Source organism: Rhinolophus ferrumequinum, chromosome 27 (assembly GCF_004115265.2).
Source record: "Rhinolophus ferrumequinum isolate MPI-CBG mRhiFer1 chromosome 27, mRhiFer1_v1.p, whole genome shotgun sequence".
Taxonomy (NCBI): Eukaryota; Metazoa; Chordata; class Mammalia; order Chiroptera; family Rhinolophidae; genus Rhinolophus; species Rhinolophus ferrumequinum.
The window spans coordinates 22,511,950-23,088,665 of NC_046310.1; the positions used below are offsets into that span (position 1 = coordinate 22,511,950).

The following is a 576,716-nucleotide window of genomic DNA, read 5'->3' on the forward strand; positions in this document are numbered from 1 at the left end:
TGTGAGTGATCAACATACAATGTGAGTGATTACAGAGTGTGGTAAGTGCTGTGAAGGTGGATAACAGGAAGAATTCAATTGAGATTAAGAGAGTCCATTTTAAACTCCACAAATAAAAAAAAGCAGCTACATTGTCCAATATGAAAAATATACACTTGAATGTACATTGAGTTGGGAAGCAGGTGCCACTAATTTTATCGTGTTGTAGGACCTGAGCAGAGAAATATTATCCTGCCACTTTGGGGACACTGGGTAGGTAGCAATTAAATAATACAATATGTCCCGAGGCCAAAATGACAAGAAGATCACTCGAGACGGGGCTACAATATTCTTGCTCCAGTGCTGAGCATATTCTCCCATGAACAAAGTTAATGAGACATAAGTTTAGAAAACACTGTTTTGTGGCAAAGTTTGGCTCGTTTCCTATGTGAATTCAAGTGGTGTTAACAAACAGAATAAACACAAAGAAAACCACACCAAGTCACCTCATAATCATATTGGGAAAACCAATGGTAAAGAGAAAATCTTACAAGCAGACATAGAAAAAGAGATACATTACATGCCAAGAAACAAGGGTAATAATACAGGTACTTCAGACTTCTAAGAAACTGCAAGCACACTAAAGTGACAGTTTTGTACTCCTTCAAATTGTCAACCTATAAAAAGATCCCTCAAAAATGAAGGCAAACTAAAGACTTATTCAGACAAGCAAAAGCTGAGACAATTTACCAGCAGCTCTACATTACAAGAAATGTTGAAAACTATTTTACAGGCAGGAGCAAATGATACCAAATAGAAATTTGGATCTTCACAAATGAATGTTCCACATCAAAAATGTTAAGTATAAAAGACTTTCACTCAATGAAACAGAATTGAGTGCCCAGAAATAAACCCACACATATAGGGGCAACTGATTTATGACAAATGAGCCAAGAATATACAACGGAGAAAGGAAAGCCTCTTCAATAAATGGTGTTGGGAAAACTGAACAGCCATACGCAAAAGAATGGAACTTTACTACTATCTTATACCATACCCAAAAATTAACTCAAAATTGATTAAAGACTTGAATATAAGACCTGAAACAATAAAATATAATACAAGAAAACATAGGCACTAAGCTTCTGGACATCGGTCTCAGTGGTGTTTTTGTTAATTTGACTCCAAAAACAAAAACAAAAATAAATGAGTGGTACTACATCACACTAAAAAGCTTCTGTACAACAAAGGAAACTATCAATAAAACAAAAAAGGCAACAAACCAAGTGGGAAATGTTGCAAATGATATTTCCAATAAGGGGCTAATATCCAAAATATATAAAGAACTCATATGACTCAACAACAACAACAACAAAAATTGCTGGATGGGCAGAGGATCTGAGTAGAAATTTTTCCAAGAAAGACATGCAAGCTGGCCAACAGGCATATGAAAAGATGTGCAGTGTCGCTGATTACTAGGGAAATGCAAATCAAAACCATGGTGAAGTATCACCTCACACCTGTTAAAGTGGCTGTTATTAAGGAGATGGGAAATATCAAGTGTTGGTAAGGCTGTGGAGAGGGGGAACCCTCATGCACTGTTGGTGGGATTGTAGACTGGACAGCCACTATGGAAAACAGTAGAGGGAGGTTCCTCAAAAAATTAAGAATAGAACTACCACTATATGACCCAGCAATTCCTCTTCTGGATATTTATCAGAAGAATATGAAAACACTAATTCAAAAAGATACCTGTATGCCTGTGTTCATTGAAACATTATTCACAATAGCCAAGACATGGAAACAACCTAAGTGTTCACCTACAGATGACTGGATAAAGATGTGCCATATATATGTGACACACACACACACACACACACACACAATGAAATATGACTCAGCTGTAACAAAAATGAACCATTGCCATTTGTGACAACACGAATGGATCTTGAAGGTATTCTGCCAGGTGAAATGTCAGGTAGAAAAGGACAAACACCTTATGATTTCACTCGTACCTGGAATATAAAACAAGTACCAAACAAACTAACAAAACTCATGGATACAGACAACAGAATGGTGGTAGCCAGAGGGGAAGGAAGGTGGGGAAGGGCAAAATGGGTAAAGGGGGTCAGACATATGGTAACAGAAGGAAACTAGACTTTGGGTGGTAAGCATGCAAAGTAGACTACACAGATACGAATTACAATATTGTCCACCTGAAATTTATACAGTGTTTTTAAACACTGTTACCCCAGTTAAAACATAAATTTTAAAAAATTTAATAAAAATAAATGAGACTTCGAAATCATTTCAAAAGTCATCAAAAGAAAAATGACAGCTTAAAGCAAAATAATGTGTTGTGGGGTTTATTATACACGTAAAAGGAAAATAAGAAAACAAAGGATGGAAGGGGGGTGGAACCATACTGTTGTAAAAATCGTGTTAAGAAGTGGTGTCATATTATTTGAAGGTCGACTGTGGTAAGTTAAAGATGCATATTATAAACCTCCGAACAAGGAGAAAGTCAGGCTAGAAGCCAAAACTTGAGAGAGAACTGAATACTAAACTACTTATTTGAAAAGGAGGCAGGAAAAAAAGAAATGAAGAATAGGGCAAATAGAAACCAAATAGCAAGAGTGTAGATTTCAACCCAACAACATGATAATTACATAAGAAGTAAATGACTTAGTCCCATTAAAAGGCACGTAATGTATCTCACTCAGGCGGAATAAAAAAGCAAGACACAGCTCTATGACGAACCGATTTCTGCCCCCCTCGAATACCGAATACCCGGAGTGTGTTGCCGCCTCCTGGCCGCCGACCAGCTCTCACTCCCGGCGCTGGCGACTGGGCAGCCCCGCACCTCCTGTCACGTAGCAACGGCGTCATTAGCCTTCCCGGGAAGTGTGAATATTTACAGGTAGTAAGCGTTTCTGCACGCACTGTCCGGGGGGGGGGGGGGCTATATGATGCATTTCTCTGTGGCAGGTGCGAACGGCCGCGCCCAGCCTGGCGTGTCCCTGGCACGCACCCCCAGGCAAGGATAGGGACGCGGGAGGCTCAGATCCCGCGAGGACCGCGGCCCAGGGACCCTCCCCTCGCATCCCCTCCCCTCCGCCAGCCCTGGGCAGCGCGCGCTCCAGGCGGAGTGCTGGGCAGGCTGGGGTGCGGGCCGGGCTGGGGGACGCGCGGCGCTGAACGCGCGGGCCGAGCGGGGGAGGGGGGTGCTTGTCGGTTGGCGGAGGGGCGTGAGACGCGGGGGGCGCGGTCTGGACGCTGGTAGCGAGCCCAGCTGGGAGCGCGGAGCGGGCGGGGGGCGTGGGCAACGGGTGGGAGGCGGGGCGCACGGAGCCCCCGCGCGGGAGCCCCGGTGACGCACCAGTGACGTAGGCGGCGGGCGGGATTTCCCGGCCCCTCCCGGGCGCCCGGGGAGACCCCGCTGCGTAGCGGGCGCGACCACCACCCGCCTGGAGGCTCCCCAGAGCCGCGCGCAGGGGCTGAGCGGACCTGTACTCGGCGTCCGGCTGCCTTCGCTCCCAGACGGGGCTGCGGACGCGGCCGGGGGACCCCCGGACGCACGCGGAGCCCGCCCGCGCCCGCCCGCGCCCACGGGGACGATGCCGCGCGGCCTGGCCCCCCGCGCGCGCCCCGCCGGAGACAAAGCCCGCGCGTGAGCGGCGCTTGGTGAGTGGCGGCCGGGACTGTGGGGACGGGCCAGCCCGGGCTCCGCGGGTCGGGGCGCGGGACAGAAAGGAAGGGGTTTGGGCGGGAACGTCCTGGAGCCGGAGTACGGCCCCGGGGCCGGGTGGTGGTGCCGCGCTCCGGGGAGCCTCGCGGACCGACCCGCCGGGGCCAGCACAGGTGAGCGCGCGGGAATGCGGCTGCTGGAACCGGGGCCCTCCGCCGAGCGCACGTGCGGACGGACCACTCGGAACCTTGGGGGTTCTCCTGGGGGTCGCCCGTTCTCCGGCTGGAGGCGGCGAGGCTCCGGGGGACCCTTGTCCATATCTAGGTCACGGAGCGGTCTCTCCTCTCTCGGCAGGGACGTCCCCGTTGCATAGGACCGTCCTGGAAGGGGTGGACTGGCCAGTTGGTCGTTTGATTTGGGGAAAATTCTTTTGGCGAACGCCTGCAGAAGCCTTCTTGGTTCCCAGCCCCCGTGACACCTGCCTCGAGAGCGGTTCCTGGAGTCACAAATGCGAGGGTTTGTCCCTTCCCTATGGCGTCTGTCCCCGAGGCTGGTGCTGAAATGCGCCGCCTTTGCGGCGCGCGCCGGGCGGCTTTGTTGTAATTTTTCAATTGCCTTAGAAATAATAACGGGAAGGCGAGGGGGCAGAGATGTGGCTGGAGAACACGTCTTAATTTAGGAGGATTTACTTATTTTTGTGTATGTTGGGCTATGGTGTTAGGAAATCCAAAAATGTCAAAGTTTAATCAAGTGGTAAAGTCGATGGTGGACACCATCAGGTCTCGCCCCTCCCCAACCCCGCTTCCCCGGGTTCTCGCTTGCTGTTCCCTCCCAGGGCTGTAAAAGGCTAGTCACAGCCAGAGGCCTGCTGGGCTGCGCCGGTGTCCCCATGAAAACGTGTTAGGCCTGCCGTCCGCTCCTGAGTCCTGTGATGGAAAATCTTTTGGCAAACGCCTCAAAGCGGCAGCAACGGGACCTAGTCTCTGTACTGGCCTCTTGGTTCCTTGGGGGAAATGCTTTTCCTGAGATTTGCCCGCAGTGGGGAGGCAAACCGGGGATCTGGCCCCGTTCCCTGCAGAGGCTACTGTGGGAGCAAACGAGGTGATGCATGGAAAGGCCTTTTCTGTCCTGAGAAATGAGACACGGGACCTGTAAACTGCGAATTATTTCCAAACTGCTGGGTGAGCTCAGTTATCAGACATGATAAGAGGTGGACATAGCCCTTAATCAATAATCGGTGTTGGTGTAAATACACTGGTGTGTATTGCGATGTTTTGCTAGTTTGATGAGTAGCCTCATCTGGGGTTATCAGGCTGAAATGACCAAGACAATAGACTTCCTGTTTGCTTCTCCGCCCACATGTGGCTCCAATCTTCAGCCTCCTTAAAATTGACTAAAGGAAGGCAGCTGAGAAACAGCACAGCAGAAGGGTCATTCTCTCCAATCCCATGGGTTGGCTAGGCCATTGCCTTTGTCCATGGTGGAGGAACCAGGAGAAAGCTTTTCCCATATTCATTTTACAGTTTTTAATGCCAAAATCACAGTCCCTGAGGCTCACAAGTCTCTACATTCTTAGAAATGGTGGAATATCAGGTGGGAACTGGGGGCGCAGGTCCCCCCTTGCTCTCTCGGGAGGATGGGGTGGGGCTTTAAGAGTGAATGTGTGTAATGCCGCCTCTCACTCACTACTGCTTCCTGAGGAAAGCAGCCAAATGACTGAGAAAAAACTGACGTCTACAAATCAGCCTCATTTATTTATAGCCACATCTTACTATCACATTTTTCTTACCTTGTCTCATTTTTGTTGTACTTGAAGAGGAGAGCAAGCCTAAAATGCAGTGCATGCCAGTAGACTCCCCTTTTTCTTCATGGAATTTTAAAACAGCGTCTTTTAAGATATTACTTGGTTTGTTCTCAGAACACCTATATGAGCATACACTGTCTAATCTTGCAGATTTTCCTTTTTTATTTGCTATTTTTATTCATTCTAGACATACATAGGCATAAAGAGACTTATTATTCAAGTACAGAGATTATTTGTTCAGTTTTTGTAAACCAGAAACTGAAATTTAATTTCTTTAGTACACCAACAATACTATACAACATCCTTTCAGCAGTTAGCCAGCAAAGGTATTTTAATTGAAAATCAGAAGGTAAGTGAGTGTCAGGAAAAGAAAAACAGGGAGGTCTATTACAGTGTATAGACATTAGCATAATACTACTAGAAGGTTTTAACTAGCTGATTAAAACCAAAGGAAGAATACAGCAAATATCTTAAATAAATGATCAGAAGTGAAAAGAAATGCAAATGAAATTTCCATTTGGGGAAGGAAGTAGAGGCAAGAAGTACTGCTGAAGAAAAAATAACTGCCGCGAGAACAGCGGGGACTTAGAAAGAGATGAGTTCAACACACAGGCTGGAACATTCCACACCAGTTTGTCAGGCTTTCGTTAGGTCACATGGCAACCAGTGTTCCTGGGGACCTGAGCAGACACTGGCACGTCTGCGGGTGTATTGAAGATGTGGTACTTGTAATGGCCCCAGGTGCCAAGCAGAGGGGAGGGCCCCACCTGGGAGGACCCGATGGGGTGGGGGGCAGGTGAGCCGGCAGTGATTGGGGGTGGGGGGTGCTTCAGCCCGGCACACCATGTGGGTAGTCTCATAAACCTCACACCACACCTGCAAGATTTCTCTTTAGCAAAAAGTGCTGGGGACCACTAGTGTCCTTTCCATCCAGGAGTGTTCTGGCAGGGTGTTTGGTGGGCGGTGCTGACTAACCAAGGACTAGCATATGCACATGGGGAGTGAGAGCAACTGAGATGTGGGAAGAGAAGAAGTGCAGTGACCCACCCCAGGGGCTGCGCATGAGCTCCTTCCCCAAAGGACAGGATGTGCTCCTCTTTCCTCTCACCATTTCTCAGGACACTGCTTCCTGGTGGCTGGGGTGGCTCTCTCTAGTGGGACGTGCGCTGTGATGCTGAGGAGGATGGAAGGGGTAGAAGAAATGCTTTAGCATCCCTTGGGGCCCAACTTGTCACTTCTCCCCCCCACGAAAGTGTGCACACTCGGGTGGCAGCCCTCCATCCACTCTGCACCTTCCAGCTTTTCGCGTTCCTCCCTGTGTGTCCTCCTAAGCTCACATCCAGGTGACAGTTGTGGAACCTTCTCCTCTACCCGTCTCCACCTCACCACCCGTGGGGGAGGGGCAGAGCGACAGCAATGGGGAGAAGGAAAGATTGTATTAAAAACTCTTACTGAAACACCTTTACAACTAAAGCAAAAGGTGTGACCATGACAGGTGGATGTGCACTCAGCGATGTTGACTTCTTGCAGTGTTTCATCACACAAACATGTAACATCGAGAGATTACCAAAAGTGTGTGCAGGTATGAAGGTCCAGGTAGGAGAAGTGGAATCAGAGAGCAGGAAGGAATGAGCCAGGGAAATCCTGAGGGGGGGCAGCAGAGCAATCAGGGAGGTCGCCTGGGGCCTGCAGGTGGCTCTGTGGCTCAGGTTGTGACACTGTTGCAAAGTCAAAGACAAGGGTGGCACACAGCTGGGGTGGCCTCAGGCTGGGCCTGGCCCCGGGGTCAGGCTCCTGGAGGCGGGGCAGCCTGTGTTTGCTGCCCACCCACTGCGTGTTGCCTATACAGCGAGGTTTCCTTCCAGGTCCAGCAACAGCCCACCTTTATGTGCCCAGAATCAAATCACTAATACACCTTGGAAAGAGCTGTGTTTTGTCCCCTACTACTCCTGTTGTCAGGAGGTTCTGGCAGCCTGGGACCCTCACAGACTGAGTCTCCACTGCTGGAGGACCTCCTCTTATCTGTGGAACCCACTATCACGGTGGGCCTCCACCTTCCCACGTTTCCTTACCTGTGAGGGTCCAGGCATGCCCTCTGCAGTGTAGTCCTCTGCAGGGCTTGTCTAGCCTAATGTGGGGACACCTGTCCTGCTGTGTAGACCCTTGATGAACACAGTAGGGGAGGAAAGAAACTTTTCCTCTGCACTCTTAGATTTAGTGTCTGGGGCCTGTGAATTAAACTGACAACAGGAGAGCTGAACAGGAAAAAAAAGCCAGAGTAACAGGAGAAAGGTTTGTTATACAGGCACACAGGAGCTCCACAGGAAAGAGGAGAAAACCGAAGAAAGGGTTAGGCTCGAGAGCTTATACACCATAAAGGGTTAGGCTCGAGAGCTTATACACAATTTTAACAAAGGAAGATAACTTGTGGGAGGGTGACGAGACAAAGAAAAGGGAGTTTTAGCTTCTAGGGGCAGTAAATTGTGGGAAGGTAACTATATGGGGAAACTAATGGAAGATAAGGCTTATTTTAGTAAGGTTTGTTTGTGCAATAGGTACGCCGACCTTCTCTCTGGTGATAATGGAGGTTTTCTTGCTCCTGGGATTGGAGAAGGTGGGGTACACCTTTACAAAGGGAAATGTATGCCCTGCTTTTACACAGAAAGGGGGAAGCCAAGTGTTCCTCCTGTTTATTAATTGCCTGCAGCTCAAAATAATCCTTATGCCAGAGTGGCATGTTTTTGGGGGTGGTACATTATGATCCCCTTCAGCATTTCCAGCAGAGAAATTTCCTCGGAGAAGTCTGGAGCCAGAAGCCTGTGGTATGCTGACCCAGCATGCACAATCCCTATTTGGTTTAGTTTCTGTCACCAACCTTGGAACAGTTCTGTTTTCTCTCTGCCCCAGGTAACTTCACTTACAAGCTGGGGGCCCCACCTGGCAGATGCTTATTTGCCCCCTGACCTGTGGGGCCACACAGACCAGGGAGGGCTGCCTCCTGGTTACGGGACAGATGACTGAAGTGGACAAGTGGATGTGCGGTGGTCTAGATGGGGAAGCCAAGGTTACGGGGAGGGGAAGGCACAGTCAGGCTTCTGGACATTTGTAGGGGCAGTGGTGGGTCTGGAGTGTAGCCGAGAAGGGAGGGTGCTCCTCAGTGGAGAATCCCAAAGCCTCGACCTCCAAGGGCAACAACACAGGGAAACTGACCGTGATGTCGGCCACCAAGTTCTTTCTGGAACAGAGTGCTTCATCAGCATCTCTTCTCCAGGTGAATTTCGTCTGACAGGGACAAGGTCACTGCAGTCTCTGCCCACCGAGACCTTCCAGGTCCCTGGGTACACCCCGCCCTGGACCCCCACCCTGTCCCTGTCTTGGAGTGGACCCCACTGCCCTTTCGTTTGGGGTTGGTGTCCCAGCACCATTCTCCACGTGGTTGGTCTGGTAGAACTGGCTCCCCTGTGCTTGCTCTGTCTCCCCCGCAGCGAGTGTGCCCCCAGCTGCTGCTCTGGCGTGGCCCCACTCTCAGGACTGTTAGGAAGAGGTGGGATAACAGGCCCAGGAAGCAGCCCCACACCCCCAGGTTCACTGTGATCTCTCCTGGGTCCCATTCCTCCAAACTCCCGTTTCTCTCCAAACCTCTCCTTGTGCTAGATTCTGTTGTAGTAAGTAACGTTGGAAATAAGTTGGTCATTGGCCTGGAGCCCAGGCACAATTTTGTTAGACAGAAATTTTCTGTGTCGTGGGGTTTGCATCCCAGAGATCTGCTGGTCCTCACCATGACAGCCTCTCTCCGGCTTTCCTGGGCCTTACTGCTGCTAACCACGCTGCACTCTATAGAAGGAGTTTTTCTATGCCTGTGTCTTGCTGAAAGCAATAGACTGTATGTAAACCGTATGTTTCTAAGACATTCATTTACGGGATATGTGACATTCACCTACAGGCTACGCACCAAATGTTTCAGGCACTGACGACTTCAAGATGAGTCAGACATAGTCATGCCCTTCGCAGAACTCAAAATCTAGAGGGAATGTGTGTATCCCACAGTTTCCCTACCCCGGGATTAACGCTGTGACACATGGTTCAAGTGCTGTGGGGGCACCGAGCATGGCAACAGTCAGTGGGACCCAGAGAAGGCCTGAGAGCAGAGGTCCTGTCTTCAGGGGCCCTGGGAAGCTGAGGACAGTTTTTCAATCCAGACAAATGACAAAGGGCGTTCCAAGCAGAGGGACCAGCATGTGCAAAGGCTCAGAGTTGTGGAAGTCCAGGGAGTAGAGCAGAAAGGCAGCTGGAGCCAGGTGAGGGAAGAGCCTACTCTGTGAGGGAGGGACCCAGGGCTGCCGTGAGCAGATGCGGGAGTTCACGGTCCCCGTGTGTCCTCCATGCTCTGGGGGCAAGTCAGAGGAAGGAGGCCAGAGAGCTGGTGGGTGGACGGTGGGCTTCCCTGCAAGACTCAGGCCCTCGCTCAGTGGGCACTGACTGCTGTCTGACCTAACGGGGAGGGGAAGAGAGCCAGGCGTGTGACACGACCTGGTTTAGTGAATGGAAGACGCAGGCGGAGCGAGCAGCAGCTGCGGTCCAGGGGGAACAGGAGTCGCACTGGACACAGGTAGAGTCACTGGTGCCCAGTGAAGCCACACAGGGGTTGACTCGCCTCCCAGGGGTGAAAGAAAACAGATCTGAAGTTTAGGGCAAAACGAAAATGACTGTAAAATGCACACTCTTTCTAAGAAAGGCAGGTTTTCATGTGTTGAGGTCCCTCAGAAGGGACCCCGCCAGGTGGTCCCTGTGGCTGCTCAGCCGCCAGGCTCTGCGAAGCAGGCAGAGCCGACAGCAGCGCCCTGCAGTGACTCATGCTTTCATCGTGCCCACAGTTACAGCTCTGCCTGTTGGTGATGCTTCTTTGTCCCCCTGACACTTGCGAATCTGGGCTGACGCTGCTCCCACCATCTCTCACTTCCTGTTGATGGGGGCTGAGGAGAGCTGCAGTGTATTAGCCTTCGGGGAGCACGTGTCTCTACCCAAGGGTGTGTTTTTGTTTTATGTCTTCCCCAACCCCCCTCTGGGGATCCGAGGCAGGAGGGCTGGGCCCTGACCCTGCTTTACAGTCATCGTGGCAACTCAGATTGGGGGACCGCCGTAGGGGCTCCCTGCCCTGCCTCCCTCTGGAACGCTGCTGTGAGCTGTGAGGTGCGCCCGCCCGCCCGCAGGAGGTGGGGTCTCTCTCCTCTCACGGTTCCGCACTGTCTGCTGGTTTTCCTCTCTATGTGTTCTGAATGCTGGGGACACAGCCGTGAACAGAAAGCAGGCATTAGGGGTTGGGGAGAAGACAAAAAACCCCGCCCTTATAGAATTGACATTTTAGTGGAGGGATCCGAGCAATGAGAAGTCGGAAAGTCAAAAGTAACTTAAGTAAGTAAATAAGCTTCTTAAAATGGACTAGATGCTTGGGAGAAAACTAAAAGCAGGAAGGGAGATGGAGTGCCAGGGAAAGGGTTACAGATTTTAAATGGGCTGCAAACAGAAGGCCCTGCTGAACCGATCCAAGATGAAGGTGCCTGTGCAATCAGCTTGTCTGATACGCTAGGAGTCAGCAAGGACGGAAGCGCGTTTCAACGCGATAGGCCACAGACTGTGCTCAGCTGCCTTCCTTGGCAGGGCCAGGCTTCTGCTCCCCTCAGTCTCCTCCCAACACACCCCCACAGACAAGGCACCCCAAGAGGAACAGTTGGTAGCAAACTCAAGGCAGAGGAAGAGACTGAGCAAAACGACACAGGATGGAGATTTCTTGTACCAAACAGCCTGACTGTTCTGTGGACAGTCACCCAGAGACCGGGCTCCCGATGGGCCAGGTGCCAGGCGGTGGCCAAAGAGAGAGAGCCCTGACCCGGACCCTCCAGAAGGTGCCCTAGGCGGCTCCCCAAGTCTTAAAGACTTGGGGGTGACTAGAGGAGAGAGGCCACCCCCCAGTCCCCTTTCCTGTGGACCAGGATGGGTTAGGAGACACAGCTTGGGAAGAACTGTTTCATGCACAGTAGTCCCCCCTTATCCGCGGTTTCAATTACCCAATCAACCGAGGTCCAAAAATATTAAATAGGGAAAATTCCAGATATTAACAATTCATACGTTTTAAATTGTGCACTGTTCTGAGCAGCGTGATGAAATCTCGTGCCTTCCCACTCCATCCCTCCCGGGACATGAGCCATCCCTTCGTGCTGCATCTTTACACTGTCGAGACCCCTGCCCGTTAGTCACTTGGTAACATCTCAACTATCAGATCGACTGTCGTAGTATCACACTGCTTGTGTTCAAGTGACCCTTATGTACTTCTTCATGGCCCGGAAGCACCGTGATGCTGGCAATTTGGACGTGCCAGAGAGACACCGTGAACTGCTTCCTGTAAGTGAAAATGTATGTATGTACAGGCAGAAACATAGTATGTGTAGGGTTTGGTACTATCTGCGGTTTCAGGCATCCACTGGGGGTCCCCGCCCCCCGAGATGAGAAGGGATGACTGTATTCTTAACATGTGGCCTGGCGGGTCAACAGGAAGAATCTTGAGATGGGGAAGTAGTCCTGGGTAATTTGGTGGCTCCTCGCAAGTGGTTTTTTAAGAGCGGGACAGGAGTGTCAGATGGGAAGGTGCGCCAGGCTGCTGGCTTTGCACGTGGAGGAGGGGCATGAATAGCCTCTAGAAGCAGGAGAAGTCAAAGAACCAGCCTGCCCCCAGAGCCCCCCCGCCGTCCCCACCAGCTGCATCACTGCTGACGCTGTGGGCCTCTGAACGCCAGACTGTAAAACAGTAAGTTTGTGTTGTTGTCAGCCATGTTTGTGGCAATTTGTTGCAGCAGCAACAAACTAGTGCAGTGTTTCTCTTCCCATTTGGCACTTGAGGAAAGCGAGAGGTTAAGTAATTTGCCGGAAGTTACCTAGCGAGTAAGGAGCAGATCCAGGATTTGAAATTCAGGCGTCTGGCTCTGGGTCCTGCAGTTGCCCCCTGTCACCTGTCTCCTGCCTGGCAGGGACTGAGAGGCAGCAGTTCAGGGCTGCTGGAGATGGGGAGCATCAGAAGATGAACCCGGCAGGTGGGCAGGCAGGAGCCTGGCTCCTGTGGGCTCTTCGTGGTCAGCAGAGGGGTGGTCCCCACAGCTGCTTGCCTGTGCTTCTTTTTGGAAGTGTGCTCAACTCCATACCTGACTGTGAGTGTCCCCCAGGGTCAAAGGTCGGCTCCCCAAGCCCTGCTCACCCACCTCTGCCTGATGCCAGGTGCAGACTGAGCTGTTTGCTGATCCAAAGCTCTGCCTTGTCTCTATTTTCAGTGGTTTCAAAGCACCTTTCTGGCCAGTAGACAGAGAAAGACTGGCTAAGCACAGCACCTTATGCATTTAAAATTCTCTTGTCATCAAGCATCTGTTTCTATCTCACAATTCTTTCGTTCATTCTAATTCTGTTGCTCTTTCATTTAAAGCACCCCCATCCCTCAGTCTTTGACTGAAATAAGTATTCAGAGGAATTTTGAGGCAGTATGTTAAGTTTTTTTGAATATTAAACACACTACCTGAAAACACTCTGGATCTGTCTGCTTCATTTGTGTTCCAAGTATTTTACAGGCCGTGCTTAGATTTTCCAAAGGAGAACTAGCCAGCATTTGATCAGCATTTTGTAGTTTACGAAAAGCTCACGTTCCCTATCCACGTTCCCTGTCCACTTGCTCTTTTCAGAATTGCCAGAGGTAGGAATCATTATCCCTATTCTTGAAAGAAGCTAAGGTCAGAGAAGTGCCAGTTGGCCGAGGCCACACTGTCTATTGCATGATCTGCCTTTCAAGCGGAAAAAAATGACCCAAAATACCTTACAAGGAACTAGGGTGCCAGATTTCAGGTCAGCGGTGCCCCCTCCCAAGTACAGAAGTGAAATGCCAGAGCATGTATGCAGCACTACCTCTCAGGGTCCCCACCCTGCTGGAGGGGGTGCCTGTGACCCCTGTTCTTCTGACATGAATGTCGCATAAGGTGGTTTGGACAAAACTCACCACTATCTCTGGGCCCCACAGTGGTTTTCCGGTCTGTTGATGGGAGGCCCTTGGAGAACGTGGCCCTGCGTGGCCACAAGTTGCTACAGGCATGGCTCCCAATGTGATGACAGAGGTGGCAGGCCTGCTTCTCAGTGCTGTCTGCTGTCCTTATGCCTGGGTCCCCAGACTCCTGGGGTTTCCTGTGCTACTCACCACCCCTCTCCCAGTGCAGGTGTCCTAGGGACAGGTCCATCCTGGCCTGTCTCTGTTCTCTGTCTAGGTACCTTTGGGGTCGTCTCTTTCTAAGAGCCTTCCTCCCACAAATAAAAGCTTTGGCATCCAAACTTGTCCCTGAGGCAGGCTTTCAGAACCTACTTTGAAAGTCAAGAGCAAAATACCTTTGTCTTTCTACCTGTAATCATCCTCGTTCCCCCTTGAGGCAGCATGGTGCCTCCAGCTGGCTGGCCATAGGTCAGGTACAAGGAAGCTCGGAGAGAAAGCAGAGACCAATGTGTCAAGATGTTCTCTCTACACAGAGAGCCAGTCGCCCCCACTCTAGTCTGGGCTCACCTGTCCAGTGAAAGGAAGGACCCTCAGGCTCCCCCAGATGGAGGTGAAAGCAAGGTCCCTAGCAGTTACCTGATGTCCCCTAGCAGTGTGGTGACACCGTTTCCCAACCACTCACTGGCTGGTTAAAGGAGGTTAAATAACCTCCCCTCTTCCAGCCCTCAGCTCCCTCACAGTGGTGCCCAGGATTCCTGCAAACATCCCTGAATCCATTCCACACCAGGAACCTGCGCAGATTGACAGAATGTCATGCAATTGGTTGTATGTGGCCGGTTTGCAAGTGTGTATCAATAAGATAAAAATGATTTTAAGTGCATTACTGAATTCTTTATATCTTTGTTTTCTGAGTCAATAGATCTTAAAAGAACTACTATAAGGGAGGCTGCATTTTTTATTTTATTATTTTTTTGCATTTTTAATTTTAGAAGGGACTTTTATGTTTTAAAACCATCGGAACCATGGCCTGTGGAATCCCTTCCATTTCTAGTCCTCTGTGGTTCATTAACAATGTCACATGATGGCAAATTTTCTAAATATACCCTGCATTTATTTTCTGTCTACCTTTTTCCGCATTGCCTTTCTGTTTCAGCCGCTGGCTTCAGAGCAGGAAGCATCTCTAAGCAGCTTTGCTCCTCCCACAGGGCATTGAGTGGAGAATTTCCAGAGGCTGAGTCTCTCTGTGTAGGTAGAGAAGGTAGTTCTGAGACTGGCTTTTGGTCCCCCACCCTCCCTGCCAAAGTGGGGACTAGTTAGTGACCAGTGGGACCAAGTGTGCCGTCACGTTGGACCCCAACCTCGGCCTTCTCTGGTTGTGAATCCCCCTCCTCCCTCTCCCAAACCTTTGCTGGGACCAGAGCTTCATTTGTCTGCTCTCAGATATGGAGGCTAGTCTTTGCATCCTTCCCTGTTCACTTACAGAGACTTTGTACATGAGCTAGACCATGTATCCATTTTCCCATTTTTCTTGTGCCTCTTCACTCACAATGTTCCCATCTCAGGGGCCTCTTCACAACAACTAGTTGACATCTGGTTAAAAGGAGGAATAGCCAGAGCCAGCCTCCCAGGCAGACTGTCTTAACTCAGAAATTGCTCAGAGCTGTCCCCACATGGTCCAGCCACCTGGCGCTCAAGGAGCTGTGTCGTTTCAGGTGCTTCCGGAGGGGTGCAGGCATAGGTCAGATCAGCTACACGATCCTGTGGTCTGTGGCTTCCGCGTCTGGAAAGATGTGGAATTGATCTCTGTTTGCCGCCAGCCCAGCCGTTCATCACTGCCACCTCTACCACTTCCGGATGGTTCACCTTGAGCAGGTCTTTTGCAGGGATCATTAGCAGGCCGTCCACATATGAAGGAAAAACCTGTCAGACTCCGCATCTTTTTTCCTGGACAATATCCAGATTATGTTCAGGCTTATTTTATGGGTCCTTTTTTTTTTTTTTTTTTTTTTGCACTGCTGCTAAAATATCCTCCCCCAGGCAAAGCTCACTTGAGGCCAGTCTGTTAGCCACCTTGGAGAAATCCTACTAATATATATAACAAATGATCAACCGTGTCAGAGGCTGACAGCCCTCAATGTCAGTTCTTCCTCTTTTAAGACTGCTGTCTTTGAGTCATTTGGTCATAAATGCTTCTAATCTAGAATGAGAACTGCGTTACAATTTGTTTTTCAAGATCAAGTCATTAAATTGTTACCTAATCTCAAAGTCAAGTGACAGTGTCTGATATTCTATGAATTTGCCAAGCTGTCTTACGGGTTTTGTTCCCACCTGAGGCATTTTACTTGATAACTGATCTTTTCCGGGCAAGAAGATGGCAGACAGTTACAAATCAGGACAGAAAGTTGTTCACAGTGAAGCAAGTAATCGCAAACAGAGATTGGATTAAAGGCAAGCCTCCTGGCTCCCCACCCACCCTTCCTACCTGAAAAATGCCTTTCCCTAGCTGCTTTATCTCCAGGACGAGCATCAGGGACCTTCAGTCGAAGGGCGAACTCTGAGCTCCACAGCCCACGCAGCCACCAGGAGGGCGCCCGCTCGAAACATGCTCCGCATCTGCGAGGCGACGAGCCTTCGCCCGCCGCGCAGCTCCTGCTTGTGCTCCGCTGAGCCATCTTGGTTGTTTTTAAACTCATACGTGATGTGTTCGCAAAATGAGTTTTCTTGTCAGAAAGGGCCATCCTTTGGTTAGCTGAGCATTAATCCATATATCACCGCTCGCAGAAGAATTAGAAAAAATTAAGTTAGCAGGACGCTTAAGCAGACTTGTCAGTCACTGTAGGTGCCGACAGCGCCTCCTCCTGGGGGTACCAGCTGCGTCCTCAAATCCACTTCCTCCCCGAGGGGTGGGATGTGTCCCTCAGGTCCTCGGACCACACTTCCTAAGTGGCACTGAGCTAGCTGCACCCACACCCCGCAGGTAGCCTTGGGGCCATCACATGGCCTTGTTTATGACAAGCTGACCAGCTGGGGCCTTGGCCCGCCATCTGGGGCTGCACAGACAGCCCTTCACAGAGTGCACACAGCCCTGTGCTCTCACCCGAGCTACCAGGGTGAGCAGAACACCTGCCGTGACCGCTCTGCCTTCATGGGGGCTTCCGCTGTGTGGTGACACTGCAGCAGCAGCCTGCTGTCCTCCACGGTGAAGTTCAAGTACTTAGGTACTTTGATGGTGTGTATCTGACAGCTTTAAGGTACTGTGATGTGAGGGTCTTTCTGAAACAGAGAGAATTCTTATATTTCTTGAATAAAGGGTAGCAGCCTCTTTCATGAGCTTGTGTTTGGTTTAAGGGAAGTTATGATGGATGGAGTCTTCAAATAGCTCACTGCTGTCCTATTTAAAAAGAAAGGGAAGGGGACAAGTGGAGATGTGTGTAATCTATACCAACCAATTCTACTCCTAGCAGGAATCCTAGAGGAATTCTTGCTCAAGGATATGTTCATAACATTATTGCACAAAATGATAAAATATGGGAAATAACTAGGTCTGCACCAAGGAGAACGGATAAATACAGGGAGAAGGTATACAGTGGGCATTACAGCAGTAAGCTGCAGAAACCTCAGAAAACAGTCCTAGCCCATTTACAAATGCTTTAAATAGGAAAATCTATTGTTTAGAGATACATACATGTTTTAGAAACAATAAAGATATGTAGGAATAATAAACCAAATTCAGAAGCATGATTATGGGATAGAGGGTGGACACGCAATTTTGGAGAGGTATCTAGGGCACTTCACCATATATTCTTTATGTCATAATGTGGGTGGTACATAGACCAGGTGTTGGTGGTATTATTCTCTAAATAGTGTTATGTCTGGCGTATTCTATAATAAAAAGCAGGCTGGAAATCTACTCATCTTGTTTGCTCAGGAGCATATGGGGAAAAATAGTGACTAGGTTATTAGGTCATAGCAGCTACTTATGAAAAACATAGCATGCATTTTGTCCTTTGCTGTTTCCATGCAGTGTGGGCCTTAGCTGTCCAGACACCGTCTCTTGGCCACACAGCCATGCAGAGAGCAGGTCACAGCCACACCCTGGTGGCCTGGGGGAAGAACCAGTGAATAGTAGCCAGAGCAGTGTTATACAGATGTGCACAGGGGACTTAACGCAGCTGTCAACCACCGAGTCCTAGTTTCAGAAAACTTCTTGTCTATTCCAAGAAACGGAAACCAGCTCTGGAGTCTTCAGCAGAAGGAAGATTTCTTGTAAAGTCATTGGAAGTTCACAGAATGAACAGGTGCTGGAGGAGGTTGGCTCCAAGGCAGGATCAAGATGGCTCTGGAGGCTGGGACTGGGGAACCATGTGACATGGGGTTCTCCATGACCTCTGCACAGCCTCCACTGCTGCCGGACACCACTACTGGGTGGGTGTCGTCTGACTGTCCCTTTGTCCACACGTCTTGTTAGGCGCGTATTGGGGTGAAGGCCTGAATGGCCATTTGGCCAGGCTGTTGCAAGGATACTGAAACCTGCTCCAACAGGAAGTTTTGAGGTCCACCCCAGCCTGACAACTCCATGGATTTTTGCAGATGTGGTTGTCACTACCCAAAAGGAGCCAAACAAAGAGTCCCGTTATCCCATTCTACTCTAGCCTTCGAATGGTCTCAAATTCCTGCACTAAAATTGATTTTTAAAGTGGTCATAATAGTGGAGCTGCTAGGTATTATTTTTTTCATGGAATGAAGTCAGAAAGACTCTAAACAGGAATCTTGATTATCTTACTGAAATAATGAACTTACAGGGACTTTTTACTTTATATTTTCCTGTGGAGTTTGGATCTTTATAGTGAGCACATAGAACTAGGTTGATATCGCTTGGAAATCAACATGCCCTTCAAAAGAATTATTGAGACCTGGAACCTTCACAGCTGATGATGTCTGAACCTCTGTAGAGGCCGTCGTCATTCTGCCCCTGTGGCATTGACTCAAAGAAAGGAGTTGGTGCTGGGTTTTTTCTTTGCTTGTTTGTTTGTTGTTTTGCTTTCGATTCAGTTAATTAAATATCAACTGAGTGTAAACCCCTTTGCTGGAGGCCCTGAGTGTATAAAAATGAATGTAACAGACATCTGCCCTCAAAAAAGCTGGCAGTCTGGAAAGGAAGAAAAGACACATTCGCAGTTCTTTGAATACAAGATTACAAGGTCTGGTGCTATGAGGACCTGAGAAACCTAGCAACGTCATAGAAACGGGAGTGGCCATCTCAAGCAAGCTTTTTTAAGAGGGTAATACCATCTAAATGCTGCCTGAAGATGAGTGGAAGTGGCTTTTAGCAGGAAGGGGTGGGGGTGTGGTGAAGAAATGAAATAGTGGAAGCAAAAGCATGACAATGGAAAGTTCTAGGCACCTAACAAGAAACTCAGGCAGTCTGCTTCACCCTCAGCTCTGGTTCCTCTTGAGAACTGCCTTGAAGTCGTCTGTATCTTACAGATTTTCCCAAGAGCTGCAAATTACCAACAGTCCTCTTCTTCTGGTGTTCAGGAGCCTGTTTGTAAATTGCACTCTTGACCAAGACAAATAACAGGTTGCTAAAGGTGAGAGGTAATCGCGATGGAGCCAAAGACAACAAACCATATTTGATCTGTCTTACTCCTGAAAATCTCATAGGAAGCAAATGAAATGTGAAATAAGTTTACACACTTTCACCCACACATGCACTTCACACATCTCTCCATATCCTTTACATATCATATCCCTCCATATCACCTCTCTCTCTCCCCCTCTCCCTCCCTCTCTCTCTCTCTCTCTCTCTCTTTCTTCCTTTCTCTTTGTCTCTCTAGCGTGCAAGTGCAATGAAAAGTAAAATCCTGATACTTTGGAACAAAATCATCCATTTAAAAAAAATTGGGACTGTGAATAGGGGGCGGTGTGCAGGTGTGGGGAGACCTGTCAGGTGAGGCCCGGCGTGGCCTGTGGCGAGATGTCCCCGTTCTGCTCTGTGTCATGTCAGGGTCTTTCCTTTCTGCCTTTAACTCACTTCTCTTGCTTTGATGCAAGAGCCCCCAGGCTTCCAGAGACAGCTGCTGAGCATGGAGACGGCACTGTGGGAGCGGGGCCATCTGGGGGCCACCTGGCTTCTGCTGCATCTGCCCACTCATCTCTGCTTGTGATTTCAGGTGAGCCTCAAAGCAGGAGCCCTGAACCAGCCTCTCGTCGGACGGCTGCCAGCTGCTGCTGTCGCTAGCCTGTCCCCTGCCCAGGCCTGTCACCGTGCCTCCTCTCAGCAGGTAAGGAAGTGACAAATCCTGCCCTAGAGCAGTTCTCTCTGGAGAGCAGAGGTCTTTGCCAGCAGTGAGGTGTGGGCCTGGGGTGACGCTGGCTTGTCAGGACCCTCCCTGTGTGGCCAGGTCCTCACACCATCACTTTCTTCAGCAGTTGTCATCGTCCTGCCCCCTCCCACCCTCCATGGCAGATGTGGGACTTTTATGAAGCTTATTGCACAAATCACCTACCACCTCCCGTTATACCCATATGAGTAGCTGTGGCCCCTCTTGGGGGAGCAGGGAGGGGGTCCAAGCCATCTCCATGGTGCAGGGTTTTGGCTGGGAAACCAAGCTGTATGGGCCCCCCGCCCCCCCCCAAGAAAAGAGATGTCCCTCAGGCAAGCTCTGTGTCGCTGTGACAAACGCGAGGCCGACCGATACCCCCACGCCCCTCGCCCTGCAGTCTGAGCTGGGTGGTCCCTCAGGCCGGGGGTCTGTGCTCATCGGCAGTTGCTTGTCTCTCAGGGGGACAGACTGGCATGCTGCCAGCTGGTACTTACCGACAGCTCGTGGAGAGAGGTCATGTTGGGGAGGACGGCCGGAAAGGCACAGTGACATCCACTGGTCCAGAAATGCTAACACTGTCCCCAGTCACGTCAGATCAGCAGCACTGGGGTTGGCCCACCTTGCAAGCCCACACCCAACTGTTTACTGAGTTATACACCGCAAGGTGCAGCCCCCCACCCCCACCCCCCGTCAGAACCTGCCCTGAACCCTGTCTGTCTGTGAGCGCTCCTGCATGCCAGGAGCGGCTATCCGACCACAGGGTGACAGAGCCCGGCCCCGGGCAGTTGTCTCATTTCCCTTCTGCCTCGTCTTCTCCAAAGCCGAGAATCAGGTTTGTGGCCCACTGGTAGCCAAGGTGCACGTTTCATTTCATTCCATCTCCACTCTCTCCACACTTTCCTTTTTTTCCTTGGGTCAAGGTGGGATGTACATACACATATATGCGTATGGAGAGAGACAGTCATTGGTCACGTAGAAGTGTGGTGTCTGGATGGTCTCCAAAGGGCAGAGATGTTATTCAAGTGGGACCAGAAGTGCCTGGCCAGGTGGGGGAGGGCGGGCTCAGGAACCTTCCCGTAGGGTCACATCTGTAAAAGACGTGGTTGTCTTTGGCCAAATCCATTTCTTCCTCCAGTACCAGCTATCTCCCTGGGTTACCTTGCCTGGGGAGGGGGACAGGGGCCCTCCCTGCCACCTCAGTCCAAGTCACATAAGGTTAAGATCGCTTGAGGCATGAGTCTGTCCTGGGAAGGCAGGGTAGACAAGTGTGTGGGGTAAAATCCTATATCTCTGCCCCCCCAAGACCCCAGTGGGTGGGGGGGGTGGGGAGTGATGGCGGGCAAGGGGAGCAGCAGCAGGGAAAGTGCTGCCTTCACTCCCACTAGAGAATCTGGTGGGATTCAGTCACTGACCCTCCCTCAACATATTTCCTTATTTGAAACATAAAGGGACTGGACCCAGACCCAGAGGTTCCCTCCCAGTAGTTATGTTCAGTCATTCAGAGCCTGGCTACCCAGAGATCGGCCCACAGAGCAGCAGGGACCTGTTAGAAATGCCAGCTCTTGGGCCATTCCCCGACCCACTCAATCAGCACCTGCATTTCATCAAGATCCCCGGGGTTTTACACACCCAAGAAAATTCAAAGAGGACTGGTTTCCGGAGTCCCTCGGGTACATGGTGCCATGCAAGGTGAGTTGGCACCTCGAGGGGACAGTGAAGTAGAAACAGTGATTTCTCCACCTCTGATATGGGCCACGGTCACTTCAGAGGTTGTGAAATGCAGATAAATTCCCACGTCTGTGGGGTCACAGGCTGCGTCCTGGTCCATGTGCTGTGAGGAACCTCAGCGAGAAGGAGAGTGTGAACATGCACACGTGACACACGTGACACAGCATGTGGGTCACTGGTGGCAACCTGGAAATGGGGTGCCGGCACCCCGAGGAGCAGCGAGCAGGGGCTCAGTGAGTCAGGGCAGGTTCTTATCCCCTCGATCGACCGGAAAGTGCCCTCCATCCATACTTTCAGTGTCTCTGTGTGTAGTTTCTCAGGTATCTGTACTTATCTCTCCACCTCCTTCCTGAGCGAGGGTGGGAAATGCCAGCGGGAGGGCTTTCTGGTAGTGGAGGTGGTGCTTTCAGGTGATGAAGAAAACAGAAATATCTGCCACGTGCTGAGGAGGAGACACCAGATGCACGACGTCATGGGAACGTGGGGTGAGAGGTGGGGCAGAGCTGCCGAGGGGTCGGGTCCGCCCACGTGAGGCATGAGCCTGCGATGAGGGGGTGCTTCCAGCTGCACGTGACCAGTGGCCCCCACATGCGGCCTGAGCCTGAGGCACATATGCTTTCCGGGTCGAGGGTCAGAAGTGGGCCATCTGGGACACACCCCACTCAGGAATCCTGGAGGTCTCTCTGGGAGTGTCCTGACTTTGCCCTGGGTCAGTCCCCAGTGGTCAGTATGACAAGACTCAGGCAGGCAGCCAAAGATGGGGATCTCTCCTCTCGTGCCTCCACTAGGAAGAAAGACCTTTCCTACAAGGCCCCTGCAGACTTCCCACGTGTCCCATTGATGAGGACAAGCTCACACGCTCTGGTCCCCCTGCAAGGCAGGCGGGAAGGTGACAGTGTGGCATTTCAGCCCCTGGAGCAGCAGGTGGCCCTTCTGGCTGGGACAGCGGGTCGGAGCAGCTAAGGGTAGCCGCAGTGCGAGGAGCGACCACTGCGCTGAGTGGCAGCGAGTTCGCAGTGCATACGGGGGACCTAGGGGTAGGGAGGGAGTGGAGGAGGTTCCGCCTGAGTGGCCTTTGGTCTGTTCAGTGGAAGTGAGGTCATCCACTCAGGATGACATGACAGGTGCTGAGGAAATGGTGGAGGCTGAAGACTGAACCAACCGGCCAGGAGGGAAAGGGTGACTGTGGATGGGGACAGATTGCCTGGGCACTCTGAGGACCCGCGGAGGCTGGATGGTGACTGTGTAATGGCACCAGCCCCAGCATGGGGGTTCCCCAGCTGTGCTGAGCAGCTGCCCTTCCGTGTGACTGGAGGGGGATGCATTTGGAGGATCCGGGGTCGGATTTTAGCGACAGAGGAAAGAGGACAGGCCTTGGAAGAGCACGATGGCAGAGCTGGGTGTGTCATCCAGGCTGCCTGTGCAGGTGACTGGTGCTGGGAGCAGCTGTGACTGAGGAGACAGCCGTGGGTGGGTGGGTGCTTCGAGGCTGAAGAAGAGGAAGTGAGAGAGGAAGGGTCCAAGGCTACCTGGCATCAGAGCGCAGTGCCGGAGCCCAGGAGCACAGCCCTTCTCGCGGTGGACCGAGTGGTCTGGAGGGGACACAGGTGGTGGGCGTGAGGGGACGGAGGGGCTCACAGGAAGGGAGGGGCAGTGAGTCTTACTCCCAGGTGCTGGGGCTCCACCCCCCCAAACACACACAGAAAGGAAAACACAGCTCAGCGGGATCTCCCTCCCATCTGAAGCATCCATCCAGTGCTCCCTGTGCTGGAGTGGGGCGTGTCGTGTGGGAAACGACCCTCCTTCTCAGCTGGGCAAAGGGAGGAAATAGCTGAGTCCAGATCAGGGTGTTTTAGAAGCAGCCATCCCACAGGGCCGGGGGTCTGACGACAGTCTGGTTGTGCTGGTAATGTTTTCTACACACACACACACACACACACACTCACACTCACCCATAATACTCACACTCACCCATACCCACACTGTCACACGCTCACACACACACTCATACCCGCACTCACATTGTCACACAAATACAACCACTCACTGATTACCATTCTCTCACGCTGTTACACAGACCCACAATTCACTCCCACACGCACTCATACACACACACTCACACACACACTCACACACACTCACACACTCACACTCACACACCCATACATACTCACACCCGTACCCACACTGTCACACGCTCATACACACACTCATACCTGCATTGACTCACACCCACACTCACATTGTCACACACATACACCCACACTCACTGATTGCCATTCTCTCACGCTGTCACACACACACACCCACAACTCACTCCCACACACACGCACACACACACGCACACACACACATCTTCCCACAGGGCAAAGCCCCTGACCCCTCCTGCGCCCTTCCCCTGTGTCTCTTCCTCTCTCCTGCTGATCCTGGACTCGCCTCCCTTCTCAGCCAACCTCCAGCCTCCCCAACTCCTGAAGCCCAAAGTCAATGACAGGGGAGAGAAGAAGGGTGGGATTTGCAATGGGAGGGGAGGGGCGGGGTCTTAGGGCAATGATTTTAGAGTTCTTTTTCACTCGCATCAGGCTGGGGAGGGTTGGGAACGAGATCGTGCCTCCTCCCTCGTTTTGCATGGACACAGGGACACCCTCCCAGAGGGACAACCACACATGCAGACTGGCACAGAGTGTGCCCCGCAGGCACATGGGCACACACAGAGACGCACACACCTGGACACACATGCACATCTCTATATTGTTGGGGGGTGGGTGGCTGCTCCCCCAGGTTTCAAAACCCCCCGTTCCTCATGGTTCTCCTTCTCTCCTGTTGAGTAAAAGTCCCCAGCCAAGATGGGAACACGCACCTGTTAAACTCTGACTTAGGTGACTGATCTGTGTCTTATAACAAGAAACTTTTATTTTTTTAAAAATTGCCTGTGGACAAATGAAGCTGCCATTATCATGCCTCGTCTGGGCCAGAGAGTTGGCGTGTGTGGGAAAAACCCAGTGTGACCTACACACCGAGCCTCCCAGCGCACTGTCTGAAGCCACTGTCACCTGTGTGACCCGTCCCCAGCTTTCAGGCGTGGGTGACCAGGCCTCCTCCGAGCAGTTTCCTGTTAGATGGGGTAACTAGTCTGTGGCATCCGCCTTCCTGTGGAGAGTTATCAGCACACTGGTGTTTTCTTCCTCAGGTGTCATTACATGTCTTGTCAGGGAGAAGTTCTTCCCTCTTCTAGAAAAGCAAATCTGTGCTTAGGGTGTGTGTGTGTGTGTGTATGCTGTTGTTTAAAGAGAAACTCCCAACACAAAGTATGGAAACTTTGGGGATGACAGCAAATTTTAAATTAGTAGTAAAGCACTTTTATTCGTGGGAATCATGTGCTGAGTGCTGCAGCTGACCGGGCGAGGACACATGAGACCCTGAACTTGGCTTTCAGGCTCTGAGTTTGTGTTCTGGGTGCACGAATTTTGTCTGTGGGACCTATCATGGCTGCTTAATTTTTCTGAGTTTTGTACTTTTCTTACAAAAAAGAACTTAATATGTTTTGCCAACTTCATGAGCTGCTAGAGGAATGAATGGGCAAATGTGTTGGAAAATGACTTGTCACTAACAAAGCACTGTCCAAATGACAAGGTATGACTTCCGGTCGTGGGGGAAGTGACAGAACTCTGGGACCATCTCTGACCTTCTACGCCCTCTCCCCGGGCTGAGAAAGTCTTTCCAGGCGAAAGCATGGGCTGTAGTGAGCACTCCTTTCTCTTCTCCCAGGAGAGTGTGCTCACCACTCGCTCTGGCAGGACAGAGAAGGGGGTGGGAAGGGGAGAGCCCAGCAGGGCTGTGCCTCACCTTCGGAGCAGTAGCCCCTGCAACCCTTTGGCCTCGGTCGTTGCAGGGGCCGCAGGATGAAGGAAGGCGTGCCCAGCAGCAGCACCAGCAGCATCTCCCAGGCCAGGAAGGCAGTGGAGCAGCTGAAGATGGAAGCCTGCATGGACCGGGTGAAGGTAAGCACCACCAGGCGGCCTGACCCCCGCCCCAAACCCCGCCCAGAGCAGTCCTCCCGTTTCCAAGGCAGCTGTGGGGGAGTTAGTGTAACACACAGCAGAGCATCCAGCCAACTTTGGCGGCTGTAACATTTGCAAACGAGTGTTGGCTTCAGCATTCTGAGTGTGCCCGCGGACCCAAATAATGCAGAATCCACAGTGTGCGTGAATTCCGTGAGGAGTCTCCAGAAATAGACTCCTGGTCATCACAGCTCTATTTAGCTGCGTTGTCATGCCAATAAGCGAGAAGGGGAGTGTAACCGTGAGGTCAGTCATAGTTTTCCTGCCTGATCCAGTGACTCACAGGTTAGACCACACTGGATATTGCGACGGGCACGGTTGGGAGTGAAGCCCTGAGCCATGCTCCGTGTTTGTATCCCTTCGTGCTGGGAGAGCTGAAGTGAGATGAAGCCGCTTTCTCTCCAGATGCCACTTAAGCGAGCAGGAAGCTCTGAAATGCTGTTTAGGTTCATTTTCTGTAAAAGGGTTGGAGCCCTGTCGGGAAGCTAACGCCAGGAAACCTGAGTCCCCTGTGTCTGTGATCTGTACACAGGTACAGACCAGAAAACGACTGGCTGTGCAGCTTAGGCCATGAGGTTAACTCACCTGTCAGCAGTAGGTAGAGTCAGGCCAGGAGGCATTTGAAGCTGCAGAAGTAATTGGGAGAGGCAAGGAGGTGTGGTGTGGAGCAGAGAGCAAAGGTGGGGCTGGACAGGAAAATGCACCAGGGAATTTAGCAGAACCTAGAGGCTAAATGTGGGGGACCCTGGGGAGAGGGAAGTTAGAACCCCCCCGACTGTCCAGAGGACCAGAAGGACAGCGGGTACCGGCTGCAGCAACAGGATAGTTGCCATGCCGGGGGTTCTACTTTGGCAAGGGACACAAAACCGAGGGGCTTGCCCAGGAATCTGGGATTCGAAAAAGACAGAATCTGAGTAGGCCTTCATTGGCAGAGCGAGCAGTCCCTCCCCTAGGCTCCTGTCACCGAGACCTCCCCTCATGCTTGAGTGACGGCTGGAGAGCCCCGTTCCTGTGGCCATAGGATAGTCACTCCCGTCCCCTGCGTGTGCACTATGCCAGGAAGCAGGAACGTGCACGGAAAGTGACATGACCGAGAAGTCAGGGAAGGGGTAGCGCGGGTGCGTTTTGTACCAGTGGACCTGTGTTACCAGAGCCTCTGCATCCTGCGGGCACTGAACCAACTATCAATCAGACAGCAGTCCTTGTTCTCTAGGGGAGAGGAGGGAGCAAGAAACTAAGTGATTCCAAAAAGGGCGAGAGGGACTTAGAAGTGAGAGTGAGGACTGCAGTGGCTCACAGACTGGACAGACACCTGCCGAGAGGACCACGCTTGTGGTGAGATGCACTCTTTTCATAAACATCCCTGCACCTGGATGGTCCTGGGTGGAAACACGAATCAATGCAGCTGCCACAGTGCTAGAACAGACTCCCTGGGGTTGAGCTGTGAGCTGGTGCCCAGGTGACACGGGAGGAAACGGAAGGCTGCTGTGAACCGATCACGGCTCATGTCGAGAACTTGGACTGCATAGAAGAGAGGCGGGTTTGCTGGGAAGGCGGCTGTGGACACCTGGGGGTTGCCGTGTACACAGGTACAGACCAGAAAACGACTGGCTGTGCAGCTTAGGCCATGAGGTTAACTCACCTGTCAGCAGTAGGTAGAGTCAGGCCAGGAGGCATTTGAAGCTGCAGAAGTAATTGGGAGAGGCAAGGAGGTGTGGTGTGGAGCAGAGAGCAAAGGTGGGGCTGGACAGGAAAATGCACCAGGGAATTTAGCAGAACCTAGAGGCTAAATGTGGGGGACCCTGGGGAGAGGGAAGTTAGAACCCCCCCGACTGTCCAGAGGACCAGAAGGACAGCGGGTACCGGCTGCAGCAACAGGATAGTTGCCATGCCGGGGGTTCTACTTTGGCAAGGAAGATAAATTCTGTAATAACATCCTCACCTGTGACAGTCATTGTGGGGACCAGATTCCCTACAGAAAGGGCGCTCCAAGAGTCACTAACGGCACATGCGCAAAGAAAGATGAGAAATCCTAAGCCACTCAGTCTGTTACTCACATGGTGTTCAGAGGAACAGACAGTTCCAGCGGTGACTGTTCTGAAAATTTGGCTACAAGCTCCCTGAGAGGGCCTCCCGGAGGCACCTGGAGACTGGTGATTCCAGGGGGCGGGCCAGTGACGCCGTGTCCAGTTTGGGTCAGAATTGGCAGCGTTTTTGTTGTGGAAGAGACGATGCAGGGCTGCCTGAGGCGAGGGGTGGCCCTGGAGAGCCGTGTCCTGCCACAGCCGCAGTTACACACGTTTCGTCATTTTTTTTCCTTGCTCACACAACCATGGACACTTACTTATTTTTTGTAATTGTGATAAAATACACATAACATACTTTACTAGTTGAACCATTTTTAAGTATACAATTCAGTAGCATTAAGTACATTCCCAAATTCCCAATATAATGTAGCCATCACCACCATCTGTCCCTGGAACGTTTCCAGTATTCCAAACAACATCTACTCATTAAACACGGACTCCCAATACCCCTCCTCAGCCCTCTGTTCTACTTCCTGTCTCTATGAATTTGCCTATTCTAGGTGCCTCGTTGATATAAGTGGAATATACAGTGTTTGTCTTTTTGCATCTGGCTTATTTCACTAGCCAAGTTTCATCCACATTGCAGCATGTGTCAGAATTTCATTCCATCTTATGGCTGAATAGTATTCCGTTGTCTGTACGTACTACATTTTCTGTATCCATTCATCCGTTGGTGGACATTTGGGTTGTTTCCACCTTTTGTGAATAATGTACCGTGAACATGGGTGTGCAAGTGCTTGAGTCCCAACTTCCACTTCTTTTGGGTGGACTCCCCGAGGTGGAGTCGCTGGATCATGCAGTCATTCTGTGTTCAGCTTTTTGAGGAATCTCCAGACTGGTTTCCATAGTGGCCGCAGCATTTTGCTTTCTGTCCAGCAGTGCACAGGGGGCCATTTCTCCACGTCCTCACCACCCCTGGTTAGTTTCCATCTGTTTGTTGTGACAGGTGTGAAGCTCACACATGGTGTGAGGCACTAGACACCCCTGGCTTCAGGGATCAGTGTGGCTTTGGTGGAAAATCTACTTGGTGCAACTCTTGGCAAAAAAGATGTGTATTGATATCAGTTATCCAGACAATAAAATCAGTATGTGGAAAGAAGGGGAAGCCATCAGGGACACTCCACATTGACCTTGTTAAGGACCTTGAGGTCCATCAGGGAGAGAAGTGGGCTTTCTAGGTGGGTGAGAGGTCACTGCAGGGGAGGAAGAAGGAAAAAGGGAGATAGAGGGAAGCACATGAAGGAGAAGAGGAGCAGTTGGTGGGCTTCCCTGAAATCACACAAACTGTGCCAGGAATGCCAGGTCCCGCTGAAGGGAGGCCAGGCTGATGGCGTGGGGAGAATGCAGGCAGGCAACATGAGCTTGCTCTGGGCCCTAGAGATAGGGAAGAACAGGCTACAGGGGAAACAGCTGGAGGCTCCACGAAAGAAATCATCGCAATTACGAGTCCCACAGAGCTATCTTTCAGGCGGAAGCACAACTGTTGGAGACGTGGAGGACAGCCCAGCGAGGGCATGTACCGTCATGAAACCAGAAAGGAGCCATGGCTGGCATGGTGTGTGGCCAACTGCAGAGCCTGGCTCTGACTCCAGCTCCATGCTTTGCAGTTTATGGTGCTTGGCAGAGTGCCTAACGGGAAGGGAAGGAGGGAGGGAAAGAGGAAAGGATGGCTTTTGCAGCTCATGAGAATCAAGGAGAAGTCTGTTAACAGGAGGAGAAGGGAAATAACTGCGTTAAGTTGTTTTGGGGGGAGGTTGCAAAAGTAATGAAAAGCAATAGTGTGAACTCCGAGAGTTTGGGCAGTTCGTGGAGGAAAAATGTAGCCGAAATACCCACTGTCATCCTGAGGTCCTGTTTGTCCCCCCAAAACACCATTTGCACAAAAGCACTAGTGCCAATGTGTACTCATTCCAGATTTTGCTGGGGACGTAGAAGGAAGGGAGGCCCTGCACCACATGGCCCACAGCCAGCCCTCAGCCCACACACAGGCGGGTTCAGAGATCCTCCACGCACAACCTCCGCGCCCTTCCCTTCTTGCCCCCCCCACTTTCATTCATTTACTGTTTGTGAGCACCTTCCCCCACTCAGACCTCTCCCCAAGGACCCACCTGCTCCCCCAGCACCCACCGGACTGTTCTCCATCCTGCCTAGAAGCCCACCAGAGCGTTTCCTGACAAAGGTGGGTGCTCCTCTTGAAGAACCTATATCAGCTGCTAGAAGTAGCAAACATTATCATAAGCACAAGAAAGATTCAACATAGAACCTGTACGACCTCCCCAAAAGCAAAAAGCTTGTAAAATAATGCACAGGATCCTAAAAAGGAAACAGAGCACATAAAAGATGACTGTTTCGGAAGCTGTTTTGGTCCTCAGGGAAAGAAGACCCATGGTCTTATTCTTTTTCTCATTCATTAGAGACTCAAGCAATATAAAAGTCTGTCAGAAAAGTGCATTTGTGATGTGCACCTCCGAATGGGGAGAATTTGTCGAGCAATCATGGCAGATACAAGCTGAGCAAAGCACAGGAGGCATTCGCGGGGAAGAGATGGTCTCGGAGCCAGCCTGCGCAGCCAGGCGGGAGTTCAGCTGCAGAGATGTGTTGTCTGTCCCACGGGGAGGCACAGAGGTCAGCGGGCCAGGACACAGGCCCCCAGCAGGCTTGGGCGCTGCCTCTCCATGTGACACCCCAGGGTGCCTGATTCTTCTGTCCCAGAGGAAAGGGGAATTGCTGGCATTGGGCCAATCCCGTGTGAGCTCTGGAGGTAGACGGACAACCTTGAGCCAACCAGTAGCTCCCAGCCAGGGACCAGGAAACAGCTGACAGACTTGCCAGGGAAAATTGGCCAAGCAACATTATGGCCAGTCTCTCTTGTTTGCCCAATGGCCTATAGTGGACCACTCCAACATTTGTGGGGTGCTAACAGTCCCCAAGAGGGCTGCCGGTAGGCTGAGATTGTGTCAACCTGAGCTTTATTTGCTGAGTGTTGACTGATAGGTCTGTATCAGCCTGTGTTCTATAGACTACTAAAAAGTGAGGGCAGGAAAAGAAGAATGACAGGTGATGACTGTGCTAAAAGTAAAATGCTAAGAGACGGCATGGAAGTGGGCATTGAGAAGGGAGACTAGTGCTGAAAGAACTGGCATAAAAGAAAGGGGATTAAATCATGGTACATAATGACAGTTTTCACAGTCCATCTCCGTAAAAGTTAAAAAAGAAATTGGAGAAAATAGTTTGTAAAAGGGAAATAGCTTTAGAAAGAAAAAAAGGAACATTCCCATTTACTCTTTGACACTGAGGTTTTTATAATTTGGTGCTTTGAAAAAAAAGAGACTACGTACATGATCAAAAAACATTTTAGAGAGGCAACCAACTGAATAGAAGATTTTTGCAAACAGTGCCTCTGATAAAGGGCTAATATCCAAAGTATACAAGGAACTCATGCAACTCAACACGAAAAAAACAAACAACCCAATTGAAAAATGGGCAGACGACCTGAAGAGACATTTCTCCAAAGAGGATATACAAATGGCAAATAGACATATGAAAAAATGCTCAACATCACTAATCATCAGAGAAATGCAAATAAAAACCACAATGAGATATCACCTCACCCCAGTCAGAATGGCTATCATCAACAAGACAAATAGTAACAAGTGTTGGAGAGGCTGTGGAGAAAAAGGAACCCTCATACACTGTTGGTGGGAATGCAGACTGGTGCAGCCGTTATGGAAGGCAGTATGGAGGTTCCTCAAAAAATTACGAATAGAATTTCCATATGACTCAGCAATCCCTCTCCTGGGTATCTACCCAAAAAATATGAAAACATTTATACATAAAGACACATGTGCTCCAATGTTCATTGCAGCTTTGTTTATGGTTGCCAAGACATGGAAAGAACCAAAATGTCCTTCGATAGATGAATGGATAAAGAAGTTGTGGTATATATACACAATGGAATACTATTCGGCGGTAAGAAAAGATGAAATAGGACCATTTGTGACAACATGGATGGATCTTGAGAGTATAATGCTAAGCGAAATAAGTCAGAAAAAGCAGAGAACCATATGATTTCACTGATATGTGGTATGTAAACCAAAAACAACAAAAGAACAAGACAAACAAATGAGAAACAAAAGCTCATAGACACAGGCAACAGTTTAGTGGTTACCAGAGGGTAAGGGGGGAGGGGGGTGGGAGATGAGGGTAAGGGGGATCAAACATATGGTGATGGAAGGAGAACTGACTCTGGGTGGTGAACACACAATGGGATTTATAGATGATGTAATATAGAATTGTACTCCTGAAATCTATGTAATTTCACTAACAATTGTCACCCCAATAAACTTTTTTTAAAAAAAGCATTTTAGACAGAATATACAAGGTCACAAAAATGGAATTTAAAAGTCTTCAGGATATAGCTTACATATACTCTCCTTGTTCTATTTAGATTGTTTTCAAACCATAAACATAGGATATGAGTGAGATACACATGTTGAGTGTGTAGCATACTTAAGTCTTCTCAGAGAAAGAGGCAAACATCCAGCAGCTCGAAATGAGGTTATGAGGGTAGAGGTCCCTTATCCGGGAGCTTTAATTCTTGTTTTGAGAATAATGCTAGCTCTCTGTTCATAAAAATGGTACTTTTTAATTTTAGAAAATTTTGGAAAACATAGAAAAGTATAAAGAAGAAGGTTTAAATGATCTATAACCAGTACGTTTTAGTGTTTTTCCATCTAGCTCGTTACATATCTTTCTTTTTAAAAAATTGGGGTTATAGTGTACATTTATTACTTTTTACAACCTGATTTACCATTGAAGAGTATATTGTGATTATATATCCAGGTCAGTAGGTACTCTCCTAAAACGTCATTTTTAATATCTCTTTTCTCCATCATCTGATGTACAGTAATTTATTTAAGGGGTCTCCTATCCTTGGACATTTCCATTTCCAATGTTTCAGTATTATTTTTTTAAAAGCACTGCAGCGAGCACACTGGTTGATAAAATTTGTGCATGTCTGGTTGTTCTTACAGAGTGAAAATTGTTTGGTCAAACTATATATTCGGAAATGTTTGAATCACTATCAGATTTTCCTATGAAAAGTAGTACCAGTAGTACTTCATCAGCAATGTGAAGTGTCTGTTTCTCCAAATTCTTCCCAATGTCATTCTTTAAGCCATACCAATTTGATAGTTCATAGATAATAATAATAGTAATAATAATGGACAACATTTATTGAGTGCTTACTATCTGATGTTCTGAACAATTTCTATTAAATTAATTCAATTCTCATAACAGTTCTCCGTAACAGGTACTACTAACATTCTGGCTTTACAAAGGAGGAAACTGAGGCCTGTGGAGATTAAGTAACTTGCCCCAAATTGGACAGCTAGAAGGTGGTGGTAACACAGGGATGGGGAACCAGGGAGTCTGGCTCCTGAAACTTCACGCTTCACCTTTATGCCACACTATTTTTTTATCGTTGTTACCTCATTATTTTAACATATATTTCATGGACTCTTCTTGTGCTTCAACTAACTTCATATGTTAAATTCTTTTTTGTGTGAATTGCCTATTTCTACCCTTGGCCTAATTTTCTATTGTGGTACTTATCTTTTCCTTATTGATTAGTAATAGTTTCTTGCATATTATATGTTACCAATAGTTTTCCTCATGGAAGGAAACCATAAACTAGAAAACAAAAGAGAGTGTAAAAATTAAAAAGGTAAAATAAAACAGCAGAAGCCACATCAAATCTATCTGTGTTGACAATAAGTACTAAGTGGGACAACTAATTTAGACTCTCAGATTTAATTTAAAAAACAATATATTTTGCATTGGACAATAACTTAAAATAAAGTGACTCAGACTGAAAGTAAAAGGGTGGGCAAAAATATACCAGATATATGCAATATATACAAGATCTATATGAGAAAAACTACAAAACTCATGAACGAAATCAAAGAAGATCTAAATAAATGAAGACATATTCCATGTTCATGGATAGGAAGACTCAATATCAGTAAGATGTCAGTTCTTCCCAACTTGATCTATAGATTCAACACAATCCCAATCAAATCCCCAACAAGTTATCTTGTTGATATTGACAAACTGATTCTTAAGTTTACATGGAGAGACAAAAAAAAAAAGAAAGAAAAGAAAACCCAGAATAGTCAACACAATATTGAAGAAGACACTGTTGGAAGACTGACTCTACCTGACTTCAAGACTTACTATAAAGTATTCAAGAAAGGGTAATATTGACAAAAGAACAGACAAAGACATCAATGGAACTGAACACATAGCCCTGAAGTGGACCCACATAAATGTAGTTATCTGATCTTTGACAGAGGGGCAAAGATAACACAATGGAGAAAGAATAGTCTTTTCCACAAATGGTGCTGAACAGCTAGACATCCACATGTGGGGGAAAAAACAATGAATCTAGACATTTTGAGTTTGGTAATGAGTTTTTAGATATAATGTCAAAAACATAATCCACCAAAGATAAAGTTGGTGATCTGGACTTCATTCAAATTAAAGACTTCTCTGTGAAAGACACTATTAAGGCGATGAAAAGACAAGGCACAGACTGGGAGAAAATCATTGCAAATTCATATTTATTATAATAAAGGACTGATATGCAAAATATACAAAGAATTCTTAAGACTCAACAATGAGAAAACAACCCTATTTAAAAAAGGGGGGAAGGGCAGAAGATCTGAACAGATACCAAAGAAGATACAGATAGTAAAGAAGCATATGAAAAGATGCTTGACATCATGTATCACTAGCGAATTACAAATTAAAACAACAGTGAGACACTACTACACATTTATTATTAATAGAATGGCTAAAATCCTGAAAGCTGACAATATCAAATGCTGACGAGGATGTGGAACAACAGGAACTCTCACTCATTGCTGGCAGGAATGCACCATGGTACAGCCACTTCGAGAAGCAGTTTCGCAGTTTCTTACAAAGCTGAACATAGCTTACCATATGATCTGATTATATCAAAAATACACAATGCAAAATATGAGGAAATGTCAGAAAAATGGGCAAATTATGTAAGAGTATGTCTTTCCCAGTCCTTGTTAGATAAACTAGAAAAAAGAGAAGTAAGCATATATTAATACATAAAATTAATAAAGTTGGTCTAAGATGTGTGTGTGTGTGTGTGTGTGTGTGTGTGTGTGTGTATAAGTTTATCCAGAAACTACCAAGAACACTTTCTGTAATCACCATTCATGGAATGCTTCAGTACATTCTAAAAAGTAGTAATGGTTCATACCACATTCTTTGACCATAATGCAATGAAATTAAGGGTGGCAATGGTTGGGAATAAGTGTCAGCCTCAGTATTCTTTTAAAACTATTTCTTAAACAATGAAAATGATTTTGAGAGTGCCATATATAAATGTGTAAGACATACATTTTTAAAAAACACTCAAAACATAGAAGGGCACAAAAGAAGACTTGAAAAAAAGACAGTGCTGCCATGTGCTTGAATAGGTAGAATCAACACTGTAAAAATGTCTACCGTCTTTAAATTAATATGTACATTTAGTGCAAATCTAATCAAAATTATATTTCTGTTTTTGGAGAGAGTAAACTTTAATTTATTCTAAAATTCAATGAGATGAATGAATGTGTGAGAATACCAGAAAGTTTATTTTTTTTTAAAGGAGTATATATGTTCAATGAGGAAAAGTTGTAGAATTTTCTTCCCAGGTATTACAATGTATTATAAAAGCATAGTATTTAAAGATTTATGACACTCCTTTGGGAATAGACAGATCAGTGGGACAGAATAGGTAGTCTCTAAACATAAGTGTATTGGGAATCTGGAATATGATCCAGATGGCATCTCAAATCAGTGGAGAACAGATTATTAATAAATGTTACTGGAAATTTCTAGCACTTTGGAAAATAAATAAAGCTACATACACTAATTTTATCCCAATAAATTTCAGATGGATTGTATTTGTCAGCTCAGGCTGCCACAACAGAATACAGACTATGTGGCTTAAACAACAGAAATTTCTTTTCTCACAGTTCTGGAGGCTGAAAGGTGCCCACCGGGTTGTCTGATGAGGTCTCTCTCCTTCAGTTACAGACAGCCACCTTCTCACTGTCTTTCCTGTGCTCATTCAAAGAGAAAGCTTTCTGGTGTCTCTTCCTCTTCTTATAAATATACCCTACCCTCTGGCATCAGGACCCCACCCGTATGCCCTCAGTTTACCTTACCCCTCCCAAGGCCGTGTCTCCAAATACAGTCACATTGGAGGTGATGGCTTTAACATCTGAGTTTGGGGGTCTACAATTCAGTCAAAAGATTTAGATATAACAAATAAAGCCATGAAAGTACTAGGGAAATATTTGTATAAGTTTGGAAAGACCAACCATATCACAATATCCAGTGCATAAAGGAAAGTTTTGGCTGCATTTAAAAATGTTTTTATGTGGTAAAAATTGCCCAATCAACAAAGTAAGGAAAACATTTGCTACCTGAATAACAAGGGGTTAAAATTGAAAAAGAGCAAAATCAGGGAGGTCATCATTTTCTGATAAGTCACTGGCAGACATTGAAAAGGATCTGGTGAAGGGATGTAATGCAGATGATAAATGATAGTAAGATCAAAAGAATGACATTTCTAAAAGAAAATAAATAGAAATTATGTCATTTGACCCAGCCAAAGGTCCACGGGCAGTGCTTACAGATTTGCCTTTCAATATGTCTGTACTTACCCTTCCTCACTCCAGCTTCTGCCACTTTAGCAATTTAGGTTTAACCCTTCTTTTCATTTTCTCATCTTCTACCAGAAATTTTCATAGCTCTCACCCAGACCTTTAGAAATTAAATGATTCAGATGATAAACTTCCTATCAAATATAGAAATAAAGTCAAAGAAAGGGAGATGGGAGTGAACAATTCTAGAACAGGTGTCAGAAAAAAAAGAGAGAGAAATGCTTGAATTAAATCAAGGAGTAGACCATAGAACAAGAAGATGGAAGATGTGTTTAAAGAACAAGAAGGGCCCTTCCACTTCGGGGTGTTTGGTTGGGGGCACTGTGGGCTCCCAGTCGCCCTGACCATTTCTGAGAAACTTACTCATGTCTGTTTCTCAAACATCCTTTCTGCCCTATCAGAAAGCAGCCAAATGAAAAATGACATAACGACAGGCAGTGTGTGTAACAATGTCCATTAGCCACAGACCAGCAGGGATGGCTCTTCCCATTTACAGGAGTGAGAAATGACAGCCAAGTGTTGGTCTTGCCCAGGTGACCCAGCTTATTCGTGCTGAGGGCAGCTTGGCCAGGACATCGCTTCCTGACTCACAGCTTCACGCTTCCTCTCTAGAGATGCCACTGGCTTTCTAGAACCCTCTAGAGCTGGAACCTACTTGTTCATCTTTCACCTCTAACTGTGTCCTAGAAACCTCTTGAGTGACTCACTAGTTTCTATCACCAAATAAATTACTATTTTGGTGAACTTGCAAAATGACTGAATTATGGCTTCCTTTGTGGAAAACTGAGATATATCAAAACTGAGAGGTAGTCAGAGTCAGATAGTACATGTATCAACCTGTTGAAAGGGTTTGGTTAAGTCCAAGCCCAGGACGGATCTGGGTCGATCACTGTGAACAAGCTACCATGTTTCCCCGAAAATAAGACCTAACTGGAAAATAAGTCCTAGCATGATTTTTCAGGATGAAATCCCCTGGACATAAGCCCTAATGCGTCTTTTGGAGCAAAAATTAATGTAAGACCTGGTCTTATTTTCGGGGAAACATGGTAAGTGAGGGCTTTGCTATTCTGGTGGTGAAGGTCATGTAATAACAGCTCTCATGTAGGTGAACTTGGGAATATTCAAACTCTTTCAGGCATCCTAGATTTACCTCTCAAAGTGTAATCAAACAGGGAATCCCCTATTATGGACACTTGACTTTAGAGTTCAAAGAGGGACTCTGTTAGATTACTCATTGATTCACACATATCTGCCCTTCCATCTGGTTTCCTCCAGGTACAACCTTACCTACGCCCCACTAGATACTGTCTATGGCCGAGGACCCACTGGGTGAGCTAAGCCTCTCCCCGTACAGGCCATTAACCAACGATTGATAATTGCCTCTACTGATCTGGAGTGATACAGAGCAGTTGCTGGGATCCACTGGAATCCGTATGCCAGTCATTTGGGCCGCTGTAACAGCACCATGCACTGGGTGCCTTGCACTGCAAAAATTCATTGCTCACAGTTCTGCAGGCTGGGAAGTCCGAGATCACGGTGTCAGCGTGTCAGGTTCTGGGGAGGGCTCTCTTCCTACTTTACAGATGGCCACCTTCCTGCTGTGACCTCACATGGCGAGGACAGAGAGAGCAATCCTGTGTCTCGTGTCTCTTTCTATAAGGACACTAATGCCATTCATGAGGGTGCCACCCTCATGACCTAATCACCCCCAAAGGCCCCACCTCCAGATACCATCACTTTGGAGATGAAGGCTTCAGCAGAGGAACTGGGGGACACAAACATTCAGTCCATGGCATCAGAATGTGGAAGTAGCTAGAGATTGCCCCTAGGAACTGGTGTGTTCATCTCAAATACTTCCCAACATTAGAAGGAAGAAAAGAAAATCCCCAAGGATTCATCCTGTTATATTTGCTCAGAACTTAGGGGTGAAGCCCAGACCTGTAACGTCCTGAGGGTTTCACAGGGGTTGCCGGCATATGATTTCATACATTGGTGTGAGCACCAGGTTTGGCCTTGTCTAGGCACCATGGCACCGTGGAGGCTGTGCCCTCGGCTGTAACCCTGCTTTGTTTTCTTGGGGTGGAGGGAGGAACAGACATCAAGGGAGCTTGTAACCGATTCCAAGTAGTGTTGTTCAATAGGCCAGGGTTGCTGAGAAAGTGGTGTGAGATGCTCACTTCAGATGCAAAGGATAAATGCAGTGGGTGTCACAGCCAGAATAGTAATTATGTCAGTTGTCTTGTCGTGGGAAGTGACTACAGTAATTGCAACATTTTCTCCCATCATTGGAGCTTGTAATTATAGTGCAACTACTGGGATTATGTGCTAACTTGGGCCGTTTTAATCACCTCTTTTCCTCTGAAATGTAATGGTAAAATTCCACAGTTGTTCCCAGGCTGCCGATTCTTTTATATTTGCCGATTCTTTTCAACATCTGTTGTCTTGTAACTCTTCACAGTTCAGTACTGAGGAGAGGAGGCAGAGAAGCTCTGGGCAATTCCTAACAGAGGACTTGAGGTAAAGCAGACTTGGCGGTTTATGAGAAAGCCTACAGAGTAAGGAGTTTTAAATTCCCAACCAGAATAAAATGTTTTCTTTGAACGTGAACTGTTTATTTTATGTTCCAAAGATGGCAGATGTTTTACAAGATTTGGCGGTGTCTGCCACCCCTACTGGATATGTGTTGAAGGAAACGCTCAACCATAGCAATCAGTCTAGAGCTGATTAAGAAAACCCTCCCACTGGACCTGAGAGCGGGTTTAGGTTAATGAATACGTGGACACCAAGCTGAATGTCAGGAGGTCACCTTTCATTGTGAGGCTCCTTAAGATTCTCATTCCATGTATTTATCGCTTCAGATCACAATACAACAAACTTCAGGGTTAAGCCAGGATTCTGAGGTTACACAAGATAAAGGGACATGAGACACTCAGATGAAGGGCTGCCCCTGAGGTGAGAACTCCCTTGACTCTTTTGTTGTGTGGTGACTTCACGCTACCAGGTCATCCTTTCCAATGTTGTTTCAATAACTGAGCGCATCTAGGAAATCAGTATTTCCTGGTAGCAACCCCGATCCACAGTTCTCCAGTGGGCACTTGCGACTTCATTATGTGTTTGTACCTGCTGTACAGGTGCACAGACAGGACAAGGAGCGTGGTTATAACTAAGCAAACGCATCTGTGATCCAAAAACAACAGCAGGAGGCAATCTAAGAACAGCTGGTTTTCTTGGGAAAAAAACTGTGGCAGAAAATGCACTCTCACCTTTGGAGGCGACAGAAATGTCCCTAGATTAGACCTGTGTCCATCCAGCAAGGCCAGACGCCAACAGCACAGTTGTTAGGGTGTGGCAGACATGGGACTGCAGGGGACGCAGATACACTGATGTGAAACCAGAACACAGCCCAGCCCCTTCTCTCCTCCACCAGGCGGTCCCCCAAGGCCACATTTATTGAGCCTCCTCCGAGGTGCCCTGGACTGATGGACGTATTTACAGGGTGACAGTGCAACAGCCCCCAGTGAAGCGCCCCCTGGCAGTTGCTCTCAGGAAATTAAACGAGTCAATTCCACCCACATACAAGCATCTGAACAGGTAAACTGATCAAGCGGAAAGGAAACTGTAATTATAATTTAACAAGCCAACTTCGGACCAGCTGGATTGTGCTGGTACAGAGTAAACGTAGGCACACTAAAATCTTTCACGAGTTTATTTGCATATACATCAGTTGGAATCGGGCAGCACGAAACCAAAGGTGGTTAGGGGCACTGCACTGCCAGGAGCCAGGAGAAAGGTTTTCACAGAGAAGACACTGAAGCAAAGCAAAGCAATTATTTGATTGGTTATGGCTTCAGTGGTTGCCTTGTTTGGGAAAGCCTAGTTGTCTGTCTGTAGTTGGTTGTTCTGAAGTTTCTCTTTCTCAGATTCCAGGAAGGGCACTGACTGGCTTAGGTCTTAGCTTACGTAGGCCGCCGCTGCATTAAAGCCACCTCAGCCTGGGCCCCCTTGTTTAAATACTTTAACAGTGTGTAGGGCACAGCCTTGAGGGAGGAGCCCTGGGGGTGACATTGGCAGGGTCCACCAAGCGCTTCCCAGGGCAGAGGGAGAGGAAGCGGGGACCAGCTGAGATTTACCTGTCAGTGTTTCCTTGGCCAGACTGTCCCTAGCGTAAATGAAATGACCTAAGAAACTCCAGGTGCAGCACTCTTCTTCTGGTCATGTGAGTTCCCAGGTAGCAGGTCTACAAGGAGAGAGTGTGCAGGCCCAGCACACGAGAGCATTCGAGCACTCAGCAGTTCCGGTTTTCATTATCAATTAATCAGGCTACTGTAGCCTATGGAGTTTGTGGCCAGACTGCTTAGCTTCAAAGTCTGGCTTTTTCTCTTCCTGGGTACGTGACCTTGGGCACATTTCTTAACTTTTGTGCTTTTGTTTCCTCATCTGTAAAGTGGCTTTAAGAATGTTACTTAGAAGAGTTAAGTGGTCAGGCATCCACACCGTCCCTGACGTGGTCTCCCTAATAAGACAAGTATCCATTGGATACCCTACAAAGTCTTTACAACATTATTGATTATATTCCCCAAACTGTGTGCACCTGAAGCTGAAGCTGAATAATACTGAATGTCAACTATAATTATATACATGCATATATATATATGTATATACGTATATATATATACATATGTACATATATATATATATATATATAGTCACAGGATGTGGAGTGCAGCATAGGGAATAGAGTCAGTGGAATTGTAACAGCTACGGTACATACGATGCCAGAGGGGTAGTAGATTGGGGGAGGGGGACTATCACTTTGTGAGGGGTATAAATGTCTAACTCTTACATTGTTTTGTACACCTGAAACTATTTAGAAAAAAGAGTTAAATGATGTCATTCATGAGATGAGGCATTTGGCACAGCGCCTGGCCATAGCGAGTACTCTAACTTCGCTATTTTTATTCACGTTTTGTACAGCTGGCTGTCTCTTGAACTTCTGTGCTGTGGGTCTGCTGCAAGAGGGGCCCACTCTTAGAGTGCCAGAAAATCGTGTTTCTAGGCCCAGAGGCTGGGGACTAAGGGAGCTGCCACCGTGCAGAACTGGGTGGGTTTGTCACACGCCCCTGTCTCCTTGCCCTGTCCTGGCCCCATGGCACTGTGCAACTGTGCTTTATATAATAATGCCAATTATTATAGTAAGTTTCTAACTTTTGAGTCTTCTCATTTAGAGCTTCTGGAGGGCAGAAATCTTGCCTTACTCTTTCCCGTATATCCTCTTAATTGGCTAAAATGTGTATTAATCTAAAACTCAGTAAGTACTTCCTGGGTGAGATAATGATGTTTATAGAGAATTCAGAACACGTGGCAGTATGTCCAAAACAATGAAATAGATGGGAACAATGAAAACTAGCAAACTGTAGAGGGGATGATGGTCAGATAAGACATTCCTTAATGAACCATCTGGAAAAGCTCAGTGAAGTCCGGGATGGAGACCCAGTAGGCCTACGAGGACGGGAGGCTCTTACAGGTGGAAGGTGGTGGTTCCCACGCTCCTCCCCTTTTGTGTCTGCTGGCCTGGGCAGCAGCGACCGGTTTCCAGGGGTTGCCAGAGGGGTGGCTAGATGAATTCAGGGGGTAGTCCTAACATGGTGGCTGTGGAGGAGACCCCACGGGTCTCCGGACACCACGAGAAGCCTGGCGTGGAGAGGAGGTCGTGGCTGAGGCAGTCAGGGGAGAGCACTTGGCTTCGGTGCAGACCGTGGCAGCAAGCACGCCATGAGCAGGGTTCGGCCTCCCAGGCTCCTGCTCATGCTCTGCAACCCTCGCCATGATCACAGCGCTCTCCTCTGCACATCGCAGCTTCGTGCGTCTCAGAGTCAGCGTCCCTGCTCCTGGGCTCTAGTCCCTCGCGATGGCTTCACAGGTCCCTGTGGGCCTGGTCTGCCCCTGGGAGATTCCTATATGGGTGACCTGTAAACCACTGCACACTTCAAACACTCCCATTCCACCCAAGATACATTTATGTAGGATCTAAAATACTGGCCATGGTGGAATTATAGATTGTTTAGAGTTAAAAGGACCCTAGAGATATCTAAATCTCCTGAGTTTTACAAATGAGGAAACTGAAGCTCAGGGAGGTTGAGTTACTTACCCAGGGTCACACAGCCAGCTTAGGGGCAGAGATGGGACTGGCAGCCTGATGCTCCATCCCACACTTCCCACATATGTAGACTTTGTCAGGATTTAGGCTGACTCGTCAGCTCAACTTTCAGTTATTTCACTGGAGGGAAAATTCGTGACATATCTCTACTGGAATTATTCACAGGATTCCAACCACTGCTAAAGCAGGTGAGTCTAGGCTGGAAATCAGAAGAAGAATTTGTAAAATTTTGGAAGATGAGCCGATTTAAAAAACCTAGAGGAAACGTGTGTGGCTTGGACGTTCGTATATGGAAGGTGTTAAGTTGTTTCATTTGTAGAGTGCTTTTGTCATTCTGGAGAAGATTTAGACATTGAATATACCAAAAGGTTTTCATTTGACTGTGATGTTTTCCCATGCCTCCCACCTCTGATAAGCGCTTGCAGGCGGGAGGCCTCATTGGCAGGCTGAGGTCACGCACAGGCCATTCACTTGCCAGGTACATGACACAGAGGGCAGCGAGCTGGAACTTCATCTTCCTCTCGGCACCTTGCCCTGCCCCAGCAGCTCTTCCTCTGGAGCTCCTGGACTTCAGCTAGGGGGGTAGTTCTGTGCACAAGGGCCATGTGTCCGCAGGCTTCAGGTAAGCCTGGAAGGAAGATGGAGGGAAAGAGCTATCTGGTCAGGTGGGTGGCCATTCCAAGCTAAATCCTGTGTGGTTATAACATGTAGCTTATGTGTTATAGTGCTTACGATATATGTTGTATTGAGGAGGATAAAGTGTCTCTATGTTGGTCGTGTGAGTAGATTGCAATAAGACAATTAATAAATACTACTACTGCTAATAATAATAAATATAATCACACTGGCTTGGCCAGGGCCAGCACCCTGCTTTCTTTGTCTAGAAATGGTTTAGCAGAGTACTTGCGAGGCTGCTGGCCTGGGGCCGCCACTCGTCACTCACCTGAGAGGAGGACGAGGATGTCTGGACCCTCCTGTTGCCTCTCGTTCCTCCAGACAGTGATCTGCTGTCTGGCTGGCATCTCTGTCCTCAGAGCCACGTGTCAGAACGCGTCTCTGCTGGTCTGCACAAAGCCTGTCCCTGGGCTGGGAATGGCCTTGCCGTTGGCCAGGCACACAGCACAGCCTGGCCTCGGGCTTGTCCACTCTCCACGTGGACACTCAGAACTGGCCCCTAACCCCGCGCCTGTGCTGTGTCCCCACAGGTGTCCCAGGCAGCCGCCGACCTCCTGGCCTACTGTGAGGCCCACGTCCGGGACGACCCTCTCATCGTCCCCGTGCCTGCGTCTGAAAACCCCTTCCGAGAGAAGAAGTTCTTTTGTACCATCCTCTGACTCCGTGGGTGGAGAAGCGCCTCCTGTTCTGTCAGTGCCACCCGGTGGGGACCCGCATGCCGGTAGCTTTAGGGACGCCCCTCCTGTCCCTGCCCAGCCACAGTTGCAGGGAGGGTCTCTCTGTCCTTTGGTTTCCTTCATTGCATTGATTTCACTTTTTCTTTCAATTTCTGTGTTATTTTCATTATTGGCAAAGAAACCAGACCTTTTTTGTAGCCAAATAACAAATGTGCCAAGTAAAAATAAGTATGGATTCAAGGGCTTCAATTTTTAAACATCAATTCCCAAGTTTAAATACATCAAGTTAATATATTCAGCAGATAATTTATTGAAAAACTGTATCCAACAATCCCCATTCCCAACAATTCAGCATCACATAGGAGCATTTTGACCAATTGAAATATATGGGTAAAATTTGCACCTCCCTCCCTGGAGAAAGTAGTTCTAGAAGGTCTCTATTTCCTGCTTTTCCATCATCCTGCTAAAAGGGAAATAACCTAAAGCATTGGAGGGTTTTCTTAATGTGTCTTCCTGGGGCCGTGTGGTGTAGACCCTGCCAAGGGCCCAGGCTCCTGGTTCCCTCTGATTGTCACTGACCATGTTGGAGGTGGTCCTTCTACAGATGTAGATGCTGGGTGGATAGTGTAGCAGGCTTATCCGTAAATGTACACGGTGACTGCTAGCTGTTCACGTGCTCCAGCTGGCTGGCCATCTCCCCTCTCCAAATGCCACCTCTTCCTGCTCCCTCCTATTCTGGCTCCTCCTCGGTAATTGTGACGTGGGCTGTGTTAATGAGGACCACCTGGGCACAGCACTGGGCCTGTGGGGCTTCGCCAAGGTGGCCCCTGCCCCTGAGGAGTGAGTCACAGGGGTGGCAGCTCACTTGTGCCATCCACTGATCTGGGCAATGACAAATATTCACTTCTTTCATCCTCCAGCAATAATTACATGGCATGAGCATAGGTCTGTTTTAAAGAGAGGGACACTGAGGCACAGAAAGATGAGGTAGTTTCTCCAAGGTTATAGATAGTGAGCAGGAAAAGTAGGACTTGAGTGCAGGCAGCCTGGCCCCAGATCCCCCCTGAACCCCAGGGCTACATTGCCTTCCAAGGGTACCTGTCTGCAGGTAGACCCGCAAACAACCTGAACCCCGTTGTGTGAAGACTGGCTGCGGCCTGCTGAGCAGTGCCCGTCTCTTCCCATATTTGCCAGGAGGAGGCATGTCGGGCCGTATTCCGATAGTTGGTGCCCCAGTGGAAGGCTCGACAGGTCTTGGTTTTTCTGAGACAAACTGGCAGGCCCCGCCTCAGACGAACTGACACCACCGTGATGAAAGAAGAGACGAACCCACAGGGGCAGCGAGCACTTTGTCTACGTTCTATTACGTTGGTTGGAAACCGCCTCTGTCCCTGGTGCTGAACGGGGCTTGCCGTGTGAGCGAGGCCGCGGTGTGGAGTGCCTGAAATGTTCTCACCTGCAAAGTGGAGGCAGTGGTCATTACTCCTCTTGCCTCTCTGTCTAGGAGGACATAGAGAGGTGCTGCATAGATGAACGCCCTGATTATCATTTAAAACAAATATTAAACACCACGCTATAATATAGGGAATAACACAACTTGAAACTGCCGTGGTTCAGTTGGAGGGCTCACGTAAAATGGCCTACAAAAAGGCAAATGTACTTTTCAGATCAGTTAATGACTTGCTACCCTTGTAAATGGTTTTAGTACATTTTTATTCTTTGCTTCTTTTGTTGAAACCCGTTCTTAGCTTCATTAGAGCTCACCGAAAATACCAGTGTTGTAAGGAGGCTGTGTGCTCAAACTGCAGCAGAATTGGTGCTGTGTGTCATAATAAGGCTCCAGGTCCTTCTCTATCTTGGTTTATGACCGGGCTCTCTTTATTCTGTGGTCCATGTCAACATCATTAACCTGATGAAACAAAGCACAATCCATCAGAGAAGCTGAGGAAGTGGGACAGCGCGGAAACTGGCTACATCAGATCAAGGAAGAAAATGTGCTTCCAGTCTTTTCACCAGACTTTCTCCCCCTCGCTTTTCCTTTTTCTCTCTCCATATTCTGCCTTCCTTTTCTTCCTTTCTTCCATACGTTCCTCCCTGAGATCTTTTTGGCCTTTTAGTACACCTTTTCCTTCCAAACCTATGGCATTTTGTGCGGCTTCTAACGTGTCCCTGAATTCAATGCTGTCTTCTTAAAAGCAAGTTTCTGCACATGGGGCATGAGCTGCACAAACGTGTGGATGAGCCCACCCTCTGGCCATCGTTGGGAGGTGAGTGGTATGGAGTGCCCTGTAGTGGGCGGCTGCCATTCTGTGTTTCCAGTTGGGTGTGCAGCATCTGAGCCCCATTCCTGTAGTGGGGGATCACCCCTTGCATATAAACTTAGTGGGGTGCAGTGCCCCTCCCACTGTAGAAGTGGAGAGGTCTTCCCTGTCTTTCAGGCACACCCCTTACCAGCACTGACCAGCCGGGGAGTGACCAGTGACCGGGGTGAACTCCTTGGACTCCCTGCTTGGGATGTGAAGAAATGAAGGGGTGCTGGGATTTATGTCACAGGAGCTGCAGCGGCCCAGGGGTGGCAGTGACCCAGCAGGGCAGTGACCCAACTGGGACTGGAGGCTGCAGGGATGGTGGGTCTCCGGTAACAATGTCCAGAGGTGGCAAAGTCCTGAGCCCATCATCCCTGCTCCATTCCTGGGCCCCACTGAGCTGTCTCGGCTCCCACCCATCTTCCTGGATCTCCTTTCTAGCTTTCTGTCAATTCTTTGAGTCCCCAAGTTCCATCCAATAAATTCCTTATTCTTCCATGAAATAGCCTGGGTTGGATGTATGTATCATATGACCTCACAACTCCACTCCAAGGTGTATACCCAACAGAAATGTGTACGTATATTCACCAAAGGAAATGTACTATGTTCATAGAAGCACTATTCCTAATAAGCCCACACTGGAAATCACCCAAATGCCACGTTGAAAGGATAAACAAATAATGATATATTCACACAGTGGAACCTGCACAGCAATGAAAGGGAGTGACCAGCCTGTGCATGCACGGGCCTCACGAGATAAGGCCAGCACGTGCTGTACGATTCCATTTCTATCAAGTGCAACCCCGGCAATGCTCGTCTCTGCTGTTGTAAGTAGGGGTATCGGTCTCTCTGGACAGGATGGTGACCGGAAGGGGCGCAAGGCGAGCCTCTGGGATGTTTTGTTTCTCCGTGTGTTTCTGGATCTGGACACACTGGGTGTGTCTAGTTTGTGAAAATTCTTCGAGTTGTACTCTTTGGATTTGTGCACTTTTCTGTATGTGTGTTATTCTTCAATAAAAAGTTAGATTTTGTGGCTAGCTGTCAAGAATCCTACGGTTATTATTTTCTTTTCTGGCACTTTGATCAACCTTTTATTCCTTCAGGTATCACAAGATTGGTGGGACATTTAAGAGTGTATCTGACATTATGAAATAGGAAGTGCTTATGATCCACAGCTATCTGGATGGAGAACAGGCTTTGAGCACTGTGCGTACGTGTGAACACATTGTGCAGCGGCCATGCTCGGGGTTCATGTCTTTTAGGAAAACAGTGAGGAATCCTACTGGGGTTTCCCGCCGGGAGCAGCCTCTCTGTAACTGAGGCAGGTGGCATCCTCTCAGCCTCTCCTGCGTCTGACCATCAGGAGTGAATGGAGGGGATGGCTGTCACAAAACCCAATTATCAACCACCTCCAGGAGCAGGAAATGAATCGAAGGCACCAGCCAGCTCAGCAAGGATGTGTCCTCTGAAGGCAGCCCTGGTCCCCCAGCCACCCAGCCCATAGATACACTGAGGCAAATGGCTTCTTTGACTCTGCGCCCACCCACGGGGCACTAGGCCCCCTCCCAAACCTCTGATCGTTTCTGAAGCTGCTGTCTCCTTTGCTCTCAGTGACCACGTGGCCTCAGCCATTCTTCTTGCATCTCTGACATGTTCAGTCCCAGAGTGATCACAGAGTGGCTTCACGCTGGGACTCCTGCTACATGAGTCAGAAGGTCTTAGCTTTCATTCTACGTTCCAGCCCCCACGGAGCTCAACAATGAGTCTATGCATTGTCATCAGCCTTTCTCCAAGGGAGGGGAGCAAACCTAAGGTCAGAAGGAATTTCATTCTAGTGACTGTTCAAATTTGAGATGAAAATAATAATGACAACTAACATTTTGACCTGAGAAGACTAAGGACTCTGGTGATAGGTTAGACAGAATCGATTTACACTTCCATTTCCTTCAGCTCATCCGGCGGTGAGAAGACACCAGATCGCAGGAGTTTTATGGAGGACCAGAATGATGCTCCCTGCCCCACCCCACGTTTCGGCTTCACCTCCTGGGCAGCAGGGCACTCAGCACTGTGCACGGCCCACAACAGGGTGGTGGAGGATAAGCTGGGGGTCTGCCCAGCCGCAGTGTTTCCAGGGGTAAGTGTGGATGAGTCAGTGTCAGCTCCCACTGCTCAGAACCGACATCCCCAGTTTCTAATAAAACTCTTACACATGATTCTGTTTTCGCTGTAAATAACTACTAACTTGTCAACTTTTCAAGCTCCGGTGTGGGGATGAACCATATGCTGGTGGTGTTGTAAGCACTTAACCTTCACAGTGACACGGAGTCTGCTCCTGACTTACTCTCCAGAGTCACTTTCCCACCTCACTCCCCCTCAAAACCTTGTGCTCCAGCCACACTGGCCGTTATTCCAGCCTACCTGTCCAGCCCTGTTCATGCTGCCTCAGGGCCTTTGCACCGGCTGCTTCCTCTGCCTAGCTCTCACCTCGCTCCTTACGGTCCTCCGTAGCTGCCAACCGTGTGGACAAACCCCCAGAAGACCCTGTGGAATAGTTGCCAAGGGAGGGAGGAGGGAACCTGTTTTTTGTTGAGTGCTTCCATGTGTCAGGCACCCAGCAAAGGCGTTCACTTTTAATCCGCACAACAGTGGTGCAATGAATTCTCCTCGTTCTGTAGGTGTATATTCCTCATGTACACGAGGCACTAAGTTCAGATGAAGTTACTTGCCCAAGGCCGGCAATTCCCAAGTGACTGGATTGGAATCCCAGCCAGCCCTCCTGTCTTGACACCACCCAGCACCTGCCTGTCAAACCAAGGCAGCTGACAGACGTCACCACTTCCTCCAGAGTCACATCAGCACGTCTTTAGTTAAAAGGACACAGGGACAAGAAAATGAAAGGAGACGATGGGCTGCCTGGCAGACAAATAGTGATTGAGCCAGAAGGTAGGACCAAAAGCACCCAGAGTCGGGTTCAGATCCTCACCCGGCTACTTCCTCGCCTTGCTGCACTAAGCATTCATTCCTCACCTGGTGAAATGAGAAGAATAGTGCCTATTTCACAGGGGGCTCTTGAGGATTCCATGAAACAACACACGTATCCAGCACTGCCGGGCACCGAACGCATGCTCAGTAAAGAGGCACGAACTGAATTTACCGTGTTAACAACTATTGTGGAAACAAGGCCAGACAGACAGAGACTGAGAGTTTAAAGTAAGACTTTGTCATTTACCAAAAACACATTGAAATACGGAGAGAGAGTAAAACTGACCAGCCAGTAGCAGGACACCCCCCCCACACTCCAACAGCTTAACACGTCAAAGTTACAGGCTTGTTCATACACGAATGCAACCGACGCCCCCACCTTCCCGGAGCCCCCGTGCGGAGAAGGGACCTCACAATATGCACAGAAGACAGGACCCGGCAGGTGGCCAGTTATCATGAGGACAGGAGACATGTGACCCTTCAGCTAGCTGGGACCCAGCCACAGGCAGAGTCACAGGGCCAGCTCCCAGGTGTGACCCGAGTGACATCCAGATTCATGTACTGTCTGGAGAACTACAATTTGCCAGAGAGAACCCGGGGCGGAGACTGTTGTAGAAGCCTGATCCTGGAAAGGGGGGCACACGGGGCTGGAGAACTCAGGCCTGGGGACGCCAGGGCAGAAGCCCTGTGAGAAGAACTGGTGCAGGATAGTGGGCAGAAGAGCAGCACAGAGTTTCAGCCAGGAGATGGCACCGCTTTCCAAGTAAGCCTCATTGGGAACTGACTGTATGGGACCCAGGACGGCCAGCTCCGGGGGCCGGAAGAAGCAGGAGCCGGGAATAGTGGGGGCTCCCAGCGTCCTCTGGGGATGACTTTTTCTGCCTGAGGAGATGGCACCTATTTTTATAGTTTTCCTGGAACTTATTGCTGAGATGGGACTCAACTCCACTAATAGAGAAAGGCTTGGAAAAAGTTTACTGCTGTGAGGAGAGAATCCCCCGAAGCAAACAGGCATTGGTGTGTTGACCACAGAACATCGTGGAAGAGAAGCATCTTCAGTGGCACAGAGTTCACCTTTCTCCACACGGGAAACAGTCTCCATGTTCCTTCAAATGCCGTTATCTTTTTACAAGTTGACATCTGGTATTGTGTAAACATCATACAAACAAGCTCTTATTTTTTTCTGGAAATGGCCATCATTTGAAGAGATGAACTTCTAAACATCTTGATTGAAGAGTTCTCTAATAAAACGTAGCCTGGGTTTGGGGTCTGTAATGATTTTGTGACAATAGACTATGCATTAATACTTTTCTTTCTATAATGCAAATGCTGATAAAGTTAGGTTAAGATACACATATTCCATTAATCATGAAGACTGATAGAAAATAAGGCTCCCAGACCTACTGAGAATAAATGCAGGACTCATTAAGAAAACATTGAGCTTAGGCTTTACCAGTATAATATCTATCTTTAAATACACAGAAGTGATTAATTCGTTAGTGATCAGAGTGAGTCAGATATGTATAATATATATTCTATTTTTAGCACTCAGATAACGGCAGTGTATTATCAAGAGTTGGTTTGCTCACCAAAAGTCTTCATTAACTTGCATATAATTAATGTGAATTTCTAGCACATGTTTTACTTCAACACAGCTATTTAAATTTTTTAGAACATGTTTGTTTACTGAACTACCAAATGCTGTAATAAACTATCGTTATAGTCTTTGCCTTAATTGGGAGAAGAAAAATAGGAACTCCAAAGAAGAAATTCTTTCTAACAGCTAGCCAAATGAAATATGTATAACAAAAGTCGTCTATGCTAGATTTAAAAGAATTCTCATTTTACAATGTTGTGTCACCGGTGTCTGCCTCCTAAACATTAGACCACACAGTTGCTGTCAGTTATGAGCTAGTTGTTTGAAGGCTCTAATTAATCCAAGTGATTTTTTTTAACTTTATTACCAATGTGTATGCTGCTTCTGGCTGGTCCGGTGTTTGAAGTTATTGCACAAAGGGGCACGTGAAACAAAAAGGCTCTGGACCACATAAAGTGGGAGAAACACCGAGGGCAGCTCATCGTCACTGAGTATTTCCACGCACCAGGGAGCATGTGGACCTGGACGCTCACAGGCTTCTTTCTCCATCAGCTGTGCACTGTTCCCACTCCTATTTTATAGCTGAGGAAGCAGAGCAGTGGTGTGCAGCCGAATGGAGAGAACCAGGTTGGGAAAGGGAGCAGGTACCAATCTGCAGCACTTGCCAATTTCCATGGTGTAAATACTCCCACCAAGTTACCAACAGGACATCAACAGGCTTGCAAAACTACTTGAAGATTTAACACTCGGCTCTCACTGGCCAATCCAGTCACTTGCTCACGTGCACAGAACACAATCAGTAGAGAAAAGAGCTGTGATGTGAACCGGGAAGTTTGACTTCAGAGCCTGTGATCCCAACTGCTATGTCGTCCTGTTTAGGAAGAATAATGCCCAGGGGAGAAAGAGGATGGAAAAGGGGCCCCACCAGTCCCAGGTCTGCACCTGAGTGACTGTCAGAGTCAGGGGGGCTAAGGTCCCACTGCTCTAACTTGAGACGTCAGTAAGAAACGTGGAGAAAAAGTAAATTGTGTAACATGATGAGCTCGCAGAGGAAGAAAAATCTACAAAAGCTGTCCCAGTGACCCCTCTTAAGTTTGAAGAGATACTATAGCTTTTATTTTTGCTTTTTAATAAAAAATGTCCTATTCCATAGAGATCCTTAAGTGCTGGAGCAGACACTTACGCTGCTTTTATTTGTGAAGTTGCCGCAAATCTGTTTAACCTCTAAGAAGTGAGACACGAAGAAACTCCTGCCTGGGTCTTTTTCCTGGGCGAGGAGTCCCTGGGCTCCAGGGCAGAGCAAGCCCTGAGTGCAGGTGAGTGAATGTCCTTGGAAGTTTCCTTACCCAGCAGTGGCTGGAGACTTGGTGGATAAAGATTTCTTCACACTCACCCCTTGGTTGACATAACTCTGAAGCAGTTTCCACAGAATCCCAGAATTCTGTGCCAACAAGCTAACTGGCCTGATAACACACCACTTACTCACTGCCTGCCTTTCCTTGTCTTACTCCATGTCTTCTCTACTTGTACTTCCTGGGATCACCTTTTAAATAAACCACTTATCTCAGGGTCAGCTTCTGGGGGGACTCAAAAGACAACAGAGAACAATGGTGTATCTAACCTGAGTGATTGCACATCAAAGTCTTGGCACACTTCCTACCCATTATATCCATCAGGGTCCGACCAGAGAATCAGAAGCAGCAGGAGAAGTATATGTAGTAAGAAATGTACTGCAAGGAATTGGCTTATGTGATTGTGGGGCTGGCGAGGCCGGCTGGAACGGTCAGGCAGGAGCAGATGTTCCTCCTGAATGGGAGGAATGTCTCCTCCTTTAGGGAAGCCTCAGCCCTGCTCTTAAGACCTTTCAACTGATGAAGTGAAGCCCACCCAGGTTATCTAGGGAAACCGTCTCTTACTAAAGGTCGGCTGCTTATATACTTTAATCACATCTACAAACTATCTGTATAGCAGCATCTAGATTAGTGACCGAACAAATAAGAGGGGACTGAAGTCTAGACAAGTTAACACATGAAAAACACCATCACAATCATGATAAATGCTCAAAAATGTCAGGCTATTAGTCAATAAGGAAAAAGAAAATGGGACACGAGCAGGAACAGCAGCACTCTGCAGACACGTTCCAGGGCAGTGTTCTGGAACTTTCTTCTTGGCTGGTCTTCCCTCTTCTTCATTCCTGTCAGAGGTTTTGTGGAATACCTTGAGAAACATAAAAAGCATTGTTTCCCCAAATCAATTTATGAAATACCTATATTCACCACATGTTAATTTACTACTTACTATGTACTTTGCACCTTGGCACTTAAAGGACAAAGGCAGATAAAATTTCTTTACACCTTTCAGGGCAGAGACTGCTGACTCCATAGACTGCGGTGGGCGGGGAGGGGGGCGAGGGTTGTAAATGGGGGAGCCTGTTCAGGGCTGTCCCGGGGGTTGTGGGATCAGTGGGCTCAGATAGGAAGTCAAGATCCCCATTTTAAGGAGTTAGGAAGACAGGATTGTTTACATGGAGACCCAGAAGTAGATTCAGGTTTTGTGAGGCCTGAGGCTTATATACAATTTGGGTGACCCACTTTAAGCAAAGGAATTCCTGATTACAAAATCAAGTAGCAGGGCTTGTCACAGACCCTGAAGCTTCAGCTTCATTAACCTCATGGTAAAAGCTCCATTTCTGCTAAGACCTGAAAAATTAGTACGAATTAACCAGGCCAAAATCTGGAGGAACAGAGAGCAGGCCAGCACTTGACAAATGCAGGAAAAGAAAGGGGTTGGGGCTGGGAGCTGCAGGCAGTTCTGGAGGCCTGGGCAAGGACTTGGAAGTGGGGAAGAGGCAATGGGGGAGCTGGGAGAGGGTGGTGGTGAGGGGCCAGGTAAACTGAGGTAGGGAGTTGGAGCTTCTGGCTGAGGGCAGTAGAGAGCCCTAGAGGGTTTGAGGAAGGATGTGCCATTCGGACCTCTCGCTATGACCACAGTGGGGAGAAGGGACTGACAATCAGGAGAGTAAGCCTCTCCACTACCTCCTGCCACAACCCTGACCCCCATTTCCTCCCTCCTCCACTGAGTTTTATTTCGTTAATACAACTGCTCCAATTACAAGTGTAAATCGTTTCCTGTTAAGTTGTCAGTGCTCACAGTTGTGTGCAGTTCAAAAGGTGTCTGCAACGCAGGGTGTGAGGGCGTTCTGTCCAGACTGGTCCTGCCATCTGTCTCCTCCCTCTTCTCTGAATAAGAGAGCACATCTCCCACCCCCCAAAAAAACATGTGAGCAGGCTGATTGCAGAGTCAGTGACCTGTTGAGCTTTGAAATCCATGCAAATACTGTTAAAGAAAACAATTCATGGCACCTGTTGAAGAGGTAAGGTAGGTTTTATTCCAAGGAGCCATGGCTCTAGGCGTAGGGACACTAAGTACCTCATGTAAGTGGAATGCATCAGTATTTGCCCTTTTGTGACAGGTTTATTTCACTGAGCATGATGTCCTCAAGGTTCATCCATGTAGTAGCGTGTGTCAGAATGTCCTTCCTTTTTAAGGCTGAATAATATTCCATTGTGTGTATGCGCCACCGTTTATCCATTCATCCCTGGACGGACATGATGTTGCTTCCAGCTCTTGGCAGTTGTGACCAGTGGTACGTAAACACAGGCGTCAAGACTCCTTTTGGAAGTACGCTGGGCCTCTGGCAGAGCGAAGTGAGCTGTCAAGGTTACTCCTGTAATCAGCACACTGTACTCTATGCTAGTTTCTCACTTTTTTGACCATGACCCGCAAAAACAAGAAAGCACACATTTTATATCACAACCCAGGACATACATGGCTGCTGTGGTCTACAATGTTTGTGTGCCTCCCAAATTCAGATGTTGAAATCCTAACCCCAAAGGGGATGCTGGTAGCAGGTGGGCCTTTGGGAGGTGCTTAGCTCATAGGGTGGAGCCGTCATGAATGGGATTAGTGCCCTTATGAATAAGGCTCCAGGGGGTCTCTAGCCCCTTCCACCATGTGAGAACACCACAAAAAGACACCTGGTATGATCCAGCAATTCCACTTCTGGGTATTTATCTAAAGAAAACAAAAAAAACTGATTCAAAAATATATATACATCCCTGTGTTCATTGCAGCATTATTCACAATAGCCGAGATATGGAAACAAACATGAATGGATAAAGAAAATGTGGTCTATTATTAATGGAATATTATTCAGCCTTAAAAAAGGAATGAAATCTTGCCATTTACGACAACGTGGATGGACCTGAAGGGCATTATACTAAGTGAAATAAGTCAGAGAGAGAAAGACAAATACTGTTTGATCTCACTTATAAGTGGAATCTGAAAAAATGAACACGCTCGTAGATGCAGAGAACAGATCACTGGTTGCCAGAAGCTGGGGTGGGGTGGGAGAAATGGGTGAAAGTAGTCAAAGGTACAAACTTCCAGTTATAAGATAAATAAGTCCTGGGGATGTAATGTACATTATGGTGACTATAGTTAATAATACTGTATTGCATATTTGAAAGTTGCTAAGAGAGTAGATCTTAAAAGTTCTCATGACAAGAAAAAAGATTCTGTAACTGGTGATGAATGTTAACTAGACTTATTGTGATCATTTCACAATGTATATAAATATCAAATCATTATGTTATACACCAGAAACTAATATAATGTATCTCAATTATACCTTAATTTAAGAGATTAACATTTTTAAAAAGCTATCTGTTCTTACAGTAGTAATATTGCAAAAAAAAAAAATGTGTTCAAAATTATTGGTTCAGACCAATGTAAGAATCCCCTAAGTGGTTTAGCAGATTGATAAATTAAATTTACGGGTTAAAATTGTACAGAGGAAATGTCCAAATCCAGATCGGTCACACAGTAACTTACAGCTGTGTTATAAACTACGCTTGTAATAGGGAGAGAAGCAATTGAGAAGAATTGCTCATGTAACATGGGCCATCTGTCTTCTCTCTTCTCAAAGTAGGTTCATATTCTGTTGACCTCCTCTTGGGTCACTACAGTGACAGAAAAGAGCCTGTAGTTAGGAGCCGAAAACACTGAAGTTCGGAAACACTGAAGGGACTCTAACTGCTCTGAATTCCTTCAAAGCCTCAGCCTTGTTCTGTGACACTGTCTTCCCCTGTCGAGTTAACACGGCAAAAAGTCATCACGATGCGAGAGACCGTCTGGACCCAACAGCCCCCATTCCAGGTATAAACCGGAAAGAAAGCCCACTCGTGTGCCTATGGCAGTGGGCACAAGAGGAAGTGTGGAAAGACTGTGACAGGGAAAACCTGAAACACCTTAAACAGGTGGCACAGCCCAGGATTAGGACGAAGACCCTGACGTGACAGATAATCTGGGTTTGAATCCTGGTTCCACCACTTAGTGGCTGTGTGACCTTGAATGGGTTACTTAGCCTCTCTGTGTCTCAGTTTCCTTGTTTATAAAATAGGTTAGTAGTACTACCTGTTATGAGGATACGTGAATGAGAATTTGTAAAGCACTTGGAACTGTGCCTAGCAGATAATACATATGTCCATCAGTGGGGAAGTGCAAAAATAAACAGTGACATCAGTCACATAAACAGTATGTTATTCAATGACACACTCTCATACTAAGCAGCTGAAATGAATGAATTAGATCTACATATGCCAAGTAAGACAGGCATTGGAAATACAATGTTGAATGAGAAGAGCAAATTGTAGCACAATACATAAAATATGCTATTTAGGTAAATTTGAAAAACAAAATAATACTACACATACATATGAACATAAAGTACAAAAACATGGACCAGAGGATATTCCTCAAATTCACTATGTTGGATAACTGAGAAGGAAGAAGAGAGGGAATGGAATTGGGGAGGGAACAAAGAATGCTCCAAGTGAACCTGCAGCAAAGCCAACTTTCTGGGGGACAGAGGCTTTCCCACTGTGCAGACTGAGCCCCAGACCACTTTGGAGGTGACTGTGACTCTTAGGGCTCTGCCTTTATCTGTGTACATAGCTGCATGCCACTCAAAGTCCCCACCTTCCAAAACTGCTGCCTTAGTACGGCAGGCACTGTTTCTCTTTTTCACCTATAGACTCCGGAGCCAGCGTCAGTGTCTGGCTCTGAGCAGGTACTTAATCATTTGTTGAATTAAATTTCAAAACAGGAAATTTAGTAACATGTTGAAACAATTTGAATGTCAAGACATTTATAAAGTGCTAATATAGTGAAGTCAACATGATAATCTACCCTCCTGTGTGAGAAAAGCTTGAGTTAGCTACGTGTGGCAAGTTAATTACCAAAGGGGGTGGATTCTAACCAGTGAAGGATGTCGTCACATCATGGATTTTCAGCCATTGCAGGGACAGCGAGTGAAGTGCTGAGCACTGAAGTGCAAAGATGACAGAGGAGATGCAGTTAAGTCAATTCTGAATCCCAATGTCCCCTCACTGCAGGGTTATCTGATAAACAGAAGGATAGGCTATCCGGATCCCTGCTGAAGTCGTATGTTCACATACCTCACTCCCACCCTTCTAGCTCGTTGCTCTCTTACAGCCATACTCATCCTTCTTCTTCCTCCTCTCAAGGGCCTCCAGCACCCCAGTGCCTTACTTCCTCCTATTCACCCAGTCTTTTCTTTTCCTCATTTTTCTCCCTAATCGCCTATGAGCCATCTCTTCAACCTCCTTCTTGCCAACTGTCTAGGTTCCCTTACCCTACTTTCTTTGAGCCCACCTGGCAGAACCCCAACGCTGGATAAACCCAACTATTAGTCTTGTTGTCTCCCTTCATCCTCAACTTGCTGAGCTCTGATGAGAGCTTGGAAATCCTTTGATGCGATGGTAGTCTCCCACGCTTCTGCCTCTGCTGTGAGAAGACCATGGCTCAGGCAGCGACTCTCCCTTTGTCATGGATCCCAGAATAAGACAATCAAGGTCGAGCCACCCCAGCCTATGCACAACATACAGCAGTCAGCCCCACCATCTGAGCAAGCATGGACACCGAGTTCTGGTGTGCTTCAATTAGCAGCAGCAGCAGATTCATACAGCTCTCCACCCTCTCCGTGCCTCTGGCCTCAGAAGAAAGGGAACTAACGTTTTCTGAGCACCTGCTAGTGCCAGGTACTTTCACACAGTTTTGTTTCGAAATCCTATGTGGTAGTCATGATGTTTCACATTCTACAGACAAGGAAACTAAGGCTCAGAGAAATTAAGTAGCTTATCCAAAGTTATAATTTTAGTAAGTGACAGAGTGAAGATTCCAAACCAGGTTTCCTGACTTCATGAAAAACACGACTTCCTGCCAAATACGTTATAAAAATCAGACGAGGTCGCTGGAGTATTTGATTGCCATCTCCAGAGAAGATAAAGACAGGTTTTGTTCCCTAGCACTAGTTTTTCAGGGGAAAGAGACATTCACCTCATCGTTTGTAAACAAGAAGGAAACACTGTTTAATAGTGTGTAAGAGTGGGATCTGGCGCTGATAGCATAGAAAAAACTCACCCTAATACACACATCAATATGGATAATGAACCCTATGCATAATTAGCTATTTGGAATTACCCTTTTATCTTTTAAGATCAAAATACCATCCTGTCCTCTGACTCAGAATGGCTCTAAGATATTCTTGCTGAATTAATGTAAAGTCATTTTGGAAATCTAATGCCATCCATCCTCTAGCATTTGAAATTAATTTCTTGTAAAATGGCTCTGCATTTCACCATAAGGTTACTCTGTACACATTTTAGTCAAAAAGCTTTGAAGTAATTTTAATAGTGTATCTTGGGCAAATATAAAAATAGTGTTGATTTTTAATCTAAACAAAAGATGAAAGTGTCGGAGAAACTGGTTTTTCCTTTTCTTTCATCTCTAAAAGCAAGACTCCTAACATATCTCAAGGTACAGAATGAACAATGAGGAAAAAATGAAAAAATCGGGAGAGGAGAATACAAATGCATCTCCTCCTATGTGCATAAGCCCAGTCGTTCTGAGAGTATTAAGTTATGGGATTCTGCAGTTCGGGCAGTGTGTAGCTGTGAAGAATGACTAAGGGAAATTCATCCCATTATGCATCATATAGTTGAAAGAAAAACTGAGGACCCGACCTCCAGATGAGCAAAATGGAAAGGTCTGGAATTTCTCATTAAAAGGGATTTAGTATGTACTCAGAGTTGGACTATGTTGATTGAAGACAATTAAGCATTAATAAAAAAGAGACCAAATTTTACTTAGATTTTTAAAACTTGCTCTATTGACAATCTATTTCATTTTTTTAAGGTGTTTTTTTTAAATTTACTTTATGGAACCCGACAGCCAATTTTAATATGGAAAACCTGTTTCATCCACGGCACTGAGCAAATCAGTTCCCGTGTTTAATGTTGCTGAGCTTCCCAACGCTGGGCTGCCTTCTTCCTTGCATCGATTGTTCCTATTCCTTCTAATTACCTTCTTTGCTTTCAACAGCTTCACCTTGGTTCAGTTTACACCCAGCCTGGTGGTCATCCTTGGTTTTCGTCATCTACATCTCCTGTTAGTGTGCTAGGGCTCTACGAGGCAGCCTCTATTTAATCAGCCCCTGGGGCACAACTCAAAGAAATGGGCACTCGCTCCATCTGGGCACCAAAACAGCCCATGGTAAGGGCTCAGGGCTGCCCGTCTGGCACCAAGAGGAGGAGTTTCAAATGTGAGCCACGTTTGAATAGGCCCAGGAGTGGCCTCTGAATGCAACTCAGTGGAGAGGAAATGACAGCAGAGGTTTATTTAGCAATAGCAATGGGATCTTCTGATTAATGATGGGAGGCTCGCTCGTTATTAATATTTTGTGTTATAACTATAATTATAAAGGTTTCTTTATTTAAAAAAAATGCTTGCACACCTGCCAGTTACTTATTTTAGCAGGAAACCTAGTCACGAAGGGGCAAGTGTCCACATAGTGACAACTACGGTATATCCTGATATTGATCAATTTTAGAAAATGTAACAGCCCTTTTCTGTGTGCTGGGTCTGTTTGCTTCTCCTTTGTTTGCTTCCCTCACTAGAGTGGAAGTTCTGTGAAGGCAAGAACCAAGTTTGTTTGGTTCTCATTTGTAACCTTAGTGGTTCCAGGCATACTGTATAGACACATCATAAATATTTGTTGAAAGAGAGGAAGGGAGGGAGGCAGGAAGATAGGAGGGAGGAAAAGAGGAAATGAAGGAGAAAGGAGGGAGTGAGGGAAGGAAGAATATTATCCAAATCTGGCAAATTTTTACGACAGATGAGTTTTGAGTCCATGATGCAATGCCTAGTCCTTGTTTTTTGTTTTTTTTTTAAAGATTTCATTGGGGAAGGGGAACAGGACTTTATTGGGGGAACAGTGTGTACTTCCAGGACTTTTTTTCCAAGTCAAGTTGTTGTCCTTTCAGTCTTAGTTGTGGAGGGTGCAGCTCAGCTCCAGGTCCAGTTGCCGTTGCTAGTTGCAGGGGGCACAGCCCACCATTCCTTGCGGGAGTCAAACCGGCAACCTTTTGGTTGAGAGGCCGCGCTCCAACCAATTGAGCCATCCGGGAGCTCGGCTTCAGCTCAGCTCCAGGTGCCGTGTTCAATCTTAGTTGCAGGGGGAGGGGCCCACCATCCCTTGTGGGACTCGAGGAATTGAACTGGCAACCTTGTGGTTGAGAGCCCACTGGCCCATGTGGGAATCGAACCGGCAGCCTTCGGAGTTAGGAGCATTGAGCTCTAACCGCCTGAGCCACCGGGCCGGCCCCTAGTCCCTGTTTTCACACTTCCAGTGGTCTTCATTATTTCCGGCACCTACCTCCCACCAGCCTTCCTCTCTAGATTCCTCTATCATATTCTTCAAACTCACTACCAACTCTAGCCATTGAAATATGCATTCTGAGGAGTCAACTAGCTAATGAACAAATTAGTCCATAATTATCAGCAGAAAGCCAGGAGAACTTTCTGGTAGTAAGGGCACTTTAGGGAGTCTTACTGATACAATGGACACTCTTGTTTGCTGTCAGAGCCGTAAGCGACTCTAGCTTTGCCCGTTTCAGACTAGCCTAGGGTCCGTCTCAGTAACTTTGACCTCTGTGGTGTAGCAGAGCCCCTGTGCGGGCGACCCCTCCGGGACTGAGAGCACCCCGGAGGGTATTTGATGTGGCTGCTTTTGTGCATTTTAGCATTTCCTTTAAGGTGAAAGGAATTGTAATACTCAATATATACTGATAACAAAAGATGAATACAAGTCACATTTGACTTCGGCAATTACAAGAGGTGCTCAAAGTGGTTCCCATCAGCATCCAGACACTTCTGATTACGGCAAACTACTGCTTGAGCAACGGTGATGAAAGTGTCCACTGGTATACATTTTTTTGGCACCCCAGTAGTTCATTAAGTTAAAAATGGCAGAAGACTCAGCAGAGGAGTTGGGATTCTGGCCCTAATACAAATGCTGCAAAGAACCCATTTTGTCCCCAAATTCCCCTATAGGGAAACTTCTCCCTGTGTCAAGATGTAACTGGACAATGGATATCTGAGATGTAGAGTTGATAGACTGAATCAAGGTGTGTCCAGTCCTTTTTGTTTATGTTATTTTGTTTGTTTTAAAACCACTGTTAGAATCAGTTTCTTTTCCTTAAGCCTTGTGATATCTTTTCCAGGGGTTAAGGTTGCATATGCCTAACTTTAGTCTGCATGTCTTCATATTAATGTTGACAGCAGAGTAAGAAACTAATATTTATAGACTTTAACCATGTGTTCTCATTTAATATTCAAAACAGCTCACTGAAGCGTGTGCCTTGAATCTCATTTCACAGATTAGGAATCTGAGACCTAAGAGGCTAAGTCCTTTCCTTGCTCAAGGTCACAAGCTAATAAATGCAAATCTGGGTTTTGACCTCAGATTTTTCTGATAGACCTGCAGACATGATTCTAATTCTGTTTTCTCTCTTACAAAGTTTTCCGAATTTTCAAACGTATGACATTAGATTCTGCCCAAGTCACCTGAGTAATGTGTGCTCTTTCACTTTACCATTCTGAACTTCTAAATGTTTTATATTTGGACATCTCTAGTCATATATTTGATAAAAAGGAATTTGGTATCATTTGTGATAGTTTTTAAGTGTTTATAATATTCAATAGCAAGGTCCCCAAAAATCTATCAAAATTGGACTTGACTAAAAATTTATAATACAAATAAGAAATAAGAACTATGTGCATATGGCAGTGCACGTGCTGGAAAAGAAGTGGTAAAGTTAAAAGAAATTATTCTGTATTAGGAAGAAGACAAGTTCATCTTTTAAAGGTAAAATGACTCAGTGTGAAAATACAACACAACTAACATTTTATAATTGCTCAAATATTCTTTTCTCTTTGAAAGGTGATGGAGATGCTTCTTTCCTTTAAAAAGGTGCAAAATGAATTTTCCCAAAGTGAAGTCTAAATTAAAATCTCCTATTTTGAACATATGCCTGTGGCTAAACTAATCTTGACCAATACTTGGTTGCCATCCAAAAAAAAAAAAAAAAAAAGGCAAAAAAGGAGTCAAGTTTCTTACTGCCACCTACCGTTAGAAAATGCAATAGCCGGCCTGCTAAGTACTACGAAGAGGAATGACTTTCATAGAGCACCTCAGCCATGGATAGTGGGACCACAGGTAGATTACAGAGTCCCTGTTGACTTAGCATCCATCCAGTTTAGCATTTCTCCTGGCCCCTTTGTCTTTCAAAACTCTGATCTGGATGACAAGTTACATGGTTCTTACTGGCTCTTCCCATACATCATTTAAAATACTCAAATTAGTCTTAACCTCTCCCACCTACATATACAGACACACTTCTTCAATCTGAGCCCTCCTCCCAGCTCCAATCTTTCTTTCCTGTTTTCACAACCAAGTTTCTTGGAAAAGTAATTCATACACCACTTCTGCTTCATTTCTTCTATTCCTTCCTCAACTCACTTTTGCCTTAACTACTGAAAGCTGCTGGTTACCTAGCAACTATCAAACCGGTAGACACTTCTCTGTCTTTGCCTTAGTCCGTTTGGGCTGCAATAACGAAGTACCATAGACTGGGTGGCTTATAAACAACAGGAATTTACACAGTTCTGGAGGCTGGACGTCTGAGATTAGGGTGCCAGCATGGCCGGGTTCTCCCGGGTTGCAGACAGCCAGTTTTGTGGAGACATTGGTAAATGAGAATGACCTAGCTCTCTGGCCTCTTCTTATAAGGGCACTAATCTCATCTAGGTGCTCCTGCCTCATCACCTAATCACCTCCTAAAGGCCCCCCTCCTAATGCCATCACATTGGGGGTTAGGTTTCAACATGTGAATTTGGGGGACACATTCATAGCGTCCTTTGTCATTTCCTCTTCCTCTGTTTGCACCTAAATGTTTGTGCCTCTATTCATCTTCGCTCTGCACGCTATCCCTAGGTAATCACACCCCATGAATTCTTCTACAATCTACTTGATAAAGAATTCCCAAAAACTTGATTCCCAAATTCATTCATTTATTCATTCCTTTATTCAAGAAATATTTTTGGAGTGCCTACAAAGTACCCGTCACTGCTCCAGGTCCTGGGCTGTATCTGTGAGGAAAGTTGCTGCTCTATGTGGGTAGTAAGACAAAAAACCATAAACGAAATCAATAGGTAAACTGGACGGTATGCTAGAGGGCGATAGTGATACCGAATAGAGGGATGGAGTTTGGGAGGCATGCAGATTTCGGTGGAATAGACAGGGAAGGCTTCACTGAGAAGGTAACATTTAACCGACTGGAAGGAGGAGAAAGAGTGAGTCGTGAAGAATCTGGAGGAAGAATAGAAGGAACAAACAGTGCAGAGATCCTGAGGCAACACAGTCACATTCGAGGGATGGCAGAGAAGCTAGTCTGGCTCTGGAACAAAGTGCACGAGGGGCAGGATAGGATAATAGGGGTGAGGTTGGAGGGTACAGGGCTCCAGGTGGCACAGGGCCTGTAGGCTACTGTAGGGACTTTGGTTTCCCTGGAGTGAACTGAGAGCCATTGCAGGGTTTTAGGTTAAGAAATGGCATAGTCTGACATACGTTTTAACAAGGAAGCAGATTCGGAACTCAGGTTGTGTGCAGGAGGTTTCCTGGGGACACCTGTGAGGGAAGCAGAATTTTAGAGGAAGGAGTAGAACTGTGTTGCACTTGCAGCAGAGGCCATGAGATGTCTCTTCAGAGTTCTAGTTACCTCAGGGAGGAAGCTGTCCTCTTGGGCAATTCCCAGAAAGAGATTCACTGAGACTCATCGCAGTAACACTCTCGATCCTGGAGGGGTACCTGGGTGGTGCACAGCATCTCCTCAGCCCACCTTGGCACCTCTCACACAGACCTGGTCCATTTAGGAAGCACCAGCAAACATGCCTCCATCTTCCAGGTGGCACTTGTCTGCTTGTTTCAAGATGCTAATGACACTCGCCATCTCCTTCCTCCGCTACCCTCCATAGATTTCCCTCACCCCCAGCCAGTCCTGCTCGACACCGTGATGGAGTGCCCTGCGAAAGCATAAGTTGGTTCATGGCACTCCTCTGCTCAAAACCATCAACTGACTACTCTCCATTCATTTCAGAGTAAAAGCCAAAATCCTCATCACAATTTATACCATATTCTTGCTCGAGACATCATCTCTAACCTCACTTTCTGTTATTCTCCTCCTTATCTCTCTACTCCAGTTAAACCAGCCTCCTTCCTCTTCCATGAACATTTTGTGGGACGATTGGCAGTATCTATTTTCCTGCTCTTCTTGGAGAAGCCCTGAACAATTAGGATAATCAAAATACAACAGCCAAGATGCTACAGACTGCCATGTTGAGTTGCAGCTGGTGTAAAAGGTTGTCTTCAAAAGATTATCTGATAACCACATCGCAGGCACTGCGATGAAAAGAATTCAACTGTTGGCTAAAAAAGATAGAGAAGTAATAATTTAAATAGCACTCTTTACTTGACAAAGGATGTCAGCAGTCCTGAAACCCTTGAAAAGAATGTCCAAACAGTTTTAAAAGTTTCCTAACTACTATTAACCTACTATTAAAAAGGGTGAACTTTATTGTGTACGTGAGTAGGCAAGATGACTTCCTTGAGGAAAAAAAGTGAATGACTGAGAGCTACAGAGAAAATTAATGATAAAGAATTAGAAGAATTTTTTTAAAACTACCAAAATGCATACACAAAACCATACGTATTATACATTTTAGGCTGTTTAAGAGATTTTCAAGGGCAATTTTGACTTCGTTGGTTGGTAGTAAGAAGAAGTGACTCTCATGAGGAGATGAGCAGGCCCTTGGAAGTGGCCGTAGGGGTCAGGGGCCTGAGGCAAGAGATGGCCAGTATTGGTGAACTGGGAGGAACAATTATATCTCATATCTAGTTTTAAATTTTCCTTTCTGTATTGCATTTTCTTAGCCTAAATCCTTAATAAAGTCTGTTAAATGTCATGTTCTAGATGTGATTTGGGGGATAAAGGGAGGTACTATGTCCATGTTTGGGGTGGAAGCAGAAGGAACAGATGTGGCCTAAAGAAGTCCTTACAGCTGAAGGGATTGATGGAGAAAATTAGAGCAGCAGTCTGGAACAAGAGGTGACAAGTGACAGTAATGAACTTATGCAAAAGCAAACACCCTTGGGACGTTCATAGATATTTAGGGAGGGGGCCTACAGTTTCTGCAGTTACATAGGTTAAGGGCACAGGATGCATTTTGGGGGGATTAAAAGGAAGGTGCTCCTCCCCATCCCCAGAAGGTAAAGAATTTGGGAAAATTCAGGATATGTGTACATGAAGAAATATCTATGCTAAAGTGGTTAAATCTGGAGAGAAAGATTGGGGTGGACTAAAGGAGGGTCCTAACATTATGTCTTTTGTTTACACTTGTATAACTTGAGTTTATTACAAGCAGACACTAGTTTTTTAAATTAAACATAAAATTCAGGGAGAAGGTCAATAACTATGAAAAACGATTATAAGATTCATCAGAAGTAATATATTTATGTGAAATAACATTATTGCAGGGGGAATTGCCCTCTGGATTATAAAATATTATAAAACTACAATTATCAAAATAATATGGTGCTGATATAAGGAGGGATTAATGCAAAATATGGCTCAGAAATGAACACTATTATGCATAAAAAGTTTAATAAATTAAGGTGACATCATAAAGTAAACAAGGAAACAATGTTCAGGGACAACAGATAGCTACATGGAAAAAAATAAATCTATTTAGGAGATCCTCACATTACATCATATTTCAAAATAAATTCCAGATGGGCTGAAAAGTTAAATCAAACAAATAAGAATATTGATTAGATCTGATGATCAGGAACATCCTAAAATACAGAAAAAAAGAATATATTGATGATTGGAATTCATAAAAATTTTAAATGTTTTTGTGTCCAAAAAGTCATAAAATTAAAAGTCCAGAAAATTGAGGAAAATATTTTCAACAAATACAAATTTAAAGGATTAATATCCTTAGCATATAAAGAGCCTATACAAATGAATAAAAGGTAAAATACACATAATTTACAAAAGAAGAAATAGTAACAGCTAATAAACAATATACAGTCTCATTAATGAAAAGACTATTTTGTCCTTTAAATTAGGAAAGAATTTCTTTAAATGCTAAGGCAGGTAGGATGAGATAAAACTCACTTGTTGAGGGCAGACATACATATTAATGCAATGCCAGAATGAACAAAGAGGCTTAAAATAATATTTTAAAAGGAGATAATCTGAAATGTGGGTGAAGTTTTATGTACAGAAGTGCCAAAATTACTTATTATAGTGTAAAATTGGAAACACCCTATGTGTCCAATAATAGGGGACCAGGTAAGAAATTAGTGTGGACAAATGATTAAAAGTTATATTTTCTAAGATTACAAATTAAATGTGAAAATGCTTCTGTTATATGTTAGGTGAAAATAAATGGATATAAAGTCATATGATTGCAACATGTAAAAAAATTAAACAAAAGGAATAATAATATAATTTTATTGGGTGTAATTTAGTTTCTTCTTTATAGTCTTCTATATTTTCCAAATTCCTTTTTATAATCATGCATTACTTTGTAGTCAGAAAAAAGAAAATTCTCCCCCAGAGGTTTCAGGATACAATCTAAATTCCTTAGCACAGCATGCGATCTGTGTGCCAAGGAATTTGGCCTCTGCCTCTGTTTACCTGTCACCATTCCCCAGCCCTAACTTCCCTAAGGTCAAACCAAATTGCTTGCATTTCTCTAATTGCCATGCCATCACTGTCTTGGGTCTATTTATTTTTATTATTTATTTATTTTTGCCTGGGGTGCTCTGGAGTGCCTTTCCCCCCCTCTGGCCTTAACTGGCCTGTGATTTCAAGACCCAGTTCTGTATTTTCAAGGGGAAGCCTCTTCTGGGGCAGCTTAGTGGGGGAGAGGGGACGGATACCTCCTGCTTTCTGCGGCCATAACACTGTGGTTCCTTTCTCATGATGGCCTCTCCGTAATTCTAATTCTCTGTTAACTTGTTCACGTCTTAGACTATGAGTACCTTGAGGCCGCACACTGTTATCATCTCCGGGTTTTGAAAGTTCCTTCTTTCCATTATAAATACTGTCTTTCTATGATCTTTGCCCACCTTAGTCTTGAGTTTATTAGCAGACAGGAGACAAGTAAATGGAAGGGAGACTGGTCCTATGAATAGGTGATAGAGATGGCTCCCCCTGTGGTGGGATCTGAAGATGCTAAAAAGTTATTCACAATTTTTATTACAGGCCTGTCGGAGTGCCAATGACATTTCCTCTTAGGTTGAAGCATTTTGGTAATTGAAAAGAACATCTTGATTAGTCATTAAGATGGTTTTGTTTATTCCTCCCTTTAGTTCTCATTGTAACTTTGAACAGTTGTTTAAATACTGCTATTATCTGCCCCATTTCAATTCCACATTCCCAATCCTCCTACCCTGCGCTGTTTATATTTTCTGCAGCACTTACGATCCTCTCACTGCTAACATGTATTTCTCTGTCACGTCTGTAGTTCGATTTATCCCAAGTACCTACAAAAGTGCCTGGCACATAATAGCTGCTCAATAAGTATTTGCTGAATTAATAGACCCGCCTAAATTAGAGATTACTCCGCTTTTTGGGTTAACTCATTATAATTATGTAATCACAAAATGAAAATCTCAGGATATCAAGAGACCTTTTACTACGTTTCTTGAGGATAAAAAACAGGACACCCTTAGTAACAACCAATTACTTTTTTGACAATTTATTTCATTGAAATGTAGAAAGCAGGTCAGCCTAGTTTCTAAGCAAAGAATTTCTAACAAGAAATTTGTAGACATAACATACTCTCCTTCCTTATTGAGCTATGCAGACAGTGTCCTGGGAAAGGGGCATTCAGATCTTAGTGACATTTGCTAGGAGCCGATAATCACAGCCTGCTAATTCCATGTTTCCCACAAGAAGGAAAAAATGTTCTTTCTTGTCTTCAGGGTACTCAGGATGCCATGGAGAGTATGTAGGGGCCCAAAAGACTCCCCAAACTGTTTAGAAATAGTAGTGTTTCTCGTATTTGTGTCATGTACTCTGGTAGCCAACTTCTAAGATGACCCCCAATGATCCTTGCCTCTGGTATTCACACCATTGCGTTGCTCCTTCTGCAGTGAATCAGGACTGTTCTGTGTGACCAATAGAACACTGCAGAAGTGACAGGATTCATCATAAAAGGCGTTGCAGCATCTGCACTGGTCTCTTGGATTTCTAGCTCTTGGGGAAGCAAATCACCATGGTGCAGGAACACTAAAGCAGCTCACTAGAGAGACCCACTTAGTGAGGTAAAAGCACCAGCTTGTCAGCCAGGTAAGTGAGCCACTGTGGGGACAGAGTCCCAGAGAGCAATTTCCAGGCTCTCAGCCTCACGTGGAAAGGTGCTGGCTCAGGTAGTAGATGGCTATGAACTGTGACTGGTTGGCCATCAGTTGTAACCAGTTAGCCAATTAGTCTCTGATATAACTGCCATGACTGGGCTAGTTGGTTGGTTGGCAGGCAGAAAAGTGGACAGCGGATTGCGGATCGTGTGGATTCTACTTCATGTGTCTTGCCCTGCCGCCAGTGAGACTCGGGTGTAGGAGAGCCCCTTTTTGGGGTACTGGTAGATGTCTGCTCTCTGTGTCTCCAACCCAACCACCAGCAAGAATATAGTGGTATGACTCCCCAATCTATGGCTCCGTGGGTGTTCCTTTTTGGCCTCACTGTATCCTGCGTTCTTGTGCGGGGAGCAGGACCAGAGACCCCACATGACACCCCGCATGACAGCCACCCAAGGAAGTAGATGATCCACCGCCAGTCAAGCTTACAGAGGACCACAGCCCCTTCCTGCAACTTCATGGGAGACTCTGAACCAGAACTTAGCTCCCAAATTCCTGACCCACAGAAACTGTGAAACATAGTCAATTATTGCCGTTTTAAGAGTTTCAGAGTGATTTGTTGGTAGCAATAGATTGCTAACAAACATCCAAATCTCTTTATAGGAAAAAAGTTATTTCTGACCTTGTATTAGTTAAATTTTTATTTTACTTACATACATAGTATAAACTCCTTAGGTTTATAGCATTTATACAACTATTAAACCAAAATAGACGTAAAATTAAATATATGCAGGAAATATTACAAAACAACCTAATAAAAAGTCATTTTAATAGAGGGCTGTTTTGCTGAAATTAAATTGCCAGAGTCTGTAATACTAACCATGCCTGATTCGTCTCCTTTCTGACTGTTCAGTTACTTGAACAAATTATCTTATTTTCCTTAAGCCTGTTTGAAGTGGATTTTCTGTGGCTTTCACCAAGACTATTGTGACAATTTGTGAAACTTAAAACAAAAAACCGTAAGTAGGCACCCATGGTCATCCTTTCCTGAGGATCTGGCCTCTTCACCCCACCCGTCTCCACGAGGGCCCCTCGTGCGCTTGGCCAGCGGGCCAGGAGAGGCCGCAGCTGCATGCACCTGGGTACCATTCCGCGTGGAAGGTGAGCACGGAGACCTCACCCAGCCCGGTGTTCACGGCTCTCGGGGTTCACGTGCTGCAGGAGGCGCGCAAACACCGGCTCCATTCCCTACTCTGCAGCGCCAGCGTGAACCCGGGCATGTGGACTTCTGCCCACAGCTCGGTCCCCTCTCTGGGTGCGGTCACTGCTCCGGAGTTCCTGAACACAGAGACGGGCAGGGCCGCTACCCGTTACACCAAGACTAACACTAGACGGTTCACTGCTGGGACCCCCATCAGGCTGCCTCGCCCGCCCTGCGGGCCGAGGACACAACAGGATGCCGCCTCGCACAGAAGGCAGCATTTCTGTGTGATTGAAAACAGGAGTCACTCATAGCTCCTTAGACTGGCCTCAGCTGGGCTAAGCACCCGCGGCTGCCGCCCCCTCCGAGCACCAGGTTTCCCCGCATCCCCTCTCTTCTGCCGTCGGGGGTGTAGGAGGCTTTAAGAAGGGATGCGCATGCTCCGTGTGGGGCATCGCGCTTCGCCTTCGCGCCCGCCGAGGGCCGTAAGCAAGTGCCTGGGATTCTGGGAAATGTAGTTTACGAGCCTCAGCGTCACTTGTGCGCCCCTGCCTGGGCCCGAAGCGGGACTTCAGCTCCCAGCTGGCTGGCGGGAGCGGGAGGGGATGCGGGAGAAGGGGAGGGGCGAGTGAGAGAAAAGGAGGGCGGGGCCGGGGGAAGGCCGGGCGGAGGGGCGGGGCTCCGGCCGCCTAGCCGCCGCCGGCCGCGGTCTGAGGAGTCTGAGGACCCGGAGGTGCGGGGCCGGGAGCCACGAGGAGCCTGGACGGCAGCGGGTGCACCCAGAGTGGTCCCGAGAGTGTCGGCCGCCGCTCGTCGGCCGCCCCACTTGCAGACCCCCTCCCCTCCGCCGGGACGCGGGAGAGCCCGGCGCGCGGCGGGGGCGCGAGGTGGGGCCGGCGGGGGCGGCCAATGCGAAACTGGCTGGTGCTGCTGTGCCCGTGCGTGCTCGGGGCCGCGCTGCACCTCTGGTTGCGGCTGCGCTCCCCGCCACCCGCGCGCGCCTCCGCCACCGGCCCCGCAGGTGAGCTCCGGACACGGCTGGCCGCGGGGGCGGGAGTCCGGGGGGACGGGCCACACACGGTGTCGCCGGGCCACACAGATGGCCCTTTTCATCCGCGAGCGTTAGAGTCGGGCAAACTTGAAGGCGCTCTCTGTGCGCGTCCCAGAGCCGCTCACCTCCCCGCTTCCTTTGTGGTCCCAGCGGGTGCCGGCAACCGCGGGTCCTGCGGCGGCCCCGGGCGGGGTCGGCGGGGCCCGCCCGGGGGCAGAGCCTCGCGTGTCCTTCAGCCGCCAGCGGCTCGGGCCACCGGGTCGCTTTCTTCCTCTCAACTTGTTGGCCTCATTCGGTCAGGACTCTTAGTGCGGTGGATCATGTCTGTGCATGTGTTACAAGGTGGCTGGGCTCTGCTTTTAAGGAATAATTTTGCTTCAAGAATATACTGTTTCGTATTCTTTGAAAACTCTGCGATGTAAGTCGGTTAAACAAATGCAGACACGAAGTAGAGCCCGGCGACGCGTGGAGTTGCACCTGTGAATTTGGCTTGTGAAGCATTAATGAAGTAACAGGAAAATATCAACTTCTCGACGGTCGTATCCGTTTGCTCTAAAACATTCTCTCGTGGGAATGGAATCTTTTTCACTTCACAGTCCAATTGAACGCTTTGCCCAGAGTAGGTGCCCAGTGGATTTTTTTTGTGTTGTTACCCGGTTCCACCGCCCTGAGCACTACTTAAGGTTTCCCTATTTTTGTCTCCTTTTTAAAGGTCTTGCCCTAGGACATATAAAGAAACCAGAAAGGCTCTTTTGAAGATGAAGTAATCCTCCCTTTCATTTTTTTCAACTACGTGGGCATTTTTTTTCTTTTCACTTCTCCCCCCCAACAGCTGTTATCCAAAAGTTTTGAAAATTAGAATTGAATATTTGCAATTCTGAAATGGGTCTGTGCCTTAACTTATAAGTAGAACGTATAGAAACCAATTCGACAATCCTCAAAGCAGTCTCGTTGTTATTGGGGTTCTTTATTCTGGTAACTATCTCTTAACATCTTTTTCTGTTAGACAAACCATAAGCTCTTTGAAAAGCTTATTTGTGTCACTTGAACAGAATTAAAATACTCTTTTAAATGATTTAATGAAAGTACAGTGTTACAGGGCTTTTAACCTATTAACAGGTTAGGATTTTTTATTTTTTTGGTATTTTGTGAACTGATCTGAGGAAAGACTGCCATGTACATAAAATGCTTTGTAACATTTGCTGGGTTTGTATTTTACAGGTTTCTTTTTCTTTCTGGTTTTTTTTTTTTTTTTTTTTTTTTTTTTTAATATGATGAGTGAACTCTACTGGAATTTACTTGCAGGGTGTCCTTGGGGTACGTATGACCTTAACAGTCTTTGGGTTCTATAAACAAGCAAAAACCCTGTCTTCAAACGTAAAACTTAGTGGGCCTGCCGACAGTTTCTCACTTTGAGAGAGAAGTTTGTCCCATTCCGTCAGTGTTTGGATGATGCCCTCACCTGCCATCCACTTAGACCAGGTAGATGACGGGAAACTACGAGGTAGGCCCAGAAAAGGGATATGGCTACAGGGTAGCAATCAGTGCTAGTGTATAAATTAACTGACTTTAGATGGATATTGTGCATCTGGTTAGATAACAAATTAGAGTATTTTAATCAAGTGCATGAAACCTGACAGAGTCCTAACTTTCCTTTGTTTTGGTACTTTCAAAACTAAAAACAATAGTAGCATTTTGATTGTTGATATTTCCTGCAGTTCCCATTCCCATCGTGTTGTTAAACTAAAACATTTGGGCATTTTTACATTTCAACCCTCATATCATTATACCGTAAGCCTAAAGTGAGAGAAAATATAGGATTTTGATAAGCATTCTTCCCTTGAATTAATGTTGTAAGATTTGTTTTTGTTCTCTTTTCTCTCCTGCCTCTTTGTGTCCAGTCTCATTAAGTCACTACAGTATTTTTTTGAAAGGGACATTTATCTTCCCTGAATATTAAAAAAAGGCCCTCTGACTTGCAGTTGATTCAGCAAATATTTGAGACCCTGCTCTGCCTGCCCTGTTGTAAGTGTGGAATTACAGCAGGATCAAGATAAAGTCCGTGCCTTCATGCAGTTTACAAGTTAGAAGGGAAGACAGAACATAGGAAGTAATTATTGAATATCCTAGGGAGAAGTGATAAGTGTGGCGACAAAAGTAAAGCAGTGTCAGAGGGCAGAGAATGATGAGCTGCTGTTTTAAATAGAGAGGTCAGGGCAGGCCTCTGAAGAGGTGACAGTTGAGCGAGGACCTGGATGAAGTGAGTCACGCTCGGACCTGGTACTTTTCTAAGGCACTGGCTCATTTTAAACAGCTGAAGCACAGGGAGAGCAACTGGTGAAGCGGGAGCAGGTCTCGAGGAAGCCAGCACGTTTAGGGGTGACGAGGAAGATGAAGGCAGAGACAGCCGTTGGACTGGAGACGACCATGTGGGGTCATGCCTGAGCAGGAATCTTTTAAGTTAATTTAGAAATGATGTGCTAAAGGAAGGCTTCTCTTTCTGGGATCTCGGAAACGAGCGTATCCAGCAAATGCCTCGATGCTGGGTGTTGTGCTGGTCCCTGCTCTCAAGGTCTAATTGAAACAGACACAGGGCAAGTAGAGGCAAAAGACGGAGCTTGCTTTGAAATTTTGCCTGGGGCTGCTTCATCCAAAATTATCCCTAGATGCTGATCTTGTCTGTGCTTGTTCCCATGTTTATAAAATGATGACCTCATAGGGTTTTTGTGAAGGTGCAGTTAATAAAACACCCAGAATAGTACTTGATTCACAGTGAACGCTCCATGAATCTTAGGGAGGATGGCAGTGGAGTGCGTAGTGGCTGGTGTCTGTGCTAGGGAGGTATCTGAAATCGCGAGAGCTTGCTGGGCTGTGGGTGATGATGGTTCTTACAGGAGATGTGTGATGAACTGTATGACTTCCTCATTTTCAAGATTTCTATTTTGATGTCATCTGAGAACATGCATATGCAAGTGGCAATTCTGGTCTGATTTTTTTAAGACTCCTTGGGCTTATTTTGAACAATCAGTTTTGAAGTCAGTCTCCCTCTTCTTCAATAAACTTTTGGACGTCCCCTGTCCGTGCAGAGCCTAGCAGGTTGCCAGACTCTCAGGATATATTACATATTAAACAAGAGAAATGGCCGATGTCATCAGGGAGCTCTCGTGGGGTTTTAATTATTCTTGACACTGAATGTTTGTTTATTGCTATATTATCTGCCAGCTACAACAATGAACATAAGAAGTGCTCAGTAATTTGAAGAAATGAATCAAGAGAATAAAACTGGCAAAGTATGAATGAATTTGTCACTTATAGGTCTTGTTTTCCACGATGACCTTATAATTTAATTTTTTGTCTTATAAAAGTAAAACACATTCTTTGTAGAAAATTTTGAAATTATTTTTTAAAAAGGAAAAATGATCTATACTGGACAGTGTTGAAAGTACATACATGTAATACATGTTTGGGGGGAATTAGTATTTCTTAAAATTTTTATTGATGTATAAGATACATTCAGAAAAATACATGTAAATAAATGTGCAGCTTGATATGTTTTCACACACTGAATACACCCAACTAATCGCCCCAATTAAAAACAGGAACACTGCCCACACCCCAGCAGCTCCTTTCATGCTCCTTCTGTCACTTCTGAGAGTGGTGCCACTGTCCTCATCTTTAATGGCAGATTTGCTTGTTTTTGCACTTTATGTAAATAGACCCATACAGTATGTACCTTGTTCTTATAGCCTGCTTATCTTACTGAATATGGTAGAACAATATTTAATGATATGTTTACAACATAATTTTAATGGCTGCATAGTAATCTAGCACGTATTAATAGATACACCAACCATAGTCTATTTAAGTAATCCGTTATTTGTGCATCTATGTATTTTGCAGGTTTTCTCTACTAATAAGTGACACTCTGATGAATAGACATCTTTTAGTGCATCAGTCATTATTTCTTTAGAATAAGTTCGTATACATGGAATTGCTGGACAAAACTTACACGGTTCTGAGTTACTTGATGTGCATTGGCAAATTGTCCTGCAGAAGACTCTACCAAATTATATTTCTACCAGCAGTAGAGGAGAGTAGCCATTTCCTTGAAATAACTATCAATATTTCCTTGAAATACTAGTCATTCGGGTATTGTCACTTAAGAAGATATTTGTCAGTTTGATTGTAAAATAAAACTATATCTCAATTGCTGTGATTCAAACTTGATTCTTAGGAAATTGAACTTTTTCATAGGTTTGTAGGCTGTTTGCATTTCTTCTATGAATTATCATTGTCTTGTAAACACTATGTATTTCTTAGTGTTTCTTTTCCTGTTTTGGGACACCAGCATCAAACTCCGTATTCCATTGTTGCAACATGTAGCAGAGGGTGAGGAAAGTGGAGCCAAACACTAGGAAGGTGGGGTAGGAACTTAGAGGTGGTTACACAGGCATTTATTGAGCTTATGGAGCGTCCACTGTGGGTTTCATACTGGGTAACACAGTACTCACGGGTCTGCCGGGCTGCTTTACATTGATGGTATGTGGTAGAACAACCTACTTTGTAAAATTGGGGTATAATTGACAGTTTCCGGTATGCAGCATAATGATTGGATACATGTACATACTGCAACATGATCATGATATGTATAGTTAACATCCATGACCACACAGTTACAAAGTATTGTCTTTCTCTTTTTGATTTATTTCACTTAGCATAATGCCTTCAAGGTCCAACCTTGTTGCAAATAGCAAAATTTCCTTCTGTTTTATGACTGAATAATTTTCCATTATGTATATATAACAAATTTTCTTTATCCATTCATCCACTGATGGACAAAATATATTTCCATGTCTTGGCTATTATAAACCTGCAAGGAACATGTGATGGGAACTTTAAATATCTATTCTCAGCAACTTTCAAATTCACAATACAGTATCATTAACTGTAGTTACCTTTCTGTAAAGTACATCCCATGACTTACTTATTTTATAACTGGAAATTTGTACCTTTGGACTACCTTCTCTCATTTTTCCCAGCCCATCCCCTGCCTCTGGCAACCACCAATATTATCTGTTATTTATGGGTTCAGTGTTTTGGTTTGGTTTGTTTATTTTAGATTCTATGTGTGATTGAGATCATGTTAGTTGTCTTTCTCTTTTTGATTTATTTCACTTAGCATAATGCCTTCAAGGTCCAACCTTGTTGCAAATAGCAAAATTTCCTTCTGTTTTATGACTGAATAATTTTCCATTATGTATATATAACAAATTTTCTTTATCCATTCATCCACTGATAGACAGAATATATTTCCGTGTCTTGGCTATTATAAAGCTGCAAGGAACATGGGGGTGCGTATATCTTTTCAAATTAGTGTTTTCGTTTCCTTCAAATAAATACCCTGAAGTAAAATTGCTGGGTCCTATGGTATTGCTATTTTTAAGTTTTTGAGGAACCTCCATACTGGTTTCCATAGAGGCTGCACCATTTTACATTCCCACCAACAGTGCACGAGGGTACCCTTTTCTCCACATCCTTACCAACATTTGTTATTTCTTGTCTTTTTAATACTAGCTATTCTAACTGGTGTGAGGTGACATCTCATTGTGGTTTTGACTTGCATTTCCCTGATGCTGAGTGATGTTGAGCATCTTTTCATATGTCTATTGGCCATCTGTATGTCCTCTTGGGAAAATGTCTATTCAGATCCTCTGGCCATTTTTCAGTAGGATTGTTTGAGTTTTTGCCATTGAGTTGTATTTTGGATTTATGTATTTTGGGTATTAATCCCTTATCAGACACATGATTTGTAGATATTTTCTCCCACTCAATAGGTTGCCTTTTCATTTGGTTGATGGTTTCCTTTGCTGTGCAGAAACTTTTTATTTTGATACAGTCCCACTTGTTTATTTTTGCTTTTGTTGCCTCTGTTTGATGTGAAATCCAAAAAATTATCAGCAAGACCAATGTCAAGGAGCTTAGCGCCTATGCTTTCTTCTAGGAGTCTTATGGTTTTAGGTCTTTCAAATATTTAATTTTGAGTTGATTCTTGTATATGATGTCAGGTAGTATTCCATTTTAATGCTTTTGCGTGTAAGTGTCCAGTTTTCCCCAACACCATTTATTGAAGAGACTGTTCTTTCTCTGTTGTATATTCTTGGTTCCTTTGTCATAAATTAATTGGCCATGTGTGGGTTTATTCCTCAACTCTATTCTGTTCCATTGATCTATCTGTTTTTATGCCAATACCATACTGTTTTGATTACGATAACTTTGTAGTATAGTTTGAAATCAGAAAGTATGATCCCTCCAGCTAAGTTCTTCCTTCTCAGGATTGCTTTGGCTACTTGGGTCTTTTGTGGTCCATACAATTTTTAGGATTGTTGGTTGTATTTCTGTGGAAAATGCCATTAGAATTTTGATAGAAATTGCATTGAATCTATAGATCACTTTGGATAGTATGGGCATTTTAACAATATTTGCAATGCATGAACACAGAATATCTTTCCAGTTATTTGTGTCTTCAGTTTCTTTCTTCAATGTTTTATAGTTTTCAGTGTGCATGTCTTTCACTTCCTTGGTTAAATTTATTCCTAGGTATTTTATTCTTTTTGATACATTTGTAAATAGGATTCTTTTCTTAATTTCTTTTTTGATTATTTGTTATTAGTGCATGTATACGGCTGCACATGATTATTTTGTCAGTATACAAGAATGATTTTGTATCCTGCAATTTTACTAAATTTGTTTATTAATTCTAATAGTTTTTTGGTTGAGTCTTTAGAAATCTATTTTTCAGTATATCTGGAAGTAGAAGTTCTCTAAAAGTCCAAAATCTGCCATGTACGACGTCTCCTCTGTGAGGAAAAGAGAAATGCATATAAAGTAAAGCAGTTCAACAGAAGCAGTTTAGACATGGATTAGAAACAGGGAAGATTGGCAGTGGCAGAGAGCGGAATAAGATCCAAAAGTAGTTTACAGCCATAATCCATGAGATTTTCTCGTGCCACGTGGTTATCTTCGTGTTTGTTTATTTTCGGAAAACTCTTGTTTGATATGGAGTGATATGGGAAGTCGTGGAGAAACAATTGGGGTACCCTTGTAATGGTGCAGGTGGAAGAGAAAAGTCTGAACTGAAGCAGCGGCTAAAATTAATGACGAGAAAGGGATAGATCTGAGAAATTTTTTAACAGATTTTTGTCATCAAGAAAAGGTTATGTTTCATGTAATCCATTTCTAAAAGATTTATTTTGATTATCCATAAAAAATAAGGTAATGATATTTGGCATCGAAAGGGATGTTTCAGTTATTTTGAAATTTCACTTGTGTGCAGCAACCTTGTTTTCTGATGTCAAATAAATGAGGCATTTAGGTTAAATGGGATATTTGCTCTTCTACAGCATTTAATCCTTTGAGAAGACATTTTGAAACAGATGAAATACAATATCTAAAGACTTTTTTTTTGGTATCTGTTTTCTCTGATTAGGAAACTGAAAGGCACAAGGGATTTAAGTATAATAACTTCTTACTGATATGATGCAGTGTCAAATATGGTGACTCTGAAATAAGTGTCAGATATGTCTGGTTACTCCATTTGCCTCTTGTTACTGGAATGTGCTTACTGTTAGTATTTCTGTGTAAAAGTAGGGGTCGGGGGGAATGGGATATCATTACAAATTTTACATAAACGTTTAACTTACTCTACAAATTCAGACTCATTTAGAGTTAGTTCCATTGGTAGCCACAACTTTCATTGTATAGTTACATATTTAGATGGATGGGAGACGGGGAGATCTGAGAAAAAAATGTTCCTGGGCCATTTTTAAAAAATCAAAAGTGCTAACTAGCATTTTCAGTTGATTCACCACTTGAATTGGTGTTGTGGATAAAAGATCAGAATTTAGTCTCAGATGAGCTACATTAGGCTTTACAGCTTAATGGAATGGAATAGTGATGAAGAATAGAGTTAGATTGCCTGGGATCAAATCTTAGCCTAGCTATTTGCTAGCTGTTTGACTAAGGGGAAGTTACTGAATTCTGTGTCTCCTCATTTGTTTAATAAGGAGCCTAACTCTACCTACTTCTTAGGGTTGTATTAAATGGTACTCGATACGTAGTATATAGTAGGTGTTTAATAAATATGGCCTGTTAAATTTAATCCATGAAAATTTGGATTAACAACTAAAGATAAATTGTCCTTTATAGAAGAATTCGTTTTAGTACAAGATTTATGGTAGGGTGAAATAACAAGTATCTCTGTACCATTTTAGAATTGAAGTACCTTTTTAGAATCGTATCTATTGTGGGAAAAAAGATCCATACAGAAATTCCTGTATTCCTATAATTATCCAATTAGAAGAATCTCTCCCCAGATTTTCTTTTTGTTAATTGGTCCTTTGAAAATAATGTCAACATGTTTTTGTTGTCTTCTGACTGAATACCTAGATCCTATGGCATATAAAAACATTGCATTTAATGTAGTAAATCCCTGGCCTTCAATCATTTATTTTTGGAAACATTTTGGATCAGTTCCCATCATTGGAGGAAGATGAAATGGATCCCTCATCAGAGCTATTTATAAGCTTGTAGCTCTCAAGCTTTGAAACTGGTGACAAACACAGGGACAGAGTATCTTTCCCTTCTATCTTCTTTCTAAGGACAAATTTTTAAAATGTAATCCTACCCATTAAACCTTGTGACAGTAAAAAATGAGCCATTCATATGACTTGTCACTTGATTTTATTATTTTTTTTACTAGAAATGTTGCTTCCCCTCATTCTTTAGAATATTTAGTAAGTGATAAAAGGTTTGCTAGCTGTAGAATTTATTGACATTAATAAGGGTTCTGGTGCTTTTCCAGATAGGAGTCTTTCCACTTCATCTCCCAAACCTAATATCTAATGTTAATGCAGGACTTCACCTTTTGGAAGCACGTTTCTTCGTCGTGATTGTCATCATCGTTAGTTGCCATCTACTTGCCTGGTACCAAACTAGGATCTTTGTGCACATTATCTCATTTAATTTTTATGACAACTCTACTGGTCCGAGCAGTATTATACCTACTTGTAGTTAAGGAAACTGAGACTCAAGAAGTTAAATGACTTTTATATGTAATAGGAAAGAGCCAGGATTCTGGCTATGGCCTAGTTGAAGTTGACTCTGCCTGCCCACTATTCTGTGGTTTGTACAAAACTGGTTCTTTCCGTAAATATCTTGTTTGTTTTGAAGACTTTACATCCTTACGTGAGCATGAATACATGCATATGTGTGGAAGACAAAAAGACTACACCACAACCTTAGCAGTAGTTATCCCTGGATGGTGGGTTTATGGGTGCTGAGAAATTTTTTTCTTTGTATTTGTTTTTTCTGTACATGAACATACATATTTATATTTCGTAATAAACATGTTTATGTTAAACATTGAACTTAGTAATTGACATTTCCAATTTATTGTTGCTTATTTCTAGATCAATTGACCTCATTTCCTCGGTGGGAATCTAGTCACTATGACGTGGTAGTTGGTGTGTTGTCAGCCCGCAATCACCATGAGCTTCGACACGTGATAAGAAGCACCTGGCTGAAGCACCTAACACAACACCCGGCACTAAGGCAACGGTAGGTTTTCTGAGTTGCCACCTTGCCTGGTTCACTGAAGAACACTTCTGAAAACCCTCTTCTTGGACAGTCAGAGATGTCATTCAGACAGGTGGCCTCTTTCCGGGGAGAAGTGGCTATTTCATTTTGCTTTTCCTCCATATGGTTGAGCCCCAAGAGTAAGTTGATCCAAAGTTTTAAGCCTAAAGATAGTTGGAGGAGAGTATTGTCATTGGTTAACATACCTAGTATTTATACATCCCTAGTATTTATTGTGTTATTTATTTATGTTTGTTTTGCCTTGGATTTGGAATGGCAATTCTTAAAAGGCTCTGTTCCAGAATAGTTCTCTGCTTAGACACATTGTGTCGAAATATGCTTTTTACTAACTTCACAGAGATCCACTTAATGTTTTCCCTTCTGTGGTGTTTTTCAGTTGTGTGATCTGCAGTGGGTGTAATACGCCACACTTCTGCCTTCCAGGGCTGAGCTTTGCTAGCACAGCTCGTGTTGACATTAGATGGCTTGGTTACTGGTTAGGAGCCTAAGGCCTTAGTCTTCTCAGCGAGACAGGCCTCTGAGGATTGTGTACTGAAGTTTTCGTGGGAGAGAAGCATGGAAGCTTGGACTTCAGCTATGTGAAGACACTCGGGTGATAAGCAGAGAAGGCCCTGAGGATTGCATTAAACTGTCACATTTGTGACTGAGTAGCTGTAAAAGCGAATTGCAGTTGTGAATTTCCTTGTCACTAGCAATGAACATTTATAGATTTCGTATCTTATTCATAGCAGCTTTCATTCCTTTTCAAGATAGGTTTCTTTAGCTCATGATCACAATGATAATAGAACCTATTACCCGGCAACTGAAAGACCTCAGAATCGTCTCTACCATCAAACCACCTCCAAAACCTGCTCTTCCTGTATAGTCTTTCCCCGCTCAGAAATAATGATCCCCCTCTGCCAGGCGCTCAGACCAAAACCCGTGGTGTTTGTATTGTAAATGGGGGGCAAGTCCCCCTCATGGGGTTTTTCAGAATCAATCTGCCACGTCCACAGAAATTGCACCGGGAGAGGCATATGGAATTAATTAAAGGATTTATCACACTCACAGATCCTAGAGAGGGAGGCACAGCACGCCACACGGGGCCATACAGGAGGGGGCCCGGCCCAGCTGGTGGGGAGCCAAGAGAATGAGCAGCCATGGACAAGCGCGTTTATTGGGGGTCATGGTGGAGAATACAGTTGACTCTTGAACAACATGCGTTTGAACTGCGTGGGTCCACTCGTGGATTTTTTCAGTAAATACTGTAATGTATTTTATTTTCTTAATGACATTTTCTTTAGTGTCCTTTATTGTAAGAATACAACATATAATATGTATAACACACAAAATATGTGTTAATCAAATGTTTAGGTTATCAGTAAGGCTTCCAGTCAATATTAGGCTCTTAGTGGTTAAATTTGAGGGGAGTCAAAGTTATACGCGGGTGTTCGACTGTGCCGTGCTCAGTCCCCCTAACCCCCGCATTGTCCAGGGGTCAGCTGTACAAGCAAAAGGCAAGAGGGGATCTCATTGGTGCATTTGAATGTCACTAGATCACAGTCAAGAGAGGGCAAGAAAGGGAACCTGTGGCGAGGACCAGCCTGGACAGGACACTCACAGCTTGTTCGTGCGTTGAGGCCTCGTGGAAATAGGAAGTTTTAAAAATGTACAGTATCGTCCTGATGCTTCTTTCGCTCACATGGCATATCCAGTCTATCAGCGTATCCTCTTGGTGCTACCATTAGATCACTTCCGGAATCCGACTTCTCAGCACCCTCACCACTGCTGTCAGAACCGCCCTCCTGGCCTAGGCCCATTACCTCTCACCTGAATTGCAGAAGCCTCCTTATCTGAATTTCCTGCTTCTACCTGTGATCCCCTAGATTTTATTTTTCATACAGCTGCCAGAGTGAACCTTTTAAGATTAATCAGTTATGTCAGTTTTCTGCTCGTACCCCTCCATTGACTTCCCTTCTTGCTCAGAATGAGATACCAAGTCTTTATTGTGGTCTTCGACCTCATCTACATGTACTTTCCCTTCAGTGGCCATCTCACTGGGCTTTGATACACTAGCCGTGCTCCTGCCACAGGACCTTTGCACTTGCTGTTTCCCCTGCCTGTGCCACTCTTCACTGGATAGCCTCATGGCTCACTTCTCCAGATCTCTAACTAGATGTCACTGCAGCAGGCAGCCCCATATTAAATAGCATTCCACCCCTATTCCATCCCTATCTTCCCTTACTAGGCTTTATTTTTCTTTATGATACCACCACCTAGCACGTGTAATTATATTTAGTTCTATATGTACATTTAGTTGTATATTTATAAATTGTATATTTATAAGTTTCATGAGTATAGGGGCTTCAGCTTTTTTCATTGATGTATTCCTAGTATCTAGAACCGAAGTTGGCACAGAGTAAGGCACTCAACTATTGAAGGAATGATGCAACTAAATGTAACAAGTAAAATTAATGTAACATTTAGGCATTCACCAGTAATTCATTTGCCATCATAGCATTCTTTCTTTAATTAGTAAGTTTGGTGATTTATAAAAATGATGGGATATTTAATATATAAATATAAAAATAGATATTAGCCAAAAACAACTTCCTGGGGCAAAGTAATTTTGTGGACCTAGTAAGATTATTTAGGATGACTTTAAAAAAAAAACATCTGTAATAATTAGCAAATTTATTTCTGTTTATACTTTATTCTAAATACTAGTTTATGAAAGATATTCTGCGTCAGTTGGCCATTGGTAAAAGAAAGGATTTGCATTTCTGTGGTTAAGGTTTACTTTCAAATTTTGCATTTCACTGAAGTAGCCAAACTCCACATATATTTCAGGGACCTTATTTAATTAACCTTTGTAATAAAACCCTAAGTTGTCAATTGCACAAGTATTTAATAATGTCTTCTGTTTGCAGATAGTGTACTATGTGTGGTAGAATACAAAGATAGATATAATATAGCCTGAGTCTTTAGGAGGGCATGAAGTTGAGTAGAAGGAAATAGGTGTGATAGTGTAGTAAGACGTGTTGTGATATAAATCGATGTAAAATAGCCTGGAGTGTTTGGGAAATGCCAAGCAGTTCTGTGTCACTGGAGCACATGGATGGGGGTGTTTGTGGATGAGTGTGAGATAGAGCACTAGAAGGAAAGCGGGGTGGAGAGACGGAGATTGTTACACGAGTGGGGAGGGCGTGTAGCTATGAGAGGTCGGCAGTGACCAGGTCGTGCAGGACAATGGTGTTGAGAGCTCAGTGGCCAGATGAGACGTCTCAGGCAGGGACTGAGAAGGGGCGGAACTAAAGTGCTGACCTTATAAGAAAATAACCGAATGCTGAAAGAGGAGGCGGAGTCTAGGATGATTGCTAGCTTTCTGACTTGGACAATATTGAGATCCTCAATCAAGACAAAAAGTACTAGATGAGAAGAGCAGATTTCATGGGGAAGCTCAGTTGTGGATTTGTTGACGTTGAGGTACCTGCAGACAGTGCTGGTAGATGTTTACCAGCTGGCTCTCTGAGAACAAGGTGCTTATATGTGTGTAGCGTCTGAAAAGTGTTGTTGATAGAAGGGGTGTATAGCACAGAACTGACAGGTAATATGATACTCTCTACTCTCAAGACCATGTAGCCAGTTAATCCTCATGGAATGCCCTCTGTGCTCGCTAGCCTTCTGTGTCTTTAACCAACTGTGGTTGCAGTTGACAAAAGCATGTAGTTCTGACATAAATGTTTCCTTTAAGTTACAGAATAAGACTAGAGTGACAACTAAGATGTGACAGAACTTCACTCCTAGTCAATATAAGTGAGTGACGACTTTGCTGAATCAGATAACAGATTTTGAACAATGAGTCTTTCCTCAATTTTTGTACTATTCACAATGGAATGGCTCTAGACACTATAGACACGTCACATTTTTCAATTTAATATGCATTATTAACATTTTCTTCATCATTTTCCTAAGTCTAGACAATCAATAAGACAATAAATCAAACCCTTATTGGTTGTCAGTTTCCTTGGTGTACATGTTGCCACCGTGGCCAGTTGCAAGCGTCTAACGTGGTGTCTCTGAACACGGAGTTGGGGAAGCTACACAGTAGCGTGCTGTTAGAACATTTCCACTGTACAGAGATAAGTAACCCCCAGAGCATAGATAATAGTGAAATAATTAAGAAATGATTGAGTATTTCCTTTCTTTTTAATGTAATGTATTTAATTGTAATTTTAAGTGATTAAATTTATAATAAAGACTGCGCTTAATAACCAGCTCACAGACTTCCAAAAATTCAGTAGTTGGCTCTCAAGCCAGTAGCGGCAGGCTCCAGCACTGCTGTCTGCGGGCCATCGAGGTGAAGACGTCCAGTGAATTTCTGGATCTTAGACGATGGTCCAAAATAGAGGGGCTAATTCAGGCATCGTTCCCTGGCTAGCTGAAGCCTTGGGCATAAATGTTGTCCAGGGAGAGCAAGTGAAAAGAATAAAACGGGATCCGAGGGCAAAGCCCTGGGGTCATACCCACTTTTCGTGGACAAGCTGGGGAGGAAGAGCCAGTGGTGCCACTTGAGCAGGGCCCGTCAGCAGGGGAGAAAGCACTGGAGGAGACGAGCGCTATGGAGCCGGAGAGAAGCCAGGTAGTGAGGGCCGAAGCGTGTGCCGGTAGCAGCAGATCAGTGGTGACACTGGTGCAGACATCCCAGAGGAGCGGGGACATTGCCGCTAACATTTCTGTTTCATAAGATGAGTGGGAAATGAGAAACCAGAGGCCGCAGATTTAGTGCATTCCTGTGACGGTAGCTTAATGGAAATGAAAGTCGGGACTTCATCGTATTTACAACTTGTGGGGAAGGGGCCACCAGTTACAGGTAACCAGTGAGGCAAGGTCGAGGAGAGGAGAGGACAGGACCTCCTCTCAGACTAATCTTGAGCAGAAGGAACACCTGAAATGGAAGAAAGCAAGCGGAGAAGATTGCAGACATAGATGCGGTGTTAGGTGTGGGTGTGAGAAGTTGACCTCATGGTGGTCTGAGCGTCTGCTGGTAGCCAGGCCAATCGTTTCACACGTGGGGCTCACACGTAAGTCAGTTGGTAGTTAGCACCTTGGGTTTGCTTGTTCCCCCTTTTTGCCAGACTAGAAGAATAAAATTAGAATGAATCCTAATAAATACTGTGTCTCAAAGTAAAAGCTCTGAGGTGGGCGTGAGGCAACGTGCATGTGCAAGGTGAAAATCAGTAACCGGCATTCATGCCACACCTCTTTCAGCGTGCTCGTGAAGTTCATCATAGGTGCTCGTGGCTGTGGCGTGCCCGTGGAGGACCGGGAGGACCCCTACTCCTGCAGACTGCTCAACATCACGGATCCAGGTGGGTCTCCTGTCCTCGGCCTATGACTGCCGAATACAGGTTTGGTGTTAGGAAAAGTCGCTAAGCTGAATAGGTCGGTGTCTGGATGTAGCATCGAGCTTTCATCAAAATTTACCTTGCATCCTTTCTGACAGAGTCCTCGGGGTATCTGTTAAGATTCTTTACAGATATAGGTAATTTCAGGGTCCAAGCGGGTTTATGTTTCAGTATGATTCAGGTGTATCTGGAAATTCAAGAAGAGATAAATCCTCAATTACTGAATTTTGAACTTTTGGAAAACTGCTGATTTCACCAGCCTGTTGATTTATAATAGCCTCGATTACAAGTATGTGAATCAACTTTCTCTTAGAATTATTGCCTAAGCTTCTGCAAAAGAAATAGAATAAAAAATTAAAAACACAAGTAGTACTTTTTTATTTCTTACAATTAAAAACTTGAGTTCTGTTGAGGATGAAGAATGGTGGGCGTAATTAGGTTCTATGTGTTATCCGGGAATCAGTTTTAGGAAGTTGGTAACTGTAAATGCCTATACTGGTTTGTTAGCATTTCCTATTATGTGCAGCTGTGGTTCTAAGGGAGATTAAACTTTTCCAGATCTTAAATGTGCTGATTATGACTTCTTGTATATCAAGATTGGTCAAACCTATGTAATTACATACATGTCACTTTTCTAGGCTGCGATCGTGGAATGCTTAAGTCATGGGCTCTGCAGTCAGGCCCCATGGCTTTAAGTCTAGGCTCGGGCAGTTTTTCAGCTGTATGACCTTTGATTCGTTATTTGCCCCTCTGAGCCTCAGTTTCATCATCTGCAAACTGGGAATAAATACTTATTCATAGGGATTGACATGAGGATGAAATAAATTGATATGTATAAAATATTTAGAATAGTTCCTAGAACATGGCAGGTGCTTAATTTATTTTATTTTATTTATTTATTTTTTTATTTAAATTTATTGAGGTGACAATTGTTATTAAAATTAAATAGATTTCAGGTGTGCAATTCTATATCACATCATCTATAAATTACATTGTGTGTTCACCACCCAGAGTCAGTTCTCCTTCCATCACCGTATATTTGATCCCCCTTACTTTTTATAAAGTTGGGTTTCAGTCAGCTTTTTAAATAAATTGGACCATAGTTTCAGATCTGCATTGTAAAGCAGAGGTTTCTTACTGAAGATTTCTATGAATTTAGTTAACTTTGTAAGCAAACTTTTGTGTGTAATTGTGTTTTTCGTGGGACAGGGTCCTTTAATTTTCACTGGAGTCCCGAAGTGACCATGAACCTAATAAAATATTACTAATGATTTAAGAGTAGCCTAGAACAAATCACATTTGAAATCTTAAACCAAACCAATTTTTTAAAAACCTCACCTTTAAATTAACTAGACTTTTATTAAAATCTATTACTCATTGATAGTAAAGAAGTAGAGCTTTCCACTGATAGAAAATTTTCATATATGTAACACCCAAGTTTCACATTTAAAAATAGGTATAACTAAATTTATATTGAACCTGATTTTGTCTTTCTGATAATTCAAATGGTGTGTAGGTTTGTTTCAGTCCTTTAAGGTCCTCGTGGACATTAATCACCATATTCTGGATGTGTAGAAGTTTTGATTAATAGCAGGATGAAGGCAGCAGGATTTCCTGTGTTCATCTGTCTTAGAAAATATGTATTAATAATTACGTTATAATGTGCTTAGCTTATTACCTGTAGTAGGCATCTGCTTTGGATCTATTTCATTTACTAAATGTATTAAAGAGAAAAATTTCTGCTGTCCAAATTGGGAGCCCAGACTCCCCGGCCAGTGTGTGCGCAGCCCACAACTAAGTCGGTTCCTTCCCCTTTCCCCTCCTGCTCATGTATGTAATTGGCCAGGAGCCGTCAAGGCTCTCAGTGCCGTTTTACTGAGCATCTATTGAGTATAAAATAGCTTTCTAGGAACTCTAACGCAGGGATCCCAGTGATCCTCCGGGAGTGGGAAGGAAACAGAATTCTTATTTATCTGAAAATAAGAAAATAGAATCTTCATTAACCCTGAATGTATTGACTGACAATACATGTATTTTGTAAAGAAATGTGAGTGTGTGTATAAATATTTTTAACTGATGGGGTTATGTGTTCAACAAAGTTGGAAAACCGTAGCTCTAAAAGGTACAACAAAGAACTTTGATATAATAATCTTGTAAAATAGGTTTTCATATTACTTCTCAAAGTGGCACTGACATTCTCAGCCATATTAACTGCTTCATGTAATCTATTCGGAATCATTTATGGCCATTGAAAAGTTATTTGAAAAGGACTGTTGTTGACCTTGATTAGACAGCTGCGGAGGAGTGGAAAGGGCACTGAATTTGAAGTCACCAAACTTGGGTTTGATTCCTGACTCTACCACTTTCTGTGACCTTGGGCAAATTACTTAGTATCTCCCAGCTTCAGTGTCTTAATCTGAAAGCTGGAGATAAAGCCACAGCCACACAGTGCAGTTGTGAAGATGTGTGTATGAGGGCATGGCACAGAGTAGGTGGCCAGAAATGCGTACTGTTCGATGTCCTTATCTTTTCTCAGAGTTATATAGCAAGGGATTTTCAGTGTTGTTTGAAGTGATTTCAGTTACTCTTGTCTGTGGTAATTGCTTGACATCACAAATATTTTAAATTACCCAAGAAGAAGTAGAATTTTTGGAATTTGCAGAGCAAGACTAAATTTATTATTAATGGCTGCAGTCAGTACTGTTGTTTTTAATATCCAAACTTAATTTATCCAACCTTTCCTAATAGATGCCTTTGAATTTAATATTCCCCAGTGGTGTTCACACAAACATATGCACAAGTATAGGCAAAACTCTATTGCAGTAGTTCAGATCACTAAATATTTTACTTAGTTGTGGCTGAAAACTGTTCTTAAATTTCTAAGTAAGTTTGTTTTTTCTTAGTAGCAACCATATTTCTGAAGCATATTTTAAAATTATTGCCATTTGTGAAAGAATTATATAACAAGTACCTTAGATTTTGCCATCAAGCCCACTTTGTTACTTTCATATTAGTAAAATAAGACTACACTTGATTGATTGTTTAAAACTCCTTTTCTCATTATTTCCTTAGTTTTGAATCAGGAAATTGAGGCGTTTGATCTTTCTGAAGACACTTCATCGGAGCTCTCCGAGGACCGAGTCGTCAGCGTGAGCTTCCGAGTTCTCTACCCGATCGTTATTACTAGTCTCGGGGTGTTTTATGACACCAGCGATGTGGGTTTCCAAAGGAACATCACTGTCAAGCTTTATCAGGCTGAACAGGAGGTAAGCACTGCTTGTACAGGTTTTCCCCATTTTTCCTTTTCGAAAACATCACCTTTTTCCTCATGGTGTATCATAGGTTGGGAGACTTCACCTTTCTTCCCTGTCAATTGGGTACATTTACGTTATAGTGTAGTGTATTATAATGCTGGTTTGGGAGAGAATACCAATGAATAAACGTGTTATATCTAGAAAAGAAGGAGTTGGACCAGATTCGAAATTCCCAACCTCAAATCCTTGAAAGCCGAAGGGATTTCAAAAGTTGGTAACGAATATCAAAAGTTTGGGACTCTTAGGTATAAGCGAGTGTTGTCTCTGTCGTCCCAACCCTAAAAGTCTGTCACTGTAATAGGAGGCTAACAGCTGCTTCAAATCTTTTGTATAATAAGGATGGAGAGGGAACAAAAGTTTAAAACAATTGAGGTTACTCTGTTCTTGATATTTGGGGAAATCTGATTTGTTCACAGTGTATCTGAAAGAGTGTAGCAAGGAAGTGTATCAGCAAAGATCTGTTTCCAGATTTTCAACTACAGAAATCTTGAAAGAATTACCCAGTGAACACCCATATATTTACCAACTAAATTCTACAAATAGTTGACATTTTATTTTATTGTCTTTATACATACATAGTCATTCATCAATCTTTTTAAAAAAATATCTCAGAGTAAGTTGCAGGCGTGAGGTCACTTGAACTCTAAACACGTCAGTGTGCATATCACTAACGGGACTTTAATATTGTGGGTTGTTTTAATTTTACACACTGTGAAATGTGTATTCAGTCAGTTTTTTAAATTGCATAAACCTGTGTAACACAAACTTCTATCACCCTACCCCATTGCCTAAATTTAGGCAGCCACTGTTTCTTGTTTTTCAACCATAGACTAGTTTTTACCTGTTGTGGGACTTCATATGTAAATAGAATCATGTAGTAAGTGCTCTCGTGTAAGGCTTCTGTCACTCGGCATTGTGTTTGTGCACGTTGTTGTATGTATCAGTGAATTTTTCCTTTTCCTTCTTTTAACTGCTAAGTTGTATTCTAGCAGGACACAGTATTTATCCATTCTCCTATTAATGGGCACCTAGACTGTTTCCAGGGTTTTTCTCCTTTATACTGTTAATGTGATAAAGTACATTTGTTGACATTAGAGTGTTAAACCAGCCTCCTATTCCTCTCGGTCGTGATGTATTATTCTTTTTATGTATTGCTGGAAATTGTTTCTTGTGGAGAGCATATAGTTGGATCTTCCTTTAAATCCATTCTGAGAATTTCTACTTTTTACAAAGAGTGTTTATTCCATTTACATTTAATTCAGTTATTGAAGTGATTGGATTTCAGTTTTTCATTTTGCTATTTTCTATTTGTTCCACCTTTTTAAAAATTTTTCTGTTCCTCTTTTCCTGCCTTCTTTTGGGTTAATTAGATTTTTTTAGAATTCCATTTTAATTTATCTGTTTCCTTTTAGCTATAGCTCTTTGCACTATTATTGTTCGTGTGTATGGTTGACATAAGGATTAGACGATAAACCCTAAACTTTTCAATCTTAAAGTTAATGTTGTACCCCTTTATGTAAAATATAACAGCTTTGCAACTCCACAGTTGGATTTACCATCTCCTATTTTGTTTACTCTATTTGTTATATGCATTACATCTATGTATGCTATAAATCCCACAGTACAGTGTTATAATTTTTGCTTTAAACAGCTAAATGTGTATTAAAGTAAGTTAGATAAAAATAATGTTTTATATTTGCCCACATTTTTACCATTTCTGGTAAAAATATTCCTTCCTGAGTATCCAAGTTGCCATCTGATATCAGCTCCTTCAACCCAAAGAACTTACAGTGCAAGTTTACTGTGATAAATTCACTCCGTTTTCATCTTTCTGAAAATGTTTTAATTTTGCTTTTATTTTTTAGCCTCCATTTATTCTTGTGGGATATTTTCTGGATATAGAAATTCTGGGTTGACTTTTTCTCTTTTCAATAAGTTAAAGATGTCACTCCAGTGTTTTCTGGCCTCCATTGTTTCTAGTGAGAAGTCAATCATCCTTCATATTGTCGTTCTCATGTTTGATGTATGTAATGTGGTTTTTGTGTTTTTTCTGGTTGCTTTTAAGATTTTCTCTATATTTGGTTTTAAGCAATTTGGTTGTGTTGTACCTTGGTGTGGTTTTTCTTTATCTGTTTTGCTCAGGGTTTGTCAAGTTGCTTCAATGTATAAATTTGTCTCTTACCAAATTTGGGAAACTTTCAGCTATAATTTCTTCAAAAAAAAATTTCCCAGCGCCATTCTCTCAACTTGATCAAAATTTTGTATTCTGTGGGTTCCAGTTGTACATATTAGACCTTTTTGAATTGTCCCACAGATCACAAAACTGTTTTCATTTTTTTAAAAATTTTTTCCTCTTTTTCAGGTTTCATAATTTCTATTAATCTGTATTCAAATTCAATTCACTGACTCTTCTACCATCTCAAATCTGTTACACCTAGCCAGTGAATTTTTAATTTTAAATATTGTACTTTTTATTTTTAGAATTTCCATTTAATACTTTTGTATAGTTACAATTTCTCTAAAATATTCTGTGTTCATTCATTTTGAGCATGTTTTTTCCTACAGTCCTGATCTTCGTTATAATAATGGCTTTAAAACTGACTGCTTGTTCTAATATTTGAGTCATCTTGGGATCTGTCTTTATTGATTATATCTTTACTCTTGAGTGTAGATAACATTTTCCTGTTTTAGAGCTAGTGACTTTGGATTATATCCTAGATATTGTGAATAATTCATTGTAGGATCTCTGGATCCTGTTACATTTCTTGAAAAAGTATTTAGTGGTTTGCAGATGGTTAAATTAGCTGGACACTGGAGACTTTAAACTGTTTCCCTTGCAATGGACAGCAGCTGAAATCTCCTTTCAGTTCTTTTGCACTTATATGGGCTGCTTGGATTCTGTTTTGAATGTGTGTTTTATGAGTCAGCCGCAGATTTGTGCAGAATTTATATGAAGAATTTAGGCTCTCTCTCTATGACCTTTTCCTTTCTGGGCTTTTCCTCATTACTTTCCAGCTGATGTGTTTGCTCCAACTCTTTCATCTCATTCTGCAGCCAGAAAGAGTGCAAGTTTTTAATTCAATTGTTTAGTTGCCTCTCAAAATGTGACACAAAGAGCTGTAAAGTGTCGGGGAGGCAACCCACTGTCCATCTCTTCTTCACAGTATTGATTTTCCTCCAGTTTCTGCCTGCCTTGTTCGCATTCCAGTGCTTTCAGATTAGTTTTTTAAATGTTTTGTCCAGTGTTCATAATTGTTATCTACAGAATTGTTCTGGTGTCACTGGAAACAGAACTGTGTTCGTGTTTTTTAGGCATCTTTAAAAATGTTTTTATATTATTGCTAATATTGATTGTTACTAACGGGTACAATGCTAATCAACAATAAATATACAAATGAATCTAAGATTAAATTTCTTTTTTGCAGTTTGTCCTAAAGAATCCGTGTAGTTTGTAAATGTGCTTAATGACATAAATATGAGGGAGGGAACAAGTCCTCGTGAAGATTCCTACCATTATGATTACAGTGAGAAGAAACTTATTAAGCTATTCAAGTACAGGAGTTTGTATTATTGAGGTTAAAGGTTTCATTAATACTGAATTTACATAGGTAACTGAAATAGCAATATACTGAATTCCGTCCTTATCTAGAAATTAGCATTAATCTTGAATGTTTTTGATACACTTGTCTTAGTATATGTAGTTTTTTTTTAAACTGTTATGTATTTGGTTCAGATGTACAAAATTTTGATCAAGTTGATTTAACTTTTAGTTGACGTATTTTTAGACAAGGAGAAGTCAGTCTTTGTCCTAATCTAAGCTGGATGCTAATGGGTTCACAGGTAGTCACGATGCAAAAAGTATTACCACCGTGTTGCTAAGAACTGGTGTTAATGAAAGAAATACACACAATCCACTAAGACGGCCCCCCTCCCATTTCTGAACTTCTGCGTGGTCTTGATAGCTTTAACAGAAGTTTCCCATGTGTAAGTTGGTGTATAAGAATGGGCACAAGAAAATAAGGAAATGTTCTTGCCTAAAACAAACTGGGAAGGACCCAAGGAAGCAACACGCTTAATGTGAAATAGCGTTCTTTTATAGTCCCTTTTCGTTTTTTGTTTTTTCTTCTAAAGGGTCTTCTTGGACGAGGGATTCCCGAATAGCTTTGTTCCATGTAGAAATCTGTGATGTTTCAGTTTATTTTTAACCCTTTGGGGTTAAACCTAGTAAACTGGCTTAATTTAACAGCACTTCACACTTACCCTAATGTTCCTCATTTCAAGGTGGGTTGTTTTTTTTTAAGGTTATATGGATTATGTTTAGTGGTTTAGAACTTCATAACAACTTTGGTTACCTTAAATATCTTTATTTAATAACCATGGTTGCACTGGAAAACCCAAATGATACCTAAACCACAGTACAACAGTGTTAGTAACCATGGTTGGGACCACTGGGGATTTAGCTGACCAAGACGTAAGCAGTTTTGAAAACTTGTTGTATATGCAGTGTCCAACATGAAGTATTTTTCTTGTCCCTTCTCCCCCATTTGTAGGAAGCCCTCGTCATTGCTCGCTTTAGTCCTCCAAGCTGCGGTGTGCAGGTGAACAAGCTGTGGTACAAGCCTGTGGAGCAGTTCATCTTACCAGAGGTACTGGGTGGAGTGCAGACTGTAGGCGCAGGCGCGGGGCTGTGCTCTCAGGGGCGGGCGCTGGATATTCTGTCTCCAAGGGGTAGGAGAGGCTCCCAGCTCCAGGGGCTTCACCAGGCCTCGAGGTTCCCAAACCACACTTTGTGAAAAGCGTTGCACGTTACCTTGGCTTAGTTAGTGCAGTAGGGTAAGTAAATTCCTATCCTTTGTGCTTAAAACAGCATGGCTATTGTAAGGACAAAGGATAGTAATTTACTTATCTAAAGAAAGGGGGTGAGGGAGTGCAGACAGAATAATGGCAAAGAGATCGGCCTCATTTCCAAGGTAAATTAAACTTCTCCAAGCTGTGGAAGATGTCTGAAAACATAACTGCCACCTTCCGGTCCCTCGAGGTGCAGGACCCCAGGTGCCCCCTGCGGTCCCCGAGTGGAGCTGCGACCTGGTTACCGTTGGGTGTGAACAGGTTGTCCACCCATCACCCTCTGCCTTTTCGGGCCATTTCAGTCTAGTCCAAGCACACGCCTGATCTCCGTGCTCTGAAACCACAGGAGGGGTCAGTTTTCCAGACAGTTCTGGGAGTCACTTTAGATTAGCTGTGCAGTTCCGCGCACAGCATGAAAGCCGAGGTAAGATGTGGAAGCTAGACAGGTGACCAGCCCTGCTGACTAAGCAGGAGACGTTTTTCTGCCCCCGCCTTAGGGGCTGTTCACACTTAACACAACAGCAGAACCCCACATTTTTTGACATGCTGTAGCACTCTGGAGTCACATACCAGTAGTTGAAACTGTGTATGCTTTCTGTCAAAGGCATCTCCTTTATTTTACCTATAGATGAGCTTCCATTTAAAAACTTTTAAACGCAAAACCAAAACACCAGAAAATATTTCTGATTTCTCAGTGTTATTAAAAAGACCACAGTGAATATCCTTACACCTCCCTTGTGTATGTAACTGGTTGTTTTCTTAGGATGAATTGTTGATTCAAATTTATACACATTTGTAAGGCATATGGTTGTTTTCTGGAGGGCAGTTTAGCAGTTTGTATCAATTTGAATAATCATCAGCATTATATGAGAATGCCTGTTTTCCTATATCTTTTTAAAATTGCATATATGAACTTTTTTCTTTGTTAAGTGAGGTGTGTTGGCCAAGTTTTGGGACATCTGGTTTGAAGGAAGCCATTCTTTGGTTTGTTTATTCTTTTACTCGGAAAATATTTATTGAGGACTTAGTATGTGGCAAGCAGTGGAGCTATATAAGGATACAATACAAAGATCTCTGAGCATAAAGCAGCTTGCGTCCCAGTGGGGAGAGAAGACCTAACACTGATACTCTGCTTTGCTTACTGTGTGCCAGGCACGTTGGAAGTTACTTTCCTAATTTAACTAATTGGGAAGCTCCTTTCGGTTCGAAGCAAATCATTGATGAGAGTCCTTCATTTCCTCAGAACTAGCGTGAGCAGAACCTAACTCAGACTTTGTGTGATTCCCAAAGGGCGAGAACCGTTATTCTGAGGAGACCGGGAGCAGTAGCATTGTGTTAGCTGTTAGACAGAACGGTCTGAAGCCTGATGTAGCGCTGATTTTCACAAAAGACTTAGGAGGACTGTCATGAGTGGGAAAGAGAAAAATGATGCGTCTGGGAGTAAGATGTGTGGGCACATTTAAGTGCCAGTGCCTGAGCGGGTACCTGGGGTACAGCCTGCTCAGCCACTCGGCGGCTGTGACCTCGTGCAGGCTACTTCCTCTCACTGTGTGTGTGTCTTCCCTGTAAGGCAGAGGTGCTGCACAGCCCAGGTCAGAGGGTCGTCTGGGGCTGGCTGATTTGATACATGTAGAATGGGTAGGGCATGCTGCCACACGGTGGGCACTCAGTACCCCCGTGCTACTCGTCTGGATTGGGGGTCCTGGTCTTTAACAGCAGGGGCACTTTGCTTTTTGGGGGACATGTGGCAGTGATTGGAGGCGCTTGCAGTTGTTAGACTGGGTGTGGAGTGACCTGGCATCCAGTGAGGGGGGCAGGGAAGCTGCTTCGTACCCCACGGTGCCCCGGCCGGCCCCCAGCAAACGATTGGACCCACAGTGTCGGTGGTGCCCAGGGGAAAACCTTCACAATATGGGGCAAAGAGGAAGAAAATAAGCTTTAGTACTTTAGAATGTAGTGTTGCAGAATCCAAGACCAGAAAGAACCCAAGTGGCACTCAGAGTTAGAAGAGTCAGCTTTATTACACCTGTGGAGTCAGCGGGACCCTTCCCAAAAGACTGAGCCCCTAGCAAGGTTTTGAGCAGGTTTTTATGGGTTGGCGACTTCCTTGAGTCGGGGAAGGAGTAGGTGTCATCTGGTGATTGGCTCGGGGTGTGGCTTGGAGAGGGTTATGTGGAAGTGGGTTGGGGCTTAGGCTGGGGACCTCTCTCTCCGCTCGGGCCACCATTTTAGGGCAGTTCCACGTAGTAGGGAACCATTTTAAGGTCAGTTTCCCCATCAATAGAAAGAATTACAAATTTTGAATAGTCCACAAAAATATTACTTTCCCTTACAATGTCCTTGTTCTTAGGAAATAACATGCTGAAGAATTTAGAGGTGAAATGTCCTGATATCTGCATTTTACTTTCAAGTGATTCAACAACAGAAGTGTGTGTGTGTGTGTATGTGTGTGTGTGTATGTGTGTGTGTGTGTGTACACAGATCAAGCAAATGTGGCCAAATGTTAACAGTTGGTGAGTCTAGGGGATTTGGGTGTTAATTTTAACTTCTCTGTAGGTTTGAAGTTTTTTTCCAAATGAAAATTGGGTTGGGGCCAGGGGTTCCCTTCCTTGCCAGTGTGCTGGGTGATGTCTCTGGCAGTAGGTGCCAATGACGGGAAGTACTCAGCCAGACAGTGAGTGGCCGTTTTTGTTAAGACTTTAATGCCTGTAGCCTTGTGAGCTTTTTCGCTTTTAGCTTTCAGCTAAATTGACTTGATTTTTCATTACTTCTGAGTAATGTTTTTTCTTTTAGAAACCTTGCAGTTACTTAACAGTGGCTACACCAGGGTGGGGGGAGGGCAGGATTATGGATGATTTTCATTTTCTTCTTTTTTGTGTTATCTGTTAGTATTTTCTAAGTGTTCCATAGTAAATATATATATTAGCTTTATAAAAAGAAAAAAATAAACTTTAAAAATTAAAACAATTCTTTCCTCTGGCACACCACGTTTAATCTTACGTAGATGATTCTTTTGCTGCCTCAAGCCTAACGGGGCTCATTAACACAGAAAAACGGACCGTGAGGAGTGGGGCCTGCCCAACAGCAGCAGTGCCAGGAAGAAACGATCATTTCTGCCATTGGAGAGGGAACGGAGGTGCTTTGTTCATCTTACCCCTCCAACACTTTCTAGTCTACTAGGGAAACATGCCAGCAGTGTAGCTTGTCAAGGAAGCAGATCTCTTGTAATGTTTTCATCAAGTGACTCACTAACGCATAAATCTCAATGGGGGTCACGGATTTAAATGGAGACTGCTGTGTGTTTCTCTTAAAATATTTATTTCTCTAATTTTGTATTTTCCTCAATAGTGCAGCTGAAACCTGTAACTGATTTCAATAAAAAGACTATTTTTGTTCACTTGAGTCACTAGAGACATAATTGTTAACATTATGGGTACTTATATACTTATTTCTTAGGAAAGTTAAAATTCTGTAGATGGACTCATTTCTCCAGTCCACAAGAATTGTTTATGGTTACAGGCACAAAAGTACTGTATATTTCAGCCAGTGTGTGGTTTGGATGACAAATCAGAAATAGGACACAAAAGAATTAGCACATGAAAGGGGTTGCAGATAGCTTGCTTACCTTATGGGTGAGGTAATTTATGAGCTCATTTTCCAGCCTATATACCATGCTGTTTTTCCTAAGTTTTATTTTGATCTTATGATCTTAGCAGGGAATTGCTATAAACAAGTTGTTTTGCATCTGAAGAGATTCCTAGCTTTATGATTACTTTGTGTCCGCGAGTAGAAAGTAGGTCTGTGAGAAGTGAGAATAGAAATTCAACTGTGACCGGAGCAGGAACAGGCTGGGGGAGGGAGAGAAGATACAGCTCCTCCCATCCTTAATAACAAAACAACTTCTAGGTTATGTAAGTTCAGTGAATTAAACCAGGATCATTTTTTCAGGCCAGTGAGTTCTGGTAATTACTCAGTTTAGTCAACATTGTTGATGTATCATGAGCCCGTCACAAACAAAATGGAGCCAGCGGGAAATGGCAAGTCAAACGCCAAGTTCCAGTTGAGTGGACAGGACAACGAATTACTTGTTTTGTCATCATGTTTTCTAGATTTCTAGTTTCAAGGCAAAGCATTTTTATTTGGTCATCATAGCTTTGCTTTGGTATGGTTCATTTGGAACAACACTCGCTAAGATTCCCAGTGACCAAACTGCCAACTGCAGGGACACTTTTTGTCCTTTGCCTTGTTGATCGCAGTTTCTCTTTGTCTTGTATGATTCACGTACTTTTGGTTCTGCCACATCTGGCCCCGTTCTCCTTCCTGATGTACTTTATTATCTCCTCCTCACTTGCTTTCCTCCTAAATGTTAATCATTAGGATTTAATATTCAGCCTTACTCATTCTTTTTAGTGAATTTCATTCATTACCAGCCATTTGCTGATAGCTATTAAATCTAACTACAGCCCAGATTTCTCTCAAGAACTCAACTCCCTACACACATCAGCTGCCTACTGAACTTACCCATTGGAATGTCCCGTGGGCATTCCAGTGGTCATAGGGTCTCCATCCCACCCAGTCTCATCTCCTCCTGTGTTTTCCCTCTTGGATAACAGATCTCCTTTTTGTCAGGCACCCAAACCAGAATCATGGGATTGATCCTCAACCCTCATATCCAGTCACTCGTTAGATCTTGTCAGTTCTCTCTCCTAAACTTGAGCACTATTGAAGTTTTAGAAGAAAGGAGAGTATACCATAGGCAAGAGAAAGACACGTGATGAACCCAAAGCAGCCTCACTCAGTCAAGGGTCTAGGACTTGGCTTCAGATTTTAGCACTGACCTTTCCAGTTAGCTCACTTAGAGATGATCAGATTCTCATAGAATGATACTATATATATAAAGTCACAGAAGATCAGTGTCAACCAGAATGTCAATTCATTCATCTTTAATGAGTGTTAGCTTAGCAGAGTGATTTAAAAGTTCATGACCCCTAATTAGGAACCTCCTTCTTGGTATGTCAGGCACCTGAAAAACTGAATTTGAACCATGCTTAGCTTGGGCATTGAGTTCTATTACAAAAGTGGAAGGTAGGTGTTTCAGCTCAGTCAGATAGGATGTGACCTGAACGCTTTATATCTTTCAATTATTGGGTCTTTTCTCCCCTTGGACATAACTACATTGCCAAAATTTCACTCTTAACCCAGCTTTCCTATAGTGGCCAGTTAATATATTAAGATGTTAATTTTACTAATTAAGCTCCTTTTTTAGAGCTCTTCCCAGTTTTCAGAAGCATTATTTCCTTTAAGGATTTAATTAGTTCAACTCAGAGAGTAGTCTTTTTTTAATCGAGATAAAAAAAGATATAATTAATCGAGATAAAAAAATTTTATAATTGACATAAAACTAATTAGTTTCAGGTGTACAATATAATGACTCGATGTTTGTATATATATATATTTCAAAATGATCACCACAGTTAAGTCTAGTTAACATGCATCGCTATAGTTATAAATTTTTTTCTTGTGATGAGAACTTTTAAGATCTAATTTCTTAGCAACTTTCAAATACACAATACAGTATTATTAACTAGTTGCCATACTATACATTACACCCCTAGAACTTATTTATTTTATAACTGGAAGTTTGTACCTTTGATCACCTTAACCCATTTCTCCCACCCCACTCCCTACCTCTGGCAACCACCCATGTGTTCTCCGTATCTTTGAGTTTGGGGTTTTGTTTGTTTGTTAATTTTTAGACTTCACATGTAAGTGTGATCCTGTGGTTATTATCTTATTTCTGTCTGACTTCACTTAGCATAATGTCCTCAAGGTCCATCTGTGTTGTAGCAAATGACAAGATTTCCTTTTACTAATGGCTGAATAATATTCCTCTGTGTGTGTGTCTCTCCATTCCTCTATCAGTAGACACTTAGGGTGTTTCTGTGTCTTGGCTATTGTAAATAATGCTGCAGTGAACATGGGGGTGCATATATCTTTTCAAGTTAGTGTTCTCATTTCCTTCAAATAAATACCCAGAAATAAAATTGCTATTGCATAAAAATGTTATTGCTATTTTTAAGTTTTTGAGGAACCTCCATACTGGTTTCCATAGGGGCTGCACCATTTTACATTCTCACCAACAGTCACGAGGGTTTCCTTTTCTCCACATCCTTACCAACTCTTATTTCTTGTCTTTTTGATAATAACCATTCGAATAGGTATGAGGTGACATTGCATGGTGATTTGACTTGTATTTGCCTGATGATGAGTGATGTCAAGCATCTTTTCATGTACCTGTTGGCCATCTGTATGTCCTCTTTGGAAAAATGTCTCTTCAGATCCTCTGCCTTTTTTTAATCAGTTTTTGTTTTTGTTTTTTGCTGTTGAGTTGTTTGTGCATTTTAGGTTAACTCCTTATCAGATATCTGATTTGAAAATACTCTCTCTTATTTGGTTGGTTGCCTTTTCATTTTGTTGATGGTCCTCTTTGCTATGCAGAAGAAGCCTTTTAGTGTGATGTAGTCCCTTTTGCTTTTGATGTCAAATCCAAAAAAATCATTGCGAAGACCAATGTCAAGGAGCCTACTACCTATGTTTTCTTCTAGGAGTTTTATGGTTTCAGGTCTTGCATTCAGTTCTTTAATCCTTTTTGAGAGGCAGTTTTATAACTTTATTTGACAATCAGCAGTTCTCATCTACATTAGCTATTTGTAGACTTTTTAAAATGGTGACAGGTACATAGGTAATCAATGTATGGAGCTTATTTGGTGAGACTTCATCCTCGTTATGCCTTTTGGACAATCGCACCAGAATGCAGTACGTGACATTCCTTCTTCCTTTGGCCCAGAGGGCTTTGTTGAGTCTGGTGTCAGTGCACATGTCTGGTGGTTCCCATCTCCTTTATGGTGAATTTCTGGATCTCTTTGTGTGCACGCTTCTCGAAACCCACTCCATGGATGCTCTTTGAATGTTGATGGTATTATTCTCTGGTCACTATCTCGTTGATGGCAAAATGGCCCTTTTCAGGAGCCATTCTGCCAGGCCCAAGGTAGGAAAGCCTTTAATCAATTTTGAGTTGATTTTTATGTATGCTGTAAGATAGCGGCCCAGTTTCATTGTTTTTGTATGTGACTCTCCAGTTTTCCCAACACCACGTAATGAAGAGACTGTCCTTTCCCTGTTGTATATTCTTGGCTCCTTTGCCATAAGTTGACTGATGCATGGGTTTATTTCTGGACTCTTTTCTGTTCCATTGATCTGTGTGTTCTATGCCAGTACTACACTGTTTTGATTACTATAGCTTTGTAATATAATTGGAAATGAGGAAGCATGATGCCTCCAGCTTTGTTCTTCTTTCTCACAATTGCCTTGGCTATTGGGGTCTTTTGTGGTTCCTTACGAATTTTAGGATTGATCGTTCTATTTCTGTGAAAAATGCCTTTGGAATTCTGATAGCCATTGTATTGAAATCTTTAGATCGCTTGGGGGAATATGGACATTTTAATAGTAGTAATTCTTCTAATCCATGAGCATTGAATATCTGTCCATTTATTTGTGTCTTTGCGATCTTGATTTCTAAATGATAGACACATAATTCTCTCCTGGACTTCTGTAATCGTCCACTTGCCACTTTCCCTACCAACCTCTGTTCTGATGCCATTCCATTATTGGAGTGACGTTTCTAAAATCGCAGATACAATTGTGTCATTCTTATACTTTCAGCCTTCAGTGCTTCCCGCTGCCTTTTAGGTAAAGGACAGATTTTCTATAGCAGACACAGCCGACCCCCAGCCTACTTTCCACCTCTCCTTGGCCTTGTGCTTCAGCAATACTAAACTGCGTAACATTTTTCTCAATATGCAGTGCTGTCCATTTTTCTGACTATGCGGTGCTGTTCCGAGTCTGTGCCTTTTGATGTGTTATTTGACCTGCCTCCCACTTTTCTGACTCACACTCCTTCAAACTTAGCTCTCAGAGTCATCTAAAATTCTGTCTGACCTCCCCAAGCACAGAACTTTCTTTCGTTATTGACCCTATCATTGCATGTTATGATTATTCCAAGAAATTGGCTGTTTCATTTTTTTTTTTAAATCTTCAAACACATTGTCCACAGCCTGGTACACAGTAGACACTCAAAAGTTTAAATAATGGCTCATATCTGAAAGCAGATTGACCCCAAATTTATTTAGTTGTGTATTTATGTTTAGTTTAAAACTTTTTCCTTAAAAAAAAAAAAAAAGATTTTTTTTTCCTGGTTATAAAAGTATGAAAATAATACATATTCACTATTGAAAACTTCACAAAAATATAGAAAGGTTAAAAGACTATGATGTCATCCATCTATTCCCTACATATTTGGTGTATTTCTTCAAGTCCTTTTGTTTTCCTTCTGTGCATGTATCTGTTTGTGAGAGAATGTTTTTTGCTATTACAGAATTGAGATTTAACATCAAGTTCAGTAGAAAGTTAAGGCCACCGGGGAAAGTATAGAAATAACCAGCACCTATTTCAGATAGGAAAATGGAATCTCTTAAAGGGGTAGTTCACTTCTGTGTTCCTCTGGTGGTGATAAAGCTGTATTCTGCTGAGCAGACACTGTGCTGTATACATTATCACTACTCCTCAAACAGGCCTGTGAGGCAGCTATCATTTTCTCTGTTTTTAAAGGTTAGGAAATGCTGACACAAGTTGTGTCTGCAGGCTCTGCTCTGAGGAACCCTAGGGCTCCACCAAGTGCATCAGGAGGGTCACAAGTGATGAAGATTAAGGCACATGAGCTGAATATAAAGTGACAGACCGCCTGAGGAACCCAGACCCTTTCAGTGTTTTTATCTGTTTTGATAGAGAACTTTTATTGCTTAAAAAAAGCTTGCAAACCACTGGCCTAGCTTATTGGAAAATTCACTTTCATGTTGTTTCCTTATAATGCTTGCTAAATGAGACATTATTGTAAAGCACTTATCCCTTAATTTTAATACATGAAATTTTTTTGAATATTAAAGCTGTATCATTTATCTCATGTGCTCTACCAGAATTAATTCTAATTGATTTTGAATTCAACATTAAGTACATATTTGTGAGTGCCAGTTATAGGTCAGGCCATTCTGGGTGCTGGGGGTATAGTGGTTGATAAGACAGACATACAGGATCCCTGCTCTTGTGGTACTTGCCTTCTAGTGGGAGCTGTTAGTTTGACAATAGAAAACTAATAGGAAATATTAGAGTACTAAGTGGTTTTAAGAAAATAAGGAGTCTGATGTGATAGAACTTGGGAGTTGGCTGCCTTCTCCTGCATCTCTGGAGAAGCCTCTCTGAGCTGGTATGGAGTTGACCTGAACAGTACTGAGCCAGCAGGGCACAGATACTAGAAATGGAAACCACAGAGAAATTAGAAGACGGTAGAATTTAAATGTGTATCAGGTCTTGGGGGTGGGGAACGTAACTTCCTCAGCTCAGGATTTAATGGTAATAATCACCAAGGAAAAACTTGTCCCATTTGATAAGAGAAAATGTATGGACCTCTGAATTTAAAAAAAAAACACCTATAAGTGGCAAACAATTCTGAGACTGTTTTTAGCATATAAAACATACACAGTATTATCTATTAAAAGCTCACACAGATTAATTAATAAGAAAGATATAAAATTTAGTAGCTAAATGGCAAAGAAGCATGACAAAGACTATATGATTCATAAACATCACTAGAAATCCAAAGAAACACAATTAAATGAGGAATCGGTTTTTTAACCTGACAAATTAGCTTAAACTTCTTTTCCTTTACTAGTATCCCATACTGGGAAGAGTACACAGAAAGACATTTTCATAAATTGCAAATAACCCTAAAAAGCAGTAAAATTTGCTTTTGAAAAACAGTTTGGCACTGTGTACCAAAATCCAGGAAAATATCTCTCTTCTTATCCCAGTAATTTCACCTCTGGGAATTTATTTTAAATAAAAAACAAATTGTTGGGGAAAAATAAATCTTGACACCGAAACATGCCTCACATGATTTCAGTAGATACTTGGTAGTGTCCAAATGTTTGACTGTAGGGAAATGTTTGAGTAAATTAGGCTGCATCCACTCAATGGCTTGTTATTCATACATGAAAAAGAATGGTTGTAAAAGAGCTGCGACAGCAAAAGGAAATAAATGCTTTAGATGCACTGGGAAATGATAAACAGCAGCATGCAAAATTGTCATCTGTGTACCCTTTGTAATCGTCTTTTTAAATGTTTATGGAAAAAAAACAGACTCAAGGGTATACACCAAAATGTTAACAATGGTGGTGTAGAGTTGTGGGATAAAAACGTTAACCTGTGTATCTTTTTAAAAATAAACTTTTTTTTAAAACTTATTTAACACCTAAATGACAACAATAGAGAAATCCACTCACTTTTCATCTTTCACAAAAGAGCTTTGAAGGTACAATCGTGTGGGAGAGTCAAGACCTCCAGGGCCTCGTGTCAAGAAATCTCCACCAAGTGACAGTAAATGATGGAGGAGGAGTTCTCAGAGTCATTACAGTAAGTCATTCTTTTTTTAAAAGGTTGTTATAGCATACCTCAGCATTTTTATTCCGTAACAGTGTTTTTAAATTTACTTTTATACCAATCCAGGCAATATGGGACAAGGAATCGTGTGTGTTTTAGAACACAGAGAGTAAAAAGTTATGTAGTGACCATAGTATAGAAGAAAAACTCAAATGTTCTATGGTTTTGTAACTGCACCGTTAACAAATACACAATTTTGCCTTAAGATCGGTGCATTTTTAAAAGTGGGCGTTTTATTTCTCAATAGTATTAACATTAAGAACTCTTGCTAACAGAATTCAGAATATTCACTGTCTCACCTTGATAGTAGGATATTAGTTAAAATACTGCAAGTGAAAGCACTGGAAATAAGATTGAGTATTCACTTTCACTTATATTGCTGGGATTTGTGCATCTCATGTTTTTCATTTATTCAAATTTGTTGAAGGTGTAGGTAAACTTAATATGATGACCTTGAAATAAATACTGTTTGTGGTGGTATCATAGACTCAGCCTTTCGTTCTCCTGGATGCCCTAGTCTAATGATTAGAAAAGCACTTAGCAATTAAACTCACAAGCTTAGTATATTTTCATTAAGTCTTAACCTTATTCACATGAATTAATTCCTGAATTGAAATGAATATCATGTGGTATGTTATTACCCATTCAGAAAACCTTTACTGCACCCCTGTTGTAACCCAGGCACCGTGATGGGCAGAACAGGTCCGTTACTGGCCCACAGCGGACCTTGTACTCCAGTGAGGAAGGACATTACACAAGCAGATCCACAAATTCATATGGACTTACAAACTTAGCCCTGTGACCACGTTTAGGATTTCTTCCCTTCTTATGAAAAGTCTTTTATTTAAGATAAAATGTTTTACGGAGTTTATAGTGTTTTTTTTTCTTATTTTCAAGGCAGTGTTTTTGATATCTTGCCTCCTTTTCTGTGAAACTTAAAAATATATAAGACGTGGGAATTCTATAGTATTGAGTTGGTTACAGAAAACGAAATCAAATTATTTCTGAGTTGAGGACTAGGTTCAAATGTAAAGACTCAAGTGGTCCACTTTAGGGCTGAATATAGCTGTAGAGGGCTAAAGAGAGCTTAAACACTCAGCTAACCTAAAAAAAAAAAGTAACTTAGTAGCCTAAGAAACCCCATGTGCAAATTTAAGTTTTCTCCTAAGTCGTCTTCCCTTGCCAGCAAGTGATAATGTTAAAAACTTTTTAAAGCCAAAATAAAAGACAAGCTGTGACCTTTTAGATAGAAGTTAATAAACAGAAAGTACAATCAAGTTCTAAACAAACCAAAACAGTGTAGCATATACAAGAAAAAATGGAGTATACAGCCTTTTATGGAACTCCAAAGCTGGAGTCTATAGCATGCAACTTGTAGTTACCTCCACATCCAGCTACACACTGTATTCTAAACGATGTCACCACAGTCACCTCAGGACACTGTCTCCCCAGTAGCTTTAGAACATTGCTTTGTACTGGACAGTAGTGCTGTCGAGACGTGAGTGTGGAGAGGAGACGCTGTAACTGCGCAGAAGTGTGACCGACATCTCACCCAGAGCACAGCAGCTGGAGGACAGCTTGGTAGCTGTGCCATTTCGGTGTGCCACACACACAGGTGAATCACCTCTGTCTGAGTAACCTGTGAGGTGAAGAGATGTAAATCTCTGATAATAAAAGAGCCTGCAGTGCTGAGAGATCCACGGGCGTGTGGCTGGCTCCTCGGCCATTGTCTCTAGGCCCCTTCAGCAGCATCAGCGATCAGTCAGACTCCGTCACAACTGGTTGCTTGAGGGGCTTTTCTCAGAGTGGCCACCTGCCTTCAAACTGCCTAGATGCATCTGAACTCATGGGGATTTTCAATCTCTAAGAAATCAAAAGTGGTAATAATTTTAAGTGGTGGTGCTACAATGCAAAATAAAATTGATTTTTGTACTATTATGGTCGCAAGTTCAAGATAAGGGACTAATATCCAAAACATATATGGAACTCATAGAGCTCAACAACAAAAAAAAATCCAATTAAAAAATGGACAGAGGACCTGAAGAGACATTTCTCCAAAGAGGACATACAGATGGCCAATAGACATGAAAAGATGCTCAACATCACTAATCATCAGAGAAATGCAAATTAAAACCACAATGAGATATCACCTCATGCCAGTCAGAATGGCTGTCATCAACAAGACAAATAATAACAAGTGTTCGAGAGGCTGTGGAGAAAAAGGAACCCTCATACAGTTGGTGGGAATGCAGATTGGTGCAGCCGCTATGGAAGGCAGTGTGGAGGTTCCTCAAAAAATTCAGAATGGAATTACCGTATAACCCAGTAATCCCTCTCTAGGGTATCTACCCAAAAAATCTGAAAACATTAGTCCATAAAGATATATGTGCTCCAGTGTTCATTGCAGCTTTATTTACGGTGGCCAAGACAGGGAAACAACCAAAGTGTCCTTCGATAGATGATTGGATAAAGAAGATGTGGTATATATACACAATGGAATACTATTCTGCCATAAGAAAAGATGAAAGTGTCATTTGCGACAACACGGATGGAACTTGAGATTATTATGCTAAATGAAGTGTCAGACAGAAAAAGTCAAGAATCATATGTGAGATATAAAACTGAAAACCACAAAAGAATAAGACAAGTAAAGAAACAAAAACTCATAGACATAGAAATAGTTTAGTGGTTACCAGAGGGTAAGGGGGAGGAGGGTGGTAGATGAGGGTGAAGGGGATCAAATATATGGTGATGGAAAGAGAACTGACTCTGGGTGGTGAACACACAATGTGATTTATAGGGGATGTATTACAGAATTGTACACCTGAAACCTGTGTAACTTTACTAACCATTGCCACCCCAATAAACTTTAAAAAACAAAAAAAAGAATATATGATTCTGTGTAAGCTGGAAATTCTGAACACTGTATGGACTACTGCATATACCTGTAATGAGATAACAAAGGCAGGAGTATAGTGATGTCATCCTGATAGTGTAAGTCTAGTGCACCTGAGCTTAGACAGCTTTATATGTTTGGGAGTCACTTTATGAAGTTTGCCAATCAAGTTTTAAGTATAAGAAATGTATTTTTAGTCATGAAACATTGAGCACTTCTATTGTTTCTTTCAGGCTGGGGAGGGTGCATTGCCTCATGAATTCATGGAAGGTGTGGAGGGAGTTGCAGGTGGTTTTATTTATACTATTCAAGGTAAGTTGGCTGGTATTGATCTCATGTACCTAATCTTACTTTGTACTTTGACATAAAAAGGTTATGTTGTTGTTGTTTTTTGTAATTAAAAAAAGCTTTATTGATACGTAATTCACAAACCACATAATTTACCCTTTTTAAGTGTTTAATGAAATGGTTTTTAGTATATTGAGCTCTGCAAGTATCTCCACTAATTCCAGACCATGTCTGTTGCTCCAAAAAAGAAACCCAGGACCCATTAAGTAACTCCTCATTCTTCCCTCCCTCTAACCCTAAACAACCTCTTATCTATTTACTATACTTTCTGACCTTAAATATAAAGATTTATTTCTGGAATCTTCTCTTCTCTTAATCTATATGTCTGTCCTTACACCGGAGGTACACTGTCTTGATTTATGTAGCTTTGTAGTAAGGTTTGAAATCAAGAAGTGTGTCTTCCAACTCTGTTCTTTTTCTAGATTGTTTTGGCTGTTCTGGGTTCTTTGCATTTCCATATGAATTTTAGGATCAGCTTGTCAATTTCTGCAAAACAGCCAGCTGGGATTTTGAAAGGGGTTGCATTGAATCGGTAGATCATTTTGGGGAGTGTTGCCTTCTTAACATTAAGTCTCTTATCCATGAACATAGAATGCCTTTCCATTTGTTTAGGTTTTATTCAATTTCTTAGTTATGTTTTGTGTTTTTCAGAGTACAAGCCTTGCCCTTATTTTGTTAAATTTATTCTTAAATATTCTTTTTGATACTATTGTAGGTGGAACTGTTTTTTAAATTTCATTTCCAGATTGTCGATTGTTAAAGTACAGAAATACAGTTGATTCTCGTGAAATCAGTGTTGCATGCTGCAGCCTTGCTGAACTTATTTATTCATAGTTTTGTGAGTACCTGAGGATTTTCCATATACAAGATCGCATCACCTATGAATAGAGATAGTTTTGCTTCCTCCTTTCCAGTCTGGATGCCTTTTACGCCTTTTTTCTTGTCGATTGTCCTGGCTAGAATGTCCAGTACAGTGTTGAGTAGAAGTGGTGAGAGTGGACATTTGTCATCTTCTCGTAGACGGAAGGCATCTGTCACCGTAAAGGTGATCTTAAAAAATTAATACCCTTGGGCTTTCTTGGCCTTGTGTGGCTGTGTCTTTGATCATGGAGACTTCTGCCAAACTGTAGACCAGGCCCTGTGGCTGTAGTGCGCTCAGGGCTGCCTGTCAGTCAGACAGAGAACCTGGTTTTTTCTCTGACCCAGGAATGCTGCGTTTTGACTCCTCCATGTGGCCCTGGTGGAGGTGGTGCAGTGGACTCAGCTTTCCCTCCTGCTTCACATGGACTCTCTCTCCTCATAATGTGAATATTGAAATGTAGGATCTCTATCTTACTTCAGTTTTGTAAATGACTAATATATCTCAGTGTCAGAAGCATTAGCTTAAACGTGTCTTTAAAACTAAAGGGAATGTATGATAGGATTAGGAGGGGCTGTGTTTGTCTTCTTGAATAAAGCTCATTTAAACATCCACATCTGTGAATTCCTGAGAATTCTGTCGTGATCTTTAACAAAGAAACCCTGTTATTGATGCAGTTGTTATTGGTCACCTGTCCTGAGCGTCACTCCTGGAGCAAGGGTGCCCAGTAGTGCTTGTGTCTGACCTCTCAGAGCTCTGCAGGCCATGGGTTCATATAAAAGTGAGGACCCAGCCTCTCTGAAGGCTCTCAGGGACTGGGGACAGCAGAGGCCAGATCCTGAAAGGCAAGTCTTCAGGGGGCAGACCCTTGTCTTAGGCGGTGCCAGGGGCGGGGCAGACCCTCTTTTTGCCAATCAGCTGTGGCTTCTTAGATTTCTAGCATCTTTATTTAGGCACTGTTTCCTCATGGAACTGTTTGTATTCTTATGTCATCCCCAGGATAAGCTGGAAAAGGTACATAGGTTTTGGCCACAAACTTGCCATTAGAAATAGAGATTTAAGATCTAGGGATGCCTAATTTGTTTCAGTCCAGAGATTTTTTTCATAAAACTATGAGACCACCCTTCAAGGGAAGTATTGACTTAGCTCAGCAGGAGGCTGGCTCATAGTTCAGCCTGGGGCAGCTCAGCTAAGAGGTCAGGCAGGTTGTTAAAGCGGTTCCCACGTGGGGCCTGGGCAGTGCAGCATGCAGCCGGGCGGAATGTGGAGCAGCTTCCTTTCTTTGGCCAGTCAGTTCACGTAAGTACCACCAGGAGTCTTGAAACACTAGTTTGAGGGGGACCCCTTGAGACTTCTGGCACTGAGTCGTCCTACAGGCACCAGCTGTGCACCCTGAATGTTTGCCAGAGTTTCTCTCACTGAGGCTAAAGGAAAGGAATAAGGTTTGGGTGAGGAAACTTCCTTTCAGACAAGACTGAAATAACTCGAATTTTAGGATAAAGGAATGAAAATGAATATGATACCTTCTCATGTACTGGGTATATCAGAAAATCTGAATAGCAATTAATTTTTTTAAAATCTGAGGGTCTAAGGGCCATTCAGAAGAGTCACATGGTACATTCAGATCTCTGGCTGGGCCATATCTTGAGCTACAAAGTTAAAATCTTCAGGGCTGGAGCTCAGATAACTGTATTTTAACAAGCTCCTTAGATAGATTGATGTCTCCAAACTTTGAGAGGCTGTGAACCATAGGATTCATTTAAACAACACCTAGACAGATCATCAGATTTAAAACACACACAGATATATTACTTTATACTCATATTTTTCAGGTATATGTAATATAAAACAAAATGTGTAATTTGTTCATCTGAAAGGCCTGTATTTAATTCTGCTCTTACCTTGATACCAACCATTTTCCTGTTACTGCTATTTTCTGACACTTGAACTTTCAAGTGTTAAATCGTATGTATCAAATGTTAAATCATATGTATTTATCTTTATATTAAAGTGAAAGGATATTATAATAGGATGTAAGGGTTAAAAAGAAACCAAGGTCATTTAGGCCTGTGTTTCTCAAAGGGTAGTCTGTGGTCCACCTGCATCAGTTACACGTGTTAAACACACAGATTCCTGGGCCCCACCCAGACCAGCTGGATCTTTAGGCTTGGGGCCTAGGAATCTGTATTTCAGGAAGCATCCCTGAGAACCCCTCCTCCTTTTACAGATGAGAATTCTGAGGCCCAGAAACTTGTAGCTTGTCCACTATCTCATGGATAGTGGCAGAGGCAGAAATCCAAGACTGTAGGTCTTCAGTCTCCCCTCCCCCAGTGTTCATTTGCAGTTAGAAAAAGTAGAGTGCTAAATTACATTTTAGTTTCTTTTCCCCACTCGTCAGCCACTCACTTTTCTTGTTTTTCAGAAATTTTCTGTACTTTGAGAAAATCCTGCCCTAGTGAAAGAATTGCTTCCTTAATTAAATCCATAGGATCTGAAAACAGTTCCTGCATAAATGTGACAAATGATTTACCTTGTGAGGTGGTAAAGTCTTGTAAGCACATTAGTAATCATTTTTATTATGAAATATAAATACACCAAAAATAGAGAGCACTATAAGAAACACCCATGTACTTATTGCTCAGAATTAAGTGTTTACATTTTGTCAGATTTTTTGTTTTGTTTTTTAAGAAAGAGAGAATTATGGAATAAATCTGCTTTTTTTCTTTCCATAAAAAAAAGAAAGAAAAGCAAGCATTACAGATACAGTTGAAGGCCCTCCCTTCTGGGATCCCTGGCCCTCCGCGTCTCCCCTTCCCCTCGAGAGGATGCCAGCGTCCTGACATTCATGTGTACCCTTCCCATTCTTACATTTCTACTTTCTACTCTATATGTACATATCTTTAATGTAGTTTTGAATAGAATATTTTATAATTGATAACTATGGTATCACATTGCACATATCAATGAGCAGCATACTTTTTCTCAGCATTACTTTTTCATTGCCATTCCTTTTAATGAGGACGATCAGGTTGATTTTTTTCTAACTGTTGTATTCCATTATGTGAATATACCACAATTTAGCCATTCTCCTGTCAGTGGTCGTTTGGGTTGGTTCCATTTTTTCACTGTTGCAAACACTGCTGTGATGAATATCCTTGTGATCATGTAAAATACTGTCTCTGGGGACATAGCTACAAGTGGACTTACTGAGTCCTCCAGTCTGCGCATCCTCGGCCCAAAAGGTCCTGCCAGGTTGCTCTCGCCGTGTCCCTACCTCAGAGTCCCTAATGTCTGGATTCCTGTTAGGTTACCGTGGCAACAGAGTGTCAGCGTACATTGTGGTACAGGTCTGGGTCTTGAGTTTGCAATAGCATTTTTCTCCAGCTCTCAACTTTTCCTTTGTAGAAGGTGATGCTCTCTTACAAAACCTCCATTCTCGCCCTCGAAGACTTGTTGATCATATAAGTAATCTCCACAAGGAAGATGCTTTGCTGAAGGAGGAGAGCCGCTTCTATGAGGATATTGTTTTTGTGGATGTTGTCGACACTTACCGAAATGTTCCTGCTAAGTTGTTGAACTTCTATAAATGGTAGGTTGTAAAAATGTCGCGTAGCCAGAAACTGTTTTATTGTTCTTTTGATGTAGAAACAATTTATCAACATCAAACCACTGAGATTTTTTAAGAAAATAAACCAACCTAAGATCCCCAGACACCTGGAATATGATCTGTTGTATCCTGGTTCTGTCAGGGTAGATCTTGTAAAATGCCGCCGCTTTCTTATTTAGAGCAGCACATCCATAACATGAGTGATAGGAATCTATCAAAAACAAACAGGCAAAAATTGATTCACTTTGAGGCAAAGTCATTCCTTTGAGTCATTGCCTTGGTTGTCTCAAGCCAACATGAGATGAAAATCAGTGAGTTTGAAAATGGCCCATGTTCAGTTGTGTTCATACCCCCTTCCTAAATCCCGTCACTCACTCACACCAGGTTCCTGGTCTGAATTCTGTTCAACTGAATCCACACTGTATTTCCCTTCTCTGCTCCACCCATTTGAAAACTGCTTGCCCTAATTCCAAAATTTTTATTTAAAATTCAACAACCCTTACTTAGTCTATCATAACTTCCAGACTCTCCAGCATTTCTTGGGTCTTAGTTGTAATTCTTATCTTTATAATAATAATAGCAATAGTGATAGTAACAGTTTATATATATATATAGATACATATATAGATATAGATATATAACATATATAGATATAGTTGTTAATATTATTAGTTACTCTAGGATCCCATAATTTGCTCTTGAGCCCCCTAAGACTGTCTGGTCTCTGTCTAGACTAAACCTGTAAAGTGTCTTCATATCTTTGTCATTTCTTTTAAAACTTGATCAGTGAGCTTGTTTCTTGGTGAGCCCACCTCTGTCCCTTTCTCTCCTCTGTTGCCTTGGGCAGAGTGGGAAATTATCAAGTACTCCATGGATGTGATCCCCTGGGCCTGAGGGGTAGCCGGTCTGATTAGTTTATGGAAGGTATTGTTTCATAGTCGTAGGAGAGTTAATATAATTTTGGAATCATCCTGAGGGTAGAGGGCAGATAGGAAAGTTGGAAGTTTGGATGTGTCTAGACTACCAGATTAAGGTTGGCCGGCTGCAGTAAGAAAAGGAACCTTCCTTTAGCTCAAGCACTAATGGGCATTCCTTGTGAGTGGGGCCGAGGCAAGGATGTAAAGAGGTGCAGGGGGGAGTGGAGGTCCAGGAACTAGGAAACCAGTGCTGGAGTTCTGCAACGTCCTGTAGGGACTGACTCCCTGTGGGAGAAGTTGATTTTAGATCCTCCCTTCAGGTTAAGTCTTCTCTCCTCTCCTCCTTGCGTGTCTCGGATCTTAGTCTCTCCGTCAGTCTCCCACCACGGTCTGTTTTGGGCCGTCATCTCCTCCAGGATGAGCACACGACCTTCAACCAGAGCTGCGTTTGGGGACCCCCTTCCCCACAGCCTATCCCACCGGTCTGCCCTCTGCTCCGTAAATGAAAGCTTCCATTATTCGTTCTTCTTTATTCAGTTGATTCATCAGTGACCTCAGTGTCCTTTGTCACAAAAGCTCTTAATTAGCAAATAACTGTTATGTATGCCTTATGCTGTTAATTTGGCAGAAACTGTGGAAGCACAGGGTCATACTGTTTGGTGTGGACCCATTGTTGGTACCTTCACCATGCTTGGACCTAGTGAAACTCTCCTCATTTTTTAAATTCAGGTTTCTGTTGTCTGACTGGTTTCCCAGGAAGACTCTGGGATTTTTAACAAACATGTATAGGGATTGGCAATGTGAAATAAGGTGTCAGTTTTGTCTCTAGTTGTCATTACATATTTTTTATGTCTAGATAAATGAGGTTACCTTCCTGTGCCTTCCAAAAGGTCACTTGTAATAGTTTAATTGCTGGAAATCATTTCCAAGGGAAAATGTGTTTCAGTGTTATAAATCGGTCTTTTTAAAATCATAAAATAGCTGAGTGTGATATAAATAGCACATTGTTGCTGCTTGTTGTACAACATTGTTGTTCTGTGTCAGAGACCAGGTGTGACACCTGTCCCCTCACCCTGAGCCTCTTATTAGAACGCAGATACTTAATGGATTCCACAATCTGCTTGAGCAATACCGGTGAAGCAGTTGTTTGATCCTGTGTTCCACTTAAGCCGCGTCTTTTTTGTGTGTTCTTTTTCCTTTGCACCTTTTCAAATCGGCCTGGTCCTTCTGTTAGGCCGCATAGTGAAAATCAGATGACGTTTGTAGTTAGTTGGTTGCAGCAGCATTCTGTTAGAGCACATGTTCTCAACACTGGAGGAGTAAGAGAATGAAAAAGTGTAGAGGGAGCAGAGGGTCAGTTTTTAATTAAAATGTGACCACATAGGCATTGTTTTGTTTCCTTGTATGGAGGCACCGACATTCATTTCCCTTGTTTGCCAACAGGACTGTGGAAACAACCAGCTTTGATTTATTACTAAAGACGGATGACGACTGTTACGTAGACTTGGAAGCTGTATTGAACAGAATTGCCCACAAGAACCTGGATGGTCCTAACTTTTGGTGGGGAAAGTAAGTTGACGTCCTTAGCCCCTTGGCACTCGTGTATCTGAGCAAAGGGAATTCATTTAGAATGACACATACATGTCATTCTTCATAAGAAAAATGTGGTTGATATCGGAAATTTCCCCATTAGGCTCCTGGTCACTGTAGTTTATTAATCTACAGTTAGAGGGGGAACACTTTTTAAAATGGAAAACGTGAGGTAACGTAGGAGGGAAGACGATGGGCCTTTCTGCTCATGCCCACGAAAGGAGAGCTGCTCACATTGGAAGCTGCTGTACATTATGTGTCAGGATGAACTTGTGACACATTTCTGAAAGTATTTTCTGTGTTTCTTCAGCAATACAGTATGGATTAGTGAAGTTTTTTTTTAGCATATACATACAAGATGATGTACTTTCCATTCTAAAACTCCACAAATGCAACTTTGAGAGAATTTGATATACTGATCTTTATAAAACACCCACTAGATAAATAATTCCTTTCCTTAGACTAAAAAAATAAAAACAATTTTTCTCACTCTTTTCTTGCTTCTACATCTTATCCTTTGTAGTGAGAATGAAGGAGGCAAGCTTAACAGTGATAGGATGTATCACTCAGACCAACACAAAAAAGCCAACTGATTTTGAATCTCAGTTTCAGATTGAATTGGGCAGTTGACCGCACCGGAAAGTGGCAGGAGCTGGAGTACCCCAGCCCTGCTTACCCTGCCTTTGCGTGCGGGTCAGGATATGTGGTCTCCAGGGACATCGTCCACTGGCTGGCCAGCAACGCGGGGAGGCTAAAGACCTATCAGGTAATTGAGGATTCCTGGCCTCAGTGGACCCATCCCGCCCGGTATCCCATCCGAGAGCCGGGCCAGCTTCCCGTGGGAAGGACCGTGTTACTCCTCTGGAGGAATCACTTCTCAGGAATTAGGGACACTCCTGTCCCTCAATTGGGCTCTAAATTCTACTCCTAAACCCTTTTGTGAGCCTCCTTACTATCTTTTCAGTCTATATTTACTAGTCCCTGGAGGAGTATAAAGATTTATATTCGGAAGAGGGAAGATAATAAGCAGGTGCTTTCTTCTTGCTGATTCTGGGGACCATGTCAGGAATAGCTCCGCCTCATTCTTAGATCCAGTGGGTCTCACACTATTAGTGCCGGAGGCCTAAGGTCCACGGGAGCAGTAGACGGGCCACTTTTATAGGATGTGTGGTGTTCGTGTTAAAGCCACTAGCTTTTACTCTGTCCGTGTTAACATAGGCTTGGATTTTCATGTTAAATTACAAAACAAAGAGGCATAAAAATAATTTATTAAGGGAATGGTCATGGCACTGTCTTTACAGATTGTACAGCATTTAAACTTTTGCATTTAAACCTTCTGATGCATGCACAGGGTGAAGATGTAAGCATGGGCATTTGGATGGCAGCCATAGGACCCAAAAGATACCAGGTAAGCAGGTCTGAGTGGGGCCGGCCTTGATTCTGGAGAGTTGAGGAAGGAACAGTGAAGATATTTTAGCATCAGTAACTGTGCTCTTGATTTAATTCACAATAATCCACCGAGGTACTCAGCCAATATTTTTCTGAGTTTAAACCACAAGGAAATGTTTTGAATGGAAGTTTCAGGTGACTCAAGTTTGCAGCAGTGTGGTGGGTGGCCCAAGGACCTTCCACTCTTCTGACTGATGCAGATAAAATGGTGGATAAAATATGGTGAGGTTTTAAAATACGCTGATCACTGAGCTAGAAAAACAAGAACTGAATCTCCATGGATCAGAAATGGAAAACAGAGCACTGGGAAGAAAGCAGGCAGAGATTTTGTTGAATTCTGGATTCTTGCTTCCATTTTGGCCAGAGAAGGTGCAGGGGACAGAAGGAGCCCTGCATAGCACCTGGAGCCCAGAATACACCCCCACTTTGCGGGGGGAACAGAAATCAACCCCATCTACTCGTCAGCTTTGACAGTTCTGTTCCTTTGTTGTACTTTCAGTCCTACCTCTGACGTTATTTCACGTTGAACAGAACTCTATCTGATCATTCTGGTGTCTGGTCTCTGCGGGTCTGATTCTGTAGTTTGTGGGCTCTGTAGACTATTCCTTATGGAGCTTGTCTCCTGATGTGTTGAGAGACTTTTTTTGTTGTGATCTCACATTCTTTGGAAAAGGGGGGGTGGGGGTCTGTATTTAAAAGGCATTCCACGGAGAGGATTTACATCTTTTTTGCCACGCACCTACCTACGGGTGTTCCCGTCCATGAGCACTTTACATGTCTGACTTGGGACTTGGGGGCTCTACAGAATGTGACTCCAGGTAAAGACCCACCCGAGTGCGGGCTGTGGTTCCATGCTCAGGAGACCCCTTTCCATCGCACCCAGGGCCCAAGTGGAGACAGCTAAGCCTCCTCCCTAGCTTGGTTTTCTTAATACCCCCAGGCTTTCACCCCTCAGGGGTGCTGGCTGGCTGTGGCAGTCTCTGGTCAGTCTCCTGGCCCTGGGCAAGGCAGAGGCTCCAAGGCCCATGCCAATTCCAGCACATTCTACTCCAGTATAATTTCCGAAGATGTTTGAGGTTGTATCCAGCATTTTTATGTTCTCTGGTTGGATGGTTTCTCTGGATCTATATTTTGCTCTAGTGCCAGGAACAGAAGTGATTCCATGGAGCTGGGAGGTGGGCTGATCGTTAAGGACCTGTTGTGAGGAGTCTTGACAGGCCCCCTTTTTTATCCTCCCAACTCGGCATCAATTTACCTACATTAACTTCCTGCAGTACTTCACTTAGTTTGTAAAAGGGAAATAATTCCTATCTCACAGGATTATGATGAGAATTAAATTAGATAATACTATAAAGCACTTGGTGCAATCCCCAGAATCTTCTAAGCATTCCATCAGAAGAGCTGCTGTCACTCATAATGCTGTGTAGCCACCTTTTGTATAATAGCCAATATAAAACTTTCCATTTGTCCATTTGTTGTTTCCAGACCTTGTCTTCATAGAGCTCCCTTTGCTGTCTCTTAATGCACACACTGCCTGTTTCTGTGTTCCAGGGCCGCAGGGTCACTGCATGTGGCGCCTTCCCCACACCCCACAAACACCAAGTGGGTTCACACACTGAGTTGTCTTTGCAGTTACCTCAGCTTCCCTGGGATAGAAGCGCCCATGTGCCCGCGTTGTCCTCACATAGTTTCACATCACAGCTCCCCAGTCAGCTTTCGTTTTGTTTCGCAACAGGACAGCCTGTGGCTGTGTGAGAAGAGTTGTGAACCGGGCATGCTGTCTTCCCCTCAGTATTCTGCGCAGGAGCTGACAGAACTGTGGAAACTGAAGGAGCTGTGTGGTGACCCCTGTCAGTGTGAAGGAAGATGATGGTGACTTAATTCGCAGTGTTTAAAGACGAGGGTAGGCGAATGGTAATCTGGGTGTGAGTCTGAGGACAGCCAAGGTGTGGCAGGGATTGTATGATCCTTCAGGAACAGAGTTCTAGGCTGGCCCTTCTGAAACCAGTGTGGTATTTCTTAATGTTTGCACAAAGTTTCCTTTTTAAAAATCAACTGATATTGTAGCATAAGAAAAACTGTATTCATGTGTTGGAAGATGATTTGAAAAATACCAAATAGTTTATAAAAGAAAAAATATTTCTAAATCCTGACAGGTGATTCACTATCATTTTTGGTTAAAACTTGGCTTGTTCAGAGATCATTAGTAACCGAGTTGGAATTTCAGCCTGGATTGCAGCATAGCTCTCCATGTAGCCTAATACGGGCCAAAAACAACTCACAGAAATGGCTTTGTGATCATTTATGAGCAGTGGTCACTTATACCAAAGTTTGGGGTTTCTGGACATAATGTTAGATTCTGTGGGTGTCTGAATGAAGTAGGCAACTTAAACTTGAAAAAGAACCAATGTAATTCTCAGTTCTGGACCTTGGTTTTGAGGTTCATTTATTAAGTAGACTAATCCAACTTTTCTTTTGACATTTCATGTAAATCCTGAAGGTCACAGGTTAGTACTTCTGTTAAAAAAAAAAAAAAAAGCTAAATTTTTGTAAATATAAGTCAGATACCTCTCAGGGTTTTAGTGACATTGGGAAAGATATTTCTAAATACTTGACACTTTGAAAGAATTTTGCTTTCTTCCTGTCATTGCCTAATGTAAGCGAATTTCGATCAGAGCTGCTAATCTTTTAGGTGTAGGGAAAAGCATGTAATTAATTTTTGTGAGTACTCTAAAAATAGTACAGTTGAGAAGAGAGATCATAACACATACTTCATATAGTAGGGGGTATGCATCCCGAAGTTTAAGGGACATTTCCCCAAATGACCAACCAAATCATTTTAGTAACCTTTTAAACTAGTAGTATCAATAGAGAATTCCATTAAAGCTGGTCTTATGATAGACATTAACTGTGTTCAGATTTTATATCTGATATAAAAATCACACAATGAAGTACAGTCATGAGCTATAAAATAAATGTGAAATAAAATCATTAGTAGGTGCAAAACCTTTATTGCTATTATATACAAGCGTAGAAATGGTCACTTGCAATGAAAAGTACGGTCTTTTCTATACTTAGGCAAGTTATAAAAGCTTTTCTTTTGAGAGTAGAATTGTTCCAATAAATCATTTGTCTAATGAACCCAGTCACAATACACAATCTAGTCTGAGTTTTATTAGTTAGGTGTTACCATCGTACTAACAGACAATCTCCATTTTCCACAGAATAAAACTGTAATGACTGTTGGTCATTTTCTAGTTCAATCTCTCTGCCCGGCATCTAAAATGAGAACAAAGGGTTGGGGAGGAGTGATTAAGACAGATCCAACCAAGCATTTTGTATACACCCCCCGCCCCCAAGGTCTGTGGTCTCCATTTAGAATCAGTGCTGTGTGGAGACTCAGTGTAAGAGCATGTCACACTGTAGGAACTAAGCTTGATAGTGTTTTGCTGGGCAACTTACTTTGGGACTTTCATAGGACAGCAGAAGGTCTGACACAGGAATTTTGAGAAGACGTGACAGCAGTCCTTTGACCTTTTGAATTGTCATGGAGTCTATCAAAGAAAAGAAAAACCCTCAGTTCTCTGAAATGACAGTTACCTGTGTAACTAGCTCACATAACAAGCCCACAATTGCAATGACAGACAGTATCAATTTGCACAAGTAAACGATTAGGGAAAGGTGTGCCAATTGCCTGGGACAAAGTCATTTGAGTCATTTGGGAGGCGGAGCCAGTGTTTGACCCAAGTGCCCTTGACAGTGAGCTTTCATACCATTTCGGTGGTGTTTAATCCGAATAAATGAGAAATATATTCTCTGAACAGGGGAATAAATGTGAGTAAAATCATTAACTTTTCTTTTAAAATCTTTGTGATTACTTAAGAATTAACTGAAAGACCGCTGGAGTGGGGCCCTCAACCCCTCTGGCCTTGATTTCCTGCTCTGTAAAGTGAGGGGTGAACTAAATAATCTACAAGGTCCCTAACCCGTCTGTAGTTATTATCATGTGTGATTGTTTGACCACGTATACTGGTGACCACCAGGCATGGAAATGTAACTTAGTGAGTAAATGCTTTGGTTTGTTCAGGAAACAGTAGAACTTTTTTCCAAAGATGGGTATGTGGTAAATATTGGATATTTTGATTATGAGAAATATAGTTTCTTTAAAGCTTTAGCTGGAGATACAGCGATAATATGGAGTTCCTACAAATATCACATGTATTCAAACATATTTTTCTATAAAAAATCCTTTTTGTAAAAGCTGTCTGTTTTTATGCAACTTGTGATAATAAATGTTATCTTTATTTTAGAATAAAAAGTGGCCTATTCTTAAGTTCATTGAATATAGACACTTAATAGACATTTATAATTTTAAGTAGCTTAATTTGCTCTTTAGCTGCACTTTCATTGTTGGGAGAATGGTCAGTGACGGGTTAACTAATGCACGACAACGGGAAATGACAGTCCTAAACCATTGCCAGAAACAAAAAGTTTGGTCATAAAACAGTTCTCGTAAGAAATCTGCCTACTTGTTCCGGGGCCATAGAAGAAAGGGGGAATTTGCGTGTTAATCTAAATGATGTTACTATTTTTAATACAGAGTAACACACGATTATCTTAACATTCAGAAAATGCAGAGATGGGTAATTACCTTTCTGCTTCCCTATGACCAGTGTGGCAAGTTTAATGGGTATGCTTCCAAGCTTTTTACTGTTTCTGTAAGGTTTTGTAATATATATTGGTCTACAGCTTGCATTTCTTTATTATAGAGTGATACACCTTTCCATGACGGTTCCTCTAGGCCTGCTCTGTCCAGTATGGCAGCTACATGTGGCTACTGAGCACCTGAAATGGGGTGAGTGTCACAAAAGAACTGAACCTTTTATTTCCATTTCAAGTTAATGAATTGGAATCGCCACACATGGCTAGTGGCAGCCACACTGGACAGCACAGCTCTAGACCCACGTTCTTCTTTCAGAAACACAATAGTGCAGCGTGTGGTTCCACCAGCAAACAGTCATTTCCCCCAGTAAACATGAGAATGGTTTTTAGAAATGCTTGGTCACAGCATTTTTTTTTTTTTAATTTTTTATACCAATTACCACACGACTTTACAAGTATATACTGATTTTTGATGCCAACCCCACGTTTGATGGGTAAAAAAAGTTTCAGTAGTTTACATTCTTTATCATTTTTCTTTTCAAAGGCTATTTACATCATGTGGCATAAAAATTAACTATTTTAAACTGGCTTACTGCTGAGTTTAGAGAATACAGGACTCTGAATAGCTTAAAGCAGCAGCTATTACATATAATGTCTGGATAATTCTAATCTCTACTAGTTCCACCTGAAGACTAATGGAACTCAGAACACGAACACAGGGGATGGCGCAGCAGGTAACAATCTCAGACAGACTGGGGCAGTCAGATACAGTACAGACAGAGAGAGGGGAGGCACACACAGTCACCAGCAGCCTAGGGCCACATCCATGCCCCCACACTCCCACGGGAAGGATCAGAGTGCCTTCCCCAGGAGATGCTGACAAAAGAAAGCTTCATAGATCGAATAACATTCTTAAGCCATTGCGACAAATTGATTTCAGGTACTTAGAAAGTAAAAGGAAAAATGCAAAGACATCCCAAGCCAATTACATTAACAAGTTTGGTCCTCCTTCACTTAGTGCCTTTACTGACAGTATTTAAGTTTGAAAACAGAATAATGAAAGAACCACCACTAATTTTAATTCACCTTTACATAACAGCAAAATTATGTATCATAGAAATTGGACTGCTAGTAAAGAAAAATAGGGTGATAACTGGTAAACTGACACTAAATGGTTATCAATCAGAATCGTATAACCAAAGCCATCCACAAGCAATACCAGGATAAGCTTGTTTCATTTGACAAAACTAATTTAAAAATCAGTGTGAGTTTACTACACTGACAGGCAAACAAGGAAAGGTATTTTATTAGTTATTTAGGGTGATACATATTTTATTTCTTCAAATCCTCACTGCTCTAAATTTAACCTGTTTATATTTTAGTATTTAACTGAATCTAGTTTAATCTTTGAGAACTCACAGGATACTGAAAGACAGTTTCTCTTGAGTGAAAGTTTAAGGTAAGTCACACTGATCTATTTGGTTGACACAAAAATGTTTATTTTCCAAATAAAACATTCAATCCCAGTAGCACAACTATTTCAAGTTCTAAAGTTTTTTCAAAGAAAAACATTTCAAGTGTGTCTATTAAAAGACAGCATCTAAATAGTTTCTGCAGGGACTCCTGACTGGTAAGGAATAGAATGTACGAAAAGTCACAAATGTCCAAGTAAAATCTATCAACTCTAAAAAGGCCACACTTTCCGATAGTGAACTATTTCAGTTCATCCAACTCAGAGCTGGGCCGGCTATGCAGGAGAATAAGGAGGGGAAGACAGACTCATTCCGCTTACCTGGCAGCTGTTTCTCTATGACTTTCTCATCAAGTTTATTAGGATATTTTATTTTCAGTGCTTGAAGGAAAAAAGGAAAAAGACTACATGAGACCTACGTAAGAAGGATAATCGGGACTGCCAATGATAGATACAGCTGTTCAGTAGAATTGGCTCAAATCCTAATAAAGGAATAGGTCTTAGTGATGTTTAAAATTCCTTCTATTAATACTTCACTGAATTGCTATCGCCTTCCGTTTTCCCCTAAATCCTTCCTTCCTGTCAATGTAGCTAGGTTTTTAAGTGTAAGAAAAGTCACAAATCTCTAAATACAATTCAGTTCATTGCTCAGATACTTCCCACATTTGTAACACTGTTAAATGTGTTTACAGCATGGGAATTGCTAAAATGTTCCAACAGAATAATCTGGACATATTTGAGATTTTATCATTTCTTTAAATATCGAAGTACTCATTTAGGTACTTAAGAGAAACAAACAATTCCTATTAGGTCGTCACTATCTGTTTCAGCACCTAAGGACTCAAATACAAATAAGCTGTCTTTGAATTAGGGGTTCTTACTTAGTAGCTGGTTCTTGAGCAAAAACGGTTGTTGTATTTTGAGTTCCCCATCTTCGGGTGCACCGTATTCTATTTAAGAAGAAACAAAAACAGATGAGTGATGAACTAAAGGCCACTCTCAGAAAAGCATAGGTAAGTGTCAAATACATCCAAGTATCGCCTCTGCTAACGTTTCCCGGAGTCCTGGGAGAGAAACCTGATCCTACCTGGGGCACCACTCACAGGACACCTTTACCCAGTTTCAGCCAGACACGTGCTGCCAGGCTGGGCGCTCAGTACCACCGCTTGGAGAAGCAGCCTTAGTAGAAAGCAGGGTGTAAGGCAAGCTGTACTCTCCTGCTCTCTCTCCTGCTCAGCCAAGCTGGTGACAATTTCTGTAAATACCCCAAGTACCTGTGCTTCTGTCTTCTAGCTTCGCAGAGTGAAGCACTGAGCCACATCTGCAGGGCTGCTTTAGGCCTCCCCTCCCCACCCCCAAGTGATTTCCAATTCACCTAAGTGGCCAGGAAATTGGGCCAGCTAATGGAGTAATCTGAAAGCAATTCCCACGGGCAGCTCTTCTTCCTCAAAGATAATGTTCCAGCCTGAAGCGTTTCCGCAGTGAGCTCCTCGCATTAGGAAATATATAAAGAAAATCACGTAACAGTGAAATTTGGAATAATGAAGTCAGAACAAGGTGGAAGGTACATCAGGGACAGAGTCATGAAGTCACAGCGGCTGGAGAGAGAGAAGCAGCTGGCACACCAGGTGCCAGCCCGGGAGGAGCACACAGTGTGTCTGAGCCCGGAATGCAGCGCTGGGCAAAAACTGCGCACATGTGACGCTACGCGGATGCTAGAATTACCTGGGCAGCTGAAAAAATACCAGTGCCTGGGTTCCACCTTCAAATGCTTTGAATTGGTTCAGTTCCCTAGGTTGGAGCCAGGTTGAGAAGACTGTAGCCCTTTCTGCCCTTCCTGAGGTTGGCCGGGGTGGGCAGAGAAGAGAACTTCCAATTAAGAGCCGCCCCCTACCCCCCACCCCTACGTTTCTCAGGTTCCTGCTGCTGACTCATCCTCTCCACAGACAACAGAGTCATCTCCCAACCTGCTGAGGTGGCCCAGGGAGAGAAGCAAGCCCGGCCCTCCTGCGACACCCCGGGGACAGGGTTCCCCCAAAAGGCCCAGTGCGCACTTAGGCAGAGTGACTGGTATCTGGGGTGCGCAGCAAGGAATTCTTCGTTCGGCCTGTTCTGTGCTGGGTCCTGATGGCCCCCTGCCTTTTTCCACGCGTTTCCAAATGCTTTTCGGTAATCAAGCTCGGCTCCACGCCTCTCCTCTGGAAGAATCTATGTCAGTGGGAAATACAAACAAGTCCACTGAGGCATTTTTCTAATGAGTGTTTGTTTTGCAACCTGTGCTTCCTCCACTGCCGACCCTTAGAGAATCAGTGAGAGGGACAGACAATATTTTTTTACCTTTTCAACATTGACACAGTTCAAGAGTTTATTTAGAAAGAAAAAATTTCAGTTTTACACTTTTCTTCACAAGAGTATTTGCCCACAAGCTAGTTTCGGGACTCTGCCAGGTGCCTGCGGTCACCCACCTGGAGGAGCTGACCCCAAAGGGTGGGCAGGGCACTGCCTTACCCATTTATGACAAGAGTGGCTGAGAAGGAAGGACAGAGAAGCCCGGGGCCCCGTCTTTCCGCCTGTGTCCCCCTCACAGGAAAGGACAGTGCCCGGTATTGCTCAGCCTGTCTCGGAGGCAGTAAGGCCGGGGCAGCAGCTTCCTCACTAATGTAAGTGTAACCCACCCGAGGGTCGGTCAGCAAGCACCACTGTCACCAAAATGCACAGAATGACACTTCACCATTTGGAGGTAGACCACATCTGGTCCTTGACAATAGTCAAATACTGCTTTTTACAATTTTTTCCCCTCCTCCCCCACTCGGGTTCAAGCCGTTGTTTCTCAGTCTAGTGCAGGATGCAGCTCCCTGGCCCAGGCTGGTATTACGAGCCTTGCGCTCCCCGGGCTGAGCCAGTCAGTTGGTCGCTCACAGCAGCCCAGCTCCAGGTCGAGCCGTTGTTCACAATCTTAGCTGTAGAGGGCGCAGCTCACTGGCCCATGTGGGAATCGAACCAGCAACCTCGGTGTTAGAAGTGCCGAGCAACCACCTGAGCCACTCGGCCGCCATGCTTTTCACATTTTTTGATAACTTATTTTCTAGTCTAAGAAAGGCCCAGTCCTGGTACTAGCACTCACCTTGCACTTGTTCAGGGTCTGCAGCTGCCCGATTCTGGCGATGATGAACTGGCGTGCGGTCTCTGCTCCACTCCCTTCAGTCAGGGGGTTTCTCAGGCACGACAAAGCCTGCAGACTCGGCAACTTATCTAGCTCGTTGATAAATGACCACTGCAGCCCCACAGAAGAAAATAAACATGTTTCAGGCTAGTTTTGAAGATTATTTGAAGTAGCAACAAAAGCAAAGTGGCTCGTTCCAGCGTGAGGCACAGGCTCTGATCTCACAGGCACCAGGAAGGCCACGCCTTCACTCCCCACCATGGGAAACGAGGGGAGCTGCTGGGATTTCTGTGAGGAGCTTCCCTCTGAGGAAGCTTTCCTTTTTCAATTTAAAACATTTTTTAACAGAAGGAACCTACAGACAGTGACATGAGAGTGGGAATCAGGGATACGGTAGTAGGCACGTCTGACGGGGCCCTTACTTGTGATATCCGATTGTCGTTGAGCACGAGGTACTGCAAGGAAGGAAACATTGATGATTTGCACCCTAGAAAAAGGAGAATTAAGTTATACAGTAGAAGTGAAAGGAATAGCTCAACTATGGGGGACGGGAGGGAAGGTAGTAAGTAGTCTTACATACCAATTCCAGAATCTGGAAAATGTAGAGAAGAAATCCCAATGTCAGAAAGGATTAGTTGTTCTAATCTGCAATTGTAATGTTCAATTTGACTTCACAGAACAACTTCAAATGCTACGGCCTATCAGCCAGACTAAATTTGTAAACTTTTTCCTACACCCCAGGTTTTCATCCCAGGTGAAATGCTTAGAAACCCTGAAGTCCAGTTTGGGGAATGCAAAGTGGACTCTTCAAGCTACATTCTAATGATCTCACTCATCCAGCAGTCCTGGGTGCCTGCTGCTGTGCTGGGTGCATCTCAACGAGGAAAGAGGCTCCCCCGTCTAATGAGTGACGACCTCTGACACTGGCACCAGGGCCAACTCATTCACTGTTCAGTTATTTAGTACAGTCTACACTGTACCTAGTTCACAAGTAAACTCTAAACTCAAACATTTCCTAAATGGTTCCTCGATTTGGGAATTCCATCATTACTACTGCATTTCCATTGAGAAAGTATATATAGCATATGATCCATTCACTTAAAATGTGTTATAATGGGCGTTTTAGGAGCAAATTACCTGGGCAGATAGGCTATTAGAAACAGCTGGTTTTCATCAATTAGCCGATTAGAGGAAAGGTCTAATAACTTGAGGGTCTGTAGAATGTCAATCGGCCTGTATGGAAAATAAAATTTTCTCAACATGAATTTAATCTCTTGTTTTCAAAGGCACTGCCTTAAAATACCTGCATTTGGTGTGGACGGGTTGGGGGCGGGAGGCAAGTGGGTACGACTATACAAGGGCAACGTAAGGGACCCCTGAACTGGAAACTCTGGGTCTCTCCGGGATCCCCGTGGCACCCACCCCGGCTTTGTAAGATGTTACCAGTGGAGGAAACTGGGTAGTAATTGCCTATGAATCGAAAATTCTCTCAGAAAGTTTAGTTTTTAGAAACCTGCCTTTGCCTGTATAATAAATTATTCTGTAAGGTAAAATATCATTAATTTGAATCCTTTAAAAATTTGTTGTAAATTTGCCCACATTTATTTTACATAGTAATTTAATAATATCAATAAAAGAGGAAGATGAGATGGCAAAATACTTAATTTACTTCAGGGATCAAACTTTTCAACTCCTTTGGTACACAGACCTGAAGCAAACAGTGCTAGTTACAAATGATTATTGAATCCTCGTAACAAATCCTACAGGTTTTCCATTTAAGCACAGAAGTTAAATACGTTTATGTAAAACTAATAAAATTCATGCCTTCAAAAACATTTAATTCGAGGCTTTCACCCTAATGGGGTTTTCCTCAATGAGTAATGAAGTTATAGTAGACATTCTAATTTGTCAAGGCACTGAAGAAGCATTTTTCTAATTCTTGCAGATCCTTCTAAAAATTAAGATATAACTGAGACTTTATTCAGCATGATTAGGCGCAGGGAAGTCAACCCTTGTTACCTTTCTGAAATGGAAATACTGTTGGACTCAAGGTACAGCTCCTCGAGGACCGGCCACCCAGCAGCACATTGCAGTACCTGGAAGGGAGACGCAGTTAGGGGGCGACTCGGGCTGCCACGAGTTCAGTTCATCACTGTTTTAGAAACAGTACCTGATGGACATTTCTTTACTGACTATATTTCAGGCCAGGAGGGCTGGTGGGCGGATGGTAAAAATGCTAGCGGCATGTGTTTCAATGACACGGAGCCTAACTTCAGCACTGTGAAGCCAAGGCAGGTGTGGGCACCGCATGGGGAGCAAGCCGGAAATGGGCCAGGCACCCCCAAGGTGGACTGCAGAGACTGACTTAGCGCATCCTTGTTACTTCTGTGGTTTGCTTAAGCAACGGAAGGAAACACCGTTCCTCAATGCTCAATGCCAGTCTGGGTTTGTAAAGAATGTACTCATCAGTCAGAACTTCCCAATGACTACTCCTGATTTTTCTCACTTCAACTTGACGGCCATTTCCCCACCAGCATTCCTACACACCCTTCCTGTCTGATGCTAACTAACCCTGGAGAGGGAGTCCCAGGAAAGAAGTTACACAGCCGTGGCCACTGGAAGGACCCAAGTTCAAGGTGACATCCCCAAGGGAGGTGGCTCGGTGACATTTCACAGATGAACAGCTTGCTGGGGGTGTACTTCTCTGCACTTGATTGAACGTGGAATATTCTGGGTGTGTGAAGTCAGCCCCTGACAGAAAACAGCAGTACCAGTACCAGAGAGAAGTTCCGTATGCTGCCGGCCAGGGGCCCAGGGATCCCCCCAGGTGCACACAATGAACAGAGAAGTCTAGAAGCTGAACTTCAAAAGGATGTAAGAACCTTCCTGCTGCTCGTTCTCTGCCCTAAGAACACTTGTGGGAAACTCAGGCAGCTAAACGCTCAATCAGCAGCTAACTAAGGCCTTTGGAAGCTTGGCACACATTTACTGCATAGCTCTAAGGAGAGCCACCGGTCAGAAAGACACCAGAACAAATCCGAATGAGCCCAGAGAATACGGATTCCTAGATAGAAACCTCTACGTCACTACAATGGTCCTGTAACTCCTGTCTGTAAGACAGTTTAAACAACCCTATTAAAATGAGGCCATAGTGGTGCTTCAATTACTAATTAAACCAAGAATTTAAAATTGCTAATTACTGGGTAATAAAGAAATATGATTACCTCGGCCCATGTTATTCCTGTTCGGCTAAGAACTAAAACCTTCAGTGTAGTGAATCTTCCGGTTGAAGATAGTGAATCAGAGGGAAATCTTAGTTTATTTTCACTGTAAAAAAAAAAGAAGATATAATGTGCTTATTGCTATACAGTAGCCCCAGCTGAAACAGTCACTGAAAGCAACAATATGAGATTTAACATGAGTCTCATCTGTTTCAACCTTAAAATGACATCTTATTAAAAATAAAGTGAGCCAAGGCTATCTAATTTTTAATGTTGACAATATCAGCTTTCTAGTGTCTGACATGCAGAGCTGTTTCCACGGATCCAGGCAGCTGCGTGAGGTTCCTGAAACAAGGCTCAAGCGTTTGGAAGGTCAGCGTCCCCTTCACAGGGTGCGGCTCTGAACACGGCAACACGAGCCCCACTGTGAAGTCTCACGGGTACGCCAGGTCCGTGGACTAGAGTTCTGCTTGTCTGAACAGTCCGCCCTTCTGCCATCAGGATGGAGGAAATGTTCTCTTTCGGGATCCTAGTCTCAAAGGACTCCATGACCACCAGTTTGAAAGAAGAGACCATTAACACACATTAGCCCTTATTTCCAGAACAGGGTAAAACGTGGGTCAAGCTACACCCTTTGCTGTATTTGGGAGCACAACTAATTTTGGCCTGACTACCTGCTACACTGAACCTACCTGTGTATGTAAAGCTGGCTCATGAATGAAAGGGGAAGCCTAGCTGAGCTCCTGGAAAGTTAGGTTCTGAGATGAAAACTAATCAAATATTCGAGAAGGCCTGGAAAACTGACATCAGTAAAATACATAGATTAGTGAAAAATCCTTATCAGAACTGAATTAAACTATTCCAGTGAAATTACTCATTCCTAAAGCAACTGAAATGCTAGAAGCTTCAGAAGTGAACAGGCCCTTTTAATGTCACCTCTCTTTACTCCCCAGTTAAATACGAGCTCCCCCAGCTGGGCTACCTGTATGGTCAGGCTCACCAGAAATCTTAATAGGATCTTTCTGCTCAGTATGTCAACCTGCCCCATCCCCACCCAATTAAAAGTAAAACACATTCCCTGTTAATGAAGCACCTCGTGACCATTTGAAAAACTATAATATCAAAGAATATGAAAGAATAAGCTTAAATAATTCAACTGAGCCATCCTGCCTACCCCATTCCCACAGAGATGCTAGGAGAGAGCGAGAAGAGAGGAATTTCAAATCATGTGACAGGCAACCAAGAAACAGTTCCTACCTGAGATTAAGGACTTCCAGGTGTGTGAGCTGATCAGCGATATCTATGACTTCATCCCACGAAGACAGCAGATTTCTGGACACATCTACGTTTCTAATATCTAAAAGCTCATGTTAAGAAACAGTAGTGCAGAAAGATTCACAGAAGACATACAGTAGTTACCTCTTAGTTCTGGAGCATGGGATCTTTCATTTTTCACTTTATGCCCTCTATTCTGCACATTTTACTTTTACCTTTTTAAATCATCCAACTGTTCATTCAGAAGCTAAAAGGTTCCTTTTCGTATAGTACTGCAAACTTGGGACAAACATCTACAATCAAAGGAATGAGAACCAAATGACAACGCCACACCATTCTCACGTTATCAACAAAAAAGGAAAACCAGTGACGGTGCTGTTTTAAGCACTGAGGTGGCCCCAGGCCCCGCCTGGCACTGTCACCAGCCGCTGCACCACAGGAATCCATCCCATCACGTGGCGTCCCCAGGAGAGAGAACACATTAGCTTGGACAAATGTTCAGAAGTGCTAAGAACGCCTTGGGCAGTCACAGGGTCCCCACAGACTGCATGCAGTTGGTGTGACACCCACTGTTCCTGGTACAGGAATTCAGAGAAGCAAAAACCAGCGGGAAAGACAAGTACTGGAGCCAAATTGCTAGAGGGGAGTGGTGGCAGTGCCATCGAGGGGCACGACTGAGCAAAACCCCCGGAGAGAGCGTGACGGGGGCACCTAGAGCAGGACTGGACCCCCCAGAGGAGATTCTTCCACCTCACTCTGCCATGTGTGGAAACGGTTCATCTGTTCCACAGGTAAGTACTGGGGGCCCAGAGCACAACGATGAACATGACAGTCTCAGTGGGAAGATGATCACAACACACAGCACCTATAGCTGCCAGGCAGACACGAGCTCAGAGCACTGAGCAGGAAGGTGGTGGCATCTGAGCAGGGACTGACAGAAATGAGGGAATGCCATCCGGACAGAGGGATGATACAAAGGCCCTGAGGTCAGAAAGGTTGGCCTATGACGGTCAGCAAGCTTGTGTACCTGGGCAGAGGGGCAGGGAGCTGGAAAAAGGTCGCCGAGGCCGCAGGGCCGGGCCAGGCCAGAGCACCACGTCTGCTCGTCTGCCTGAGATGGGGGCTGCGGGACTTGGGCCCGGGGTGGCATCTGACCTTGTCTGTCAAAGGTCCCTCAGCTGCGGTGTAACAATAAACAGACTGTGGGGAACAAAGACCGAGCAGAAAGGGAGTCAGGAGTTTCCCTGGGGATGAAAAATGACAGCTTTGGTACCTTAACAGGAAAGTGGGACTCAGGTTTTGCCAATGGTTTAGATGTGATGGAAGAAAGGAGGAAAAGCCAAGGCTAACGCTGAGGTTTTCAGCCTGGACCACAGGAACTGCCATTTGCTGAGAGGAAGGAGGAGAAGGTGAGCGGCTGTCAAGGGACTTCAAGTCCCCCATGTGTTAAATTTTGAGATGACCATCGGATACGCAAACGGGTATCAAGCACATGGCTGGAGACGAGTCCAGGGGAGGGTAGGAGGGTGGTTAACCCGAGGCAGTGCCGAGAGGTTAAACAAGCTCCAGCGGCCTGGCGCCCCCAGGACTCCGCAGAGGGGGCGTGGCCAGCGAGGGACAAAGAACAGAGATGGCGTCGTCGTCGTCGTCGTCATCATCATCATCATCATCATCAAGACGCTCGGCTCGGTGCTGTGTTATTTTCCTTTTCATGGCAGAAGAAAACGGGCACAGAGTAACCGCAGCCTCATGCAGATTAACGCGGCTGAATTTACACCCAAGCGGCCTCACCTGGACCCGGTGTAACAGGGAGTCTTTAAACGTAGATAAAACATGGAGGAAGTGGCACTTTATCAAAATCGTGGCATCAATCCCCAGGACTGGTTGGAAAGGAAACTTGGGGAGCTCTACAAGGAGATCAGGAAGAGGGGAAGGCAGGCGGTGGGAACGCACAAAAAGGGGTGACTCAACGCGCCAGCAAGCAGCTGTGCCTGACTTGGCTCGCTGCAGGCGGGGCTGCGAATGGCTCCCGTTGTTAAATGGTCACCCTTAGGGGTCCTTTCCCTCCATGAGAGCCTCGGTCTGCCCGGTGGCCACAGGCTAAAGTATTTATTATCTGTCTCCTTAAGGAAAAGCTTGCCGGCCCCTGAACCAAAAAAGGCGCTAGGAGATCGATCGACTGCACAGGCAGTGCAAACACCGCGAGGACACAGGACGGACGCCCGTCCCGCGCGCTGATGCCGAGTGACAGTGTCAGAGCTCCCAGATCTGGCCACGACCCTCGTGCTGCTCGTGCCTGACAGTCACACTGCAGGCAGCTGTCAGTCCCACGAGCCGCTCGGCAGCGGAGTGAAACGTCGCGCTGGTCTGTGCGGAGCGCACAGGCCATCTGCATTCTGAGCGACTCAACCGACTGAACGGGCCAACCACACCTGACGAGGTGCCGCGCACACGGGCACATTCCGAGCAGCTACACGGTTCCTGCTCCCACGGGTGTCTTGGCCGAGCGCGTGCCAGCCTGTGAAGCAGGGAGCCCTCCGCTGCCGTGTCCCTGGCCAGTGAATGACCTCGAAGGATCAACGCAAAGTACGACTGGGTCACACACTGCAAGACTTCCGCTGCGGAGGAGACTTCAGTCAGGAGCCGCAGACATCTGCTCCCCTGACTATCTCAGGGAAACCTCATTTCTTCCAGTCTTGGGGGACCCCGGGAAAGAGCAGTCTGATGGGACAAGCTGCTGCCGGTCCCTGCATTGCTGACAACACGGCAGCCACCAAACAGCCCACATTCCCTAACGCAGCACGTGTTCAAGTAAGCCTTGAACTGTCCAATCCCCAATCTGAAATGGTTCAGGAGCAGCTGGCCGATGACAGACATGGGACACCCCTGCGCACTGCGCCCCCGTCACCCAGCTCCAGCCCCACGCCCCCACCCCCGCAGGCCTGTGGAGGGACCCTCACACCAGGCCGCCACCCACAAGCCCCACAGCTACCCCAAGGCTAGGGGATGACAGCTCAGACACACCCGTGGGCAGCTCTGCTCCAATTCCTGTCACCCCACGGTATGGGCTGTCGGGTAGTCAGAAAATTCTGCTGAAGAGAGCTACTCATCTGCCACCTCTTCACTCAGAAAAAACTGATTACAAGCCGCTATCTTTTGCATCAGTTGTTACGGAGCGATGTGGCAGACTTACAGAATTGGGAAAAGACCTTTTAAAGTTAGAGCAAGTCTATTTGATGCCATTGGGAATTTTTTAAAAAACTTATCTCCTATATTTTAAGTTGTGGGCATAACAGCAATATATGGCAAAAAACAAACAAAAAAACCACTTAGAAGGCAGAGAAAAGAGATCACAAACTTTAGAAAAGGCTGTTTTGAGGTTATTTTAACAAAACTGCACTCGGCTGCGTGAAACAGGAAGCTTAATAAAGGGAAGCGTTTCCATTCTCACAAGGAGGCAGCCCAGGGCTATGCGGTGGCCCCCAGACACCAGCAGGGACACCAGCTCCCCCTCCAGTCCCTGCTGCCCCAGCCCGCACTGGAATCTTCCACCACACTTCCAAGACGGGTGCCAGCCTGCGTGATCTGTCTGCGCTCAAGGCTGGAGGGCAGAGGCAGATGCCAGCCCCATCTGTCCGCTTTTAAGGAGCCCCACCCCGAAACTTCCACTTTACACCTCACTGTCCAGGGTGAGTCACTGCCTCACCTGAAAGCAAGGGGCCTGGGAAGGTAAACAATACCTGGGCAGCGACTGCCCCAGGTGAAACCAGGCTGCTGTTAGAAAGAAAGTCGGGGAGAGTGGACGCTGGGTGGGCACCAGCGATGTCTGGCACAAGTGCCAGCCCAGTCACATTCCGGTCATGAGTCATCACTGAAAAGGATACTAGGACACGCTTTGGCAATGCCTCCTTTGTCACCAGCACAACTTACTGCACAGTTCCTCAAAGAAATTTCTTGCAACTTGCTCAGCTGACTGCATGAAAAACACATAGTTCACATGTATACATCAACACGTACGCTATCCACTGGCCCTTTAAAAAATCAAAAAGCATTTCAGACATATAACAAGGTACCAAAAATTGCAAATACCAGTACCCACCACCCAACTTCAGAAATAAAGCATTACTGGAACAAAAGAGAAAACATTACAAACATTACAAATACAACCGAAGTCCTGTGTCACTTCCCATGACACGTTCCACTCCCCCACACACATACACACACACATACACAGGTAACCAGTGTGAGACTTTCGGTGTCTGTTTCCTTTTAAGCATTTCTTAATAGTTTTACTATACATTTCCATATCCCTCAACAATTACAGTCTTTTTGACATAAATGTTACTCTACTGTATATCCTCCTGCAAATTACTTCTTTCCTCAACAGCATATTGTCTGGCAGTGACATTTAGCTATATCAATACATGTACCCCAGAACTTTCGCTTTCACATCTTACAGTCTTTTACTATCTGAACAGACCACAACTCATTCATTTACTCCTCTGCTGACACTGGGATTCTTCCCGGCAGTGCTGACGTATACACTGGTGCATACATCTTGCACTCACACGTGAGTCTCTCCAGGGATTCACCCTAGAGGAGCTGTGGATCTCCAGCTTCACCAGACACTCTCTGACACCACTTTCAAGGCAGGGAACACGTTTGCTCTATTCATTAAGAGCCCAGCCCAACTGCTGGGGTTCGAATCCCAATTCTGCCACTTCCTTTGGCCACGGGCAAGTTAGCATCTCTTTGCTGCAGAGTCCACATCTTTAAAATGCCATGATGTGCACCCATGTTCATAGCACGTCACTCATTAGCCAAAGGGCGGAAGCAACCCAAGTGTCCATCGATCGGTGATGGGTGGGGAAAATGTGGGCCATCCACACAATGGAATGTTATGCAGCCATAAAAAGGAAGGGAATTCTGACACCGGCTACAACATGGGGAACCCGGAGGACTTGATGTTAAGTGAAATAAGTCACAGAAGGACAAATACTGTATGATTCCATTTATATGAGGTCCCGAAAGTAGTCAAGTTCATAGAGACAGAAAGTGGAAGGGTGGGTGCCAGGGGCGGGGCGAGGGAGAATAGGGAGTCGTTAAAGGGGACAGTTTGTTTGGGAAGGAGAGAAAATTCTGGAGATGGTGGTGGGGATGGTTGCACAACAATGTGAATGTACTCAATGTCACAGAATTGTACACTTAAAATGCTTAAGACTGAATTTTCTGTTGTGTATTTTACAATTTTTTTAAATGCTATAATTTAGTGAGTTAGTATTTGTGAAATTCTCAGAATACTGCCTTACAGACAGTAAGTTATTTTATAAATATTTATAAAAAAACATAAAACTGACAATCTTTGGGTAAGACACCAAGATAAAATGCAAGGCATGAGCTAGTACCATGATCAGAAACTAGGGGAAAAGGCAGCAGCCAAGTTCTAGGGCAGAAGCTCCCAAACTTTCTCCATTCGTGGGGCCCTTGGTGTTTCAGGAATTTTTTTCACGGTGTCCATAGGCCAAAAAAAAAAAAAAAAAAAATACCTAACCATGGCTGGGAGAGAAAGGTGAGGAATTAAGAAGTAAGAATTTGGGCCGGCCCGGTGCCTCATGTGGTTGGAGCTCCGTGCTCCTAACTCCGAAGGCTGCCGGTTCGATTCCCACATGGGCCAGTGGGCTCTCAATTACAAGGTTGCGGATTGGACTCCTTGACTCCCGCAAGGGATGGTGGGCTGCACCCCCTGCAACTAACAACGGCAACTGGACCTGGAGCTGAGCTGCGCCCTCCACAACTAAGACTGAAAGGACAACAACCTGACCTGGAAAAAGTCCGGTCAACACTGTTCCCCAATAAAGTCCTGTTCCCCTTCCCCAATAAAATCTTAAAAAAAAAAAAGGAAGAAGAATTGGTAGTTGCATAATAGTCGTGGGGATGTACAGTATGGGAAATATTGTCAATATTATAACTATGTACAGTGTCAGATGAGTACTAAACGTATCAGTGGGATCACTGATCACTTCATAAATTACATAAATGTCTAAGCACTATACTGTACAGCTGAAACTAATATAAAAATAATATTTAATGTCAACTATAAAACAAATAGTCATGGGGATATAAAATACAGCATAGGGAATATAGTCAATAATATTGTAATAACTACCGTATTTCCCCAACAATAAGACCTAGCCGGACCATCAGCTCTAATGCGTCTTTCGGAGCAAAAATTAATGTAAGACCCAGTCTTATTAATTTTTGCTCCGAAAGACGCATTAGAGCTGATGGTCCGGCTAGGTCTTATTTTCGAGGAAACAAGTATGTACAGTGTCAGGTAGGTAATAGACTTGTTGGGGTTATCACTTTGTGAGGCATATAAATGGCTAATCACTATGTTGTTTTTGTACACCCGAAACTAATAAAAATAAGTAAATAAGTAGATAAATAAGTAAATACATATATACATGCATACCTAACCGTTACATTTAGTACATAGTTAGGGCCAAACTACTTAAGCATTTATGTCCTATCAACTTAGTGTCTGCTGGGCACCACTCAGCTTCCCAACCTGGAAATGAGACTGGACACCATCACCTCCACTTCTGTTCCAGGACTATTTGCTTTTTGTCACTGCGGTTGCCAAAAGCCTAGCTTTGCAGGGATATGGCACCACTGAAAGGAATTGTAAAAATATTATAAAACTGAATCATCTCTACAACTGCTTCCCTCCAAAACTAAAAATATCCTGCTGTACCTACAGGAGTGCGGTGCCGCGCCAGGAAAGCTGGTACAAAGCTTAGGGACTCGGGTCGGGTCTCAATACACATAATAGATGTCACCGCAGAGCCAAAGCCATCTCCAAGAGAAATTACGCATAACAGTTTCTATTTGGTTTTCTTGTTTTTTCTTAGTGCTAGCGCTACAAACTCAAAGCTGGGCAGCTGGGTTTTATTAAGGAGGTAATTCAATGGCTTAGAGGTTTTCCTCTCAGACAAAGATGACCCCCGGTTCTGGCGCCATCTCATTTGTGATTCACAGCAGCTCTAACACCTTAGGTATTATTTTATAAATGAGGAAACTGAGGCTTACGAATAACAAGTAACTTGTGTCAGAGCTGGAAAGCGGCTTAGCTGAAGCCAGCTCTGGGTCCGTTCAGAGAGACACTAGCTAATTACTGCACACAATGACACTCTCTCTACAGGTTCATTCGCCAGAAAACCTCATGAGTTATGCGGTTGCTCAGAAACCAGGGGAGGAAAATTTATTCTCAATTGGTTGATATTCACAGAGCCCATAGCATTCTCTGAAAGACATTAACAAATAAGGGGGGAAAAATGCCTCTTCTGGGGTAAATGATAGTTAAATACTTGCATGGAAAAAAATTAAATGGAAAAAATAAAGAACTCTAACTTTATGAAGCACATGTGCAGTTCTTTAAGTCACATAAATCAGTAGGATAAAAAGCAGAAACCACAATAGTTATCTCTCCATGGTGGCATTAGTCGTGACTTTCTTTTGTTCAATTTATATTTTCTAAATTCTCAACTACAAAGGCATATTGTTCTGCAATTAACAAGCAATTAAATTGTTGCTTGATTTATTCTGAGATTTTTTAATGCTGGTCATCTATGCTAAAAAGCAGAGCTTTCAAGAAATTATTCTTCAACACTGTCCCACGGGCACTTTAAATTCTGCATTATGTTAAATCGTAATAACAACAATAGCAACGAAAAGACAGCAAAGAAATTTACTTTGAACAAAAACCAGTTTAATTCTTTTAGAGACTGAAAGCAAAGACTGCAGGCCTGCGCTGAGGCTGCAAATCTACTCTCCATAGTGGCCAGCAGGGGTCACTACGAGGGCGTCTCATCCGGGTCAAGGCCAATCCACTACCACTAAACTGTGTAACGGCTGCTCTGCGGGTGCTTCCGTGTGGACATCAGCTTCCACTCGCTCTGGTTCAGAAAGTTCACCAGAATGAACGGGGGCCTCTCTACAGGGAGTCAATGTACAGTTTCAGACAACAGAGGCCGTTCTGACTTAGCAGTTGTAAAATGCATTATTTCGAGCCCCTCAGACAGTAACATAATAATTTGGGGTACTTCTTAAAAGCAAGAGCCCAGGGTATTCTGATTCAGTAGGTCTGGGATGGGACCCAGGTTTCCGCATGTGTCAAAAGCGCGACGGGAACTACAGTGCATAAGGTGGCACCAGCATGTTACGTGGCACAGGTACCAATTTAGACTTGTGTTTCCATTTCTGACTTCAACCAGCTAGAAGTGTCACCAGGAAATAGAAAAGGACCAAAATGTCAACCTTAGTTACTTAAGAATCAGTCAATAAAAGACAGTATGGTATAAATATTAATGATGGGCAAATCAATGTTTTAATTCCAATCTAGAAAAGTGCAACAACCCTGAACTAAAATAAGGATTTTAATTTCCCTCTAGACTCTATTCTCAGATTCCTCCGATTTGCATTTGCTGCTTGTGCAGGAAGGACAGACCAGTTTGAAAGTTCTGAGCAGCAATATAGTCAGGTGAGCTTAATCCTGAACCTTGATGGAACTGTACGAGTCAGCTCTACGTCCCATGATCAATTCCACTTACCTTTGCTGTTTGATAATAGAGTCAAAACCAATCGTTTCCACAGGTTTATTTCCAATGGTAACAATCTGCTCTTTTCCATCTTCCTCTGGTCCATCTTCTAATACGTAGCGCTTCTTAATTGCAGTAAGAAAGTCTACTCCAAAATTTACTTTGTTTGGACGAACAAAGGATCCTCCTGTTGGGTGCCTGGAAAAGGAGAAAAATGGAACACAGAAAACATTATCCATGGGGTCATTTAAATAAGATGACACGTGCAAAAATCCTTTAGAAACTGTCGCTCCGCCACAAATGCAAAGCATCTGCAATTACAAATTTGTTTACAAATATATTAGCATATAAAAGCAATTATACAATTTTAGAAAGAAAAAATATCCACCAAGAATGGCAATAGATACAGAATTCTGAAGGTTTTCAAAAATTTTCCATGTGCTGAAAAAACCAAAGTCAGCATAAAAGGGAAAATAATATACCATAGAAAAAGTTTAACTGATATGATTGATCATAAAGGGTCATGAGCTTCTGCAAGCATGTAAAATCCCAATAGATTAAATAGACAAAAAATATGAAACAGATAATTTACGTAAGAGTAAATGGAAGTATTAGATCCATGGGGGAAAGTTTTACCTTGCTAATGATTAAGAAATGCAAATTCAAATAATTAAACTATTTTCAACAGAACACAAAAAAAATAAAGAAAAATCCTAACACCTTCAAGATTGCAAGGTTAGGTTTATTTTTTATTGTATAATCATACTCCTGGGAATTTGTCAGCAGGCAGTAATTTAAAAATAAAAAACAAAACTGTATTTTGTATTTATAATTGTAAACTGTATTTACAAAGATTCTGCACAATAGCATTTATTTGTAATTTAGGAACTCTGGAACCCATAAATATGCCCAGATGAACAGGAACTATTAAGTAAACCAGATAGATACTCATTAAAAAATTCTAGCTATAATACTTAATAAAATTACTCACAAAATGTTGCGATTTCTAAAAATTGAACCAAATTCTACATGATACAAGTACAGAGGAATCCTACTGACAGACAGAGAAAGACTGGATAAGGATACAAAGAAATGAAAACATTTGTGGGTAGAAGGATTCCGTACAAAATTTTTCAAATGAGAACTTAAACTTGAACTAAATCCATTTTAAAAGCTAAAATATGAGGCTAAAATAGAGCAAGTGGGACCAATTCTACAGAAATACAAGATACTTTGCCACGATTTATATTCAAGTCTTATAGCAATTTTACTAATCTCTAGCAGGACTTAATAGAAATATTAATAATACTGCTGTACATAACAACCACTGTCAGGCTTTCCAAGAGATTGATAATAGGTCTTTAGACCCATTAATTTCAGCACTCAGCAGTATATCACAGCAATGATACTTTATTTTCAGGGAAATCTAAGTCTACCCTATAAAACAGTTGAAAATGTTAACATTATCATTTGATCACTGTAGAGAATAAATGATGAAATATATGAATTTCCAAAAATTGTATCAGAAACACTATTCGGTTTACAACCTTTAACTCTTAAAGGAATCAAACCTTCCTAGATGTCGACATAATTAAAAAGGATGAAAACTAATATGAACGATAAATTTTGCCAACATAAACCAACACATGTTTTTCTGGGAAGTGGGAAGACATTACCAGATTGTGAAAGGAACCTGTGATCCCCAAAAATTAGAAACGATGCAGGTAAGAAGTGACCCAGAGGTCATGAGAATCTCAGAACGTGTGGTGTCCTGGAAACCAGAGAAGACAGTGGACAACAGTGTCCAGTGCTACGAAAGTCTGAAGGTGACAGCTGAAGGACGCTGGCCGCTGAACTGAGCAATGGGCTTTGATTGGGAAGGTAACCCAGGTCAGAGCAGCTGGGGCCCACAGCCTGATGAGGTGAGCCCCAGAGAGTGAGCTGGGGAAAGAAAGGAAATGTTTTAAGATGGGACAAAGTAACAAACTTGTATGTTGATGAAAATAATCCAGTGGAGAGGGGAAATTGATGATGCAGGACATTAAATTCTCTGTTACAGCAAAATCAAGTTCTGAGTCTGTTATGATTTCAGAGGATCACCGACTACCAGAAGCTGCCTAGAAAATATTACATTTTAACCCTAAGACAGGCTCATACTGTAAATAAAACAGATTTGTTTTAACAAACACAATTATATCACTCAGCTAAAGAGATTAAATATACCGGGGGTGCCAAAAAAGTGTATACACATGACTTGTATCCATCTTCTGTTATCGGTGCATATCGAATATTACAATTTTAATAAGTTTTTTCCTTTCTTAAAATGTGTATGCATTTTTTTGGCACCCTCTGTAGTTAGCATCACTTTTTAAGAGTTCAAAGGGATCTACCTAAGAGATTCTCTAGTTTAGGGCTTCTCAAACTTAACCTAAAAAGCGGAAAGTCACCTGCAAAGCTAAATGACTGGGTGGGGGGCTGTGGCCCAAGAATCTACTTATTTAAAACAATGCTCAGGGAATTCTGATGTAGGTGGGCCTCCTGTCCCACTTTAAGAAATGCTGACCTAATCCATCCCTGTGTCAGTTGGGAATACTGGGTCTACTATTATAAAACCAAAAATCTTGGATTTCCGACGGCTAGGGTGCCATCCTTTCCCACATTTCTGTCTTGGCTTAAAGACAATCGATGGCTTATTTTGGTAAATGAAACACATGGCTTAAATTAAAATCCTACTTAACATATGTGTTCCTAAAATGGGAGGGGAGAGTGAGGTGGGGATGGGGTCAACAAGTACGTCGGAGTCGGGCAAACCTGGGGTCAGTTCCTGGCTCCAGGATTTACGAGCTGTGCGACCTCAGGCAACTGAGTTCACATTCTCAGCCTCAGTTTCCTCATCTTTAAAGCCCTATCAAATGAAGTTATTTATTAAGGATTAAATAAATCATAATAACATATAAACCATCACTATAATGCCTGGCATGAGATACGGAGTTATTGCACCTAATATACTATTAAAAATAAACCCACAGGGCTGGCCCGGTGGCTCAGGCAGTTAGAGCTCCATGTTCCTAACTCCGAAGGCTGCCGGTTCGATTCCCACATGGGCCAGGGGGCTCTCAAACACAAGGTTGCCAGTTCGATTCCTCGACTCCCGCAAGGGATGGTGGGCTGTGCCCCCTGCAACTAGAAAATGGCAACTGGACCTGGAGCTGAGCTGCGCCCTCCACAACTAAGTCTAAAAGGACAAACAACTTGACTTGGAAAAAAGGCCTGGAAGTACACACTGTTCCCCAATAAAGTCCTGTTCCCCTTCCCAAATAAAATTAAAAATTCATCTTAAATAAATAAATAAACCCACAGATTTTGAAATGCTAGGATTCACCCAGATGCCACACTCTCTAAATTTAAGCAGCGGCGCCCAAACCGTGCAGATGGGCTCCTGCGGTATCTTGTCACCATCAATGATAACATAATTTCGTCATCTGACTTAAGTATAATTTTGCTAAGAGAAAATATGGTTATAAACATTTGCAAGGTAAATTCACACACAGCCTCAGGCATAAAGTTATTTGTTCCAGGTGTCTACTGCTACCCAAAGTGTAGCAGCTCAAAACAATGATTTATTCCTCACACTTCTGTGGGAGAGCTTGGCTGAGCCGTCCTTCTGTTTCAGGTGGTGCTCACTCAAGTCACCATGTGACTGCTTTCAGCTGGGAGTTGCCTGAGGCTGAACCATTCAGGTTCCCGTCCCCTGGGCGAGGGTGGCTGGAGCGGCTGGGGCCGCTGGGCTTCTTCCCAGCAGGGTATTTAGACTTATGTGGTGATGGCTTCCAGGAGCGTGAAAACAGAAACTGCACGGCCTCTTAAAGCCTAGTCCCAGAACTAACAAAACACGACTTCTGCCACTTGTCACAGGCCATCTAGAGTCAGGGGAAGGGGAACAGCCTCCGAGACCTCTTGATGGGAGGAGCCACACACCTGAACCAGAACAAGAATTACTGGCAGCCGTCTCCAGTGCTAATCTAACACGCTTACCCCTCCCAAGAAAAAAAACCTGCCACGTGAAACAAGGTGGGGTGTGTCCACCTAACCATCTAGGCCCAGTAGTTTCGCCTCCATGAACACGACACTGCTGAGTTTGGGGAAAGGCCGAGGACACCATGCTGCCACATGCTGACTGTGGGCTCAAAGGACAAAGTGTCCTGCCTGGGTGAAGGGAAGAGCAGGGTCTTAGCATCCCCACTGTAGAATTTGATGTCTGGATTTGTGTAGACCAAACCTGCCTGGTAGAGACAACCAAATCTTAACCGCTACCAAACACAGAGTAAGAAATGTGAACGGGTAAAACAAGAGATTATCATAAAAGAAGTTAAAGGTTATCATTTTAAAAACTGAGAGCAAAAACTTCAGGAATATCATTAACATCTGATTTTTTCATCTCTAGTTCGTGCACAAGGAAACAGATGTACTACATTAACCACCACCATTTTCAGCGCTTATGGGAGCAGCGCCTGCTGAGAAAGCAGCGTTACACAACTCAACATTTCTGAGAACCTGAGTGCCAAGAATGACACAGGTGCTTTCCTGTTACAAAAACCACAGCTGGAACGGATTGTCTAGGACGCTGGGGTTCACTGGGAAGCAGAAATGGGCCCTCGGCCGGGAACACTGTGCCTCAGAGTCACGGGCCAGGCAGGGTTGGGAAGCGCAGGCATCAGGGGCTGCTGCGCGCCCTCCTCGTCCTCTCCAAACAGGACTGTCTTCCGCAGCCATTGTGTCCTTTCACCACTGTAGGCAGGTGTGAGGGGGGCGCCTGACTCCGCAGGTCTCCAGAGCAAGGGGCGCCTGCCACGCGTCTGCACCCGGGGAGCCTCGCTGGCATCTGGCGGAATTCAGACGACAACACCCCGAACTTCCGGCCAACGCCGGATAAAGGGCGAGACCCTCGAAGGGGCGCGGGGACTTCTGCGTGGGGAACGAAGGGGAACTGTGGTTGAGGATTTTCACAGGTGACTCTCACGCCCTTTGGCAACGGGACTGGCCACTTGTCCCATCAAAGGGTTGTGTCTCCTCCCCTCCTCTTGGGTGTGGACTCATCCAGTGACGTGCTTCTACCGACAGCGCGAAGCCTGAGAATTAAGAGGCCTGCAGTCTCCATCTCCACCCTCTTGGACACCAGATGCTGTATAAGAAGCTCATGCTAGACATGGTGAAAGGCTGTGTGAAGAGAGAGACTGAACCCGTTTAGAGGAGACTCAAGGTCCCCCCAGACAACAACCAATACCAAGTCCCCAGTCTGCAAGGCCGTCGCAGATCCTCGGGACAGACAAGCGTCTCCACTAAGCCCTGCCACATCCCTGACACACAGAATCACCAGCCAAGAAATGGTTGTTTTAAGCCCCAAGTTTTAGGGTGGTTGGTCATGCATCAAGAGCTAACCGAAATAGATGAGGAAAATCATTTTCACTAACCTCTAATCAAAACTCAGTATTTCCTTCAATTATAAACTTGGTCCACTCCTAGGCCCATTCTGACGTCACACTGATTCAAGAAAAAAAAAATCTACCCCATGTTTAGAGACCTATCATGAAGAGAAGCCCACAGCCAGGATTTCAGCTCAAGTCGTTTTTCATGTTGTATTCTAACCCATTACTACATTTGGCCATTAATGAAAGATAGTAATAATACCTGTTATAATCACTGCAAATAATTAATTAGAGTAAGTAACAAATGGGATAAAATATGGAAACACTGCAAGCTAACTATAAAAATGTTTATTCCCCAGGTTAAAGCCCATCCTTCTTCTTTAAGGTCATTGTTAAAGAAGAGGTTAGGCCCTTGCAAATGTTTTTCTATTCTAAACTGGACTCTCATGAGATCAATGTGATCTGAGCTGGCTGGGTAGAAAATACGCTGGGAAGAACATATGCCACGAGCAGGCCCTGAAAACCACACTGTCTGTTCTCAAGTTTCCTCCTGAGAGCAGGACCTAACCCTGAGCAGCAGAGATTACTCCAACCACCCTGAACCGCTGCAGACCCAGGGAACTGAGGTCACCCAACATCCCGCTAGGTACAGCCTGTATCTTTTACAAGGTATGAGGCAAACTAACTTCCATAAGGTTGATGTGCCAAAGCGCACAGCCAACCACACTGATTATTATACATCTAACACGCTATCGGCCAGTTGATATTAACACGCGCTTGTGAAGAGATGGGGGTCCAAGTTTGGCTATAATGTGACAACTCTGATTCATATTTTTCTTATTTAAATTGGATACACCACCATTTTGCCATTTACCTATTTCACAAGCCCATGATGAGAATACGTATGTCCTGACAACTTTAAATTGCTTTGGCTTCATGAAAATAGCTTCTAAACACAAAGAAAACGTTAACTGTGCTAAAATACTTATCTTGTTATTATGCCTTTCCAAGTAAAATTTGACACATAAAAAAAGACTCCAAGGAATTTTCTTACAAGGGAAGAAGTGTGTATGAGATTAGTAAGAGATCTGACTTAGCTAAATAACAAAATACACATGGTGTAAATCTGTTTTGTCTGATTTAGAGATTCTAAGATAGTGGTATAAACTGTACTAGTTGAAGTCATGTTCTAGTTAACACCAATATGAGCATTAACAACCTTAAAGGACGAGGTAATTCCTGTCATCTAGACCAGTGGCTCTCCACCGGACTCAACGCTCTCTTTTATACTACCCCCAAAATATCCTGAAATGGGGTTCACAGATAACATTACCTACCCATACAGGATTTTCAAGTCAACAAAAGCCCCATTTCAATGAAACAAAAATAATCGATAGTAAGAAATGTATTTCAATATGTAAATGCTCAGGCATGGCTATACTGAAAGACAGAACGAAGTAAGAAAATACTTATTGCAGGGGGCGCAACCCAAACACAGAGTGGATGCCGCTGACCTTAGCCTCCCACCAACACTTCAGGGCAAATCCTAGATATGCCATCACTGAAACAAGTCTTCGTTTTTCTACTCAGAGTAACTACGGCTGAAAATATCATCATATCCAGAGACCATTAAGCACCGTGTAATCCTGGACGATTTGGGCAAGCTTTTAGAAGAGGGAAGTGTGCTGGGACAGGCTCCACAGAAAAAGGACCTTCACTGAAGGTTTTGTGAGATCATGGGCCAGTCCAGGCAGGTAAAGGATCAACACACAGACTAAGACATTTCTTTTTCCACACCTTCCTCCTCCATGAACTCTGGACAGGTTCTGAGCTGGCCCCATCCCATGTCTGCCATCACAGCTGGCCTCCAGGTAACGAGGTGATTCTTCCTCTATCCTGACTTTCTAAAATTACAGAGGGGTGGGCTAGGAAACACATTTTGTTATTATCTAATTCTGACCTTCATTTTAGAGGTTACTCAATTGAGTCTTGTCCAAGGTCATAAAGTTATTAAAAGCAGAATTAGAGGAGTCTTCGTTTCCAGGCCTGGATTGTGTTCACTGAACCACAATTAAAGAAAATAAACTTAATATTAAGAAATCCTTTTGAGAAACTAAAACCTAAGGAAAACAAACAACAACAATTTAAAAGACAGACTCTGCCTAAAATTCCCCCACCATCCTTTTCAGAGCTTCCTGGAGTTTCTCAAAAATCAAGCTAAAAATATCAGTATGTATGCAATATGTTAATTCTTTCATGACAAGAAGTTTTTTTAACAATGGCCTAGCATTCTACTATTTGGCTGTTCTGTGTTTTCTTTAATAAACTGTTTCTTATTGGATATCTAGTCTATTTCTCTTTTCTAGTACACATTAAATTGTAAATTGTTAAGGAATCAATGAGAAATGTTTATAGTCATCTAATACAAGAAAACAAAAACACAGAAAAGGATAAAGAAAGTAATCCCACTTGTAGGAGTCAATTTTTAAAACATGGAAAAAACTCCCTCTACAAATAGAATTTTTTTTAGAATACACCATATTCTGTAACTACCCCAAGAGCAAAACATTTCTTGTTCTCAATCCCCCTTTATTCAACTATTAAATACCATCCTAAGTAACCATGCCAATTCATAATGAAAAATTACCTGCATTTAAAATACACAGTCCCTTCGTGGCTTCCATCATGCTTTCCTCTCTCAGGATTGTCCCATTCTACTCCTAACCAGAGTCCTAGCAGAACAAGAAAACCAAATGAGCAGTAAGTTTTGACAGAGGTAATGCTCTATTTTTCTGCAAGCAAATACAGTTTGCAATGAAAACCTACCACAAAGACACCACTGGGGGAGGAAGAAATGTCTTTGGGAAAGGACATGTTAACCTTGGACTTGGGACTTCAATCAGCAAGTGCAATAGCATGTTTGGTTCAGAAAGCCAACAAAAATCACAACTGCAGAAAACAACAATGGCTAAAATTTACGGAGCACTCACTAAATGCCAAAAACTTTTCTTTGCATTATCTCATTCTCCTTACAACAGACAATTCATCTTTGTAAAGGAAGTACTGGTATTGTCCTCTTTATACCAGCTCCTGGACAAATACACGTTTTTGAGTTGTAGTCTAGTAATCTGCTTTTCATAAAATAAAATTCTAGGTATAAGTAAATAGTGTGTTTAATATAGGAAAAATAACTTGCCAAAAGTCACACTTCTTCAAATCCAGGTCATTTGAACTCCAGAAGCCAAGACTTACCCCTTATTCTATGCGATCTACACCTCATATCTTATATTTGCACATCGCCTGAGTTTTCAGAGCATTTTCTTTACCATCTCTCCTCCTTTCTACCTATTTATTCAATACCCATTATTTATACAGCACTGTGCTAAGTGCAAAAATAAAGACAGAGTTTCACTTCTGGATCCGCCCTCCTGCTGAGAACTAGAAAAGCTAGATCAACTATTTTTTAAAAATCACTTGACACCTCTTAGAATGGCTAATGTCAAAAAAACAAAATAACCAGCATTGGCAAGGACGTGGAGAATGGGAACTCCTGTGCACTGCTGGTGGGAATGTAAAATGGCACAGCCACTGTGAAAACAGTATGATGTTTTCTTAAAAAGATACACACAGTTACCATATGATCCAGGAATTCCACTTCTGTTTATACCCAACAGAACTGACAGCAGGGGCTCAAACAGAGACAGGCACACCTCATTCTACTGCACTTTGCTTTCTTTACTGTACTTCACAGATACTGTGTATTTTACAAATTGAAGGTTTGCAGCAACCCTACGTCGAGCAAATTGATAGTGTTCTGGAAAGGATTCCTCATTCTAGATGCCATTAAGAACATTCATGATTCATGGGAAGAGGTCAAAATGTCACCATTCACAGGAGTTTGGAAGACGTGGATTCCAACCCTCATGGATGACTTTGTGGGGTTCACGACTTCAGTGGAGGAAGTCAGTGCAGATGTGGGGGTAACAGCAGGACTAGAACGAGAAGTGGAGCCTGAAGATGGGACTGAATTGCTGCAATCTCATGATAAAACTTCAACGGATGAAGAGATGCCTCTTACGAATGAGCAAAGGAAGTGGTTTCCTGAGATGCAATCTACTCCTGGTGAAGATGCAGTCAAGACTGTTGAAATGACAACAAGGGATTGGGAATATCACATAAACTCAGTTGATAAAGGAGAGGCAGGGTTTGAGAGGACTGACCCCCAACTTTGAAAGAAGGTCCTCCTGTGGGTAAAATGCCATCCAACAGCATCACATGCTACAGAGAAATCGTTCATGAAAGGAAGAGTCAGTCGATGCGGCAAAGTTCATTGTTGTATTTTAAGAAATTGCCACAGACACTGCCCTGATCAGTCAGCAGCCATCAACATCCAGGTAAGACCCTGCACCAGCAGAAAGATTAGGACGTGGTGAAGGCTCAGATAAAAGTTACCATTTTTTAGCAATAAAGTCTTTTCTAATTAAGGTACATACGTTCTTTTTTTAGACATACACTACAGCACACTTAACAGACTATACAGTACAGTGCAACATAACTTCAACATGCACCAGGAAACTAAAAGATCCCTGTGTGACTCACTTTATAACGCTATTTGCTTTATGGCGGTGGTCTAGAACCAAACCCCAATATGTCCGAAGTATGCCTGGATCTGGGAAAAGAGCGAAACCCAAAGAATTGAACTCAGCAGGTAGAGCAACTTTTTCCCCTCAAGGATCTACTGATTCTGGTAGAAGAGGCTGAGAAGCTAAAAAGCTACACCAAGCTTTGAACAGATTTGAGGGGCTAGAAGACCAATACTGAAAATCACAGCCTCCCAAAGAAGACAGAGATTGCTGAGAAACTCTCTAGGTTTTGTACTGGGGCTTGAAATGTCTTCATCCTAAGAGTAAGGAGGAACCAACTTTAAACAGACTAGCCCTTGTAAGGAGTAAAGGCCAACTACATATACTCTCATTCCCAGATTTATTTAAAGTGATCTGGGATTGCTTCTAACCCTTACCACTTGCCAGAGAACATTTCAGTCCTCTCTGGAGGAAGGTGACACTATTACAAAGCTCAAATTATAATTCTTCATAATCTATATCTGGCACTGAAACAAAAATAACCAAGCATAGAAAAAGACAAGACAATATGACTGAAAACCAAGAAAAACAACAGCCAACAGAAAGAGATCCATCAGGCATCTGAAATAATGGAATTTTAATGATGTTTAATATTTTCAGGACAATAAAAGATGAGCTTAAGAATTTCTGCAGAAAATTTAAAAACTATTTTTTTAAAAAGCCCTAAATGGAAATTCAAGAATTGAAAAATTCAATAATTCAAATGATAATCCAGCAGATAATTTTACAATAGATCATACATAATGGAAAAAAAAAATCAGAAAAAAAAGTCTGTGTTTTGCATCACTTGACACTGTGCTTCATTCTGTCTACATGTGTGTATGTGTGTGTGTGTGTGTGTGTGTGTGTGTGTGTGTAGACAAACACACATAACTGGAGTCCCCAAAAGAAAGGTAGAGAGAGACTGTAGAAGAAGCAATCTCTGAAGAAATAATGACTGAGAATATTACAAAACTAAAGAAAGCCATCAAGCCACAGATTTAAGAAGCTCTAAGAACAACAAACAGTAGACATGAAAAGAAAATCACACCCAGGCACATTATTGTAAAATTGCCATACATCAAAAACAGACAAAAATCTTAAAATAGCTTGGGGTACGGGAGAGGAAACAGATTATCTCCAAAAGGGAACAACCAGACCAGTAATAGCTGAATTCTCCATCGAAGCAGTAAAAGTTAGAATGGTATCTTCAAAATATTCAAAGAAAATAACTGGTGATATGGAATACCATAACTGGTGAAAATATCCTTCAAAAAAAAGTGAAGGCAAGCAAGGGGCCCTGAATAGCCAAGACAATGCTGAAAAAGAACAAAGTCAAAGGACTCACACTTCCCAATTTCAAAACTTACTACAAAGCTACTATAATCAAAAACAGTGTGATACTGGCAAATGATACACACACACAGACCAAAGGCACAGATAGGAGAGTTCAGAAATAAACCCATACATAGTGGATTCATTTTTGACAAAGGTGTCAGGTCCACTCAATGCGGAAAGGATAGCCTCTCCAACAAATGGTGTTGAGAAAACTAGATATCCACATGCAAAAGAATGAACTTAGACCCCTACCTCACATCATATATAAAAATTAATTCAACATAGATCAACAACCTAAATATGTGTTAAAACCATAGCACTCTTAGAAGAAAACTTAAGAGGTAAATCTTCATGATCATGGATTTGGCAATGGATTCTTCGATTTGACACCAAAAGCACAGCAACAAAAGAAAAAACAGGTAAACGGGACTTCATAAAACACTTTTGTACATAAGAGGACAGTATCAAGAATGTGAAAAAACAACCTATAGAATGGGAGAAAATACTTGCAAATCACAAATCTGGTAAGAGCTTACTATCTAGAATATATAACAAACTCCTGAAACTTAAAATAAAAAAACCCAACCTAAAAATAAACAAAGGACTAGAATATACATTACCCCAAAGAAGACATACAAATGGCCAATAAGCACATGAAAAGATGCTCAACATCATTAATCATTTGGGACACGCAAATCAAAACCGCAATGAGAGCACTTCACACTTAATAGGATGGCCATAATCAAAACAATGGAAAGTAACAAGTGTTTGGCAAGGATATAGAGAAATCGGAACCCTCATATATCACTGGTGGGAATGTAAAATAGTATTGCCACTGTGGAAAACATTTTGGTGATTCCTCAAAAAACTAAACATAGAATTACCATATGCCCAGCAATTCTACTTGTAGATCTATAAACAAAAGCATTAAAATAGGACTCAAAACAGATACTTGTAGGCCAATGTTCACTCCAGCCTTATTCACAAGTCAAAAGGTAGATCAAACCCAAATGTCCATCAACAGATGAATAAACAAAATGTGATATATACGGACAATAGATTAGTGTTCATCCATAAAAGGGAATGAAGCCCTGACACGTGCTAGCTACATGGACAAACTTGAAGGCACTCTGCTAAGTGAAATAAGTCATCACAAAAGGACAAATGCTGTGTGATTCTACTCATATGCGGTATTTAGAGTAGTCACTATTTAACTGCATACTTAAAATGGTTAAGATGGTGAATTTTACACCATGTATATTTTACCAAATTAAATACCTAAAAATGTTAAAATGGTTAGGGGGGAAGGAGAGATGACTAGACAGAACACAGAGAATTTTTAAGAGTGAACCTACTCTGTATAATACATGTCATTATAAATTTGTCCAAATTCATAGAATGGACAACACCAAGAATGAACTCTGTTATACCCATTCAGCCATCAATGACACTTAGGTTGTTTCCATATCTTGGCTACTGTAAATAAGACTGCAATGAACATAGGAGTGCACATATCCTATTTTCATTTCCTTTGGGTATATACCCAGAAGTGGAATTGCTGGATCATCTGGTAGTTCTATTTTTAATTTTTTGAGAAACCTTCATACTGGTTTCCATAGTGACTGTACCAATTTACATTCCCACCAACAGTGCACAAGGGTACCCTTTTCTCCATATCCTCACCAGCATTTCTCTCTTGTCTTTTTGACAATAGCCATTCTAACAGGTGTGAGGTGACATCTCATGTTGGTTGGACTTGCATTTCCCTGATGATGAGTGGTGTTGAGCATCTTTTCATGTGCCTCTTGGCCATATGTATGGTATATCCTCTTTGGAAAAATTTGTATTCAGATCCTCTGCCCATTTTTTAATCAGATTGTTTGGGGGTGTTTTGCTATTGAGTTCTTTATATATTTTGGATATTAACCCCTAAGCAGGTATATCTTCTGCAAATACAGTTGACCTTTGAATAATGGAGGGGTTTGGGGTGCCGAATCCCGCCCCCCATGCAGTTGAAAAGCCATACACAACTTTTGAATTCCCAGAAATTTACCTACTAATAGCCTACTGTTGACCAGAAGCCTTACTGATGACATAAACTGTCAATTAACACATATTTTGCATGTTACATGTATCATATACTGCATTCTTACAATAACAGAAATCTAGAGGACAGAAAATGTTATTAAGAAAATCATAAGGAAAAGAAAATACATTCACAGCATTTATTGAAAAGAAATCCGCATGTAAGTGAACCCACGCAGTTCAAATCCATGTTGCTGTTTAAGGTCAATTGTATTTTCTCTCATTCAGTCGGCTGCCTTTTCATTTTTTGACAGTGTCTTTGCTGTGCAAAGCTTTTTAGTTTGATCTACTCTTATTTGTTCATTTTTGTTTTTGTTGCCTTTGCTTTTGGTGTCATCTAATGTAAACTGTCAAGTTTAATGGATAATGACATAACAATGTAGGTCCATCTATTGTAACAAATGTCCCATTCTGGTGGGGATGTTGATAATGGGGGAGGCTGTGCCTGTGTGGGGGCAGGGGGTACATGGGAAATCTCTGTATGTCCATTCAATTTTCCTGTGACTCTAGGACGACTCTAAAAAAATAAAAGTCTATTTTAAAAAGGTTAAAATAGTAAATTTTATGTCATATGTTTTACGTATATTGTACAATTTTAAAATTTTAATGAAAAAAATGGCCAAAATGGTAAATTTTATGTTTTATATATGTAATCAAAATTAAAAAAAAATTTTTAAATGAAGGCAACATAAAGGCAATTTCAGTAAACAAAAATTGATAGGGGTGACCTTCAAGGAAAAAGAAAATTATCCCAAATGGAAATCCAAGGATACAGAGAGTAAAGAAGGGCAACAAAAATGTAAATATATGGGGAAATATAAATTAGTACTGACACTATAAAGTAATAACAACATCTACTCTTTGGGTTTAAAATACACATAGATTAAAACATCCATCATATGAGTTAGGAAGTGGGTAAGTGAAATTAAGTAAGTGTTCAAGTGTTCTAGGGTCTTTGCAATAAGTTCAAGAAGAGGTTAAAGTTACTTCAGTCAAAGATGCACATTTTCATCTCTAGAGTAACCACTAAACAATGAAAAATATATAACTACCAAATTAATAGAAAAAATAAACCAATGAAGGTAAAAAAGGAAGGAAAAAAGAACAGAGCATCAGCAAGACAAACAGTAAGCAAATACTAAGATGGTAGATAAAAAACCATTACATCAGCAATTAAGTGAAACTATAATGGACTAAGTGTTTTGGATTAAAAGAGAGTCTGCAAAACCACCTTTGGGATTTTAATAGGGATTGCACTGAACCTATAGATTGCTTTGGGTGGTATGGACATTTTAACAGTATTACTCTTCCAATCCATGAACATGGGATGTCTTTCCCTTTATTCGTGTCTTCTTTCATTTCTTTCAGCAGCATTTTGTAGTTTTCATTGTACAAATCTTTCACTTCCTTGGGCAATTCCTAAGTATATTATTCTTTATAATGTGGTATAAACATAGCCTTAAAAAGGAAGGACATTCTGACCCATGCAACAACATGGATGAACCTTGAGGACACCATGCTCAGTGAAATAAGCCAGTCACAAAAGGATAATTACTATATGATTCCACACACATATCTGAGGTCACTAGAGGATTCAAATTCATAGACAGCAGAATGGTGGGTGCCAGGGCGAGAGGCAGGGAAATGGGAGTTGTTCAATGGGAACAAAATACTGTATGATTTCACTTAATATGAGGTACTTAGAGGAATCAAATCCAGAGACAGAAAGTAGAATGGTGGGTACCAGGGGCTGGGGGAGAAGAGGAAACTATTGTTTAATGAGTATGGAGTTACAGTTTGGGAAGATAAATGTTCTGGAGAGGATGGTGGTGGTAGCACACAAAATGACTGTACCCTGTTTCCCCAAAAATAAGATCTAGCAGCACCATCAGCTCTAATGTATTTTTTGGAGCAAAAATTAAAATAAGACCTGGTATTATATTATATTATACTATATTATATTATGTAAAACTGGGTCTTATATTAATTTTTGCTCCAAAAGACGCATTTGAGCCGATGGCCTTGGTAGGTCTTATTTTTGGGGAAACACGAAACTTAATGCCAATGAACTGTACACTTAAAAATGTAAAAAATGTGGGACGGCTGGATGGCTCAGTTGGTGAGAGCATGAACTCTTAACAAGGTTGCCAGTTCGATTCCCACGTGGGCCAGTGAATTGCACCCTCCACAACTAGATTGAAAACAACGGCTTGAGCTTGGGGATTAGCCGCCAGTGGGTGATTGGTTGGCTCAGTGGTTGAAGCTCAGTGCTTGTAACACCAAGGTTGCCAGTTCGACTGCCACATGGGCTAGTGAGAGACAATGGCTTAAGCTTAGTGTTAAGCTGCCGATGGGCAGCAGGTTGGCTCAGTAGTTAGAGGGAGGTGCTCATAACACCAAGGTCGCTGGTTCGAATCCCACATGGGCCAGTGAGCTGCGACCTCCACAACTAGATTGAAAACAACGACTTGACTTGGAGCCAAGCTTACCCCCACAACTAGACTAAAAAACGACTTGACATCTTGGAAAAAACATACTATTCCCTAATATTCCCCAACTAAAAAAAAAAAAGAAAAGTAGAGGCAAGATACTGAGTGGAAAAAATTATATACATTGAAAAAAATGTAAAAAATGTCAATTGTATGTCATGTATATTTTACAACAAAAAATAAACTAAATTTAAAAGACTGAAATGACAGGGTAGGTTCTCTGAAAGTCAGTAACAAAAAGTTCATTAGAAAAATCCTTGTATGTTTAGAAATTAAGCAATACCATTCTAATTACCTTGCATCAAAAAAGAAAACAGAATGTAAGTTAGAAAATATTTTGAACACAATAATGAAAGTACTATATACATCAAAATTTGGAGAATGCAGGTAAGAGTTACATTTTGAGAGAAACTCAGACTTAGATGTACATGTTAGATGAAGATTGAAAATAATGTCTCAAAATGTAAAGGGGAGAAAAACAAGCAAATTAGACCTACAGAAAGTAGAATAATAAAGAGCAAAAATTAATAGGCTAGAAAAATAAGTAAGACGGTTCCTTGCTCCAAAACATCTTAAAGTTTTCTAACAAGGATAGATGTGTAAATTAAGTCATTATATAAAGAATAAAAAAAAAAGTTTTTAAAAATAAATAAATCTTGTAATAAAATAAAAGTACAGGTGTTAAGAAAGCACAGATAAAAAGACAGTGACTATTGTTGGCGGTGGTGTATGGAAAGACATACAGAAGTAGGAACATTTGGGAAACCTTGAAGGGAAATATGTGAGACAAGGCACAGTTTGAGAGTCCATGACCTGTTAAGGGACCATTGAAAAAACCAGCGGAATCCCAGCAACTTCGGACTTCGAGCTAAAAGTGTGCCCTGGAGGTTGGGGCAGGAACTAAAGGTGTGAACAGAGGTTAAGTCCTAGTGTAGCCAAGCCCCTTGTGATTTTAAGGCCCCTAGTATTTTTGGCAGCTAGAATTAAGTAATTTAATTTTTAATAAGGCCTGTGTTCGCATGTTAATTGCTCTTCTTGCTCAAATCCTTTAGTTCTCATAAATGTAGTCAGAAGTTGCTGATGTGATGTCGCTTTGCCAAGTAGGAGGAGATAATTTCAGGGTCTCCAAGAGAATTTGTGAGTTTGTTTCGCAGAAGGCTAGAATTGTCTCCAAGTAGCTGTGACCAGCTGCTGACACCCTTGGGTCTGATATGAAAAAGCATCATCCGTGACTAAAGAAACACAGACTTCACTCGCTTCCCTGGAACTCCCCCTCCCCCACTCCCTAGCTGCATAAAAACTCCCTACCTTTGCTTTTTGCCAGAGGTGGATTTGAGAGACACTCCTCCTCCTCTCGCATTTGGCCAAATCAAAGAAACCTTTCTCTTTCTCCAAGCACCCGTGTCTCAGTGTGTTGGCTTACTAGCACCAGGGCACACGAGTCTGGATTTTGGAAGGTGTTTCTGCAACACTAATGTAACACCCTCATACTATATTATCCTGCACCTCCCAAGAACCCTATTTCATAAACATGGAATGGTGCAATCTCAGTTTTACAGATAAGAAGCTAAAGCTCATGGAAAATATGAGACTTGCCAAAGGAAAAGTTGTTTCTTCCTCTAATTTCACAACACTCCTTACACCAGATGTGTAGGTTTTTCCACAACAAGCAACTCTCCAATTCTGCTGGACGCAGACTGGGTATTGTGCAATTTAACTCAATTCTGACACTAACTGCTTGGAGTTAGTGCAGACCACACAGGTTTAAGGGCTCAGTGTCACAAAACTGCTCCCATCTTAGAAGTCCCAGGTTGTCACCTGCACTTCCGGCCAACCAGCTATAAATCAGTGGTTTCACACCGCTTCCTCAGGTTCCATAATATGCTAGAACACCTCACAGAACTCAAGGAAACACTTCCTTACATTTCTGCTTTATTATTAAGGATATAACAATGGATACACACGAACAACGAATGAAGAGGGACGTAAGCGGAGGTCTAGAAGGGTCCTGAGCACAAGAGTCTGTCCCTACAGAGTGTGGGGTACACCACCCGCTCAGTATGTGGATGCGTTCACCAACCTGGACACTCTCGAAACCCTGCAGTTTCGGGGTTTTCATGGACACTCCACCATGCAGGCACGACTGATTATTAATCAGTCTGAAGTCCCACTTCCCTCCCCCGAGGATGGGGGTGGGGCTGAAAGTTTCAAGCTCCTAATCAAAGTGGGTCTTTCTGGTGACCAGACCCCATCCTGAAGCTATCAAGGGGACCCAGCCACCAGTCATTCAGCAGCATACATGACACTCGTCACTCTAGAGATCCCAAGGGCCTTAGTCGTCCAGTGGCAGAAACCAGGGTCAAAGGCCTAACATTAGAACAAAAGATGGTCCTAGTATCTCTATCACTCAGAAAATGACACAGATTGTAGGAGCTCTGGGTCAGGCTCAAAGCAGAGACCAAACATATATGTCTTATTTTGTCACACTTGTAAAAATAACACAGCAAGAAAGGACCAGACCCTGCACTAGCACACACAATTCTTTTGTGTCCTAATGCACTTTTTGTCAAGTAAAGGCCTTTATATAAGATATAAATACAATTAGTGTTATTCACCATACAAACTACCAGAATGAGTTGAGTTGATTACCAAGAACGCACAGCACACCCATTATTCTACATTGCAAAGAACAAGTCACTTCTCATGCTCACGGGTGGAAAGAGCAAGGCCGGCATTTAACTGTGATTAGCTGGGACGCTGCCGAGGAAGATGTTGTTCTGCAAGCTTTTACCCTAGAGCCAGTGCATTAAAAATGGAGCAGCAGAACAGAAATCGGTACAGAGAGGAGACACCTTATCAGTCAGGAGCAAGCCCCGGAAGATCTAGATTTCTGCCCTCTACATGCCATGGTCATCAGACCTCATCAGGCTCAGTCTAGCAAATTCACATGCATGAGAGACTGAAGCAGACACTGCATACAGCTTTATTAGTTTACAGTGATAAATAAAATGGTCATACAAACCTGAATATTCTGGCCAACATGCGTAATGCATTCTCCCCCTAGATATCAAGACACATGAAAAGCCAATTGTAATCAGACCCAACTTCACTGAAATCACAAATATTAAAAACCATGGATTTAATGACCCAGCGGTTACACTCCCTGGTATTTATCCAAATGAGTTGAAAACTTATGTCCACACAAAGCCTACACATGGGAATTTATAGCAGCTTCAGTCATAACAGCCAAAACTTGGAAGCTTGGACAAAGCATGGTCCATCCAGACAATGGAATATTATTTAGTGCTAAAAAGAAATGAGCTATTGAGATATGAAAAGACAGGGAGGAAACTTAAATGCAAATAACTAAGTGAAAGCAGCCAACGTGAACAGGCTACATAGTATGTGGCTCCCACACTGTAACATGCCGGGTAGGAAAAACTATGGCGACAGGAGAAAGATCAGTTAGTAGGGCTTAGGGGGGAGGGCTGAACAGACAGAGCACATGGATTCTTAGGAGAAAGAAACTATTCTGTGTGATATTATGTTGGTGGATACACATCACTGTATATTTCCAGGTCCACAGAATGTACACCACCAAGAGTGACCCCTAATGTATACGATGGACAATGCAGGTTCATGGATTACGACAATGTCCCCCCCGGTGCGGGACGCTGACAGTGTGGCAGGCTGTGCATGTGTGGGGGCAAAGGGTATACAGGACTCTCTGTACTTTCTGTTCAGTTTTGCTGTGAACCGAAAACTTCTCTAAAAAGTAGTCTATTTTTTTAAATTATTCCTTCCATATGACCAATATATTCTACCCTGTAAATAGATTAAATACAAGAAACCACATCATAATCAGAAGATTGCTTCATGAGCATGAAATATGAACTAGAGGTGTTCGATAAATGGAATATCTAATGGTGTGTGGCCAAAGTATCTAGTTCCATCTGTCTCACAAGGTCAGTGACAGGAGCCGCTTCAAGTCCACCGGCTGTAACCCCATGTGGGACCCATGTCCACACTAGAGCTGAGCCAGGGGCACAGTTCCCTTGCCTCCCCCCTGAGAAGTCCAGGATGGGCACTGCCAAAATCTGCCTCATGGTCCTTATGACCCTTCTTGGGCTGACCAGCTACTGAGATAACACTCTTTTTAAAGAGATAGCTAAATTCAAATCATCCAAGGATGAGCAATGGAGAGACACTTCCATTTCCATTAAGCGATATTGCTACTCTGATTCATTCTGTGTTGATTTGTACAAAACTCCTCTCAGGGAAGGCACCTTCTTGGAGCCTGCAACTGCAACAGCTCACGGCTGCGGCTGAAACAAAGTCCAAGTTTCAATACTCCAGCGGCTGGAATCACATTACCACAAGGTTGGTCTAAAAACCCTTTGAAATGATGAATTAGGTTGTTTTCTGCACTCCCTTAGGTCTCCCTGACCTAGGAATATTCCAGTGCCACCTGAAGAGAGTCTCTTTTGTAATCTGTAATGTGACAATGTCCTTAAAAGGTCTGCAATACCTTACAATTAAAAAATAATAATAATAATTATATAGGGAAAGAAAACTGGGTACCGGAAGATCAAAAGCCATTAAACAAAAATTAATTAATTTTGAAAAGAGGTGAGAGAATAAGAAGCATTAAAAGAAAATTAAAGAAATAGCACTGAAGTACAGACATAGCTCTGAGCTTCCTTGTAGCGAGAAAGGAGAGGCATTCTCTTGACCAGAGGAAAGATCTCAGTTTATCAGAAGAAAACCTAGTTACCCTGCCCCTGAGCTAACAGGAATTTGTCACAGGAGTGCAGGCCTGTGTAAGGGGCACAGACTAAGATAATGAAGGACACAACACACTTGATGACATCTTTACAACATATTCACTGATGTGTCACAATGGCCATTTCTTAACTCAAGCCTGTCAGCCTGAGCTCAGGACAGAAGGCCTAGTCGTAGAAAGGCAGTCCCACAAAGGGCTCAGATGGTTTCATTCTGGGGATCTCATTTTCCACAGGTGCACTGGTGCGTCCTAAGGAACGCAAACCTAACCATTCTCAGAATTCGGCTTCACAATCGCCCAGGGGCGTGTTAAAATCCTGGATGTAACTCCAACCCACTGAACTGGAACCTCTGGGGGTAGAACCTGAGGATTTATACCTTTAACAAGTGCCCTAGGCACACTGCATGAGACTCCCCTTCCTAAACAGATGTTACCTCGGCTAGGTTTCTAATTACAGTTAAAGATAGCAAATTCCAACTAAAGCACTTGAACTGGAGCACAGGTGTTCTATGTTGCTATTCTGAGATACAAGGCATGTGGTTCGTAAGAATGGTTTAATCTGACCAGTCAAGACCACACTTTCTGCCCTGAGGGCGATAAATTATACATTTTTAAAATTAGATTAAAAAAATTACAGATTTTTATTATATTGATTTTCTGACATAACAATGAAGCATCACGCTCTAACAAAAAACAATATATTATGATGATTTTCCTATAGATGTAAATTAAGTGTCCTAAGAAAGGAGTACTTTTTTCTCATTCAAAACAATCTCCAAAATGTAAAAAGATCTTCTTGCCAGACATAGTTCTAAGTGCTTTCTATGTATCAATTCACTGAATCCTCATCACAACCCTCTGTGTAGAGGGCCCCCCCTTTTTGGCACAGTTGGGGGCTACTCGAATACCACTAACTTACAGGAGCAAGAATTCTCTCTCAGGAGCAAACCCACATCTGTTCAAAGCCTCAAACAGGAACACACCAGAGTACCAAATTTTTTGCATCTATAAAGTAGGGAAGAGATGAGCAGGGACATGAAACACTTTAAGTTAGAAATTACCAAATGCCTATTTCTCCTATAATGAAATCTGCTACAAATTTTATGCAGGGCTACAACCCAGTAATAAATAAGCTAGAAAATGCATCCTGAAATAATTAAATGTATTACCTACTTGAGTTATTTACAATTTTTAATCAGAATACTAACGTGTGTCTGTCAAAGACAATGGCTTTGGTTTTGACACAATGTTTAAATGTCCTTCTAAACAACAGTCAACAGTTTACCTGTTTCTTCCATTTACTCCTAGAACATGAAAACATTTCATGTCGTGACCACATGTAAACACACATACACCTTACTCTTCGCTCCTGTAGGAGGACAAAAGCCTGCTGTCTGAAAGGTATACCAAATTGCTCAGGAACAAGCACTTTGCTTCACGTGGAGATCTGCTACCAGATAATCTGTGCTGACTGATTCTCAACAGATAATCTGTGCTGACTGATTCTCAACGTAGTATTATTCCAATAAATGCTATGAAAAAAAGAACAAAAAGTTTGGCATAACAACAGCAACAAAACAACACTAACAAAGTACCAATCAATAAATGTTATTTTAAAAAATATCTTGGCCTACGTGACTCAGATCACAAATAATATCAAAAGCCTACAGTAGGTAAATAAATGCTACAAAAGCCTGAAGATGTTAAATAAACAACTTTCCTCTTTGGTGAAAGAAAAGTTAAACAACGGTCAAGATTATCTAGACAAAGATTTTCTTTGTAGGGGATACCAAAAAAACTCATATTTTAAATTAATCAAGAAAAAAAGCTAGTGTGGAATTCTGATGGCATAAATAACAGATTAAAAAGACCTATAATTTTGAAGGACAATACGATTATTCATTTTAAAGAATGGACCCACTCCACCTTGGGACAAATCTTCAAGAATTATAAACCAAGAGGTTAATTAGGACAAAGTTTTTCAATAATCTGGTTTATTTATTGGTATAAAAACTCTTCACCAGTATGACAATATGAATCAAAATTTAAGTGTAAAATGTACATACTATTTTGTAAGAAAAATGTATGTCCTGCAGGGTGTCATGCGGGCTCTCAGCTCCCGCTCCCCACATAAGGACGCAGGACATGGTGAGGCCAAAAAAGAACACCCACGGAGCCATAGATAGGGAAGTCATACCCCTATATTCTCGCTGGCGGCTGGGTTGGAGACACAGGAAGCCGGAGCCACACTACCCGCAAACTGCCATCCACTTCTCTGCCAACCAACCAACCCCCCACTTGCCAACTGCAATCCGCGCTTGCTAGCTCAGCTAGCATCTTCTTGCTAGCCCCCCATTTTTTTTTCTGCTAGCATAGCCACGGCAGTTATATTAGTGGCCAATGGCTCACTGGTTATAGGTGACGGCCAACCAGCCACAGCTGATGGCCATCCAATCACAGTTGATGGCCATTTACTACCTGAGCCAGCACCTTTCCACGTGAGGCCGAGAGCCTGGAAACTGCACTCCTGGCTCTGTCCCCAAAATGTATTTATTTTTTAGAGCTACATGATGAAGTATTTAGGAATGAAATACCACAATATGTATCATTTAATTTAAAATCCTTAAGCAAAAAAATAAAAGAAATGAAGCAAATATGGCAAAATGTGAATTGTTAGATTGAAATAACAAGCATACTAGTATACAGATGTTCCTTATACTATTCTACTTTTCTGTCTGTATTTTTGTATTTGAGGTAGTTTTAAATACATGTTCTCCTTAAATCTATTCTACCTCTAATAATTAATCCTACAAATATAGCTCTGTCCACTAAAAAAGGCCTAAAAACAATAACCAATAGCAATTAAACAATAACCTTAGAGCTCAGACTGTAGCCTCCAAATGCTGTCTGCTACTAAAAATATATATACATATATATACACACACACATATATATACACACACATACACATATATATATATTTCTCTAAGAGCCTACATGTAGGCTCTTAGAGAAAAGACTGATTGTGATGTGGGGCAAAAAATGTATATGATGAACCTTGCACCTTTGATAGCTTCCTTATCATACCACGAAGGATGCTATCAAAAATCTTCAGGTCACATCGAATGTACTTGGGAGCCAATATGAAGGGGTTCCCACTGGCCAAAGATGGGACAATTTGCACATTAATAATAATAACAGCACTGGAATGGAACATATCCAACATGTTTAAACCCATGACTTGATGATGATTTTTAGAATTCATTGGTCTTCTAATGAATCAACTCACTATGATAAAGACTGATTAATAAAAAAATCATTTATCCTGCCTTTCAATCACCCAGTTATTTTGGAAAGCAAGTAATTAACAGGGAAGATTTCCATGAGCCTTACACAAACATGCAGGATTAGTTTTAGTTTCCTACTGCGGCTATGAAACAACACAAATTGATTATCTTATAGTTCTGGACGTTAGGAGTCTGCTGCGGATCTCACTGGACTGAAATCAAGGTGTTGCAGAGCTGTGCTCACTTCCGAAAGCTCTAGCGGCAAATCTATTCCTTGCCTTTTCCGGCTTCTAGAGGCTGCACACGTTCCAGGTCTGGTGACCCCCTCCACCCTCACAGCCAGCTCACAAGAGCCAGTCAACACTGGCTCATGTCATAGCACTCTAGCACTGTTTCTCCTCCTCCCGATCCTACTTCTAAGGGTCCTGTGATTCCACTGGGCCCACCTGGACTACCTCCCTGTCTTAAAGTCAGCTGATCAGCGCCCTTAATTCCACCTGGAACCTTAAGTCTCCTTTGCCACGTAATCTAACACAATGCTCCAGGTTCTGGAGACATCTTTGGGGGGAGGAGCATTATTCTGTCCACTGCAGCCCACCGCGCATCATCTTTACTTCCACCAAAACAGTTTTAAGATAGAACATTTATTTTAATCTATGTATGATCCTATCTCAGGAAATTAAATTTCCAACCACAAGTAGCCATTTGCAGAACATTAAGACTGTTGTATTTCTTTTTAATGTTTTACATGTTTATTTACAACAATAGCTAACACTATGTACCAGTAACTGGTCAAAGTGCTTTAAACACCTTAACTCGTTTAATTGTCACAATAGCCCTACAGCAACATGCAATGAAGTAACCCCAGGAGTAATTACTAAATCTGTATTCAATTTGTCTGCATCTTTGTACCAATTCCATCAGATGACCTCTAAAAGAAACCCAAAAGTAGTACCAACCAATTGAGGTAAAGTAATGGAAAGAATGCCCCCATACAATGAGATAATTAATAAGAAAGAAATACACAGCAGTTCCCTTTTTACAGAATTGTGACTCTCAGGGGAAAAAAATTACCTGACAATACATATATGAAGAATGTGTCAAACTCACCGGCAATTTAATAAATGAAAATAACACGTACCAACTCATATTTGTTAACCCACCGTGTGTTACTGTATCTGTGTGCTACCGCTCCAGCCTGCCTTTAATTGGTACTTAGTCCCCAGAGCTGCTGGGATACTGGCTTTCGTAGGTTAGCCCTCAACCTTGCGCCCTCCTTTAGAATTGTCTCCACTGGGAAAAGCACACCTTCCCAGGGCAAACAGAACCCAATGACAGATTGTCACAGAGATTTAAATGCCGAGCCCCTCAGCGCAACCCGGAAAGACTAAAAGCCATTCTATCTTCAGAGTGCGTCACAGGCCAGCTGAAACGTGGGATTAGACCAAAACATAGCCCAGCTTCTCCCTCCCTCCACCCAATCCTGCCCCCTCCCTTCCATCAGTATTGATCTCGAAAGTACTCCCTAATAAACTTTCTGAACACTAAGCTTCCTGAATATGAATCTCCATCGCAGGCTACTTCCCGGAGAACTGGGGTATTGGACACTGATCCAATACTTTCAGACAGCAATTTGGCAACATGTATCAAGAATCTTAAAATATTCATATTCTTGAGAAACAGTAAGGTAGAAAGGGCATGGACTCCGAAGCACAGATTCAGATCCCAGCTCTGCTTTATGAAGGCTTGGAGACCTGAGTCTCGGGCTCCTCATCTATAAAAAAATATCATCTATATTTTAGAATTATTATAATATTCAAAGTAGAGAGCATATGTAAAAGCACCTAGCACACAGTGATTGCTTAATTAGCAATTAAGATTGCTAATCAGCTGACTTTAAGATTAAATGTTACTTTCTCTTCCCCTTTACCAATAATCCCAGCCAAACAAGGAAAAATATCCTCTCATATTAAGTATCTGTTTACAGACTTCCACAGTAACCTTAGGTTCATGAAGGAAGAGTCCATATCTATCTAGTTTGGTAGTTCTCAAACCTTAGCATTAGAATGCCCTGGAGGGCTTCTTAAAACAGAGTGTTGGGCATGAGCTCCAGAGTTTCTGATTCAGTAGTTCTGGGGTGTGGCCCAATAATTTGCATTTCCAACAAGTAACCAAGAGATGCTGATACTGGTCAGATATCTCACTTTGAGACCCTCTGGTCTAAGTTTATCACTGAATCCCCCTGTACCAGTTCAAACAGTTCCTAATACATATAGAAGATATTCAAATATTTGTTGAGTGAATAAGACATATAAATAAGTCTACTACACTGTTATTTACAAAAGTATAAAACTAGAAATTAATGTCTAAAAATGGGGAATAATTAAACAAACTATGTACTGTACTAAAAATAACCATTAAGAAATACAAGTAAAACCATCAACAAAATGAAAGGCAACCTACCCAATGGGAGAAGATATTTGCAAATCATATATCTGACAAGGGGTTAAAATCCAAAATATATAAACAACTCATATGACTCAATAGCAAAAAAAAAAAAAAAAAAATCTGATCAAAAAATGGGCAGAGGATCTGAACACGCATTTTTCCAAAGATGACACACAGATGGCCAATAAGCACATGAAGAGGTGTTCAACATCACTCATCATCAGGGAAATGTAAATCAAAACCACAATGAGGCATCACCTCCACCTGTTAGAAAGGTTAGTATCAAAAAGATAATAAGTGTCGGTAAGGAAGTGGAGAAAAGGAAACCCTTACGCACTGTTGGTGGGAATGTATATTAAAGCAGCCATTATGGAAAGCAGTATGGTGGTTCCTCAAATAATTAAAAAATAGAACTACCATAGGATCCAGAATTCTGGGTAATTATCCAAACGAAACAAAAACACTACGTATCATGAAAAGATATACGCACACCATGTTCACTGCAGCATTATTTACAATAGCCAAGACACGAAAGCAACCTAAGTGTCCATTAGTGGATAAATAGATAAAGAACATGTGGTGTATATACATAGTGGAATATTATTCAGTCATAAAAAAGAAAGATATCTTGCCATTTGTGACAACATGGATAGAGCTTGAGGGCATTATGCTAAGTGAAATAAGCAAGACAGAGGAAGACAAACACCATAAAATCTCACTCATAGGTGGAATCTTTTAAAAAAGAACTCATACAGAGAACAGATTGGTGGTTGCCAGAGGTGAAGTGGGGGGTGAGAGGGTGGGGGGGATGGACAAAATGGATGAAGGGAGTCAAAAGGTACAAACTTCCAGTTATGAAATAAGGAGGTTCTGGGGATGTAATGTATAGTACCGTGACTATAGTTAATGATACTGTGTTGCATATTTGAAAGTAGCTAATAGAGTAGCTCTTAGAAGTTCTCATCACAATAAAAAAAATTTGTGACAATATATGGTGATGGATGTTTACTGGACTTTTTGTGGTGATCATTTCACAATACATACAAATGTCAAATCATTATGTTGTACCTGAAACTAACATGTTGTATGTCAATTTTATCAATTTAAAAAAATACAAGTAAAATAATGCAGTAGATAAATATATACCAAATAGTAAGTGAAAAAAGGTAACACTAAATTGTATTTATATCAAAATACATTAAACATATATACACATGGATTAATGGCAGAAGATTTCAAAAAGTTACTTAGTTTTTGAGTTTAGGATTATGAGAATTCAAGGTTTGGTTGTTTATTTAAAGTTTACTCAGGAGATATTTTAAGGTTGAATTAATATAAAATAGCAACACTAAATAATTAAAGTATATAATTAAATAGAACCGTAGATACCACAGGATATTGTCACCAAATAAAACTGAGAGGGTGACAAAAAAGTGCATACATATTTTAGAAAGGAAAAAAATGTATTAAAATGGTAATAATATATACCGATAACAAAAGATGAATACAAGTCATGTGTATACATATTTTTGGCACCCCCGGCATCTATAAATTAGTTGTTAGTTTCTTCAAAGTCGATGTTATAAAGCACTACAGAAAAGCCTACACAGAACAATTACAAAATAGAACACATACAAAACAGAACACATACAAAATCATACTGTACCTGCCACAGGAGGGACGATGCCATAAAAACGTATTGTTGCATGTTCTCCATTAACATCAACTCTTCGACCAATAACATCTGATGTCAAAGTGTCATTCATTATAATATAGCCAGAATCCAAAATATGAGGAGATCTAGGAAGAAAATTGTAACATTAAGAAGTTAAAAAAATTCTGTTAAAAAAATTTTTTTTAAATCTCATATATTCATGAGGTCAACACTTCTGACCACTTTAGTCTTCATATTTTGGTGAAGCAAAGAACTCTCATAATTTGATTTTACTTTACTACCTAAATATATTTTGATCTTATTTAACTTCAGTTAGCTCACATCACATGACTTGTCTATTCTGTCATTTACTGAAGGGTGAAGTGGGTGGGAAGGAAAGAGAAGAAAAAGAGATAAACTGATAGAGAAACAGGAAACAGGCAATATGGACATTGTTCTCACCTCAGGAAGGGACAAAAACACAAATCCACAGATATAGGAAGGAACACCTATGATGAACAACAAATAAAAAATTAAACGCTTATAAAAAACACAAAACCCTAGAAATAAAGAGAAGGTCTTAAAAGGAACCTCAGAGAAAAGCATCATCTGTCTAGGAGTGATAACTAAATCCAATGCCCATTTCCCAGGAAAGCAGAAAACTGAGTGAGAAACTTGCTAAAGGATACCACCAGGCTGTGGGCAGCCAAATCCAGACAGTGGGAAACGCTACAGGACAAACACGTCAATTTCTTCAAATGAAACACAAAGAGAGAAAGAAACAGAGGGAGAATAAAGAGATTTTAAAAACTTAAGAGATATGTTAACCAACTGCAATGTATGGAGTTTATCTGGATCCTCATTTTTCAAAACTGTAAAAAAATTTTAAAATGTGAGAAAATTTAAAATTTGAACACAACTAGATATTTGATATGAAAGAATAACTGTTTCTGAGGGTTACAGTCAAGATGGCAGAGTAGTTATTTTAAAAAAAAAGAATATTTCTAGTAAGGCTAATAATAAATCAATTTATTTTGAAATAAAGGGAAAGAATAATTGTTACATGTTTAGCTCTGACAATAATATAATGGCTATGATTTTTAAAAAGACCTTATCTTTTAAATACACATTAAAATTACAGATTTTTAGAATTGTATTTTAGATATGTCAGGCCAGTGGCTGTGTAGACAGTACATTAAAAGGAAGTAAGAAACAGAGTGGTCGGTTAGGGAAATATTGTTATAATTCAGGTGAAAACAATGAGGGCCTGACACCAGGCATTGGCCGCCATCATTCGTTGAACACACTGAGCATGGCTGCATTCTAGGTACTGTGCTAGTCCTCACATCATAGGAAACCACACACACGATTCCTGACTCAGGAGTTTACAGTCCAGTGGCAGGAAGACCTGAGAGAAGGGTATGGATTTCAGAGAAAGTTAAGAGCTAGAATCAACAGGGTTTGGTGATTAAATGGACAGAAATTATAAAATCAAAGACTAGGAAGACTTTGGTTCCTAGTTCAAAAGATGTTTTCATTAGAAATGTGTGTCAGGGAGTCATCAGCACAATTTATAACTGATACCATGAAAGTGGATGAGATCAAAGGTATACTAGTGGCAAGAAAAGAAGATCAATGACAGGACCCTGGAGAAATAAAATATTTAAAAGGGAGAGGGAAGAAACCCCTAGAAGGATCAGAAGAAAGCCAGAGAGGGTAAAAGCAAACCAGATTCCTGGTGTTTTGGAATCCAAGCACAGTAGGAATAATGGAGTAACAGTATCAGAGACGGCAGAGACCCTGTGAGACCAGGGCTTGAAAACCTTGTGTTCCCTGTGAATGTGGTTTACTGCCATGCCCTCACCTTTGTCGAAATAAAACTTAGTTTCTATTACAAATGTTGCAATGTTGCAGTGCAAGGATTTTGAAATGACCACAAATTACAGGACTATTGAACAAAGTACTTTTCCAGTTTAATAATATTACCCTATGTGTATAAAATAAGAAACGCATACACTGCTAATCACACCTTCCTGGGAGTAAATCACATTCCTGATAACTCATAAACTCCACTAGCATGTGGGTAGCTGAGGCCTCCAATATTATGACTTCTCTACCTTTGTTATCTTTTTAAAGTAATAGTAGACATTTTATCTATTACTGGAGTTGTCTGTTCCCATGCAAAGGAAATAATCTGAACATTTTTCTCTCTTATCAAGTTTCAGTATTGGGTTCTCTCGATCAGGTTCTCCAGCTTCTCTTAAAAACATTTTCCCCAATTCTCATGAGAAGACCCCTATTTAAAATGGGGCTGAATTTTGACGGTGTAAATATGGGAGGACAGGGCAATCGGGAAGGGGCCAAGACCTAGATCTAAACCTGCCTAGCAGGTTTGAAAAGCAAAAGGGGAAATGTCAAGAGTTCAGATGACTTGGTAAAACCAACAGGCTGTGGGGCAGGCATGGGAAACCATGGTTTATATGCTCAGATACAAATATAGTCAGCAGCAAAGGGGCCTAGTCAACAGGTAGGGTCTCTTATCACAAACCTGTGTCCAGATGCAAAGTTCTAGTCCCTGATGAGGAAAATTAGTAAGATCCCTGCAGAGTTCCATTCCTATGAGAAGTTAAAGTATTAGGCTGAATCTTGATTCCATGAACTAGAGTAGGGGTTATTCAAACCCAGAAACTCACAACCAGGCCCCACATCAGTCTGAAACTCTGGCAGACGCTGGGCCTAACAGTAGCATGTTGGAGCTCAGGCCAACTAATGGTGAGAATGTCTCGGGAGAAAAACAGTGTCAACTGGTGAGCAGGGAAAGGCAGTGGCACAATAGCAAACTCAGGAATGAAGATACCAGGAAGTTCTTCTTTAATATGTGTAATTCTTGAGTTACAAACTTCCTTCACATGCTTGATCCTATTTGATCTCTAGTAACAATGTTTTCTTTCCTACCTGTATGCTACCTCCACAGGATCTGAGGTCGTTAGGTAGAAGGTATCTAAGGTCAGTAACTAATTGGCTCCGTGTCAGGTCAATATTTTTGATGATTTTGACTAGCCTCTTAACCCCTCTACTAATTTACTTTCTGATACTTGGATTCTTTCAGGATCTAGAAACTGGACCCCTGTCTTGTTTTCAAAGTCCATGCCCTCTCCCTCTGGCCAGTCATCCAATGAGTCACTGTGACCGGTTGTCAGACCCACTGGATGTCACTTACTGGCCCACCCTGGACCACCACTGCCTGTTGCTAACACCACCACTTTGATCACTCCCAATCAAGCCCCCCTTCCCATTTTAGTGCCTCCTCAAACTGTCCTGAAGTCAGCCGCTCACCTAGTTACATTTTCTCTAGTTGCCTGCATTGGGCCCTCTCCTATTTATCTGAACATAGTGGCATGTCACTCACTATTCCTTGGTTAGGTTCATCCAGGTGCCAACCAAGCCGCAGTTAAAAATGCCTTTTATTTAAATATACTTGCTCACTAATGAAGAGAGCCCATTTAATTTTCAGATGTCTCTACTTGTTAGGTAACAGTTCTTTAAGAGGAGATGAAATATACCTACAGTGCTTCCCTGAAAATAAGACCTAGCAGGACAATCAGCTCTAATGCATCTTTTGGAGCAAAAATTAATATAAGACCCAGTATATTATATTACATTATATTATATTATTACATTATATATTACATTACATTACATTATATTACCGGGTCTTATAGTCAAATAAGTTCGGGTCTTATATTAATTTTTGTTCCAAAAGACACATTAGAGCTGATTGTCCAGCTAAGTCCTATTTTCGGGGAAACATGGTAACATTTCCATCCCTGGATTTTAGTCCTGCCCTCTGCAGCCAGAGAATCAAACTATTTATACTCTTTCCAGCTGACAGTTAAATATTTGAAAGCCACCACTATGCTATTATTTCCCCTCTTTCCTCTTCCTATATCCATGTTCCAGAATGCTTTACCAGAGTAAACATGAATTCCAAGTTCACCTCCATAATTCATTTACCAATTCTTTTCTTAAAATACCTAAAACTGAAAACCATATTCCAAATGTGACTTGACCTATATGTGGGTTCAATGGTCTGAACATCATTTATTTAATAATGTAGCCTAACAATGCATTCCCTTTCCATGGGAAAGACTGTTGTTCACTCTTAAGACTGCAATGAACTACACTCCATAGCCATTTGTGAGTTACTGTCACCTCCTGATCACAAAATTAAAATGTTTAAATTTCACTACAATTACCCTAAAAAAAGTGTTTTTGGTAGTTTTAAATGCCCTTTCAATTTTCATTAACATGTAAACAGAATTTTATTATGATATGTAATTTCTGTTCTACTTCTTTTATTAACACTATAAACATTTTTCTATACAGCCAGAAAAATCATCATTTTAATCACTGTAATGTTGACATGTACATACCACAATCCACTTAATCATTTCTCTATTGTTAAATGCTTTCATTGTTTACTGTCCCAAAGAAAACAGCTGAAAACATCTTTCATTTTTAAATTATTATTGTCCTTTGAATCATTTCCTTGGAAAAAAATCAAGACAATTATTCCAAGTAAATAAATATGTTTAAGATTCTAGAAAGCCATGGACAAATTGTCTATCAAAAAAAAGTTGATTATTGACACTGATACCAAAAGAAAATCTATTTTGTTTACCTGTTTCTACAGTCTTATGAATTCCCATCAAGGGCTTTAAGTCAGGTTTTCTCTATCCTGCACTTGTACAACGCATTTTGAGGTATGACTTAAAACATTATAATGTTATGTACAAATGTAGAACTTTATACATTTATATATATTAAACATCCAATAATCCAACATATTAACTCTCTCTCCCAGCTTTGTCCTGTGCAATTTTTATAAGAACAAAGACAAAAAAAGAATCTAAGATACTGACCAAAGACAGAAACCCATACAAACTATGGGTGAAATTTTTCAGTTGCAAGCCTTCCTATTACCCAGCTCCCATTCGAGAACAGCATGAATTCTGTGAAATGCTTCACTGAAATCAAAATACACTGTCAGTCAGGGAATCAGGGAACACGCCCTGCCGCCCTGCTGAGGAGACGGAGGCGGAATGCGGTAGGAGAAGGGAGACTGTCACTTTATAACTTACACACCTCGGAGTTGTATGAATATTTTTTGAAATGGGTAGTTGTTTTTTCTTCTATTAATAATAATAAGGAGGAGGAAAAGGAGAATGATGATGAAAAGACGGAGGAAATAATGCACTGTTCTCTACACATTTTCCTGGCTCACCAGGGAATCTCAACCCAAAGAAAACAGGAGGTAAATTTACCAAGACTGACTAACCTCTTCCCAGCTCCTGAGACTATTTTCTAAAGGGTTACAACATCTTTCCTAGAAATTGTAACTCCTCTGTTCATTGCTCTTCAAAGATTACGAACAGGAATTTTTGCAATCATGTTGGCCAGTTCTTTTACAAATTACTGGATGTAATTTCTCTTGGGATGAACACTAATTCAAATAGCCAAATAAATACCATCCTACCTTTTTATCTTCAACATGCTTTTCCTCACTTTTTTTTTTTTTTTTTTTTTGGCAAGCCAGGAATCATTCTCCATTTAAAGGACCAAAGATAAGAAATTGAATCAATCTGCCAGGTTTCTATCACTTCTTCTACTACATTACATATATTTTAAAAATATGAATCAAATGTGAAAACTATTAATTATGAAATAAAGGCAATGTGTATAGGGGTGTTCATTATACTTTCCGCTCCATTTTCCTACGCTTGAAAATGTTCGAGATTAAAGATAAAAAATATGTATTACTACACTCAAGGAGATGACTTTCTTGTACTATTTTTTACTCTAAATCAATCCTAAAAGCTTCTTTTCTTGTCTTCACATTTTTTCACAGGTTGATTTTGAGGCTTGGCCTTACTGATAGTTTTCCTAAAAGGTCTGTTCAAATGTCTAAAGATCATTAGTTAAGAGACTGCCTCTTTCTCCATTTCAGTAATCCCTTTTGTATTTTTCTCTGCATAGCTTTCTCACTTAATTTTTTGAATAGATGATATTCAAAAGTATTAAAGGGATATACTGAAAGTTCCCCTTTCACTCCTGCCAGTCATTATTTCTTACCACTGGCAACAGATTTATTAGTATGTCATACATACTTCCATACATATTTCATGTTTGTACAATCAAATATATTATTTCTTTCTTTACATAAATGATAGCATACTACTATATATGTGGTTCAATTCCTTACATTTTCATTCAATAATATATCCTAGAGATTTAGACACAGCCATGTCAGGCCCTTTTAATTTTTTCATGGTTGCATATTTGTATAGGTAAACCATAATTTATTTAACCAGTCCTCAAACTCATGGACATTTGGATTATTCCCAAGCTTTTACTACTACAAACAATAGTAGAAGGATTAAGCATGCACATTTATCTTTTTACACTTGTGCAAAAATATCTATAGGAAACATTCTCAAAACGGATATTGCTGGATCACAAGGGATGTGCATTTTTAATGTTGATAGCTAATGTTCTTAATAACATTTTTTTTTATTATCTCCTTGGTCAAAAGGAAACGAAAGAAAAAATAAACAAATGGTACCAAATCAAACTGAAAACTTTTTGCACAGCAAAGGAAACTGTCAACAAAATGAAAAGACAACCTACTGAATCGGAGAAGATATTCACTAATGAGACATCCGATAAGGGGTTAATAACCAAAATTTATAAAGAACTCATACAACTTAACACCAAAAAAACCAAACAACAATCTGATTAAAAAATGGGCAGAGGACTTGAATAGATATTTCTCCAAAGAGGACATAAAGATGGCCAAGAGACATAGGAAAAGATGCTCAACATCACTAATCATCAGAGAAATGCAAATTAAAACCACAATGAGATATCACCTCACACCTGTAAAAACGGCTATCATTAATACTTGTAAATCGATAAACAAGAAGTCTTGAGAAGGATGTGGAGAAAAGAACACCCGCATGCATTGGTGGTGGGATTGCAAATTGGTGCAGCCACTATGGAAGACAGTATGGAAGTTCCTCAAAAATTAAAAATAGTGGGGGCCGACCTGGTGGCTCAGGCGGTTGGAGCTCTGTGCTCCTAACTCCGAAGGCTGCCAGTTCGATTCCCACATGGGCCAGTGGGCTCTCAACCACAAGGCTGCCGGTTCAATTCCTCGAGTCCTGCAAGGGATGGTGGGCCACCTTGAGCTGAGCTGCCTCCCGAATGGCTCAGTTGGTTGGAGCGCGTCCTCTCAACCACAAGGTTGCCAGTTCGATTCCTCGACTCCCGCAAGGGATGGTGGGCTCTGCCCCCTGCAACTAGCAACGGGCAACTGGACCTGGAGCTGAGTTGCGCCCTCCACAACTAAGATTGAAAGGACAACTTGAAGCTGAACGGCACCCTCCACAACTAAGATTGAAAGGACAACAACTTGACTTGGAAAAAAGTCCCGGAAGTACACACTGTTCCCCAATAAAAGTCCTGTTCCCCTTCCCCAATAAAATCTTAAAAAAAAAAAAAAAATTTTAAATAGAACTACCTTATGACCCAGCAATTCCACTTCTGGGTATTTATCAGAAGTATAAAACACTACTTTGAAGGGCCATGTGCATCCATATGTTCATTGCAGCATTATTTTCAATGGCCAAGATACGGAGGAAGCCTGGGTATCAACCCATGGATGAATGGATAAAGAGGTGGTACGTATACACAATAGAACATTACTCAGCCATAAAAAAAAATGAAATCTTGGCATCTACAACAACATGGATGGACAGTAAGTGCAGGAAGTCAGACAGAGAAATAGAAATACTGTATGATGTCACTTAATGTGTGTAATCTAAAGAGCAAAATAAACAAACGCAATAGAAATAGACGCATTGATATAGAGAACATTTTGATGGTTGCCAGAGGGGAGGGGGGCTTGGCAGCTTGGTGGAAAAGGGAAAGGGATTAAGAAGTATCAATTAGTAGCTACAAAAGAGTCATGGTGATGTAAAGCACAGCATAGAGAATACAGGTAATATTGTAATAACTATGTGTAGTGCCAGGGGTGTACTAATTGGGGTATCACTTCGTAAATTATATAAATGTCTAACCACTATGCTGCACACCTGAAAATAATAAAATAATATTGAATGTCAACTATAACTGAAAAAATAAAAAAAGAATTGCTAGCACTCTAATAAAGACAAATAACCCAACTGAAAAATAGGTAAAAGATCTGCATAGATATATGGCCTAAGGAGATATACAAATGGCTAACGAACACATGAGAAGTTGCTCAACATGGCTAAGTCTTAGAATCAATTAAGAAAGTTAGAGGACATGAGAAGAATTTGGTGGTGAGTCTCCAAGCATCAACAACAAAGCAACTTATTGAACAAAATTATATAGCACTTTACAAAGTTCTTACATTTCCCTTACTGTAACTGCTCAATATTAATTCAAAATTTTAACAATTTCTTAATTCTTCTAAAAATTACTGTGCTATTTTTGAAGGATGGAAGGCTCTTAACCTGGGAAATGTACTTAATCAAAGAGCAAGAGTTCCATCTATACTGCTGAAATGGTTCTCATCTATTTTGTCTTTCTTAGCCCTTTTGGGACATGCACTTTCTCCGCCTGGTGCGCTGCCATTCACCCACTACAGAAGTGGACGAATGGCCCAAGACAGCCAATCTGAAGATTCTTACCTCCATTTCCTTGCATCCAGTAACTGGTCCCTGTGTGAAAATCCTAACCCAAGCAAACAGAGCCAATCTTTCAGCAAATGACATTAGCCTTTGAAGAGAGGATCCAACTCTTTCTTTCCCAAAATCTTAAAACAAAAGAATCATTTAAACCTGGAATAACTAAGGGACACCTTTGTCACTAAGTGGAAAAAACCTATCTGAAAATAAGACCAAACAGGAAAGCAGAGTTGATCCAGCTACACCTAAAGCCTTTCATTAACTCAGTTAAAAAAGATTTTGAAATATGAGTTCTAGTATCTTTCTAAATGTATTTTTCTAAATCTCTTCTTGATGTTTGTTCAAAATTGTACCAAAATAATTGGTATGAAGTCAGATGTATCACTCACACAATGACACCTATCAAGTAGAAAACTCAACCTCAATGGGAAACACACAGAGATTCAGCAGCTCTAAGTAGTAATCCTGGCTCAGGCACTAACAGAGTCCTCAGATTTGTGACGGGTTAAGGAAACAGAAGACATGCTTAGATGGAACTTACAGTCTAATTGGGAGAGAGAACTAACAATGAAAAACTAAGACCTAAAATTAGGAATGCAAGGATCGAGTTCAGTGACGGAGGAGAACCAAGTGGGAACGCTCCGTGTGGAATCCACACCCTGGTTAAGCTGTTAGAAATGAGTGGCAGAGAGTAAGAGAACACATTTTCCAGGAAGGGAAATATAAGAGGGAAATGAAGAGGGAAGTTCATGCTGGGAGACTAAATGTGGGAATACCTTTAAACATTTAAAGGCAAAAATGCCATTTGCTTTTAAATTACCACCTAAAATGTAACAATTTCTAAGTATTTAGCCCAATTTTAAACAAATCCATATGCTGTCCTTTAAAAAAAAATTAATTGTAGTAAAATACACATAAATCATCTAACCATTTTTAAGTGTAAAATTCAGTAGTATTAGATATATTCATTCACACTGTTGTGCAACCAAACATGGTAAGTTTTTCATCTTGCAAAAAAGAAACTCTGTAACTCCCTGAAGAACTCCCCATACCACTCTCTTTTCAGCCCCTAGCTTCTGTTTCTATGAACTTGACTACTTGACTTTCTATGAACTTGACTACTCTCAATAAGTGGAACCCTACAGTATTTGTCTTTTAGTGACAGGCTTATTTCACTGAGCAGAAAGTCCTGCAGTCCTTTCATACACCTCATGCCTGATGTCACAGCCTGTGTCCAAGCTGTCACCACAGCAGCTCTGCCCTCACATACTGAATTGTCTCACACCATTTTAAGTAGGCCCTCGAAAAAGCTTTAAGCATTTCCTAGGAGTCTGTAGGCGTGTCTTCTCTCTCAAACACCAATGACTTAAATCTACACCAAATCCACAATATTTATGACAAAACTATATGAAAGTGAACTAATAAAATTAATGAGCCAATATGTGCCCTTTTACTATATACACTTTCAAATACCACCAAATCTTCCCTAATCCCTCTTCCACAAATTCATTCCAGCTACTCCTAATAACTGGCAGTGATGTCTCCCTTTTGTGGAAGCCCCTACCTACTTTCTGGGTAATATTCATTTTACATGAAATACGTCTATCATATTGCTTTCAATTGACTCTCTTGCATACTTCAGAGCAAAATATGAAGACAAAGTATCACATACTTTTAAAAAAATCAACTTTAAAGTGCTAAGTATACAAAAAAGTATTCTACAGAAACGTATGATAAATTGACTTTAATAAACCAAAAGGAAAAAAAAATCAAAACCACCAAAAAATAGTAACAACTACTAGTTTTATTGTTGAACGTTTACATTTTACAAAAATAAAATATTGAGATGATCCAGGAAGCTTGTTTAAAGTCAGTAACTTAAAGGTTCTACAGTGTTAAGATTTTAGTAAGATTGAATTAGATTCAATTAAGTATGCACAGTAAAATTAAAAGTCAATGGTCAATCACTATAGGAACAGAAATAGAGTCACAGAGTAATATACCTTGCAAAAAATAGTAAGGGAAAAAAATAAAAAAACAAAAGTTCAATACAAAAAGGCAAAAAAGGAGATTAAAAAAGGCAAAGAAAATAAAAAATGAAAGATGGTAGAAAAAGTCCAAATTCATTCATTATGAAGTCTACTGAAAAAAAAAACACACACACAGAAAAATACCTGACCTCATGAAGTTTCTATCCTAATAACCAAATAAATGAATAAACATAATAAACCAAATAAATGAATAAATCAATGGCATCTCCTAGGATCAGTACAAGTACAATGGAGACGTATGGGAAGGCCTCACCTAGAATATGCAAAAACCACTAGGGAGTTTAAGGAATTGAACCATGTGGACATGGGGGGAAGAGCATTCCAGGCAAAGGAACAGCAGTGCAAATATCCTGAGGCTAGGATATACCTGACAATGCCCTAGAATTGAGCAAAGGGAAAACACAAGAGAAGATCAGAGGTAAAGTAGGACTGCACCTTGGGCGACATTCTAAAGATTCTAGCTTCTCCTCTTAGTGAAATGGATAATCCTTGGAGGATTTTTGGAAAGGGGGAGATAATCTGATTTTTTCTTTTTTTAGAAGGATCACTTTAGATGTTACGATGCAAACAGACTGCAAGAAGAAAAAGCAGACTAGCTGGGAGCACAGCAATTATCCAGGTGAGAGATGACCATAACTTGGTCAAGTGAAGACAGCGAGAAGGGTTTGGGAGCCTGGAGAGATTTGACTTTGGGAGTTAAACACAGTGCAATATACAGATGATGTATTATAGAATTATATGTTTGAAATCTCTAATGTATTAACCAATGCGACCCCAATAAGTTTAATTTTTAAAAAGCTACAGAAAGGTTAGAACTAAAAAGATGAAAAAAGTTGGGACAAATACCAAATGACAGCGGCCATCGCTGCTGTATTAGTCGGACAAAAGAGAAGTCGGCTCTCTTAATCTCTGTCTTTCTCTAATACTTTGGCATTTATGAACCCTGTCTTCCCCACGGAACTGTGGTTTCTTTGGAGACAGGGATGTCTCACCCTCACCTGGATCCACCCACAAATTAGGGCAGTCTATGCTGGCAGTGAACATTATGCAAAAATGTTAGATGTTCCCCACCACTTAATATTATTTCTCCATCATAAATGTTAAATGATTAGGAAGGACAGGGCTGTTTCTGTAATGTGACACCAAGTTATCGATCGCCTGTACCAATTTCATCTCTTCCAAAGGGACAAGCTAACCAGGCTTTTCTGCGAAGTGCAGGGCGGCGTTGCCCTCCAGCTGTGCTGGACGAGAGACCCCGCACACAGGCGCCCCACGCCGCACGCACGTCGGCACAGACACGTACAAGCACGCACACACGCCAACGTCCGCACACACACGCTCACACACGCATACAGGCCCGCACATACACACACGCGCAACCCTCGAGCCCACGCGTCTGGGTGCGGTCAAAGCCGCAGGGAGCAGACAACGCCCGGCTCTGCCAACCTGGGAAGTTTCTAGGAAACTTCTAGGACAGGAAAGGAAGACGGAGCACTGAAGGCTGGCCGCCGGCTGCCGGCCACCAGGAACACTCGCACCCTCGGCTCCCCAGCCCCTCCGACGCTCACCTACGCGCGCCCAGCCGGGTGGTCCCCGCGGCTGCTCCTCGCACGCGCCGTCCCGCCGCAGAGCTTCCGGCTGTAGCTGGAAGTGCTTCTTCCGAAAGGCCGGAAGTCCCGCCTCCGCGGGAGTGAGCGACGCCCGCCGGAGCTTAGACCTGAGTGTCCGCGAGTCCTGGTAGCCGGAGGTTGAGTCAGTTCCCCCAGGACCTGCCACGCACGCACCCTCGTGCTGCGGGAGCGATTGATGCCCGGAGTCAGGAGGACAGAGTAGCTCCGGGAACGAGCATGTTCCGATTCACTTGTTATCACGGAAGCGAGTTACAAGTCGTGTGTGTAATTCAGCTCCATGTTTATTGACAGTCTACCGCGTAGGAAGCATGTGGTGGTCGCAGGAAAGACTAATGATTCCTCAGAAACTGGGAGGAAAAAAATTAGCTAAAATATACGGCAGAATGAAAGTAAGCGCAGTAATGGAAAAAGCAAATTCTGTAGTCAGGCTAATTTCTGCATCAATTTCTCATGTAAATACTTCGATGGTTGGCTGTCAGGGTCAAATGAAATGACGCATAAGTAAACGTTTAGCTGTGGGGTATGGTGCGTAACTAAAGCACACAATACCTGTAGTGTTATTGTTGGTGCAAATGGAAGAGGTCTTTAACCCAACCAAGGGGACACTGAATAACACCAGGGAAGTAGCCTTCAGATGAATGTTTATAAAGTCGAGAATGTCAACATGGCGATACCCGTTGTGAATATGGAAAACTGCTGTTGTTTAATGAAAGGACACAGACGGAGTAACCTTGTTCCCCAAAACAAACTTCTTTGTTGTTTGAAATTCTGTCAGTATGAGTGGAACATCCCACTCCTGCCTGGAGAGGCTGAGCCATGTGGATCATGTTGACGCTTTTCCAATCCAAGTATAGAGCTTCAAATAAGGGGTTTTCAGATGTAACAGCTCACATTTATTTTAACTTTATGGTTTTCAAAGATACAAAACCTTGGAGCTTGCTTCATAACCCAGGCCTGAGGCTTCTTAATTCTTACCTACACTCCAAAAATCCTCTGGTTTCCCCTGGCTCTTTTTTTTCCCCCCAGACTTCCCAGCTCCTCTGGTGTGTGGCCTCCCTGTGTCAGCAAGTTAAACCTAACTTTGTTAGACTGCAGGTTTTAGAAGTTTGTCTCTAACGGGCTTCATCAGATGAGTTTTATCACTGCATGCATGAAGGTTGGAGGACACCGTTAGCCCCATGTTAGAAGAAAACTGAAGCAGAATAAAGGTAAATTTACTAACATTCATCTGTGCCCTGAAAGAGCTGTGGACCTTATAACTTCAAAATTCAGGCCAGCCCCACAACAGATACAGAAAATGTGATTGTTCTCTTTTTGTAAAATACATTTTTCTCTCTACTAATTGTGACAATACTTGCCCGGTATTGTCTAGAGTGAAAGAATAATTCCTCTCTGCCTTCAGTCCTTTTCTCTTCATACTGATCCCGCACACAGCTGCTTCAATGGTGTTATGCCCTTGAAGTGCTTTCTCTACTAAGTGTTTTCCCTGAAAGAGGACTATACACCTTGTCTCTCATTCCTCACCTCCCTTTTCCTTCAATCCTTTTCAGCTTGGCCTCCTGGCTTCTCTATTTCCTCCACTTCTTCCAGAATTACCTTCTCATCTGTCACCAGTGACTTCAAATCACATTCCTTGATTTCTCTACAGCGTAGGTTGATAGGGTTAATTATTCCCCTTTGTTGGAAAAATGGTATTTAAATCATTGTAGAAAAAGTCTCAAACTTAAAACATTGAATATTTGCAATGAATCCACTTTGAGTCTCATCATTCATGCATTAAGTAAATATTTAGTGAATGCCAGCTCTGCACCAAACACTATTTTTAGACACTGGAGATCTAGCAGTGAAAAAGAGATGCAATGTTCCAGTCCTAGACAAATTAATATCCTAAACATATGGTGCAGATGATATATAAATAATTTCAGACTATGCTCGGTGAGATAAAGGAAATCGATGGTGCTATGATTAAGAAGGTACCAACTTACAGTAGGAAGGCAAGGGAAGGCTGAGAAGTCAAGTGAGAGAACTACTCATTAGGTTTTGCACGGTAAGTGTCAGTGTCCTTGACAAGAACAGTTTTGGTAGTGGTGGACTTGGAAGCCAAACTGCTGTGAGTTGAAGTGGAAAGGAAGTTGAGGGAGCAAAGTTAAATGGCTCTTAAAGAAGAGATCTTCCAATTGCCACATTCGATGAACCTTTTTTTTTTTTTTTTGGACAGGGAGATACAAATCACTTTGGAAATCTGATGAAAGCTATATCCACATACATGTGAATTTTGCATATAATTGCAGGGAGATAGTTAATCCTTCGAAGTCCATTAATGGGCCCCAAAGGAGTCCACAGGTCACAGATTAAGAATCCCTCTTTTCAATTAGCTGTTCTCTTCTTCCTTCCTGGGTTCCTTATTCCTTTGCTTGCTTCCTCAGTGACATCTTTCCGTGCCTGCTGCTCCTCTTGTGCTACACACTCAGTGACTACATCTACTTTCTTGATTTTTGCTATCAGGACCATGACACCTATTTTAGTACAGAAGCCCTTTGGCGTCGTGGAATAACGGAAATTAAAGGTCAGTTAAGCCCCTCAGTTTCAGGAGATTTATTGGATTTCGTAGTGTCTAAATGGACACCATAGGAGCTGAGACTATGAGTAATTGTTCACAAGGACATTCAAAAAAGGTTTATGTAAGAAAAAGCAATCAAAATCTAATTCTCTCGTTGTACCATTTTACAATCTTCCAGATCTGCCCTTCCCGTTCCATCACAAGGCAGAGTCAGCGTTTCACCTTATGGTGTGCAGCTCTTTCTCTAGGCATGCTGGGTTGTGAAGGTTAATTTTATGTGTCAACTTGGCTAGGTGCCTTGTTTATTTTGTTTTTGTTTATTGGTGCTTTTATTCAATATTTGAATAGATAATACATTTAGATGCTTCAAAAGTCAAAATAAATGGGTGTACAGTGAAAGTCTCTCATGCTACTCCTAGTTCCCAGAAGGTACATCAGGTTCAAGTCCAGGACAAATAACCAAGACAGAACAAGAACCAGAAAAGAACCCAAACAGCAGTACTACTTAGCCATTTGGCCAGTCTGCTGCCAGATGAGTGGACTCCACCAGTTTTCTCCACTCAAGAACCTCCCTTTGACTGTAACAGAGCAGTGAGAAGGATTAGCAACCTGCTGCTACCCTTAGGCTTCTGTGTGGGTAGGTAGGGTACCTTGGTTGTATATAATTGGGGAGAGGTAACTCACCAAAATGAAACAAATGTTATTAGGAAGAATTAGGATGGCAGAGAATGGCCAATAAACAACAAAGGTGTTCCCTATATGAGCTTATGCCTTGTTTTACTTTACCTATGTAAGTAACAGTATAACAAAAATAACCTAGGTTAACAGTTGAGGTCCAGAATAATTCTTTTTCTTTTAAAGGAGATGGACGGTATGTTATTTAAGTTGGAGAAACACTGCTATAAATCTCTCTTAAAGAAATGTTTTCCAGCTGCCTTACAATGGAGTCAGTACCTCACTTCCTATCAGGGAACAATAGGTCTACTGGGAATAATAAAAAGACCCTTTATTGAGTCAGTTATATGCCTTTTAATAGCTATTTGTTACCTTAGTTAACTAAAGGCCATATTTAAGCTTTGCTTTGTAAGGTCCTTACTAAACACTTAGCTAAAGGCCAATCTCTTATTTTCTGTCTGGGTGTAGGGTGTGGGTTGTTTTTCCTAGTTATATCGTTACTATTATTATAAAGATATTTTGATTTGGAAACAAAGTCTTCAGCAAGGAAATCCAACTTTAAGTTAGACTTTAAAGATACAACAAATTTGATGGAGGGCAGAGGAACATTTCAGAAACAAGCATATTAATACAGGCATGAAAGTGGAAACGTGTCTTTAGGTGAGAATGAATTAGGCAGGTTTAGGTGAAGTAAAGGGATGGTGGGAGATTAAGATAGGAAGATTACAGATAGCTTTGACTGTGAAACTCAAGTGTTTGTCCCGTAAGGACAAATGATTTTGTCCTCAAAAAAAAATGATTTTTGAGCAGGAATAAAAGGAAAGCAAATAATTAAGATTAATATGGCAAGTGTGTGCAACGTGGGCTAAAGATGAGATTTCAGGAAAACAAGTTAGGGGACATTAACTATCCATATATGCTTCGGTGTTTCCCCGAAAATAAGACCTAGCTGGACAATCAGCTCTAATGCGTCTTTCGGAGCAAAAATTAATATAAGACCTAGTCTTATATTACATTATATTTATTATCTTATACCTGGTCTTAAATAAGACCGGGTCTTATATTAATTTTTGCTCCGAAAGACGCATTAGAGCTGATTGTCCAGCTAGGTCTTATTTTCGGGGAAATACGGTATATTCAAGCCAGGAGGAAATTGGTTTGATCTTTTGTTTCTTGCAGCAATCACAAGCAAAATGATACTCCTGAGTTATAACACAGTAAACTATAAATTCTTCCAACAACTTCCTCATTAAATTGATAGTCATAGGTAACTTTCGGTCTCAATAAATTGAGAATTTCTCTTGATATTAATGACATTCTTCATGGTGCTGAATCCTCTCCCAGTTTCCTCTAAACTACTAGCAATTACTGTATTTCCCCAAAAATAAGATCGGCTCTTATATTAATTTTTGCTCCAAAAGACGCATTAGGGTGTATTTTCAGGGGATGTCTTATTTTTTTCATGTACAACAATTTACTTTTATTCAAATATACAGTCATGTCATCTTCTTCTGGAACATTGTCATTACATACTAAATGCGTCCGTCTGGCTGACAATCTTAATTGGGGCTTATTTTCGGGGTAAGTCTTATTTAGTGAATGCTATAATTTAATTTTTGTTCATCTTCAACCAGAGCTTTGCGAACAGTAATTGGCCAAATTTAGGATTCAATAAACCTAACAAACTTAATCTATTAGTTTGTCTTTTGGAATTGCTATTTTGTTTTGTTTCAAAGGGCGTATCATTGTTTCAGTAACCTTCTGCTTCATTTTCAGCTTCTGTTTTACCTGTCCAATTCTTTATGGTTAATTGAATACTCTGGCAGCTTTAATAAATTCTTTCTTGTAAAATATTGACATATTAGAATATCATTTATTAAAGCTAAATCTCTTTAAATGTTGTACTTTTTTTTTTTTAAAAGATTTTATTGGGGCAGGGGAACAGGACTTTATTGGGGAACCGTGCGTACTTCCAGGACTTTTTTTCCAAGTCAAGTTTTTGTCCTTTCAGTCTTAGTTGTGGAGGGCGCAGTTCAGCTCCAGGTCCAATTTGCATTGCTAGTTGCAGGGGGCGCAGCCCACCATCCTTTGCGGGAATCGAACTGGCAACCTTGTGGTTGAGAGGACATGCTCCAACCAACTGAGCCGTCAGGGAGCTCAGTGGCAGCTCAGCTCAAGCTGCCATGTTCAATCTTAGTTGCAGGGGGTGCTTCCCACCATCCCTTGCGGGACTCGAGGAGTTGAACCGGCAACCTTGTGATTGAGAGCCCACTGGCCCATGTGGGAATCGAACCGGCAGCCTTCGGAGTTAGGAGCATGGAGCTCCAACTGCCGGAGCCACCGGGCCGGCCCCAATGTACTTTTCAAATGTTTGTTCCTGTTTTACAATTTAAGTGTGCAAGTTTTGGTAAGATTTACAAGTTACTTTTGCAGATTACCATTACTACTACCTCCCCCATTGAGGTCTAACTAGCTTCCATTATTCGTTATACCAATTCTCAGAGCTTCCGATATATTTTTCTTTATGTACAGTAACAAAAGTAGTTTAAAGATAATAAATTGGTCATTCTAAAGCATAGAGTGTGTTATAAAGAATGTACGTGATGTAGCAGTTAGTGGTGCAAATGTTTTCCAGATATCTATGAAAAGATGCCCATTAATAGTCATGAAACTTTGTATACAATTAACTTGAACTAATGGGTAATTAAAATTTATATTACTAATGTTATTGGTTATTGCACCGTACTTTTTAACAACCAGTAAGGATTACAGTAAAATTATGACATACTACTTGTAAAGTCCAATATATCTAATCACATAAAATGTGAAGTTGATTACAAGATTAATGGATAACTAGAGGAAGTCTGCAGTTAGCCAGCTGGAGGTGGTGGGGGTTGCAGAGCCAAATGATAATTGCATTATGTCTGAATTTACATTATTATGGTGTCCATTGCCACGAGTCTTTTTCTGTATTTCAGCCACCAAATATCAGCCCTTCCTGATCAAACCTGTTCCAAGTTAATGGCAGTGAAAGTGGAAAGTAGGGGACATAAGAGACATCTCGAAGGACAAAGCTATAAGATTTGGGAGGACTGGATGGATAAAGGAAGCAAGAATCACCCTCCTGGATCACTTCCAGAGTGAAGCTGGTGATAGGAAAGGCTGAGGTTAGAAGTGGTTTTATTCCATTATTTGGATTGGTAGAGGGATAGGAAAGAAGGTGTAAGTTGGTTTTAATTATGTTATTTCAAGGTGACAACAGAAAACTCAGGTGACTAGGCAGTTAGATATAGGACTTAAGTTTGAGGAAGTGAGGCTTTTGATATAATGGTAATCACAGACAAAACTGAGAGTCAACAGTCTAAATGCTTTCAGAATGGAAGAGAACGTTGAGTAAGAATCATTAGAGGTAGAAGCAGCACATTAACGTAAAAGCTAACATTTGAAGTTTATCTTTTCACATACATAATGTTTAATGGAATGCTTGAGAGGTGGGAGATTAATTTCAAGCAGATTTTTTTCACTCATAAATATTTATTAAGTGCTATTGGGAATAGCAGACTAAGTCAGCCGTTGTCCTTAATGAATTTCCAGTCCAATGGGAGTGGCAGACAAGTGCTGATTCCAGCACTAAGGATACTGTTTAATAATTGGCTGTTTACTTACCAGTCTCCATTACAGGAAAATCACGAGGTTAAGAGGTCATGTCTATCACTCTCCTGTTTCCAAAGCCTAGCAAAAGATCTAGCACACAGACACTCAAGAAATGAATTAAATGAATACTAGAATAGACTGTCTCAAAGGTTACGACACTTAGTTACACTGTAACTGTATACTTTTTTACCGTAAGAGAATAAGGTATGGGGGAAGAATCAAGTATGTAACTAGCAAATATGGCTAATTAAGGTTAGGTGGGAGATCTGATTTTGGAAAACCTTATATGTTATACCAAGGAATTTACAGGTGGCAGTACTGGGGATTCAAAGAGAATTTAAAATGTGAGAATGACAGTGCGTTAAGACAACTTTGAGTGTGACAAAGTTTGTCTTGCCCTATGCCAAACCAGCCCTCCTGTTCTTCATTCCCTTTTTAAGCCTCTGGAGGGACTTATTTCATCCCCTACTTTATATCAAGATTTATCCATTGGCTCTTTTTAAATCAATGTACTGAGAGGAAGGAGAAGGGGAAAGAAATGTTATGTTTATGGAAGACCTATTAGGTTAGGTACCAGATGTTTTGTTTTTTTCTTCAGTCATTTACTGAGCAGAGCTGGGACACATTTAATGGGAGAATAGTGGAGGAGGAGAAGCAAAGGACTTTAGATTGACAAATTTGCAATCTCCATCAGAATTAGTTGTGAAAAATAAGAGGGCTGTAATACTTGCACTGGCTACGAGATTTGAAATAGTTCCCTAGCAGCACTCAACGACTTGGGAGGAGCAAAGAACGTGTTTGGTTGGATTCTTCCAGGATTGGCAACTGGCAGGATGAGAGGGGCAGGAGACAAGGAGGAAGGTAACCTGAGAAAGCTCTTGAAAGGCTCCCTGAAGTGAACCTCGATAGCGTAAGGTCAGGAAGGGAAGGTCGAGTTCGTAAGTTGACCGTTTGGAAAAGAGAAGAGCTGATGGATTTAAAGTCTTGCTGAAGTTAGAAAGTTACTTATGGCCACATACCCAGCCTTTATTCTTTTGATTTTGGCAAATAAAATCCTTTTTTTTTTGGTAGCTTCATAGACTAGAAAATGTGAATGTTTTAAAATTACGAATCTTCTAAATGACAAATCCAATTCTTACTTGGGTTACCACAAGATATTCCTTTAAGCAGAAAAAAATGACTGTACCTTAAAATCTAAGTAGATAAGTCAATAGATTCAAACTACTCATATCTGATTTTCTTCTTGATTAACAACTGTGACTACAGTTCAAGTGAAAAGAATGATTTTTTTATTTGTCAGTAGATAAAATGACTCTTTACTTGTCCCCAATGCAATGTCAAGCATTTCTGTCACTGACAAAGGCAAGATAAAAATGGCAAAAGAATCATGAATAGCACCAGGCCAAAATTTACTTCATTAGGTAAGGAATAATCTACTTAAGCAATCTTTATCTTAAAGGTAACCATTTTGTCTATATAGTTAATATTAGATCTTTTTGGATAATCAGAGCTTTTTAAAAAAAAAAGTTTTGCTTGTTTTTTGTTTCCCCTTCTTCAGCCTTCCCTCTCCGGAGGCCCCCCGTCAGGTTCAAGCCGTTGTTTCAGTCTAGTTGTGTAGGGCACAGCTCCCTGGCCCATGCAGGTATTATGAACCTTGCGGTCCCCCGGCTAAGGCAGCTCCCTGCAGCTTATGCCAACCTCCAGCTGCTTATGGCAGCCCAGCTCCAGGGAGAGCTGTTGTTCACAATCTTAGCTGTAGAGGGCGCAGCTCACTGGCCCATGTAGGAATCCAACTGGCCGTCTCCAAGTTAGGAGCACGGCTCTCCAAGTTAGGAGCACGGCGCTCCAACCACCTGAGCCACTAGGCTGGCTGGCGGTTTTTTTAAGTTATAGGTCCATAAGCACAAAATTAAAATTCCCATAGTGTAGCACAAATATCCATGATTTTAAGGTTTCCTTGTATCAATTAAAATGGAAGATTCAAATTCTCTTAAAAGTTAGTAAAGTTATACCCAACTTTTCAAAAGGATTTAGGTTGAGTGCTTTGGTGAGAATTTCTCATACAAGTGATTAGATTTGAGATAACATATTATAGAACCAACCAAGTAAAATGCAGTTTCTGAAAAATGTAAACTTTCATTTTGGGATGTCAACACCACTTCTAATACAGGAATCAGGGTCTCTTTTCTATCTCTGGGGCCACTGATGGCTCCAGGGGTATGGGGCTGGAAATGAAACAGAGGGGACCATCATGATAATGGTACTATAAAGCTAATTAGTGCCTTTGGCTACTTTTCATTAGGCACTAGCTCTCAGGATAACACTTTTCTTTCAATTAAAGATGCCTACTTCCCTTTCAAGCACCAACTGCCTTCACGGGGGGTGGGGGGGTGGAGAATGGGGTTAGGGTTTGGAAAGAAAAGACCATTTCCCCCTGCTTTTATACTTGAAGTGAGCATTCTTTTATGATTTTTACTAATGGTGGGAAAATGTAAAAAGGTTTAAAGGCTCGATCTTAAAATACTTCTCCATGTACGTTTTTTCTTCCCACATAGAAAAACACTGCTGTACCTAGACACCAACCATTTTGGGGGCACCAGTTACACTAGAAAGAAAAAAGAAAGAATTTGGGCTAGTATGTAAAAGGAGACTCCATAGCGAAGAGCAGAATTTGCTGGGCAGGGAGAAAGGGAAAATGGAGGCGGGTAAGAAAAAGGACCAGAGTGCTCACTGTTTATCACTGTCAACCTTCTCATGAAGACTCCAGTGAAGGAGTTTCCAGGGAGGAAATTTAGTAGCAAATTTAGGAAGAAAGAGGAGTTCCTCCGGTCTTTGGGCCAGATAGCTAACAGAAATTGGTCTTAAGTGGGCCTGGCTGGGACCTGGGGTAGATGAATTGGGAACTGCCTATACATACAGTATAGTTAGGAAGTTTCTGGATAAAAATTTCTGGAAGCTGAAGTCTTCTTTATTGACAGAATCAACCAAACATTCATGGCAGAGTAGGCCACAGGACCCAACAGAACACAATGTGACATTCAAATCAGACCTGTTTAAATGCCGCTCCTTTTGACCCCTTTAACTTTGTACTATGATAATTACCTGGATAGAATGGTTCTAAACTGAAACAGTATCACTCCTGTTCACTCATTTTGGAGACAAACAGCTTGGGCCAAATTTTAAAGAAGATGATAAATAAAAAGACGAAAAAATTACTAAAATAAGCTATTAGGCCTAATCAAGAATGGCTTAATATTATTCGTTCTCATCTTTGAACATTTTACTTAAGTGCTTTATTAGAGCTACTAGCTCCGGGTTCCCACCAAGCGCATCAATTTGTTTATAGGCTTTAGACTCAAGCTCTTTCAGGGTATTCCGAGTATATTCAAAAGAACCTACGTCCTCAAGATAATGTACACAGTATTTTTTAATATCTATGTTTTCAGTTCTCTGGCGCAAGATATTCTGCACCTGGGTGCTTTCAGGCCTGGACCAAATAGCATGAATAGTAGGGAATGAGAACTTTCCCTCTGTTAGATCTTCACAAAAGCTTTTATTTTCGCTATACTCTTTGGAGTGTAGATTAGCATAATCATCCCTAATTTGGAAAAAGAGCCCAAGTGTATCAAGTAGTGGCTTTAAATCTTCTTTGTAATCAGAGAACAACTGCATGAGACCTACTGCTAACCCAAAGAGTCCACCCGTCTTTTGCAGCACCATGGCTTTATACTCCTCTTCTGTGGGACAAACGTAGTTATCCCGCCAATAAATGTCTAGGCCTTGTCCCTCGTGCAGTTCCAAAAGTTGGCGGGTAAAAAGCTTGACTGCATCTGGCTGATCAAGGGTTAAGACTTTCTGTAGGCCAAGGAAGTATACGTAATTGGCAGAATTGATGACAGATGGGATTCCATAGATGCTATGTGCCACTGGAAAGCCACGTCGGAGTTTTGAGTTGTCTTCAATATCATCGATGAGTAAACTGGCATTATGCAACATTTCCGTCACTTCAATGATAATCTAACAACAACAAAACAAAACAACTGAAATTTTTTTTTTCATATTTGAGCTACCTAAAACAGCTTATGAATTTCAAATTATATTAACAGATTATATGAGGGTCTCAAGTATCTTAGTTTTTGAAACTAGTAATTATTTAGCAACCCTAATATAAAACAATATGGTACTGCATGAGCACTAAATGGAATTAAGAGCTATGAGTGTTTTTACGTGACATTTATTCATTTCTTGGGGTTAAGAACAAGGCTAGAATTGCCTAAATACCTGTAGTTTTTCTCCTGGAACTTTTAGCCAATGATTAAATGCCTGTGAAAGTTTGGTTCTCACTTGTTTACCTGCAATTAAAGAATCAAATTTGGCAATAAAATTAGTATTTTAATTGTAAAAAACACATGCAGAAACTTCCTCTAAAATGGATCAGACTTGATAAATCCAGCCCCATCAATCCTTTACTTTCCATTGCTGGGCCCCTACCGGCTCCTTCTGCTGAATTCACATTCTAAAACACACAACCTTAAGATTAGGGCAGGCAAAGAGACTCCTCTGCAGTGGCCCACCGGTAAGACCACTACTTTCATTTGTGTCAGCAATTCTGGAATGGACTGGGGGTTTTAGGAATCATGATTCCTTTTTTGAAAAGAAAGCCAGACTAGTTAGTTAATTAGCACTGGACAGTTAATTAGCACTGTCCATTTCAGAGAACATATTCCCACAACATAGGTATTTTTAACGAAATGAAATTTGCTATTGAATTACCTCATAAAATTACCTCTTAAAATGACCTACCATTCCTTTAAAATTAAGGTTTTAGAAACTGGACAGCTCTGCTTGTTTCCTACCAAACAGTGAAACTACCAAAGCCTGAAGTATTCCCTTTTAATATGATGAGTTTTTCAATATTATCTTTTTCTTACATAGAACGCTCAAGACAGGTCTTTGGGTACTAGTAATCACCAGAAGTTATTTTAGCCAAATATAAAGGAATGGAAGATGAAAACCACAACCAGTTCATTTAATAAATGTTCTATAAGCTTCCTGCTAAAGTGAATGCACAGTAACATCCTAGTTTTAGGTTTCATAAAAATAGCTACAGAAAAAGTTTCAGTAAACAAAAACAGTAAGTCATGTCCCTTTTCTCTGCAACAATTACCCAAACAAATGAATACACAAACTGCCATCACATATCTGAGAGAAACAAAGTCTCAGTTTCTGTGAGAAGCCTAAAAGAGAAGGATCTCTTCTGCCTACTAACCCTTAAGGTGAACATGGTATGGGTAGCAATTATGTACTTTATATGTCAGACCCACTTTCCAGTTTAACAAAGGTCAATCTGGGCCATACTTACAATGTACAACTGTTGCAAAGTAACCCGTATCACTTTTAGTATCACTTTTAAGGAACAAGGTTAGGAGATGAAGAACACAGAATCAAGGTGGAGCCACATTTTTCCTTTTACCTCAGAAGGCATGCAGAAAACAGATAATGGCTTAACTTACAGGTACTGCAGTTTTATGCTTTTTCCCTCTGACCTGATTCTAATCCCCAAATAGTTTCTAATAGGGGCTAGTCAGAGATCCCTCAAAATTAAAACAAACAATAAATTACTGTTTCCTTTTTAAGATCTGAACATTACCAACTCCCTTTCTGCAATCCTTTTTCTTCCTCCACTCCCAACTCTACCCTCCACCTCCTACTGCAAAGGCCTGGGGGCCTATATCGTAGGGCAAAAAAGCAAACATAAGTAAGTCATTCTACTTCACTCATTTCAAAAAATCCTAGTCTCAATAATTATTATAATCTTTTATTAGCAAGAGTAATTTTATAACAGAGTAGCCTGGTCCATCTTTAAGTCACTATAATAACTGAAGCGCTGAAAAATAGGTTTATAATGCATAATGCAATTTCCGATTTCTTTAGGAAAATCTTTTGAGGTTATATTCTATCATGGATGCAAGAGTATATTTGATTAAAAAAAGGTGAGATACCTAGAGGTTTAAATATGTAATCTAATGGTTTAAAATATTACTTCCAGGTAATGAGGATTAAAAGGTGTGTTACAGAAGTAACATAGGTACATAATTACATAGGTAACTATAGACAGTTCTTGCTTTGCACAGTAGTGGAATGTTTGGAGTGGAAAACACTCTACACTCTTGTCCATACTGAGAAAACACAGTATGTTTTACGGCAGCACAGTACCAGCTAGTTTGCCAACTTGTTACAAAAGAAATCCAGCAACAGATGGGTAGGATGCAGAAGAAACTGTCATGTTTCTCAATCAAGACCCTGAAATAAGCGAAGTTACTAGCTGCTGACTGAATATTACTCTAAAACAATCTCTTGGCTTTTTCTCAAACAGCAGGCAACTTTCCTTTTGCATTCTCCACTTCCATCTTCCCTCCATTCTTCTGGATGTCAGACACACTGACACCAGGTGTGTCTCCATTAGGGCCTGCCAGAATAGAAATGACTCTACTCCTAATGGTTTCCACGATGTAGCTAGGGAGGTATCACACTTCTGGCTTTTAATGACCATATTTATAGTACTCAGGCTCATGAAGAAGAGAAACACACATATTACCATTGAGGTATGCTCTTTAGAACAGAGATAAAAAGTGTTCATTGTGATTGAGGTGAGAATGTCATTAGACTATAGTTTAGCCACATTATGAACTAAACAGGTTTTTATGGTTGTCAACTTACCACCTTTTATACTATTTCTATGAGAAAGAGCATTCCAAGTTCCAAATAACTGGTTTACAACTGAATTTTTATTATAAGAATCCACACTTATTATATATGTATGAATTTTTACTCTATCATTTTTCTAGACAAAGTAAAAAAAAGGCAAAACAAAACATGTACATACACATAAACATGTTTAGGCAGGTATAACTGGAGAAAGGCATGTCCAGGTGATCTACCTTTATATAGGAATAACGTGGGTTATGCTTTCAAGAAATGTGATTTACATGCACTACTGTTTGGCTCTTAAAGGAACTAGTAGTGTAGGAACTGCAGTGTATGAGTGTGTGTGTTGTGTAAAACATGATTGTGGAAAGTAAGCGAGACTTTCTACTGTTGTACAAACTGGCATAGCTTTTTCTAATTTGTATATAGAGAATTGCAATATGTGACATTCACAAAGAAGAAAACTATTTTAAATATTTTTATTTTTTAAAGTATGTTACATAATTGGATGTTTTTAAAAGGATACCTTAAAAATGTCCCTTTTAAGAACAAAGAACTATGAAGTTCTATTTATGATTTTTCTCATAAGTATCACCCTAAATAAGAAATCTCAAGAGCAGGCGAGTCTAAACTTCTCTGTATGCTAAATTTGAATGACCACTACTCTACAAAAATGACCCTACATGGATAGTGACTGAACTGCTACCTGGTAATTGAAGTAAGTACTTGTAAGGTTCTAGAAGAATTCTTTGGACTGTTTCTTGAGTCTTCTCCATTGTTTTTGAATTTCAAAGCTGATCTGTTAAAAAGGAGAAACATAAATATTTCATTAACTAAATTATCTTTGAGGGTCAAATTGCAAAGGAATTTGTATGTCAAGGTGTTTTTATAAGGGTAGACGTTCAGTTTCATTATAAAAGAAAGTTCTACACATACGAAATATTGAAACATTATGCTAAGTGAAAGAAGCCAATCACAAAAGACACATGTTGTATGATTCCATTTATATGAAATGTTCAGAACAGGCAAATCCATAGAGACAGAAAGTAGATGAATGATTGCCTAGGGTTGGGGTAGAGGAAATGAATAAAGGATAATGAGTTTGGAGTTTCTTTTTGGAAGCACCAAAATATTCTACCATTAGATTGTGGTGATCGTTGTACAACGAGTATACTAAAACTACCCAAATTGTATACTTTAAATGGGTGAACTATATGATATGTAAATTATATCTCATTAATAAAAGGAAAGCTTTCATCAAGTGATTGGTGAAAGTGTTCACCTGAATTTTAAGTTGAAAAACTTTCATTGCAAAACTTATATTGTAAAACTTATATTAAGCGTTTCCTATTTACTCAACCATAAAAGGCTTACATTATTGACATAAAATCAATGTTAAAACAAATCCACATAATAAAATACTTCTATATTTGATTGATTACATAAATAAACATACTTTTTTTCTATGAGCATAGATGAGTTAGCATGTTTTATATACTTAAAATTTAAGGGGAAAACTTCTCTCCTGTATTTTCTCTATATAATCAATCCATTTTAAAGATTCTGATTTAAGTTAAAACATGCACTAACTTGAATGCAATTATATTATTAAAAATATTTCCCTGTAGTGATTTATTATTCTCAATTTTACATTTACTTCAGTATTTCCTAGAATATCAATTATGTTCTAGAATCCTCCTTTACTGCTGAATCTCTACTCTCTTGCTCTGTAAATATCCATTGCTATTTTTATTTGTCCTCATATTAGGAGAGAGCAACATCGCTGGCACATTTTAGAAGGATTTCCCCCTCCCCCCCCCTTATCTGCTTTCTTTTGCTTCTTAGGACGATTTGGTCTCTATGATCATGAACCTAAAGGATTGAAAAGTGTGTTTTTGTAGTCTACTGTTGAGTATGTAGTGAAACAATCATAACAAAATCAGCACTCCATCAAAGGAGTAATAATATGATTAAGATGAAACATCCCACATAGAAAATTTATGTATCTATCTTGACCAATAATTAGCACTAAGTATATCACAAGGAAACAAAGTTCAAGAAATATTTTGAAATAGTCAAAAAACCAGTTTAGTAACCTATTATCTACACTCTTTAAGAACTGACATAGGTTATCCCATTCTTAAGAGATTAAATAACAGGAAGAATAATCGCTTATGTAAAAGATTATTATTGAACAGATATAACGATAGACTAATGAAAAGCATCTCTCATATACTTCTCCATTTAAACCAATCAGTAGCCATCTCTTGCCTACTAGGTTGAGAGCAACCTAGGTTGAGTGTTTTTTTCACAGCCTCTAGAATACATTTGACTTAAAATTAAAATCAATGAGACCAACTTTCAAGAATTCTCTTTGTTCTCTGGATCAGTAACAACCGTTGTGCAGAAATCAGAGCTAACTTTTGTTTCCATTCTTAGCGCTTTAGTTGATGTTATTTTTCGACTTAAAATGGTAGTTATAAATTTTTTAAAATTATACTTTCCTTTGCTCACTCAGGTAAGTTTAAGAATACTCACTTAATACGCCAATTAAGGTTCCTTGCCCAGTGGACTTTTTATACACAAGTATTCTCAGCAGAGGGAAAACATAGGAACCTCAACTTTTTCTAGGTATTAAAAACCAATCTGTTTTGTGTCCTAAGAGTCTACAGCGTTTTACACACTGTGGCGTACGTTCTGATCCATTTTTTTAAAACTCAAAGAACTCCAATTTATCATAGCTGGAAATTTCAGCTACCTTGTACTAAACTGTAAAGTGGCATTAGTGTTACATGAACTCTACTAATTTGTTTTTAGATTGAATGACAACTACAGAATGTCTCTGAGCCTGAAGCTATTCACTTTCAAAACTAAAAGTGCCTTAAATTTGTTCAAATAATGTATGGATGAACAAATACAAAAATAGATTCTCTTCCCCGTGTGACTACCGCAATGATTTCCTACTTGAGCTTCCGACATTAGACAGTGATCTTTGCAAAATTCAAATCTGTAAGTCCCTGTCTCTATTCCGAAAGAACAAAACTTAACAAAGCGTCTAAGGTTCTGCGTCCCTCCCCCCTCAATCTCCTTCTTGCCCCTCCAGCCTCAGTTCTTCATACTTGAAAGGCTCCCTTTTGCAAGAGGCTGTCCAACATGTTATTCTTTCTGTCTGGAATGTTCTTTCCTTAGTTAACTCCTGCCACCCATTCAACTCTCTTAGGTCGATCCTCACTTGCTCGGGAAAGCTTTCCCTTAGCTTCCTAAGCCAAATTCACTATCTCAGATTCTCTTATCACCATGTAACTCTCCTTTGAAGCACTCACCGCTGTTGCCATCTCACACTCGCTCGTGTGTCCATTTTGTTTAACATCCGTCTGTCTCACTAGGCTTAGAGGTCCACTAAGGCAGGGGCCATACCACTTCCTCCACGCGGTAGACACTCAATAAATAAATGAAGCACCGAACGCACGTAAAATGCCTTCTAACGTGTCAGATGAAATCAGGGCACACACTTGCACACGAGAAGTGAAAATATCAAGGGAAGGGTCCCGTTTCAGAATGGCTAGCGACATACAAATATAAGCGCAGCTGTGAAGCGCTGTAAACCCTTCGACTCAAACTCCGGGAGACGATGAGTCTGGAGAAAATTGCTCGAGAGATACGGGCAGCGGATTTAACTCCGAGGCCGATATTCAACGGAGGCTTGGCGGAGAGCTTCCTACGTCCGTTAGCAGAGCGGCAGGGTCCAAAAGGCTCCCGCTACCCTCTGCGCTCAGACGCCCCCTTCCGCCCCGCTCGGTCACCACCCCTCCTGCTCTTCTTTTCCAGCGAGGGAACGGAAAAACAATCCGGTTCAGCATCCGGGTCCTCACCCTCCTTCTTTCTTTCCAACAGGCCCCGCCCTCCTACCCATCCGGGTCCCCCCAGCCGCCACCACAGCCGCTCACGGTTCAACGATGAGATCACAGCTTTCGCGCTGCCGGTCCGCAAGTGCCAGTACCCAGAATCAGCTCCCCACTTTATAGTTCAGACCAAGGCTCCTCCAGACGCCTACATGAATGTTTCCGCCTACTTCATCCCAGAACTCTCCGCTCTCCTCAGCCGCCAGCGACACCGCATTACTCGATGCAGGAAAATGCGCCATCCTGGTCACACTGCGCAGGCGTCGTTGCCGCCTCCCTACTGCTTTGTCGCCCCGCCCCTTCCTCCCCTTCGGGCTCACGCAGGCACAGGGCATTGCGGGTCTTGTAGTTCTCGCGAGGAAGGGTTCTCGCACTGGTCCCGCAGGTTGGGACTACATTTCCCGGAAAGCTTTGAGGCGTAACTTTCTGTTTCCATAGAATTGGTGGGAAAATGGCGTCGTTGTTTGTATCCCGGGGTCCAATAAGGACAGGGTGTAGGCGGGTTCTAAAAAACTATAGCCAATCCGAGGTCGTCTAAGAGGCCATCCGGGAAAGAGGTAGGGGAGGGGAAACAACCTAGGGGAGGGGAGAGCCGAGAGAAGGGGGGACTCGGGGTGGGGGGGAGAGATGTTTGCCCGTCAGTCGAGTCCGGAGTGAGGAGCTCGGGCGCCGGAGCGGAGGAGACTCTTGAGCTTAGCCTGCCTCCGCCACGGCCACCGCCTGGACCTTTGCCTGGAGAGAGCCGCAGAGGGTCTGTGGCCGCAGTCCTCTGGAGGGCAGCGCGACGGGGGCCCGGACTCCAGTTCGGGAGGATTTTTCGTCGTCCCCCTCCCCCCAGCGAGTGAGCCCGAGCGGCCGCCAAACAAAGGTACCAGTCGCCGCCGCGGGAGGAGGAGGAGCCGGAGCTTCAGCCTCGGCCGCCGCTGGACCCGCCGCCCTTCTCCCCCATCTCTCCCCCGGGCCTGCTGGTTTTGGGGGGGAGCCGGGGAGGGGACTCTGGACGCTCCGGGGTCGGCGCTCGCCTCCGAAGAAGGTAGGGCATTTCTGAGGCTTTCGCGGGCTCGTCAGGGCTCCTTTAGGGAGTCCCCGGGCCCGGCCGACGAGTGGGGAGGATCGCCGTGGTAGGATCGCCAGGCGCCGGAATTCGGGGCATCGGCCCCAGAGTCCCCGTCCGCCGCGGTTGCCCCAGCCTGGCGGCCGCGCTCACGATTCGGCAGGGCCGCGGTGGGGGCACGGCGAGCGCGGGGGCTGTGCCGCTTCCCTGCCCTCTCCTCCCGGTCCCCTGTCCTCGCGGCCGGCAGCGGGGTCCGCTCCACTTGTGGTTCCACGTCTCGGAACGGGACGTAGGCAGCGGCCCCGGCGGGTCGGTCCTGCGGCGGCTTGCCGGGCCTCTGAGGCCGCTGCCCGCTCGGACACGGGGTGCGCCGAGGCCAGGCCGGCCCCGCTTGTTGTGAGTTTCTTCTCTGACAGAAATGGCGTCATTGTCGGAGACGGGAAACTCCGTCGGGTCCCGACAATGGGGACGCGAAGCAGCGGAGCTGTGTGAGTGGCGGGGTGTGCAGGGTGGCGAGGCCAGAGGGAGCCCCGCATCGGCGTCTCCCGGTTCGATGGTCTTTCTTGGCTTCTCCGCCTCCGCCCGTGCAGTGGGAGCCTGTGCTGTTGACTGATGTCTGTCTTTTGTTTCCCCTCCAGGTGCAGGTGAATCTGGTGTTTTCGAGGGGATCGCGGTCCCGGAATCATCATGAAGGTAAGATTGTCTACAAAAAACGAACCTCACGGGTTGTAGAATTCAGGAAATGGGGGTTGGATCGAGGTCGTGGGGCCTCGGAGTGTTGCCGAGGAAGGTGTGCTTGGTGGCTGGGTGCCCGAGCCCTTCCCCGGGAGACGATGGGGTCAGCTGGTGTGGATATATATCTGTGCTGTGCTGTGGAGTTGCAGCCAGTTACAGGATATCGCACTGAGGATCATTCTCCCTTATAGGACGTCTCTTTTTGCAGTGAATAGGAGGAATAACAGCATGCATTAGAGTATTTTAAAAGGTGAAACAGAAAAAGCAGGTCAAGTAATCTGACTCTAGAACCTGAACTGTATTGTGGTTCTATCGGTTACACTGATGAAAGAAAATCTCATTTATTGTGTTAACACTACTGTGAGTTTTTAGCAGAAGACATGTTTGATTAGCCACGAAAATAACCTTAATTGAAAGATTTTTAAAAGGAATTTTGATGATCTTTACACAACTCGAGCAATAGTTGTTCTTTGTATTTGCAGGGATTTAGAAGTATATGGTTTATTTTTCTTTATTATCTGTTTGTTTTGTGAAGTGTCAGATGCTGTATTGCATTATGATAAAACTGATGTGGATAACCGATGGCCAGGTTCCTCTTAAGTGTAAACGTGTTAACTGAATGGAAGATGTTTTCTAAAAAGTACAAGTTGTTTAACTGATGGAAGAAATTATAGCAATAAAAGTACAGGCTGTTTTTTCACTTTAAAGAATATATAATTGGATGCTGTCATTTTTAAAGGCACTCTAAAATAAAAGCCTTAGATTTCTGAAATGTCTAGTTCAACTGGTGGAACTTAGAGACTAGCAGATATTTTTCATCCATTACAAATTCAGAGGTATTTGAAAAGAGTAGTGTGTTCACAAGTGTAGAAATACAACAGATAGTATGTTAGAAATGTAAATGTCATCTGCTTTTGACAGTTCCTTTGAACTTTTTTTAAACAAGTTTACTTTTCAAAATCAAGACTGCTTTTACAGTACTGCATACAAATTAAAATTTGTAATGCTTGTGTTTATGGAAGAAAGTAAAAACTGTGACTACTTAAGTATGTCAGCTGTACAAAGTAATTAAGTTCAGTCCAGTTTTTTTCTTCTTGGGCTTGGGGTGCTACAAATAAACTACCTGAGACGTTTATATCTGCTGAATTCCTGTCTCACTTTCATGTAAGTGAAAAAAGTATCAGTGATGTTTCAGAAATGAATCCCTTTTGTTAGTCACAGATGCTAGCTACAACTCCTGTGACCTGTGTAAAACAGTGACAAGTGAGTTTATTTGGTAAAACATATCTTTCTTGGTGTTGGATGACAATTTCTCAAGAAATTGTTGGATTGAATGATATGTAATGGGTTCAGAAGCTGAATAATACAGGATTTCGTGTGGAGTAAATGTTGTAATCTGTCACGGTTCCTAATGTAGTGCCTGGCACGTCTTAGGGACTCTGTTAATGTTTGGTTGAAATGTAGTAGGTTGTAGGGCTTTTATTTAGATTTAAATTTTCTTTTCCTTTTCTTTCATTTCCTTTTTCTTTTTGCAACTTGTCTGTTTTAAAAAATGAAAGTATGTTGGAAACTTCAGCCTTAAAAGTTTCATCGTATTAGACAAATGCAAATTTTTGGGTATCATTTTAGAACTACTAATTTTAAACGCTCAGCAGTTCCACTATTGCTGCCTTTAAAAAAGTATTAGTAATGTTGAAAGGAAAGAGTTATTCAAATAAATTTCTAATTTTATACAAGAACTTTGTGTTATTGTAAGTATGGTCTTTTAGGGAATCTACTAGTAGTCAGTAGTACTAAACACTTAGCTTATTTCTTTTAAGTTAATTTCTTATGTGGTGAAAGTTGAGAGGCTGCCCATGATAGGTATTTTGCTTTCACAAAATTGCAATTCAGAAAGTCTTTAGTATTGATTATATTGGGCTTAAATTTTCTTTTTTTCATGTTCCAATTTCTATATTGTAATGACAGCTGAGCTATAGAAGGATTTATGCCATTTATCTCACCTTGCCAAATATATTTGTACTTTGAAACAAACTTTAAAGTTTGTATTATCTGTCCTAGTAGCCACAAAAAAATTTTAAATTTTGCTGAGTGACAGTGTATTGAGGTAATTCAAAAAAGTGTTTAGTAATACCCTTTTGGTGATTGCTTTAAATCCCAAGATAAAGAAAAATGTGTGTATTATTTTAAGTGTTATATGTTTTGGAAGCAATTTTTCTGCAGTACTTACTACCCTCAAGATTTATTTAAGTAAAACCCACTTATTGACTGGTATACTGTATCTTATGATAGTTTTTGCTCAGTGTGTGAGAAATCTAACACAGTAGCAATTTTGTTCTTTACCCTAGATCATGTTCTTTAACATGACCTTGGTGTTATGTTGGGTTTATGTTTCATACTTTTGATAGACCTCTCAATGTCAGTGATAGCACATTATCAGAAAATAATAGATTATTAAACTTTCTAAATCTAGGACTTAATTTTAATTATGTCAGATTCGTTTTCTACTTTTTTCCTAAATAAAACTTTTTTCCTTTTTCTATATTGTGCATATTATTAACATCTCATTACTGCTGTACATTTTCAAGTGAAATGATCTGGATAGGCTAGACATTTCAAAATCTTTAGGGGATAAGTGATTTAGACAGTTGTACTTAGAATCTGGAGAGATGGGGTTTTTCAGATGTGTCATTCTCTCTTCAGTAACTGCTGGCTTAGTTCACATATGAAAAATGGGTTGCTTAAAAGTGCCTTTTTCAATGCCTTTTGCTTATGTGCATGTTTTCACTCCCTCTTCCCCTTCCTTCCCCCTTCCTCTTCCTTTTTTCCTTTCCTTCCTCTCTTCCTCCTTTTTCCTTCCTCTTTCCCTTTCCCCTTCCTCATTCTTCCTCTCTCTGTTCCTTTCCCTCTTCCCACTCCCATTTCATAAATCATTCATTGAACAACCCCTTCCATGTGTCAGGCCGTGTGGAATGAAGGTGCATAAGCTATCAGACCTGTTCTCAGGGAACTCACAATGTAGGAGTTCACAGAGAAAGCAAAACAGTGCATGTTGAATTATAAGAGTATTGATTGCAATATACAGTTATTATGATAAGTGCTGTGGGAGGAACGAAGAGGACATCTAAATCAGAAAACCATAGTCCTCTGGTGCAATTGACATCTAAGCTGAGAGTTAAAGCTTTCACTAAGCAAAGAAGGGTAGAAAAGAGTGTTTCAGACAGAGAGGAAACAACAGTGGAAAATAAAGAAGAAAACAAGATGATGTATTTGGAAACTAAGTAGTTCACTGTGCCTGGATTAATTTAGAGCACAATGTGTTTGGGGTAGGAATAGGAGGGCAGTGATGGGAGATGAGGCTAATTTAAGGAGTTGAAAATTTTCTTGAAAGCTAACTGGAACCACTGAAGGTTTTTAAGAAGGGATAAAGATGTTGGATTTGTATTACAGAGAGATCACTTTGGTAGTATTGTAGTGAATACATCAAAAGGGAGATCTGAATGGGAGGTCTGGAGATTCCAGGTGAGAATCCCAAGTGGGAAGTGGACAAGGGCTTGAACTAATGCATTGGGAGTGGAGCAGAGGGGATAGGTCTGCGATACCTAGGAAGTAGAATTTAGGACCTAGTATCTCACCGTGGTGTAGAAAGAAGATGGAGGTTTCTTGGGGCATGAGATGGATGTTATTGTCATTTGAAGCATGATGTCATTGGAGTAAAGATGAATAGGGTTTTGAGTATTTAAAGGACCTGTTAGAGGTCCACATCCAAGTGGATCTACTTATTAAGATTTAAGATTAAGAGAGCAGATAGGATGGGAGAGAAATCAGGAGCATTGTTAATCAAGTGTGAATGCTAACTGCATAGTTAATATTTAGCTATAATATTCAAAGGGATTTAGATCTGTAATATGGCAAATGTATTTTGTCCTATAAATTTGTGGCCTTTTTTTTTTTTTTTTTTAATTTTATTGGGGAATACTGGAGAACAGTGTGTTTCTCCAGGGGCCATCAGCTCCAAGTCGTTGTCCTTCAGTCCAGTTGTGGAGGGCGCAGCTCAGTTCCAAGTCTAGTCCCCATTTTCAATCTTAGTTGCAGGGGGTGCAGCCCACCATCCCATGCAGGAATTGAACCGGCAATCTCATGGAGAGCTTGCGCTCTAACCAACTGAGCCACCCGGCTGCCACTCCAACAGCTCAGCTGCAGCTCATTGTCTTCAATCTAGTAAAACTTTGGATAGACCTCTCAATATTGTAATGACAACTGAGCAATAGAAGGATTTATGCCATTTATCTGACCTTAGCAAATGTATTTGTACTTTGAAACAATATATTTGTACTTTGAAACAAACTTTAAAGTTTTAAAGTAATAATTCCATGTTATTACTAGTTTTTTGTCCTAGTAGCCACAAACATTTTTAAATTTTGCTGAGTAACAGTGTATTGAGGTAATTGAAAAAGTGTTTAGTAATACCCTTTTGGTGATTGCTTTAAATCTTAAGATAAAGAAAAATGTGATGTGTGTATTATTTTAAGTGTTACATGTTTTGGAAGCAATTTTTCTGCAGTACTTACTACCCTCAAGATTTATTTAAATAAATAAAACCCATTTATTGACTGGTACACTGTATTTTATGATAGTTTTTGCCCAGTGTGTGTAAAAACTCCAACAGCTCAGCTGCAGCTCATTGTCTTCAATCTAGTAATAGTTGTGGAGGGCGCAACTCACTGGCCCATGTGGGAATCGAACCGGCAACCCCTTTGTCCAGAGCTTGCACTCTAACCCGAGCCATCCGGCCTCCCCAAATTTGTGGTCTTTTTGATGAAAGGTAATTCTATAAAATGCCAACGTATTTTCTGTCCAAATTGCTAACTCTTTTCTTATTTTAATTTTAGAAAGTATGCTAGCTGACTACATATTTCACTGAAGAGTACTAACTCAGCCTATAAATTCAGTCACTGAAATTCAGTCACTGAAGAGATATTGTGTACCTTCCTTGTACCAGACATGGTTCCAGGTACTGAGGATACAGCTGTGAACAAAACGAGTTCTTACCTGTGGCGTTCACATTCTATTAGTGTAGCAGACACCAAGCCAAAAAAAAAGTTACAAGTGCTACTAAAAGAAATAAAGCCCACTCAGGATAAGAGGTTGGAGTGACAGAGGTTGTTACTTTAGAGTAGATGTAATGCAGGACCTGTTTGAGGAGATGACATTTAAGCATCGTGTGAAACATATAGTGAGCCATTCACTTATGTAGGGGAAGAGCATTCGAGGCAGAAAACACTAGTGCAACGGCCTTGAGGAGGAATAAGTTTGGCCTGTTTGACCTTGGCATGTTTAAGGAACAAGAAGAAGGCCGTTAGGGCTGGAGTGGTGGGAGATGAGGCCAGCGGGGTCACAGGGCCTGTCCACTGCTGGCCCTTGTAGGCCTTAGAGTAAAATCCGAGTGTCAGGAAGTCATTGAAGGGTTTGAGCAAGAGAGTGACGTGACGTGGTACACATTTTCAGGAAGAAAGTAACTGCTGTGTAGAGGACAGACTGCTGGGAACAAGAGTGGAAGTAGGAGGTTAGTTCTGGTGAGAGGTGATGAGCAGGGAGAGAAGTGGCTGTATGGGAGGCGGAATGATGACAGAAATTGAATGCACTGGATGTGAGGGAAAGTTCTGCTTGCAACTTAGAGAGGACATCCTTCCTCCCTCCCACCTTTTAAAGAAGCTTTCTGCTGTAATGAGTTGGTGCATGGGATTCTTAGATCTGAGTACAGTGGGTATTCCAACTCTCAGCCTTCCTTTAGTAGTGAGCAGTGAACATTCAGCTGAGCAGTCCTTTCCGTTGTATTTGCTTTTGTTTTTAAATTTTAGAAAACAAGATAAAATTCATTTTTTTCAAGCATACAATTCAGTACTTCTTAGCATTTTCACAAGATGGTGCATCCATCACTGTTATCTAACTGCGAATATTTTCATCTTCCCCCAAAAAACCTCGTACCCATTAGCAGTCACTCCCTGTTCTCCCTTTCTTCTGTTCCTCCCCTGGCAATCACTAATCTACTTTCTGTCTCTAAGGACTTGCCTATTCTGGACATTTCCTCTCAGTGAAATCATACAGTATGTGACCTTATGTGTCTGACTCCTTTTACTTAGTGTAGTATTTATTTTCAAGGTTCATTCATTTTGTAGTATATGTCAAAACCTCATTCCTTTTTATTACTGAATAATATTCCATGTTATTGATATACCACATTTTGTTAATCCGTTTATTAGTTGTTGCACATGTGAATCATTTCTACTTTTTGCCTATGAATAATGTTGCTGTGAACACTAGTATACACAGTTTTGTGTGAACATGTATCTTTAGTTTTCTTGGGTCCTAGGAGTAGACCTGTCCATTTTTAAGGTAGTAATACTACCTGTGGTAACCCTATGGAGAGCTGAGTGTTTAGCTTCCGATGTTTTGTGGTAAGTGGCCACCAAGGAATTGGACATCTAAAAAATTCTTTCAACATTTATTGAATGTGTCCATACTAGTCTCTGTACTAACCATTTAGGAGATATCAATGAACAGAGCAGGCAGAAAGTCCTGGCCCTGTGGTGTCTTACATTTTAAGGTGGTGGTGGGGGCAGGGCAGACAAATAAGAACAAACAAATAAATTACCTAGTTTGTTAGGTGGTAAGTGGTATGGAAATAAGAGAGGAGCTGGGTATGGAGGGTAGGGAATGGGGAGGTTGAGGCAGGTTGTAGTATTAAAGAAAGTGGTCAGATAGGCTTTATTGAGAAGACTTGGTGGAAGGATGTGAGGGAGTTGGTCCTGTGGCCGCAAAGGCAGCTTGAGGTGTTCAGTAAAGTGCACAGAAGCCAGGGTGGCTGGAGTGGAGTAAGGAAGGAAGGAAGGTGGGGGGGTGGGCAGACAAGTGCAGGATGCAGGTTGTGGGCAGAGCAGAGCAGAGCTCAGCTCCTGGACCTTGAAGGCTAGTAGGACCTGGACCTAGTAGGGTTTTGGCTTTCACGCTGATGAAGATAAGGAACGTCGGGGGCTTTGGAATACAAGCGCCATACAGTCTCATTATAGGGTGGCAAATTTTCATGATATTTTTAAAAGATCACTGATTGCTGTGTTAAAAACAGGCTGTAGAGAAGTCAAAGAAGCTGACCCGTTAGGAAGCTATTTTAATAAAGGAGGATGGTGGTATGGTGGCCACCGTAGTGAGGGACATGAGAAGTGGTCAGATTCTAGATGGCTTTTGACGGCAGAGCCAACAGGCACACTCCTGTCAGATTGAAGGTAGAGGGAAGAGAAAGTTCTGGCTGGATAACTGGAAAACGGGTTGAGGATGAAGTTAGGGATGCATAATTTTTGGAAATAAGCATTTATGTTTTATATTTGTCAAAATGCTAACTGGTGTATTGCTCTCTGAGATGTGGCTGTAAACAAAATACAGACATGCTATATTAATTTACAGTAACAGACACATTTAGCTGCAAACTTTTATTCTTGACAAATTGTTTAGAATAGGACTCTTGCTGCCTTTCTCTTGGTGTCACAGAACAGAGATGTTTCTACACTCATGAGACGCATGCACTGGTTTTCTGTGTAACATGACACCCACAGGAAGCAAGGGAAACCAGTCACATTAATCCTTTTGATATTTAAATGTTGTGGATTGTAGAAGGTGTGGGTTTTTTGTTTTGTTTTTCTAAATTTTATTGGGGAACAGTGTGTTTCTTCTCCAGGGCCCAAGTCATTGTCCTTCAGTCTAGTTGTGGAGGGCGCATGTGGGGATCGAACCGGCAACCCTGTTGTTCAGAGCTTGTGCTCTAACCAACTGAGCCATCCAGTGGCCCCCTACAAGGTGTGGATTTTGATAAGGCATAACCTGAAAATAGAATTATTTAAAATTTGTATTGATTGCCTAAGTGCACAGCATCATTTTTGGCTTATAACTTAATTTGAATATAAAAGACAACGGAAAATATTAAAGGAAATGTGTCAGTGTTCTTTTCTTTTCAGTTGGGCCTCCTTTAAACCTAATTGATGTTGATTAAAAATAAGCTATAACTAGTTTTTCTTCCCAAGATGATTGAAATATTTTCATTTAATTACATTAAAATAAGAAAGTATGTTACCTCTTAAACTACTAATCAGTATATTTAACTTAATTTTAAATAAAAATTACTACACTTCTGATCTTTTAGGAGTGCAGGAAATCCTGACATTCAGTTTTCCATGGAAGATTAATGTTTCTAGAAAACTGATAATTTTTATACTATGATTAGAGACAACATTCAGGTTTGGGGAGGAAAAACTCAGTTTATAAAAATATATAAAGAGTTTACTAGCAAATAGAAGGCAGTTCTACTAGGGTAAGCCCACAGAGACAGAGAAACCAGGCTTCATTTTCATCTTACTGTGCTAATGGTTATATTTTCAGCTGGTAAATAGAAGCTAGGGATAAAATAAAAGAGGCAAAAAGGGAAAGTTTTAAAACAACACTTGTTTTACTCTGCACATAGTTCCCAGTATTCCTTAATTAATACTCTTACTCTACTTAGAAGGTCCAAGTATGCTATAAGTCAAGATAGCTATAAGTCTCTTCCCCTCTCCAGATTTATGTGCAGAATTTTATATGACCATACAGTTTCCTGGGGAGAGGAACCATAGCTTTCATCAGCTTCTCGATGGAACCCACAATACAAATATTAAGAAACGTAGCTCTAAATAAATAATTTAAAAAAAACACAGCTCCCTAGTACTATCTGTAAGCTGATATGCTGCCAGTCATTTTAATAGACATAGTTGTCTGCATATCTTTCTACTCTTACCATTAAAGAAACAGGTAATCATCTGGTCACTACTCACTTTATTTTCTAATTTTATTTTGTTTAATTCACTATACAAGTAGGAAAGTTTATTATATTGTTCCTGAAATATTAACATGTATATGAAATTCCCATATAACTTGAAATGTTTGCCTTTTTGAAGGCATTTTTTAGTTATAATTATAAATAAAGGTCCTTTGATTCATGGAAATATTTTATAAAATAACTTTTAAAAGTTTGCTCTGAAAATATAGAAGTATAGTTTTTAGCACACTGGGGATTATTTATGAAACTATTATAAAAGTTAATTTATGTTTGTGCTTACTTTTTCCACATTCAGTTATTTGCCTAATGGAGTCATCTGTAGCAAGGATAATATTATATGAATAACTAGATATACTTAGCTTAAGACACAGTTAGATATAAGTATAAAATTCTACATTACTCTGCCTGGTGTGAGTGTTTTTCCAGCTTAACATTGGTAGTAGCAGTCAGATGGTAGAGAGGCGCATTGTCTGGGCCATAATTAGGATTTGTGAGGAAGAAAACCTTACAGAAAATAGTGTTACCATTTTTAAATTACACATTTAGCTATCATCAATTAAAAGAGCAATAATTCTGTATATAGTTTCATACTATTAAAATGTCTCAGATTACAGCATATCTTAGATAGTGGGATGGATACTTTATATGGACTTTTCTTATTTAAGCCGTTTTCTTCTAGTTTATAGATAAATTTTTGGCAATGTGACTTAACTCTAGGATCTTTGAAGTCCTTTGTCAAGGTTTTGACAAGTAACAGACTGTTATCTCCAAATTGAATAATCTTGCAGATAATTGCTTAGGAGAGCATAGTCATTGATAACTGTTTAATAAGTTTCATTGGAAATCACTTATTTTTTATAATTTTATAGCAGAAATGAAGATTATAAACTATCAAACCTTTGAGCAAATGGCGTTTAAAGATTCACTTTATACTGATAGTAAAAATACTTGAATATGACTATAAAAACCATCTTTGTTTAGTTGAAGTGCCCAATAAAGTGTAATTTAGTGATTAAGAGCATATGGCCTGGAAAGAAAGATCTTGTTCCCAGTATTATCTCTCTCTGTTCTTTATTGTTGAAATTGGGATAAAGTCATTTTTTTTTTAATTGAAAGTAGACGTTAGTTTCACTTTTTGCAAAATGGGGATAATAATAGCTACCTTATAAGACTGTGTAATTGTGTAAGTACTAAATGAAATAACATTTAAAATGCGTTATGCTGTGCTTTGACATAGTTCTGAGCAGTCAGCACATGGTAACTGGATTGTTCTGGTAAAAGCCTGGCTCTCTTATTTTAAACTGATAGAATGAGGATTCTTTAGTTAAGCGAAATGCTGCTTTAGATTTAATCGGGATTCTTTTGCTTCCCAAGTTGTGGGTAGTTTTCCGAGAAGGCTGGTGTTCTTGTCCAAAATGAGAAATGGTTATAGTATTTACCTCATGGGGGTGTTGGGGTGACTAAATGTAAAAACAGATCTGCTACATAGTAAGTTATCAATACAGTGAGCTATTATTCTATGGAAAGAATATGCAAACTTATGAATTTAAATAGGCTTTCAGGGTGATATAGTGACTAGTCTTTTTTAACTTAAAAGTTGATTTAGAAGTTTGGGAGAAAAGTTGCAGTTTTCTGATTAAGATTAAAACCTGTCATTTTGTCTTTTTTTGAAATCCTTAAAAGCAGAATATTTAATGGAAGGTGAAAACCACATTTATTTATTCTAAGAATTGGTTGCTCCCATTTCAAACATTTATCCTAGCCCTTCCTGATGCAGAAGCTTCTCCTAGTAAATATAATACTTGTCCTCTCTTCTAACTTGCTGCTGGCTTGCCTGGATGGGTTTCTTTCAAGGGACAAGAAAATTTTACTTCTAAGCTTGGAGGCTTCTTATTGGATTAGGTGAATCACTGGAGATACTTATTTTCTGGGTAAGCATCCACCTCTACCCTTGCTTGTTTATGTAGGGCAAAATTTTTTTTCTAATCTTGATCAGATCTCTGTTCTGAAGTGGCAGTTAGTCACCTGAAGCTGGTCTAGCATGTTGAGCCGACGGGGGTGGGGTGAGTGAGTGTTGGGGCCCTGCCCAGCCTTGCTAAGAGTCTCTACTCTGGAGAGGAGTAAAAGGAAAGCTGGACAGGCAGGAAGGCAAAGGGGCTACTATTGCTGTCAACGTCTAAACGAGGCAGCGTGGCTTATGCCTATTTGGGAGTTTTTTCCCCTTAATTTAGCTTTCCTATTTTCAGTTTTATCTTGGTAAGGATATCTCACCAAGGACCCATTTCTAGTTATTCAAATATCCTTGCTTAAAGTAGTTCAGTGCTTTTTAAAAAGCTGTTCAGTATCAGAGGGCTTTTGCAACTTAGTAAATCACGTAATTTTGCTTTGACACAACTTGGGAGAAATAGTTTTCTAAACTACTTCTATTCCCAGCAAAATTAAGGAAATACACACACACACACACACACACACACACATACACACAATACAAGTTGGTTGTAAATATTAAAAATTATAGAAGTGTATTCAGTGACTGGTAAAAGTCATTACCTTGCCCAGCCTCACTTCCTGTTGGCAACTCGAGTTAGCAGTTTGAGGTATATTCTTCCACACCTTTTGCTTGCATCACAGAAACTTATATATGAGTATTTTGCTATGTTTGGTTTTGCAAAAATAGGCTCATCTGTAAATATTCTATAACTTTTTACATCCTTCTGTATCACTACTTAACAGATCTATATCATTCTTTTTTGATGGCGTTAGCAAGATTTTATTTGTATTCAATATGCTGTTTTCTCTACCACCAACTGACTTATATAGAGCTATGTTTCTTAGGTTTAAATTTTTGGCAGATATGTAGAAGCCTCATTTACAGCAGTGTTTAGCATTCAGTAGGTACTCAGTAAGGTACTCAGTTAATTTATTTGAATATCTAATACTACTAGGTGGTGAGTACTCCTAGTCGTCTGTAATACTTACGATGCCTCTCACGGCCCTAGTGATTATTATCACACCACTAACTATTAATGAAATGTAATTGCATGGGATGGGATTGCGATCAAAAGGTCAGCTGTGAGGGTTAGTGAGAGAATCCCCATGCTAAAGAAGATAACTCTGTACTTGGGATTTGGGACAGACCACTGTAGGCAATGACCCCAGCAGACGATAGGGTCAGAATATATGGTTCATGAAGAATTTTTTAACAATACAGTTATAGTGTTTTAAATTGGCACATTACGTTTTTAAAGTTTCATAATCATTAGTTATTTCTTAAACTATCCCTTTGAGGCAGGTCAGTAGCATTTTTCCTTTTCCTTTTTTGTGGTTGAAGAAGCAGATGCAAAGATGTTGAGTGATTTGCCCACAGGCACACATTAAACTGATGGCAGAATCTGTTCTCTTGTTAGTAAAGAGAACCATGCTGCCTCTCTGCTAGTTACAAGTGAGTAATAAAGTTGTTGCTATTTAGTGTCTTTTGATGCTCACATAGAATAGTGAGTGTAGATTAGAAACCTTTTACCTACTTTCCTTATTGAAAGAAAGCTGTTATAAAGCTAGAATTTACTTGCATCATGACAGTAAATATTTTATGTAAGTTTACCCTATTTTAAAAATTAGAACTCATCTGAAAATATATTTAATTAAACAATAGACTTAATTCTTCTGGGAGAACTTTTACTAGCTTGAAAATTAGTATTGTGAATGAGAGAAAAACAGTACAAGGCTTTGAAGAGTTAATATTTTAAAGTAGGGGAAAAAAATGAATCCTCAGGTTATATTGCCACAAGTAATTCTCAGTTGAAAACATTTGGCTCACAGAGCCAGAAAAGACTTTCAGAGATTGTTTGGCATCGCGAATTTAGACACCAGCTATTGTGCCAAGTGACAACATGGAAGGTTATCTAGAATGAAAAAGTATTTGCAATCTGGGTAGCATTCCTTAAGTTGTAAGTTTACTAATTCATTGGAAACGTTCTCTATTTACTTGTTAGACTTGATTCTATTATTCCATTCCCTTTCCTCCAGTGTCATTTATTTTCTACATGTGCAACCTTTTTTCCTCCCAGTTGAAAAGAATCCTGTCATCTTTCTGTGTTGATAAAGGAAGGGTGGTGGCAGTTTTCAAATAATAGGCAACCATTGTAAAAAGATTTAACTTAAGGAATCATATAGAGCCTGAAAATTATATATTCAATTTGAGTAATTGCAGTTTTAAATCAGTTTGATTGATTATTTTGTTTGTGCCTAGTTGATATTCTTTGAAGGTAAACTTGAGGAATTGCTGTTCTTAATATTGTCATTTCTTAATTTTTCTTTGAGCCACTTTTTTTTACTTGGTTAAAGCAAAACTTTACAGCTCTCAAAACTGTGGTGCTGTGAGGTAAGATTGAGTGTAGATGGTGGAAAACTGTTGCCGATTTCCGGTCAAGATGGCAGAGTAGGTAAATGCTCTGCTTGCATCCTCTTATGACCACATCAAATTACAACTGAACTACCAAACAACCATCATTGAGAATCGCTTGAAGTCTAGCTGAACCAAAGCCCTACAACTAAGGACACACTGAAGAAGCCACATCGTGATTGGTAGGAGGGGCAGAGACGTAGAACGGGCTGGTCCCACACCCACGTGTGGTAGTTGAAAATTGGAAGGGATATCTCAGCTGCAGAGGTTCTCCCTAAGGAGCAAGGGGTCCCAGCCCCATACCAAGCTCTCCAGCCCAGGGTTTCAGTGCCGAGAAGAGAAGTTCCCCTCAACTTCTGGCTGGGAAACCCAGTGGAGATTTTGGCTGAGTGAGGCGGAGGGCAGCTGAAGTTCTGGGCACTCCTCTTAAAGGGCCTGCACACGGACTTACTTGCTGACAGACTCACTCACTCTGAGCTCCAGCTTTGGGGCAGCAGAACGAAAGGTGCCGGGGACATACGGGAAGGAACTGAATTGTCTGGCTTCAGGGCAAGGGCAGGAGGGGGCAGCTTTCTTCTAGACAGGAGTGCTGGCGGAAGTTATTGTTACTTTGTTGAGCCCTCCCGCAACCCAGCATGCAGATGCGGGCAGCTGCCATATCTGAGTCTCTCCATTAACCTGGCTAACAACATTCATCTGCCCGGTCTTGGTCATCCCCTGAGACCCCATCCCACCTAAGCTGCTTCCACTGGCTTTTCGATATAATGCTCTATCTTGGCTCATGCTGCGGGCTTTCCTAAAATCTCTCAAAGGTTCACAAACCCCAAAAAGCAGCATCAGGTCTCAGCGTGCCCAGTACCTCTTGCTAAGCAGCCCCAAGCCCAGCACTAGTGGCAGCTGGTGTCAGTGCACAGTTTAGCCTCTTCCAGGCACCTCCAACACCAGTGCAGGTGGAAGACATCTGTGATCGCTTTGTGGCTCACACCAAATGGCCCCAGGCAGGGCACTGGTGGAGGCTGAACTTGGCCTGTGGCGGGGCTCCTGCCAGGAGGCCCCCCAATGGCTGTCTTTGGACTGCACAGAGGCACCAACAGGCCACATCCACAGACGACACACCCAAAAGGCAGACTGACCAGGCACCAGAGCCCTGCTAAAGCAAATCATGCTCTATAGATTAGATGAAGCAAATATCTGATACAGCAATTTGGAAGATAAGGTAGCAGAAAATACTCAGTCAGAACAGCAAAAAGAAAAAAGAATCCTAAAAAATGAGGCGAGTTTAAGTGCCTCTGGGACAACATCAAGTGTACCAACATTTGCGTCATAGGGGTACCAGAAGGAGAAGAGAGGGATCAAGGAATTGAAAACCTGTTTGAAGAAATAATGACGGAAAACTTCCCTAACTTGGCAAAGGAACTAGACATACAAGTCCAGGAAGCACAGAGAGTCCCAAACAAGATGAACCCAAAGAAGCCCACACCAAGACACCTCATAATTAAAATGCCAAAGGTTAAAAACAAAGAGAGAATCTTAAAATCAGCAAGAGACAGGCAGTTAGTTATCTACAAGGGAGCTCCCATAAAACTGTCAGCTGATTTCTTAACAGAAACTTTGCAGGCCAGAAGGGATTGGCACAAAATAGCCAAAGTGATGAAAACCAAGGACCTATAACCAAGGGTACTCTACCCAGCAAAGCTATTTAAAATTTAAGGACAGATAAAGAGCTTCCTAGACAAGAAAAAGCTAAAGGAGTTCATAACCACCAAACCATTATTACAAGAAATGTTAAGATTTCTTTAACAAGAAGCAGAAAAACAGATAAAAAATATGAATGATGAAATGGCAATAATTACGGGTCTATCAACAATTATTTTAAATGTAAATTGATTAAATGCTTCAAACAAAAAAACATAGGGTGGCTAAATGGATAAGAAAACAAAACCCTTACATATGCTTCCTACAAGAAACTAACTTTAGATACAAAGACGGACACAGACTGTCTGAAAGTAAATGGATGGAAAAAGATATTTCATGAAAATGGAAATGTAAAAAAAAAAAAAAAGTTGGGGTAGCAATACTTACACTAGACAAAATAGACTTTAAAACAAGAGACATGGACCCAGTGATCCCACTTCTAGGTTTTATCCAAAGAAACCCAAAACAGTACTTCGAAGGAACATGTGCATCCATCTGCTTATTGCAGTATTATTTACAATAGCCTAGATCTGGAGGCAGCCTGGCTGATCATGAGTGGATGAATGAATAAAGAAGAGGTGGTGCATACTTGTATATACAATGGAATATTACTCAGCCATAGAAAAGAATGAAAATTTGCCATCTGCAACAACACGAATGACCCTAGAGGGGATTGTGCTATGTGGTTAAAGTCAGACAGAGAAGGACAGATGCCATATGTTTTCACTTGTATATGGAATCTAAAGAACAAAATAAAGGACCAATAAAAATATAGACTCATAGAAACAGACAACATTTTAATGGTTGCCAGATGGGAGGGGGGCTTGGGAACTAGGTTAAAAAGGTGAAGGGATTAAGAAGTACAAATTGGTAGTTACAAAATTGTTGCAGGAGGTAAAGCATAGAGAATACAGTGAATAATAACTGGTGTCAGATGGATATTAGATTTATTGGGGTTATCACTTCGTAAGTTATATAAATGTCTAAATCACTATGTTGTACATCTGAAACTAATATTGTATGTCAATTATAATTGAAAAATTAAAAAAAAAATTATTGAAAGAAAGTGAAAACCCTTGCCAAATGGAATGTTAGGGATAGACAGATGTCTTCTTTATTATTCCTATTGCCAGGTTCACATTGAGGGCATGCAGCTCTAGAATAAGTTTAGCACTTTTGTATGTGAATATTTACTAGGTCATCTTGTAAATATAGACGGAAAGAGAGCTGTTAATTCTGTTTTCATACAAACCTGCTTGAAGTATGTAATTGAGATTTTCTCAGTTCTGTGGTTGGAAAAATGGTTTCTTTCTAGATTGCATTATCATGTATTCTTTGCACATGTAACTGCTGGTTGAATATTGTTTAAGTTAGAATGTATCTAAAGATGAAGTTGTGACCAGTGATTTGGTTCTTGTAGCAAGACAGGATTCTTTGACTAAGATATCTTTTCTGATGCAGACCCTTGGGGGCTGAGTAATATTCCATTGTGTGTGTGTGTGTGTGTGTGTGTGTGTGTGTGTATACACTTATATGTATATATGTATATAAACACACATATAATATATACACACACTATATACATCACATCTTTATCCATTCATCTGTTGATAGACACTTAGAGTCATACAGTTTTGGGTAATTTTTGTTGTTGGAGCTCCATATTTTCTTTCCTGATTGATTTTCTTCTCCATAGTTTAATAAAAAAGGGAAATGAATGGAACTTAGGTTGTTTCCATATCTTGGCCTCCTGCAACTAAGATTCCCCAATAAAGTTCTGTTACCCTTCCCCAATAAAATCTTAAAAAATCTTCCAAATCTTCCATATTTGTTATTGTAAATAATGCCGCAATGAACATAGGGGTACATAATATCTTTTCAAATCAGTGTTTTCACATTCTTCATATAAATACCCAGAAGAGGAATTGCTCGATCATATTGTAGTTCTATTCTTAATTTTTTGAGAGAACTTCCACACTGTCATCCATAGCAGCTGCACCAGTTTACAATCCCACCAACAATAAGAGTACAAACTTTCAAATAAGATTGAGTTCTAATCCTGGCTTAAGGACCTGTGACCTGGCAAATGACTTAAGCCTCTGATGCTTAATTTAAAATTCCTGAAATGAGGATAATAATAAAACCTACCTTCTATTTGGAAGGATTGAATGAGATAGTCCATGTAAAGCATTTAGCATGGTGTCTAATGTTGGTGAACAACAGCTGTTAATTACTGTTATTACTAATAATGATAAATAGGAGAAGGGATACTCAGTGAGCAGGTATCAGATGCTCAGGTGTATTGTTTAGAGGACCATGGTCATTAAGAATATAATGCAAGCCATGTGTAATGGTAAGTTCTCTAGTAGCTGCATTAAAAAAAAACACAGGTCAATTAATTTTTATAATCTGTTTAACCTGGAATATCCAAAATATTGTCGTTTTAACATGTAATCAGTATAAAATGATTAATGAGCTATTTTACATTGTTTTACACTATGTCTTTAAAATCTGCTATGTATTTTACACCTCCAGCATGTTTTAATTTGGACACTAAATTTTAATTGGAGATACTTGATCTGTGTGTGTATTAGAGTTCTTAACATTTACAGTTGAAAAAGTAGATTCAAATACCCAGGTTGTTCTAAACATAGGTAATAGTTTTCTAATTATTGAATTGAATATTAGCTTTTAAATTAAAATTAATTAAAATTACTGGGTCATAAGGTAGTTCTATTATTAATTTTTTGAGGAACCTCCATGTTGTTTTCCATAGTGGCTGCACCTGCTGTGTACCCCTATGTTCCTTGTGGAACTTGCCTTTTAACAACCACACCACCTCCTTATTAGTTTCTAGATAGAGTGGGGAAAAAAAAAAAGGGAAGTGTTTTGTTCCCCCTTAGTATTTTTTCTGGGTTTCTTTTATGGAAGAACTGGAGTGATGTAGGGAGAGAGGCCAATGTTTCAGCCATTAGTTTGCATACTTAAGAACAGGAATAAATGTTTAAATTCCTTCTGGAACAATAAAATGGTAGCCAATAGAGGCATGTTCATTTCTACTCCCAGATTTTTTTTTTTTTTTTTTTTTTTTAAGATTTTATTGGGGAAGGGGAACAGGACTTTATTGGGGAACAGTGTTGACCGGACTTTTTCCAGGTCAGGTTGTTGTCCTTTCAGTCTTAGTTGTGGAGGGCGCAGCTCAGCTCCAGGTCCAGTTGCCATTGTTAGTTGTTAGTTGCAGGGGCGCAGCCCACCATCCCTTGTGGGAGTCGAACCGGCAACCTTATGGTTGAGAGGACGCGCTCCAACCAACTGAGCCGTCAGGGAGCTCAGCGGCAGCTCAGCTCAAGGTGCCGTGTTCAATCTTAGTTGCAGGAGGCGCTGCCCACCATCCCTTGCGGGACTCGAGGAGTTGAACCGGCAACCTTATGGTTGAGAGCCCACTGGCCCATGGGGGAATCGAACAGGCAGCCTTCGTAGTTAGGAGCATGGAGCTCTAACCGCCTGAGCCACCGGGCGGGCCCCCCAGATTCTTTCTATCATACATTTAAAAACTGTCAGGGACTCCTAAAACTCTTTCCGACGATCCTAAATGAAGCCTTAGAATCCTTTGCAAGATAGTGCTTTAGGCAGCTACCACTGATAGGTAACAATTATAAATCCAAACTCTTGTGTAGTCCAACCTCCTCACTTGGCTCTCTTGATTCATAATCAATCCAGTGTTCCTTTCCATTATATTCCAGAGATCTACTTCATTTCTAAACCAGTGCCAGGATTCAGATCTCCTCACGTGTCAAGGTTAAATAGTGATAGGCAAGAAACGTTTCTATGAGTAAATAATTCCTTGTTGTATTAGTGTCTGATGTTAATTTAATTTTTGACTAGGCTGAGTGCTTAGCATTTGTTGTTTGTCATTAGGATATTAATTCAACCTTTGGATTATTTTAAAAACACAGTTTATCCCCTGGAAAAACACTAGAGTTTTTTTATGTATATAACCTTGGATTAGGTTCAGATTTTAAGGTGGCTGTAGAAAGTACAGTGAGAGGCTTATAAGACTGCAGTTTTTAATGAATGAAATGCCTGTGTGTATGGATGGAAGCCAGCTGTTATGACAAACATTAACGGTGATTTTGTTCCCCATCGCCACATCCTTAAGTTATAACTTAAATTGTCCTGATTGTAGTATTAGCTGTTATTAAGTGTTGATGAAACAAATGTAAGGTCCAATGAAGATCTCAGATCAAGTTGAAGTAAAATGGAGCAATATGCTACCTAAACACCAATCTGCTAAACAAATACTTGACCAGATCTAGTAGATAGGCACAGTGACTGTTTATAAAGCCATTAGTAATTTTTATATATATTTAATGTGGTAATTAGTTTTTAAATTAATGTAAATATCTGAACATTATAAAGTTTTGTAATTTTTGGAAAATTCAGTGACATTCATATTCTGGAGACAAAGTAATAAAAGTAGAGAATTAAAAATGAATACACTTATTGGTTACAAACATGTTGGTGATACAGCTTTAAAACTTTATTGTGGAAATTTAAAACATACAAGAATGAAGTTCAGTAAATTTTCATGTAATTACCATCTAGCTTTAGCAGTTTTCCACTTTTTGCCCTTCTTGTTTCATCTGTTTCATTCTGCTGCTCTTCCTTCTCTCCCCCCCACCCCTCACCAGTAGCATTTTAAAGCAAATACCAGGTATCATTTCACTTATATCATTTCATCCATTTTTTAACCCGTATCTTTTTACAAAAACATAACTACAGTGCCATTGTCACAATAATTTTAACAATAATTCCTAAAGTTAGAACATATTCACCTGTCTGATTGTCTCAGAAATGTCTTTTACAATTGAATTGTTTACATTAGGATCGAATAAAGGCCTCACACTGCAAAGATAAGTCTCTTAAGCCGAGTCTCTTGTTCTATAAAGTCTCTCCTTTTCATGTCATTTATTTGATGAAGGAACCATGTCATTTAACCTGTAGAATTTCCCACATTCTGTGGCCCATTGCATCTTTGTGGTTTTGTTTAACCCCCTGTATTTCCTGTAAACTGATAATTAGTTCTAGAGGCTTTTTGGTGAGCATGCTTCATAGGAAGTGCTGTATTCTTTCGACTACATATCACCAGGAAGCACATGATGTTAGCTTGATTCACTTAGTATTATTGCTAAGCTTGGTCAGTGGTTTTAGATATCGTCAGCCTTATCTATCAGTTATAAAGATCCTATCAACTTTCACTCTGGTTTTAGCAGCCACTAATGATTGACTGACCTATCATATAAAGATTGCAGATTGGTTTTCTAATTATATCACTCTTACTACATTTATTAGTTGAAATTTTATATATTTAGTGACTCTACAATACAGAAATGCAAGATAAATGAGTTTCTCTCTCGCTTGCTATTTTTAGAATAATGAGTTTGTGCCCTAGGAACCTCCTAAAATGACCAATAAATCTTTTTTGTTTTTCAGTTTTTTAGTATCATGGATTTTAATATATTATATGTATTTTAATCCGTCGAGGTTGCTGTTTTTGATATTTTAATTGCCTCATCTTTGGCCAGTTGTAGTCCTTCAAATGGATTCCTGCATTCTTTTGTACGTGGTCCCTTTAGTTTTTGATAACTTTCTTATTTTCTGGCACAGAGACCTTAGGTTCATCTTGTACTTTTCCTGCCCCACACCTGGAATCAGATATTTCTTCAAGGAGCTCTGGTTTCCTCAAGTGGGAAATGGTTTTTAGAGACCACAATCAGGGAGTTAGGGGTATTCATTGCTACTGGTTTTGTTACTGCTTCTAGGCTTTTTTACTGTTTAGACCCAGGAAATGAGGTGGGTTATGTTTGTTTCTTTTTTGAAAATAAGGAGAAACAAATGACTTCATACTGATATTTCCAATTCTCTTGAAAAATGACAGTTTTGATTTAAATTATTTTGTTTTTGTATCTTTTTGGTTTTATGTTAAGAATATTGGTTCCTAACGGTATTAACATATAACATATATAAGTTTTGAAATAACATTACTAGTCTTATAATAAGACTAATTAATGCAATTGAAGATTTCTTTGTGTTTCTTTTTGTTTTTAGGTTCTATCCCACTAGGAATATAAGAACAGAATACTTACTTTAAAGTGACTTAAAATAATTGTTCCTATGTGCTTATCCTATCAACTTCATAAACAAGTCATTTACTTCAGTTTTTTTTATTTTTAGGGATTACTCTGTTTTTTCCTTTAAAAAATTTTAATGTAAAATATTTACATGGTTTTATAACGTAGGAGGGCATTTTAAAACGATGCTACTGGTTGGCATATCAGTATTCTCCCCATATTCTGTCACTCACTCCACAAATGAAGTATTATTTTAGCATATGTTTTTATTTAAAATTTAATTTATGCTTGCATGAGTTTTTTAAGGGTCAGATTTAAAAGTCCAGTGTAAATTTTCCAAGTCACCAGATGGTTGCTAGATGGCAGTAAATAGTTCTTGTTTATATATTGCTTTTTAGAATTTCAAATATTTTACTGGGTTTTGAACATATTGTGTGTCATTAGAAGGCAGATGGAAGTATAATTGCTTAAAATTTGTGATTGTGGTGTCTGCAGATAATAAATATTCCCTGTACCCGCCCCCCCCATCAGTTAATGAGTTAAAGATGTTCTGCAGGCTGGTGGTATATTGAACTTACGGTTTAGAGTCAAACTTCCAGATTATGTGCCTCAAATTTGCCAGACTAGAGCACTTTTCTAGTGGAGGAGAAAGAAGAAATCTTTTCCTAGAAGTCTGTTGTATATATAGTTTTGCTAGTTTTGCTTAATGCCCAGCTACCAGGGAAATGGGTGTTAAAATCAGCTCTTGAGTGGGTAGGTGGTGACAAACTGGCTACACTGTTTGCTGTATTAGGTAGCTAGACTTTATTTGGCCCTATCTTCCTCTCTCCTTTTTTTTTTTTTCTTTTTTAAAGATTTTATTGGGGAAGGGGAACAGGACTTTATTGGGGAACAGTGTTGACTGGACTTTTTCCAGGTCAAGTTGTTGTCCTTTCAGTCTTAGTTGTGGAGGGCGCAGCTCAATTCCAGGTCCAGTTGCCCGTTGTTAGTTGTTAGTTGCAGGGGCGCAGCCCACCATCCCTTGTGGGAGTCGAACCGGCAACCTTATGGTTGAGAGGATGCGCTCCAACCAACTGAGCCGTCAGGGAGCTCAGCGGCAGCTCAGCTCAAGGTGCCGTGTTCAATCTTAGTTGCAGGAGGCGCTGCCCACCATCCCTTGTGGGACTCGAGGAGTTGAACCGGCAACCTTGTGGTTGAGAGCCCACTGGCCCATGTGGGAATCGAACCGGCAGCCTTCGTAGTTAGGAGCATGGAGCTCTAACCGCCTGAGCCACCCGGGCCGGCCCCAACATACATATTTTTGATCTTGATTCTGACATTTAATTGTGTGATGTTGATTCATTCTTACTTTACTTCGGTACTAAGGATAACATTACCTGTCTCATAGTGTTGTTATGAGGTTAAATGGGACATTACTAAAGCTTATTGATTGGTAAGCAATCAATAAAATAGGCATTGCTCTGGTCTTTGTAGATCCTAGATTTGCTGCCCTGTGAGTTCTGAGGAGGGGGTAGTATAGCTGTATAGATATGAGGAGTGTATTGTGTGAGCTTTGTATTCATTTGAGCCTACAACCTTCCTTGGAGCTTTCTTCTTGACCCTTTTGGTTCTACTTCAGCTTTTCTACTCTGTAAGTATATGTCCAAAGTGCTCATTTCCTATTTTTCTGCCTAGCAGAGACTTTGGGGTTCACTTTGTACCTGTTCTGTTACTGTTACCCACAAATAGATGTATAAATTTATCTTGCCCAGTAAAAATTTAAAAAGTCAAAATTTGAAGTTTTACATACATCATGGATGAGTCTACTTCCCCAACCTCAAACTGGGTCATGTGATTTAAAAAAAAAAGATTTTTTGTGTGTGTGTGCTTCCAGGTGTCACTGTAGATACAACCTGGAAATTTTGAAATTTCCAAGAGCCTTTATTGGTACATTGAGGATGCAAGGTTCCTGGAGGAATATGCAACTGTTCACCAAAGCAGGCAGCTGGGGACAATCAGGATGATTGCAAAATTCTATCAGATGTAATATGCAATGAAATGTTGAAGCAGTCATATTAGAGGACATATCCATATTGTTGAAGTCCAAATATCTTTTTTTTTTAACAACACAATTATGTTTTTTTAAACTTTTATTTATTTTAAGTGTGTTTTCCCGGGAGCCATCAGCTCAAAGTCAAATAGTTGTTTCAATCTAGTTGTGGAGGGCGCAGCTCACACTGGCCCATGCGGGGATTGAACCAGCAACCCCAGTGTTACAAGCATCATGCTCTAACCAACTGAGCTAACTGGCCGTCCTCCAAATACCTTTTTATTTAATTTTTCAAATGGTTAAAATACTCAACATGAAAAAAAAATACTCAACATGACTGAAAAGTTAAAAAAAAGTAGAAAGGAACATAGTAAGAAACCTTTCATCCCACCTCTTCCCTCCTTTTTTGTGTTTCCCTTCTTTCCACACAGATAATACCGTGTTTCTCCGAAAATAAGACAATCACCTTTAATGTGTCTTTTGGACCAAAAATTAATATAAGACCCGGTCTTATTTTACTATAATATAAGAATGGATATAATATATGATATAATATAATACAATATATATAATACCCGGTCATATTAATTTTTGCTCCAAAAGATGCATTAGAGCTGATTGTCCGGCTAGGTCTTATTTTCAGGGAAACAGGGTACTTACTGTTGTTTCTTGTGTATCATTCAGGTGTTACTTATGCACAGAAAAGCAAACACAAGTTTACATTCTTATTCTCTTTTTTACCTTCAATTTAAAAATCATACTTACTATTCTGCACTTTACAGTTTTGTCACTTAGCACATTTGGGAGATGTTTCTATATGGGTGCATGGAGAACGCCCTCATTTGTGTATTCTTTTTACAACTCTATTGAAGTATAATTTTTACACCAAATATTAAACCAGTATAAATGTAAAAATCAATCAATTTTTAAATGTATAGGGTTGTGCCTTCATCACCACAATCCAGTGTTAGAGCATTTTTTTCACCCCCAAAAAGTTGCCTCCTGCCCATCTGCAGTCAAACCTCCTTCCCATCTCCAACCCCAGGCAACCCCTGATCTCCTCATTTGTTTTTACAGCTCTATACTAGTCAGTTCTTTGGATGTAATGTAATTTATTTAAGCACTCCTTGGACTTTTGGGTTGCTTTTGACCTTTTGCTTTTGCAACAATTCTGAGATGTGGTAACTTTGTACATACATTATTTCATACATGTGTTAGAGAGTATTTGTAGGATAAATTCCCCCAAGTAGGGTTACTGGTTAAAGGGTATATGCTTTTTTGATTTTGATAATTATTACCAATATTTCTCCATATAGGTTATAGAGATTCACATTCTCCCCACCAACATAATTACTTGTTTTTCTAAACCTTACTAAGCCTATGTTACTAGACTTCTGAACTTTTGCCAATCTGACAGTGGAAAATGTCTTGGAGTAGTTAATTATTTGTGTTTCTCTTATGTATGAGTTTGAACATCTTTTCATGTTTAAGAGCCACTTGTATTTCTTTGTCAATGACCTCTTCCTATAATATGTCCATTTTTCTGTTGAATGTTAGTCTTTTTAAAAATTATTAACTTTCAGGTGTTCTTTATATGGGGCAGATTAATTCTTTGTTAGTGATGTGGATTACAAATAATTTTTTTTAGGATTTGTCATTTGGATTTGGATTTGCTTGCTTTGTATAAGTATTTTTTTGTTGTTTTTGCCATGCAGAGATTTTTTTGGTTGAATTTATCAATATTTTCTTTAATAGCTTCAGAACTTTGAGTTATTTTGCTACTTAAAGTGAGGTATACATATTGAATATCCTTCCAAGGTCATAACTCATTACCATTTTGAATTAAATTAGAGATTTAGCCAGATCTACTGATTTTCATTTGTGATGATATATCTTTGAACATATGCTATCTCACACATGTACAATATCTGCTGGATAAATGTTGGTGTATGCTCCTGGGGCTGAGGTTATATGTTTTTAATTTTGATAATTATCGAATGGAATACATACATCTTCCAGGACTATTAAGATACTGTATTACTGGTAACTGGTGAAGAAATTAATATTGATTTGTGTTCAAGATGCCAGACTGTTAAACTCTTCTGTACTGGAAAACTTTGGTTGAAAATAGAACCCTTCCCTGTAAATAAGAATCTTGTTTGTTTCATTTTGTATTGGTCTTGAAGGCACCAAAATTATATTTTAGAAATTCTTGGAGAATTTGCATTATTTCTTAAAATTAAAAAAGTGTATTCTGTGTTCTCCCCTTGACATGTATCTGCCCTGGAGCAACACTTGTACAGGTGCACCAGGAAGCATTATGGATATGTTTATTGCAGCCTTGTTTGTAATGATGGAAAACTAGAAATCACTTAATATCATTAGTGGAGAAGACGCTAAACAGTGTTTACTAATTGGAAAGCTCTCTGAAACATTTTTGAGGGATAAGGAAAAGTTGAAAGACAGTGTATTAAATAGTACCAATTATGTAAAAATATATTCACAGAAATATTACATATAGATACATATGCATGTATATAAATGGAAAAGTCTGGGAAGAAATTTTGTGGTAGGACAGATGCCAAAATGATAAATGCATACCAATGGGAAGGATTTGGGATTGGGTGTGGTAATTGAGGACTTTCTTTAATGCTTCATTATTTGTACAAGGATAATATATTCATGAATTGTGTAACTGAAAGCTAATTTTAAATATACATTTAAACATACATTGGCAGTGAAACTATGTTGTTTTTGTACACCGATCCCTGTAAATGCAGAGAAAGGAAATCGGAAGGGTACCCTCAATAGGTGACCATAGTGCTGATGAGAAATGTGAGGAGAGGAGAAGACGAAGGGCGACAGCATTTATGTTTACCTCTTTTGTATTTTTATAAAGCAAATGAATTCATGTATTAATTTGTGTGATGAAAGAAAACTAAATTTGGGGGACCAAGAATTCATATGAGAATAAGATCTCATTTTGTCAGGCTCATTTAACAGTTCTTAATGAAAATAGTGGCTGTCAGTTGAATCACTAGGTAGAGAATAAAAATATAGTTTATTAATTTGCTGGTAAGTAGGCATTAATTTGCTTGATGTGATGCATCTTTGTCAGTTCAGGGCAAATATACAAGAATAAAAATAAGTAGACCCTTTCCCATATACTATCATGAATACTAGTAGTTTCTAATACATTCAAGATAATAAACATAGTCAGAGCTGTTCTTCCCTGTAGACTCATCTGGAATTTTCTCTTGTCTTCCCCCTTTTGCTTCTGCAGCCTCTCCTGCAGCCTAGATCTCTCTCTAGTTTAGTTTTCTTAGTTTACTGGTCCATGATCAGCTCTGTTCTTACGAAATGGGAGTCAGCAGTGACAGGGAAAAAGAAAAAATTCTTAAAAAGATGAAATTCTTCTTTATTCCCTTATTCAGTTAGTCTCTGGACATAAAATTGTCTCTAGTTAGTCCTTCTCTCACTATCCCTACCTTATATCTCATTGTAGATTATGGCAAGAGATTCCTGACTGATTCTTTGATTCTGTCTTGTTTTCTTGGAGTCTTATTTTCCACATGACAATGACAGAGATCTAAGACTTAATCAGCTGGTGTCATTCCTCTGTGTAATGCCTGGCACTTGGCGAGCAGTCGATCAGTAGCACAGGCATTGCTTTGGTCTTTGTAGACCCTAGATTTGCTGGAAGAGTTTGTGTTGTGTTGAAGTTATTTATTCTTTAAATGTTTCATAGAACTCCCCTGTGAAGCTGTTTGGGCCTCGAGTTTTCTTTGTGGGAAGGTTTTTAACTACAGATTATTTCTTCAAAAAAATTTTTTTTGTTTTCCCCTTTCTTTTTGTTTGGGGACTCCAATTGCATGTATATTATGCTGTTGGAAGTTGTGCCACAGCTCCCTGATGCTCTTTTCATTTTTTACAGGTAGGGGTTTTTTTCTTTCTGCTTTATTTTGCATAGTTTCTATTACTCTGTCTTCAAGTTCACTAATCTTTTCCTCATCTAGTGTATTTTTCATCTCCAACATTGTACAGTGTTTCCCTGAAAATAAGACCTAGCTGGACTATCACCTCTAATGCGTCTTTTGGAGCAAAAATTAATATAAGACCGGGTCTTATTTTAATATAAGTCCAGGTATAATATAATACATAATATATAATATGATACCGGGTCTTATATTAATTTTTGCTCCAAAAGATGCATTAGAGCTGATGGTCCGGCTAGGTCTTATTTTCAGGGAAACACGGTAGTTTTCATATCCAGAAGTTTTTAAGTACTTGATGTCCTTAGGTGTTAATTTTAACATCTGTGACAGTTCTGGATCAGTTTTGAGTGATTGATTATTCTCATTATGGGTCATGTTTCCCTACCCCTTTGCGTGCCTGGTCATCTTGATTAGATGTCAGACATTGTAAATTTTGCCATGTTGGCTGCTGGATATACCTGTAGTCCTATAAATCGTCTTGAGCTTTTCTTTCTGATGTAGTTATTTGGAAACAGTGATGTTTTTCAGTCTTGCTTTAAAAATTTGTTAGGCCAGAACAGTACTCAGACAAGGGCTAATCTTCACTACTAAGACAAAACCTTCCTGAGTATACTACCCAGTGTCCCATAAATTATGCATCTTTAGTGTGGCTGGTAGAAACAAGTAAGTTTGTTGGCCCTGTGTAAACACCACATACTGTCCTCCTTATCCTTTCTGGTTCTTTCCCATGGCCTTGGGTAGTTGTGCTAAGTCCTCTACTGAATACTTGAGGGGGGTCCTCTGCAGATCTCCAGGGTTCTCTCTCTGTGCAGCCTTCTCCTCTGGTGTAGTCTGTTCTTTGAAATCTAGTGACCTTGGTCTCCACAGACTCTTACCTGTTTCTTCAGTGCAGTGAGTCTTACAGCTTTCGCCTCAATTCCCTCATCTTGTGCCATGGCATGGTAACTCTCAAGGAGGTAAACTGGGGCAGTTAGAGGCAGTTATACTCTTCTCATTGTTTTTCTGTCTCTTAGAGATCTTTGTTCTGATGTCCAGTGACTTGAAAATCATTGTTTACAGTACTTTGCTGTACTTTTTTTGTTTTAGGCTGGATAGTGAATCCAGTTGCTTGTTACTCCATCTTGGCTGAAAAAGAAGACTAATAATTTTTTTTAATAGTGTCTTACACATCAGTACCTTCAAGTAAACATTAAGTACTAATGTTTAATATTAATTACTTTATAATAATAAATAATTTTATTTTAAACAGTTTTTGGTCATTAAAAACTTATTGAGGGCACCCCCCATTCAGGGCCCCCTCCCGCTCGGGAGCTGCAACCTCTTCTCCTGTCTTCCTTTACAAAAAAACTAATAAACTATCTTCCTTTACAAAACAAAAAACAAAAAAAAATTTACTGAAATATGGAAAATCTAGAATATTAGGGAAAGCTGATTTATAATTCAAACATTGAGAGATAACTACTGTTAACATTTTAGTGTATCCTTTTAAGTTTTTACATAAATACATATTTAACATAGTTTGTAACTAATTTTTCTTTTTAATATTTTTTAACATTGGCTCCTGAATGGGTAGATCCTTTTACATGTTAGTTATAGGTAGATTTTCAAAGAATGATAGGTTGTTACTACCTGATCGGCAGCTTGGAATAACATTGAATAGAAATCTGGCTTTAAGTGCTTTTTTTGCCTCTAATTAGTTGTGTCCTTCAAATCAATTAGGTTCTGCCATTGTTTGCTTATTTCTACCAGTGGTTAATAGTACTTTTCCTATTTACCTACAGAGTTGTTTCTTGTGTTTTGAAAGATGTGTGTCTAATATGTCATTTTGTTATAATATTAATAATACCTAAGGCAGTAAATATTTCCACATCTGGTTAAATCTTTTTATCTTGCTTCAAAGTATTTTTTTTCCTCTCACTTTTTTTCATTTTAATCAGGTAACCTTTATGAAAAACCATAATGCAGTAAGAATTCTTAAACTTTTTGGGTCTGTTAAAAGCACAAGCTTTATTTTATATATATGTTCATATTCTCTGAAAATTGTCTTTAATTGCAGGGTCTTCAGAGACCTACGGAAACAGTTTTATGGCTTCCAGGTTAACTGTTCCTATATGTATAGTAGTCTTCATCCATTGTCCACAGCACTTTGGTTTATCTACTTGTGCTTCCAAAATCGGACTCACCCATGAAACTAATTTTTGCGCTGACTAAATTTATATACTGTTATTCCAAAGTCTACCAAACAGATGGTTGCCTTTACCTTATTGTGTCTTCTGAAGTACCCTGTAGCAGAATCTATGAGTTAGAGTCAGCAGTGATGGATAAAATCTAAAGATCTTGGGTTTACTAGACCATGTAAAAACTTTGTGTGTTGAGGATATAAGTAAATAAAGTCAGGGCTGTAAACAGTTTTCACACGATTATCACAGGGCAGACCAAGTAAATACTGGGTTAACTAGGACTCACTAGAGACCATTCATTATGCTTTACATAGTCATTGTGTTTTTAATGATTTTAATCCCTTCAAATGTGCCACTAATGTCTATGATTAGTAAAATACGAGTATTAATTTTTTATTTATAGATCTAATATTTCTAGCATTTCTCCTTGGTCTTTTAAATGACATGAAAAATAGATTTTTATTAGATATTATTACCTCTCCCTAGAGTTGCTAACCACTGTTTAACAAATAACTCCTGCTCCCCTTGAAGCATGCTATGTTGAGTTGCTGTGATGAGAAGCAGCCTTATGGCAAATCGTCAGGCTTATGGGAAGCTGCACAGACTGACTTTTTGGAGGGGGCGTGCTCACATTGGAAACCATTTCTCTTTTTATGTCTCAACAACATACAAACTAACCATCAGAAGTTACTCAAGACTCTTTGTAACTAACTTTGAACTGTGGAAGATCATGACTTCTTTGAGGTGCTTCCCCAATATCCTTGAAATAAACTTTGTGTTTGCCAAATAGCCTGATTTTAGTGGTCATATGTGTCTCATGTGGGCCTTCCCAGCATGTGTGCCGCCTTCATTTGGTGACAGCAGGCCAGTTTCCCTTAATGGACTGGCAGTGTAGCTGCCCTCCCCTTCACTGGCCAAGGCTGGGCATGTGATTCAAGTTAGGTTTACTTGCTATGTTAAAAAGACTAAGACAATGGAAATAAAATAACATTAAAATGTTCTATTAATGGGTCAAATAAAGATAATATAAACATGTCAGATTTGATGGTATTTTCAGTATTTTTAACCCTGTTATGTGACTGTCAAAGAGCTCGTACTAGAAGTAAGAGGTTTTAGCAGTTTCAGGACCACCTCAGGTTTGGTAATTCACAAGAAAACTCGCAGGACTCCATGTATAGTCGTAAACGCTGTAATTTATGACAACAGAAAGATACAGGGCATAACCAGCAAAAGGAGAAGATGCTTGATGTGAAGTCTGGGGGAAACCAGGTGCAAACTTCCAGAGTATTCTCCCAGTACAGTCACACGGGATGAATTGTGACAACATATCTGAGATGTTGCCAAAGGAAAGAAAGCTGGTTAGAGACTCAGCACCCAAAGTTTTTATTGGCGGCTGGTCACAGAGGCACCCCATGCCTGGCCTATACCCAAATTTCCAACTCTGAGAATGAAAGTAGGTGTTCAGCATAAACTGTATTGTTTGTACACACAGTTTAGGCACAGTGACCCATTCTTAATCAGTTAATTGTAGGAACCCTCCTGAAATCCAGGTTCCCATAAGTTCCCAGATGATATCCAAGGGCCAACCTTACAAGCAGGCCAAAAATAGCAGTCAGCCGCTGTATGAACTCCTTTCGACAGAGAAGTATTAGCTTTTAATTTTCTCAGTCTTTACTTTTTGCATTGATAGTTTTCTTAGTTTCTGATTTATTTTAAATGAGTCTGTTTTTATTCACTTAATTGCGTGTGTAAAATATTTTTTTTCATTATCACCATCCTGACATCTTTCAACTCCTATGCCTTTCACTTTGGCCATCGCTACCGTAATACCTCATACTACATGGGTCAGGGAACCAAATAGAAGTTCTCTGAGTTGCTGAGTGTATCTGTTAACAAGTTCCCAGTGAGGACCTAGAAAGATAACCTCTGGGTCACAGGTTCTTAAACTGTGGGGTGCATCAGAGTTCCTCAAAGGTTCATTAAAGCACAGATTGATTATCTCCCCCCCGAGTTTCTAATTCAGGATGTCTAGAGTGAGGCCTGAGAATTTGCATTTTTAACAAGTTGATACTGATGATGATGTCCTGAGAGCACATTTTGAGAACTTCGTTTCTCGTTTATAATATAATCCATAAACTCATGGAAACAAGAGTAGTGTAATCTGCAAAAGTCACCTATGTGGGCACACCTAGCACGGTCTGCTGAGTGAGTGAACAGAGGAATGCAACCCTTGTCTGTTGTGCATCTGCCACTTTTCCCTCAGGATGTATGTGTTCACAGGACAGACACATGGTCATGTAGATCAGCATGAGAAATACTTACTAGAAAAGCTTACTTATCTATTTTTAAGATTAATAAATACAAGACTCCATATTTTTGTGTCTTCAGTGAATCCTCTCCACACCACTTGGAATTTATCATTTCACCTGGGTGATCACAGTGGATTCTCTCTTCAACATTTTCTTGGGGGAAATGGATTAGCAAGTGAAATGCTAGAATTGAAGGGCTTTTCCTTCCAGCTGGGAATACTTAATGGAAGGAGATGCCGTTGGAATATTTTTCATGACCTCAGTGGGGTCAGAGAAGCCCAAGGAGGCAGAGTTTAGCTGATGGCAGGTGGGTGTGGTCCTCTCAGTAGGTGGCAGGGCAGGTTTGATAATGAAATTCTGAAAATGTTCTGATCCACATGGGATCTCTAGGTTGATAAGCGACCTTTTACCTTGTTTGATTGGTATAATTTTTTTAAATGTCTAGGTCTGATGAACAGTCTGGTTATAAGCTGTTCTGTTAGAATGCCTTGAAATTGAGTCTAGTTCTCAGAGCCCATTGAAAGAAGGCAGGGTTGGGTGCCCTGGAGGCCCTGTTATATATTCCTGTATATTGTGTGACCTACCTTGTGTTCATTTACTTAAATAACTGCAGTGGGAAAAGGGAAATACTCAGTTCTTCAAACATTGGATATTGACTGATATAACAGTAATGTTTGGTGACTTAGAAAACCACCAGTGTGATTTAGCAGTAAGCTAACTTGGTGCATATGGAGAGTTTTGGCTTAAGTATGTTTCTCTGTACCTATCCTGAAATTATTTCTCTTGGTCCTAAGTGAATAGATATCCCCAGTAACTAATAGTAACTCCATTTAGTGTGATGTGGTATGGTAGTAATGGCCAAGTAAAAGCCATTTGATGCCACCATTAAAAACTTGAAAGATACTGAGATGGTGATTGGGGGTGGGGGGGATAACAAACTAGCAAAACAATACAAAAAACCCAGGGGGAAAATCCCTAAAATATGCACACAAGAACATAAGACATTAAAAAGTCTCATTTGTATTATTCTCTTTAATATCACTCTTTGTAGGTATTTGTGTTGTGTTGTAGCTACTCTGATTTCAGAGCTCATGCTTTTGACCTCAGTATAAGCTGCCTCCCAATATAAGGTGTTCTTGAAATAGAAATACTTTTACCTTAAGAGAAATCTCATTTAGCAGGGCTTAACTATTGTCGAACTTTTTTGATTAAGTAAGTTTCCTGAATTCCTTCAGTATGTAGGTATAATTGTAGGACTGGGGCATCCAAAGATGAATTAAATGCTATTTCTGCCTTAAGTTGCTCAATCTAGGAGAGAGGACAGTTACAAATCATTAAAATACAGTGTGAGGTGTTCACCTTTACACACAGTTTGTATCCATGTGGGATAAGCAAAGCCAATATAAGTAATGGATAGGTGATCAAAGATGACTGTTTCTTTTTGATGGCTTTTTTCAAGGTCATATTATTGAGGATATAAAACAGGATGAAAACTTGATTGGTGGGCCAGCCAGCCATCAAGTGGGAAAAAATAGCCACAGCTCCATTAGCCATGTGTAGGTGTAGGTTGCTCAGGAACCAGAGCTCAGTGAGAGGCCCAGTCCTCAGGCACCAGGAGGAAATACACATCCGGGAGGTGGAGTCCCAGGGGCTAGAGTGATTAGCACTGCAAGGCTGGGTCTTGCTCATGGGCAGCGGAGCAGGAGCGTGGTCTGAGCGATTGTTGAACAGCACTGTACACTTAGGTGTACTATTACTTGTCTGTGGTGTTGGTCTGTGGTTTTCCCAGCCGCTTAAAAGGAAAGCAGACAACCAATGTTAGGTTGAACTGTATAAAATTGCCAATGTTTGTCCTTTTGATCTATAAAAATAGCAGTTTTATATGGTTTAATCTAATATTTGCTGAGTGCTTACTCAGGACCTGTCAGTCTCCTTAAGACTAAATATACTAACTAATTTAATTTAAAAGTTGTAAGATGTCTTGTAAAACCCTACAAGATAAATTGCCAATCTACAAAGAAACCAAAGATCAAAGTGGTGAGGTTGACATAACCCAAGTTAAAAAAAATGACTTAGCTTATATGAATAGCAATCTCTTTGGTTCCAAAGCCAGAGAATTTTTAAATTTGCCAGGTCTTAGTCTGTATATTGAGCAATTCAAGTAGACAGTAACCACTCTGCAGTCAGACACCAAATACGAGTGGCTGTATCTGGAGAGTTGGCGAGTGAACCAAGACTGAAACCCCAAGCCCACAGCATTTACTTCCTCTTTATTATTTCTGCTTCTGCTCCTGCCTTCTACCTGTCTTTACTCCTGTCTTCTCATCCTCTATCATTCATCCTCTCACTCCTTCCCTGCCTTGTCTCCCTCTTCTACAATCAAGAAGAAAGAGGTACATAAAGGTTGGTGCAGCACAGGTAAGACTATGCAGCAATGAGCAATCACTTTATAGAATCAAATTTAAGATGTGGAAGAACATTTAGGCTTTATTAAGTGAAAAGTAAAAATTTACAGTGAAATACGTAGGAGTAGTTGATGAAACTGAATCATCTATCTGTCTGCTTGTTTATTTTGCCAGTGGAAAATGTCTGGAATGGTATTCTAATAGTCCTGTTGAGAAGAAAGATGCTTCTGTGAATCTGATTTTTTCCCCTTAGTTTTTTACTGTTATTTTTATTGGCAATAAAACAAAAATACATTGTTATTTTCAGGTTATCTATAAAAAACTTGGTTGATGGGGGGGGTCTTAAGGATTATTATTGATTTTGGTAATCAACCAGACTTCTAGAAAATCTTCTCTAGATGCAGGCGTAGTGACTTGTGTTGTGACATTTCAGAGTGTTCTACGTAATGCCTTCTAATTCATGCAGTAGATATTACTAACATGCCCAGATAGACATAAACTATAACAGTTTATGATTTCTGTTTATAATTCTGATTTGTTAACTGGCTGCACCACTAGGTCCCTCTGATTTCCAGATCATTAAAGTTTAAATATTATCAATAAGCGTGGTCTGCTATGAGAGTGATGTTACCCTAAAGCAGAGTCATTTGCATTTGAATAAGGTTTTGACCTAACTAGCAAGAAAACAAATAAGATTAACCTCTTTTGAGGACAGAATTATTTGGCTGCCTTTGTGTTATATGAGGAAAGTGCCTTTGCTTTTTTTGGCACGTTAGAATAATGTCCTTAATACAGTAGGTACTTAATAAATATCTTTCCCAGTGCATTTCTCTCTTACTTCATTAATGATGAAGATTCTAGTTAGAATGTCAATTTCGAGTCATTTAAATTTCCAGGAATAGGCAGACACCTTCTGTTAATATCTGAGAATATACAGGCATCTCTCTGGTTAATAGATGTGGGTCTAAGCCCCTAGAGTAACTTAAATTTTAGGAGAAATGTTAGGAAGTACAGGTAGCATCCAGAGAAGATTTTTGTGTTTGCGGGGGAAGGGTTGATTTTTTTTTTTTTTAATATACAAGAATTTTTATAATCCAGTTTAAAAAATGAATAATTCAGAAAGATGGGTAAAGAACATAAATGAGCAATTTATAGAGAAAGATATGCAAATGGCCAATAAATATATAGTACTTTAAAAAATAATTTAAATAATTTCACATTTATAATGCAGAGAATTAATATAATCCGTGTGTGTGTGTAGACCAGTTATCATTATCTTCAGAATTTTTGATTGCAAGCTGCAGACATGATGACCTGTCACCACTAAATACTTCAGTGTATAATTCCCAACAAAAAGGACACTTTTTTCCCTACCCTGCACTCAGTTCTCTAAATCAGGAAATCAGTATTGGTATAACAATACCGATCTTATCCACAGAGCCCTTTCAAATTTCACCAGCTCTCCTAATAATGTCTCTTTTCTTACTGGTCCATGCTCTATCCAGGAATAAGCGTTGCATTGATTATCGTGCCTCTTCAGACTTCTTCAATCTAAAACTGTTTCCCAGTGTTTCCTATATTTCATGTCCTTTAGAGTTTTAAGGAATACAGATCTTACATTCTGTAGGATAACTTCAACCCGCTCTAATTGTTCTCATTGGCAAAGTCACTCTTGGGAGGTACAGCACAGAAAGGATGTCCCTTTGTCCTCAGTGCATCACATGCCCACCACTGAGAATTGAGTGGGGTTTTAGGATTATGCCAACGTCCTGTTCTTCATCAGACTTCCACTCATCAGTATAGCATCTGCTGGCAACTCTGGCTCAGTCACCTTTATGATGGTTGCCAAAAGATGATGCTCTGTTTCCGTCATTCCTGCTACATTTACTAACATTTTGTTAGAATGAAGAGCTTTCCCTTTTCTGCATTTATTTATTTATTCAGCATTTATTCATTCATTTGTCAATATGGACTCATGGATGCCAGTTTTATTGAATGGGTGGTAGTTTGTTATCATTTTTTAAACTGAGGTATGATTTACTTACAGTGGAATACACACATCTTAATTCAGTCAGTTTTGACATATGTATACATCCCTAACCAGAAAATAGGACAACCAGTACCTATTTTGATTTACAAAGTTTCCCCCTATTTGACCAGGAGGAGCCCCTTCAAGGTGGCTCCTGTTTCCTTTGAAATGTCACCATTATTCTTCGAGCATTTCCTTACTTTCTGGCACAAGATGTTTCAGATTCTTCTTGTACTTTGCCTGCCCAACTTTGAAATCAGCCATTTCTCCAAGGACTTCTGGTTCCTTTTAACGTGGGATGGGATTTAGAAATCAAGATATAGACCATTACTATGCTTTTTGTTACTGGCCTGTCAGTTGCTCTTAGACATTCTTGGTGGACAGTTAGGAAAATATATGGATGTGTATATAAAATATATGGATGTGCACACACAGAGACACAAATATCTATGCACATACACATCTGTTACTACTTGTTCATTTTTCTGTGTGTATGTATGTATATATGAGGTGTGATCAAACAATACAGTGAATGTTTAAAAAAATTATTACAGTAAAAGGCACATTGCCATTAATTCCCCTCAAGATACTCCCCCTTGCTTTGAACACACTTATCCCATCCTTCTTGCCACTTTCTGAAGCAGTTCTCGAAGTCCTCTTTCATGAGTGTCTTTAGCTGTGCTGTCGTGGCTGCCTCGATGTCCTGAAACAATTCAAAACGTATACTTTTCGAGTTCATTTTGACTTTGGGGAAGAGCCAGAAATAGCATGGTGCCAGATCCGGGGAATACGGTGGATGAGGACACACCGTTATGTTTTTTATTTGATAGAAATTGCTGAATCAGAAGCGATGTGTGATGCAGAGCCTTTCCCATTGTGATGAAAAAATACAGTGAATGCTGCTTCCTAATGCCATCCAATAGAAAGGCAGGGATCTTCAATACAGGAAGCAGCACATTGAACCTTAGTAACAGTGTGTGACAGGTTTCAACGTGTTTGGTGCAGTCAGTAGGCTGTGAGCTATGGTTGAGAGAAGGTGTGTTTTAAAGTGCGGTAAATCATCCTCCATCATGACAATGCTCCATGTCACACATCGCTTCTGGTACAGCAGTTTCTGTCAAATAAAAACATTATGGTGTGTCCTCACCCACCTTAGTCAGCGGATCTGGCACCATGTAACTTCTGGTTCTTCAAAGTCAAAATGATTCAGGACATCGAGGCAGCCACGACAGCGCGACTAAAGACACTCAAGAAAGAGGACTTCCAGAACTGCTTCAGAAAGTGGCAAGAAGGATGGGATAAGTGTGCCCGAAGTGAGGGGAATATTTTGAGGGGGGTTAATGGCAATGTGTCTTTTACTGTAATAATTTTTTTTAATTTAAACATTGCCTGTATTGTTTTATCACACCTCATGTATTACACAACCATGAATTCATCTTTCTAACTCCAGTCCAATACCTTAGACTTCTTTATCGTCTTTCCCCTCCCTTCCTTTTAAATTTCATTAGCAGTGCGAAACATGGCCCTATTGAGAATACTCAGTCTAGTTGCTTATTTGTCCGTCAGTTTACTTATTTGGTCAGTGTAGGTCTTCCAGCCGTGCCGCACATCTCCTGTCCCTGCTCAACTCCCACCGTGTCCTCAGCTGCAGGGACTGCAATGCATCCCCGGGCTACTCCAAACTCCTCCGTGCTCGTAGACCATCATCTGCCCCTTATATCTTGTGCCGCCTCTATCCTGAGCGCGCTCGACCCCGTGTCCTCAGTACCCCAGGAAAAGGAAGACAGGGAAATAAATTGCCCAGTTTATTTCCTCAGTGTACTCATTTTTTGTATATTCTATAAATTGTGCATCTTAATTTTAAACTTAGTTTTTAAATCATACACCCTTTGGTATATAGGTGTGAGTATATTTTATTCATTCATCTGTTGGAATTATCTCCATTATGGTTTTATGCTTCTGAGATTGTCATATACAAAACAGTTGTTTTTGGGGTGGCCGGTTAGCTCAGTTGATTAGAGCGTGGTGCTGGTAGCACCAAGGTTTGATCCCCCCATGGACCAGTGTGAGCTGTGCCCTTCCTTAAAAAAAAAAAAAAAATTCATTTAAATAAAAAAGGTTGTTTTTATAGATTTATTTGTGTTTAAGTACATTTGTTTATTGAGGGTTTTAGCATCAAATTTAGTTCTCTTGTTTTCTAATTCTCCTGGCTGCATTGGCACTGCTTTAGTAACCAGTTTGAATGCTTACTCTTTTAAAGAAACTATCTCAATAAAATGTCATCTAGCACGCTTTGCTTTTTAAAAAATCGGTCTTGAATAACTGAATATTTCCTAGGCAGTGTCAACATTAGTCAGCCATTTGGAGAATTGTTTCAACTATGCTCTTTCTAAAACGTGTCATATATTGGTGTACTGCAGCCCAAGGCACGTTAGAGATTACTGATTCATTTTGGCACTTACATGTTTATTTCCCTGGCATTTTGGCTTCTTAAAGGATTATTATCCACCAATAGCTAATTTAAAAATCGCTTAATGCTTTTTTCGTGTTCCCATGGAATTCAGTGTCTTTTAGGTGCCAGTGAGGGCATTTGGTAGATTGACTAGAAAAATAATTGTTCAGCAGTGCTGGATAATGGTGAGGTAGCTGTTGCCTTGACAACTAGAAAACTGTTCTGTTTGCTAAACAAAGGGATGGTAATTTAGTAGTTTAATTTCCTTTTTTCCATGGAAGTGCTACATAAAAACATTTTATTTTAGCCTCTGAGATGGTCCATATTATTGACCAAAATCAGAGAAGCAGAGCGAAAAGAGAAGGTGAGAGGTTTTTTTGTGTTTTTTTTTGTTTGCTTTGGTTGTGTACATGTAAACGGACCGGGGTAAGTGTTGGTCAGAGGAATCTTAGTTAACTCACTAACAATTCTTTATGTATCTCTACGTTGGACCAAAGTACATTAGCCCCAGCCTAGGTGTATAGTCTTGGTTGTCTTTCTGCCACACTAAAGGGTTGTGATTCACTTCCTTGTTGAGCGTCCCCACAAACACTTAACCCTTCTTGCTACTAGAATTCATGATTACTTTATTTCTAACTTGAATAGGGGGATAATATTTATATATACACACAATTATACTGGCATCTGCTGTTTATGTGGGATCTTTTTCGTATAGGACTTAAACATTTTTTAAACTCAAAATTTCCCCCTAGATTATTAAGTAATAATAACAGCTTTTTTTGACACTGTATGCTAGGCTGTGTTCTAAGCACTTTGCATGTAGCATTTCATTCCTCGTCTCTGTGAGACAGTCACTATTATATCCTGAGGAACAGAGGCCCTAGTCCAAGGTCACCTAGCTATTAGGTGGTAGATAGGAACCTGAGCATCAAAGTCAAGGGTTTGTGCTCTTAATTACTATATTATACTGACTCATTCATTCATATTGTCATTTCAGATACACTGGAGAATATAGAAAAGTATTAATAAGAATATTCAAAATAACCCATAATCCCAATCACTACAGATTATACTTCTTTTTATTGTTTTGATGAAGTGTTACATCTGGGGTTTCCTTCAAAATAATCAGGGTTTGGGAGGAATAGGTAGGGATATAGATCAGACAAAACTGTCTGAGTTGATCATTGTGGGAACCAGATTATGAGTATATGGAGGATTTATTAATATAGTTCTATCTTCTCTTGTGTATGTTTGAAGTGTTCCTTAGTATACATTTTTAAAAGCAAAGGATACATGCCAATTGTAAAAAACCAAAAAGGAACTGTTTTTATAAAAGGGGAAGACTTTGAATAAAATCTTTTCATACACATATCCCTCCATTCCACTCCCTTTCCCAGTAGGTTACTCTCTAACAGTTCTTCCTATTTTTATGACGTATGTTTTTTTCTATTGTATAAAAACCTTTGGTTTTTTCTGCATGTCTCGAAGTAGGAAAGGTATAACATTTAAAAGATATATACATACATACATACATACATATATATATATATATATATGTATGTATATATATATGAATACCTGGGGTATTTTCTCATTAGATTTAGTACTGAAAAATACTGTATTCTGAGGAGAAGTACTGACATTTTTTGAAAAAGTGAGGAAAGTGGTTTAACTTTTAATTTGCACTTCTGATGAGCAGTCGTTTAGAATGAGGTTTTGCCTCTTGCATTTTAAAAAGGAAAAAGGTGTGGTGTCAAATCTAACTTTACATTGTTTTAATGACTTGTTTGCCCACATTGAGTGTTTTATAATATTAATAGTAATTGTTAATAGGTAAATCCTTCAGGTCATCATAACTGAATGCTTTCTCATATTGACCCCATTTTCCTGATGTGGAAACTGAAGTTTAGTGAGGTTCAGTAGCTTACTTTAAAAACTCATCTAGTTAGTGTGAGGAATAGAGCTGGAATTAGGATGTTGTCTTTCTGCTTTGAAAGCCTGTGCTATTAGTCTGCTTTGTTAGCTTACGTCATATTATACCAATGACAGTGATGCTTTATGCTCTGCTAAAACTGCACACACAAATATGACCATTTAGTTAATGGATTTTGTTTGTTTTTCTGTAGAAATTCCCACTTAATATTTTGGTTAGCATAGTTTCACTTCTAGATGATTATGTGTTTTCAAGTGTCCCATTCTGACCGTCTATGTAACCCCAATGCTTTGATATAGGCTTGTTAAACAAATGTATGCAGACCAATAATTATTATATTATCTAATGAGAATTTAGGAACAGAAAAGTAACCTACCTAAAATGATGCAAAAAATAATAGAGGCAGAAATAAGATCAGAACATAGATTTGCTTTTCATACGCTCTTTTTAACAAATTAGCACTGCTCTAGCAATGTATTCCAGTTTTAGCAGGTTTTCATTATACTTCAGTTTCTCTTCACAAGTTTTTTTCTAATAGACATTTTCTTCATAAGCCTTGCTAATTCCTTTTCATGTGTTCTAGCTTGAAGGAAGGAAAATATTACCCTTAAATAATAATTTGCCCCCACAATATTTGAGGTAATTATTACTCTTTTCTGTCAACATGGGTATGTTAGTAAGGATGTGGGATGGGCTTAATTTGGAGGTAAAAAAAATCCTGTCTCTCAATTCAAGTTGAGTAAATCTGCTCAATAAATATATTTATAGCTTGCTGTAGTTGGAATGTTGCCAGTGTTTAATATGAATATTAATGAAAAGAACATGTATATGGGTATACTATAGTCTAAATATATTGCTATTCTCCTTTTTGTTAAAAATTCTCTATAATAAAAATATCTGAAAAGTTTATCACTTATTTATTTGTTCCTGAGTAGGCATAAATGTGCAACTTTTAGTAGATTTCTTGTCCTGCATTTTGCAATTTCTGGTTCCTCATTAGTTTTCACTTAATTTAACTTACTACTTGTGTATGAAGATAAAATTGTACTGGTTAATGAGGTGCAGGATGTACTCATGGGAGAGGTTGCAAGTTGTGGACAATAATGAACCGAGGTCATGAAGACCGCCCCCACCATTTGGGCTTTTCTAACAATAACATGTAATACCAATTGAACCACAAAGTGAATTGATACCTTTTAAACTTTTTCTTTACATTTTTGGGTGAAGTGAGGTGAGTCCCTTTTATATTATTGCTAAAATAAAGCCACTAGCTTATCTTGAATTTAACTAAGATGTTGACCAAGGAAAATTATACTTTAAGGGCCAAGGAACAGGAAGGTAAAGTAGAAATGCATTTATTATTAACTTTAGGTGCAAGAGTAGTGCGAAGTTACAATTGTAGTTAATTAATGATATGAACAAATTTAAACAGTAGTAATGCCGAAATGACCATCTTTCTATGAGGTATACTTCTCTAACGGCATAAATAAATTGGAATATAGGCATTTTCCTAAGTAGACTTTATAAATCATATACTTGATATGTTTTGAGTTCCTTTTCTTACACATTTCGTAAAAGACAGAAGGCCATCAAGGAGGTCTGCCTGATATTTTTAGCTGTAGCCCCTTGTCTCGGTTTATGTGCTATCTCCTCACCTTGAAAAAAAGTTCTTAAAATTGTTTGATGTAATTTATGGGCACTTTTGTTATAGCATTAAAATATCTTTTTTTTTTTTTTTGAGATGTTAGCCACAACTATTAAGGGTGAATTTATTTTAAGATCCAAATGAAATTGATATTTTCATTATTCTTTGCTGCATTTTCCACCTTACATGTTTTATGGAATTTCTGCAGGATAATAGAAGTTAATAGGAGAAATAATAAGTTCTTTGGACAAATAGATCGGCAAATGATAAAGCAGAGTGGGAGTTCACTCAATAAACTGATTTTCCCAAATTCTTCCTTTTCTTTTTGATGGAGCATCCTGGGATATTAGCATTTTCTATAAAACACTGTAGCTGCTTACATAATTTTTCTTTGGCTATGGAATTAATATAAGCTCTTCTAGAAATATAGATCCAATGCAGAAATATACCTGATTGTAAAAAGTCAGAGCAGCTATATTAAGACTATTAAAAACTAAATCACAAGTGGGGAAACTTAAAATATTATTTAATTTAGGCTACAGGGTAGCCTAAGAAGGGTACCCTTAAAAGGGTAAATAGTGAACCTGTGCCCCAAAGCATTAGCAATTTTGGCTAATTTTTATTTGCGACTTCCCAGATTGGATTTCTTAATATAGTTTTCACAAGTAGTTTGAATACAAATGATTTGCCCCCTTAATGCCATTCTACCTTAGAATTCTCTAGGTAGGGATATAATAAAGCTATTCTGAATTTGGGTGGCTGCCAAGATACAGCCTAAATATTAAAAGAAATTTTCTCTGACTTTGAGCTTTAGGGATCTGCCTTCTTTTTAAGTGGTCACAGAGTAAATAAATATTTGAATGGGTGGCAGATAGAGGGGTGGATAAAATAGTAGACTTGTGATTGAGCTAATTCATATTATGGACCATGTGTATTTTATGGAGAGAAAAAGATGCCATTATATTTTACATGATGTACGTTTGGTACATTTAAATAAACTTTATGATACATATTTTACTTACTTTCAAGTTAGAGTATTTTATAGATTGTCGTTACAAATTATAATAGGATTAGATCTGCCATCTGGGGTTTGATTGTGGAAAATAATTAGAGTTTAAATCTAATTTATTTGCATTTTTAGGCCCTTGATGAGCCTCCCTATTTGACAGTGGGCACTGATGTGAGTGCTAAATACAGAGGAGCCTTTTGTGAAGCCAAGATCAAGACAGCAAAAAGGCTTGTCAAAGTCAAGGTACAGTATATGGAGATCTTATGAAATATATGTTCAGTATTTGATATTTAAAATTGGCGAATATGTTTAAGAATTTTTTTCCTGCACAAGGTGAGTTTAATTTCTAGGAGTAATGGTTGTAAATATACCTGAAGAAAAAAAGCATTATTTGTCATTTTAGAGTATTCCAATTGGAATGAAATTAGATTAGTACAGTTGGATTTTTGAATGCCATTTCACTATAGACTTGGTGGTGTTTATATTTTTGGAGCTGGAAAGGACCTCAGAAGTCATGTAGTTTAATTCCTTAATTTTGTTGTAAAAAAAATTGAGGCTCATAAAAGGTTAGTGATTTCTCCAAGGCCATTATAGCAAATTAGTAGCAGAATAGGAATATTACAGTTTATTAATTTTAAGACACCCCCTCATTTTAACCATGAAATTGAGATGTGATTTATAATTGATGGTATCTTAGATAATTAAATATAGTAGATCTAGTTGATTCCTTATCCTTTACCTTCCTTGAAAAATCATTCCAAAATACTTGTGTTTTTTTTGTCTCAGAAAAAGAAATGTAATTGTTTACATTTTAGTAAATTATCAGTGTTGAAAATATGGGACAAGTGAAATATTTGAAGGTAGATATTCATTTGTCAGTTATTTATTGAGTGGCAGACTTCAGGGTGCATTGTTAGATGGGGAGGAAGGGGATATGAGGATGACCTGATCTCTGTCCTCAAGGGATTTCTAATCCAGATTAACATTGGTGTAAACATCACCAGTTAAACAGACTATAAAGGTGTACTTCCGGTGGAGAGAATCACAGCCCCTTCTGGAGCTTTTTCCATGCCTGTATGCCTGCATTCCTTCCTTCCTTATGCATGAATGTGTGTTTTTGTTTTTGTTTTGTTTTAAAAAACAACCGCTGAGTGATTCTACTTTACATTCCTAGTTAAGAACCATTGTGAGAAGTCCTTTCAGGGTGCTAGTTTTGTAGGATGCTCGTTTTTTGTCCCCATCCACCTTCAGTTGTCACCTGCTTGGTGCATGTGAGCTGGTAGGATTTGATGTGGGTAACTCTCACAGTGCTCTTAGAGTGGCATTTCCTGTTTGGACTTCACACACTGCTGTTCCCTGAGCACTTTTTGGGTTTTTTTGCCAGTACTATCTTAGAGATGAAGAGAAAGCTTTTTATTAGTTTTCTCACTCTTCCAGACAGGGCTACTGCTAGCACATGTAACGTCTTAGTGTGAATTAGACAAAAGCCCTCCCTCCTGGTCGAGAGCCTTCTTAGCAGAGTTTGACATACAGTTAGAAAAAGGTGTTCCCTTTGGGTGGGAGTAGTGTTACTCCAGGACCCAGGCTTTGGTCTGCAGTGCACAGGCTGGATTTTAGCCCTGACTTGCAATCTCAGCTTGGTGTCTCTGTGTAATGAATGAACCAGCTAAAAGGCATGTAACAGTTCTGCCAGTTCTTTCTATTAATAAAAGGAAGAAAACTGTTAGTCTCTACTGCCTCTGTTGAAAGCCCTGTGCCTTGTAAATACCTTATGCCTTATAAATAATGGGTATCTAAAACTTACTGTTAATTTTTTTGGCTGCTCTAAAATCTGTTTATAATTCAAAATTAATGATTTTCTTAACAGATATGGTGGTATATTTCTTTTTTAAAAAGTGTTTTTAATTAGTTTCAGCTATACACAACAACATAATAATAGGACATTTATACCCCTCACAAAGTGATAACCCCCCCCCCAAGTCTGCTACCCCTCTGACACCGTACATAGCTATTACAACACCATTGACTGTATTCCCTGTGCTGTACTTTGCATCCCAAGTGTGTGTGTGTGTGTGTGTGTGTGTGTCTGTGTGTGTGTGTATTTAATTACAGTTGACATTCAGTATTATTCTACATCAGCTTCAGGTGTACAGCACAGTGGACAGGCATCTACACATAACCTATGAAGTGATCCCCCCATAAGTCTAGCACCCATCTGGCACCCTATATAATCTTGACATTATTGATTATAATCCCCATACTGTATTTTACTTCCCTGTGACTGTTTTGTGAATACCAACTGGTGGTATATTTCTAGACCAGTTTAACTTGTTTATGGTTCATAGTTAATAAATTTTTAAACAATTTGTTGATACACCTCTTCACCACCTATTTTCATTTACTGAGGATTAACTATGTGTTAAGCGATATATTAGGTATCGAAACTCTAGTGTTATAGACCTGGTCTTCATCCTTAAGTGGCCTACAGTCTGTAAGTGAATGCCGCAGAAGCTTAAACACGATTTAAATAAAGTGTTCTCGTGCTTTTGTGAAACAGAAATGCCTGCAGTGCTGTGAGTACAGGACATTTCCTTTCATAGCTGGTTTGTGAGTCTGGAGCCTAAATTGATTACCATACACATCTGATGAGACCATGTTAATGGTCTAATCCCTGTAAGAACTCTTGCTTTGTATAGGAAAAGCAACTCTTTCTGTACCAAATACTGGAAGCTATCTTGTTTTTCACCAACTAATTACGTATTTAAACATGAACCCTTTATTTTAACTTATTCTCCTCATGTCTGGTTTCCCATTCTCTGATTTCTACACTGATACAGAGTATAGTAAAGTTCTGCAGCCAGACTGCCTGAGTTTGAATTTCATCTCTACCATGTTCTAGTTCTGGGATCTTGGACCAGTTAGTTATATTTTGTTCTTCAGTTTTCTTAGCAACAAAATGGGAGCAGTCATACCTACCTAATAAGGTTATTGTGAAGATTATATGTTTGATGCTTGAGCCTGATGCTTAGCTCTCATTAAATGTTTGTTGCTACTGCTTATAACCAAGCTAGGCCTTCACAAAATGATATATCCTGTTGACCCTTGAACAGCATGGGTTTGAACTGTGCAGGTCCACTTATACGTGGGGTTTTTTCAATAAATACTGTAAATATATTTTCTCTCTGTGATTTTTTTAAACATTTTCTCTAGGCTCCTTTATTGTAAGAATACAGTATATAATACATATACAAAATGTGTGTTAATCGACTGTGTTATCGGTAAGGCTTCTGGTTAACAGTAGGCTGATAGTAAAGTTTTGGGGGAGTCAAAAGTTATACATGGATTTTCAACTGTGCCAGGGGTCGGTGCCCTAACCCCCACGTTGTTCAGGGGTCAACTGTAGTACCTACTAGCCTACGGTCTCCACCTCTTTTCACCTCATATTTTAGGAAAAGAAATTACACAACTAAACTAATAACTAATAGTACTGAATAAAGTACGATATGTGAAACATCAAGTAATTTAGTCTGTTTAAATAAAAATTTCAATTAATCTACTTAAGGATTGAGATTTTGTATAAAGTAGGCAGCTATTTAGATTACTATGATAAAAATGAATTAATGTATTGATGAGCTTGTGTTGCTTGATTTTTGTGTGTGTGCATGACTAATTAAATTTATAATCTCTAGGTAACATTTAGACATGATTCTTCAACGGTGGAAGTTCAGGATGACCACATAAAGGGCCCATTAAAGGTAATTTATTTATTCCTTATTCATTTCAATGCTTCTATAATTGTGCTTGGTCATTTCTTTTTAATTCATTGGCTGGTTTGTTATTGAGTTGATAAATACGTATTTCTTTCTAAAGAGACTTATAGAAAAAAGTCGATTTAATGTTCATGAAAACCTGATAGGATAGTAAAACCTGTGTTCAGAAATGAAATGAACATCATGGAAGTGTATTGATTGCTTTTTATTTACTCATCTGTTTCAGTCTCTCCATGTTACACTTACTAATATGGTGGATTTCCCAGAATTAATAGGTGTCGTAGTTCACCTACATCATTAAGATTAAGTGATGTAGTTTCATGATGATGTGAAAAGTGAGAAAAAAACATAACCCTTAGAGCTTTTAATTCTTTGAAACAACTTCTGGCGGAAGAAATTTTGGGGGTGATTAAGCAGTTATAAAGTGATGAACATGTTCATACACATAGATAGTTTGATTCTTTTGCATTCATTTTTCCTCATTGGCCAGTGAAATAAGTGCTGCTTTACTTTCTGCTAGTGAGCAAACTAAGGGGAATGTGTGGGTAAGCCACTAGGTGCCCCTTGGCCCTTTTGAATGTCTGAAAAGGGACATTGGCTTGGCTGGGTGAATTTTTAAGAAATGCTAACAGAATTGAAGGAACAATAGATTCTTAAAAAGTCCTTTACTGATGAAGCAGTACTTTTCAGAGATTTAGATAGATGTATGACTTTGCCAGTTTTCTTTGTGGTTGGTTTTAAAACTTTTCACTGGAACCAGAGGGCATTGTTACCTTGCATATAGGATAAGTACTATGGAGGACTAAAACTTGTGAGTTTTTTTTTTTTAAATCTTATGAAAATTACTTTCCACCATTTCTGTTTTGTGGGTGACATCTTTAATTATTACATGCACAAGTTCACTTGCCAGGGATAAAAGGACAAAAACACGTACACTTATAATATGACGTTAGTGACCATTTATTTAGCACTTAACGTGCTAGTGTTGTGTGCTGCGTGTTTTGCACATACTATGTTATGTAATCCTCCTAACAGCTCTTTACAGAAGAGGAAACTGAAGGAGGTAAAGTAATCTGGCCAAGGTCTGGCAGCACCAAAACGCTGATAGACTCACAGCCTATAACTGAAGCATTGTGCCCTCTGAATGTTCAGAAAACATACACCTCCATGCCTTAATTTGTGTTTTTGCCTCATAAACATAGTTCTTCACTGCCTGACTGCCCTGTTTACCTGGCACAGGCCAGCTGGTACCAACGACAAAAAAATGTTCAGTGCGGGAAGGGATAGAAAAATCTTCAAGCATCTTTCTCTTCTGTTCCAGCCTCTTTGATTGTGGTATAGTTGGTTTGTTTTGCTTGTTTGGTTTTTCTTATTTTATTAAAATTGTTTTTATTTGTGATTAGGGCTTAGGAGCATTTTGATTTTGACATATGCAAGTATGTTAAATTTTGGTCTCAAGATAGTTAAAACATATTTCTTGTCTATAGACTTGCTTTTTTTTTAAGAGTTTTTTATTGGGGAAGGGGAACAGGACTTTATTGGGGAACAGTGTGTATACTTCCAGGACTTTTTTCCAGTCAAGTTGTCCTTTCAATCTTAGTTGTGGAGGGTGCCGTTCAGCTTCAAGTTGTTGTCCTTTCAGTCTTAGTTGTGTAGGGTGCAGCTCAGCTCCAGGTCCAGTTACCGTGGCTAGTTGCAGGGGGCGAGCCCACCATCTCTTGCGGGAGTTGAACCGGCAGCCTTCAGAGTTAGGAGCATGGAGCTCCAACCACCTGAGCCACCGGGCCGGCCCGTTGTCTATAGACTTTTTTGTATATGGATTTTGAATTGTTCCCTAATATACTTTGTAGATTTCCATCAGTTGATAGAAAGTGTCAGCATTTGGCAAATGTTTTTCTTATAGGAAATAAAAGTGATGATATTTTATCCAAATTTATTTTTAATGAGTTCACGTAAAAATAATACCTAGACCACTTGAGTATTAAATTAAAAAAATCGTACCGTGTATTTATTGACTGTAGTCATTTAATGAAAGTTCTGGTAATTCTCCAGATTTTCCTTCCCCCTTTTGGGCATTGTGTGGGAATTTTATTTTGTTATCCCTATAAAGACCATGTACGTTTTATTTTTATTGAGGTATAATTGACATATAACATTGTATTAGTTTTAGGTGAACAACATAATGATTCAATATTTGTATACATTACAAACTGATCACTGTAGTAAATCTAGTTAACATTTTTTCTTTTTTTTTCTTGTGCAAGGACTTTTAAAATGTACTCTGTTAGCAACTTTCAAATATGCTTTACAGTATCGTTGACGATAGTCACCATGCTGTACATTATATCCTCTGACTTATTTTTCATTTTATACCTGGAATTTGTACCTTTTGACCCCATTCACCCATGCCAACTCCTTTTCTAGTAGCCACCAATCTGTTCTCCGTATCTATGGGTTTCGTTTTTTTGTTTGTTTTTTAGATTCCACATTTAAGTGATATCAAAAAGTATTTGTCTTTCTCTGACTTACTTCACTTAACATAATACTCTCAAGGTCCATCTATATTGTCATAAATTGCAGAATCCTTCCGTTTCGTGGCTAAACAATTATTATATATACACCACATTTTCTTTATCCATTTATCTATCGATGTATACAGGTTACTTCCATGTCTTGACTATTGTAAATAATGTTACAGTGAACATGGGGGTGCGTATGTATTTTCAAATTAGCGTTTTCATTTTCTTTGGATAAATAACTGAGAAGCAGAGTTGCTGGATCCTATGGTAGTTGTATTTTTAATGTTTTGAGGAACCTCCATACTGTTTTCCATAGTTGGCTGCACCAATTTTCATTCCCACCAACAGTGCCCAAGGGTTCCCTTTTCTCCACATCCTTGCTGACACTTACTTCTTTCTGATAAATACCATCCTAACAGGTATGAGGTGATATGTCATTGTGGTTTTGATTTGCATTTCTCTGATGTTTAGTGATGATGATCTTTTCATGTACCTGTTGGCCATCTGTGTGTTTTCTTTGGAGAAATGTCTATTCAGATCCTCTGCCCATTATTACTCAGATAGTATTGTTTGTTCTTGTTGTTTTTTGCTATTGAGTTGTGGATATATTTTAGATATTAACCCTTATTAGATTTTTGATTTGCAAATATTTTCTCCTACTTCAGAGGTTGCCTTTCTATTGTGTTAATAGTTTCCTTTGCTCTGCAAAAACTTTTTAGTTTGATGTAGTTATAAGACCATATAAATGTAACTCAGCATTTTCTTCATCAAATGGAAAATATTTTAAATAGTTGTCATTAGTGTTACATTGTAACTCTTAAAGAGACTTCAGATTTATTTCTGAATTATCCCTACCCTTCCCCAGCCTTCTTCAAAGAGAAGTGGTAATGTAGGACAAGGACAGTCAATTTTCACATATAGTACTTTCGGTTCTCAAGGTGAGGACCTTTAGGGGCCCCCAAAACCCTGTTAGCGTACAACAGGCACGGCAGTTTAATAAGAATACGCAGGTGTTATTTACCTTTTTACTATGTTGATATTTTCACTGGTGGATAAAATTGCCAGTGTCTTAATACAAATCAGTAGTTATTTTATTCTTTACATCATGCACTCAATTAAAAAAAGTAAAGCCAGTTTTTGGTTTGTTTACTTGTCTTCTAAAAGTTTTTCTAACTTTTAAAAATACTTTAGGTTGGAGCTATTGTGGAAGTGAAGAATCTTGATGGTGCATATCAGGAAGCTGTTATCAATAAATTAACAGATGCGAGTTGGTACACTGTAGGTAAGGGAATAACTCTTATTTTAAAAATGTATTTTCAAAGATGCTACAACTAAACTAAAGTTTCCTTGATTTACTTCCTCCCCTAATGCCATAGATGTTATTGCTGTTAATGGTTTTTATCTCTCCAGATATTTAAAAAATTTATTTCATTAATATGTGCATAACATATAATTAGAAATTATTTAGTGGATGTATTATAGAATTGGATTTCTAGCTTTTTTCACTTCAAAGTATATCTTAGAGAAAATTTTTTTCCCATCTTAACTATTTTTAAGTGTACATTTCAGTAGTGTTATTCATATTCAGTAGTGTTATTTCAGTAGTGTTATTCATGTTGTGCAACAGAGAAATTCCTTTTTACTCCAGTATTGTATTTCACAATATTTGATGTACCATAACTTAATTGTTTTTACTAATGATGTTCCAGTTTTATTGCTATTACAATAAATGCTGGATTAAACCTCTTTGTACATGTACATTTTTCTAGTATTTCCGCAGTGTATGCATTGAAAACTGCATAGATTGAAGTGAACAGTATTTGTAAAACTTTAGTAGGTAATGAAAATCACCTTCCTAAAAGACTGTATTAATTTATACTCTCATGAACAGTGTTTGAGTACATTTGTTTTTCCAACTCTCATCAAATTTGATTGTAATTATCTTTAAATTTTTGCCCAAATGGACAAAAATACTTTCTCAGTTTTGTTTTAACATGCCGCTCCCATTATTATTAGTGAGAGTAAACAACTTTTCCTGTTTATTGATGGTAACATCATTTCATTTGTATATTTTCTCTTTTGAATTGCTAGTGTATGCTGTCTCTCTGATCTCCCTCGTTTCTTCTTGGGGATAGTTATCTTTTTCTTATTGTTTTTAGGATGTGAGTTCTTCATATATTCTGAATATTAGCCTTTTCTACTTTAGTTGCACCTATTTTTCTCATATTGCTTTTATCACTACTGTCAATTTTCATAGTCAGTTTACATGTGGTCAGTCTTTCCTTTGCAGTTTAAGAAGACCGTCCTTCCATCAGTGTTACAAATTTATTTTCCAGTGTCATCTTAAATTTATGGCTTTATTTTTGCTTCACAAATAGCATTTTATTTTACCAGTAGTTAATTTTTTGAACATTCTGAAATATGATCAAATATTATTTTTTTGCAAATCAGTAGCCAATTGTCCCAGTATTATTTATTAAAAGGTAATAATTCTTACTATTAATGGCGTCAGAAATGAGAATAAACACCTAGTAAAATGTCTTTGGGTGATGACAAAATTTGGCAGTTTTGAAATAGTATCGGTGAGTTTTGTTTATATTTTTGTGGGATGAGAAAAAAACAGGTGAAGAGTGAGGGAAAATTTAATTTTGACACATAAGGAGATACTTTACTTTTTATGTAGGTTACAAGACTGAGGAATTCTGTTTAGTAAATCCATATAGTAATTAGGTGTGGTTGTCAGTCTCATAAATGTGACACGTTTATTGTTGAGTATTTTAGTTACAACATTAAAAAAATGTACTTAAAGTTACTTATCCTCTCACATAATGTGAAGTCTCACATAATGTATAACAACCTAATTTTGATACTTAGTCAAAAACTGCTATTTCTAAAACCAAGGCCTGGCAATGTTATTTAAAGCAGAGGTACTCTCTTCCCATGATTTGTGAGTATGTGCTAAAATTATGTCATAAAATATACATATATTCTGTATATATAAACTTACAGTAAATTTGCTGGGACACTGTAGTACTTTTTTAAATAAGGAGTTTTCAACAGGAGGCAAATTCACCACGCAGGATACATTTGGCAGTGTCTGGGGACATTTTGGCTGTCACAACTGGGAAGGGGGAGCTACTGGCATCTAGTGGCTGGAGTCCAGGGATGCCCTTAAATATCCGACAGTGCACAGGACAGCCCCGCATGGAAAAGAATTATCTGGTCCAAAATGTTAGTAGTGCTGAGGGTGAGAAACCCTGCTATAAATTTTTAAAAAGTAATTTTTTTAGGGACAGTCTGAATATATACATTTCTGCTCTTATTTTCCGTTTCTTAAGTAAATCTGTCAGCAGGAAAACTTGCCTTTCCTTTACCACATTGAGAAGGGTTAATTAGCATTTAAATAGTTTCTTCCTGAAAAGCTAACTGCTTATTTTTATTTGATATTTTCTGTTTCAGGGAAGATGTTTTCATTTCAGGCATATTATTTCTTTTTCGCTAGAAATTGGAAAAGATACTTTATATTTGAAATTGTCCGATAGAAAACATAAAATGTGAAATGAACTTCAAATATAATCTTTTTAAACAATAGCTCTATTTGCACTTAGAAAATTAAATATTTTATATCATCATGTTAATCTTTGAAAAACCCTTCAATAGTTTCCGTTTTTACCTCCTCTCATAGTTTTTGATGATGGAGATGAGAAGACACTGAGACGATCTTCACTGTGCCTAAAGGGAGAGAGGCATTTTGCTGAAAGTGAAGTAAGTAATTATTTAAGGCATGAACTTGTCCTAATATTTTGTATTGGCAGGAGCAAGTTTTTGCTTTCTCAACTCTATCAACTTATTTGTTAATCAGGAAAATTAGTTAATACATAATACCATTATAAGGTAACCTGTGAAGACTGTTTAATGCTTTGTGTTTGAGTACCAGGTTCTATGTTCTTTTTTGTCTAATGTATTTTAGCATTTTTCCACAAAGAGAAAACAATGGCTTGTTTAACTTGTCTTTAGGTAACTTTTATATAGACTCTTTTAATGTGTAAATGACTGTAGAAAGAGATGTCTGATTTGTAATCCACTTAAACTCCATCATCCTTAAAGAGTGTGTAGGTAGATGCCACAAACAATCCCTAACTACTAGTGACATGATTGTAGCCTCTCCTTAAAGAAGCCTTGCCTGGCTGCTCTTTCTACAATTGCTTCCATTCCTCTTCTTTTTTTAGGTTGATTTAGTTTTCTTAGTAGCACCTATCGTTCTCTGATACCAAAATATGTATATGTGCTTAATTAGTTGTTTACTGTGTGCCTTCCTTCTAGAATGTGTCAAAAGGGCAGGGATTTTGTATGTCTTCTTCACCACTTTGTTCCCAGTTCCTAGAACAGTGCCTGGCACAGAGTAGGAACTGAATAAATGTTAGTTGGATGAATAAATGAAATGCTTATATTTCTCAGGGACTTTGTTCGATGCTTTACATACATGATTGCATTCACATTATGAGGTAGATACCTTTATTATCTTCTACGTACAGTTGGTAAAACTGATGGTCAGAGCTGGTTCTCAAACCAACACTTTCTAGCACCAATGCCATGCTTTAAAATTGAAAGATGTTATTCAGTTACTGAAAATGGAGGGTTCACAAAATTTTGTAAATCTGTAGCTTGCCATTTAGAATTTTAAAGATAGACATAGTGTTATAGTGTTATTCTCTAATCTAGCCTATAAATATTAACTAACGTACAGTGTGGCCCAACCATGATTTTTTTTTTCTAGTCACTATTTAGAACAGTTGGGGTGGCAGAGGGGCGACACTTTAATACTTGTTAAACCATTAGACTTTGTGGGTTTTTTGTTTTGAAAATATTTTTCCTTCCCTTAAATGATTGAATTGCTATTTCAATTCAGAGTCTATATTATGATTCCAGCTTATCTTCCCAGTCTCATCTTCTGCCATTTCTCTGTACTTCTCTGCCTCATAAGACTACTTGGTATTTCTAGGTTATGGTTCATGCTTTGTTTTCTTGGTTTCTCCTGAGCCCTGCTCTTCTTCTTTTTTTATACAGGTAAATATGGTAAAGGAAGGAAAATAAAGCCAAACTGTATTTTAACAATTACAAGTTAGTATAAGTCTTTACAGTAGGGTTTGATTTGACTGCTGTCAAATGTACAAAATATCTAAGTTAATTACAATTCCTTTAAGAAAAAGGATAAGGAAGAAGTCCTATTTCCTGTTTTAATATTTTCGAAACCCACATTTGATGGTTTCTAAGCATATCATTCAGCATTCTATATTGACCACAAGTAATATTTATGAAAGATCCATATTTGTAGACTTTTCCCCTTTAATAAAAATTAACTTAGTTTATAGAAAGTGAACATCTTTATTATCTTAATCATAGTTTATTTTTTATTTAACAAACATTTATCACTTATTTGCCAAACATGTTTCTAAGTTAGGACTAATATTAACCCATTTAATCTTTAACAAACATATGATATTGGTGCTGTTACTATGTCCATTTTACATATGAAGCTAAAGCACAGGGAGGTTAAGTGACTTTCCAAAACTCAATTAGTTGCAAAGATGGTTCAAACTAAGGCTTTTTGGCTCCCAAGCCTGTGTTTTAATACTATACTGCCACTAGTATTGTGTATAAATGTTACAGTTACATTCTAAAAACATGCTTAGTTAGACCCAATTCAGTGCGTCACATTTTAGTAGAAATGAACAGGAGACCTTGAACAGAAGACTTATCTGTTAGTGTTAGACTACGAAATAGTGAAATAACTAGTAATAATGCTTTACTTGACAGCATTGTAAGAACCACAGGAGATGATATATGTAGAATTATCTTATGAACCTCTCACAACAGGGTATAAATGTATTATGGATAGGTAATATTACATGAACTCAATAATACAGATGTTTAAGGTAAAGACAGTGAAATATTGGATATATCACATTGATGGTATTTTAGCACTTATTTGTGTTTTGGCCAAAGACCTTAGCCATCTACAACCCAGACTGTGCTGGATGAATGGCAGCGCAGATCTCTGCCTATTCAATTGAATGTCAGATAGAAGTAACGTATGGAAGAAGCCCTGCTCTTCTTAAGGCCACTAGAAATGCTTCCTCTTTTGTGATGTCTTTCCTGAGCTCTCGAACCACATTTGATCTCTTTCTCCTTTCATGCTTTTGCACTTCGCTCATTCTTATTTTATGGTCTTTTTGGTTGCGTATTTTCCCTCTGAGATTTTAAGTTGTTTTGGGGAATAGCTATGTTTTTGTCATCTTGATAGGCTCTCCTTTTCCCAGCAGTGTTTTTTACACAAAAACTTTCCATAAATATTTGTTGAATTGATTGTGAAAGTTTAAATATAGAAAATGCATACAGCTTTGGGTCAAATGCAGTGAATTTGGCTTCTTACACTGATGAAGTAACAGAATTCGGAGTTGAGGTAATTCTTAGAAATAATTTCATTTCCCTTAGAACATGTACAGTTATACTGGGTCAGTGAATACGGGGGGCTTGAACACTTGATTTTTTAATCTGTTAAGTGAAGGCATGTGTCTTATTTAATCCAGAGAAGTATGTAAAATACTAATTGTATTTTTCCAAGAGAATTTTAAGTTGGAATAGTTCATAAGACAATTGTGGTATAAAGGCTGAAGCAGTACGAGCAAGTAGCTCCTTGTCTCCTTGCCTTGCAGGAGGCTCAGTTTCACGGTGTGTGTCATACACGTTATACTTTATGTTTTGCTGGAGGGTAATTGGAATGCTGGTATATTTTTCCTTTCCCCAGTCCCATATGCCAGGTGCTGTGCTAGGTAATGGGGACACAAGGGAAAGCCAAGTAGATAACAGAATTTATCCTCGGGCAACTTACCACCTATTGAAGGAGAAAAAGCATTAAGCAATTAAAAATGTTTTTAAATTGTAAGTATATTAAGTAAGCTCTGGGAAAACATGTCCAGGAGTATACTTAATCTACCATCTACATATTCTTTCCCTTTATTTATGATTTTCCAAAAACAATTTTAATTTTGTGAAAGATTACTCAGCATTGTTATTATTAGTAATAACTTTGGCCTTTGAGAGAAAAGCCGCATCATACTGGCAGTTTTTAGGGTCACTAATCCCGTCAATAAGCTACATACCTAAACAAAGACTTAAATTCAAGATTTCCATAAGACATCACAATAGCACTTCAGTTTGAATTTCAGCATTAAAATCACTGGTTCCACCCATAACCACCTTAGTTGTTGGGGTGTGAGAGTATTTCTACAGAGCATTCACAACTTGAATATTATCCAGAAGTCGTTTCATCAGCTGGTATTCTCTCTGTGCATTTACTACCTGCAATTGAAAATTCTGAAGAAAGGTTACATAAAAATCCCAATTCCATATTTCCTGCAGTCTGTTTTAGGTAACAGGACTATAGACATGTTTTCCCTAGGGCTATGGAATTTTCTTTGAGCCTGTAATATAGCAAGGAGTGTCTGCTTTTTGCTCTTTAGGTGTAAGACAAGACAAATTCTGCCCTCCCCTATCACTTGAGGTAGACGTGCTCCTGCTAGATGTGCTACATGTGGATTGAGGCCAGGGACAGAAATACTGTTTCTTTTGTTCTCACTCTATTACATATCGGGGAGAGACTGTGGTTTATTTGAAAATTCCTATATGTGATTCCTAGATAACTCTTCAGAAATCCTGCATTTTTGTTTTTTTTTCTGTAATAAGTGAAATGATGAGCAGATGCTTAAAATAGAAATCACAGTACATAATAGGAATCTCTGCTTTCAAGAGAGCAACCTTAATTTTAGGGGAGTGAGAAGGGGCATTTAACCCTTCTGTTAGGTTGTCAGAAAGTGAATCCATATTAATTTATTTTTCCTGTTTACCAAATACAATACTTTGAAATTTTCATCCTTGGAAAACATAATTAGGAGTTAATGACAAGTGACTTCTAGAGAGTTTCTGTTTGGCATGTTATTGTATTTGGGCCAACTTTTGCCTCCAGATAATATTTTTTAAATGCTCAATTTACAAACTTAAGTTTGAAAAATTAGGTTTTGCCCCATAAAAGTTCTGATTTTTGTCTATCTTTTAAAGGAATTACTCTTTATTTAATGCTTAATGGCTAGTCCCCTTATCCTATTCCATATTCTTTGCTGTTGGATATATATGTACCTTAAATGCGTTTACCTATATTCTAATGAATTATGCAAAATAGATTCTTAATATGCTTCCCCTTTTCACATTTTAGTTCATCTGAAAATTATCTCAATTTTAAAATTAAAAATTTCCTTTTAAATATTAGCATTCGTTTGTATTTAGATATCTAATCTTTAAATCTAGGTTGATGGGCACTGTTTCATGGTTTGTACCTTTGAGGAGTTCTTTATCCTAAGTAGTTTCTCACCCTCACTTCAATCCTGACAGTTTTCCTGGGATTTTTTTGTTCCCCTAGTGTTTATGAAATTATCTGTAATAGGAAAGGTTTTATTGGAGGGGTGAAAAGAATAGCAACTAGGGAAAACTCTTTAAAAATGCCGAAAAAGTAGGAATATTATCAGAATTGATATTCAGAGAATTAAGTTAGTTGGGATAGCATCTTTAGGTTGATACCTTAACTTTTTAGATATACGGACCTTTTCAGGAAATAATGGCAAGAAAAATCTACTTAAAGTATCAACTATTGAAAACCAAAGGGAATCATTCCAAAATCCTTTTGTTTTTCATTTTACTTTTAACTATCAACCAATTCCTTGCCTGGAAATCAGTATTAGGGACAAATGGGTTGACATTGAATTGTCAGTTGATAACAAGAAAGAAATATTCATTTATTGACATCTTCATACTAAGCACAGTATTGGAGCCGCAGATTAAAAAGGAAGGGAAAATGAAATATTAAATGTAGAAAAATTAATTTTTACATTTTCTTTAATAAAGGTTTATTGTGGAAAATGTTTACAAAGTAATAATATAGCTTATCTGAATGAAGTCTTTTTTCAGGCAGTTGATGCTTATTCTGATAATTAATTTTGTTTCTGTTACTAACGGAGAACTTTATATGTTAATATTCCCTTATGTGCAAAGAAAAATTTGAGCAATTGGTCCCAATCTAGGAGTTAGTCAGGTCCTTACATATAGGTAGGTAGGTGTCTTAGCTCTCAAATCTATGTTTCCACTGAGTTGTATTTGTTTTGTATTTTAATCATTGTTAGAAGCCTATCACCATTCAAATAGATAATGCAATCATCTAGAGAGACTAGCTAAATTTCTTTTTACCTTTTTGTTTTCAGTAATGGGCTGAATCATCTTTATTTTAATATCTTTGAAACAAGAATTTTCTATCTTTAGAGAAGTTGTATTTTAGTATTCTTTGGGAGAAGTTATTTTATCTCAAAATCTAAGCATATTCTTTAACTGATTTGGTTTAAAAAGAAAAAAGAACTTGCAACGTAATAACTTTTGATGGGTTTATGTTCTTACCCACAGACATTAGACCAGCTCCCACTCACCAACCCTGAACATTTTGGCACTCCAGTCATAGGAAAGAAAACAAATAGAGGAAGAAGATCTAATCATATGTAAGTCCATTTTCATAACTGTTAGTTGAACCTGAATTCATTTCTCCTTCTAGTATTGTTTTATTATAATAATAGTTACTAATTTTAAATTGAACCTGAATTCATTTCTCCTTCTAGCATTGTTTTAAAAGTTACTTATTTTAAATTGTAATTTGCAAAATGCTAACTGGATCTAATAGTAATTTCAGATTTAATAATAGCTTCAGACTCCTTAGCACAGGTGCTTGAGATTCTCCATGTTCAGCCAACCTTAACAGCTATACATCCCTACTTCCCATTTTTCCCTACATGTATCTTGATGCTGTAGTCAAAGTGGAACTACAATATTCCTTGAGTATATCCTTTGTTTTCCTGATATCGTATATTTATTCTTGCCTTTTTTTTCTCGAATGCCACCTTTTCATGTCACTGTCTCACTCATTCTTCAGTTCTCAATAGAAATGCTTTCAATTTTACGTGAACCATTTTGTCTCCCCACTTTTCTTTGAAAACAGACATATTTTTCTATCCTCTGAACTTTATAAATTCTTTTCATTTCTCTGATGTCATAGACAATATTTCACCTCTTACATCATTAAGTGTTTTCCCTTCCTAATGCTTTTAATTTCCCTGTGTCTTCTTATCGTTGTGTCACAGAGTCTACATATTTAACAAACTCCGTTCAATGAAATGTGTCTAGGCTCCAAAAGCTCTAAATTAAAAAGGGTCACAGGATCAAGGGGTGATGAAATTTCAGGTCATCAGAGATAAAGAAACAGTCTTCAAACTGTTTCCGAAAGAAAAATAATTTATGGCAAAGGTTTGAGAGGCAGAATGCCATCCAACTTCTCAGTGGTAACTGTAGATGCTAGTAGTCAGTAGACTGCAAAATGGAGGACTGACTGGAAGTGTCTGTTAAAAGGGAGGAAGGGAGGACTTGATTATAATGGGACATTGGGGGGAGTTAAAGATATGATGACAACAAATAGAGAAAAAAAACAGCAAAGGCATTTAGTAATCCCCCAACCCCACAAATTATGTAAGAAAGGAAAACTATATTAGTAGGATGGAGGGTGGAGAGGTGGTTTAAATATAAAAGTTATGGCCTTATAACAAGGGGAAGTTAATAGAAGAAAAAATGTTTAAAATGTATAAAAAAGAAATACCAGTATAAAAATATTATTTAAAGATAAGGTAGTAACTGTCAGAGAAATAGCTGAAAGAGTTAAAAACAGTTGCCTCCATGGAGCAGAAGAAAGTTGGAAGAGATGGGGCAGGAGAAGTTTTCATTTATTCTATTGGATATTGTTTTAAAACAATTTGAATATTTTTGGTAAAATTTAAAAAATTTTAATGTGGCTAAGCCCAAATATTATTAGAGTAGCTATTTAAAAACATAAATATTAGTCGAATTATTGAAAATTTTAAGCGAATGCTTTCATTCAATATACAGAATTAGGTAGTATTAAATCTAATTGTGGCTGATCTTTGGAGGTAGAAATTGGGTAAGCACTCTCTCTCTCACATTACTTAGTTTAGGCCTTACAGCAAACCCATGAAGGTAGCTGTTAGTTTTATCCCTATTAAAAATTGTGGAGATTGGCCTCAGAGACAGTAATTAACTAATTCAAAGAACACAGGAAAGAAATGACCGGGACTTGAGCTCCCTGTGCTCCATAGGCCTTTTCCCGATCAGTTGATTGACTCTTTTTTAGATGGAATACTTCAGTTACTTTCCAAATTAGTTTTAACGATAAAGAAATAATGATTTGTTTGAGGGAGGAAAAAAAAAATAATCCTTGCATTGAAAAAATATTTAAATATTACTTACTTTCCTACTGTGCTTATGATTTGGACAGTGCATTTTTTTCTCTCTAAATCTTTTAGAAAATGTTTTCTTAGTTACTAGGTGAATGATTTCTTTTCACTTGTGATTTAGGTGGTTGGTGACTTGATTACTTTTAGGATACTCAGGTAGTAACTATTATTTACTCTTCTATGTATATCATTAAAAAATTTGAGTGTTGTAGTTAAAAAGAAAAATAAATGAAAAATGTAGGATGTCACCCCAGTAAACTTAAGTAAGAAAAATGTGCAAGAGTTATTAGTGTAAAAGAGTTCTGTTCTGATCATCTAATAATATTTTCAGTTGTTCCAGAGGGCTATTATGTTGCCATAAATTATTCACTGAAACACTTATAAGTTAAATCTTTTGATAGCTCTTTGAAAATTAATGACTTCAATTTAAAATTTTGTCTACCATTGATCATTAGAGTCTGACTGTAGACTGTAGTTCTATAGTCAGCTCTTAATTAACTATGACTGATAATGTCAGAACAGTGAGGTGGAGTGTATTTAATGTAAAATTATTCAATTAGTGAAGATTTCCACTTCTCTAGCTCTTGAGAGCCATGATGTGGCTTAGTTGTTAAGAGTGTGAACAATAGTGGTGCCAGATAACCTGGGTTTGAATCCTGCCTTTGCTGCTTCCTTTTGTGTGACATTGTACGGGTCACTTAGTCTTCTCATGCCTTAATTTTCTCATCTATAAAATTGAGATCATAATATTACCTATCTCGTGGAGTTGTTGCAAAGATAAAATTCATATCCTTAAAGTATGTATGTGGTAAGCAATGTGTAAGTATTAGATATCATCATGTATTGAATGAAAAAATTTTCATGAAATTACTGGCATGTGACATTTCATTTATATGTGAGTATAAAAGAATTCTGCTTACTAGTGTTTAAGTCTGGACAGGTAGGACTGTTTGGGGCTATATTTTTTAAAACAACATTCCCATATCATTTTATACTATATATACATTATGGGAAAAGGTTTTTGAATCTATCAAGAATTTTTTTTAATTTTGAAAATAATTGCATCTCATATTTAGACATATTTTATCTTTCTGCAAATGTCATCCAAAAGTGTAAAAATAAATTTAAAATGAGGTAATTTATTGAATATCAAATAGATTGATTTACAAAAATAACCAAAAATCTTGATGTGTTAAAAAGTCTTGTGTTTCTTAGCTGAGGTCTCCCTTTCTTGACTATATGAGAATAAAACATGCAGTTGTCACTAAGCAAGTTGATCTTTGCTTTGTAAAGAGTCTAGCAAACATTCTAAGCCAGTCATTTTCTTGTTGAGAGTTTGTATGTGTAATGAAGGCTTGCTGTTGTGATTGTGTTGTACTGTACAGAGTCTGAAGGCAGGAAAAACGTGAGGATTACTAGTGCAGGAAATGAAGCCCAGCGTTCGGGGTGCTTGTTTTGCTTGTCTGCCCCCTTACCATGGTGGCCATTCCCACTGCCAAGAAATACTACAGTGCTCTTGGTTGGAGCTTTAAGCCTTGTTGAAGCACCCAGGCAAGAACCACAGTGAAGTGCCCATCTTCTTAATTGCACTTCCCTCAAAGTTCTTTCTTCCCTTTCTTCAAAGTGATTTTCTACAACAGTTTTGGACCTGTGTCTTAAGATCATTTATCTGACCTTTATTTCCTCTTTCATTATTTAAGTAAAAAAAAAAAAAATTTCATTATGGTTCTCTGATTGCCATTTAAAATTTATTTTTGTACAGAGATAAATAAGAATATCTCTCTCAGGTTCCCCTAGACTCCCTTGTTAAATAATATATCACTTCCTTTGTTTTCTTTTAACAACCGTCAGTCGTCAATCCATATATGGGTAATCTGCTCCCAGGTTTTCCAAAATTGATTATTTTTGACACCTTCCTTTAATTGAGTTTTATTTATATTCCACCTTTAATTAATCCTAAATACTTTCAAGTATTTTCTTTTTTTATGACTATCATCCTCTAGCTTAATTTTTAAAGCAAGTTATTGATCCTTTCGATCAGTGTATAATTTGATTGAATTTTCCCTTATAATTTACCCATTGTGTGCAGAAGTTTTGTTTGATTCTGCCTAAAGAATAGAATGCTTGAGGTACAGAAATGTTTGGGTTCCCTCCCTCCCCAAATTTTTTCCAATAACCTGGCAAAGGTATATGTGCACCTGCTACAGCAGGAAAGCAGTTTACTTGCTATTATTGTTTCTTTCCTTCAGAAGAAGAAAAGCATAATAAGACCTATAAGGAAGGATTCTTGTTATGGATTATCTGTAGGTACAAGTTTTACCCAATGACGGTGCTACATTTACCCAATAAATTAGTGGTTTAAACCTGGTATTTACAGGTCTGCAGATCTTTAAAAAAAATTTTTATTGGGATATCATTCACATATCATAAAAGTGTTGAGTGTTTTTTAGTGTATTCACAAAATTGTGCAACCAACATCACTGTCTAATTCTAGAAGATCTTTTTATTATTTGCTCCTTTATTTTGATGTGAGAATTTGATTCTCGTTTCCTTTATAAAAATTGGGGGGTGGGGAGGAATTAAACCAAAACCCTTTTATTGGTAAGTGTATGCATTTCCATATACTTTGTTTTAATCTTCTAAAAAACTGTAATTGTCAGTCTTCCGGATACTAACACAGATTTTTAATTTACTGTACAAAATTTGGAACTTAGTTAATTACTTGCCTGAAATAATAAGGATCATTGAAGTAAGAATTGCATTTCAAAGGTTGAGCCTCTGAAGTTCCTGAGTCAGTTTTCCATTTGCATCTCATCAATTTGCTATACTGTGGTACATGTCTTGTCTAAAGTTCTCACTTGATTTACAATTAATTTAAAATTAATAGTGATGTGTGATCAGCTCTAAGTGATTAGTGTTAGTCTGTTGTGGTAAACGTTTCCATGTAATTAATTAGCCATGTTTGGCATCATCAGATGTTACTTCACAGAGAAGAGATAGCGTATTATTTTGTTACAGTTCTATAAACAAATACCTTGCCACTAAAGAAGCAACAGTGTCACAGGGAAATAGAAAACAAGCAGGTCTCTATTTGCTCTATCTTTGCTTTTTATTTCAGTTTATCGATATATTGAGTACTTGTTTTGTGTTAACAGTTTCCTGGCTCAGCTTCTCTAAAAGGAAGAGTTAAAGGAACCTTGGGTGTAAGGGTATGGTTTATGCTGGTTTTATGCATTATACTGATTGTATACGTTTTGTGACTTCAGGAGAAATACAATCAGAAGTACCACACTAGAAAGAAATAATCTATTCAGTTCATTTATTTAGCCAACAAATATTTATTAAGTACACTGTGCCAAGCACTGTTCAGGTACTTGAGATACATCAGTGAACAAAATAGGCATTTACAAAATCTCTGCCTTAAGAGCTTATGTTTTCTTATATGGGGGAAGATGAATAATAAACATGTAAGAAACAAGTATATTATACAGAATGATAGATTTGTCAGTGCTGTGGAAATAACAAGAGTAAGGTGGGTGGTGATTGGGAGGACCATGTTGTAAATTTGAATAAAATGGTCAGGGTAACCTAATTGAGATGACATTTGAACAGAGACTTAGAGGAGATGAAAGTAGGGTGTGCCAGGCTGTTCTCTGCAAAGGGGAGTAGAGAAATGAGGTAGTAGGAGCTAGTGGAGAAAGTGAGGTCGGGATTTTTTTTTTTTTTCAAATGGGAAAAATAACAATATGATGGGACTGAATCTAGCAGAGGCAGAAAAGTTGATACAGGAGAGAAACAAGCATTGCTGGACCAAAGTCTTGAAGATGAGAGGAGGAAAAGGAACCTATTCCATAGATGGGGAATGGTTTTAGAGTGGAATCAGGACATGTACTATGCAAGGTGGATAGATGTTTTATGTTGCCAGTTTATATACATACATGCTTGCATACATATATTGGAGGTGCCAAAAAAATGTACACACATGACTTGTATTCATCTTTTGTTGTCAGTATATATTGAGTATTACAACTTTAATACAGTTTTTTCCTTTCTTAAAATGTGTATACATTTTTGGGGGCATATTGTGTGTGTGTGTGTGTGTGTGTGTGTGTGTGTGTGTGTGTGTGTGAGAGAATAAAATTTCCTGGTGTTTGAAGTCTTCACACTTGTTACGTTTTAAGAAAGAAATTAGTAATTTTATAAAGATACAGATGACTTTGTTAGTCAAATAAAGCCCAGTTTTCTCAGACAGAAATGTTTTACAGACTTGATATATATTATCTGTGACATTGTGGTTTTCTCTCACTAATGATAATGACATAAAGGGCGTCCATAAAACCCTAGCTGAACGAGTCTTCTATGACTGCTTTAAAAAAGCAGTAATTTTGGTTTTAAGATTGGTTGTGTTCTATAATCATTAGAAAGTGGAGAGATAAAAGTCATTGTCCTTGAGATGCTCCTCTAATCAAGTAGAAATCAGACTTATGAAGTCTGTCATTACTGTCCCAAGCTGTGTGCCTATTTGTAAGGTTTTATGCTCTGCTAATATGAAGGTAGGTTGGTTTTCCTGCTACCTGTTATCTACTTTCTAAGTAGGGGTTACACTGCTTTAAGTGCCATTTGAAGTACAGTAGTTTTTACTCACTAGCAAACTTTGAAGATTTGCTTTGTTTCTACCAGGGAATAATTTTTAAGTTATTTGACTGTTGAAATCAAATAGTTATATTCCCCATATCACTCTAAATGGTTTAATATCACTATAATAAGTTTTTTCTTTTTTTATATTTATGTATGACTATATAGAGGAGTGACATACTGTCATTCATTTGGAAAGGCATGAAGACAAATATAGAATATACTGGATTTATCCAGTCAACCAAATGGATAAATCATGTTTAAAGTTTTAAAATATCCTGTCAGTTTACATTTTTTTGTCAGTGAACTTGGTCATTGTCAGCTATCTCAAAAATCTTTTCATCCCTGTTGGTAATCAGTACTAGCCATTATTCTGTTTTATAATAAGAACTTACACTAAAGTCTATTTATTCAACATTTTTTAGTGTCCTATTCTGGGCATTTTGAGCAGTCAGTTGTTAGAATCTTTATTTTCTTTAGCACTGATTGTGGGCTTTCTTAGAACCAGATTCAGAATAGAATTTTTTGTTTTGTATTTCTTTTGTCCTTTTTAGTTTTTACTATACTTTCCTCTAACATCAAATAGATGGTTTTAGGTAGTTCTGTTTCCTAACGTCTTTCTAATTTACTAGTTCAATATACAGTGTAACTAGAGGGAATTTTTAACATAATACAAAAGAACCACAGTATGAATTTTATGAATACCTAGGTTGTATATATTTGCTACTGAAGATAGCAGTGTTGATCTCTTATCAGATTGTCTCCTCTCCCTACTGTGACCCTCAGTTAAGAAAGATCTGCAAAATTAGCTTTATATTGAGAGTGTAAAATTACTATCTCTAGAACTCCTTTAATCTGAGTGTAGGTTCCAGTATATTTTAGTATATATAGTACTGGGATATTTAATATGGGGTCTTCAGCTTTTTGAGAATTTGGGAACCAGTGTTATTCTGTTATGATCTTCCCCTTAATCTTTTAAAATAGCACTAAATAAACTTGAAAGATTTTTAGGAACATGATGTTTTTCTCTAGTGATAACCCTTTTTGTTATTATTTAGAAATTTTAAATTAGCCATTCTGTAGATAAGAGAAATAAGATTTCTAGAACACCTGTATTCAACTTGGTATGCTTATTTGTGAAGATAAATGGAAATATCTTACTGTTTTCTTTCCTTAGACCAGAGGAAGAGTCTTCTTCATCCTCCAGTGATGAAGATGAGGATGATAGGAAACAGATTGATGAGCTACTAGGAAAAGTTGTGTGTGTAGATTATGTTAGTTTGGATAAAAAGAAAACACTATGGTTTCCTGCATTGGTAAGTAACTTTAGTATAAAAGAGTTTCATTTTCAACAACATAAGTTCACAGAAAAAAAATTGGTTTTCTTACTAGTGCTTCTCATAGGTACAAAATGGGGAAGTGGTTTTGGCATCCCATCATTCAGTTCACACAAAGATTACTTTCAAAATTGTCTTTGAGTACAGAGAACTCTTGAAGTCACCCAAGAAAGGCAAAACCATAATAATTTTAGAGGCTAAGTATATGGGAGTTCCATATACTGCTCTCTGTGTTTTGGGTAGAAAATTCCTGATGTAGACTTTGAAAACTCCTAAATTTACCATGCAAAAGATGCAGAAGAAGAGCAGACTCTTTCTTTTCTACTATTGTCTATAGATGATGTCTATTTGTGATTTTTTTTTTCAGTGAACATAATAGTGTTTTGCACAAAATAAGTACCCAATAAACGTCAACTCTTGTGATTATAATTAAAACCAGTGAGGGTAATTATTTGTTTTAATAAACATAAATACTTTATGATACCTTTGTTGGATGCCTGTTATGTGCAGGATTGTGCTAAGACCTTTACAAGGATTATGAAGTGGGTAGACATAATTATTTACCCTCATTTAGAGGTAAGGAAACAGTATTAGAATAGTTAAGTATCTCGTCAAGCTTTGGGTTAATGGTAAGCTGAAAACTTAAGTGTCAGTGTATGTGAGCATTTTTTTTTTCCTAAAGCACTAAGATTTTTTGGTAAGAATTTTTTTTAATATGTTTTAAAAAGTTTTGTGTGTCTTTTTTTAAAACAGAAACATTACAATTTTTCACTGTTAATATTTTCAGTATTAATTAAAGATTCTCTCACCATAATTTCTAGTTTCTTTGATGCTGAGAAAAATATTTAAGGGTTTATGATGTTGAAAGATCAGTAATCTGCTTAGTCAACCATTTCTGTTTTAAAAATAGAATTATTGATATATGTTATCCTCCCCCCCCAAATTGAAATGTTTTGGACAGTGATAAGTAATTTTTATCAACCAGAGTATGAAATTGTGTTCTAAATCAAACAACCTTGACATAATCAATATTTGCATTTCTATTTTTAAAATTAATTTTTATAAGTTGAATAAATTTTACAAGTGTTTTGGTAACATCATCATGTGAGAAAACAGTCCCATGCTCCTAGAAACTATAAATAATCAAACATGTATTGAGCATTTACCCTGGCCAGTCAGTGCTAAGGTTAACATAAGAAGTCTCATTTAGTCCTAATTGAGACTGAAAAACAAGTGGTTATTTACCCTCATTTTAAGTGGAGGAAGTTTAGCTTCCATGACTCATGGTCTTCCTTTGCAGTTTCCTTTACTGTTGTTCCTCTAACCAAGCTTTAAATGTTGTTCAAGGTTCAGAATACATCACTGTATATTCTCATCCCGTTTTATAGCATTGCAGTGATAACAAACTGAAATGCCTTAGGGACCAAGAAAATAACATACATGGGTGAACAGGATAAAATTTGGATTGTAGTTCCTGTGTCAGAATGGAGAGTGAACCCACTACTCACACACCACTGTCACTGTCAGCACTGGCCAGAGCTATCATGTGTCTGGTTTTCAAAAACCTAAGCTGATGAGCAAAAGCAAAAGGGTGGATAAGGCTTTCAGTTTTAGACCCCTGACTTTAGGCTGTTGACTCCCAAGTTTATATCTTCGAGTTCAAACCTCTATTCAGAGCTCCAGACCTGGGCATCTCTCTGTTCAGTATCTCCATTTGGATGTCCTTTAGCCACCTCAAAACTTCATAAGCCTAAAAGTCCATTTGTTCTCTCCTCCTCCGTTCCCAAACTTGGCCCTTCTCATATTGTTTCCTCTCACCGTGATTGACACCATTTGCACGAGGCAGAAATCTATAATCATTCTCTTCTCTCTCACATCTCTCCACTTCCCTGATTATCTCTAATATTTCTCATTCTTTTAACTTGCCATTGCCACTATTTTACAGTCAAGTCACCATCTCTCACCTGAATGATTGTAGTAGTTTAATCTCTTCAACTCTTATCCTTCTCTGGGTTAACAGCCAAAGTAATTTTTTAAAAGGCAATAAATCTGTGTTGACATTATACTGCTTTAGACCCTTTTCTTAAAGATTTTAGATTTTGTCCTAAGAATTACCATGGCCTACAAGACTGGAAAATCTGAACCCTGCTTATTTCTCTTATTCAGTCCAGGCAGGAATGTCCCCCGCACTGACCTTTTCTGCCTGGAATGGGTTTCACTCCTTGCTGTCTCAGGCCCATCCCATAATCTCTTTTCTCTGCTTACAGTTCAGCCTTATATTGTACACCATGTGCACACACATACATCTTTTGTCAGGTCTGTTCCTACTCAGTCTGCAAAGCTGAGCTTAAACATTGACTCCCCAAGAAAGTGCTCCCTGACCATGTAGGTAAGGACTTAAGATGAAATAAATGTGCACGTCCTTGTTTAGTGTTCGTCTTCCCAACTAGAATGCAGGCTCCCTGTGGGGACAGACAGTGACTGTTTTGGCCTCTGTTCTCCAACATCTGGTACATTCCTCTGATGGCGTAGTTATTATGTGTAAAGTGACTAGCTATGATTGAACCAATGAGTATTTATCTTAGTACTTTTATGAAATGACAGGAAAGTTTCCCTAGGTGCTAAAACATGTAAAAGATTTCCATTAGTGAATTATTTGAGAATGCCAACACTTCAGCAATGCTTAATGCAGTGCACTTACAATTAGGAAAATGAACTAACTTTTGAGAGACTGAATTAGAACTAACTTGTTTCTAACACCTCTCGGGCCTGTGGCGAGAGTACATGCATGCCTTTTATACACCATTGTGTCATTTTTCAGAGCTAATGCGGTAGGCCTTAAAACAGACCTATCATACTTATTTAGCCCATTTTTCATTTAAAAATGTAACTATACTATTAACTTGTTCTTGGTATACATAGTGGGCTGTCTTGGTATTAAAAATAATCAAAATTCATAGATGTCTTGCATTAGCACCATCTTTGGGAAGACATGCTTTATCCTCACTGTAAATAACAGCTGAGGCGATTTCAAATAAAATAAATCTCCTAATGTTAGTAACAAATCTTATACACACTCTTGGAAGGTACCAACTTTAAAATGTTTTTAGAGTAGGTAGTATTATGAAGAAATTTTAGTATGTGTTAAAGTATATATTTAAATGCAAATACTAGTAGAACCTCATTTCTGTCTTTTTTTAGGGTGGAGACTGCTCTGATTAAGTTCTGATACCTGATCCCATTTTGGGTCCTGTCCTTCTTAGGCTTGATGCAGACCCTCTATCAAGGCCCTGGCTCTGCCTCTTTTTCCACCCCTGCCCACTTTTATTCCAGCCTTCCATTTCTGACTAGGATATGGTCCACAGCTTTAGCCTAGTCATAACCATGCTTCTGCTTCCAGTACCATGCCTGAGCCTAGAAACAGTGTGGGTGATAGAGGGCTGGAAGGAAATCGGATACAAATTTAAAATTATCTGTCTGTGTTCCCACATGTATATGTACCTGTTTGTCCTCAAACTAAAATTAGTTTTTAAACTAAGCTGAAACTACTTTTTAAAAGGATTTAAATAGTTGATATTTAAGTCACTATCTATACATGTACTTTTAGTTATAATAGTTTCACATTTTTTTTAAAGGTGGTTTGTCCTGATTGTAGTGATGAAATTGCTGTGAAAAAAGATAATATTCTTGTTCGATCTTTCAAAGATGGCAAATTGTAAGTATAATTCACTTGGTATGAAAAATATGCTGGTTTTCCAAATTTGGGTGGTAAATGATAAAATTTTCATTTCTAGTGACATTACCATTGTAAGTTTTATCATTCAGAATGTTTCAAAGCATGATCATTTTTCATATTATTAAGTGTATTTCTTATAGTATGTCTTCCTTTGTTCATTTTGGTCTTTTCTAAACTAGACTCAGTACTGTCTAATTTGTCAATTTTACTTGTATAATAGATGGTAATTTGTTGAAGCAAATATGATATATCTACCATATCTAATACCTCATTGATAACATTAGTTAATATTTATTGTTCTCAAATGTCAAATTAGAATATTTTAATATTTTTAATTATGTCTAAATGGTTGTAGTGATACCTGTTGTATAACATTTGACTTCCACAGTAGACCGAGGATTAAAATGGGTATGGTAAGAAAGTGAGTTTTCATGTAGAAATTTCTTAGTTATGGATTTCTGTTTTTTTTTTTTTTAAGAATTGTGTGGCTAGAAAAACCATATAGTTTACACTTTGCTTTATTGGGATGACTATACCTTGAAAGGATCATCATGTTTAAGATTGGTGCCTGGGTTTTCAAGTTCTGAAAAGAGATTTTTTAAAAACAATCTTTGAAACTCAGTTTAACAAAATTGAGATAATGAGAGAAATTTAACACTGAAGTTGAATACTGGTTTGATGATATTAAGAACTTGTTAATATTCAAATGTGTGATAATGGTATGATTATATTTTTAAAAACAATTTTAAAGCTCCATATTAAAATTTCATAAATCATATAATATCTGGGGTTTGCTTCAAAATAATCAGTTGGGATGGGAGCGAGTAGGTAGAGGTAGAAATGAAACAGTGACTATGAGTTAATGATTATTGTAGTTGGGTGATGGGTATATGGGAGTTTGCATTATTCTACCTATTTTTATATATATTAGAAATTTTTAAAGAGTTAAAAATGTAGGCAAGCTGAAAAATGTATTTGGAATAATTTTTAGGTTCTTATGGATTGCTTGACACATACCAAATGCAGAAAAGCTGAATAATGGTTTATTAGTGTAAAATAGGAAATATATATGACATATACGATAGAACCTCTTGTAGTTGTTTGCATCTGACCCCTCCTAATGATTGGGAGTTCCATGAAAGAAATTGTATATTAGAATTTTTGCTAGTAAGCCTAAACTCCAGTTAAAAGTTTTTCAAAAGGAGCTTTTATATTTTAAACTAATACATTTTCTTGATTATTCCAAGATAATGGCAGATTCTTACTGTTTGACTTCTTTTTTATTGGATTGTTGCATTCTGCTCTTCAAACATTTTTATTTATTATTATTTTTAGTATTTCAGTATTTTCAGTGTTGCTTTATCCAGGAACCCTGATATTAGAGAATACCCTGTTTATAAAACATCTCTGAAGGTGGGGTCTTTTTGTAGATGATTACATATTTTAACATCCTGGCTACCATTTTATTTGGGACTTGCTACTCTGTGTACAATCACTTTCATTGTAAATGTCAATACTCCAGTATTTTCATTAAGTATAATTAAACTCTTAAATAATTTCTGTTGTGTTTTTGTTTTTTTTCTTTAAAACTAAAAAAAAAAAATAATACAGTACTTCAGTGCCAAGAAAGGATGTCCATGAAATTACTAGTGACACTGCACCAAAGCCTGATGCTGTATTAAAACAAGGTAAGGGTAATATTGGAATAAATTGTAGTTAATTTAAAAACCGATGAAGTGTTTTTGAAGATTAAATTCTCTTTTGCTCTTTAAAAACCTTTTTTTTTAAGTTGTCTTTAAAGTTATGCTTGGTTTCCTTTGACTTTTACTTTTGTAAACCAGTGTGTCCTCTGTTATAATAGGTTTCCTCTTTGTTTTTCTTTTCTTTTTTTTTTTTTTTTTTTAAGATTTTTATTGGGGAAGGGGAACAGGACTTTATTGGGGAATAGTTTGTATTTCCAGGACTTTTTTTCAAGTCAAGTTGTTGTCCTTTCAATCTTTGTTGTGGAGGGTGCCGTTCAGCTTCATGTTGTCCTTTCAGTCTTAGTTGTGGAGGGCGCAGCTCAGCTCCAGGTCCAGTTGCGGTTGCTAGTTTAGGTGGTGCAGCCCACCATCCCTTGAGGGAGGCGAACAGGCAAACTTGTTGAGAGGACGCGCTCTATCCAGGAGCTCAGTGGCAGCTCAGCTCAAGGTGCTGTGTTCAATCTTAGTTGCAGGAGGCGGAGCCCACCATCCCTTGCAGGACTAGAGGAGTTGAACCGGCAACCTTGTGGTTGAGAGCCCACTGGCCCATGTGGGAATCGAACCGGCAGCCTTCCCGCCTGAGCCACCAGGCTGGCCCCTCCTCTTTCTTTTTTTATCTTAACAGTGGCTGTAATTTAAAAGGGGGGAAGAACTATAACATCAGCTATTATAGTGTAGCTTTTGCGTTCTAAATAAAATGTTAGTTCCTGAGGATGGCAGAAATAGGACTCAAATTAATCTTGGTTTTCATTTTTCATAATATAGCAATAGCTACATTTTATTGAGGAATGTGCTACAATTTCATTCCTTACTTGATTTTTGACATTGTAAATAGCTGTTTATTTTCTCCTTGCCTATATTCATCAAATCCAATAGTATGATATATAAACTGGTTAAAAATCATAACAAATTTATTTCCATGTATCGTAAAATGAAAATAACTGTCTAGCTAATTTTAATTGAAACTAATTGATAATATAATTCAGGTTTAACTAGAGATGTAGAGAACATATTTATAGTATATTTTCAGGTATTGTATGTTCATTGCAATGGCTTTGTGCCTGGTATATAATACTATTTGTTGGATAAACGATTAAAGATTTACCTGTCCTAAAGTTTTTACTAGACATGCTTAATGTTTGTTTAAGAGAAGCGCTTTTCTCTAGTAGTTGTTTGAACCTAAATCACCTTCCATTGGTAGCATCTGGCATCTATAAAATGGGTGCCCAGTGCTTTAGAGTGTTGCAGTTAGCACTGTGCCTGGCACACAGCAAATGACAGCAGTATTAACAGAATTAGCACAGTAGTTTTCATTTATCTTGTTTAATATTTTTTAGACAAATCAGTTGTCTTATTTCTCCAGTTCCCACAGTTTATGCTCTCTTTCCAGCCTTTGACCAGGCACTTGAATTTCACAAAAGTAGAACTATTCCTGCTAACTGGAAGACTGAATTGAAAGAAGATAGCTCTAGCAGTGAAGCAGAGGAAGAGGAGGAGGAGGAAGATGATGAGAAAGAAAAGGAGGACAATAGCAGTGAAGAAGAGGTAAGTAAAAGCAGTTGATGCCTTTCAAAATTAAAAATTACAGTTGGGTTTCCTTTGTGAGTTAGGATTTGGTATAAAGTCATTAATCACAAATATTTTTACTATTTAAATATTTTGTTCTTATTGGGAGATCACTTCATAAATTATATAAATGTTTACTATGCTGTACAGCTGAAACTAATATAATATGGAATGTCAACTGATTAAAAAGTCACTGGGATATAAAGTATGACACGGAATAGTCAATAATATTCTAATAACTATGTATAAGTATTAGATGAGTAATAGACTTATTGCGTTTATCACTTGTGAGTTATGTAAATGTCTAATCACTATGTTGTGTATGCCGGAAACTAATAAAAAAATATTTAGTAATAAAATTGTATTTGTGATACTCAACATAATCAAGTAGTTTTCTTGCTTATCTTAAAATACGGTCTTGTGAAATGAAAAATATTAAGTATAGTTATCCCAGTAACCTCACAAATGTTTCTTAATCTTGCTGTGCTTTTGGTTTATCAGATAATTAAGGAAATACCCACCTAATAAAGCAAAACTACTATTCACCATCATGTAGACAGCTGTTGCCTCATACAGCGTTTACAGCTACATATTTTATTGACATACCTAAAAGAACATAGAATATATCATCTGTTGAATTTATATGGATCAGGAAGCTGAAGTTTTAGATTTTATTGTAGCTGGTACTTTAGCTACAGCAGTGGTACTTTAGGTCTAGCAATGACAAGTACCAAGAAAAGACGTCTATGATATTATTGGTGACATTGTACCACTGTACTCTTTACTCATTTGTTGAACAACTTCATAAAAGTAATTGGGTGAGAGGTACAGAGAGTGAAGGCTACTGTGTTTGATCATGGAGTGAATTGCATTTAATGTTTTCAGGATACTAAGTTAATGTCAATATGTCATATTTTAAGTACGTTATGAAATTCTGCCATTTAACTGTAGAAAACAACTATTAATGAAATAGGATTGTTTGAGTTATGTTTTATGATACAGTGATCAGTAATGACAATGTGTAGTGTAAAAGTGTCCCTGGCTTCAGTCTTTGCCCCCACTGACTTCTATTTAAAATGCTAAAAGGAGAAATCAGTCCCTTGCTTAAAACCTCCTCAGTGGGTTATCATCACTCTGAAGGTCAAACTTCACTTGTAGTCTAGCCCCTGCCTTTTTCCCCCGTCAGCTTTCTTGCTTTGGCCTCCCACTTGGAACTTTATGCTGTAACAATATCAAATCACACACCTTGCTTCTACATACCTTTGCACATACCAGTACCTCTGCCTACAGTGTCTTTCCCTTCCCGCCCCTCCTCAACCTGGCACGCTTTTCTGTTCAGTTTTCAAACCCTACTTGTCACTGTTGTAAAGGATAACTTTCTGTGAACCATCACATTTCTCACCTCAGGAAAGTTAATCACTCCATTGGTCAGTCTGAACTACTGTTCCTTGTACCTGTGTGTGTGTGTTCGTGTTCAAATACATCCATTTCTTTATGTCTGTGTTCTCCCCTATTAATCTGTAAGCTCCTCAAGGGTACAGACATGGTCTTACTGGTTCTCACACTGATAGTGTCTGTCAGAGTGTGTAACATGCAACAGATGATTAATATAATTGTTAATTACCAAACTTTTGTTGCTTGGATTTGTGTTTTCCAAATGTTTTTGTAAAAGCAAATCTGGTTTCCAGTTTTTAAATATTTTCTTACGTTAAACATAAACTTCACTTAAAATTTTGCAACAGGAAGAAATTTGGCAGTTTATGAAAGTCAGATACTGTACCATGGGGACATTTAAGATAATATCTTGAAAATAAATTTAATCAGACTTACATCTGACTATCTTACCAAAACCCAGCATACGTGGACCATGTTTAAATTGAGAAATACAGATTTACCATAAGCAAATTAATAATTGTCATTTATTCTTTGCCCAGCTATAGTAGCAAACCCAATAGTTTATCAACCTGGGTTTTTGTTTATAACTTGCCTTCTCTGCTCTGCTAGCTTTTAAAAGGGCAAATCTCATTCAAACAATGGCATTAGACATATGATTTTTAAAATTAAAATGATTTATATAGACTGTAAGTTGACAAGTATGCTCCTGACTTTTACTATTAAAAATATTAATACATTTGCCTCAGCTAGAGTTACTGTAAAGCCTCGGTGTATATTTGGAGTCAACTTTCTCTGCAGTTACTCCTAATCGTGTTCTGTAAAGGCAGGCTCCGTCACTTATTTTTCTTTCATTTGGTTCAGCACCTAACAGTGCTGACACTTACTGGTGCTCATTAAATATTTGTTGAATGGATGATAGTCACTGAATAGACGAGTTCCTCAGTCTCACCTACAACCCTGCTCCTAGCAGGTTGCGTCAGGACCAGCTCCCTACTACCACAGCCCTGGCCACAGCAGCAAGAAGCTAGTCCTTCCCCTGTAGTTGATAAGTCGGTGAACTATTTTAGTGCTTGAAGATTTTCCTAAGTCTGAATCTTCAGGTATTGTAGATTAAGCTCGTTCCCCACATTTACTGCTTTTATAAGCTTAAGTCCTATACTGTGGGGCTCTGTGTAAGGAAGGATACTTGTAGTTACAGCTAATGGGACCCACTCTTGTATAGTTCCTTGAGGAGCAATAGTAGAGTCAGTTTTGATGTTAAACCCTGACCCAATTGAATACAAGTGAGAGTAGGTCTTCTTGAGCCTGAGAACCTGACTGAAAGAATCTATCTCTTACCCGGTAAAAAGTTCATGAACCATCTTGCTAGTTTCATTTTTTACGTGAGAATTTACATTTGCGGTTGTCACTATTGAGATATCTTTTTGGACATATTCGTCTGTAAAGCATAAAATGTCTAGGCTTTTCCAGTTTTGAACAGCTTAGTATTAAGAAATAATTTTTATTTGTTAAAAATCCTTTGAAATATTTTAGTATTAGTCTTTGCTGTTGGTAGGAAATCTGCTTGCATTATTAAAATGCTTCACTGAGGAAAATAATACTGTATTCTTCTGTGACTAAAATTAGGAAGAAATAGAACCATTTCCAGAAGAAAGGGAGAATTTTCTTCAGCAGTTGTACAAATTTATGGAGGATAGAGGTGAGTGTTTTTTCTTTTATTCAGCATTAGTTTTGTAGTTATCATATAGTTAATATTTTAAAAATAATAGTTCTGTTCAGTAAGTTTCGTATCACTGAATGTCTTTTTGGTTGCCAGTATCACCTACACCTAGCTGTGTCACATAGGAAGTGGAAAGAGGAATCTGACAGTATTTTGAATATCATGGCCATGCTTCCATAAATGCTTATGTTCTGTCCTGTGTATCAACCCACCCAGCCGTGGGACCCCAAAGAACTCATACAAGGGAGCAGCAGTAGAATGGAATCATAGTGACATTGTATTTGCACCTACGTAGCTGCCTCTAGTACAAGGCCTCCTTCTCCAAAATCAATTTGGTATGCCTAGGGGGGGTGTGTCTGTGAGATTGGGAATAGAAAGAGGAAACCACACTCTAAGATGACCCAGCCACATAGAACTGGGAAGAGAGTTAACCCATCCATAGAGAGCCAGAAATAGAAAGGTGACAGAGTCTCGAGGTGAACCTTGGCTTAGCTTATTGAATCTGCCTAATGTCATTAAAGAAATGCAAGGATTGAGGTAAAGAGAAATGAGTGCTAACCTTTCATTTACAGCGATGGACCTCGTCCTCCAGAAACAACTCTCTTGCTTATTTGCTCTTCAGAGTATGGTTTCTCCTTTCCTGGGAAGATGCTAGCAAGGGAAGGAAGTAGGGAGAGGCAGAAAGCTTTCTAGCTTGAGAAATGAATGAATAATATTTGGAAATGCTACTATACTCTAGGAATTAATGATTTTTAAATCATCGTTTGTATTTCTAAATGAGTAGATTTGGCTGTTTGTCTTTTGTTCTCATAAACGATAGTGGCTGCTACAATGTAATTATCTTTTTATTCTGTAATATAAAATGTCCTTGATTCCTGTGTTATGTCTTTGTATGAATAGAGGCTTGGCCTAAGAGGGTAGACTATTTCTTAGGCTTCGGATAACATAAATAAAAAAGTGATGAAAATGAAAAAAATCTAATATTAGAAAAGAGTGATTAAATATGATTATGCCAGTCATATATTTTTTGGAAAGGGCCATAGGTTGTGTATCTCTGTCCTGTTATTTCCTCTACCACTTTTTAAAGGTTTGAGTTTTATTTTCCCATGTTAATATAAAAGAAAATGGATAGAATCACTTATAGTAGTAGTAAATTAGTAAAAGACAAAGAAAGTATAAAAATAACTCATTGCGAAGAAGTGGCCCTTCAGTTATCCCAACACTTTCTTCAGTTCTACCAAACTTTGTTTCCCTGATTTTTAAAAATTTTGTTTTGTTGGCATTTTATTTTGCTTTCTTTGGAATTTATTTTTTTGTTCATCAGGGGAATGAAAGTGTTATGAAATCATGCATGGTTTCAAAAATCTGGTGTGAGAAAAAAAATTTTAATGAAATTTTAAAGTAGTGGTAGTAGTCTGGCTTAAGTAATAGACATCTTTTTGATTAACAAGGAATTTTTTTTCTCTTATATATATTTTACACTATATTTGATGGGAATATTTAAATCTTTTGAAATTTTAAATTAAAAAATGTAGCTTAATATACTTTGTGTTTTCCTTAACAGGAACACCAATTAACAAACGACCTGTGCTTGGATATCGAAATTTGAATCTCTTTAAGTTATTCAGACTTGTACACAAACTTGGAGGATTTGATAATGTAAGTATTACATTCAAAAGTGAAACGTGTTTTTCATGCAACATGTTTTCTCATCTAAAAGTATCCTAAGTAATATAAGAAGGAAAAGAAATGGAAAGTGCAAGTTAGAAACAGCTAGCTTCCTCAGACCAAATTTAAATTTAAAGATTTCTAAAAATGAGATTTCTGACTTACCGTTAAGTTTGTCAAACTTTCATAAACCACCTGTGTATGTATATCTGTTACAGTAAAACCATCAGTGGAAATTCTTTTTTTTTCCCTATGTCTCTTTTCCACTAGACTATAAATTCCTTGGGAGCAGGGATCTGTCTTAATATTCTTAATTTCTTCCACTGCCCCTGATACATATAAAACATATAATTTATGTTTGTATATATGTATAAACATACAGAAAATCTCTGTTGAACTGAAAAAATTATATCTAAAAGTTGTCAGGATGTATGGTACTCAATTAAGACTTACAGGGAAAAACGTTCTGTAGAATAAAATGCTTTAGTAAGATCCATAGAACTGCTTTGATTTATTAGCTTGTAGGTTTTATGGCAAATGATACGTCATTTAAAAATATCTGTTTTGTCATTACAAATTTTGATTTAGGAACCTGGTTATTTTCTTATTTACCATAGCAGGGTGTATTTAAAAGTCAAATGGTCTAATATTTCAACATTTGTAATTCTCTGAGATGTGTGAGAATACTAAAACTTCCTTAAATATTGTTGCAAACCAAATTTTTTATTTAGAATATGTTGAGATTGGTATTTTCCATTCTTTTGAGACTAGAGTCAGTAAATATATATTTATATATAATGTATCAAAATTTTATTATATTCCTACCTTTTAATTTGGGAGTTTTCATTTCACTTTGTCCATTAGATTGAAAGTGGAGCTGTTTGGAAGCAAGTCTACCAAGATCTTGGCATTCCTGTCTTAAATTCAGCTGCAGGATACAATGTTAAGTGTGCTTATAAAAAGTAAGTCAGTGTACTTGATATAGCTATTCAGTATTTTATCAAGAGAACAGGATGGAATTCATCACATAACTGAGGCTAATTGTTTCTTCTAAGAAGAAATCAGAAATTTTTACTAATCATTCTATAATATAGCATTTTCCAGAGTGTATTCTATGAATACTCGATATGAGAGATCCTGAGAAGACAGTTTTTGTGGCCAACTACATTTGAAAAGTGCTGTGTAGAAATTAAAATGCTGAAGTTTTAAAAGTCAAAGAAACCCAAATTTGAATCCTGGTTCTGCCAATTATTAGCTTGTGGTGCCTTTGGACCATTTGTTTGTTCTCCTAAGCCTCAGTTTCCTCATTTGTAAAATGGGATAATACTGTTTGCTTCATAGGATTACTCTGATGATTAAATGAGATTTCACATGTACTAAGAGGCCCGATGCCTGGCGTACAAGAAGTGCTCAACAAATAAGTGCTATTACTAATACTTTCAATAGCTGCTATTGTTATCATTACTATATTTAAGATATGACTCTTCACTTTTAGCATAGGTTTTTTTAGTGAATTTTTTCTTTGAAATATGTTTCTGTTGAGGTTAAAAAGATTGGGAAGAAGTGAACTAGAATAAATTAAAATATTAATATGACTCAGTATCTGAGAACTTAAATGAACGCATTCAAAAAAACGTCACTCTACAGTAATATTTTAAAATGTTTTCCCAAATGTAATTTCTCTTCATGTTTCTAGATACTTATATGGTTTTGAGGAGTACTGTAGATCGGCCAATATTGAATTTCAGATGGCATTGCCAGAGAAAGTTGTTAACAAACCATGTAAGGAGTGTGAAAATGTAAAAGAAATAAAAGTTAAGGAAGAAAATGAACCAGAGATCAAAGAAATAAAGATTGAAGAGGAAGAGAAGATAGTACCAAAAGAAGAAAAGCCTGCTGAAGATGACATTGAAAGAAAGGAAAATATTAAACCCTCTCTGGTAAATCAGATATATTGTTTGCCTTCTTTGGTACATTTTCTACATCCTCTGTAAAGTTTTCATAATTCATTTTTGTATAATTTTATACTTTATTATTTGTGCATTTTCTTCAGTAAGTACTGTTTTTGTGTTTAAAATAGCTGTTCGCTATTTTTGCCTAGTGTAGGAATGGTAGGAGTTTCTTAACTAATTACTTACTCAATATTAGTTTAGTTAGTACCTCTTTTTGCTAATAATTAGATCATGGAATTAGGTTGACATTTTTCACTTTTGTTGGTTTAGTTCCTCTGATCTTTTTCTAGGGAAGTAAAAAGAATTTATTAGAATCTATACCTACACAAACTGATCAGGAAAAAGAAGTGAACATGAAAAAAACAGAAGAAAATGAAAATCTGGAAGATAAAGATGATGTGACAACTGGGGTAGATGAATCCCTCAGCATAAAGGTAGAAGCTGAAGAAGAAAAAGCAAAATCTGGGTAAGAAATTCGTTTTTGGTTAGATGCATATTGGCTAAGTGAATTTTTGTAATTTGCTCTTTGTATGTGTGTGTATGTATGAATCTAAACTTGATTGACAAAATACAGAATAATTGAATGATTTGCATTTATTACGTAAATAGTATTTGCCTCCTTCAGAGACCCTGCTAATTTAAATTTGTAGCAAAAGATATTTTTGATTCATTCTTCTTGCTCTCATCATGGAAATTCACAAAATTTTGAGCTTGAGGAAAGTACTTCTTACTGCATTAAGCTCTGCTGAATAAACAGATAATGCACATTTGGGAAGATGGCTTTCTCCAATGTTTTGTAGATGGCATGTTGGCTATAGATTTTGAGAGTTGTATTTATTTCTTCAGCAAAAAATAAGAATGGAAAAGTGCTAATAATTTGTTTTTAAAAGGCCACAATTGTTATGTTGCATTTTATTTACTTGTTTTGGTTAGTTTGGAATGATGAATTATTTAGCAATGTAATTTATGCACTGGCAGTGGACCCCTGGATTTTATAGGTGATCTTTGGTGTCTAATCTTGTTTCTGACGGTTTAAAAGGCCTAAACATCCCCATCGTTAGTGATCCATTTAGATAAGTACAGCCAAATATTTTTTGATCATTTTAGTAGTTTTCTGAAATTTGCCCACAGCATGAAGCCAAGCAGGGAGGAGGAAAAAAACCCACGCTTAGATGAATATCGTAAAAGGTGTTTGTTATATATCTGTGTGTACAAATTTTTATTTCAAGTATTCCTTCTTGCTGATGGAATTTATTTCAACTATTAAGAAACTTAGTAAGTATTCAGCTTTTGGCCTAAAATCTCTCGATCATTTTAGTGTTTTGAAACTTTGGCCTCAGCATGCAGATAAATGTGGAAGAAAAAAACTGGGTTTAGATGAATACATTATAAGTGTTCATTATACTTGGTTAGAGTTTTTTGTGTGTAAATGTGTATTTGAAGTATTCCGTGGTGCTACTGGAGACTATTTCAACAATTGATAAACTTAGGATTCAGCTTTTTGCCTAAAAAAAAAATCTGTAGATATTTCTGGAGGAGCTACTGTGTGGAAGGCACTCTGATAAGCCTGTATTTTCTCTTTGTTACTAATAATTATCTTAATTTTTAAAATGGATACTTTAAAAAGCTTATTTTATAGTATAAAATGTATTTTGTAGGTTTTTATAAATTCATTTAATTCTTCAACTACATGGCATTTTTACTTACTACAGATATCTATAAATGTATCCTACCACAAACTGAAATTATCCTGCCTAGCTCGTCCTAATTTGGTAGATGTTCTTTAGAAGCATTTTGTGTTAGGAATGTCCGAAATTGATTTCTGAATTTTATTAGATCAGTGCAAGAGAAAATTTTACAACCATAAAGAATTAATGCGGAAGTATTTTTATAGTATGTAAACTTTAAGTAACTAGCTGCTTCCAAGATTTTTAGTGTCCTTCCTCCATATTCCAGGTATGGGAGATTGTAAGTTAATTTATCTAAAATGCCTGGTCAGTGCCTGGCCCATAGTAAATATTAATAAATCGTAGCTTTTATTTATTTTTTTAATTTGTTTCATTGAAAGGAGTGTAGCATCAAACTGGGAAAATCTGATATTTCTTTGAGAATTCAGATGAGATATCCTTCCTGGAACATTTGGTTTTCCAAAATAGAATTTTTAAAAATACGTTATAGAGAGAGACAGAGAGAGAGAGAGAGAGAGAGAGAGCGCGCGCGCGAGAGAGAGAGAGAGAGAGAGAGAGAGAGAGAATTTCTTTAACCTGTATTCTGGTTGCATTTTATACTTTCAGAGGCTGTTTCTCTTGGCATTTTATGTCATGCCTGGAATAGTGCTGTTACCTCTGATTTTGCCACTGAATGAATTCTTAGAGAAAGAAATAGAATATTTTCTTTGGCTGATAGCCACTAATTGTGTTGCCTCTTCTTCAGTATATTACTTATGTGACTTTCATTTGGTTTGGGTCTGAAGTTGGTATTACATGTGAAATTTTAATTTTGATTGCTTTACTAATGCAGAGTATTAGGTTTTTATTCCAGATTTAAATAAAGATCATCCTGGCTACCACTTGAAGTAGGGTTGTGTTTGCTGTTATTGACATTTACCAGTTGTGCGCAACACATTGTATAATGTAAGATACAGCTTAGAGTTTATTTTACTTTGTAAAAAATTTACTTTTTATCCTATATTTCCTCTTTGATATGATGATTCTGGGGTGCATGATAAATCTCTTCAGTGCATAATAAATCTCTTATTGTGGCCACCACAGTACACTTCCTTTTCTCCCTGATATTTTAACTTTTAATTTTATATATGTATATTATATATATTTTTATATACATAAAACATTTAAATTTGTTAATAATAGTTTATTATCTTCATAATTTCTCCTCATATAAAATAGTTTATAATACTCATAATTTCTTAGATATTTTAGCTGTACTAATAATTATTTCATTATAGAAATGTAATGTATTTTCAATACAAGAGTTCATATTTTTTAATCTCAGATTGCATCTGGTTTCATTTAGGTTTTAATTTTTAAGTACCTATTCATTTGAATAGGTAGATGACTCTTTAAAATAGGAATAATTCTTGAGAATCTTGTAGACTTGGTGATTTATTTCAGAGAAAATTGACACATTTGGTACTTTGTCTACTCAGACTTAATTTCACAAGTCTATTATGTTTTCCTTCATCCCTTCTGCCTCACTATATAGAAGGAAAGTGGTAGGAGAATAAAAAAGCACTAAAGCACTACTCGTATCACTATAGATTATTTTTGTTGCCTGTATAATTGCAGTTAGGAATGATAGGAATGATGAAATATGTTATTGGGGAAAATGTGGCATATTAGAAATTATCAGTGGAGATATAATAATATTTATATAAATATTATTTCTATTAACTTTAAAGCTTAATTACTTAGCTGTTAAAGCTTAATTACTTAGCAGTCCTTTGGTTCTGTTTTATGGTGTTTATTCATTTGTCAGCTGTAAAACTGATGGATTCTTTTTAATAGAAAACTGTTGTGATAAGGATCAACGTAACTGCAGAGCAGATACAACCTTAACTAAATATAGTCAAGAATTTTGTGCTGAAGTTTTTTTTTATTCTATAGTGCTTAAAAAGATAGATAATTCAAGATTTTCTCCAACTTGCTTAATACAGACTTGTTCCTAATATAAAGTGAATTGAATGCTCAATTTCAGAAAGTATGTGATATTGAGAAGAACACAATGTTTGCAGTTCTGCTTCTGAGTGGTTTAACTTTTAGTTTCATTTGGAACTTTAAAGTTGAGAGAATTGGTAGAGAAGAGTTTCAGTAAATACGTGGTCAAGAAAGCAAAAATTATGGTGACATTTAGAAGAATAGAAAGAAAAAACTTAATGTGATATTAATGTGAAGTTAGTTGAATATTCCTGTGAAAACTAAAATAATAGTTTACTTTAGTAAAATACTTGAAAATTTGGTTGGAGCACCTTTCAGAGTTGTTTAAAACTAACCATTGGCTAGTAAAATTTTTGTTTTAAATATCCTGAGGTTGGAAATATTTGAATGAAAAATAATTTTTAGTCAGAAAATGGTCATGTGGTGTAATGGCTTTTGTTTTTGTCAACTGAGATGTAAAACACTTTCATAATAAAACATGAGAATTGTTACAGTCAATTGTGCTAGTTTCTTGCTGTTCAGCACAACTTCTGTTCTTCTGACTGTTGGAGATTTTCTTTTAATGTACTTATTTTTCAGTGTTCATTTTCTCTAAGTGTATCTTTCTGTAACCATGGTCATCTTATACAGTTTTAATTTTTAATATTAAAATCAGATTTTCATACACGTGGAATCTGCTGTTCCTGGAACAATCACAGCCACAATTTTTATCAGTTTATGTGGTTTGGAACTGAAAAGCTATGAAGTGTCTTTTATTAACTGCAATTTTTTAAACCTTTCAAGAGATGAAACGAATAAAGAGGAAGATGAAGATGATGAAGAACCAGAAGAGGAGGAGGAGGAGGAGGAAGAAGAGGATGAAGATGATGATGACGCCAATGAGGAAGAGGAGTTTGAATGCTATCCGCCAGGCATGAAAGTCCAAGTGCGGTATGGACGAGGGAAAAATCAAAAAATGTATGAAGCTAGTATTAAAGATTCTGATGTCGAAGGTGGAGAGGTCCTTTACTTGGTGCATTACTGCGGATGGAATGTGAGGTAACTTGAGTTTTAGCTAGTGATTGCTACCTAAAAACACTTATAAAATAATTTCCTATTTAAAAATTTAATTGACGAATTATAGGCTTATTAGTATTTTAATTGAGGTCATAGCACCATATTAAAAATACATAGTTTTTAGCATGTAAATGCCTCGCTTAGTGACTTCCTACCTCCTGTTTTCAATACTTAGAAGGTGTCCTTAGCGTTTAGAAAACTGAAGTCTACACAGTTAATTTTTTTATGTTACACATGTAGATTAATGGAAGCAACATTATTAGTGAAATGATAGAAAAATCTTAAAAAGGTGAAAGATTTGGGCTTCTTGATGACTATAAGCCAATTATCAGACTTCTTGCTCTCTTGCATTTTCAACTACCTTGCCATAGTAACCTCTTCTTTGTAATCTTAAGTCATCATGTTCTTTTCCTTCAGTAGGCAGGGATTTTAAAGTTCAGATTTCTTAAGAAGCTTTAGCTATTTCAAGAAGGCCTTACTTATCTCCTCTTTAACAGCACCTGCATTACAGCCTTTTTCAGAAGCCTCCGAAATTTATTTGTATGTTTGAAACACTATGGTTGCAATGTAAGCAAGTCAGTTTGACTAAAATAGAGTGCACTTTCTGGCTTCTTCTTACCTAAGGAACTTACGGAACTGAAAGGCAAGACTGAGGTTTGGTTTTAGGTTGTGCTCAATGACTGAAGTTTTTTTCTTACTCAAGTTTCTTTTGGCTTATCCAAAGAAAGTTCATATTTGAATTTTATCCAAAGTTTTGGGATCTGATCATTTAGATGTCTTTTAAGAAAAATTTAATTCATTTTATAATGTTTGACGTTTGTATTTCCAATATAGCGTATGATAGAGTTGTAGCCCTTGAAAAGTTAAACATAGAAGTTTTAAGTGGTGGTTTCATGGTGTGTCTAGTGTCTTCAAGAGGAATACAGTTCTCATGCTTTCAATTTAAATTGTATTCTGTGGTTTGGGAAGTTACTAAGAAAACATCACAGATTCTCTTTCTTAGAAAAATACTTTTTTAAAAGTACATTTTGTATTGTCCTGTTGCAGCAATAGGAAGCTCTAGAAGCATGTCTAATCTGATTACCTTTCTTATTTTAAGAAAAGTACAATTTTCATCCATTCTGAAGTTTGGAAGAAAATAGCAACTTAAGTCATAAGGAAATATTTCAGGAGTTTTGTTTAGGAGTTGTTCTTTATTATTTCTAACCAACAAGATTAACAAAGTTTTGAATTTTAAGTATACCTATCATCAGTGTTGTCCTGAAACAATCTTTTCCAGATATCACTTCAACATCATGTGTAATTTATCTTTTTGGCTGTTGGTTCTTATGCTGTTTCTGTGGTGCATGATTTTTCTCACCCGAAGGGCTGGCTATTAATGACCATGTTCAAAGGAAGATACTTGAAATGTCAGATATAGCCACTATGAGAACATTTTGCCCAGTCTTTGATATTTAATCATTTTAATACTATTAAATGAGGTTAATAAATATAAATGTAGAGGGAGTTCCATTTTTGCCTAGGATGTAAATGTAAATGTTGAATATGTTAGTTTAAAATTAGGAAAAAATTGAATCAGCAAAAATTAGTAAGTAATGCGCACAAGATAGATGAGCCACATCATCTTTTACCCTCTCTTTTCAGTTATTCTCTTTTAGTTATTTTGCTAGTTTACATAAGAAGGCGGTTTTCCTAGTAGCCTTTATAAAATGCTTTTAATTCTGTGGTGAATGGATAGAATTTAGGTGCTTTCACTATAGTCAGGGCTTGATTATTTTCTATTAATTGTCTCATTAAACAGAAGAGGCTTAGTATATGTAAGAATTGAGACATTCACACAAGTATTCTGCAGTTACAACTTTCTGTTTTGTCAAGGAAAGATTGGCTAAAGGTAAGAGTATCCTACCCTAGGAGCACTTGGATTTTAGAGGGTAGAAAGAACATCTAGTATTTTAGCTTTGAAATTGATAGGGCAGTGGGTCAGTTAAGGCAAGATGTTAAATTGAGGCGTTCACATTTTAATAACACAGAAAGGAAAACGAGGCCTAGTTCAACAAGATATGCTTGTGTCACTGAGAAGGATGCCATCTACTCCTGACAACTCAAGCATTTGGTATGAACATTGAAAAGAAGAAAACTTACCATCTTGGTGAAGACCTATAGGGTGGATCTCTCCAGCATCATAGAGAAAACAACTGTACTTCCTTCAGTAGATTAAGCAGTTAATTTTCTTATAGTCAACATAACAGCATTCTTCTTTCTCTCTGCAATAATAAACAGAGTCCTATTGGTGAATAAGCAATCATTTGTGATTTTTGCTGGTCTGAAGCTAATCTAATGAGGACTGCAACAAATCCTCATCAGCTCTATCACTATTTTCTTCTTCTTTTGGGAAATTCAGCTTGATCTCTGAATTTACACCTAAGAGATGTGAAATTAGAAATGAAGATTTATGCATGAAGGTTCATGAAAATAGAGTTATCTTCAGTTGCAACCATTCATTACAATAGAAATTTGGAATATTTTATGTGGAGCTATTTATGTATTTTGTTTGCTCTGAAACATTTTCCAACAAATAAATTTTTCTTAAAATATGTTAGTTTAAAAAAATATCGTTTTTATTGTAATTTCTACATTATTCCTTTTTTCTAAAAAGTGCTGTATAAACCTTTACATTAATATAATTTTTGTTTATGCCCCTATTTCACAACTGAAAAATGTTAATTTTTGTTGAACAAAGGATAGTATTCAAACCAATTTGTTTTCTATGATGAGAGAAAAAAAGACATTTTTAGGGGGCAGCCGGTTAGCCTCAGTTGGTTAGAGCGTGGTGCTGATAACACCAAGGTTGCTGGTTCAATCCCCGCATGGGCCACTGTTAGCTGTGCTCTCCTTAAGAAAGACAGAAAAAAGACATGTTTACATTCTTACATTGATTTTACTGGAAATAGCCAGAACTCTGGATCCTAAAGTATATAATGACTTATAAATGGTATAATACTGCTGCAGAATTTTTCAGATATGGTGATGACCATATATAAAACTATTATCCAAAACTAGAATTTACTAGGTCGCCACATGCTTGGAGTAAGTCATTGCTTTTTTATAAATATTTTTAAACTTCTAAAAATAGCATTCAATCTAGAAAAATGGGAAAATATATAAAAGTAGAAAGTATTATTAAGATTGTAGTATGTTCTCTTTTAGTCTTAAAAATACATGTCCATACATTTTTTTAAAATTATAGTCATACTCCAGTAATTTTTAATAGTAGTTGCTCATATTTGTTTTAATTTCTCAGTGATGTTAATGTTTTGTAGTTTTTAGTATCATTAGCTAATGGATCCTTTTCACTCTCAATCATTCCATCAACATGGGATAATTTTTGAAAACAAAGTTATACTTTGAAATTCACCTGCCATGAATTCCATTATGTGTGTTGGATTCGTCCTTGTTCATAACAACTACCCTTTTCAGTAATAAAACTAAGTGCACTGAAATGATCTACTGCTTGGCATGGGAGTCAGTATACAGCAGTATTTTATTATATATTGATGCTAATTTTTTTCATTCATTTCCACTTTGGCTTTCCATAATCAAGATTTTAGATCTTTTCTTCTTTTTTTTTTATTGGGGAAGGGGAACAGGACTTTATTGGGAAACAATGTGTACTTCCAGGCCTTTTTCCAAGTCAAGTGTTGTCCTTTTAATCTTAGTTGTGGAGGGTACCGTTCATCTTCAAGTGTTGTCCTTTCAGTCTAGTTGTGGAGGGTGCAGCTCAGTTCCAGGTCCAGTTGCTAGTTGCAGGGGGCACAACCCACCGTCCCTTGAGGGAGTCGAACAGGCAACCTTGTGGTTGAGAGGACGCGCTCCAACCAACTGAGCCATCCGGGAGCTAGCGGCAGCTCAGCTCAAGGTGCCGTGTTCAATTTTAGTTGCAGGGGGCACTGCCCACCATCCCTTGCGGGACTCGAGGAGTTGAACCGGCAAACCTTGTGGTTGAGAGCCACTGGCCCATGTGGGAATCGAACCGGCAGCCTTCTGAGTTAGGAACATGGAGCTCTAACCACCTGAGGCCACCGGGCCAGCCCAATTTTTTCTTTTCTTTAAAATGTTGGGGATCACCGACAGCATTAAAGGATACCTTTAAGTAAAAGAGAAAAGAGATACTAAAATTTAACTGTAAAACTCGTAAGTAAGTAACAGCGGTTCTATTCCATATTACAAGGTACAGAAAACAGAAAATAAGATAAATTATACTTAAATGTACTATTTGAAATAAAAATGTATTTCATTTAAAAAATACCTTATTTCTGTAAGCAAATTGGCTCTCCTTGGAGGGAACAAATGGGGGGACTAGTAAAAGGCTTTCACAAACAGATGAGTTCAATTCCAGTTTTTGTGAACATTCAGCTGTTTTTTATCAAACATTATTCCTTTATTTGGCAACATAAGTTCAACGTCAATGTCCAAAATACTACGCTTGGCACTGAAGATACAAAGAAATTGTTCCTATTAAGGAATTTATTGTCCAGGGGAGAGAATTACCACCAGGATTTACAATCATTGATCCTAGAACCTCTCCTCCCTAATGCCTCAGCCCTGTCCTTCCTTATGTTGCTGACACTCTTCAGTCACTTGCTTGAGTCACTGCTTTCTGACCCCACCCTCTTCTGTTGCTCTTGTGTTGCTTTCGTAGTACTCACCTGACAGAAACCATAAGAACCCTGATTACATCTGACTCCTGCCCCTTGCCTGCACCTATACTGCTGATCTTGGCTGGAGGAAGCAAACAAGCACACTGACTGGTTTTATTTTAAATTCATAACTGTGAACCTCAAGTGGGCACTATAGTTCTTCCATTTACTCTTCTACTTTCTTGGAAGACTTTCATAATGTTTCTGTTTTTTTGTTTTTTTTCTTCATTTTTAAAAGGAAGATTTATTTGACAGTTTCACTTAGTGCAATACACCTAAAAGGAAATGTTTTTTTTAGGGAGTGTTTCTTTAAATTATTTTATTGAGGTATATAATTAACATACAACATTGGTTTCAGGTGTGCAACTTAATGGTACGATATATGTATGTATTGTGAAATGATCACCACAGTAAGTCTAGTTAACATCCATCAGCATACATGGTTACAGCAAAATTATTTTCATGCTGTTCTTATCTCTTCAAATCCCTAGCATCTCTTACCATCATCACTCAACTGGTGACCTTGTTTTTTTAGCTCATTGAAAAATTGAAATGAGAAGAGAACTTCTACAGTTTCACTACATACCTCATTACCTGCATCTGCTGTCACATTCTCATCTTCTCATCTTCAGCCATAGGTGACTCAGCATGCTGCTGTCTAAAGGCAGTCTCCTACTTGTCATACCTACTTGCCTAGATATAAAGAATTGAGCCCAGAAATTCTCTCCCTTTTTCTTTCTATCATCAGATTCTTGCTGTGTTTGTTTTCAGTCATTCCCATCCACTTAGAGACCTGCAGTTATTTCTCCCCTCAAAAGAAAACTCACTTCAGTTTTCTGCCATTTCTTTGATCCATTACCACCCAGCGAAACTGTTTGAGTTATCTACACCTGTTAACTAGTTTCCCTCTTGTTTTTGTGTAAACCCATTCCAACAAGGCTTTTTCCCCCATCACACCTCCAAAACTGTCACCATGACCACACCTAGCTGGATTCCATCCTTATTTCTTGACCTCTTAGTACTTTGCCTGATCAGTGGGCTTGTTCTAGCTAATCGCTCCTTCTGTGGTACTTTTACTTGGGTTCCAGCTGTGGTAGCTGCAACTGTTTCTCTTATTTCCCTTTTCTGCCTTTCTAAAGCTTAAGAGATCATTCCTCAATTATCCTATCATTTGTTTCTTACATCCTGTCATTTTTCTTTGTATGTTTTCTCCCTTCTCATTGTTCCCTTCTCCTACGCTTCTGAAATCCATTTTAACTTCTTTTGCGTTCTATTTTATTTTTCCAGTTCTAATTTGAGTCACTTTTCAGATACTGACTTTTTCTAAATCATTTTTTTTGGAGCCAAAGGGATTTGACCTCCTAGATAATTTCAACCTAGGACTGTGGGTAATATTTTTTTCCCCCAATGTTCAGCTTTCTATATCATGACCACATTACTCTACATTATGAAAGTGCATTTAATTTTAAAACATGGGGGAAAAATATCTCAATGTCATATTCATTCCATTAATACCCCTTACTGCATCTAGAATAGTATATGCCTGGCATGTGATAACTAGTAAACAAATAATTAAATTGGACCTCCTGGCAACAGAATGGGAGTAGAGCAGAAGTTAAAATCCAAATAAAAAGACTGGGTTATGAAAGTTATACCTATAGAATATAGAAGCTAATGGATTGGGACAGATAGGGCCTGGCTCTCACTGGAGCCTCTTTGATTCTTTTGTATATGGTAACATTTAATTTCCTGGGGAATGTCATACAGAGGCTACACCATTTTACATTCTTACCAGCAGTGTATTAGGGTTCCAATTTCTCCATATACTTGGTAACATTTGTCATTTTTCATTTCAAAAAATATTATAGCGAACCTAGTAGGTGTCTTATTGTGCTTAATAACTAGTGATGTTGAGCATCTTTTCATGTATTTATTGGTCATTTGTGTATCTTCTTTGGGGAAATGTCTGAATATTCAAGGCCTTTGCCCATTTTTTAATTGGTTAGTTTTTTGTTGTAAAGTTGTAGCAGTTCTTCATATATTCTCTGTTTTAACCCTTATTGGATATATGATTTGCAAATATTTCCTCCCTCATTCTGTGAACCCACAGAATTGTCTTTTCACTCTCTTGATAGTATTTTGATGGATAAAGTTTTTAATTTTGATAAAGTCCAATTTATTTTTTGTGCTTTTGGTGTTTTATCCTAAAAAAATTTACCAAATCCAGTGTTACGAAAATACCCCATTTTCTTCTAAGAATTTTACAGTTTTAGCTGTAATATTTAAGGTTTTGATCCATTTTGAGTTAATTTTTATATGCTGTGATTATGCTAGTCAGTTCTTTTGTATGACCTTTTTCAGTCATAGACAGAGCCCATCTCCTAATTAGCAGCCAAAATGGGGTTGAGAGTGAGAAACTACTCTTTGAAGTAATTGTTCTGGTAATGGTAGAAAGGAAAGCAAGCTAATCTAGGAAATTGCTTTATTTCTATAGTGTGAAAGTTAAAGGACTATAAGTGAAGAACATTTGACAATGGTTTCCCAGTAAATATCTATAAATTTGTTTAGTGGATAAAAGGGGACATCGTCCTTAAGCTTTTTCACCAAGCCTTCCTACCCCTTTGCACACTCCTCCTCCTGTGTTCCATTCTACTCTTGACACCTCTCTGTCGTCCTCTTCTCCAGAATCACCTCCACAGATCTTTCAGACTTCTAGCATATTCACTTATGTTTATGATATAAAGCATATTAAAATTAAAAAGTATTATTGCGGTCAAAAGGCTATGTGTTCCCACTCATGTGAAAAATTCTTTTGCATCATGCAAATGTTTTGTATCAGATAGTCATATATGCAAAGAAGTTTAAAACAAAGCTTAAAAACAGTGAATAAGGTGAACATAAAAATAATTTTTACTTAAAAAGTGACTTTCGAGGTGACAGTACAAGTGAAAATAAACATTTTGTGAAAAAAAGAGATTAGTAATTCAGGTATCTTTGCACTCAAATGGACTTTTCTTTCTTTGTATATTCGTCTTAAAGTATTTACTGTGGATTGGCAGGTACTTTTAATGTAAAACAAACTTGGACTTGTTCCATTTGGTGGTTTTGTAGTTTGGCAGGTACCTTCAGTATATTTGTCTAAATGTGTACAAATACTAATCCCCTAACCTTAACCAATTATTAATAAACTTTTGGGGTACTTTTTAAAGTCCATATCTTAGTCACAAAATACAGTGAGTGCCACAGTTGCTAACCATTTGCAGTATTTTTTAAATAAAGCCTGATAACATTGTTCTGTGATGTGCTCTTAACACTACATATTACCTCTGCTTAAAGACCTATACCTTTGTTTCATTTTAGAGTTAATTTCTCTAGGAAAACCAATTGATATAATTACTATACCATTCTTTGGGGGGGAGGGTTGTGTCAAATCTTAAATATGATTATGCTATAATATTCATGTTTCTATCATTCTGTTATTTTCTTTATTGTGATGAACACCATTTCTGTGTCTTTGATAGGGATTTAAGTGTTACATGAGGTAGGAATATAAAATGTTAATGGCATTACAATTACAGTTTTTCAGCAATACAATACTTTTTGTTTTGTTGTATCTTAAGTCATGACTCAAAGCATTAAATTATGTTCAGTGGGTCTTTTCATAAATTATGCTTTAGATATTTTCTCAGATTAGAAACATGTGTAAATTGAGATATTATAGAAAATTCAGCAAGGAGGTAAATATTGGTAAAATTGCTTATAAAGTTTATAATTAATAACTAGTGCGGCTTTTCATCATACTTGGTCTTTTGCCCCTTACAACGTCATACCTTGTTTCCCATGGTTCCTTAATTAAGGGGGACAACTTCCTTTCCTTGTTAAGATAGCCTAAATTTTCACTTTAGAGATGAGGATTTTAAAAGCTAAATTTATGGCATACATTAACTTTTTTGTGTATAGGTCAGGAAGATATAAAATATGTATTGTTCAGCAGTTATTAAGTGAGTATCCATTACAGAAAACAAAATACAAATGATTTTACTATTTTACTTAAATCAATGGTTAATTATTAGAGTTTATCTTTTTAATCTGTATCATATTTCAAATAGTGAGTTTTTAAGTATTACGTCAGTTTGGTTTTGCTTATGATATTATTTTAAAATACCTTTATTTTACATATAATTACTTTTTTTTTTAAATCTCTAAGATTATGTCTTTTGGGTATATATTATATATGCTGATAATATTTCCTTGCCAGTGGTTTAGTTGGGTTTAAGAAGAACCAAAATCTGAACTGATGTGGGGACAGTAACCATTTTGGTATCTTATATCTGGTTAACTAACGTTCTTTTCCATTTTTATTATTGCTAAATGATTTCTTAGATCATTTGCCAACACATCCACACAAAAATTATCAAAGCTTTCTTTTGGAACTCTATTTTTCTCTGGTGAGAGCAAGTATGCCGTGGTCTCTGAATGGATGCTTCTAGCTTTGTGTAAATATTTTAATTCAACACATTTTAAACATTCAGATATTTATGTGGCTTCTTCTTTCAGAAGGTTCAGAAGGTTTGTATTGTTCTTTTGTAATTACTCCTTGAGGGAAGGAGCTGTGCTGCATTCACTGCTGAATACCAGTGCCCAGTGCAGAGCCTGTCACATAATGGGTACCCAGTGAGTTTGTCGGGTGAATCAGCCCTTGTACATACTTTTAGTCTGGAGTTTCACAGAATTTTTCATTTCAGGGACCCTCTGGTGCAGCTCCTTCATTTTATGTAGGTGAAGGAGCAGACCTTGGGAAATTAAATGAGTTGCTCATGCATCATTAGCTGAATGTTAGATGATCTCAGTAGAAATACTCTCAGATAAGTCATGTATTTATTATACTTTGAAGATATTTTCCGTAGTACTTTAGTTAAATATCAGATAAGATACTTGACTAGATTCTATGCATTAATCACAATGAATTTATTGATAACTGAGTGGAAAAAGTATGGTCTAATCACTACCAGACTTAGTCTTAATTTTCTTAAGACTAAGAATTTTTTAATTTGTTTTTAATATTTATTTCAATATTTGTCTTGTTTTTAAGTATTTGTTTTTAAGTGAATTTAGCAATCCTCTTTTCCTGGCAGGCTATCTTTCCTTTTATCACAAGAAGCCAATTACTCTCTTCTCATCATAATTTCTAAAGCTGAAGTCCAGTTAAAGGCAGGAGGATAGTTTATAGCAATAATCCAAACTAACTGATTTTCCTCAGGCGTTCTCATAAAACTCTATTACTTGCATCACAAATTGCAAGTCATTTTTTTCGTAGGCCAACCACTTAGTTTAAATTTCCCTCCTAGTTCTCAAGCTATATTATCATAAAGCATGAGGGCTGACAGCAACAGGCGCTATCCTTAAGGAATCTAGGCCTTTACCAAGAAAGGGGTTTCTCTGAAGACCTGTTGCCCTAAATAGCTGTTACGTAATGTTCTTCCCATGCAGTAGAGAGACCCATCAAAACATGCACTCTACTGTCTCGATTCCCTCTGTGGCACTTACAAAAGAATCAGGAATATTGGAGAGCCCTGTGCAGGGATGCCCATTATAGCTGAGGGAAGAACAACATGCCCATGTACTTGGGGATGTATGAGGAAAGTACTGGAAGCATTATAAAACGAAAAAATGTATATTTGACTTAGTAATTAAGATTCTTGCATTCTTTAAGAATCTATTTTGAGGAGTTAATGGATCTGTTCCTTGATTTGGTACTCCAAGGAGAAATGGAGAAATATTTTGTGGTTTTCTGTTTTCAGCTGCAATTTTCTGCTCTTTGTTACTTCCGGCCGGTAATTTGTTTTAGGGTATTCATGATATTTGAATTTGAGCTAAATTTTCCTTTTTCTATTTTCATAGACTACTTTCTGATCTGTTATGCCTAAAGTAAATGTAGTGTGTAGTCTCTTTAATATATATTAACTACTATATAAAAAGTCTGACTTTATATAGAATAAACAGGATCGACTGCAGCTTTTTCTTGTAGTTCTGAACTATATTCCCTTCATTCAAGTCTTTACTTTCGGTATTTGATAGGGAATCAGAGATCTTGACCAACTAATCTTGCCTCCATTACTTAAATGAAATGGCACTAATAACATCAAAATTAAATTGACCGAGGTTTTAAATAATTTAGTGTCTGTAGGAAATGGTCATTTTTGGGGGCACCAGTTTTTTTCCCCACATGAATTTATTTCTCTCCTTTCTGTTCTTTGAAAGCATTCTGTAAAGAAAATAGAACAGTTGAATAACACTAATGAATAATTACATAAAGGGACAAAACATTTCCTATTTTTAAAATACAATGTCAATTATAGCTAGAGGTTTTTTTCTGATCATCTTTTTTTTTTTTGTAAGATTAATCAGGCAACCAAAGTACTATTTAGAACTTTTTGAAATATTTGTTAATGTTTATATCAGTGGTCTCAGCCTCTGTTTGGTAAGGGCATTTGTAGTTTAAAAAAGCTCCTTAACCAAAATTCTCACACATTGTTTTCACCCATTCTCCCCCATCGTGGGTTAGTTCATACTGTGCATTTTTTAATAAGGCTTTTCAGTTGCTGGTCTGTTACTCTTCTGTGTGCTTACTCTGAATAGGACCTGGCAGGCCCTCTACCATCTCTCTGGTATTACATGGCTTTAACAGGCAGTCCATTTCCCTTTCTCTGCTAATGTGCCACATAGTGCTTTTTGACAAGCCTGTTTTTTTTTTTTTTTTTTTTTTTTTTGTTTTCTGGCTTGAAGGTACAATTTGTTTCCCACGATTTGAGTTTCTCAATCTGTGAAAAAATTGATAGGTTTTTAAGGCATGCTCTAGTTCCAGAAGCTATTAATTATAATAACAATAACAATATTGTGTTACTACATTTTATAAAAAGAGCATAAATTTGGCTGAGAAAAGAAAAAAATCCAAAAGAATAATGTCAGAACACGGGAATACCTAAACATACAAAAAACATTAGAAAGTAGAATAGAAAGAGGCAAATAATAGTCATAATATTAGTTAATTTTTATAGACCCATAAGTTGCCATGTAATTATTCCAATAGGAAACATACCTAAAGAATTTTCCAAGGAATCTCTTAAAACCATAAAGAATATTTTATAATTTTAAAACAAAATTGTTATCCGGAATAGTGAGAATAAGAATGTAATGTTTGATCACTACTGTTCAGGTGTTTTAGAAGTGTATGTAGTTTGCTTCATCTGATTCCAAAATTTTTCTTGTTTGTTTCCTGCCTGGTCAACACTCTTTCCACATCAAAATTCACTACTTAAGTTCTGATGACCAGTCCTCTCATACCATTTTTACTTTATAGTGGAGGAGAAAATGATTACTAACGTGGAAAATTCTGAGATGTCCTAAGTTACAGCAGGCCATATGATGGAAGTAAGAGACAGGAGAGGTTAATCAGTTAACAGCTACAGTCAAAACCAAAAAATATTCCTGAATATGTGTTGAAACTGAATGAACTTTCAGGTGGCTATTGCCCCAATTATCTAGAGAAAATAGCGGAATAGCTGACCACCAGGTGCCACCATGCGTGAACTTTCTGGGCTGTTGTCCACAACCAATCCAAAAGGCAGCAAGCTCTTCTTTCTTATAGGCTATGCACCTATCCCAAAAGTAGCCTCACTTCATCTTGTCCCTCCTCCTCTATCTACAGCTGATACAAATTCTTTCAAAACAACTGACATCTTTCTTCTCCAAACTCATTGTATAAAAGAGCCGCGTCCACCCCAGGACGGTGGATATGCTGTCTTCTCCATCCAGCCCTGCTGCTGGTGGTTTAGTTCCCACGCCCCCGGACCTGGTCCTTTTCCTGGTTAGCATATGGCTCAATAAACCCTTTCAGAAAGCTTTCAGCCACAAAAGTTATTGTTTATCATAACCACATAGCATCTGTACACTGGTGGAGCTTAGGCAGTGGGCATCAGTTCATACAATTCCCAATAACCATTAATTTGTTTATGTATATGTTCCTTCTACCTTGTTCTGAAGAGAATTTAAGCAGCGTATACTAATATTATCTCTGAATCATAAAGAAGTCTTCCTCTACCACAGTGAACATTTTAGCTATGGAGACAGTTAACAATTTTTTGCTTGTTTGATGTGTTTGGTGCTCTATGTAAAATATACAAATGTACACTATCATGGTGTTAGTCTTACATTGAAAGCTACTGTTTTACCCCTAATTGGAAATACAATTCATGTCAAAAACCCAAGTTGAATTAGTAGTAGTTATTGGTAGTAAAAATGTCTGGTATTATAAAACTACATAACAGATTGTCTGGTTAAGAAAGGTAAAAAAAAAACTATTGTATCTTTGTTTAGCTTACATTGGTGTTACACGTAACCATCATGCACGTCTTCAGTTCATTTCATAACAACATAGAAAGCTTGTTTTGTTTTCTTCCAAACAAAGTACATAGCATTGCTTTCCATAACTATTCGAGTAGGTGCAACTTCTAGGAGTTCACATTCAGCTTTACAGAAAGTGGATATATTTTGTTTATTCTCCACCTTCACTTCAATTTTGGAAAGAAATACATTGCTTTCTTCTCAAGCATAATGCAATTTTCAGTATTAATGGGAAAATGAAAAGTACTGTAAATACATAGATAGGTGCTACTGCGTTAGTATAAATACCGAAAGGAGTGTGTTTAATAGAAGAATAATATTTGCTTTAAAACTTTCAAAATACTTATTACATATTTGATCCTCAAAAAACCATATGTGGTATACAGTCTTGTTGTTGTTGTTGTTGTTGTGTTAAATGCACTTTTATACAGAATAAACTAAGTCTGATGTTGAGAATAACCTGACCAGGGCCACATAACTAGTTAGCAGGAATTATATAAAGACTTTCCTAGAACTCATTCCATTCCTTCCCCATTCTCTCAGTTATCATTGTGGCCTCAACAGCTTCTAGCACATATAAACATAATCCCCTTGTGGGCTTGAGCGCTGAGCTTTCCTGCAGCCAGAGGTTGCACCACCAGTGTAACTGCCTGGCACTGTTACAGATACCGTCTAGGCCTGCTCTAGAGCAGGAATATAATGTATTAGTCACATAATGACCAGGTCATTTGCTTCCTGACTTAGGGCCTTTATTACATCATTTAGTGCCTCTGATAATGAGGACATTTAATTTAAAAGCTCATTATCAGTTGTTCATGTTCTGGAATTAAAAATGTCAGTGAGTTTTCCATTTTCCACAATGAATGTATGTAACTTGAACATAAAAAGCGGTTAATTTGTTTGTAATTTTCCTCTTTCTAGCTGAGTTTTTACAAAAATAAACTGTCATTCTTTTTTGCTTTAAAGAGATAGCTTTATTGCAGTCAGTAGTAATTTGCACCCTGTAAAATCGTGTAGACTATCAGCAGAGTGGCAGGGCCATCCCAGCTGTTGACTCTCAGCTGTCTGTACATGTAGGATGCATCTACAAATACTGAAAAACTTGGCACAGTGACGCTTTCCTAGTATTCTATGAGAAGATATTTTTTCTAGGTGATTTTGCATTGTCCATAAGTATTTTAGTGTTATAATTCTATGTGTATAGTATTATAATACTATGCTCTTTGATCACACAGTGTCATTTAAAACTGGAACATATTACCTTAGCTTCCTGATTATCTAGGGGAAAAAAAGCCTACTTGTTGCTTAAGAACAATACAAAGTAAATTTTAAAATGCATAGGAAATATTGTGAGTACTCTTAATAGTTACAGTACAGATTTGGTTTCTCTTTGGTGCAGCAGAGTAAGAAGTGCTACTCTAGGAGTCAAGACATCTTGCTTTCTAGCTGATATGTTCTTGGGCAAGTCACGCACCTCTGTCTTTGGGCCTTGGGAGCTTTATGCATCAAACCAGGAAGTTGAATTAAATGACCTCCAGGGTCCTTTCCAGTTCTGAAATGTTATTCTATTTATGAGTTTCTCTTTAATGTGGCGTAGTTACTTCTATGGTGTGTGTTTTGCATATTTATATTAATTTCCTTTAATTGTAGATATGATGAATGGATTAAAGCAGATAAAATAGTAAGGCCGGCTGATAAAAATGTGCCAAAGATAAAACATCGGAAGAAAATAAAGGTAAGCGCTTATTTTGCTATTCATCATAGCTCTTATATAAAGAACTTTTACTCCCAAATGATGCACCGTGTGTGTGCATTTAGTGTTAGTAGAGTTGGAAATACTCTCTTGAAATAGCAAATTGATCAAAAACTAGATTTGGGTACAATTAATATTGTCAGCTTATGAAAAGGCATTTTGGAAACGGTACTAAATGGTCTTTGAGGCTTTTTCAGTTTCAGCGTTGTAGAAGTCCACCCAGCCAGATTTCACTTACCCATTTCAACCATGTCCTGCCACTTTTGGTCTCCAACTAGGAGCCTTCAAATAGTAGGCCTGTACTAGCTGCAAACAACTCAGGAAGGAAAGGAGGTGTCTGAAGGCAGAGGAGAGCCCTCTCCATCTTTGCTTGACTGTATACGTGGGGCTTAGGACATGTTCACAAGGCCCTATTAGCGCATTCTCCATAGATGCTGCTCCTATGGAAATTAATGTTACTTTTATGTATGACCTAATTACTTTTAGTCTTTCTAAGGCTAAATCTTTTTAATGTGTTATTAGAAAGTAGATCATTAATTAGGTTTTAGAACTTTTTTGTCCTTTTGTTGGCTCTTTGATATTTTGAATGGTATATATAGTTGAGGTGTTTGAGTATTTCTCCCGAAATTTAATTTTCATATTCAAAGTGAGGAGCTATTTACTTTACAGCTCGTGATCCCAAATAGTGAAAACTTTCTCCTGAGGTAGTTATTCTTTCTCACTGTGAAATTGGATCAAAACTTTTAAAGTTTTGGCATAGCAACCCAGTAGCTATAGCTGAGGCCTTCTCAAGCCCTTTTCATTGTAACTCTTGGTCTTTATTGAAAAGTATAGAAATTATACTATATTTAGCATTGTTTTTATCCACTGGAAGGATTTTGTGTGTGTGGCACTTAAAAAGCCAATTTCCTTACACCAAGCAAGTTTAAAAGGAGTATTTCTCAGGTAGAGGATAGGGTAGGGATGGGAGAAGCAATATTAGAATATTATATGAGGAGTTTTTTCTAAATATTCATTTAGTTCTCAGTTAAGTTCTTGGCCCCTCCCAGGCATATTAAAACTCCTGATCATAAGGAAAGAGGCATGTGAATTTTGAAAAAACTTCCTGGAAAATATTTGATATTGTACACCCCTCTCTATCTCATCTGACTCTGAGAACCACTATTTTCAAGGCTGTCCTCTGGCAGCCATTAAAAGCCGTAGTTGAACTTTGAGAGGGGTAGACTTTCTGCCTTCAGAGGTGTATGATGACCTCTGGTATAAAGCAATGAAGTGATGAAATGGCAGCAGTAGAAAAATTAGAACAGCTCTAATCATCGATAGGCTGCTGGTAGTCTCCCTGCACAGAAGCCTTCTCAATGCATTCTGAGTATTAAGCCCAGATTCCTAAGTCCGTGGATCTCACATTTGAGCACGTGTCTGGCACAGTCATCTGGAGGACTTGGTACACCTCAGGTTGGTTGGCCCCCTCTCCAGTGTTTCTGTTTCACTAGCACTAAGTCTGGTTCCAGGAGTTTTCATTTTCAACAAATTCCTAGAAGATGCTAATGTTGTAGGGCCGAGGTCCTCACTAGGAGAACCATGACCCTAAAGCTTCTGTTAATGTGTAATGAGTTAACTTGTGTGTGTCCACAGTGATACTACCAACTGTGTACCATTTTGGGAGAATAGTAAGATAGTCACTCAGATTCTATAGTCTGTGTAACAGGACTTCAGAATTGTTTTCTGCTACATCATGTAGAGAGCTTGTCTAAATTATTTTTCCTATAAATTATTTTAAGAACAAATTTTTAAAATAGTTTTTTAGGAAGTATATTAGTTAGCCTCTGCCTGTCTATTTGTAAACAGAGAATTGGAAAAAATTTCTCAGTTTTTCCCGAAAACATGAATTTATCAATGAGACAGGAAGGTTGCCTCCGACTTGACTTTACAGCAGACAGTTTATGTAGAGTTACTCCCAGCTGTCAACTGAATGAAGACAGTTGGAATTTTGTCATTCCTAACCCACATTTTATGTTGAGAATGTTCCAGATTTTAAAATTACCAGACTGAAATTTAGTTTCTTTTTTTAAATGAATACTTAAGCCTACTGTGATTTAATTTTGAAGAAGTTGTAATACCAATTATTAGTAGTATGGAGGTTTGCTAGTCTTACTTACCTATCTGATTATTCATTTATTTCCACTGTTTAAATATAAATATCAGACAAAAACTTTTTGCTCATCCTGCAGTATTTGTTAAATAACTTGAAAAAATAGCTGGCTGTTTTGAGGGTTTTTAATATACTTTTTGTATTATTTGATAATAAATTTTATAACTGAGTTAAAATGAATATTAACATTGTTAATAATAGTGCCTCATGATAAATTATGGCTAACGTGAGATATTTTTTCTTAACCTAGAATAAATTAGACAAAGAAAAAGACAAAGATGAAAAATATTCTCCTAAAAAAACTGTAAACTTCGGCGCCTGTCAAAACCACCATTTCAGACAAATTCATCTCCTGAAATGGTATCTAAGCTGGATCTTACTGATGCCAAAAACTCCGATACAGCTCATATTAAATCCATAGAAATTACTTCTATTCTTAATGGACTTCAAGGTAAATATAGCAAACATCCTGTTGTATACAAATGTTTGTTTTTAGTTTTTATAATCAAAATTCTAAAAAGGTAATTTGGTGACATTATCAATTCTGTTTTTTTAATTGAACAGAATTGTTTTGGCTCTGTTATTCCTTGAATAAATCAGCTATTGATTGAGGCTTGGAATATTTCCGTTATTAGTAGATCCAAGGGCACCATTAAATTTTAATTAAAATTTAATATTCACCTATTGTACTGTAACTATACTTTTTTTCAGGTACCGTTTTTTCTGTTGCCATTAAAGCATGGTTTATGTTATGACATACCAAACTATAAACTTATATTGAATTTTTTTGTAAAGAATTTAACTTTGCTTGTCTTGAGTGTTTTATTATGTTCTCTTTATGGTGGCATTACTGCTTACTTAAGGCAGAATGGGATGCAACTATCAAATAATAAAAGTGATGAGGACTGGAGGGGGAGACTTAGTAAATCTGACTGGCAGGGAAAAGGGGTGGGGAGGGGATCTGCTCTGTCAAATGAGGTGAAAGAATGTATCTCCATAAAAAGATTTTACATTTCTCATAACTAAGAGAGTTTGGGTTTTATTTTGAATGTAATGGAAATTGTTTCTTGTCTCTTATTCAGACAGATATTTACATGAACTCATTCTATAAACCAAATGCTGTCAATATTCTAAAGTTCATTTTTCATAATTTCTAATTCATCACACATACAGAACAGTGTATGGAAAATATATATAATTTAAAGAATAATAATGAACATGTTTATGTCTACCTCAGTGATAAACGAACAGTATTTACTGAAAAGAATTCTGAACATCTTCCCCAGAAGTAATTAATATCCTGATTTTAGTATAATTATTCCTTTCCTTTTCTTTAGAATTGTATTAAACATATATGTATTCTTAAAGAGGATATTGTTTAGTTTTTCTAAAAACTGAATAGCAAGCATAAGCCGAGCTATCTGTAAGAAAAGATACTTCTACTTAGATGAAGGCTCTCTGAGAATGTTATCCAAATAGTCTCCAGGTCATATTCTGATTTCATAGTCAGCCTCTGAGAGTTTATAAAACCCTCTCAAAGGGAATTCAGTAGGGCAAGGTCATACGGGAGGTCTGGGAAACACCAGGGCTCACTCCAGAACACCAGACGTTGTCATAGTGGATGACCGACAACGACATGCTTAAGGGGTGCTAAGCCGCCTCTGTCTTCTCTGATCCTACGCTTACCAATCAGGAGTAGGTCACGAGAATGTTCCTGCTGGGTAAAATGATGTCGCCAGCTGATCCCGGTAATGGCCCTTTGTGGGAAGAGCTGGAAGGTTAAAACAAGCTACATACACATAAAGAATCTGAGTTCAAAGACCATAGGGGCCAGCAGGCATCTTGGTGGTGCTAGCCCTCGATGTGGCTTTCTTTGGAAGTAATACTGTGCTAGTCTGGACTGCTGTCCTACCCCTGGTGCAAGGCTCTCTTCCGCGGGAGACCCCATTTGAGAGGTTTCTCTTTAAAGTAGTCCTTGGAATTCCTTTGTTTTGGGGATCTCATGTCTTTTCTCACCCTCTTTCGTATACTGTCATTGTGGTGGAGCACACTCTCTAGTAACTTTTTAAGAACAAGTGATTAAGAGGAAGGGTAATGTTTTAGACTGTGCACATCTGAAAATATCTTTATTCCATTCATGGTTTAGCTGGGTTGGAAGGTTTTCCTTCATTATTTTACTGGTATTGTTCAATTGTTTCTGCTTCCAGTGTTGTTTCTGTGAAGTCCAAAGCTCATCCGATTCCTGATTCTTTATGTGTGACTTTTTTTTTAATTTGTTGATGATAAAAAACATTTAGGTTAGTTCCATTATTTTTCCTATTGCAAACCATTCAACAGTGAACAGCATATTGGCATATTTTTAACATGTCAAATATTCTTTTCATATATTCTCTTTTCCTTGGTAAACTTTATTTTTTTACCATAGATCAAATACAAGGCACTTCAGATATTTCCAGGTAGAATATGATTGTTGCTGTGAATATGTATGTGTATCTATATGCGTATATATAAAAAAATTGATCCCATGTGTGAATGTAGAACACAGATAGCTAGGAATTTCTCCCCTCAGCATGAGATGGGCTGGGAACAGAATGAGAAAGGTGGGTGGATGGTGGTTGAAATTCTGTGGAGAAATTGAATGTCTCCAGGGAACAATCTTTCACATTTTGGTACTAGAGATCCCCTTGAGTAAACCAGAGCCTTGTTGAATCATCTAATTGAAAGCATATCCATTAATAAGTCCTGTCAATAGAGTGGTGCCAGTCAAGTTTTAGTAGGTCATCCTTAAATGTGAATAATCAAGGAGGGCTCCAACATAAAAGATGGAAACTAAAACAAATGGAAGAAATGGCCTTTGAGGAGAGAGATAATGAAGGTAACAGAAATGAGCTATTAATTAGCTCTCTGATTATGAAATAATCTCAGGACCTGTGTCTTCTGATTATTAAATAATTTCAGAGAACCTGTAAGTATCTGAAACCAAGGATGTAATGAAATGGAACAAAGAGCAAGAAAAATTTGGAATTAAAAGTTGAAATTAGAATTCAGTAGATCACTTAGGATTTCAAGTTGAGAAAATCTCCCAGAGAATACAGAAAGCAGTGATGGAAATTTTAGAAAAAGTGACACGGAGTATCAATCTAGGAACAGTGAAAACAAGGGGGAGAAATTAACAAGTAACCACATACACAGGCTATTGTTGTTTGAATATATTCCTATGTTTATATCTCCTTTCGTGTTTATAATAGGGGAAACACTAGAAGTGCTTCTAAAATCATATCAAACAGCACAAGGAAACAAGAAGCTGTGAAGACAGCATATCTGATTATATGTAACTGTTAAAAGCAATTGGATTTTTAAAAAATAAACAAAAACTAAAAACCCAGCTAGCGTTTCTTATGAGCTGTCTCACAACTATATTATTGATTTATTGATTTGTACCTTATTCCTCAGCGAGTTATGTATAGTGCTGGCCCTCTCACTCTCTCCATATGTATATGTATATATACATGTATATATCAATAGCGTCAAATAAGACTTGGGGGGATGAGAAATTAGCAAGTAACTAAAAGTGGAAACTGACAGGCATAAATCTTTAAAAAGAAAGAGCCCACTATGCACCTGAAGTAATGAAGAAAGAGCCATGCCATAGTACATTATTATGGAATTATAAAATAAGAAGAATAAAAAAGTCACTACACAGGAATGAGAAGACAAATGAAAACAGTGTTTTAAACACTATAAGCAAAGGAGCAGTGTCTTCAAAATTTTGAAGGAAAGTAATTTTCAACTTGGAATTGTGTACCTGATTAAACTTGCCGTTATACAATAAAGTTTGAGGGTAAGGATGTATTCAGACATGTGGGGACTAAGAGTGTTTATCTGCCATGTACCTGTTTTAGGAAACTACTAGATAATGTGCTCCATCGCAATATGGGAATAAACCGAAAAAAAGGAAGATGAGAAATTTATTTAACTGTGAGTCTAGGTCAAGAGAAGGCAGTGCAGAGGATTCTGGGATGAGGCGTTAGAGCTGACCCCAAGAGCAGCCAGCTAGTGGAGCAGAAAATAGGCCTCCAGGGTAGAGCTTTGGTGACTAAGGGAACCGGATAGAATGCTTGACTTAATGGAGCCATTGAAATAAATTTGTGAAAGACATGAAAAAGGAAGACATAATGTGGAGAACTGAACTTTTGGAAACTTGGAAAAATAAAAGGCTGTAGAAGAAAGGAGTATACTATTAATTCTGCAACGAACTACATTTACATGTTATAAATACTACATTTAATTAACTGAACATGTATAGAAAGTATGGCAAAAGAGCAATGGGGTATTAAGAGAAATTCTCATTGCTTATAGAAGGCTACACTTCATAAATCAACACATAGAATAATTATTAAGAGATGGTGATAATAACTGTCAGAAGAACTAGTTATAAAACTAGAGGATAGGGAAGGAAGAAAAAGAACAACTTGGTGCTTTATTATGAGTTTGAATTTGTTTTAACCATATATATTACATGGATTTCTCAGTAGAGTGTTTGCAATTAAGATTCTAAATTCTGGAGTCAAATGACTTACAATTAGATTTTATCTTGACTTTTCGAGCTCTTTGGGATGGTTGACTCTTTAAGGGCTCTAGGAGAGAAGGTCCAGGAACAAGGTAGAAAACTGCTGGCCTTTTGTGATTGAGTCTTGCAGTCTACCTAGTGTCATCTGATGCACTCTGGTGCTTGAAGAAGTCACAAGCCACAGAGTCTCCTAAACTATAAAATGGAGGCTGATAACAACATACACCTCACAGGGTTATTGTGAGATGAATGAGGATTGATCTGTGCCAAGCCCATCAAAGTACCTGGTATGGAGCAATTTTCTCAATAAACATGATGTAAAAATCATAATAAAAGCTATTTTTTATACGTAATTGAATTTATTGACTAATAACCTTTAAGAAATAAATTCTATAAATATTTTTATATAAGATTATCAGTTACTAATTGTGTCATTCTTTAAGTATCTATTGTGGAAACCCGATATCACAAAATCTTTGAATAATTATTGCGACACTGAAAATGAAGGCTACGCTTATATAACAATACAGGTTTTGGAGTGAGAACTGCCTGGTACTACATCCTTACTCGATTATTTTCTGCTTATAAATTGGAGAACTTTATTATAATCAGTTTTATTGAGGTATAATTTACAGACAATAAAAATTCATGACTTTTTTGTTTACAATTTGATGAGTTATCGCAAAAGTATACAGTAGTGTCACTGCCCCCCCAGTGACATAGAGCATTTTCATCACTGGGGGAGTGTCTTAGCTCTGTAGCTCCATTCCTCACTTGTACAACAGACTAAAACCTGGCAACCGGGGTGTATAAATATAGGAGCTAGTATAAAATGCCTGGCACAGAGAAAGCATTGCTAGTTTTATCATACTCGTTGTTTTTCTTCTTTTCTAGCTTCTGAAAGTTCTGCTGAAGACAGTGAGCAGGAGGATGAGACAGGTACACACGACATGGACAGCAATGGCAAAGAGGAGTGTAAGGCTGACCATTTAACGCACCCCAGGAGTGACCTTTCAAAAGAAGAGCAGAACAGTTCGTCTTTGCTAGAAGAAAACAAGGTCCACGCTGATTTGGTAATATCTAAAACAGCATCGAAATCTCCAGAGAGATTAAGAAAAGATATAGAAGGATTATCCGAAGATACTGATTATGAAGAAGATGAAGTCACAAAAAAGAGAAAGGATGTCAAGAAGGACACCACAGATAAATCTTCAAAGCCACAAGTAAAACGTGGTAAAAGAAGATATTGCAATACAGAGGAGTGTTCAAAAAACTGGATCACCCAGCAAAAAGGACGAGAAGGCCAAGAACAAAGAATCACTTTGCATAGAAAACAGTAGCAACAGCTCTTCAGACGAAGATGAAGAAGAAAAATCTAAAGCAAGCTGACACCAACTAAGAAATACAATGTTTGGAGGAAAAAAGAAAATCGCTACGGACAACTGGTTTCTATTCGGGATTTTCAGAAGTGGCAGAAAAAAGGATAAAACTTCTAAATAACTCTGATGAAAGACTTCAGAACAGCAGAGCTAAAGATCGAAAAGATGTCTGGTCAAGTATTCAGGGACAGTGGCCTAAAAAAACGCTGAAGGAGCTTTTTTCAGACTCTGACACTGAGGCTGCAGCTTCCCCACCCCACCCTGCCCCAGAGGAGGGCCTGGCAGAGGGGTCACTGCAGACCGTGGCTGAGGAGGAGAGCTGCTCACCCAGCGCCGAGCTAGAAACACCACCACCGGCCATTGCCGACAGTCAGCCTGCTGAGGATAAAGCAGTAGTAGCCAGTGACAAAAAGCGGAATTTCCAAGTAGTGGCAGTAATTCAGTGCTAAATACCCCTCCTACCACCCCCGAATCGCCTTCCTCCGTCACTGTCACGGAAGCCGGTCGGCAGCAGTCTTCTGTAACCGTATCAGAAGCGCTGGCCCCAAACCAAGAAGAGGTCCGAAGTATCAAGAGTGAAACTGATAGCACAATCGAGGTGGATAGTGTTGCAGGGGAGCTCCAAGACCTGCAGTCGGAGGGGAACAGCTCGCCAGCAGGCTTTGACGCGAGTGTGAGCTCCAGCAGTAGTAACCAGCCAGAGCCAGAGCACCCTGAAAAAGGTGAGGAGCAAAGGCTCTGCGGCCGCATCGTAGGATTTCCCCTCGCAGTCTGCTTTCTCAGCACCTCTCTTTAGAACATGAGGTTTTTAAGTGAAATACTTGTGTGAACATGGTAAAAATGGATATTTGAAAGGTAATTTGACTAATGAATAGTGGAATGCATTTCAGAGCTTGAGAAGGACTTAATGTCCTTTGTACCCAGGCCCAAATCCAGACCTATTTGAAAATTCATTGTACACCGGTTGACTATGGCATGAGCAGCTTAAATATATTTCTGTAACATTGTTTTTGCAATTGTAATGTACAGTTTCTCACAAAGATTTTGATTTATTGACAGACCCCTCCACCCTTAACCAAATACTGTATGTAGGGGTTTGGAGCAACCAACTGTCCAGGCACTGCTTTCCTCAGACAACCGTGTCAAACTGATTTTCAAGCCTGACTAACTTGTGTGAGTTTGTAAAGGAATTTGATGCTTTCTTAGATGCATAGCTACCAAATTGAAGGACCGATGTGTATGTTAATGACCTACAGTAATACTTTTTTGATTTTCCGTGAAGTTGTTGAAAGTGGAAATTCAAATTAGTACTTCCCAAAAGTATTAGTTCCTTTTGATAGTGCCGTAGCTATAATTCTGTCATCATTTTTGTTATCAACTACTACATTCAGGTGTCTTTAAATCAGTATACTCTAGGCTGACACTTGGCTTTGAAACACACATTTCCGTTGTACAGATAGAACACGAGGGTATGTATTTTATGTAACATACCAGGTCTTAACTATGCTAGCTTTAGGTTTTGAGCTAAGCTTAAAGAGATGTGATCTAGATCAGATTAGTTAAGTCCAAGATTTTTCATACAAATCTTTTTTTTGTCAGCTTTATTGAGATGTAATTCACATGACATTATCACTCAAATCTTGACTTAAAACATTTTTTTTGAAAAATATTAAATAAGAAATATAGTTGCAATTAAATTGGGATATTCTTTGTGTTTTTCACATTCAAACATATAGCTCCTGTGATATATTTAGGTACTATACTATCTCATGAAACTGAATTGTCCAGGCATAAATAATCTTCAGAATTGAAGAAGCCTTCATCACAGATAATTAGAAAGGCTTTGACAATAATGTAAAGTTTTAATAACTATAATTCTTAACAGGTTGTATCGTATCATGTTCTTCATATCTTATGAAAGCTTAAAGTTTTTTTTTAAAGAGCTATGCTATCTTGTCTTCTGATAGACTAGGTCAGTATTGCCCTAGTGAATCTTAATCTTTAGGTTAAAAAGTAAACTTGAGAACTGCTCCCAAATTTAGGGTAACTGCCTGTTCCATTTTTGATCATGGAAGCCGTGTCTTAAATACTCAAGGTTGATTTTACCATTGATAACAGGGCTAAGAAACTTTCCTGTAGCAAACATGGCATAATTTTATAATATTAATTATATCATGTCATTATATTATCCAACTTTGGAACTGAATAGAATAGGACTTTATGCATTTCTGGAAAAAGAGCTTCCTGTATAGTCTGGGAGAAAATACATATAGTTAGAAAGATACAGAGGCACAGTAGATGTGGAGGACCAAATTAGTAATACAGAAAAATGTATAGAAACTGAAGTTTGGAGTAGTGATTAATCAGTGAAGCCTGGACATCAGACAAGGTTAGTGAGAAGCAGGACTAGGGTAGTCCTTGAAGAAAAGGGAGACATTTTTAATGTTTTGGGCCAATTTCCTACCAGGAAGATGAAACATTTCTTAGAACTACTCTGCTGGATTTGTAAATGGTATATGTGTTAACCAGTGCCCTGGGAACTAAGTTATCGTTAAAATAAATAAATTTGTAATATAACTAAGTGTGAATTACTAGTAAAATTTATCCCATTAATGTCATACCACTTAAAAATTAATATCATTATAAGGTAGATCGTTAATATTTTAACCAGTAATTAAATCTTAATATTTTGGTTTTACTGAATTTTAATAAATTTCAGTTTTACTTTCAGCGTATGCCTATTATTGAATTACTATTAGACTCATAAACTCCCAATACTATGATGAAAACTATTTTCAGTTTATAGCTGATTTTTCTAAGAAGCATGTTCATACTTCATTTGCTTTTTAAAAAACTAACACATGCAATAATTCAGCTCATTAATGATAATTTATTTTTAAAATTATGGTAATTTCTACAATTCATAAATCTTATAAAGAACATGTGTAGTTTCAAAATTGTCCTGTGCTTCTAAAACGTGGAATTAATTTATACCTAGGAAAAGCTTGATTTTATTTTGTGTTACTTAATAATTTCTTTCCCATCGTAGCCTGTACAGGTCAGAAAAGAGGGAAAGAAGCTCAGGGAGGAGGAAGTGCATCCAAAAAGCAGAAACGAAGCCATAAAGCAACAGTGGTAAACAACAAAAAGAAGGGAAAAGGCAGTAAGTGTGAAACCTCTAATTTTTTTAAAATATAAAAATGATGGCGGATATGGTAAACACCTCATAAGGTATATATATGTTGAATCTCTTTGTTGTACACCTGAAAGTAATATTATATTGCATGTCAACTATAATTTTAAAAACTATGAAAGATATATTATTTTTCCTCATTAATAAAAGGATATTCAGGATGTGGGATAGTTCAGTATTTTAATTTTGTCACTACCCTCAAAAAAGTCACACAGAAGTTTTCTGATCCTAGGTAAATTCTAAGATTAAGCAATTCAGTCTTAGTCAGCAGTGGTATTGATTGCTGATGAATGAGCAGGTAATCTTTTCTAAAATAACAGCCAATATAATATTAACATCAACATCTTTATGCTAGTTTTATATTTCATAGTTCTTTCCACTTGCCATTATATATATCACATATTATGAAATGCTTCAATTATCGATTATTTTTATTACAATAGAATTGATTGTTTTGTAATTCTTCAAGGCAAAACCAGCCTAGAAGAGAACAATCAAGATAGCTTTAGAGCTATAATCCCAACAGTTAATCCAGTTACTACCTTTACCTTTGGTACCCCAAACTACGTGCCCAAGAGTAGCTATGAAGGGTACATACGTTGTTTAAGTGTGCTCTAACTCAAGACTTAACTTCAGCAATGACTTGGGTGTCCATCGACCGACAGGAATATATATACTGTATTTCTCCTGAGAGCTGCACATTTTATCTCTCTTTTGTAGACAAAGTGAGAAGCAGAAAATATGTAAAGAATTTTTTTTCAGGTGCCCCACACTGACCTCCTGCTGCTCTTCCAGGAGACTCCTGCCACCTCCACTGCCTGACCTTTGCTATCGGCCGGCTTGGCTGCACTTCAGTGCAGAAAAGGGTTATGCGGCCAGCTCCCCGAGGTTCTGCTGAGCCCATATGACTTCCAGGCGGTGAATATGGCGTCCCTTGGGGCCCCGGGCGGCTGTGCTCAGCAAGGCCATGAAAGCCAGGCTGAGGCAGACCACTGCATCAGAGTGGGGCCAAGCCTTGGGGGCTTAGCTAGGAGTTGCCAGGGGTTCCAGAGCAGCAGTGGGGGACTGGGCGGGGATTCGCTTAAGAAATGTGTTGTAAGAGGTGGTGGAGTTTCTTTATTCCCAAAAACACCACAGTGGGAGGAACTGCTATGTACCTTTCCTACTTGGAATACTTTTCAGGCTTTGAGAGCCTAACTCTACTTTCTTTTTTGGTAGCTATTAAATGAATCAATAAATGTATGCCAGCTTGATCACCAATTATTTGTAATAACTGACAGGATAATTTAAGTGTTTTTATAATATTACTATGATGTTTTTGTCTTCAGGACTTTCCCATTTAAATGGCTTTCCTAAGAGGGCTCCTCTCAATAAGTCAATTCACATGTTCATATAGTTTAGAGATAGAGCTGGTGATTGTATTCTCCCATTTTAGTTATTGGGCTTACACCTTGGTAAATCAGAATGGGATACAATTCTCTGAGAATAATTTAGTTAAGTGAATTAACTCTCATGGAATCTAAAATAATATTTTGTATCCAGAAAGAGGTAATTGATGGAAATATCAATGCCATCACTTAGTCACATGGTACACTGTTGAGGTGTTAAGTAAGCATTTCTGTTCTACTACTGAGGCTTTAGTCAGCAAAGGCAGATGTAGCATAATATTACATAGACTTTGGAATTCTTCATAAATTACTGAATATATTTACTAGGATAAAACTGATGGTTTATTTTTAGTCAAAAAGCTATGATATGAGTTACTTAAGAAATTCATTGTGTGTTTAGAGTTTATTCCTGAAGAATTCTTTATTTAATAATCATCATTGATTATGCATTATTCTTTCTGGCCAAAGAGTAGGAAAGTGTTACATGTATACGATGTAGAATATTAAAATTAAGAAGTTTCTATGAGTCATGTTAAAAGATGTTGTATTCTGTGTTATGTATATTAACATAATAGAATAAAAAGCCATTCAGATAATTACTATACATTTGACAGTCTACCAGGTATGACGAAAGATTAGTTTTTTTAAAAAAATATATATTATTGGCACTTCAGGTAAGAAGAATTTCTGTTTTTGTTTTTCTTAAATGAGATGCCGGTGCATTTGTATGTGATGGTATTCCAGGTTTTTAGGCAGGATCTATAAAGCAAGTTCTTTACTGTAGTAATAAATTGTAATGGTTAATTTTAAATTATTCACTAAAATCTATGACAAATTCTTTATTACTTTTCTGTTTACTAATGCTTTTCTTTTTATTTTTCTTTCAGCGAATAGTAGTGATAGTGAAGAACTTTCTGCTGGTGAAAGTGTAACTAAGACTCAGCCAGTCAAATCAGTTTCTACTGGGATGAAGTCGCATAGTACCAAGTCTCCTGCAAGGACGCAGTCTCCAGGAAAATGTGGGAAGAATGGTGATAAGGATCCTGATCTCAAGGAACCCAGTAATCGATTACCCAAAGTTTACAAATGGAGTTTTCAGATGTGTAAGTGACATATATTGAATTGATAGTTAATCCATAGAAACTTCATCCTAGTAACTCTTGATGCTAGTATATCTGAAAAAGAGGGAATAGCCAAACTTAAGAGACATAATTACCAACTGCATTGTAGAGACCTTATTTGGATCTTGATTTGAATAAACAAATTGCTAAAAGAAAAATTTTAAGGCAATTGAGGAAAATATCAACATTGGGTATTTCTGATATGATGTTGGAAATTTGTTTTTAAATAATCTGGTGTTGGGGTTGGGGAGTGGATGGGGGTATAAATGAGATGCCATGAATTGCTAATTACTGAAGCTGGATGATGGGTATATGGATGGATATATATATATATATATATATATGAGAATGCTCCATAATAATTTTTTTTAAAAAAAGAGAGACTACCCCAGAGTTTGTCACACAGGGAAATATTTTTTAAGATATTGAAAATTGCTGTAGAGCTTTTGAAAAATGTTCTCCCAATTTAAAAATTATGCATACTCAAAAAATCTAAATAAGAACAAAAGAGAAAAATTTATCCACAGCCCTGACATTCAGAAACTAACAATTTAACATTTTGGTGTCTTTCCAGTCTTATTTCCAAGTATGATTTTAATGATACGCTGTGGTGATACTGTACATGAATGTGGAATTTTTAGCATATATGCTTAGGTTATAAGGTCTTTATTTCTACACACTAATTTGTTTGACAAATATGATGTATATATTATGCTCCAGGCATCGTTCTAGGCTAGAAAAAAATATCTTAGAGAAACAAATATACACAAGCCTTATTTTTAATTTTCCTGTCTTGACCTTGTTCTATAACCACATTATATGTTGTCTCTTTTATATGTTAAAATTTTGTTTAAAAATACATATTAATGAAAGTTTTAAATTCATAGCGGACCTAGAAAATATGACAAGTGCTGAACGCATCACAATTCTTCAAGAAAAACTGCAAGAAATCAGAAAACATTATCTGTCATTAAAATCTGAAGTAGCTTCCATTGATCGGAGGAGAAAGCGTTTAAAGAAGAAAGAGAGAGAAAGTAAGTGTTTTTACCTTACTTTACTTAAACATAAAGCAGTTTATGACTCTACAGTTTGACTCACATGAGTGTATGTCTGTATATCTTTAGGTAAGTTCTTTAATCTCTCGGCCTTATTTTCCTCATCTATAAAATGGAAAAATTTGTCCAAAGAAAAAATTATCTCAAATCATAGTATTTACCGTCATGGAGCATACAATCCACCCCCAAACAATCCTAGTAAGTTTTCAGTTAGTAAAAAGCACTGTGAAGAGAATAGAGTGAATCTGAGGGAGAAGAGTTGTCTTAGTCTCTGCTCGGGCTGTCATAACAAAATACCACAGATAGGGTGGTTCTAATAACAAATTTATTTCTCAGAGTTTCGGAGGCTGGAAGTCTAAGATCAAGGCGTCAGCAGGTTTGGTTTCTCCTGAGGTGTCTGTCCTTGGCTTGCAGTTGGCTGCCTTCTCGCAGTGTCCTCACGTTTCCCTTCCTCTGTGCAACAGGGAGATAAAATCTCTGGTTTCTCTTTGTTCTCTTGTTAGGACACCAGTCTTATTGGATCAGGGTCTCACCCTATGACCCCATTTAATCTTAATTACCTCCCTCATGGCTATATATCTCCATATACTATCACATTGGGAGTTAGGGCTTCAATGTAGAATTTTGGGGAGACACAATTCAGTCCATGAAAGGGTCCTAGGCAGAGAGAATAGCAAGTACTCTCTAAGATAGAGTTTCTCAAATTTGGAACTATTGGCATTTTGGGCCAGATAATTCTTTGTTATAAGGGGCTGTCCTGTGCGCTATAGGATATTTAGCAGCCTCTCTGGCCTCTACCCCCTGGATGACAGTAGCACCTCTCAGTTGTGACAACCAGAAATGTCTCCACACATTGCCAGATGTCCTCTAGGGGGCAAAATCACCCCTACTCTGAGGTGGGAAGGCACTTGGTATCTTCCTGGAGCAGAAGGAAAACCAGTGTGGTGAGAAAATGTGGTTGAAGTATCAGCTAGGTAAGCAGAAGCCAAAATTTGTAGGCCAGGATGAGGAGTTCAGATTTTATTTTAAGCAGATGGACAGCTATTTGAACGTTTTAAACAAGGAAATGACGTGACTATTTATTTTTAAAGATCACTGTCTGCCATGTGCAAAGTAGACTCTAGAGTGGCACTGATTGAAGCAGTGTGAATCGGAGCCCGTTGCAGTAGGTGTAGGAAGGGTAGTGACTTGGACCAGGGTGGTTTCAGTGAAGGTGGAGAGCAATGAATGTTGAGTTATCAGCCCTTACTGATGGATTAAATGTGGCAGATGGAGAGAGAATTAAGGAGGACGTGTGGGTTTTTGGCTGCAACCAGTGAATACTTGGTGCCAGTTTTGAAAATGAAGAAGACCTAGACAAGACAAGGTTATAGATAGGTTGTGGAGCACAGAAAGGATCAGACATCCTGGTTTAGGCATGTTACTCTTTGAAGTGCCTGCCTATCAGGCATCCCAGTGGCGACAGACAGGAGGATATGTACGTGTGTAGCTCAGGGGAGAAGTCAGGACTAGAGATACAATTTTCAAGTCATTTGCATATCTCTTTACAATAGTTACTGCAACTGGTTTTTAGGTTTTTAGTACTTGAGTAAATCCCCTAGGAAAGAAATGTGGGTAGTAAAGAAGAGAAGGAAAGCTAGGGCAAACCAACTTTTAGAGCTAGGGCTGAGCAGAAGCCAAAACCAACAAGACTTGAGAAGGAGTAGCCTTCAATGAAGAAAACCATGAAAAGATGGCCAAGGAAAGAGTTTTAGGGGGAGGAGAGTGGTCAGCTATGTCAAATGCAGTAATTGAGCTAGGTACCCTTTTGTTTTAACTTTAAGATGCAATTAGCCTTCCATTCTTGTCACCATTTAAATTCATAAGAAACTCCAGACATAGAAGGCTACAGGAATTAGGAGGAGGGGAAAGATTATTAGGTGGAATACAGATTTTTTTTTTTCCTATTGGATTCAAACCTCTTTTTGACATTTGTTTCATTATTACAGAAAGTCTATTCTCTGTTATTTTTATGTCTTAAATAGAGAGCACACGATTTTTTTTCCCCTCGTTGATCCATACAGGAGCATTTCCTGGGCTCTCCTTTTTCTTAACTTCTGTAGTTTGACACTGTCTAGCTACTTGAGATCCACTAGATTTTCCTTTCTCTACATTATGATATTGTGAGAACTGACTGCTTTTGTAAGCTAAATGATTTTGGAGAATACGGCAAAATTTTAGGCTAGAGGACTAGTGTACTTATTGTTGTACACACGTTTCATTCAGCTGTTGACTTGGTTTCCCTTTTCCTTAGGTGCTGCTACATCCTCCTCCTCTTCTTCACCTTCATCCAGTTCCATAACAGCTGCTGTTATGTTAACTTTAGCTGAACCATCAATGTCCAGCTCATCACAAAATGGAATGTCAGTTGAGTGCAGGTGACAGCAGGACTTGCTAAAGCACTTTGCACTTAATGGCTGTTGAGGGCCACGTCTTTTTTATACTGCACAGTGGCACAAAAAAAAAAAATCAGACAAGCACTATTTTATATTTAAAAATTGTTTCTTGACAAGCTGACTTGGCACTTAAGTGCACTTTTTTTATGAAGAAAAAGTACAATGAACTGCTTTTCCTCAAGCAATAATTGTTTCCAACTTGTCTGGGAATTGTGTGTCTGGTAACTTGAAGGCCTTCCACTGTGGCAAATGGAGGCTTTTCACTGCCTGTAGAGACAATACAGTAAGCATAGTTATTGGGTTGGCCAGAACATGGTAAGATAACTTACTGTATATGTATTCCCTTGTATTTTGTTAAAGCTGGAGCATTTGATATTTTTCCATTTATTTATGAAAAAATATGAACCTATTTTCATTTGTACAAGCTAATTGTTTTTTAAAGCAAGTCACCTTTGGGTGGCTTTAATTGTATAAGTCAAGCACATGTAATAAATTCAAAACCTGCAGTTAACAGGATATCAAACATCAATCCTGGTAACCAAATATTAGATTCTCTTTAAAAAAGACTGAACATGTTTACAGGTTTGAATTAGGCTAAAAGGTCTTGCAGTGGCTTTTCATGCCCCTTCAAATTGGAATGGAACTACTGTACTTTGCCATTTTTCTATAAATCAGTATTTTTTTTTAATTTTGATATAATACATTGTGTGAAAAAAGAAAATGGCTAATAAACTGTATTAAATCTTAAACAATGTATAAAGGTTGTACTTAGCCAGTTCAAAGTGTATATTTATTCATAATGAATTATAACAGTTATATTTTTGTGTTTTCTTGTAAATGTTTCTTTTCCTTAAATACAGATAATTCATTTGTATTGCTTATTTTATTATGAGCTACAACAAGAGGACTTCAGGAACAAGTAAACTGTATTAGTATAGTTCAAGGTTGTTGATACGAACTGTCTCAAAAGGATAGTTGTTATTTTAAGTATAAATAGCTAATCCGGGTGGTAGGCCTATAAAATAAAATGCCTTGTATAAAAATCCAAACTGAACGCAAAATTGTTTTCACTTGTACTGACTTTCTGTTGTATGATTCCAATCTCTGTTCTGTTTGGCACTTGTATTTAATTCTACACCTTTGTAAGACATTTGTATATTGCGGATGTGTTCATTCAAGCTATTTAATACCTGGCACTGTTAATACACAGTACTTTACTGTACAGACTGTTTTACTGTTTTAATTGTAGTTCTGTGTACTTTTTTTGAATGGGGCTGGCATGTTTTATTTGTTTTCTGGCAATACGACATGTGAGAATTTCGAAGCGTTTTGTTGTTAGATGCTAACGTGTCAGAATTCTTTACATTCAACTTTTCTAAGAAAAGCATTTTCAGTCTTGTAGTGTGTGCTTACAGTAACTAATTTTGTTGAAAATGGTTTCAAGTTACTCAAATTTGTACAGTACTGTAAAGATTTGTTGACAGCAAAACGTTGAAGAAAAAGCTTATAGAACAAAAGCTATAAAGTATATATTAGGATCTGCAAACAATGAAGAATTATGTAATATATTGTACAAATGTAAGCAAAGGCTCTGAAATAAAATGCCATAGTTTGTGAATCCTTGATTTTGTTTCTAAAAGATTAAGTAATTTTAGTTCATTTCTGTATGTGATGACTGATTGGAACATATATCTCCAGCATGTATTGTCAAGAGGGGGTTAACTGTCATACAAAAAATGGAATATTTTACCTATAAAATTTAAAAGTCCATCAACCAGATACAGGATTTATTAGGCATTTGTACATCTTTGCATACACTGTTTTGATTGAGTCTGAACATGAATACTTACGACTTGGAGATTTGTCTAGAGAAGAAAATCAAAGTTTTTTTCTTTAACACACTTGAAACCATTACCAGCAGCTGCTCCCCTGTCCCCCACCTTTTTGGGTCTTTAAATTTAAATGGACCTTTGCAGGTCTCTCATACTTTTAGTGCATTCTACTTACTACACGTTGGAATCACTGGGCATTGTTAAAACAATAGTCTATGCTCCGGCCCCACTCTCAGTGTTGTATTTAATTGGTCTGGTTTAATTGGTCTGGGATGGTCCCTGGATGCTGATTTTTTTTTTTTTTTAAGGTCTCCAGTGATTTTATTATGCATCTTGGTTGAGAACCACTGCTTACTTCATAACTTTTAAAATAAGTAATTAGGGGCTTTTTGCCCCGTTTAAAGAACTTGCTACCAAGAAAATATCCTGTCTTTAAAAGAGAAAGAAAATAAACTTTTTTAAGGCCTAAAAAGTTCAAACGTGTATTTTTAAAGCACCTGTGAGATGAGTTTATTTTCACAGAGATTGGTTTAACTTTTAAGAGATGAGTTTTAAAATCTGTTTAGTGCTTCCTAAGGTCCTAAATTACTGGTCCCCAGAAATGCTCTGGGAATTCATTGTCAAATGTACTTTGGAATTGCTGTATATAGCACCTTCCCTTCTTAGAGATTGTGTTAGTATATTAAAAAGTTGAAGAAGGCCTGTGAAGAGACACTTGGCCAACTCCCTTTACCCGACTGTCTTCAATCTTACCCGATCATGAAACCCTATTTTTCAAGGAACTACTAATATCACCTACTGTGTTACGCAAACAGCGCTTTAAAGGAGAATGATTCCAAATTTTGTTGGAGTTGAGGTTTATACCCTTGGGCTTCTCTGCCTTCTTCCTGCCTATCCTCACTTCTTCCTAGCTTCTGTGGAGACTCTGAGAATTTCATGGTATTACTAGAAATTGGCTTACGTTTTCCCCTGGTCACCCAAACTTCATTTTATCAACCTAGTTTACAATCTATAATAAAATGGTATATTTTTAAGAGTATTCTCCAAAATCTTTTTTTCCTACTGAATACTAAACTGAGGGTGAGATCTTGTTAATTTTCTTAACTTGGAGAGATTGGGGAAGATGGTACAGATTCCATGAAATCCCTAACATTACTTAAATGTTTTTGTCTGTATTTTTCTGTGTAAAGAATCCTTATATTTTAAGAAACTCTTTAAAGGGGTTAAGTGATCTCTAAATGGTTAAACAGTTCTGAACAGCAGTGGGGATCACTTTTTTAACTTTCTAGCCACAGCCTCTTTTATACTATTTTCCTCAAGAAGTGTGTGCTGCCTTTCATTGTGAGTCCATTTCTCCAACCTTCTAATTTTAACCGACTATTTATGGATTTTTGGCTAATGTCATATGATGGGTTTTATACGTGTAAGATATGATCCCTCGGAGGAATAGTTTCATGGTTTAGTTGAGAAAGTAATATATCTGAGAGAAAAGTATATATTAAATTATATGGGCAGGGAAAACAAGAATTTAAAGGGCCAGTGTATGTGCAATGGTGACAGGAGGAGATGCAAACCTTTACATGCAAGGTAGATCCACTTAAAATGGGATGTGCAGGACAGAGTGGAGAGGAAGAATCAGGAAGGCCAGATGTGATGAGGTTGCAGTGCTCCAGATAGGAGGTGATTCTTGGGTTAGTGTTAGACAGTGGGATTGGGAGACATTCTGAAGGAAGAATGAAGAGAATTTCTTCATTTCTTCATTGGACTGTATAGGACAGATGGAGATGCTTGAACTGCAAATAATGGACAGTTGGATTTTTTTTCTCATCTTTATGCAATACCACAAGGTCACAGTTATGGCAAACCAAATATAAGGGACTGAGAAATCAAAACCAGAGCCAAACAGTTGGATTTTTTTTTCCATGAACTTATCTGAAGTGAGCTATAAAAGATCACATATATTTCCAGTGACTTCTCTTAAGCAACTTTTAAAAAGCCAAGTCTGTTCCCATAGCTTCAAAATCAAATGCTATTTTACCACCAAAGCTACTGAATTCAATTTATCTAATTATAATCTAGTATTTATCTTTTATTACCTAAAAGTCAATTTACCAAAATTCACAGTTATGGTAAATAGGGATGCAGAATACATCTAGAGAGACTGAGTAACAGTAATGCAAATACATGGAGGCTTAGAACAAGATGATACCTCTTGTAAATGCTGGGAAATTGTCATAAGTTAGATAGTATCTGAGCTGGTCTTTGAAGGATAGGTACAATTTTGTAGGTGAAAAGGAGGGGTAAAGAGAGCAATTGTGGGGGAAGGAAGAACAAGAATAAGAAGGAATAACAAGGTGGTGAATAAAAGCAGGTTGGAGTGTAAAGGTTTGGAAGAAGAGTCTGGGAAGCTGAGCAGATAAGCAGTTTTGAGGGCCAAGCATCTACTTTTGCCGGTAGAGCACGTTGGAGCTGTGGTCTCCAACTATTTGTTTTTAACATTTTTTTGAAATAATGTCCAATTTCAGAAAAGTTGCATGAGCAGTACGAAAAAGTCCCATGTACCCTTCATACCGATTCCACCCGCATCCCTGCAACCTAGTTCCTTGACAACCTCCTTCCTCTCCAACAATTCGGGGTTTCGTACGTACTCTCGCTCTTCTGGGACTGACGCCCACTCCCGGCCTGGCTGATTCTCATTCATACGTAGGGCCTCACTCACGGTCGGAAGACCCATTCCTCCTGAAACTAGGTTTCCCGCAAACGCAACCAAGAAGAGAACCGAGCCACAGCCCTTCCCCGCCACTGGGTGTCTCCAGCCGCCAGTGTCTCCGCCCCCAGCGCAGTCGCAGGGACCCCGGAGCGGAAGGGGCGTGCTTCTAGACGGAAGTCGTCGGGCCCGGAAGTGCGGGCTCGCATGCTGTGGCTCCAGGCGGCTTCGGACTGAGAATGGCTCTGGCAAGAAAAAACAAACGAAGGAAAAAGAAGAGTGCGGAGGAGGGGTGAGTGGCGCGCGGCACGTTCTCCTGGGCTCGGGCAGGTGAGCGGTGGCGCGGTGTTGCTGAGTCTCTGGCGTCGGTCTCTAGGGAGAGCCTGGACGACGGCGGTGGTGGGCCTCTGACTGGAGACTACCTCGTTGGACAGGTCTCCGACAGCTTAGTCCCCAGTGGGCGCCCCTCCAGAGGCGGCCCAGGTCGGCTGGCGGCCCTCTTCAGCTCCGTGGAGCCTCAGCTGCAACCCGTGTACGTGCCTGTGCCTAAAGTAAGTCACCTGGTTCTGCTCCGAGCGGCCCGTTAGAACAGCTTTAAAACAAGAATCTGCCTCACAGGGCATGGTTTCTAAAGTGGGGCGGTAGGGTGAATTTCAAGTAACCTTTCATTACTGGACATACCCGAAAGAGAGAAAAGATGCTTAGAAAGACCACTAAATTATTAAAAAGGATGGTCTCATACATACCTTCAAACTTTTAAAAGGAAACCGCCAAAAAAAGGAAACGGGATGAGGAAGAAGAAAGTACATCCCAAATTCAAAGACCACTTTTGCAAGAACCTGCAAAAAAAGCGAAAGTGAAGAAGAAACTTTCTGATGCAGACAAAAAGTTGGCAAACAGGTTGGTAAAAGTCCCTCTCAGTTGATTAAAGAAATTAGAGGTAAAGAAATTGAGATTCTTATACCTGCAATATCCATATTAATTTTTTCTCATTTCATAGTTCTTATTATGGAAAATTCATGCATATTCAAAAGTTGAAAGGATAAGGACCACCCCCTACCCCCACACATATACCCAACATCAACTGTTGTTAACACTTGGCCAATCTCATTTCATCTTTACCCCATTCATATCCCTCTCATTATCTGTAAGGAAACCTAAATCTTATGTTTCATCTATAAAATATTTCAGCATGTGTATAAAAGATGAGTTTGGTTTTCTTAAACTTACTTGGTCAGAGATCACATTTGCCCCATTAGCTTAATTTTTTTTAGTTACTTGAATCAAGATTCAAATAGAAGTACCATCACTTAGTTAACTCTTCAGTCTATCAAGTCACATTCTCTTCAAATCTCTTATTTCTCTTGTCTGACAGCAAGTGGTCTTGTTACCTATTCAGAGAGCTATCAATTGCTAACAGTTGTGAACTACTGCTTTTTATCCTATTTAATGTATAAGGTGTACATTAAATGATGAATGTTTAAATTTAAAAAAATTATTACAGTAAAAGACACATTGCCATTAATCCCCCTCAAAATACTCCCCCGCGGTTTGAACACACTTATCCCATCCTTCTTGCCACTTTCTGAAGCAGTTCTGGAAGTCCTCTTTTGTGAGTGTCTTTAGTTGTGCTGTCATGGCTGCCTCGATTTCCTGAATCTATTCAAAAACGTTTACCTTTTCATGGTGGTTTTGACTGCAGAAGAGCCGGAAGTCACACGGTGCCAGATCCTATGAACAAGGTGGATGAGGACACACTGTAATGTTTTTATTTGTCAGAAATTGCCATACCGGAAGCAATGTGTGACACGGAGTTCTGTGATTAAAAAAATAGTGAATGCTGCTGCTGAGTGCCATCCAATGGAAAGGCAGGGATCTTTAATACAGGAAGAGGCACGTCAAACCTTAGTAACAGTGTGTGATAAGTTTCAACTTACTAGGTGCAGTCAGTTGGGTGTGAGCTATGGTAGAGAGAAGGTGTGTTTTAAAGTGTGTCGTAAATCATCCTCCATCATGACAGTGCTCCGTGTCACACATCGCTTCTGGTATATGGCAATTTCTGTCAAATAAAAACATTACAGTGTATCCTCATCCACCTTATTCACTGGATCTGGCACCATCCGACTTCTGGATCTTCCCCAAAGTGAAAATGATTCAGGACGTCGAGGCAGCCAGGACGGCGCAACTAAATACACAAAAGAGGACTTCCAGAACTGCTTCAGAAAGTGGCAAGAACAATGGATAAGTGTGTTCAAAGCGAAGGGGAGTATTTTGTGGGGGGTTAATGGCAATGTGTCTTTCATTGTCATAAATTGTTTTTAGTTTAAACATTTACTGTATTGTTTGATCATACCTCATATCTATGCATATCTTTAATTTCTTGCCCTTTTTCTCAGAGAAAATTGTCTTCTTGTCCCAGATTATTTTAGTCACTTGTGCTGTGTATACCACATACCTTCTCTTCTGCCTCCTTAGGGATTATGCCATCAGATGTATTCCTTTACTCCTCTTTCCTATATCGTTGATCTGTCGGCCATGTTAACATACTCAAGAATCTCAGAAAGAAATCCAACCAAACAAAACGCTGTCCATGGACATGTGTCTCTGGCACCATTCCCTCAATCCCTTTCCTTCATAGTCAAGCTGTTATGTTAGAAAAAGAACTCTGTATGTGTGCTCTCTTCCTGATCCTTTTTCTCTTGCACCATGTACAGTCTTGTTTGTTTTTAATTTATCTGACCATATTTCTGAAACAGTGCTCACTGAAGCCATCCTGATTTAGTTGTCATACTTAACAGGCAGTACAGGCTTTGTCTTACGAGTCCTGTTACATTTCACATGGCTGCTTTTCTTCTCGAAGCTGTTGGATTGTTTGATAACAATCTCTTCTGATTCTCCTTTCGTTTGTTGCTTCTCTGCATTGTCGGTTCCTTTTCTTCTGACTGCTCTGTAAGTGTTGATTTTCCTCAGGATTCTATTCTCAAGTCATCTTATGACCTTTCTTCATCCTTCATTCTGGGTCATCTGGTTTGTGCCCATGAGCCACCATTGTGATCTCCTGATCTCCAAGCCTGTGTATCTGTTTGCCCATTGGCTTCTGCACCTGGATATTCCATATGCACGTGAAATTCAGAGTGCTTCAGACTGAGCTCATTATCCTCTTTAAACCTGTTCCTCTGCATGATTGGAGCCACCAGCCTTCCAGTTGCCTGAGCCAGTGACTTGGGAATCATCTCACATTCCTCCTTTTCCCTGCGTGTCAAATCAGTTGCCAGGCTCCTGATGATGCTGTCTCTTAATTATGTCTTTTATTGGTATTCCCTGGTCCACCCCCTCCCTTGTCTGGCTGGTCTGTTGTCTTCTCAGTGACATGCAGTTGTAACTGTCTCCTGTTGGTCTCCATTGTCCAGTCTGTCCCCTTCCTAATTATCTTCCACTCTGCCACCCACATGATCTCTTTCAGACATTCTCAAAGTCTTCAGTGGCTCCTCCTCTTCTGTGGGATAAATCAGCATTTTCACATGACAGGCCCAGTCCTTCTTGACCTGGTTCCCACCTTTCCAAACTGTCTCATTTCCTTTCACTCCTGGGTACTTTATATACCATAGTGAGCAAAAAGCTAGACATGGACCTGCTCCTTAGTGGAGCTTATGCTCTAGTGGAGGAATAATAGTGGTCAGCATTTACTGAGGATTGGCTGTGTGCCACACACTGCCTTTTCTATGAGAAGCCTTTCTTGTTTCTTTTATGCTTCTACACCACGTGTTACAAAATGTTACCATTTTGTTGTGAACTTTGCTTGTCTCTTCAGAGACTGGACTATTGAAAGGCCCTTAATTGTATTGGCAGAGGCTAGAAATAAATAGGAACGAAGGAAATAATGAATGACGCCTAGTCCCCATTCTCTCCCCTCCTTAAGATCCCAGATCAGTTCTTTTGTGGGACTCATGCTCGGACCTCACTTTATGCATGTGCATCAACACTTTATATTGTATTTGACATTTCAGAATTTACTTTTGACAAGGAGCCCTTTAAATATGACAGAACTGTAAGTAGGAAATCTGGATTTTTCTATTGGCCAGGTCGCTTTATAAAGTAAGTATTTTGCAGGCATATTTAATCTTTAGAGACCCCAGGGCGTGCTGCAGGATCCCTATGGTTTAGAGCAGAAAATGTAATTAGGCATTGGGAGAGTGTAAACTAAGTCTCTAAGAGCTTTAAATGAAGCAGTTTTTGTTCAATTGAACTTTCGGTGTTTACTATTACCTGTCAGTTTTAACATATCTTCAAAAATTGAGCTTAACTTTTTCTAACCTTTGAGTTTTCTAAAGGTACTAGTCACTTTTTGATAATGCTACTTTTAAAATTTAAATATATTTGTGAATGGTAAGTTTTTAGGAAAGCCAGAAGTGGTTGGGAAGTATTTCTGATCACTGTCCTTTGTCAAATGCTGGAACTGACTTCTACGACTTTTATTTCTTTCTCTTTTTTTTTTGTTTTTTTTGTTTTTTGTCTTAAAAAGAGAAAATGCTCTAGCAAGTGCTGATTTAGAAGAAGAAATTCACCAGAAACAAAGGCAGAAAAGGAAAAATTCTCAATCTGATGTGAAAGTAGCAGATAAAAAAGCACTTGATGTTGTAGATCACACAGTTGTAAATCAAAGGAAGAAAATTCAGATCAACCAAGAAGAAGAGAGATTAAAGAATGAGAGAACTGTGTTTGTTGGGAATTTGCCTGTCACGTGTAATAAGAAGGTGAGTGTGTAATCTGTTTATTGTAAGGATTCAGAGAAGTTAATAATTCATAACTTGTTTACTGTTCCTTTATTGAATAAACACATAATAAGTTATATTGATATAACTTCATTATAAATGACTACATAAACCATTCTATAGATTGATTGCAGTATCCACCCCTCCTTTCCATTCCCATAGTCACTGCCCTAATTAAGGCTTTTGCAAATCTTATTTGAACTATTGCAGTGCCCCCCTGTGTATTTTATTCTTTCAGCCTTATTTCCTGTTACCTGCCAATAGACCGCAAGCTCTATATGTGCAGGCGTATTTATCTCTTTCCTTCTCTGCTCTTTCCCTAACACTTGAAGCAGTGCCTGGCACATGGTAGAGGGTGGAAAATATTTGTTGTGTAAATGAATGAATCCGTCCTAAGTTTCCTCCCCTGTGGGGGCGCGGGTGTCACTAAACTAAAACAAGCCCTTTCCTTTCTTTGTGTTTGCTGTTGGCAGTCTCTTGGGTCAAAATCCTGCTTATCTTTTGAAGGACAGTTTAAATTCCACTTCCTTAAAAACAAAATAGTACAAAAAACTTACTTCCTGGTTTTTCCCTTTCTCTCTTACACTTCTGTCTCCTAGTATTTTATTTGTGATTATTTTGTAGAACACAACACATTTGTAGCCTAGTTTTGGTTATTGATCTTCCTGTTAGATTATAAGGGTCTCAAGGGAAGGGAGTATGTGGCGGTGCTTTACACATTCAATGTATGGTTTATGAATTAGAATTGATTATAGTTCTAGCTATAAAACATACATTCTTCACATCCTGAGCCAGTCATAAGAATAATATATAAAATTCACACTAAATTTTTCTTCAATCCTATAGTCCTAATTCCAGACAGTTAGGGAATTTCTCAGTGATATAAGCATCCTTAAAATTCATTTCTGGTTTAAGCCAATGTGAAAAGATGAGAGAATCTGTGGAATACATAATCTTAGTTTACATGTGGTAAAGATTATCAAAGATTAAAAGACCAAAATGTTGTGTACCTTTGGAATTTGAACTGTTTGCTTTTTTCCTAAGTTTCAGTAAATTTTTTTTGTTTTCCAACTGAATAGTCATCTCCTTTTCTTGAAATGTTCTTAAAACCTGGCAGTAAAAGATTATCAGATAATTTCACACAATTCGTTTTTGTAGTATTTATTTGATATACTGAAAGTGGACTAAAGTATATATGTTTTTTATTTTAGAAGCTGAAGTCATTTTTTAAAGAGTATGGACAGATAGAATCTGTACGATTTCGTTGCGTGGTATGTTTTCTTCCCCTTTAAAATTGCATAATCTTAAAACGTATTACATTTAAATCAGACACTGGTATTAGTGAGATGGAGGAGCACTTGACTTTAGCCTTTTGAATTAACAGGTTCAAATCTAGCCCAAGAGAAGAGTCACCCTTAGTATCTATTGCTGACTCTTGTCTTTGTTAAATAATGTAGTGAGTTCACATAGTAAAATGACATCCTTGTTACTAAGGCCAACACTATTTTGGAGGGTGGATGGGTAACTTTTTATGCTGTGGCAATTGAGTAGGCAGAAACATTAATACTTACTGAATATCTTTTCTGGAATTACGGGCTTTCGATATGGAGGTCTGTGAATGGCTCCTGCAAACAGTACTTAGGCTTTGAGCTTAGAAAGACGAAATATTTTTAAAAAACTCAATGATTAAACTTTATAGAAATAAAGGGTATCTGACTTCACCAACTGAGCACTCTGTAGACCAATTAACATATTAATAATCAATGTGTATTAGAATAGATAAGTGTGTATTAGAATATAAAATGTGTGTTAGAAATGTTTATTCTTTGTCTCTTAACTGCTTTTTCTCATGTGATTCTTTATAATGGGGTTTCTCAACCTTGATCCTATAGACATGTTGTGCTGGATAATTCTTTGTTCTGGAGGCTGCCCTGTGCTTTATAGGATGTTTAGCATCCCTGGCTGATGCCCACTAGGTGCTGGTAACACGCTGCCCACCCCAGTTGTAACAACCAAAAATATCTCCAGGCTTTGCCAGGTGTTCCCAGAGGACAAATGTGCCCACTTCTCTAAAAGTAGACATTTCCCAACGTTTTGGCACAGTCTCCATAATTTCTATCGTGGTATTTGTTTCTCACTTTTATCACCTACATTTCGTCTGCCCTTTGGAGTCTCATTGCCCCATGTCAGGACCCAAATTTCAGCATGCTTATACTTACCTCCATCTAGCCCCCATCCCAACCTATACTTCTACTGATTTTCTATATGATTTGGGGTCACCAGGGTACAAGCCTTGTCTTGTCTTTGTCCCACCCACTCTACTGTTTAGCATCCCTGCCTCTTTTTCAACTGTGCTTTCTTCCTAAGATGAGTCATTCCTTTCTTTTTCCATTGTTCCACCTAAGTGCTCATGATTTCTTGTCAGCATAGCTGCAGAGTCCTGTTTTGGTTCCTACCTGCCGTCTACCCCAAATTTGTCCAACATGCCACTGTCAACTTAACCTTCCTAAAGGACTTCTTCCTGTGACTCCTGCCTGACTCCCCTCCCCCCTGCCATAAACATTACAACACAGTTGTTTCTGATTCAGTATTTCCCTAGAGTGTTTTTAATCACATTATATTATACTTAGATATTTAGAATTCAATTAATTAAAGTATCATTAATTTGAAGTAATAGTTCAAATAATGAATTTTCTTTAATGCTTTTTTCCTTGTAAAAGATTCCAGCAGAAGGAACTCTGTCCAAAAAGTTGGCAGCAATAAAGTAAGTTTATAATTAGAGAAAGGGAGTAGTCTTAAACTCTCTTCCATTTTAGTTAAAATTGAGATCATTTTTTAACTTCAGAAACTTTTATATTTGAATAATACATCATGCTTTACTGTTTCCTTATGTCTGTAATAGTATATAAATTTGTCAGATGTTTGTCTTTAGGCATTAACGTAAATTGTAGTCATAGAAAGTACTGTAAAATAACTTACTAGAAGAGGTGCCATGAGAAACTTCAAGGATGTTTAATTGGGCATAGTGTTTGAAGAGAGTAAAGTTTTGCATCCAAATATTCTATTATAAATCATAAATATCATATTTCATCACTTCTAAGGCACACTTTTCCCCGTTTCTTAACGTTTTTGAAATCAAGATGCATCATAAAATCAGGGGCGCCTGATTATGCATTATAAAATCATTGCTGTTGGCCGGTCAGGCTTTTCCAGAGAGAATCCCGTTTGCTTCCATTGATCCCCTGGGAGAACTGCCATCCAAGTCCTCTTCACGGTCTCTCTGGGGATTTGGGGCCCATACTGGTAGTGCAGCTGGTGGTTCAAGTTCTCGGGGGACTTTCCCTGTTACCATTTTCTGTCTAGTGCAAGGATGAGACATGCAAGTTTTCTTCCTCTCCCTTTATTTCTCATTTATTTTTTAAGTTGAAATATAATTGACATATAGCATTATGTAAGTTTAAGGCGTACAACCTTTATTTTTAACTTACCGTCAGTTTTATGCAGGGTTTTCTATTAGTCTCCCTATCTTGGGTGTTTTTTCTTTCTTAGGGCACATGAAATGATGGATTTTACAAGCAGAGGTATATATAGTTTATATATATATTAGATCTCTATAGAGATAGTTATGTTAGATAAAATACAGTAATGTACTTTATAACCATTTCTGGGAATCCCATTATGTTAGGATTCTTGAATAACAGCAGTCCCTTTGGACATCTTGGTGAGTCCATCCCTACATTCATTTCTAATTGGGAATTCTTGGCAGCTCAGCTCATTGCCAGTCTTTCCATAACCATCACAGCACTATGTGTACAGTGAGCACTTGATAACTGGGTTATTGATTCCGGGAATGTTTGCTGAGATAAACAAACATGTGAGCCCTCCTGTACGCAGGGCATTTAGATGCTGTGCGGAGTGGAAAACTTGGTGAGATAAGCCCATCTTCTTTGGGCCGTACGGACTTTTACTTCAGTGTGAGGCTGAGACCCAGGGACCGCGGTGTTGGCAGAAACAAAGGTTCTGATCGGAGTGGGTATCAGCAGTGCTGAGGGGCTTGGGTGCCAGAAGAATGGAGCTCACTCACTGTGATCGCCATCAGCCTCCCCCCGCCGCCCCCCAATTAAAAATTTTTTAATTATTTAAATAAGGAATGAAGCAGATGGCTAAGAATAAATAAATATAAAAATGTACGCAGTGAAAAGTTCCTTTCCTACACCTTTTCCTAGCCAGCTGGTTCCCTGCTCCAGGCAGCTTCTGTTTTCACTTTCTCGTGTAACCTTGTAGAGACATTTTTTGCATGTACCACTTGGTACTCATATATGTTCCTCACTTTTTGACACTGGTGTTCAGCATGTGTGCTACTCCACACCTTCCATTTTCCACTTGTTGTAACTAGGAGGTCTCTGTAGATCAGGGTGAACATGGCCTCCCCTTTCTTTTTCAGAGCATCTTAGTATTCTGCACGGTGTCCTGTAATTTGTTTTAGCAAACCCTCCCAGATGGACATTTAGGTTTCTCTATTCTTGTGGCCGTTACCAGTAATGCTAGAGTGAGGGACCTTATACTTCGTAATTTTGCACATGTGCAGATTTATCTGTAGGATAAACTTCTAGTAGTGGAAGTGCTTGGTCAAAAAGGGTATTTGCTTTTGTGGTTTTGAGTGCTACCCCATAGAGATGGTAACCTACTTACATTCCCACACTATTACCAACAATGTGTTTTTGAGCTTTTTGATTAGAAGCAGCTCGATAGGTGAAAGTGGTATTGCTCGTTTGCATTTCTCTTACGAATGAGCTGCTTTCATGTATTCAAATCATTGGTGCTTCCTTTTATCTGAATTGTTGCTTTCATTTACCCAATTTATTTTTTCCTGTTGAATTGTTTCTGTTATTGATCTGTGGAGTATTACAGAAATTTGCCTTTTGTGATTTGAGTTACAAATATTCTTCCCTATTTTCATTTGCTTTTTTGTTCTGCGTATGGGGGTATTGCCATTTAAAACGTTTTTGCTTTTCAATATAGTCACAAAAAAAAAACAACCTTTTTTCTACTTTAGTAAGGTGTCATGCACTTTCAGTAAGCTGCACATACTTGAAGTGTATGATTTTATGGTTTTAACATTTGTATGCGCTCATGAAATCATTGCCACAGTCAAGCTCCTGAATACTTCATCACTCCACATTTCATCACCCCCCCCATCCCCAGCGACCACTGAGCCACTTCCTGTCTCTGTATGCCAGTATGCATTTCCTAGAATTTTATGTCAAGGGTGTCATCATACAGGATGTACTCTTGTCTGACTTCTACTCAACGTGATGGTTTTGAGATGCATCTAGATTGCTGGATGCTCGGTGGCTTGTTATTTTTGTTGCCCAGTTGTTTCCCATGATGTGGAAGCTGGTGGACATTCAGGTTGTTTCTGGTTTTCGGCTATCATGGGTAAAGGTAGTAAAAACATTCGTGTACAGGTCATTTCTGTTGAGATTTCTGTTGGAGGTGTGGGATTGCTGGGTCTTATGGCAGGTGTGTCTTAACTTTCTAAGAAACTGCCAGATGCTTTTCCAGAAACGGTCGCACCATTTTACAATCCCACCGCAGTGTGAGAACACACTTGCTTCACATCCTCAGCAGCACTGGGTGTTGTCAGTCGTGTCATTTCAGCCATTCTAAAGGTTTGTCCTTGTGTCTTTAATTTGTATTTTGCTGATGACTAAAGATAATAAGCATCTTTTCATGTGCTTATAGGGCTATTCTTTGGGGAAGTGTCAGTTCAAAAAGTTTGCCCATTTTCATTCTAGTGGCTTCTTTGTCTTATTGAGTTGTAAAGAGGTTTTTTTTTTAATAGATTCTGGATGCAAGACCGTTTTCTGACATAATATGTTTCTGGTGTTTTGCTCCAGTTTTTAAATTTTATGCAGATCCAATAGAGAGTGCTGTTGTTTGGCGGTCTGGTGGGGACAGTGGGATTCTCTGTTGTCCTGGTCCAGCCTCAGACACAGACAGGCCCTCATGTCTATGCTTCAGACGTGTTCCTGATCGGCCGAACTCCGCCTTGTGCCTTTGGTGGGTCTTGTGCAGGAGAACAGTTCCCACTCCTTGCCCCGTGGTAGAAGGCCTCCCTTCTTCTGGCCACAGGGGCCCTGGCAGGGGAAGGGTTTGCTGCCCCTGCCCCAGCCGCGTAGCCTCCTCCTCCATGGGGAGAGGAATCTTGGAGGGGTGGTGCCTGCCCCACACCAGCTCCGGCCTTTCTGTTCTCCAGGCCCTGACCCAGGGATGCTCCCTGCCACCCCACTGCCCTCAGTCTCCCCGGGACCCCTGCAGAGGGCAGTGCAGTGGATCCTGTGAGTGGGCGCATATCCTGTGTCGGCGGCTTCTGGGGATTCCTTTTCAGGCTCAGCCCACACTTGGATTTGGCAGTTCAGTAAAATCATAGCTGAACTCTTCCTGCTCCCTTGTGCTTGTCGGGGGCCCATCCTGTGAGCCAGGGCCACCTCCTGTCTCCTCAGGTGGGCCTGTCCTTTCTCACTTTCCAAGCTGCTTTGTTCTCCTTGACTGCAGCTCTCTGATGGCTTCAACAGAAGTTAGGGTGTTGTAGGTTATCTGGTTTCTTCTTGTTCAGGGTAGGAATGATGCCCTTCCTGGCTTTCTCCCTTCTGGGTGGGAGTAGAACTATAGATGTCATGAACGTCTGGATTTCCTTAGGTCAGAATTCTCCATCAAGCTTGATACAGACATGTTCTTGCCAGGGAGGAAAGGGCAGAGCTGCATGCTGGCTCTTGGTCGACCCTGTGCCAAGGACACTGTTTCTTATAGGGTTAACAGCACACTACAATTATTCAGGTTTTTTAAAGTCACTTTCTATTTATGTTGTGTTGGGGTTCGTCTCAATCCGTTCAGGCTGCTGTAACGAAGTGCCGTAGACAGGGTGACTTATCAACAACAGACGGTTCTGGAGGCTGGACCTCTGAGACCTGGACGCAGCAGGGTTGTGTCCGTGAGGGCGGCTTCCTGATTCACAGCCAGCCCTTCTCACCGTGTCCTCACATCACCTGAGGGGCCAGGGGTGCTGTGGGGTCTCTTTAAAAGAGCCCTAACCCTGTTCTTGAGGACCTTTATGACCTAAGCACCTCCCAAAGGCCCCACCTCCAGTTACCATCACATTGGGCATTAAGTGGATTTCAACATAGGAATTTGGGGTGACACAAATATTAAGATACTTTGGTTACAGTAGGACATGTTGGATTTAGATGTTGTCAGCAGCGGTGTGTTGCGTGGACAGAGTAGAGTCAGCGAGACTTAGTTGAAGTCCTAGGCCGGCCTCTCTTACCTTATGATCGTGGTCATGTGCTTTTATGGATGTTTCCTTATCCATGTTTCCTTATCCATAAAATCTCCCATGTCGGAGATGGGAGATTAAATGACATACATAAAATGCCTATACTAGGCATTCAGTAGATCATAGCTGCTGTATCAGTATAAAACTATTAGATAGTGTACTGTATCATTACAGAATGCCATGAGCCGTGCCCTGACATCATTTTCTATTACCTTTCTTGATACTCATTTCATTGTTAGCATTTTTGTTACTTCAAACCAATAGGGTGATGTCTTCAGGGAACTATCTGTGGTCATTGCTAGTGTTTTGTTTGTTTGTTTTATTTTGTTTTCTGATGGGCACATTTAAATTATGTCACCATTTTGCAAACCTAATGAATTAATATTTTAGGCATTGAGCAGCAGTGGCCGCAGGCTTTAAAGAAAGAGTGAAAACTAGTCATAAAATGCCTCCCATTGAAAGAACACAACACTACCTACAGGCCTGATAAAGCTCTGTATACAGCTGCCAATTTGCAAGAAATATAGAGGCTAGAGATACATGTTGAAGTGCAGTGTGAGCCTGCAATCAGCAACATCTGGGCTTTGGGAAATGCTGTGGGTCAAGCAGTAAGCTAGAGAGAGACAAAGGGGGAATCCTGTAGATTAAGCAAGATTCAAAAGACTTTTCAAGTGGGAAAATGGACACAGTCCAAGTATAATGTCTAGGAATAGACACTTTGGGGGGTAGAACCACATCAACATGCAGGAAAGTGGTGCCTAAAAGTGGGGATAGGGAAAGGTTTACCTTTGGGGAGAGGTGGGGCTGCAGTCTGGGAAGGGCCGCAGAAAGGCTTCTGGGGTGGGCAATGGCTGAAGGGTGCTGACCTGTTAATAATTCACTAAACTATACATGCTTATGCAGTTTTTATTTTACAGTAAAAAGGAAAAATCAAGTTGTCCTTCACATCTGTTTATGTGTGTGTTGGATACAGAGCCATAGCTAAGATTATAGTTTGTAGCCTGCAGCATTGCACGGGTGGCCCCCTCACAGTAATGACTAGTAAGAGAATGGGTTACATGTTTCGGCAGATATCTATACCGTGTTTCCCTGAAAATAAGACCTAGCTGGACCATCAGCTCTAATGCGTCTTTTGGAGCAAAAATTAATATAAGACCAGGTCTTATATCAGTCCCTGTCTCATAGTAAAATAAGACCAAGTCTTGTATTAGTTTTTGCTCCAAAAGACGCATTAGAGCTGATGGTCCAGCTAGGTCTTATTTTCAGGGAAACACGGTAAGTGGTGTGTTATTTTTCGAGTTATTACTAAATATTTATTAAAATAGATGAAACTTCCCCAGGAATTCTTGTCTATATGTTGATTAAAAGTAGAAAACAAGCTGTTTATTTTAGTGACTTTAACATGAACAAATTTTATATTGACTTTTTTTTTTTTTTTGGTATAGACGTAAAATGCATCCCGATCAGAAAAATATTAATGCTTATGTTGTATTTAAGGATGAGACTGCTGCTACTAAAGCATTGAACAGGTAATCTTACCTCTTTGAGGTTTGAACAGAGTTATATTTAAAGAAGTATGAGTGTATTTTAGTCTTTGGTTTCACTTTAGAGCAAATATAATAGTAATTCAGGACTCATTTTTAACAGCCATTTTCCCTTCGTATGTGTAATAACAGAAATGGGGCCCAAATTGCTGATGGATTTCGTATTAGAGTTGATCTGGCATCGGAGACCTCATCTGTAAGTAGTACGTGAGTTGTTTAAAGAACTTAACTAGAGTCTTGTAGAGTGAAATGTTTTCTTCTGAGCTCTAGCGAGGAGCGTGGAATCAGCAGTGAGCATGAGGGAAGCACAGAAGGGAACAGCCTTTGCCCTCTGTGGTCACAGCATTGGTGCCAAAATGACACAGGACTTTAGGCACATTAGCTTCTGACGTGGTCCCCACCCCCACCATTAGATTAAATAGCCAGAGAGAGTTGGGCCGGAAGGTATATTAGAAATCGTCTGGGCAAACACCTTATTTTTATAGACTGAGGTCTAGAAAGTTAAATTATCCATTAAATATTTTTTTGAGTCCCTACTGTGTGTCAGGCCTACAGTGTTAAGCTATAGTCTCAGTTCTCTAGGAGTTCCCAGTTTAAAGGTGAAGACCAGCATCTGGGCTGCTCGCAGCACTTTTATGATAAATGCACAGGAATGGAACATTTGACTTGAGGAAGTGCCAGCAAGAAGGGATGAAGGAGGGTTTCCAGGAGAACTAGTGTTAATTATGAGTCTTGCAAGATGAGTCAGTGTTACCTAGGCAAAAAAGAATTTTTTTAAAGAGGATGAGGATGTCTGGACAGGAAAAGCAGTGGAAATGGTGGAGACCAAAAGGAATTTGCTGAGGGAATGACAAGAGCTTGATACAGTTGTTAGTGGGTAGAGTGTGAGGCAGGGCCCCGTAAGAGTTGCTGTTGGTCTCCACGGTGAGTCTGGATCTTGTCCGGGAGCTGTTCACAAGTTTAAACACAGAGTGACGCAATCGGGTTTGCATTTTACAAAGGTCTCTCGAAATGAATGAAGGATGGGGTGTAAGAGCTCACCATAGAAGCATAGAGTGCATTACTGTCAGTGTCAGAGTGACATCGCTGAGAAATGACAAAGGCCTCGTTTACACCCCTAGTTTTGACTGTGGACCTAGCAAAAGGTTAGCAGACTGGCCTGAGGGTCAAATCCACTTTCCATCTGGTTTTTGTTTTTGTTTTAATAAAGTTTTATTAGCATACAACCACACTCATTAAGTTAGGTATTTTTGTGCCCTCATGACAGAGGCGAGTGGCCCACAAAGCTGAAATACTTGCTGTCTGGCCCTTTACTCCCCACAAAGCGTGCCTTTCTTGAGCACTGCTGGGTGTCAGTCAGGGCTGCTGTGGACAAAAGCCACGGCTCTCACTCACACTGTAGCAGGGAAGACCCTGGAAGAAACAGAATCAAACAAGGGACTGGTGTGTGGTTGTCAGGAGACGGAGACCTGTCAGATGTGTGGGGTGAGGAAAAGGCTGGGTTTTAGATTGACTTCCATCTTCTGCTCTAGTGAGTGATTTTTATTAACTCTCTTTGTGTTTCAGAGGGACAAGAGATCAGTGTTTGTGGGGAATCTGCCATACAGTAAGTTTATTTAAATTAATGAAGTACCTGTCTTATCATTAAAATAATGGAAATAACCTTTGAGTAGTAACTTTATGTTTTGCTTTCAGAGTAACTTTAAGGAGCGTGGAATGTAACTTGAGTAATTTTCACAGAGCTGCTAAACTTGCTATGTTACTAAACATCTGCAGTGTGCTAAGGCAATTCCCAGGCTTTGCTTCCACTTTGGTTGAATTTGTTTTTAGAAATTGAAGAATCTGCAGTTGAGGACCACTTTTTGGACTGTGGGAGTATCGTGGCAGTAAGGATCGTGAGAGACCGGGTTACAGGCCTCGGCAGAGGGTTTGGCTATGTGCTCTTCGAGGTATGGCAGACTAATGCATTGTCACTGTCCTTTGAAATGCGCCTGGCGGGCTTGTCACCTAACTATCCCTGTCACCGTCAAGTTCCATCTTAAGGAAACTAAACTCATCACCTGCCATAATAGAGTGCTGTTGCTACAACTGCACCTAATGAAATGTTCCGGTCCCATTTCTCCATGTCATTGTTATTAAATGACATTTCAGATGTTCGATATTAAAGGTATTAACTCTGAATCTCCACCTTCTATAAAATGGAGGAAAGAACTGACCGTTCACTTAGGTAGAAGAAAATTTTCATCTTTGTACAGAATTGTTTTTGTTTAGTTCACTAAATATTAACCAGCTTTTCATGCCTAACATTACTAGAATATACTATTAGATAATGCTTACCTGTCTGGTGGCCCTTGAGTTTTTCTTCCCTCCACAACATTAATACATTTCCTTTCAGCTTCTCCTTGTGCCTTCTTTTTTATAGTTGAACTTGTATGTGTGAACATACAATTTTGCAACCTGCTTTATGTTGTTTTCTATTGTGTAAGCATGTTCTATTGAGCAATGTAACATAACTTATACTGCCTTTTCCCTAATGTTTCCCAAACATTGCACATTGGCAGTGTTCTCTATTTTTCCCTATAATAATGAAATTGGAATGGTTATGTTTTTCCTCCAGGTGTTCGCCTACCTTTTTGTATTACTTCTTTAGGACAGATTTTAATGGGCTGTTACTAACTAGGACAAGATATGTGACCATTTTTAAGACTCTTGACATGTTTTACCAGATAGGTTTAAGAAAGGTTGTCACAACCTAATGTGTCCACCATTACTGTATTGTACTTATCTTACTGTTTCTCTGCTGTCTTCTATTACTTGACAAGTTTATAGTCCTTTAAAAAAAAATCTCATGTATATTCAGGGTTGTTAGCATTTACTGGTTCTATATTAGAGTAAAAGAAAAATAGAATTTTGGATCTAAACCTAACCCTACAAGGCATGTACTCCAACATCTCAGAGACTGTAGTAGCGAGTTCCCTGCTCTCATCTGATACAGTGGAAGAGCCTTCTGAAAAGCATGTTCATTGCTTTAAAAGATTGCATATGACTGATGTAGCTAGTTGATACTCCATTTTACAGTGAGCAAAATGAAGCCTATTGGGTTGTGACTTACCACTGTAAGACCAAGTTTCCGCTAGCTAGATATTTGACAAGGCAGCTTGAGTGCTTCCTGGGGAAAATGTGTGAGGAGCGTGATTAAAAGGAGACCGCAGGCACAGCTGCCGGAACACTGGGATTGGGCTTACTGGATGTGGAAGTGGGATTGGATTCTATGTGCAAGTCGAAAACTGTTCTAATCCATTAAAGTTGCAGTTTTACTAGTTTCTTTGCAGATGAGATTTTGGTTGAAATTTATTGATTTTTATTACAGAATACAGATGCTGTTCATCTTGCTCTGAAATTAAATAATTCTGAACTGATGGGAAGAAAACTCAGAGTCATGCGTTCTATTAATAAAGAAAAATTAAAACAAAATTCAAACTCCAGTTTGAAGAACGTCAGTAAACCTAAGAAGGGACTTAATTTTGCTTCCAAAAATGTAGGACATTCTAAAAATTTATTTATTGGAGAAAAAGCTGTTCTCGTCAAGAAGAAAAAGAAAGGACAGAAGAGAAGTGGACGAACTAAGAAACAGAAAAAACAGAAGTAGGATTTTGAAGCTTTCTTTTTTCCACTGAGTACTGGTAATAAAAATGCAGTAAACCCATGTATTGAATTTCAGGATTTTTTTTTTTTTTTTTTTAAGATTTTATTGGGGAGGGGGAACAGGACTTTATTGGGGAACAGTGTGTACTTCCAGGACTTTTTTCCAAGTCAAGTTGTCCCTTCAGTCTTAGTTGTGGAGGGTGCAGCTCAGCTCCGGGTCCAGTTGCCATTGCTAGTTGCCGTTGCTAGTTGCAGGGGGCGCAGCCCACCATCCCTTGCAGGAGTTGAACCGACAACCGTGTGGTTGAGAGCCTACTGGCCCATGTGGGAATCGAACCGGCAGCCTTCGGAGTTAGGAGCACAGAGCTCCAACTGCCTGAGCCACTGGGCTGGCCCGAATTTCAGGATTTTTTTTATGGATGGTGTATGTGAACATTTCATCAACATAACTAACCAACAAGAATATGACACATTATGTGAAATGTTGCTCTAATTTCTTATTCTTAACCAGTGATTAGACGAGTTATTAAAACCTTAGCAAATTGGCTGTAAAGCAGATTTCTCCTTTTATTTCTATTTTTAATTTGAAAAATATTCTCCCAGGAACACTTGTGAGTTTTCAATTAATGGTACTTAGAGAATGAAACAATCTTTCAAAAAATCATAAAGGAAACATTGATAAAATTTGGTAATTAAGTTACAGTGTATCAAGTTTAACAAGGGTTAAGAATACCATTGCATTCCCTGAGACTTAACCTTATGATATAGCTGTTCCCACTCACAGATCTTACTAAACTGGGTCTGTATCCAGGAGTGGAGATGGGAGTAAAAAAGGGGGCCTGATCTGAGGCAGGCAGATCTGTGATACATGTATTATATTACTTAAGTGAACAAGGGGGTTGGGGTCAGTGAGTCATTACTGATTATTTTTAAAATCCTGTCTTTTGGGTATAGCACAGGGAAAACTCAATGGGCCTTTACAATGTGGCTCTATAGAAGCAGAGAGATCCATTTCCAGTATGCAGGGACTGGATATTTGAGGCTTAGTATCCTCTCTGGTGCTTAAAACCTTGCTTTTTGTAAGTAGGATTCAGTAAATACTTACTGATAATTCTTGAGCATTTATGCATATATTTCCAGTTAAATTTATGTAACGATGCATCACCTATAGGCTATATAGACTATAGATACATACAGAATATAATTTTACTGAGTATATTTTATTTATAGTGTATATTTTATGTATGCTGTATAGTATATATAAATTTATATAATTTTAGTGTCCTTAACAGAGTGTTCCTTTTGGTTTCTAGGGTGTAAGGGCATATGATTCTTGACCCAGTTCTGTGGCTGTGCACCCGTGACCTTAGCCTCTCAACTTCTTTATCTGAATATCTTGATTGGTAAAATAAGAGGCTTAGACTAAATCAGTGGTTTCACATTTTTTTGACTGTGATCTACAATAGCTTTGATTTTACATTGTGACCAGTACAAACGTGGATATATTTACACAAAAGTTTCACGTGACAGTACCAGACCTTACTGCAAGTGTTGATGTCTGATATTTTTTATTCTACTTCATTAAAAACACGTAATGATCCACTAAGGTCATTCCACAACCCACTACTGCTTCCACTCATAAATGCATGCCTAGGCTGTTTCTATTCCAGGAGTCTATGCCTACTGGTGTTTTACAACAGATACTTAGAAATGTAGAGTGGTTCTGGGTTTCAAACACGTGGATGTTGCTCTAACTGCACTTTATATACATGTTACCTGGTCTATTGAACCTCATAGTAGTGACCTCAATGCTTATGTTGTATTTAGAACACACAGTTCAGAGACAGAAAAGTCGCATGTTGTTTGTTAATGCAGGAGTCATAATCCAGTGGCCACATAATCTACTCATATTTTCAAGAGGGTTGAGTTCTAGGCCTCACGTCACCTGTATGGCCTTGGACAAGTCTTTTCTGTTCAGACACACCTGAGGCTCAGGACATACCTCTGTAGGTTACGTTTCTTGACAGCTTTTGGGGATGGGAAGAATCTGAACGTAAAATACGGAAAAGCTTTTTGCGTCATTCTGTTGTGTGCAATCCTTCCCCTTCCCCCACCCCAGTCCAGGCAATTCTCGTACCTTCGGTCTCAGCTTCATTACTATTTAAGCAGAAAGCCTTTCCTGGACTCAAGGACTAAATTAGGGCCTCCAGCTATGTTTCCATAGTACCCTTACAATAACCCAGTTAGGTCAAACTTCATAGGTTAAGGCACAGTCCCCTACAAGATTGCCCTCATTTCAGACACCAGTCACAAATTGGGGGGCGGGGGTGGATTCTGCAGGCCATTCTTCTGAGCAGCTGGCTACTAATTTGGGGGTTCCCACTACCCCTTCAGGTTCAATAATTCCCTTTAAGGACACAACTCAGGAATGTGCTATAGTTATGATTACTTTTATTACAGCAAAAGGATACAAATCAAAACCCGCCAAAGGGAAAGATGCACAGGGAGATGTCTGGGTGAGTCCCAAATTAGGAGCTTCTGTTGTCCCCTCCCTATGGAGTCTGGACACCTCACGGTCCTAGCACAGGGCACACTGACTTAAGTACACAGAGTACTGCCAAACCGGGAAGCTTCTGTGTCCAGAGTTTTTTATTCGGATTTCACTGTGTAGACCACGGGATTGAATTTAGTATCTCGCCCCCCTCCACTCCTCAGAGGTAGGGCTGATGTCTCCTGGATCAAAGTCCCAACGCTCTACTCACATGGTTGGTCTTTCCCTCCTGACCAGTCCCTGAACATAAGCTACCAGGGCCCACCAACAACGCAGACCTTCCAAGGGTTTAAGAGGATCCCTCCCAGGACCAGGGACAGGCCAAACTTACCTTGCCCTGTACTTCTCATGGTCTTCATCTTACAGTTTTTAATGTCTGCTTTCTGCCCAACTTTTTTTTAATTTAAATTATATATATAGTGTTTTCTGTGGCTAAAATCTCACATTTTCTATTCTTTTCCCTTTAATCTCTTACCGGTTATAATTTTCTAGCAGTTGTTCCATTTAATTTTCTTCCACGCCTCATGATACCATAGTTGTGACATTCTTTGGAAATTTAATCACCAGATCATGGTGCTTGCACAATGGATTGACTGAACTTGAAAAGCATATTCAGTTAAATTCAAACAAGTCACAGGCTGCCTATATTATGCAAAAATAAGTGAAGCATTCACCGTCAACGACCTTCCGTCTCTGATACAGCCCGGCTGTCAGCTACAGTCTCGTGAGTATGTGCACGGCAGCCACGCGCGCCCCTCGAGGCGTCGTGCTCTGATTTTTAAGGAAGTGCGTGGCACTCGCAACATCCGGGCACTACACGTGCACATTGCCCCAGGCGCCTCAGTGACTGCGCCTGAGCCCTCTGCGCAGAGACAGAAGCAGCACGGGCGCCTGCGTTCAGGCATTGCTGCGGACGGCCCGGGGATTCTACTCAGGCACTTCCGCAGACGGCTCGGGGCCCTCGGACGACGGGCCGGAAGTGGCGTGCTCGGCCTTTCCGGTTCCCTCACAGCGGGCGTTCGTCTGAGCGGCGGTGTCCGCTGTGAGGCTTCGTCGCCAACGGCTTCTCTCGGCCCGTAGCCCTGCCCCGCGGTTGAGAGAAGATGGTGGGCAGGAATAGCGCCATCGCCGCTGGTGTGTGCGGGGCCCTCTTCATCGGGTACTGCATTTACTTCGACCGCAAGAGACGAAGTGACCCCAACTTCAAGAACAGACTGCGAGAACGTGAGTGGCTCCCCCGCCCCGGGCCTGCTGCATTCCGCCCCTGCCTCCGCGGCCGCCACCCTGAGTGTGCCGTCTCCCCGCCGGGTGGGCCGGGGACGGCGTGCCGCCGCGTGGTGGCAAGGGCCTGGCGGCCGCGAGCGACTAACCAAAAAGAGGTGCCGGCGCTGCCGCGCGCCCCGGGGCTGCTCCTGGCCCTGTGCCCTGCGGGATCCCTCCATTTTGGAGGAACGATTTTCCCATTTTGTTTTCCCCACCTTTGCGGTGTAAATGCACTCGCGTTTGCAGTATAATTTAGTGTGTGTGTGTGTGTGGGGGGGGTCTTGGGTCTTTTTTGTACTGACCATTTAAAACCTCTGTTTTTTAACTGGAAAGTTGTGGGGGTTTTTTTGGCATGAGACTTAGTCCGCAAATCCAGCGCGGTATCGTCGTTGCATTCTTAAACCCTCTTGGCAGCTTCGTTCTAAATGCTTCCAAGATATGAGTGAATGCTATAGAAATTGCAGGGGAGTCCAAAGGGCTGCGCTTCTGTGGCTCAGTCTTATTTCATACCTGCGACATGTGTTAAGAGAGATTTATAAGAGGGAAATGGTGTCACCAAAACCATTGTGCTCTTTGCATTTCAGAGGCATGCTCATTTGCAACAATAGAAGAGTAAATTTGTTGCAATAAGAAATAGTTTTGTAACTTATCTAGGTTGCTGACTCGAAACAGTTTCTTAAGTTAAAATTGATATGTGAGTTACTAAAGCCCAGAAAGTACAAGGAGGAGATTATCCTATTTCATACTTACTATTCACTTAAGCTATAATAAGTCATTTCATGTGTTCAGTAGGCACATGTGGCTCGTGACTACCATATTAGACCACGTTTCTCTCATACTTCATGACATCGAATTCCCACTCATGCTTTAGGAGGGCAGAGATATAGAGGTAATTTATTTAATTTATGGTTAAGTAGACTCATGGAAAGAATACTGTTTTGGATTTGACACCTGAGTTTTCAGGCCCAGGTTAGTCACAAATTAGCAGTATAGTCTTGGGCTTTTCGAATCTTAATTTTCTCAGTTTGTAAAATCAGGTAATGCCACCTGCCTCTGGTCGGTTTTGTGAAGATTAAGTAAGATGTTTGAAGTGTCCACCACCATCCCTGACATAGGAGAGGCCCCTCCCTTAATGCTGGCTGTAAGTGTAACTATTGGAATTTAGATCATTTCCCTATCGTTTCAAAAATAGTTGGGGAGGTGGGGTACAGATGCTTAGCTCTGTGAAAGAGTGGACTGATCCTAAACAGGAAACACTGCGGTCCTGTTGCTGAAAAGCTTGAGAAAACTAATTTTTGGTTGAAGAAATCATACAAACTAGCATTTTAGACAAATCAAGAAATCTGTTTTTCAAAATTCCTTTTCCATCATCTTCAGTTCATAATTTTTTTTTTTCTTGAGACTTAACCCCTTACGTGGTCAGGCTTGAATTATTAGCTGGGTAACCTTGGAAAACTGACTTGTAAAATGGTATAATCAAGGTAGTTAGTGCAATCTGTGGCACATGGTAACTGATGAATGCTAGAGATTGTTTATAAATATAATTTATTTGATATTTTCTTAAGCAATTAAAACTTAATTCACCGTAGTTTTGTAATCTGTGTAACGTTCAGCTGATTTTAAGAACTTGAGGATGCCTGGCATTTGTGGAATTAAATTGATTTCAGTTTAGTTAATTTTGAGTTTTTCTAGTCTGATTTCCAGTAGAATATTTACATCTACAGAGTTTCTCAAATCAGTCATTTTGGCTTGTTAATTTACCTAATTTTTTTTTGTTTTTTAAGGAAAAGAGGCTTAAATTGTTTAAAATAAGGTTTGAAGTTAGAGCTGGGATTTTAATTTATTTAAATATTTTTTTCTTTCATTAGAGCAGATTATGAGGCCCCTTAAAGCATAATTTTTATTAACCTAATCACTAATAAGTGGAAATTGACTTCCAAATTATAGTGCTAACTACAGGTATGTTTCCCATACAGTACTGTATAAACTGATTCATCATTTTAAAATATATTTAGTGATCTTATTTAAATGAATGCTATATGAATGATTAAAATTTGGGGCTTTTTGTAAGCTGTTTTATGTGTCACTTTAAAAGTAGACAAATTTAACTTGTTAGGTTTACACAGTAGCACTTGGGACTAATTTCTAGCAAATACTGAGTTAAGGCCTGATTTTGCTGATGGAATGTGTAACTTGTTGGTTTTCCAGTCTGTTACCATCTGACCCTTTATCACAGAGATACTACAGGTAACCCCCGTATAACACGGTTGTTAGGTTCCTTAAAAATGCCATTATTCGAATCCATGTTATACGAAATAAAGAACTCGTACAAAAAAGGGGGTTAGGTTCCAAAAATTAAAAAGAAACATACTATGATATATTTATAATTAAGAGAAATATCTTTATTAAAGCAATTTTCACCAAAAGTATAACATTGATATGTATTAAATAATGTTTTCTTCGTCATCACTACCAAGCACCATTAACCGAGGGTGTTTTCTTTTTGGCAAGATATCTTCATCCTCTGAACTTAATACTCCACGAACAAAATGAGTTTAAAATTCTGATTTAAAAATTCTGCAGTCAAATCTGACATGACATCCATCCTCGAATGAAAAATTTCAAATGAGATATCTTTTGCTGTTAAAAGCTCTTGTTACGCTGTGTTGTTCAGGAATTTCTCTAATTCTCAAACCGTGTTAGAGTGAAGCTGTGTTGTATGAGGGTTTCCCCAATTCTCAAACTGTGTCATAGAAGTGCCATGTTATACAGGGGTTACCTGTATACCTGTATAGGGTACTATACCTGAAAATAAGTTAATGTAACAAGTTAATTGTCTTATGAAGCTAAAGCCAGAAATTTAATCTTTTTGCTGGAAATTTAAAGCAATTAAACAATTTTTAAAGTTAGTAACTGTATCACCTTCAGCAACAATCACACACTCCTCTCCACCCCACAGAAGAGCTGTAATGGAAACTAAGTTTCTCTCTACTGGGTGTCATTATCATTTTTGTTGTTTTACATAAATTCTGGCTTGGCAAATTGTATTTCTCTGTTTATTCCACAAATTTGCCATGTGATTTCTGAGGGGCTTTTTATTTCGATGGGAATGTCTTCACTTCTACAGCCTATACAGGCAGTATAGAGTAACTCGTTCTTTTCTGCCTCAAGACCGCCAAACAAAAGAAACCCTTAAGCAGATTGAGGGTAGAATATATGTGTTCTTTTCCCCCACAGTTAGTTGCCCAGTGATGAACACTTGGGAAAGGTAGTTTGTTAGAAAAATAGGTAGTCTTTTCAAATTCATATGTAAGATCAACTTTAACCTATTGTGGGGGCTAGGGTTGGCAAGAGATGCTGGTGTAGTGAAAGCCATTTTGTGAGGTTAGATAAGAAAAGAAGGCTCCCTGACCATAGTTAAATTAATAGGCAGACAGGTCACTGCCTCTTCAGTCATGCACTGAGACTTGGATTTGTGGAGGACATTTGCTTGTTTTATTGCTTTTGTTTCTCACAGTGGTAAAGTTAAACATGCCTTATCTTTGGAGAGTTAAGAGATTTATTTATTTGCCCAAGGTTATCCAAGTAGTGTTAGAGCCTTACCTTTCTTAGTTATGCCACATGGCTATTCTCCATGTCATTGGTAGTCTTTAGTGACTTTAGGTAGTTAACAGCACAGCTCCTTAGCTGAGAAGTTGATATTAAACTATATCAATAAAAATGCTTATTACATTGCATTACAATGTAATGCAATGACACGTTACAAACCGGGCACTGTTAAAAAGTACGTACATTTAACACATACATCCTTACAATAACTATTCTTGGACCAGTGGAGAAAATGAGGCACAGTTTCCTGTAACTTGGCCAAGGCTGCAGTAAGTGGAAGAGCTGGCATAGAAACAAGCCTGTGCTTGCTCTGGGCCAACACTCTTTCATGGGGTGTACAGGTAATTGGCAATTTAAAGACGTAATAATATCCTGTTATTTGGTTTTAAGGGCTAAGTGATGATGAAAATTTTAAACATCTCTTATTCCTGAGATGTAGTGTTGCTGTTTCATAGCAAAAACAAGACAAAACAAAACAACTTACAGACTGTAATCAGAAGGTTTTCCCCCCTTAACTAGCCAGCAATAGTTGAATTAAGAATTTAGCAGTGCATTTCTGAGCTGTATTGCCTCCCTTTTTTTGCCAAATATGTAAATACTACATTTATTTATTTTTAAGAAAACTTTTGCAAATGCTGGTACTCTCCTCCCATTCAAGAATGCCAGGCAGTGCTCAACATTCAGTAAACAGTGTCTATTATATTTCGGTAATAAAACTCCCTAACAGCGGTGCTTCATGCTCCGGTTTCAGGTCCTGTGTAGGTGGGGAGTGAGGGCTTGCTCTCCTCTTGGTGATAACTCAGCTGTTGGAGCTTTTCCGTCTTGTAAAATGGCTTATCCTGGTGCCCAGGAGGAAGGAAAAGGATCTTGCCCAGAAATGTCACTTTGCCCAAAGCTCCTTGACCAGGACTATTCATGTGACCTTGACAAATCACAAGGAGAGACCCGAGAAGCAGAGAGCCCAAGAGGCAGTAATGTGTTGGAAATGGAATGAATGATTGCCTCAGCAGGTAGACTTCTTTTGATTCCTATTTTAATAATGATTAAATGAAAATATTTCATTTCTTGCAGGAAGAAAGAAACAAAAGCTTGCCAAGGAGAGAGCTGGACTTTCCAAGGTAATAATCTGTTTTTTGTTTAGATTGTATTATATACTTTATAGCAGGGGTGTCCAAACTTTTTTCAACGGTTTTCACCAAGGGCCATATGTGGTAAAATACACAAACAGCCGGGCCACTCACTCGAGCTGAAGTACGTATTGCCTCACCTGGTTTATTTAAGTAAACTAAAATATATTTTTGGAATTTGCTGTGGGCCAATTAATAATGGATCGCGAGCCGCAGTTGGCCTACGGGCCGCAGTTTGGACACCCCTGCTTTATAGAAATAATTATTTAAAACTACTTCAAATACGTATTTTGAGAAAACTGATACTGGACATTGATGTTCTATTTTAAAATATAGTTTGTTGTTTTTAGGAATAGTTAACTGAGTATAGTCATAGATTATCCTGTCCTTCATTATTTCCCCTTTGTTGGCCATAACAGCAGACAACTTACTGTCCGAGCAATATTTAATGGTCAATATGACGATAGTCTCCAGAAGACATTTACACCAAAAGGTTCGAACTTTCTCACTCCTCACCTGCTTCAAAATAAAACATTTTTTTCCTTTAAAAGAACCACATGCTGTTTATTTCAAAAAATACGTAAGATTATTCTGATCCAGAATCCCATCACCTGACAAATTTTTAGCTAGTTGTAATGTGTAAATGTGATATAAATCTTTTTATTTGTTTTTTTCCTTTTTATAGATCCTGTGTTCATGATTATTTTAAATAACTACACAGGTTTATCTGCTTGATAAAAAAATGTTCTGTGACATGTAAGTTAAGTAAGTAAATGTTAATAATTGTACACATAGCTTTTCTATTTTATTCCATTGTCTGGATTTCCAGGACATGTAGGTGGTTCTTTTTAAAGCTTGTTGAGGCAAGGAAAATTAAATCAATAAATGTTAATTTTGTTATTTTGAAACAGTTGAATAATCAACACAGCTAACTGATTGGACATGATAACAGTGAAGTGAAACTGGGAGACAACCACTTGGTTCTGTTATGTCCAAACCACCTTTCTGAAATGTAATATGTTCATTATGTTTTCAGTAGCCTTTTTAAGGATATAGGAAAACCTATATAAAAAGATAATGTATCTGTATTTTTAGATTCAGGTGTAATCCAATTCTGGCTGTATGCTGGGATAGTCAATGAAAAATGCCTTCACTTTCAGAAATTTAAATATTTTCACCCATGTTGGATAATAGGAGTGTACATAATATAATCCAAAAACCATAAACCTCCATTAGTAGAACTCTGGGGTTTTAAATAAAAAGGAACTTTTTAGTAGTGGGTTTATATTTTTTAAAAAGACAAGCCAAATAGCTGGTGGCATATGTTATCATACTCATTTGGTTTGGTAATGTGTAACAAAATATGAAACAAAAGCAGAAATGCAAACATTTAAAGCTGCTTGTAATTGTAATAACAAATATTTATAATAGCAAAAAATATTACAAGTACTTTAAATGCCCAATAAATACATAATGATTATGCAGTTACATATTTTTCAATGGTATATTCTATTGTCATTTTAAAATAATCTTTTAGATGCATGTAAAATGTATACAAAATAATATTGAGATAGAAAAACAAATTGATTACAGTTGCATAAAAATGCATAATGTGATCAAAAAATAGTGTAAATAGTGAAGTACGTATTTTATGGTAGAGATATTTGTATCCCCCATCCCTCTTTTTTTTTTTACTTTAGGTTTGGCTCACAGCTTTCTAAAAGAACCATTCAAATACCAGTTTTGATCAATAAGTGTTTTTTTCCTTGCATTCATTTCAATGTGGATAGATACTAAACTAATCCCTGTGAGCGCTGTTGAAAAGTAAATTTTTTTAGAATGAGCTTTTCAATTTTTGTTTTATTTTTAGTGGCATGACTTTTTCTATGTATTGATTATATCCTCTGGCATAATTTTATTATCAATTATTAAATATTCCATTTCCAAACAGTTGCCTGACCTTAAAGATGCTGAAGCTGTTCAGAAATTCTTCCTTGAAGAAATACAGCTTGGTGAAGAGTTACTAGCCCAAGGTAATAGTCATGTAAAAAAATAAACACAAAAAACAATTCCAGCAAGTAAATTTGAAGATCTAATTGGCTTTGTGAAGTGATTGATGAATTAGGTAGCATGCCATCTAGCAACTAGAAGGGTACTCACTTCAACGAGAGTACAAAATAGAAGGGTTTTGGAGGAAGCAGTGTGGGGCAAGGGAGCGCTTAGTGAAAGCAAAGCAAGGAACATTTTTGGGACATCTTCTCTCTGGAGGAAGAGAAGGGGAAGGCTATTATGTCTTTTCTTTCTCGGGGGGAATGGAGAAGAGCCTATATGACCGATTACCTTATTGGTTCTAGACCAGAAAATTCCAGACTGGTTCATTAAGATGGTTTCTGGGAGATGTTAAAACTGCAGTTACATCAGGTACTAAATCTAGGTGTGGTGTCATGGGCTTTTAGCACAACTGATGCCATTTTGGGCCGATGGGTTTTTTTTTCTTTAATAGTCATTAAAAGACTAGAAACCTAGGTAGAATTCTTCACACTGATACAAATTTATAGTGATAAGGGGTTTTTTCGTTTTGTTATTACCGAAAAAAGTCGGTTGGTTCGTTGCCCATTGAGCATAGAGATACCAATGTCTGAGGCAGTAGGTTTCCGCTGAGAAAAAGTTTTATTCATCAAGCAGCCAAACAAGGAGACTAGGCTCAGCTCAATCTCCCCAAAGAAAACTTGGAGTAAATTTAGAAGATAAAGGTAAGGAAAAACTGTACATATTTATGTATTCTAATTTGGGAGTCTTGATTGGACTGTCTTGGAACTGCGCTATCTAAGGGAGGAATGGGAAAGGTGAGAGAAAGCGTAAAGAAATTCCAAGTTGACAAGGTCTGGTTGGTGAGATCCACGTGCCTCGCGCTCTTCGCTTCTGAATACTCCTGCCTGTGAGCAACCAGTCTGTGCACAGAGGTTCCGCCTAGAGGCAGGTTTTGGTTCCGGCCACTTGTCAGCGTCGGTTGGAGTTAATTTGTTGGCACTCTGTGCCTGGGTGAGCCCCTGGGACCAGTCTGATCCTTGGTCCAGTGGTCTCTGGGGCATTGTGAAGGAGGGCTGCTGTTATCTTTTGAAAGACAATTTTAAAAAAAGGAAAAAAACTATTAGGGTCTGGTTTCAGCATTAGGGCCGGGTTTCGGGATGGTTGTGTCTTAAAAAGGTTCTCTAATTACAGTCATGTATCACATGATGTTTTGTTCAAGGAGGAACCTCATAGGCAACAGTGGTCCCATAAGATTATCATGGAGCTGAAAAATTCCTATTGCCTGGTGACTTTGTAGCCACTGTACCATCTTATTAGTAGTGCAATGCATTACCTGTTTGTTGTGATGCTGTGATGTTGTGATGCTGTAAACTGTAAGGGAACAATTTGTCATCCCAAAATGTCTGTTTTGCATAAGGATTATTTTAGCCTGGTTAATATTAAGAAATGCAGACATGGGAGAAACTCTGAAAACCAGGTAGAAATTGCCCTTTGTAAAAGATTTACATTTGTAAGGGATTCTCCCTCCCTGTACTGGGCAAAGGGGGATGAGCTTAGCTCTAGAAACTCATCAGTGCTGAAGGACAACTCCCATGACTGACTCCCCCACCTCCAACATTATCATTTGTCTTCTGCTGAAGAGGGGATTTCATATAAGGTGGTGGCTTCAGGCCTGTTGGTGATGTTCTTCAGTTTCCCTGGGTGTCTCATGTATGCAGGATGTATACAGGTTGTTAAACCTTTTTCTTCCCTACAAAATCTGGGCTGCCAGTTGTATAAAACTACAGTGCCTTTAGATCTGTGTAGACGCACAAATACTTAGCATTGTGTTACAGTTGCCTGCAGCATTCAGCAGTAAGTAGGAGCGATAGGCTATACCATGCGGCCGAGATGGTGCTAGGAGATCCCATCCAGGTTTGGTCAGTGCACTCTGACGTTCACACGACGACGAAATTGCCCAGCAACGCATTTCTTAGAATGGATTCCTGTCGCTAAGCAGCACGTGGCTGTATTTCAAGACAAGCTTTTAGGCATTTAACGTGACAATTATGGTATTTAGGACAGGGTCTAGAAATGAATGTTTGTTGTAGATTATCATTGTCCATAATATATTTTGAGAATTTTAAGTTTATTTGATATATGGTATGGAGAAGATAATAAGTAATCTCTACAAATGAGGTTACTTTTAAGTGGTCATTGTGCAGTACGTAAAAAAAAATTCCTGATGTGAAATTTTAAAATGATCAGATTGACAAATATGAGAACTAAATTCATTTACTCAGAAAATTTTTCAAGTAAATTTCATTCTTCCTGCTCATGTCTATTTATACTGTCAAAATTTTCTTCTAAGACCCCCAAATTATTTTTAACTAATTTACTAATATTAAGATATTAGAATGGGGTCTACTCCTAATTATATTTGGATTATCGTAGAGATCTAGCACTATGGCCATCTGTCTGTCTGATTTGAGCTGTTAGATCCATATTGAGAAGGGCAGTTAGTTACCCACAATGGTGGGGGAAGGTCAAGGAGGGACAGGGAAGAATTGGTCTTTTTCTCCAAGTTCACATTCCACACTTCAACCCAGCACAGCCAGAGAGTTACTTGGCAACTCAGCTGCCAAGCTGCCTTTGTTCTGGTGGAAACTTCCAACCCAGCCAGAGGTAGAATTAGGGAAAATGTCAACATCAGAGTAAGCCAGGTGAAATCATAAGCAATTTGGACAGTGAACTTTGTTGCTTGACAAGGTCTCCTTCGTCCATGCATATGTTCCATTAACAGAGCAAACTCTCATCTCAGGATGTGTGAAGGAGATCAAGTAGCAAGTGCAGAGAGGAAATGGTTTCACCTGCACTGGTTTGCTGTGGTTATTTATAAACTGTTTCCAGTGTGTTTTGAAGTACTGGGGGGGTGTCTCAGGATCCCCCGAGATGTGTGTGCTCTACACATGCCACTTCAGTAGCTTAATAATCAGGATTAATATCCCCAAGCAACCATATGATCCACTTCATTGCCTGTAAATTCAGTGGCTGACGAGTATTCAGTGATAAGTGGCATCTTAATTTCCATCAGTAGAGCCATTGTTGAGTCCCTTGACGGAAGGCCATACAGAAGACCAGAGTCTTTTATTTCAGGTTTTTAATGCTTCTTGTAGAGTTCTGCCTTGTTCAGTTTGAAGACCTCAATGTCAAATTTTCTGAGTCAGTTTGTCTTCATATATTAATAATCACGTCCTTATTTGGTCATGTTCTTATTCAGGAGTCAGAAAACTGTTTATGGTTTATTATAAAGGGTACACTTAGGAGTACCCAGATGGAAGAGGTGCACAGGGCAAGATGTGGAGGGTGGGGGGCACTGAGGAGCTCCTCTGCCCTCTCTAGGCCTGCCAGCCTCCTAGTACCTGTGCTCACCAAGCCATCACCCAACAGATAATTTCTTGACATAATTAGAATTTGCTAAATTTCACCTAAAGGGTTACAAATGGCCCAGTTCCCTGTATTCAAGTTGCTAATAAACTACAGAAGATTAAAAATAAGAGAATAGGAGAACCATTCAAAACATCTCTAAGTGTAAAACATGAGGTAGAACCAGAGAAACATTCCTGCTCAGCAGTGAGGCCTGCTCAGCAGTGAGGCAGTGCTGCTTCAGTCCTGTAACACTGGGTTTGATCTTCCAATAAAACATGGATTATGTGATGCTGTCGATACCATTGTTCCCCCTTTTCTAAGGGGGATACATTCCAAGACCCCCAGTCGGTGCCTGAAACTGCAGACTATGTCCAACCCTGGATATTTTTTTCCTGTACATATATACACTTCACAGTTCTCTTTGGCATATTCAAATTGCCAGCACCGCTGCTCTTGTGCTTTGGGCATTACTAAGTGAAACAAGGGCTGCTTGAACACAAACATTGATACCACGACAGACAACCAAGGTGGCTACTAAGTGACTAACAGGCAGGTTAGTGCGTACAGTGTGGAGATGCTGGACACAGGGATCAGTCACGTCCCAGGCAGGATGGAGCAGGATTTCATCACACTAAGAACGGCTTGCAATTTAAAACTTATGAATTGTTAATTTCTGGAATTTTCCATTTAATACTTTTGGACCGCAGGTAGCTGAAACCATGGAAAATGAAACTGCAGATAAGGGGGGACTACTGTATTAACAAAAGAGGTACATCTATGATCCCGCTATCCAGTCAGCAAAGGTAGCAACATCCGCTTCATAGATGAAGGGAGCTCAAGATGACAAGTTTATGTGATTGAAGCTGTGTCAACCCGAAATACTCTTGAGTATATAAATAGTAACATACTTGGATGTTTCCGCACCTTAATTTCCCCCCTTTTGTATGTGTTGGAGACACTTCGTAGCAGTATATAGAATCTGACTCATCCTGGTTAATGGCTCCATAATAATTCAGTTATATAAACGTACCATAGGTTATTTCCAAGTTTTTACTTGAATGATATTTTTGGTCATTTATAGATACAATGAAGACTTTAGGTTGAATTCTTATCAAAGGCAAAGGCTTTTAAGGTTATGCGTTATTTTTATGTAAATCTTCCAGGTGAATATGAGAAGGGTGTAGACCATCTGACAAATGCAATTGCTGTGTGTGGACAGCCACAGCAGTTACTGCAGGTGTTACAGCAAACTCTTCCACCACCAGTGTTCCAGATGCTTCTGACTAAGCTTCCAACAATTAGTCAGGTAAGGATTTGAAATGTTATGAAATAAAAGTGAGTAGAATCTAAAATGTTTAGGGATATAGAATTTAAAAATGAGCCTAGTGAACCTGGTAGAATCATGAAACTCATCCATAAAATGAAAATAGTATTCAATATAACAGTGCTTGAAATTTTATTCTCTAATAGAAAAACAGCCAAATGACTGGGCGTAAGATCGAGCAATTATGCCCTAGAGGTGGATCTGTTCGTGTGTCTATTAGAGTTAAATCTCAGGTTGTAATATTCAAAGCCCAATTCAGGCCACTCAGCTACTTTGTGAAACTGTAATAGCTTTTTGCCTACTTGTTTGTAAGGCCATGCATTCAGTTCTGTGCCCTGGAAATTAGGTCATAAAGGACCTAGCCTCCCTCTGACCTCACTTTTCTAAATAAAGGCCCCAGTACCTCTCCTGCCAGGGTGGGCTTTGAGTTTGGAGTTACTTGACTGCATCCCCAAATCCCTATTGAATAGTGCAAAACACCATTTGTATACAAGGTGATCATAGCTTAAGGAGTTAATGAAAATGCATTCTGTTCATTTTTAATCTTTCCCAAGGAGCCCAAATGAATCTACTTTTTGGATTAGAATATCTGTTACATGTGTTAATTTCCACATTTGGTGTGATTAAAAATTAGTAAAATGACTGTTTAATCTTCAAACTGATCTTTACTCAACTGGATTGGAAAGGGACTAAAGAGGGGCGGCTAGTTAGCTCTGTTGGTTGGAGCGTGGTGGTCTTAACAACAAGATTGCCGGTTCGATCCCCCCATGGGCCACTGTGAGCTGCATCCTCCACAACTAGATTGAAACAACCACTTGGATCTGATGAGTCCTGGAAAAACACGTAAATAAAAGTTTTTTAAAAAAGAAAAGAAAGGGTCTAAAGAAAAGAAAGTTCCTAAAGATTTAGGAAAGAGGATGGAAAAACCAAGGATTTAATCTCAGTCCTTTTTATTTCCACTACTGTGGTTCCCAGTCTATATCGAAATCCTCTGTTTAATATTATTTGCACTTTGAAAAGTGGCGCATACAGTGTTTCCTCAAAAATAAGGCCTAGCTGGATAATCAGCTCTAATGCATCTTTTGGAGCAAAAATTAATATAAGATCTGGTCTTATTTTACTATAAGACCAGATATGATATATGATATGATATAAGATACGATACCGGATCTTATGTTAATTTTTGCTCCAAAAGACGCATTATTGCTGATTGTCCGGCTAGATTTTATTTTGGGGGAAACACGGTAGTATATAGTACTTTTAGAAAATTGACCTGACAGTGATGTCTTTAGACATTTATGGATGAATTCAGGATGAAGGCTCAATTCCTCTCTATTAAAGGTGACTTTTTTTTACTCAGCTTATCTCATCTGGAAATGTTTTCAAAATGCTAATTTCAGAATACTGTATTCCTTTGTCATATAATGACTTTGAGCATTTCCAAGCCAAAAAGGGAAGTGTTTGAAGGACAGATTGATCAGTATTCTTAGCATTAATCAGTATTTTTAGTTTACGTAGGAATAAGAGACCTTAAATTCTTTTTGGTTTCAGTTATGTAATTGACTAACATGTAGCACAATTTAATGTTCTGCCTCCTTTATTAATTTGACTTTTGAAATGAGACTGACGGTCATGTATATTTTCTTAGATAATGTATAGTGTTTAATGTTGAGATAAATCTCAGAATGGGTAAACTTTAGCAAGATTTGATTCTTTGAATACAAAGAGCATTTTAGGGTGAACTTAGAATCCTGATTAAGTGCTTATGCTTTTTAAAAATTAAAACAATTTTTTTCCTCTTTCAGAGAATTGTAAGTGCTCAGAGCTTGGCTGAAGATGATGTGGAATGAGAAACAAATGTCAACATAATAATCTCAATTAAAAATATTTTTAAATCTTAACTCGGAAGATGAACAGCTCTGGGGGAATAAGGGCAAATATGCTTGCCATGGACTGTCCTACACTGAAATCTACCAAAGTTGATTTTTACTTTGTGTAGATCCATTTGTCTGTTTTATTTATTTTTTCCCAGTGAAGAGTGTATTTTGATAGAGAGCTTTTCATTTTATAAATACACTATGAGTTACCGAAATATCATGGATTTTGTTTATTTCTAAAATGTACATATAATATCATATTACTTACATCAAAAATACCCACTGCTCAGTTTTGAAAGGCAAAAGAAGTGTAGGGGAAAGCTGCAGAATGGATGGGTTTTAAGCTAGGACATTTTGCTATACACCGGAAAATTGGATGAAAACATGATTGTGTTTATCAAAACTGAGTATCTTTGAGATCCTTTCTTTGCATTTAATTTCTTAAATATATGAGACATGCTGCTGTGCTGTATTAATTAACTTCACCCCCATGCTGTGTATTAGTCGTGAAACATTTTGTTTAAATTGGTGGCCTAATGTGTTCTGGATATGTACCTCCTGGTAGTTTAGATAATATGTAGTTGCACAAGGCACTGAGAACTAGACCCACGTTTAACCCTAATGTAGGGGTGGAGCATGGACAGTTAATGCCTGCCGCCCACTTTCCTCTTTTGTGGGATGAGGGAGTTGAGTTGGTCTGCTGGTTCAGAGGGTGTCCTGTTCACCTTCGGATTCATTTGGTTCTGTTCAGCATCATCGAATCTAACCTCCTGGGCAGGGGGGATATTTATTTGGGAACCAAGCCTTGAATTTTTTTTTTCCTTTTCTGAATTTTGCATGCTTGCCTGGCTTAGTATTGCTGAATTGATCTCTTTTTTAAAGCTATAACTGTTGATTTTCACTGAAATCATGATTCTGTCACTACTCTTGTAAATTAATCTGAAACTTAACCTTTAAGGTAATGGGATGAAATGTTTGTAAAAATGTTTCTTTGCTTTTATCTTCAGTGTACCTCCTTAATCTTTCAGTCTGATTCATTTATCTTGTTGTGATAAATAAGGTATAGCCTGTGGCTGAAGACCTGCAAAGAATGGAGGTAGGTAATGGGGTGTCTTATTCTCAAAATGGTAACATTATCTGCAGTCACAGATTCAATATCAGCCCCGAGAATAAGGATCTTTGGTACTTAGTGGCATCTGTTGAACTACGCAGCAGTTCTCATATAGTTTGCCTTTATTCTGTCTAAAATCTGTAGACAAAGACTCCTGTGTGTACTAGTCTTTTAGTTTTACTTACAAACTTTTCTTTTCCTTAACCTGGTGTTTTGTGCCTGGAATCTGGTTCTAGTTTCTGCCCCTAGAGAGCCGCTCAGCCTTGGACCAGTCATGTTGCATTGCTGAATTTACCTCCAGTGTTCTCATCTTTAAAATTAGAACTAGGTGACTCACATAGATAATGACTGTACCTTCCTGAGCTTTTAAAATGTGCTTTTTGTGGTTACACGCAGCATGCTTTTGGGGGTGGGCGGGTGGGTGTCCAGTACAAACATGCTGGTAAGTCAGTTTTAGTGACAGGAGCCCAAATCCAAAGCAGTGTGGTGATTGGTCAGTGATTGGGAATAGCCTTCTGTGCTGTAGTGGCCCGCCCAGCAAAGGGGGTGATCAGAAGGGGCCGCCCGAGGGAAGAGAAGAATGAACATAGGCGGGGGGCGGGGGAATGCAGGTGGGGAAAGAGCAAGAGAAGAATGGGCCCAGAAAACCAGGACTATTTGAAGGGGTCCTCACCCTTCACTTAGATTTGGAGGGTGAGAAGACTGTGTGCCCTGGAGAGCTGGAATGCAGTCAGCGTTGGGTATCACTTGCTTTTGCATTGATTACATGCTTGTTGAAAAGCATGTAATGCTTCTTGAAAAGGCAGTGGTCTCTTCACTTTAGAGCTGATTAAGCCAAGTACGTTTTCTTATTTAAAGGATGGCTTTGGTGCTTTAAAAGGAGGTACCATTTTTGAAAGCTAGTTGTTAGGTAAAAAAAAAAATTTTCTCCCCTACGCATAATGACTGAACACGGTTTCCAGCTAAAGTGTTACCCGTTAGGTGGTGGTGGTAGAACCAGACAGTCAGTGACGCTGGCCAAACGGAGCTCGGCCCAAGATGTAAGGAGAGTGGTAACAGCTTGAGTGTTCCCATGTGCTTACGTTGCACACTTGTGTACAGTCTTTGGAAATGGAAATAGGTGCACACTGGCGTGCTTTGGGCAAAGATCTATAGTTGGGTTCCACAATTTGTACTTAAAGTGAAAGAGCCTTTAAAACAGGCTTGCCTGGTGGTAGCAGTGCTGTTCTCTTAACAGATAATTCTCTTCACATTTAACATACGTAAAACCTAGTCCAGTGTGCAGAGTAGGCAGTCGGTAAATGTTTGAGTCCTTTTATCCCTCAGTAAGTGTCATGTTTTTACCATCCACCTGCTTGCCTTTCTGACCCTGTTAAATCAACCTTTGGACCAGTGTGTTAATGAAATGTTGTTGCAGTAGAGATTTTGAGATCGTTGGTATATAATGCAGATATCACACAAAACTTTTCTTGTAACAAAAATATGCAGTTTTATTGCTTGTGCCTCAACTATTTAAGTGAATATTAAAGGGCTTGGAGAAAATTTCGGCTTGGTGTATACTTGCAGAAGTGAGTTCTGAATTTGGTGGCTCATAGTGGTACCTAACCGTTTCTAGGTTCACGTCCCTTTGAGAGTGTTGACAGCTGGGCAGCTTCTCCCCAGGAATATGCACATTTGCCTTTGGCTTCAGGGGGCTCGCAGACCCCATGTTAAGAGCCCGTGCTTTACTGTCAGAGGATTCTGTGTAGTGGTGGCTTCCCAACCTCAGCGTGCTCAGAACCACCTGGAAGGCTTGCTAAAGCAGGTTGCTGAGCACCAGACCTGGGCCAGGAACATGGGTTATTCTGCTTTTCAAACTGGTTTTGTGCTGTTGCCACTCTGGGGTCGTGCTAAGAATGTGCCACAGACAATGATGCCCAATGGTGACGTGAAGAACATGACTAGGAAATTCTTATTAGAGAAGAGCAGCCATGTAAAGATCACACATGGTGTGCTTTAGCACTCTAAAAATGGGATTAAATGTGATTAAAATTACAATTGCTACATTGACCATGACCTGAAGCATAAAGTTTATGTTCAAGATAGTCCAGGCCATTTAAAAACAGCTGAGGAAAGTGTCTCAGAAGCTAGCACATCAACCAGACAGGTCAACTAAGCAGAAATTACATTCCGTAAGCATTTTAGTGGCGCATTTCAAAATTTTTACTCCACATATTTGCTTTGGGTGAATAAGATGTATTTTTTCCCCTTTTTAGGTACAAGGTTTCTAGAATATTATATATATTATGTAACAAAAATTATTTTCACCTTTTAAAGGCTCCACCTGTATTCTGGAAGCAGTCTAGGAGGCATTGTGCAGGTAATAAATCCTGTGTGATTTCTGCTGATGCTGATAAGTGAGTCAGGTACTTTGATGTAATACTGACAAGCTGGGTGTCAAGAGTGGGAGGAGAATAGCAGGGAAGAGGCTGTGGTTAAGCTGGACCTTGATTGGAAAGGCAGAGGTGCCTGGTGTGCACGGTCTTCATGTGTCACGTGCTGGCATGTGGCCTGCACGTTCAGGGACACAGCTGGATCCCACTGGAACTTCACTGGGATCTTGAAATCCGTGTAGCCCTGATTTTCTGTTGCATATGGAAGTAGAAACTGCATTCAGCTGGCCTTTGTTCCTTGGTAGAGGGGCGTCTTCGAAGGTCTAACACCAGAACCTGTTTCACTTTACCCAGAGTGACACATAACAATAGCCCCGAGAGGTTGAACATGCTGATTGAGTGACCTCTGGACAGTGTTCACATACCTACTTACCATTTGAAGAGGACAGCTTTGTGGTCCTGTGATTATTTCGATATCCCATTACTGATAGCCCTGCAGTGGCTTTCAAAAGCTTCCATTGCAGTTCCCAGAATTAAGTAGGACTCCTGTAGCAAGTACCGAAACCCAATTTGAATGAGCTTAAGAAATGGTGGTATTTGTCAACTCCTCAGGAAATTATACCTATCCTTCAAGATTAGAATGAGAGTCTCCAAACCAGGCTAGGCCCCTCCAGCTCTGCTTCTCACTTCATTTTTAATACCAGACTTGAAGAGGCTGAAGCTCTGGGCGCTGGCAGCTCCAGGCCCACGTAAATGATGATTGTGACACTTCCTGAGTTTTAGAATGTATGTGCTCATTTTTCAATGTATTACACTCATAAGGTAATCGTTTCTCTTTAAAAACCTGCCCAATGTTGCATGGTAAATGGAAGATTCAGGATTCTCCCCCCCCAGTTTTATTGGGCTATGATTTACAAGTAAAAATTGTATATATTTAAGATTTACATTGTGAAATGATTACCACAACCAAGCTAGTTAACATATCCATCACCTCAGTTACCTTTGTGTCTGTGTGATGAGAATACTTAGGATCTAGTCTGCAACTTTCAAGTGTAGAGAATATATTAACTCCCGGTCTTATATTAATTTTTGCTCCAAAAGACGCATTAGAGCTGATTGGCTAGGTCTTATTTTTGGGGAAACATGGTGTAGCCACCGTGCTGTTCATTAGATAAATGTAATTTCCAACTGAAAGTTTGCATCCTTTGACCAATGTCTCATTCCCTCCACTTCCAGCTTTTGGTAACCACCATTCTTTTGTTTCTATGAGTTCGATTCTTTTAGATACCACATGTAAGTGAGGTCATGTAGTATTTGTCTTTCTGTGTTTGGCTTATTTCACTTTGCATATCCTCCAGGTTCATTCATGTCGAATATGGCAGAATTTCCTTTTTAAAGGTTGAATATTCCATTGTGTGTGCATCACATTTTATTTATGCATTCATCCATAGACAGATACTTAGCTTGTTCCCATATCTTGGCTTTGTAAATAATGCTGCAATGAACACAAGAGTGCAGATATCTCTGAGATAGTGATTTCATTTCCTTCAGACATACACCCCAAAGTGGGATTGCTGGGTACTATGGTAGTTCTATTTTTAATTTTTTGAGGAACCTCCATACTGTTTTCTATAGTGGCTGTGCCAAACTACATTCCCACCAACAGGGCACCAGGGTTTCCTTTTCTCCACATCCTCACCAACATTTGTTGATATACTGACGGTAACCATTTTGACAGGTGTGAGGTGACATCTTATGGTTTTGATTCGCATTTCTCTGATGATGAGTGATGTTGAGCACTTTTTTATCTGCTTGTTGGCCATTTGTATGTCTTTGAAAAAAATGTCTCTGCAGATCATTTGCTCATTTTAATTTTAAAATTAGGTTATTTTTTTGCTGTTGAATTGTACGAGTTCCTTATATTTTTTGGATATCAACCCCTTATCAGATACATTGTTTGCAAATATTTTCTCCCATTCCATAAGTGCCTTTTCATTTTGTTGGTTTCCTTTACTGTGCAGACGCTTTTAGTTTGATTTAGTCCCACTTGTGTGTTTTTGCTTTTGTTGCTTGTGCTTTGGTGTCAGGTTCAAAAAATTATTGCCAAGACCAATGTCAAAATTTGAGTTTCCCCCGCTGTGCTTTCTTCTAGGAGTTTTACGGTTTCAGGGCTTATGTTTATGTCCTTAATCCATTTTGAGTTGATTTTTATATATGGCATCAGGTAAAAGCCCAATTTCATTCTTTTTTGTGTGGTTATCCAATTTTCCCAGCACCATTTATTGCAGAGACTCCTTTCTCCATTGTAAATCCTTGGCTCTTTTGTCAAAGATGAATTGACTATAAGATTCAGGATTTGTATTAGGGAGGGTGACTTGTCCTATACTTGGCTACCTATTTGAGAGGATAAAGAAGTTGGAGGACTTTTTTTTTTTTTAAACAGAATGGGGGTACTTTTCACCAAAGATGACAATGAGCAAACAAAACAAAATGGATACTGTGTAATTCACATTGCACATAAAATGGATGCTTAGTTCTTGTGAGAATACAGAGCCTGAGGACGAGTTGAAACCACAAAACATTGAAAGCTTGTCATATCTTTTTATAAAACGCGTTTTTTGTTCTGCTTTGTAATTGTTCAGTGTCTGTCATAAAAATATCTGCCACCTCCCAAGTTACTGAAATAAAGTTAATGCTTCAGGAGTGTATGTTGTGACTTCCTCAGCTCCTGTCACAGTCTGGACCAAATAAGCAGAGCCTGAGTGTTAGGCAGGCCGGCTTGGAGAGCAGGTGACTTGGAAGTCTGGGATGACGTAGGGCAGGAGCCTAGGCCATGGGAGGTGGGCCTCCGGGCAGGGAGGACCCCTGCTAGAACTTGCGCCTCAGTCCCCTTTGCCCTAGAAATTCTCCCTCGTCTCTCTTCCTGGGTGATTTCATTCTCTCTGGCTTCATTGGCACCTGTACCTGCTGACCCCTCACGAGCCCAGGTGGGTGTGTCCACAGGCATTTCAGATGACATGTATGGAATTGAATTTAATCCCCGGAGCCCACTCCTGAGCTAGCTGTGCTGCTTGACTGTGTGACCTACTCACCACACTTCATCAGGGACCGATGTCCCTCCCAGTCTAGACCATTCCACTTGGCTGGCCTGTCACTCTCAGGCCATTGTCTATAGTTACTGCACAGCCTCAGCCCCTCTGGTCCACTTGCTGCTTGAGGAATTGTTCTGAATGAAATGTCATGTCCCTCCCTCGTGTGGCATGGAGTCCCTTGTATTTCTGACCTAATTAACTCTCCAACCTCACTCCTCAGATGTCCTCTGTTAGTACACGCAGACCCAGGGGAAAACTCCGAGACTGGAAATCGACCTCCCTAAGCAGAGGGCAGGGAAAGGCCAAAGAACGAGGCCTGGCAGGAGTTTCTTTAGGGGGACTTAGCGCCGAGGCGTGTCTGGGGTAGCCGTAAGATGAAGTGGATGGTTCCTCGCCCCTGGCAGGCACCAAAGGACATGACAGTCCCAGGTACCCGTCTTAAGTGCTTGACCAGATCAAGACAACGACTTGTGCCAGGAAGCAGCACACTGTGGGACGCAGGAGGTACTGGTTCATGTGAGAAGGAAAGCGATTACCATCCAGCAGTCTCAGTGGGATTTCCCCTCCCACACGCGCGGAAGCACTCATAAGGAGCCAACTTGCCCGGTGAGTGCCTTCCTCTCCCGCTCTCATCTCTTGCCTTGTGCTCAGGACCTCTGGATAAACAGACATTTGAGTCCAATGCCCTCATTGATTTTACCATCAGGATGAGAGAGAGATGCCTTCCTAGTTACAGGGTGAGGTTGAGGTGCCTCTTGCAGGAGATCCCATAGAGACCTGGAATGTTCTTACCACGGCACTTACTAAGACCTGCCGTAATTTGGTAACCTGCCCCTCTCTCCCATAGGTCACTCTCTCCCATGGTGTCTGGATCACTGGGTTTCCAGCATACACATAGATAAATGCTTAGTGGATGAATGGAAGTCCAAATGGGCAGAAGTAGGCTGGGAAATTTTTGCAATGAAGTTAATGTAAAAGTAGAAGTAAAAGTGTATGATTGTGAGTGGTGGTAAGATCTGTTTTTAAAGCTATGTCACTGGATTATTAGAAATAATAGTTTGAGAATAGAAGGGAACCTGTCTTTAGGTTTTCTCATGTACTTCTTGACACCTAGCTTAGCAAATTGGCAAAAATAAATTTTAAAAAGCTAATCTGGCAGTCACTGAAGTAGCATTTATAAGGTTTTTAGAAAACAACTTAGTCAACTATTCATCCTTTTCTTGAAAGCTTGTCAAATGTGGGGGTGACATATGTGTAGTTATATTTAAGGCTGCTGTTCTTGGGGCCAGTTTGTACTCCGCGTTTCCCCAACCCCTCTGAAAGCACAGGATTGTATTTTGTATTTTACCTTTCCCTTGACTGAGATGGACGTTATACAGTAGTCCAGGTAGTACTTCATACAGACCTTTGAAGACTTGAAATTTAATCACCTTTCACAGATGACTTACTTTTAAGTTTTACATGCCGAGAAAGGCTAGCTGAAATGATCATGTCCTCAATAAATGTTTGATGACAAAAAAACTTTCCAAATTTTCTTTAACTCCCCAGGTATTACATTAGACGTTCAACAAGTTCAATTTCAACGATACTACAATTAGAATATTGGAGTGACAGTAGTCTCAATAGATACAGTGGTTTGAATTCTGGCTCTGTCAGGTAATTAGTTACTTGGCCACTTGATTTTTCAGAAATACCATGTTTCCCCCAAAGTAAGATCTAGCCGGACAATCAGCTCTAATGCGTCTTTTGGAGCAAAAATTAATATAAGAACCGGTCTTATTTTTGGGGGAAACACGGTACTTCCTGAGCCTTGGGTCCTCATCAGTAAAATGGAGAAAAGTAAAATTACAATGTAATCATTTGTGTACATGCTTTCCTGCTAAACTAGGAGTTTCTTGATGCAGAGCTGGATCTTACTCTTTCGATTCTGAGTACCTATTCTGGCATGTCAGTAGGCAGATAGTAAATATCAATTGAACTGAATTCAGGGAGGATGGGGAGTCTGGTTAATTTGACCTGAATTAAAATATTCTGGAACCTGACAAAATTAGAGATGACTTTGCTTTCTGGGCTCGGCCCTACACTGATAGATTTAATTACGAAGAGAAGTTTCAAGGTGGGATGAGAAGTCAGCCAAAAGGTTTTTACTACCCCTTTATTTTTTTATCAAAAACACCGAGCAACATTCAGATGTTTCTGTTAATGTTTTCATTTCTGCTAAACTTGGGATTTCTTCCTAAATACTCTTGAGCCATAAGATTCCTTAACTTTGAGAGTAGAGGCTCACACCAAACTTTCATATGACAATTTCTCGTGGAGAAATTTTGGGCCCATAGTCTCATTTCATTTGGGCCAGTAAGAAGGTATGTTGCTCTTGATTCTCCAATAGAAACAAAGTGGCCGGCCATCATGCTTTGAAAATAAAGAGGGACTTGCAGTGGGAAATTTGCAGAATTTACATGTTCTTTCTTTTGCTGCATATAACTTTTGCAAAAGGGCTTACAGATCTTGTCCTTTCTTACGAAAAATAGTATTAATTCCACCTGTTTCCTATGAAAAAGGAAAAAGTATTCCATGTGAAGCATCTAGGTGTTGGGGTTAGCTGAGGGCAGTGCATGGGAAGTGGAGGGGTGGGGGACGTGGGGAGGTTGGAAACTAAAGTCATCCCACTGACTCCTTGCCTGGGATGCTGCTATAGGCCTCCAGCTGCCTGGACAGCACACCTTCCTTCAGGATACGTCTAGTGTCCTGTTTCTTACATTCATCATACCTCCTGAGAGTGTCCCTCTATTGGACAAAGTCACACACAAAGACACCTCAGAGGCCATTGACCTCATTGACCTTGTGTCACCTCATCCACGCAGCCTTGAGCTTGGTCACATCGGTGCTGCGTGGGCTCGCAGGGCTGGCCTTCGTTCCACATGCTTGGGCAAGCCAGTCCTTTCATGCGGAAAGACCTGCCTAAGCTACTCTCCAAGGGAGGTTGTGTGCTAGGAGGACACTGAGAACTCACCGATTCCTTTTCAGCGCCGACAGCATTCCTCAAGTGATCCTTTAAGAAATTTAAAATATTCTGAATTCCTAAGATTTTGCTTCAGAGAAATAACTGAAAGCATCTGTTGTTAGAGTGCTAGCCTAATGTTGAAAGTCTTTTGACACTGATTTTAAGAATCATCAGTAATCCAGTGTTCCCTTATTTTAACTCAGGCTCTCTTTAAATAAAGCGTACCAAAAACAAACCTGCATTTGTGTATGATGTTTTATGATTGAGTTCTGAAGCCAGGAGAAAGGTAGAATATTAACAGAGGATAGTGAGTCATGGAGCTGTCAGGTGACTTGTTCTGATTCACAGAATTAGTGATTAAATGTCTTCAGGCTCATCTTCCCGGTTTGTACCCGAGCCATCTCACCACAGGTCACAGTGCTTTGAGAATAGTAAGTTGATAAATATCCTCATCTTAAAAGGATGCATGTTTTAAAAACTTACTGGTGGTTTCCTCCAGTTGGAAGTAAGCTCGAGGATGACAGTGCTTTTTTACTATTTTTCGCTGCTGTATGCGTCCGTAATGCCTAGAGCGGTCTCTGGCATAGGATGGGCACCTCAATAATAACTAAGTGAATTCATTAAAAAGGTTCCACACACACACAAATGTTGTGGAGTCTGTCAGGGAAGGCTCTTACTAATAAAATCTGTCAGAAGCTGCCCCATCTCAAAAAAAAAAAAAAGACATAGTTCCCAGTACTTGCCAACATGAAACCCGTCTCATTTAAACGAGGTCTGACAGTTAAGTTCACGAACTTGTTGCAATAATGTTGCTGACCTTTTTTGATTATTCATTATGAATTTGTACCAACTGGGCACACAGTTAACCAAGTTGACTATTTGGAAGTGCTGAAAAGGCAGCGTGAAAAAGTTAGACAACCTGAACTTCTCGCCAACAATTCATGGCTCCTGCATCACGACAGTGCACCAGCTCACACGGCACTGTCTGTGAAGGAGTTTTTAACCAGTAAATAACTATTTGAACACCCTCCTTACTCACCTTATCTTCCCCCCAATGACTAATTACCCGAAGATAAAGGAAATATTGAAAGGAGGACATTTTGATGGCATTCAGGACATCAAGGGTAATACGACGACAGCTCTGATGGCCATTCCAGAAAAAGAATTCTAAACTTGCTTTGAAGGGTGGACTAGGTGCTGGCGTCAGTGCATATCTTCCCAAGTGGAGTACTTGGAAGGTGACCGTGGTGATATTCAGCAGTGAGGTATGTAGCGCTTTTTCTGATGAGTTCACGAACTTAATTGTCAGACTTTATAGTTCATTCACTCTTTTACCACAGCTGGCCTCTCCCAAAGCCAAGAAAATTAACTTTGTTGGAGTGACTTTAGATTATGTGGTAAAGGTGATTGCAGGAAGCGTCTAAGCCAGCCTCGCACACATCAACCCTAGAGCATCTGGTGCCTGGAGACACCCATTGTAAGTCATATTTACTCTGACCTGTTTCAAAAAGTTTACCATTTAAAATTTTTAGTTCATTCCATGCTGAAAAGCATTTCACAGCTAGCATACAGGGAAAGGAATAGCCCTCAAGTCGAGGAAAAGCATCTCCCTAACCAACTTGCAAAGGGGTCCGGGTTGGTTTGATTATAGTATTCATACATGGAGCTAGGGCACTGACTTGCTATCCCCAGGCACACAAGTTTTTCAAGGAGGGGTTTGTCAGCCACAGCCTCGCATTTCAGTCCAAGGTAAGCTGGTGTTTTGTGCCGTGTCACCATGAAACGAGCAATAACAGGTGAGCTGTGTGTATCTGTTTGCTTCAGTGAAATGATTTTCACCTACCAGGTGGACCACATGGAATCTCGGTTGTCACTGCATAGGGCTCAAGGCAACTGCCTTGTTGGACACTGAACCTGGCTTTTGAGAAGCAAATACGAGCAAAGTATGTGTCAGTAGTATTTTTACAAAAACATTTACTTTCTCCCGACATCCCATCAAGTTCTGCACAGCCATTGGCGAAGTTGCCATCCTGGTAGCTGCTTGTGATCAGCTGTGTCGCTTCTCGTTCCGAGTGTGGGCGGGGGCGTTGGACACGCGACAGAAGGCTGGAGATGACGACGACGACAGCCCCACCAGGTTTGAAGCGGAGCGAAAGGGAGCACTGGCGCCATCTAGTGGCGGCGGCCCGAGCTCCCGACCCTGCGCGGGGTGCTCCTGCGGGCGTTGGTGGCGCTGCCACCTGCCAGGCACTGGGGACCTGGAGCGAACCACGGAGACTCCGGGATTAAAGACTCGACGTCCCCAGGGACTGAAATGTGATTCTAATCTCAAGATGAAAATGCTAGAACATTTATTTCTTTGGGAAAAGACAAGTTCATCCTGGAAAATGCAGCAGGACAACATTTTGTCAAGTCTTGTTTCAGGTCCCCATAAATTAGAATTTTATACGGGAACGTGTTCCGAGTGTATGCCTGTTCTTTGGCAAGTCAGCAGTCTTTCCAACTATTGTTTCTGAATTACATTCTGTCATGTCTTTATCCTAACGTCCCAAGTCTGTATAATCACTGTGCAGAGATCAAGGGGGCAGCCATGGTGTGGGGGAACAAATATAGTTTCTGGGACCAGAGATGTGGCTTGTGTCCCTGATCTGTCACTAGGGAACTTAACTCGCAGGCCGCCCGCGTGTCTGTACCCTCATCCGCGCCTTTTCCGTTACTGGGTGAACTGTCCACACTCCATCGGTCCAACCACTCCTTGCTCCGTCCCCTTTTGACCACCCAGGACGTGCTCCAGCATCTCCCTCTCTTCCGCGTCATCAGTTTCCCCCTCTCTACTAGATAGTTCCACGGGCACTCAAGACACGGTGTAATTTCTCCCCTTAAAAACACCTCTTGACCCCTCTGCTCCCCCTGCAGCTAGGCCCTCTCCTCTCTCTGCACTTTTATGTTATAGCAAAGCATCTCTCAAGGTCTGGGCATGCTCTCTGCCTGCCCAGTTCTCTCGAGACCCACCTTCAGACTTTCGCCCTAGCCATTCACCAAGGCTGCTGTTTACCAAGGAAATCGGTGACCTCGGTGCTGAATTCTGAGGTCGGTGTCAGTCTCATGGTCTGTGGCCTGTCAGCAGCCCTGGACACGAGTGTTCCCTTCTCCTGGAAGCCTTTTGTCCTCTGGGCTTCGGATACTACACTCTCCAGCCCTGTTCCACCGGCTGCTATCTCCCCATTTCCCGCACTCAGTCCTTGGAAATCTTTTCCAGCTCTGTTCTCTCCTTACTGAGCGTATCCAGTTTCAAGGCTGAAAATTCTGTCGATATTCTGAGGACTCCGGAGCAGTGTCTGCAGCCTGGACTTCACCCCTGAACTCCAGCTCCAGGAATCCAGTTTCCTACTGGATGTCTCTCTGTGCACACCTTGGGACCTGTCACACCTAATGTGTCCAAACTGAACTTTTCATCTTCTCCTCAGACCTGCTCTCTCTTGGCTCGTCTCCATCCTAGTTAATGTCTCGTTCTGCCTTCCGGATGCTCAGGCTAAAGATCTTGGGGTCATCCTGACCCCTGTTTTCCTCTCACATTCACATCCAGTCCCCAGGAAACCCTGTCAGTTTTCCCCCATGATGTAGCCATTTCCCACCACGTCCACTGTCACTCTGATCCCACCCCACTTTAGTTTCCTCCAGAGCCCACACTATATATTTTGTTCTTATTTATGTAATGCCTGTCTCCTCCACAAAAATATAAGCTCCCTGAGGGCTGGGTCCCCCCATCCCAAGTTTATTCATTGTTGTATCCCCAGGGCTTTGACCTGGGTCCTAATTGGTGCTCAATAAATAGTAGAAATGAATGAATGAATGAAGCAATTGGTGAATAGCAGGTACTTGATAAATGGATAAATGGTAGCTATTATTTTTGTCCTTCTTAGGTATCTAATTTGCATAGGAAATTAAAAGAAAAACATTGTATTGTGAAGGAGCGAAAAGACGTATCCTGAAGGTGGATATTGTGCTGGACCAGGTCCCTTCGAGTAGCCAGTATCTTATAAAGGGGGAGGGGGCTGTGTTGAGTCACAAGAAATTTAGGAGCTTTAACACCAAATGCATTGTCTGGCTCTTGATTGAACAAAACAGCTTTAAAAGACATTTTTGTAATATATGGGGAAATTTGAATATGAATTAGACGTTAGACAATGTTGAAAATTATACTAATTGTATTAGCTGTTATAATAATAATTGCAAGTATGTATTACAGTAACCATTTTATGTATAAAAATATACATATATATGACATTTAATTTTTAGGGGTGAAACAGAGTGATGTCTATAATTTACTTTAAAACACTTCAGCAAGAAAAGGAATACATGGGGCGAAGCAAAGTGTTAACAATTGTGAAACTGAAGCAACGTACATGTAGGTGTTTGCTGTACTATTCTTTCTACTTTTTCTGTATGTTTGAGAACTTTAATCGTAGAAAAGTAACAGAAAACATGCTATGAGCTTTTGTGGAAAACTAAGTGTAGCAAAATTTTTACAGTGCTGATGATTCAAAGCGAATTGCCCTGCTTTGGCTGTCCACCCAGCCAGATGACCAGGGCCGCAGGCTGGTGGCCTCAGCTGACCTCCCAGACCCCTGCAGAGAAGCGTTGCATGGCTTGGCAGGTCCAGGGCTGCTGCCAGGCAGCTGGTTTGGCGGCTTCGGAAAGATGGAGGGTGGACCTGAAGGCCAGCTGCTCTTAGGGGACAGGCAGCTCCCTCAACCAGCTCAGCTGTTCCAGCAAAAGGCGTGTGGTACTGGGTCAAGCCCTGAGGGGGGAGGGCCCCAGCACCATGCCTCTGGTTTCCAGTAGTACAGATTTATGGCGTTTGAACTTGGAAGGGGGAATAAAATCCCCCAGTCTAAGTCAAAAGCCTGCCGGAACCACCCTCCAAAGCTAAGCAGAAGGAAACTAAAACTCCCTCGGTGTGGCTTCAATGGGACAACTCACTGACATATTCAAAGGTGCTCATGACAGTGGTTTTTTTCCCTGTCTTCAAAGTAAATTTGGGGAACAATAAGTCCATTTTGTTATTATCTCTAGGTTATGGGATTCGGGGTGATGTTTTTTTCTTAATTATACTTTACCGTATTTTTCAAGATTTCTGCCACTGCCACCTATTATTCTCACAACAAGAGAAAGCAAAGTACGGCTGTTTGTCTATACCTACTGTGTCAGTTGGGACACGTTCTGCTGTGACTTAATAGCAAATGCAGATCGAATTGACGTAAAAGGGGGCGGGTGGGGGAGGTGCGTCTGCTGCTTCACAGGCAGGGCGGCTTCAGGGACGACTGGACCTGGGGTTCGGTGATGAGATGCCACTGGTCTCTCTCCATCCTTCAAATCTCCCTTTAGATTTGGCTCAATTTTCAGGCTGATGCCCCCTCGTGGTCACATTACAGCTGTAGTGGCCTTAGACTTGTATCTTTCCAACTTCAAGTCTAGAGGGAACAACTTCTCTCTCGTGATTCCTGGAAATATGTCCTTTGCGTCTCATTGGCTTATACCCACCTAAAAACCAACGCCATGAAAAGTGAGAGAGAGCAACTGATTGGTTCGTGTCCAGGTTACATGCCTCACCTCTAAGGTGGAGGTGGGACCCTCTGCCCCAAGCACAGGGGCTAGGCGTAGGGGAGGATAGTTTTCTAGAGGGAACTTGGTGTCCAGTTAACAAAAGAGAGGGAATAGAAAATCACAAATGCTCAGTCTTCCTAGCTGCTTCCAGAAAGGATTTGCAATAATGCAGGGAAGAGAAAGCTTAGTCAAGGAAAGTTGCTCTAACCGAACCCAAAATTTAGTTTTGAGCTTCCTGGCAGCCAAGGAAAAAGGGAAAGTCTTGCTCACAGAATGCTAACTCATCAGGATTAAACAGTAAGGAAGGATTAATAACGCTGATAAAACTTTGCTAGATCCCAAGGCTCAGTGTCATTTGCCGTCTTTCTCTGTTTTCTCTCTTCATCTCCAACCTTTCTCACCATTTCATTTTTTGTCTTTCTTGGGCAGTCTTCACCTTTTTCTCATGCCACTGAGATGAGTTCTGTCTCACCTAGAGCCATCAGATGGTCTGTTGAATGGGAATCTCCAGGGCCTCAGACTGGTGCCATGAAAACATTTCACCATCTATTCCTAGAGGGAGGTGGTTAACCTTAAAGCCAAACGCTAAAAACCTACTGCCATTGAGGACCAGCCAGAAGCAAAGGGCGGAGGACCTGGAGTTCAGTCCTGTTTCTCCTTTAGAGCCAAACGCCCGCTGGGCTTCCTCTTGGAAAACGGATGGAGGCACTGGATCCGATGGCGATGCCAGCCTTCCCCCGTCACTGCAGAAAGTGCATTACACGGTGGGAAAGCAGAATTCTCCTCACTGCAACCCACTTCACCGTGTCTTTTCCATCAGAAAGGTTTTCAGAGCTTTTCTTCCCAGACCACAGTTTGTCACAGATCCTGGGAGTTTCACACTCAATTCTTTTTCCTGTGCTGACAACCGGAGGAAGCACATCTGTTGGGGCGGGTGGGGCGCTGGACCATCTCCCAGTCCTCCTGGGCTTGATGACGCAGGAGCCAGCCAGGGCAGCAGCAGCTGTGACACTCAGAAGGGCGTCGGAGAGCGGGGAGCCAGACTGACGACGCCACGGGGGGCTTTGGGAAAAGAAAATGCTGTTGGCTGACCCCTTTTCCCCCGGCTCCTGGGCTTTGAGTTTGCAATGCAGCCAGAGGGGCTGGTGTTCCGAGTCGTGGGGGAAAGAAGGACCCCTTTTGGCTTTACTCCTACTTGGGATAGTTTCTTTCCTGGATTTGTCCTGTTTGCACCTTTTTCATTGACAGCAGTTTTTTTTTTCTTCCTGGAAATGCAAAATAGGAGAATTTGACTGTGGAAAGGGAATGATTTAAAGCCTTTCCTGTGTAATCTGTTCAGTCTCTCTTTTGTGTTATTCTTATAGTCTGGGTTTTAGTATTTTAACTTGGAGTCGTATTGTTTTATAATCTATTGAGAATTCCTTTTACTTCACAGAACGTATATTAGTGGGCAACACTCACCTCCATCTACAACGTGAGGACCATTGCTCAGAATTGGTCTTAATTATTTCTGCCGTTTGTTGGGGACAGGGTATGATCTAGTAAGACTATGCCTAGATTGTCTGTTGTGGTGGAAGGACATGCCTACTGTATGTCCCTTTTCAGCTGCTATGTCCCTCCCTTCTCTCCCAGGACCAACGGACAGGCTGCAAAGTCTTTCTTCCAAGACAGAAACCCCACAAGGTCACTACTCATATTACATAGTTAGAAGCCTTATTTTATAAATTGGATTGCCATAGAGTGTATCTCAGATGATTAGATGTGTTTTCTTTCCCCAATAGTTTGTGTGGGTCTGTTACAAATGAACTAATTTTGCTTTAAACAAAGACCTTTTATTATGCTAACTGACAATGTATAAACACAGATTAAAGGTTTTTTCCCTGAGAATAGTTGCTTTAAAACACCAACACAGGAGAATAATGAGTAATTTTACGGATGGTGGTACTGTTTGCAGTTTTATAGTGAAGGAAAATAATTTGGTAGCTAAAGCAAGTTTGTGTCTTGTCTTAGCAAATGGTCATTTATGAAACAACCGGGTCTGGGTCTATACCCAGGACCAGTAGAGCGACTGGAACAATTACGTGGAATTCAGGAGGCTTTCTGTAAACAAGCAAATATTTCCAGCTGACAATGGAAATGTAAACATAATTCAATTAATGAATATGCTACTAGCTCTTTTCTAGCTCTGATTTTAGCTATTTTCAGCTGAGGGTGTGAAATTTCTCCCTTTGTCTTCCCACTTACTCATCTCCAATAAAATGATTTACAGTCAATTCACATGCCTTTAGGGATTCTCAGCTAACTGTTAAACATTGACTAACAGTATATTGAAGCGCTGGCAGGTAAGGGTAGTTCCTCCAGAAATGTGGCTTATAACCACTACAATGGGTCTGTTCCCTGCATTGCCTTCTCCAGGGTGCAGGTGAGAAGAACACACTGATCAATGTAACCTTTGATTTCTTTGGCAGGAAACAGGTCTTTGTTCTCTCACTTTTCACTCATTACAGGGCTCTTAGGAGAGGAAGAGAGTGAGAGAGAGAGCAGGTCTCCATGCAAAATCATTGCTACTCCGGACCAACAGGGCAAAGTGTGTGTGTGTGGTGGTTAATTTTATGTGTCAGCTGGAGGGTATTTTGGATGAGATTAGCATTTAAATTGGTGAACTCTGAGTAAGGCTGATTGCTTTCCCTAAAATGGGTGGGTCTCATCCAATCAGTTGAGTGCTTGACCTGAACAAAAAGTCCTGACTCCCTCAGCAAGAAGGGGTTTCCAGCAGATGGCCTTTGGACTTGATCTACACCACCAGCTCTCCTGGGTCTCCAGCCTGCTGGCCCACACTGCAGATTTTGAACTTGCCAGCCTCCATAATTGCATGAGCCAATACATTCTTTGTAATAAATCTTTTTCTATACATATCCTATTGGCTCTGTTTCTCTGGAGAATCCTGATTAATACAGTGTGTCCCGCTGAGACTGGCTCATTTGTGCAAGTTTGCTGACTTTCAGTCAATTGCTACCATCTTCAAAATCCCTCTGCCAAAAACACACACCTCCTGCCTTTCTTAGAAGCATCTTCTTGGTGTGCTTGGGCGCCATCTAGTGGCAAATTGAGGCACTGCAAAGTCTTAGCCTCCCGGCTTCATTACCCCATTACCACCGATTTAATTCCCTAAGCACCTGTTAGTTGACCTCCATATTTATGTGCTTCATTCACTCTTTTAATCACTCAACAAACATTTATTGTGGGCTTGTTTGTGCACAAGGCATTGCAGCAGATGCAAAGATTGCCCAGCAAGCACTCTCTCCCCTTCACGGAACTCACAGTCCAGCCGGAGACAAGGAATAAAAGCGGACGATTATCGTTAGGTGTGCACAGGGCCAAGCCAGAAACGTGAACAAGGAGCCAAGGCATGAACAAGGGGGATTTCAGCGTGGGCCCCTATTTAATGGAGGGTTTGCTGTGTTCCAGGCACAGTATTCAACTGGCTTGTGCTGCTGGCTTCTGGTCCAACGGGAGCTGCACACACCCTGGTGACCGCCACCGCCAGTGCGACTTCAGCTAAGCGGGAGGGACGCCCTGGTCACCCAGATCACCCCATCAGGGGGCCTTAGGGATCGGACCAGTGGGCAGATTTCCCCGAGAGGCCAAAGCTGGCGTTGTTTGAGGGAGCTGAGCACAAGTGTGGGTGATGCAAGTGACGGGTCACTTGGGAGGCCTCAGACAGGAATCCAAACAGAACGCCTGGCAACAGGGAGCCCGCCCCACGCTCCCGGTCCTGCAGGAGGCAGGGGGTGCTATGGGATCAGGACAGAATGTGACAGCTTGTCCTGGGTCCCCTTGAAGTGATCATGGTCTCAGTGTTCTGGGGGCTGGGGGGTGGGGATGGCTGGGAAAAGAGCATTTTTTTCAAAAAGAATCTGTTTATTTTTTTAATGGCAGATAACCAAGCTGAGATGTTTTCCCACTGACAGGCTGGGTAGATGGGGGTGGGTGGTTGGGTGGAGGCCTTGGGGTGAATTCTCAGAGGTCACTGGTTATCTGAGTGGTGAATGTGGGCGAGACAGTATGACGGCATCAGGGCCCTGTGCCCTGGTCTCAGCAGCAACTCCTTTTCAGGGAGTGAGGTAGCGGCATTCTAGTCCCCGTTCTTGACCTGGAAGCCTGGCTGTGTGTTTGTCACATGACAGAGGGTAAGGAGTCCCAAGGGTCTATTCTCTGCCCTCCTCCCTACAATCATCAAGGTGGGCCCCTGGGCTCTGGCCTGGGCTGCTAGGTGGTCAGTGGGGGTGGGGGGTGAAGTCCCAGAGCCAAGAAGGGTGAAGCTGGCCACCAGCTCTGGGGCCAAGGTGGGGATGAGCTGGGAACACCAGGAACTAAGAAAGGGATCTGAGGGAAGGGTCAGGCTTGACATGGGTGGAAAGGGTATGGTCAGTTCCAGATCTTTATTGACACTATGTGTCAGGTGCTGGGGAACCACTGAGAGGACAGACCAGGTCCCTCCTTCCTGGGGCTTTCAGGGCAGTAGAGTGGGGAGCACTTACAGGCGGCTTGAGCAAAGTGGGGCTTTTGCAGGGAGCATTGCTGAGCAAGAAAAGTGTGGGAGTGATGCCAACAGGGGAGAGTGGCCAGACACCCACTGCTACGCTGCCAGCCTGGCCAGGGCCACCTCACAGACCTACCGTGGGACATGCCCATGGCCTCCTTCCTGGGTGACATTCTCTACGGGCACGAGGGACCACTGACCAGTTCTGAAGGCTTTGGTTCTGTTTCATCTATAAAACGGAACTTTTTAATTTGCAGGATTGTTGTGAGGTTTAAACGGTATTTTTGAAAATACTCTGGAAGTTGGAACCCATTGTGAAAACGTAAGGTCTGCCTTCCCACTCAGGTTAAACTTGAGGATTCCTATTTCTGAGACTCGGAGAACCTTGCCATTCAAAGGGGATGTCGTCATTCCCGCCCACACCTGTCATCTACAGGTGAGGAGACTAAGCTCAGGGAGGTGGCTGTCCCTGACCCCCAGCCGCAGAGGGCAGAGCGGAGCGCCTGCAGCCCTGGTTTCCTGCCTCGAGGTACAGGACACGTCATCCCACGAATGGTAAAAGGCTCTGGGAGGCTGGATTTTGCCAACTGAAGACATGGCACAAAACAAAACTCCATCCACAATCACAATCACTCTCACAATCACTCTCCCCTCCTCTCGAGGGCCCACATGGAAAGTGGCAATCGAGTGACAAATCTGACCTTCATTATGGAAGCTTCCGGGGACCCGGAGCCTCGTGCTAGGCGAGTCGGAGCTGCTGCGAGTATCTTCAGACACAAAGCCTGGGTCTGGGTCAGCTGGGGTAACAGCACGCCTTGCTCTGACATCCCTGTGCAGATCAGATGCTTCCCACTCAGACAGTGGCTCCTCGATAAAATCAATAACACGTGCCCCAGCTTTCCCCACTGGGACCACATTAATCTTCACATTTTTGCCACATCACTGCTTCTTGTGACAGCTCAAGATGTTTTTCTGCTTCTGAGTGTCCTTTTTATTCAAAGACTCTGCGCCCCACGGACGTGTGAACCAGCGGTCCCTCTGGCACCCCATGCCTTTCCATTTTCCCAGCTCAGCTTCTGCCTCTTTGCTTCCCCACAAGTCTTTCCCTATCATTCATTTTGACATTTAAAATTTCCAGGTCTATTCTGAAATGCCATGAACACTGCCTTTGTCGTTTGCCGGGTTTTGGAATGCTGAGAATCCCAGGACACTGGCAGCGGGAGGCCTGGTGTCCGTGCAGGGGAGATGAGCCTGTCCTTCCCCTGCAGGGCCACGCGGCCACACTGCTCGCGGCCTGGCCTTCTACCGTTCTCACTGTGCCAGGCCCCATCCCACGGAATCACTGCCAGCCTTCCAGTGATTCAGGCAAATCACTTCTGTTTACCCCACTGCGTGATTTCCTCACCTGCCGGGTTCCTGCTCCTAACAGGCCCTCTGGTTTTTCGGAGAGGCTGTTGGGGCAGACAAGCCAGGATGTGTTTGGGGCTCCAGACAGGAAGGCTGTCTTCTCAAAGTTCTTAAGTGCCTAAGTGCTAGGGCCATTTTCGTGAGATTGCATTATGTCCCCTTTGCTATGGTCCAAAGGTACTACTTTTGCAAGCTTATGGTGCTCTTACAGCAATCTGCTCGTTGGTGGGTGTGCTGGAGGGCAGGCAAGCCTGGGCTCTGGAACTCCGCCTTCAAGAGGGCCCACTACCTTCCCGGCTCTATTTCTGAGCAACACACAATGCTCCCTACCGAGTAGGCACCCCTTGGAGTTTCCAGAATTATGAACGATTATGCAAACACCGCTGCACCCATACCTTAACGTGGAACACCCCTTTCCAATTCTGACAACACAGAAAACAGTGACACACACTTCCGGCTTCAGTTTTACTAGTTGTTCCCAGGCTTTTGGGTTCATGGCTGGAAAAATTGCAAGGCTGGCACAGGTAACCAAGTTTTATTTTGCCAACTGAAGACATGGCACAAAACAAAACTCCATCCACAATCACAATCACTCTCACTTCCTAAAGCAAAGCACATTTTTATGCCAAAACAGTAATGGAAAGGGAATACAATCAGAGTGAGCGGTGGTGCTTGCCGAGAAAGGACATTGTCACTGCGGCCCAATGAAAACTGCGGCAGCGGTATCAGTTAGTGGGCCAGCATTTCTGAATTCGAGCTCTTCAGTCTTTAAACAGATGCACGAATCTCTGAGGTCTTGTTAAAATGCAGATTCTTATTTCTTAGGTTGGGCCCGGAGAGGCTCCTTTTGATGACTGCCAGGTGAAGCCAGCTCCCAGGTCCATGATTCCAGTAACAAGCCTGCTCTGCTCTATGCCAAGAAAATCCCATCCTTCAGTCCTATCAGAGAAAAACAGGTAAAATGGTTATTTTGTGTTATGTGAGCAAAAACACCACTTCCACTGGATTCTCTGCTATGTAGCTGTCAGAGACCGCCACAATAGGGCCAGGAACGTGCATGGATCCTGTGTGAGAATAACAGTCACTGGGCAGCTCTGTCATCTGGGCCCGATAGCAGCTCGACCAGAGTGATCAGGGCTTTCAAGCCTGGCTTCCTAGACTCTGCAGATCCCACCAGGCACCTGTCCCTTACCCCCAAAACCCAAACCCAAACGCCAAACAGATGTGCTCTGGGAATCAAATGTGGCAGGCTTGGCCAATCACAGGGGTGGCTCCCTGAGGACAGGAAGTCACGACTGGGTCAGTCTTGAAAAGCCCTGTGAGTTTGCCGGGATGGCGGGGGGGCAGTGGAATGATGTGGAGGTACCCCAGTGCATGTGTCCCGTGCACGTGTGTGGGGTGGGTGGTGGACAGGAGGGGAGGGTGGCAGGGTGAGGCTGCAGCCGTGACAGACGCCTGGCTGAGCCCCACATGGGAGACGTGCGTTTGACAGCCTCACCCGCACACACACATTTATGTAACCGAAGTCAGGTTTCATATAAAGTACTTCGTTCTACTGCAGGTGACACACTCTAATTTTTTCAAAGAAATTCGAACATGCTGGTCCTGATCCACAAAATCAATTTCAGGGCCCACTCTTGGGTCACGACTCAGAGTTTGATAAATACTCAAGTACACTGAAAGCTTTTTCTCAAGTTGAGAGTATGTCACTTTTTCCTCTGTTGTGTGTTCTCTAATTTAGTTTTGGGATGAAGAAAGAACGGGAGGTGTTGTAAAGCATATACATTTGTTATTTTCAAATAGTAGGTGTTTGTGATCATACTATTCAAGGTATTATGGGTTTTAATCTTAAATCTAAGAAGAACCCCTTGGATACAGTATGTGTGCAATATTAACTGTACATGTGCAATTGTCATTATGCTAATAATGTAATAATAATTTTGAATAGATCAAGGCATGTTAACTTTATAAATTTGCCACTTAAGCCAATAAAGCAGCTTTTGAAGGAAACGTTAAAAAATAGAAAACCTAATTTAGGAAATAGGCATTTAAAATTATGATTTCTTCAAATTCCATCTTGTAAGACCTTAGCGAAGGGAGTTTTTCCATTTATTTCTTTGGCATATGTCAGAGCATCTAAGAAAAGAGATGAATGGATCAATGCATGAACTAGCACATTTACAGATATTTAAGTCCTTGGATGGAAGATTTCAGGACAAATAAATTTTTAAAAGTGTAGTCCAGGTAGATATGAACAACAAAATATTTTTGAAATTAAAATTTAGGTCTTTTCAGTTACAGTTGACATTCAATATTATATTAGTTTCAGATGTATAGCATAGTGATTAGACATATATACAACTTACAAAGTGATCACCCCAATGAGTCTAGTATCCCTGACACCCCGTATAGTTATTATAGTATTATTGACTATATGCCCTAACTACCCATTTGTATTTCTTAATACCTTCCACTTTTTCATCCATCTCCCAATCCCCCTCCCATCTGGCAACCATCAGTTTATTCTCATATCTATGAGTCTATTTCTGTTTTGTTTTGTTTTGTTTGTTTATTTTGGTTTTTTAGATTCCACATATAACTGAAATCATATGGTGTTTGTCTTTCTCTGTCTGACTTACTCACTTAGCACAATACCCTCTAGGTCCATTAATGTTGTTTCAAATGTTAAGGTTTCATTCTTTTTTTGTGGCTAATATTCCATTGTACATACGTATCACTTCTTTGTCCACTTGTCTATTGATGGACACTTCGGTTGCTTCCATATCTCGGCTGTCATAAGAGATTTTAAAGCTTTTAACAGGCGAAATTTTCTGTAGGAGAACATGGTGCCCAGAGCTCTGGGCTCCTCCATCTGGTGATCCACGTTGCTGTCCCAGTGGCTACCTCAGCTCTAACAGAGTGACTTTGACCCAATCTGACATAATTTCAAATTCTGGGAAGGGAGAATCAGGTTGGTTCACCTGGGGCAGATGTCCATCTCTGGTGCCAACAGTGGGTCTGCGGTCACGAAGCCCAAATGCAGTGTTAGGGCCTCAGTGCTGCCAGCGTGGTGGACTCTTCTGAAAGTCATGGCCTGGGCAGACCCCCCCAAAAGGGCTATGATGCTGTGTAACCCATTGTTCAGATGAGATCTTTTCTAAAAGCCAACTATGACAGATGAACAAAGGCAAAGTTGTTCAGGTAAAGGGGATGGGGGCCAAAGTCCCACCAATCTGGCACCGTGCCCCCGGGGCCTGAGGACCATAGTTTAGGAAACCATGGATCTGGGTCTATCTCCTGTTTGCACAGAAAAATGAGGCCAGCGAGTGAGGTCACCCCCTGAGAGGTACACAGCCGCTTAGTGTCAGGGCTTGGACCTGCCCCAGGGCCACGGACTCCTCCTGGAAGGTTCTCACTCTTCCTGCCCCACCCCCTCCTCTCTCCCAGTTACCCAAACACACAACCGCTGGGAAAGTCTTTTGTTTCTTTTAAATTCCTCTCATTAGAAAGAAAACCACTTTCTTATTTCTAAGGTGAATTGATTTTGATTTGCGGAGCTAAAAAGAAAAAAGAAAAAAAACAAGGAATGTGATTAACTCCGCAGAATGCCAGAAATGGAGCCAGAGGGATTCTGGGCAGGCTTCCGGTGTGCTCAGCTCTCCTGGAACGCAGAGGAGGGTGGGACGGCACAGGCAGGCCTTCTCTGGTCACTGACCATGTCTCAAGTTGAAAATGTGTTTCGGTGCCCCTCGTGGGACTGTGACTTTTGTCCTAACGCCTCCCAGCGACGCTCCCGTGTGTGGACAGAGAGGCTAAAGGAAGCACATTTACAGGGGCTGGGCCAAGTTGATCTCCCGTAGCCATTAGAATGACTTATTATACTTGCGGGGGATATTGTCCCCACCTCCTTGCAGACCGTTCTAGGGAAAGGTGTTTGGCTACGTGACTGGGGTGGCCGTTGCAGGGTGCCCTCTGCACAGCTCTTGCTCCTCTCCGCGGGGTCAGCTCCGGCTCCGGACTCGGGCGCGCGCCTGCCCGCAGCGCCACTTGATGGCGCTGTTAGAACTGGAGAAAAGAGGCTGCTCTGCAGGCGCCGCTCCCCGTTCTGATCCAAACCGTCGTTTCCAGCCACCTCCTCCCAGACCGAACCGAACAGAACCATTTCATAGACGGCTCCTCTGCTCTGCTCCCCCGACCCCTGCACCCACCTCCGTGGCCCTCTTCCCTGCCATTACGCTCCCATCCTAACATCCCATGTTTTGGACCTTTATCGTTCTGTGTATCTGGGGGGGGGGGGCTTCTAGGCTTCCAGGTAACATGCTGGAAGAGAAAAACTGATGAGAGCCAGGAGATCTAAGAAGGAAAGCCTGAGATCCGGCTGCCTGACCTGTTTTCTGGAAGAAGGAAGAACACAGCAGTGAGAGGGAGAGCAGGCTGTGCAGAGGGGTCGCTGGGAGAAGGTTCTGAGCAGGAAATGGGCCTCTCAAGGAGCCCTGGCATTAGGTTGTGTGTCTTAAAGTCTCCCTGTTCTAGGCTTCCCAGCTGCCACTGTGTCACAACCCCCTGGACCAGGATAAGGGGGTGTGGTCTCAAAGGACCCTTTCCTTCAGACACTTGTTTCGGCCTCTGGTTCCCAGTTCTTGCTGCCACTTCTTCTTCAGCGGGGATGGGCAGCCCGTGGAAACCCTGAGCTGGAGCGGATGAAAAAGCCCAGCTGTCCCCTCTCACACCCGGCCCTAGTGGTGCCCCCAAGTTGCCTGCCCTCGGCTCCCTTCCTCCAGAGGAAGGAGAAAACTCCATGCTTGGGAGCAATTAGCTGTGTGAAAAGCATTTTCCCCGAAACAATGACCAGGAAATACTGTCTTGACTGATATTCTGCCCTCTTGGCAGAGTTACTTCAAGGCTTATTAAACTGTGTGACCGCCTGAGACGCATGCAGCTCCCAAACGGAGTGGCCCACACAGCAGCTGCGCAGACACCTCTGGTGTCCCTTGATGTGCTAGGTGCGCTCTCCACACACCTCCTGTTGGCCAAGCCTGACCTTGAGCGGGGACTCCCACTGGCCCAGCCTGCTTGCAGGTGGGCGGTCATCCTCTGCTGATTCAGGCCCAGACTGGGGCAGGTGCGAGCCTCCAACCCCATGAGTAATACCCGCTTTTCACCTTCAAAGGGCCTTCCTGAGATTAACCATTAGTCACCCCCCTGCCCCCCAAAGCTACACGGCAGGTTATTACTGTCTTCATTAAGCCCGTGTGGGGGAGGGAGGGAAGTGAAGTCCCCACCTCGGCCAGTGAGAGTCTGGACTTGAGTGCAGGTGAGCGGCTGCTCGGGATTTCCCAGGGCGTGGGGGGGAGGCGGTGAATAAAGGAGAAATAGAGGCTGGAGCCGAAGTGGGGGGGACCCGCGCGGAGGGGTGAAAGGAAGGGGCTGGAGGGTCTGGACCAATGGAAACGGTGCCTGTCCAACCACAGCAGAGGGTGGAAGGACGGTCTGACCCGGGCTGACCCGCAGAGGCCCCCGGCGCTCTAACCAGTGCAGAAATCTCCACTGATCATGCCCAAATCACCCTGCCCTTCGCGCCATCCAGGTACTTGTGAAACGAGTCTTGGAACACTTTCCTTTTTGTATCTCTGAGAGGATTTTGTATGACTAAAAATGATAAAGCACATGTCACTAAAGCACCTTGCAAATCACAAGTGACGTGACGGCTGAGAGGAGCAGGAGGCCAGTGTTTCTCCAGGTCACTGCGAGTCATGGGTTTGTCCTTTTTCAGGTGTGCGATGCAGAAGGGTAGGATTTTAGGAGGTAAATCTGTGTCCTGGTGACAGAGTGAGAACCGAAGGCCCTTCTGGAAGCCAGACAGCAGAGCAATCCTTTCAGTCAACCTTGTCTGCAGCTGCTTTTTATAAACTTGGCATAAACATGTGCTTGGGAACGCCAGGACAGTGTATCTGGAAAATATGTTCTACCATCCGAACACACACACACACACACACACACACACACACACACGCTTGGAAAGGAAAAAAAAAACTCAACAGGAATTGTGCATAATACAGAGTGGCTTCACTTGTGGTTTTTTTCCATTACTTCCTCAGTTCATTTTTCTGCTGCCAATTTTAGAAGGCCGTAAGTCATAGTTGTTGTTAAACTTTGTCAGTTAAAATGTAACTCTAAGAACAAGTCATATGATATGTTGGAGCCAAGTGGCCCTTTGGAGAGAGCTTGTGGTGGAAGGCACACCTCCACCAGCGAATCCTGTGTCGCCTGGTCTTCTCTGCTGTGTGTCCTGGCCCACGCGGCCTGGAGTCGTCATATAGGCCACAGATCCAGGGCCACCTGTCGGAGGAGAGCAGATGTGTTGAGCCCAATTTTCAACATTTACTTTGTATGACCCAGGAACAGAATGTGGACCCACTAATGGGGATTTGTTATGAGTTCCCCATTTTTCTTTCTCCTAGAAACTGGATCCACTTTCTCATAAATCTCAACCCAGCAGAACCAGGAATTGAGGCCAAAGGGAGGAATTGGCTCTGTGTGAGGTGGGGAGCGCCCAGCTTCCCCACATCTACTTGTAGGAGCTGCAGACCCAGGAATGGCAAGAGCCGGCCGGTGCCTCTGTGCTGAGACCTCAGGTGGAGGGGAGGTGGCTGGGGGCTGTGCTGTTTGGTTGGCTGCCCTGTCACTGCTGCTTGCGAGCCTTCTGGGGGCCGGACCTGTGTTTTCCCAGCAGTCCTGGTGTTGGGGGTCAAACCCAAAATGCTTTTGCAAAACATGAACAAGCCTGTGGAAAGCAAAACCCACCTGCAGGCTGGTAAGGAAGGCGGGAAGGTCCCCTCCTTCTTTTCAGTCCTCCCTTCTGCGTGTCCTTCTGTCCATTTTCTTCTCCTCAGTCTCACTGTCACTGAAGTCCCTTTGGGGGCCTGGAGGAGAGAGAGCAGGGGAAGCCAGGGGAGGAGAAAGGAGACTTTCTCGGTGGCCAGTCTCCTAAAGTTGGAGGCTGGCTGTAATTGAAAACCGGAATTGAAGCCATTGCTCTGAAAACCGGACCAAGGCTTCATCCGTGAGCTGGTCGGGAGCTCATGGCAGGCCGGACAGGCCTGATCCCACACTGTGTCCTGACTTACTGTCTCAGTTCCCGAGTGTCCGTCTGTCCCTAGGGTGCTTGGACCCCATCTGCTACATGGGGGACACTCCCTGTGCACACTTCACAGTCTCATAGGAAATGCAGGGGCTTGCCTCATCACTGCCAGGGGCCAGGCACTCCAGGCCGGGGCATTTCCTCAGGTGGGGTCTTGTGCCACTGGTTTCATTCAAAATGAACCTGCTGCATCAGCTGGCATGCTTGAGACCGCCATGCTTCTCTTTTGAGCCTTCTTTTCCCCTTCTGGCCATAAGTTTTTTGTTCATTCATTCATTCCTTCATTCATCTGACAAATACCTGCTGAAAGCTATGTGCCTGCCATTGCATCGTCTGTGTTCAAAGCCAGGCCCTGTCTTCATGGTGTTTTTATCCTAGTTGGGGGAGATGAACAGACGGACATGAGCCAACTCGTTCCACAAACACCGTTTGTGCGTGAAGCTGACTAAGCAGTGAGGAGAGGGACGGATGGCTAGACAGCATGTGACAGGAAAGACCGCTGAGTCTGTGGGGGAGGGGGAGGTGCCCTGGGATTTGCTGCTCAGCCTCCCGGAGCCCTGCCTGTGAAATGGGCACACCACCATCTGCTTCATGGGTTTCCTACACGAAATGGGTAAAAAAACTTATGGAAAGAGCATTTGGACAAGTGTTGGCTGCTCGCTGCCTCTCTCCTGAGTCCCTAACAATCAGTGACCAGAGACATTTTCAGTTTTCTTTTTCAGATAAACTGAGTTAATAATCCAACCTCTCCTGAAAAGACAGGGAAACCCATTCCAAAAACAACTGGCCTCAAAAATATTTTCTTGGGAGGGAGGTGGAGAGCCGGTGGCTCCCATGGCCTTCCATGCCGTCCAGCTGGCCTGCGGATGGCCTGTGAAGAACATGCGTGGGGACGAGTCCCGGTCTTCATTGCATGCGTGCTGCATACCTAAGACTGCTGCGCTCTCTGGCTACTGCTGCTTAGTGCCGTCTAAGGAGAAAGATTTCAAAGACTCAGGAAATGAACTCACATTTTTTCCCCCTCCCTCCCCTTTTCCAAAACAGTGCAGCCTTCCTGGAAGAAAGCAAACAAAACAAGTGTGGCTCTTTAACAAATTATTGGAAAACTCATTCTGAACACTTTGAATGGCTCTCCTGGGTGGAGGTGTCACCTTCAGTTCCCTTTGCTCACCCCATGGGTGTCTGTGTGGGGAGGAGGGCAGGACATTTGTCTCGAAGGAGGAGGGACTGCCAGGCTGAGGGGCCCTAAGAACAGGTCCCCTAAAACAAGCGTGTGAAACTTCCGCACACAGATATACACAGACACGGGTGTGAGGCCACATGTGTGTGAGGCCCACGTCCGGCTGAAATTAGATGGCACAGTTATCTAACTGCCTCCAAAGTGCAGACGGCTTTTGCTGCCTGTGGGTGATTATTTTGGGTTTCTAGGTGTTCTTGTCTGATTTGTGGCATTCGTGGTGTTGTTATTAATAACACCGTTGGCTGCATGGGGGCTGAAGACGAGCCTTTTCATTCCGGCCATCTGGTCAGGATGCTTTTTTCCTTTGATGAGGGAAAAACCTTCGCTGTGTTTCAGCTGGATGGCTGCCTCGCCATTAAGGTGAGAGCAGATGCCGGCCGGCCTGTCTTTGCAGGAGTGGGACGCTCCGCCAGGCTCTAAAGCGCCGATCCGTCCGGGAGGGCCTTTCACATTGATCGTGCTTTGGCACGCAGTTCAGGCACTGACTTGAAGGAACTCTGGGCCAGGAAAGCCACCATGAGGTGTTTACCAGCATGGTTGCTGAGCACTCAGGTTTTCCATTGTCAGGAGGTGACAGCGATGCGTTACAGACACCCTCCGGAGACATTTCCCTGCTTTCATAACAACGAAGATTTTTTTTCTGACTCATCTTCAGAAGATTCCACGCCTCCCCCTCCCCCCTTCGTTTGAAAATAAATATAATTAGTAACAGGCAGACATGCTGTATATAGCCAGCCTTCCCTAGCCGAGAGAGTTATAATTAAATGTACATGCTGTCTGTTGTTCACTGCCTGCTCAAGCCTCGCCACCCGCTAGGGCAGCAGCAGCCCTGGGTGGAGGCCGCAGGGAGGGACCTGTTGGGGCTTGGAGCCCAGCATCTAGTCGGAAGCGAAGACTTGACTGTTGACTCAAGGGCAGACGTGCCCCTTGGCCCCTCACACGGCTGGCGTCTGGGCTTTTCCCTATTCTCAGCTTCAAGATGCTCAGAGCAGCCCCGCCATAGGCCTGGTCAGAGCTTGGGCTGTCCCCTTTTGGGTGGCAGAGTATGGTTGTCCCAGTAACGGGGTGGCTGCTGCCACTGCTGCTGGTGAGGGCACCTGAGTGCCTGCAGGTTAAGATCTGCCCTCCACAGGCTGGGAGCCAGCACAGCGTTCCTTTGTTCCCAGCTCCCCGCCCCACGGGGCATGAGCTCAGGCAGGTTATCCCTACGTAACCCTTAGCTCTCCTTCCTGGCGAAAGGGCAGGCTGGCATTCGGTGGCCTCTGTCCAGGCCCATGGAGAGCTCATATTCTGCTGAAATCAGTGGGTCAGGCGGCCCCAGGAATCCACACACACCTCGTGGCATATTCTGGGACCACAGAGTGGCCAACAATCTTAGTGACACAAGCTCGGTGACACAGAAGAGGCTGCGCGCCTCCTGCCACCCACCCCTCCGGCAGGCAAGGCGGTGACCGGATAACTAGCTGGCACAGCCCTCTGGCCTGGATCGGGTGCAGCAGGCGTCACTGCAGCCACGGGCACCTTTACCCAAGTTGCTCAAAGTGTTTTCCGAGTAAATAGTTGTTTCATAACACCCGTGAGAAGTAGGTGGGGTGACAAAGCAGTCTTTGTCTCTGTCTTACAGATGGGCAAATTGAAAAGCTTGCCCGGCCAGGTAGTGAGGCCAAGAAAGGGAGAAGGGTGCTGTCCAGCCCGGGGCTCTGGAGCGTGGGGGACTGGGCTCCCCGCCTGGCTCTGTGGCCAGAGCCCATGCCCTCAGCCTGTCCCCAACTCCTGGGGGCAAGGGGTGGCCTCTAGAGGTAGGGGAGGCTCAGGGTTTCTCCCTCAGCATGGAGGGGCCTCCGACACTGCCAGAAACTGGGTCACGGCCTGTGGTCTGAGGTGTTGAAACTGGCCGTTGGTGACCCAGGAGGTGTCAGGACTTTAACGAGCTTAGTTTGCTTGAAGTTGCTGGACTCTTGGGAGTGGTGACAAGGACTTTCTGAGCACCCTGGGCTGGCCCCCCCGGGGGGAGGACAGTTCCCTGGCCTTAGGGAGCTCACAGGACACAGATGATCAACACATAACATGAAGAAGATATCATTCTGGAGAGTGCCATGTGCTATGAGGAAAGTAAAACACGTAACGTGACAGACATGGGCTAGAGGGGCAGGTGGGAGAGGAGGACCACCTTTCGATGGGGGAGCAGATGAGGCGTCTACACGAGCTAATCCCAAATGATGAGAAGGAGCCAGACCCGCACGAGCATTCCTGAGGGAGGGGACAGCTGTGTGAAGGCCCTGAGAGGGGAATGATGGAGGCCTGTCCAGAGGTTAGGGAGAAGGACGCTGCTCCTGCCTGGTGACAGGAGATGAAGTGGGGTGAGCAGGGGCCTGGTCGCTGGCTGTGGGTCCCGGGGTGACTGTGGGTGCAAAGGGAGGCGGCGTTGGTCAGGTAGCTTGGAGAAGTAGCACTGGCCTGCTTGTCCGATGGGCTGACAAGGGCATGAAGGAGGGAGGCATTCGGGAGGACGTGGAGGTGTCTGCTTGAGCTGGCGACGGACTGTGGATTACGACGGGGGAGGCTGAGAGGGGAGAAGGAGAGGACGGGCTTGGACGTGGGAGTTGAGATGCCTACTACCAGGTGGCGTGGGCATCAGTGTTTCTTAAAATCTCCCTGTCAGATAGTGGACAAGGGTGGAGAGCTCTCCTGCAGCTTTCCAGTGCTCAGACCCCATGTTTTGAAAAACAAGGAGGGTCGGATTCCTGGCCTGGGAGTCAGAGCAGGTCCCTGTAACTGCTGGGTCACGGAGTGGGCCAGACTGGCCGTGGCTGGTGTACATGATGTGACGGACAGCTTTCTGCAGACAGCCTCTTGTCCTCTCCAATCCAGCCCACCGCCGTTCACAGCCAAGTGCTTGCTCACTTGACCTGAGGCACCATAATGAGGCTGATCCTATTACCTGCAGGTGAGGAAGGACCCACGTCTGCCTCTCTTCTGGTTGATAAAATGCAATGGTAAGAGTTTCACAGTTTCTTCTAAGAAGAGGCATTTGAAGAGGATGGGCCTGTGTGAGCAGTAAGAGCCACTGACCAGAGAGGGGTCCACGGGGCAGGAGCGCCAGGGCTCTCTGTGGCCACTGACTCAGCTTGTAGCTTTAAAGGACTTGTTCATTCTTCCCTGTACTATGAACTGGAAGCTCCCAAAAGACATCAAAGCCAACAGCCTGAGCCCCTGGTGGCCCACCTACTGTGTCTCCCTGCAGGGTCACCTCGGAGCCACAAGTGTAATGGAAGTTCCAATCATGGGTCTCCAAGGAATTATTTTGGGGCCAAGCATGTGTTCTGATATTTACACGTGTGGGAATTTCCTGTCATCTTATTATAAAGCTTTACAATGTGGCATGGGGTGTGTATCTTGGATTTCACAGAGGAAGTTTTGTTGGCCATATACTGGAAACATTGGATTATGAAGTTGTCTTCCCACATCCCAGAAATGGATTTGGGGGCATCAGTTCTCACACTCCTTGGGTAAAGACTCAAAAGCTCACCCATATGGTCCATTTTTCAACCGGACAGAACTGCTGTCACTCGAGTGGTGCTTTCACGACCATGTCCCCATTTGATTCTCTCCACAGCTCTCGCCATGATTGGCGATTGATAGATGCAGGTGCAGTAACTAAGAGAGGTCAAGTCATTTGTGCACAGTTACACAGCAAAGGGAGAACCGGAAAGCAGCCCCAGTCCTCTTGGCCTCTACTTCCCCACTTTCCCACGTCCCTGTTATTATGCTTTTGGTGGCAATGGGCCAAGGCGGTTCTGGGTACCTGTGCTGAGTGTGTGGCTATGAGTTTGTTAAGCCCAGCCTGGGAGGTGGTCAAAATTCCCTGAGCTGGCTCCTGGGAACTAGTTCTGCTCAACAGAGGGCTGTGTTGCAACGTGACCAGTGGATGAGGAGGTTGAGACTGAAAGCCATTACTTCACCAATATGAATCAAGGTCATTCGTCACCTCAGGAAGCACATGGAGCTGTGACACTCAGGAGGAAGGCACGCTGCTCCAGAGCCAAGCCTGCAGTCTGGCCTGGCACCTTTCCCATGTGGCACAGAGGAGGGGAGCTTCTGGAAACGCGGATGTGCGAGGCAGCCAGGCCCAGGAGCCCAGAGCACTGGGGAGACTGGCCATACCTGGATCAGCCCCGCTTCTGACAAAGAAAGCAAATGATATGTGGGGGTTGCATCCATAAAGTGGGGTGAAGGTGCCAGGTCATAGGAGGGGTTTATAGGAGCTGGCTGACTGCCGTCACTGGCTAAAGTCTTTTGGATGCTGTGACAATTGTGACTGGAGGGTCAGCAGCTCCTGACCCACTGCTGTCACCTGAGGAAAGCAGGCCAACTGCAAGCTACCAGAGTGTCCTCTCAGGGTCAACCTCTCTTCCTAGTGTAGCAGGCTGTCTTGCTTTCTTTTTGTGAGGCGTCTGGAGCATTCCACCTACGCTGCTGTCAGGAGGAATCCCCCCTAGGTGGGGACCATCCTGGCGTGGAGGCCTGGACACTGCTGCCCAGTATTCTGGGCTGTGCTCGCTGTGCTGGACGAGCTAAGACAGTGCCTGGTCTCACTGGGCCTTCACCTCACACTGGGAACACAGGCCGCCATCTCCTCCTCAGGGGACAGCCGGACACATCCTTGCCGTTCCTCACTCAGATGTCCCTTCCTCAGGGAGGCCCTCCTTGATATATATTAGCCCCTTGCCACTGTTATCACTACCAGGCTAGCTTATTTATTTGTTTGCTTGCTTGCTTCTGATGTCTCCTCTTACCAGGGTAAGCTCCACGAGGGATGGGACCGTTCCTCATTCCGCTCACCTTACACCCTCGACACCTGGTAGAGAACCTGGGCCAGGGGCACACAATACCTACCCTTTGAATGAATGAATGAATGAATGAATGAATATAACCAAGTAGCTGACATGGAGGAGGGCACCAGGAGGGGCAGGTTTATACGAGCAGGTACCCTGCCAGCATGGGTCACCTGTGAGTTCCTGGACCCCTGCAGGCTCCTCCTGTGCTGAGCAGGGGAGGGGTGGTATAGGGGTAGGGTGGAGTGGGGTGAGTAAACAGGTACTGACTGGAGGTCAGGTGTAATTCAGCCTCAGAAACTGCATGTGCCAAGAGACCTGAGGAGCCGGGAATGTGTTTTTCGTTGATGTAAGCCTGCCGCAATGTACCACACCTGCTTCTCGACCCAGGAACGTGGGAAAGAGAAAGGCCCGGCTTGTGGTGGCAGAGGATCTGGTCCTGGTGGCAGGATGCCCTTCCTCTGATTCACAGTGGGAGGTGCTCAGGGCCCCGCCATCGCCTGAGGTCCGCAGGCAAGCCCCGTTCCAGGGCTGCTTGCCCTTCCCGCAATTGACCTGTTCCGACAAGAACCCACCTTCCGATGGAACAGCCTCTCTTTTGTCCAAACCCTTGCTTTGAATTCAAGATGCACAAAGAAGCTTTGCAGAGGAAAATTATGGGGTCGGGAAGAGCAGACTGTGCCTCACTTGGACACCCAAGCCTTCAGCTTCTGCCGTTGCCCTCTGGTGCCCATGTGACACCCTGCCTCTTGGCTGCCAGCCAGGGCGTATCCATGGCTTCCTCCTTCCCAGGAGTCAACCACAGTTCTGAAGCGTCTTCCTTTTTTCCCCCTGTCCCCAATTACCCTGCTACGAGGATAAATAGGCAGTGAGCTCTGGGGCCCAGTGTCCAGCCTGAGTAGAGACCCTGCCTTGACCATGAAAACCCTTCAGGCAAAGGAAGCAGAACCCCAAAAGCACAGCCTCTGGGGAGACACTGGTGTGACTCCCAGAAGTGCTGTCGGGGGGTACCAGGTGGCACGCTTGTCTCTGCTCCCCTCAAGCTCTCCCTCTTGCCCAAATGCTGTTGGTGGCAGGTATGACCTCCTCTTCTCAGCAGTGGAAGGGGCTGCCTTGCTACACTCTGGACCAAGCAGTGATATTCCGTGGACCATGTCATTTACCCCTCACGTGCCTCTGTGCGGTGGGTGCTGTCATGATCTAGAGAGTGAGCTGAGGGCAGGGAGAGAGACCTCTGTCTGCATGGCGCCTGTACAATGCTATGCAGAGGGGGGCGCTGGATGGATGGGGTCCTCACTTACTCTCTCACCACGCACCTTCCATAGGAATCCTGTTCTCATTCAGGGTTGTCTGAAAAGCCCGAGCCGTGGGTTGTTCACCTACAGACCAAGGCTTTTGTAAGTCTCCATTTGGTCAAATGAGCAGCTGATGTCTTGATTCTTTAAAATGCTGGTTACGTTTATTTCTTCTTGTCTCTTATTCTTTCAAGTTTGAAATTTCTCAGCACATCAAAGTCGTCAAAATGCCTTCAAAATTCTGTCTCCAAAGGCATTTCACTTGGCCCTGTACGGTGGGGACGCTTCTGCTATGGGCGGTTGAAGTTTGTGTTTGGTTCTCGGATTTGGTGGCGTTTGTAAGAACAGACACCAAGACACACAGCCTTTTCCTCAGAGGAGCAGCAATTTATGTTACATTTTCACAGATTTCAATTATTCTCAGTAGGGGTAACCAAAGTCTACATGGCATTTGATGTTTGGTGGTTTTATCTGCTGGAACCTATCGTTTTTATGGGTTAGGGGAACCTTAGTGAAATAATTCATTGTTGCCAGGTCCAAGATGCCTTTTCCCCAAGGTATTTGGTGTATAATCAATGTATATACATACCATATGGAGAGGAGTGATCCCAATACACTTAGGATCAGTTTATCTTTCTGAAGTGTCCCTCACCTGGTCATTTTTTAAACATAACCTAATCACCTAGATGCCTTTCATTCTCCATAAAGGAGAACAAAACATAGTTCTTAGCTTTTTGTCCCCCTTTGTCCCAACTTGCCTGATCACCTCTGCCCTCACACATCTGCCTCCTGTTCACGCCAGGCACTGAGAACAAGCTGCTTTCCCTGTTCACGGCCAGCACGCCTGCATCTGGGCCTCACATCCCTAGGACGCCTGTTCTGTGATCCTCCCAGACCCTGGCCCTTCCTTTTCTTCACAGTTAGCTAAGGGAGGAGTGGCCCACACCCTCTGTCTTCATTTCTTTACTCTGTTCACTCATCCCCACACCACAGAAAACACCCTGGCTAAGGGTACTCATTTGGCCCTTGTCTTTTCTCATGCGATGCTTTTCCCCACACTCTCACGTTTCCAGGAGCACGACGGATGCCTCCACAGGACTGTCCTACAGAGATCTCAAATTCAAGATGGCGAGGAAAATCTCACCTTTCTCTGTAAGGCTGCTTATGTCCACACCAGTCAGCGGTGTGATGGTCCATTCAGGTGCCCAAGAGAGGGAACCCGGGCGTCATCCTGACTCCACCTCACAGGTTAGGTTTACCTTCTACTCAGCCTGTCTTCTGAGTCAATCCTCCCCTCAGGTGCCCCACTTTGGGCCCATATCTCTTTTGCCTGAACTCTGCCAATAGCTGATCTATTTTGGCTTCTTGCTTCCATCTCTTCTCCTTTGAAACTCTCACCAGACTGTGAGGTGAGTGACTATTGAAAGTGGAATTCTGACCATGTAGCCCTCTGTTGAAATGCCTCCATGACTCCTAATTAGTTATAGGTGCCACCTGAACTCTGAGCATGGCATGCAAAGCTGGCTCTGTGACCTGGACCCCATTCATGTCTCTGGCCTTGTGTCCTGCCACTCTTGAGATCTAGAAGAACTGAGCACCTGCACACTGCTCATGGCTTCTGCCTTGATAAGTATGGTTCCCTTTGCCAGGGATAACTCCCGATTTCTCATTTACCTGATAAACTCCTATTCATTCTGCAAAACCCTCACCCAGTGTCACTATAGCTTCCTCCAAAGACTACTTGCTCCCTGAGAGAGAACCAGTTTCACTCCTCTGAGCTGAGTATGGACCTCTCTCATTTTGTTCATGACTCTATTGTCATTATTTTCTTGCTGCTCTCATCCACTGAACTGCAAACACCCTGAGGGCAGGGTGTTTTGTACAACCCAGTTTTTCATGCAGCGTGGACTATGGCACATGGTGGACTCTCAATAAGCGTGTGGAAGTGAGACCTCATGCATTCCAGGGAAGTTCAAAGAAGCAAAAGTACTTGGTTCTGGTCCTTAGGCCTCTTCACAAAGAGCACAGTCGACGGGGCCCCAAGAGACGTTACAGGGCCTCCTCCCCTTCTCTGGGGGAAGGTGACTGCTCCCAGGTGTCCTTTTTTGGTCGGAAGACCAGAGCTTGATTTGGCTCTGTGATTTACTGACGGAAGCTCTTGAGCTTCAGTTCACCGAAGGAAACAGGATCCAATGGAATGAGGCAGCCGAGAGCATTCTGTGAATCATGGGTCCACCAGCACCTGTGCTCTCAGCCACGAGCATGAGTGTGACGTGTGCCTGTGTGCAGAGCTATTTATAAAGGCAAACGCTGTCCAGGATACAGTTTGGGCTGGCAATGGTTAAGGGCATTACAGCTGTGTTTCTTCATTGGGGCCATGGTTGAGGGAGGTAAATAGCATTGTTTTGGGGATGTCTAAGGTACGATACGTGATGGAGCCACAAAGATGAGCCCACAAAGTAGTCCCTGTTTGGGTCAATACATTTGTCAGCAACTCCTGGATGGGAGTGGGAGATGGAGGTGGGTGAGAGGCGGTAGCGGGGTGGTAGGGGTGGGGCTGGGAGCTGGGCGAGGGTTGGGGGCCACTACAGGGCAGGCAGGTCCCTTCTGTGCTGCTCCTGGTGCAGGCAGTGATCACACGCCCTAGAAGCCTGGTCACTCACCACGGCTGTGAGCCACAGCACAAGCCAACAGAACTATCAGCAACTGGATAGGTGTACAGCCCAGAACAGAGCTGGAGCAGCTTCTGAAGGAAGTGACATGGGCCCAGCGCTGCTCTTGGCCTCCACCACACCTGCTGGGGGCACTGAGATTTTGTCCTGAAGTCAGTGTGTGACTCTGAAATTAGCTAACCAAGTTAGCTACGGCTTCTCCTTCCTGAATTGTCCACCGTCCTCATTTCCCCCAGGAAGGTCCCTGTAAACTGATCATAAAATAAGCCCCACGTTTTGTGCCAAATTCCTCCGCAGACACTTGACTCTGTTCTGCTCAGCAGCAGCGGTCACCTTCTGCTGACTGTCCTTCCTTTGAGGGGTTTCACTGGTGGCTGCAGCCCTTCTTCCCAACCTGGCTTTATCTGCGGTATGAACTTTGCTGTTCTGTCTGCCCATAGACACCTTTCCTCACTCGCTCCTGCCCTGATGTTCTGAGCACCTACCACGCCAGGTGTCCCACTAAGGCCAGGGGTGTAAACCGAGTTGAGTCTCAGGAGGTCCCACCTGAGAACTTGTGAGAACCAACTGCAGGGAGTGAGTGAGCTAAGTGTCGGGGAAGAACAAGTCAGGGGCCCTCAGTGCAGCTGCTCAGCCCATTTCAGAGTGAAAATGCAGCGGCATCTGGCGTGTCATCAATAAATATGAAACACTTATTACACATATGAATCTCGATGCCCTTATCACCAAAAACCCTGAACAGTCCACACACATCAATGCAAACATAATAATATTCTTTTTTGGTTAAAACATGGCTCAGTGAAAGATTTTTGTGGACCAGCCATGGCGTGCAAGCAGAGCTTTCTTTTTAAAGCCTCTTTGGGTAGCCCAGTGAAAGAGGGAGACTAACGTAAAGAAGTGCAGAATGGGGACCTGGCCTCAGCATCTGTCACAACACCCCTCACCTGAGTAAACACACGTTTGCATATCAAAGGATGGATTCCATACTTTTCCTTTTCTCAGAAGTAGGAGGTCCCCGTTCTACACACAGTCAGACAAACAGCCCTGAGCTTTCAAACACCGGTAACATGAGAACAGCGGACTCTGTTTTCAGAGCCCCCAGGCCAGCCCTACACAGCGAGTGTGTCCGCTTCCCCTTAATGCAAGTGGTTCTGTTTTGTAACGCCGCTGCCTTCAAAAGCGGGCCTGCTTGCAGTCTGAGAGGCTGCGCTGGCTCTTGCCAGGTTTTGAAAGTTCGTTTGGAGTCAGTCGTAAAAAGCCAGGAACACGAGGGGAAGAAATGTGACTTTGACTGTAAACTCACTAGGTCTGGATGGAACTTTTCAAACGGGCCCAATTAAATACCCGGCCTTGAGCCCGAGGCCTCACACTACTGTTGCCCGAGAGGATCAGATGTGAGAAGTACAGGTGAACAGGTAACCAGATCGCCGCGGGTGCCCGAGGTGCCCAGTCACTGTGGTGGTTCTTGGAGGGAAACCGTGGTGGCCGGGCCAAGCCTTGTCCCTCTCGTCTGTCAGCAGTGGGGCCGACAGGTTAACCCAGGCCTGTTTCCATTTGATGAACTGACATTGCCTGTTTCCATTTGATGAAAGTTAATGCAAATCAGTTCAATTTCCTCGGCAGCAATAATTAAGCCGCGGGAACCTCGCTGGAGCAGGTAGTTGTAGGCAATGGCGCTGGAGATGCTGGAGGCAGATTAGCATTTTTCAGCTCTTGAAGTGATTTGCGCTGCATTTCAGTGTGTGTTCAGTTCCAACTCATTACCATAAAAAAACCCTCATAAATTAAATTGCTAGGCAGGGAAAATCGACTTTGTCGTGGTAGAGGGCCTGAGGCGGGGAGTGGGGAGGCCTGGCTCCTCGCCGGGCGTCCTCAGTTTCCCGATCTGTCAGGAATAGCTTTGGTCTCACCGACCTCTAGAACTGGTCCAGCCGAAGGGCCTCCTGTTCTGTTCACTTTAAGGAGGGAGAGGCCTGCCCAGGGCCTGGGGAAGCATCTAGCCCATCTGCCTGAGCTACAGTCGCAGGATGGCACACGATGCTCCGTTCCAGTTGATTGGAGAGCAGGACTGCCTCCTCCAGGTGCTCTGCGTGTGGGCAGCTACCCCAGGATCACAGGTGGGGGGATTATTTTGGGGTATCGTGTGGCCCAGTGAACTGAGGACTCTCAGGGAGTGGGTCTTCCATTTTGACCATTTTGATTCCAGCGTCTAGCACCAGCTACCCAAGACCCAACAGGGAGGAAAGAAAAGAGGGAAGAAAATTTTTCTAGAAATCCTTCCTTATGACTGAACCAAACCCTACCTGCCCTCAGCTTAAGTCACATTCTTTGTGTCCAACTCTTACTTCCATCGAGCACTTGTATACGTCTTTACATGGTTCTTAACACCCATCAAGAGCATCAATGAGACACCTCAGGGGTGATGTAGATGCCTGATCACTGCACTGAAGCTGAAGCTGAACAATAATGAATGTCAACTACCATTTTATATATATATATAGTTACAAGAAGTGGAGTACAGCCTTAGGAATAGAGACAGTGGAAACGTAATGGCTGTGTGCGATGTCAGAGGGGTACTAGATGGGAGAAAGCGTGTTATCACGGTGTGAGGGATAGAAATGATAAATGTCTATTACATTGTTTTGTACACCTGAAACTAATAATAATAAAAAAAAGAGTATCAATGAGAGCAGTCAAGTCCGTTGTCTGCCTTTTGGTGACCCAGACATCCAGGCCCAGAGCAAGAAAGGCTGTCTCCGTGGAGGTGAGGTCCCAGCTGAGAGCTCGGTCACCCCCATGCCCTTGAGCCCAGTGCCTGCCCCTTCCTGGAGGCTGTGCTTGGAAGGGGTCAGTTAGGCTGATTCTGAGGCGCCCCGAGGCCCCCAGTCAGGCTTCTAGAAATCTAGAAGTGACCTTGGATTCCAGAATGATGTTTACGTCTCCTTTGCCTGTACAAGAGGCTGATTCCATTGGGGGTCCTTTGGGTGTGAGTGTTGTGGGCATGACTGCATCAAGGTGCCTGGAAACACAAGGACAGACGCCGGGTATGATTATTCTTACCTTAGAGCTACCTTGAAATTGAGTTTCACAGGAAAAAAGTGTTACATTTGCATTTAATAAGCCTTATGTTTAACTGTAGAATGAAAGGCTGGCTTCCGTTTAGGAATTTCAAATCTTAGTGGTCAACTGGTGCTATGGACTACATGTTTCTGTCCCCCCAAATCCATCTGTTGAAATCCTAACCCTCAATGTGATGGTATAGGAAGTGGGGCCTTTGGAAGGAGATGAGGTGAAGAGCGTGGGGCCCTCATGGATGGGATTATATTGCCTTTATAAAAGAGACCCAGAGAGCTCCTTCACCCCCTCTGCAATGTTGGGGTACAGACAGAAAGCAGCTATCTGCAAACCAGGAGGCAGGCCCTCACCAGACACCGAATCTGCTGGTGTCTTGGTCTTGGACTTCCAGCCTCCAGAACTGTGATAAATAATGTCTGTTGTTAATAAGACACCCAGTTTATGGTATTTTATCAGTCCAAACAGACTAAGACACAACCCTAGCAAACTAATACAATCACTTTATTTCTAAGAAAAGCAGGTTTAAATGAACTCCCTCAGAGGTATTTCAGCGTGTGTGTGTGTGTGTGTGTGTGTGTGTGTGTGTCTTATAAGCGTGTGGCAGTGGCACCTCTGTGTTGAAAGCACACACATACATCCTTTGTCATCCTCTAAGCTGCCTGGGGAAGAAATCAAATAAAATGAAGAACTTCATGATCCAGGTTCTGTTTCTTGCCTTATAATGCTCAAGGTCTTCCCAGCTGTTGTGTGTTTGGGCCTGGCTTTCCAAAGGTGGGCGGGTGGCTGGGGCTGCTCCTGGGTTTCTCTGAGCCCCTCAAAGAACACTCGGAGTGCATGAGACCACCTCTGCACCACCTGCGGCAGTTGGCATGCTGCTGAAGAACAGTGCAAAGCACAAATTAAAAAGTGTTCTGAGCCCAGACTTAGTGTGGTCAGCTAATATTCGACAAGGGAGCCAAGAACACCCTGTGGGGAAAGGACGCTCTCTTCAACAAATGGTGCTGGGAAAACTGGACAGACACATGCAGAAACATGACATTGGACCTGTTACACCAGCCACAAAAACTAACTTGAAAAGGATCAAAGACTTCAACATAAGACTTGAAACTGTAAAACTCCTAGAAGAAAACATAGGGAAGCAGCTACTTGACATTGGCCTTGATGATGATTTTTTGGACTTGACACCAAAAGCACAAACAACAAAAGCAAAAATCAACAAGTGGGACTATATCAAACTAAAAAGCTTCTGCACAGCAACAGAATCAACAGAATGAAAAGACAAGCAACAGAATGGGAGAAAATATTTGCAAACGATGTATCTGATAAAGGGTTAATACCCAAATCTTATAAAGAACTCATACAACACGATAGCAAAACAAGCAACCTGATTAAAAAATGGGCAGAGAAACTAGGTAGACTTTTTTAAAAAGAAGACATCCAAATGGCCAACAAGTAAATGGAAAGATACTCAGCATCACTAATTACCAGGGAAATGCAAATCAAAACCACAATGAGATGTCATCTCACACCTGTCAGAATAGCCATCACCAAGAAGAGATAATGTGGAGAAAGGGGAACCCTTATGTGCTGTTGGTGGGATTGTAAATGGGTGCAGCCACTACAGAAAACAGTACGGAGTTTCCTCAAAAAATTAAAGCTAGAACTACCATATGATCCAGCAATTCCACTTCTGGATATATACCCAAAGAAAATGAAAACAGGATATCGAAGCAACATATGCACTCCCATGTTTATTGCAGCATTATTTACAATAGCCAAGATATGGAAACATCCTAAGTGCCTGTCAACAGATGAATGGATAAAGAAGATGTGGTACAATCGAGTATTATTCAGCCACGAGAATGAAGGAAATCATCCTGCCATTTGCAACAGCGTGGATGGACCTTGGGGGAATTATGTTAGGTGAGATAAGTCAGACAGAGAAAGACAAATATTGTATGATCTCACTTATATGTGAAATCTACAAAAGCCAAACTTGTAAAAACAGAGAGTAGAGTGGTGGTTAGCAGGGGTTGGGAGGTAGGGGAATAAGAGAAAGGTTTTTAAGGTGACAGACTCATGACTAGTAGAAAAATAAGGCCTAGAGATCTAATGCACAGCACAGTGAATATAGACAACAGTATTGTATCATATTCACCAAAGTTGCTAAGAGGCTAGATTTTAATCATTCCCATCACAAAAAAGAAATGGTAATTCTATGACATGGCAGAGACGCTAACTTCGACCATGGTAATCATATTATAATATATAAATGTATAAAATCAACATGTTGTATATCTTAAACTTGCATAATATTATGTCAAATGTATTTCAGTTAAAAAAATTCTTTAAATTAAAAACAGGAAGGTGGAGTCAGCACACGTGACTTCCAGCCCCCAAGTGTAGAAAGCCAGAGCCCTCATTCGTCCCTAAACTGTATCCCCATGTTCACCAAGAGCTCAGCACCTTGACCATCACCCATCCCCCAGAGACGTCTCAGGCCATCGTGGGGTTCTCATGTAGCCCATGTGACCCTCAGTAGATGGGTCTTGGTTTGGCGATAGATGAGCTTGGAATACAGTCATTCTGAGGTTGCAGAATTTCATTTAGCACACAACAAACACTTGTTGTGTGTCTGCCTTCCATCAGACACTATGTGATATGCTTTTACATGTATCCCAATGAATCCTTGTGACAATCCTGTGAGATAGGAATTTTGTCTCCATTTAAGAGATGAGGAAACTGAGGCTCAGAGGGACAAAGAACCCACAACTGGAGAGGGGCCAGGATGGCTCTAGGACATGCACCCTCTGACGTCAAGGCTAAAATGTATGTGTAGGTCACCTAGTCTGTCACTGTGGTGTTCAGGCACTCACACTTGTCATTTCCTTTGAAATCTGCAGCATGGGCTGTGTTCCTGTGTCCTGGAGGCTGGAGCCTGCTTCTCTCAGAGCTGGAGAGCATGACTTCACTCTGGCGGGGGTGGTATTCCAGAGAGAGTTGCCAGGTTTAGCAAGTAAAAATGCATGATGCCCAGGTAAATTCAAACTGAATTTCAGATAAACAATGCTTTTTTAAAATGAGTTTCAGGTGTACAAAGCAACGTAATAGTTAGACATTTACACCCCTCACAAAGTGATAACCCACCTCCCAAGCTACTCCCCCTCTGACATCTTCTATAGCTGTTACAATACCATCGACTATCTTCCCTATGTTGTACTCCACATCCCGTGACTATATATACCTATATGTTTAGTTACAGTTGACATTCAGTATTATTCTACGTCAGCTCTTCAGGTGTCTATCACATTGGTCAGGCATCTACACAGTCTATGACGTGATCCCCCTGATAAGTCCAGTGCCCATCTGGCACCTTACATGATCGTTACAACATTGTTGATTATATTCCCCATACTGTATTAACTATCAATTTATATCTCTTAATGCCGTCACCTTCTTCACCCTGCCCCCAACCCCATTACCATCTATCACCCTGATAGATTTAGTACCTATCAGGCACCACACCTAATTATTACAATATTGTTGACTATATTCCTTATGCTATAACTTACATCCCTATGATTACTGTATAACAACCAATTTGTACTATTTTTTTAAAATTTATTGGGGTGACAATTGTTAATAAAGTAATAGAGATTTCAGGTGTACAGTTCTGTATTACATCATCTATAAATCCCATTGTGTGTTCACCACCCGGAGTCAGTTCTCCTTCCATCACCATATATTTGATCCCCTTTACCCTCATCTTCCACCCCCCACCCCCTTACCCTCTGGTAACCACTAAACTATTGTCTGTGTCTATGAGTTCTTGTTTCTCATTTGTTTGTCTTGTTCTTTTGTTGTTTTTGGTTTATATACCACGTATCAGTGAAATCATATGGTTCTCTGCTTTTTCTGTCTGACTTATTTCGCTTAGCATTATACTCTCAAGATCCATCCATGTTGTCACAAATGTTCCTATATCATCTTTTCAATTTGTACTTCTTAATCCCTTTCCCTTTCACCCGTCCTTAACCCCCCTCGCATCCTAAAGAAGTCCTTCTAAGAATCCTTGTAATACTGGTTTGGTGGTGATGAACTCCTTCAGCTTTTTCTTGTCTGGGAAGCTCCTTTTCTGTCCTTCAATTCTAAATGACAGCCTTGCTGGGTAGAGCAATCTTGGTTGTATGTCTTGCTTTTCATTACTTGGAATATTTCCTGCCACTCCCTTCTTGCTTGCAAAGTTTCCGTTGAGAAATCAGCTGACAGTCTTATGGGGGCACCCATAAGACTGGGGGCACCCAGTTAGTTGTAAGTAACTAACTGCTTTTCTCTTGCTGTTTTTAAGATTCTTTCTTTGTATTTAACCTTTGGCATTTTAATCATGATGTGTCTTGGTGTTGGCCTCTTTGGGTTTATCTTGTTTGGGACTCTCTTTGCTTCCTGGACTTGTATGTCCATTTCCTTCACCAGGTTAGGGAAGTTTTCTGTCATTATTTCTTCAAATAGGTTTTTAATTCCTTGCTCTCTCTCTTCTCCTTCTACCCCTATAATGCGAATATTGGTAGGCTTGATATTGTCCTGGAGGCCCCTTAAACTCTCCTTAATTTTTTAAATTATGTTTTCTTTTTGCTGTTCTGGTTGGGTGTTCTGCTACCTTATCTTCTATATCACTGGTTGGACCCTCTGCTTCATCGAATCTACTGTTGATTCCCTGTAATATATTCTTCGTTTCCATTATTGTATCCTTTATTTCTGACTGGTTATTTTTTATGGTTTTTATGGTTTCCATCTCCATTTTTATGAGATCATTTAGCATTCTTATAGCCAACATTTGAAACTCAGCATCTGATAGATTGCTTATCTCTGTTTTGCTTAGTTCTTTTTGTGGAGATTTGTTCTGTTCTTTCATTTGGCACCTGTTTCTTTGTCTACCCATTTTAGCTGCCTCCCTGTGCTTGTTTCTATGTATTAGGTAGGGTTGCTATGTCTTCCCATCTTAGTAGAGTGGCCTTGTGTAGTATGTGTGCTGTGGGGATCAGTGGCGCAGTCTTTCTGGTCACCTGTGCCACACGCTCCAGGTGTGTCCCTTGTGTGGGTTGTGTGTGCCCTCCTCTTGTAGTTGCCTTGGTTGACAATTGCACATCAATGTGAGGGACTGACCCTTGAGCTCACTGGTTTTGAGGACTGACCTTGACTATAGGGGAAGAGTTGTTGTTCAGGGGCTGAATCTACAGAGCAGGATCTGCCTCAGCAGGACTCTGGTGCCAGCCCAATCCGCCACTTGGGTGTGTCGTATTTGGAGGTGGCTAGGTAGTGCTCCAGCTCGTTTTGAAGCTGGACACGGGGGGAGCCCTCCGGGACCACCTTGGAGGGTATCTTGTGTAGGTCTCCTTCAGCCACAGCCTGTGCCCCCCCGCCCCAACCCTGGGGCCACCTAGCTGGAGCCAGAAAGAAATCTGCACATGGCTACTGCCTGTGCTGTGCCTGGAAGCACCCTGAGAGGAAAGCCACGAACCAAGGCCAGCTGCCACTACTGCCGGCTTAGGGCTGCTCAGCCAGAGGTACAAGACATGCTTAAGCCAGATGCTGCTTGTCTGGGTTCTACGAACCCTTGGGGGACCCTAGGAAAGTCTGCAGTTTGAGCCAAATCAGGCAGTCTGCATGAGAAAGCCACTGAAAGCAGCCTGGGTGTGCCCAAAAGTTGGGTGAGGCCAGGTCTCAAATCGCCAACGGCAGAGACTCAGAAATAGTGGCCACCTGTGTTCACATACTGAGAAGAGGAAGGGCTCAACAAAGAAACAATGGCCTCTGCCAGCTCCCCCATCCAGGAGAAAGCCACCTCTCCAGCCCCTGTCCCAAGCCAGACAACTCAATTCCCCCACCATTTGTCCCTGCTGCTTTTCCAGCTGCTGCCCCAGTGCTGGAGCTCAGAGTGAGTGATTCCATTGGTGGGTAAGTCCACGTGCAGGCCCTTTAAGAGAGCACCTGTGAGTGCAGCCACACTGTCTCACTCAGTCATAATGTCTGCTGGTTTTCACAATCAAAAATTTTGGGGACTTCTCTCCCTGGCACTGGAAACCTGGGCAGGGGTAGGGTTGGTATCTCTCACTCCTTTAGGGGGTGGAGGGACCTCCACCGCCAAAATAGCCCTCCTGATCTTTAAAGGTTACACGCAGGTGTGGGATTAGCCCGTACCGTGTTTCTGACCTTCCTACCAGTCTGGAGGTGGTTTCTTCTGCAAGTCCTTAGTTGAAAGGCTTCATTTCAGCTTGATTTTCGGTGATTCTCAATAATAGTTGTTTTGTAGATTAGTTGTAATTTTGATGTGGTTGTGAGAGAAGGTAAACACAGCATTTACCTACTGCACCATCTTGGTTGTCAGACCACATTTTTTTTTATAGTAGCTTCACATGCAATTTGGGATATTCTTATGCTAAAAAAGTATTCCTCATTTATCTAAAATTCAAATTTAACAGGTACCCCTAGTTCCAGGTGATGCTTGTCGTTGGTCTAATTTCAAAGGAGGCCCCATCTGCAGAGGCTGGGGCTGAATTTAGCTTTGTTCATTAGCTCTGTGGGTTCTCCAAGATCTTTCTGAAATAAGTCTCACCATCTACGCTTGAGGTTACAAATTGGCAACTTGGGAAGAATTTAACCAGTCATGGTGTTAATTTAAAAAACTAGTCAATTTTTAAAAATCAGGAGAATTCACATACAAATCTAAATTTCTAACATTCTTGAGAAACAATCTGATCTGCCCTGCTGAGCCCTTAAGGGCACATGGCAGCATCATTTCAGGCAGGGCATGCCCTTGCCAGTTTGTCCCTGTCCCTTCACTCCCTGTGGTTACATCTTGTCCACTACTGTCCAGGCCCTGCAGACACTGAGTTTTTGACTCCTGATCTACACCAAAAAGATATGCCAGAAAGTGTCCTTCTTCTTCCAATGACAGCAAAGATACCAAGAGTTTTAAGTGCACTGGCCCTCCCACTTCTTCCATTTTATTTGTCTCCCTTCCCACCCCCTCCCTCGATGCACTGATGCCCACACACTGGTTGCTGGTTACTCCTCCTCCATGCCAGCTGGACCCCTGAAGCCAATCCATGGGCATGGATTCCTTTAAGACGGTTCCAGGAAGCCCTCTGATGCACACACACAATTTCTTTTTTTTTTTATCCTTTTAAAAATTAGTTCCAGGTGTACAAAATAACATAATGATTAGACATGTACACCCCTCACAAAGTGATAACCCCACCAAGTCTACTACCCTTCTGACACCATAGATAGCTGTTACTATACCATTGACTGTATTTCCTATGCTGTACTTTACATCCCATGAATGAATATATATATATGTGTATATATATACGTATACATATGTATACGTATATATATACACACACAGAGGGTGCCAAAAAGCATTTTAAGAAAGGAAAAACCTGTATTAATTGTAATATTCAATATATACTGATAACAAAAGATGAATACAAGTCACATTTGACTTCTGCAATTACAAGAGGTGCTCAAAATGGTTATCATCAGCGTCCAGACACTTCTGATTACGGCAAACTACTGCTTGAGCATAGATAACACCTCTTAAAATGTGTTTATATTTTTTGGCACCCCCAGTGTGTATGTGTGTGTGTGTGTTTATATGTATATATAAGTATTTCTCTCTCTATATATGTATATATATATGTATGTATTTAATTATAGTTGACTTTCAATATTATTTTATATTAGTTATTAGTTTCAGGTGTACAGCACAGTGGTTAGGCATTTATATAATCTATGAAGTGATCCCCCCATAAGTCCAGTACCCATATGACACCCTAAATAGTCTTTATAACATTATTGGTTATATTCCCCATACCGTATTGCACATCCCTGTGACTATTTTGTGACTACCAATTTGTACTTCTTAATCCCTTCACCTTCTTCTCCATCCCCAAACCCCTTCCCATGTAGCAACCATCAGTTTTTTCAGGATTTCTTTATTGTATAGATTCAGAAATGGAAAATGATGACTCCCAAGGATTGCATACAACTAAAACTGTAAAACTGTGACTAGAACTCAGGCAATGGGGAAGTGGGAATTTCTCACCTAGTCACGTGCTCTTGGAGTCTGCACCGCTTGGCACCCCACCACGTGATTTAATGAGGGAGGTCTCTTTCCCTGATTGATTGATGACTAAAATGAGCAGCGCTCTTGGCAAAGCACTTCTCATTCCACTGAACAAATTGTCGTCATGTATTGCAGTGTCTGGAGCTTAGTTTAGGGGAGCTCACTGTAATCTTCAGATCACTTAGCAATATTTGGGACCCCAGGACATCGGATAAGGACCTAAGAATGTGCCCCCTTATTAGCATTTGTAAAGGGGGTAGCAGGGACCCCAGAGAGGAGGGTCAGGACACTCCAGCCCCTTCAATCCGTTCCCCTTTCTCACATTCCGTCTCTTACACCCGAATCATGGTTTAGTCAGTGAAGAGCATTCTGTCCTGGGACTAAGCAAAGACTAAAGAATCCTGGGACTAAAGAATCCACTTGTTCCTGTCCCCTAGCATTTTAACGAATGTTCCAGACAGCAGTCACTTAAGGGATGTGTCCAAGCAGCACTGTGGACGGGTGTGGAATCGTCTCCCCGCCTGATAAGTGAGCCATCCGGCCAGGATTCCCAGAAGAAGCCCTGCTATGTGCTGCAGGAGCCACCTCCACTGGGTCTGGAAGCTGGTACGGGCCAGAAGGTCCAAAGCAGGGCGGAGTCTCTGTTCAGGTCCAAGATGGGCCACACGACAGCCAGCATGGCCACCAGCAACACCAGCCCTGGCACCACCCGGGAGGAGCCAGAGATGGTGTTTTGTCACCTTGGTTTTTGCGATTTTGATGCAAGACCAGTGACAAGGGGCATTTATCCTGGCCGGTGTGACTCCTGCCCCATCTCCCTCACATGCAGGTAACCGTGTTTTGAGACTTTTATGAGGGCCCCAAACGTGCACTATAGGTCCCGTTGCCTTTTGTCCCAGGAGAATGGGACTAAAGTGCACTGGCCCCCCCACTTCTTCCATTTTATTTGTCTCCCTCGATGCACAGATGGCATGCGGGCTCTGGCATAATCCTGTCTCTGGCCTCCTCTGTGAGTTCCCTGGGTTTTGAGGTGAGGTTAAGGACCCCTGGCTCAGTGATAACAGGGGCTGTGACTCATGGATGCAGCAGCAAATGCTTTTCATCTCCTGTGGAACAAAAGCAGCGTTTTCTGCTCCAGGGGCTGAGGGTGAGGAAGCCCAGAGCCGCTTGAGATGGCTGACTTGGGCTGACGTCACTGCGAGTCATGCCAGGCTGGGCTCCATTCAGGAAGCTTAAAAGTGATTTTGAAAACAAATTTACATCTTTTCCTTTAGGGGGAACTCAGCTTCTCTCGGTTCCTCTGAGACGTCACCAGCCTTTGTGCAGTGAGGGTTGGCCTCACACGGCCCCCGGGTAATAGAAGTGCAGCTTTGGTTCTGGTCTCATGCTGCCCCTTTGATGTGTGGTCAGCAGCAGTCATGTTCCCTGGCCCTGGGTGACAACGCTGGCGGGTTCTGACTTTGCTGCTCCTCTTAGGAAATACTCTGTCCTAAGGTCACTTTAAATGGAAAACAGCCTCAATTTGGAATTCGGATGTCCAGGCCAAGATACTAGTCAAAACTCTAAACCCTGACATCTGTTCTTCTCCTGCTCCGCCTCAGCCTGCTTGGGGCTGGAAGCTGGCGTGGGAGGGGTGCTATTCTGCTGGACACCTGCACCCACTCCCCCTGTTCCCCAAGGTGGAAGCCGGGGTAGGAAGTGGGAGGGTAGGAGAGCTGAGTGGGTGCAGAGAGAGCTAGCTTTGTATCTGTTGAGCCTGCCTAGGCTTTTAGGCTGACTGTCCTGCTGGGTGGGGCCTACCAAGGGCCTGGACTGCTTTGACCCGGGGGGTGGGGGGGTCCCTCTGCTGGGTGATCACCTGTGACTTTTTTCTCTCAAGTTTAAATCTAGCTTGTTGCTGCTGGGATCTCTTTCCCCCACCCCAGGTGGCCCCAGTAGTCAGCCCCCAAGATGTTACACCACTGGATGTCCCCACATCTGGCTCTAACCTTCACATGTCACTTGCCCTGACAAACTATGGGGTGCAGGGCGCCCCAACGCAAGTACTTGCTCCTGGTCTCACTACTCCGAATGTTAGTTCCCTGTGGATGCTGGAACAAATTACCATACATTCAAAGGCTTAAAAGAAAAGAAACGTACTCTCCCACCATTCTGAGGACAGGACTCTGAAACCAGTTTTACTGCGTCAGGAAAATCAGTGTCAGGAAAGCTGAGTTCCCTGGAAGCTCTAGCAGAGAACTTGTTCTTTGCCTCCTCGGCTTCTGGAGGCTGCTGGCAACCCCTGGCTTGTGGCCTTGTCACTCACTCCAGCCGGTGCCTCTCTGGTCCTGTTGCCTTCTCCACTGTGTGTGGGTAGGTCCCCCTCTGCCACCCTCTTCTAAGGATACATGTAGTTGCATTTAGGGCTCATCTGGATAAAGCATGACCTTCTCCCTAACCCCAAGATCCTTAACCTAATCACACCGCCAAGTCTCTTTCCAGATAAGGTCCCATTTACAGGACCCAGGGCTTAGCCTTCATATCCTGGGCGTTGACTCAGCCCACCGCAGCGGGACGCCTCCTCCGAGCTCCTGCCTGGGAAGGGACCCCAGCCTTGCCTGCCCTCAGCTCACGGGGTCACTCTCCCAAAGCTTCATAGAAACCCCAACATGGCTGAGGTGAGAGGCAGCCCCACCTGTCCTTCAAGAAGCACAGCTTTCTCCTAAGATGCTCCTCTCAGAAAGTCCTCTCTTCAAAATCCTGTCTCTCAACAAGCTGACTCTGTATATCCCCCAGGAAGGTGAGGAGGCTGGCAGGGTGTAGGGAGGTGTGTCGTGCCATTTCCTGTGAACACCTCTCGTTGCTTTGAAATTTCACAGCAAAAGTAGTTTGGCGCCCAACGTGCCATTCTTACCATTCTGTTACCTTTGGGATGGAATTGCTAGTGGCGGACGCTGCTGGGGCAGCGAATGGCCCTGGAGGTTGTGCTCACCGTGGCCTGTGCAGGTCTCCCACAGAGGGGTCCTGGGGTGGACTCTAGCCCATGCTGGACCTGACCAGCCTGGCACCTTGGCATTGGGGGCCTCGCTCTGTGGAGAGCACGGGGCTCCTTCTGTGAGCTGACACCCCAATGGAGGTGCTGCCTGTGGCCCTGTCTGCGCCCTTCCCTGAAGTGCTTAGCCCAATTCTTACACAAAGGACTTTCCAGTGGGAGTTACAGAGATGCAGGGGCTGCAATGTGACCATGGAACTCTAGTGATAAATGACACAGACCCAGTCAGGCATTGGGTTTCCAACTTGCAAACTGGTGTGCTGATCTAGAAATTTCCTATTCTGTGGCTTGCAGATTGTCATTTGATAAGGGTTCGATGTTGAGTGAACTAAGCCAAAGTGGATAAGCTGGTCTGGAAAGAAAATGAGCTCCTCAGTTCTCAGATGTGGGTCCAGCTTTTACAGAAAAAAAAAAAAAAAAGGAACAGATTTGTTTGGAAGGTTCTGGAATGTTCAGGTAATAAATCCTTTTATCTCCTTCTTCCACCTTAGCAGGGACAAGTGACCTGTCTGTTGGCTGCTAGAGCAGGGAATGAAAAATCAGAAGACTGGGCTAGATTCCTAAGGCCTGGCATGCTGGTTAACATGAAACACATTTGTTTGCAGAGTTACCTGTGAAATCTGCAGGTCATAGAAGAAGAAACTGACAAATATCAGCAAGGATATTGTTCAAACGACAGAGTCATCGTAGGCTGAGTTTGCTCAGGGATCGATCAGCATGCCTTGATTTTGTTTTTCTTTACTGAACATTTCTCCTCCCCTGTCTTTTACCACCACAAAACCCCCACCAATGACTCAATAGGAAATTTGAGTCTTGTCATAGTTTCTCTAATTCACTTTATTCTTGACTCTCAGAGGCCAGAATGTCGTTGGCACAGACAAGGGTCTTTTCTGAGCAGGCCCATCTCTCTTATTCAGATAATTCTGAGGGGGAAACGGAGGAAGATTTGGGGACAGTATTGGCAGTCAGGTTTTCTCTAGTGTGATCAGCCTGATAGGAGTCAGCTTGGGTGTCCATAATGAAATACCAACAACTGGGCAGCTTAAACAACAGAAATTAATTTTCTCACAGGCCTCTCTCCTTGGCATACATGGAGGCCGTCTTCTTCCTGTGTCTTAACAAGCTCTTTTCTCTGTACCTCTGTGTCCAAATTTTCTCTTATAAGGACCCCAGTCATACTGAATTATGGCCTCATTTTATCTTAATCGCCTCTTTAAAGGCCCTGTCTCCAAATAGTCACATTCTGAGGTCCTGGGGGTCAGGGCTTCAACATGTGAATTTTTTTAGTGTAGCATTTTTTTTTTTTTAATTTTAAGATTTTTATTAAAATATAGTTAACATATTATAATGTTATATTATATTAATATATTAATAATATCATATTAGTTTCAGGTTTATGCCATAGTTAACATTTATATACCTAAAGGAGTGATCACCATGATAAGTCCAGCAACCATCTGACACTGTACCACGCTATCACAATATTATTGACTATATTCCCAATGCTGTACATTGTATCCCATGACTTACTTGTTTCATACCTCAAAATTTGGACCTCTATTCTGCTTCACCTTTTCCCCCCTTTTTAAAATTTTCAATTACAGTTGACATTCAATATTATTTTATATTAATTTCAAGTATACAGCATAGTGGTTAGACATTTATCTATTTTAAGAAATGATCCCTCAGACTAGTCTAGTACTCACCTGGCACTGTATGGTTATTACCATATTATTTACTATATTCCCTGTGCTTTACTTTACATCCCATGACTATTTGGTAACTACCAGTTTGTACTTCTTAATCCCTTCACCTTTTCCACCTGGCCCCCCAACTCCCTCCCATCTATCACGTCAACAAATCTAGTACCCATCTGACTCCATACATAGTTATTACAATATTATTGGCTATATTCCTTATGCTATACCCTACATCTCCATGATTACTGTGTAACAACCAATTTGTATTTCTTAATCCTTTCCCCTTTTTCACTCACCCCCAACACCCCTCCCATCTGGCAACCATTAATATGTTCTCTGTATCTATGAGTTTGTTCTGATTGGGTGTTTTCTGCTATCTGATCTTCCACTGATTCGATCCTCTGCTTCACCTAGTCTGCTGGTGATTCCTTCTAGTGCATTCCTCATTTCAGTTATTGTATTCTTCACTTCTGACTGAATTTTTTTTTTTTTTTTATGATTTCTATGTATTTTTTTTTAATGCTTGCTATCTTTTTGCTGAAGTTCTCATTAAGTTCCTTGAGCATCCTTATAACCATTATTTTGAACTCTGTATCTGGTAGGTTGCTTGCCTCCATTTTGTTTAGTTCTTTTTCTGGATTTTGTCCTATTCTTTCATCTGGGACATATTTCTTTGTTTCTTCATTTTGGCTTCCTCTCTGTTTATTTCTATGTATTAGGTACATCTGCTATGTCTCCCAGTCTTGGCTTGATGGCCTTATATAGAAGGTGCTCTGTGGGGCTCTGGCACTGTGTGGTGACAGAGTCCCAGAGAGCAGTTTCCAGGCTCTCGGCCTCACATGGAAAGGTGCTGGCTTGGTTATTAGATCACCATCAGCTGTAATAAGATGACCATCTGCTGTGGCTGAGTGACCATCAGCTATTACCAGTTAGCCATTAGCCACTAATATAACTGCCATGGCTATGCTAGGGGGTTGGTTGGTTGGCAGAGAAGTGGATGGGCTCCGGCTTCCTGTGTCTCCAACCCAGCCGTCAGTGAGAATATAGTGGTATGACTCCACTATCTATGGCTCCATTGTTGTTCCTTTTTGGCCTCCCCATATCCTGCGTTCTTGTGTGGGGAACAGGATCAGAGACCCTGCATTACACACTGGCTCACTGGTCATTTGCTCCAGGTGCTCCAGCAGTGTCCCTTGGGTGGGTTGTGTGTGCCCTCCTGTTATAGTTGAGCCTTGGTTTCTATTGGCATTCCAGTGAGTAGGATTGACCTTCAGCCTGATTGGCTGTAGGGTTTGGCCATGTCCACAGCTGACAGCCTGCTGTGCGGGGGGCCTTATCCCACTGAGTGGGATTTGCCCGACCAAGCTCTGGTGCCTGTTAAGACCGCCCTTTGTGTGTGCCACTTGTGGGACTATTTGGGTGGTGCTCTTCTGTGGTCTGAAGCTAACCTCCAAGTATGTTGGTTCTGGCACCTCTTGTGAGGAGCTCCAGTGCAGGCCCAGGTCACCCCCTGCCTGTGATTGGTCGGGACTACTTGGTAGGAGCTATGAAGTGATCTGCAGTTCTTCACTGCCTGTGCTAACGCTGGAGGCATGTGGGAGAGGCCAGGCTACGAACTGAAGACAGCTGCCACCAGTATCAGGACTATAGTAGCTCTGCAAAAAGCCAGGACACCCAGAGGCCTGCTGCCACTGCTGGCTCCCTTAAGGTTCAGCCCCTGATAAATCCTGGTGTGGTACACAAGTTGGGTGAGACAGGGTCTCAGTGAATCACTAGAGTGGGAAGAATTGTGGTCAACAGGTTAATGTAGACTCTGGTTTCGTGCCAGAGTCTGGAGCGACTCAGCGAAAGTCTCAGAACACACCCAGGCCAGCTGCTGCCCACCTGGGTCCTGTAGACTCTCATAGTTTTTCAAGAAATAGTGCGATGTGGATGGAGCTGGCTGCTCTCAGAGAAAGTGTCTTTGGTGTTGGAAGAGTTGCATGGGGCAGGGTCTCAGGAAGTCAGCAGGGTGGAGCAGCAGAGCCCACCAGATGAATCAGATTCAGATTTGGCCTGTAGGGGAGGGCTCACTACAGTAAAGATGGCTCCTGCCTGCTGGCTGCATGGGAACAGGACCCCACACAGGGAAAATGTCGACTGTCCTCCAGCCCTCACTTCAAGCCACACACTTCAGTCTGCTCCCTGCATGCCTCCGACCGCCCCACCCCCCGTGGAGTTACTGTCCCTTTGCCAGAGCCCAAGGTGAGTGCCTGCAAGTGAGAGAGTCTGTGCTCGGTCCCTTTAAGAGGACGTCTGGTTTTCCTGCTGCCTTCCATCTCATGGATGGTTGAAATCTCCACTGTTTTTCACAGCCAGATGTTGTGGGGTCTCCTCTTCCCAGCACCAGTACTCTGGGCTGGGGAGGCTGGTGTGGGGCTGGGGGGAACCTCTGTGGCCAAGATATCTCTCACAGTACTCAACTGCCACACGGAGGTTTGGGGCCAGCCCATTTTGCGTCTCCACCCCTCCTACCAGTCTCACGGTGGCTTCTTCTTTATATCCTTAGTTATAAAACTTCTGTTCAGCCAGACTTCAGATGGTTCTCTAGGTTGATTGTTCTATAATTTAGTTGTAATTTTAATGTATTCACAGAAGGAAGCAGGCACAGTGTTTATCTACTCTGCCATCTTGGATCTCTCCAACATATGAATTTTTGGGACACAGTTCAACTCATAACACTTGGGAACCCTGATCTGAACTCAGTCACTCTGGACAAGGCTGGGATTGAATTCCAGGGAAAGAAGTGGGTATGGCCATACTTCCCCACTCATAGCCCATTTCCCACTTGCAGGGCATTTCTACAGGCTTCTTCCCTCTCAGCATCCTGCTGCAGCCTCCCAGCTGTTTCCCACACCAACTGTAAGTCAGGACCATTTCCATTGCTGTGAGCATCCTTCTGTGCTCCTTTTAGACCCACCTTTTCCACAGAGTCCCCTCCTTCCTAGAAAGAAGGCATCTCTCCAATTCTTGCCAATAGTTACAATCAAAGGCTGATCTGGTGGAAAAGGAGACACAGTGGGCATTGGACAGGTGAGTGGGAAGGAAAAGTTGGGGCTTACTGCACCTGGGCATGTGACCCTCAGTGCATTATTCCTAGTGCCAGCCTATGAGAGATCACCTTCTCCCCTTTGCTCTCTGCCCCTCACGCTTTGTGTCTACCTTGTCCTAGCAGGCTGTGCAGTGCAGTGGAAGGAGCACAGGCTCGGGCAGACAGAACTAGTGTGACTCATGTCTTCTGCCATTTGCTAGTTGTGTGTTGGTGGTAAACTGATCTAATCATCTTGGGCCTCGGTTTCATCGTATGTACATGGGGACAGTAATGTTTGTCTCATGGTGTTGCTCGGGGTGTTACTTCAAATCATGCCTGTAAAGTGTCTGATGCCTGGTGTTATGCACTAAATTGTCCCCCAAAATTCATAGTTGAAGTCTTAACCCCAAGACCTCAAAATGTTTTTGGGAACAGGGTCTTACAAGAAATAATTCGGTAAAATGAGGTGAACTCCAATTCAATCTGAATGGGGTCTTTATAAGAAGAGGAGATTAGGGCACAGATGCACACAGGGGAAAGAGCATGTAAGGACACAGGGAGAAGAGGGCCATGTGCGAGCCGTGGAGAGAGGCCTCAGCAGGAACCAACCCTGCCCACAGGCGATCTTAGACATCCAGCATCCAGAACTGTGAGGAAATAAATTTCTGTTAAGCTGCCTAGTTGGTGGTACTTTGTTATGGCAGCCTTAGCAAATGACTATCCCTAGTACATAAACTACTTTCTTCCTTCTCTTCTGTGCCCTGCCTTCATGCCCCCAAGCAGTCTTGGACTATTCCTATAGTCTGCTCTGCCTGTACAATTTGTAAATGGAAGATAGGATACACACAGAGAAAAGCTAAACATAGAACAAAACACACAGAACAGGACAAACAAAAGACTATGTTAGAAAAACATCTGGCATCTTAAACAAAAGCCCCTTAAAATTCACCTGAAAATTGGTGCTTTAAAAAAAGATGAAAATTGACTCTCAGTCGTGGTCACTTTCTTGCATTTTTCTGAAGTCCCCTGCTGACCTCTCTCCCCATAGTTCTCTTGACGTAGGGAATCATCTCGGGCCTCTGCCATCACTTTGCTCAGTCATGTGCACTAATTTTGGGAAAATTGACAGCTTTGCAATATTGAGTCTCCTAATCCAGGAACAAGGCATCTCTCCTCATTTGTTTAATTCTTTAATATTTTTCAACAAAGGCTTATAATTTTCTTCCATAAAGACTTGCTCATCTTTTGTTATTTTGTATTTCTGAGCATTTTATTTCTTCATGTTTTTGGAAATGTATTTCTTAATTTCTGAACATTTTAAGTTTTCTATTTGTCTTTTTATTATTGATTTCTAACTTTATTGCACTGTAGTTCAAAAATAGAATTTGTACATACCAATCTTTTGAAATTTGTCGAAACTGGCTCTATGGCTGCGTATGTGGTTAATTTTTATATTTGTATTTGCTTGAAGAAAAGTATAATATGTAGTTGTTAGATGTGAGTTTTCTGTATAGATCCCTTAGATCAAGTTTGTTAATTGTGATGTTAGAATATGCTGTATGTTTCTTGACTTCTCATTTGTTCATTCTATGAGAGGATGTGCTAAAATTTCCTATGGTCCTGGTGATTTTGTCTCTTTCTTCTGTAGTTCATTCAATTTTTCATTTATATATTTTGAGTCTTTTACTAGGTAGGTACAAGTACAGAATTGTAGCTTTTATCATTATGTACTGACTTTTTCTATCTCTAGCAATTTTTTTTTGCCTTAAAGTCTATTATAATTTATATTAATTATTAATATATTAAAACACATAATTTACTATATTTATATGAAATTTACCATTAACATTTTATTTTATTTTACTTTTTAAATTTTTTTATTGGGGAATATTGGGGAACAGTGTGTTTTTCCAGGATCCATCGGCTCCAAGTCAAGTCATTTTCAATCTAGTTGTGGAGGGCACAGCTCACTGGCCCATGTTGGATTTGAACTGGTGACCTTGGTGTTATGAGCACTGCACTCTAACCAACTGAGCCAACTGGCTGCCCCCATCTTAACCATTTTAAAACCTACAGTTCACATTATTATACAACCAATCTCCAATTTTTATTAGGCATGTCTGGAATATTGCTTTCTACCTTTCTATTTTCAACTCTTTCTGTATTTTTATATTTTAGTTATATCTTTTATAAATATCACATGGCTGGATTAATGTCTAATCCTCAATCTGACAATCTTTGTCTTTCAACTGAAGCATTTAGTTTGCTGGCATTTATTGTAATTATGTATTATTTTTGGATTTATTTTTTACCACCTTTTGTGATTTTTTTTTGTCCTCCATTTTTTGTTTAATTTGTCCATCTTTCTTGACTTTTTAAAGGACTTTTGAATGAATATGGTTTTCTTATCCATTTATTTCCCTCCACAGGTTTGGATGTTATATTTCTTATTTCTATTATTTTAATAGTTAACTTTGATCTTCTAACTCTTAAAGTTAATTACTGTCTTTACTTCCTGAATAATGCAAAGACCTTAGAACACCTGAGCTCCTATCGTTTGTTCCTGATGTATGTGTGTTACTGTCGGGTATGCTTCTTTCGATTTGTTTTATTTTGACCCCACTAACTGAACATAATTATCATTGTTTCAATTTTATTTAGACTTGCCCACATATTTACCAATTTGTTTGTTCACCATCCCTTCCTGCGTCAGACCTTCCTCTTCTGAGATCATTTCACTTCTTTCTAAAACGAGCAGAGGTCTGCTTGGTGGAAAACTCTTTCAGTTGGGTTGTCTAAAAATGCCTTTCTTTTTTACCCTCTCCTTCTTGAAAAACAATTCCCGTTTTTTTTCGTGCATACAAACAGGAGTTGGCTCAATTTCTTTTCCTCTGCTGAGGGAAAAATGACATTTAGAAACAACTAGTTTTCATCATTTGGGATTTTCTTGGCCAGTAATTAAATGTCTATTTCCTACACATCTCATAAATACACTTTTCCCATGTTTTTCATATGGTAGCCAGAATACTGATTTTTGTCTGAAGAATTTTGTTTAGAGCAGGTCCACTGCTAGTGAATCTTACTTTTTTTCAGTTGAGAATGGCTGTTAGTTCACCTTCCTTTCTGAAGGACATTTTTGCTGTATATTGAGTTCTAATTTGACAGTCCTTTTCTTTCAGCATTAAAAAATACTGTGCCACTTTTTTCTGGCCTCCGTGGTTTCTGATAAGAAATCCAGTCATTTGATTTCTTGTTCCTCTGTAGGACATATCACTTTTCTTGGGCTGTTTTGGAGATGTTTTCTTTGTCTTTATTTTTTAGCAGTTTGATTATGATGTAAAATCTTGGCATGAATTTCACTGTGTTTATTCTGTTTGAGGTTTTCTGAGCTTATTGATTCTGTAATTTTATATATTTTGCTAAAATTGCAAGTTCGTGTATAACTTTATGGTATCACTTGGCCAAGCTCCTACCTTGCCACGATCTCTTCACTACTTCCTTGTTCCCTGGCCCCCTCACCCCCTTTCAGCCCTCCAGCCAGAAATCTGGGGCTTTACTCCCCTACTCTGCCACAAACCTCTTGCACTCATGTCTGGGGCCAAGGAGTGGGAGGACCAGAGTGGGAAAAATGACTCACTCTTCCCTAGTTTTGTAGGAATTTGAATTCTGGTTTTCTTACCCAATCTGTCTACTACTGTTTACTTTCCAGAGTCCTCAGTTTCCCTGTGTGTTTTGTGTATGCATTCAGCGGGAGAGATAGTATGAAGCGTGCTTACTCCATCTTACCTAGAACCAGAAGTTTAGAGTAGGTCTTTCTTTGTAAACAAAGTTCTCAGTTGAGCTGTTTTGGACCAGTAAATTCCTAGCTTGAGTTATTTTGGGCTAGCAGGGCAGATTAGAACCGTAAACCCTATAGGGGCTAGCTTGTGGTTGCAGATTTTCAGGGTAAACTTTTTTCCTTCCACGCTGTGCCAAAGATCAAGATAAGTAAGCTTCTTTGCAGTCCCTGGTCTAGTTCACCCTTACCCTCAGGATGTGCCAGCTTTGCAAGGAGCTGTGGATGTTTCTTATTAGACTTTCCACCGTGTCTCCTGTTTCCTGTACTTCTCAAGACCTATAGAACAAGAGCTCACTTACTGAGCGTGGCCAGTGATCGCCAGGTAGAAACTGGCTTTGGTCCTCTCTAGGTAATTAATTTTACTTAAAACTCATTATTTAAAAAATACTTTGTTCAATATTTTGAGTTGTTTTCAGCAATCGGGTTGGTCAGCTTATAAGTCTGCCATATTAATTGCTGGATGCGGAAATCCAAATAGAAACATGTTTTAGCTCCTTATTATGCTAACTAATTTGCCAATCTCGTAAAGGTAACTTCCTGGATATATGCTGTTCTCCATAAGGGACTTCTTGTTTCTATCTGTTTATTTAATTTTTCTTATTTAAAACAGTGTTAGAGGGTGAAAATGAATTAAGCAGCATTTTTTAGACTTTAATCAAGCAGTCAATATATTTATCTGTAGAAATTTAAAGCACACTTAATACCTGATATATAAGTGAAATAAGATATGTGGAAATACTCTAAAAATGGCAAAGCACTATATAAATGTAAGATATTATTAATTATATACTTTAAAATCTCTTTAGATCTAATCAGGTCATTGATTCATGGTGAGGACTAAATTAAACAGAAAATTCATAATAAATACGTGAGTGGAAGCGCCAAGGCTAAGGACCAGCTGTACACCTGGCACAAGCACCTGCCTTTTACAGGTTTTGAGAAGCTTCTGCATGAGAACTGGAAAGCAATTTTTTTACAGAGTAGGCAGAGGCAGTCAGTTAAGCAGTGCTTCCCTTGGGAAGCTCATTGACAAATTTGATCTGTGTAGTCATGACTCTGGTCTGCATAGAAGCTACTTTATAGTTTGTTTACATTATGGAGGGACTCACTTAGGCATTATCTGGGATATTTGCAGGGTCTGACATCAGAGACAAAACGTGTTTCTGTATGTTGGCTGCTTGGTGGTGGCACATCCACACTTTATATCTGCATGGTTGTGAAGTGTGGCATTCCCTGTCCGCCCGACCAACACCCAGAGGGCCCATGGTTTAGAATGGTTAGGGACATGGGCTTTGGAGGCAGACCTGCCTGGGGACCTGCTCTGGCCCTGCCACCATGAGCTGTGCTGTGTGACTTTTTCCCTTTCTGAGCCTGCTTCTTTTCACCTATAAAATGGAGATAATTACCCTCATGTCATCGAGCTTTGGTGAGACTTCACTGAAACAAGTCGTATAGTACTTCATCCAGTGATTGACACGTGGGAGACCCTCAGTAAAAAGTTTCTATAAAATAACTCACTCTTGATACTCACCTGATGCTCAGGGCAGCTATTCTCATCTTGGGCAGAATATTCAACTCCTCTGGGCAGCTTTGAACAACCCCAAGCCTGGGCCACACCCCAGAACAATTACAGCAGAATCTCTGAGTGTGGGGTGACTCTGATGTGTAGCAAGGCTGAGACCCAATGTAGGGCCCTGTGAGAAGGGCAGTAGTGCCAAACTCCGTGTGAAGATGCTGACGTTTCTGCAGGAGCACCCTCTGCGACCCCCCCCCCCCGCCCCCAGCTCACCCCCCTACACTCGTGCTGGTCTCAAGGGGGCTCCCAGGAGCAGAGCTGTCCTACGGAGGCCGCACAGCTTTAAACTAAGGGGAGGGGGAAGCCCAGTGTGTGCAAAGGTCCTGCGGTGGCAGGAGGAAGCAGAGGCTGGTTTTAGGTCCCTGCCGAGGCTGGTTTTAGGTGTGACCTTGGGCATCTCGTTTCTCTTTGGGAGCCTCCATTTCCCCATCTATGAAATGGTGGGATTGGAGCAGTATGCCCACACTCCACACTTCTGGAAGCATCATGGCCATTTTCCTCAAGGACATTGAGCCTAGTGGACTAACCACTAGTTTGGCTTTCGCGTATCCAAGGTGTGTTCCTCTGCTTCTAAGGCCACCGAGCCCCAGAAAGGCAAGGATTCTCTTCTGCTTTTAGCAGCATTTCCTGAACAATCCCTGAACAATGCTACCTGTTCTCATCCTCAAAGCGACGCTGAGGTTTCCAGAGCTGTTTTTATTCTTTTAAGTTGGGGTACAGGCACCACCCTCACTGCTCTTGCTCAAGTGAGGACAGCTAGGGCCCCTCTCCCCAAGAAGCAGAGAACCGCAGATGGGCTCTGCTGCCCACCTTCAGGGGCTGGCCAGGAGCAGACAGTTCTTGTGACTGGGGTGAGAAGCTGCTGTGTCTTTCTACTGATCCATTGTCACTGGGTCCCCTCCTCAGAGTGGGTTGGATGCAACTGTGAAGTAGGCAGAGCTGCACTCTGTCCCTGTGGGCCCTCCATTCTGCTGTCTGCAGTCGTCCATCCTGCTGCCCCTTCTCCCTTCTCCACACTCCTCCCCACAGGCGGGCCCTCCCACTGGGCGTTTGTTCCTTGATATCCAGACACAGTCGTTACCTTTAGTGGGTTCATTTGGATTTAGCTTAACCTTGTGTTTAACCTTGGAATGTAAAGCTGGCTTCCCTTTAAAGGAATTTCAAGTCTTAGAAATCAGCTGGCACTCTGGATTGTATGTACATGTCCCCCCACAATTCATATATTAAAACACCAACTTCTAATGTGATGGTGGTAGGAGGTGGGGCTTTAGGAGGTGATTAGGTCATGAGGTTGGAGCGCCCATCATGGGATTAGTGCCCTTATAAGAAAAGACACCAGAGAGACTATCTCCCTTTTCCTGCCATCCGAGGAAAACAGTGAGAAGGTGACCGTCTGCAAGGCAGGAGCAGAGTCCTCACCAGAACTCACCATACTGACAGGAGGGTGGGCATTTTGAGCCAGAGGAGGCCTTTCCTCTTGCCACTGATCCCAGGTGGAAATATGTGCACATTCTCTTTGTGCAATATTATTCATGTCTTCTGTGTAGAATTGTGGGAGGTGTAATGTCCTACAAGGAAAATGACCTCTGGAGAGGTTACGGGGCTTCTCTAAGATGGGACAACTTTCTAAAGAGCCAGGCTGAGGATTCTGAGTGAGGAGTCCCATAGCTTTGGGTGCATCATCCCTAACCAGGCATCTCCCCAGGTGAGCCTGTCCCCGAGAGGACACCTCGTGGGTTTGATCAGAGCCCCCGGAAGGCTTTTCTGGATTTGAGAACACTGTCAAGTGTGAAAGTTGGGTGCAGACTGAAAGAGAAATATCCCTTGTCATGGTGCCCCTGACTTTCAGAAGCCAGCACGCAAGGGAGTGAGTGTGGTGGGGGAAGAGCCAGCGGAGCTCAGGGTCCGACCCGGGCAGCCACTTCGGAGGCGACAGAGACAAAGAGGCAGCAGGTGGAAGCAGTGGGTGTGGCGGATGGTGTGTAAGGAGAGAGGCCAGGGTGTCTGGGGTCAGAGGCTGCTGCAAAGACTCTGCGACAGCCTACGTCCGTCTTCCAGACTTCACAGCGGCTCCCTCTCTGGCTGCCGCCGCCTGGCCACTCTCCTGATCATTTGATTGGATTGCACCGAGGAACCCTGGGTATTGGCAGCTGAATGCAGGACAGCGGAGCTCACGTGTGCAAGGCTGCTTTCAGGCCGGTGTTTGTATACATGTGTCAGTGTCCAGGGGAGTTAAAACCAAACACCCTCACTTGTTTAAGAGTTCGGCTGCCTGACGAAGGTGGTGACGTACAGGTATGGATGGGACTTCACTGATGAGTTCCAGTGACTTCAGTGGACCAAGAAAGGCAGACTTGTACCCAAGGTTGATGTGGGGAGGGCTAGGATGACAAATTATAGTGACCGTCCCAGGAACATGGGACGCAGGAGCACTGCAGCCTGGACGGAAGTTGGCTCAGCAGAAGCTCAGTGCCTTGGTTGCTTAGCTGGCCACCCCTGCCCAGAGATCTAATTCCTCGGGGGCTATTGCTCTTTGGGACCTAGGAGTTGTCCCTAGCTCTCCGTGCTCTACTAGCTTACATGAAACTCCATTCTCCAAGCTCTGGCCCTCCGTGGCATGGCTAAGGCAGCGTGATTTCCATCCCTGTGTCCTAGTGGGGAATGTTCCTGATAGGTGACACTTTTTCCACTTCTGTCTTCATTTCACTCCTGTTACTCCTGGAGTACACATACCCCCGGGCCCAGCTGAATAGTTCCTTTCTCTGTGGCGGCTCCTCTCCCACACATGATGCCCGTCCAGCTCTGTCAGTGTTCCCCCAAGGCCGCCACTGGCTTTTCTAGCTCATTAATCACTTGGTTGCTTTTCTCTGAGTTGTTCACTAGTTTCCTGGGCAGAGGAACACAGAACAGCTGCTACTTTCACAGGCAGAATAGAGAAGAGGGCTCTTCTGTCTGCTCACAAAATAGTCCCTCTCTTCCAAAACTCGTTCTGGGTGACGGCACCTGGACGGCCTGGAAATACTGTCAGCTTCTGGGGACTTGGTGTAGGCTGGGTCTGTCCAGGACTCTTTTCAAGCAAAGGCTTAATGTTTTTTCAGTATTAAAGGGCTTCATTACTCAAAGGAGGTCTCTCACCTTGTAAAGCAGGCCCATGACAGGGACCAAGGAAACGCTATTCAGAGGAAGCCAAAGGGCCTCCAGAGGGATGGTACGCATTGTGCAGGAGAAATGCAGTGAGCATGCTGACCTCTGCCAGGTCAGGGCCACAGGCTAGAAACATGGTGTCAGGGTAGCAGGGGGACGGGGAGGGTACAGGGCCCCCATCATTTTATAACTGAACAAACAGAGACCCCAGTGGTTGGAATGATTTACTCTTGGAGCCAGGCAATGGTATAAAAAATTATCAGGCCTTGAAAGTTGGAGAACTGAAGTTATCATTCTCTAACTGTGAGATGCTGGGAAATCCTTTAACTTCTTTGGGCCTTAACAACTTATCAGTAAAGATTGAATGATAATAATAATAATAATAATAATAATAATAATAATAATAATAAAACAGGTTTCTCCTGCTATCTCAAAGTAGAGCGTTCCTATGAACATTTTGTAAGCTGAAATGGTGTGAAGCAAAGAAGCAATTATCATTCATTTTTATGGAAAAATTTTTGAGTGTTCACAGACCCAAAAAATAACCTAAAAAAATCACACCAACTAACACACATAACCTAAAATAATACTAACGTATAGTAAAAGCAGGAATGCACAAGATAAATAGAGGGAAAGCACAGATGCTTGCAGACACAGCTCAGTGCTCTGGGGCTTGACACTGAGATGCTGAGTGTGATTCCTGGGAAGGAGATGGGGGACGCTCTTGCTGTGGGGTGCTGCTGCCTCTGTCATGGCTCACGTTGTTCAAAAACGACACTGAGCACTATTTTCACTTTTTGCCTTTTTTCATAAAAGCGAAAATTCTCTTTGGATTTCTTTCAGTTAGTGGAAATACGTACTAATGTAGGTCTTTCATAAAGTGAAGTGGCATAAAGCAAATGTTTGGAAAGCAGACGATACCTGTTGTGATGATGATGATGATGATGATGATGATGGTGGTGATGGTGATAGTGATGGTGGTGGTGGTGATGGTGGTGATGGTGATGGTGGTGATGGTGGTGATGATGGTGATGATGGTGGTGGTGGTGATGGTGGTGATGGTGGTGGTGGTGGTGGTGGTGGTGGTGATGGTGATGGTGGTGATGATGGTGATGATGGTGGTGGTGGTGATGGTGGTGATGGTGGTGGTGGTGGTGGTGGTGGTGGTGATGGTGATGGTGGTGATGGTGGTGATGATGGTGATGATGGTGGTGGTGGTGATGGTGGTGATGGTGGTGGTGGTGGTGGTGGTGGTGGTGATGGTGATGGTGGTGATGGTGATGGTGGTGATGGTGGTGATGGTGATGGTGGTGATGGTGATGGTGGTGGTGATGGTGATGGTGGTGATGGTGATGATGCTGCTGATGGTGATGATGGAAAGCTGGTGTCTACTCCCATCTGTTCTTGTCTTGGGGTGGTCTCCAATGTGTCTATCTGGCCCCAAAGAACAGGAATGGGAGCTCTTCCTTGCCTCCTTATTGAGGGTCCCACTAGGGCTCACAAATAATTGGGATGTTGTGAGTGGCCAAGGACTGGTATTGAGGTGGGGAGCCTGGAAGCACTGGCAGGACCTTGATCCTACCCAGGGGAAGGCAGACAGATCTCATCCCAGCCTGGTGGGCTCCTACTGGGGGCAGCTGCCTTCCCTTCTCAGAGCTGGGCTTGGCTCTCTGGTCCCACCCCACAGCAAGGACATGTGTGTGATACTCCCTGTGAACGGTTCCTTGTCCCAGGGGCACTGCCTTCAGAATATCCGGGGCCCCCAACCATCGATGGGCCCCCAGACCTGGAGACTGAGTCCTTTCTCCCCATCCTAGCTCCCTCCCACCAAAGTGACATTATGCCCTTAGGGCCACACTAACTTATTTATCTTCTTGAAGGATGAGCCAGAGAGGGAGAGTATTTTCATTCTCTCCGAATGCCTCCTCTTCAAGGAGAGAAAGAAGAGCTCTGGCTAAGGGCACATATATGTGTGTTAGACCAGTGTGCCATTGACCTCACATGGATTTTGTGAGAATCGATTGAATCAAGTAAAAAATGCCTCTTAAGCACAAAAATGTGATACAAGTATGAACTGTTATTACTTCTTCAATATAAAAACACTTCAAAGGAAAGTAGCCTAGAGCCCTAATTCTTAAGGCCAAAAGCATTTGTCAGACATTTGTAGGGCTGGTCACAAAAGAAGAGTTGGAATGTACCTTTGAGGGGTGGGTAGGTAGTAAGAGGGGAAAAGTGTCATCTTTTATTTTTTTCCTAAAGATTTTATTGGGGAAGGGGAACAGGACTTTTTTGGGGAACAGTGTGTACTTCCAGGAGTTTTCCAAGTCAAGTTGCTGTCCTTTCAATCTTAGTTGTGGAGGGCGCAGCTCAGCTCCAGGTCCAGTTGCTGTTGTTGGTTGCAGGGGGCACAGCCCACCATCCCTTGTGGGAGTTAAGGAGTCGAACTGGCAACCTTGTGGTTGAGAGGATGCGCTCCAACCAACTGAGCCAACTGGGAGCTGAGCAGCAGCTCATTGACTTCATTCTAGTTGTGGAGGGCACAGCTCGCTGGCCCATGTGGGAATCGAACCGGCAGCCCCGTTGCCCAGAGCTCGCGCTCTAACCAACTGAGCCACCCGTCTGCCCCAAGTGTCATCTTTTAAAAGTGTGAAATGTAGGTTCCTGCTGGCCACGTGTTGGTATCTCTCTGCCAACACAGGATGCATCATGGGATGCATGTCCCCAGTCTCAACACTCTTTAATACTAATGATAGTCCTGAGTAATTCAAGGTTGTCTAAACTTTGCTTTCATGTTCATGGCAATTGTGTTGCTTCATACAGGGGGCCTTCTTCTAATTCTTGGAAATCTTTGCTATTCAGAGGCATAGACCTTTTCTTATGGTATTGTTTATAATGGAATTTGATTTGAAGGATAGAAACGAAGACTTGTGCTTCTATTAACATTTGTCTTACAATCATCTCTGTCTTCTCCTCTCTGGTTTTTAAAGACTTGTCTGAAACATCTGGCTCTGGTACCACAACCAGTCATATCAGAGCTGGGCCCACTGGTTTCTCCCAAACACATCCTTCCTCTTAGGTAGTTTGCTTCTCCTTGGCCATTATGGGCTCAGTGTCTAGACTGGGGATTCATGGTGGCTTTTCTCCACCACATGCTCCATACACCCCCCACCCCCTCTGCCCATGCAATTCTCATAGCCATTCCTTGAATAAATATGCACTCTCTCTATAGCAGACTCTTTATCCCCAATGTCCAAGGAAACTGATTCATCACACTATGGTTTCTGCCTGGGAACTGCTTCCAGACAGTCCAGGCCATGTCCTAGCCTGTGGGTCTGGTCCTTCCCTTTTGTTGTTTTGCTTCATTTGATCTCCCTCTGCCTCTTTTTGTCCCATTATTTCACAGAGTTCCATGCCCGGCCTTAGGTTTATTCCAAGGGAAATTCTCGTCAGTCAGCGCAACATGAGGCATCCAAAATCCAGTGCTAGATGCTCAGCAAGTCTTCTTGAGAGTCAGGTACACTCAGGCCGAAGGGTCATCTGTGGCTGTAAATGTGAATAAACCAGGAGCGGCTGCATTTCCAGTCATTCGGTTTCCTGTCTCAAGCTAGTGTTATTCAACAGTCTTGGTGGCATTTTTAGGGGCTTTGATGGTGAAAGGAGAAGCATTTCTTTCCATTTAGGAAAATAAGTACTCAGTTCAGTCTGGAATTAATTTTTTCTGTCCAATTATTTTCAATCCAATGGCATTGTGAAGAAACCACTGTGAACTTGTTTAATAACTCCTCTGTTGTGTTTTTGTGGTTTTTCTCAATGTTCAGAAACATATTTCATCCCTTTAAGGAGTCCTGACAAGAAGTTACAGAGGATTAACAGGGACCAGGTTGTAAATTGGAGATGGACCATCCATCATGGAGGGCCTGTTGACAGCTTTAGAAGCCCTGCTGTAAAGAGGGAGACACTGTATTCCCCATTTGGTGGAACCGGGATCTTATATTAAGTGGACCCTTCTTGATATATAGTGGAGCAGCTGAGAATTCAGATAGTTAGGGTAGAGGGAGATAGAGCAAGGCATTCACAGGCCAACGGAGGAACGTTAAGGAGACAATTCTTTCACTAGGCAGCTGGTAACAGGCTTGGGAAGAATAGCTCAACAATGAGAATGTCTCAGTGTACAATGTGACAGTTTGTCGACTCAAAAATCTTTGATTCTTTTCCCATTAAGCAATAGGGTCTATGGCCCTCCTCTTGACAGACTTCAGGCCACTTTGACCAATAAAGCATGGAGGCAGTGACACTGTACAATTTCTAAAGCTGGGCTGTAAAAGGCAATGCAGCTGTCTTGTCTGCTGGGACAATGCTCTTGCATTTCTGTAACCAAGTAGGAAGTGTGACTATGCTGTGGATGCCATGGTGGGACGAAGCCAAGCCATGTGGAGAAGCCACATAGAGACCTCAGGTCCACACTCCTACTCTTTGAGTTCCCTGAGCCCAGATGCCAGATACATGAGTGAACAAGCGTTCAGATGACTCTAGACCCTAACTACTGGGTCACATCCAGCCTCTGAGTTTTCCCTGTTGGCACCCCAGACATTGTAGAGCAGAGACAAGCCTCCTCTCTGTGCCCTGTCTGCATTCCTGACCCATAGAATTTATGCGCATAATAAGATGATTGTGTTAAGCCACTAAGTTTTGGGGGTAACTTGTTAATGCAGTAATAGAAAATGGAACAGGCAAACTGTAAATGGTGGAAAAATAAAGTAGATTAAGGGGTTAGGGAGTGAAACAGGTGTGGTTGGGGGCAGATATTTTGGACAGAGTGTCAAAAGACTTCTCTGAGAAGCTGACATTTAAGCAGAGAGTTGAATGGTGGAGCATGCAGGCATGCAAACGTCACAGTAAGAGGGAACAACAAGTGCAAAGGCCCTGAGATGGGAATGAGATTATTCCAGGGACAGCAAGATGGCCCATTGGCCTAGAGCTAAGAGAGTGACAGGAAATGAGAGGGCACCACGTGTAGGACTTTGCTGACCATCGTAAAGGATTTGGGTTTTATTGTAAGCCATGTGAGGGTTTGAACAGGGAAATAAACTGTGCACTCACCCCTCACTGACATTATCTACTCTCATGACTTCAAATAGCTTCTCTATAGCTTTCTAAATATACATTTTGAACCCAGACCTCAGCTCTGAATACCAGATTCTTTATATCACTGCCTACTCAGCTCTCCACGTGGATTACGAATAGAGATTTAAAATGTAACATGTGTGAATTATTAGCTTGTTCCTGCCCCATATCTCCTCCTCCCACAGTCTACCAATGTCACCAAATGGCAACCCCATCCTGCTGGCTCTTCCAGTCATCTTTTATTCCTGTCTTTCTCTCTCATCCTGTCTGACTCATAAGGAAATGCTGTTGGTTCTGCTTCCTTCTGCAATCCCTGCTTCCATCCTCCCCTTTTTTCCTTCTGTTCTCCTGGCACAAGTATGGCTGTTGGAAAGTCTGACGACAACTTGATTTTCTTTACCTTATAACTCACTTGGTCTTTTTTTCTTTTTTCCCCATCCCCTCCTCTCCCATAAGTCACTTGGTCTTTTTGCCTGAATGTCCAAGGGATTTTGTATTTTTCCTGAAAGTCTAGAAATTTTTGCCAGAATATAGTTTGGTATTACTTGTTCTGGGTTGATTTTAACTTGATATATGTAGTTTAATTTCTTTGATTAATTTCAGAAAGTTTTCTTGGTTGTAGTTTATAATTTTTGTTCTCTGCTTTGGTTTTCTGTTTTAAGGACTTCTATTATATAAATGTTGGATCTTCTTTCCTATCATCTATGTTTGTTATTGTGTCTCAAATCCCTTTTCATACTTTCTTCATTTCTTTTGATTTAATTTTTTCCTTTATATTTTCTATGTCTCTTAAGGCATTACTTGCTGGGTTTATGCTCTCTTACTACTACTGAGATCTGTCTCTACTTATAACATTGTTCCCTGCCCCATATTTCCTCCTCCCACAGTCTACCCAACGTCACCAAATGGCAACCCCATCCTGCTGGCTCTTCCAGTCATCTTTTACTCCTGTCTTTCTCTCACATCCTGTCTGACTCATAAGGAAATTCTGACACCAAAGGTGTGGGTTTTCCACACTAAACAATTCTCCAGCTCTCTGTGGATGCCAGCTAGATGTCCTATAATTTAACTCAGTTCTGACACTACCTGGAGATAGTGCAGACCCCACAGCTTAAGGGCTTACTCCCACAAGACTGCATCCCACTTCAGATACCAATCATAAATAGTGGGTCCCCACACTTTTGTCTGATTTGGCTACAAATCAGGGATTCCCATGAGCTTCTCCTCCCTCAGGTTCTGTAATTTGCTATAATGGCCCATGGAACCAAGGGAAACACTTAACAGTCATATGAAGACGTACATAGGGCAAGGTCTGGAAGGTCCTGAGCACAGGAGTTTGGGGTGCACCAACCTTCTGGAACATGGATGTTTTCCCCAGCCTGGAAGCTCTCTGAACTCTTTTGTTTAGGTTTAGGTTTTTATGGAGGTTCCATTACATAGGCATGATTGACTAAATCATTGGCTCAGTCCCTCTTCCCTCTCTGGAGGTTGGAGAATGAGGCTGAAAGTTCCAAACCTCTAATCACATGGTTGTTTCTTCTGGCAATCAGCTCCCATTCTGAGGCTTTCTATGGGCCCCTAAGTGTTACCTCATTAGCAAAAACTCAGATATGGTTGAAAGAGGCTTATTACGAATAACAAAATTTGCTTCTCTCACCCTTAGTATTCAGGAAATTTCAAAGGTTTCAGGAGTTCTGTGTAGGGACTGGAGATGACAAAATATATACTTGTTATTATATCACAATGTCAATACTCTTATTTTGTTTTTAATTTGATCTAATTTCTGATATGATTAAAAAATTCTTAATACTTCCCTGAATTTTATCATTTTACTTCTGAGTTTTTGTAGCTCTGATTTATGTTGTTCTTTTAGTTTTTTTTTTTTTGGAAATAAGTTGTAGTCTTCATTTGTTTTTGTGGGCATGTCTTTCTGGCATGTTTTATGGTCTGTAGGGATGTGATTCTATGACTTTTATCTTTTTTTCCTAAATAACTTTATGTGTTGTTCTTTTGTGTTGAAAATTTATATGAAATTAGTTTTTCTGAATCTCTAGAAGATGTAGTTCTACGTGGCTTCTCTAACTTCATTGCTCTAGGGCAGAGGTGTCCAAACTTTTTTCAACGTTTTTCACCAAGGGCCGTATGCGGTAAAATACACAAACAGCCGGGCCACTCACTCCAGGTGAAGTACGTATTGCCTCACCTGGTTTATTTAAGTAAACTAAATATATTTTTGGAATTTGCTGCGGGCCAATTAAAAATGGATTGTGGACCGCAGTTGGCCCGCGGGCCGCAGTTTTGACACCCCTGCTCTAGGGGTGTTCAAGAATATGGTGGCTTACTTTCTGAGGCTTTGTTCCTCTCACCCTTTTCAGATGCCCTTTCTTTTGTCACAGACAGCTCTAGTCATTTTAGACCTGTACTGCAAACCCTTGAACTCACCCATTACTCGAGTGGGCAAAATCCTTCCAATGTCAGCTTCTGTTCTCAAGTTGGCTCTCATAGCTTTCCACCAAATGCTTGTTGGGTATTTGGGGATTTTCCAGTTTGTCGGATTTCTGATTCTCTCCTTTGCTTCCTCTTGCACAGTTGTTATTTCTGTTGGTGGTTTGTCCCCACCCACTTACACCTTGGGGATCATGGAAATACTTTGCCAGTTACTTTTGTGGTACATATTGCCCATGAATTTTTGGTTTTGCTATCTATTTTTCATGGTGGAATTTGGGAAGATTCAAAAATCATGTTATAGGCATCGTCCCAGAATCTCCTTCAGTCCATATTCAATCTGCTATCCAGAATGGTACTATTAAAATGTATATCAGATCATGTCACCCCTTTAGTAAAAATGCATTAGTGGTGCTCCATGTCACTAGAGCAAAAGCCTAAGTCCTTATATTGGCTTTTGACGTGCTGTGTAATCTGACTTTCTCTGCTTCTCTTCCCTGTGACCTCTCTAAACTCATCTCATACTACTCTCCCTTTGCTTATTACACGAGCACCACACTGGCCTTGTTACTCTTTCTGAAGTTTGTCAGGAGGGGTTCTGCTTCAGGGTCTTTACCCTTGATACTGCCATTGGTCTTTATTCAAATCACTGTCTCCTTGTCACCTTCCCTGGCCAATCCTGTCTCCAATTGCACCCCTTCCAACATTACCTGTTCCCCTCCACCTTTCCTGCTTCAGTTTTTATTAGCTCTTATCACCAGATATGTTTTATTTGTTAATTTCTTTACTAATTTTTAAAATGTCAACTAGAATGTAAATTCCATAAAGATAGCTATTTCTGGTCAAATCTAAATTTTTGTTCCATGGATGAATACCTTTCACACATCCCTGTAGTTTCACTGTGGAGAACTGTAATGTGCAGGGCACCAGAGTTTGAAGGGAGAGACTAATCAGGCGGCTCCCGCAGTTATGCAGGCAGGAGGTTGTGCTGCAAGTGGGGATGAGTAGTTGACTTTGTGATCTATCTTAAAGGTGGCACAGGCAGACTTACTAATTACCAACCTAGGTTGGTAGGAGCTGCTTAATTGTTTGATTGACAAACTATTGGAACATGTGGGCATGAAAATGACTTTATGACTGGCTGATCACAGCTCCTGGTCCCGATAAATTCTCAGTTGGTTTTTCATTGAGAAATTTGCCAGGTGCAGCTAGGGGAAAATCCAAGAGTCCCCAAGGGAGAAGACATTTTGGAGGTGGGGTTAGGAAAGGTGTTTCAGTAAGAATTTGCTACGTAATAAATCAGCCTAAGGCTTAGTGACCTAACACAGCAAACATTTATTATTTTTCCATGACTTTATGGGTTGCCTAGGCAGTTTCTCCGATAATATTGCCTGGGCTCATTTATGTGGCTTCACTCAGCCAGAGACTCAGCTGGGCCGAAAGGTCATCTCAGGATGGCCTCTCTCACATGTCTGGCAGCTGGGGCTAGTGGTCCAGTTGGGGGAATCTCACTTCTCCATATGGCCTCTCCTCTTCCAGTGGGCTGGACCAGCTACCTCACATAGTGGTCCCAGGGCAGCACTCCAACAAGGCAAAAGTGGAAGCTGCAAGAACTAGCCTTGGAAGTCACACACTGTTACTTCTGCTAAATTCTGTTGGTCAAAGCAAAACACAGGCTAGCACAGAGTCAAGGGACTAGGGAAATAAAATTCAACTCTTGATGGGAGTAGTAGCTAAGCCACTGCCAACGGGTATGTTTACTAAGACAGGAAGAACCTGGGCCCATGTTTTGCAGTCCCCCCAAAGAAAGGAACCAACATTTATGGAGTGTTAAGTGTGTTCCAGGCACTGTGCCAGTAGGACATGCGTGATTCTGCTTAGCCCTGACAGCAGTCCCGGGAGGAAGGCCACTGAAGAAGGGGAGGTCCCAGGACCTGTCCAAGGACCCAGAACAAGCAAGTGGATGCCGGCATGCAAGGCTAAATTGCCTAACTCTGAAAACCTGTTTCTTTCCCTTCCTTTTTAATGATCAGACTGGTCGTGCATTATCTTGGACATGAGGGGGATTCAGTTGACTGTACCTTTCCCCTGCCTTCTTTCTCCCCTTTGCAGATTTCATGAATTCCTCACCTTCTTTGGGGATTCTTTTTTTTTTTTTTTTTTGGTGACATGCTTAATAGTTAACGTTTCCTGAGTAATTACTGTACATGAACCACAGTTATGTTCGTGGCAGACCCTGCTCTCCAGACACAGTGTCCCCGGTTGACTGGGCTGCTCTGAGTTGCTGGATTGGTCACCATTCATTGTCCCATCAGACTGACCTCCCTTCCCAGCTGTTGTCAGTTTTCTTTGCTGCAGATCCCTGCCCAGTGGAGCTGTGCTGCCCTGCCGCCTGGCCTGAGAGTCCTCTGTCTTTTGAATTGTGTGTGCTACCAGCTAGTGTCCTGGAGAGCCTGGAGCTGCCATTCAGCAGCAGGACGGTCTCACTGCTGGCTGGGGAGAGGGGTGTACTTGTGGGTAGATTTGCTCTCTGGCCTCCATTTCCTGTTTTCTGAGGGCAAAGGTGAGCAATGTTGTTTCCTCTCTGGGTAGGAGACGAAGGGCAGCAGTTGCCAACTGGTGAAAGCCTATCCATACAGCAGGTTTTTCATCTTCTACTGACCGCTTACCTTAGCATGGCCTGCGATAGTCTCAAAACACTTTCACATGCACGGTCCCATGGGAACCTTGCACCATTCCTGTGAGGGAGGCAGGGCAGCTGATCACGCTCACATGTCAGGCATGAGGAACGTGAAGCTGTCCCATGTGTACTTGTGGCCACCACGTTAGACCTGGGGCTCAAGTCCAGGTCTGTCCAACTTTAAGTTTCACTTTTCTGCACTCATACTGGGCTGCCCCTTGAAAACCAGGTGACAGGATGTGAGCATCAGGGAGGAGTCTGGGAGCAAGGGAGGAACAGATGGCCTGTATCTCTCTCCAGTATCTACTAGTCACTACCTGGAAGCCGGCAGCTATGATGTAACCACAAGCATTTTCAGTGATGGCTGCCTTTGTTCTGTGGGTGGGATGGCCATGCCGGCTGGCTGGGGAATCCCACTGGTGACAACACAGCATCCTTTTGAGCTGACACGGCAGTAGACGCCCCAGACCAATTCTAAGCTTGTCAGAATCTCTGCGAAGCATGTGAAGGGACAGCAGACGTCAGAGCCCTCATATAAATCTACTTCACAAAGATTCTCTGTGGTTGATTCACTGATGACTCATTTATAACCTGGTTTCAACATTGTGAGTCAAAACGCACCACTTTCATTAAAAATAACATTCACTGGGAGCTAACGGCTTTCTTTTTTCTGTTTTTTACTGTACTGTGTGGTTTCTGGATAGGAAGCCGTCAGATGGCAGGCGAGATGTCAGATGGAGCGTCGTGAACATAATTACACAGACTCAGCTGCTCCAAGGGTCATCGAACAGAGAGCCTGCACCTGCTGCGGGTCCTGCAGCCTTCTGAACCACAAGTGTGAACAGCCAGTGTGAGCCTGTGGGTCTCTGCCCTCCAGGAGAGTCTGGTTTGCACACAAATCTGGAAGGATTAGGGGAACCTTGGATGCTTGTTAAAAATGCAGACTCCTGTGCCTTACCCCACACCCTCCCAGGGTGGGGCTTTGATAAATTGCTCAGGAGAATTTTAGGCACAGTGAAGTTGAGAGCCTTGGCCTTGGTGAGAACTCTGTAGGCCGGCCTTCTCTGAGAATGGAGGAGTGAGGGGAGAGGTTGGCGGGGCTGCAAGACTGAGAGATGCTGATGTAGTAGATGAGAGAGGAAAAGGCAGAGGCGGGGTGGGGTGGGGGTGAGGCAGCACTGAGGATGAAGTAGGCCCCCAGAGTCCCCTGGGGGACTGCGCTAAAACCCCCTGCTTTGTTTGAGACACCCACGCTCTTTCTGGTTTGGGGACCAAAACTTGGGCATCCCCTATTTCCCTGGTGAAAAGAAAACCATACAAGGAGGGTTTAGGGGGCATTCTGCAGGGTAAACGGCCCCTCCTCGGTCATGTTGTTATATTTTGTGTTCTTTAGTGATGTGGGAAAGACATTAACAAGACAGAGTTGAATTTGATCTGGAGGAAAGTTTAGAGGACGCTACCCAAAGGGCCAGCTGCTCTTGGGGAACCACTGTTTTGTTTTTTTTCCAGTCATTTGTAATTTTTTTCACCCATTCTTGTTGCTGTCGTTCTAAAATTTTATTTCATGAAGACTTTTTCCCCCAAGCCCAGACCTGACTCATTTGGGTCATCCTCCCCTTCACTTCCTTGTCTGAAGGGTCTTTTCTCCAAGAGCTCCTGGTGCCCAGGCTCTACCACCTTCTTGTTGCTTTCATACCAAGGGACGTCCCAAAATGCTTCCCCAGCACCAGCCCACATGGCCGCCATTCCTGCAGGGTCTCCTCCTCTCCTGGAAGGTGATCAGACAGTTGGAACGGAACCCTGGTGGCTCAGTGAGGGATCTTAACATTTCCTGGTCCTCACTTGCCTCTCTTGGTCAGTTAGCCGCATCTTGAGGCAAATGGCCACAGGTCAGGAGAGGGTCTCCATCCTGGGGCTCTGTCTCTCAGTGCTCACCAGGAGCATCACCTGCACTGGTACCTTACCAGGAGTATCACACGGCCCGATTTCGGTAAGAAACTTTGGCTGAATTAATTATTGGGGTGCTTGCTGTTGGCTTTGGAGTTGGTTTGGGGAGGGGGCTTTGTTCAGAAAAAGGAAGCAACATAGAATATTGGCTAAAATGGCCAAATCTGGAGCCAGAGTGCTTGGGTTGAAATCCAGGCTCTGCCTCTGTGTGGCTGTGTGATCTTGGGCAAGTGACTTAACCTCTCTGTGCTTAGGTTTTCTCATCCATAAAACTGGGGATGACAATAGTGGTGCTCATCTCTGACAATTTTCTGAGGATTAAATGAATTAATATTTGTGAAGCATAAGGAACAGTGTTGCGTGCATACTCAGCGCTGTGTGGATTTGTACAATTTATTTCCTTTACTTTTACAGCGTAGCAGACAGATCCAGGGAGGGGGAGTAAGCAGTGGGGCCAGCACAGGCATAGGGGTCTTTTCCAGTCACTCCTCCTTGTGGGGCCCCGTGATGCCAGTGACGTAGAACATGACCCAGGCTCTCCCATCCAAAGACCTTTGTATGGGGCTTTAAGGTTTAGGCAGGTCTCTGCCCAGCGGCCCGGCTTTTGGTCAGTGTCTGAAAATATGTCTAGCACTCATCTCAACACCCCTCCAACCCCCGCTGCTCTTGTCTCAGCATCCAGAATTCTGTGAGGTGCTCAGCCAGAAACCAAGGTGACAGACTGCACTCCTCCCTCACACCTGCCCAAGCGCCACCAGCTGTACCTCTTAGCAGCTCTGGAATTGACCCCACGGCCTGTGCTCTAGCCCCAACCACCGTGGTCCCGTCTTTGGACAACTGCTGTAGTCTCCTAGTGACTGGAAAATCTCAGGCCCCAACTGGTGGAACCTGTCACGTTACCTTCTGTAGGAACGTTTTTGCAGATGTGATTAAGTTAAGGAGTGTAAAAAAACATTTAAACTGTGGTAAAATACACAACCTAATGTTTGCCATTGTTTAAGTGAACCATTTTTTAAGTGTGGCATTAAGTACCTTCACATTGTGCATCCAATCGCTGCATCCATCTCCAGAACTCTTTTCATCTTGCACAACTAAAACTCTGTCCCCATTAAAGTCCCCATTCTCCCCCAATCCCTGCTTCAGCCTCTGGCAGCCACCATTCTGCTTCCTGTCTCTGTGGACTTGACAACTCTAGGGACTTCAGAGTGAAAGCATACAAAATTTGTCTTGTTGTGACAGGCTTATTTCACTCAGCATACTGTTCTCAAGGACGTTCACTCATGTTGTAGTCGGTGTCAGAATTTTCTTCCTTTTTAAGACTGAATAATATTCCATTGTATGGATGGACCACATTTTGCTTATCCATTCACCATTGGTGGACACTTGGGTTGCTTCCACCATAGGCTATTGCGAAAAATGTGCTATGAACATATACAAATACGTGTTTGAATCCCTACTTCCAATTCTTTGGGTTATACACTCAGAAGTGGAATTGCTGGATCCTATGGTAATTCTATGTTTAATTTTTTGAGGAACCACCATACTGCTTTCCATAGTGATTGCACCATTTTACATTGCCACCCACAATACACAAGAGTTTAAGTTAAGGATTTTAAGATGAGGCGGTTAGCCTGGATTGTCCCAGTGAGCCCCAAATGCATCCCAAGTGCCCTTCTAGGAAAAAGGCAGAGGCAGATTGAACACACAGTGAAGGAACTGTGAAGATGGTGGCAGAGGTTAGAGTGACGGGAAGAGGCAAGGAGTGGGTTGTCCCCTCAAGCATTTGGAGAGAGCACGCCCCTCCTGACACCTGGACTTCAGCCCCGTGAAACTGATTTTGAACTTCTTTCTTCCAGAACTGTGAAAGAAAAACCATTTTTGTTTTGTTTTAAGCTATCAAACTTGTGGGAATTTGTTACAGCAGCCACAGGATGCACTGGTTTTCCCACATTCGACCTCCTTCTCCTCTCACTCAGGCAGTTCCAGGGTTCATTCAAACATGCAAGCCGGATCATGTCACTCTTTGGTTTGGGTACTTTCAGATGTTCCCCACTGCCCTTGGCACAGTGACCACCTGCTCCTGAACAGGCTTCTGTGGCCCTCAGGACCGGCTGACTGTCTCCCTCTGTGGAGGCATCACCTCACTTTCTCCTCATGCTTTGTGCTTTGGTCATAGCCATTTTTCTTTGTTCCTCAAACACACCAGGCCCTCTCTGGGGCTGCTTTCCATGACCTCCAGATGAGGTTGGCCACCTGAGGCCGTGTGGTCCCCAAGCTCTTCGTGCTTGTCCATTATCACGCTCTTCACGCTTTGCTGCAGGAGCTCATCTGCTGGTCGGTCTTCGCTGCTGGACTGGGAGCCTCCAACAGGCAATGACTCTGCCGTGCTTGCCTCTTGGTTTCCACTGTCTAGCTCAGCGCTTGGTTCATGGTACACACCACTGACTCTGCTGGTTAAATGGCTGAGCAGACATGGGAAGGGAAGTGAGGAAAACTTCCCTCCAAGACAACAGGGAAGATGTCAGAAGTCATGTTGTATGTTGTTCCTTGTATCCACCAGAAAGCATGTGATACCACGCTGGGCACCAGGAGTGGGCACCACTGTTGGAGGAAGATTGGGATACTCTGGAGCCAAATAAACCACCTGAGCATTGCTCATCGCTGGCCATGGGGTGGCCCCAGAGATGTTACACAGATGTTACTGGTCCATCGTGCTCTTCTTGAATCTTGGCTAGCATGTTGTCACCCCTCCCTTGCCTTCCCCATCCCCCAAGCAATTCAACACTCAGATGCATACACAACCCTGACTTGCAAAGTATTTTTAAAGAAATTGAAAGACCATATAATAGAGGTAAAATATACATAATGTGAAACTTACCGTAACTATTTCAAATGTACAGCTCAGTAGTGTTAAGTAGTCTCATTGTTGCACAACCATCGTCACCATTCACCTCCAGAACTCTTTTTGAGAGTGCTGGAAACCGTGTACCAATTAAACAGTCCTCCCCCCAACCCCGCTCCAGCCCCTGGCAACCACCTTTCTACTTTCTGAGTAATATTCACTGTATGGATATAACACATTTTGCTCATCCATTTATCCATCGATGGATACTTGAGTTGCTCCCACCTTTTGGCTACTGTGAATAGTGCTATATGAACATGGGTGTACACAAACATCTTTTAGACTCGGCTTTCAATTCTTTTGGGTATATACCAGTGGAATTGCTGGCTCAGATGGTAATTCTATATTCAACTTTTGAAGAATTGTCATACTGTTTTCCATCACAGCGGTACCATCTTACATACCCACCAACAGTGCACAAGAGTTCCAATTTCCCCACATCACTGGCTCCCACAGTTTTGATGGGTTTTGTAGACTTTTACTGAATGATTCTTGGTGGAGGTTGGAGGGAGGTGGTGACATTCCATAGCATACCACATATGTTCCTAAAAATGTCCTTTAAGCATCTCTCTGTTTCCCTCGGATTCTATTTCTGGTGGCAGATGTCTCCTCTTGCCCCATGCTCTTCCCCACCGACAGGAACTTCCTGCTGGTCTTATCATCCCTTTCATTATTTATTGTTTCAAAAATATTTTTTTCTGGCTCTGAAAAAATCCTTTTTTAGGAGAAGTTTTAGGTTCCCAGTGAACTTGTGAGGGATGTACAGAGATTCCCCATATGCCCCCTGCCCTCCCCGCAGCCTGCCCCACGACCAATAACCCCCACCAGAGTGGGACATTTGCCATAACTGATGAACTTACATTGACTCATCACAGTCTCCAAAGTCCACAGTTTACAGTAGGGTTTACTCTTGGTGTTTGGATGAATTACAATGACATGTGTCCATCAAGGTAATAATGTACAGCGTATTCTCACTGCCTTCAAAATCCTCTGTGCAAAAGTGCTTTTGGGTTAGTGTTTGCTCGTGTTGGTCAGCACTGAAAACGTTCACACCCACTTCCATTCCCCTGAGGTCACCCATGTGTTACCTCCTTGAATACATATATTTGGAGATATTTTACACGCATAATGTAGGAGAGCAAATTGACAAGGGGTAAAGTGAAGCACAGCAATAACAGGTTGGCACCGAAAACAGAACTGAAAGTACCCATACAGGGAAAAACCAGAGAGGTCTGTTTAACACCAGCTGAGCTCATGAGATATGATGGAAAGTAACCATCTGGTTCTTGGTATGATTTGGATAATGAAAGCACACGTCTGGAAGACAAGCAGTTTACATTAGTACCATCGCCAAGGTACCGGGTAGGACAATCTGGTGGGGCAGTGGCTCAGGACCCCTAATCGAGATCTTGAGGAGAATTCTGGGCAGACACGACAGAGGGTGAAAAGAAAATAGGGGGGTTGGCGTTTAGATAAATATATATCTAGCATGCAAATTGGAGACATCTGGGGTATTGCAGGCCTGCTTGTATCCTCACTGCTCCGATCAGTTGTCAATGCGGACGTTTTCACTTTGGAAGTGTCACACTGAGTGCTTCCCCTCTCCATTTCCCTGCCATTGGGTCTCACTGGGAAGACAGCCTCCAGCCAGGGCAGGGGTGGTCCACATGTTTGGCTGTGCCTATGAATATCTGTTTTCCTCCTCTCTGGTGCATGGCTTATCCCTCCGTCAAGCAGGGCCAAGACTGGTTTTCACCAGTGGAGCGTGAAAGGAAGTGATATTGTGTCCAGGGATGAGTGGTTCCCTGGGACAACTTTATTCCAGGGGAGCAGACCGTGACTCAGAAAGAACCCACGTTCTTAGCCTCTGTGCTCTCCTGCTTCCTCTTGGTCGCCTCTACAAATCAGATGCACCACGAAAGAATAAGTACTTCTTCTTCATTCCATCATCAAGGGTGTTCCTGTGGGCAATCTCAACTCTTCTGAGGCAGAAGCTCCCTAGGGCTGGAACCTGGGCTGTGCCTTGGGCCCTCTTAAATCTATTTAAAGATACCTCTGTCTTCACAGGGGCCACTCAGATATTCATCATTCACATTAGTGGATGGAACGCCAGTTCCTGTAGGTCTTGAGAAGTACCAGTAGCATATTTTAATTCAGGATTAAACAAAATTTCACAATCCTGAATTTACATGTTATTATAAAAACCTTTGCTAAATGACTCCAGCTGTAGGGGGTGGTGTCTGTGTGTCGCCGCGTAGTGTGACTGGGTCTGAGCCTCGTGTCCCCTCATCGTGCTTCCACTGCCTCCTGTAGTTCCAGCCTCCTCTCTGCATCCCTCACCCATCAGTCAGGGAGACCCATCTTACCGTAGGCCATCATCATTGTGACATCTGTGTGCAACAACAATCAAAACCCAAGTAGAATTTCTCAGGTCTTCCCTCTGGTTAAAAAAAGATTCCAATAATATCTCTAGGTTAGGGGTGGCCATACAAAAATATTGTATTCATTAATGTATACATGTATATTGAAGGTACGTGCTTTGTTCTGTCTCCGATTTAACAAAATGGGTAGAACTCTGAATAAATAAATGTACTTTTCATGAATTCTGGCTCTGGCAAAAGTAGTTAATGGATAGAAACATTGAGGATTGTCCTTTGGCATGTGAATGAAGGACAGAATCAGTAATCCTATTGGGGGCAGGATCTCAGTGTACGTGTGTGTGTGTGTGTGTGTGTGTGTGTGTGTGTGTGTGTTTTCAGCACTGAACTATGACAGAATATTTCTGAAGCTGAACTCCTGTGAGAGAACGTCTTCCTCAGTACCTGCAGAGGTCAATGGTCTGTTTAGCTTCACAACATTTTTTTCATGAGACTTGGTCCTATTATCAAGTTTTGCAGGTCTGTTTCAAACCTTTGGTGACCTCTTTCTGCCTTCTCTGCTCTCTATTTCTTCTTGATTAAGCTCCAATCAAAAGTTGTCGGTGAAATTATAAAACTGATACATGTAGGATTCCAGAAAGAAATATAGGTAAACAAGGATCTTTTATTCTTGCTGTGACACTTGGAAAGACTGGTTAATTTCTCATGAAATGACCAGGATCCTTTTTTAATCTTGCCATGAAAACCTGTGTACTTTGGGATTCAAAGGCACATGAATCTTCACTTGGCAGAAATGTAAATGTTTTGAGAAGGCTGTGTCTTTGTGAGTTTGAGCCACTGCAGAACCCAAGGGACCAGGGGATGAAGGATGGATGCTGTACACTGATGGTCTGGGCAATTTCTAACTCTGACAAGACACAGAGACCGCCCTCTCCACCCCCATATCTCCTGTCACCTTCAGTAGACACCTGGCTTATGGGGGCCATGGAGAAAATGTCCCCTTCTCCCTGGTTTTGGCCCATTATGACTTGAGAATAAGGGGCTAGAGGAGAGCCCCAATTTAAACCCAAGCAATGGTTTATACCATTGCTATTCCTTTGCCCTCTTTGGGGGTGAGGATGGAAGTGTGGAAGGTGGTCTCAGGCTCCTTTGTGAATTTTAAGCTCTATATGTTTGACCCAAATGGTCATTCCATAAGTATCCTCAGAATGGGGTCCTTCCTCCATCAGGTCCCTGAAACTAAGAAGGAGGAAAAGAATGGAGAAAACGGAGCTTAATTTGGAGTTGTCAGATGGTTGGGTTCTAATGAAATCTGACGGACTCTGTTTTAGCCAAAATGGAGAAAAAAACAGGTCTTCCTGCTTTTCTTGTTTTGTTCTCCAGTCCAGCGGATGCACTTGAACGTCCACCGATTACAGCAGGTGGAGGTTCCACCCTTGGCTGGTGTTGTTTACAGCTGCGTAGACACACCTGGGGAGGCATGGAGCTGCTGAATGCTGAATTTGTGTCTGGAGACCAGGTCCAGCCCTGCTATTTGTTAGCTCCATGGCCTTTGGCAAATTGTTTTTTAAATCTCCAAACGGTGATTGTAACATGGATACTGTTCATGTCATCGAGGTGTGATGAGGGTCACGTGAGCGTGGTGGCCAAGAACTGAAGAAATGCAAGTGTTAGGGTTGGTTCTGAGGACTTTAAAATGATGGCTCACGTGAAAGTTGAGTAGGACCTAGATCTAGTCTGGAAATGTGAAAATCCAGATAATCAGACTTTTAGTATGCTGGAGCTGATGGAAACAGAACAAATACTTACTCCAACCCTTCCACTGGACAGATAAGGGACTGAGTCTTAGAGAAGTGAGTCACTTGAGTTGTCTGGGACAGTGTGAACAGCCTGGAAGGGACCCTGAGCGACTGTACTCCACAGTGAGTCCACATCCCATGCAGTGACATGGCTCCAGGGCTCCAGGGACTCATAACAACTCCTAGACGAGGAGCACCTTGCCAGCCAAGGGGATAGGAAGTCTTGCCCATTCAAATAGTAGAACTGACCATCTGAAAGACAGATGGCAGAGCCAAGAGTTCAGACCCCTACATGAGGAACAAAGGCCAAGGGAGTGAACCAAGGGCAAGATCCAGAGACTTCTGCTGTTCCCATTTATTGCGAGAAGCCCCTTTGCCTTACGAGCATAGGTAACCTCGGCCAATCCTCCCATGTCCCTGAGGACCAAACCTGCCTGTGAATGATGGCCCCTCTTGGGTGGCAGGGCCCTGGGGAAGCCGTGACTCACAGACACTGCCTGCAGAGGCTTCTTTCTCCACGGCAAATAGCTCTGGTGGAGCAGGATATGTGTGGCTAGACCAACCGCAAAGGCTAGACTTTAGGGCATGAATAAATGCTGAGGCGTGATGTCTACTAACAAAAGAAGGGGCAGCGCAAGCTCTTGACGCCATCCAGCAAGGCCTTGACTTGTCCAGTGGAGCCAGGGATTGAGGAGGTAGAACATGGGGAACAGTAGCAAATGAGAAACCCAGGTGCCATCCCAGGAGAACAGACGACTCTTCTTTCCAAAGATGTGTGTACATGCAGGTCCTGAGATCTTGGTGCTTTGAGACAACTGACACCTGCAACTCTGATCACATGGGGACAACTGGGCAGGGACAGCTGTATCCTTGTCACCTCTGGAATGTTGGAACTGCTAGCCCCAGGAAGGGCAGTAATCCCCCACTTGCTCAGATTCCCACCCACCCCCTCAAACCCACCAGCTCTGTGATCCTCCCTTGCAAGATGTCTGTACTCGGCCCTGTTTTCTTGACACTGCTGACACTTCTCCCTGTCAAACCTACATAATGAATTGCAGTAGAACATGGGTTCTCACGTCTGTACTGGAAGAAAACAATATCGCCCTTCGTTTTCCTAGTCCACTGGACGTGGCATGGGGCCTGATTAAAGAGACAGAAAAATGGCTGAGAAAGAGCCCAGCTGAGGACCAGGGCTGCAGAATTGGGGCTCAGCCTCCTGTGTGGGAAGAGGAAGAGAAGGAGGGAACAGGCAGCCCTCCGGTTTCCTTGGATTTGCTGTCATATTGAGCCTTCGGGCTGACAAACCACAGAGGAAACTTGATGATGGTCACACGTTTGCTGGGAAAATGGGGGCCCAGGAGGTTTAGTGGGAAGGTCCTGCACTCTGTCCCAAAGCACAGACTGTGAAGGGAATGGCGTTTTTCTTCTAGAAGCAGCCTGCACACAGCCCTAAGGATTCAAGCATAGCTGGGGAGCCTTTCCTGCAGGACTGGTAGTACCCGTGGCTCCCGTCAGTGAGGGGAGACTACCCAGATGCCCTGGAACTGAGTCTGTGAGGGGAGTTGAGTCAGAGGGAATGCCATTTCTTGCCCTGGAGTGAGGCCAGGGCACGAGGGTGGACTTTTCTAAAAATAAGCCATTCATGTTTGGACACCATCCTTCTGTCTCCTCAGAGACCGGGCACTTCGTGCCAGCCCAACTTCTGTGTGCCCAGGGCTGACTCAGGAGAAAGTTCCTTGACTCTTTTTCTGCCAGGGTGGGTGCAGTGGAGGCCATGCTGGGTGGTGAATCTCCCCGTGGCAGCCCTGGGCCTCCGCCAAATATGGGGGTTATAGGAGGAGCGCAAAGCAGGGGCTGCTCAGGCTTGAGGCCCCTCCCAGGGTGTCGGTGAGGTCTGCTCCCCGAGGGGCTGTCTCTGGGGCCTGTGCTGGCTCCCCACTCACAGAAGCCCAGCTGAGCCCTGGCCCCTCTGAACGCTGACACTCCTCATCAGCTATTAGGGGGTGGGGATGAGCAGTTTTATTCCAGAACAAACAGAATTTTATTGTTATTTTTTAAATGAAAAAGTAAGGTGTAATTATTTTTTAAAAATCAAACGTATAAAGAAGAAATTAAGAAATCCCCTCTATCTCCCTTTTCCCATAACTTTCTAGAGGAAATAGATGTATTTTCTATATAAGTATGCACAGTTGCTTGAATATATTTTCTTTTTATAGAAAATATTCGGCCTAAGAATGGGACTAAGTCAACATTTTCTGCCTGAGTTTCTTCCTTAGTAATATAGCGTGTCAGCTCCCCACAGCCGTGTTACAGGCTTACATGGCCATCTGAATCACTGCACAGACAGGAGTCGTGATTTAACCTGGGGGTCGGCAAACTTTCTGTAAACGGCTGGCTAGTAAACATTTTTGTTTTGTGGCCAGACGGTCTCTATTGCAGCTACTCAGCTCTACAGTTATAGCTCCAACGCGGTCCAGGATCATCTGTAAAATATGTAAATGAACAACAGGTGTGGCGATGTACCAATTCAACTTCATTTACAAAAACAGGTCCTGGACTGGTTTTGGAGAGTACGCGTGTGCGGACACACACACACACACACACACACACACACACACGATCCAGCTGTGTCTCCTCGTCTGATAGCATTCCCTAGGATGAATTATAGGCTGTATTTTTGTTGAGATTTCAGAGGGAAGGTTGTAAACCACCTCTCATGACCTTCGTCTCTGATTTCACTAGGGACGGCATCTTCACCAGGCCTGGAGAGAAAAGCAGTGCTTTGACAGGCCTCTTCTTCAGGTCTCCCCTGCAGATATCACCTTACATTCAGAAGACGCCTCCCTCCTCCAAGCAGAGCCTGCCTGGGAGCTCTTTTGCTGACGGATGCCAGCTGTCTAGGTGGCTTCGGAGAAGAGGAGGATGGGGAAATCACTTCCTCCAGGATACGGCACTTCCATGGGGATTCCAGGCACATGCTGGAGCCTGGCCAGGTGCCCTGGTGACCCTGAAGCTGACCTGGCCTCTGAGAGACAGGTGCGGGCACACGCTTTTTATAGAACCCCCAGGGAAGATGGGGACCAGACGAATAAGATTGAGGGCAGCATCTGTCTTCCAACACTTCTCTCTTTAGTATAAGAAGCAGAGCCGCCCTTGAAAGCGTGACCCTCCTGCCCTGAGAAGCAGCATTACAGGGACCTGGTGCCAAGGGGTCCGAGTGGTGCCGGCCACAGAAGGCCACTGCTACTTCTTGCGAGGAGGTCAGCCCTCTCCGGCAGGGCTCAGCCTGTCATGTGCTGGGAGTCAGGGTAGGGTGCTCACTGAGGGCTGGCGCTGGCAGAAGAAAGCTCAGAGTTCTGTAGGAAGTCCGAAGAGCAAGTGTGGGCAAAAAAGCAGGAGTGGGAGCTGTTCAGAAGAGCACTGGGTGGGGAGAGAGGGCGCAGCTCCAGGCCACACTCGCTGTCACGCTGGGGGTTGTTGGTGCGTCACCGAGTTTCTGGGGTCTCTGTGTCCTCATCTGCAATGCCAGGGCCTTGATGACAGTGCACCTGACATCTGGCTCTGTGAGTAAAACCTGAAGGTAGAAAAACGTGCACGCATGTGCATATGTGTACATGAGTAGTATGCACACACATGTGCATAAGCACACACGTACATGTGTATGTGCATGTGTATATGTGAGTGTAGCAAACGCGTAGTCTTTTCGGTTTATGATTAACTAGCACGAGGTGTGTGTGTCAGTCCTCCTGCATCTGTTCTGTGCCCGACACACCTGTGATGGCCTGTGACATATACACAGGGACCGGGCGGCCTGGGCTGTAGGGCCGCTGGGGTCTTTGCACACAGTTCAATTTACCCTGGGAACCCGCGGGCCTGGCATTGAAGGCCTCCAGGGTCCGCTCCAAGGAGAACTCGTGGTTCTGGGAGGGAGATGGATTGCTCCGTTTGGAAGTTTGAGAGGCCCTCGATGACTCTCATCAGCTGGTGTGACATTTGCCCTCTGAGAAGCGGCAATATAGTGTCCACAGATCTGATGATTTCCAGTAAAAGCTCCACGGACGACAGTGCCAGACCTGGCTGGATGCAGACTTCTGTCCTCCGACCATCTTCACAGGCTTCCTGTCACACCTGTATCCTCCTCGTTCCCACGGTTTGCTGGAAGTGAGTGGATTATATTCCCCCTTGCCAGGGTCAGTTCTTGGCTTTCAGCTCTGCAAAGGAAAGAAGCCTCTTTGGGCCCGTACTGTGGTCTTGTTACGTGGGGACCAACATCTAAACTGCTGCTTGACTAGGTAGCAGGAAGCTTTTAGGCAAAGGATATTTGTTCTCAAATGTCACTGAGCACAAGTTATTCATGTCCTCCAGGTTCATCCATATCGTCACATATTGCAAGGATTCCTTCTTTTTGAAGGCTGAATGGTGTTCCATTGTAAGTATAGACCACACTCTCTTTATCCCTTCATCTGTTGAAGGACACTTAGGTTGTTTCCATGTCTTGGCTATCGTGAGCGATACTGCAATGAACACAGGAGTGCAGGTATCGCTTGAGGATCTTGTTTTCAATTCTTTTGGATAATTACCCAGCAGTAGAATTGCTGGATTATTTGGTAGTTCTATTTTTTGAGGAGCCTCCATACTATTTTCCACGGTGGCTACACCAATTTACAATCTCATCAACAGGGTACAAGTGTTCCCTTTTCGCCACATCCTCGCCAACAGTTATTGTCTTTCCTTTTTTTTTTTTTTTAAATAATAGCCAACATGACATGTGTGAGGTGGTATCTCATTGTGGTTTTCATTCGCACTTCCCTGATGATTAATGATGTTGAGTATCTTTTCATATACCTATAATTAGTTAGCTCCATTATAGATGGAGGGAAACTGAAGCCAAGAGAAGTTTAAGAGGGCCCGTTCCCAGGGTCACACTGTTAATAAAAGAGCTGGGATTCAAATGTGACTGGAGAGCCTGGCAATGTCACCTTTACACTCCACTCCCTGCTCTGGTTTAATGCTTGTGTCCCCCCCAATTCATACACTGAAATCCCAGTGCCCAATGAGATGGTATTAGGAGGTAGGGCCTTTGGGAGGTGCTTAGGTTATGAGGGTGGAGCCCTCATGAGTGGGATTAATGCTCTTATAAAAGGGACCCCAGAGAGCTCCATCCCCCTTCTGCCATGTGAGGACACAGGGAGAAGTTAGATGTCTGCAACCTGGAAGAGGGTTCTCACCAAAACCCCGCCATGCTGACATCCTGATCTTGGACTTCCAGCCTCCAGAACTGTGAGAAATAAATGTCTGTTGTTTGTAAGCCACCTAGTCTGTGGTATTTTGTTATAGCAGCACGAAGAGACTAAGACACTCCCTGAGTAATTAGGGTAGGAAACAGGCCAGTCAACTGGACGAGGCAGGGGGAGCAGCAAACACTTAAATTCAGTCTGAATCTTGAAGAGAGGGTGGTAGTGGGTGGGAGCCACAAGAAGGGAAGATGGGGAGGAAGAAAGGCAGATCAGGGACCAGCAAGTGGAATGAGAGGGCAGGTGGGCTTGGCCCGTCCCCTGGCTTGCAGTCTGCAGCGGGAGGTGCTGGTGAGGGGGGCATGGGGACTGAGGTGGAGAGAGGCAGGACCGGTCGATGTTTGGGGGAATGTGGGCTCGTGTCTCGGAAAGGCGTTAAGCTTGATCGGGGCCTCTGGAAGGGCCACAGTGTTCCAGAGACAGGCCGGTGGCATAGCTCTAGAAGAACCCTCAGAATGGGACGTAAGGCCGAGGGGCCGAGACTCAGTCTGGAACTAATCCAAGTGTCCACAGGGGCTGTTTGGGGAAGCCAGAAGAAGCTGACGCAGGGCCATGTTCTGAAGCAAGGCGGCCTTTGGAGAGCTAGGTCCTGGCACACCCTCTTGCTCACATCACAGACAACTTCCTTAGGGATGAACTCCCTGGGCTGCCATGTGGGGAGTAGTACATGGGTGCAGTGGAGAGAGCAGTCAGGAGGTTCCTTCAGTGCTCCAGTGGGCGGTGATGGTGAGAAGGAAGCCAGAGCAGGGCATTTGCAACAGATACAAAGATAAAGCCGTTCCTGCTGATGTCACACATGAGGGGAAAAGAGAAAAGTCAAGGACCACCGGTGTGTCTGCCTTGAATAGGAAAAGCCTGACCCTGCGGTGAGGTTGAGGTTGCAGATACAAATCGGAGGGTCCTCAGGAAGAGATGACATTTGAGACCACAGAGTGAGACCACCTGGTCCCAGGCTTGGTCCTTGAGTCTGGCTGACTCTTTTGAGGGCTTTTTTGCTACAAAAGGAAGCAGAAAAATAGGGAGCGTTGTGGGGTGAATTGTGTCCCTCTCCCAAAAGATGTTGAACCTTAACCCCTGTTCCTGTGGATGTGACCTTATTTGGATGCAAGGTCTTTGCAGATGATGAAGTTAAGGCGAAGTAATTAGGGTGGGCCCTATTCTGATATGACTAGTGTCCTTATGAAAAGAGGAAGTTTGGACACAGGGACAGACACCTACAGAGGGAAGACGAGTGCAGAGACGCAGTGAGATGACAGCCATCTGCCAGCCAAGGAGAGAGGCCTGGAAGGGGCTCTCCGCCAAAGCCTCAGAAGGGACCGATCCTGCGGACTCCCTCACCTCGGCCTCCAGAACTGTGAGACAACAAGTTTCTGTTGTTCAGGTGGCCTGGTTTGTGGTACTTTGTTACAGCAGCCCAGGGGTGTAGCGGACGTAGGCGTTCACTGGAGGTCTTTTAAGAGGGGAGATGGAACAGCACACTTATAATAAAATGGGAGTGACCCAGAGTTGAGGGAAAAATACGGGATGTGGGAGAGCAAAGGAGGATTCTCTGCAAAGGCCAGTTCTCTGCGTCTTGGGCCTTTGCAGGTGGTAGTGGTGGTGGGGGTTCCTCTCCCCAGACCCCGCCCACCTGCCCAGGCCTCAACTGGAGGGGCTGCCTCTCTATGGGGCCCTGGGACTCTCCTCTGTGCTCCAGCCACACTCACCACTTTTCACCTGGTTTTGTGATTGCTCCCGTGGAATGTCTGCATCCTCCATCCTCCCCTGCCCAGCACTCGGAGGGACCAGGACGTGTGTGCGCCCAGCTGAGAGCCCAGCCATGGGAGGCGCCCCGTGAACACGCTTTGAACAAAGAATGTGAAGTCCTTCTGGATTGTTCTCGTCCACATGGCACTGGTTTTAGAAGTTGTTCTGGAAAATCCGTCCTGGCATGCTCCTGTCTCTCCACAGACTAATGTTGGTTTTGTCCTGTGTTTATTCAGTGCTTTGTGGGCTGTAAGTCTGAAGATGCTCCACCAGGAACTTTAAACTGGGGCAGAACCTGTGAACTGTGTAATCTTGAGCAAGCTACTTAACCCCCACAGCACTTGGTTTTTCCATTAGTCAAACAGAGCAAAGAACTGGCCTTTCTCTGTCTCACAGATGTGGATGTGGTGGCCCCAGCTAACTGCTGCAGCAGAAACCAGGCGTGTGGATTCCTGACAGTGTAGGCTCTAAATTTAAGGCACAATCACCGGGTTTCTTCGAGAAGGGCTGGCTGACGTGCATACGTGTAAAGAGGAGGCAGATTTAGTCACTAATACTCTTTATTTGCAAGTCTGAATTTTTAAGATTTTTAATTAAAGATTTAAAAAATTGTGGCAAAGTATATATAACAAAAATTTACCATCTTAACCGTTTTTAAGTGTCTAGTGCAGTGGCTTGACGTGCATCCACATTGCTTTGTGGTCATCACCACCATCATCTCCAGAACTTTCTCATCTTCCCAAACTGAAACTCTGTCCCCATTAAGTACTAACTCTCCATTCCTCCACCCAGCCCTTGCCAACCACCCTTCCACTTTCTGTCTCTATGAGTGTGACTCCTCTAAGGACCTCATATAAGTGGAATCATACAGTATTTGTCCTTCTGTGACTGACTTACTTCACTTAGCATGATGTCCTCAAGGTTCATCCATGTTGCAGCAGATGTCAGAATTTTCCTCCTTCTTAAAGCCGAATAACATTCCAGTGTGTGGATGGACCACATTTTGCTTATCCATTCACCACAGACACTTGGGTTGCTTCCACCCCTTGGCTAATGTGAGTAATGCCGCTGTGAACATGGATATGCAGTCAGAACTCTGAATTTCATGTCATGGTTTGACTTACATGCATTTCCTCGTCATCCTCGGTGTCCTTAGTCTCGCGCTTTGATTCATCGAAGGGTCCGAGAAGCCTGGCATCACCTGGGCTATAGCTCCTGCACAGGCTATGCCTTTAACAATTCTTTAATATTTCCACGTGGCCTTTGCCGAGGAAGTTAAACATTAGATAATTTAAGGGATTATGGTTTTGAAGTTAGGCCACTTTTTTTTTTCTCTTTCTGGAGGATCATCTGTTTTATCTCCACTTGACTTGAAAAATGCTGGAACTGTTTTTCGATTGAACACAAAGGTGTTTTTTTCCTTTGCTGTTTATGTTACTGAAGGTGGAAAAATAAGACCTTTGCTTATTAACAAGATGAATCAATCTCTTTCCCCCATGGGAAACTGAAAACAATTTAGAGAACAGAGTAAACTTCAGATTTTCCTGTGATGTGCATTCGGCTGACCTTTGCCAAGGTAAGATTTAAGAGAGACCTAGCCGGACTTGACAATGACAGAGGCGGGTGTCACCAGGTCTCACCCCTCGCCTTGCTCTCGCCTATCTGTGCAGCCTCTGATGGCACTTTTAGAGAGAGTCACGGCCCAGAGAGGTTCAATGTATTAGTGAAGATCACTAATCACGCTGGTGCTCAACCCAGAGCCCTTGCTTCTGCTGCACTGGACAACGGCTCTGAATAGCCATTCTCGAAGGCAGTACTGCTTGGTATCTTTCTTCCTGTTCACTTGGTATGTGCCACGTGTCTTTGGGGAAATTCCCCATAAGACCGGTGCATGGTTAACACCTCCTTTGTCTGACCGGGTCACATGTTCCCCCTTTGGAGATAGTGGGGCCTGGAGTTTCCAACCTGTTTGATGTGGAGCCACTGCCTGTGGCGCGGGGCTCCTGGCCGAAGCTGGGGAGGCCTCCTCCCGGGGCCGGCCCCAAATCTGGTACATGCCCAGGAGTGGGAAGTAGAGAAGAGACAAAGCAAAGAGACTGTGTTGGAAACAGACTGCAGAGCTGAGAAGATATTGAGAAAAGTGGCTTTGAGCCAGCTCCTCCTCTCTCCAAGTATGCCAGGAATGCTGGACCCAGAGGAAGGGGACAAAACAGTAGAAAGAAGGAGAAAGAACAGCGTGTCACCAGGGCACACTCCTCGCTACTCTAGTTGTCAAAACAAAGCAAAAGGATACTCTTCGCCCAGAATAAAAGTGGATCAGAACTCAGAAACAATTGCTACTGAAATTTGCATTTATAGCAGGTGAATACCTTCAAAAGCAAGTCTCTTAGCCTTTTTTGCTTCCCAATTTTGGATGAGGAAGCAGCTCAGAGGGCCTTAGGAGAGAATTTGTTTAAGCACAGAGGGAGTGAGGGAGCTGAGATAGAATCTCCAGTCTCCAGGGAACTGCTTAGGGTTGGGGATTTGCTTCTGAATTTGAGTCAAAGGGCAAGACAAAAGGACAAAAGGTCGAAGGGTACAGAGTGGGGGAAGAAAACAAAACAAAAACAGGAAGTGGCCAGCCCCCGGGGTTTTCCATGGGAAGGCTGGTAAACAGGTCCAGATATAAGGAGGAAAAGGAAGAAAAAGGAAACCTCTGAATCTTGTAGAAGCCACTTGAGAACTTGGGAAATGGGGGTCTTAGCAGGATCCAGCTGGATGGATGTGTGGTTGGGATCAGCACCCCCAGATGGGACACCTGAGCTCTGGACTCAGCACTGGCTCATCCTTGCCACCTTAACAGATCTCTCACTGCCCCCCTTCTCCTTTTGGAAAGAGAGTTTGTCACCGCTTGCGTCCTTTAGAGAGGTGTGTTCACGAGTGTCCTAATGCTGAAACATGAAAAGGGCTCTAAGGTAACCCAAAAAACACATCCCCACCTCTGAGCAAGTGAGAACAGGGTATTTCTGATGTACATGGGCGTATGGTATTTAGACCTGCTGTCATACAAATGGAAAACACGTGTGCTACCAGAATTTGGAAAGGGCAAGGCCAGAGATGGAGCTGGGGGAGGCTGAGGAGACTACCTGCAGTCCTTTCCCAGCCTGAATTCTGCTTGTCCCTCTCCTAGTCAGGGCAGGGGCAGACTTCCCTCGTCGCCGCCTTCTCAGAAGTCAGTGGGTGGAAGTCTGTGGGTCAGGGGAGTGACAGGCCCTGAGAGGGGGTCGGGGAGGAGGTTCATACAAGAGCAGAGGGCCAATGTCCTGGAGCCTGATGCCCAACGCAGTGGCCACCGCCTCCCCCGCAGGGCCTGACTCGGTGCCACACAGAAGATGTTCAACACGACTTTCTCGACTTGAATTGAAGAGGTTCTTTGCCAACAAAAGGAGGGAAAAGATAATCTCCATTTTTTTCCTGGCCATGTTCTGTCTTGAGATCTCTTTTTGGTCCTTAGTTAATCAAGGAAGTCAGAATTTTATATGAACAGAGAGCGTGTCAGTGTGTTTCTAACACCGTGTATGCAAATGAGCTGTTTTACAGGCAGCCACCAGAGGTCAAAGGTCACCCTCCATGTTCAACAATTATTTTGCTCAAAATAAACAGGCAAGCAGGACTGCCGGAAATGAGTTGCAGCAACTTCAACTCATGTGTGAAAGTTTCCAATTAGGAATTCAAAGAGCTTGTTGTTTAATGAAAAAGTGACACGCATTCCTCTTATGTGTTTCCCTACTTCCTTGGTGGTCTCTGGCTAAGAGCTGGTTCCACTCGCGGGAACATGGCTGTCATTTAGTTCACCTGATAGGAGGCGGAGTATGACAAGTGATTACATGACCAGAAGTAGAACCTAAAGTAAGGGAAAAGCAGTTGATCAGATCTTCTAGTTCAAGGGTTGGCAAACCACTGCCTGGGCCAAATGTGGTCCACAACCTGTTTTTGTAAATAAAGTTTTATTGGCACACAGCCACACCATTTGTTTGTGTACTATCTACGGCTGCTTTCCCTAGACAAGGGCAGAGTTGAGACCATATAGCCTGAACAGCCAAACTATTTACTCTCTGTAAACATTTTTTATAGAACACGTTTGCCAACCCATGCTCTAGTTCACCACTTCTTAATTGTTGTTGTGTGGTAGGATCTCTTCGAAAACATGACAAAAGCTCTATAGGCACCTCCTTTTAGAAAAATACATGCCCTCCTGGTTAAGAATGCCTACGTGTACCTCTAACTGGACTCTCCTCCAGAGCCCGGGGCCGTGGTCGAACATCGTGGACCCCTCGCAGGAGGGTTCTCAGTGTATGCAGCATGCCTTCACTCACCTCCACCTGCTACACGGGTCCCAGTTGTGATAAAGCAAAAAGAACCTTGGATTTCAGTTCAGGAAACACAAATTCTTCTCTTCTGGGCTCTGTCACTCTTAAGCTATGTGACTTTGGACAAGTCACTTCACTTCTCTGGGCCTTGGCTCCCTCACGTATCAAATGAAAGGTCCAGAATAGATGATGTCTTGAATATCTTGCTGGACTTAGGTTTCTATGATCTTCAAAGATCTGGAATTTATTTCTGGAGCTGAGTAGATAGGAGTGGTAGTTCATATATTTTCAAAACATCTGAATCTGCTTGCCAACCCAGACAAGTCTGTGTTTGTTAATTTTCTTATTCCCAAGCACTGAAATCTGGGGTTTGGTAACCACACTGGATATTTGGCACCTGTGGGAGCAAATCCTGCCATGCCCCAGCCTCCTGGTCAGCCATCCTGATAAATCGAGTTACCACACAAGGACTTCTTAAGAGAGTAAGGGTTGATCTGGTTACATCATCAGAACTCAGGCGAAACAACTCAGAGCCCAGGGCCTCCTGGAGAGTGATTTACGGTGACATCTTCTACCAGAGCGACCACATGCAACTTCTCTTGGGCAGATATGGCCTTTCAGGGAGACAGACAGGTTTTGCATTTATGTTGCTTTTGGTTTTAAAATGAAAATAAATATATATATTTTCTCTGATGATAAAAATGCTTCATATTTCTTTTAGACAGTTTTAAGAAATACAGAGAATAATAATAAGAAGGTCCCATCCCAAAATCCGGCGCTGCAGAGATGAACGCTGCTAACAATTTGATAAGCTTTCCAGATGTCTCTTTGATGCACACACACCATCAACACATAAACGGGTAAAGCTTGCTGTTTTGTCTCCTACTTTTCATTGATCAAAATGATCCATGCAAATATTGTTCTATGGCTTTGGATGGAGATTTCCAACATTCTTTTTAATGGTTGTGTAGTATTTTATCAAATGTACTGTAATCACATCCTTGTTGTTTCAATTTCTTTTTTGTATTTATTTACCAGACTGTGATGACTGTCTTTGCACTTACATTTTTGTGCATTTTTCTGGTTGTACAGCTGAGGATAAATTCTCAGTTTTGAGATTAAGGGGTCAGGGGTTGTTCCTTAATAATTACAATGCACAGGATCAAACTGCCTCTGGGAAATGTACGCTACTTTCTGCCTCGCGGTATAGGCCAAGACCCATTTCCCTACTCTCTGGCCAATACGGGCTGTTTGCCACTGTCAATATTTATTTTTGGTCAGTTTGATAGGTTAAAACTGATGTAATATTGTTGTGTTGATTTGCATTTCCTAGATTCATTCTACTTTTGAATGGCACTGTCTATAATTAAACAGAGGCAAAAAAAGATGACTTCATAGGAGGTTCCTCCACAAGAACCCAGGACTGTACAAGGCAGACAAGTTTGTTTTCCAGAGGAGCCAGTAGCCACACACAGACGAGTTTGATCCTCTTTGAGGATGATCATCTTTCATTGATTTCTTAATTCATACTGATGACTACTTTGGGGCATTTATTTGTTGAATGCATCTAGAAGACCACATGGTTCCGGTCATAAAGGGGCTTGGATGACAGGGATGATGTTTGTATCATAACTGCAAGGCTACTTGCAGGCAGAGAGCCAACTCCCCAGGAGCTGGTGGTGGTGGTCTGCTCTCTGTCGCACCCACCTGACCTCCTCTCCCTTGGTCCTGAGTGGATCTGCCCATTTCTCTCCCTCCCGAGATTGGAAGATGACAGAAATGCCTAATGCTGCCTGTGACCCAGTGCAAGGATGAATCGGAGAGGAGACGGTGGGAAGCCGAGTGCCGGGAGGGGAAGATCTGTCCAGCAGGCTCTGCTGTGACCTCGTGCCACGATGACCAGTGGGGCAGGAGAAGGCTGCAGGCGCACGCTGCTCCTTCTAGGTCTGGCATGCAGTGGTTTCCTGTCTCGCTGAGTGGCCGTTGCTCCGCAGTGATGAATCATGGCATTTGGAAAGTGTGGCTATGTTCTGAACAGGGAAGTGAAAAATAACACAGCCAAAGGCAGTGCAGGTCAGGGTAGGGGCTGTCACAAGACGTGAAGCTTTACTTTGGAAAACGCAGGGGGCGGGGGAGCCACAGTGAAGTCGGTGGCGGTGGCCCACACTGCGCGAGTGTGGCCCTGCTTGCTCTTCTTCAGCTTTTCCGAGTGGCGGTCACCAAGTTGCCCCTCAGAGCGGCTGCTGGTCTTGGCTGAGCTGCTGTGGGTGGGAGGAAGTGGACGGGTGATTCAGTGAGTGTCGGCTTCCTCTCTGACTCAGGATTGAATCTGTTTCTTAGGGTGGTGCCAGGGGGGCCCATGTGGCTTTAGCTAGAAGGCTTTGATCTTGGAGTCAAAACTGAGACTCTGACCCCTTTGGTGTTGGCCCTCCTTTGACCCTTTTGGATGAGTAAGGGGATTAAGCTGGATTCCGTGGCCGCCCGGCAGGTTGGGTAAGCCCTTCTGACTTGAGGCTTCCCTGTGGTTTCAGCTGTGGAGACTAGTGAGATGGCAGCTGAGGTGCCTCCTGGGTTTGTGCTCACCTTTGGGGCTGCCTCGTATTGGGGGTCATATTTGGGGGAGCAGCTGAATTCTGAGGGGCTCAGCCTATGCAGGTATTAGACTGATGAGACTGATGTGGAGGAGGTGGTTGAACTAGCTCTCCTGGAGTCCATGTGTCAACTTAGCCATTGTTACGACAGGACAGGGCCAGAGGGGCAGCTGCTCCCTTTCCATGAGAAGGGTCACGGTTGGCTTTTTATTCCAGAGCACTAAGTTTTCCAAGGATCTGTTGTTAGGGTGCTGCCTAATGGACCATCACTGCTGTCACCTGAAACCTGTTCTAAGAAGTACTTCAATTAGCCAGATAATTGCGTCTGCCAAAGAGAACATAACCATCAAAGTATTAACTTGATAAAGACGTTGAAATCCTCTCAAAATTGCTATAGGAGTTTTGTATTCCATGCCCTAAATAACCTTGGATGATGGTTTCTTCTTCCAGATCCTTTCTTTCCCTCTTCCCTTCTTCCCCCTCCGTCCCCTCCTGTTTCCATGGCCAGCGCAGAGGTCAGCTGGTCTAGCTCAGGCAGGATGGCTGGTATCCAATCACCAGTGTTTTTAACGAAACTCTATTATTAGCCACATGCCAGAGAAATGCAACTCAGACCAGCTGGGGCTTCCAAAAGGGGCTCCGTGTGACACCTGTGAAAGGAGAGAAGGGCTGCGAGGACATCTGCAGCTGGGACTTGACCGTGCCAACCACGGTCTCGTTTCTCACATCTTCCACCAACTATCGACTTTAATCTCTGGGATAAGCTTTCTCCATACAGCAGGGAGTGTGCACGACGGCAGCTTCTGCTCATCACACCTTACAGCTTCACTGCTAGGGAGGGACTGAGAGTGCAAGTCCCAAAGACGGCCCTCACTGGGGCCAGGTGACTGTCACCGGCTCAATCACTGTGTCTAGCGGACAATCTCTGAGCAGATGGCAGCTCACATCTGGACTCTCCGATCAGTGCAGGAAGGGAAGATTTTCCAGAAGCAGGGATTCCTGCCCTGGCAGACAAACAACAGGCCGACCACCCCGGAGCTGAAGCTTGAGCCTGAGGCCCTCAGCTGCCTCCCCTGGTACCGGTGGTGAGGGGCACAGCCTGGGTGGGTGGGGGGCTCCTCTGTCCTCAGAACCCATTATTTCGTTGCTTGAAAATACATAAAGGATGGGGTTTTCTCAGCCACATTTGGGGGGATATATGTCTGGGACGGCAGCTGTGTGATTTTCTGAGGAGACTGCCTCGGAGGATCTAAGCAGTGAGTGAAGGAAGAACAAAGGGGCCATTCTCAGAAGCATGGCAAAAATGAAACCAAATAAAAACCCCATAAAAATCCCTCAGAGGCCAGAGGAAATACCAACTCAATGTTCTGAGCCGCACACTTGGTCCTAAAGGACAGATTCAAGGATGAGCCATCCTGACGCCAGTTGTGTTTGGACCTAAGGGAGCACGTGCTGGGAAACAATGAAAGGGAGCCGTCTGTGGGGGAGGGAGGGGATCGTTGGTGTGTCGGCCGTGGGGAGGGGTAGGGGGCCCGTTGGTGTGTGTGTTCGTTGGCGTGTTGTTCAATCCAGGAACTGCCCTGTGACCAGGGTTCACGGGGACCCTGGGAGAGACACGGCAGGAACTGGTTCAAAGAGCACACACAGAACATGCCTGTCAGCTGGCCTGCCCCCTGCTGGCTCTGCTAGATGGTCAGAGGAACTCTGACCTCTGTGTGGTCACCAAAATACCCGTTTGGAAATCTCTTTGAAGATTTTTTAAGTAAACACTCATAGCGCAGATAATAATAATCGAGTGACAAAGCTGAAGTATTTGTAGGAAGTAGACGAATGTGCTGATCATGAAGCTGGCAGGCCTGTTGTCTTTCTGTTCCTCTAACCTGCCTTCCTTGCTATGGTTGCAGTTTCGGGCCCAGAGAGTGTTTTAAGGGGATGGGGTTGAGGATGTGGACACTTTCACTCTCATTTCATGGGTGTGACACGACCCCAGGGACAGAGCATTACCCTGTCACCACACAGCAGCTGGCTGGGGCCTGTGGCAGGTAGCCCTCTAGGCACAGCTAACCTTAGGTGCTGCTTGTGGGGGCTTTCTGTGGGCTGCCGAGACCCACAGTGGGACTGTGTTCCCCCAAGTCTCCCAGGGCACCGCAGGGTGAGCAGGAAGGGAAGTCAGGTTTCCATCTGGGAGGATCACACCTCCATGCAGAGTGCCTCTGCTCTCAGTTTTGGCCAACTGGACAAGAGCTGGCCAGGCTTCTCTGGGCATGGAGCAGTGGCCCCTTTGCTTCGTTACTTCCCTAGTTATCTCCGAGACCCCATTGTAGATGGAGGTGGGAACCGGCTGTCAGCTCTGCACTCATCTGGGTTTCTGGACTCAATATGGTTATGTTTGTTCACCCTGTGGGCTCCGGGAGCAGTTCTGATGATCGTCCATCAATTCATTCATCATTGATCCCTACACGTACCTATCCACTAGCGCTGTCACTTAGTCATTCAGTCACAATGAGACTGTGCTTGCTTCTCTTTGATCTCCACTGTTGGGCATAGAACCAAGCCTATACCTGTGGCTCTCCACACATTCGCTGACTTCTTTTCCTGCTTTACCTTGGTTATGGTTGAAGTCTTAATCCCCAGGACCCCAGAATATGACTATATTCAAAGATAGAATCTTTAGAGAAGTAAAATTAAAATGAGGTGATTTAAAGTTAAAATGAGATCCCAATCTAATCTGACTGGTGTCCTTATAAGAAAAGAAGTTTAAGACACACACACACACACACACACACACACACACACACACACAACGATGTGAAGACACAGGGAGGAGACGGCCATCCATCGACAAACTGAGGAGAGAGGCCTGGAACGGATCCTCCCTCACGGCCTCAGAAGGAACCCACCCTGTCGACACCTTGATCTTGGACTTCCAGCCTCCAGAATAATCAGGAAATACATTTCTGTCTAAGCTGCTTAGTCTCAGGTACTTTGTTATGACAGTCCGAGCAAACTAAGCCATTTCAACACATTCCTGGAGCACATAACCACTTGCAAGGTGTTTTAGGAGGTCTGCAGACTTTTCTAGAGAATACAGGAAAAGGGGAACAGCGATGGACCCATCCTCTCTTTACATGTCTCCTCCCAAACCCCTCTCTGCTCGGCCTCTTCTTATCTCCACCCGCAACAAAAATCAGAAACTTAGGGGGAAACAAAACAGAAGCATATCCCACCCTACAGAAGCTTTGCAATCGATGAAACCCTTTAACCTGGGCCCAAAAGCACCATTTTGTCCCCCACAAGTTCTTATTTAGCGCATGTGTGTGCACGCGTGGCCCGAATACACCATAGCATGATGGGGCGGCCACGTGTGTGTGTCTGAGGAAGACTGGGGGAAGGTCCACAGCTATGGTACACGTGCTGTGATTGGGCAGCTGGCAGCACATTCACTAGTGTGTCCCCAGCCCCAGCGTCATGGTGCGTGGTGGCTGGCAAGGGCCACAGTGAAGCCTTTCTCTGGACCACACATTAGACCCCTTGTTGCCCTTGGCGACTAAAGATGACGCCCACGTCATGATTCCACACAACTGCTACAGGAGGGCTGTGCTTTGATTTCTGGCGCTGACCAATGGCTATGGGGCTGTGATCTCTTTGTCTGCAGGAATCATGAGCTCATTTCATCATGGAATAATCTCGAGATGTCTGGGAACATCTCTGAGACTTCAAACCTATCCGGCCTAGTAAGAAGCCAAGTCCATCTTCAGATGCCCTGTACGTAAGTCTTGGTATTTCTCCTTCTACGGTGTGTACCATTTTCGATCAAAAACATTTTCCACCACCCAATTGAATAATAATCCTGTCCCCTTACGGGGTCCTTTCGCAATCGCAGCTTAGCTCACTGATTTTAAAGGGAACTGGGAGTCCAGGAGCTCAGTGTTAAACAACCAGTCCACTATTGCGTAGTACAGGGTCCCCAAAGGACTTTGGCAAAGATATTACTGCCAGTGTGGTTGCAATCAGCTTCTGAGTACATGCTGGGAGGGAAGTTTGCACATCCTGGTCACACACAGATAGTGGCATTTTCTGAAGTGTGGTGGCGTGTCTTCATGTAATGTTGGTATTTAAACAAGCTTCCATTCTTTTCTGCACGCAGACAAAGGAACATATTCCAGGGACGGTCTGAGGGCTTGGCCAGCAAGAGTGTAACAAAGCCACCACGGCAGGGGCCCTGCCTGCCCACTTTGTCCTGCAGTGCCCTCCTTGGCTGGCCCTCCATCCCTGCCCTCTTCCTCTTGCTCCCTCCTGGTTGCCAAGCAGAATCCCCTACTTGATAAGACCTGAGGTGTGACCAGCTCTGGAGGTTATCTGCATTTTAAATGAGTGACTCCTAACACCTAAGTTTCAAAACCCAAAGAAATGATCTTCCAGTGCTTGACCGGAGCCGTGAGTTTCTACCTGGACTGGTTGGGCTGATAGGTCTACTTTGGTTACTCAAATAACCAGGCTGGTGGTCAGCCTGGCTCTAAGTCCAATGGGCACCTCCTTCCTTGGTATATCTGACATGGAGCATGTGCCTTCTCCAGCCAAAGCCGCAGTGTCACTCAAGGATAGTTATTATGTATCTTGCTGCAAGTGGAAACTGACTTGGATTTTAGTGCCATCTCTCTGCCACTTCCCCCTAGCCTCAGAGCTAGCAGGAAAGAAAAGACAGATCTAGATGCTTTCAAATACATGCCCTCTCCTCCCATGCTTCGATTTCACAAATGTTGGTTAACATGCATGTGCTTTTCAATGACCTGCTGACTTGTAGTCCACTCTAGACAATGAGGGCAGAGCTGTGATCTTTAGATAAAAGGCTTCAGGGGTCATGACTCATCCTGGGAGACATCTAGCCTGCTTGGCTGGTGTAAGTATTTGGATCTGTAAATATTGACAGTTAGAAACCATCCCGAGAGCTACCAAGCAATGATCTGGAAGGTGATGTATGTGACTATGACCTGTGATTAGGCAATGCTTGTCGTTTGCTAAGATGCAGCCACTGATAAATACCACCCCATGACCGCTCTTCCCAATAGTGGCTCATGTGCTTGTGTGTGACTCATAGTTGGTATGTGATGGGGTCTGATTCAGCTAGGAAATTTGGCCTGCTGCAACAGAGAATGACATCCAAGGCCACTGCAGTTTCTAGGCTCACGGCTTCTTAATAAGTGTGGCTTTGCCAAGGAGGAAATACTCAAAAGCAGTCTCCACCACTAAGAAATTAAAGAAGGCATAGAGGGATAAGGAGCAGAACAGTGCTTGTCACCATTCGGAGCTGATGCTTTCACAACTATTTGTCCCCGGGCACGTTTCCATTACAGCTCACTTATGGATACCTGTGGCTCTGCAAGGGGCAGCCTCTTTGTCTACACGCACACACACAAACACACACACACACACACACAGACACACACACACAGAGACATACAGACACACATATATAGACACACACAGACACACACACATACACAGATACACACACACACACACACACACACACACACACACACTTGGCTGTAGCCCTCTGCAAAAGCACTTGGCATTTACTGTGTTGCCCTGTTGTGAGAGCTGAGCTCTGCCATGCTGGCTGCATGAAGAGGCAGCCCGGCTGTGAGGGAAGCACGCCTTGGGGCCAGCATGCACCAGAGCACGCGTTACTTCTGTGTAAGCCAACTCTTTGCCACTAACTGGCTGTGCAACTTTGGGCAAGTTGCTGAAGTGCTCTGAGCCTCAGGTTCCTTATTTGTAAAATGAGGATAATACCTACCTTTCAGGGCTAGTGTGAGTTAAGATAATGTATTTAACACACATGGATCATAAAAACTCCTCAGTCGGTTATAGCTAGTATTGTCTGTAGTGCGAAACCACTGTGAAAATTGTTGCTGCTAACCATTTGGGGTCGTAATGGATTCAAGTTATGAAGGGTCTACTATGAAGTCTGAGGTTTTATATGCATGTATCAGCCCCTCAAGGAGCTGTTATACTTATCTCACAGAGGAGGAGCCTGAGGCTCAGGACGCCAGCTAGCCAGCATCTGTGTCTGTGGAGAGCGTGCGCTGGCCATTACCTGTGCCACCTTCCAGGGAGGCGGAGGCCACGACTGTGTGTGTTTAGTGGACTGGCGACTTGCTGTGTCGGGAGGACACTGGGCTGCTTCATCGTTGATCCCATCTCATGGGCACATACTGGTCTGTGTGCTGTAAGCCAAACCACCTGGAAGGGGCTGAGTGTTCTGGCCTTTTGTTCAGGTAGATTACATACCTGCCAAGTTGCAGAGTCGTGTTCCAGAACCTGTCAGCAGTCCATATTATTAATGGACTGTCGGTGGGTGGGTGATGGGAATCCAGTCTGTTGGGAAGTGTGTGGGGGGTGGGGTCCAGGGGGCCTGAATAGTGGGAAGGAAGCTCAGGTTGAGTCATCTGCTCTGTCTTGGTGACCAGCTGGACTCCTCCTCTTGGTGGCCTCTCAACGGAAACCTTTTACATGACACGACAAGATTCACCGTTACGCCCTCACGGGACAGCATGACTAAAAGCACATCCATGGCATCAAGGCTGGATGGCTGCTTCAGAGAAAGGAGAGGACTTCAGCAGAGCAACATGCAGACCATGAAGGACAGAAGTCCCGAAGTGGCCAAAATGAGTAGGGCATGTTTCCTGGAAAGAAAACGTGAGGTGGAGGAAAGGGTCCCCATGACGACATTCAAGGAGAACCTGCTTGTGCTTAATAAACTTGAGGCACAGACACTTCAGTCGGGTGAAATGTATGTTCCTTGTTCCCTCTCAAAGGTGAGAAAGGCCCTGAGGCACCTTGGCGTCACATCTGCTAACCTGAGTCCCTTCATGTCCCAGAAGGTGGGACTGGGCTCCCTGAGTGCCCAGAGATGACCCAGCAAGGCTGGTTCGGGTGGTCCCAGAGGAACACACGTGGGGTTCATGGGGGCGACCTTGAAAGAAGGGGTGGTGTTTCTGAGGGAGGAGGCACAGCAGAGCAGAGGCAGACCGGCTTTTTCTGCCTGGAGGTCAGAGCTTGGTGCTGCCTTAGGGGTCTGCATAGTAAGTCAGCAGGTGAGCAAGGGTCCCCTCTCAGCAGGGACCACTGGAGGCAGGAACTACAGTGGAGGCAAGATGAGGCAGGCAGGGCTACAGAAGGGCCCACGCTGACCAGCTTGGAAGACCTGCCTGGGTTGCTCTTGTTGGAGACATCTGCTCCAAGTCCTCCTAAACCCGTTGGGTCCAGGGCTCTCTTCCTTGCTGCCCCAAGGAGCGGACATACCCTCAAACGAGCTTCTACCTCCGGAGAGAACTAAACAAGATGGTGTTCTGAAGACATTCGCAGTATCTGGTACATGGGACATGTTAAATACGTGTCATCTAACGTTGTTATTGTCACTTATCCTTACGTCAGACTCCTGGTTTGCGTTTACATTTTAGAAGTCTGTTCTTTTTCAAAACAAATGGTTTTTCTCCCCAGAAATGCTCCCACCCCATCCTCCTCACCTCCCAGAAAGTTTGGGCTCCTTTCTTGCTTTCTTTGTGTTCTAAACAAATTCATTCCTCTCATTCATTCACTTGCTCATTCAGCTCAACATTTATGCTAAAGATCTACTGTGTGCCAGGCCTGTGCTGTGGCTGAGGTGGTTATCTGCTTATGACACATCCACGCACAACTTGCCCCCACCCCCCAAAACACGCACACGAAAGTTTCTCTTTCAGGTTCTGGATCTCATTTCTGAATAGATTCGTTGGCCTCACTCAATATTTTTGTGTGTATATTTTTTCATTGGCAATATGCTTTACAACAGGAACTTCACGCATGCAGAGCGTGTCTGCAGGCTCTGATTTACAAAGTGCTCCCTGTCCCAAGGTCCTCTGAGGCCCTTGCTGTCCAGATCAGAGAAGAAATGAGGGAGGAGCCACAGCCCAGGGAGAAATCGGGCTCCTGGGTAGCTGTGTAGCCTGGGCCTGCTTCCTATCTACCCTGCCTGGAACCATGCTACCTCGCATGAGGTCTGGGACAGATTTCTGCTTTTAAAGCGCTGCCTGGGCAAAGCATGATAGAGGCAGGTTACTCTCAACAGCAAGCGGTCTTGCTGAGGCTGCCTGGTAACTAAGAGCCACAGAGGGAGTTGCTCACTCCGCTGACACCATGTGACTGCCAGCCAGACCCTGCCATGGAGTGCCCTGGCTGAAATCATGGGGCCAAGGAAAACAAATTAAAGGAAAAACAAAAATATTGCAGGGTCAAGCTACACATGCTTACCTAGCCTTGGAAACTGTATTCTAGATCGTTCCCTGTTAACATGGGGGCAGTTGTTGCTGTCTTTGATGAGTGGAGGAAAAACCCCTCCGGTGGAAGACGTCTGGGGGAGTGAGGGCAGTCATGGCCAGACTGGGTCCATGGATGTAGTGGCAGGGAAGTAGGGCCCTGCTCTCCAGGATTCTAAATCTGGCTGACTGGAGAAAAGAATGTGTTCTGTGCCACAGGAAGAATGTTCCCTCAGACAGAACTGCTAATCAGTCAAGATGAAGGAGGAATGCACAGCCAGGGCTGGTTCCTGCTTGCTGTCCGGCAGCCTCTCCCCTCCTGCTCAGTCACATGTATTTTTTTGACTTGCTAATTTACGTGGTGGCTGAGCGTCCCCTTCCCCCAGCCTTCATTTTAGAAAATGTGGGAATTTTTGGAGCCTGTGAGCTGTGTTGCAAAACTGTGAGCGATTTTCCAGAGCTACCCTGTGTCATCTGTCTCCTTGACACGAAGGGGGAAGGAGGAGGGAGGGAAGAAAGAGACGGGTGTGGACGGGGGAAAGGAGCCAGCAGGGAAAGGAGGAGAAAGGGAAGAGCGACATCTCGCTGACGTCAAGAACGACCACCCGCTGCAGGATAACTGCACTCGGTTCCTCAGCCACCCACTCCCTCTAATTTACTAGAAACCGAGTACACTGTTTTGAAACCTGTAGCCTGCACTTTGTTTTGTGTGTGCTGTTCTCCCTGAACCAAAAGGGCCATTAATTGTGGAGAGTTTGAAAGCTACCTGATTCCCTGAAACAGAGGGGATTTCCATGAGTAATAACGCAGCCCGCGCTGGGGTGGGGCGCGGAGCTGCAGCCAGCCATCCAGCTGCTGGCGGCCCCGGAAAAGGGCGCGGGACAGGGCGTCACGTGGCCAGCTGCGGCCCGGGCGCTGGCAGGGGCCGCCCTCTGTCCCCGGCCCGGCCAGCCCCCGTCCACCGCGCCCTCAGCCCGCGCCCCCTGCGCCCACCCCCCGCCCGTGCCCACCGCCTCCCTGCTGCGCTGCGTCCGCTGCGTCCACTGCGCCCCTGCCCAGCGCCCCGCGCCGTGTCCACCGCGCACTCTGCCCGCACACCCCTGCCGCACTACGTCCATCGCCCAGCACCCTCAGTCGGTGTCCATTGCCCCCCGGCCCCGCGTGAAACCACACTCTCGGCCGCCTCTCGCGCGCCCCCTGCTCTGCCCGGAGGCCACCTCCCTGCAGCCCGCCCTGACTTCACAGGGTGAGAGCAATTCTCGGGTATACGTGGCAACCTCTTTCTTGGGAAATGCAGGAACCCGAGGATGAGGGGGAGGCCCTATCTGCTAAGCTCCAGGAAGAGAGTCACCTGTTTGGTCCTTCGGCGGCCCAAGGCTGCCCTTGCTGAAACGACGACCGTGCTTCCCAGAAGCCCCCCAGGTCTGCGGTCTGGACCCCAGGGCTTGTTTACCAGCTGGAGGCGGGAACCTGTGTGTAACCCGAGGCTAAAGAAATACCGATTCCACCACCCAGATGGTAGAGTTCAATCTGCTTTCTGGCCAAGGCCGCATGAGTTAATTTTTATCCTAGTAAAAAATAATAAACACGGCGTTAGCAACTAAATGTTTATCAATTTGCAGTTCATTTCCAGCCAGATCGTTTCCCTCCTGCATGTTTTTACTGTTAGTTGATGCACTGGGGTGCTTTTTGTGAAACCAGATGTGACTGTTTCAGGCCCAGCTTTTGTAGCATTTATATGGCGTTTTACACCTTAATTGGATAATACTATCTGGCTGTTTCAGCCATGGTCCTCCAATATCGCATTTTAATGATAAAGGCACCGCAGTGAAGAAAGTCTAACGGACTGGAGATCCCCCGCAGTTCAGCGATGGTGGTAAACAAGAGTTTTTGTTTTGTTTCTGTGTTCTGCGAGAGCCGGTGTATGCCCTGTGTATACGGGACCACCTGCCCAGCACGGCTGCCTTTGGGCTGTTTCTTTTCCTCATCTTCTGGTCAGTTAATACTAGAGAAGGTGGCTGAGAACAACTGTTGAGTGGAGTACGAAGTCTGAGCAGGCAGCTGTCATATCGGTGTACATTAGCGAGGAGAGCACATAAAGAACGTGATGGAAGCTCCCATCCCTCCAGTTGCCCATACTGCCGAGCCTTTCTGCAAATGCTTTGGCTAGTTTTATTGTCTTAGTGGAATTCGAGAGACCATTTGGAGATGTCATCTATTGTTTATCCCCAGACTATTATAGTCAGAAACAACAACTCAGCGACGCAAAATGAAGCAATGGCTATACAGTGCATCATGTAGACATGGAACATTTCTCCCAGCTTCCTCTTCTTAGTTTGAGGCTGTAATAGAAACCTTGATATTGCCACATGGTTCACAGTAGATCTGAAGTGGCTAGTTGGGGAAAGGGAGAGAAAATAGAGCTTGCAGAGCATAAGTCAGACCTATGTTCCATCTTTATCTCCTCCAGAGAACAAACAACTCACTTTCTTGAAGCCTCAATATGTCCCCTGTAAAAATGAGGGGCTGGTAGGACATCTGTCAGAGGGCTGGCATTCACATAAGGGATGTAAGGACTTGGCCTAGTGCTTGTTACCTAGCAGACACTCAAGAAATGTTCTAATGAGGAAGAACAGGCTTGGCAGGGCCTGGTAGGCAATGGGTTGAAGATACCACATATGCAACTCCAAATCTGAAGCAACGCCCCATTTCCCAATGAGCAGGTTACAAAAGTCTTGTGTTTTTTTTTCCTTGGCCAGCCTGAATATGTACACTTTAATGATGCAAGTGAAACAGTCAAATTTCTGGTAATAAAATTTAATGTATTGATTTAATTACATCCACATCGAAAATTGCATGCATAAGTACACTTATTTAGAAAGGTTGCCCTTTTTTACTCATTATTCAGACTCTTCGTCATCACTCGAGCCTTTTCTGAGTGGTCTCACTCAGGCTTCCCGAACACACCTATTGCTTCTGTCCAAATGTCTTTGAGATTTAGTGCTTTCTGAGTCCGTATGTTGTGATCACTGGAAATATTATCTCAAGAGCAATATCCATGCACTATTTGTGATCTTCATAAAGCTGACTTCTTGTACTACTTTTAAAAGGGAGCTTAATGAGGTTGTAGCTATGTGAGGACATGTTCCTGCATTTCAATGAGGCACACGGAAGTATGAAGGTGTGAAATGACATGAGGGCTGGGATTTTCGTTAAGGTAGTTCAGCAAAGAGAAAAGGCCAAAAGCATGACAATTAAAGAAAATGTGGGAAAATCTGGGTAATTATTAATCTGGGTAATGGGTATATGGAGCTTCATTTGACTATATGCTCTTCCTTGGAAATATTTGAAAATTTTCATAATAAAAATTTCTTAAAAATGAGCTTTAAAAGACCTGCTCACTCTATCGAATATTTACAATCAGAGGTCATACCTTCAAGAATAATGATAAAAAGTTCAAATTTCTTTGATTTGAAAAAAATACCAAACAATTCTTCCAGGCAACCTCTATAAAACATCCAGGACTAGCATGAAATCGAATTCCTTTCAGGGTATCTTGTGATTCAAAATAAAGGAATGGAGTGAGCACTCTGTAATATGAGGAAATTTAAGACACAAATATGAGGGGACATCTTATATATGCCCATACGTGTCATTTTCCACTATGCTTTGTTGGTCTGAGGGGATGGGGTTGGTAATGACCCCAAATGGAGCACTTCCGTAAGATGCGAAGACCTATTGGAGGGTCCTTTGTCAAAAGTACCCATCGCCTAGTGCCCTTGCTGGCATCTGAGCTGCCAGGCCCAGGATAGCAGGGAACATGCAGTCCTGGAAGCAGGCCTGGTGGCACAGGCTGGGGAGGGGTGGCAGTAATGGCGTACAAGGGGAGAGGCAATGCTTCATTGGGTAACGCTTCTCCCCTGGAGAGGGCACAGGGCCGTGGTCTACACAGCCAAAGTGAGAGGCGGTTGGGCAATTGTCCCCCAAGCTCAGTCTAAGGCAAGAGTATTGAGGCCCAAGAGTCCTAAATTACCGCAGTCTGCAGGGATCAGAAAACTGTTCACAATTCTATTAGTTTTGTAGCAATGGCTTTTCCAAAGGAGGAATGGAAAACTTACGGTTTTTAAACATTTTTTAAGAATAGGATGCTTTCCATACAAACATAGTAGTTGGCTTGCCAACGAGTATTACAATTAAAACTATTACTTGGCCTCTGTAGAAAGTCTGGAATTCTCTGGAATTCTTTTATTTTATTGGATTTTCCCCCCACAGAGGCATTGTGCTATACCACAGTAGGCCAGTAATCTTTGAGAGGTTTACTTCTGACCCTTTTTGGTATCGCTTCATTCACTCTCAACATTTCATAAGAGAGAATTTTTAATATTTTGAAGGAACCCTCCTGCCAACATAAAAACCACAGCAAAATGGCTCTATAGTGTCTATTTCAACATGTCATTGCTGGCAGATTTATTGGAATGCAGAAAAATAAAACAAGATAAACAAAATACCAGTGTGCTCAAACTGAGAGCAGGTTCTTTTTGGAAGATGTGTGTTTTTTGGATGAGCTAAGTGTTGATTCTAACCCAAAAAGACCAAAAAGTGTGAGGTTAGATAAGTGTCTGCTAGATTCATTATTGCCATGTGGATTCTGTGAAGTCACTGTTTGTAGCTGCAGAATCAAGTTCACCAATTATCTGTCCTTGCCCTGATTGGGCAGTTCCTAAAAATCGGAACCTGCACCACCTTCTGGAAACCCTCTGTTAACTTCAGGTCTGCATTAGAAGGATGGATGCTTCTAGCAAAGGAGCTCAGGGTGAATTCTGCAGGCATTGCTTGAGCAATGCCAAGTGGCCACTGGCCAGGGTAGAAGTTGAACCAGGAGACGGCTATCAAATGCGGTTGTTAGGTTTGGCCCATCTCTCGAGCTGCTGTGCTGGGCAGGAAAAAGAGAAGTTTGTGGATTTAGCTCATGAGTTCTGTAGTGCACTCTTTAATCGGAATCTTTTTATTTGCTCAAGAGAAAAACAAGTCTGACTTGCACACTGTGCAGGATTTAGAAGGGATGGTTTACATCTCTCACCCATGCCCCATGCTTTTCTATTTATTTTCCAGCAACCTCATTCGTGGTTTGGGATGCCTTTTGGCTGTATTTAAAATTTTCCAATAGATTTGCTGCAAGTCCTATGATGAATATAACAGTTTCCTATGAAGTGTGATGACTTCGTACACTACATTTGCACACGTGTGTATGTGTTTGCATGAAAAACAGTATGGCTGTGTGAAGGAACACTGATCTGACTGCAAAACAGTTTCTGTTGAGTTTCCTTCCATGTGGTTAGCCTGCCTTCTGGTCAGTGAATCAGGGTCATTTGGATAGGATCTGACACAGATACTTTAACCGTGAAGCTTAATGGATAACTAGTATGTTTTTCTTCTGTGTCAGCAGTTGGCAACACGATACTGTAAATAGGATTCTGGTGAGTAAATGGATGTCTGTGCAGTGAGGGGAGGGGAAGGCTGGAGTAAGCAGTTTTGAAATTCAGGCCCGTGGTTGCTGCAAGTGATAAGTTAATTTGAGTAACCTGTAAGACCTGTGGATTCACAGGTTTCAAAAACAGGAAAGTCTCTTATTTAAAAACCCTCTAAAGCAACATGTGGGCTTAGAAAAGCACTAGCTTGTGGTTTGGTGATTGTACTTCCTTATTGATCTAATGGCTGGTGACGCAAGGGCTCCTGGGATTGCTGCCTGTAACCACAGGCCCGACAGTTACCCTGACAGGGTTCTGAAACAGGCCCGGGGCTTTCTGGACGGATGAGAAGTCTAAAAATTTCCCTTTTCATTTCCTCTCTTGTGTGACTGTCATTTTTTTTTTTTTTAAACTAGTAATTGAAAAGGGAATTTTGCCCATGCTCTTAAGGAGTTTATCTTGACAGGGCAGCTTTCCTCCCACTCCCCAAAAATCCCACCCTGAAAACCCCAAGCTAAAAAAAAAAAAAAAAATCATCTATTCTTGCAGATTTTTTCAGTGGGTCTCTATGTTTGATTAGTCTGCTTTGAGGCTAGATTCATAACAAGCAGATCTTTAAAAATTGTACGACTTTTGAAAAACACTCTCCATATCCTTGGCCTTCTGGGAGTTTAAAACCCAAGCAAATGTTATGTCCTTCTGGAAAGCTCAGCTCCTCACAGACAACTGGGAGCCTCACTGGGCAATTGCTCTGGGAGCCATGATCCTGTTCTGAGATAAATGGAAACACATGCAGATCCTGTGTGACACAGCAAACTGACCACAGCACGGCAAGTGCCACTGGCTACATGCGTGTGGGGCTCCTAGGCCTTGACAACAGTCTGCACTAGAGCTAAACTGCAGAACAGGGTCCTGCTCTCCTGGGTGCCCTGGAGAAGACTCGAGTGTGACAGCTCCGTGGGCTGAAGGTGCTTTAGGAGGCTGCTTCTTATGCTCTCCCTCAGGGGACAGAGGGCACACAGGGGGAACCCACCCCCACACCCACATTCCTCCAGAACCCTTGGGGCTTGTTCTTTGTTACACATGCTAAGTGTGCATGTGGATACATATGTGTGCAAGTGTGCACGCACGTCTGTATGTTATCTAGACTATTAGGCCCAGTCCTAGAGTTCCTCTTATGTTTCAGTGAATTTTAAGAAGATAATAATTGGAAGAAGTGTATATTTTAGTACTCCAGCAAATTACCAGTCAAATACGCTGATTCTCACCAACAAAACCACCTTGCTGATCCCTGTCCTGGCCCCAGTGATCTACCTGGGATGTCCACACATCAGACTTGACCGCGCTCTCTTTCTCTCTCTCTATCTCTTCTTGGTAAGACCAATAAATCTGCCCCATTCACGTCACTGAGGCCACAAGGAAATATTATCCTGTGGGAGCTAACAAGCCGTGCCAAAATCTTAAGGTTACAGTTGAGAGCAACAACCACTTTCTGGGTTATGTATGGGTACTGTGTGTGTACATGAGTACTATGTGTGCATGGGACTGTGTGTGCATGGGTACTGTGTGTGTGCCTGAGTACTGTGTGTGCATGGGTACTGCATGTGCATAAGTACTGTGTGTACCTGAGTACTGTGAGTGCATGGGACTGTGTGTGCATGGGTACTGTGTGTGTGCCTGAGTACTGTGTGTGCATGGGTAATACTGTGTGCGCATGGGTACTGCATGTGCATAAGTACTGTGTGTACCTGAGTACTGTGAGTGCATGGGACTGTGTGTGCATGGGTGCTGTGTGTGTGCCTGAGTACTGTGTGTGCATGGGTAGTGCTGTGTGTGCATGGGTACTGCATGGGCATAAGTACTGTGTGTACCTGAGTACTGTGAGTGCATGGGACTGTGTGTGCATGGGTACTGTGTGTGTGCCTGAGTACTGTGTGTGCATGGGTAGTGCTGTGTGTGCATGGGTACTGCATGGGCATAAGTACTGTGTGTACCTGAGTACTGTGAGTGCATGGGACTGTGTGTGCATGGGTACTGTGTGTGTGCCTGAGTACTGTGTGTGCATGGGTACTGCATGTGCATAAGTACTGTGTGTACATGAGTACTATGTGTGCATGGGACTGTGTGTGCATGGGTACTGTGTGTGTGCCTGAGTACTGTGTGTGCATGGGTAGTGCTGTGTGCGCATGGGTACTGTGTATATATGGGTGCTGTGTGTGCATGGGTACTGTGTATATATGGGTGCTGTGTGTGCATGGGTGCTGTGTGCATATGAGTACTGTATGTGCACCTGAATACTGTGTGTGTACATGAGTACCATGTGTATGTACTGTTTGTGCATGTGTGTGCTGTATGTTATACAAGTACTGCATATGTGTGTGAGTGTTCATGTGTATTGTCTGAGCATACACATGCATGTGTACTGTGTATGAGACCCACGGACTGTCACAGATCCAAGGAGGCAGTGACCAGGAGGATGCTGGGCTGCGGTGGGCCTGCCAAAGGGCAGGTCAGTTACTTCAGTATAAACTGCTTTCCTTTGGGTTTGTCACCGTTCCCCCTTAAGCAACATGCGCCGAGGTTGCTGAAACCTTCAAGATAGCTAAAGTGCATGTTACATTTCTTCCCGCTGCCTGCCTCTCAAGTTAGTTCTTTTTAAGAGTCTTTTCTTCAGCCTCAGGAAAAAGGAGAGTTTTGGACTTGAGAAGATGAATCAAGGATTCAACATTACACTGGTGTGTGTGTGTGTGTGTGTGTGTGTGTGTGTGTGTGTCCTGTGTATCCAAAAGACATAGAGGAGAAGGAAAAAAAGGGAAAACAGGGACTCAGATGGGAAAGATAGTATGAATTTGTATTCATAAAATAAAACTTTTATGCCTTTACCCAGGACTCTGCCCCAATTTCCTGTCTCTAACCTCGGTGTCAGTGCTGACCCAATTCTGGCTATTTTTATTTGTTTCCTTGAAAATGCTCACTGTGTGATTAGAGCTGATTCTTGTCAACTTTGTTCTCATCGTCCCTGCCATCGAAGTCCAAAAGTGCAGCCCTGCCCTCCTCACTCTCAATAATTATGGATGAGATCAGAGTCAAAAAACAGCAAAGAGGGTTTTATTGGCGATGTGAGAAATGAGTGACCCCTTTCCTTACAATGAGAGACAGAGGACAAGTAGCTACTGCCGGCACACAGAACTTTGCACCTTCTGCCTGACGTTCCTCTCTGAAGCATGCAGGTACCACTCGAGATAGCATTCCCTCCTCCCAGTATTCCTGGGGGGACCCCTGTGCTGGTCTCTCACCCCGAGATGGGGGATGGGGCAATGAGTGAGTAGTCACTTATCTCGGATACAACCTGAGTCAACAGTGGAACAAGGAAGTGGACTCGGTCTGGCACTGTATGGAAAGTTGGCTGTATTTACTTTTAAAGCAAACTTTGATTTACTCTTTAATAAGTCACTAAGGATATAATTCTGGAGAAATTTGATTTGGCACCCAAATCGAAGTCACATATTGATAACAGAAGAGAGGGAACAGGGAGTCTCTTGCGTTTTTCCAGCTTTATCATTAACCCCACATGTGGAAATATATTTGCTTTTAGAAAGGTCAGTTTCCATGTTTTCCAGAAGGTGATAATTCTCTATGGATGAGGAATGTTGACATGCTTAAGCGAAAGGTGTTGTAACGGGGTAGCCCTGCACAGTTGAAACCCTAGAGGGGCTATGTGACCAAATAGTGGCCTTGGCTTCAGACAGGTTTAGGTCTTGGATCTATCACTTCCTGTGCCACCTGGGGAATCCTTCGTTTATTCGGCCTCCATTTTCTCATCTGTAAAATGGGGATAAAAATGATCGCCCTTGGAAGGTTTCAGTAAGGAGACATATGTGAAGGGCAGATGGGGACAGTGGAATGTAGTACACACAGTATAAGCTGTTAGGATTATGTATTCCTTAAATCACTTTTATTTTGTCTTATTGTGTGGAATAAAACTTCTGTTTTCTTTTTCTGGAAGTGTCTCCAGGAATTCACCTGTACAAGGTAAAAAATGTGGGTCCATCCTCTGTGCCTTCCCGCTCCTTCCCACATGAGTGGATGGAGTCGCCCTCCAGGGACTAGAGCAAAAGACGGTCTTGCTCACTGGTGATAGGGACTTGGGGCCTGGGAGTGGTTGGTGAAGGTTTCCTCTCCTTTATTCTGACAGCACTTCCGCATTAAATGCAGCCATCTGCAAAAGAGGAAAAAAACACAAGAAGGAGAAGAGGGCCCCAGGGACCCTTCTCCTATGTCGGTTGTGATCCTGGGGTGATGACTTCCTCGCTTGCCCAAAGGACCCAAGAATAACTTCTAGGGAGCAGAGCACCCTCTTTTGGAGTTCTAATGGGCCTCTGCCCCGATTGCTCCCGCAGTAGAGGCGTCAGCAAAGGTGCAGATCACTTTTTATGATAAGAGTGTCAGAAGAGAAGGAGTTGGGGGTTCCCCAGGAGGTGAGGGTGCAGGGGTATGAGTGCCCCCCATGTGGCCAGGAGGGGTGCATGGTCTCTAGAGAGCTTGCTGCTTTTATTGTTGCTCGCCATGCACCAGTAATTCTGAACAATCCCAGTGATGCGGTTCCCTTCCAGCATGTGGCCAGTTCTGCTCCCTCTTGGACTGGAGAGTCGAGGAGAAAGGAGATAGTGTGGCCCAGAGTCTCAGGAACCTGCGACACTTTTTTCTTCCAGAGTGGCTGGAGAAGCCAGGGGCTCAGGCATTGCGGGGGTCAAAACAGTGACAGGAGTGAGGGAGATGAGTACCTGTAGTGTGATGAGGTGACATGTGCCCAGCTGGCTCTCGGTCTCTACCCACTAGTTCTGAGGCGGGGCCTGGGAGTGGGGCCCACGAGGGGGCAGGGCAGGGCTGGGCTGGGCTGGGGGTTCGTACTTTGGAGAGAATCTGGTAAGCAGAACTTGCAGCAAAGCAGACAGTCCTGGAAGTTGGGAGTGTGACACAGAACTGTGGCATCCCTGCGTCTGTCCTGACCTAAAGGTGGATGCTCCTTGTGCCTGGCTATGCTTATGCCATTTCTAGTGGAAACAGCTCTAAAGCCTCCTGCTTACTAACAGGGTGGGTTCATTTAACCATTACAACCACCTGGTGAAGCGTACAGAATTATACCCATTAACAGATGAGAAAAGTAAGGCTCAGAAAGGGGCAGGAACCTCTGTGATACCACCCAGTGGGAAGCGAAGCATGTGGGAACTGTTTGTCCTGAGTCTGCCACCCCCAGGCCTCCCTGCTCTCAAAGTGAGTTTTTCTTTCCAGTGCTTTGTGCTGCGTGGGGGATCATTCTGGGGAGAATGTGTGGAGCTTCCCTTAAGCTCAGTAGGCCACTTATCACAATTCAGCCCAACTGAGAGTCCTCAAAGGGCACAGTGCCAAACAGCCAGGTCCCAGGAGCAGGGGCCATCGCCAAAGGGGCAGGTTTTCCACGCTGGCAAGATCGCACAGCAGCAGGACTGACCTCAGATGCCAGTGGCTTCGAGGTGGCCTTGGAGGCACATGCTCTTCCCTGGGTTCCTGGAACCCTCGCTCAGAGGCAGTCCTGATGGGAACCTGTTGGCTGACGCCTCCTTGTTGCGAGGGAGTTTTTCGGTGGAAAATCTGAGAGACTCACCACCATCTCCATGCTCAGGATTTGCTCATCTATTCCCCCCTACTTCTCAAGCAGAGAGGAAGCCTCAGAAAATGGGGGAAATGTCTTAGGTGGGATGAGGGGGACTGCGTCGCTAGGGGGCGTCCACCGGGTGCCTTGAGCCAAGGGCACCTGGAGAGCCGCCCTGCTCACAGGACCCTGAGCAGCCGGCCTGCACTAAGGCCAACCTGAAGAGCAGGCTTCACTCAGGGTTCAGGGCCATGCGCCCGAGGTGTCAGATGCAATGGTCTGCCCTGTGCCCTGCCTCCCTCAGAGTCTGATCTCTTCTGAACTGGAGAGAGAAATCACCCTTAGAGAAGGAAGACTTGCCTGTCCGGGTTATTTATGTGTCCCCACATCCGCCTTTGTTCTGCCGAGCGGTGTGCATGAAAGGCTGGCGGGCAGAGCAGGAGTGCCAATCAGTGCCTCACACAGGAAATTGGAAATTGGAAACCGAGGGTCTACCCCCACTCAGCCTCTGACTCATGCTTAAACAAACCCAACGCCCGCCTGACCTTTGCTCCCTCCATCTGTGGCAGGCCCTCTCTCACTGCCTGGCCAAGGACTCGCGGAAGTCCTGCACTCGGCCAGCTTCCTGTGTGGGACAGAGTCCTTCATGTCCAAGCCAATGCTACGAATGCAGCCCATGATTTTCTTTTTTTTTGTCTTCAACAAAGCGAATGCTTAAATTTTTTTTCCTCTTTAAATTTTCATCCATTATATTCATCAACGCAGGGAGATGGAACATTTGGCAAAATTATTTTAAGTAGCACTCCAACCTGTGATCATAATTTCAAATCAAGGAATTTGCTGAGCAGCTGTGGGGAGAACAAAGGGCCTGGGAGTGATTTAGGGCCTGGGGAAGGGGAGGCTGCGTGGGGGCACAGAAGCAGCTGGGGAGGCAGGTTGCGCGCACACCCAGGGGGAGTCAGCCGTCTACACGGTGACACTGACGTTTACATCTGCCAAACACACCACACACGGCACTTAACATACATACACAAAGCAGAGGATGAGATTCAGTTTAATCTGATGGCCAACACTTCAGCTTAGGAGTGGGACAGACCTGGCCTTGAATCCTGGCTCTGCCACTCACCAGCCTCAGTGAGTCATCTGTGAAATGGGGACAATCATAGCAACCACATCTTAGGGGCTATTATGATATATATTCCTTTATTTCTAGCTGGGAATATATATATTCCCAGTTTCTAGCACATGGTTAGTTTATTTGGCCTGGTTACTAACACAGAGTAAGTGTTCAAATTCAATTATTATTGCCAATATACAGAAATAGACAATTTACATGCTCTGTCTTTGCAACTGATTCATTCAACATCTCTTGAGCACCTATTATGCTCCAGGTGCTGAGCTGGGAGTTGCAGGGGTAACAAATATGTAAAGCATAGGAATTAATATGCTATTAGATAAACAAAAAGACTTCTATTGAGTTAAAAAATAATCATGACTTCTAAGAATAAATAATTTACAAAGAACCTCTCTTAACAGATGGTCTATTAGAAACAACTTGAAAAATGTATGGAGTAAAAAAAAAAAAGGAAGCTGTCTTATTTCTAATTGTTTTTGAACTCATTGCTTTTCAATAAGACTCGTATATAAATTAACTTAGTTTCTTAAAATAAGCCCTGCTTTATACCTGAGAACTTCAATCAGCTAATTTGCAGATAGTCAGACCTATTTACGAACACTCTGGTTTGCCTAAGTATCTTTCAAATATTGACTCATGGACGCTCCGAAAGGGATTATCCAGTTCTGCTAAATTACACTTTTATGAATTATAAGTTATGTAGTCCAACCTCTTGTTCTTGTAACGGAATTCTGATAGAAAAATAGTTGAGCTGCTGCTCAAACTCTGGAAGGAATGGAGAGTTCACTACTTTAAAAGGGAGGTACTAAGGTTTGAGCAGCTCTAAATGTTCAAGATGGAATAATTAATGGGAGATTAGTTTCAGGGAATTTGCATAGCACATGGGAAGCAAAAAAGGCTTTTTGGTGGCTTTCCTTTCATCTTGCTCCCCATCTCTGTCGTTTGGTCTTGCTTTGGCTGCCTGTCCCATCTTTCCCCTTTCACACCAAGCTGCCTGCCGCCTGCCCTCTGCCCTGAGGGACCAACAATAGCGCCGGTCACCGTTGGGTGGCCAAGCATACGCTGCCTTGGAAGTTGAGAGCCCGAGTCAGTTCCTTGCTCCTTGCCCTGTTCTCTGGGGGTGGCTCAACCAGGCTCTGCTTTCATGGAAAACAACAGTGAACTTTGTTCAGCCAAAACCTTATTTCCCAAACTCTGATATTTGCTCACTGGCCCTCCTCCCTCCAGCTGTTCCCAACTGCTGACCACTTCTTACGCGCGCGCTGCTAGCTGCTTCCGCTGTTCCCGCACTTCTTGGAAGGCAGCCACCAGGGGCCAAGGCAGATGTAGCACAAGCGCAGTTGCTTGTGGCCGTGGCTTGCGGTCTGAATTCATGACTGGATCATTTGGAAAGGGTGTGTGTGTGCCTCCTTTTGAAACCAGCGGGCTAAAAAGCAGAATGAGCAGAATAGCTCCACTAAAACCTACGGTTGCTTTATTTTCTTCACACTTCTGGTTGCCTGTGGAATTGTTAGATTTTTTTTTTTTTTTTTTAAAGCAAGTTGAGAGCAACTAAAGTGAAAAGAGAAAAGTGATAAAAGTGGAAGGTTTATTTTTGGAACTCTTGAATTCTGAAAATCCTCTGACTCTCCCACTTCTGCTAAGTTGGCTGTTTGTTCTCGTGGGGGCTGAAAGTCTGTGCTCTCTCCCTAGGCGGTCAGTCCACGAGGCCCTCTGGCTTTGTGGATCTTGGATCTCAGTGATCTCCTGTCCCAGCCTTCTTACACCCCAAATCTGACACCACTGACTGGATGCCTACTGACGCGTGCTGGACAAAGCCATGCCCCTGGGTGGACAGGTTCCACACCGAATTCTGAGGCGCTCACCCAGAGGTCTCAAACCCCATAGACCCCATCTGGAACATTAGTGGGTGCTGCTTGGCCTGAATCATAGTTAAAATAATTTGATTTAGTCATCAGCATTTAAGAAACAGGAGATCACAGGAAAATGCAGGTATTTAGCTTGTCTTGAAAAGTTGGAGAGCAGGCAGGAGTGGACCTTTGCTCACCCTGGAGCTGAGAGGCTGCTGCCCCTGACATGTGGCACATGCTTTCCATTTTGCCACCATCTCTGCAACAACAGTGAAGGTCTTCCTGGACACAGAGACCAAGTATTTAGATGCTATTGGTCAGCGAGCTTCTCTCCCTGCTACCCCCAGCCTACCTCATTCAGAAAGGGCCTGCCTGATTCTTCTGGACATTTGAGCTGGCTGTCCGTGCTGAGCGGACTTTGTTTCCTGCAATCCTCTCTCTTATCTCTAATGGACTCCTAGCCCACCACACTCTTCTTTCCTTCCTTCCCTCACTCCTTCCTGCCTCCCGCCCTCTTCCCTCCCTCCTTTCACTCTCCTTCATCACTTTTAAACTGTAAAATAAAACATACCTGTGGAAAAGTGTTCACAGCAAAGACCGACAGCTGAAAGTCAGCACAGTGCCATTACCAGTTAGGTCGGTCACCCTCTATAAACTCTCCCCACTCCCCCTTGCCACCTCCACCCCTCACTCCCCACTGCTGTTAACCACTATCCTGACATTCATGGTAAAACGTCCTTGATTTTCTTTATCCATGTCCTTAAGTACTAACGTTTAGGTTTGCCTGTTTTACAACTTCATATACGTGGAATGACACAGTGTGTATTTTTTCGTGTATGGCTTCTTTCACTCCACATTATACTTGTGAGCTCCACCTGGGTTGTTGGGTGTAGCTGTAGTCTATATATTCTCATCACAGGATAATATTACCCTTTATAAATGTAACACAATATGTTTGTCTGTTCTGTTCCTGAAGGACAGTTGGCCCGTTCCAGCTTAGGGCTAGTGCAAACACTGCTGCGGATTCCCTTTTGTACTGACACACTGGTGCACGCCTCGTGCATTTGTGTAGTACCTCCAAGCATGCGGGTTTTTTTGTGGAAAGATTTTAACTTATGGATTCAATGTATTTAAGTTATTGGACTAGTCAAGATTCGTATTTTTTCTTGTGCTAGTTTTGATAAATTTATCTAAAATGTCCAATGTAATGGCATGACATTTTTTATAATAGCTTCTTATGATCTTTAATGAAACTGGGCTCTGTTGTGATGTCTCCTTATCATGCCTGACATTGATAATTTTTACCTTTTCTTTTCTCCCCTTTGCTCAATATAGCTAGGTGTTTTGTTTTTTTTTCCAAATCAATTGTATTACTTTTTCCAAATAATCCAACTTTTGATTTTGTTGATATTTCCCATTTTATATTTGTTTTCTAATTCATTAAATTCTGCATTTATCTTCAATTTTTTCATCTTTTCTCTTTCTTTGGGTTCAATTTTCAGTATTTTTTCTAACTTCTTGGGATGGGTGCTTAGTTCATTGATTTTGAATCTTTCTTAAAATCTAATATATGCGATTGAAAGAATAAATATTCATCTAAGCGCAGCTTTAACTTTTCCTTATGAGTTTTAATATGTAATATTTTCATTATCATTCAATTCAAATGTTTAAATTTTAATTTGCTTTCTAGTGGGTAATCTAGAAATAGTTCTGAAGTTTCAAATACATGGGAATTTTCTAATATTTTTATTATTGATTTTGAGCATATAGTTAGAGAGTATATTATAAAATTTCAGTCATTTGATATTTGCTAAGACTTGTTTTATGGCTCAACATATGGTTGATTTTTGAAACTGTTCCTCATGTTTTTGAAAAGAATGTAAAATTAATAGTTGTGAGCTCAATATTCTATAAGTAACTGTTAGGTTATAGTTGCTGATTGTGTTGTTTGAATCGCCTATATTCTTATTGACTTGTTGTCTACTTGTTCTATTAGATATTGAGAAAATTGTGTTAAATTCTTCCATTATGATGTTGCTTTTTGCGTTACATATTTTGAAGTAGTAGGTATATATAATTTTAGAAGGTTATAACTTCCTGGGGGATTGGAACTTTTATGAAAATGAAATACTCTTCTTTGTCTCTAATAATACTTTTCACTTTAAATTCCATTTTGCCTGATAATTAATATAGAAACTCCCAATTTCTTGGATTAGTGTTTATATCAGATACATTTTTCAATCCCTTTACTTTTATCTATTCTGTATTTTTATGTGTTATATATAAGCTTCTCTTGTAAATAGTACACAATTTAAAAAACTAATCTACTCTGACAATCTTTGTTTTTTTATTGGAGTATTTAGCCTGTTTATTTTTAATAATGTAATTATTTGATTAATGTAATTTAATTTGCATAAAATTTAATGTAATTCCTGATATAATTGGATTTAAATCTACCATGCTATTAAGTACATTCTATTTGTTCCACGTATGTCCTATGTCTGTTTTTCTCTCATTGTATTGCTTCTTTTGGATTGATTATTTTTTAATATTCGATTTCCTCCCTCTATTACTTTGGAAATTGAATATTCTTTTACTATTCTTTTGGTGATTTGCCTCAGGATCACAACATAAATTCTTGTGTTATTAAAGTATAATATTAATTGGTGCTTTTATGCTCTTCTCAGGCATGTCAAAGATTCTGAAACAGTCTAACTCCAGTTATACCTCTCCCAAATTTTATAATGCATTTTAAGCAATATATATTTTATTTTTTTCTATGTTTTTAAAATCAAAGTATCATTGACACATAGTATTATATTAGTATCAGGTTTGCAACAGAATGATTCAATATTTGTCTACATTGCAAAATGATCACCACAATAAGTCTAGTTATCATCTATCACCAAAGTTACAAAAAAGTATTTTTTCTTGTGATAAGAATTTTTAAGATTTATTCTCTTAAGCAATGTATATTTTAAGTACAGCAATTAAAAATTGGTTTATATAGTCACTATCCATTTATATTTATCTGTATATGTGCTATTTTTTATGTATTTCTTTCCTTCTTTCATCTCTGACTTTCTACCTTGGACTATGTTCTTGGACCCAAAGAACAGTCTTTAATATTTCTTTTAGTGTAAGTGACAGATAGTCTTACTTTTGGTTTCTAACTATCTTTAGTTCATCCTCACTCTTGAAGGGTATTTTTGTTGAGTGTAAAATTCTAGGTTGACAATTATTTACTTTTATCATGTTAAGGAAATTCCATTATATTTTAGCTTTCATCGTTTCTGCTGAGAAGTCTGCTGTAATTCTCATTGTTGCTTCTTTGACAGTAATGTTTTTTATTTTCTGGCTTCTTATGATATGTTTCTCTTTGCTTTGGTTTTCAGCAATTTTGTTATGATATACCTAGGTAAAGATTTTAAAAATATATTTCTTATATAACAGGGCTTGACATTTTTAAGGGCTTCTTGAATCTGTAGTTTTATGTACTTAATCAGTTTTGGGAAAATCTCAGACATTGCCTCTTCAAATATTGCTTCTTTCCCATTCTCTCTCCTCTTTTTTCAGGATTCCAGTTATATGTATATTAGACTTTTTCACTCTTACTATTTTTCTCTCTCATCCTCTATTTTTGTCTTTTCCATTCTTTTATTCCTCCATGCTTCATTTCGTGTATATTCTTCTGACCTAACATCTAATTTACTTTAGCTTTGTCTAGGATGCTATGAAACCCATCCATGACTTTTTAAATTTGGTTGATATATTTTTTGTTATAGACTTTTTGTTCAGTTCTTTTTCATGGTTTCCCATTCTCTTCTGAAATACTCTATCTTGTCTTTTATCTCCTTGAACATAGTAAGCATTCTTACTTTAAAATCTATGACTGATAACATCAATATCTGGAGACCCTATGAGTTTGTTTTTATTGTCCATTGTTGTTCTTGTTTTTATTCCTGCTATCTTTTCCTCTTATTTTTCTATTTTTACTTTTTATAGTGTATATATTTACAAAATTAATTGTGAAAGTAATTTGAGGCCTAGGATGATGCCATCTTTTTCTAGGGAGGATTTACTTATCTTTCTTAGGAGCCCAGTGGCACTAACATCCTGGGATTAATTTAATCTACTTTCATGAATTGAGATGATTTCAAGGTAAGCTACAATGTCTGCAAAGGTCTGGCTACTTCTGGGTAGTCTTTTCTCTTGTGGTGCAGTTCTTCAGGGTCCCATCTCAAAGATAAGAGTCTTCCTGGGACACCCAACTTGGCTGGCCCTGGACCCCAACCCCTGACCCTCGAGCCATATAATGCTGTCAAAAGTGCTACTCAGCCTCTCCGCCTCTCTGATGTCTAATCTGGAGTTGGCTAACAGTCCAAAGAGAGAGCTTCATACTCTGGTTTTACCTCCTGTTCTTCCATTTCCCCCAGTTCTTGGCTTACTAATTCTTCACTCTTGGGTTAACTATCTGATGCCTCCAGAAAGATGATTTTTATGTTTTTTTGCAGCTTAGTCCTCATTGGGAAGACTGGTATAAATTACCTAGCTTGCCATGACCCTCCACCTCTAATTTCTCCTCATTGTCAACCATGCGTTTGTTTTTTTCACATCTTAGAGAAAGAAATGTCCCTTCTTCTCTCCAAAACAAGCCTTATTTGTGTGACTTGGCCCTTTCTTTCCATGCTTGTCTAGAATCATAAAGAATCTTTTATCTCTCCCTTGATATGAAGCCTTCCCCTACAAATATTTTCAATGATCCTCTATAAAAAGAAAACTATGCTAAACCTAAACCCTATGATTCTTGCTAAACATCAGCTTATGTGGTACTATTTTTTATAACAATTCTTGCTAGAACAGTTTATCAACTCCTTTTTTTCCAGAATAATGTTGACAGATCTGCTCAAATTAATGTTTCCATCTTGATTGATTCACTTGGCTAGAATAAGTTTACATCTCAGTGGAGAATAGTGGAGGAGGGTAGGAAAAAAGGAGAGATGCAAGAGGAAATTTATAATGTTTTAAATTATGTAGCCTGGCATGTAATTTTTCTATAAAAGTTCTCTCTCCCTTGTTCCTACTTTGTTTTTTCTCCTCTCTTTTAATATCCATTCAAGGGTAATGCATTCCTGTTCTTTCCATTACCCAAACATAAATTTTTATTTGATGGTCACCAAAAGCATCCTAGTTGCATATTCAATGTCCTTTTCTCAGTCCTCATTCCCTTTGATCTTTTTGCAGAGTTTGTTGTCATGGTTTCACCCTCTCACTGAAATTCTGTCCTCTAGATTCTGGGATGCTTGACTTCTTAGCTCCCTGACTACTCATTCCTTTTCACCTTCCATTTTTTTCTTCTACTTCCTAAAGGTAGAACTTCCTAAAGGTTTTTGGCCTTCGTCTCTTCCTCCTCATTTCTTCCCTTCATGGACTCTTTGTCTTTGTCAATTCATGGTGTCCACCATTCCTTTTGTGCAAGGACACCCAGATCTAAACATCCAGTGAACTTCTCTGTGGAGTTCGGTTTTGAATTTCGGAATGACTGCTGATGTTTTCTATCTGTATGTCCTAGAAGGTCCTTCATAAATACTTAAAAAAAAAAAAAAAGAGCTCATAATTTATATCCTTAAACTTCCTCTTCCTTCTAATTCCCCATTCATCAGTCGTGTATCATGATTACTTTCCTATAACCATTTCCCCTCTACATTAAGTGCCCTTTCCTTCATCTCAACTTGTTCAAATACCATATAGCTTTGAAGGACCAATTCAATGCCCCCTCTTTCAAAAAACCATTGAATTATGTGGGAAAATATGGGTTTCAGCCACAACAGAGATAGTTCAAGTCCAAGCCCTGTCACTAAATATGTGCCTCTGTATAAGGTACTTAACTGCTGTGAACTTGAGTTTTCTCATCCATAAAAATGGGAGTAAGAGTAACTAACTCACAAGTTATTGAAAAGATTAGATGAGTTATTTATGAATATATTTTATTTCTTTTACTTGCTCCTTGAGAGTAAGATTCATTTTTTATTAATATATCCCAGGTACTTACTAAATAGTTATCAAATGAAAGAATTAATGTTGCACAATTTGCCAAACAGCATAGTGCCAGTGTCAGCATTTTATCCAGCAATTAAAACGATCAAACCAACTTTATTTTGTTCAATTGAGTATTACCTGATTATATGCAATCACTACTTTGACACTCTTATTTTATTTCTATCCACTTGAGTGGCTTGATTTAATGTCAAATACCTGCTAAGATGGGTGAAATAATCATGAGTCTCTAGAGCCATGTCACCTCCATCTGTTGTTGCCCTCACAAGTGCAGAAAAACTTGGATTGTCTAGTGGGTTGAATTGTGTAAACAATTATACAAATGCCTTAAATTATATAAACAATTATATAATTCCAGCAAGGATTGCCTTGCTAGAAAGTTCTCCAAATCCCATCACCTTGTTGATTTTTTCCTTAATTTATCCAGATAGTTGCTTCAACTCTCCACTTCTGATCTTTGTTGAATAGCCTGTTGGGTCCGGGCAGCCATCTGTTTCTACTTCCCTATTCTCATTTCATTCTTTGACCTTCTTCCCTCCTCTTTGACCTTAAAGGTGGATGAGGCTGGCTATAGTTGTCCTGGAAAACCAGCCCTCAGCTGGGAAGTGGTCCTTTTCTAAGAGTTCATTGGTCCCAATACACCTGTCTGCCAGGTGGACACGCCAAGAACTAATCTCCCTCTCAGTCTATTAGGTATAGCTGAATACGTTTGGCTGAAACTCCAGCAATTTGGTGATTCATTTTCTGCTCTCAGTTGAGTGTAGACCACCTGGTCAGAGGTTGGCTCACCCACCTCCTGGTTCCCTTGGCTGGTGGTGTCTGGCAGCCATGGTATCTTAGCTTCTTTCCACCCTCCCCACTCTCCCCCATTAGTTGAGCCCTTCAAGGGTAGGGTAAATGGAGCTGAGGTGAGGTGAGGTGAAGTATGGACACACAAGGTGGAATTCCTATGGAATAACTAGGAAGTTTCTCAGAAGACAGTTTTCTAGTCATAGCCAGGGTGGTAGGCTAAATAATGGCTCCAAAGACGTCAGGTTCTAATCCCTGTAAGCTGTGTATGTTACCTTATTTGGAAAAAAGGACTTTGCAGATGTGATTAAATTAAAGACTTTCAGATGGATAGATTATTCTGGATTATCTGGGTGGTCCCTAAATGCCATCGCATGTGTTCTTATAAAGGAAATGCATAGAGAGATGTATACACACAGACACACACACACACACACACACACACACACACACACACACGAGAAGGTGATGTGAAATGGAGTGATGTGGTTATGAGCCAGTGAATGCCAGCATCCAATAGAAGCTGGAAGAGGCAAGGAAGAAATTCTCCCTAGAGCTTCCACAGCAAGCATGATCCTGTTGACACCTTGATGTCAGATTCTGATTTTGGACTTCTAGACTCCAGAACTGTGAGAGAATAAATTTAATAGTTTTAAGCTATCAAGAATGTGGTAATTTCTTAGAGCAGCCACAGGAACCTAATATAGTCAGAAACAATGATGGCAAATGTAATCACTGTAAGATCATTTCTAGGCTGGAAGCCCTCAACCCACAAAGCCATACCTGAGGTGCTCCAAATGCTATGTCACAGTAAGTCAACAATTATTGATTGGGCAATGTTTTGATCAGTGTTCAGTTGTACAGCACAGGAGCCACCCTAGTTAGTTTAACCAAGAACTTGGGCTTGAGTCTGCAGTGTGGGGAAAGCGAGCTGTGGAGGGAGGGCCCTGGCAGGTTGTGGGGTAGGATGGCAGCAGCAGTCCTAGGGGCCACCGTGCATCATAGACGTCATCATTGTGTTGTAGCTCCTGTGACAATTATCTGGGAGGTAGCATTTTGAGAAAGGGGAAACTTTTTCTGAATTTGAAAATGAGCTGAGAGACCTTGAATATGGGTTCAGGAAGTGCAGGATGCAATAACCTCTTCAAGGTTATTGCAAAGTGAGAGCACAGACAGTAAGAGCAGCAGGATTTCAGGGAGAGGAGAGATCGTGGAAAGGTAACAGCAGCAGGGGTGGATTTGAACTGGGCTCTGATGAGGAGCTGAATAGGCAAATGAGAGCAAGAGGAGTGTCCGGGTAGAGTTATGATGGGAACAAACGCGAGAGAAAGGGTGTTCACAGAGTGACTGGGGACAGCCATGGCATCTCTTCTGACGGTATTGAGGCTTTTGTGGTAGAAGAGAAGGTTGGAAAAGTGGTCTGGGTGAGTTTGGGAGTTCTGGAAGGCCAGGCTAAGATGAAGCCAGTCGGTGGTGAAGAAGGGCTCACCGGGAGGAGGGCAGCCCAACAGGGGGAGACCCAGGTCAACACAGAGCCTGCACGTGGGTGGCAGTGGGCGTGCGAGCGAGGAGGTCTGACTGGGGAGACATTCTGAAGAAGAACTGACAGGACTCCCGGACTGTGGGAGACAGTGAGGCTGGAAGCTGTCAGACTGCAACAGGAAGGTGGAGGCCAGAGGGGAATAGTTTGTGAGGCTTTAGGCACCTGGAGAACAGCAGAGCCGTCAGAGGGGACCCTGCCCTGAGCTGAAGCTGCGGTGCAGCTTCTCTGCGGGAGGGAAGCACCTAGAGGAGTGGGAGCAGCGTGGGAAAGCCCACAGTGGGACACCACAGACGCACAAACAGTTTCTAGAGTTGAAGTAGTCAGATACCCAACTCTGAACCTGTATAATGGGCTGGTGATTTCTCATTGTTCTGTGATGTTGGTTTCAGTTTTGTAATGAGTTTCTATGAAAATAATTAGCACCGTGAAAACCAAAAGCCCGCTTGAAGGAGCAAAATAGAACTCTGAAGAACCAGCGTTCTTTACATCCAGAGGGCCAAATCTTTTTGTCAGGGTTGTAGACCGCCCTTGAACTCTGTGTGTCCCCCACCCACCCTGATGCCCACACCTGGGCCTCCCTGACATCTAGGAGGGCAACACGCCTGGGTGGAGGTTTTCTAGTGGCTCCGGTGACTTACTTACATTTCTGCCATGCGGACTTCTTCACCTCCGCTCTGAGGGAGGTGATTTTTTGGGGTCACCCCCAGAAACAGTTGTGTTTCTGGGCTGGTGATACAAGATGACTTGGGAGGGGGTGATATGATGTCTTTTTGACATGAGATCTCTTCCAAGGAAGCAAATAGGCTACTTTCGAAAACACTGCCATGGGAGGACGCCAGTACAAGGTTTTGCTATGAGCAGCATCGTTCTTCTGCATTCTCGCCACCATTTTTGTGTCTCCATGGTGCTCCAGCACAGATGCCCTTTCTCCAACATACTCCAGTTAAGTGTGAGAACAATGAGAAGCATCAGCCTTGGACTCACCACACTTCCTCCCCTGAGCGCTTCTGCCAGCAGAAATCGATACATTACGATAAAGAAAAAGGCATTTGGCTTTGTCTGGGCTCTCCTGACAGTGTTTGACTGCAGTCTTGGTGTTGAATGGAAATTCTGGCTCCGCCTCCACCCCCTTGCCTCCCTCCCTGCAAACTTACAGACTGTGTTTCCTGCTTTCCCGTTAGTGCCTCTTCTCACCCAGATGGTTTTGATGCTTTGACTTACTGATCAACTTATTATTTTTTTTAAACCACAGTTTTTAAAAAGTTAAACAACACATACACACACACATACACAAACTACAAAAGAAAAATGCAAAACAACAAACCTTATGTGGGAGCTGACTAAGCACTAAGGTTTCCCCCTCGAGAGAAAGGGCCAGGACAACATTCTATTTTGCTGACTAACACGGCTCAAAATGTTAAGAGTTTACAACTCTGTATAAGCTGTTAACACTTTGTTGTCTTAGAGGGTGAGTACCTCACATAGTTCTTCCATCAAGATATGCCATCTCCATTTTGGAGAAAAGCAAACAGTGTTGCAGCAAAGATAGTCAGGTGGCCGAGTCAGTTGGCGCCTAAACTACGCAGCCACAAGCCAGGCATCCTGGTAGGTCCTTGGAAAGGCATGTGTGTGTCTCCACGCTGGAGAGGTGGCCAGAGCTGTCCTGTCCAAGCCTATATCCTTGCCTTTCTGTGCCCCGAATGGTAACTAAGTGTCCAGAGCAAAAGAACAAAATGTCATGGGCACAAATTCTAAGACTATTGTTAACACAATCCTGGCCAAAGGGTGAAGTTTTCTTCCGGTGGAATTTCTGATTTAAGATAAAGCAGTGGGGTGTGGACCTCACACAACCTGCCTCTCTTCTCAACAGGAACCTGGGTTTCTGCTTCGGGGTCTCAGGATTTGCTCAACTCGGGCCACGCCCCTGAGGGCACAGGATGAGCTCTCTGTGTAAGGTGTGATCCCAGGATGAGTTGACAAGTTTGCGTGGAGGTCGACAACACCCACTGGATGTTGTGCTGCATTTCCTTGAAGGAAAAGGTGCACGCTTGTTAGATAACGAGGACTGATTCTTACCCACCAGTGAGCTCAACTCCAGAGAGCTTCTGGGGAACAATTGCTGGGCATTGACAAGTGGGCTGTGTGTGCACCATGCTGATCGTGGTGGACGCAGTGGACCTGCGTTCCTGGACTAACTATCTAGGGCAGGCCATAGACATTTTCTGCAAAGGGCCAGATTGTAAGTATTTCCTGCTTTGTGGGCCATATGTCTCTGTTTGAACTACTCCACTCAGTCATTGTAGTGTGAAAGTAGCCACAGGTGAAAGGCATGGCTGTGTTTCAATAAAACTTTATTTACAAAACAGGTGTTGGCAGAATTTGGCCTACTTGGTTACTGCCCAGATTTTTCTTGGAGCTTCTGAAGGGCAGGAACAAGTTCTTATTCATGCTTGTCTCCCTAGTGCTGAGCATGGGGCCTGATTCATCGTGTGTGCTGAGTGATACTCCATGAAGATCTTCCAAGGAAAAGGGTGTGGGTCTCAAGATATACTTACAGTTTGCACCTTGGAGTCACGATACTATATTGCTTAAATCAAGGGATGCTGGTATATCAAACACACACACACACACACACACACACACACACACACACACACACACCCCTACCTTACAACTAACCCCACAGGTATATGTGCAGTTATATTCCAGTTCTTTTGTCCCTTTCATCTTCCTCCCCTCCCTCCCATTCTCTCTTTCTCCCTTTTCTTATCTCTTTCCCTAAATATTTATTATGCATGTTCTATGTGCCAGGCACACAAGATGTAACATTTGCCTTCAGGGAGCTTATAGTCCTGTAACTGAACCAAAAGAAAAAAAAAAAGAAGAAAAAAAAATAAAGATAAATGCAGAATTTAATGAACTAGAAAACAAATACAAAATAGGAAATATCAACACAACCAAAAGTTGGATTCTTTGGAAAGAGTAATAAAACTGATTAAAACCACCCCCCCAAACCCAGCAATACTGAACAAGGGGGGAAAAAGAAAGAGAAAGTAAAAATAATCACGGTCAGCCATGATAAGAAGACATCACAACAGAGCCCACCTTCATTAAAGATTATGAGAAGCTATTATAAACAATGTTATGTCATTACATTGGACATTTTAGATAAATTTATCAAAACTGGCACAAGAACAAATATGAATCTTGACTAGTCCAATAACTATTAAATACATTGAATCCATAGTTTAAAACCTTTCCACAAAGAAACCCCCTAAGATGTCTAGGGATTGTGTGTTCAGTCCTCAGGTCCATACTTACCTGGGCCTCATGGGCAAGCGTGGCAACCTCAGCTAGTACACGCCTGTGAGTGCTCATGGCGTGCCGGGCATTGTTCTGGTATGTTCATGCCCCATCTCACTGAATCCTCACAGCAGCCCTGACAAGTAGAGGCTGTTGTCACACTAGAGGCTGGAGGACAGCAATGGTAAGCATTGATTTACTGGTGCAGCTCACAGTGTGACAGGTTCTGGTGTATGCCCCCGACAGCCACTGGTCCTGGGAACGGGCATGGACACAGGTCCTGTGGGCCTGTCCTCTCCCTGGGCACCAGACCAGGCAAAGACCTTGTCACCACAAGTGTCATTCCTGATGACTCATGCCACTGCACAAGTGAGGTGCAGTTTCCCAGGTGTGTGCAGCCCTTATGCGTGGGCCCCAGTGGCAGTGGAAGGGACTCAGCAGTCCCTGGATACAAGTTCAGGGTATGAGGGGGACCTCAGATAGCCTGTATGGCCACTGCCTTTTTTCCTTGCTGCCCACTGTCGCTCTGTCTTGGGGAGATGGTGTCACCTAACGAGGCTCCAGTCTGTGGAGGGATCACCATGAGCTGCTCAGCTGAAGGGACTGTCACTGCACCAGCACAGGGAGAGGAGGCAGGGGCCTATTCTCTGGCTGCAGCAGGCCTGCTACACTGGCTGCCCCTTTGAGAAACTGAAGCAGACTGGCTCTGGGTGAACTCTGGATGGAAGACAGGCGCTGGAGGAGTGTGGTGACTGCAGCAGCGGCAAGTGACCGGGTGAGGGCTGAGCAGGAAGGAGCTTCACAGGTTAGGACAGGGACCCTCCAGGAGTGTGGGGGCTGAGCCCAGCAGAAGAGCTGGGGCTTGAGCCCGACAGATCAGGCCAGAGAGCAAGAAGGCAGCTGTGGGGACCTGAGCAGGGAGCTCCCACCTCCTACAGCAGCTACACTTCGCATCAGTACAGACGCACCACGAGCTTTCCTTTGAAGATGGGTGAAGTGTGGGTTTATTGGGATACTTCATACTGTCTGGAAAACTCAGTTACAAAATCTGCGAAGCACATTTCTCTCTGTCTCCTGGCGAAGAGGATGGGGACACGAGAGGCAGAGAACAGAAGGCCACTGTGCAAAAGGCTGTGTTCTAATCACCCCTTCTGACCTCGCTGATGGCTGCAGGGCAGAGAAGGATGGCTGTGTTCTCAGGCTTATCTGCATTTCTGGTGTTTTCAGTTCAAGATTCTTGGGTTCCGCTCCCATGTTTCTACACTTTCCTGTGCAGCCACACGATCATATTAGCTTTTTTATGGGGTTCAGAAGGAACTGAGCCTCCAGATGGTGAATAGAAAATGTGGCTGTAAAAGGTATGAAGGATGTTTTGAAGTCCAGGTTCCAAGCCAGCCAGCACTGCTTTGGCCTCCGGCCTGGGTTGGGATAGGATGCAGGCCTGTCCCCAGGTGTCCCTCAGGCCTCTCCCTAGGCGTTAATGAGCCAAAAGAAATGGCTCCTCAGGAAGCAGGGGCTGATGGGCAAGCAGATGACCACATGAGTTGTGAGGAGACAGGGTGTGGCTTAGCCCTGGTTCTGGCCGGAAGGTGTGGGGGAGTCACCTCCCTCCCAGGTGAGTCAACTAGCTCTCTGTGGTCTGCATCCCAGCAGATGCACTGAGAAGTGCGGAGGACCCTGGTGGAGGTGTTTGCTGTGCATCTTTTCATACTAGGTTCTGAGCCAACACGACCCATGACAGAAAAAGCATGAGGGTGAGGAGAGAGAAGGCAGAGCCTCCATGTGAATCAGAGGTAAGGAGGGCACAGAGGGAGCTTCCCCACAGGGAGTCTGCCAGCCAGGCGGCGGGAGAGGAGAAGGGTCAGAGCCAGCTGGCTCCAGGGAGGGCAGAGGGTGGGGCAGGAGGTGGGTCAGCTCTCAGGTGGGCAGACACCTTGGTGGCCCCACAGTGGGACTTAGGAACAGGATATGAGAAAGGACAGAGGGGATGGAGGCCTCGTTTCCCCACAAGGAACAATGGCCATTCTTCCATTGAAGGCTGACATTCGTGAGAGAGGAAAGGCCTTCTGGTGGAGGGAGGGGGCAGCTCAAGGAAAGGGAGGGAAGGGGCCCCCGATGCCGGTGCTGACCCAGGCAAGCAGAGGTCTCTGGAACCACACTTGGAACTTGACATACCCAGGTCTCCAGTACGAAAGGAGACAGGCCAGCTCACGCTGATGGCTTTACCTGAGTGTGACTTTTACAAGGAACCACTGACGCGGCTCCCACCCTTGTTCGGTGGCCTCCTGGAACCCCTGGATGGGACCCTTGAAACTGCCCAGGGTCTGGGTCTCACACGCTATGTTGTGTGGGTCTGTGAGATCTGCCATGGAGAAACACGGGAAGAAGGATTTCCCAGAAAAAATAAAGGAAGCTGGCCAATATAATCAACTCACACAAACCCCTCCTCTTTCCAAATATGTGCCTATCTCCAAAACAATCAAAACTGCCCCGTTAAATAACACTTGTTCAGTACAGAGGAAGTGCAGCATGATGGGATTATCCACGGCTGCCAAGTCAAACACTCTCCATTGTCGGGCTCTCAACAATGAACAAGCTGAATGGCGTTCTCGTGTGATGACTGTTGTGTTCAAGGCAAGCCTTCAGGGCGCCGAGTGCCTGGTCTAGGGTCACCGGGCGGCTGTCCCACAGCAGCCCCCCGAGAAGCTGCCCCGTGCTGAGAAGGGTCGGAACCTGGTTGGGGCCTTGAGCTCCCTACACACACATCTGTGCCCCACCGTGGCCTGCACGTGGTGACTGGGCGTTTCCCGTCGTGCCTGCCCTGCCTGAGCCCTCAGTCCCCTCATCAGGAGGCAAGCCCTTTGCCAACAGAAGCTGTGGCACTGAGGACATCCTTTGGCATCAAGGAGGAGATGGTAGTTAGGAGCCAAGGGCAGCTGAGAGGAGGGGGCAGTCTTTAGTTCTCACCAAAAAAGGGTTTCAGGGTACTTTAGTGATTGTAGTCTCATCATCTGTTATGGACTGAATTGTGTCCCCCCAAATCCATATGTTGAAGCCCCAGTACCCAATGTGATTGTATTTGACATAGGGCCTCTATGAGGTTAAAAGAGGTCATAAGGGAGGGGCCCATAGGATTAGTGTCCCTACAAGAAGAGACACCAGACGGAGCTCTGACTCTCTCTCTTCTGCCCCCGGCCCCATGTGAGGACATGGAGAGAAGGCTGCTGTCTGCAAGCCAGGAAGAGAGGTTTCACCAGGAACCTAATGGACCAGCGCCTTGATCTAGGACTACCAGCCTCCAGAACTGTGAGAAACACCTGTCTGTTTTCTATTTAAGCCCGCAAGCATGTGGTATTTTGTTATGGTGACTTGAGCCAACTAAAGCATCCTCCATCGACAAATCTGAAAGACAAAAGGGACCAGGTTGTCTCGGGGACACGTGGACCTTACAGACCCTCTAAGGTACCATCGTCCAGCTGAGGAGGCTGCCCTCCTAAAGTCCCGCCTGGGGCTGCTCCCAGTGACTCAGCTCATGTGCTTGTGTATTTAGTTCCCCAAGTGGAGAAATGGAAGCTCCAGAATATCCAATCCTTCTCTGAGTCCTCACTATGTCTGTTGGTGGCGTCCCCCTCACCTTGGGCTAAAGGCCTGGTGTGACGCCATCGTGGGCCAAGTCACATGTTGAAATGTGACTCTTTAGATGGGTGGTAAATGGCGGGGAGAGAGAAATTCTTAATAAACCGAGCCCCATTTTTATGCAAATGCTCCTGCTGATGAAGATGGAAGGAGTGAGAACTACCGAATATTTATGACAGAGGGAAACGGGGCTGTGTGGAAACAGACGTTTTATTAGGTTCCCGAGAGGCAGCAGCTGCTCTGTAACATTTCTATTTTAGGGCTTTACAGAGGAAAACAGTCGCACTATAAATAGTAGGGCAAACAAAGTTAGAGAGGTGGCGGTCACCATTAGGGAGGCTGGGCCCCTGAGGCTCCTTCGGCCAGAACCACCTCTCTTCTCTGTGACCATCCAGGAGCTCCAAACTCTCCTTTTGGCCAGGCCTCCATGCCTGCCTCCGGGTTCCTTCTCATTCTCCTTAATTTTTTAATCTTTAAAATACTTTTCCTTATTTTGCATTTTGAAAGAAATTTGTACCTCGGAAAAGTTGTAAGAATAGCACAAGGAACCCCTGTCTGTCTTTCATACAGGTTTCTGTCTCTCTCTGAATGCACATTGTTCATGTTTTTTGTTGAACTCTTTGGGGCAATGGTGCAGACAACATTGCCCTTCCCCCTGAAATAGTCCAAGTGTCTCCTAGGAAGACTCTCTCATAACCACAGGGCGACGACCCCACTCAACACTAGGACCGAATATGGAGTTAATACGCACATCTTACCAATTATCCCAATGTCTTTGTAACACCCTCCCCAGGCCCCCTCCAGGGTTCAGCTGGAATCAGTCACAGCATTTACTTGTTTGGTCTTTTCAGTCTCCTTTAATCTGCAAGGACTCTGTGGCCTGTCTTTGAATTTCATGCATCGATATTTGGGTCCATTAGGTTCTGAAAAGGGAAGCAAACGGATGGGAGTGCAAAGGAACAGGGCTTTATTCTCAGGAGAGACTGCACCATGTTGGGGCAGCTGGGAAGTGAAGCTCTGGAGGGGACATAGGGGGCTCACACTGGGGACCACACCAGGTTAGAGACAGTGTCTTGAAGAGCTGTTCCTTTGATGAGTGTGGGCCAGAGGTCTCCGTAGGTGAGCAGGACTAGCAGTTGTGGAAGGACGAGGATGCAAAGCAGGAAAGGATGAGGGCAAAGTGGTCCTCAAGGTGACATAGTGGCCCGTGTCTGTCCCCACGGCACCTACTGGAGAAGCCGGAGCCCTTCCTGGAGCTGTACCCACACTGACTCAGGAATTGGGGAAGCTGAAAGAAGGAGATCCTGGTTGCTGAGATGCCAGGAGTCCGGCTGTGGCCTGGCACGATGGCCCAACGCAGGACAGGCAGACAGTGGAGCCGTTCCACCCCTGCCTTCCAGATCTTGGTGCATTTCTCCCTCACCCATCCCTCCCTCGCCTGTCCCTGCCATCTCTCCTCCCTACAGACTTCTCTGTCCTACTGAGAAAGTCAGTCTGATAAATGTAGGATGGCAGTGAGCACACCTGTGGGATACAGCTCACACATCAGGGGACGCACCCCCTTGCCAGGCTGAGTCCCCACCCTGTGCTTGTCCCATCTCCCTCCCCTGTCCACACTGCTTCTGCTGTGGCTTCAATTCCCTGTGCGATTGGAAGCGTTTCCTGGGTGGTCAGGGCCCAGTCCGTCCTGTTTGTCACTATCATCCAGGATCCAGCCCAGCACCTGGCACCGAGCCTTAATCCATGAAATCACGAACAATCAAGGATGAACTGGGCACTCTGCTTTTCCGGAAACCACCTAAAGGTGGCCTGGGTAATGACTTACACTTTCAGATTCTCACAGTGAGAAATGGCTTTATGGACGGGCCTTAGTGAATTGGACTGGGCTGCCATTTTCATGGTGACATCTGTCCTGGGACAGAACTGTTACAATGAAGGCAGGACTTACTTCCAAGGTACGGAAAATCTAGCGTAACTGTGGCTTAAATAAGATAGGAGTTTATTTCTCTCTCACATAATCCAAGTCCCAGCGAAGTCATCCCCAGGGTCCTTGGGGGCCCAGGCTGCCCAACTCACCCCTCTGTCATCCCTTGGGAGTGACTCTCCTCATCATGGTCGCAGATGGTTGCGCCCACGTTTCAGGCAGCAGGAAGGACACGGGGACACAGAAAAGACAAAAAGTGCAGCCACAGGACACTTCTGCTTCCATTCCAATACCTAGAACTCACTCAGGTAGCTCCAGCTGGCTGCACACGTGACAAGGGAGGGAGCTGTGTGCCCCAGGGGCAGGCCTGTGCTTTATTATGGTGGCTATCTGTCCCTCTTTTTCTGAGTTGTGATTGAAAGAGAGAGTTTACTATATGGTGGGAATTTTAAATGTCTTTTTCAAAGCTTGATTCTCATGGGAGTGGATCAGAGGCAGAACTGCTCCCCAGGGAGCAGTTCCGTAACTAGTAGCTGAGTTTATTTTGTTTTATTGAAGTTCCTGCTAGCCTCCAGAATGCAGAAAGTAAATTTGCCCCTGAACAGCACAACCAGCAAGATGTGAACACGGGGGTACTCCTTGCTATGTCCAGAGGGTGAATCACTCTGATTCTGAGTGGTCAGTGGGGGGCGGGGAGGGGAAGGGGAGAAGCCAGGGCGACTTGGGAGGAAGTGCACCATGCTGTTGTCTCAGCCAAATCATACTCGGCCGCCAGCTGCTGGTGTTGGTTCAAATTAATGTCCCACGTCCTCCATTCAGGGGCCTGGCCTATTCCTGGGACAGTCATTGCTCCCCTGCCAACGGTGTATGCCATTGTGCTAGGCATTTCAGGGCTGTGTTTATTGATTTAGCTGTGTTGGTTTTCCTCTGATCCCTTACACCATTTGGCTTGCCAGAGAGGCAGATGTAGGAATGTATGTAAGTCAGTCAATGGCATGAACACAAGACAAGCAACAGCCACTGCCATTTACTGAGGTCCTGAGTGTTCAAGGCGCCAGTACCTCCCTTGACAACAACCACGAAAGGCGGGGGTTGTTTTCTCACGTGGGAGACGAGGAGACCGAGGTCGCTGCCGCTGAATGATTTGCCTCCAGCCTCTTTGCCATTAGAAGCTGCCACTGTGGTTGACAAAGTTCCCCCGCTTATCTGGCTCCTGGTTTCCTGTGATAATAATGTTTCTGCCAAGACAATACCGGCATTTTAGCTTTGCGTTAGAATGAAGAATTGACCTCCTTAGAGTATGAGATCTCCCTTCCTGAGTTTTTCCTTTGAGCTCACACCAGCAGTTTAACCCTTAATCATTTTAATCTGTTGGTTTCCACACAACTACTGGCTTCTCAAGCTCTGGAGGAGAGACACACATGGTACAGCAGGAACATAGCAGAAAACAACAAATTCTTAGAGACTGATTGATAGATCTAATAACAAAAAACGTTACTTCCTCACCTGGTTGGTATCTTTTGCAAAACACCATTTTTATTTCATTAATGATTCATTTTTTCCCTATGTCTAGTGGGAGAGAGACCTCAAAATGTCTGGTGTTTAGTGTTCTGCTCAGCCATAATATTTGTGGGCCAATGTACTTCCTACTGCATCAGTCCATGCATCTCCCGCCCCAGGAGATGGACTAACCAAAACAGTGATCACACTAAATGAGAACCACAGAGGCCCCACCTACCCCGGATGCAATCCAGGGGATTCTCTCCCACCAGATCATTATTTTTATATCTCTGCATGAAGTACTTGAAATACCAAGAGAACTTTTGTTCCAGGGCTTTCCCACATTTCTTCCAGCTGTTCCCTTACATTCCTAAGGCACCTACTCTCTGCCATGAACAATATTGAAAATGTGTATGCCAAGATCCCTGCTCTCAAGAAGCTTGTGATCCAGTCAGTAGTTGAGACAAAAAAATAATAGAGAACCACAAAGACCACACAGCATAGACAAGTTTCAATCTGCAGGTTGGAGGCCACTGGTGGGTGGGTGGTAAAATTAGTTTAAGGGGTCACAATCAGCATTTAAAAAAAGAGAAAAATAACAAAAAATAATAAAGATTAGAGGGCATATGATGTAGTAAGAGTAGGAGTTGTTTCATAAAAATTTCATTCTATTTTCCATATAAATATAATGCACTTCTTACCATAGGGCATGGTCAGATATGTATGAGTACTTCTGGCCAGCGATGCGTGAGATGAGTAGAGGCTAGCTTGTAAACAAATGTTATGTGAGGGGCAGTACTTCTTCACTTGCAGCTGAGTCATGAACTATAGAGAACAATTTGAGAACTACTGGAAATGTCTCTAGGAAACATACATATTCCCGGCATTTTACATATGATCCTGGTAGTTCACCGATTTTGCAGCTGGTCCACAGGGCATGGTTAAGCCCCTATGATCTGGATTAAAGCCAAGAGAGAGAGGAGAGAGGCTGAGGGGATGGAGGGGTCTACACCTTCCAAGGTCTGGTATTTCTGATGAGGAGAGAAGATCATATGGGAAGGCAGCAAAGGTGTCCAAGAAGCTCATGAGCCAATGCACGGTTTAGGGAGATTGTTCTAGAAGCATTAGAGACCAGAAGTCGAACTTGGAGGCTATAATAATTATTTGAGAGATTGTAGTCAGATAGGTGAGAGGGCTCAGCTGTGAGAAGTTTTGGGATAAAAAAAAAAAATCACCGGACTTGGGGTGTGTTTGGATATGGAGGGAAATGACTAGAAGGAGAGTTTGGGTGGCTTCTGGGCTGCTCGGTTTGAGTAGACAGTGATGCTAATCACGGAGTCAGCAGTACACGTAGAAAGCAAAGGAAGTTTGGGGAGGAGTCTGAGTTTAGTTTTGTAGGGACATGCACAGTATATACCCAGTGACCCAGTGTAGTTTCCCACATTCTCCCTATGAAACTAAAGAGCAAGTGCCAAGGTGGGATTGGGGGAGAAATAGCTGGAAGAGGAGGGGGCTTTGGACTTTGTTTGGGTAGGTGTGTTCCTTGATAGATCAGTTTGGTGAGGCAACAGGAGTGTTCCAAAGTTTTAGAAATCCCCATTTACAAATGGAGATAGCAGGTGAGGTGCATTGTATGAACTGGAGCAGAGGGCAAATGACGCTTAGAATGAAGATTGGGCCTCTGGAGGCAAGGAGCTTGCATCTGCTGACTGGTTTTGTAAATATAGGGAAGGGGCTTGTCCAGCCAAGTAGGGAAGAAGGCCCAGCAAGCTGTGCAAAGGTGTGTGCCTGTGTGTGTGCATGTGTGTGCATGTGTGCGTGTGTGTCTGTGTGTGTGTGTCTAGAACTGGAACTTAAGTCGGTGGGTCTGCCCAGCCCTGCTCCATAAGCCCCTGTGAGGGGCAGGCCCTAACCCTAGTGTTGCATCCCCAGCCAGTGTCCCGACTGTGTAAGCTGTGTGTCTGCCCTGCTTCTGAGGCCTAGCCACTGAGCCCTGCTGAGTCCTGCTCATGGCTTGGCACTGACCCCTTCGGCCTGCCTGGTGCTGCCCATTCTGTCCTAAGCTCTGCTGACCTTCACCCTGTTCATCACCATCTGCCCTTGAACCCTGGACTGAGCTCCTGCCAGCCTGTCTTATCAGTCCTGTCGCCTGGCTTCTGCTGGACTCCATGGAGCCTGGCAGTGGGAAACATACTGGGAACCAGGATCCCAAGTGTCTTCCAGACTTAAGAGCCTCAGCCAACCATGTGTGACTCGCCCACAGAGGAGGATGACGTGGTCAGGAGCTTCCTACTCCTCTGCTCTTGAGAGGTGCTGCCGGGAGTCTGCGTTCCAGTCAGACTTGCACGTGATGACCCGGGCAAACTCCTTAACCATTTGTCTGTAGCATTGCTAAACATGTTCAGGAGTCAGCACAGCACGTGCATCATGATGCTGTGGATGGAGCACTGGTGCTGAAACTCTTTTTTTTAAATAAGAAAAATGCGTGAGGAGAAATCTTTCTTTCTGCCTGAAACCCACCGTAAAGACCCTGCGTTATTTACTAACCACAAGAGTTTTCCCTTGGCTGGTACATGCGTCTCTCCTAACACTTTTTCCAGCTGCTCCAACATACTTTGGCAAAATTACTCACTAGCTCCAAATTCCAGGGTTACCTTCTTCCCATTCGGTGGCTCAGTGATTTGGCACCTAGAGAAAAAGCAAAGCAATTTCAGAATTCTACTAACTCCCCAAATGGAACAAAATAGTAGTCTTGACCTCTGGGGGTGGTTGTGAAGAATAAAGTGTAGAAAGTATCCAGTACAGTGCCTGGCACCTATGGAGGAGGGACATGTAATACCAGGCTAACAGATTTCCACATCAGCAGGGCAGGGACTCTGAAGCCTCTGGAGTGGGTTTATCAGTACTTGGGAAATGGATCCAGAGTCCAGAAAAGACTGTGCAAGCAAAGACACAGCTAGAAAGCACGGCAGTTGTGCAGCGGAACGACCTAAGTTGGAATCCTAGCTTTGCCTCTTCCTACCTGAGTGACCTCAGGAAAGACATTTAGCTTTGCTGAGTCTCAGTGTTGTCATTTGTGAATGGTAATAATTCTTTCCTTGGAGGGCTGTTGGGAAGTCCAAATAAGAATGCTGGCAAATGTAAATTATTAAGCAGCAGTGACTGTGACCATGGCCTCCCTTGCTTCTGGTAACAGGTTGTAACAGGTCACCAGAGCGTCATATTCTCAGCTAGGTTCTTGGGTGTTACAAGATTGCTTTGCTGTAGGTGCAGACCATTCATTCATTCATACATCTAACAAATATTAATTGAGTACGTGCTATGTTCTATGTACTGGTGATACCACAGTCAATAAACAGCCCTTACCTTTGAGAATCTCATCTTCTAGGGAGAGGAGACAGTAAACAGATGGTAGGTACAAAGTACCTGTGCAGATGGTCAATGAGAGGTTCCTCAGGGAGGTTTGAATCTGACTTCACCAGGCTTCTGACGTGGGAAATCTATGCTCCTGATGCCTGGTCAGCCTTTTCCCGGTTGGGATGACTTTGCTGGGGCCCACACTTGAGGTCCTTCCTCTCATCCTGTCCTTCTGGTTAGGCCCTGCCCGCCCGGGCTCAGTGAGCTTGATTGCTCTGTGACTCCAGTTTCTGCTTTGCTCCCCTTCCAGGTGAAGGAGGTTCCTGGAGCTTTTATAGAAACTCCAGCTTCTCTTGAGAAATACCCCAGGAAACTAACTAGTGCTTCCTGCTGTAAGGAGAACGTCCCAGAAAGTTCTGATTTGCCATGGCGGACCCAGGCATTTCCTTCACGTCTTGCTTAGTCATCCCTCAAAACTTGTCAGACGCTTTCTCACAGTGGTGTTTTTGTTAATGCTGTTTCCTCAGCCTAGCGTCTCCCTTCTCCACCTATTAAATTCTGTCCATTCTTCCAGGTTCAGCTCAGACAATCCCTCTGTGGCAGAGGATGTGAGCTGACCCCCAGTGTCCACTCTCTTCTGATTCTGGTGGCCTTAAGACCCCTGACGTTGAGCAGGGCACATGGCTGAAAAAGGAAACATTTCATGGCCTTCCTTGAAGCTGAGAAACTGGCTCCTTCTCACCCTTCTTGCTGCAGGAATGTGAAGGTGGTGTCAGGACTTGGTGTCTTGGCAGAGGGACAAGATGGAGGCACCTGGGCCCTTGACACGGTGAGTTGCCCCATCAGCCCTGGACTACGATGTTCAAGCAATGATCTGAGAGAAAACGAAAGTCCACTCTCTCTTCTTAAAGCTACTGTCATTTTGGTTTTCGTCAGGGAGCCCAATCTTATATCCTAAAAACTCACCCCTCTGTGAAGTCCTCCCAACGTGCCTCTGCCGAGATATCCCCCAAATGCGTGCTTTTGCCTCAATTAAAGCCATCCTTCAGCTGGGTTTTGGAACCCAGAGATCTATGTGAGCTTATAGTCCTTGACAGTGCAAGCCCCTGTGAAGCAGGATGCTGTCTTATTAAATGTGTGCGCCTCATGATAACCGGCGCAGCACCTGGACTTATCCTCCGTGTATTTCACAAACGTCTGCTCGATGAAGTTTTGGTGAATGAAGAATGATTCCTGGCTTCTCCTGGACTAAAAAGTCCCCTCTCTTTCTAAAGCATCTCTGTCCGGTACAAGTATAATGCAAGCCACCTCTGTCATTTCAAATTTTCCAGTAGCCACATTTCAAAAATGCAAAAAGAAACTGGTGAAATTAATTTTAGTTGTATGTTTCATTTAACCCTATATATTCAAGTGTTGTCATTTTCATAAGTAATCACTGTAAAACTTATTACTAAGAATGTTCTACATTCTTCTTTTTTATCCTGCTAAGCATGTAGAATCTGGTGTGTGGTTTGTACTTTCACCACATCTAGATTCGGACCAGCCATGTTTCAAGTGCTCATGGCCACCTGTGGTGAGTGACTACTGTCTTGGACAACTCAGAGCAAGGGACCCCGAGCCAGTCTGGAAGGGCGGGAGATGGGATGGGCCGGGGAAATACTGGGAGGCGCTCAGTGAACCTTAGTAACTGTCGAGGGATTTCGACATAGAGGGATTATTGTGGGAAGAGAAAGAATCACCGACAAGACTAAAGAAGAGAAGAAATCAAGACAAAGGAGGGTTTGAGAAGAGCTCTGGGGGCCATTCAAGGCTTCAAGTAGAAGCCAAGCTCTGGGGATATCTAACGATGTGTTGAAATGAGGACACAACCGTGGCCCAGAGACATTGCTGCCTGAGTGACCTTGGATAAGCCGTTTGGACTCTCTGAGCCTCTGTTTCTTCAGGAAGCCCATGCGGAAGCAGCATGCTGGTGGCACAGAGTGATCTCTTCAAAGGAGCCAAATTCCCAGTGACATGGTAAGGAAACACTCAGCTCTGGGCCACCCCACACGGCAGGCTCCACGGTGCCCCCTGAAAGCATTTTGTCTTGGGTCATTGAAGCAACAGGTGATTTCCATCCAAGGGCTCTGGCCAAGATTTTGCAGAAAGTGAAAACTCAGGTTGAACAAGGGAGGGGCAGCGTCTGCACAGGCCTTTGTGGAACACAGAAGGCAGGCGAGAGACCATGACTATCGTCTTTCTCGTGGAAGTCCCTTCATTGGGCCCTGAGGTCTACGAGGAATTCTGAGTAGAGGGGACATAGAATCCCTCAGCAGCCTGGGCTGGGCCTATGTGAGGGAGATACAAGGGGAATCAAGGCTGTCAGACGGATCATTTGAAGGGGCAGCAAACATACATCACCAAGAACCCCTCTAAGGTCTCGGCTTCCCAGTATCTCAGACTAGATAGTCTGGCCTGCATTTATCCAGGCAACGGCCTCAAGTTTCTACACAACTTTCCACACATAGATTGGGTCATAAAGGACCTAGGCCTTTCCCGCCAAGGCCACTGTGGGAGGAGGCTGTGCTGCAGTTCAGTCTGGGCTGGATTTTAGGAGTGGGAACAGGTCCGGCGTCCCAAAGCTCCGGGTTCCAATTCCTGGCACGTACGGCTGTCCGGGGAACGTGGGACCTGTGGTCATGGTGATGGCCTGGAAAATCTGAGAGCCTGACCCACCGGAGAATCTTAGAAATTTATGACTTTGTACTTGGGCAGCTGCCAATTTCTGGAAGTGGCTGTGCTTTTGGGTGAGAGCAGCTGAGGAAATAAGTTAGGTCAGGACCCACAGCCTGACACAAAACCGCCAAGCCAACATTGTAAGAGGCTGGCCAACCCATGGACAACTGTATCCTCGATGGAAACTAATTCTCAAGGAGGAAACCTGTCATTGGATGCAGTTCCTCCTTATCTGCCCAGCCTGTAGAAACAGCTGGCATTTTTTCCCCACATAGAATGCTGGTCCTTTAAGGTCCCCCCTTTTCTGCCCCCCCCACCTACCACCCTGCCACATTTGTCCCAGTTTCCTTGTGGTGACGTTTTTCTTGGATGGCCCTGTCTGGGATGGAGAGAGTTTCTGCTGTGGCCCCTGGAGGGACACTTGGTACAAGCAAGCAGCTCAACAAACGCTTGTGAGAAAAGGATGCATTTGAAATGTCCACCTCGAACAGTGAGGGTAAAGTGACCTTGGCACCTCCCACTGCCTCTTTCTGCACGTATAACTCATGCCTGGTGGCACAGAGGGAACTGGACCCCCACCTTTCTTGCTAGAATCTTACTTCTGTTGAGCTGCTCTTATCTCTCACACAAGGGAGAAAACTCTGTAAACTTGATAAACATTGCATTCTCTGTGGAAAGTAATTTGGGGACCTCCCAGTCATGCATTTGGCCCCCCAAACAGCATACTTACTGAGCTACACAGTTCATTTCAAGAGTGAATTTATCATGGTCTGGAACCATCCAGGCTCACTTTGATGTGGTTCACATCTCCAACTCCTGTGGCACAACATATGCCTTTAAAAAGTGGTGTATCAATTTAATGGAATATTAAGCTATTATCAACAACGAGAAGGCAGATCTATAGGTATTGATATAAAACTATCTTCAATATACAGTGTTAAATGAATTAAGCAAGATAGGGAACATTTAAAAATATTTTAAAGTGTGACGTGTGTGTATGTATATGCTTTATACATGAAGACAATATCTCTCAAAGGACAGACGAGAAATGCTATAGATTCAGAAGGAAGGATGTAATTCAGTGATTATAAAGATGCAGACCTATACTCGCAATGCTTCAATTCTGTCATTCCATGTCACCACTTGGAGATTTTATGTTAAAAACTTAACACAATGAGCAGACTGTGAATTGCGAGGTGTAATATTTTTGTTTAGTAGGTGCAAATTATACTTTGTACATGAAATGTTTTACTGAACCTAAGTAGTATTTTTAACACTCTCATTTATTTTTCTTTCTAAATTGTTCATTTTAAAGCTAACAAATACAGCAAGAGGGTAACAGCTATTACTGATTATTATGTGATTCTTAGAAGAATAATTTTGTGACATAGAGAGGTGTTTTAAAAAATGGTTTGCTCTGGGTGCTTGATACACTGTGTGCCAGATACGCTGACTTTTAACAACCGGAACTCAAAAATGTTTTTCAGGCACTATTTTTATTTTATTCTAGCAAGATATACTTGGAGGAGCAAGTTAATCAACACTTGTAAACCGGTCACCTGTGGGGGCCACTCCAAAAGGCTTGGAGCACGGTCCCTGCTAATCCCCGCCCTTCCTCACTCACTCCTCTCCTAACGACAAGAACAACAATGAACTTCCTACTACTGATAACTGCGATTCCTAGAAAAAGCCCGTTTATTCTAGAGATCAAAGGCTAACATATCCGCGCTGCATCTTAGGATGGTGGAGCACTAGCAAAAGGAGCATCACTGATGGCCAGTGGGGGGGGTGGTGGTGGTGGGGGGGGATGGCTTCCCTGTTCCGGTCATAGGGAATTTGCAGAGCTGGGCAGGGAATTTGAGGACCTGATGGAAGGCTTGGAGCTCCTTTCTGATGAGAACAGGGTATAAAAAGAGGAGACCAAGAATAAAGCTTTTGATGACCTCTCACGTTTTCCTGCGTGAACCCTGTTTTTCTGCAAGCGGGCAGGGCTATACTTAGCCATGAATTTGCACAAGAAGGCAGAACCACTTCACCCCAGCTCATGGAAGGTCCTCCTCATCCCCTCCCCTGGTGAATTATGAAGGATCTCTCCCCACCTACTTTCTGGACTTCATCAGTGGAGGTGTCCTCCTGGAGCAAAGCTTTCTAACTGATGCACTGAGGCATGTGCCAAATGGGGGCCAGGAAGGAGCTGGTGCCAGCAGGGGTGCTGGCCAGCCACCTCCTACTCTGAGCAGCAGCCTCTAGTTTACCCCAGTGGGCCACACAAACACTCTTTTGTATGTTTGCCCTTTGTGCAAAAGCTCCAGAAGCATTGCCTCAGGGACAAAGACAAGGCTATTCCTGGCTGTTTGGGAGAAACGGATCTGTTATGTGCAGATAAAAAACAGGTGGTTTGACCTGTTTCTTTGCCTGGTGGGGCTGTTGCTTCCAGATTAATTTGAGTGTTCTGCAATGCAGCAACGTGTGGGGAACGTGTGGGGAACGTGTGGCTTGCAGAAAATGCGTCCTGCTTGTGACATGAGGCTCAGCTCCTGCTCAGCCTGGGTTGTCCTACTGTTTTCTGTGTCTACCCAATGCCTCTCCAAATTCCCTCATTCTGAAGTGCTGAGAGATGCAGCTGCATACATGGCAGTTCTTTTTCTTCCCAAAGCGAAGGGTGGGCTCTGTGACTTCGCTGCCTGTGGTGCACAACAGCTAAGAGAGACCATCATAAGATGGTGAGGACCCCTGATTCTGGAGAGATGACACCAACCTGTGCCTAAGGGTGATGGGGACAGCTCACAGTCATCCAACTGTGACATATGTGGGAAAGACAAGACAATCATTCCTTTTGGGGGTCTTACAGCTATTGATTACACCATCCAGGCTTCGTTCACAATCTGTTGAGGTTTCTATTCTCTTCCCACGTGTAATAAAGAGCGGGAAGCATGGTAGGGTGGAAGCTAGAGCAGAGACTGGTTTGGAAGTGCAGTCAGTCCGCTCATACTTACTGAGTGTCTTCTGTGCCAGGCCCTGAGCTCTGTGCTGGGCACGCTGACCGCAGTGAGAGAGGGAGATTTATTAGAAAGGCCAAAAGCCGAAGGGGTTTTCAAATTATCTAAAGGTGGTTCTTTAAGGGAAAATGTACAACAGTGTCTGTCTTTCATGTTTGTAAGTATGTGTGGCCTAATTCCCTCGAAACTCGTGGACCTGACGCTAGCATTTGCAGAGCCCAGGCAGGAGTACAAGTGGAGGCCACCATTTATTCAGGAATGTACATCAAGCCTACAAATGGTTAAATCAAATATGCTCTGTCCTCATACTTAAAAAGATACATTAATAAATACAAAATTGAAAACACCATAAAGCTATAATTTTTATATGACCAAAATTTGGCAGATGTCAAAGATGACTGAATTAATTATTACTGCACATGTTGAAATGTTCTTTTGTTCTGACTGAATGACTAACCAAATGGAGACATATATAACTTATAATTATTTTATATTTACTTGCTTAAATGAATTTTTGCCTTCATTTCAGAATGATCATAAATTCTGTTATTACAGTGAACATTTTCATATAATTTTATTCTACTGACAGCAATAAGCTAAAGGATTTTTAAAAAGTATAAGTGCATTTAAAACATGCAAAATTTGAATATATTTTCATAAAAATGTGAAAGTACATATAAACATGCAACATTAAATTTTCATGTATCTTCAAATGAAATTGTTTTCTTATAAAATATGAAAATTAAAATTTGAAAGGCAAAAATACAAACTATAATCACTAAAGGTAGAAAATGTCGAACAAAACTATTTAATAAAACTAAATTTTAAATTTAATTTTCTGAAAATTAAACAAAATCTTACTTAATATTCTTGTAAATAATACTTCATATTTCTAGCATTCAGCTCTCATCCAGTGGCTAACATCAAGGACCCACATTATGCATCATTCATGTGGCACTGAGACCCACGTAGACAGATACCAACAATTGAAGAATAAGAGGGATTGTGAGATGTTTCACCGTGTTTGTCAGCTGCTCTGTACAATTGCTGCAAATGCTCTGTTCATTCTTGAGTATCTCCAGGAACAGGAATTGGAACAGGAAGAGAAGCAAGGAAATGGATGAACTGGTCTACTGGGAAATAATCATTTGTTATGTGAGAGCCTGTCCATTCGTGCGGTCTCAGGGGAAAGGGTTGACATGTTAATTTGTTTGTCTTCTCTCACCTGCTTGCGTCTGCTGCTCAAATCCTCTCTTCACTCAGAAACCCCATCCTTCTCATTTCCACCGCTACAGCACAACCCACAGACTGTCACGGCTCCTGGAGTCAGAGGGTTTTCTTTTTTCCCAAAGACGTTGGGCAAGAGACACAGAGAAACTCTGGGTATGTGGTTTCCTGGGCCTGAGCAGTGTCAGTTACAAGAGTGGATGTTCAGGGTTATGAGTGAGGTTTGCCAGCACTGAGACCTGGATGCCAAGCGACTGAGGAGCCCATGCGAGCGTTAGTAGTTACATTTTTTGTATTTGTGAGTGTGGGGCTGTCTAAGCCCCTGGGCTTCGGGCAGGGTCCTTCTTCCCGGAGTCTCCGGAGGTACCGATCAGTCATACAGAGCAAGATCTCAGTGCAGGTTTCCCTCTTGGGGTGATTTCTTACCTTCTGGTGGTGGCCCCACCCCAGCTCTGCCCAGCCCACTTCCAGGGTGAGGCTCTGGACAGGCATCCTGTGTCCAGGGTTCTGTCCTGGGTGGTTCTGGGAGCTGTGCAGTGTTGGAATGGGGTACTTGGTGCTGACACCCAATAGTGCTTTGCTGCTGAAATTTGCAGATACGGTTACAACACAGCATGGTGTTTTCACCTGTCTTGCTGCTGACATCAAAGCGGAATTGGAATATTCTGCATTGCATGTGATGGAGAAGTTGTGTCCCATTGAAATATAGGAGAATAATAATGGAATAATAGTCATAGCCAACAGCATTTCTCAGGTGTCTTTATGGTAGTTGTAGATCCTGCAGGAAAGAAGACAGGCGGGACGTGCAGGCTTCATCAATCAGCCAGGACTACAGTGAGAAGGTGGAAAGCCAGGTATATTGAAAACCACCAGGCCCTCTTTTCCCACTCTTAGCCTGCCCCTTGGTCCCATCCCAGGAACCTGCTTAGTGATGCTCCATCCTGACTCTGTCTGAGGGACAACAGATCTTGATTTCACCCTCTGTGTTCCTGACCTCACATCCTATCTGCTGCATCTTCTTTCTCCCAGCTCCTGATCGCCATCCTTTCATCCCCTACCTGGTAACTTCACCTGGACTCCTGATTCCTCTCCTGGCTGACTATGGTTGTCACCCCACCCTGCCCCCTGCCCCCAGCACATGAGGCAAAAGATATGGAGGAGAGGCTTGAACTACAGTTCCTGAGGGTCTGATAGATTGAGTCAGACATTCCCACCTAGAATGAGCAGACAGCAAGATTTTTTTAAAAAGTCAATGCATGTGTACTTGTAGATGGGAAGGCCCGCACAACATTTTGGGTGGGTGTCCAGGTGACAGAGGGTCACCAGGGAGAGGAGTAGTGGATTCCACAACCAACCCTGCTGGGAGAGGGCTGGCCTGAGTCTCTCTCATCACCCTGGCAAAGTCTCACAATTTGAAAAGGTTCCAAGCCCACACAATGAAAACACATGATCATAATAATTCCCACTGTTCATTTGTCTCCTCCATACGCTGAGCTTTGTGCCTGGTGAAATTAGGTCTAACAACACGTTCAGAACGTGTTTAAGTTGTATGGAAACACAGTGTTCTCAAGGATACCCCATTTCTCTGTTTCACAGATGTTTGGGTTGGACTTTATTTTTAAACTGCCTCAGCCAAGTGCCTCTTCTCGTAGAAACAGGAGGTTCGTTTCAATTCATTATTTCACTCCGGACAATTGCTTGACTTCGTTTAGCGCCTGTGTTGGAGCTCGGATTCCCCGGGACCCACATGTTTCCCTCCCAATAGCATCAGTGGAGCCGGCAGACAGACCGGGGCCAGGGGGAGGTGGACCCCATGGCCGCGCTGTGGGCAGTGGGCATCGCAGAGCAGAAGCTGGTTCAGGCAGTGGTTGTAAAGGGTGCTTTGTGAGCCGTATGCTGCCTTAGACGGTATTTACATGAAACACACCACATCTTGTTACCAAACAGGAAAGACCCAACAGAGAGGTAGGAGACAGCAGCCACACTGCGCGCCAGAGCCGTCTCCATCTACCTGCTGTTGCTGGTGGAAATTCAGACCAGAAGTTCATTATGGAGAAATGTGACAGTGTCTGTGTCGTGGACCAACGGACTGTTTCAGAACATAAGGAGGCTCTCTCTGCCCTCCAAAGCAGGGAAATATTTGGACTTCTGCTGCCTGGCTCGATAATTCCTCTAGGAGCTGGCTGAGGCCCTCGGGCCAAGCCCAGTTTATCCTCAAGGGCTTCTCTGGTTAAGGGCTTACAAAGTCAAAACCTTATGTGTGTGCATATGTGTGTGTGTGTGTGTGTGGCAGGGTGGGGTGGGGAGGCAGCTTTGAGACTCATTTGTGAAAAGATGTGGCTGAGACAGTGCAACCGAGGCCTCTTGGAGCCCAGTGGGTGTCTGAGCCGGCCTGGCAGCTGCTGTCCCAACTACTAGGTCAGCGTCCAGCGGGGACCTGATGACCGAATATGCAGTGGTGCTGGGCGTCGGGCGTGGGGGGGACTTTGCCCATGGCTCTGCCTGAATCAGTACTTTGTGACTCTGGGGGCTCCTTCCTGTTCTAGGTTCTGTAGAGCTGAGCTTCCAGCTCCAGTTACACTGTGACGCAGATGAGAGAGAGAGAAGGAAGCCCCTGCTCCTGGCTGGACAGCAGCTGCTCCCGCTCAGCCAAGGAGGCAGCAGAGGAGGAGAGGAGACCCTTCGCCTGTGGCCTGGGCACACCTGCCTCCAAATCACACGGGTTTGGTAGGAGCTCTGCTCTTGCTAATCTCCCCATTGGCAAGAAGGGCGAGGGTGTTCATCCTTCTTGTCTGCTAGGAGAAAAGCCTTCGAGGGAGGAAGCTCCAGAAGGCTCTGCTGTAAACCCTTGAGGAGTGGGTTTAGGCTGGTTCTCCCTGGGCAGGCTGCGGTGCAGGTCTAATGAGTCTAACGTAAGCGTCTAATGAGAGGGCCGCACGCGAGGGATTTCAGGGTCCACCGTGGACCCAAGATTCTGTACCATCAGAGGGTATCTTCTGGGAGACCTGAGTTTAAGTCCCATCTCCCAGTTTCTTGCTTGCTGTGCAGCCTGGGGCAAGTTACTTTACCCCTCTGAAACTCAGTTTCTTTATTCCTAAAATGGACAGCTGGTATAAGAGGTAGTCCGGCTCATAGTAGGTGCTGAGCGAATGGTGTTTGCTTTTCTGCCTTCACCTTCTCTGAGCTGGCAAAGGCCCGTGGGCAACAGACTCCCACCATCCCTCGCGTGCACTCCCACAGACCCAAGCCTCCGCCCATCCCAGGAGGGGTAGGTCCTCAGCTACAGTGTGAGTCAAGCGGAAGGCACTGTTTTTCTCTGAGAACAGGTATAACGCAAGAGTCCATCTGTCACCTGATTCTTTTTGCCAGGCCTGGTCACGGCCCGTGGCCCCTGTTGGTACTTAGGGACCTGAAGTGCCCTGAAAGGCGGCCGGCTGGTCCATGGTCAGCAGAGCTTGTGTGGCACTTGACTTGGTCAACACATAGCATCTTGCCTGCTGTCCCTCCTTTGTGTGTACCCTCCTTCTGCCTCACCAGTGCCAGCCCAGTGTCACCAGAGGAGACAGAAGGAAGGTGGGAAGGAGCACTTCCCGCCTCCCTGACCTCAGTTAAAATCTTGGCTCTGCCGGTTATTAGCTGTACAACGTTAGGCACGTTCCTGAACTCCAGAGCCCCAGAATTCTCGTCTGTAAGGCAGGGATGTTAATTCTTTCTTGGCAGGAGTGTTGTAAATAGCAAAGGCAGTGAAGTATCTGGCACATGGGAGTCATCGGTAATAGTATCCTTGTTATTCGGAGCAATGTTCTCATGCCCTTAAATCATGTTCTTTAAGGAATTAGAAGCGTGGTTCTCAAAGTGTGGCTCCTGGACCAGTAGCATCAGCGTCAGTCAGTGATGCAGGTCCTCAAGCCCCTCCCAGGGCCCCTGAATCAGGAACCCTGGGGTGGGCTCAGCAACCTCTTCTCAACAAAGTTGGAGAACCTCTGAATTAGAAATATGTTCCAAAACCTCGTCTTCCGAGGTCTTTTTTTCTACCTGCCTGATTATGCTCACTTGTTCCTGGCTGTGGTTTTGGAGGGATTACACATGCAAGGACCACTGAGGCAGACATCTGTGAGCTACCTGAATGTGAGAGAAGGACTCCGGGACGCTGAGCCCCACCCTTGCTTTCATCACCTTCCCCACCACCCCCACCTCCCCCACCCCACTAGGAGGGCTGCTCTTCTTCCTTGACTGGTAGCAGACGTGTGCAGACCCTGTGCCGATCTGCTCTCCTCGCGTCCAGGCAAAGCTGCTTCCTCGCGCCTTGGCTCTATATCCCATGGAAGGGCTGGCGGAGCCTCGCGGACAGATGGGCCTGTGCCTCCCCAGGGATACCGTGGGAATGGCTGCTGGGAATGGGTGCCACCAACACGGCCAGACCAGCACTCTGAGCCCGGGCAGCATTATCAGCACCGCGGGGAGGCTCCCGTTGAGGGCAAACCTGATGCCTCGGTGTTGCCATGTTCTGTCAAGCAGCCCTTCCAGTGGATATGCTCATTTCTTTCATGTGGTTTATCATCGTGCTCACAAAATTATTGAATGGGAACACATCCAGCCGACTAACACAAATAGCACTTGACTTTGAGTGCTATGACCAGCTGAGGTCCTCATTCCTGAGGGCCTACTAGGTGCCCTTCCCTCCACAGGGGGCCATGAAGTGTTTAGAGTCTGAAGTGGCCTCTATTCTGAGAACAGAACATTTCAAACAGCTACGCCGAATGTTTCAAATGTCCAGATCTGGAGTCATAAATGGACTCTGCCTCGGTGTGAGTCCTTTCACGTCTCTTTTCGGAGGTGGTGTGGTTTTAGATTTGATTCTGGCTCTGCCACTCACAAACTGTGTCACCTGGGGAATGTTACTTAACATTTCTGAGCCTCAGCTCCCTTATCTCTCCAATGGAGATAAGAACCCTTGCAGGGTTGCTGGAGAGAGTACAAGAGATCTATAGTAAGGTGCCTGGCACATGGTAGGTGATCCATAAGTTGTAGTTATTATTATTTTGGGGTTTGCCTCTGGGCAAAGCATTGGAAAGACAACATAGTTCATCCCATGGAAATATAACTCTGAAGTAACTATTTCAAAATGTTAATGGCAGAAAGATGAAAAAGCTTTTAGAACTAGAAAGCAGAGGTTCTTCCAGCAACATTCGGGTTTCCTGTTTCATCATCCATCACGACGTACCCAGCTGGTGAGTCTCCCAGGGCACTCCTTCTGGACACCAGGTGAGCGCTGTGTGCCCACAGCTGGGCCCTTGAGTGCCTTCCAGTCGTCAGCTGACTGTGGAGCTGACTCAAGATGCTCGGCTTGGCTGCCCGTTTTCATCTCTGAAACATTTGCCTGGAATCACTTGACTGACAACGCCAGAAGCTTTGGCCAGCTGAGCAGAGAGATCCGAGAACTGGCTCTTGACTTTTCACTGTGATCTCATAGGTCAGGTCACTTGAACCCTTTGGGGTGAATATAGTTGTCCAGAGGAAAGGGTGGGTGAGACAATGTCTAGAGAGTTCCACAGGCTTTGCAGAAGAAAGGCGTTGGGACAGAGCAACGCTGCGAGGCTGCCGGGGGTAGGTGTTTGCTCTTCCTGAGGGTGCTCAGCAGATCAGATGCTTTGAGTGCAGAGTTAGTAGTTAGTAAACCAAATGGGCTATTCTTAAATATTTAGCAGAACAGCAGAATTAACTTGTAAAAACTTTTAGATTCTTTTCAGCATGGTGACAGTTTAAAATTTTTTTTATTGCATTGACAGTTTCTTTTTTGCAGGATTTTTATTGTGTAAAGTATGCTTCACCTAAAATTTATCATCTTAGCCATGTTGTCGTGTCCAGTGGCATTAAGTATATTCACATTGTTGTGCAACCATCACCACCACTTATCTCCAGAACTTTTTCATCCTCCCAAACTGGAACTCCGTACCCAATAATACTAACTCCCTTCCCACCTCCATCCTCCCAACTGCCGGAGAACATCATTTATTCTATTGAAACTGTTGTAAAGACCAAAGGAGGCTTCCAGAAGATACTAGAAGGTGCTCTAAATAACCCCCTCCTTCAACAGTATATTTAAGAATTCTGTCTTCTTAACGTATGACTTCCTACCCCTCAGATGCAAGCTCAAGACAAAGGCTTGGATGTATTCGGAAATATTTTCCCCTTTGGAGTAACTGTGCATGCCTTTATTTTGCCCTTGCTAGAAAGAGCAATATAATGTTTATAAAAGAACACTTGCAAAGAAGAAAGACTTGGAACAAACCACTGTCTTCCTGAGTTGTTGACAGCTGTTATTCAGTGCAAACCTCAGTGGAAACAAAGAAACATTGCCGCATTGTTTTAACATGAACATTTGAAGTGGCTTCCTTCCAAAGCCTGTCTGACTGCGGAACCTGGGATCCGCTGCCAAAGCCTCCTTTACCGTCTTGCCTTCCTCCCTGTCGCTATTGTTCCAGCTGCGGAAAGTCTGCTGTGTATCCTGAATCCCTGATGGCTTCCACTCGCGCGGAGTCAAATATTTCTAGGTTATGTCACTCTGTCTTCCTGAACTGTTGCCTGCTCCATTTGCAGGGCTTGTGCAGTTCTGGGGAAAAGCAAGCTTTTCATTGTTGAGAAGAGTCACAGTTTTCCTCAGAATCCTGAGGGCAGTGGGAGCCAACATGCAGATTTCAGCGGGAGACCATTGAAATAGGAAGTGGGAGGAATGAGGGCATTTAAGAGAAATTGAATTTCTTCTCCCAGGAAGGGTGGTACTGCTACATCATCAGTTTTCTTCTTTTTAAAATCTGTGGCTTGCAGGTCGGCCGCTGTCGAGCCCTCGGCGCTGTGTCTCAGACCCGCTAGCCTGCCTTGATGCTACCTCACTGTGGGCCCTGCTGGGCCATTTCGTGTCTCATTTTTTCCCACCAATAAAATGGGGCTGAGAACACCTTCCGTGGTTGTCACACTGAAACAAGAAAATACATGTGAAAGTGAATCACAGCGTACTCTCCAAGTGAGATGTGGGGGGTGGGGGAGGGAGGGGGCTGCGGTGAGTCCCGTGGCCCACCCGCCCCCCAGCAGGTTGGGGCAGAGCCTCCCTCTGGGACGCCCAGCTGTTAAGAGGTATGTACGGGGTGTCAACCCCTCAGCCCTCTGGCTGCAACGTATCTCCTACAGTTGTTACCATTTCACAAGAGGGCTCTGAGACAGGACAAAGTGATTGGGCTATACTGTGATTACTAGTGCCACGGGGATACGAAATACAGTTTGGGGAATATGGTCAATAATGTGGCAGACATTTTGTAGGGGGTCAGATGGGCACTTGTCTTATTAAGGAGACCACTGCATGGACTGTGTAGATGTCTGAGCACTGCTCAGTACACCTGAAGCTGAAGCTGAATAACATGGAAGGAACATCAATTGTAATTAACATATACGAGGTATGACAATTAAGTTCACGAACTTGTTGCAACGATGTTGCTAACCTTTTTTGCTCTCAGAGGGATTATTCATTTTGAATTTGTACCAACTGGACAAACAGTAGACCAAGTTTATTTGGAAGTGCTGAAAAGGCTGCATGGAAAAGTTAGACAAAAACTACCTGAACTTTTCACCAACAATTCATAGCTCCTGCATCACGACAATGCACCAGCTCACACGGCACTGTCTGTGAGGGAGTTTTTAGCCAGTAAACAAATAACTGTATTGGAACACCCTCCCTACTCACCTGATCTGGCCCCCAATGACTTCTTTCTTTACTCGAAGGTCAAGGAAATATTGAAAGGAAGACATTTTGATGACATTCAGGACATCAAGGGTAATATGATGACAGCTCTGATGGCCATTCCAGAAAAAGAGTTCCAAACTTGAAGGGTGGACCAGGCGCTGGCGTCAGTGCATAGCTTCCCAAAGGGAGGACTTCCAAGGTGACCGTAGTGATATTCAGCAATGAGGTACGGAGCACTTTTTCTAGGATGAGTTTGTGAACTTACTTGTCAGACCTTGCGTGTGATATATATATATAATACCGTGTTTCCCCAAAAATAAGACCTAACCGGAAAATAAATCCTAGCATGATTTTTCAGGATGACATCCTCTGAACAAAGGCCTAATGCGTCTTTTGGAGCAAAAATTAATATAAGACCCGGTCTTATTTTCGGGAAACATGCCATATACACACACACACACAGAGGGTGCCAAAAAATATATACGCATTTCAAGAAATGAAAAAACTGTATTAAAATTAAGCTGATGGTAACAATTTTGAGCACCTCTTGTAACTGGAGGTGCAAGAATACAAGTCAAACGTGACTTGTATTCATCTTTTGTCATTGGTACATATTGAGTATTACAATTTTAATAGGTTTTTCCTTTCTTAAAATGTGTATACATTTTTTGGGCACCCTGTGTATATAGTCATGGGATGTGGAGTACCGCATAGGGAATAGAGTTAATGGAATTGTGACAGCTATATATAATATCAGAGAGGTAGTAGATTGGGGGAGGGAGCTTATCACTTTGTGAGGGGTGTACATGTCTAACTATTACATTGTTTTCTACACCTGAAACTAATGGGGAAAAAAATGATTGGGAAGCACTGTCTGGGAGGCCTGCTGGGGAAGGCTCACTGGCATTATAAGTAAGAGGAACTGAGATGGGTCCTGGGCAAAGACTCCCATGACTCACTCATTCTAGTCATCCTGGCTCAAAGGTCACTTCCTCCAGGAAGTCTTCCCAGCCCCTTGGCACCCGGTCTCCTGCACTGACCACATGGCATTGGGATTGCTTCTTTAGCTGTCTCCCCTAAAGACGCAGATTCTACGAGGGTGGGTATCCACAGCAATCCCCATTGAATCACCATGTCCCTTGAGCACTGATTGTTCTCTGACATCCCCACTCAGCCACTCACTAGCTGTGTGACCTCAGTTTTTCTATGTGCTGAATGGGAGTTTAAGTTGCCCTCATGAGGTCAGAGTGAGGGCTGTGGAGCATATGGAACAGAGGTGTGCAGCCTGGGAGGTGCTCAGAGTCGCCAGGATCCTGGACTCCTGGCTTATCCAGTTCCTCAGGGCAGCCTCCTGGAGTGACTGATGTTACTGTGTTTGATGTCTAATTTTTTAATTCCTGATTTATTGCTGTCATTGTGTTTGTTCTTCACAAATCCTTCTACTTGAGCTTCATCACAGGTAAATCCTTGATCATTGTGGGGACAGAGTCCCAGAGAGCAGTTTCCAGGCTCTCGGCCTCATGTGGAAAGGTGCTGGCTCAGGTAGTAGATGGCCGTCAGCTGTAACCAGTTAGCCATTGGCCACTGATATAACTGCGGTGGCTGAGCTAGCAAGCGCGGATTGCAGTTAGCAAGGGGTTTTTGTTGGTTGGCAGAGAAGTGGACGGTGGATTGCGGCTCCTGCTTCCTGTGTCTCCAACCCAGCTGCCAGTGAGAATATAGTGGTATGACTCCCCTATCTATGGATCCGTGGGCGTTCCTTTTTGACCTCACCATGTCCTGCGTTCTTGTGTGGGGAGCGGGACCAGAGTCCCTGCACTACAATCATGGCCAAGTAAGTGCTCAGACTGATCAACTTTGAAGCTAAAATCTTTGAATCTGTATTTACTTAGGTCACCAAATTGAGCAGTGGGGTTTATGGCTTTCCTTTTTTAGGACAAGGACATTTGACCAACTGTTTTTGATACAGGATTTGGGATGGGTGAGCTGCATGTAATTCCATGTTTAGTGGGCGTGTCTACACAGAGAATTTGTCTTGTCGATATGGGACTAGTTGTATGAGCTCCTATCAGGACATACCCGAGGGTCCCTGTGAGAAAGTGTCAGGCCCAGAGTGGCCTCATCTCAGAAGGGATGGGGCCTTCCAGTCTGAGCTGGGGCTTAGGAGTCCAGGCTATATAGGGGACAGAAGCTGCTGCCTGGGCACAGGTGGGCTGGCCTGCGCTGTGGGGTCCAAAGCTTGGAAGCACTGTCCCTCTCCTGGGCAAGGGACGGCCACAGAATGAAGGAAATTCTGGAACACTGAGAGGAGGCTTGTGTTAGTTAGACTGTGGATCCAGGGAAGGTCTAGGAAAGAGACTGGGCGAGGGACAGGAGAGGAATCTGGAGGCATTACCTGGAGCCATGGTGTGTGTTTGTCTGATGGGGGCAGGGAGAGAGGCTTCTATACAGGACAGCAGCAGAACCCGCTGTCCCCAGAAGACCACAGGGAGAGACCCAGCTTGGGCAGGTGTCAGCAGGAGCCGTGTGAGGATGTGGCTACGGGATCCTTGAAAGCCATGTAACCCCCTCCCCTTTCTGATGTTCAAATCCCCTTTAAAATGGCCCAAGTGAAGACTCAGGGAGCCTGTGCCTGGCACTTCTAGGGACCAGAGAGCTACTACCTCTTACTTCTGCCTGTTAGCTCCATTCTTTGTTTTCCCTTGGATTTTATTTGAGGCACAGCTTACACACAGTAAAATGTGCAGATACGAAATGCACAGCCTAATGAACTGTCACATTTGCATGTACCCACATAACACCCTCCCAGGTCAGGACAGAGGATACAAAAGGTCGGACAATTAAGTTCACAAACTTTCCACTGTGCACTTACATGGTGGAAAGTTCACGAACTTAATTGTTGAGCCTTTGTATTTCATCATCCCAGCAAGTTTCTTCAGACTTCTTTCCAGGGAACAGCCCTTGACTCACCAAAGGCCATCACTTTTGTGACCCTGCTCACCTTCGATTAGTTTTACCTCCCCACCCCCCACTTCTTGAGAGTCATATAAATGAAGTCACATGGTGTCGCCTGCCCAGCAGACCCATCTTTGGCTATAACAGCTCTTCATGACACTGAGCCCCTCTGGCACGTGCACCTCTGCCCACCCCCATCTTAACTCACTTCCCAGGGAGCCTTCTCCTGGGCACCCCCTTCCAGCCCTGCTTCCTGCCGTACCCCACCAGTCCTTGCTCGTCTGATGGTGGAATGTGGCAGCAGCCCTGATGTGGTGCCAGGACCCCTGGGAGAGCTCATCACTGACACGGCTGCTGTGGCAGTGACCGTGACAGGACTCCATGGGGCTCGTGTGCTCCTGCTGTCCTCAGGGGAACTGCTAGGAGCCAAGAGAGTTGGCTTTTCTCACCTCCAATGAGGAGAAGCCGTGGCCTGGAGTTTGGAAGAGGCAGGCTGGTCATTAACTTGCATATGACCTCTATGACCTCAAGAAACTCATTACCCTTCCTGGGCCTCCCTTTCCTCCTTCCCGAAATGAAGGAGTTGTTTGAATTAGATGCTCTTTATGGTTCCTTTTTCTCCGTAGTCTGTGACCCGAGTCCTCCCTGCGCAGGATCATTGATACTCCTCTGCGAGTTAAGTTCGCCAACTTGTTGCAACAATGTTGCTCACCTTTTTTGCTATCAGAGGGATTATTCATTATGAATTTGTACCAAATGGACAAACAGTAGACCAAGTTTATTTGGAAGTGCTGAAAAGGCTGCATGAAAAAGTTAGACAAAAATGACCTGAACTTTTCACCAACAATTCATGGCTCTTGCATCACGACAATACACCAGCTCACACAGCACTGTCTGTGAGGGAGTTTTTAGCCAGTAAACAAATAACTGTATTGGAACATCCTCCTTACTCACCTGATCTGGCCCCAATGACTTCTTTCTTTACCCGAAGATAAAGGAAATATTGAAAGGAAAACATTTTGATGACATACAGGACATCAAGGGTAATATGATGACAACTCTGATGGCCATTCCAGAAAAAGAGTTCCAAATTGCTTTGAAGGGTGGACTAGGCGTTGGCATATAGCTTCCCAAGGGGAGGACTTCAAAGCTGACTGTAGTGATATTCAGCAATGAGGTATGAGGACTTTTTCTAGGATGATGTGGGGAGAGAGTCCCAGAGAGCAGTTTCCAGGCTCTTGGCCTCACGTGGAAAGGTGCTGGCTCGGGTAGTAGATGGCCGTCAGCTGTAACCAGTGAGCCATTGGCCACTGATATAACTGCCGTGGCTGAGCTAGCAAGCGCGGATTGCAGTTAGCAGGGGGTTGGATGGTTGGCAGAGAAACGGATGGCGGATTGCGCATTGTGTGGCTCCTGCTTCCTGGGTCTCCAACCCAGCTGCCAGTGAGACTATAGTGGTATGAACCCCCATCCATGGCTCTGTTGGTGTTCCTTTTCGGCCTCACCATGTCCTGCGTTCTTGTGTGGGGAGCGGGAGCTGAGAGCCTGCCTGACACTTGTTCAGTAGTTTTAGAAAATCTTTAGACTCAGAAATCTGTACTTTTGGATTCAGTTCAACCTGGGGTCCAGGGTCCACGGCATGACGGTGATGCTGCCATCAGCTGCCGACAGTGTGCCAGCTCCTGGGCTGCCCCGGGCGAGATGTTTCCATCTGTAAAACGGGTGACTGAGCTCTCCTTTACCTTGCAGGGCTGTCATGAGCATCAAGTAAGAACCCAGAGAACAAGCACTGGTACAGTGAGTCTTGTGTAGTTGAGTAAACCTTAGGTTTGGTTAGGGGTTCCACTGGGTAATACATTTACTCTGGTTTTTGTTTCCTGGTTTGATCAGAGCCCAGGGCTTCCAGAGGGTTCTTTCACTTCTCTATAGCTGTCCTCCCTCATTTTTCTCTTCTCCCAAACACTCTGTCCCCTTCCTCTCACCCCTGCTGCTGCAGGGGATGCTTTTTGACTGAGGAGCCCTCCCCCCTTTCTCTGCCCTCCTCCACCCACTGCTGCCTGCCCTGGGGGGTCTCACCACAGTACTGCCTCTGGGTGCCACTGCGAGGCTGCCTCAGGAGGCCACCAGTGTGGCAGGGCTTGGCGACTTGCACATGTGGCTTTTATTGCTACCAGCTGGCTGGGATATTTAGAACCGTGGTGTGCTGTGACCAGATGGGGCTTGGCTTTGTTAATTGAGAGATGAAGGCCCTGCGGCCTGGAGAGCTGAGTCACCTGCCCTAGATTGTGTGTCTCTGATTAACCTTTGCAGTAGCTGTTCCGCTGTCTCTGGCTGCTCATGCTCACTTATGCGGCTTCGCCTTGCCTTAGGCTCTTTGAGGACCTGGACTAAGCCTCACAGGGTACTCAATATTTATTTTTGATGAGATCAAACAGTTAATAAATACTTGCCTCATTTAATGGAAGTCTGAACGAATAGCTGCATCATGCAATGTGGTCTTGCAGGTGTGTTATTTGTGACTAGGCCGAGCCTTTGGATGCAGGGCATGGAATGCCCCCAACAGCCCCCCTCCAACTTTATGGTAGTACCTTTGCCATATTTTGTAGCAGAGAAGGTCAAGGCTAAAAGTGCAGTGGAGGCAAAGGGGTTAATCTCTATCCTCAGTCTTCATCCTTTGCTCCAAACATCCTTGAGACATTATCTGTAAGCTACTTGAGTTTAAATGGAAATGTCAACCTTCTCTGCATCCCCACTTACTGTACTGGGCCCCGTGGGACAGGATGTGCCACTGTTCTAGTGGATGACATCCTTCCTAATATGTCTTCTGTGGGTGACTTCACTCGTGTTGCATCCACTGCACGGACAACAGGCTCACGGGTAATAAGGGCTGGGATCTACCCTTCATTAGGTCATTTGGTTCCCAGCTTCTGAAACTCAAAATCAAATGTAACCAAAAACCGAGGGAAGCTTTTTTTGAGTTCAGCATGACCTCCAGGTCCTAGGGGATGTGTAGAACCTGACACTCGGGGACCTCACTGCACTGGGTCACTGGTGGAAGCCCAAAACAAAAGCGTCTCTGCAGGGGGCCAGGGCACCCTCTTTTCAGACAGACTGCATGCAGTCACTGCTCCCGTGGCCAGGGTGGGATGTCGTCTGCATTTGTCTGCTCTGTGTGAGACGGTCAGCGTCGTGCCACAGTTCTGTGTTGTCTAAGATGGTGCTTTGGGCCCCCAGTTCCCAGCTCTACGGGGTGACTGTATTGCATAAATCACTGGCTCATTCATACTTTGAGACCAATTACCTCCGTCTTTATAGATCCAGGTTACACACAGTGCTGTTCATTTGCTTAAAATAGACACATGTCCCAAACCGGAGGAAACTGATTTCGCAACCTCCTTTGAAAGATCAGGAGCTGCCCGTGAAGCAACAGAGGGGTGATTTATAAGCGTTCCCCCTAAACTAGTTTCCAAAAAGAGTGGGGCTGTTTTGCAGTTAAAGTTGCCTCCCCACCAAGATCAACTTGAGGTTCAGAACATGTTTGTCCCCTACAGAGGGGGACCAAACAGCTTCCACAGCTGTCTGGGGGCCGCCCAGGCGGCAGCATGACCTGGGCCGCAGTGGCTGTTTCCATGAACACCAAATAATATCAAACATTCTAGGTAGAGCTGGGGGTCTCTGCCTCCCCTCACACTCTTTTTTTGTAAATGAACGTCCAACAGGTCACAGGCAGTGAGGAGGAAGGAAGGCGCCCTTACTTCAGTCAGGGCCCACCCACCCTGCCCTCGGCGGCTGACACACAGTGGAGGGCGTTTTGTACTCACTGAGCTGTGCAGTTGGGTCCCCCAGGCCACGGGGCTGGAGAGGCTTGTCGGTCATCTGCAGGCTACACCTTTTTGCCTGCACCCCACTGAGCCTGTCCCCTTTCAGGGGCCCCATGCCCCACATCACAGACCCCCTGGGCTGTGGGCTTCCCGTCAAGTTCCCGCGCAATGCTGATGACCCTCACCTCTCCTCGGAGTTGTCAAGTCTGGCAGACTTGGGAACGCTGGACTGGCTGCTGGTCCAACCTTCCTCTGTTCCTCAGCAGGGCCTTACCTGGTCTTGTGACCTCCTTTTGTTTTTCACTAACATGACCCTGTTGGCATCCTTGCCAGCCCGTGTCTCTTGGTCAGTTCGGGTTGCTATAATAAATTATAGCAGACTGGGTGGCTTAGACAACAGACGTTTATTTCTCACAGTTGTGGAGGTTGGGAAGTCCAAGACCAAGATGCCAGTAGATTCGGTGTCTGGTGAGGACCTGCTTCCTGGGTCATAGGTAGCTGTCCTCTTGCTGGGTCCTCACATGGCAGACAGAGAGGAAGCAAACTGTGCCTCTTCTTATAGATGCACTAATTCCATTCACGAGAGCTCCAGCCTCGGGGCCTAATCACCTCCCCAGATCTGTACTTCCTAATACCATCCAGATGGGGAGCGTAGAGTTTCAATATGTGACCTTTGCGGGGGACACACATTCAGTGCATGGCAACATGGGGCAGGTGCGTGGGTGTGGAGTCCCTCTCTGAAACCCCTACTCAGAGAGTGAGGGCAGTTTGGGGCACAGAATGGCCAGCGGCTTGTGGAGATTGCCTCTAAGAGAGGCTGTTTGCTCTGAAGCACGACAGGGAGCCGAGGATACCAGTTCAGTCAGGAGATAGCTAGATACCATCCCAAAGGGTATTGCGTGGCCCATTGCCAGTGTTGAGGGCTGGCCTGATGCTAGTCCAGCTGTGCGTGTGTGTGTCTGTCCTTGGGGTACCTAGTGCGTGGCCCTTAGTCTGTTCTACAATCATCCTTGGGTCAGGGTTTCCCGGAAGAGGGGTCTGGTTACTGGAATAGTCTACGTGTATCTGTGCATTTCTTCACACGTTCAAATACATTTAAGTAATTGCAGTGTGCTAGGCCCTTGGGAAACAGGAAGGAAAATAAATGTGGTCCTAGTATTCACATAGTGCACAGTCTTAAAGAGACTCCAGGAGAGGAGGCGTGTGTATTGTCTAGCTACGGCTGCATAATAAATAACTGCGGAAACCTCAGGAGCACACAACGATAAGCACTGATTTCCGTGGATTTGCAGGGATGCTGGGTGGCTCAGCTTCAGGCTCTAGGTCTGTGGGGTTTTGCTGAGTTGAGTTTATTCCATGTTCTATTCCGGGTCCCAGGCTGAGGGACAGCAATGACCTGGCAGTAGGCTCTTCTTTTGATAATGACAGAGATACAAAAGAGCAAGTGGAAACCTGCAAACCCTTCAGGAACCAGCACACTGGCTCTTCTGCCCACATATCCATGGCAAGTCACACGGCCAAGCCTGAAGCCAGAGCATTCCTCCATGGCCAGGCTGTGGGCACAGGGAGGGGGAGCAGGGCTGATCACGTGACTCTTCATCACATGGCAATCACCACAGGTACAGATGCGGTGGGAGCATGAAGGGGCCTGGGGTGGCAGTGGTTGGGGCACACGGACCAGGCAGCAGGAGGCCACAGGCCAGTGCAGGCATTAGTTACATGAGTTTTTTGGGCTGGGAAAGCAGACTCGTTATGCAGGGGCTCTGTAGGGTCTGGTTTCTGGCTTTGGGCCTCTGTGTGCCCAGAGCCATGCTAACTTCAGTGTCCAGAGGCACATGGGGACAAACTTGACCATATGCTTCAGGCCCTTGGCACGTGTGTGGAGAGGAGCAGAGAGGTCCTGACTCATCCTGCTCTTCTTGCTCAGGGAGGGGCTGGCCCCTCTCTCTGGCCTAGGCCAGCCCACCGCCTCAGCCTTGGCCCGAGCCCAGGGCCCACCAGGGCATGGGCCATGCATCCCGGTGAGGACTTTCCCCTCAAGTCCTTTGCCAGCGTCAGGCCCCTCTGTGTGTGGCGCCACAGTCTCCCTTCTCTTCACGTCCCTCCTTCGGGCTCTTGACCCAGGCATCTAGCGTCCTCCGGAGCACAACTATTTCTCTGTGCCCTCCTTGCCCAGGCCACCATCATCTTTGCCCTCCTATTGCAAGAGTCTGGTGGCTGGTCTCTCTGCTTCCACCCTCGCCCTTCCTCTGTTTCTTCCCCACCCAGCACCCAGACAAACTTCCTAACTGGTAACTCAGAAAGTGTCATGCTCCACCTAACCCCTTCCATGGCTTCCCATTGAGGGAAAGCACCCAACTCCTTAGGGTGGCCTGGGGGAAGTCAACACTATTTTCAAAACAATCCTAAGGCATTATTTGCCTTTTCACTCTCATTCTCTCACGAGTGTACAGTGTAATTTAACCACAGCCTTCATGACACTGCAACAGATTAACTTCAGAAGCAGAAATGAGAATTTCGCTCTTAAGTAGGCATGAAAAAGATTTTAAAAAATGTAAAACAATGCCATTTTTTTACTAATTTTTTTTTGGACATAGTAATGTTTCATAAAAACATGACATTTATGTTACCATGTAGTAAGTTTATTATTGTTATTTTTAAATGAATTAATAAATACTAAATTTTTTTCAGTTTAATTTTTTGTTTTAAAATAATTTTATTTTTCTATTACAGTTCACATATAATATATTAGTTTCAGGTGTACAACATAGTAATTAGACATTTATATAACTTAAAAAGTGATCACCCCAATAAATCCAGTACCCGTCTGGCACCATACATAGTTATTATAATATTTCTTATTCCTTATGCTGTACTTTACATCCCCATGACTATTTTGTAACTACCAATTTGTGCTTCTTAATCTCTTCCCCTTTTTACCCATCCCCCCAACCCCCTCATCTCTGGCAACCATCCAAAATGTTCACTATATCTATGTATCTGTTTCTGTTTTGTTTTTCGTTTATTTTGCTTTTCAGATTCCACATGTAAGTGAAATCATATGGCATTTGTCTTTATTTGACTTACTCTACTCAGCATAAGACCCTCTAGGTCCATCCATGTCGTTGCAGATGGCAAGATTTCATTCTTTTTTATGCCTGATTGATATTCCATTGTATATATGTACCATTTTTTATTCATTCACTTATTAATGGGCACCCAGGCTGCCTCCATATCTTGGCTATTGTAAATAATGCTGCAATGAACATATGGGTAAACATGTGCCTTCGAAGTAGTGTTTTGGGTTTCTTCGGATAAATACCCAGAAGTGAAATTACTGGGTCGTTTTTCTCTTGTTATAGTCTTTGTTTTAAAGTCCATTTTGTCTGGTGTAAGTATTGCTACCCCAGCATTTGTTGTTGTTTTTTTCATTTCCGTTTTCATGAAATACCTTTTATCTTTCCTTTACTTTCAGTGTGTCTTTCGATCTGATGTGAGTCTCTTGTAGGCAGCATATGTAAGGATTTTGTTTTCTTATCCATTCAGCCACCCTATCTTTTTTTTTTTTTTTAAAGATTTTTATTGGGGAAGGAGAACAGGACTTTATTGGGGAACAGTGTGTGCTTCCAGGACTTTTTCCAAGTCAAGTTGTTGTCCTTTCAATCTTAGTTGTGGAAGGCGCAGCTCAGCTCCAGGTTCAGTTGCCGTTGTTAGTTGCAGGGGGCACAGCCCACCATCCCTTGTGGGAGTCAAACCGGCAACCTTGTGGTTGAGAGCCAGTGGGCCCATGTGGGAATCGAACCGGCAGCTTTCGGAGTTAGGAGCACGGAGCTCCAACAGCCTGAGCCACCCCGTCGGCCCCGAGCCACACTATGTTTTGATTGGAGCATTTAATCCATTTACATTGAAAGTAATTATTGATAGATATGCAGTTATTGCTATTTTATTATTTATAGTTTTGATCTTTTCTTCTTCTTCTTAAACAAGTCCCTTTAACATTTCTTGTAATACTCATTTGGTATTGATGAAATTCTTTATGTTTTTCTTGTCTGGGAAGCTCTTTATCTGACCTTTGATTCTAAATGATAGCTTTGCTGGGTAGAGTAATCTTGGTTGTAGGTCTTTGCTTTTCATTACTTTCACTATTTTATGCCAATCCCTTCTGGCCTGCAAAGTTTCTGTCAAGAAATAAGCTGACAGTTTTATTGGAGCTCCCTTGTAGGTAACTGCCTTTCTCTTGCTGCTTTTAAGGTTCTCTCTTTGTCTTTAAACTTTGGCATTTTAATTATGATGTGTTTTGTTGTGGGCCTCTTTGAGTTAATTTTGTTTAGAATTCTCGGTGCTTCCTGAGCTTATATGTCTATTTCCTTCACCAGGTTAGGGAAGTTTTCCATGATTATTTCTTCAAATAGGCTTTCAATTTCTTGCTCTTTCTTCTTCTTTTGGTACTCTTATGATATGAATGTTGGTACACTTGATGTTGTCCCAGACGCCCCTTAAACTATTCTCATTGCTTTGGATTCTTTTTTTTCTTTTTGCTGATGTGATTGGGTGTTTTCTGCTACTTTATCTTCCAAATCACTGATTCAGTCTTCTGCTTCATCTAATCTACTGTTGACTCCCTTTAATGTAGTCTTCATTTCAGTTATTGTATTCTTCATTTCTGACTGATTCTTTTTTGTTTTCGATCTCCATTTGTTTTTATGTTTCCCATCTCTTTGTTGAACTTCTCCCTGAGATCATTAAGCATCCTCATAACCAGTGTTTTGAACTCTGTATCTGGTATATTGCTTGTCTCCATTTTGTTTAGTTCTTTTTTTGGAGTTTTGCTCTGTTCTTTCATTTGGGACATGGTTCTTTGTCTCCTCATTTTGGCTGCCTCCTTGTTTTTGTTTATGTTTATTAAGTAAGGCTGCTATGTGTCCCAGTCTTGGGAGAGTGGTCTTATGTAGTAGGTGTCCTCTGGGACCTAGTGGCATAGTCTCCCTGGTCATGTGAATGAGGTGCTCCAGATGTGTCCCTTGTACTTGTTGTGTGTATTCTTTCATAATTGAGCCTTGATTATTGTTCACATGTCGATGGGAGGGATTACCTCAGGCTGATTGATTGGTTGTGAGAACTGCAACTATAGTGGAAGAGCTGTTGTGCAGGGGCTGTCCCTATAGAGCAGGATTTGCTTTAGAGGGGTTCTCGTGCCTGCTGATTCTGCCCTTTGGGTGTGTCATTTGTGGAGGTGGTTGGATGGTGCTCTGGTGTAGTCTGAAGCTGGTCACCAGATGTATTGGTTCTGGGGTCAGCTGCTGTCTGTGCCCTACCCGGGGCCAGTTGGTATGAGCTACAAAGTGATCTGCAGATGGTTGCCACTTGTGCTGAGCTTGGAGGTGTCTGGGAGAGACTAAGCTGTATACTGAGGCTGACTACCTCTAGTGCTTGGCATGGGCCTGTTCCATAAGAGGTATGGAGCACACTGAGGTCAGATGCCGTTTGTTTGGGGTTTTTGAACCTTTGAGAGATTTCAGGAAAGTTTGCAGCATGAGCCAAGACAGGCTGTTATTATGGAAAAGCCTGCAAGTTGGGTGGGGCAGAGTCTCAGGATATCACCAGGGTGGGGCAAATGGTGTTAGCCAGGTTGATGGAGACTCAGATATGGCAGCCGCTCACGTCTGCAGGCTGGGTTGGGGGATGGCTTGACAAGGAAACAATGGCTTTTACCAGCACTCTGTCTAGGAGAAAGCTGTCCCTTCAGCCCTTGTCTGGGAGCCAGACAATTCAGTTCCTCCCCATATGTCTCTGGTGCCTTTTGACCTGCTGCCCCAGCATTAGATTCCAGAGCAAGTGTCCATCAATGAGTAAGTCTGTGCTCCGGTCATTTAAAAGGAACACCTGGGACTCCAGCCACCCTCATCTCACTCAGCCACAATCTGCTGGTTTTCATAGCCAAAAGTTATGGGGACTTTTTACCCCAGCACTGAGACCCTGGGCCAGGGAGCCTGGTGCGGGGCTGGGATACCTTACTCCTTGAGGTGGGGGACCTCTACAGCTGAAATTTCCCTCCTGATTTTTAACCACCACACATGGATGTGGGATAAGCCTCTTCTGCATCTCTGCCCCTCCTACCAGTCTTGATGTGGCTTCTTCTGTATATCCTTAGTTATAGGACTTCTGTTCAGCTAGACTTCAGGCAATCCTCTCTGATGGTTGTTTGGCAGTATAGTCGTAATTTTAATGTGGTCGTGGGAGGAGGCAAGCACAGCATTTACCTCCTCTGCCATCTTAACCAGTTTCATTTCTGAGACAGTAAATACTGATAGACATAGTCCACATAAATAAAAGCTCTTTGAGGATCTCGATAATAGAGATTTTTAAGGGTGTAAATGGTTCCTGAGACCAAATATTTTGAGAACCATGGATATACAATGTTTCTTAAACTTATTTCATCTAAAATCCCCGTTTGTCACCCCTGTTAGGTCAAGTAGCAGATATCAGCATGTGTTGGCAATAGTCTCCCATCAGGGAGCCTTGGACTTGATCTGTTATGGAGCAGGAGGGGTGAGGTATTGTAGGAGATAATAGTTTGGAGCATGCAGTTAGTTAACCTGAGTTCAACTTGTGGCTCCCTCACTTAGTAGCTGTGTGACTTTGGGTGTGTGGCTTAACCTTCTGGGCCACAGACTGCCCATCTGTGATGATGAAGATGATGCTAGGAATAGTATGACCTACAGAGTAGGTCTGTCGTGATCATATGGGCAGGGCACCAGCTATGTAGTGATTCCCCAGTGAGTACTTGCTAATATTTCTACTATGTAATATTACTACTATAGTTGTGTCTTAATTTAGAACAACAACAACAACAATAATAAAAGAAACATTGACTCAAAGTCATTGAGGAACGGAGGAAGAATTTAATTTAAAAATGAGGAATGAGGAAGGCTGGTAGTTAGACGAAATGGCTTCCCTGGGGTATGCCCTTGAGCCCTCACCTGGAAAGGCTGATGTGGGTTTCAACAGTGGTTGGCAATGAGGGGGCCTTGTCTCAGCCCGTCTGTGGTTTAGGTGGAATCTAAAATGAGAGTGGTTTTTGTACCCTTGCTTGCTCAGCCCAGCCTTCGGGGGATCAAGAGTGTGTGACGGGGCTTGGCCTCCCCAGATAGCACTCTGGCAGCTGCATCTGAAAGGCAAACACCAGGAAAATGCCTCCTCTGTCCTGGACTGAACAAATCTGTCTTCTCGCCCTTTGCTGGCTGCTCCCTGCTGTCTGCTTCTGAGTAACTGCTTCTTTGGCTGTGGAGTGAAACGAAGGGACAAGCTTGTCCTTGGTATATTTATAGCCAGGAAGTAGGAAAGTTCAGGAGTAAAACCAGAGCAGGGAAACCATCCGAGGCTCCAAGTGGACAGTAGAGAGTGTGTGAGTGAGTGAGCATGTGTGTTTGTGTGTGTGTGTGTGTGTGTGTGTGTGTGGGAGAGGGAGAGAGAGAGAGAGAGAGAGAGAGAGAGAGAGAGAGAGAGAAAGAGAGAAAGAGAGAAAGAAAGAATGTGTGTGAGAGAAAGAAAGAGAATGTGTGTGTTTGAGAAAGAGAATGTATGTGTGTGTGAGAGAAAGAGAGTGTGTGTGTGTGAGAGAGAAAAAATGTGTGTGTGGGTGAGAGAGAATGTGTGTGTGTGTGTGTGTGCGAGAGAGAGAGAAAGAATATGTGTGTGTGAGAGAGAATGTGTGTGTGTGTGAGAAAGAGAATGTGTGTGAAAGAAAGAGAATATATGTATGTGTGACAGAGAGAAAAAATGTGTGTGTGGGTGAGAGAGAATGTGTGTGTGTGTGTGTGTGAGAGAGAGAGAGAGAGAGAGAGAGAGAGAGAGTATGTGTGAGTGTGTGCATTAACAATTTGGCCAAAGCCTTGATTATCTCTAGAAGCAAGCTTGATTGGCCAGGTGAAGTTCAAGACCAAAATTTCTTTCCTTATCTGAACTTGGTTTCACTGCCTGTGAAATGGGACCAGGGCTTGTGTCCTTGATGAACCTCTAAGGCACACAGTGGTGGAAGTAACATAATTATAAACTGTTGCAAACATGAAGTGCTCTAGAAGGCATTTGTTTCCTCTCCAACCCAATAAGAAAAACCACAGAATTGCTGGCTGAGGAGGGAAAAAATGTCAAAACATCAGCAGTTCAACTATCTGAGGCATCCTAAGCCTTCTTTCAAGTTTCCCTTGTCATGGTGTGATAACAGCCGAGAGCAATCAGCCTGAGGAGAAGGCGCTTCCATCTGCTCGGCACACAATGTCCTTGGCTTCCATGGATCTTCTGCAGACGGAAGCTGCTTCCAGGCCTTGGAGCCACAGCAGGGGCAGCTCTGGGCAAGGGGGCGGGGCAGCGCTTCCCCACCCTGGTGTTGGCCGAGGTAAGCCTCTGGATAAAGGGCTGGCTAAGGGAAGAGTCGAAGTGATGAAGGGAAGTCTCCAGAGTGCTGCACAGTAGAATGGGCCCCTAACTGAAGAGGGCTGGTGAGCACATTTGAGCCTGGTGCCCTGTGACCTTCCTTTTGTTATATTGAAAGCCATGTCCCCCTTTGCAGCGGTGAAATAGGGGGTAACATCTGCATTAGATGACATCTAAAGGGGCTGAACCACCTTGAAAATACCTCAATGCTGTGGTCATCCAGCTTGGCTAGATGGCAGGTCTGTAGAGGTGCCACTTGGCCTGGAAGGACAGCAACCGTGGACTTTCTTGCATAATCTGGGACACTGGAGACATTTCAGACACAGTAAGTCACTCCCTGGAGAACTTGCATCCTGCATCCAGCTAGAGGATGGAAAGAGTTGCTATTTCCATTCCTGTTACCCTGGGTAACAGGAATAAACTGGGGTTGTCTGGGCAAAGGGGGCATATGGTCATCTACCTCGAGATCATGAGAGACTGGCAGAGGTGCTGACCCCATGGGGTTTTCCACGAGGAAGTGGCCAGGCCACCTCACAAGGGCTTAGTGCACAGAGAGGAGCCCCACTTTGTGCCCGAGGAGAGGTTGGCCAGCGGGGGGCGTCTTGGGAAAAGGACAATAGGGAGTCAGTCAGTTGGTGAAGGGGGACGTTCCTAGAGGTCTGGTTTGGAGACCCAAACTGGAGTCGTCATAATGCCACACATTTTTCTAGAGTCCCATTCTTTTTAAAACAGTTTCACAAGATCCACGATTTAGCCAGAAGATCCCATGGAGCAGTCCCGGGGTAGACAGGCCGATCGTCACTGGACAGTGAGGACCTGGAGGAGTAGGTGTGCCCAAAACCATCGGCCTGGAGGAGGGAATTCATTTCCTGGTATCTGCTGAGGGAATATTCTGTCCACTACGCCATCCACCAGGACAAGCGCTAAGTCTCAGTTTCTCGTAGAGCTTGTCCATCCAATGGGTGACCTTCTAGAGAGTCCAGAAAATTCGGAAGAAGAAGCTCCTCTGTGCCATGGAGCTCAGAAGCCATTCACACTGAGGAAGGGGAGGTTAGGACCCTGTGTGGATGTGGGGCCCAGCCCCACGCGGGCCTCTCTCTCCTTGTGTGTATACACCCGCTCCGCACCCCCATGGGCAGGGAGTGGCTGGATGTAAATCCTCCAAGGAGTGACTTGCTGCTTTCGAAATGTCATGGAATGGCAGGATCAGAACTGAAAGTGGTCTTGATGGTCGTGTCCTCAATTCCCTGAGCTAAGAAATGAGGAACGTGGCGCCTGGAGTGGGAGGGGCGGGAGAGCAGGTAAAGTGTGCCTACTCCAGGCCAGGCCAGGCCCCTCATTTGCATGCATCTCATTTAACCTGCACAAAACGCTGAGATAGGAAATCTAACCAGAGATTAACTCTGTTGCCCAAACTAGAAAGTGGGGAGGCAGGATTTGCACTCATTTCTCCGTCTGACTCTGAAACCCATGCCCTTTGTACCACACAGCCCTGCCTCTCTCTAAGGCTTTTCATGTGTAAGCGGTCAGGCCAAGCTGAAGGTACACTGACCCCCGTCTAAGTCTTTTTAGGTCGACTCGCATTGTAAATATTTTCTCTTTGATTTTGCAACGCTCGGCAGTTAGTAACCAGGGCTGCAAAGTGAAGATAAGCTTGTAGAAGAGGAACCTCCCATCTCGCGCGAGGGAACCCTTGACCACTTCTGAATGACTCTCAGGCTGTCAAACGTAATTATCCCAAGAGGTGAACACGGAGGCCACTCTGTAGATATGGCCCGGGTTCGTTTTCCCATGATCTCATATAAACCGGATAAGCCAGAAGCAAATCAGGCCCTGAGATGAGGGGGTAGGATGTGTGGCAGGTCCTGAAAGCCCACTCCACCCCAGCAGAGGTCCTGTGACCCCTGCGGAGGTGGACGGGGTGGAGTTGCACGTGAGAGGACAGGCAGGCAGCCCGCTTCCTTCCAGAGACAGTGCCAGGTGGGGGTGGGGCAGAGCCAGGAGGACGTGCCACTGGGCAGTGGTCCTCTGGGCCTGCTCTTGTATGGCCACCTGTGCTCTGCAGGCTCTGGAGATGCTGGAGAACCAGAGGAAGAGGGGTGATGAGAACCATGTCCCAAGAAGACCCTGGGTGTTCCAAAGAGGAAACTCAACTGAGCCTCCTGCTGGGGGGCTGCTGGTGTGTCTAGACAGAGCCTGGATCCTCCAGGAGGGGCAGTCACGCCAGCGGTGAAGGTGCCGGGGACTGCCCTTGTGGCCAGGGTCAACATGGTTGGAACAAACAGGGTGTTTTGGAAAATTATCTTGTCATCCTCCCCCTTGGCTGCATTCAGAGCCCAGTGTTTGTGGAGTCTTTTGTCTCATTTGTTGATCAGCACTCACCATATCCTAGAGAAACAGGTCAACACAAGTGACCCTCTACCCCCTGGGGCAGAGTTTGGAGCTCTGACCCACACAGAGGCACACTGGACTCCTGAGTCACCACCAGCCTTCCAGCCTCAATGCCTCTGCTGGGCTACACCCCCCCGCCCCAAAGTGACGCTCCCGTCCATTTCCATCTCTGAGATCCTGCTCACCTGCCACGGCTCAGCTGCAAGTGTCTCTTCTGTCTTCTGCCACATGACACCTTTTCTTCAGTTCACACCTTTCTAAATTATGAGCATTTCAGACTTTCCCCAATAGACAGCAGAGCACAGGGCACCCTGCTGGTCCGTCCCTAGAGTCAAGATTTTACCACACTCGCTTCATCTCTGTCTCTCTTTCTGAATTTTAAAAAAGCATCGTGTCATTTCATGGCTACATACTAGATTTTGCATCTGTAAAAAAACAAAGACAACTTCAGATGTAATAAGATTACGGTCATAGGCCTAAAAATTACCAGTAACTCCTTGCTATCATCCAGTACCCAATCCATATGGAAATTGCTCCAATTGTCCCAATTTTTTCTAAGAGTCAGTTCTTTGGAATCGGCTTACCATTTGAGTTGGTTGGGTGTTTGAAGGAATGGGGCCAGCTCTTCTGCAGAACCGTCCACACCGGGCTTCTGCCTCGCCCTCCCGATCTGTGCTCCTCTCACAGCCCTCGCTGCAGAGGCCCTCCGTCATGCCCACCACTGAACTGGCCTCTTTGCCATTCCTCAGTGTGAGCTTCCTGAGCAGGCATGCTGTACCCTTTTCATCTCTGTGTTCCTCATGCTTCCCAAGGTACTGAGTGGTGCACTTGCCCAAGAAAGTGTGCCATTGATTCTCAAAAACGTTGTATCAGAGTGGGTTTTCTCTTTGCCACTTGAAACTTCAAGTCTTGAGATTTTGATCCTCCCCCCACCCCCACCCAGGATTGGGAGTGACTGTTGGATCCAGTGGAATCTGTACACGGGGCAGAGCGTAGACCAGATGACCTTGAAGACCCAGTATGACTCTGCAATTCTGGGATCCAGAGTTGGGCTGATGGGACATCAACTTTGTCCTGGGATTTATCAATATTCTCATGGTTAAATTCCACAAGCTGGCATTATCTCAGGAGGCAAATCGGGGCATGGATTCTTACTGTTACATTTTATAGCCTGACGAAGGGCTGAAAGGTTGCTGTCCCTTCCTCATGTGGTTGTGTCATTTAGTGAGGTTGACTCGGTATGTTGGGGGGGTGGCATCCCAGCACTTCACCCTGCTTTTTGACCTAACTCGCTGATCTCACAACCTCTGACATTTTATTTCTAGAGGTGTGATTGCAAGCAAGTGAGAAAACATGGATTTGATGATGGAATTGAGCTTGATGATTCATTTGCTCAACAAGCTCTTATTGAGAATCCACCATGTGTCAGGCCCTGCCTGCCTAGGTTCTGGGGTCCAAAGGTAACCAGGACCCATTTTACTGGCAAGGAGTTTACTGTTTAATGAAAGAGACAGACCACAGTGCCATGGTGGATGGAAGCCCAGGCACAGTGGGTGACCAAGAAGGGCTCCCATCTCAGACTACTGGGGTACGCAAGGACTTCCTGGGGGAAGCAGCTTCTAAGCTGAGTCTTGAAGGATACATGGGAATTTTCTGGAAGAAGGGAAGGATGCAGGGAAAGGGAAGAACATTGCAGATATATTCCAAGGAGAGGGACTAGATGTACAAAGGGAAATTGCATTTACCTTGTTTTTTCAGAGACACTTGAAATGATTTTAAAAAAATAGGCCTCAGGGGGGTTAAAGGATTTGTGCAAGGAGAGGAAGAGGGAACAGAATTATGGTCCCAGAGTCTCTGCAAGGCAGTACAGCATCTTGACTTTATTCTGTGCCCGGGTAACACCCTCCCCTCCATTAGGTAACTGAAAACGCTCATCTGCCGTCATGGAAGGGCTGGGCCTGCTGCAGGAAGCACACAGTTGCTGCACCCGAGAAAGAAAGTTGAGGCCTAGTCTACATGTGAGCAGGGGCCCCACAGCCTCTGACAGCAGCCCCGTCGTGCTTCTGGGGACCGGACACCAAGGGCTACAAACCTCTCAGAGAACGGAGAAGAAGGCACAGACTGTTTTATGTTGGTTTCCTGACAAGCTAGAAATACAGACTACTGACCGAATAAGATTATTTGATGGTTTATATAGTATATGAAAACCATGGTGGTTTATTATATATACAAGAAATGTTATTAAATATGGGTTAATCCAACCAGAATGTTGAGGACGACCAAGAATTTTCTTCTCTTCTCCACATCAGATGATTTTTAAAGATCCCTAAAAAGATTAGAAGTGTTCCCCTAGAATAGTTCTGTGAGCTCTTTTGAAACCCCTTGACCCTGAAGTATTTGGCACTGACGCGACCACCATAGCAGCAGGCACTTCACTTCGAAGACTTTCTTAATTAGAGGAAATAAGAAAACTTTCAATGACCCAGCACCCACTGTGTACCAGACACTATTCTAGACACTTCCACACACTCTTCTGTTTCATTCCCATTAACCTTACCAGATACATTCATTATTAGCCGAGTGTTTACCTGTGAGGGAACTAGTATTCTGAGAGGTTAAATAACTGTCAGTGTCACAGAATAAGGAGCAGAACTCTCACCCCAAAGTCTCCTCTTCACTCGGCATCATGATTCTATTTCACACATGGCAAGTGGTGCTTAAGATTTAGCTCCCAAGTCAGACCCTGGGTTTAAACTCAGGCTCCAATCATTATTTACCCCAGCATCTTTTGCCTCAGCTTTCTTTCCTACTTGTGAATGGAGTGATAATGGCACTTTTGGCCTCAGAAGGATTCCAGGAGTCAGTTCAGCTAAAAGGCCCAGAACAGGGCTTAGCTCCAATACACATCCCTGAGTGACAACCACTACTGCAGGAACTTTTGCTTGAAATCAAGGTGACCTTTCGCTTTGGCTTGTCTTATTTGGGGGGAGGGCAGCATGTTGGCGTATCTCTGAAGGCAGCACAGTTGGCTCAGACTAAGCAGTGGCCTGGCCAGGACTGGGCTTCTGCCTGGCAGAGCTGGGAAGAACTGATCGCTATCCAGGGTCCCAGAAGCCCTGTGGTGTCAGGCTGCCTCTGCTGGACTGGACCTGTGGGATAGGCCAAGCACGGAAAAGCACATAGTTTGGGGGACAGAGGCCCCTGGAAATAATTGAAAGTTGAAACACTCTCTGACTTCAGTGATGCTTCAGGTTCCTGAAGGTGGTGCCAGGGGATTAAGAACACGGACAAGCCTCCATCTGTGGGGTGGGTCCAAACCGACCCCAGAGTATGCGAAACAAGACTCCAGTCAAAAGCCAGCCTGCCCAGGAATCTGTAGCAAGAGCGGAACCGTGTCCTGGGGTGTGAAGCTGCTGGCACTGCCCAGTGAGGAGACCAAGGCTTGGAGTCTGGCTTGGCTGAAAGAACCAGGCAGGATGCACGGAGCAGGCAGACAGGACGGGGCGGGTCCCGGCAGGGAGGCGGGTGGCAGTGTGCGTGTAGGGAGGTTTGCTGAGCCACATGCTGAGGGCTCAGAGCACAGGCCTCTGGGCCCCTGGAGGACGACTGGGAAGTCACAAGGTCGAAGAGGAGAAACAGGGCAGGCTGGACAGTACAGGGACGTTGGCCCACAGCAAAGGAGGCTGGCGCTGGGGTGGTGGGCTGTTTCTAGCTTGGTGGGTGAGGATGAGGGTCCAGGCAAAAGGGGCTGGCGACTGCAGCAACATGACATGCAGTGAGCACCGTGCTCACACGGGGAAGCTGCCTGGCCACGTCCAGCCCTGCCACTTGCAGGATGTGCCCTTGGGGCAACTCTCCCCAGCCTGTTGGAGCCTCAGCTTTCCCATCTGTTAACTGGGGACAATACTATCTGTCTCATTTATGGGAGGAAGTACAGACATGAAAGGAACGAGGCCTGAGCAGGTGGCATGACAGGGGCGGGCCCGCACCCCCATTTTTCTACCTAGTCACTTCACCTCCCTGGGTCTTCTTCGTGTCATCTGTAAAACAGAGGTAAAAATAACCTCATTTCATTGTGTAGGCGAAGGTTCTTAGTGCCCAAAATCTTAGGCATTAAATCTACGGCAGAGTAAGTGCACCATAAGGGCCGGGGACCCAGGCACGGTGACAGTGATCACAGCCGGTGGGAGCTGCGTGCCCTTGGAGAAGGGCAATGTTGTCGTGTAGCTCTGAGTGGCAGGGCCCAGCGCCCACCCAGTGACCAGGGCCTTGTTCACCTTGTCAGCAGTGAGAACTCTGTGTGCAGGTCAAAGCCTGTGTCTCCATGCACCAGGCTTGCCCTCCATCATGTCCCTACCACACTGAAATATACATGTCCCCACGGTGGGAGGAGCAGCAGGCCTCTCTCCTCCTGGCAACGACCGTGTGCAGGTGGAGCTGAGTGTCATTCTGTGTCTCCCAGGGTCTACCTGCTCCCCGAACACGATGGCTGTTAGAGGGACAAGGTCATGGTGATATATGCAGAACCCCAGCAGGCCGTTCGGCAGGTGGCTTTAATGGCTGTCTTGGAGGTGACATTCCATTAGGGGTGATTGAACTTAATTTTAATGGCAGGATGACTTACTGTTTCATCATCCTCTTCCAAGCCTGGAGGTCAGGGGAAAACTTGCTGTCCTCCAGGAGTTACACTTTGAATTCCCCATAACACCATGTCAATCTTGGCTCATGCTAAAATATTGAGCTGTCAGGGTACCCTTTTGCTGACAAAGAGGTTTGTTTGTCACCGTGGGCCTCTTGGTTCAGTGACCCTGGAGCCAGATGGCATAGGGTTGAACGCTGACTCCACCAGTCTGCTGTGTGGCCTTGGGTGACTTACTTAATTTCTCTCTGTCTCAGTTTCCTCACCGGTAAGGTAGGGTGATAACAGTGCATGCTTCCTGGGCTTGATGAGAGGAGTACAGGACGTGGTGCATGTGAAACGGTTAGAGCAGCGCCTGTAACACGGGAATGTGGGCAATTGTGAGCTCCTGTCTTAGCTCTCTAGGGACGGGACTAGAAAGGCAGCCATTTACAAAACACGCTCAAAACTAGAAGGAACCGGTCATCGGGCTAAGGCAAGGGGTTCAGGGAAGAGTAGGTCCGTGTGGAAAAGCAGACGGCAGTTGATTGTAGGGGCGTCAGAAGGCCAGGCTCAGGGGCTTGAACCACGTCCCGCGTGACACTGCCGAGTGGAGAGCTTCTGAACATCTCACAAGAGGGAAAGAAGAGGAAAGAGGCATTTTTGGAGGATCTTTACGGACAGCAGGAATGGGAAGACACAAATATATATGAGTGCCACCATGAAGGAAACCCCTGCTGGCTCACTGGATGTGGGGGAGTGGGAAGAGTCTAGGATGACCTTGAGGTGCCCAGCTAGGTGACTAACAGAAATCGCCAGCATGATTTGTAGGGAAGATGGTATATTGGTTTTTGGATTCCAGGAGGGAATGGCCGCTGTGGGTCCCCACCCGGCCCTTGGGAACTAGGCCAGGGCTGGGGTATAGATTTGGAGGTCATCTGCTGAGATAAGAGGGGTTTCTCAGTTTTTGAGACTGAATAGAGAGAAGGGGAAGCATGGAAGATTGAGGACAGGTGCAGGGGACGTTTGCAGGGTCAGACGCTGACAAAGGAAGAGGAAATCGCAGGCAAGGCAAACAGCACAGTGGGAAGAGGCCAGCACCCAGAGGAGGAGACCACTGGGGTGTGGACTGGTGGGAGTCGGGTGAAGCGAGCTGCACAGAGGCCGAGAGGGGAAGAAGGTGCGGCTGTTGGAGCAGCTGCTGGGCCGACACGCAGGAGCAGCCTTGTGAACTGTGGAGAGAAATGGTGCCAGCAGGAAGGAACACAGGTTGTCAGGAAATCACCAGTGGGATTTAGTTTTAAGATTTCTAGAAAGTGCCAGCAAGGAGAAGACTTTGTCTTCCTCAAAAGGAAAAATTCCAGCATACCTGGAAGTTATGATGTCCCAGCTTCAACTCACTGGGCTGCCTTCTGGAGCCCAGAGCAGGATAGACGGTGGGGGAAGAGGAGAGGTTGGGCCACTGGCCATGTGATTTTGAGGAGTCTGGGCCTGGACTTCCCAGCTGTGAAGGGGGTGTTTGGAGTCGATGGTGCCCTCTCAGCCTGAGAGCCCAGCACTGTGCTTCCTATTGCTAGGCTGACCTCCAAGGCCCGGTCCCTTCACCCGAGACCAGAGACCAGGAGTACTGCAGCCTTCCATCCCACCTCCTAAGAGCCTGCAGAGACCGGAACCACGAACAATTACAGGAACGTCTACAGACACACTGCATGTGTGTGTGCTGACTTGGGAGCTAGTCATTGTCGTCGTGTTTATGCACTCAAGAATGTCGGGGTCCAGAAAACTGACCAAGTTCCCACAGCCAGTCAGTGGCAGAGCTGGAATTCAAGCCCCGACACTTAAGCTCGAAGTTCCGGTACTCTTCCTATCACCACACACTTTTAAAATATAAGTGGATTAAAATAAAAATTTTAATTTGAGTTGTGTGGACAGTTTTTGTGTAACTCCTCGAGCTGTTTAATGAAACTGGTTTGGCTGAATTTGAGTTGGGACACCCTGCTGGTCATGGGGGCCGTTGGCTTCTCCAGTATGGAAACAGCTGCTTTTAACTTTTTTGGCTATTTGCAGATGGGGAAACTGAGGTGGCTCCAGATCAGATTTCTGCTGCGGCTTCCAGACCTGACACCAGTTGAGACAGTGCCCAGCGTGTGTCCCAGCGTTTAGAGTTGTCTATGGTCAGTGGATGACAGGCTCTGGTTGCAAGCCATCTCTTTCCCCAAAAGGTCAGAGTCCCATGAGGACTCAAAGATTCCCCTTGCAGTGGTACTGTTTTGTACTGCAGCCGAGACGCTGCGGTCCCTTTCTGCACTGTCTGGGCCTCTGCTTTGCTGCTTTGTCCTGCTGGTGTCGGTTGGCTGTGATGTGACCTTGTGATTAGCCCCTGGTATACTGAGGTCTCTTTTCCTGTCTTCCTGCTGATGACCTCATGTCCTCCACGGCCCAGTGCTACCTGATGGGAAGTGGGGTGGCAGCCTCTCCACCACGTCTGACAGCTCATCCCCAGCTACCCATCACAGGGAATTCTATTCTTCCTTCAGGGTTACAGTCCCAAGTTGCACTCATTCCGTTTCTTTCAATGTTCCCTGTGGCCCAGGGAGTTAGCACAAAGTCCCAGGGGTGTGTTGAAAGACTATATCTATGAACGCACCCAGCATTGCATCCTGAACTGTCCCTCTGCCCTGACAATTGTTCACTGTCTCTAAACCCAAGCACTTCAACAGGCCCTCTCGGAAGATGAGGTGACGATGGCTGCTTGTGGCCTCTGCCCCTTCTTTGTGGGGTTGTTTGCTCTGTGGCAAATCCAGCGTTGGCCCCTTTGTTCCTGAATGAGTCAGAAGTCTCCGCCCCTCTGCTGAACAGGCTGGTATGTCCCTTGACACATACTTGATACCTGGTGTACTGTTACAAACACAAACCCACAGGGATGCAGAGTAGAGATGGATAGAGGCTCAGTGGGTTTTGGTGAAACAAATGTCAGCTGTGGCTCAGGGACTTCCTTCTGATGAGACCTACCACGGGTGGGCAGCCTCTGAGATGGTACCCAGACAGCCCTGGGTAGTCCCCTCCCACACTGAGTGTGACCAAAGGGATGTTATGGAAATGACCGAATGTGACCTCTGCAACTGGGGCAGAGGAGACATTGTGGCTTCTGCCTTGTTCTCTTGGAGGAAGCCAGCTGCCACCTGGTGAGGACACTCAGACAGGCCTATGTAGAGAGGAACTAAGGTCTCCTGCCAACAGCCAGCATTGACTTGCCAGCTGCGTGACAGTGGTGCCATCTTAGAAGCAGATCCTCCAACCCCAGTCAAACATTCAGATGACAGCAGCCCTTGCTGACATCTTAACGACCTCATGCGTGACCCTAAACCAAAACCATCCAGCTAAGTCACTCCTGGATTTCTGACCTACGGAAGCTGTGATGTAAGAAATGCTATTGCTGTTTCAAGCTGCAAAGTTTATGCTAATTTGTTACACATCCACAGATAACTAATACACAGGGACTTATGACTCAGTCTGGACTTGTGTTACAGGTCACATTTTCCGGTGCTTTCCCGACTGTCGGCCTACAGCTGCTCTTCATCTCCTTCTCCTGGGGCTTCATGTCCCGAGATAATTCTACAACTGTGAGAGGCCATCTCAGACATACCAAGAGCCTGTTCTCACAGTCACTTATGAAGATCCAAGAAGCCTGGTCTTTCAGACCAGAAAAATGGGGCCTCCGTGTTTTGTCTGTTAGCCAACAGAGCCTCTGGGAGGAGGACCACTAGGAGAGCTCAGAGCCCAGCACTTGGCACACAGCAGGCACCGAGCCGATGAATCACTGAGGGCCGTTGTCTCGTACCCTCTGCTCTGCTCAGAGAAACCTGGGGACATGGGACACTGCAGCAGGAATGTGGAAGTGAATGTCAAGGTTGGGGAAGGGCTTCAAAGTCATGACAAGTGAGGAATGGGTGGAAAAGCTCAGGACTAACACTCTACTGGTGGAGGGTCCATGGGCACATCTGACTCTGAAGCTCTTCGTGGTCCCTCTGTGCCAGAGGGATCCCACGTGCCCTCTAGGGGTCTAAGGTGTGCGACAGGTGGGAGGGGCTTCAGGGCAGACACATGTCACGAAGAAGGACCCATGGATGATCACAGGCGCATCATGGTGCCTGGGGAGGAGATGAGCTGCCTGTCCTAGGAGCTGCCCAGCCCCAGCCAGATGGCTGGGATGGTCTGGGAGGACTAGGACCTCCCCTGGACAGGTGCAGTTCTTGTCCCTGGACCACACTGTGAGAAGCCCTTTGGAGGCTGCAGTTCTGCTCTTCTCTGCTGTGGAATGTTGGTGGGCTGGACGGAGGAAGGCCTGTCCTGGCACTTGCCCACAACCTTTTGGTGGATTTTCTGGCTACTCCAGACCGCAGTGGCGTATTCGCCATGACTGAAGGGGTCCCTTGTACCTTTGGCACTTTGTGGACAGCAGGAGAAACACACCACGGTGCCCTGACCCCTCTGAAGAGTGGATGAGTCATCACTGCAGGGGACCCAGCATCCTTTTCCCAGTCACTGAACTTGTGAACCAGGCCCAAACCATCCTTCTTTCTGTAGGTTTTACTTAGGGAAACAAGGTGGCCTTCCAGAAACCGGTGCTGTGATTCTGGACAGGGAGTGTCCTGGACTCTGCCTGGGGCAGTGAGGTTGGGGAGGGGACCAGGGGCTCTGCTTGATGCCCAGGGGAGCAGAAGTCCCACCTCCAGCCTCCTGTCTCCAGAATCCCTCTGGTCGGTCAGTGTCTATGTCCTTGGGCCCCCTGCACGCTGGACCCTCACTGGGCCCTGGCCGCACCAGGCTCCCCCCATTAGTGACAGAACAAATGCCCTCTCTTTGGTTTGCTCTGAACCAAACCAAATCAGCTCATGCACGTGGAGAGCATGCAGACTGGTGAGAACTGGATGCTTTGTGGAGAAACTGCTGTCTCTCCTCGCCCTGCACCCCCATGGCCCCTGCCCCTCGGTGCATTTCTTTGAAGTCCGAACCAGCAGAATGAGCAGTTCTTTCCTGGGGCAGCTGCTCCGCTAACTTCCCACGCATTGTGCTCTGAGCTCATAAACTCAGAGGAATCAAAGGGAGATGCCACGAGCGCAGGCCCCAGGGATGTGGCTTTGGAGGCTCAGTTTGCTTTCTTCTTTCCCTGTGCGTCAGACCTGCCGCAGGCTCTTGCTCTTCCACAAAGGAGCGTAAAGCAGAGCTGTGGCCAGGGGACTTTAGGCTGGAAGAATGTTTAAGGCTGGGGATGACAAGCTTCCGTCCCAGGCATTGCAAGGGAAATGCAGGTAAGTGAACAAACATAAGTGCCGTTGCACTTATGTTGCCTCTGACTAAGCTCTAAACATGACAGGGAAGTCAGGTCAGGTCTGGGTCCAACTGAAGGCTAGAGATGGAATATTCCGGGCTTGGGAGTGCTCTCTTTCCTCGGCTGGTTGCAGGAACCTACTGTCTGTTGTTGAAGTTGGTTTGCCTGGAAGCCCCGACTCACGGCCAGTTTTACTCCAAAGCAGGGATTGGCTCCTCTTCTTGAAAAAATGCAGCCCCTCTGTTGACCTCATATTTTACCAATGGGCAAGGGTTTATCCACATGGGGCGGGCCTACGGGTCTTGTGGGCACCCCGCTGCCCCTTTATCCTTGACTTTGCCCCATTCCTCTGAAGTCAGATTTTGAGTTGGAGAAAATACCTGGCAAGTGTGAAAAATGATAGGTTTAGTAGAAGCTTAAGGAATTGGCAGGGAAAGGCCTAATTTAGTTTACTTTTAGTTTTGAACAGATAATTTATTTTCTTGGTTCAGAAATCAAAGCTAAAAAGCCTAGATACTACCCTTGCTCTCCTATCAACCCCAATTCAAGTGAACATTTGTATTAGTTTCTTGGGCATCTTTATCAAATACACACACACACACACACACACACACACACACACCCCACACACCAAAAACAAAAAGTATATATCAAAACCAAAAAAAGTACATATATAGGTAACATTTTTTTTTCTTTTTCTTTCTCCCTTTCACAGGAGAGGAAATCAAGTGGCTCACGAAAGAATGAAAGGACCCTCAGTCTCCCTTATGTTCAGAGAAATGGAAATTAAAACTACAACAAAATGCCCATGTGACAATTCCCACAAAAGTTAGCATTCTACCCAAACTTTTTTGGACTTTGTTCTTTTCACTTATTATTTGTATGTCTTGGAGATCTTACGATTGGTGCATAAAGAGCATCTTCGTTCATTTTTATAGCTTTCTATGATCCTATTTACAGACGCCCCATAAATTTATTTTACCCGTTTCTTATTACTGGGCCCTTGGCTTGCTCCCAATCTGCTGCTGCTACAGACAGGGCCACTTGGGACATTTCCTGTGCATGCAAATACATCTTTAGTTCTGTGAGTAGGATTGTTGGGTCAAAGGGTAAGTGTGTTTGTGATATTTACAAGGTTTCCTAGATCCCCTCAATGGGGTTGTACAACATGCATAGCCACCAGTAATTATTTAGGGGCCCTCTTCTCCACCCGCTTCTTCACCCTCTTCTCCACAGGCATCACTTCGCAGTTTTAATTTGCATTTCTGCTGTTAAAGCGCGACTGAGCATCCCGCCATTCTTTTCAGGGCCCTTTGCCTTTCCTCCTCTCTGAGCTACCTCCGCATATCCTTTGTCCATCTAAACAAAAATTGTACTGTTGGTATGATCTTTTTTTCTTAACAATTTTAAAGAGCCGTTTCTATGTTAAGGGAAGATAAGCTATCTATGGTTGGAGTTGCGAATATTTACTCCACATTGTTGTCTTCTGGTTTTGCTAATGCTGTGGGTGTGTGTACACATTTTTTAAAAATTTTAGGTGGTAGAATATTGTAATCACTCTTTTTGTTGTTGTTGTTGGTATGGATTCTATGTAAAAGAAAGGCTTTCTATACGCTAAGGTTCTATAGGAATTGGCTCATGTTTTCTTCTAGTACTTTCATTTTTATAGTTTTGATCCATTTGGAGTTGATGCCCTTGCAAAGTATGAGGTATGGACCAAACTTAACTCTTTTTCAATTGTCTTGTTTCATTTACTGACCCATCCACAATGATTAAACATGTCACATTTGTAATTTACTGAGTTTCTGATTAGGATTGGGTCTCTTTCTATATTTCCTAGTTTATTCCACTGGCTGTGTTGTCTGTCCATTAGCCAGACTATTATGCCGTTGTCATTATTGACACTTTATGATGTGCTTCGATATGTGGGGTGGCTGTTTCTGCTCACCCCTTCTCTTTTGTTCTTTTTTCTTGCTTCTCTTTTCCTTTTCCTGACTGTTCTGGCTTACTTCATTTGCCTTATGAACTTTAGAATCAGTTTATTTAGTTTAAAAAGTTGATATTTGTATTGAGGTCACATTACATTTATAAGTGAATTTAAGGAGAATGAACATGATACTGAATCTTCCTCTCTTAGAACATGATATGTGTTTCCGTTGGTTCTACTCTTCTTTTGCATTTTTGAAGTTTTTTTCTCTCAGACATTTTGCACGAGTCTTAAGTTTATTTCTATGTTATTGTGTTGCCATTGTGGAAAACAAACTCTTGAAGGATGCACCATTTTCCTCACTCTGTGCTCTACCTGTTTGCTGTTTGTATATATCAATGCTGTTGTTATCCAGTATGTTACTGTGTACTATGCTACATTAAGGAACTCATTGTTTGCACTTTTTTTTTCTAGAATGCTTTTAATTTAAGGAATAACTGTTATTTGGGAAAGTGTCCATAAAGGATATTTCAGCAATCAGAAGGTGACAAATAGGTTTGGGGAAAACCACAACTGGGGCGGGGATGCTAAACAGTGTGCCTCTTGAGATTGAGATTTAGGGGTCCTTCAGTGAGGTGGAGCTGGGGGGGTTGTAATCAAATTTCAGAAGCTCCACTTTGGACCAAGGTTAAGAAGGTGTAAAAGCACAGCAGTTACCTGGAAAAGAATTAGCGATGAATTCGTATGCGGCTATATCCCTTAGAGCCTCAAAGCACAGAAGGGAAGTGCCAAGGCCCATTGCAAGGGGAAGCAAGGTTCTCATTGGCTACAGAACCTGTGGCTGTGGGCAGAACTGCAGGGTCATCGGCCACCTAGGGCCATGGGCCCTCTCAGAGCCACTCCCCAGAACCCATCAGTGGGATGATCTTAGAACATGGGGAAAGGAATGGTTCGTCACTCATCTATGCCCTTAGAGAGGGGCGGAAAAGTGGAATTAACAGGTGGTGTGTGAGGACCCAGTGAGAGAGCCAGCATGTTCCGCTCTGTCTCACTTGTGCTCTGAGGCAGAGTGACCAGGGCCAGCACATCACTCAATGCCTTTGGGGTCTCCCACTGTTTATTCAACGAGGGACTTGGGGTTTGTCTGGGACTCAGGGAGCTTTGAGAAACGAAGTTTCTTTCTTCTTCACCTTCACCCCTACAACTAAGAGAATGGGCAGAACCGTTATTAGGCACCTATGTGTTGTGCTTGGTGCCATGTGTACCATTTTATTTAATGGCTGGGCTGTCTGTCCTCTCAACAGTCCTCCAAAGTGTTCTCTCTGCTTTTAAGGATGAAGAAACAAAGGCTCAGAAGAGCAACTAACTCACCTAAGGCAGTTGGGGGTGCACCACGCAGCCAGTAAGGAGATGGAGCAGGGTGCAGGGAGGAGGACCCAGGAGAAGCCCTGGACTCTTCCTCCCCTTGTTTTAGTGGAAGCAGCTCGGCCTCTCCTGCCTTGCTTATGAGTTTCCCACTGAGCTTTGGTTTGAAGAATGGAGTCTACCTGTCTCCAGGCAGGCCCATTCTTGTGTGTTTCTCATCCCCAGTGCTGGGTGCTGGGTTGGCAGCAGCCCCCACTCCTCTCCCTGCCCCCACCCCATGCCCATCACTGTTGTCCCCCTTTGCCTGGTGCATCTTAGGGCTCTCAGCCCACTGAGGGGCATTATTGGGCGTTGAAGCCTCGGAGGGGGCCCAGGGTGGGGAGACAGCAAAAGCGCGGCCGAATCGATTCCTCGACCTGCCCAGCTCAGCCGCTTGGTCCTCCTCCAACCCCCTGTCACCATCAGCTGCATGCTGGACGGCCCAGCGCTGGAGTAAGCCGACGGTGTTCTCAAGCGCTGTAATGGGAAAACCTGCTGCCACCCAGCCTGCCCCATTCCCTCCACACCACAGCAAACTCGGCGGAGGCTTTGGTAACAATTGGAAACTCGGGAATTACTCAGACCACGCCGAGGGACTTTTAAAGGCACTTGAGCTCATTATATACTTGTACAGATTGCATTTCCTTTGCATTTCATGACTAATCGTCCTTGGTGCTTGTATTATCTTACTCCAAGGTGTTTAAGAAAACTAGAAATGAGTACATTTTTTAACAGCATCATCATCATCGCCCTTTGGCTTCCAAATTGTGTCCAATCTACCATTGATGGGTGAAGCCAGCACCCTCATTCTTATCAACCATTACTAGTGAAATGAACTTGAATTAAACAGTCAGCCCTTAACGGAGGAGCTCAGTGCACTGGACCTGATACCAAATTTGAGAAAACTCAACTTTAGAGGTAGGAGAATCGCCAGCTCGGGAGAGGACGTCATTTATTCCGCATTCCTTGTAAAGATGAACGCCTGCTCTTCTTGGAGATTGGGAGCAGTTACAGCTGTGAGGACCCTGTGTCCTGGGCAGAGTTCCTTGGCAGGATGTCTGCATTTCATGTGTTTGGGTTTGGCAATAGAGACCAGAATCCAATCCATTGTGGTCCCTTCCCTCTAGGAGCTTACAGTGAATGAAAGAAGCTTCGCCCTATAAGGTTCTATATCTCATCTTCTAGACTTTAGCCTTCTCTACAGCTACATCAGCTACAAGGATTACAAACAAATGCCACAGGGTCATGACGGTTAATTGTATGTGTCAACTGGGAAAGACTATTGTACCCAAGTTTTGGTCAAACATCAGTTTAGATATCACTGTGAAGGTTTTGTGGTTTTTTTTTTTTTTGATGTGAATGACAATGAAATCCGTGGACTTTGAGGAAAGCAGATTACCCTCCACCACGTGGGTGGGCCTCATCCAATCAGTTGAAGACCTTAAGAGAAAAGACTGAGGTTCCCAAGGAAGAAAGATTCTGCCTCCAGACTTGAGACTTCAGAAGCAATTCTTCCCTGGCCTCCAGCCTGCCGGCATGCCCTGCAGATCGATTCCAGACTCGCCAGGCCCCATGGTACACACACATCCCATTCGTCCATTTCTCTAGAGAACCTTGATGAATACCAGGGGCAAAAATTGTAGTTATGAGCATCACTAAACAAATTCTTCAGGACAAATGACTTCCATAGACAGGTGGTCAGAACACAAGTGAAGGTGTCTGAGAATTTTGGATACTTCCGCAGAATTTCTGTAATGCAGATATGATTTAGGGGGTCCTCATGGTGTGTGAATAATGCATTGAATTTGAGAATTCAGAAATTTGGATCTGGGTCATGGGTTCGGATTTCTACATCCCAGCACTTGGTAGGTGGGAAGGGAACACCACATCCCCAAGCATAACGTCCCTCCCTCCATCAGCGGCCTCGTCCCTCCTGACACGTTACACATACGAAACAGTTACCCCCTGTCAGGACTGGGGCTGGGAGTTCACATGCGATGGCTCTTGCAACAGCTCTGAATGGTAGGCATAGCACTTCCAATTTACTGTTTACAGAGAAACTCCTTCTGAAGTGGCACAGTCAGGAGTTGGCACTTAGCCCTTTTTACGTAGCTGCAGAGATGGTACCCCACCTGCAGCCATGAGGTCGGGGGTCCGCTCCCAGGCCTCCGATCAGCTGAGCGAGACACAGGAATTGTTGGTGGGGGACGGTGTACAGATTGGGTAACAAGCAATGACGTGGGGGAGGAGCTGAGGGTGCTCTTAGGGAGAAGAGTGCTTCTGAGGGGCTCTGCGGTGTCTGCGAGCCTGGCCGGAGCAGCCTGCAGTGGCATGGGCCATAGTTCCCCCCCCCTCCAAAATAGCTCCGACACCAGCCTTTACCGTAAAGCAAATAAAGAGGGAAGATATCACTTTTATAAAGCGGGGACAGTGCCTCAATGTCACCTTGCAGGGATAAACGCGTAGACATTATTCTCGGCAAGCGTCAAATGAAATAAAAAATTTTCCTCTGAACAAGGCTGCTCCCTGTAACAGATCTGTCACTCAATGCTGGGGGCGAGGCGACCAGGGCTTCTGTGCCTGTCTGTCATCAGCCATCGGTCATCAGTTACGGGCTGCCCCTTAAACATTCCCATGTTTTTCTGGTTCCTTACCCATGCAAGCTCTAATAGCCTCCAGGTAACACGCCGAAAAAGAGCCACCAGTGGTGGCTGATGGAAGGGCAAGCATCCTGAAAGGGCAGCAGGATTCAAACTCGTGGCCACCATTCTTAACCGCTGTTCCCCTGAGAGGTCACATGGTGGCTTCATTCCACCGTGAGCCCGTGTCCTTCGGTTCCTCCTTCCCTTCTCTTTGCTCACTGCTTCTGATCCTGGGTGAATGGGGAAGTGAGAGAAGGACAAGTAAGTTTCCACGATGGTGCCAGCTGCGAGGAAGCCCATTGCTCGGGGCTGGGTGGGCCACCCAGGGGCCTGCAGTCTGGGCATCAATCGGCCAATTCAGCTTTCCCTTCAGTCGCTCAGCCCTCAAATGTTTTCTAACACAACACTAGATATATATTTTTTTCTACTTTGCCATCTCCTGTGCATTTTTTAAAGAAAATGTAATTCTCACGGCTTTGAATCTTTGTACTAAGCTCCTCCTCAAACTGTGCATTTTCAAGAGCTTTTTTTTTTTTTAGCTTAAAAATAATATTTACAACATGTTTGTCTCTTGGCAGGCTGCATGTGACTGTGTAAACACATCTCCTCTATCACTGTAGAGATTTGCCCAAATATAATTAGTTTTACTGGTCTACCCAGGGTTTACCCTCCAGTATTAGGTTATGGAAGCCTTGACTGAAGACTCTCACAAGTGACACCTTCATGCAGTCATTACCAGCAGCTCTGATGGGAGGAAAAGCAAGCAGGCTTACAAAATGACCCCGACAGCTTGCATTGGCATGCGTTTTCCGATGGTGGATTCTAAGTCCTAATAGCAGAGACTTCTCTTTTTGGAAACTGTCATTTGTCCTGCAAACATGCCCACAGGCTGTTGTGCAACAGTCACATCCACTCAATGTACTAACTATAAATAAGCAATAAACGTGAGGGGGAATTGCTTTCTGATTTGTGCTTCCTGCAGCATTCTGGGTATGTTCAAACATTTCCTGTGTACCTGCACCACGTCTGAAAAGATGCCCCTCTCAGCCCCAAAGGGCTCCAGCTCCCAGTAGCTTTTAAAGATATTGACTTTGAAAGTTTGGCTGCTCATTGGTCTCTGGGTTGCTGTCCTCACCAGCTAGACCCTGTAAGGGAGAAGGATGTTAGCCAGTGACAATTCTAGAACTCTGATATCACTGTCCTTTCTTCCCTCTGTCTCCATTGTCTTAAGGACCCTTTATTTTACCTTGTTTTGCCTCTTCCTCCTCCCATTTTCTCAGTGTGCTAACCTTGGATTTAATTAGGTTCAACTCACTGGACTCGCAAATGTGGTGTACTCATCTGGACGAAAGGTTGCCCCCCTGTGCGGTTCATCCAGGGCATCTGGCTGGAAACCAACAAGCAACCCCCTGCCAGACCTCAGCCTTCCTTCAAGGGAAAGCAGCAGAAACAGCTTCTCTTTTTTATTTCCACAAAATGTACATCCCCAAAGTACAAAGAGAAGCACATGCTGGATAGAAGTGTCATTGTTGACTCAAGATGCCGTCCAAAGGCCAAAAGAGGAAGTAGTGGACATTTGGCCATCAAAGCCACTCTGGAGGAATCTTCGAAGGAGGAAGAATCTAAGAATCTGGGTGGAGGCCATGATGAGAAGACCATTCTTTGTGTCTTCAGGCAAGCTCTGATCCTTAACATTCTCTCTTTAAATCTTCTATAGCAAGTGTCCTCTCCACCGCCCACCACAGCTTGTCCTGGGAGGGGAAGAAACTGGCCAAGTTCATTATCTTCCCGGAGTTCTCTGAGGAAGGGAGGGCAAGAGTGGGCAGAAGGAGAAAAGCAGGCGTGGTGTGGGCTTGGGAATGCTGTGTGCAGCCAGATTGGAGAGCCCTTTCTGAGCTCATCCGCCTGCCCCCCAAGAGCCAGTCAGGACCATGCCACATAGAGCTGTGTCCTATAGTACTGAAGAGTAGAATTATACTGAAAGACTTCCAAAGGAGACTTTTCACTCTCCTGTTCCAGTGTGAGAATGACTCACTGAAAGGAAATCGTTACTTACATCTAATTAGTTTCTTTTCAAGTGCTCATTAATTTCATTTCCTAGGAAATCTTCACTTTTTACCTCAACTAGGACAGTCATAGGTAGTTTCTAAAAGACTATTCAGATCTACTGCAAACTTGACCCCCAGGACTCAGTAGACTTGAAACATCATTCTCTCTGTCTCTGTCTCTTCTGTTTCTCTTTCCCCTGTCTGCCTCTCGGTCCCTCTGTCTCTGTCTCTCTCTCTCATCTGCCACTTCACCTGACTCACCATCATGTTCTATCCCACCCCACAAAACCTCAGAAACTGCAGATGGAAAGTTTCCATTTTAGTTCTGATGTAACAAGGCTATTTTGCAACACTGAATTTTAGTCTTAAAAGCGGTAGCTTCTAATAGATGTTTGATACTTTTGTTTTTGTCTAATGGACCAAGATGGCTGCAAATGTAATAGAAATAGGCCAATTAATGCTGCATTTCTTCAAAAGTCAGGATAATTGTGAAAAGCTCTTTTCATGGATAGAACCCATTATTGCTGAAAGCCATAAACTTATGTCTTCAAAATACAGTGAATTAGACAGTTTCATATTAGAATGGCTAGTATTTCCTGCCTTTTAAGGCACCCTCTAATAGTAACAGAATATTCCAATAACAAAAGAATGAAACAATGAGATTCAGCATGATCCCTTTCACAGCAGCTTTTCCTCATCATTACCTGCTACGAGGCCCTCATGTGAAGTGACTAGACTTCAGCAATGACGAGGACATTTTCTATTGATGTGTCGGAGAAAGATATTTTCCTTTCCACCAACACCAGCTCTATTTCTACGCACTCCTTTTTTGTTCAGCTCCTTGGTGCATTGGGCAAGTCACCTGGTTTAAAAGGTGTTTGCTTTTTGATGCTGTTTTCACTCCTTCCTGTATTCTCTCTGATGGAGCTTGGTTTCTCCTTCCCTCCTCATGTACAACGAACGTGAGCACTTATAGTTGAAAAACCCTGTCAAATATATTAGCATAAATTCTTCTTTCTGTCTTTCAAGCTACCGGTTGTAGATTTTTCTGCATAATGTTTGCTTTGTCTTAATGAACTTAACCAGTCATTGTACAGAATGCTGCTTGCTTCTGAGTGGTCCTGTCTTCAGTGCTGACATACAAGAGCAGCTACATAATTTGTAGGGCCCAGTGGAAACTAGAACTGCAAGACTTCTTATTCAACACTAATTAAGAATTTCAAGTTGATGACAGAACATTGGACCAAGAGCTGGGCCCTGTGCAATGGCACAGGTCACAGCCCCACGAAGCCTGTTACTCCTACATAAGTCACTTCTTATGACTGAGCCCAGGCATGATCTGTGACTGAGCCTAAGTTTCTTTGCTATTTTCAGCTTTTAAACTGAGTCAGGTCATCCTGTATCTCTCAGTGCTTTGGAAATATTCCACCGACTACTGGCTTCTATTGTTGCAATTGAAAAGTCTGTTGTTATGCTGCTTTGTTTTTTTCTTGAAAGTATTTTCCTCCTACTTAATTTTGCATTTTGGAAGTTTTCCTTTACAATGTGTCTCACTTTGTGTATCTTTCTTTGAACTATTTTGCTTCCTGAATCTGATTTTCATCATGTCCTAGAAAATGCTCAGCCACTATCTTTTCAAATACTGCCTCATGTTCTGTTCTTTCTTCCTGGCGCTCCTATATGACACGTGCTGGTGCTTCTCATTTTATCTTCAGCGTCTAACTTCTCTTTCATTTAAAAAATCTTTTTATCTTTCTGTGTTGCACTCTAGGTGATCTCCTTCTAAGCCATGTCCTGGATCACCAGTTCTCTCCTTAACTGTTGAATCTGAGGTTGAAACCCATTCAAGTTTTTCTTTTTAAGGATACATGTTTCATTTCTAGAAGTTATATTTGGTCATTTTCCAAATGTGCATCGTCTTTTTTTTTTTTTTTTTTAACAGAGTCCGATTATTTTCTCATAATTTTGATTTCCCATTTTACATTTTAATTATTTAAACCACAATTTGTAGACTCTTTCTAATAGTTTCATTATCGGATGTGCTTGGGGTTCTTGAGGTTTGTCACCATGATGCCTGTTGTGTCTGTTGATTCCTGTCTTGGTGGACGCTTGCTCATGTCTCCTAAAGCATTTTGTAGTTTTGTTTCAAATGTTCACTATGTAGCAGAGGACAGAGCAGTTTTTTAATTTGCTTTAGCAAGTGCTCCTGTGATGTTACTCCATCGGGACTCTTATCATGTTATTCAATTGACTTGGGGTTTCGAGACCGTACAGGTGGGTAAATTTAAACTCCAAACTTGTGTGAAGTGTGGCCTGTGGTTTTGAAACTCAAGGTGACTTTTCCCCCTGCCAGAGCTCCCACTGCACAGGCACCTGATCCAGTGTTCAGGCTGTTTCGGACTCAGGGATTTCCTTTACTGATCTCAGTTGTGCTTTTAAAACCATGTTTTCATTTTTGTACACCATATCTAGGTATTTTGTGGCTAGAAGTTTTTCAGATTCTCCTCCGTGATATTGCCACAAATGATAGTTCCTGTCATTCTGAATTTCGGAGCCCAGAAAGAGCTTTCTCCCTGTGATGACATATTATGAGCTCTCTCTAGATGTTAGGAACATCTTATGCAGCAGTCCAGGAGCCCTGACCAAATTCATGGCGATTCTATTGGACTAAACAGAAAATACCTCTTATTTTTGTATGCAGCTTTTAGTCATGAGACTTTGGCTTTGTTCTGCAAACAGCTAATGTATCCTTCACTAAAAATGACTGGAGTGCACAAATGGCTAAATTTATTTAGTACCCAAATGTGAGATGTTTAAAAAGAAATCTTAGGAATTCGAGGACATTGGGAGGGTTGCTCAGCACTGAAAGGAAAACAGAGGCAGACAGGAGGTTCGGTTCCCTGCACATATGTCTCTCTGGTTTTGGATAATGCAAGTGTTTCTCTGCTGTTCCTTTCTTCTGCTTGTGTTTCCTGCGCCTGAAAGATCTGATTTCCCGAAAATAAAAAAGTCCTCACCCAAAGAAGCACCGGAGAAGTGAAGTCAGATTACTGTAAAAGGCTTCACATGGCTGAGTCAGCAGGGAGGGCAGCTGGTGATCACTTCCTGTCTCACGGGTGAGGGAAGTCTCAGCTGCAGCGATGTTAGGTGGTTCCTGTACTTCTCCAGGGACCAGAAAGACTTACTGCATGGAACGTTCTGATATCTGGACAGGGAAAATCTAGCCCTATAGATCAAGAAGTCATTCATTCATTCATTCATTCATTCATTCATTCATTCATCCACCACTCCTTCTCTCATTAGAGTGAAGTGAGAGCTGTGTGGAGAATAAGCAGGAAGCTTTCAGTATGACTAGATATATGTACGTACCAGTGTTTTTTGGATTGAAAATCTTTTTTTATTATTAAAAATATCACTAACATACAATATTATATTAATTTCAGGGGTATACCATAGTTATTCAAATTTATATACCTAAAGAAGTGATCACGGGGGTGGCCAGATGGCTCAGTTGGTTAGAACGTGAGCTCTTAACAACAAGGTTGCCAGTTCAATTCCCACATGGGATGGTGGGCTGTGCCCCCTGCAACTAGACTGAAAAATGGTGACTGGAGTTGGAGCTGAACTGCGCCCTCCACAACTGGATTGAAGGACAATGACTTGACTTGGAGCTGATGGGTCCTGGAAAAAACACTGTTACCCAATAAAACTTTAAAAAAAAAGAATTAATCACAATGGTAAGTCCAGCAATCATCTGACACCTTACCATGCTATCACAAAATTGACTATATTCCCCATGCTGTACATTACATCCCCATGATTTATTTGTTTTATACGTGGAAATTTGGACCTCTTATTCCCTTTCCCTTTTACCCCCCCTTTTAAATTTATCAATTACAGTTGACATTCAATATTATTCTATATTGATTTCAGGTGTACAGCATAGTGGTTAGACATTTATATAATTTAAGAAGTGATCCCCAGGTAGGCTAGTCAAATACCTACCTGGCACTGTACATAGTTGTTACCATATCATTGATTATATTCGCTATGCTTTACTTTAATCCCCATGACTATTTTGTAACTACCAATTTGTACTTTTTAATCCCTTCACCTTTTTCACCTTGCTCCCCAATTCCCTCCCATCTATCACCCCAACAAATCTAGTACCCGCCGGACATCATACATAGTTATTACAATATTATTGACTGTATCCCCTATATTATACCATATATCCCCATAACTACTTTGTAACCACCAATTTGTACTTCTTAATCCCTTCTCCTTATTTCACCCACACCCCTAACCCCTCTCCCCACAAATGGCAACAATCAAAATGTTCTCTGTATCTATGAGTTTGTTTTTGTTTGTTAATTTTGTTCTGAGATTTTATATACAAGCAAAATCAATTGCACCTGTCTTTCTCTGTCTGACATACTCCACTCAGCACAATACCCTCCAGGTCCATCCATGCCACTGTAGGTGGCAAGAACCCATTCCCTTCCGTGGCCGAACAATATTCCATTGTATACATATGCTACCTTCTCTTTATCCAGTCTTCCATCAGTGGACACCCAGGCTGCCTCCACATCTTGGCCATTGTAAACAATGCTGCAATGAACATATAGAGGCACACATCCCCGCTAAATAGCATTTTAGGTTTCTTCGGATAAGTACCCTGAAGTGGAATTACTGGGTCCTTTATTGTCTCTTCTTATATCCTTTGTTTTAAAGTCTATTTTGTCTGCTGTAAGTATTGTTACCCCAGTTGTTTTCATTTCCATTTTCATGAAATATCTTTTTCCATGCCTTTACTTTTTATGTGTGTCTTTCAATCTGAAGTGAGTCTTTTGTAAGCAGCATATGTAAAGGTTTTGTTTTCTTATCTATTCAGCCCTTGTATGTCTTTTGATTGGAGCTTTCTAATTGCAATCTACATTGAAAGCAATTAGTGATAGATATTTTATTATTCATATTTTTGACCATTTTTTTCGTCTTAAAGAAGTCCCTCTAACATTCCTTATAATACTGGTTTGGTGGTGATGAACTCCTTTAGCTTTTTCTTGTTTGGGAAGCTCTTTATCTGTCCTTTGATTTTAAATGCTAGCCTTGCTGGGTAGAATAGTTTTGGTTGTAGGTCCTTTCTTTTCATCACATTGAACATTTTGTGCCAATCCCTTCTGGCCTGAAAGGTTTCTTTTGAGAAATTACCTGACGATTGTATGGGAGTTCCCTTATAAGTTACTAGTTGCCTATCTCTTGCTGCTTTTAGGATTCTCTCTTTGTCTTTAACTTTTCCCATTTTAATTATAATTTGTCTTGGTATAGGTCTCTTTGGGTTCATCCTGTTTGGGACTCTGTGCTTTCTGGACTTGTGTATCTATTTCTTTCACCAGGTTAGGAAAGATTTTTTATTATTTCTTCAAATAAGTTCTCAATCCCTTGCTGACTCTTCTCCTGCTGGTATCCCTATGATACGAATGTTGTTAAGCTTGATATTGTCCCAGAGGTCTCTTAAAGTATCCTCAGATTTTTTTCTTTTTTTCTTTTTGCTGTTCTGATTGGGTGTTTTCTGCTATCTGATCTTCCAAATTGCTGATTTGATCCTCTGCTTCATCTAGTCTGCTGGTGATTCCTCCTAGTGCAGTTTTTCATTTCAGTTATTGTATTCTTCACTTTTGACTGGTTCTTTTTTGTGATTTCTATGTCCTTCCTTATGCTTACTATCTCTTTGTTGAAGTTGTCACTAAGTTCCTTGAGCATCCTTATAACCATTGTTTTGAACTCTGTATCTGGTAAGTTGCTTGCCTCCATTTCATTTAGTTCTTTTTCTGGATTTTTCTCCTGTTCTTTCATTTGTGACACATTTCTTTGTTTCCTCGTTTTCTCTGCCTCTCTGTGTTTATTTCTATGTATTCAGTAGATCTGCTATGTCTCCGATTCTTGGCTGGGTGGCCTTATGTAGCAGATGTTCTGTGGAGCCCAATGGCACAGTCTCCCTCGTCACCTGAGCTGAGTGCTCCAGGAGTGTCCTTTGTGTGGGTTGTGTGTGCCTTCATGTTGTAGTTGAGCCTTGATTACTATTGGTACATCAGTGGTTGGAATTGACCCTCAGGCTGTGGGGTTTGGCCATGTCCACAGCTTATGGGCTGCTGTGCAGGAGGCTTACCCCACTGAGTGGGATTCACCCCAGCAGGCTCTGGTGCCTGTTGAAACCACCCCTTGTCTGTGCCTCTTGTGGTGCTAATTGGATAGTGCTTTGCTGTGGTCTGAAGCCAACCTCCAATTATGTTGGTTCTGGAGACTCTTGGTGGGGGAGGGGGAGCTCACTGCAGGCTCAGGTCAGCCACTGCCTGTAACTGGCTGGGGGCTACCCGATAGGAACTACAAAGTGATCTGCAGTTGTTTTCTGACTATGTTAAACCTAGAGGCACAGGGGAGAGGCCACACTGTGAACTGCAGAAGGCTTCCACCAGTACCAGACCTGGAGTAACTCCGCAAAAAGTCAGGACACCTAGAGGCCTGCTGCCACCTGCCAGCTCCATTAAGGTTCAGCCACTGATAAAGCCTCATGCAGTATGTGAGTTGGGTGAGGCAGGGTCTCAGGGAGTCAGTAGAGTGGGAAGAATTGTGGTCCCCAAGTTAATGTAGACTAAGTGTTAGTGCCGGTGCTGAGCCTGGTGCAACTCAGCAAGTCTCAGAGCACACTGAGGCCAGTCGTTGCCACCTGGGGCCTGTGGACTCCTATATTTTTCCAAGAAAGAATGCAATGTGGGAGTGGCTGGCTGCTCTTGGGGAAAGTGCCTCCTGGTGGTGTGCGAATTGGGTGGGGTGGGGTCTCGGCTGAGTCAGCAGGGCAGAGCAGCAGAGCTCACCAGGCGAATCAGATTCAGGTTTGGCCTGTGGGGGTGGGCTCAACATAGGAAAGATGGCGCCAACCTTCCAGCTGCACAGGAGAAGGATCCCTCACCATGAAAGTGCCAACAGTCCTCCAGTCCTGCCCCTGAAGCCACACTCCTTAGTCTGACCCCCTTATGTCTTTGAGTCCCCCAAGTCACCATCCCTCAGATGGAGCCCAAGGTGAGTGCCTGTGAGTGAGTGAGTCTGTATGCAGGTCATTTAAGAGGACGTCTCGAGTTTTGCAGCCTTCTGTCCCACCTGAATTGTTGGATCCCGACTGTTTTTCACAGTGGGGTCCCTCACTCCTCCAGGGGGAACCTCCACAGCTGAGATATCCCTCCTCTCAACTACCACAGGGAGGTTTGGGGCTGTTCCACCTCACCACCCCTCCTACCAGTCTTGACGTGGCTTCTTTTTTATATTTTTAGTGATAGGACTTCTGTTTGGCTAGACTTCAGATGGTTCTCCAGGTTGAATGTTCTATAATTTAGTTGTAATTTGAGTGTGTTCATGGAAGGATGCAGGCACAATGTTTATCTACTCCACCATCTTTGATCTCTCCTGGATTGAAAATCTTATTTACTCTGAATGGAAAACAGTAATAGTGTTCATTGTTTTTAGTATTCTGTGAACATGCTTTTAAAAAAACATGGTGCAGTGGCATGGCCTTTGTCAATGAGGGAATTTGGAGTCCATGTGTTCGTTTGTTTTTTCCTTTCATGTAGGATTTACCCAGCATTATGCTGTTAGGGCTTTGTACCAGGTGCTCTAGGGCTAAAATGATAGATTATAAATAGTTCCTGCCCTTAGGAATCTCACAGTCTAATGCCCTGTGGGGAGACCAGCACATATACAGAAAGAAACTGCTAAATGGGACACAATCTTCAAATGGCATAATTAAAGAATCACAATGAATATTTCCATAGTTTTTAAATTGTGATAAAGTATACATAACATATCATATACCATTTTAACTATTTTTAATGACACTAAGTACATTCACATTGTTGTTAAAACAGCACAACCATCCATCTCTAGAATTTTTTTATCTTCCCAAATAGAAACTCTAACCTATTAAACAATTTCCATTCCCCTTCTCCAGCCCCTGGCAGCAACCCTTCTTCCTGCCTCTATGAATATGAGAACCCTGGGTACCTCCTATAAGTGGAATCATACAATACGTGTCCTTTTGTATCTGGCTTATCCATAACTTTTTTAATTGAAGGAAATAGGCTGAACAGAAACGAAAATCTCAGCCTTGTCCCTGACTGATAGTCCGTTTAGCTTGGCCTGGTGTGAGGTGGTCAGCTTTTCTTGATGCCCTCAGCTCTGTAATAGCATGACTGTTCTCTCATCTTTTTTTGCAGATTCCATCACAGTGTTATGGTATTAGTCAATTCAAGTCAATTGACATTATAGTACTGAAGAGGCTGGAAGCACTTCATAGCCTCCCTCCATGGGTGGTGGTGAGGTGAGGTAAGAACCTTGCAGGTGGGCCAGTGCTTTGGCTCCAGAAAGCTCCGCTGGCTTCCACAGCCTGCATGTTTCACATGTGAGCACGTAGGGAGCCCAGCTAATCCCTGAGCCCAGATGCTGCCAGAAACCCAGGCCCTGAGGACTCCCCCCAGATGTGTGCTCTGAGCCGGGCTGTCTAGAATCTTTCCTCTGGAGCCAATCAGACATTCGCCAAAGGGGCAGAATCTCACTGACTACTTTTGAGTCACATTATATTTGAGACCTGTGCTGTGTTGGGAGCCGAAACATTCTGGCTTGTCTCACTGGAGTTAGAGACCTGAGTCACGAGGAGGCCTGGGTCAGGTTTCTCACTGGAATTCTGGGGGACCTGGATATGCCCTGAAATGCTGTACTTTACAGCAAGTGTGGTCTGCTGAGGGGGAGTCCGCTCTGGGTGGCTTATTGCCATGAACGAAGGAGCTCCGTTTCTTGGAGGTCCACCCCCGACTCCATCACAACACACGGGCTGATCAGATCAGTGTTGTATCGTTAGGGCCTACAAGAGAGTCTGGAACAAGTGCGACTACTTCCTACAACCTAGAGGAAACATTTCTTGTCAGGATATTTAGTGTGTCAACATTCAGAAAATTATGTTGTTAAAAACCAGAAAATGATACCACTGAGAAATGCACTCACGTCACTTAATCATTCCCAATGATTCTAGTTCTTAAAAAACTAAAATACAAAAAAAAAAATTTCTTTTTCTTTTAAAAAGTGTAATTGCTTGTTTTATCCTACAATAACATTACTGATTACCTTCCTTCTTAAATTCTATAGTCTTATGTATGCATCCGTGAAACGCTTAGCCTTGAAAGCAGAAGTTAATTACTTGATTTTGCAGGGTGTTTTGTTGTGTATATTGGTTCTTTAGTACAGTTAAATGCTAACATTGCCATTGAAAATTGATGCAAGTTTTGTGAAGCAACTGCTGTAACAGAGGCTCTGTGTAACATTTCCTTGCGTAGGATTTTGAAAAAAAAATAGGTCTTGGAAAATATTAGAAAAAAACCTCTCTACGGGCCTACCACAGAAGCACACTGTTTCATCCTCCAATGGCAATGATAGGTTTTGACTGGGAAGTTCCTCATTTATCTCTGGGGTTCAGGCCTCACTTCTGTTTTTTGACCACAGGCCAGCCATGCTACCTTCATGAAAATCATGCAGGGAGAGGTGATGTGGTTCTCACCAATCCCTCTGGGGCACAGATGTGAGGCTTAGCAGCAGCACAGTGTCCTCTGTGAGGCTGTCGGGAGGCTGTGAGGTCTGGCAGAGCAGGGGTTAATGACCAGCCCAAGGATTAAGGCTTCCTTTCAAGATGCCCCCAAATGTCATCTGGGACCCCTGGGTTCATCTTTCCTTGCTTGTTTCCCTTTATCAGTACACATTCCTTTTTAACTGGCAGGGACCACGTCTAGACAAATCAGCCAAAGACGACTCACAGAATTGAAGCAACATTCAATGTTCCTCAAAGATTATGGCTTTCCAGTTCCCCATGGCTCATGAAGTGGCGCCTCCCCGGAAAACAGACCTTTCTGGAACAGTGCCCACCTTATTCCAGGCAGCCTGCTGGGATTTAGGGGTGTGATGGTGGACAGACATAGACCCATCCCTGCTCTCACTGAGCCCACACCTGGCAAAGGAGTGAGTGGCAGACCAGTATTTCTATGTGCCTTGTGCTGATAGAATAATAAAGACTGAGCACGGTGTAGGAACAGCTACAGTTTCGTTTTTGTTGTTGTCAGACCCAATTCTACCAACCATTTTGACGGGGTCAAATCTACAAAACATTGGGAGCTTTGCAGGGGATAAAACATCTTCTAAAATATGGGGTATACGATCCCACATCTCCAGCCCCTTTCAGAGTAGACAGCCACCTACTTGTATTCTCAGGGGACTCGTCCATCCTTCCACCCAAAGTAGGACTAGAGAGGGGCCGGGAGGCTCCCAGCCCAGCTCAGCCACTGTCTGGGACAAGAAAGCTGTCAGCCTCTCTGGGTGGATTGGCTGGCAGCTCAGTGGGGGTCGTGTTGGGTTATGCAGAACAGGTGCTGAACTGGGTGATGGAGGAGGTTTGGAGGTGAAGCTGTTATCAGAGCCTTCCCTGGCATAGATTCCTGGTGACACTGCTGTGACAGCCCACCTGGGAGGCCATCTCCACCCTCGGATCATCTTCTGTGCAGAGAGGGGTGGCTGCGTGGGGGTGCTATTGGCACTGACAGCTCTTGTTTCTCTGCTTGGCTTTGTTCCAGGTCCCACCCTGGGCTGGTGGCTGGGGGACGCCACAGAGAAACCGGGTAGATTTATAGCAGGGTTTGGGGGGCATTCCAGCATGGTAGTGAGGGCGGGGCTTCCAAGGCTAGTGGCCCTGGTATCCTGGCCCTACCGTCACCCTCCGAAATCTGGTGGTATTATGCATGACCTCTTACCTGTTGGCGTCCCTAGGGTAACAAGAGCAGCAATAACAAGTAAACCCTCACATTTCACAGCCTTAGCACTGAAGCCTAGTCCGGTCAGATCAGCAGCTGCAGGGACCAGCCTCCTCCCAGCGTGGCTCTGACATCCCTCAGGGTCTTGGAGACCTCTGCCTGGATGTGGGAGGTGAGGGACCGTACCTCTTACCACATTCACCTGACGTGACACCAGTGCTTCCACTCACATGTCACTGAGCTGGAGGATGGGGAAATGTGATCCCGCTGAGAATTCGATGCCGTGGGAGGGAGAGCATGAGTGTTGCTGGATAGTTAGTGTCTCTATCACAATAGTGGGGTGAACTTCCAAAGCCCCGATTTCCTCATCTGTAAAACAAAGAAATAGAACCTGCCCCCGGGACTTTCTGTGAGGATCAGAGCTAATGTGTGTGTTGGGCTGCGTCTAGTGCCTGACACAGAGTGGGCACTCCGCCCACGGCTCGAGCTACAGCCAGCGAGGGAGGGAGCAGCCATCCAGCCTCATCCCCACCCCGGCCACTGTAAGTTCTCCATGTCTATGCCTGTGCTTCTGCAGAAAGAGGTTTCATGATGACCGTTACTTACTTACGCAATATGGATTCTGTATTGTGATTATTATGTAAATATATGCATATGGAATAATGATTATTATGTAATATGTGTTATGCATTGTGATTATTGTGTAAACGCAAATGAACAGCTCACTCTAACATATGTCTCCTGGACTAATGCTCCTGGGGTATTGACACAGGCTTGTAAATGTTCTCCCATTGTTTGCTGTCATTCAAAAGGCTTTTGTTGTCAATAGCAATACCTGTCACTGCAAAAATCACCAACCGCTGGGCAGTTATGAGTGGTGTTTAAAAGCTGCTTCTCATGGGGCTGGAAGAAGCTGCCCCTGAGGCCTCAAGCTGGTCCAAAGCAGTGCTGGTTGTCCCCTCCAGGGCATTGGGACACTCGGTTCAACTTCAGGGATTCAGGCCCAGAGATGGGAGATCAGAGAAGGAATCTCCTACTGTCCAGTCTATTTGGATTAAGACTTTCTACTGTAGTGAGAAAACTAGTGGTTCTTGCAGTTTCGTTGAGGTCGCAGACGGGCAGGAGGGCCCCTGGGAATTCGAAGATCTTGGTGGTTCTGTGCTGTGTAAGGCCGTGAAGATGATTTTGGGAACCCACATCACTGGCCCACTGTGTGGGAACCCGGCTGGCTTCAGCCCTGGAAGAGTATTTTCCAGTTTTTAGCCATTCATGTGCCACCTTCTGATTTCCTTTTCTTCATGATTCACCTATGTACCTTCTAAAATCATCGCCTGCGCTACACTTTGGCAGTCGCTGCCCTAGTAACTGCCATATCTCTTCAAGGGAGATGTGTCCTTTTGCAGAACTGAAGAGGACACCTTTCCAGATCTTTGCAACATGGAGGGTTTGTGCTCTGTTTCTCCTCCAGCACAGGAGACTTTAGGCCACAGTGATCCTTGTGGAATGTTTTTCTTCTCTTTTTCTGGAAAGAAAAAAAATGCCTCCATTCGCAATGATCACTGATAAGGAGTGAAGGGGGAGGGCATGTCTGGGGACTCCTTCTCTGGCAGGTGTAAGGCTCTTTCATTGCCAGGTTCATATGGGGCCCATGTTTAGACTTTCGGGTCGATGGGGCAAGTTTGGCCTCCCTTTTAACACATTGTGTTAATGAGCTGCAGACGGGCCCACAACTGGTTCATTTCCATCACAGTTATCTCACATGCAGGCAAAGTACCCGGTGTCTCCTGGGTGAAGGCTTCCCTGGTGTCGGAGCCCAGGATGGCTCTGGGAACAGGTTTTCTCTTTGGCTCGGGTATCAGAGGAGAGACTCTTTAGGTGGATTCACAGAAGCACTTTTGGTGCCCTTGGCAGTTAGGCTGAGGATTCCGACATCTTGGTGGCTCTGTGTCCAGTTACACGGAGAGGCTGACACCTCGTACTCTGTGGAGGGAGATGAGGGCTCACACCTGGATGGCACTTGGAAACCCTCCCCCACGAGTCATAGTCCTCACAAGCTCGCTACTCCAGCAGTCTGCCCACGTCGCTCTCCTCTTGGCCACACCTTAAAGTATCAGCATCTGTCACAACTCCAAAGGCATTTTTATTTTATGTTCAACAGACTTTTTCTTAAAAGGCTCCTGTTTCCCCCTTTGGTCTCATGTGAAATCTGGGACCAGTTTACTCAGTGTGACCAAGCCCCTGGCAGAGGGTTGTGGATTAGTACTAGGTTGTGTTCTCATAAAATAACATACACAACAGTGCAAGGCAACGTTGCAGACATAGCAGTGCTGCCATATTGCCGAGGAAGTGACCAAGTCAGGCAGGCTGGGCGTTTGCTCACCTGACTGATGCAGGGAACAAATGGAGTGATGGAAAGAGAAGACAAACTTTACCCATGTCCACGCTCCCAGCAAACACCTGTCCATCCTCTGGTGAGCTGAAGCTTCGGTATAAAAGAGCACAACTTCATTTTCAGGTCAGACAAATGTTACTGTTATTATCTGTCCTTTGGCTTATTTGAGCACCTTATTCATGATTGAAATCACAGAGAGTTACCTATTTTTTTAATTTAGGTTTCATTGACATACTATTGGGTTGGTGCAAAAGTAATTGCGGTTTAAAAGGTTAAAACTAATTGCAAAAACCGCACTTACATTTGCACCAACCTAATATATTAGTTTCAGGCGTACAATGTCATGATTCTATATTTGTGAATATTGGGAAATGATCGCCACAAAAAGTCTAGTTAACACCCATCACCACACAAGAGTTGTAGAGTTTTTTCCTTGTGATGAGAACTTTTAAAATCTACTCTCTTAGCAACTTTCAAATGGAATACAGTATTATTAACTGTAGTCGCCGTGCTGTGCATCCCATCCATCCCGGGCTCACTTATTTCATAACTGGAAGTTTGTACCTTTTGACCCCCTTCACCCGAGAGTTACCTGTACTATTCCCATGTATTGTTCAACAACAGTAGCGAACTCGGGTCATTTTAACTTTTGGAGTTAAGAACTCATGTCGCCCAAATGTGTTCTGGGATACCCTTCGAGAGGCCAATCTCAGCTGTCTTATGACTCTCTTGATCTCTTACATCTCCAGGCTGACTGATTGGATAAAGCACTTTAGTGAGGAGTCTTGCTGGCTTTCAGATGAAAAGACAAGTGGAAAATGCCATCTGAGGTGGTTCTGGTCTGAGGGACAGACAGTTCAGCCTGGCTGCCCTTTTCAGTGACGGTGAATGGAAGAGCCATCCCTTCTCTCTGCTTCTCCCTTGTGGCTTCTAAGCCCACTTCTGATGGTCCTGATTATTACAGAGTCTTTGCCTAAGGAAATGCAGGGTCCAAATACCAAGAAGCGAGCAGCATTTTCATTCATCCTGAATTAAATCACTGGGGTGCCCAACAGTTAAGTAGCAAGTGACTTTTGGACAGACGACCATTGGAAAATCCTGTTTGCCAATGTACCTGCTTCACGCCAGGTACCACATCTCTGAAGTCCTACAACAACACGAGGAAGCCGCTCGACTTCCGTGGCCTTGTTTTCATCATCTCTAAATGGCCTCTCTGTGCTTCTTCTACCTCAATAGCATTAACCATTAATCAGTCAATTAACAAACAAATACATAAATAAAATTACGGGTGTTTTCCCTGTGCCAGGTACTACTTTCCACGCGTTAACTAATTTCATCTCGACTTCATAGTGGGAGTTCAACGAGAATGTGTGAAGGCTTACAGATTCTTGCAGCAGCTCATGAGTTCTGTGCTGTTTTCATCCCTACCATGCAGACAAGGAAACAGTCATGTATAAAGCACATTATAGTTTAAACGAATTTAAATAAAGCACATATTTCCTGAGTATAAAAGCAGTACATAATAGTAGTAGAAAATAAGTAAAATTCAAGAAGAAAACAAAAATCACTTTTAATCCCATAACTCAGTGAAGCCTCTAACCATATTCTTAGATGGGCTACAAGGATGGAAATGATGGCAACGATGATGATGATTTTCTGGCAACAGGAACTAGAGCTGTGAGAGAGCCACCCTTAGGGCAGCAGAGTCAGGACTCATGCCCACGTTTCCGTATTTCTCTGCATCTCTAAGTAGCCAAAGATTTTTGAAGCCTGAGTCTCAATTGGATCTGCCAGTTCCTCTTCCATCTTAGAGGAAGGCCTGAAGGATTCGGTCTGAGTGAACAGGACGGGGGCTGGTTGATCCCGTGAGGGTACATCAGTCATTCTCAAGTTTCTGACCTGTAAGCCTCAGATCTCTGGGGGACGGGGACAGCCAGAGTCATTACAGGGGCTTGAGAATGCAGGTGCCCTCTGAGCATTGCCTGTGTAAACTGAATAACTAACACCTCTCACCCATGTGAGCTACCATTAGGTTGGTGCAAATGTTATTGCGGTTTTTGCAATTATTTTTAACTGTTTAAACCGCAATCACTTTTGCACCAAACTATTTTTCACATACATGTAGCTGGTTATAAATAATAAAATGCATGTTTATTTGAAAGCATGCTTAGATTCAGCATAGACCTTTGTCGTTATATATTTTCTTAATCAAGAAATATTAAACATATAACCATTATCACATGAGAGTCCGACAAATTTGGGGGGTTTAAAAAGGGTCCCCATATTTGAAAATATGGGATCTTCCAATAAAAAGGGAGAGTCCAGGTCAACACAGCAATGAGCCCTTTAAACACCAGGCCCGGCAGAGCAGAGGCCTGCGTCCTGGGTGGGGTTGCAGATCAGGAAGACAGTAGAAGTAAGGATGGGTTGGTGTCCAATGAGACCCGGAAACAGCCCACTCGTTTAGTGAGCGCCATGGCTTGGTATCGTGCTTATCAAACACTTAATTTGTTGATTTTTAAAATGGGTTTTTACCTAAATTCATTTTCCTGTTGCGTAGCCCAGTCTGAGTTTGGACAGTTAGCCCCGTAGGAACGGAGTCACTGACTTATTTTGTGCCTCTGACCTTTCAGGGAAAAAGAGTAGCTGCTGTCACCGGGTGCGAGGGTGGGAGGCAGTTTTACCGCAGACCCCACCCCGACCCACCCACGGCCCTTCTCTGGGCAAGGGAAGAGGTCACCAGGTGGGGTGTCTGGATGCCACTACACATTTCCCAGTGGGACGGGACCCCCCATGGCACCCTCTCACCTGTCACCTGGGCCCCTCCCCTCCGTCACATAGTGTCATGTTCTGTGCCTCTGCAGTTTCTCCACCAGATCTTCGGCTTTGTGTGAAGATCTGTATCTACCTGTTATCTACAGGCTGTATCTACCCAGGCTGTATCTACCTGTTAACAGCCTTCTTTTCTGGGTCTAGCAGAGAGCATGTTCAGAACCATTTGTTGAATGAATAAATCAGTGAATGGATGAATACATGTTAGGTGTGACTTCACAAGTTAGAGATTGAAAATATTTTTAGGAGATTTTAAAAGTTCAGATCACTATTTATTAAATATTCAGTTTTTCCTCTTTATTTGGGTGCATGGATTTCTAGAAGGTCAGAGTGTTTGAAAAATTCTATGTTTTCCCTCCATTATAGAAATAATATATACTCATTGTAAAAACGTAAATTAAATAAAAGGGATAAGGAAAAAACTGACCATCCTTCATAATCACACCTCCATGCGTCTGCTAGAGCACACCTTTCCAGACTATTGTAGGTTTGCTCTGTGCAGTATCCATGGAACCCAGGCCCTTTCTCTGCCCTGCTCTGGGTCTAGGAGCCTAACCATCTCAGCATAACCCAGACTCCTTTGCACACCCCACCCTGGCTTCCTGTTCTGTTCAGCCAATGGGAGGTGCTGGCGGGAGCAGAATCTGAAGAAGGAAAAGGAGTAGGGACAATACTCATTCCCCACGACTTCCCGGTGGTCATCTGTCCTCCCTGACTTCAGTTCCCACTTCCGGCCCCTCCTGTGTGGTTCTAGTCCTAACCAGGCCAGGGACACCAACCCCCTCCTTGTTCTTCCTGCACATGGAGTCAAAATGGCTTCCCACCATTGCTCATCTAGGTGTCACCATCCTGTTTGATCATGTAACTCTGCCCACAGCTCTTGAAGTGGTCCCTTCCTGAAATCTCCCTGATAGAAACCAGACGAGATGGATTCTGCTTCCTCATGGGACACAGATCAGAGCCATGCACACCTGTAGTTACATAAGTGGAGTCACACTAGACATTCTGTCTTCTTACCTGCTTTCTAAAGCTAACAATACTCTATTACAGGAATCTTCTAATGCCAGTATATATGCTTAGGTTTCCTCATTATTTTACCTGATCAGATTTCGATAGGATTTAATTAAATCCCACAAATATTTATGGAGCACCAGCCCTATGCAAGATACTGTTCCTGCTCTTAAAGGGGGTACAGTGTTAGGTGGGCCTTAAGACAAAAGTAGAAACAATTGGGCAGAAAATAAGGGTGTCAGAAAGGAGATACTAACTAAGAGCTATAAGAGTTCAGAGCAGAGAGAGAGTGAAGGGCACTGAGAAAGATTTCCTGGAGGAGGCAGTGTCTACGAGTGTCTTCAAGGGGGGTGAAATCTTAAAGCAAGGGAGCTGGGAGGCTGGAAGGCGTCCCAGGCAGAGAGGATGGTGGGAGCCAACCCCTGGAGCTGAAAACTTAAGGGGTTTTTTTGAGCAGAGAGGAGTCTAGTTTCACTGAGCAGATCGGAATGTTTTAAAACTTTTAAAGCAGTTTTCTAAAATGAATGTCATTTGTCTGTGTTTTTTTTCTTTCTGCAGAATATAATCTTTTTGAGGCCAGGAGCTACTCTTTCACATCCTTCTGGAACCCTCCCACTTAGCCGAGGGTTGGGATCCGAATGAAAGTGTGTTGAGTGAACTTGAACGAACAGCCTATAATGGGAACGGAAATTTGCTGTCGAATTGTGGAGGGTCCTGAACGCCAAGCTGAGAGTTTTGAGGGAAACGCCCTGAACTTGGCTCCTTCTGCTGATGCCCCCGCTCTCTTTCCAGGGATGTCTTGCTCTTTTTAGCTTAAATGGAGTCATCGATAGGAAAATGCTTTTTGGACAGGGATGCTATCTCCTGAGAGGAAGGGTGTGGGTCAGCGCAGCTCTCCCCCCGCCACCCTTCATGGGAATGATTGGGAAAAACCTCCGATGCTTCTGGTTTCCTGGCTTGTGTTACCAGGGAAACAAAGCAAATGGTTCTGCAGAGCTGGGCTGGTCTTCGAAACAGAGGGCAAGCAGGGCCTGAGTCTGGTTCTTCCACCAAGATTAAAAGTTGAGCCCTTCTTTCCCACCACACTTTCTCGTCTGGCCGAACCAAGAAGAGCCAGAGAACACCAACGTAGCCTCCAACTCTTTCTCTCCTCCTCCTCCTCCTATCTATTTCCTGCCACTTGGTGGCTAAGGGTCCTGACTGTTGGGCCAGGGACTGTGACAAAGTTTGGGGTACAGCACTTGTGTATTTGGGTAGATGTAGATGATGACGGTGTAGAGCAGCTGCAATAACCAAACGGAAGCAGAGGTAGCGTGAACAGGTGCCCTGCCACGCACCGCTGTGTATGTGACTTTCCCACCAGGCAGCTCACCCTTCTTAGCTCTTACAGCCAGTTTCCCTGGCTGTAAAATAGAGATGATAACATCGACACTCACAGAGTTGTACAAATAAGGGAGAGAAAGAAAACGTGGAAACACAAAGCTTGGCATAGGGACACACCATATTTTATTCTTTTTCTCCCTACACATGAGTACTCTGTCTTTTTTATTCCAAATTTCTGTGAGAACAAAATCATATTTCTTTGCGAATGATTATCTACTAGTAATATCCTATGCAGTGTAAATTCCCTCGGAAGTGTGTAGGGCTTCAGAAGATGTAGTTGGGGAGAAATCAGGTTGATCTGGCTTCCGAAACAATTCTCCATTGTCTCTTCATTCCCAATCTCTCTTTTTTTTAAAAAAAGGACTTGAGCGTCTGGCTTCCATTTCTGAACCCAGTCGTTCTATTAGCTCAGGAGTCACGAAATGCCTGACGTGCCGATAAATGACCCTCATGCTGCATGTCAGGTGCTTTTCAGTGAGGAGAGATGCTTCGAATGGAGCCCATTTGCACTGATGGAATCTTGGGTGTCCTGTTACGATGGTCTTGTAAACATCCAGGAAAACCAGTTGCCTGTTGAAAATCCAGATTCTAAATACTGTTTACTCCTGAATAATTTGTAATTCCTTTCCCAGCTCAAATAACTATAAACTCCTACAAAGTGCTTTATAAACACTCATTAGAGTATTACAAAAGTCCTTTGAGCTCCATGTGATTATCTCCATTTGGCAGTTGAGTAAACTGAGTCACACAAGTTGAAAGATCTGCTGAACGTTATGCCAGGAGCAAAGACAGGGCAGGGCCAGAGCTCAGACTCCTTGGCTCCTTGTCTGGTGAGGGTTCCACAGAATGTGCTTGATTAGGCATATCCAGGCTCCTGACCTATGAGGGTCCCGAGTGCTCGGGGCTGCTGCTAACGACTCTTCACTCAAGCCCATCACCTGCGGCTGGCTGAGATCCCCTGGCTCCCGAGACACCACCAGCCAAGGGCGAAGGCTCTGCTTTGAAAAGGGAAGCACCATATGTGTTCAACAACCACCTATGTCCTTTCCTCCCCAGCAGCCCGGTCTCACCTACTCTCCAAAACTACCTATCAGGGGCCACAGATGGAGAAGCAGATAGAGTTGTAAGATGTTGGTTTGCTGCCCATCCACTTGTTAGTCAGCTGAAAAGAGCTGGAATTAGCTGGATGTAGTAAACGTTTACTGCTTTTTGGCTGCCCTGCATTTGAACCCATTTCTTATATTTGGGTTCCACCACCCACCAGGGAAACAGGAAATGCTGTCTACTTGCTCTCCTAGACCCCTGGCAGTAGGGTATGGGCACAGGACCCAAGCCTGGGACTCTGAGTGAGTGATGAGAAGAAGCACAGGGACGGTGTAACTTCGCCCCGCAGTGGGTGGAGGTCCCGGCATCCCCCATCTGTTAGTAGTGGTGCTGCGGTGGTCAGCAGGGTGGTCAGGGGCCCAAGACGGCAGCTTTGTCATCAGATTGCTGTTGTGCGTGACCTTGGCTACACTTAAAGCTGACTGTCCCTGATGTGCTTTGCTTCTTGACCATTTCTGGAAACTTCCGGATTGATTTGTTAGTTACCAGTTACCCTTCTAACTAATTCCTTTCTTGATGAAGTTCAGCCGAGTCGAGTTTTGTGCGTTTTTATCTTGACGGGTATGAGCTGGGGAATGAAGGAGGTTTCCCTTTTCCCTCCTCCCTCATACTATTGAGGGATAAGTTCCAAGAGCTTGGACGTGACTGTTGAGAAAGCAAAGGCAGTAAATATGTCATGAAAAGAAGGGCTCTGAAGATTAGGAATTGATGTCTGAGGGAGACCTAGCTCATTGTTCTGCATCGTCAACAATATTAGTTGGCACACCACCATCACGTCGCGTTGTAACCGTTACGGCGCTGGTGCTGTGCCCATCAGGGTCACGCCCAACGCAGCATCCGCGTGTGCTCATCTCCTGTCTCCCTCGAGGCCCCTCTCAACAGGTTGCTCCGCATGCAAGGTCCTTCTCCAGCTTGGATGTGGAGTTGAGGCCGCCTGCAGTGGTGAGTGGGGAGCAAAGAACACAAGTGCCCCAGAGCCCTGCATGCTTGTGTCTTTCACACTAGTTGGGGGTGTCATGATGCCGTCCAGGGCATCTGGAAATCTTAGGGAACAGTGTTTTACCTGTGCCAGTAGCAGTGGGCAAAATGCCTCTTATAGACTCTTATAAGAAGAGGATATAAAAAAACTAATATTTGTTGAATACTCATTATGTAAAATCCCATTAAATCTTCCTAACATCCCTTGAGGAAGGCGCTATTATTATCCCTAATTTACATCTGAGGCAACTGAGATACAGAGAGGGCAAGTGACTGGTCTGGGGTCAACCAGCTCCAGGCCGTGAAGAAGACCACCTACTCTGTGCATTGTATAGGTGCCTGCATGCTACTGAGTGGCTTCCGAAGCTAACACTGTACCACAATTCTGTGGAAAGATGATAAAAATACAGATTCCCAGGGTCCACACCCAGGGATTTTAATTCAGTACATCTTGGGAGGCTGAGGCGGGGCTTGGAGACTGGACTGCTGACAAGCACCCCCAGTTATTCTGAAGGAATGTGGGAGCTGTTGGCTGGTGAGAGCACATGCAGCCGCTGCCCCTCTGTGCACTTGGCCGAGAAGGCTCATTGATCACTGTGCTCGTTCCGACTTGGCGTCAGAATCCTTCTCAGGGCAGGTAGTGACTATCAATCACTCGGAGGTGGCTTCAAGACAAAACCAATTTGTCATCGTCTGCCCAGAGCATCCAGGAAGGGAATTGAAGAAGTTGAGCTTTATCACAGTCCACTAACTCAACAAAAAAGGAAAATAATGGGCTATTTCTGGGCCTCAGGTTTCTTTCTACTGTGTCGGGGGGGAGGTAGTTATAGAACTTTTCATTTTTAGCCTGGAGAGGGTGGATTCTTATCTCTAAATTGCTCTATTAGTTAAGGTAATGGTAGCTATTTTAACATTTTATAACATAACTGTCACGGAAACTGTTCCGAGTTAGAGTTTTTTAGCCATCCAAACAACCAGCTTCTACCCCAGGAATTGGCTTGGCTTGTACATGTTGGGGCTGTTTGTTAGGATGGCTCTAAACACCAAATTGAATGTGTTCTATCAGTGGCAGGATGGGGCGAGAGGTTCTCTCCATTCGGTCCTTAAGGTTCAGGCTGATGGAGACTCTTCCTCTCTTAATGAGCGGCTTCCAAGATCAGTCACCATAGATGTTAATACCCAGGAGACCGATGGTTGTGAAAGACAGTGGAGAATTGCCCAGGAACTTTTAAAGGTCAGAAACCACATATTCTATTGGTCAGCCCCGGTCACATGGCTTTACTTTTCTGCAGAGGAGGCTGGGAGTTGGAGCCTAGCTTGCCCAGGAGGAAAGGGAACTGGGTTTGGTGGACAGCCAGCCAGAGTCCCCTTGTGAGCCAGGAGGGCTGTGGGTGTTTAAGAAGGAGGAATGGGGCACCACAGCGTCCAGAGCGGATGGCACTTGGGCCAACGCTATCTAAGTTTGTAACTCCTGAGTTATTCCCAGATTGGACAATACATTCATGGGGCAATCTTCACATTTTAAATAGGGAAAAAACCGCAAGAACAATGAATACTTTAGACTTTTCTCCATCATTTGAACAATGTCTTATACTTTTTTGACATTCTTTACATTTATGATTTTAGAAATGCTTGTCACCTCCTGGTTTTGTTCATTAGTTGTTTGTTTCTTTGGACTCTGAGGGAAACCTACCCTTTTCCATATTCCGAAATGAAGACTGAAAAGACAGATTAAAATGTGTTGTCTCTGAACAAATGTTGGCCTAGGTCCTTTTCCTTAAATCAGTGTCCCTGGGCGTTAAAGGGCAGGCTCTGGATCAGACCCCAGCACAGCCCCCTCCAGCGCTGGGTCCTTGTCCGATTCACGCTCATGTGTAATAGCACCAACCTCCCGGGACTGTGGCGTGGTGTAGGGAGACAGTGTCTCGTGTGAAGTGTGCATGGAATCTGTCTGTACTGTTAGTATTATTGTCAACTCCAAAGTCAACGAACCACCCCCGGGACCTCAGCCATGCTCAAGCTGTGTGGGTTGAATTTATACCTGCAGATAAGAATCTGGGCATTTAAACTCAGAACAAAGGTGTGCTCAGGGCGGCGCCCTCCCACAGCCTCCCCGCAGAGGTGTCCCCCAAAGCCCGCCATTGAAACAAACCCTGTGTGCTCCAAGTCCTCACCATGCTGTGACGCAGTTTGCACACCAATAAAAGGGGGATACAACGGCAGTTCTAAACTTGTTTGCAAAACACGTTGAGGGCCTTGAAATAAAGGTGGTATTTAATGTGAGTTCAAAGCATTATGTAATTATTTTATTGCCCCTTTTATTCCTGAGATTTTTCTGTTTGCTTGGCTTACAAACCCAAGCCAGAGCCATAAAATCACTTTTACGCAGACCTTTCACACACATCGTGTACCAACTGCACACTTCAATCAATGTAGAAAGTGCTCAGCATGAGGGTGGAGCCAAGTACACTGGCAATTTCTGCCTAATTTAGGCCATTACTGCGCACTGTCCCTGACGCGTTTTTCACCGTCCAAATGGCCAGCTTCTGGTCCGTAAATTGGGTGAGCTGGCACTGTTGGAGCTGCCAGTTAAGGATGTCCCCAAGCACCAAATCAGCTGTGTTCTTTCTTGTGGGGTCAGGGTCTACGTTTCGCCACCATTCTTTCCAGAGTCCAGGACCTGAACCCACAGGAGTAAAGAAGCTTTGGTTTGGGAGGGACCCTAGAGGTCGGCCGGTGTCTCAGCTCACCCAGGGCGGGAGTCCCTTTTACAGAGCTGGTGGCACAGCCTTTGCTGGCAAGCATGCAGCCCACCTTCCTGCTTTGGGAGGCGTTCCAGACCATCGCTGGCTACATCTGCTTGGAAGACGTTCTTCCTGAAGGTGAACAGACACATTGGTTGTGGTCATTGAGGCCCATGGAGCCTGGTTCCCATGCTGGCCATGGAAGCCGGAAGTGGGAAAGGCTGGGAACGCTCTTGTGGTCCCAAGCGCTTTAAGTCCCTGAACAAGGAACAGAAGTGCAGGACCCATGGGGCATTTCCGTTCAGATTCTTCCTGTACTGGGTCAGTTTTACAAACCATGGCAAGTGGCGGCCCATCTAAATGAGTCAATGCTTAGGGTTTATTTATAGGGATTGAATCTTCAGAGGTCTTCTACTTTAAGCCAAGATCAGGAAGTGTAGGCCCCATGTTCTGGAAGAACAAGGAAAGCCTCTTGAACATATGTCTATATCGGCAGGAGCTTAACGTGAATTACCTTGTCCTCAATTCACTAAGTAAATCATTTATTCAATTGCCACTCGACAAACCCCTATTGTGTCAATAGTCCTACAGGATAAGGGAATTCAGATCCGTATACTTGAGAAACTTACAAACTCTTTAGATAGTGGGAAATTTTACATGGACAGGGTCAGGTGCACCCCACCTTCAAAAAGTCCCATTGCAGATTATTGGAGAACAGTTGGTCTTTGGGGCCTCTATTCTTCCTTCCTCCATTGGTCTTTTGGTGTCATACGCCCCCTGACACACACACATCCCAGAAAACAACTTCCTTTTGCCTAGCAGCCACCTCACCCGATGGACTATAGACAATGAGGAGAAGATGCGTGGGTGTGGGGGTGCGCGCCCAGCCACCTGACTCTTAGGGGTGTCCAGCCAGGGAGAGCTGGCTGTGGATCAAACAGTGGCAACAAACCCTGGGGCTGGTGGTTGGGTTCTTTGTAGGGAGCCTATGACAAATACTCCCTACATGTAAATTGTTATGGAATAAATGAATAAGTAAATGACTAAATGAGTCTGGAATCTACCCCATATCTAGACATTGCCCCAAAGTTTTACTCACAGCCATTATCATGCTTCTGTGCTGAATGCTTTCGTCTACATGGTTTAGGGAAGGGAAATTTTAAAACCAAAAAATTCTGGAGACATCTCTTGCCATCTGTCATCCCTGAGTATGTCCTCAAACCCTTTTCCTAAAAGATATTTTATAGAGCAGAGGACTCTAGAACCAAGGTCTTGTGGGCTTCTTTCTCTTTTAATCTCTCAACAAAGACAGACAGAGGAATTTATTATTATCCATTTAAGTTGATCGGTGTCCAGGAATATCTAGTCGTGAGTATACCAATGTTTAGGTAGTTCCTCATAATGTGAGCCCATAGCACTTGGGAGTAAAATTTATATTCATAGTATCCAAGTGAGGCAAGCAGACATCAAGAATTATTATCTCGTTTAATGGATGGAAAATCTAAGGCTCTCATTCAGCGAGCAAGTCGGGAACCCTGCTCAAGAGAGAAGCCGTCTCTTGCTGCCCTCACAAGTAGGTGAGTGACCGTACGAATGTCTGCTGTCACAGACTTTTGGGATACACTTTCCTGAACTCAGCTTTCCCTGCTCAGTGCCCTGCAGAAGCCAGATGGACGGGTGGGTCCACGCCTTTGCCACAGCTTTCTAAGTGTCTAGGAGGTTTCCCTCCCTTGTGGCCTGCACAGCATTGCTCTGGACTGTCCTGAGCTCTGACCATCCACATTCATCTCACACTCTTCGTCCTCGCTGTCACGCTCTTGGTCCACCAAGTCACACCTTCCCTTGTGCGTCCCTCACCCAGTTCACTCTTCCCTGCCTGGGCGGTCTCCGTGGTGATTCACAGTTCAAACACGCACCTTCTTCACTGCCTTTCCTTGGACCTCAGGGTCTCTCCGAGCTGCCTCACTCCAAAAACATTGGAGTCAGAGGTTTGACTCTAGGCTTTCACTCCTATTACCACTCTTATTAGAACTCCTATTAGAACTCTTTCTGACTTTATTTGCCTCCCTCTGCACTCTGGGCCATGGTCAGCAATTCTATTTCCTTGCACACGTGACCCCCCCGCCCCCCTACACACACACATCTCCTTGGTTCTTTGCTGAACATCCAGCCTTGGGTCTAATTGCTCCAAAACATATCTATAGACATATTTCCTGAGCTTCAAACCTTATGTCCAACTGCCCACAGGACAGACAGCCCTGCTGGACATCTCATAAGCACCAAAAACTCAACACATTGAAACGTGCATTTGTATTTCTCTCCCCAAACTTGCTCTTCTTCTAGGTGCCCTTTTACAACACCATGGCATCCCGGCCCACGCAGGAGGTCATTAGAGCCCCAGACTGGTATCATCCATGGCACGCTCCCCTCCCTCAGCCCCACCTCCTGTCGGCCACTCCAGCACACCTCACTTTGCCCATGTTCTCTCTCCCCACTGCCATTTCCCTGTTTAAGCCATTGGTCTCCCTGGGGATCATGTCAACCTCTTCCTAACTCGACCCTTTCTCTAGGCTTGTGCCCTCCAGCACCACACCTAGACTGCAGCAAGAGAGATGATCCTAAAGTATGGAGCTGATGGTTCTCATCCTTAAAACCCTGCAGGGGCTCCCTGTCGCCCGTGGGATAAAAGTCAGATGTCGCCTGGTCCCTGTCTTCTTCCCATGCCCTCTGCAGTCCTGCTTCTCCCTCCACCCAACTCTCACCAAACCACTGGTTTCTGGCTCTCTTGCCTGGAACTTTGCACGTGTTGTTCCCTCTGCCTGACACATTATCCCCTTCCTCATTCTCACCGTCGTCCACTTTGCCTGGCTAAGCCCGTACTCGGCATGTTTCCGCCCGGAAGTCAGCACCTCCACAAAGCCTTTCCTGACCCTCAGCTCCAGGGCAGATGCCCCACCTGGATTCCCACAGCTCCAGGAAATGCCCCCACCACAGCCCTAGCTACGCCATCTAGCTAACAGCCCGTGCTTCTTCAGCACTTGCTATGTGTTAGGCTGTTTGTCCAGACTTTATATGAATTAGCACATTCAATCCTCACTGTAGCTTGATGAAGTCGATACTGTAATCATCCTGTGTTACAGACTAGGAAACTACATCAGGAGCAATCACGCACACAGTTAGCACACGGCCAAGCTGGAAATCAGAACTGAGGTAGCTGGACCCACGAGGCTACAGTGAGGTGAGTCTCCATCCTGGCTGCATATTACAGTTAGCCGTAAACCAGGCACGTGCCTGTGACCTGCACCAAGAGGGGTTTTTGGCAGAAGTGATGGTGCAGGGGCGGGGTGTAGTTTAACACTTGGCAGGAGTGTGTGTTTCTAAACCCTCCGATGGTAAATCTGATGTGCAGGACCAAGACCCATCGTGCTGCGATGCAGTCACCTGTTCTTGTCCCGGGTCTGCAGTGAGCTTGGTGAGGACGGGATGTATCTCTCACACTCAGCATTTCCCCTTCATGCCTAGAATAGAGGGGCCCATAATCAACCCACCGCAAAGGCTGAAGGAGTAAGCACCTCTTACCCTTTTTTCCTGAACTCCTGGGATGCCAGAAAGAGCCAGGCCAACTGCCCACTGGGCCAAGTTCATGGCTGCGTCGACCCTTTACACCTACAGATTCAATAGTCTTTTCGATCCGAAGTTGGGAGTCTGTGGATGCAGAAGATGGACTGTATACATGGTTCCAGGCCATTTTATATAAGGCACCCTCAGATGTTGTTGTCCTCGGGGGTCCTGGGGACAATGCCTCATGGATACTGATTGTAGCTGTGGGAGTTCCCTGGTCCGTGAGCCCTTGCCTTCCCTGCCATGCCCCAGGCCCCCTCCACAAGCTGAGCTGCAGAGATGGCACAGCCCCACTTCCCAGCTGGCACCCTGGTCACATGTTCTCTTTGGAACCTGGGTGCTGTCCCTCCCCTCTGGTCACCCATCTATTACCCTTCACTGGTCCAAGTCCTGCTGTCCGAATGCCTCGTACTTCCCTCTTTCTCCCACACCCACCCTCACTGCCCCAGCCAACCGAGGGAGCTCACAGCTGACTTGCTTGTTCTCATCTTTCAACCCGTGTCACCCTCCCCCCCAGCCCATGTCCCACTTTGGTAATTTTAATCGTCTTTTAAAACTTTTCATAAAGCCAATGACTAGGGGTAGCCAGTTAGCTCAGTTGGTTAGAGCGTGGTGCTCTGAAAAACAAGATCGAACCATGCAGGTTCGATCCCTGCATGGGCCACTGTGAGCTGTGCCCTCCACAACTAGATTGAAACAACTACTTGACTTGGAGCTGATGGGTCCTGGAAAAACACACTTAAAAAAACAAGCCAATGACAAGATTTTAATGGCAGCTGGGCATTTGCAGTTCCTCAGAGGCCTAAACCTGTCTTTAAAACATGCCAGGTCTCCTTTTCTTCGCTCTTGTCTATGCCAAATGTCAAAGTCTCGTCCTGCGACATTCCTTGCCATGCCTTTCTCTTTCTCTCTTCCCGGTCCCACTTCTCCCTGTCAAA

At 42.6% G+C, this 576,716-nt stretch overlaps 7 protein-coding genes, 1 long non-coding RNA gene and 1 other non-coding gene across 22 annotated transcripts; 7 read left to right on the plus strand and 2 right to left on the minus strand.

Moving 5' to 3' along the window:
- Positions 1–2,823: 2,823 nt before the first annotated feature.
- Positions 2,824–45,485, plus strand: GNG4 (G protein subunit gamma 4). Of its 4 annotated transcripts, none has more exons than XM_033099845.1 (4): positions 2,824–2,899; positions 19,662–19,772; positions 25,435–25,543; positions 43,803–45,485. In XM_033099845.1, the coding sequence occupies exons 3-4, from the start codon at positions 25,445–25,447 to the stop codon at positions 43,929–43,931; spliced, it is 228 nt and encodes a 75-aa protein (XP_032955736.1). In that variant the 5' UTR covers positions 2,824–2,899; positions 19,662–19,772; positions 25,435–25,444; the 3' UTR covers positions 43,932–45,485. The 4 variants fall into 4 exon arrangements, with proteins under 4 accessions (XP_032955736.1, XP_032955735.1, XP_032955737.1 ...); XM_033099844.1 differs by lacking the exon at positions 2,824–2,899 and adding an exon at positions 3,552–3,663; XM_033099846.1 differs by lacking the exon at positions 2,824–2,899 and adding an exon at positions 3,748–3,840.
- A 25,085-nt stretch (positions 45,486–70,570) lies between these two features.
- Positions 70,571–118,729, plus strand: B3GALNT2 (beta-1,3-N-acetylgalactosaminyltransferase 2). Of its 2 annotated transcripts, XM_033099573.1 has the most exons (12): positions 70,571–70,904; positions 80,402–80,549; positions 85,839–85,939; positions 89,048–89,241; positions 93,840–93,935; positions 104,551–104,661; positions 107,818–107,896; positions 112,197–112,380; positions 114,759–114,884; positions 115,512–115,671; positions 116,257–116,313; positions 118,090–118,729. In XM_033099573.1, exons 1-12 carry the CDS (start codon positions 70,793–70,795, stop codon positions 118,222–118,224), a joined length of 1,503 nt encoding a protein of 500 aa, XP_032955464.1. In that variant the 5' UTR covers positions 70,571–70,792; the 3' UTR covers positions 118,225–118,729. The 2 variants fall into 2 exon arrangements, with proteins under 2 accessions (XP_032955464.1, XP_032955465.1); XM_033099574.1 differs by lacking the exon at positions 93,840–93,935.
- A 148-nt stretch (positions 118,730–118,877) lies between these two features.
- Positions 118,878–179,348, minus strand: TBCE (tubulin folding cofactor E). Of its 5 annotated transcripts, XR_004422249.1 has the most exons (19): positions 179,227–179,326; positions 167,338–167,384; positions 166,888–167,021; positions 146,817–146,901; positions 138,756–138,941; positions 134,031–134,119; positions 130,129–130,228; positions 128,875–128,977; positions 127,670–127,746; positions 126,788–126,883; positions 126,231–126,295; positions 126,073–126,137; positions 125,612–125,761; positions 124,542–124,695; positions 124,213–124,324; positions 123,369–123,437; positions 122,809–122,868; positions 119,817–119,908; positions 119,590–119,633 (listed from the first exon to the last, which is right to left on the minus strand). XR_004422249.1 is itself a non-coding variant. In XM_033099571.1 (18 exons), exons 3-18 carry the CDS (start codon positions 166,985–166,987, stop codon positions 119,541–119,543), a joined length of 1,584 nt encoding a protein of 527 aa, XP_032955462.1. In that variant the 5' UTR covers positions 166,988–167,021; positions 167,338–167,384; positions 179,227–179,326; the 3' UTR covers positions 118,878–119,540. The 5 variants fall into 5 exon arrangements, 4 of the variants coding, with proteins under 4 accessions (XP_032955462.1, XP_032955459.1, XP_032955460.1 ...); XM_033099571.1 differs by lacking the exon at positions 124,213–124,324 and having other exon boundaries at positions 118,878–119,633; XM_033099568.1 differs by lacking the exon at positions 124,213–124,324 and having other exon boundaries at positions 118,878–119,633; positions 124,455–124,695.
- An 8,133-nt stretch (positions 179,349–187,481) lies between these two features.
- On the plus strand, positions 187,482–189,159 carry LOC117018645 (uncharacterized). Its single transcript, XR_004422275.1, has 2 exons — positions 187,482–188,006; positions 188,037–189,159. It is a non-coding gene; the product is annotated as an uncharacterized LOC117018645 (long non-coding RNA).
- On the minus strand, positions 189,135–197,061 carry GGPS1 (geranylgeranyl diphosphate synthase 1). Of its 6 annotated transcripts, none has more exons than XM_033099777.1 (4): positions 196,210–196,686; positions 193,593–193,685; positions 190,460–190,530; positions 189,141–190,195 (listed from the first exon to the last, which is right to left on the minus strand). In XM_033099777.1, the coding sequence occupies exons 2-4, from the start codon at positions 193,660–193,662 to the stop codon at positions 189,434–189,436; spliced, it is 903 nt and encodes a 300-aa protein (XP_032955668.1). In that variant the 5' UTR covers positions 193,663–193,685; positions 196,210–196,686; the 3' UTR covers positions 189,141–189,433. The 6 variants fall into 6 exon arrangements, with proteins under 6 accessions (XP_032955669.1, XP_032955670.1, XP_032955671.1 ...); XM_033099776.1 differs by lacking the exon at positions 196,210–196,686 and adding an exon at positions 196,941–197,061 and having other exon boundaries at positions 189,142–190,195; XM_033099775.1 differs by lacking the exon at positions 196,210–196,686 and adding an exon at positions 196,834–197,049 and having other exon boundaries at positions 189,143–190,195.
- Positions 197,062–197,414: 353 nt separating this feature from the next.
- ARID4B (AT-rich interaction domain 4B) lies at positions 197,415–318,755 on the plus strand. Its single transcript, XM_033099558.1, is given in 29 exon segments — positions 197,415–197,821; positions 198,481–198,535; positions 241,787–241,897; positions 245,344–245,409; positions 249,135–249,225; positions 251,629–251,708; positions 257,451–257,542; positions 265,152–265,290; positions 268,947–269,026; positions 270,659–270,735; positions 272,180–272,334; positions 275,377–275,449; positions 277,035–277,129; positions 278,003–278,100; positions 278,835–279,078; positions 279,381–279,556; positions 283,548–283,802; positions 298,571–298,655; positions 301,076–301,120; positions 301,123–301,276; positions 306,290–306,660; positions 306,662–306,772; positions 306,775–306,802; positions 306,805–307,179; positions 307,182–307,496; positions 309,824–309,937; positions 312,243–312,458; positions 313,364–313,510; positions 315,825–318,755. Coding segments are annotated over 28 exon segments (3,927 nt in total). The 5' UTR covers positions 197,415–197,821; positions 198,481–198,529; the 3' UTR covers positions 315,953–318,755.
- A 1,924-nt stretch (positions 318,756–320,679) lies between these two features.
- RBM34 (RNA binding motif protein 34) lies at positions 320,680–337,919 on the plus strand. The gene is made up of 11 exons (XM_033099798.1): positions 320,680–320,797; positions 320,882–321,056; positions 321,269–321,405; positions 325,028–325,259; positions 326,489–326,548; positions 327,998–328,041; positions 334,059–334,142; positions 334,290–334,353; positions 335,724–335,763; positions 335,988–336,106; positions 337,528–337,919. Exons 1-11 carry the CDS (start codon positions 320,745–320,747, stop codon positions 337,804–337,806), a joined length of 1,287 nt encoding a protein of 428 aa, XP_032955689.1. The 5' UTR covers positions 320,680–320,744; the 3' UTR covers positions 337,807–337,919.
- A 3,410-nt stretch (positions 337,920–341,329) lies between these two features.
- TOMM20 (translocase of outer mitochondrial membrane 20) lies at positions 341,330–355,409 on the plus strand. Its single transcript, XM_033099475.1, has 5 exons — positions 341,330–341,577; positions 346,297–346,343; positions 348,304–348,385; positions 352,955–353,097; positions 354,921–355,409. Exons 1-5 carry the CDS (start codon positions 341,457–341,459, stop codon positions 354,963–354,965), a joined length of 438 nt encoding a protein of 145 aa, XP_032955366.1. The 5' UTR covers positions 341,330–341,456; the 3' UTR covers positions 354,966–355,409.
- LOC117018723 (small nucleolar RNA SNORA14) lies at positions 342,006–342,137 on the plus strand. Its single transcript, XR_004422299.1, has one exon. It is a non-coding gene; the product is annotated as a small nucleolar RNA SNORA14 (small nucleolar RNA).
- Positions 355,410–576,716: the final 221,307 nt, after the last annotated feature.

What these genes read in the sequence shown, in the direction of transcription:
- GNG4 (XM_033099845.1), top strand. Translation starts at nt 25,445, where the DNA reads ATGAAGGAAGGCGTGCCCAGCAGCAGCACCAGCAGCATCTCCCAGGCC. An exon ending in CCTGCATGGACCGGGTGAAG is followed by an intron (nt 25,544 to 43,802) that starts GTAAGCACCACC and finishes GTGTCCCCACAG; the next exon opens with GTGTCCCAGGCAGCCGCCGA.
- RBM34 (XM_033099798.1), top strand. Translation starts at nt 320,745, where the DNA reads ATGGCTCTGGCAAGAAAAAACAAACGAAGGAAAAAGAAGAGTGCGGAG. An exon ending in AAGAAGAGTGCGGAGGAGGG is followed by an intron (nt 320,798 to 320,881) that starts GTGAGTGGCGCG and finishes GTCGGTCTCTAG; the next exon opens with GGAGAGCCTGGACGACGGCG. An exon ending in CTGTCACGTGTAATAAGAAG is followed by an intron (nt 325,260 to 326,488) that starts GTGAGTGTGTAA and finishes TTTTTATTTTAG; the next exon opens with AAGCTGAAGTCATTTTTTAA.
- B3GALNT2 (XM_033099573.1), top strand. Translation starts at nt 70,793, where the DNA reads ATGCGAAACTGGCTGGTGCTGCTGTGCCCGTGCGTGCTCGGGGCCGCG. An exon ending in TTTATCAGGCTGAACAGGAG is followed by an intron (nt 89,242 to 93,839) that starts GTAAGCACTGCT and finishes CCCCATTTGTAG; the next exon opens with GAAGCCCTCGTCATTGCTCG. An exon ending in TTTTATTTATACTATTCAAG is followed by an intron (nt 107,897 to 112,196) that starts GTAAGTTGGCTG and finishes TTTCCTTTGTAG; the next exon opens with AAGGTGATGCTCTCTTACAA.
- TBCE (XM_033099569.1), bottom strand. Translation starts at nt 166,987, where the DNA reads ATGAATGACACTTTGACATCAGATGTTATTGGTCGAAGAGTTGATGTT. An exon ending in CAGGAATAACATGGGCCGAG is followed by an intron (nt 127,747 to 128,874) that starts GTAATCATATTT and finishes TCTCCCTTCCAG; the next exon opens with GTACTGCAATGTGCTGCTGG. An exon ending in ACGACAATCGGATATCACAA is followed by an intron (nt 125,762 to 126,072) that starts GTAAGGGCCCCG and finishes GTGGGGCTGCAG; the next exon opens with TGGTCATTTATCAACGAGCT.
- TOMM20 (XM_033099475.1), top strand. Translation starts at nt 341,457, where the DNA reads ATGGTGGGCAGGAATAGCGCCATCGCCGCTGGTGTGTGCGGGGCCCTC. An exon ending in TGAAGAGTTACTAGCCCAAG is followed by an intron (nt 348,386 to 352,954) that starts GTAATAGTCATG and finishes TAAATCTTCCAG; the next exon opens with GTGAATATGAGAAGGGTGTA. An exon ending in AGCTTCCAACAATTAGTCAG is followed by an intron (nt 353,098 to 354,920) that starts GTAAGGATTTGA and finishes TTCCTCTTTCAG; the next exon opens with AGAATTGTAAGTGCTCAGAG.
- GGPS1 (XM_033099777.1), bottom strand. Translation starts at nt 193,662, where the DNA reads ATGGAGAAGACTCAAGAAACAGTCCAAAGAATTCTTCTAGAACCTTAC. An exon ending in GTACTTACTTCAATTACCAG is followed by an intron (nt 190,531 to 193,592) that starts GTAGCAGTTCAG and finishes CTTTAATTGCAG; the next exon opens with GTAAACAAGTGAGAACCAAA. An exon ending in TTCCAGGAGAAAAACTACAG is followed by an intron (nt 190,196 to 190,459) that starts GTATTTAGGCAA and finishes TGTTGTTGTTAG; the next exon opens with ATTATCATTGAAGTGACGGA.